This window comes from Coregonus clupeaformis, chromosome 10, assembly GCF_020615455.1.
Source record: "Coregonus clupeaformis isolate EN_2021a chromosome 10, ASM2061545v1, whole genome shotgun sequence".
Classification (NCBI taxonomy): domain Eukaryota; kingdom Metazoa; phylum Chordata; class Actinopteri; order Salmoniformes; family Salmonidae; genus Coregonus; species Coregonus clupeaformis.
The window spans coordinates 23,083,941-23,628,499 of record NC_059201.1 but is presented as its reverse complement, the minus strand read 5'-3'; the positions used below and the strand labels follow the sequence as shown (position 1 = coordinate 23,628,499).

The 544,559-nt window shown below is 42.6% G+C and overlaps 4 protein-coding genes and 1 pseudogene across 5 annotated transcripts; 2 read left to right on the top strand and 3 right to left on the bottom strand.

Moving 5' to 3' along the window:
- Nucleotides 1-34,526: 34,526 nt before the first annotated feature.
- Nucleotides 34,527-42,334, bottom strand: LOC121575964 (short-chain dehydrogenase/reductase 3). Its single transcript, XM_041889257.2, has 6 exons — nucleotides 41,656-42,334; nucleotides 36,406-36,549; nucleotides 35,935-36,054; nucleotides 35,319-35,557; nucleotides 35,100-35,225; nucleotides 34,527-35,006 (listed from the first exon to the last, which is right to left on the bottom strand). Exons 1-6 carry the CDS (start codon nucleotides 41,848-41,850, stop codon nucleotides 34,922-34,924), a joined length of 909 nt encoding a protein of 302 aa, XP_041745191.1. The 5' UTR covers nucleotides 41,851-42,334; the 3' UTR covers nucleotides 34,527-34,921.
- Nucleotides 42,335-76,762: 34,428 nt separating this feature from the next.
- On the top strand, nucleotides 76,763-78,669 carry LOC121575963 (annotated as a pseudogene).
- Nucleotides 78,670-78,990: 321 nt separating this feature from the next.
- Nucleotides 78,991-81,458, top strand: cfap107 (cilia and flagella associated protein 107). Its single transcript, XM_041889255.1, has 4 exons — nucleotides 78,991-79,220; nucleotides 79,849-79,959; nucleotides 80,166-80,340; nucleotides 80,733-81,458. The coding sequence occupies exons 1-4, from the start codon at nucleotides 79,089-79,091 to the stop codon at nucleotides 81,011-81,013; spliced, it is 699 nt and encodes a 232-aa protein (XP_041745189.1). The 5' UTR covers nucleotides 78,991-79,088; the 3' UTR covers nucleotides 81,014-81,458.
- Nucleotides 81,459-81,858: 400 nt separating this feature from the next.
- On the bottom strand, nucleotides 81,859-85,446 carry LOC121575961 (kelch domain-containing protein 7A-like). Its single transcript, XM_041889254.1, has one exon. The coding sequence runs from the start codon at nucleotides 85,422-85,424 to the stop codon at nucleotides 83,052-83,054; it is 2,373 nt and encodes a 790-aa protein (XP_041745188.1). The 5' UTR covers nucleotides 85,425-85,446; the 3' UTR covers nucleotides 81,859-83,051.
- A 7,192-nt stretch (nucleotides 85,447-92,638) lies between these two features.
- On the bottom strand, nucleotides 92,639-362,891 carry igsf21a (immunoglobin superfamily, member 21a). 2 transcript variants are annotated; one of them, XM_041888425.2, is made up of 10 exons: nucleotides 362,254-362,891; nucleotides 241,898-242,010; nucleotides 185,249-185,370; nucleotides 173,142-173,260; nucleotides 127,355-127,470; nucleotides 110,662-111,157; nucleotides 104,851-104,957; nucleotides 102,455-102,647; nucleotides 99,933-99,971; nucleotides 92,639-92,806 (listed from the first exon to the last, which is right to left on the bottom strand). In XM_041888425.2, exons 1-10 carry the CDS (start codon nucleotides 362,390-362,392, stop codon nucleotides 92,724-92,726), a joined length of 1,527 nt encoding a protein of 508 aa, XP_041744359.1. In that variant the 5' UTR covers nucleotides 362,393-362,891; the 3' UTR covers nucleotides 92,639-92,723. The 2 variants fall into 2 exon arrangements, with proteins under 2 accessions (XP_041744359.1, XP_041744360.1); XM_041888426.2 differs by having other exon boundaries at nucleotides 104,872-104,957.
- Between the last annotated feature and the right edge of the window lie 181,668 nt (nucleotides 362,892-544,559).

Below are 544,559 nucleotides of genomic sequence, written 5' to 3'. Positions count from 1 at the left end.
ATTTTCTCTCAGCTCCATGGCAGAATATGTAGAATGACATGAATTTAGCTTTAAAACTTCAACATTTTCTCTCATCTCCATTTCAAAATGTGTAGAATTGCAGGAAATTCTCTTTAAATCTGCAAAGATTTCTCTCAGCTCAAGGGATTCTTTTTTTGAATTGCAGGAAATTAGCTTAAAAATGCTCAAATGTCTGTACACCACCAAGATGGGGGCCGCTAAAATGTTCTCTAAAATTCAGCCGCACCGACGGGCCGACCGCACCCATTGCCACGCCTCGAGCTACGCCCAGTAAAATGGAGTGTGCTGCCTTCTCAAGGAGTTCAATATGTTTTATTTTGGGACTGCCTCACAGGTTATCTAGCGTTCTGCAAAAATTGTTTTGCTGTTGCAGAATGCAAGATTGATTATGGGCAGCAGGAGGGGTTAAAGGGGTGTTCTTTGATGGAAAATAGAATGAATCTGACATATGCAGGTAGACTCCGAGGTCTACGGATGGTTTTATATACAGTATATATCCACAGATGTCTGTATCAATGGAAATATAATAAACAAAATGTTAGAAAAAGATATACATCTTCCAGATGATACATGTTCCCTAGATTGAGAATTGTGAATTGTGTAAAATTCCACACATATAATCTCATAAACAATGATAATTATAGGTGTAGAACCTAAATAGAATCGATGTGTCAAATATTGCACTTTAAATTGTGACCATTGTACTTGAGTGGCCTAGTGTTGCCTATATCTGCCAAAGATTAGGTTTAGAGGAAATGGGCATTAGGGACATCCATGTGGATTATGTTGTGTACAGTGTAGTAGAGTTGGTCCTTAATAAAAAGGAATCCACAGTATAGCCAATTAACATTGAATTGATGTAACTGTAAAATCACTTATGGTCTTCATGCAGATTGCAATTTGCTGTAAACCTTGATTAGCTTGCTTAGTCAAATTTATAATTTAAGCTATTTGGTTTCCCCTCACATGGCAAGAACAAAATACATTAAAAGCTATGGATTAAAAAAAATATATTCACGAGAGGATGTCAAGATGCAAAATGCAAAAGGCAGAGTAAAGAATAACATCCACAGTGGAAAAAAGTACACTTGGATTATTTATTTTTAAAAAGAACATTTATGATTATCAAATATTTTTTGGGAGGTATTACATTATGAACAGGGCAACTGATGTTGTGAAATATCATGTGCAGCGTTTCAAGTGATACAGTGCCTTGCAAAAGTATTCATCCCCCTTGGCGTTTTTCATATTTTGTTGCATTACAATCTGTAATTTAAATTGATTTTTATATGGCTTTCATGTAATTGACATACACAAAATAGTCCAAATTGGTGAAGTGAAATTAAAAACATAACTTGTTAAAGAAAATTCTACAAAATAAATAACGGAAAAGTGGTGCGTACATATGTATTCACCCCCTTTGCGATGAAGCCCCTAAATAAGATCTGGCGCAACCAATTAACTTCAGATGTCACATAATTAGTTAAATAAAGTCCACCTGTGTACAATCTAAGTGTCACATGATCTGTAACGTACACCTGTTCTGAAAGGCCCCAGAGTCTGCAACACCACTAAGCAAGGGGCACCACCAAGCAAGCGGCACCATGAAGACCAAGGAGCTCTCCAAACAGGTCAGGGACAAAGTTGTGAAGTACAGATCAGGGTTGGGTTATAAAAAAATATCAAAACCTTTGAACATCCCACGGAGCACCATTAAATCCATTATTAAAAATGGAAAGAATATGGCACCACAACAAACCTGCCAAGAGAGGGCCACCCACCAAAACTCACGGACCAGGCAAGGAGGCCATTAATCAGAGAGGCAACAAAGAGACCAAAGATAACCCTGATGGAGCTGCAAAGCTCCACAGCGGAGATTGGAGTATCTGTCCATAGGACCACTTTAAGCCGTACACTCCACAGAGCTGGGCTTTATGGAAGAGTGGCCAGAAAAAAGCTGTTGCTTAAAGAATAAAATAAACAAACACATTTGGTGTTCGCCCAAAGGCATGTGGGAGACTCCCCAAACATATGGAAGAAGGTACTCTGGTCAGATGAGACTAAAATTTAGCTTTTTGGCCATCAAGGAAAACACCATGTCTGGCGCAAACCCAACACCTCTCATCACCCCGAGTGCACCATCCCCACAGTGAAGCATGGTGGTGGCAGCATCATGCTGTGGGGATGTTTTTAATCGGCAGGGACTGGGAAACTGGTCAGAATTAAAGGAATGATGGGTGGCGCTAAATACAGGGACATTTTTGAGGGAAACCTGTTTCAGTCTTCCAGAGATTTGAGACTGGGACGGAGGTTCACCTTCCAGCAGGACAATGACCCTAAGCATACTGCTAAAGCAACACTCGAGTGGTTTAAGGGGAAACATTTAAATGTTTTGGAATGGCCTAGTCAAAGCCCAGACCTCAATCCAATTGAGAATCTGTGGTATGACTTAAAGATTGCTGTACACCAGTGGAACCGATCCAACTTGAAGGAGCTGGAGCAGTTTTGCCTTGAAGAATGGGCAAAAATCCCAGTGGCTAGATGTGCCAAGCTTATAGAGACATACCCCAAGAGACTTGCAGCTGTAATTGCTGCAAAAGGTGGCTCTACAAAGTATTGACTTTGGTGGGGTGAATAGTTATGCACACTCAAGGTTTCTGTTTTTTTGTCTTATTTCTTGTTTGTTTCACAATAAAAAATATTTTGTGTAAATCAAATGATACAACCCCCCCCAAAAATCCATTTTAATTCCAGGTTGTAACAAAATAGGAAAAATGCCAAGGGGGGTGAATACTTTCGCAAGCCACTGTATGTTTCATAGTGGGGAAAATAATAAGACAAATGTGGCCTTACATGTCTTGGAATCAATGTGCACCATACAGTTTAAGCACAGAGATGTCATATAAAAGGGATACTTCAGAGCTCTCAGATACTATCCATGGTTGCTGATTATACACTGTATATTGTTTAGTGTTGGATTTCATCCAACATTTTCAATGGGATAGTTTGAGCAATAGATGAACAATGAAGATGTCCTTTTCATGGAATATTCTAGTTTATATTACAGCCCACAGATAATAGTTTATCATACCCTGAATATGATGTTATCTATCAACAGTGTTGGATGCATATCAAACATTGGTTGTCAATGACTACAGGGGAGACCAAGTTTATAGATCTTCTTGGCAACACTGCATAGGATGGACAGCTACATGAATTGCTTATTATTGTTCGAGAAATTACTCAATGCTTCAGTTAACCTTTCATATGACCATCATACAGTATGTGTAGTATAACATCGATACATATAACCATACTGAAGACACTGAGATAAATACATGTCTGTTTAGGCTGTTTCCTGTGAACATAGCATTGAGTATGAAGTAACAATAATAGCAATCTATTAATTGTCAAGCATGTGTCATTCAAAATATTCAGTATAAAGGAAATGAATTATCCCGACTAATCATCCAACAAAGTGGGTAATGTGAAAGGTATTGGTTTTACCATGAATAAGCAACGATGTGCAATAACAAATATGTCTTACATGAATCCTTAGCATAATGGAAGTTAAGGTCCTAAAAGACACAGAAATACACCTTGTAAGTACAGCAGATTACTTCTAACTACTATGTAGTTACAGTGAAATTATATGACAAATATTTTAGTTAGCTTGGAGCAATTTTCAGCATGTCGTTTATTTAATTAATTAATTTGATCATTTGTAAGTTATTAATTCATTTATCGTTAGATACAAACAAAGCATGTAACCCTAGTTTTTAATTCTGATTTCCAGATTCATATGTATATTTTTCTATTAAAGTCTATGGGATGCAAGTCTTCTGTGTCTTCACATATCACGTGGGAGGTCTCCTGGCTGTCTGTGCCAGTTCACCTTAACAATGGTTCTATAACCTTGAAGAACACATGTCATTGGTGGATACTGTCCTATGTGTTTTTCTTGACTTAAAATAAGATGATGTCACTCCACTTCATTTTTAGAAAGTTAAAAGTGGAATCAAGGCTGTTGAAACAATTAGCATGTTTGTAAACATATTTGGAAGGTGTGACCTGTGTGAGCTGTGTGAATCCATGTCATAAAGATAGTACCATCGGGTTGTCAGCGTGAAAACTGTTTAAAATCATACGAAAGAAAGTCAATTAGGCTTCTTCTGTATTTCTGTTACCAGACCTGTAAGCCTTCACACGTAGGGACATACTATTTTGACCAGGGCATTGTATTATTCTCGCAGACTGTGTAAAGTTAATCTTGTGTCAACCACATAAATCATTAGCATATACATGGCCTGGACATCCTCTTAATCTTTGACATGCGTTGATACATTATTACCTGGTAATTAGTCACACTTCAAATGGCATATCCAATCAAATTTGGTATACATCTGATGGTAGGCTATATGCAATCAGTTGGCAGCATTTAGGAAAATGATGTTCTTAGCAAAATATTTTGTGCAAAATGTGCAATTCCAACAGAAAAGGCTATGAGCAACATTGTCAGAGCAGGATGTATAATGTATGCGTGTAAAAAAAAAAAACATTGACAAAAGAAATAATTATCTGTCTTGTTTTTTCCCCCACACACACTCACAGGCATACATGGACACAGAATCTCACTACACTCTTCTATAACACACTGAGGTACACTCTCTTCCCCTATTGTGATCACTGGATACAGCAATACACAAAAATAGAATGAATGTGGCATCCCACACTCCACAGAGGAGAGGTGAAGTAAGAGGCAGTAACTGACTTTGGTCAACTCTCAATTCAATCTCAACTCACTGCTCCACCTTAACTTTCACGGACTAAACTTGTGATGATAATGAGCTAGTACAGGGTACATTTCCTGATACCAGTCTAGAAGACCAATAATGGTTTGTTTGATGGGCTCAGTCAGCCCCTGAGCCCTGCTGTGTTCTGCGGTAAACATATCTGTAGTAACTGCACGCTTTGTTATCTAGCACACACTGTTATCACACAGTGGGTATGCAAATGCTGCTCTATTTTTGGCAAGGGTGATATATACAGAAGTAAGAGACTTTAAGAAGTATTTGTATCTCTCTCTCCTCTCTGTATTTGAGCTGGTTGGTCTTGATATAATCTTTTAAAAGGAGTTAAATAATTTGTGATGAAAAAAGGTTGATGTACTGTAATTATACAAACGTATTATGAGGCAAAGTTCAACACACAAAAGGAAATGCACTATTCCAAATGAATGGCACAGATGTAAATTGTTCACTTTCACATCTGACAGCGGGGCTGCTTTTGCAGATTGCTCAGGTGAACATAAGTCATAAGGGCATGTCAGTTGGCTGAAATCAGGCAGTTGGCTACATCTGCGTCTTTTAGGGGAAACCACTTTATTCATTGGGTATGCAAAGGCTTGTATTTTTTCCTTTTAAGATTTTTACACATGTTCTGGCACGTACACAAGTACCTCACTGTTATGTCCTATAGTGTTTATCAGGGGATGTCTTCGAGCAGAGAACAGGACTGGAGAGTTATCTGACTGAAACAAGATTTATATATAGGCAAAGAGGACATAAACCCAACCAGAGACATACTCTGTTAGAGGGAAAATCATCTCTGGACAATCCATGTTCAAACAGCGAGGAAGGGGCATTAATAGTATGGAGTGGGTATATCACCTGAGTGTGAGCCAATGAACAGAGCCCAGGGAGGGTGGTGGTGATGATGAGTATTCTCCTGCAACCATTTACCTCATTTGGTTGTCATGGCTACACAGCCAGAGGCCGGTGCTCTTGGAAGGCGAGGAGGGAACGGAGAGGGGAGAGGGAGAGATGTGGAGAAGCATGGCCCTCAGCATGTCTGCCTTTCCCTCTCCCACTGAACTAACTGGACTTGGCTAATCACTACGCCCCTGTGAACTGATCTCTGACTCCTGCCTCCGACTACTATACCTCAGAGGATGCTGGTGGGAGGAGCTAAAGGAGGATAAGCTCATTGTAATGTATGGAATGGAATAAATAGAACGGAGTCAAACACATTGTTGTGTTTGATGTGTTTGGTACCATTCCATTTATTCCATTCCAGCTATTACAATAAGAACATCCTCCTATTGCTCCTCCCACCAGCCTCCTCTGCTATTCCTCCTGCAACTCTGACTCCTCTACAAGATAATTGGATCTAAGGTCATTTTTTCATTGTCTCTTTTTTGGCATCAGCCTTTTTTGGCCCCATATTGGCATTAGAGAAACAGTAGTATGTCCTGAAGATGAAGGATTACGTCTTTCTGCCACTAGTGACCTCTATTCCACACATGCCAATAGATACTCCTACACTAATCATTTCAGATTACAGATTATTTTACATCAATCATCTCTGTGTTTTCAGTCATTTATGCAATCTTGCAATGTCATACATATTATATTGTCCCTGCAAGTATATGCACAGCACACATTCTCTGTGTGACCTTGAAAACTGAGTCTCTCAGATGGAAAAAGATTGTAGTTGATTAAATTGTGTATAATTGATACTACCTGTTTTCACCCCCTTATGTGTACTGGAAGTGACTAAGCTGCCAACAGTCCGTGTCACTGTCATCCATCCTATGACCTGGAAACCAAGAGAGGAAACTCTGCAGCTTAAGGAGGAAGTCAAATAACACTGTGAAAGGAAGGTTTGAATGAATAATGGCCTGCTGGCCCACAGTGGGATTGGAGGTGAAGGAGGAGGGTCAGATTGCTGCGGTAAAAGGAGCCTCTCCTCATACTTAGCTTCACCTAAGACTGGCCACAAGGACACGGGTGGTTTCAACTCTGGAGCTTAAGGTAAGGGATTGAAAATAAAATGTTGGTCGATCCTGAGGTCTATATATGACCATATAATGATTGTCAGCCCCTGAGAAGCTAAAGTGTCATATCACAGCCTCATAATCTATCCTGATTTGTGTTTGTGTCATGTTAACAACTAGTATAAGGGACAGTGACAGAGATGCATCCCTCGCTGTCTGACCATAACAAATCTAAGAATAGCAACACTGATGCCTCAGTCAAAGCTTTGGGAGGAAGACCTAGTGATGAGCATCCAAGCATTCAGTTGGCTAACTGCACATCCATTGCATCAAAACAGACAATATCTTGTCTGCCTCTAGACATAGGGTATGGTAATTACACAGAATATCAGCTCAACCCTTTCCCCCCATCAAAAAGAAATGAGGCAGCAGCTGTAAATTCCACCTGTGGGGAAGTCATATGTAGCACAGTAAAACAGATGCACTGTGGACTATAGAACATGAGGGCATGGAACCTTGCCTTTAAATTTCAATCACGCTGTAAAGCTGAACTTCCACGATAGGGATTGAATAGAGCCCTTAATGAGATCAATTTATTACCCATTACTCAAATTCCTGTCACAATCCTTTTATACACAATACCACCAAGACACTGATAACCAAGTGATATTAAGCCCTGTTTATACCTGGTGCTAACATGTGTCCTTTGTCCTGATCTAGTCCACATTCTGATTGTGCCCACATTTTCTAGACAGGTGTAGACAATTAAAAGACGCATTGTGATCTGATTGTGATCAGATCTTATAAGTGCAAACAGACAAGATCAGGATGAGATCAGGACAATATCAGGACGAAGGACGCATGTTAGAAGCAGGTATAAATGGGCCTTCTGTCAGTAGTTAAGTCCATCTAAAGTATGTAAAGTAAACAAGGTGAGTGAAGGGAGCAAGGTGACTCCTCAGTGTTTTGTCTTGAGGCAGTTGTTATATAACATAAAACCTTTATTTGATGGATTTATCCCCATTAAACCGTTGATTAATTACATAGTCCTGAATAGTCATCTGTTGTGAAAACCTATGGTATCATATAAAGTACCCAACAAGATACATCAAACTGAACAGTGAACACACTGTTTTAGTGACGTTCTATTAATATATATAGGTTTCCATATGGCCTACTTAAACTTTGAAGAGACATTGTGTTGAGCCAGCAATAAAGTGCAAAGTCAATATGAACTATATGAGCGATATGAGGTTGGAGGCGACTTGGAGCCAGAGTATATTTGTCCGTGTCTACGCTTCAATCACTGGACCGCCCCTTCTGTTTACCCAGCAGCTCTCTCTCTCTCTCTCCCTCTCTCGCTCTCTCTCTCTCTCTCTCTCTCTCCGTATGAATTGTTATTGATCGACATGTGGATCCCTCTAGCCCATCTGAAGCACACCCTCACTGTTTGTCTGCACTCCAGCCCTGGGATACACTCACAATGGGGCAAAGAGAGAACAGTTACCTGGAAAAGGTCACCCGTGTTTGTGCCACTTCACTGAATCCACATGAGTTAAGTGCAATTAATGCTTTGTACTTGGGCCTGGAAAGGGAAGCACTGTGGGGGGTGGACACAAGGGTCTAGAATAAGGGACTGAAGCAAGCCACCAAAGGACAACAGGACTTTGTTTGAGAGGACCACTGTCTTAGTAGCTATAAAATATAGGTTACGATGCCACAATCAATAAGTGATTTACATAAAGAATCAATTAAAGTGAAATTATGAATTTGTTTTGTTTTTATCAATCAATTCGGCTTATGCTTTCCATGCAGGTTAAACATGACTTCAATAAACATTACAGTATTAATATGGTCAATCTTTATTTTCATCTGTATCTCTCCTTAAATCTGTCCTGTGCTGATGGAGCCTATAGAGGGGGTGTAGAGGAGGGGCTCCTGCCTATAGAGGGGGTGTAGGGGAGGGGCTCCAGCCTATAGAGAGGGTGTAGGGGAGGGTGTAGAGGGGGTGTAGGGGAGGGGCTCCAGAGGTCCAGATGTGGAGGGTTGGAGCAAATGGTGGTCTCCATCACCACAGCCACAGGCATGGCTGGGATTGGCAGGTGGGAGCGCCAGCACAGGACTGGTCGGGGGGCATGGTGGTGTTCCACATCTGTCTGGATTCATCAACATCTATCTGGGAGATGTCCTTTCAGAAGGAGAAAGGTTGTCACTAAGCACAATGGTTCTCTTTTCTGACTGGCTGTGGAATCAGGATTGACAAAACGTCGTGCTGCTATTGGTTGTTTTGTTCTGTTTTGTTCTGATCTCCACTTCCACACCACTCGCCACCATCAAACCTGAATAATCTGAATCTATCAGATTATATTTACATCATTTTAATCTTCACATTTTGCACAGATGGAGAGTTTGCATGCTCCAACTGTAAAGTTGTGAGACACTGAATGTTTTAGAGTGCATTAAAAGTCCATTAAGAGTTCATGTTTCAAGAAGGTCTAAAGAGGCAGAAGGTAGAAATAACCGGATCTACATAGTGCTTCTCTCTCTGCCTCCCTCTCACACACTCTGTCTATCTCCCTCTTTCTCTCTTCCTACCTCCTCACTGTCTTTTAGCATGTCATTGCCCTCCTTTCAGATGGTATTTGTGCAGACGTATTCAATTATTCATTAATGTATTTACAGATGCTGTATCTTCATTTGATCATCCTGTTGTTGCAGGAATTTTCCTGCTCAACAGGAAATGCAAACTTGTAGTGTATTCAAGGTTTAAAAATGCTTCTAAAGTTTGTAATTTCCACTTAACATTTTTCGACTTGATTTGCCCTAACAAAAAATGTATCAACCCCCCCAAAAAATGTTCATTAATTATAATCCACATAACAATTCACATTTCCTGTTGCTGCAGGATTATTTTCCTGCTGTGTGAAACTGGCTCAAATTAAGATACGGCATAATATAATATGCCATTTAGCAGACGCTTTTATCCAAAGCGACGTGCATAAATGTTTACGTATGGGTGGTCCCAGGGATCAAACCCACTACCCTGGCGTTACAAGCGCCATGCTCTACCAATTGAGCTACAGAGGACCACACCATCTTTAGGAAGGGCTTCACACTGTGGCACACAGTCTCTGGCACTGGTCCTACTCCGTTCTCTGTCAGCAGTAACAGAGCAATTTGGCTCCCGGACTGTTCACTCTAATCAGAGAATAATGTGGAATGGCACATCCCCTGTGAGTGCGTGGGCTTACTGGAAGAAAAACAATGGGCCGAATTCTATCTTGAGATGCATAACTTCAAGATGTCTTGACTTGTGCAGAGAACGGGAAAGGAAGTGTAATATGATCTAAGTGACCGCGTTGAAGCTCATGGATAGATCTGTGTGCAAATACTGATGAAGCAATGTAGTTCAAACCATCACAATGTTGCAACGTCATTGAGTGGTGGGCATTAGGTTATGTTAAGTTATGTAAATGTTGAACTGTCATGTTAATTGAAAACAACATAGGAATGAAACAAGGTAAGGGCAAAGATTGTTACTCACAACCATAGACATACCTGTAAATTATATGGCTGTCTACTGTTCAGAGAAAGACTATTTTAGGTAGCATTTCTATACGGGTATACTATATCATTTGTCAGAGGTTGTTCAATCTAAAGCCTGTGTGCAGCAGAGCCATAGAAGCAAGGCACTGACTGATTCAACTGAATTGGTTGTCACATCACATCATAATAATGATTTGACAAGCTATGAGACTAAATTTCTGTTCAGCCATCTGGCACATTTCGCAAGACAGGACTTTGTTGTGATATATGGCAAAGTGGATAATGCATAAAATGACAATTTACTACAGAAATGTATGTAATCCCCAAACTATTTTACTCTCCTTACTTTACTACAGTGTGTGGGCTGGGAGGTTGGGGGAAAAGAGAGAGGGTATGGCATGGTGAGTCTGGATCCCGATTGAAACATCAATAACAGACAAGTTTAATATTGGTATGAAAAGTCGAGGGAACTGTTTTTTATTTGTTCACTGATGGATACCTCCTAGTGAAGGTCAAGTCTCAGTCATAAGTACCAATCTCAGACATGCAAAGTCTGTGTGTAAAAGACATAAAATAGATACACACCAGAGTAATATATTATGTTCAGACATTCAGACATCTACCAGAAGTGAATCATGCTTATGTGGGCATTTAGATATTATCATTATGTAAATATTACATAAACATCATCTGCAGCATGTGTTGTTCATACTCTGCCGAGCTTTTTTATTGTAGGCTATGACATGACATTTATTATGATCACATTGAGAAATGAAATGTGATTAGTAATCATACCACATTTAGAGTGCCATCTCTTTGCAGTTTAGCACAACAGAGGTGATTTACAGTAGCAGGTAGTAGATTGCCATCTAGTGATGTAGTACTGTGACTGCACTACACTACTCTGAAGCTACTAAGCTAAAGCAATGATACAGGTATCCTTGAGGTAGGTATACTGAATTAGGAACATGATTTTGAAATTAGGTCAACTGTACCATCAAGTTACTTGAAAAAAGATAGTAAACTAGTAGTTATATGGATGATGTATACTCCTCAACACTGATGCACTGCAATATGGAGAATTAAATGCCCAACCAAATTATACTCAATTATGAAAGCACGTTTGCTTGCTTGATTCATGTAGATAATAATTGCCATGTTATATAAGAGGTTTTCATTAGACATAAGGGGTTGGCTTTAGCCTGGAGTTTGGTTGGAAAAGGGGAGTGTTCATTCCCACCACTGTGGCATTGAAGGAATGGCATATGGTAAATTATTATGATATATTACTTGTGTTGACAGAATGATCATAGAACAATTACAGCTCCAGATTTAGATTCAGTCCTAAAGGAATACACACAATTTCAATTAGAATGTGTATGTAAAAGCAGAATAGGCTAGCTCACCTGAAAATCCATGTTTTATCTATCAGTTAGCTTGTGGAGACTTAAACTAACTTGGCAGGTGTAAAAGGAACGCCTGAGCAGTATACCCACATCCGGTTTCAGGGTAAAAGGAAGCTAGGTTGAAGATACTGTATACCTGGTTTCAGGGAAAAGGAAGCTAGGTTGAAGATACTGTATCCCTGAAAAACTGATTTTTCTCCGCCCCACTGAGGGTGGTAGAGACTTGGCTTGCCTTTGCCCTCGTGAGTCCTCATTTGTCCCCCATCTACCCTCTAATGACACAATGAAGGAAATTGTTACAGGCTTCCAATGATGTGTATAACGGGACTCTTTGACCTGGCTGAGAGATTCATCGGAGATTAAATTATTATCCCCTCCACAAACACACACTAGATCTTTTAGTAGTCTCTGAGTATAGTACCAACAGGGTACTATACTATTATAACTATCTGGGAAAAATAGAAATCCTACCACAATTTACTATTATGATGCAGCCATTTTGTGCAGTCCTGTTAATGACATGTCTTGTAATGTCGCTGACACTTGTAATGCAAGTCAGGTTGACTATTAACTCAAACAGTTGTGCCTCTACCGTTGTACCACAAGAGGGAGTAAAAAACTAATTTTCCCACTCATGTGTGAGTCCTGTAGCAGACTTTTGATCCATTGTAAATTGTTTAGTCAAAAAATAATATCTCATGGACAGACTATGTAAACATAAATGTTATTGAGCATCTAACAAAATTACGCAAGATTTTAGTTCTAGTTGAAGCTAGATTAGTAAAAAAAATTATGTTGACAACTGTTGTTTTTTTAAATGTAAATTTCTATAATTCCTTGATGACGTAGATTTTAAGAATAGGCTATCAAGTAGAGATAGTTGTCAAAGATGAGATATGGACACAAAAAATATAATGGCTTATTTTTTCGTGTCTGCTCTTACAGAAAAAACCTTGATTTCATATGTGTTTCCAATACAATACAGCCATCTATTTAATATTGTGAGAAATTAACTTATTTCCTTCTAACACACCAAGTGCTCCCTGCTTTTTGAAGGGAAAAAAGAAAACTTCCAGCCAAGAAATCGGTCTCCCTTGTTAAAATGCCTTACTATAGTATTTAGAAATCCAATTTTCAGGAAGGAATTTTAAGATTTATAAATCAATCTAGCTTCCCCACAAATGTTATAAATGAGGATGACTAAGGTGAGGGTGCCTAGCGTCATGGACTGTATTATATCTAATTAATGTGAAAAGGCCAGCCCATACCTGTCTCACTGCTCCACTCTGCCCACTGCTGCTGCTGCTGGCTCGCATCCCGCCAGCCTCTCAGTCTCTGGGCTTATGGCTTCTTGGCCTAAATTGAAAAGTCTGCTACTTTATGTGCATGTCTACTATGGGTGTTGGAATGCTCAGTGCTGCACTGCAGTTTAGATCCTCCAGCCATTCCCAGCTTTCTCCCAGTGTACTTGTGTTTACACCCATAAGCCCTGAGTGAGGAAAAGGGAAACTGCGGCAATCCTTAGATACTTCTAATGAAACAAAGACAGAATTTATAAACTTTTACAATACCTCCTAATATTTTCAAAATATGCAGATAGAGTGAGAAAGGGGGTGAGTGGAGTCCACTTGTGGCATGTGTCTAAATTGTGTGTATTACCATTCCAGTTCCTTTATAATAACCCTATAACAACACTATGTTTTACTGATTTGATGAATCCATATATCTTGCATCACATTTGTTAGCAAGACTAAAACTACTAAAACTACTATATCTATGGTAGACAGTTGGAACGGACTAATACCTCATTCGTCAACCCTCACTGTTTAACATCCAGCTCTCTCTCGCACTCTTCTCTCCCCTTTCTCCCATGTACACATGCAGGCATGCAAGCATGCACAGACACACACTCCACATCACAGGAGGTTGGTGGCACCTTAATTGGGGAGGACGGGCTTGTGGTAATGACCGTAGCGGAATAGGTGGAATGGTATCAAACACATCAAACACATGGTTTCCATGTGTTTGATGTGATGCCATTCCATTTGCTCCGTTCCAGCCATTATCATGAGCCGTCCTCCCCTCAGCAGCCTCCACTTCTCCACATGCACTCACAATCCCCTCACCATCAGGATGTAGGGGGTAAGGAAGTGGAGTGGAGGGGCTATAAACTTGAAAGGGCTCTGGTCTTCCTGAGAGAGGAGTAAAGAGAGCTAACTAGGGGAAATGGAGTGGGGGTGTGGGGGTGTGGGGCTGTGGGGGGTGATTCTGCTCTAGAAAATGTAAGCCAAAGAAAGAAAAGAGCAGGAAAACATAGGGGTGAGGGGAACTGGAGCTGTGGCCTGTGAATGAACCCAACGGGGACTTTGCTTTGCAGGGTCATCCCAAGTTCACGTCTTTCCCTCGCTGACTCTGTGAGATTGGAGGAGCTGTCCGAGGCTGAGGGGGCCTGTTCTTGACAGCCTCCAGCCCCAGCAGGGAGTCCCCCAGGGGCCCTGTAACACAAGCCCATATCCAGCAGGAGTCATCTGGGCTGTGTGGGGGATGGGGGCTCACCCTGGGTAAGGGAAGGTCACGCTGGGGGTCAAGAGGGTGGGGAGTCACCACGACCAATAAATATCTGCTTGACGCATAAGGGTCCGTTTCCAAAGGTCCCATTCCAGTTTCCCCCTCAGTAAAGGTTGCAGTTACTTGCAATAGAAAAGCTGAAACTATCTATATCTCCTTATACAGGAGCCATATTGTATTGGGGGGGTTACCTTAAAGTACTACTCCAGCCTCCTTTGTCAAATCAAATCAAATCAAATTTTATTGGTCACATGCGCCGAATACAACAGGTGCAGACATTACAGTGAAATGCTTACTTACAGCCCTTAACCAACAGTGCATTTATTTTTAACAAAAAAGTAAAAATAAAACAACAACAAAAAAAGTGTTGAGAAAAAAAAGAGCAGAAGTAAAATAAAATAACAGTAGGGAGGCTATATATACAGGGGGGTACCGTTGCAGAGTCAATGTGCGGGGGCACCGGCTAGTTGAGGTAGTTGGGGTAATATGTACATGTGGGTAGAGTTAAAGTGACTATGCATAAATAATTAACAGAGTAGCAGCAGCGTAAAAAGGATGGGGTGGGGGGGCAGTGCAAATAGTCCGGGTAGCCATGATTAGCTGTTCAGGAGTCTTATGGCTTGGGGGTAGAAGCTGTTGAGAAGTCTTTTGGACCTAGACTTGGCACTCCGGTACCGCTTGCCGTGCGGTAGCAGAGAGAACAGTCTATGACTAGGGTGGCTGGAGTCTTTGACAATTTTGAGGGCCTTCCTCTGACACCGCCTGGTATAGAGGTCCTGGATGGCAGGAAGCTTGGCCCCAGTGATTTACTGGGCCGAATGCACTACCCTCTGTAGTGCCTTGCGGTCGGAGGCCAAGCAAGGCACTACAGTACCTCATTTATCACCTGATTTACTTAACAAATAGGTGGTCCAGGTATGACATGATATAGCACAAGTGTGGGGGGGAGGGGGGCTTTCCTCTCTTGTTCCTGAAAGCAAAGGGCACAGGATGCTGCTGAGGGGAGCTGTCCTCATAGGATAACCTTTTGAAGAACCCTTTCTGGTTCCATGTAGAGCCCTTCCCACAGAGGGTTCTACATGAAGCCCAAAAGGGTTCTACCTGGAACCAAAAAGGGCTCTACCTGGAAATTAAAAGGGTTATCCTATGGTGACAGCCGAAGAACCCTTTTGGAACCCTTTTTTCTAAGATTGTACTATTGAAAGGGAATGACAAGTGGTCCAGGTGGAGACAGGACTGTTACAGATTGTCACGGAGACTCCAGAGGTCTTTGATTTAGACAAATGAGAGACAATCTATTATTCGTCCCTCACAGAACCAACAATGAGTCAGGGCCCAGAGGTGGCCAACTAATCAAGCTGTTTGCACAGACAGCCCAGCATGGGTCCTTTGAGTGGATAAATGGTCCCTCCCATTATGTCAAGAGTAAAGGCTCTACCAGGGGGTGGGGAAAGGTTGGGGCTGATCAGGGATTGGAGGGTTAAGCTATATGACAGGACACAGGACACATATTGATAGAGATTGAAGACTTGTAGATTTATGTAGTGTTTGTTAATCACCAATCACCTCAAATGGCTATCAGGACACAGAAGATGGATTCTGGGCCTACTGTAGGTGGAGAGTTGACAGGTTTCCAACTTGCTCTTTTTCCGGCCAATTATAGTCTATTTCAACCATTATTGCGTATTTTAAAAATGCCCTATGAATGCATAAGATGTGTGGATACGACAATATAATACTGCATAATAAAATGCTTCAAGTTGTCAGAACTTTTTCTCAGCAGTAACTCTTTTACAACTGCTGCCATTTGGTATCCTTACCATAGTCTATCTTATGAAGCAAAACGATGTAAAACAACATAAACAACTTTAAATAGACTACAATGACTGTATCATCATATTTCCCAGCATATAGGACCAAAATCACCAAGGGCTGTGATGTTGAGATGACCTATGACTCATTGACCAAGAGAAAAACAACGTAATCTTATCCAGAGCAATCAACATGCATGGGGACTCTGACCTGTGTGTTCAGATCTGCTCTTTCTCTACAGAATGAACATATTTTTTGCCGTCTCAGTCACGGCTAATGTAAGCATTAAAGCTTCAACCTGGGAAACAGAGTATATCTCTACCCTATCAATTGGGTCAGTTGTGTCAGGTTAAAATATGTGATTACATTGCATTGTAGAATACATTTGATAATATTGAAATGTCATCAAATGTTCTGTCTCTTTCAAACATCTATAGGTTGTTGTCACGATCGTCGTTAAGAGAGGAGGACCAAGGCACAGCGTGATGAACGAACATGTTTATTTATCATTAGCGATAAACACGGACAGTAAACAAAAACAACAAACGACTCGTAACGTCCTAGGTAACATAGACCAACACGGAACAAGAACCCACAAACACAAAGGGAAAAACAGACAGTTTAAATATGGCTCCCAATCAGAGACAACCAGCCAAAAGCTGACACTCGTTGCCTCTGATTGGGAGTCACTCAGGCCAACATAGAAATAAACAAACTAGAACTCCCAACATAGAAATACACCACATAGAAAGAACACACCCTGGCTCAACATATAGAGTCCCAGAGCCAGGGTGTTACAGTACTCCCTAAAGGCGCGGACTGCGACCGCGCCTCAACTAGAGCAAAACAGGGGAGGGCTGGGTGGGCATTCCTCCTCGGCGGCGGTTCTGGCTCCGGCCTTGACCACCACCCTCCAATAAACCCCCCATAGCGCCCCTGGTCCGGTCTGGCCCCGCTGGCTGGAGCTGAACTGGACGTAGCAGGAGCGGTTAGCTTCAGCTCCGTAGTGGAGCAGTTGACCGGTACCTTACCAGGCACCGGGGACCCAGGCACGGGTTGTGCTGGACTGACGACGCGCACCCCTGGCTTGGTGCGTGGAGCCGGAACGGGCCGGACCGGGCTGACGACTCGCACCCCTGGCTTGGTGCGTGGAGTAGGAACGGGCCGGACCGGGCTGACGATGCGCACCCCTGGCTTGGTGCGAGGAGCAGGGACAGGCCGGACCAGGCTGACGACTCGCACCCCTGGCTTGGTGCGAGTGGCAGGAACAGGCCGGGCCGGGCTGGCGACGCGCACCGTAGACTTGGTGCGAGTGGCAGGAACAGGCCGGGCCGGGCTGGCGACGCGCACCGTAGGCTTGGTGCGAGTGGCAGGAACAGGCCGGACCGGGCTGGCGACGCACACCGTAGGCTTGGTGCGAGGAGCAGGGACAGGCCGGACCGGGCTGGCGACGCACACCGTAGGCTTGGTGCGTGGAGAAGGGAGAGGCCGGACCGGGCTGGCGACGCACACCGTAGGCTTGGTGCGAGGAGCAGGGACAGGCCGGGCCGGGCTGGCGACGCGCACCGTAGGCTTGGTGCGAGTGGCATGAACAGGCCGGGCCGGGCTGGCGACGCACACCTTAGGCTTGGTGCGAGGGGCAGGAACAGGCCGGGCCGGCCTGGCGACGCGCACCGTAGGCTTGGTGCGAGTTGCAGGAACAGGCCGGGCCGGGCTGGCGACGCGCACCGTACACTTGGTGCGAGGGGCCGTAACAGGCCGGACCGTACTGGGGACACACACCACTGGCTCTACCCCGGGATCTGGAACGGGCCGGACCGGACTGGTAACACACCCCAGTACCTCTCGCCGTGCCTCTAAACCTTCTTTCCCTACTTTGACCAGTGGCCCCCGTAACCTGGTGGCCTTCTGAATACGCCCCTTTTCTGCCTCCGTCAGCCCCGTCGTCCATGCCGTGTGCCCCCCCCTAAAAATGTTTTGGGGTTGCCTCTCGTCCGTCCGACGATGACACTGCTGAAGCCGCTGCTCCTCTCTCGCCAGGGCCTTAATCCTAGCCCATGGCCCTTTGCCCCCGAGCATGTCCTCCCAGGACCACGATTTGCCCACCTAGGCCATTGCCAACCTCTCCATCTCCTTTCCCGGCGCTTCCTCCCATGTCCAGTCTGCCTGCTCCTGGACACGCTGCTTGGTCCTTGTATGGTGGGTTCTTCTGTCACGATCGTCGTTAAGAGAGGAGGACCAAGGCGCAGCGTGATGAACGAACATGTTTATTTATCATTAGCGATAAACACGGACAGTAAACAAAAACAACAAACGACTCGTAACGTCCTAGGTAACATAGACCAACACGGAACAAGAACCCACAAACACAAAGGGAAAAACAGACAGTTTAAATATGGCTCCCAATCAGAGACAACCAGCCAAAAGCTGACACTCGTTGCCTCTGATTGGGAGTCACTCAGGCCAACATAGAAATAAACAAACTAGAACTCCCAACATAGAAATACACCACATAGAAAGAACACACCCTGGCTCAACATATAGAGTCCCAGAGCCAGGGTGTTACAGTTGTAAAGTAGATTTTGAAAACTTTGGTTGATGCATAGAGAACAAAATATACAATACTGCATTCAGCAGTGTGACATGGCCTACACATGCTGAAGGTGTAGGGCTTACTGTAACGATGGTGAACATTGACTTTTTGCAGATAGGAGTCCAGTTTCTCTTATGAAATGCCTCTTGATACAATCACTTCGTACCAATGGGTGAGCCTATATAGGCAGTGCCAGTGAGATGTGTCTACTTAGCCTTCATATAGACATCTTCCAGGCAGCAGGAAGTTCCACATTCATCTGGTCCTAGTGAAACATCACAGTACAGTTGAAAAATATATGGCAAATAGAAATCCAATATGGATGGTGTTAAGAGATAGATGGGAGGTGTTGAATGGAGCTGAAGGATGGGACTAATAACAACTAACAACAAATAATAACAACAAGACAACTAATGTAAAGCATACTGTGTCCATAATAAGTATACAGGTTATAGGTTGAGAGCTTTTGTGAAAAAGCACAGTAAGAAAGATATGGCATATAGAAGCAAACTGGATGGACATCATGAAAATGATCGGAGAGGTTGAGGGTAGAGGAAGTTCAGGAGTAAAAACAAACAAAATATAATTATTGTAAAATTGACTGTATCCATAAAATGTATATTGTATGTATAAGCTGGAAGTAGAGGCCTAAGCATTGTTGTTCACTAGTTTACTCCAATTAGGGAAGGGGTGGTGGGGTTGGAAAGTAATAAAGGGAAATATATTTTTTTAAAGGATATGTATATATACAGTGGGGAAAACAAGTATTTGATACACTGCCGATTTTGCAGGTTTTCCTACTTACAAAGCATGTAGAGGTCTGTAATTTTTTTCATAGGTACACTTCAACTGTGAGAGACGGAATCTAAAACAAAAATCCAGAAAATCACATTGTATGATTTTTAAGTCATTAATTTGCATTTTATTGCATGACATAAGTATTTGATCACCTACCAACCAGTAAGAATTCCGGCTCTCACAGACCTGTTAGTTTTTCTTTAAGAAGCCCTCCTGTTCTCCACTCATTACCTGTATTAACTGCACCTGTTTGAACTCGTTACCTGTATAAAAGACACCTGTCCACACACTCAATCAAACAGACTCCAACCTCTCTACAATGGCCAAGACCAGAGAGCTGTGTAAGGACATCAGGGATAAAATTGTAGACCTGCACAAGGCTGGGATGGGCTACAGGACAATAGGCAAGCAGCTTGGTGAGAAGGCAACAACTGTTGGCGCAATTATTAGAAAATGGAAGAAGTTCAAGATGACGGTCAATCACCCTCGGTCTGGGGCTCCCTGCAAGATCTCACCTTGTGGGGCATCAATGATCATGAGGAAGGTGAGGGATCAGCCCAGAACTACACGGCAGGACCTGGTCAATGACCTGAAGAGAGCTGGGACCACAGTCTCAAAGAAAACCATTAGTTACACACTACGCCGTCATGGATTAAAATCCTGCAGTGCACGCAAGGTCCCCCTGCTCAAGCCAGCGCATGTCCAGGCCCGTCTGAAGTTTGCCAATGACCATCTGGATGATCCAGAGGAGGAATGGGAGAAGGTAATGTGGTCTGATGAGACAAAAATAGAGCTTTTTGGTCTAAACTCCACTCGCCGTGTTTGGAGGAAGAAGAAGGATGAGTACAACCCCAAGAACACCATCCCAACCGTGAAGCATGGAGGTGGAAACATCATTCTTTGGGGATGTTTTTCTGCAAAGGGGACAGGACGACTGCACCGTATTGAGGGGAGGATGGATGGGGCCATGTATCGCGAGATCTTGGCCAACAACCTCCTTCCCTCAGTAAGAGCATTGAAGATGGGTCGTGGCTGGGTCTTCCAGCATGACAACGACCCGAAACACACAGCCAGGGCAACTAAGGAGTGGCTCCGTAAGAAGCATCTCAAGGCCCTGAAGTGGCCTAGCCAGTCTCCAGACCTGAACCCAATAGAAAATCTTTGGAGGGAGCTGAAAGTCCGTATTGCCCAGCGACAGCCCCGAAACCTGAAGGATCTGGAGAAAGTCTGAGTGGGCCAAAATCCCTGCTGCAGTGTGTGCAAACCTGGTCAAGACCTACAGGAAACGTATGATCTCTGTAATTGCAAACAAAGGTTTCTGTACCAAATATTAAGTTCTGCTTTTCTGATGTATCAAATACTTATGTCATGCAATAAAATGCAAATTAATTACTTAAAAATCATACAATGTGATTTTCTGGATTTTTGTTTTAGATTCCGTATCTCACAGTTGAAGTGTACCTATGATAAAAATGACAGACCTCTACATGCTTTGTAAGTAGGAAAACCTGCAAAATCGGCAGTGTATCAAATACTTGTTCTCCCCACTGTATATATATATATATGTATTTATATGTATGTATGTGTATAGGTATATATATATATATATATATATATATACACAGTTGGAGTCGGAAGTTTACATACACCTTAGCCAAATACATTTAAACTCAGTGTTTCACAATTCCTGACATTTAATCCTAGCAAAAATTCCCTGTCTTAGGTCAGTTAGGATCACCACCTTATTTTAAGAATATGAAATGTCAGAATAATAGTAGAGAGAATGATTTATTTCAGCTTTTATTTCTTTCATCACATTCCCAGTGGGTCAGAAGTTTACATACGCTCAATTGGTATTTGGTAGCATTGCCTTTAAATTGTTTAACTTGGGTCAAACGTTTTGAGTAGCCTTCCATAAGCTTCCCACAACAAGTTGGGTGAATCTTGGCCCATTCCTCCTGACAGAGCTGGTGTAATTGAGTCAGGTTTGTAGGCCTCCTTGCTCGCACATGCTTTTTCAGTTCTGCCCACAAATGTTATATTGGATTGAGGTCAGGGCTTTGTGATGGCCACTCCAATACCTTGACTTTGTTGTCCTTAAGCCATTTTGCCACAACTTTGGAAGTATGCTTTGGGTCATTGTTCATTTGGAAGACCCATTTGCGACCAAGCTTTAACTTCCTGACTGATGTCTTGAGATGTTGCTTCAATATATCCACATAATTTTCCTTCCTCATGATGCCATCTATTTTGTGAAGTGCACCAGTCCCTCCTGCAGCAAAGCACCCCCACAGCATGGTGCTGCCACCCCCGTGCTTCACGATTGGGATGGTGTTCTTCGGCTTGCAAGTCCCCCTTTTTCCTCCAAACATAACGATGGTCATTATGGCCAAACAGTTCTATTTTTGTTTCATCAGACCAGAGGACATTTCTCCAAAAAGTACGATCTTTGTCCTCCTGTGCAGTTGCAAACCGTAGTCTGGCTTTTTTATGGCAGTTTTGGAGCAGTTGCTTCTTCCTTGCTGAGCGGCCTTTCAGGTTATGTCGATATAGGACTCGTTTTAATGTGGATATAGAAACTTTTGTACCTGTTTCCTCCAGCATCTTCACAAGGTCCTTTGCTGTTGTTCTGGGATTGATTTGCACTTTTCGCACCAAAGTACATTCATCTCTAGGAGACAGAACAAGTCTCCTTCCTGAGCGGTATGACGGCTGCGTGGTCCCATGGTGTTTATACTTGCATACTATTGTTTGTACAGATGAACATGGTACCTTCAGGCGTTTGGAAATTGCTCCCAAGGATGAACCAGACTTGTGGAGGTCTTGGCTGATTTATTTTTATTTTCCCATGATGTCAAGCAAAGAGGCATTGAGTTTGAAGGTAGGCCTTGGAATACATCCACAGGCACACCTCCAATTGACTCAAATGATGTCAATTAGCCTATCAGAAGCTTCTAAAGCCATTACATCATTTTCTGGAATTTTCCAAGCTGTTTAAAGGTACAGTCAACTTAGTGTATGTAAACTTCTGACCCACTGGAATTGTGATACAGTGAATTATAAGTGAAATAATCTGTTTGTAAACAGTTGTTGGAAAAATTACGTGTTTCATGCACATAGTAGATGTCCTAACTGACTTGCCAAAACTATAGCTTATTAACAAGAAATGTGTGGAGTGGTTGAAAAATGAGTTTTAATGACTCCAACCTAAAGTGATGCAGACAATTACATTGATGGAAGTTACAATCTATCTCCAATAGTAAAGCTGATCTACCCCCTAAAAATATATATATATATATAAAAAATAAATAAACACTTGGTACCAATGGGTGAGCCTATATAGGCAGTGCCAGTGAGATGTGTCTACTTAGCCTTCATATAGACAACTTCCAGGCAGCAGGAAGTTCCGCATTCATCTGTTCCTAGTTTAGGCATATCGACTGTATATTACAGTCATTCGAACCTTAGTATGAATCATAACAGCAATGAACATTTCTCAATATCAAAATACAGAATACAAACTTCAAGTCATTTAGTCTGTGTCAGTAACATGAAGTTGCTGAAACTTGTTTTATGAGTCTGAACTGTGTGGTTGAGTTATAACACAAGGTGGCTGGTATGTAAAGCAATTTGTTCCGCATTTGCATGTCTGTAGGAACCGTCTTCCTGAGGTGCCAACAGAGTGACTGTTCCTGTCTTGTTGACTACGGCATGGTGGAGAGAGAAAGAGGGAAAAGAAAGGGAGTGAACAGAACAGAGCATGGAGGAAAGATAGAGAGGTTTAGGGGAGAGGGAGGGTAGAGAGGTGAAGGAGGGTGTTGAGGGAGCTGAAAGGTGGTGGGGAGTGGGAGGGAGAGGGAGAGGGGGGAGAAAAGGGGCTGTGCGTGAGGAGAGGACCTCCCTGTGAACTGTGTAGTCGCGAGCCGGGTCATCGGGGCGAGGTTGTCAGAGCGTGCCTGTAACAGTACAGCCAGGGGTTCAGCCAGAGTTCACACACTCAATGTGCAGGATCCATGTCCCTCAGTCAGCGCTCTCCAGCCAGCCAGCCCAGCCTGGATTACACACCAGCACATTCACAGGAACACAGCAATAATGTACACGCACTGCACCCAGCACACACTCACTCAAACATGAGCTCGACACAAACAGAAAAACACAGATACAAACATAGAAACCTTATAATCAACATACTTATACACATAAAAAATTGCCCCACATTGTCCCACAAATTATACAGATAACATGTTGGTAACATCTCAATGAATCACACAGATTGACACTGAGGGATGATACATGATCAATACGAAAAGGACAGCATGATCTCATGAACTCTGCAAAAGAAGTAGACGGAACTGTTTGCTCCAGGAAAAAGGAACTTCTTTGACACTATAATACTGTAACTGATATTTGTGTCCGTAGCCTGTAAAAACAGCCAAATGGTTTGAACTGTGAGAGAGATGGCATTCATTCCAGCCAGTATGGTTTAAATAGGAAAGGCCACTTAGCCAGAATCCCCTCTGTGTGAGCGAGCTCTTTGTGGAAAACTGTCTGCTTTACTCCCATTGAAGACTGGTTGGCCCATTGTCAAACCCAGAGCTTGACCTGGTGTTGAACCCAATTGTCAAACTGGCAGTGTAGCGTGGGACTGTGCTGAGGGAGGAGGGGCTAGAGTGTGGCAAGTTGAGTACAGGAAGTTTTTATCATGATGAGTCCCTTTAATAGCTGTGCTGCAGAGTGATTTCATTTGGCTGTGCTCAATATACACAATCAGCAAAATATGTTTCCATCGTTGGAAAAAGCATGATTTCAGGCCCAAACCATTGGCAAACCATTCTTCTACAATAACTGTACTGTTGGTGTGAAATATCTAGGATATTCCATGTCTCAGAGGTCTATCCATCATATGATGACCTGCATATACTCTCCTCATTCTCAGGCGAGGGATAAGTCGTTCCTCTCCTCTGTCACAAAAGTATTTGACAGGCAGGCCCAGCTGTGGCTGTCAGGCGCCAGAGCACCGCGCCCTCTGAGCCTGAGGCAGACAGGGCCCAAAACCCAGAACAATTCAGCCTTTGTGGATCTACTGGAAACCATCAACTGCATCCAAATGACCGTAAGCTACAGATACAAGCCAGATGTTGGAATTCCACGACTAAGTTAAATCCCAGTCCAGTCTGGCTCATCCCAGCCCGGCTCAGGCTCAGTAAAGAAGTGGCAGTCAGGGTATGTCAGGATGTCAGTGTGATGCGGTAGGACGAAGTCAGGCGCAGGACACAGAGCTAATCAAAAAACGTACTTTACTCGTAGGTAACGTCAAATAACATAACCTCCACGCAGGGAGGAAACAAACCCGCTCACCAGACGACAATCAAACATGAACAAACACGCACAACATACAGTGGGAGCCAGAGGGTTAAATAGGGCAGTGATCAATGATAATGGGAAACAGGTGTGAACAATCAAGACAAGACAAGTAGAACACAGAAACATAGATCGGTAGCAGCTAGTACTCCGGTGACGACGAACGCAGAAGCCTGCCCAAGCAAGGAGGAGGAGCAGCCTCGGCTGGGTAGTTATGAAGCTATGGAAGACACAAACTCATCCCACCGGCAACTTAGATTGTGACACGTCCACATGGGCGGAAATTCTTAATTTGCCATACAGTACAACTGGTTGATTACTGTGTCATAAAGAGTTGAGGATAATTTGTTTGGTTTGAGTGAATATTAAATCCAGATCAGATCTCCACTAAAAAGTTTTCCTCAAATTGTTTGAACCTACACTCTTAGAAAAAGGGTTCCAAAAGGGTTCTTCGGCTGTTCCCATAGGAGAACCCTTCTTGATTCCACGTAGAACCGTTTTTGGTTCCATGTAGAACCCTCTGTGGAAAGGGTTTTTACATGCAACCCAAAAGGGTTCTACCTGGAACCAAAAGGGTTCTTCAAAGGGATCCCCTATGGGTACAGCCGAAGAAACCTTTTAGAGTCTAGATAGCACCTTTTTTTCTAAGAGTGTATATTACCGTGATGTGTATCATTCATTTGGGCCTTATTCCTGTAAAAACTCTGTAGATCTGGGTGTATTATCTGACCTATCTGACTACATTAAGACCACTGAAATTATAGTGTAGAATGTTGTCACTAAATTAAATGGCTTGAACAAAAATCCTCTCTAATGTGAAATAATAGTGCTCTAAAAACCAAATCCCATTGGCCAAGCTGTGGGAGGCTTCCTCCAATTAGAATGGCTTCTCATTAGTGGTGCAGACTAACCTGTATTCAGAATGTTCAGGATAACATGATAAGGTCTTCCAGGGCCCAACTCAGACATACCCAAAGCTGGTTGGAAGAAGACTCATTCATTTGGGCCTTATTCCTGTAAAAACTCTGTAGATCTGGGTGTATTATCTGACATATCTGACTACATTAAGACCACTGAAATTATAGTGTAGAATGTTGTCACTAAATTAAATGGCTTGAACAAAAATCCTCTCTAATGTGAAATAATAGTGCTCTAAAAACCAAATCCCATTTGCCAAGTTGTGGGAGGCTTCCTCCAATTAGAATGGCTTCTCATTAGTGGTGCAGACTAACCTGTATTCAGAATGTTCAGGATAACATGATAAGGTCTTCCAGGGCCCAACTCAGACATACCCAAAGCTGGTTGGAAGAAGACTCATTTGTCCCTTTGAAGGCTAATTACGGCCTCCACAGCCGACCTTTCAACTCCGAGGTGTTGAACAGATAATTTATCTTTTCAGCTTCTCTGTGAGGCGCAGAGTGTGTGTGTTTGTGTGTACGTGTTCATACACACTTTAACAAGTGATTGTCCCACTCCATTGTCAGTGGACCATCATGTGTAGGAGGATGCACATGGCTGCTCTGTTTTTACCACCCACAGATTGTAAGCTCTCAGCCTTTGTGTGGGTGTTCTTTAATGCAGGAGCTTATAAGTTTGCGTACATTTGTTAGTGCAAGGTTTTTGGAGAACAATTCATATATTGGATTCCATTTTCCTGTTTGTTGCCTGATACATGCTCAGCTATCTGGGACACTTCTCATTCTCCTACCCAATCCTCTCTGTCTTTAAAGGGGATATGGGAATGCTAGCCTAACCACTTTGCAGCAGTAGCTGCTGCAATGTGCACCAACATGGACTGTCCAAATGATGGAAGGAAGGAAGCTCAGCTTCTGTACCAAAGTGATCAAAGAGGATTGATTATCACCACTATAATCATTGTGTTTTTCCACAGTGATTTTGCTGCACAGAAAGCTATCTTAGCTGCATGCTGACTCACTCCTCTGGGAAAGAGCTATTCTTCTCTCATGCACTGCTTGATAACCCACATCCTCTCCTCTCTCTGGGGAAATGCTTTCATCATGACGCACTCTGTGTATTTGGGCTGTTTCCATTTAGCTGGGTTCAGGTGTAGTTCACAAAGGCCGCCTCCAAACCCTGGTCACATGACTAGCACTCAGGCCATGGACTAGAGAGGCCATTGTTTATGGAATATTGCTTTGCCATGGATTGAAAGGTTTTCCATACCAAGCCAGCAATAAAAGTGCAGTTTGACTATACCATCCTCTTTATTCCAGCAGACGTTCCTGTTAATAGTAACAAATGGCTAAAAAGGCCACACAAAATTTCACATCTGGTGTCTCACTCAGTTGTGACTTGGATGGTGTGTTTTGGAGAGAGTGCGTAAGCTTTCTAAGCTGGTCTCTCCTTTTATGCCCGGGGCACTGAGATGAGGACTCTTCCCCTTGACCCACTTGTGATTCACCTTGATCAAGGCAGGCTGCTAGCAGGGCAGCAGGGAGAGGATAGGCTGATCTGACAGCAGAGTTCACTGGTGCTGTGGCACCATTGCGTAACCTATGAGGAAGCAGTTCTGTAATAAATTATCTGCCTGAGACAGTCCATCTGAGAACAACATTTTTCAGCCTAACCTCCTGACGTGATGCCTGGTGGGCTTTATAAATATCCCCAGCCCATCCACACATTGTGAACTGTGTTTCACCCACACACACCCACACACAACCTCCAACTGTTTGCCTTCTCCTCTTTCTGAAAAGACAGCTTTGCTTTGTTTCCCCCCTGAGCGCTTACATCCCACTTTCTCTAGTTAACTGTCAATGTTCAAAAGCATAACATTCAAAGTCACATGCACACTAGTCCCCACCCAGGTTGAATCCAATCATATTGGACCTTTAGAAGATCATGCCTTTAGCTAAGATCATAAAAGATTAACACATTTAATCCAAAATTAGGGTAGAAAAACAGAAACAAATGGCAACCATTTGCAATTCCTTGTCAGCTGTGCATGGCGCTCTCTGTGATCTCCGTGGCACTGTTGTTGTTCCTGATCAGATGTGTCGACGTGATACGCTGTTCCAGAAATGAACCTTAATGAAAAACAAGAGATAGGAGGAGAGGAAGTATGCAGTGCGGCTCCGAAACCTTCCCCCCCAAAGATCATATGAAGATATGGTGTTCTGCACAGATTGTTAGGAGACCTGTAGGGCTTTGTGTGGCCAGCATCCAATAATAAATTACACTACTCAGTAGGTCTCATTTCAAAGCTTTTAATAGTATAAAGAAAATAATTAGATATCTTGCATTTTTGAATTAACATTTATCATTTTCAAATAACTGTCAATGTTTAGTAGTAGCAGTAAATCAATGAAAAGCAATCTCATTTGACAATCATGAAGCTGTAGAGTTGCTTGATTACTCTCAGAGTGGCTGGCCAGGGCACCTTCAGTGTACACAAACACTGCAGCTACAGTGTGTTTTACCACAGCTATAAACAAATGCATTTACTTGCCTTTGACACACTCTGAGCATACTGGTCCTTTGACCTCTAACCCCTGCTGCTCAATATTTCTTGTTGTTTGACAGGCCAACCGAGCCGTGGAGGCTGTTCCCTTGCTGGGGGTTAGTACTGACCCTTTTATCACACAACCAACCTGCCTCTTGATGGATGAACATAGCATTAGACTGGCAAGAATGCTAACAAAAACAAACAGAAAAATAGGATAAGGCAGTGCAGCAAATAATAAAATGAATGCACTCTTGGTCCTCCTATTTTGAGACATATTTGAGACATTTGTTTCCCTCATTGGAATACAATGACTGCATTGTCAGAATGTTTATTGCAGGATAATTCCATTCCTCACTGTCCTCCTAGCACCTATCAAGAGTTTGTTTACCTTTGCTAATGCTGTAATGCCCCAATCTCAGGCTGTGAGGAACCAACAGCTAAGAAAGTCAGAGTCAGGGGATCCATGGGATTATGGGAAGTGAGAGACGACAGAATGCTGCACTACCCAGAATTGTACATGCGTTCGGCATCACTGCACTACTAGCTAAATGGACTCCAGATCCAAAGGCCTATAACATATTTAATGGATCATTGGAGGGGGACTCCGAGCCCTTCTGTTGGGATTCCAAATGCTTGGGAAGCATTTAGGAAAGTACATTCAGGCTTGCAGCTTTAAAGTGAAGCACAAAGGTGGCAGATTATTACAGTTAACTTAAGAGCAATGCAACAATAGTTCCTGATTGCTGATGGGGGAGAAGGCTGTGAGAGAATTTAGAGGAGAGTGGACCATGCCTGTCTTCGATTAAAACATATGCTTTAATGATATGAATCTAAGACAATAGATGTGCTGAATTCTTCCTCAGCTCAAATCCCTTAATATTACTGAACATTTTGTGACTGTACATATCTCTGCATCCTATTTCTTTGGTTACTTCATGCCAGAATGTTCTGAGTGTACCGCTGTTCTGGGTGAGGTCAATAAGACAGTGTGACATGTACTGTAGTTCTCTCTCTATGCATCTGTCACGCCCTGGCTCTGGGGACTCTGAAATGTTGAGCCAGGGTGTGGAGTTTCTATGTCATATTTTCTATGTTGTGTTTTCTAGATCGTTTAGATCTATGTTGGCCAGGGTGGTTCCCAATCAGTGGCAGCTGTATCTCGTTGTCTCTGATTGGGGACAATACTTAGGCAGCCTGTTTGGCACTAGTCGGGGTGGGATCTTGTTCCGTTAAGGTTTATTGTGTGTAACCTAGGACTTCACGTTTTGTTTGTTTGTTGTTTTGTCGTGAGTTAAGTACTTTAATAAAATGTACGCTTATCACGCTGCGCCTTGGTTCCACTAATCTTTAAACGATCGTGACAGAAGATCCCACCAAAAGAGGACCAAGCAGCATGTCCAGGAACAGACAGCCTGGACCTGGGAGGAGATCCTGGACGGGAAGGGATCCTGGACTTGGGAGGAGATTCAGGCCGGAATGGATCGCCGTCCTTGGGAGGAGACTGTGGAGGCGCGCTATAGAGAGGAGCAGCGGCAACGCAGAGGGTACCGGGCGAGGAGGAAGCCCGAGAGACAGACCCAATATTTTTTTTTGGGGGGGGGGCTAAAAGGGTGGTTGGCTGAGCCTAGGGTTAGAGCAGAGCCAACTCCCCGTACTCAGGCTAGGAAGCGTGTGACTGGGCAGGCTCCGTGTTATGCGGAGCCACGTACTGTGCCGCGAGTGTTCCGGCACAGTCCTGTACGTCCTGTGCTAGCACCACGCACGTGTCGTGCAAAGATGGGCATTCAGCCAGGACGGGGTGTGCCGGCTCAACGCTCGTGGTCTCCAGTACGCCTCCTCGGTCCAGTATATCCCGCGCCAGTGCCACGTGCTGTAGCGCCAGTACGAGTGCACAGCCCCGTACGTCCTGTGCTGATGCCTCACACGTATTGTGTGGAAGTAGGCATTCAGCCAGGACGGGTTGTGTCAGCTCTCCGCTCCAGACCTCCAGTCCGCCTCCACAGTCCGGCCCGGCCCGTTCCGGCTCCCCGCACCAAGCCAGTGGTGCGTGTTCCCAGTCCGGCCCGGCCTGTTCCTGCTCCCCGCACCAAGCCAGTGGTGCGTGTTCCCAGTCCGGTCCGGCCTGTTCCTGTCCCTCGCACCAAGCCAGTGGTGCGCGTCGCCAGCCCGGTCCGGCCTGTTCCTGCCCCTCGCACCAAGCCAGTGGTGCGCGTCGCCAGCCCGGTCCGGCCTGTTCCTGCTCCCCGCACCAAGCCAGTGGTGCGCGTGTCGCCAGCCCGGTCCGTTCCTGCTCCCCGCACCAAGCCAGTGGTGCGCGTCGTCAGCCCGGTCCGACCCGTTCCTGCTCCCCGTACCAAGCCAGTGGTGCGCGTCGTCAGCCCGGTCCGGCCCGTTCCTGCTCCCCGCACCAAGCCAGTGGTGCGTGTGTCCAGTCCGGCACGGCCCGTGCCTGTTCCACCGGTGCCTGGTCCGGCACCGGTCAGCTGCTCCACTCCGGAGCCAGAGCAATCCGCTCCACAGGGGTCCGGTCCAACTCCAGTCAGCGGATCCACTCCGGAGCCAGAGCAATCCGCTCCACCGATGTCCAGTCCAGCTCCGGCCAGCGGCTCCAGTCCGGAGCCTGTACGGTTTGATCCACCGTCGTCGGGTCCAGCTCCAGTCAGCGGTGCCAGACCAGACCAGGAGCGCAACGGGGAGGTGGAGAGAAAGTGGTGGTCACACCCGGAGCCGGATCCACCTCCGAGGCGGAATGCCCACCCGGCCCCTACCCTGTTGTGTTTGTGTGGCACGGTCGCAGTCCGCGCCTTTGGGGGGGGGGGGGGTACTGTCACGCCCTGGCTCTGGGGACTCTGAAATGTTGAGCCAGGGTGTGGAGTTTCTATGTCATATTTTCTATGTTGTGTTTTCTAGATCGTTTAGATCTATGTTGGCCAGGGTGGTTCCCAATCAGAGGCAGCTGTATCTCGTTGTCTCTGATTGGGGACCATACTTAGGCAGCCTGTTTGGCACTAGTCGGGGTGGGATCTTGTTCCGTTAAGGTTTGTTTTGTGTAACCTAGGACTTCACGTTTCGTTTGTTTGTTGTTTTGTCGTGAGTTAAGTACTTTAATAAAATGTACGCTTATCACGCTGCGCCTTGGTTTCACGAATCTTTAAACGATCGTGACAGCATCAACAGTCCCACCCTATTCACCCCTGCTTCCACCTGTGCCTGGTACCTCAGGCTCAAAGACTGTTTGTTTGTGTGTGTTTGTGTGTATCTTTCCAAGCCCCCCTCTGATTTATCCACTATTTGGCTAAACTTGCTCTCAGCCCTCCTCTTCCACCATACTTGCACTACATGGCTCCCTCATCGACCTAGTTCAGTCTCAACATGCCTCGGTCTTCTCCCTCTTCTTTCGCTACAGATATAGCCCACTCAGGGAATTAAAAACACACCCTTAACAGAGGCTCAGTTTTTCTCCCAGCAGAGCACATACTCTCTCCCTCTGCCCAGTGCGGTGCGGGTCACCTACTTATCATAATGAGCGGCCCTATAGTGAGCGCACGGGAGGGCATTTATGGTTAGCTGGGATTCAAATGAATGTTTATGAGTCTTGTTTGGCAGCCAAAGGGTAGACACTTTCCCCGTTTTTACAGTTACAGTGCCTTCATCCCTCTTGGCATTTTTCCTATTTTGTTGCATTACAACCTGTAATTTAAATGGATTTTTATTTGGATTTCATGTAATGGACATACACAAAATAGTCCAAATTGGTGAAGTGAAATGAAAAAAATATATTGTTTAAAAAAAATCTAAAAAATAAATAACTGAAAAGTGGTGCGTGCATATGTACTCACCCCCTTTGCTATGAAGCCCCTAAATAAGATCTGGTGCAACCAATTACCTTCAGAAGTCACATAATTAGTTAAATAAAGTCCACCTGTGTGCAATCTAAGTGTCACATGATTTCAGTATATATACACCTGTTCTAAAAGGCCCCAGAGTCTGCAACACCACTAAGCAAGGGGCACCACCAAGCAAGCGGCACCATGAAGACCAAGGAGCTCTCCAAACAGGTCAGGGACAAAGTTGTGGAGAAGTACAGATCAGGGTTGGGTTATAAAAAAATATCAGAAACTTTGAACATCCCACGGAGCACCATTAAATACATTGTTAAAAAATGGAAAGAATATGGGAAACCTGTTTCAGTCTTCCAGAGATTTGAGACTGGGATGGAGGTTCACCTTCCAGCAGGACAGTGACCCTAAGCATACTGCTAAAGCAACACTCAAGTGGTTTAATGGTAAACATTTAAATGTCTTTGAATGGCCTAGTCAAAGCCCAGACCTCAATCTAATTGAGAATCTGTGGTATGACTTAAGGATTGCTGTACACCAGCGGAACCCATCCAATTTGAAGGAGCTGGAGCAGTTTTGCCTTGAAGAATGGGCAAAAATCCCAGTGGCTAGATGTGCCAAGCTTATAGAGACATACCCCAAGAGTGTCACGGATTCAGCCGAGGCTGCTCCTCCTCCTTGCTCGGGCAGGCTTCGGCGTTCGTCGTCCCCGGAGTACTAGCTGCTACCGATCTATGTTTCGGTGTTTGTCTTGTTTGGTCTTTATTGTTTACACCTGTCTCCAATTATGTTGCATTGTATTCCCTTTATAACCCCCTGTCTCTTATGGTGTATTGTGTGTGATTGTTTTTCGTTAGGTCGGCAGTTGCATTTGTGTGCGAGTTATTGTTCCTCCCTGTTAGGAGGTTTGTTTTGTACTTTGATTACTGTGTTCAGTAAAGTACGTCTGCCAGTAGCTCGGTGTCCTGCGCTTGACTTCGTTTACCGCATACACATCACCCTGACAAAGAGACTTGCAGCTGTAATTGCTGCAAAAGGTGGCTCTACAAAGTATTGACTCTGGTGGGGTGAATAGTTATGCACGCTCAAGTTCTGTTTTTTTGTCTTATTTCTTGTTTGTTTCACAATAAAAAATATTTTGCATCTTCAAAGTGGTAGGCATGTTGTGTAAATCAAATGATACAAATCCACCCAAAATCCATTTTAATTACTGGTTGTAAGGCAATAAATTAGGAAAAATGCCAAGGGGTGTGAATACTTTCGCAAGCCACTGTATCTCTTATTGGTTGGCCTGGGGCTTTGTGTGTGTGCTTGCCTTGCCTTCTGCTCAGACATAGGGTACACAACAACACAACTCTGGGTGTCTATCTGTGCACTATACTATAGATCACTTTATTAAAGGTGCAGTTCAGGATCTTAAGCACAACAAATTTGTAACATATTGTATGAATTGGATTTGTAACATAATAATAAATAAAAAATAATTATTTGCAGGATGTAACATATCATACGAAATGGATGACGTAGTAAGTACACAATTGGATGATGTTGTACACAAAAAAACGGGGACCCATTTTGTCTCGTGAGCTTCACTTTCAAAACTACTGGCTGAAGTTCGAGAGCATCATTTTAAATAGAGAAAGGATGGAGTTTGTCTCTCTCTCTCACAGCTAGGAGGGCAAAGCTAACTGTACATTCTTCCCCTGATTATATAGTACCGTATGTAAATGTCATAAAGATAACCAAGGCCACTTATTAATCATTAAATACCTCCACTCTGGAAGATGAAAGCTTGTTCTTCTAAATCAGGTATTCCCCGACACCACACATACTGTAATTTACAAAGGTTATCTTTGATGATATCAGGGATACATCTCGCAAGGCCTTTTAAACCATGTTTTTGATTTTTCAATAAAACATTCATGGTTTTACGGTTAACCTTTTTCCAGCATGTAACAACTTGTGGCCGGGATTCAATCCGAGCACTCTAGTCGACAATGCTTCTTTTAAAGGCAATGTTAGCGCATTTAAGGTCAACGCTACAGATGTTGGCTCAATTAGAAATTACCTTTAAATGTAAAATGCAATATAGCATGGTTTTGGATTTAATCCCAGCCCTAACCTACTTCATAGTGTATAAGTGAGCAGTGTATGGATCTGTTTTGCCTTCCAATGAATGTTACTCATTTGCTGTTTTGACAACACATCCTGGCATGGTCAGAGATCTCATGGTTTGCATAACTGTGTTATAATTCTCTACCATGCGAGAATCATCTGGTTAACTCTGCTGTGTTGACCACTCACTAGACATTTTCTAGTCTACATGCACAAAGAGACACCTTGGTTCTCTGAAACATTATTTTATTAATGTGATTCCATTCAAAGACACATGATTGGTAGGATAAAAAATATATAATAAAAAAACTGACTTGTGGAAAAAAGGCTGTTGATCCAGGCTAGTTTTGCATGGCTTATGTTCAATGTGTGAATGGTATTAAGTCCGTCCAACTACACACAGGAGATCAAGAATGTGACCAGGATAAGTTCCAGCAGCTTGTAAGTGAAATCTACCTGCCGGAGCAACAATACATGCTGAAGTCCCCATGTCACTTTGCTGCATACTTTCAAAAGGCTTCCATTGTTTCCCAATGTCCTGTAGCCCATGTATACTTCCCTTCAACATCCTCTGGAGTTAATGAGGTTCCGCTGATATGTATTGACATTCAGGATAATGTGTGTTTATGTCCTCCCCTTGAATGTATTCATGCAGGAATAGGTTCCAGAAAACTTGTGGATCTCTTCAAGTGCAGCCTGTGGCATAAAGCTAGAGTGTGGAGAAAATACAGAGACAGGGGGTTACATATGAGTGAAAAACATGTATGTACTTTAAATTGGCCAAAATTACATGAGGCATTACCTTTTGAGGACGACGAGAGCATGCATGGTCCAAGGCATGTAAACGTAGGTTGTGTTAGTCCTGACTGCATCCACAGTCCTTTCGGCAACTGTCTCTGGTTTGAGGGGAGGGAAGAGTGCTGGAAACCTATAAGAACAGTAAACCCAGCGAGAATAGGTATACAGTAACTACAATACATGGTTTAATCTAAACTAGAGTGTGAAGAATCATGTTGCTCACCTGACTCTCATACCCTGGAACATCTCAGTGTTGGTGTGGAAGGGGAGCACGGTGGTGCAGCCCACCCCGGGACAGTCCAGCAGGCCCAGAGTCAGGCTCTCCATGAAGGCCAGGGAGGAGGCCTTGGAGGTGCAGTAATCTATGGCCCCAGGGATGGGCGATTGGGACAGGATGGAGTTTATACAGACCACGTGGCCGTGCTGGAGCTCCAGCATCCGTGGCAGGAAGGCCTTTGTAGTCTGGATGGGAGAGAAGAAGGTAGGGAGGGCGGACATGGGAGAAAATGTGCCGTTAAACACATTAAATAGAGACACGCAGAGGAAGCAGGCCCGAGTGGAGCCACAGATTGAGTTTACATTTCTTTTTAGCTGATGATTGCATTTCTGTCTGCACACAACCTGACAATTTGATCTATATTCAAACAGAGTGCCATAGGTTTCAGAGGCCTATCTAGGGGCTGAAGCAGTAAGCCTATCATTTGGAAATACCCCTACACTCATGTAAATGAAGCTGAGACTGACATGCCCGCTGGGCGCCGACCTCTGTCAAAATGATAAGATTGATCTAACTGTAAGGAAGCCCACACCTCTCTTTCTTAAACCTCAACAACACTTACCCAGAACTGCCCCATTGTGTTGATATGCTGAGATTTCAAGAGAGCGTCATCGTCGCAGTCCATCAGACTTTTCCCATGGACCACTGCAGCATTATTCACCAGGATCGTAACATCTCCCACCTAGGAAAATAATAACATAACAAACGTCAAAAACAAGACCGCGTTTTTTTTCTACTGTTAAGAGGTTATCCACTTTCTACCTACTTTCTTTTCATGTGAAGTTATGTGGTAGAGCTGACAGACAGTCATATTCAACACTTTAATCTTATCCAGACATTGCAATTGAGGTGTAATCTATATGTCAGATGGGGGAGAGGAATTAAGGAGCTATGAACCCCTGCCAGTTCTGTGGAGGGGAGTAACCGCAGTGATAGAAACTTTGACCCGTGAGCATTTCACTGGCTACAAACAACATTTTATTTGTGTGGATAAAAATTTCTCATTGGATTTACGATGATCTAAATAGCATACCTTCTCCCTGACCACCTTGGCCTGCTTGTAAACCTCCTCCCGATTGGCCACGTCGCACAGGAAGTAGTGGCACTCTGTTCCTGATTGGGCGATCTCTTCGCATGTCTCTTTCAGACACTTCTCTGTGCGGCCCCACAGGATCACCTAAGAAAGAAAACATGTTGAAGGTAAACTAGCCATGGGTTACAAAATAGGGTTATAAAATGACTGACAATTAAGTTGCGTAATACTATATGTAATATGCTCTGAATAGAAGATGAGCAAGTAGCTCAGCTGCATGAATAGTGATATTTAGCTTTTCAACAATCAGCTATCTGTGCATTTATTGTTGTCCAAATCCTGAGGAGAAACATGACTAAAATATGTTTAATGGTGTTGAATTCTGGCTTGAAATATGCTTATTCATGTTACCATACTATAACTTATTGATTACTTTACATGTATATGTTGGGGGTCAATGAAGGGTGAATAGGAACTTTGTGTATAGAATGAGACAAGGGGAAGTGCATGTTATTAAACATGGATATTCATATTTTTAAGGAAGGAGGCAAAGAGCAACAGTCTAGTCTCAGTTCCTGATAAGGCAGGCCAGTTGCCTTGGAACTAGGACAAGGAGGGATGTGGAACTCAACTCGAGATAAGGTCAACATTTGAAGAGAGAAGAAACCTCTGGGTGGGGCCAAAGGGGCCCACCCTGAAGACCATCTAACTACCGTCCTATCTCTCTCACACACACACACACACACACACACACACACACACACACACACACACACACACACACACACACACACACACACACACACACACACACACACACACACACACACACACACACACACACACACACACACACACACACACACACACACCTATGAAGGTTCTAAATTTAGGCAGGGCCATGACAATACCAGTAAGAGGAACAGACTGAGTTTCTGCCTAACAACATAGAAGGATGTTTATCTTAGACATACAAAAGAGGTGACTCCTAGTCGGAAGGTATAACTATGTGCTTGTGTGACTTGTATGTTGTGTCTGCAGCTAAACCACCCAGTAGGTTGAATAAACGTGGTTTGAGCTTTTACTAGTCGTCCATTTGAGTTTTTACTCTCTTTGTTCAGAACCTTACAATGGGTAGCCAAAACCAAACAACTATACCAACAGCCCATGCTCTAAACAAGTGCACAGCCATTTCATGTTTGCAGCATTTGGTCCAAAAGTATGAGAAGAGATCATTTGGTTGAAATGTTCATTTCATTCAGAGAACAGAGAGGCCATTTTTAGGTGCAGCAAATAGTTTTAGAGCGAGATGCAATGTGAATGAACCGTCTCTTCATCAGCCTGGTGAGGCTAAATTAAGCTCAGTCATTTGAGCAAAGAACGGAGGTGGGAGGCAGCGATTGGGCAATTAGATCTGTCAGTCTTTGGGGTCAGGGAAAGGTAATGAAATCAGGGGGCGAGCCCTCCTCATCTCTCAAACACACATTCTCAAAGAGATTACACGGCCTGTTGGGCAGATGAGCCCTGTCATTTCTGGTCAGGGAGTCTGAAAACAGTGCGTGTGTGAAGTGCTGAGGGGGCCAATGTAGGGCTTGGCTGGTCGCCTGTGACAGAGGTTAATATTTGAGCAGAAAATCCTCTGGAAAGTGATTCTGTGTGTGTGTGTCTGGGTGCGTGTGCACGTGTGTGCAAGAACTTGAATGTCTTTCATCCACCCTTACACTTTGATATCAATCTTGTGTGACTATAACAATCCTAATTCTAACAAGTAAGTTAACTTAAACACAAGTACAGGTCACAGTGACATCCTTATCCTGATGGAGAAGAGTACAGAGACAGCCAGGGGCTATAAGCACTAATTTATTTAGGAATGAATAGGAGGATAGTATATCTCAACCTCTCAAACATGCATAGCTTGCCTAAGGTTGCCTAAGGTTTTGCTGCTATCGGTCTTGTTTTACTGACAGATCAGCTGTCTGTGAATTACATAATGGGAGCACTAAGCGAAGGAGACTTTAAAGTGAAATGTTTGCTTTGGGGCCTTAATTAATTTCAAGGAGAGGATCACAATCTGCATGACATTAAGTTATTATCAGTTCCAAGACTTCAAAATGTTTGTCTTTCCACTGGATGGGTCTTTGTTTGAGTTTCATAGGATTCATTTTTTGTTTGCTTCATTTGCCAGCCCATTTTAGTAATCAGAAGAGATGGACAGGTGGGTCTAGGTAAATGACTGAAAGCCTTTCATAGGATTTCATCCTAACAGCACTCACACTGTGTTTTCCTGTTATTTAATTCATTATGCTTATCTGCCAGTGCCAACACACTGGGGCTTCAGGATAAACAATGGCCGGTTAAATCTAGAGCTATCAGTTTAGAATGCCTACGTGTTGAGGTAAAACTAATTCTAAATTCCCTCACATCAGGTGACTAAGTATCACTGATAAACCAGTGATTACTCTGAAGTTCCATATCTGACAATATTAAACAACATTCACCAATTGTGTAAAACTGTTGGTCTGTTCAAGGACAGTAAGTCTTCGCCATTACAGAGGGCTGATGTGTCAGTGTGCAATGATGAACTGGCAGTGTGGTGGGCCTCATCCACATCCCTACACCACAACGCAATTATATTTCACAAGGAAAAACCTGGGTTCAAGGATGGGCATGAACCCTTCTCTTCACACCAGCTGTAGGGGATAGGGGCTAACAGGGAGAGTATAATTAGTGCATAGACAGCAGGGTCAGTTGCAGGGCAATACCCAGCTGGGAGCAGTGTGCTTCCCACACACACACGCACACACACGCACACAAGCACACACTATATAGTGCTTCAACGAATCAACCTGGGTAGAGGCATATGTTCCCAGTTCTCCAAATGAGTAGCCAGGGCTGAGAAAGATTGTGGTTATTGTGGTTCTCCTAGAGGCACCCTCCCTCTCTGTTCTCTGAACGTGGATTCTGCTGCTTTTGTAAATGGTTGCTGTGGTTTATTGTTTTAGTGCTTCACTCTGTAACGGCTCTTTTGACGACACACAGATTCTCACTCCCCCGTCACCTCCCTCTATCTCCCTCTCACAAGTCTGTCCTCTTCACCTCACAGCATCAATGCTGTGGCTAGTGCACTCATGAGTCCTTACAGTGAAAGCACAAAAGCTAGGCAGAGAGAATAGAGAAATTCCGTCTGCCAATCACAATGGACCTCAAACTGGGGTAAAGTCTGCTTTACAGGTTATTCATGATGAATGTCTTACTTCTTTTTAACATCTCTTAGGCAGGGAGTAATTATCAGGCACATTAGCGCAGGTGTTGTTTTCAAAGCCTTCACACCTTGGTAATACCCAACAATGGGGTGCTGACAAGAATGGTGACTTCCTTTGTTGTGCAGCAGCAAATTATATTTTAAAAGCCACAGTTTTCCTCTGGGTTTTTCCCCTGAGAAGATGTTGATGGAAGGATGATGAGCGAGGCCAAAGCACTTTAACTCAAAATGGAGGTTTTAGCTCAGACAGTAATAAGCTGCAATCTTACATGTGGAAAAGGCCACATAAAAGAACAGCAATTATAAACCTGGGTCATTCGATCCATGAATGCTGATTGGCTGAAAGCCGTGGTATATCAGACCATATACCACGGTATGACAAAACATTTATTTTTACTGCTCTAATTACATTGGTAACCAGTTTATAATAGCAATAAGGCACCTCAGGGGTTTGTGGTATGTGGCCAATATACCACGGCTAAGGGCTGTATCCAGGCACTCTGCGTTGCGAATTTGATTTTGATTTGTAAAAGGGGGGGTATTCATTATGAAATTATTATGTCTCAATCTGTGTGTCCGAGAGGTGTAAAATGGATAGGACTCTGTCCATTACATACCAGAGCTAACATAACACCATGGTGGCTCACTATGCACTCAGCTGTGTAATGTTTGGAGGAAGTTAAAATAGGAATAGTGGGTAGTCTGACCAGTAGTGGAGGCCTGGCGGGGACTGTCAATGTAGTCACTGAGGTATTTCAAGCCTAAGTGACTGCTCCTTGTTAGGGAGGGGGGATGGGGGTGGAGACAGGCTATTTATAAGAGCCCTGGCTGGATGGTGAATGTTTTGTATGGGTGAGGCAGCTAAAACATGTCACCTTCCTCTGTGGGTTCATTTCACCTAAATGACTCAGTGTAAGGTCATTTCTGCCTTGCTGGTTTGCTTGAAAAACACATCTGAATCTGTTTTATTATGGCAATGTGATGTCTTGTGGTCCTCTGTAGCTCAATTGGTAGAGCATGGCGCTTGTAACGCCAGCGTAGTGGGTTCGATCCCCGGGACCACCCATACGTAAAAATGTATGCACACATGACTGTAAGTCGCTTTGGATAAAAGCGTCTGCTAAATGGCATATTATATTATATTGTGTTGGCACATGGCATAGTTAAGTGTTCCTTTGCTGGTCCCAGATGGACAACAACATTTATTCTGTGAGGATTATGTGATTAGCTTTCTTCAGAGTTTCAAAAGTAGAAAAAATAAGCACACATTCATCCCAAATCCATAGCAGGGATATGTTATCACTTGATCAAGGTCAGTCCTGCTGGCAGTCATTAATCAATAAAACTTTGTTCTGGACATTAATGATGCCTGATCTCATCCACTATCAGTTTTCAGCCATAACTCCTCTTTCGGAGCTTTGGCTGAACAAAAATAATTATGTGCTTCACTATATTACTGCAGCGGTCAAACGGACATGCCCTCTGGTTGACCTACTCTGCTGTGCAACTTGCACCAAAACTGAGGACCCTGTCCTGCAACCTCAATGGCCCATCTACTCCTAACGTCATGACCCCCTGCATTCATATTGAAAGAAACAATAGGTTGGAGGAACACGTAGACAAACTGATGTCTTTGCCCTCCCAATGTACCTACTGCAAACATATGGAGATTTTGGTAAAGGAGGATGGGGGTGAGGGTGTACTACATCAATAAAAATAATAGTTATGTCAAGAAATGTGTGTAAAAAAGACTAGGTATGGCACAGGTGGTGTTCAGAGGTACAGGTTGGTACAGGGTATCAACTCAGTCATCATTAGAACCATATAATTAATGAGTGTACTAATTCAAAAGATATGAAAACCTACACGGGTGTAGGCTAATATAGGATATTTTGAGTGCTCCTATTGCCTAGGCTAAGTGGACCACCTGACTTTTAATGCCCAACAAGTTGCATAATAAAAAAAAGTGGAGAAACTGTTTAATTTACCTTTTTAGCCCTCTGCTTGGCAAACTCTTGAGCCAGGTGACGACCAATACCTCGCCCCCCGCCTGTGATCAGCACCACCTCCTCAGTCAGGGTTCTCCGTCTACTTGGTTGCAGTAAGCACACGCTTGCTTTCAATATGTAGTATAGAATGCGGATGAGGAACAGCACCATATAGCCCAAACACTTCAAATCCATGTTACCTAAATTCTCAAAGCAACTTTCGAACACAGAAACACAAGTTCAATAACGATATCCTCCAATCGTGATGTCCTTGGCAGAGCAGAGTTCAAGATGAGGTTCTTTGGTAATTATCTGGTTAAAACTAATAGCAGACTGAAGTAGGCTACTGCAGCACATGAAGTCAATATTTCCTCAAATTTATAAACTCGTCAATATACGGAGCTCAAGCATGTTTCTCGATTATTCAGAATACTGGCAAAACTATGTTCTTTGATTAAAGACCTCTTTACACCGGTAGAACTTTGTTACTTTTAACAAATGAACTCGAGTAACCTAAAGAAGGCGCGAGTGTCTCCGAAGGCATGCCCTACTGAATCGTCTACAAGTGTGTTGTGTTCCTGTCTTTGGACGTTACCGCCTCTGACTTTGTAGCTTAATTTACAGAGCTCTGACTACCGGTTCCCGTAGTGCTGAAAAGACCTGCGATCTGAAGGCAGTTTTTTTAAAGACCATTAATCCTGATTGACAGGTTGACTGGTGAGGAATATATTTATTGACTGTGTCGGCTGTGACTGGTTGTCTCGCTCCCCACCCCCGAGAAATGTTGGCCACCACTGCTGTGAAGGCATATTTCAGTTGATCTCACTCTCTGATAAGTAATAGTTGGGTATGTTTCTCATGCACTTGAGAAGTGCCATAACCTGCTTTGATAGCCTACTCAGATTACTTTGATGACACTTTGATGAGGCAACATTCACCCAAACTGGTTTAAGGGGTTGGTTACATCACATGAAGCCTATAGTCGAATTATCCAGGTTGTTCTCCCTCTCTCTCTCTCTCTCTCTCTCTCTCTCTCTCTCTCTCTCTCTCTCTCTCTCTCTCTCTCATAATTGTTACAGTGGCTTGCGAAAGTATTCACCCCCCTTCCTATTTTGTTACCTTACAATCTGGAATTAAAATTGATTTTTTGGGGTGTTTGTATCATTTGATTTACACAACATGCCTACCACTTTGAAGATGCAAAATATTTTTTATTGTGAAACAAACAAGAAATAAGACAAAAAAACAGAAAACTTGAGCGTGCATAAATATTCACCCCCCCAAAATCAATACTTTGTAGAGCCATCTTTTGCAGCAATTACAGCTGCAAGTCTCTTGGAGTATGTCTCTATAAGCTTGGCACATCTAGCCACTGCTCCAGCTCCTTCAAGTTGGATGGGTTCCGCTGGTGTACAGCAATCTTTAAGTCATACCACAGATTCTCAAATGGATTGAGGTCTGGGCTTTGACTAGGCCATTCCAAGACATTTAAATGTTTCCCCTTAAACCACTCAAGTGTTGCTTTAGCAGTATGCTTAGGGTCATTGTCCTGCTGGAAGGTGAACCTCCGCCCCAGTCTCAAATCTCTGGAAGACTGAAACAGGTTTCCCTCAAGAATTTCCCTGTATTTAGCGCCATCCATCATTCCTTCAATTCTGACCAGTTTCCCAGTCCCTGCCTTTGAAAAACATCCCCACAGCATGATGCTGCCACCACCATGCTTCACTGTGGGGATGGTGTTCTCGGGGTGATGAGAGGTGTTGTGTTTGCGCCAGACATAGCGTTTTCCTTGATGGCCAAAAAGCTCAATTTTAGTCTCATCTGACCAGAGTACCTTCTTCCATATGTTTGGGGAGTCTCCCACATGGCTTTTGGCGAACACCAAACGTGTTTGCTTATTTTTTTATTTAAGCAATGGCTTTTTTCTGGCCACTCTTCCATAAAGCCCAGCTCTGTGGAGTTTACGGCTTAAGGTGGTCCTATGGACAGATACTCCAATCTCTGCTGTGGAGCTTTGCAGCTCCTTCAGGGTTATCTTTGGTCTCTTTGTTGCCTCTTTGATTAATGCCATCCTTGCCTGGTCCGTGAGTTTTGGTGGGCGTCCGTCTCTTGGCAGGTGTGCTGTGGTGCCATATTCTTTCCATTTTTTAATAATGGATTTAATGGTGCTCCGTGGGATGTTCAAAGTTTCTGATATTTTTTTTAACCCAACCCTGATCTGTACTTCTCCACAACTTTGTCCTTGACCTGTTTGGAGAGTTCCTTGGTCTTCATGGTGCCGCTTGCTTGGTGGTACCCCTTGCTTAGTGGTGTTGCAGAATCTGGGGCCTTTCAGAACAGGTGTATATATACTAAGATCATGTGACAGATCATGTGACACTTAGATTGCACACAGGTGGACTTTATTTAACTAATTATGTGACTTCTGAAGGTAATTGATTGCACCAGATCTTATTTAGGGGCTTCATAGCAAAGGGGGTGAATACATATGCACACAACACTTTTCCATTATTTATTTTTTTGAATTGTTTGAAACAAGTTATTTTTTTCATTTCATTCACCAATTTGGACTATTTTGTGTATGTCCATTACATGAAATCCAAATACAAATCTATATAAAATACAGGTTGTAATGCAACAAAATAGGAAAAATGCCAAGGGGGATGAATACTTTTGCAAGGCACTGTATACACACAAACACACACATATACATATAAATACATATACAGTGGGGAAAAAAAGTATTTAGTCAGCCACCAATTGTGCAAGTTCTCCCACTTAAAAAGATGAGAGAGGCCTGTAATTTTCATCATAGGTACACGTCAACTATGACAGACAAATTGAGAATTTTTTTTCCAGAAAATCACATTGGAGGATTTTTAATGAATTTATTTGCAAATTATGGTGGAAAATAAGTATTTGGTCACCTACAAACAAGCAAGATTTCTGGCTCTCACAGACCTGTAACTTTTTCTTTAAGAGGCTCCTCTGTCCTCCACTCGTTACCTGTATTAATGGCACCTGTTTGAACTTGTTATCAGTATAAAAGACACCTGTCCACAACCTCAAACAATCAAACTCCACTATGGCCAAGACCAAAGAGCTGTCAAAGGACACCAGAAACAAAATTGTAGACCTGCACCAGGCTGGGAAGACTGAATCTGCAATAGGTAAGCAGATTGGTTTGAAGAAATCAACTGTGGGAGCAATTATTAGGAAATGGAAGACATACAAGACCACTGATAATCTCCCTCGATCTGGGGCTCCACTCAAGATCTCACCCCGTGGGGTCAAAATGATCACAAGAACGGTGAGCAAAAATCCCAGAACCACACGGGGGGACCTAGTGAATGACCTGCAGAGAGCTGGGATCAAAGTAACAAAGCCTACCATCAGTAACACACTACGCCGCCAGGGACTCAAATCCTGCAGTGCCAGACGTGTCCCCCTGCTTAAGCCAGTACATGTCCAGGCCCGTCTGAAGTTTGCTAGAGTGCATTTGGATGATCCAGAAGAGGATTGGGAGAATCACATATGGTCAGATGAAACCAAAATATAACTTTTTGGTAAAAACTCAACTCGTCGTGTTTGGAGGACAAAGAATGCTGAGTTGCATCCAAAGAACATATTTTACATTTACATTTTAGTCATTTAGCAGACGCTCTTAACCAGAGCGACTTACAGGAGCAATTAGGGTTAAGTGCCTTGCTCAAGGGCACATTAACGTCATTTAGCAGACGCTCTTAGCCAGAGCGACTCACAAATTGGTGCGTTCACCCTATAGCCAGTGGGATAACCACTTTACAATTTGGGGGGGGGGTTAGAAGGAATACTTTATCCTATCCCAGGTATTCCTTAAAGAGGTGGGGTTTCAAATGTCTCCGGAAGGTGGTGAGTGACTCCGCTGTCCTGGCGTCGTGAGGGAGCTTGTTCCACCATTGGGGTGCCAGAGCAGCGAACAGTTTTGACTGGGCTGAGCGGGAGCTATGCTTCCGCAGAGGAAGGGAGCCAGCAGGCCAGAGGTGGATGAACGCAATGTCCCTCGTTTGGGTGTAGGGACTGATCAGAGCCTGAAGGTACAGAGGTGCCGTTCCCCTCACTGCTCCATAGGCAAGCACCATGGTCTTGTAGCGGATGCGAGCTTCAACTGGAAGCCAGTGGAGTGTGCGGAGGAGGGGGTGACGTGAGAGAACTTGGGAAGGTTGAACACCAGACGGGCTGCGGCATTCTGGATGAGTTGTAGGGGTTTAATGGCACAGGCAGGGAGCCCAGCCAACAGCGAGTTGCAGTAGTCCAGACGGGAGATGACAAGTGCCTGGACCAGGACCTGCGCCGCTTCCTGTGTAAGGCAGGGTCGCACTCTCCGAATGTTGTAGAGCATGAACCTGCAGGAGCGGGTCACCGCCTTGATGTTGGCGGAGAACGACAGGGTGTTGTCCAGGGTCACGCCTAGGCTCTTCGCACTCTGGGAGGAGGACACAGCGGAGTTGTCAACCGTGATGGCGAGATCATGGAACGGGCAGTCCTTCCCCGGGAGGAAGAGCAGCTCCGTCTTGCCAGGGTTCAGCTTGAGGTGGTGATCCGTCATCCATACTGATATGTCTGCCAGACATGCAGAGATGCGATTCGCCACCTGGTTATCAGAAGGGGGAAAGGAGAAGATTAGTTGTGTATCGTCAGCGTAGCAATGATAGGAAAGGCCATGTGAGGATATGACAGAGCCAAGTGACTTGGTGTATAGGGAGAAAAGGAGAGGGCCCAGAACCGATCCCTGGGGGACACCAGTGGTGAGAGCACGTGGTGCGGAGACAGCTTCCCGCCACGCCACTTGGTAGGGAGCGACCGGTCAGGTAGGACGCAATCCAGGAGTGAGCCGCGCCGGAGATGCCCATCTCGGAGAGGGTGGAGAGGAGGATCTGATGGTTCACAGTATCAAAGGCAGCAGACAGGTCTAGAAGGACAAGAGCAGAGGAGAGAGAGTTAGCTTTAGCAGTGCGGAGAGTCTCCGTGACACAGAGAAGAGCAGTCTCAGTTGAATGACCAGTCCTGAAACCTGATTGGTTTGGATCAAGAAGGTCATTCTGAGAGAGATAGCAAGAGAGTTGGCTAAAGACGGCACGCTCAATAGTTTTGGAAAGAAAAGAAAGAAGGGATACTGGTCTGTAGTTGTTGACATCAGTGGGGTCGAGTGTTGGTTTTTTGAGAAGGGAGTAACTCTCGCTCTCTTGAAGACGGAAGGGACATGGCCAGCGGTCAAGGATGAGTTGATCAGCGAGGTGAGGTAGGGGAGAAGGTCACCGGAGATGGTCTGGAGAAGGGAGGAGGGGATGGGGTCAAGCGGGCAGGTTGTTGGGCGGCCTGCAGTCACAAGTCGCAGGATTTTATCTGGAGAGAGAGGGAGAAAGAAGTCAAAGCATAGGGTAGGGCAGTGTGAGCAGGACCAGCAGTGTCATTAGACTTAACAAACGAGGATCGGATGTCGTCAACCTTCTTTTCGAAGTGGTTGACGAAGTCATCCACAGAGAGAGAGGAGGGGGGGAGGATTCAGGAGGGAGGAAAATGTGGCAAAGAGCTTCCTAGGGTTAGAGGCAGATGCTTGGAATTTAGAGTGGTAGAAGGTGGCCTTAGCAGCAGAAACAGATGAAGAAAATGTAGAGAGGAGGGAGTGAAAAGATGCCAGGTCGGCAGGGAGTTTAGTTTTCTTCCATTTCCGCTCCGCTGCCCGGAGCTCTGTTCTGTGAGCTCGCAATGAGTCATCAAGCCACGGAGCTGGAGGGGAGGACCGAGCCGGCCGGGAGGATAGGGGACACAGAGAGTCAAAGGATGCAGAAAGGGAGGAGAGGAGGGTTGAGGAGGCAGAATCAGGAGATTGGAGGGAGAAGGATTGAGCAGAGGGAAGAGATGATAGGATGGAAGAGGAGAGAGTAGTGGGAGAGAGAGAGCGAAGGTTGCGGCGGCGCATTACCATCTGTGTAGGGGCAGAGTGAGTAGTGTGGGAGGAGAGTGAGAGAGAAAAGGAAACAAAGTAGTGGTCGGAGACATGGAGGGGAGTTGCAGTGAGATTAGTAGAGGAGCAGCATCTAGTGAAGATGAGGTCAAGCATATTGCCTGCCTTGTGAGTAGGGGGGGACGGTGAGAGTGTTAGGTCAAAAGAGGAGAGGAGTGGAAAGAAGGAGGCAGAGAGAAATGAGTCAAATGTGGACATAGGGAGGTTGAAATCCCCCAAAACTGTGAGGGGTGAGCCATCCTCAGGGAAGGAACTTATCAAGGCGTCAAGCTCATTGATGAACTCTCCAAGGGAACCTGGAGGGCGATAGATGACAAGGATATTAAGCTTAAATGGGCTAGTGACTGTGACAGCATGGAATTCAAATGAGGAGATAGACAGATGGGTTAGGGGAAAAATTGAGAATGTCCACTTGGGAGAGATGAGGATTCCTGTACCACCACCCCTCTGACCAGATGCTCTCGGGGTATGCGAGAACACATGGTCAGACGAGGAGAGAGCAGTAGGAGTAGCGGTGTTTTCAGTGGTGATCCATGTTTCCGTCACGCCAGGAAGTCGAGGGACTGGAGGTTGGCATAGGCTGGGATGAAGTCAGCTTTGTTGGCAGCAGAACGGCAGTTCCAGAGGCTGCCTGCGACCTGGAACTCCACGTGGGTGGTGCGTGCAGGGACCACCAGGTTGGAGAGGCAGCAGCCACGCGGTGTGGTGCGTTTGTGTAGCCTGTGCAGAGAGGAGAGAACAGGGATAGGCAGAGGCATAGTTGACAGGCTGTAGCAAATGGCTACAAAAATGCAGAGGAGATCGGAATGAAATGGACTAAGCATCTGGGAGCGGAGAGAGCAGGGCCTCCCTGACCAAAAACTTCTACCTCAGAAACTAAAATTGTTTCACTGAACCACCCGAACAAAAAACTCTCCCAACTTCCGCCTTTGGAAATCAGAATTGTTGTGAACCACAGCGGTTCAATGTTTAAAGGAATAGACTCAACCCACTTTGTTCAGCTAGCCACTTATGACACCATAGCCAACTAGCAGACTAGCATCCAATAACAATAACACACCGTTTAGCACCAACACTTGGTCACAACAAACCACCAATAATGTGATAACACACTAAACAGATCATTCGTGTCTGTGTCAAGTTCCTTTCATGACGCAGCAATGATTAGACGTTGGCTAGCTAGGACAAGTATATTGTGGTTAGCTACTACAGTACAGCCAGCTGGTCATGTTGGGTAGCTAGCAATGGCCACTGTGTTGACTCTGTTTGAAGAACGGCTAGCTAGCTAGCTTCGTGCTACAGCCGGCACGGCCGAGGACACTGCCAAGACACAGTAGCTACCCACAACAACCCACGAAGCCTAGCTATGACGCCGTAGCCAACCTGCAAGCTAGCATCCATTAACACACAACTTAGCATCAACACCTGGCCACAACAAACTGCCAAGAGTGTGTCAGCACACCAAACAGACAATTCAAGTCCGTGTCGAGTTCCCTTCACAACGCAGCAAAAAATAAATAAAAAAATTAAACGTTGGAACCAGCTCTCCAGCGTTGCTAATCGTTACCAGTAGCTACCCGCTAGCTAGCTAGCCTCGTGCCTCGATGCTAACCTACAACTACCCACGGAAACCTACAATAACAACAACACCAACCTACAATAAATACAATACCTAACTACAGCTAACTACCTACCTACGATCTAATACATGGTTAAGCAAAAGTTAAACGTTGGCTAGGACTACATTACCATTGGAACCAGCTCTCCAGCGTTGCTAATCGTTACCAGTAGCTACCCGCTAGCTAGCTAGCCTCGTGCCTCGATACCAACCCACAATTACCCACGGAAACCTACAATAACAACAATACTAACCTACAGTAAATACAATACCTAACTACAGCTAACTACCTACCTACGATCTAATACATGGTTAAGCAAAAGTTAAACGTTGGCTAGGACTACATTACCATTGGAACCAGCTCTCCAGCGTTGCTAATCGTTACCAGTAGCTACCCGCTAGCTAGCTAGCCTCGTGCCTCGATACTAACCCACAATTACCCACGGAAACCTACAATAACAACAATACTAACCTACAATAAATACAATACTTAACTACAGCTAACTACCTACCTACGATCTAACACATGGTTAAGCTTTACTCAACACTACATGTAGCTTACCTCCTGCTTACCTCCAGCCAGAGAAAAACACGACCTCTCCCGACAACCTCATCCACACAACACCATACCTACTGTGAAGCATGGGGGTGGAAACATCATGCTTTTGGGCTGTTTTTCTGCAAAGGGACCAGGACGACTGATCCGTGTAAAGGAAAGAATGAATGGGGCCATGTATCGTGAGATTTTGAGTGAAAACCTCCTTCCATCAGCAAGGGCATTGAAGATGAAACGTGGCTGGGTCTTTCAGCATGACAATGATCCCAAACACACCGCCCGGGCAACGAAGGAGTGGCTTCGTAAGAAGCATTTCAAGGTCCTGGAGTGGCCTAGCCAGTCTCCAGATCTCAACCCCATAGAAAATATTTGGAGGGAGTTGAAAGTCTGTGTTGCCCAGCGACAGCCCCAAAACATCACTGCTCTAGAGGAGATCTGCATGGAGGAATGGGCCAAAATACCAGCAACAGTGTGTGAAAACTTTGTGAAGACTTACAGAAAACGTTTGACCTGTGTCATTGCCAACAAAGGGTATATAACAAAGTATTGAGAAACTTTTGTTATTGACCAAATACTTATTTTCCACCATAATTTGCAAATAAATTCATAAAAAATCCTACAATGTGATTTTCTGGATTTTTTTTCTCATTTTGTCTGTCATAGTTGACGTGTACCTATGATGAAAATTACAGGCCTCTCTTATCTTTTTAAGTGGGAGAACTTGCACAATTGGTGGCTGACTAAATACTTTTTTTCCCCACTGTACATACATATATATATATACATCCTTTAAAAAAATATATTTCCCTTTATTACTTTCCAACCCCACCACCCCTTCCCGAATTGGAGTAAACTAGTGAACATCTGTCACACTCTGGCTCTGGGACTTTGTATGTTGAGTCAGGGTGTGTTCGTTTTGTTGTGTTTTTGGGTATGTTGGCTGTGTAGTCATATGACTCCCAATCGGAGGTAACGAGTGTCAGCTGTCGGCTCGTTATCTCTGATTGGGAGCCATATATATACTGGGTGTTTTCACTTTGTCTTTGTGGGTTACTGTTCCATGTTTCTGTCAGTGTTACAAGAGGACTTCACTATCGTCATTTGTTGTTTTTTCGTGGTTGCTTTATTAATAAAGTCATCATGTTCACTCCACGCGCTGCGTATTGGTCCGCTTCCTCCGACGATCGTGACAACATCAATGTTTAGGCCTCTACTTCCAGCTTATACATACTATATACATTTTATGGACACAGTCAATTCTACAATGATTCTATTTTGTTTGTTTTTACTCCTGAACTTCCTCTACCCTCAACCTTCTCCGATCATATTCATGATGTCCATCTGGTTTGCTTCTATATGCCATATATTTCTAACTGTGCTCTTTCACAAAAGCTCTCAACCTATAACCTATATACTTATTATGGACACAGTATGCTTTACATTAGTTATCTTGTTGTTATTAGTTGTTATTAGTCCCATCCTTCAACTCCATTCAACACCTCCCATCTATCTCTTAACACCATCCATATTGGATTTCTATTTCCCATATATTTTTCAACTGTACTGTGATGTTTTACAAAAGTTCTGAACCTTTCTATTCTCATTGTTTCTACAGATTGTAAATTGAAAATAAACATTTTTTGCTAAAATCATTATTACATTATTAATTGATTAACTATGACTTTTCAGATCGCCCAGTAGTGCTATCTGCAGGGTTAGCTCCAGGTAAATATTGCAATCCTTTAGCCATTCCTGGACCTGTGTCCAAAAACAAGCTACAAATGGACAGTACCAAAACAAATGATCTAATGATTCTGTCTCTTCGCAGCAAACTCTGCAGAGCTGGGAAGATTGTATCCCCTATATAAATAACATTCATTCAGTTCATAAACGCTATGCCATGGAATCGGTATATCAAAAATCTCTTCCCAACTATTTTGCAATCTATATGGGACGGCTGTCAATCCTTTTGTCCTTAAATGAAACTGGTATACTTCTTTATTTATCACAATTTTCTTTAACCAATTATGTTATTTAATGCAGGGCCGACAGACAAGTTCCTTACTTTTTCCCCTTCCACTTTCTTCTTCCATTTTTGCGGTAATGCTGCAATTATTTGGTTGTAATTTTGGGTAGAGCAGACATTTCCATATGTGTTTGTTAGCTGCATGTCCTACCTATGATATTATTTACGAAGACTATACATTTAAATTTATTTTTTATTTTTTATAATGGTTTTTTATCAATTAGTATATTTGAGTTTAACCACAATTTTTTTTGCATTATTTGTTCTGTCTTTCTGGAGGATTAAATTGAAATTACAATCAACTTTCTATGGCTTGTTTTAGAAATAGTGATATTTGGGAGATTATTTCCTTTTCAAATAACTGAAAGTGAGAGGTTGTTGTCACGCCCTGGCCTTGAGAGGCCGGTTGTCTTTAGTTGGTTTGGTCAGGGCGTGAGGATCTATGTTATTATTTCTATGTTTAGATTCTAGATGTGTATTTCTAGGTTTGGCCGGGTGTGATTCCCAATCAAAGGCAGCTGTCGCTCGTTGTCTCTGATTGGGGATCATACTTAAGTAGCCTGTTTGCCTACCTTAGTTGTGGGATCTTGTTCCGTGTTTAGGCTTGTATGTGTATAGCCTGAGGACTTCACGTTACGTTGGTTATTGTTTTGTTTATTGAGTTTAATAAACATGTTCGCATACCACGCTGCACCTTGGTCTGACCCGTCTCTCAACGACCGTGACAGTTCTTGAACATTGGGTGAGACAATCTTACTAATTTGCTAGAGAACCAGTTCGGATTTAAGTATAACTTTTGTATGACTGATGCTTTTAGTGATAGGTCTAATGCTTTAATATTTAATAATTTCTGTCTTCCGAATTCATATTCATTATATAAATAGGCCCGTTTAATTTTGTCTGGCTTGCCGTTCCAAATAAAATGGAATATTTTTCTCATATAATTTAAGAAACTGTTCGCTAGGCGTAGGCAAGACCATAAGCAAATACAGTGAGGGAAAAAAGTATTTGATCCCCTGCTGATTTTGTACGTTTGCCCACTGACAAAGAAATGATCAGTCTACATGGCTCAAAGAGAAGGAATATAATATCTATTGTATACAGGAAACTCATTCAACAATTTGAGATGAAGTTGCATGGAAAAAGGAATCGGGGGGGAATATACTTCTCCCATGGGCAAAGAAATTTAAAAAGGGGTGATGATATTAATTGATAGTAAATTCGATCCGAATGTGCAAATTGTCCAAATAGATATGCAAGGTAGATGGATTATTTTAAATATGTTATTGGACCATAAACAGATATGGCTCATTAACCTTTACGGACCAAATAATGATGATCCACAATTCTTTGACAATATATAATAAATTATCAACCCTGCAAGCAATTCAAGACAATATTATTATGGTGGGGGATTATAATACTGTTTTAAATAGCTCAATGGACCGTAAAGGAAATCACACCACAAACAATCACCCACATGCTCTTAAGGAAATTGTGAATGTCATGGATACATTAGAACTAGTAGATATATGGAGGCTTAAATATAATGATCTAGTGAGATATACATGGCGGAGACTGAATCAAGCTAGTCGTCTTGACTTCTTTCTTATCTCATTCTCATTGGCACCAAAAGTAAAAAAAAAAGTGTTGATAGGGGACAGAATGCGGTCGGACCATCATATAATTGCCATATACATTACTCTTACTGAATTTCCACGTGGGCGAGGATATTGGAAATTTAATCAATGCCTATTGGATGATAATTTATTTATAATTAGAACAAAGGCATTTATAACTGACTTTTTCCGACATAACATAGGTACAGCAAATCCCCTTATTGTATGGGACACCTTTAAATGTGCCTTTAGATGCCATGCAATTCAGTACTCATCTCGAAAACAAAAGCAATTTAGGTCAAAAGAGTTTATACTAACAAAGGAAAAAGAAAGTCTAACAGAACAGATAGATGGCAATAAAAACTGTTACATAGAGGCTCAGAATAAATTAGAGGAAAAACAAAAATAAATGGAGAAACTTATTCAAGAAAGATCAAGTGTAATATATTATAAAAAATAAAGCAAACTGGATGGATTCTTTTTTAATCTTCAACATAGGAATGCTACCAAAAATAACTTAATGAAACGGGTTACAATTGATGGAGTCACCCATGATTCACCAAATGATATTTTGAAGGAGGAAACAAAGTACTTTAAGCATATGTTTTATTTTCAGTCGCCTCCATCTCCTCTAACTGAAGCTAATTGTAGAGTTTTTTTTTCTATAGATAATGTCGAATTAACAGCATGTGAAGGTGAAATTACAGAGGAGGAACTTCTGGATGCAATTAAATACTTTAAGTCTGGGAAAACTCGAGGTATATCGAGGTATGCCAAACCTTTTTTGATATACTAAGAGGACCGTTATTAGCATGTTTTAACCACTCCTATGTAAATGGTAGATTATCTGACACTCAAGAAGGTCTGATCTCATTATTACTGAAACAGGATACAAGTGGAAAATATAAAGATCCAGTCCATTTTTAAAATTGGAGGCCCCTTACACTTCAGTGTTGTGATGCAAAAATTCTAGCAAAATGTATAGCGCATAGAATTAAAAAGGTATTGTCGGATATTATTCATTCTAATCAGAAAGGTTTTTTACATGGAAGATACATTGGAGATAATATAAGGCAAGTATTGGAAACAATAGAACACTATGGAAAATATGGGAAACCAGGCCTGCTATTCATAGCAGACTTCGAAAAGGCATTTGATAAAGTACGACTGGGGTTTATATATAAATGCCTGGAGCATTTCAATTTTGGAGAATCTTTTATAAAATGGGTCAAAATCATGTATAGTAACCCTAGGTGTAAAATAGTAAATAATGGCTATTTCTCAGAAAGTTTTAAACTGTCAAGAGGAGTGAAACAAGGTTGTCCACTATCGGCATGTCTATTTATTGTGGCCATCGAGATGTTAGCTATTAAAATCAGATCCAATAATAATATCAGAGGATTAGAAATCTGGGGCTTAAAAACAAAGGTGTCATTGTACGCTGATGATTCATGTTTTCTTTTAAATCCACAACTAGAATCCCTCCACAGCCTCATAGAGGATCTAGATACATTTTCTAACCTCTCTGGATTACAACCAAATTATGACAAATGTACTATATTACGTATTGGATCACTAAAAAATACAATTTTTACATTACCATGTAGTTTACCAATAAAATGGTCTGATGGTGATGTAGATATACTCGGAAAACATATCCCAAAGGAAATAAATGATCTCACTTCAATACATTTTAATATAAAGTTAGCAAAAATGGATAAGATCTTACTACCATGGAAAGGAAAATACCTGTCAATTTGTGGAAAAATCACCCTGATTAACTCTTTAGTATTATCCCAGTTTACCTATTTGCTTATGGTCTTGCCTACGCCTAGCGAACAGTTTTTAAAATTATATGAGAAAAAAATATTCCATTTTATTTGGAACGGCAAGCCAGACAAAATTAAAAGGGCATATTTATATAATGAATATGAATTCGGAGGACAGAAATTATTAAATATTAAAGCATTAGACCTATCACTAAAAGCTTCAGTCATACAAAAGTTATACTTAAATCCAAACAGGTTCTCAAGCAAATTAGTAAGATTGTCTCACCCAATGTTCAAGAAAGGCCTTTTTCCCTTTATTCAGATTACAACAACTCATTTTCAGTTAAGGAGAAGTTCAGAAAAGGAAATCATCTCCCAAATATCACTATTTCTAAAACAACCCATATAAAGTTGGTTGCAATTTCAATTTAATCCTCCAGAAACGACAGAACAAATAATGCAACAAATATTGTGGTTAAATTCAAATATACTAATTGACAAAAAACCTTTATTTTTTGTAAATAATCTTCGTAAATGATATCATCGGTAGGACTGGTGGAGTTATGTTGCACATGCAGCTAACAAAAACATATGGAAATGTCTGCTCTACCCAAAATTACAACCAAATAATTGCAGCCTTACCGCAAAAGTGGAAAAGGAAAGTGGAAGGGGGAGAAAGTAAGGATCTTGTCTGTCGGCCTTGCATTAAAGAACATAATTGGTTAAGGAAAACTGTGATAAATAAAAAAGTATATCAGTTTCACTTAAGGACCAAAGGATTGACAGCCGTCCCATATACAGTGGGGGAAAAAAAGTATTTAGTCAGCCACCAATTGTGCAAGTTCTCCCACTTAAAAAGATGAGAGAGACCTGTAATTTTCATCATAGGTACACGTCAACTATGACAGACAAAATGATGAAAAAAAATCCAGAAAATCACATTGTAGGATTTTTAATGAATTTATTTGCAAATTATGGTGGAAAATAAGTATTTGATCAATAACAAAAGTTTCTCAATACTTTGTTATATACCCTTTGTTGGCAATGACACAGGTCAAACGTTTTCTGTCTTCACAAGGTTTTCACACACTGTTGCTGGTATTTTGGCCCATTCCTCCATGCAGATCTCCTCTAGAGCAGTGATGTTTTGGGGCTGTCGCTGGGCAACACGGACTTTCAACTCCCTCCAAAGATTTTCTATGGGGTTGAGATCTGGAGACTGGCTAGGCCACTCCAGGACCTTGAAATGCTTCTTACGAAGCCACTCCTTCGTTGCCCGGGCGGTGTGTTTGGGATCATTGTCATGCTGAAAGACCCAGCCACGTTTCATCTTCAATGCCCTTGCTGATGGAAGGAGGTTTTCACTCAAAATCTCACGATATATGGCCCCATTCATTCTTTCCTTTACACGGATCAGTCGTCCTGGTCCCTTTGCAGAAAAACAGCCCCAAAGCATGATGTTTCCACCCCCATGCTTCACAGTAGGTATGGTGTTCTTTGGATACAACTCAGCATTCTTTGTACTCCAAACACGACGAGTTGAGTTTTTACCAAAAAGTTCTATTTTGGTTTCATCTGACCATATGACATTCTCCCAATCCTCTTCTGGATCATCCAAATGCACTCTAGCAAACTTCAGACGGGCCTGGACATGTGCTAGCTTAAGCAGGGGGACACGTTTGGCACTGCAGGATTTGAGTCCCTGGCGGCGTAGTGTGTTACTGATGGTAGGCTTTGTTACTTTGGTCCCAGCTCTCAGCAGGTCATTCACTAGGTCCCCCCGTGTGGTTCTGGGATTTTTGCTCACCATTCTTGTGATCATTTTGACCCCACAGGGTGAGATCTTGCGTGGAGCCCCAGATCGAGGGAGATTATCAGTGGTCTTGTATGTCTTCCATTTCCTAATAATTGCTCCCACAGTTGATTTCTTCAAACCAAGCTGCTTACCTATTGCAGATTCAGTCTTCCCAGCCTGGTGCAGGTCTACAATTTTGTTTCTGGTGTCCTTTGACAGCTCTTTGGTCTTGGCCATAGTGGAGTTTGGAGTGTGACTGTTTGAGGTTGTGGACAGGTGTCTTTTATACTGATAACAAGTTCAAACAGGTGCCATTAATACAGGTAACGAGTGGAGGACAGAGGAGCCTATTAAAGAAGAAGTTACAGGTCTGTGAGAGCCAGAAATCTTGCTTGTTTGTAGGTGACCAAATACTTATTTTCCACCATAATTTGCTAATAAATTCATAAAAAATCCTACAATGTGATTTTCTGAATTCTCAATTTGTCTGTCATAGTTGACGTGTACCTATGATGAAAATTACAGGCCTCTCTCATCTTTTTAAGTGGGAGAACTTGCACAATTGGTGGCTGACTAAATACTTTTTTTCCCCACTGTAGATTGCAAAATAGTTGGGAAGAGATTTTTGACATACCGATCCCATGGCATAGTGTTTATGAATTGACACGCAAAATGACACCGGATTCAAAAATTATTATATAAAATTCTTGCTACCAATATAATGTTATTTATATGGGGGATACAATCTTCCCAGCTCTGCAGATTTTGCTGTGAAGAGACAGAATCATTAGATCATTTGTTTTGGTTCTGTCCATTTGTAGCTTGTTTTTGGACACAGGTCCAGGAATGGCTAAAGGATTGCAATACTTACCTGGAGCTAACCTTGCAGAAAGCATTACTGGGTGATCTGAAAAGTCATAGTCAATCGATCAATAATATAATAATACTTTTAGCAAAAATATTTATTTTTAATTCACAATCTGTAGAAGCAATGAGAATAGAAAGGTTTAGAACTTTTATAAAACATCACAGTACGGTTGAAATATATATGGCAAATAGAAATCCTATATGGATGGTGTTAAGAGATAGATGGGAGGTATTGAATGGAGTTGAAGGATGGGACTAATAACAAATAACAACAAATAATAACAAGACAACTAATAATGTAAGCATACTGTGTCCATAATAAGTATATAGGTTGTATGTTGGGAGCTTTTGTGAAAGAGCACAGTTAGAAAGATATGGCATATAGAAGCAAACCGGATGGACATCATGAAAATGATCAGAGAGGTTGAGAGTAGAAGAAGTTCAGGAGCCAAAAAAAAATTAAAAATAGATTCTTGTAAAATTGACTGTGTCCATAAGGTGTAGATAGTAAGTATAGGCTGGAAGTAGAGGCCTGGGCATTGTTGTTCACTAATTTACCCCTAGTAGGGAAAGGATGGCTGGGTTGAAAAGTAATAAAGGGGAGTATATATATATATATAAAATAAACATGGGGCATTGGAAGTGATGCAGACAATTACATTGATAGAAGTTACAATCTATCTGCAATATTAAGCTGATCTACCCAAAAAAAAAAGGAAATGATCAGTTTATAATTTTAATGGTAGATTTATTTGACAGAATAACAACAACAAAATCCAGAAAAGCACATTTCAAAAATGTTATAAATTGATTTGCATTTTAATGAGGGAAATAAGTATTTTACCCCCTCTCAATCAGAAAGATTTCTGGCTCCCAGGTGTCTTTTATACAGGTAACGAGCTGAGATTAGGAGCACACGCCCGCAAGGTCCCCCTGCTCAAGAAAGCACATATACATGCCCGTCTGAAGTTTGCCAATGAACATCTGAATGATTCAGAGGAGAACTGCGTGAAAGTGTTGTGGTCAGATGAGACCAAAATTGAGCTCTTTGGCATCAACTTGGAGGAGGAGGAATGCTGCCTATGACCCCAAGAACACCGACCCACCATAAAACATGGAGGTGGAAACATTATGCTTTGGGGGTGTTTTTCTGCTAAGGGGACAGGACATCTTCACCGCATCAAAGGGACGATGGACGGGGCCATGTACCGTCAAATCTTGGGTGAGAACCACCTTCCCTCAGCCAGGGCATTGAAAATGGGTTGTGGATGGGTATTCCAGCATGACAATGACCCAAAACACACGGCCAAGGCAACAAAGGAGTGGCTCAAGAAGAAGCACATTAAGGTCCTGGAGTGGCCTAGCCAGTCTCCAGACCTTAATCCCGTAGAAAATCTGTGGAGGGAGCTGAAGGTTTGAGTTGCCAAACGTCAGCCTCGAAACCTTAATGACTTGGAGAAGATCTGCAAAGAGGAGTGGGACAACATCCCTCCTGAGATGTGTGCAAACCTGGTGGCCAACTACAAGAAACGTCTGACCTCTGTGATTGCCAACAAGGGTTTTGCCACCAAGTACTAAGTAATGTTTTGCAGAGGGGTCAAATACTTATTTCCCTCATTAAAATGCAAATCAATTTATAACATTTTTGACATGCGTTTTTGTTGGATTTTTTTGTTGTTATTCTGTCTCTCACTGTTCAAATAAACCTACCATTAAAATTATAGACTGATCATTACTTTGTCAGTGGGCAAACATACAATATCAGCAGGGGATCAAATACTTTTTCCCTCACTGTAGGTAAACTGGGATAATACTAAAGAGTTAATCTGTTTGTTACATGCAATATGTTTTGTGGACTTCATTGGACAGATGTTGCTCTCCGGTTTTGTGATGAAACAAAGGTGTGGTTGAATTTATTCTGCCACTGTGTCTTCTTATTGTCTCGGCCTTAGGCCTATACAGTGGGGAGAACAAGTATTTGATACACTGCCGATTTTACAGGTTTTCTTACTCACAAAGCATGTAGAGGTCTGTAATTTTTATCATAGGTACACTTCAACTGTGAGAGACGGAATCTAAAATTCCAGAAAATCACATTGTATGATTTTTAAGTAATGAATTTGCATTTTATTGCATGACATAAGTATTTGATACATCAGAAAAGCAGAACTTAATATTTGGTACAGAAACCTTTGTTTGCAATTACAGAGATCATACTTTTCTTGTAGGTCTTGACCAGGTTTGCACACACTGCAGCAGGGATTTTGGCCCACTCCTCCATACAGACCTTCTCCAGATCCTTCAGGTTTCGGGGCTGTCGCTGGGCAATACGGACTTTCAGCTCCCTCCAAAGATTTTCTATTGGGTTCAGGTCTGGAGACTGGCTAGGTCACTCCAGGACCTTGAGATGCTTCTTACGGAGCCACTCTTTAGTTGCCCTGGCTGTGTGTTTCGGGTCGTTGTCATGCTGGAAGACCCAGCCACGACCCATCTTCAATGCTCTTACTGAGGGAAGGAGGTTGTTGGCCAAGATCTCGCGATACATGGCCCCATCCATCCTCCCCTCAATACGGTGCAGTCGTCCTGTCCCCTTTGCAGAAAAAACATCCCCAAAGAATGATGTTTCCACCTCCATGCTTCACGGTTGGGATGGTGTTCTTGGGGTTGTACTCATCCTTCTTCTTCCTCCAAACATGGCGAGTGGAGTTTAGACCAAAAAGCTCTATTTTTGTCTCATCAGACCACATGACCTTCTCCCATTCCTCCTCTGGATCATCCAGATGGTCATTGGCAAACTTCAGACGGGCCTGGACATGCGCTGGCTTGAGCAGGGGGACCTTGCGTGCGCTGCAGGATTTTAATCCATGACGGCGTAGTGTGTTACTAATGGTTTTCTTTGAGACTGTGGTCCCAGCTCTCTTCAGGTCATTGACCAGGTCCTGCCGTGTAGTTCTGGACTGATCCCTCACCTTCCTCATGATCATTGATGCCCCACGAGGTGAGTTCTTGCAGGGAGCCCCAGACCGAGGGTGATTGACCGTCATCTTGAACTTCTTCCATTTTCTAATAATTGCGCCAACAGTTGTTGCCTTCTCACCAAGCTGCTTGCCTATTGTCCTGTAGCCCATCCCAGCCTTGTGCAGGTCTACAATTTTATCCCTGATGTCCTTACACAGCTCTCTGGTCTTGGCAATTGTGGAGAGGTTGGAGTCTGTTTGATTGAGTGTGTGGACAGGTGTCTTTTATACAAGTAACGAATTCAAACAAGTGCAGTTAATACAGGTAATGAGTGGAGAACAGGAGGGCTTCTTAAAGAAAAACTAACAGGTCTGTGAGAGCCGGAATTCTTACTGGTTGGTAGGTGATCAAATACTTTTGTCATGCAATAAAATGCAAATTAATTACTTAAAAATCATACAATGTGATTATCTGGATTTTTGTTTTAGATTCCGTCTCTCACAGTTGAAGTGTACATATGATAAAAATTACAGACCTCTACATGCTTTGTAAGTAGGAACACCTGCAAAATCGGCAGTGTATCAAATACTTTTTCTCCCCACTGTATATCACGGTGTCAAGGCATAAGAACTAACAGGTTATAGAGCAAACAATGCAATTATCACAACACATAGGTTGCAATATGGCTATTCTTTCCTGGTTTGGCTTCCCTGGTGATTTTACCCACAAACCGCTACTGCAGCCACTACCTGGGCTACAACACTATGCAGGACTTCTTCCCCACTATGGCCATGAAGGCCAACCCCACATGTGATGACCGCCACTGCAGAAAACAGCAGAACAACTATACTGAACCAAAATATATAGGCAACATGTAAAGTGTTGGTCCCATGTTTAATGAGCTGAAATAAAAGATCCCAGTGAGCATTTCTCCTTTGCCAAGAAAATCCATCCACCTGACAATAAGCTGATTAAACAGCATGACCTTGTGCTGGGAAAATAAAAGGCCATTCTAAAATGTGCAGTTTTGTCACACAACACAATGCCACAGAAGTCTCATGTTTTGTGGGAGCGTGCAGTTGGCATGCTGACTGCAGGGATGTCCACCAGAGTTGTTGCCAGAGCTTTGAATGTTCATTTCTCTACCATAAGCCGCCTCCAACGTCATTTTAGAGAATTTGGCAGTACATCCAACCTCCTCACAACCGCAGACCACGTGTAACCCCACCAGCCCAGGACCTCCACATCCGGCTTCTTTACCTGCAGGATCGTCTGAGACCAGCCACCCGGACCGTCTCAGGGAAGCTCATCTGCATGCTCGTCGTCCAGGGTCTCGACCTGACTGCAGTTCGGCGTCGTGACCGACTGCAGTGGGCAAATGCTCACCTTCGATGGCCACTGGTACGCTGGAGAAGTGTGCTCTTCACGGATGCATCCCGGTTTCAACTGTACCGGGCAGATGGCAGACAGTGTAGCATGTATGGCATCGTGTGGGCGAGCGGTTTGCTGATGTCAATGTTGTGAACAGAGTGCCCCAAGGTGGCGGTAGGGTTATGGTATGGGCAGGCATAAGCTACGGACAACGAACACAATTGCATTTTATCGATGGGAATTTGAATGAACAGAGATACTGTGACGAGATCCTTAGGCCCATTGTCGTGCCATTCAACCGCCGCCATCACCTCATGTTTCCGCATGATAATGCATGGCCTCATGTCTTATGGATCTGTACACAATTCTTGGAAGCTGAAAATGTCCCAGTTTTTCCATGGCCTGCATACTCACCAGACATGTCACCCATTGAGCATGTTTTGGATGCTCTGGATCGACTTGTACAACAGCGTGTTCTAGTTCCCGACAATATCCAGCAACTTCGCACAGCCATTGAACAGCCTGATCAACTCTATGTGAAGGAGATGTGTTGCGCTGCATGAGGCAAATGGTGGTCACAACAGACACTGATTGGTTTTCTGATCCACGCCCCTACTTAAAAAAAAAAAGGTATCTGTGACTAACAGATGCATATCTGTATACCCAGTCATCCATAGATTAGGGCGTAATGAATGTATTTCAGTATATGCGCATGCATCTAATAGTGTCGAAATTCAATTTGAAATGTAAATTACATTGACATTTGTCATTTAGCAGACACTCCTATCCAGAGCAACTTACTAGTCGGTGGTGATATTGAGTTATCATTATCCAATTCAAATTGAATTTCGACAGCTACTATATGCTTCCATAGATAGTAACAGAGAGCTGTTAATTTAATTTGAAACGTTTGTGAATATGGAATAAAAAAGGACTCGTTATATTTTGAATCCTTAGCAGGACAGGAAAATTGTCCAATTCACACACTTATCAAGAGAACATCCATGGTCATCCCTACTGCCGCTGATCTGGCGGACTCACTAAACACACATGCCCCTGGCTATCCATAATAAAAAATGAAAAAAGTGGTGCCGTCTGGTTTGCTTAATATAAGGAATTTAATATTTACTTTTGATACTTAAGTATTTTTAAATTGAAATACTAAAAAAATGACTCAAGTAGTCTTTTACTGGGTCTTTACTTTTTACTTGAGTATTCTCTATTAAGGTATTTCGACCTTTACTCAAGTATGACAATTGGATACTTTTTCCACCACTGCAATTGACAGGCGACACCACTACACTGTTCCATCTCAAAGCAGCATAATAAACTATTAAGAGTGCAATTGACGTTGTTCTTACATTTTACATTTTAGTCATTTAGCAGACGCTCTTATCCAGAGCGACTTACAGTTAGTGAGTGCATACATTTTCTTTTTTTAAATTCTTCTAAGGAATGCAGATTGCAAACCCTGGGTGAACCTCAATTGTAATTCCTTGATTCTGCATGTCTTTTCTCCTTTTCCCCCCTTCTCAAAATGCATTACAGGGGAAGATGCAAGGTCCCTACCCTCGGACCTTCTCCTCCAATGCATTTCTAGAAAGAGACGAGAAAATGGAAACACAGGATCAAGGAAAGACAAAATGAGATCCTCCACCTGTGTTCTTGAGAGGGGCGGTAGAGGGAGGGATCACCTGGGGGCGTGTGGGAGAGGGGCGGGTCCTCGCAGGCTAAACGTGTCCCCACTGGACGAGTGTCGAGACGGGGCCTTCCCACACACCAGAGACGGCTCTGCCTCTGATCTCCCTGTCTTGCTTGTAGAGCTCGGCTGCTTTCTTAAAGTTCCCATCATAGCTGGGGGAAAGAGAGGGAGGAGATGAAGATGGACAGAGAAGAGAGGAAACAAGGTTCATAAAATATGGGGTTGATGACAATGATGATAAAACTAGTCATTCAGCTCATAGTACTGTATGTACATTATATTAACAATAAGATGGTGTGTGTGTGCAGTGGTGGATAAAGTACTCAATTGTCATAATAGAAAATGACTCAAGTAAAAATGAAAGTCACCCAGTAAAATACTACTTGAGTAAAAGTCTAAAAGTATTTGGTTTTAAATATACTTAAGTATCAAAAGTAAATGTAATGGCAAAAATATACGGAAGTATCAAAAGTAAAAGAATAAATTATTTCACATTCCTGATATTAAGCAAACCAGATGGAACACTTCTTTTTTATTTTTTGTATGGGGCACACACACACACATAATTTACAAACAAACCATTTGTGTTTTGTGAGTCCGCCAGATCAGAAGCCAGGGATGTTATCTTGATAAGTGTGTGAATTTGTCAATTTTCCTGTCCTGCTAAGCCTTCTAAATATAACGAGTACATTTGGGTGTCAGGGAAAATGTATGGAGTAAAAAGTACATTATTTTGTTTAGGAATGTAGTGGAGTAAAAGTAGTCAAAAATATAAATAGTAAAGTACAGATATCCCAAAAAACGACTTAAGTAGTACTTTAAAGTATTTTTTACTTATGTACTTTACACCACTGTGTGTGCGTGCGTGTGTGTGTGTATGTGTGTGCGCGCACGCGTGTGTGTGTGCGTGCATCTGCCACTGTGTGGGCTCAAAGCTATACTGATTTTACATGATGCAAAGTACACCCATTAAAGGGGCAATTCCGCAGTTGAAACAATAAAAAAGAGCCTATTCCACAAGCCCATGGAGATGAGGAACAAGGTAGAGTACTACAGGAAAGTAAGGAGGGAGTTTTATGAGGATGGAGTTTTACGAGTCTTTTCTGATAAAGAGATCGAGAAACTGGAAGCCATTCCGGGGTTGTTGGAGTTGGCTGCAGAGATGGGCTTCCTGTGAATTAGAAGTAGAAGTAAGATAGGATTTAATAATGTAGGATTGGTAGGTCTAGTAAGTTTGATAAGTGTAGGTTTCCTATTTTATATCAATAAAATTACAATTGTGATGCATCTTTTTTCAGTGTGTGTATGTGTGTGTTTGCATCCATGTCTGTGTGTGTGAGCACTCACCTGAGTATAGCTAGATTCTTCAGCGTCTCTCTGACCCGTGGGTGTTAGCGTCCCAGACTGTCCTCATCCACTCTCAGAGCCTGTTAATACAGGGTCAGCACCTCACTGTGCTTCTTCTGTCAGACACACAATAACACAGTCAGACCAATGTCCTGACAGAATCTGTACAGAGAAACAGTCTGAATTACCATTTGAAATCTAATTAAGTTGGGGAATCAATTCAAATCAAATCATACACAGCTGTATGCGTTCCATCAGTTCCCATCTTTCCCTAGTATGTATACAGAAGACCTGGGTTTCAAATATGTGAGAAATAATTACAAACTGTACCTGTTTGAGCTTGCCTGGCTTAATAAACCAATACAAACGTCTCAAAACTGCACACACCTGGCACTCCAGGCAAACTCAAGGAAACGCTCAAGTATTTGAAAGGATTTTTCAAGTATTTGAACCCGTGACTGGTATGCAGTGAACTGTTAGCAGTGTTGGTCCTCTCACCAGTTGGCAGGAGAGTACAGGTTAACCAATGCTGTGGCCACACTGGGGTGTTTGGGTCCAAAACTCTTCTCCCTGATGTCCAGAGCCAGCTCATACAGGAACAGCCTTCTCCAGCTTCCCCTAGACAACATACACATCTCCTCTGTCAGCTTCAAAAATGAGGATTACACACAAGCTACAAGCTAATAGAATTTGAGCTGAGTGAGGAACAAGAATTCAAGGTCTCTATGCTAACTGTCAAACAGCAATGCACATAAAGTTACCAGACATGGGATAGTTGCACAGACTCAGATTAAGCCTTCATCTGGAGTGGACTAAAAACGTACACTCTTTAGACGAGGACTTAACCAAAGTATTTATTGCATTGTCTGTTTCTTTTTTGTGTTTGGTTTACTGTATCATGGGCTGGAGTATTAGGTGGTGTTCACTGTGTTTGTTGGCTCTGTTCGGTTTGTGTGTGTAAAATCAATTGCAAGTTTAAAATGTTTTTTCATAAAGAGAAATTCTAGGACTTGGCTTAATCCTTAAGAGTCGATTGATGCACACCCCATCAATCCCCATCAAAATCAATCTGTTTAAGCTAGAGATATCCGTTTTTTTGTATGGGCTGCATCTCAATCCAGTGGCAGAGCTACAGCACTGTTAGTCAGACCAGGAAATTGGTCTTCTCACGAAAACGTCTGTAGCATCCAAACGGTTTGGCCTAGAACAAGAGGGGGCAAAGTACGGCCGCGATACATTTTTTAAATGTATTAAATATGATTAAATTTGAGTTACAATTTTTGGCCTAAAATTACTCATTCCATAATATATAAACAACCTCCAATAGATGGCGCTGTAGCCTGGCAGAGCGCTCTGTATTTGGGCCTACAGTCAGATTCAGAATGTGCTCAGTCATCATAGCCACTTCATTGCTTGACAACTTTTGACGTGAATGAGTGCTGCGAAAAAGTGGACTCTGAATATCTTGAGGAATAAATGAGAACTTTTAAATAAGAGGAACTTCTTGCGATGGAATCAATGATGGGAACAACCAGGGGCTCAGACTTATATGACAGGGTGTCTGCCTGCTTGGAAAAAATTAATCTACTGTGGAGCAAACTGGACAAACGTCACAACAGATGCATCACCAAATCTAACCGGTAAAAACATTTGCCTACTAAAAACATTACAAGACAAAGTAAAAGAAGAAAGCCCTAACTCTTAGGAATTTATATTTCTTCACTGTATTATTCATCAGGAAGCCCTATGTAAAAGTGTGTTAAAGCTGGGAAATGTTGTCAAAGTGGTTGTAAAACTTGTCAACTTTATACGGGCAAGGGGGCTTAACCATCGTCAGTTCATTCAGCTGCTCAATGACACAGAGGTAGAGCACTAGGACTTGTTGTACCATTCAAATGTGTGCTGGCTAAGCCTGGGAAAAGTATTTCGCTGTGTGTGGGAACTGAGAGGGGAGATTGGTATGTTCCTTGATACGGTTGGTAAAGCTGACGACTTCTCCGAGTTGATAGACACAAACTGGCTGGGTGACTTTGCTTTCGGTGTGGACATATTGTTCTCCAGACAAATGAGCAGCCGGTCTCTCACTCATTTTCCGACACTGGCCGCACTGAACGCGCCCACAATTGCAGTGCCTCACTGAGACATACAGTACCACTTTGATCGACCTGCATGCTGAGTTTTCCCGCCGCTTCTCAGACTTCACCAAGATTGAGACTGAACTGGAGCTTGTAGCATGCCCCCTGTCGGAAAGCACCACCAGACACACAATTGGAGCTCATTGACATCCAATGTGACAGTGCTTTGAAGGAGAAGTACAGAACAGCAACAATAGACCAGTTCTATGGCACACTGAATGAAAAAGTTTCCGAACATTAAAAAGCACACCCAAAGGGTGCTTGTTTTATTTGGGTCCACATGTGTGTGAACAAACATTCTCAGTCATGAATTAGGTCTCCCGAGTGGCGCAGTGGTCTAAGGCACTGCATTGCAGTGCTAGCTGTGCCACTAGAGATCCTGGTTCAAATCCAGGCTCTGTCATAGCCGGCCGTGACCAGGAGACCCATTGGGCGGCGCACAATTGGTCCAGGGTAGGGGAGGGAATGGCCGGCAGGGATGTAGCTCAGTTGGTAGAGCATGGCGTTTGCAATGCCAGGATTGTGGGTTCGATTCCCACGGGGGGCCAGTATGAAAAAAAAATATATATATACAATACTAACTGTAAGTCGCTCTGGATTAGAGCGTCTGCTAAATGACTAAAATGTAATGAATTACAACAAATTCCATCACAGGTCAAATTTAACAAATGACCACTTGTCAGCTGTTCTGAGAATCTCTACATCAAAGATGACGCCAGACTTTGATGCCCTTGCCAAGAGAGGTGACCAGACCCATTGTTCACATTAAGACTCGAATAACCGTGACTGGGGTAGGCAAGGATTATGTTTTTTCATGGTGATGGTTATGCAGTGAGAATTATCCAGCAATGCACTTGGATACAGGTAATAACTAATTAGTCAGATTTGGGCTGAGGTGATTGGATAAATGTAAATATGGCTCACAATGGAGATGAGAATTATTCCTTAATATGCTTTCAAAAACAGACCATTCCAAATTAAACGGATGCTCTTACCATATGTTTCACTCAAATTGTAGAATAGTTATTTGTTACATTTTGCATGTCTCCAGTCATTTAATAAATTATATATCTATTTTTAAGTTTGCATATTGTGACTGAAAGTTTGATTGTACTTTACAAGGGTAGAGATGCAGGATCTGTGTGTGTGTTTGACTATGACTTTAATGTTATAAATTATATCAATTTTGTGAAAAATGTGTTCACAAAAAACAAGGGTAGACATGGTACAAAGGTAGAATTGTTCTGCAAGCATATGTACACCTACTGTACACTATTAGTTGCGTGTCAATGTGAAAATGAATAAAGGCTTCACATGTTTTGTCACGCATATACTGTAGTATGTGGCCCATCACTTGTTTTCAAAAACTCAATGTGGCCCTTGAGCCAAAAGGTTTGCCCACACCTGGCCTAGAAACTAATATGACCACTCTATGGAAAGATGAGACACACAGGCCCCCCCGGGACTCGTCTGAAGTCGGTACCTCCGGTGTGCCAACTTCTGTCTTTAGCATCCAAAGTGTTTGGTCTACAAGGGTAAAGTAGAGGGAAAAGGAGACAAGAAACATAGGACAGGTTGCCAGAGAAGGGCAGTGGGTCGGATTCGAACTGATGTCAACTCCAGTAGACTAGGCCATACTGTTACGTCTGCTCCCGCTCCCCCTCCGTGGTGCTCGAGGGCGCCAGGCTGCCCATCATTACGCACACCTGTCACCATCATTACGTGCATCTGCGTTTCATTGGACTCACCTGGACTTCATCACTGTTTACTTACCTCCCCTATATCTGTCTGTTCCTCAGTTGTGATCCCTGTGTCAGCATTAATGTCATTATGTTTCCCCTGTCCAGACACTGTCTGTGTTTTGGTTCATGTCTGTTTATATTAAATATGCACTCCCTGTACCTGCTTCTCGTCTCCCAGCGTCTCTCCTCACACATACATGTGTGGCAGGGTCTGTGACACTAACCAAACAGGCCACCAAATCTTGTGTTTTGAGTAAGTTTACAGACATTTATTTAGATGAAATAGAAAACAATTGCTTAAAGAGTAAACGTGTGTTGTGACATTTTGCGAAGCAGGCAGTCTGTCTCCCTTGGTATGATGAGCTGGATGTGTCCAGACAGGGCGTTCTCACTCACACCTGACTATATCCAAATCTGACAAAGCTTGTTACACACCTAGGAGCAAGATGTACATGACATCATCTGATCTTCACCAACTCAATAATGTATGTTTTATATTCAGGAAATAAGTTATGTTAGTACTCAAGTCAGAGTTTATTTTAATTGTATTTCACATGGGTCACGAGTACACACATTACATAATTAAAATATAATAAAATAATGTAGGAAAATGGGGAAATGGAGTACTGACTGTGTTGATGGCCAGTACTGACAGTTCTGATCTCAGAGCAGCAGAAGACCCAGTTGATTCAAACTGCTCTTAAATCAGCAAAATCTAGTTGACAGAGTTCTGTTCTAAGAGCAGCAGCGCTGATAGTTTACCTGAGCTGCTCCTAGAGCAGCAACATCAAGATAACACAGTCAGTTCTGATCTCAGAGCAGCAGAAGACCCAGTTGATTCAAACTACTCTTACAGTGCCTTGCAAAAGTATTCATCCCCCTTGGCATTTTTCCTATTTTGTTGCATTACAACCTGTATTTTATATAGACTTTTATTTGGATTTCATGTAATGGACATACACAACATAGTCCAAATTGGTGAAGTGAAATGAAAAAAAGAACTTGTTTCAAACAATTCTAAAAAATAAATAACGGAAATGTGGTGCATGCATATGTATTCACCCCCTTTGCTATGAAGCCCCTAAATAAGATATGGTGCAACCAATTACCTTCAGAAGTCACATAATTAGTTAAATAAAGTCCACCTGTGTGCAATCTAAATGTCACATGATCTGTCACATGATCTCAGTATATATACACCTGTTCTGAAAGGCCCCAGATTTTGCACCACCACTAAGCAAGGGGCACCACCAAGCAATCGGCACCATGAAGACCAAGGAGCTCTCCGAACAGCTCAAGGATAAAGTTGTGGAGAAGTACAGATCAGGGTTGGGGTGAATAGTGGGGATGAATAGTTATGCACACTCAAGTTTTCTGTTTTTTTGTCTTATTTCTTGTTTGTTTCACATAAAAATTTATTTTGCATCTTCAAAGTGGTAGGCAAAGACAAGGCGGTTGGAACCAAGAATCTCAAATTTGGACTCATCAGACCAAAGAACAGATTTCTACTGGTCTAATGTCCATTGCTCATATTTCTTGGCCCAAGCAAGTCTCTTCTTATTATTTGTGTCCTTTAGTAGTGGTTTCTTTGCAGCAATTCGACCATGAAGGCCTGATTCACACAGTCTCCTCTGAACAGTTGATGTTGAGATGTGTCTGTTACTTGAACTCTGTGAAGCACTTATTTGGGCTGCAATCCGAGGTGCAGTTAACTCTAATAAATGTATCCTCTGCAGCAGAGGTAACTCTGGGTCTTCCTTTCCTGTGGTGGTCCTCATGAGCGCCAGTTTCATCATAGCGCTTGATGGTTTTTGAGACTGCACTTGAAGAAACTTTCAAAGTTCTGGAAATGTTCCAGATTGACTGACCATGTCTTAAAGTAAGGATGGACTGTTGTTTCTCTTTGCTTATTTGAGCTGTTCTTGCCATAATATGGACTTGGTATTTTACCAAATAGGGCTACAGTGGGGGAAAAAAGTATTTAGTCAGCCACCAATTGTGCAAGTTCTCCCACTTAAAAAGATGAGAGAGGCCTGTAATTTTCATCATAGGTACACGTCAACCATGACAGACAAATTGAGAAGAAAAAAAATCCAGAAAATCACATTGTAGGATTTTTAATGAATTTATTTGCAAATTATGGTGGAAAATAAGTATTTGGTCAATAACAAAAGTTTCTCAATACTTTGTTATATACCCTTTGTTGGCAATGACACAGGTCAAATGTTTTCTGTAAGTCATCACAAGGTTTTCACACACTGTTGCTGGTATTTTGGCCCATTCCTCCATGCAGATCTCCTCTAGAGCAGTGATGTTTTGGGGCTGTCGCTGGGCAACACGGACTTTCAACTCCCTCCAAAGATTTTCTATGTTGTTGAGATCTGGAGACTGGCTAGGCCACTCCAGGACCTTGAAATGCTTCTTACGAAGCCACTCCTTCGTTGCCCGGGCGGTGTGTTTGGGATCATTGTCATTCTGAAAGACCCAGCCACGTTTTTCTCATTTTGTCTGTCATAGTTGACGTGTACCTATGATGAAAATTACAGGCCTCTCTCATCTTTTTAAGTGGGAGAACTTGCACAATTGGTGGCTGACTAAATACTTTTTCCCCCACTGTATCTTCTGTATAACCCCCCTACCTTGTCACAAGACAACTGATTGGCTCAAACGCATTAAGAAGGAAATAAATTCCACAAATTAACTTTTACGAAGGCACACCTGTTAATTGAAATGCATTCCAGGTGACTACCTCATGAAGCTGGTTGAGAGAATGCCAAGAGTGTGCAAAGCTGTCATCAAGGCAAAGGGTGGCTATTTGAAGAATCTGAAATATAAAATATATTTTGGTTACTACATGATTCCATATGTGTAATTTCATAGTTTCGATGTCTTTACTATTATTCTACAATGTAGAAAATAGTAAAAATAAAGTAAAACCCTTGAATGAGTAGGTGTGTCCAAACCTTTGACTGGTACTCTACATGTGATGTCTGTGAGTGGCCAAGAGTGGAAACAAGAAGTCCTTCAAATGTGTTTTGTGTGGCACTTAATATGCAAACTGGACACTCTTCTCTTACATATGATGTCAGTGGGACATACGCTTGGACAAGGCCTGAGCATCATTCATCTTAGGTTATAGACTATGTAATTAGCTGTTGGCCCAAAAAAATCTGACAAGGTGACATACAATAAAAATCATTGAGACAAGTCTGATAAACAAGGATTTAACATTTATTTCCATTTATTCAACCCCTTTGTTATGGCAAGACTAAATAAGTTCAGGAGTAAAAATGTGCTTAACAAGTCACATAATAAGTTGCATGGACTAACTCTGTGTGCAATAACAGTTTTTAACATGATTTTTGAATGACTCATCTCTGTACCCCACACATACAATTATCAGTAAGGTCCATCAGTCGAGCAGTGAATTTCAAACACATATTTAACCACAAAGAGCAGGGAGGATTTACAATGCCTTGCAAAGAAGGGCACCTATTGGTAGCATACTTTGAATATCCTTTTTAGCATGGTGAATTTATGAATTACACTTTGGAAGGTGTATCAATACACCCAGTCACTACAAAGATACAGGCATCCTTCCTAACTCAGTTGCCAGAGAGGAAGGAAACCGCTCAGGGATTTCACCATGAGGTGACTTTAAAACAGTTACAGAGTTTAATGGCTGTGATAGGAGAAAGCTGAGGATTCATCAACAACATTGTACAGTGAGGGAAAAAAATATTTGATCCCCTGCTGATTTTGTACGTTTGTACGCATCAACAATTGTATCAATTGATTTGCATTTTAATGAGGGAAATAAGTATTTGACCCCTCTGCAAAACATGACTTAGTACTTGGTGGCAAAACCCTTGTTGGCAATCACAGAGGTCAGACGTTTCTTGTAATTGGCCACCAGGTTTGCACACATCTCAGGAGGGATTTTGTCCCACTCTTCTTTGCAGATCTTCTCCAAGTCATTAAGGTTTCGAGGCTGACGTTTGGCAACTCGAACCTTCAGCTCCCTCCACAGATTTTCTATGGGATTAAGGTCTGGAGACTGGCTAGGCCACTCCAGGACCTTAATGTGCTTCTTCTTGAGCCACTCCTTTGTTGCCTTGGCCGTGTGTTTTGGGTCATTGTCATGCTGGAATAACCATCCACGACCCATTTTTCAATGCCCTGGCTGAGGGAAGGAGGTTCTCACCCAAGATTTGACGGTAAATGGCCCCGTCCATCGTCCCTTTGATGCAGTGAAGTTGTCCTGTACCCTTAGCAGAACCCCCCCCCCCAAAGCATAATGTTTCCACCTCCATGTTTGACGGTGGGGATGGTGTTCTTGGGGTTAAAGGCAGCATTCCTCCTCCTCCAAACACAGCGAGTTGAGTTGATGCCAAAGAACTCCATTTTGGTCTCATCTGACCACAACACTTTCACCCAGTTCTCCTCTGAATCATTCAGATGTTCATTGGCAAACTTCAGACGGCCCTGTATATGTGCTTTCTTGAGCAGGGGGACCTTGCGGGCGCTGCAGGATTTCAGTCCTTCACGGCGTAGTGTGTTACCAATTGTTTTCTTGGTGACTATGGTCCCAGCTGCCTTGAGATCATTGACAAGATCCTCCTTTGTAGTTCTGGGCTGATTCCTCATCGTTCTCATGATCATTGCAACTCCACAAGGTGAGATCTTGCATGGAGCCCCAGGCCGAGATTGACAGTTCTTTTGTGTTTCTTCCATTTGCGAATAATCGCACCAAGTGTTGTCACCTTCTCACCAAGATGCTTGGCGATGGTCTTGTAGCCCAATCCAGCCTTGAGTAGGTCTACAATCTTGTCCCTGACATCCTTGGAGAGCTCTTTGGTCTTGGCCATGGTGGAGAGTTTGGAATCTGATTGATTGATTGCTTCTGTGGACAGGTGTCTTTTATACAGGTAACAAACTGAGATTAGGAGCACTCCCTTTAAGAGTGTGCTCCTAATCTCAGCTCGTTACCTGTATAAAAGACACCTGGGAGCCAGACATCTTTCTGATTGAGAGGGGGTCAAATACTTATTTCCCTCATTAAAATGCAAATCAATTGATACAATTGTTGACATGCGTTTTTCTGGATGTTGTTGTTGTTATTCTGTCTCTCACTGTTCAAATAAACCTACCATTAAAATTATAGACTGATCATTTCTTTGTCAGTGGGCAAACGTACAAAATCAGCAGGGCATCAAATACTTTTTTCCCTCACTGTAGTTACTCCACAATACTAACCTAATTGACAGAGTGAAAAGAAGGAAGCCTGTACAGAATACAAATATTCCAAAACTTGCATCCTGTTTGCAACAAGGCACTAAGGTAATACTGCAAAAAATGTGTCATAGCAATTCACTTTTTGTCCTGAATACAAAGCGTTATATTTGGGGCAAATCCAATAAACCACATTACTGAGTATCACTCTCCATATTTCCATGCATAGTGGTGGCTGGATCATGTTATAGGTATGCTTGTAATTGTTAAGAACTTGGGAGTTTTTCAGGATAAAAAAGAAACGGAATGGAGCTAAGCACAGGCAAAATCCTAGATGAAAACCTGGTTCACGCAGCGGTTTAAGGCACTGCATCGCAGTGCTTGAGGCGTCACTACAGACCCGGGCTGTATCGCAGCAGGCCGTGACCGGGAGACCCATGAGGCGGTGCACAATTGGCCCAGCGTCGTCCGAGTTAGGGGAGGGTTTGGCCGGCCGGGATGTCCTTGTCCCATCACGCTCTAGCGACTCCTTGTGGCGGGCCAGGCGCATGCATGCTGACTTCGGTCGCCAGTTGTATGGTGTTTCCTCCGACACATTAGTGCGGCTGACTTCCGGGTTAAGAGAGCAGTGTGTCAAGAAGCAGTGCGGCGCAGGGTCGTGTTTCGGAGGACACACATGGCTCTCGACCTTTGCCCCTCCCGAGTCCGTACGGGAGTTGCAGCGATGGGAGAGGACTGTAACTACCAATTGGATATCACAAAATAAAGAACGTGTTCAGTCTGCATTCCAGCAGACACTGGGAGATGAATACATCGTGGGCTCTGCCGCCTCAGCCATACTGTCAATCTATCATCAATGTGTCCACTCCTATTTATAGAGTTTATCTTGTGATCTCGACAAAACAACTTTTGTTATGTCGTGATCATGAGATAAATAAGTTGTGATCTCGACATAACCAGGGATAATGTTTTTATACATATGTCCTCTCTGGACTTCCGTACCCATGAGCATGCTAAATGCTTCCCTTTTTCCCATCAGCCAGATTGGCCACATTTTACATCACATAGTAAAACCAAAGAGAGTACAGTATGAAGATAGGCTAAAACTGCTTCTCCAATAGATATCCCCTATCACACTTGTAGGCGATGTCATGGCGATGTTGGCTAGCTATGCTCATGCGCAGAAACACATCATCGGGTCTAATGGTCGTCTCGCGTCAAACTACGCAGGTGCAGGCAATCAAATTAAAGGCACTCCTTCGATATAAAGTCGTTTTTGACTTTTAAAAAACGTGTTAGTTTGTCACTTTCAAGAAAGTTGGAGTAGTAACATGTTCAATGTTCGCAATGTTGCTTCTCTGGGTTTAGAAACTCTGTGGCTTATTTGATCGAATAGAAGTTTCATAATGCTTAGGTTGTTACAAGTGTACTGATATAATAGCACACATGACATCCATGCAACTTTGAGAAAAAACACTTTATATCGGAGTTGTGCCTAACGTTAGGTTAGAGTAAGTAAAACTCCTATGAGCTTTTATGTCATATAATTGTGCCATACAAAATTACATACTACTTCATGTGATAAAAGTTAATTTTACTGCACAAAAGAAGATGGGGGACTGTGAAGACGCCCTGATGTAGTGATCTTTCACTTGAAACACATCTCTCTCTGTGACAATACAGAAATGGGTCAGTCCCAGAAACTTGTCAAGGTGACAAATAGGGACCTGCATAAATACCTCCTAAACAAATCCAGTGAATTCATAGGCTGCAGACAAGATTCCAGTCTGTGATTTTTGGCCTAGGCCTTGTGACTTTTACTGGGTATAGCTGCTGAACGGAGGGCTTTTTCCAGAAACTGTGATGGGTTTAAAAAGCAGCTTCACAATGGCAGCTTTGTGTTGGGTTTAGCTTCTCAGAAAAAGGCTGTGACTCTGTGACGGCTAAAAGGTTGGCTAGTCCTAGAAAACAGCTCCTGTTGCTCAAGCCATCACTGCCATCTACAGATGAACAGTGAAAGTTCAGATAACAGTGTCCTCTGTGAAAAATAACATTTAAAATGAATGAATTACTATTCTGTGTTTATAAAACTAAAAAAGATACTGTATATTCATAAAAATAGCTAACTGTGAAATATGTGTTAAATGTATCTAATTGCTTGAGTCCATAAAATTCATAGAATAAAATAATAAATGTCCCGTTGTTACTGGCACTGAAAGTCATTTAGATAGAACAAGGTCAGAGCAGGGTGTACACAACGATGTAGGAGGGGCAAAGAAAACCCAAGCAGCTGGATAAAACATTCATACCTAATGACTAAGCTATTTCTACTGTAGCCTACCTGGGATCACACTAGAAGCACCATGTACATCAACACTGCATTTTTAATAATTGGCTTTGCTGCCTTGATTGCAGCCTTCCTCCTTCTGGTAATTGGTCTACTGTATTCTGAGCTGATGAATTCAGACATTCCTCAAGGGGTTGCAAATCGAGGGAAACTGCATGTAGTTCATGGCTTGTTTGTTGGCATAGCAATTGTGGTGAGTATCTATCTATGGAATTGTTAGTGCTTATTATTTGATGTTTTCTGCTGTCAAATCACGTTCAAGTCTCTGAAGAAATAATTTATTTAACGTATTCCTTGGTGAAAAGAGAAACCTGCTCGTACTTGAATACTATTAAAAAGAGAACTCAGCTCTTTTAAAATATGCTTGTCCTTTCTATGTACTCTAACACTGATAAAACTTCAATGGTGTAGACAAGAGAACAGGTCTGAATAAATGACAAAAAGTCAAAGTCATTCAGGGGTTTCATTGTTTGGGTAAGGACACTCAAGCAGAGTTTTCACAGTCCTGTCCTGTCAGGGCCGTATCCTGGATCGGCTGGGTCTATGTCATCAGGTGGTTCAGAAGACGGTTTCTGGTCATTATATGACCAGTTCCCCCTGGACTACGTGTGACGGACCTCACCTTCTCTGAGGTGCCAGTCAGAGTGTATGAGCCCACAGCTGTCTCACTGGGCCTGAGGAGGGGCCTGGTATACTTCCATGGAGGAGGATGGGTGATGGGCAATTTGGGTAATAAGATAAGACAAACATAATGTCTATCTTACAATAGCGGCCTGCTCATATAAAAAAAGAAACGTTTCATTCTCTGTTTACTCTAGTCTAACACTAATGTTCTGTTTCTTGTGATCAGATACTGCAGATGAGGTCTGCAGGCACATTGCCAAGGAGTCTGAAACCACGGTGGTTTCTGTTGGGTAACTTTTATTTTATGACTCACTGACTCAAAATGTGCTTCCAAAGCAGATCAATACAGTGAAAAGGGCTGTAAAGTTGTCACATGTTTCTTCTTTCTCTACCCTCTTTAGATACCGGCTTGCCGCTGAATATCGGTACCCCACTCAGCTGGATGACTGTGAGGCTACAACGTGTCACTTCCTGTCTGTGGCAGAGGCAGAGTTCGGGGTGGACCCAGGCAGAGGGGTGATAGTGCTGGGGCAAACCTGGCAGCCGCACTGTGCCAAAGTCTGGCCAATAGAAAGGATGGACATCTGCTGTCTCCCTGTGCCCAGGTCCTCATCTATCCAGCTTTGCAGATGGCAGATTTCAACCTGCCTTCATACCAGTAGAATCATGCTGTGCCCATATTGTTCCGTGGCCGGATGGCATTCTACTTCCTGCAGTATCTCAACGGGGACACGTCAGTGTGCCAGGATGTGCTGGAGGGGAACCACATCCCTGCTGAGATGAGGCTGGCCTTCAAGGAGAGGCTCTCCCAGAACACCTCCCTCCTGAGTGCAGGGTGCGGGGCCACTGCCAGCATGTACACTCAGACTTAGACTACAACGGAGAGGTGTACCACATAATCAAAGACTGTCTGGATCCGGAGGTGTCCCCGCTCCTGGAAGATGACGCTGTTATCCGTCTGACCCCACCGGCCTTTATCCTGACCTGTGAGTACGACGTGCTGAGGGATGATGGAATCCTGGACCTGGGACTGGAGGTCACCTGGCATCACGTTCCAGACGGCTTCCATAGACTCATGGAATTTTTCAAAGAATGCTGGCTAACCTTCCTATCTGCAACACAGGCTGTAGATAGTATTGTAAGCTATGTAAAAACACTTTGAGAAACAATAAACTGATCAAATGGATGTTAATGTTTGATGTGCATCTGTTTGGATTGAAATTATATAGGGAATATTTCGAGATTAGATTTTTCATGTTCCTGGCCAGTGACTTTGTTCTGTTTACAGGCAAAGCTAATAAACACAGCTTAGTACATGTTTTACTCTTCTTTAAATCAATTAAGGCATTCATTTTCATTTCTACAGAAAGATGCAATCCAATGATATTCATTATGATTTAAATGAAGACGTGTATAGCATGTATGAGCTATAGGCTAACTGCTGCAGAATTCTCTGACATTCAGAAATACAGCACCATTCTAAAGTATTGCATGCAAGTGTTATTATAATGCAGGTCCTTTGCCTCCCATTTCCCTCCACTACTGCTCCACTATTCTGTCTGTCAGTCACAGAATGTTTGCTGTATCCATAGCAACCGAGCTTCCTCTTACTATGTCACAATGAGAGCAGGTGGAATGCACCATCATCTGTTCTGTTTGATCTAACTATGCTCTGATATTAGGACCAAACCATTTCTTAATCAGCTGTATGTGACACCATGTACAGTACCACGTACAGTATGAGCAATCAGGAAAATAGTTATGATAAATGGACCCAACCTGGCTGGAGAATAGAGCAGAAGTATGCAAACAAAGTTCTAATTGGCAACTGGGTGGAAGAGAAGCTTCAGGTAGGGTTTTTAATAAAAGTTTATTCTGGGATTTTCATGTAATTTCAATTAATTGCCATTGCTATTATGCATTGCCTGTGATGAATGTTGCTAATTCATCAAATAATGCAACATTTGGCAAGAGTCATCAAGAGTCATTATCAAGAGTTTTAATTACAGCAAAGTGTGGGTACAGCAGTCTTTCCTTTCGATTCAAATGAGATTCTCACAAGAAAAACCTGCACTGAGTGTGAGAATGTGCTATACCTCCTGCTTTCTGTAGCCAAAGATCTTCAACAAACTAGTTCAATGGCTGGTTTCCAATGGTTCTGCTGCTTCTCAGTCGGTTTGCAAATCTATACAAAAATAATTAGAGGGCTTCAGTTAAGCTACATCAGCACAGACTCCCAGTGTGAGAGACTCAAGAGGCAGTCTAATTGCATTGACGCCAGGCAGGGCCGCAGGCTGCTGCTTCAGGATCTGACTAGAGGGATGTCTTTAGAAATACTATACAACAGCATGGATCGATGGTGAAGTGTGAGCTTTGCTGAGCTCATGCTTAAGTGGCTGAGCAATCCCTCCTCTCCTCCTCTTTCCCCCTCCTCCTCCTCCTCCTCTTCCTGTCTATTTACCCTCTCTGTCGAGACAGTTCACTCGAGAGTGTAAGACAGCCAACAGCACCAACCGTGCAGACTACCAGACACAGAGGGACCACCGGCCAGACGTCATCCTCAGACGACAGGTGCTGCGGAAAGCTGAGGTCAGTCTTACACAGCAGGATCATGATAGCATTAGCGAAATGCTAGTCAAGTTAGGCCTAAAAGTCTGTTAGAACAAAATCCAAACAAAGATTATCCGTATACGCAGAGGTAATGAGCTAATCAATCAAAGAAGCAGTGTGCCCTCTGCCATTGTTTTTTAAAGCAATGGATGGCCAGTAGAATAGTGGGTTGTGGTGTGTTCCAGGGCCTTCCCGCCAAGCTGCTTCTCTCCCACCACGGCACGCTGCCCTCCCATTACCTGGTCACCCTCTATGATGAGATGTATGGGCGCCAGGGCACCTCCACCCTGCCTGCCTTGCGCTCCTGGCATCCAGACAGGCTGGCGTGGACACCAGAGAAGTCTGACCACCCAAGCTTGGGTAAGAGAGGAAGTCAACATTAGAATAAACCTTTTCTAAAGCATTGGTTCCACCAAGAGTTTTGAGTGCAAAACCAATAGGGAACACAGCACCTTGGTTTGACAAAACCACTTTTATATGGGTACAAAATCATCACACAGTATGTTTGAATTATGAAAAGCTTGTATTTACTTGACTGTGGCACAGAAAAATGTTAGCTGTAATTACAAACTAGTCTCAAGTAAAGAAAAACCGGGAAGAACAAAGATGCAGTGTTCCACAACTAAAGTTCAGGCAGAATAAATGGCCTTTGATTGTTCCAAATCTGTCACAGATATAATTAATTACTGCAGCACTGTAACAGCTGAGCCCTCTCTCTCTCGCTCTCTCCCTCCCTTCCTTCTCCCTTCCAGCACCTCCAACTAACTTTGGCCTGGTGGAGTCTAGACAGGTCCGTCTGGACCAGCAGCAGTCCCCCCTCCCTGCGCTGAGTGTGTACAGGTCAGCGTACCAGAGGTACCCACCCAGTGCTTTCCGCCAGCCCTGCTTCGCCAGTGTGCCACGAGGCCTCTCCAGCAAGCTCCATCCTGCCAATCAGATCAACAAGGACATGGATCTGAAACAACGGCCCTGCAGACAGGTCCCAGACAACTCAGTCTCCGCCAGCCTCCTCCCTCCCCTGTCTGTTGTGTAGACAGAGCACGGCCCTGAGCTGGCGTGCCTCACACGCTGTTTCGATACTCAGGGGCCGTGCTCAAGTGGTGCTGTTTGAGGATTGTATTTTGTATTAGTCTAATGCATGAAAAATGAAATGGAGCAGAACATATGGGGATATCAAAAGATGTAGAAAATTAAACAGTAGTCTCATTATAATCTCTTGAATCTAGGCTCTGTGTGTGTATGTGTGTGTGTGTGTGTGTGTGTGTGTGTGTGTGTGTGTGTGTGTGTGTGTGCGCGGAGGAGAGGGAGGGGGTGTCCGCAAAAGACATCTGAACATTTAGGATAATCACATGCTAATTATTTTCCTTGCACTTAATATTTGCCACTCAAAATTGGCTTTTGTAGTTGATGTAGTTCTGTCCTTGAGCTGTTCTTGTCTATTAATGTTCTGTATTATGTCATGTTTCATGTTCTGTGTAGACCCCAGGAAGAGTAGCTGCTGCTTTCGCAACAGCTAATGGGGATCCTAATAAAATACCAAAATACCAAATACCCTAGACTAGATGCTTTGGAAATCTAAAAGAGTGTTGATGTCAGAGCTGACCTGGGTATTCATCCATAGCAGGAGCTATGAGTAATGTAAGGCAAACTCTGAGGGGACTTGTCTTACTCCCATTCCATTGGGTGTTTAATTACAGGGAATCAAAGTGTTTAATTAGGAGGAATCAAATATGCTTATATGTTGATGGTCAACCATCTCTCTTCTCCTGCTGCCCCAGCTAGTGCAGCCCTCTGTCCGCCTCTCCGTTATTCATTTCAATACTCAAGCTGATTTTTGTGCGAGTCAGAAAACGTGGGTAGATTATGTGTTATCAATTACACACAGTGCAAATTACTCCTTTCTATGTTTGGTTAGTCAGACCACATGATGGCGCTACAGCGACATGTCACACAATGGAATCCCAGACAAGGGTGCTGTCACTCACTGTTGTTCTTAGTCTATGATTGCTCTTTGTGAGAACAACCGACAGCTTGATTTGAATGAAAAAACAATTATACGTTTAAACATTCATTCAAACATGTATATTGTTGATGTAATTACGCAACACATCAATTAACCACCACATCCATCATCCTACAAATTCATTGATTTACTCTGCAGTCAGACATGACACATCACACAGCAGAGCTCTTGTTTGTTAAATTGTTGATGACTTATCATTGAAAATCAGTCACTGTCTGGAAGGAAAATGTATTTAATTTAAATCATGATTCAACCACATTACTTAATAGCCAACACAATGCTGAACAAAATGCTTTGTCTTTAATAATTTTTGCATATTTCTTTCTTCTGCTGATTAATATTGCACAAATGTAACGATAAATATTTGTTTACAAAATCAAGAGTACTTTCATCACAGTCATTAGTTATGTTGGTGCATTAATAACTTCTGATATCAACAATGTTGAAAACCACAGCAGAAGAAAACAGGCGTATACTATGTTCCAATCTTAGAAGAGATTAAAAAGTAGCAGTGACTTTTGTTTATTGAAGCTCACATACAGTACATCATGCTGTGTCACAACCATTTACATCATGTCATATTTATAGACCAAATGTGGATAATTGTATTGAGTCCAGTCCTGTGTGAGTAATGTTTGTACCCTACAAAGCTACCCACTGTGATGGATTATTACTATATCAACCCAGTACTCCAAAGCATTATGGTTGAGTGAATTAACTTAAGACTTGTTTATGAATTATTTTTACAGGAGAGAAAGTGCATGATTTAGGAGTAGCTCGGTAGTGCAAGGGAGGAGGGAAATGAAAAGAACAAGCAGCTTTCACAAATACATGGAGTTTATATGGCAGTACACCCTGAATAAATCTAAACAAGCAGTAGTCTAATTACCATTAATGGCATTCATATTTTACTTTCATTGCCTCTGATTAAGACAGCTGTGCTTCCCAGTAGGATACTCTCATCTATGAAAATGGCCTTGGTGCATAAATACATGAGATACTCCCTCACTGCTCTGTCCTTGTCTGTGCTGAGGAGAATCATTCCTGGTCACACGCTGGTCTGGAGAGCTTTCTTATCAGGAAGGGAGAGTACGAAGGGGAAAAGGATGCCCTTAGCTGCAGAGAGGACACTCAAATCGTCCGCTACGAAGCTCGGAGAGATCTCATCAGCCAGGAACCTCATGGTGAACTGGCGGCTTATGCAGTAGATGGTGTCGTCCACAACAACACACTGGAAGGCAGGGCAGTGGGCGAGGCGTTTGGTGCAGCACTCATACCATAGTCGTGCCACAGTGTGGTAGCGATACACACTGATGCCTAGCTGTGGGTTGACATCGAAGCGATACAGAAAGTTTCTTACGCCCACTATCTCGGTGGTCCTCACTTTGCTTCCCGTTATTGCGCTCTTCCTCCACACATTGTTTTTTGGGTTGTAGCTCAACAGTGTGTATCTCAGTGTTCCCCCTAGAACAAAGAGTTCCCCATTGCACACCGTGACATGATGGGCCACAGCAAATGTATCGTTGGGCAGTGGGGCCACAAAAGTCCATCTGTCGGAGCGGGGGTCATAGCGCTCTACGGTAGACAGACACTCCCCTCCGATGGCATAGATGCAGCCCTGAAGGCCTGCCAGTTTGCAGTGGGGCCTGGACTCATTCATAGGACTGATCTCTTTCCAAATGGACGTTATAGGGTTGTAGCAGAACACTCTCTTGGAAGGTTTCATCTCTCTGTCTGCGCCCTGCTGGCAGCCCCCCACTGCTACAAATAAGTAGTTGTCCATAGTGCACACGGCACAGCCTTTGGAGATGACTTCCTGTGGGATGGGACACAGTGGGTGCCAGCTGTCTATATAATCATCATAATAGTAGAGACCACTGGATGGCTTGTTGGTGGCTCGCTGCTCTGTTTTTGTCCCTTGAGGACTACTCCCCACCCAGTCCTGAGGGTCCATGTTGGCTGCCACTAAGAACTGCCTTCCTCTCATACGCTGTTTCTGGATCTCATCCCGCTCGCCTGCTCTCAGCATCCCATACAGGCCTGGGTCCCTGAGGACCTGGAGGTAGTTGTCAGACATCACTCTGAGGGCTGCCTGCTGCAGTGGGGCCTGCCCATTCTTCTTAGACAGCTCCAGCACCTCCATGCAGTTACCCAAATCAAGCTTGGCCTTTAAGCTCTGTAACTCTGAGCTCTGAGCTATGTTTTCTGGAAGCAGATTTACAAATCTGGCCCCAGCTATGGTTTCTAGGCTGGGCTCCTCCCATGCACTGGGGCCCCTGGTGTCTGTGCAGGGACTAAGGGGACTGACAGGGCTGGGATCCCCTGATGAATAGGCCTGAGAGTGGGGCCTCAATGGGGTCGAGGCTCTGGGTATCAGAGAGGGGATCAGGAGCTCTGAATGTTCAGCCGCTGTGAGGTAGCTCTCCTTGCGTATGAGACCCGGCTTGATGGGAGGTGTGGGCGCCGGACTAATTGGGGAGAATGGCCTCTCAACAGGACTCTGTGGTAAAACCAAATCACGCATGATGATGGGGCTTAAGGACGAGGGAGACTCAGTGAGGCTGCTGCCACGGCTTCCAAACTTCACTGACTGTGAGTCCAGTGAATTCCCCTCAAACTGACCCAATATGGAGTCTGTGATGGAGTGCGAGGAAGATTCCACATAGTATTCATAGATCTTTCCCCGCACAACGCTCTGGTCCCCAGGTCCTTCCATCACAAGGTTGGCATCCTCCACTGTGATCTCTGCCTTGGAGAGGAAGCTGGAGTAGGCCCCCTGGAGCCCCAGGTCCTGCCTCAGCTCTCTGCTGACCCCCAGCCCCACACTGCCCTCAAGCCTCTGCAGAAAGCAAGGGGATCGACGGCCTGATGGGCTGGCCAGACCACTGTCATTAGGATCAGGGAGTTTCAAGATGGATCCAAACATACAATTACTGGTCTTAATCTCAGCCTCCTCAACAAACACGGGGATATCTGTCTCCAACTCCAAGCTGTTGTCTTCCTCTACATTTGATTCCTCCTGCAATGCAGCCATTTCCTTAATGTTTGTGAACTTGCCGGCTTCTTCAATCTGGGTCACTTCTCCTTCCCCTGTCCCTGTATTGGTGTTGTCAGGTGTCAGGTCATCACTCACAGGGCTAATCTGTGAGTGGCCAGGCTGTTTGTCCCCATCACTGCTGGTGTCATGTTTGGCTATGCTTTGAGGTCGCAGTTCCATCTTGCAGTTCAGACAGGTTCCAATGGGTGCTTCAGTGGGCCTGTCTGGAGGAAGCCTCACATAGAGCTGGGGTTTAGCTGCTTTACCCCTGGAGCTGTAGAACCTGTAAACCCAAGAGATGAGCAGCACAGCGGCCACGGAACACGTCAGCTTCCCCAGCAGTTGCATGTCGAACTGGACACCCAGCAGATCTGCTATGGGCATGACTAAACAGAGGAGTTGCCAAGGTGAAAAACCTTTTTGTCTGGGTATTTATTTTCAGTGCATCTTAGCCAATGGTAGCTGGTAGCCTGCGGGCTGCAGAGATCTGATGACTGTCTGTTCTCTCTCCTCTCTCTGGACAACTTGTAAACTGATACCAACACTATTTGCATCCCTCACGGCTGGGGCGGGGCAGCGGTCACATTCCACCTGCAACAGGTGATCATGTTTGCTCTGGCCTTCACCATGTCGTAGACAACAGCCATACCTGGATAGTTCCAGTGTACATATTGACATTTGTTGACTCATCATAAGATGGGTTTATCATGTTGTTTACTGAGTGATTTAATTAAGTGTTTTAACAATTTGGAAACTATATCACCACAAGGTTAAACACAGATTCAGACTATTGTGCTGTTGAGCCTAATGTTTACATGACTGTATTTGTAGGAGTGGCCTAGATAATATGACTCTATTTCAGACCTATGTCAACAAGAAAAGAATGATCCAGTTCAAACACATGACAGGCTGCTGTCTGCTGAGAACATGGTTTGACTAAGGCGTGGGAAAGGCTGATTGGTCACATTTAAGGACATCATGACCAGGATACAGTTGTTTGCACAAGCAAAACTAAAGATCAAATGTTTTTCACTATACAACACATTGGTTTTGGCTCGGCTACAACGGGAAAAGAGGCCAGGGATCATGTTCTTATAGAAATTAACTATACATTTAAGCACAGACTTCTAAAAACAATGACTGGGTAAGTGCACAAATGATGTGGTAATTTCTATCACACACCGATATGAACACGTACTGTAAGACAGCCATCTGAGCCTCAATGCCAAAAAGGAGTGTTGACTGTATGAATCTGATAATATCATCCATATTTATAGACTGCATTGGCATACATACATACATCTCTGTCAAGCTTGAGTCCTGTCACTGTCACTGCAGTTAAGCTGTCAAATTGTAATTTGTGTTGCCGATAGCGACACGCTTGACCGAGGCCAGGGTCATAACAAAGAGCTGGGCCGGCAGCGATGCGATGATCTCAGGGAGGTGTGTCTTGCAGGGAACCATTTGACCGGTGTCCTCTGTGACATAGACACTATTTGGCCATCTGATAGCATATGCTCCAGATGCCCATAAAGGAATCCGGATTCAGCAGGCACAGTTAGTCGTGAATAATTCACTGGTGTCACACAAAGGCAGCTCATTCTCCTTACTGCCTCCGCCGTCTCAGGTGTACCATTCAGGAGCACTGCAGAACAAAATGATTGCCAGCATGTGCAGTGTTGTATGGAGACACTTTCACCTCTTCCACTCCTGTGATATGATATGGACAGGAAATGGGAAACGTAAACAGTTTAAACATATTACCGTAAGGGTTATTCTTGGAGGATGGGTGGAGTGTGTAATAGATTAAGATAATGCAAGGTAGGATGAGGGGAAAGTGAACTTGGTGGCCATACATGACAATCAGAGGGCGAAATTACATAAGGTAATTCTGATTACAAGTTTAGCACAGACGTGTGAAACATTAAAGCAATTGATGTGTACATGTGTATTTTTTGCTGTACTTATGAAAGAAATATATTGCATACATCACAAGCATGATTATATAGATTTCCTCTGTTGGCCATCAGATATGCATGCCCTACAAATAATCTGAACACGACACAAACACAATAGAGCCAAGATGTCACACAATATCAATTATTCAATGTGGTGTGCTTTTATTTGGTCCTTTGTCTCTTTTATCATGGATGGGCCTTCAATGAATATCCACATACAGTGCATTTTGAAAGTATTCAGACCCTTTCCCTTTTTCCACATTTTGTTATGTTACAGCCTTATTCTAAAATGGATGGAGAAAAAAAAATCCTCATCAATCTACACACAATACCCCATAATGACAAAGCAAAAACTGTTTTTTAGAAATGTTTGCTAATTTATTAAAAATAAAAAACAGAAATACCTTATTTACATTCAGACCCTTTCCTATGAGACTCCAAATTGAGCTCAGGTGCATCCTGTTTCCAATGATCATCATTGAGATGTTTCTACAACTTGATTGGAGTCCACCTGTGGTAATTCTATATAAGGTCTATATTAGGTCCCACAGTTGACAGTGCATGTCAAAGCAAAAGCCAAGCCATGAGGTCGAAGGAATTGTCCGTAGAGCTCCGAGACAGGATTGTGTCGAGGCACAGATCTGGGGAAGGGTCCCAAAACATTTCTGCAGCATTGAAGGTCCCCAAGAAAACAGTGACCTCCATCATTCTTAAATGATCTGGCCACCCGGCCAAACTGAGCAATCGGGGGAGAAGGGCCTTGGTCAGGGAGGAGACCAAGAACCCGATGGTCACTCTGACAAAGCTCCAGAGTTCCTCTGTGGAGATGGGAGAATCTTCCAGAAGGACAACCATCTCTGCAGCACTCCACCAATCAGACCTTTATGGTAGAGTGGCCAGACGGATGCCACTCCTCAGTAAAAGGCACGACAGCCCGCTTGGAGTTTGGCAAAAGGCACCTAAAGGACTCTCAGATCATCAGAAACAAGATTCTCTGGTTTGATGAAACCAAGATTGAATTCTTTGGCCTGAATGCCAAGCGTCACGTCTGGAGGAAACCTTACACCATCCCTACGGTGAAGCATGGTGGTGGCAGCACCATGCTGTGGGGATGTTTTTCAGTGTCAGGGACTCAGAGACTAGTCTGGATCGAGGGAAAGATGAACGAAGCAAAGTACAGAGAGATCCTTCATGAAAACCTGCTCTAGAGCACTCAGGACCTCCGACTGGGGCGAAGGTTCACCTTCCAACAGGACAACGACCCTAAGCACACAGCCAAGACAACACAGGAGTGCGCTGGGACAAGTCTCTGAATGTCCTTGAGTGGCCCAGCCAGAGGCCGGACTGAAAATAGCTGTGCAGTAACGCTCCCCATCCAACCTGACAGAGCTTGAGAGGATCTGCAGAGAAGAATGGGTGAAACTCCCCAAATACAGGTGTGCCAAGCTTGTAGCATCATACCCAAGAAGACTCGAGGCTGTAATCGCTGACAAAGGTGCTTCAACAAAGTACTGAGTAAAGGGTCTGAATACTTATGTAAATGTAATATTTCAGTTCTTTGTTTATAATACATTTGCAAACATTTCTAAAAACCTGTTTTTGCTTTTTCATTATGGGGTATTGTGTGTAGATTGATGAGGGGGGGGGGGGAACAATTTAATCCATTGTAGAATAAAGCTGTAATGTAACAAAATGTGGAAAAGGTCAAGGGGCTGTAGATCTGTACTTTTTGTAAGTTAAAGACTGGATACATCCTTTCCTCAGGTGGACTCTGAGAAACATGATTAGGAAAACAAATGAGTATATTCTGAACTCACAGAATTGATCATTTTGTAAACAAAGTAATGATGTGCATTTTATTCAGGCAGAATAATTAAAGTAATTAAAACACAATTTGCTCATTTCCTAATGCATCCATCATAGCTGATGGAGCTGTTTTCTAAAAAAGAACTAAACAAGTATGGAGGTGCCTCTTGAATCCAAATACACGATACTGAAATAATGATAGTTACAATTTATCATTCATATCCTCCCCTCATACTGTTCCCTAGCTACACAGCACTCATCTCTAAAACAATTGAATGTGTATTGTACTCAGGGGTGGACTGGGACAACAATTAGTCCCTGGCATTTTATCCACACAAGCCCACAACTCTGTGCTCCCCACCAATTGTTTCGAGCAAAAAAAAAAAAAAAAAGATCTGGAAGTGTTTTCCTGTTGTAGAATTGTGTTTATTTTTTAAGGTTCCAAACATACGTTATTTTCTTAACCAATCTAGTGACTAAATGACAGCATAGGTTTGAAAAATAATTATTGGTAGTCTTGGATGCTAGCCAGGGAGAAGTTACAGGAGAGAGGGGTGGTGCGGAAGTAACATTGGTAAGGCTAAGCTTGAATAGTAATTGAAAATTGTGAAAAAACTTATCCTACTACATTCCCATGAAAGTGAGATGAGAACATTATGGTTAATATAGCTATTATGTGATCCATTTTAGTCTGATTAATATTGTAAGGGAAAATATTGTGGTTGGAACATTGCAATGTTGACGCATGGTTCATTTTCTTAAATATCAAACCTTATTTATTAAATCGACACAAACTTGACATGATGGCTGATAGTACATTGTTGAAAGTAACGAGCATTACAAACCATAAACGTGGAAATACGACAGAAATTGTGCACTTCTCACCTGCCGTTACTTCCTTCCCAAGCCTGTGTTACTTTGGCCCCACCGGCAGGTACAAAAGTAAATTTGCGATACTTCCGTTCTCAACTTATTTAATTTCAACTCAATTAACCTAGAAATGAAATGACACTTGCTAATGGTAGAGGACATATATACGTTGTTTGTCATAAAATATGGTAGCTCTATCAATCTCTGAGTAAATAGGAAAGAAAAATAAGTGTTACTTCCATCCCGGTTCTCCGTGCTGAAACATAACATTGGGCATTACAGTATAGCGTTTCTCAACCATTTCTGTACCAGTGACATTTCACACGCTCGCCACAACATATCTCAAGGCCATATCAAATATCTTGGTTGTGAAATAGTTGCTATTGAGCTGAATATTGACAGTTGAGAAGAAAGAAATATATACCTTCAGAAAGCTGATACCATCCTCGCTTCGACAGGGAAAAGGGGACAAAGCTTCCAAAGCTGTGTTTTTACTATACGATCAGAGCGCATTTTTATCTCCAGTGCATGCGGGGAGAGGAGAGTGGCTTACTCGTCCAAGGCACTGCATCGCAGTGCTAACTGTGCCACTAGAGATCCTGGTTCGAATCCAGGCTCTGTCGCAGCCGGCCGCGACCGGGAGACTCATGGGCGGCGCACAATTGGCCCAGCGTCGTCCAGGGTAGGGGAGGGAATGGCCGGCAGGGATGTAGCTCAGTTGATAGAGCATGGTGTTTGCAATGCCAGGGTTGTGGGTTCGATTCCCACGGGGGGCCAGTATAAAAAATAAAATAAAAAATATATATATATATAATGTATTCACTAACTGTAAGTCGCTCTGGATAAGAGCGTCTGCTAAATGACTAAAATGTAAATGTAAGCCCATGGGCTGCCGGCCATGTCACTTTTTAAATTGTTTTATTTGTATATATATAAAATATTTGTGTGTGTAAATTTCAACCAGCCCACCTATTTGCCAGAATTGCCAGATGGCCAATCCGCCCGTGATTGTAATTTAGCAAGGTGAGACGACCCCATCCTCAGAAGGATGGCTCTATCCGTTCTATTCTATTAAGCCCTAAAAATCTCCCCTCTTACCTCCCTGCTGGTTTTAGCCTTAATCCTTTAATACACGGTGTATCTAGAATAGCTTAAATTGCAATTCTCCTGATTTTCTGATGCAGGATTATTTTGCAGTAAGCAAACCCCTCACAGTGTGACAGTGGAGAGTATAAACATACAGAGCAGCAGAAAGGGGTTAATGACAATGTCAGAATGCTGTTTATTCCAACCTAATTATTTCCAGAAACTGGAGTGATTCAGAGGCCAAGACAGAGTTGAAAAGTTGTTGTGAAGGGCAGCTAAATCTTGAGTTATTTGCCAGCTTTAGTGTAGATATTCTGTAAAGCAAAGAAGGCCCAAGGGATATTCTGGGGGTAAAAACCTCTGGAAGGATCATCAAATATTCCTGCCAAATGGATGTATTCCTGCCAAATACATCCATATACACTTAACCATGACCTCAAAGTAGAGTAACTAACGGTTGATGTATACAGTAGATTCTTCATTGTTCATCATATACTGGGATGGGATTATGCTAAAGGATTGTATGTATATTGACATCCTGTTATCCAAGATGTGATTAAGCAGGCCTTTAGAATTAAGAATGAATTAAGTAGGCCTATCTTCCATGGTAAAGACAATAAAGTAGTTTACTGCATGTCATTTTAAACACAGTTAGGTTGTAGAAGTAAAGTCAAGCCAAATGATTTGATAATCTCTCAATTTTAATACAGGTGATATGAAACAAATGCAACAACCCTGTTTACACTCTGCGTCGGGTGAGCATCTTCCTGGAATGGTGGATAACATGATCCTACTAGTAGATGTCAGGGGGAAGAGTTACATATTGTACACAACGCAGGTCACTTAAAATAGTATGCAACAAGTAAATAACTGGAGTACAGGCCAGTGACAAATGAATGCATTGTTGAGCACTGCAACACACGAAAAGGAGAAATAATTGTCAAACGTCACATGCACCACAACCCCGAACGGCAGACACAATGTAAGATACTGTATTTGCATTGTTTTTTCTATCCTCATTTAAAAACTTGCCACACAGATGAAGATACTGAATGAATGGAATAAGAAATCTGTAACCGATTCTGTCCTGACAGCCTATAGGATTATCTCTTGAAACAGCGATAAAGGATGAGAAAATACAAACAAAGGCTGTGAGCTGCTGCAAACCCTCCCAACTCTTCACCAACCAATCTTAACCTGAACCCATAAAACCTCAGATTATCTTCAATATTTACGCAGATGTACACAAACTACACTCAAAAAGAAGATTATCCATTTTCTCTTTGCGTTTAGTGCTATTGCACATCCCAAGCCATCCGAAAAAAAGAAAAAAAAGTTTAGCAATACAAAATTATGTTTTCATTTAGTATTTTGTTTCCAGTTGTTCATCTGTAGTTTAAAGATGGGGTACAGCACAGCCCAGTGAATGGGACAATTGGATGGGGTCAATGTGGTGGGCCCGCCAACACCAGTCGGTTTGTGTCTCTCTCCACAGTCAACACCTGCAACGTTTGAACATACCAAAACAAACCCAAATGCTTTTTCTTTTCCTTTTTTAGCAACTGATTTTTATTGATCAACAGGCAGAGGTGGGACAAGAAACCAAAAATAAGGTGTGGTCAGGGGAAGGGGTATACTGGAGGTGGTTATTCTCATGTTCAGTACGTTATGCTGTTTTCTTTATATTATAATCTTGGTTATTATTTCATTACAAAAACAGAGTGGAGGGCCATCAGGTGGTGGCACTGGTTCCTGAAAGACTGACGCATGGAGGGCCTGTTGGATGACTGGAAAAGGCTTGCAGGACAGTGTGTGTGGTGTGGGTGTGTGTGTTGGAGGGGCTTGGGATATGTTTGTGTGTGTGTGTGTGTGTGTGTGTGTGTGTGTGTGTGTGTGTGTGTGTGTGTGTGTTTGTTTTGTGTGTATTGTGTATGGGTGCATTGTGTGTGTTGGCTGTAAGGTTTCACGTCAGTTCCACAGTCACTGTGAGGACCAGGGCCAGCACCATCCATATAGGTCCGAGCACATCCACGCGAGGGGTTCCATCTGCAAGGGCCAGAGGAAGAGATAGTCAGATCACTATTTATAATATCCAATCACTAGACACACACAAACTAAACTAAATATAAATAATTAAGACAAAACAGACTTGAATTTCAATAAAAACACTGATCAGGTCGTTTTTTCCTCTGCATAATTTAAGCTAAATGCAACCAAATCATGTACTGACAGAGCAGATTTGGTCAGATGTTATGCCCTGGTAAAGGCTTTCAAAACAAGGACAATTGGCAATTCTGGCTCTTTGCTTTTATGGCAACTTAACCACATTCTCCACAAAAATTATTTTGCTTCTAGAACTACACTTGAAATAGCCTCATGTTCTCCAGTTGTAGGATTGCAATAAAAACAACTACTACGGCCACTGCCTTCACTCCTTCCCTTGTGTCTCTATACCTCAGTTAATTTCCATTATCAACAATATTCTAAAACATTTGTTAGGACAGCGAGAGCATTTAAGCTCTGACAGAGATGGAAGAGGAGCGGGGTTTGTTGCTCTGCTCTGCTGTGGCCCCTGTTCTGACTGACTGATAGGGTGATCTTCCCACACACACACAGGGGGAGGAGTGGGCCGATCAGCCACTGAGCGTTCAGAAACGTGTGCGGCGACCTCTCGGGCCGTGTTCTACACCAATTTGACTTGCATGCGAGGCATGTCTGTGCCTCGCACTGCCTCGCACTGCCTCGCACCGCGATCAGTGGCTTCCATGCTGACCTGATTCTGTCCTTGCTGTGGCACACCTGCTCCTGTGCTTGCCGGATCATTTGCATATTCAAATATACATCCGTAAGATATGGCAAGCAGAGCAGCAGAAAGAGAAAGAGACAGAGAGCCCTCACATCCCTCTGTGCTTCCTCTGACAATCCCTCATCTTTACATATGATAATCTGAGGTGCTGCAAATGAGGCCCCACAGTGGGTATGAAACAACCCTAATCTCACAGTTCTCACAAAGTGATAAAAGTGGATAGTGACTGAAACATGATTTTATCTGAACATAGAGTGGAGAGATTTTTGGTTAATCTGTTCTTTTGTGTTGATGATAGAATGATAGACATGTATTCACCTGTCGTCAGTTTGCTTATCCATCAAACCCTAACCAAGAAGTAGCTAGAAGTCCTTTGTTACTGTGCCATTGTGGATACAGATTGCATGCTTGTCATCTCAAATGTCTTCAACTACAGTGGCTTGCGAAAGTATTCACCCCCCTTGGCATTTTTCCTATTTTGTTGCCTTACAACCTGGAATTAAAATATATTTTTTGGGGGTTTGTATCATTTGATTTACAAAACATGCCTACCACTTTGAAGATGCAAAATATTTGTTATTGTGAAACAAACAAGAAATAATACCAAAAAACGGAAAACTTGAGCATGCATAACTATTCACCTCCCCAAAGTCAATACTTTGTAGAGCCACCTTTTGCCTTTGGCACATCTAGCCACTGGGATTTTTGCCCATTCTTCAAGGCAAAACTGCTCCAGCTCCTTCAAGTTGGATGGGTTCCGCTGGTGTACAGCAATCTTTAAGTCATACCACAGATTCTCAAATGGATTGAGGTCTGGGCTTTGACTAGGCCATTCCAATACATTTAAATGTTTCCCCTTAAACCACTTGAGTGTTGCTTTAGCAGTATGCTTAGGGTCATTGTCCTGCTGGAAGGTGAACCTCCGTCCCAGTCTCAAATCTCTGGAAGACTGAAAGAGGTTTCCCTCAAGAATGTACCTGTATTTAGCGCCATCCATCATTCCTTCAATTTAGGGCGGCAGGTAGCTTAGTGGTTAAGAGCGTTGTGCCAGTAACCGAAAGGTCACTGGTTCTAATCCCCGAGCTGACTAGGTGAAAAATCTGTCGATGTGCCCTTGAGCAAGGCACTTAACCCTAATTTCTCCTGTAATTCGCTCTGGATAAGAGCGTCTGCTAAAAGAAAAACATCCCAACAGCATGATGCTGCCACCACCATGCTTCACTGTGAGGATGGTGTTCACGGGGTTATGAGAGGTGTTGGGTTTGCGCCAGACATAACGTTTTCCTTGATGGCCAAAAAGCTCAATTTTAGTCTCATCTGACCAGAATACCTTCTTCCATATGTTTGGGGAGTCTCATTTTACATTTTAACATTTTAGTCATTTAGCAGACGCTCTTATCCAGAGCAACTTACAGTTAGTGCATACTATTTATTTTATATATATATATATATATATATATATATATATATATATATATATATATATATATATATATATATATATATATATCATACAGTGGGGAAAAAAATTATTTAGTCAGCCACCAATTGTGCAAGTTCTCCCACTTAAAAAGATGAGAGAGGCCTGTAATTTTCATCATAGTCATCACATCAACTAGAAGAAAAAAATCCAGAAAATCACATTGTAGGATTTTTAATGAATTTATTTGCAAATTATGGTGGAAAATAAGTATTTGGTCAATAACAAAAGTTTCTCAATACTTTGTTATATACCCTTTGTTGGCAATGACACAGGTCAAACGTTTTCTGTAAGTCTTCACAAGGTTTTCACACACTGTTGCTGGTATTTTGGCCCATTCCTCCATGCAGATCTCCTCTAGAGCAGTGATGTTTGGGGCTGTCGCTGGGAAACACGGACTTTCAACTCCCCTCCAAAGATTTTCTATGGGGGTTGAGATCTGGAGACTGGCTAGGCCACTCCAGGACCTTGAAATGCTTCTTACGAAGCCACTCCTTCGTTGCCCGGACGGTGTGTTTGGGATCATTGTCATGCTGAAAGACCCAGCCACGTTTCATCTTCAATGCCCTTGCTGATGGAAGGAGGTTTTCACTCAAAATCTCACGATACATGGCCCCATTCATTCTTTCCTTTACACAGATCAGTCGTCCTGGTCCCTTTGCAGAAAAACAGCCCCAAAGCATGATGTTTCCACCCCCCATGCTTCACAGTAGGTATGGTGTTCTTTGGATGCAACTCAGCATTCTTTGTCCTCCAAACACGACGAGTTGAGTTTTTACCAAAAAGTTATATTTTGGTTTCATCTGACCATATGACATTCTCCCAATCCTCTTCAGGATCATCCAAATGCATTCTAGCAAACTTCAGACGGGCCTGGACATGTACTGGCTTAAGCAGGGGGACATGTCTGGCACTGCAGGATTTGAGTCCCTGGCGGCGTAGTGTGTTACTGATGGTAGGCTTTGTTACTTTGGTCCCAGCTCTCTTCAGGTCATTCACTAGGTCCCCCCGTGTGGTTCTGGGATTTTTGCTCACCATTCTTGTGATCATTTTGAGCCCACGGGGTGAGATCTTGCGTGGAGCCCCAGATCGAGGGAGATTATCAGTGGTCTTGTTTGTCTTCCATTTCCTAATAATTGCTCCCACAGTTGATTTCTTCAAACCAAGCTGCTTACCTATTGCAGATTCAGTCTTCCCAGCCTGGTGCAGGTCTACAATTTTGTTTCTGGTGTCCTTTGACAGCTCTTTGGTCTTGGCCATAGTGGAGTTTGGAGTGTGACTGTTTGAGGTTGTGGACAGGTGTCTTTTATACTGATAACAAGTTCAAACAGGTGCCATTAATACAGGTAACGAGTGGAGGACAGAGGAGCCTCTTAAAGAAGTTGTTACAGGTCTGTGAGAGCCAGAAATTTTGCTTGTTTGTAGTTGACCAAATACTTATTTTCCACCATAATTTGCAAATAAATTCATAAAAAATCCTACAATGTGATTTTCTGGAAAAAAATTCTCAATTTGTCTGTCATAGTTGACGTGTACTTATGATTAAAATTACAGGCCTCTCTCATCTTTTTAAGTGGGAGAACTTGCACAATTGGTGGCTGACTAAATACTTTTTTCCCCCACTGTATATACAGTGTTTTGTGATGAAACAAAGGTGTGGTTGAATTTATTCTGCCACTGTGTCTTCTTATTGTCTCGGCCTTAGGCCTATACAGTGGGGAGAACAAGTATTTGATACACTGACAATTTTGCAGGTTTTCCTACTTACAAACCATGTAGAGGTCTGTAATTTTTATCATAGGTACACTTCAACTGTGAGAGACGGAATCTAAAACAAAAAATCCAGAAAATCACATTGTATGATTTTTAAGTAATTAATTTGCATTTTATTGCATGACATAAGTATTTGATACATCAGAAAAGCAGAACTTAATATTTGGTACATCAACCTTTGTTTGCAATTACAGAGATCATACGTTTCCTGTAGGTCTTGACCAGGTTTGCACACACTGCAGCAGCGATTTTGGCCCACTTCTCCATACAGACCTTCTCCAGATCCTTCAGGTTTCGGGGCTGTCGCTGGGCAATACGGACTTTCAGCTTCCTCCAAAGATTTTCTATTTGGTTCAGGTCTGGAGACTGGCTAGGCCACTCCAGGACCTTGAGATGCTTCTTACGGAGCCACTCCTTAGTTGCCCTGGCTGTGTGTTTCGGGTCGTTGTCATGCTGGAAGACCCAGCCACGACCCACATCTTCAATGCTCTTACTGAGGGAAGGAGGTTGTTGGCCAAGATCTCTCGATACATGGCCCCATCCATCCTGCCCTCAATACGGTGCAGTCGTCCTGTCCTCTTTGCAGAAAAGCATCCCCAGAGAATGTGCAAGTTTTTGCAGGTTTTCCTACTTAAAAAGCATGTAGAGGTCTGTAATTTTTATCATAGGTACACTTCAACTGTGAGAGACAGAATCTAAAACAAAAATCCAGAAAATCACATTGTATGATTTTTAAGTAATTAATTTGCATTTTATTGCATGACATAAGTATTTGATCACCTACCAACCAGTAAGAATTCCGGCTCTCACAGACCTCTTCGTTTTTCTTTAAGAAGCCCTCCTGTTCTCCACTCATTACCTGTATTAACTGCACCTGTTTGAACGCATTACCTGTATAAAAGACACCTGTCCACACACTCAATCAAACAGACTCCAACCTCTCCACAATGGCCAAGACCAGAGAGCTGTGTAAGGACATCAGGGATAAAATTGTAGACCTGCACAAGGCTGGGATGGGCTACAGGACAATAGGCAAGCAGCTTGGTGAGAAGGCAACAACTGTTGGCGCAATTTTTAGAAAATGGAAGAAGTTCAAGATGACGGTCAATCACCCTCGGTCTGGGGCTCCATGCAAGATCTCACCTCGTGGGGCATCAATGATCATGAGGAAGGTGAGAGATCAGCCCAGAACTACACGGCAGGACCTGGTCAATGACCTGAAGAGAGCTGGGACCACAGTCTCAAAGAAAACCATTAGTAACACACTACGCCGTCATGGATTAAAATCCTGCAGCGCATGCAAGGTCCCCCTGCTCAAGCCAGTGCATGTCCAGGCCCGTCTGAAGTTTGCCAATGACCATCTGGATGATCCAGAGGAGGAATGGGAGAAGGTCATGTGGTCTGATGAGACAAAAATAGAGCTTTTTGGTCTAAACTCCACTCGCCGTGTTTGGAGGAAGAATAAGGATGAGTACAACCCCAAGAACACCATCCCAACATGGAGGTGGAAACATCATTCTTTGGGGATGCTTTTCTGCTAAGGGGACAGGACAACTGCACCGTATTGAGGGGAGGATGGATGGGGCCATGTATCGCGAGATCTTGGCCAACAACCTCCTTCCCTCAGTAAGAGCATTGAAGATGGGTCGTGGCTGGGTCTTCCAGCATGACAACGACCCGAAACACACAGCCAGGGCACCTAAGGGGTGGCTCCGTAAGAAGCATCTCAAGGTCCTGGAGTGGCCTAGCCAGTCTCCAGACCTGAACCCAATAGAACATCTTTGGAGGGAGCTGAAAGTCTGTATTGCCCAGCGACAGCCCCGAAACCTGCAATATCTGGTGAAGGTCTGTATGGAGGAGTGGGCCAAAATCCCTGCTGCAGTGTGTGCAAACCTGGTCAAGACCTACAGGAAACGTATGATCTCTGTAATTGCAAACAAAGGTTTCTGTACCAAATATTAAGTTCTGCTTTTCTGATGTATCAAATACTTATGTCATGCAATAAAATGCAAATTAATTACTTAAAAATCATACAGTGTGATTTTCTGGATTTTTGTTTTAGATTCCGTCTCTCACAGTTGAAGTGTACCTATGATAAAAATTACAGACCTCTACATGCTTTGTAAGTAGGAAAACCTGCAAAATTGGCAGTGTATCAAATACTTGTTCTCCCCACTGTATATTTTATACTGGCCCCCCGTGGGAATCAAACCCACAACCCTGGCGTTGCAAATGCCATGCTCTACCAACTGAGCTACATCCCTGCCGGCCATTCCCTCCCCTACCCTGGACGACTTGTGCGCCGCCCCATGGGTCTCCCACATGCCTTTTGGCGAACACCAAACGTGTTTGCTTCTTTTTTTCTTTAAGCAATGGCTTTTTTCTGGCCACTCTTCCGTAAAGCCCAGCTCTGTGGAGTGTACGGCTTAAAGTGGTCCTATGGACAGACACTCCAATCTCTGCTGTGGAGCTTTGCAGCTCCTTCAGGGTTATCTTTGGTCTCTTTGTTGCCTCTGATGAATGCCCTCCTTGCCTGGTCCATGAGTTTTGGTGGGCGGCCCTCTCTTGGCAGGTTTGTTGTGGTGCCATATTCTTTCCATTTTTTAATAATGGATTTAATGGTGCTCCGTGGGATGTTCAAAGTTTCTGATATTTTTTTATAACCCAACCCTGATCTGTACTTCTCCACAACTTTGTCCCTGACCTGTTTGGAGAGCTCTTTGGTCTTCATGGTGCCGCTTGCTTGGTGGTGCCCCTTGCTTAGTGGTGTTGCAGGTGTATATATACTGAGATCATGTGACAGATCATGTGACACTTAGATTGCACACAGGTGGAATTTATTTAACTAATTATGTGACTTCTGAAGGTAATTGGATCCGTTATTCATTTTTTTGAATTTTTTGAAACAAGTTATTTTTTTCATTTCACTTCACCAATTTGGACTATTTTGTGTATGTCCATTACATGAAATCCAAATAAAAATCAATTTAAATTACAGGTAGTAATGCAACAAAATAGGAAAAACGCCTAGGGGGATGAATACTTTTGCAAGGCACTGTACATCTTGAAAAATGTGTGAGAAGCACAATGGTCTTCATGGCTGCCATACTTACTGTTCGGATTCTGAGTGTTTTTCATCATGGCCGGATTTTCTGTGGAGAGACATGAAGGGGAATCGGAGAGAGAGGGAGAGAGAGACCGAGACCGAGAGAGAGAGAGAGAGAGAGAGAGAGAGAGAGAGAGAGAGAGAGAGAGAGAGAGAGAGAGAGAGAGAGAGAGAGAGAGAGAGAAAGAGAGAGAGAGAGGGAAAATAAGTGAGGAGATGATGAGAAAATAGAGAGCTGACATGGGTAGACGGTCTAATGATTCTGAACTCTCTGTTCCTAAAGCTCATGGAAAATAACATCCCACTGGTGAGTCTGTATTAATAGAGCTGTGAACATTGGGTACTCTGGCATAACAAGTTAGAGCAGCAGTTAGAACTGTGGTCTGAGGGTGGGACAAGAGGGCAATAGCAGAGCTCCTATTCTAACAAACTCCCCAAACTGCTGGTGTTTTAGCATCCACATGTGATTTCCCAACTCAGTCCACAAAGACAGAGAGAAATCAGTGGGTTTGTGACAGCCCGCCTCTTCACTGCTGAGTCACTTCAGTGTAATCACCGAGGGTATTATATCTAAGGTGCTTGGAGATGTGCATCATTAAGATATGAGCACTGCTTTCTGCCAGTGGAGAGTCTCAATAACATCCCATCCTTATACTATATTATACCTGATGATGTATAATGAACAGTTAGCCAAGTGAGCAGAGCTCCAAATATCCACCCTGCCCATGGAGAGAGAAGTGTCTCATTTCAAGGCCACGGGGGACGGTGCCAAGGTCTCTCAATCACCATTTAGCTCCCCTAAGCATGAGTGGAAGCCATCTAGGATATAGACGTAGACAGATAGCCTACACCACACATAGCCAATGACACCTGAGGGTGCATCCGGATGTTAAATAAGCATTAGTGCTCTTTCTACCAAAACACTCCCCAAGGTAACACCTCCCCAAAGTGGCAGTTTCCCTAGAAGGAGGCTCTTTGAGCTCGTCCAACAATTTGTAAATTTCGGACATTTTCTAAACCTTGCTCACGGAAGGATGTCAAGGTGGGAATTTATCAAATGATGGACAGATCGTTTCTTAGTTGCATTATGACAGTGCAGGCAGATTACTGTGGGGACACATGTCCTGTGAATATGTTAACCCTGGAAACTAGCCCTTGAACATATGAACACAGTTAGGGTCCAATATACACTGAGTGTACAAAACATTAGGAACACCTGACTTGCACCCCCTTTTTTACCCCAGAACAGTCTCAATTCATCGGGGCGTGGACTCTACAAGGTGTCAAAAGCGTTCAACAGGGATGCTGGCCCATGTTGACTCCAATGCTTCTCACAGTTGTGTCAAATTGGCTGGATGTCCTTTGGGTGGTGGACCATTCTTGATATTCACGGGAAACTGATGAGCGTGAAAAACCCAGCAGCGTTGCACTTCTTTACACACTCAAACTGCTGCGCCTGTCTATCATACCCCATTCAAAGGCACTTAAATATTTTGTCTTGCCCCATTCACCCTCTGAATGGAACACATACACAATCCATGTCTCAATATTCTCAAGGCTTAAAAGTCCTTCTTTAACCTGTCTCCTCCCCTTCATCTACACTGATTGAAGTGGATTTAACAAGTGACATCAATAAGGGATCATTGCTTTAAACTGGATTCACCTGGTCAGTCTATGTCATGGAAAGAGCAGGTGTTCCTAATGTTTTGTACATTCAGTGTATATCAGTTCCATCTCTTGCACAGCAGTTATCTCTAACATGAGAGTAGAGAATATATAATACATAGGAGAAGTCCTTCATCCTCGGTGCAGCGGATTTGATTAAAACAGAGAAGCTATGATTGACAGGCCTCTGATGAGTTTTAATTCCAAAGGGCTCAAGGGTAAACACATCCAGGGCAGCAGGACATACAGCACAGGAGTAATAGAGTCAGCAAACAGTCCAACTACCCCACATCAACTAAAGCAAACTGGGACTGCGATAAATAGCACATCATGAAAAGCCTGATCTAGCTTGCACGTGGTGGGTCGTTGAACAAAGAGGTGGGATGACACTGTGAAATAAAAAATATCATTTATTCTATTATGGGCCTCTCATGTGATTATTAGCAGTCAGTGTTGGAGAGAATGGGTACAATACACACTGCTTGTGGCATTATAATGGCTGTTGGATTTCTACTCACCCAGATGAGAAGCATTACTCACTTATGTAAATCAACCTTTGTTGGAGAGGCATTGTTGAGTCATTTAGTGATACAATCACTTATTAATAATGCACTTAGTTTGCATAGATAATTCATATCTAAAAATGGCCACATAAATCTATCTTTTTTTAACATAAATGCGATGCTTAACACTGTATGTGGATGAATAATATTAACAATTTTAATGGTGTTTGAAATAATAATAAGGAGATTCCTTTGAATAGTGGGAATAAAATATCCCATGAATAAGAATTAGTGTTACGTTTTTGATTCTCTGCAATGCTCTCTAGGATTAGAGAATATGGTGATGAGTTTGGACACGTACCAAAGACGATGAGGCGAGTGTGCGTGTCCGTGGAGCCCAGGGGATTCTGGGCCGTGCAGCGGTACATGGAGCCGTTGAGTTCAGCTGGCACTCTCTCCAGAATCAGCTCCTTTCCATCCCACTCGGCACTCCCGTCCAGTAGACGGCCCCCGACCCGGGTCCAGGTGAAGAGGGGCTCAGGGAAAACCTCATTCTATCAACAGACCACCCCAGTGTGTGTGAGGGAGGGAGGGAGGGAGGGAGGGACAAGCGGTGAAAAAGAGATAAGTCCCAGCCAAAAGATTAAGAACAAAGGCTACATGAATAATACAAGCTCTATTTCCCCCTAATGCAATGGTGAGTTAACAGCATGCATTAATAATCAACACTACATTTACAACATTTTTCTCATTTTCGTGCCTCTTCAGAGAGTTTCCCACACAGTTTAAAAATATTCCCCTTTTCAAAAGGGTTGTCATGGTTATAGCTAGATATTAAGAGGGCTATTCTTCCTCAGAGAAGAAGCCTCCTGCTGTCCTCCTCTGGATATCTTTTCTGCCATCTGCTGGATACAGACATGTTATTAGAATCACGTCAGCTGGAGAACACGTCAGCAGGAGAGGGGAGGGTGTTAAGTAGAGAGAGTGGTATGAGGGGTTGTGGTGCTCAAAGGTTATTCAGAGGGAACAACACATCATCGGGAATTATGATCACTCCACACATGGTCAAAGAAGAACTGGATAGGGGACTCTACTGTTTCATCTAGTCTGCACTGCAGGACTGAGGGCCAAATCTGTTGCTGTCATGCATCTTGGGTGAAAGGGCACAAAGAGATTGACAAACAATTGACGTCTATTCCTGAAGAAAAGTGTGATGCAACAGAATGAAATTCCATTAAGATAAACTTACTGTTAGTGATAATCTGACTAGATTTTTTTTTAGCAATTAGAAATGTGACATCCCAGCCCTTTTAAAGAATCTATGGCGACTTGACTCTTGCCACTTTGTGTGACCCATAGAAATGCTTTAATGAACTGAATGTCTGCCTTGACGAGCTGGTGTGTCATCGTTCTGACTAAGCTGGTGTGATTTGTGTAACCTTCCAAAAACGACTGCGCTGATAAGAGTTCTTGAACCTCCGAATTCACATGATGACAGAAGTGAAAGGGGTTTGTTGATCCGGGGCAGTCTCATGGCATAAGGTCACATCAAGATAAAAAACATTGAAAGGTCCGAGTGAGATCTTCCTGTCACATATCCCCAACGGCCTTAGAGAAACCAAATTAAGAAGCCCAGCCCCAATGAAAGAGTCAGTGCCTTTCTCATCTTCATATGTATTAACACAGATTGGGGACCAAGCATATCAATGGAAAGAAAGGCATAACCCTGCACTGTGTGATTATGTATAATTATGATACTATAAACCGTAGGGGATACTGATATATTTTTTATCACACTATGAGAAGGCAAGAGAGGTAAAATATGTTTTAGCACTAAATCTTATTTACTAGAGAAACCCCAGAGTCTTGGTCCAGTGAAGGATAGGGGAGATTTACTTTGGGATGAATCTCCATGCACTGATGCCTGCTTCCGAAGGGCCCAATTGGCTGTATGTCCCAGTCAAGCCTGTTTATAGTGACCATTCTTAACACTATTCGAAGGACAACTTCAAATACTATGAAATCAGTGGGTGGAGATACTCGTATACATCTGCCCAGGTTTCAGCCTGCTGCACTAAACTAAACTTAAAGGTCCATTAGCATGGCCTATCAGAATTAGCCTTGTCCTCTCCACCTGGCTGGCTCTAGCAGGCAGCGCCACCACTGTGTCATCCCTACTCCTGTCACTGAGATGGGGATCAGCTAAATACCATTCACACTGCTGGAAAGATTGTCTTTTTTTGACAGAGGATGATAGTTAAAAAAAGAACAAATCCTAACTGGAATGCCCTAGCAGGAACAAACCCTCACTCTGCTCTGCTGAGGAATCCTCTAACAGCTTGACATGGATGCCTGTTGGCTTAAGGAGATAGACTTAAGAAAACAACAGAACACCAGAGAATTGGAGGTATCCATAAACAAACAGATTTGGAAAGGGTTATTCATTTTTCATTGAAATAGTTTAATGCCTTGAGGCATAGGCAGTACGCAACAGTGAATCAGAAATGTGAAAAGATAGGAATATTCCCCCCCAAAATTAAAACCAGTCACTTTTTCCAATAGTGCACTTATACTTTTTCCACAGAACAACAAACAGTATGCTAGGCTTAGACCGAGAAGACGTATGGTATATCCCTCACCCTGTAAGAATGGTCACTATATCAGAAAACTCGACAGGCTTAACTGCACATCTCCCCTGTCCCCTCCTATCCCAAACTGAACATGGCTCTCCGGTTTCATAAACCCCCATGCACTTACCCCAGGAACCCCAGCGCCTACCTGGAATCCTTGCACAGTGATGCGCACCGTGTCCCCTACCTTTGCCCTGGTGGGGGTCATCAAAAGCTTGGGGCCCTTAGGAGCCGCTGGGAGAGAGAGAGAAAGAAAGAGAAAAGGAGAGAAAAAAAGAAGTGTCATCCCAGTGGCATGTCAAGTAAATCCAGGAGGCACCTTTTTAGTTTGGAGAGGGGTAGAGAGGGAGAGAGAGGCAAATACAATTTCCTGTCAATTAAGGTCATGGTGCAAGACCCTAGGGACCTCCATGTCCTTTCATCAACAGCTAAGACCACGGTGGATTTATTTCCCCTTGGAGAGAGGGGACTAAATTGGATAGATAGTCATTACTGGAGGAGAATCGGAGCTCCCCAGGAGGAATGTGGAGGCAGCGAGATAAGTAATACTCAGAGTACCTTGTCTTGGTACAGACAGGAGTCCCCAGATGATATCCATTAGGTTTCTACTGAAACAATGGACTTTTCAGAAGAGGGGAAAGGGAAGCTTTCATATTCTTCACTTTCAGAGGGGCCTTTGGATTGTGTATGGAGCAGATTGAATGAAGACATTGAGTGATTTGCATATGATTTAAGATTTAGTGTCATCTGTTAATCTACTGTATGTAACCTTGTTGATGTACTGTACAGCACTGTAGTAGGAGGACAGAGAGTAATTTTGTGGTGATGTGGCCATCATCGTGGGTTAAATTGGATCTGCATAAACTGGTTCTGCATTGTTTGAGTTGATTAACAATTTCCCTCTAGATAACCATATAGAACGCTGTGTGATCCCGAATGTTATACAATGAACCAAATACAAGTGATGAGATTTGGTTGGGTAAGGGGAATCCTAAATAGGTCAGAGATGCACGCACAAGTCTAGTTATTCAGGAACCTTACAATGAATCAAATGCACACTTCTCAATATAAATCAAGTGCTTGTTTCAATTGATGAGTGAAACTAAAATAAATAAATAAATAAATAGATAAATGACCTCAATTTCACACATAAATCAAGTCACAAAGTGTTGGCCGAACCAAATGAAGCATCCCTATTCTTGGGAAGTCACTGAATCTTACCCTGCATCTGGCTAATGGAATAGGAGTTCCTCTGTCACATTTGAAATGGGGATTGGAAATATGCATTGCACATATATATCAAGTCAGTGGACTCTTTTAGATAACAGGATCTCCTTCCTTCTCCTTCTGTTGCTCTCTTCCAGAGACATGAATCAGATGGAGGCATCACAATGTAGAGCACGGAGTGGTGAAACAGACGCAAGACTAGCGATACACATGAGAGATTAAAAGCTTGTCAACACAATGACAACAATGACATCACTACAGTTACTACGTTGAAATGAAATGGAGGAATGAATCATGTGTAAGAATAATATATCTGAAAAAACTGGGCAGAACTATTGTCGAGCACCTGTATTGTGTTAGGCCTAAAGTAGCCATATCAATCATCGCCCCATAAATGAAAGATATGACATTGAACCAAGCTCATCATACACATCAAAATAACAGTATTATGCTTTAAGTGGTCTCAAGTACATGATGAAGATGTCACCTTGCCAGTTATCTGAGGAGTGTGATTGCTAGGCTGCCTGCTTCCCACCTCCCACTTTCTGTCTGAAGGGTATTTTCAGTATTGGTTTCATGGCGTCACAGTCCTTGCTGGCACCGCCAAGAGGATGATTGTTGATTTCTGGGACCCACTCCAACAACGACAGTTGGCGTCACACGTCATCACCTTAGATTAGGACAGCATGCAATGTGACTGACATACTGCGCCACCCAGGAAGGCCCTGGCCTCACAGGGAAATAAGTCCTGGTCTCCCAAGACGTCAGCCAGCAACCCAACCTCCTCTCTTTACAGCATGGAACTGTTTTTTTATTTTTTTTATTTTATTATTACAGCATGGAACTGTTAGCACTGTGATGGGTCAGTGCACACACAGTGCCCTCAGTAAACAACAGCGCTCGCTGCATCAGGTGTGCTTTGTGATCCAGCCAAACATCAGCAGGCCTCTGACTCTACAGATTTGGATGACTGCAGATAACTCGAAAATAGACCGAGAACCTGCAGTATTGGCTGGTTGAGTGGTTTGACTGTGTGGTAGAGAGAGCGAAGACAGAACCAACAATTGAAAAGGAGTGACTGTAGGATCATTGCGTCATCATCAATCCAACACTGTATAATTCAGCGCACACATCCAACCCGCAGCCTGGACTGGACTTCATAAAACAGCAAGATGAAAGTGTGATAAATATGCAGATGAGACGCAGGTGAACATAGAGACACACACATGCACAGATGCACGTATGCACACACACACACACACACCGCACAGACCAACACACAGAGCATCTGCTCTCTGATTATCAAGTCTGGCGAGGAAATGACTGGTGAACGCAGCCGTGGATAATTTCTCAGCACTGTATATGAAATTATAATTCCTCCAGTCTTTTCATGCTGCTGAATAATAGACCATGCAAATAAAAGGAGTAGAGTACTTTTAATTGTTCAGATGCACTGAGTTCATATATTCTGGAATGGAGAGTCCCAGGTGAGAAACTCAGAGGTGTTGCTCATTCTGAGAGGCTCCCAAGACCCCAGCCCAAATCCATTTGTAAGGCGAGCACGGAGCAGCTTGTGAATATTCATGAAATGTAATACAACATTGGTCGGTTGTCAGACTGTCGCTCCGTCTCATGTGGCAATATTAAATCAGTGAAATATTTATTACTTATGGGCAGTGCAAAGACTTCCTTTTCCTTTCCTGACCAAATACACATTGGAAAGCCATGGCCAAGGAAAAGGAGTGGATGACACGTCCCAGGAGCAATTAGCTGGCTTTAACTGTATAATCAGAAGACCGAGTTCTGCCCAATCTGAGGGCTGGATTTAAAATGTGTCCCATTTTAGATTATCACATTCTAACAGGATATAAGAAATCATGTTTTGAAGTGGTGACATACATTTGCTACATCAACACCTGTACTGTCTATTGTTGCATAGCCTACCCCAAGAGCTCTCACTCATACCACCCCAGTTCGAATCTGCTCCAAGCAGGTTTATGAATGCTATGAATTTCAAGTGTGCTCCAATTAAAATCAACAAATGCACATTTTCTGTTCTCTATTCTCAGGGTGGTGAGGAGGAATATCTGGAGAAGCTCTTTCCATCTCTTTAAAGAACAAAGCTACTGATAAATGAATGGCTTGAATTGCAGCATAAAAAAGCTTTGAGAAAATATGAAAGGCATTGACAGTTAGCAAGGCTTTCTCTGGGCCTACATCCCTCTGGGCCGAGTATTTTTTACCATCAACATGTAACAACAATAAAGAGGAGGCTGTTTAAATCATCACTCCCGCAATTTGTATTGAGAAGACAGATAGATCAGGTGTAGGATCTTAATTTGAGCCAGTTTGCTACAACAGGAAATGTGAATTATTATGTGGATTATAATTAATGGACAGTTTTGTAGGGTTGATACATTTTTCTTAAGGGGAAATCAAGTCTGGAAATTACCAACTTCAGAATCCTTTTTAAACCTCAAATACACTGCAGGTTTAAAAATTCAGGCATTGCAGGAAAGTTATCCTGCAACAGGGTGATCAAATTAAGATCCTATATCAGTAGATCCTTATTAATCTTTTCATGATAGTGTTCTTATTCATATGTGTTATATTCCTGCTTGGCATGGGAGCGTTAATATATGAGAGTAAAAATATAAAAATATTAACAGGTTAAACATTTATTATTTGCACTATGCAGGCTCTTAAGCACTAAGCTGTCTATTTCCCTGGCACATAGCCACTTGTCAGCCATGGTTGGTAAATCATGTATAGGCCCTAAACACTGGTCCTTCCATGTTGGTTGAGTGTTTTCTAGCTCCGCTGTTGTTGTTGCTCTAACAACAGAAACATTATGAAAAGCTAAAGGGCGAGCGGCTTGTGCCGCCCCCATGTCTATCAACACAACACGTGAGAAAGGGACACTTGCAGGAGGAGAAGGCCCCTCTAAAGGAGTGAAGGAGATTAAAGCTGGAGCGCTGAGAAAATGGAGTGTGCACAAGATCATAATAGTAAATGAAAACGAAAACTAATCATGAAAAAAACGATTTAGTGAACTGAAATAAAATAATTAACAATCCCGTTTGAAAAACGAAAACTATACAGAAACTATCATCTTTGACTCCAAAACAAAATAAATAAATAAATGGCTCCTAGCCTCCCACGCATGCTTTATGTCCCTAACACTGAAACTGAAGCTAAATAACATAAAAACGAAATATACTTTTTTTTTATACAACTCAAACTAGATAAATACTTGAAAATCAGGTATGAAATCTCACTGAAACTAAACTGAATTTCAAATAAAAATCTAAAAACTAATAGAAATAACGAATATAAAAACATACAACTATAATAACCTTGCGTGTAATCTGTACCAGCATCAGCAACCTCTCCTTTCCATACCACACTCTGCCCTCTACACCCTTTTCAGTAAAGCTAATGGCTTTGTTTATCATCTCAACAATGCATTGCTTGTCTTTGGGAGGACAACGCAAACACGTCTTTGAAGTGTTAATGAGATCTGCTGGAAGCCATCTTGGCTTCAGACTTTAAAACGAAATAGTCTCACTCTCGGATCATTCTCTTATCAAATGTTTTATGTTTTATGCATTCAAAAGTTGTAACGTACACTGAGTATACAAAACATTAAGAACACCTGCTCTTTCCATGACATAGACTGACCAGGTGGATCCAGGTGAAAGCTATGATCCCTCATTGATGTCACTTGTTAAATCCACTTCAATCAGTGTAGATGAAGGGGAGGAGGCAGATTAAATAAGGAATTTTAAGCCTTGAGACATGGATTGTGTATGTGTGCCATTCAGAGGGTGAATGGGCCAGATAAAAATGTAAGTGCCTTTGAACGGGGTATGGTAGTAGGTGCCAGGCGCACCGGTTTGTGTCAAGAACTGCAACGCTGCTGGGTTTTTCACACTCAACAGTTTCCTGTGTGTATCAAGAATGGGCCACCACCCAAAGGACATCCAGACAACTTGACAACTGTGGGAAGCATTGGAGTCAACATTTGCCAGCATCCCTGTGGAATGCTTTTGACACCTTGTAGAGTCCATGCCCCGACAAATTGAGGCTGTTCTGAGGGCAAAAGGGGAGTGTGCAACTAAATATTAGGAAGGTGTTCCTAATGTTTGGTATACTCAGTGTATATTTTCTTAACTTTGATTATTTGCGGAATCAACTACAAACAAATAATCCCACAGTTACTTTCCCTCGTTTATCCTTGAAACAATTTAAATGAAAGTAAAGAAACCTCTTCCAATACAGGACATTTGTTGAGATTGTGTCATCATATTTAGAGCATATGGGAGGCAGTGATTTGTATCAGACGTGTGGGTACACAGATTCGCCTCTACATTGACTTCACGTGGCTGGTTATGTTTAAATTCTCATTTGGCTTCCCTTATTCAGGTTGACTTTTTCAATAACGGTTGTGAGTTAACTCAATCTAGCAACAGACAGCTCAATGAATTGCCCTGTCAGTCACTACAGAGTTTTGCATTCCACTCTAAACTCGCAATCTACTCAGCTGTAACACAATTAAGCATAAAATGGAAATCAGTGTTGTTCGGAGTAGATTTGCGAGGGAGACATAAGGAGGCTTGAGTAAGGCAGAGATTGAGTAAGGCATCGGGGAAACAAGGAGAGAAGGGGAGAGGAGTGAGTTAGGGGAGGGGTATGTCTGTGTTGTACTCACCCAGTGTGACCTCTGTCTGCATGGGCATGGACAGTGCTGGGTGCTTGACCTCACAGCTGAACATGGCATCATTGTCAAGCTGGGGGTTAAGAGTCCAGGTGAGTCTGGCCTGCACCAGCACAGAGCCATCACTCTGGGGGATGTGGGTGTGGCTGAAGTAGTAGAGTGGGTCAGTGCTCTGCACCCAGCGGGGGAACTCCCGGCTCACCACAGTCTCTGGAATGACCTCTGTGGCAGGGCTGGGCTGCTGCTGCTGGCCCTGGGTGTGCTGGCCCGGGTTACGACCCCGCTCAGGGCTCTCGGTGAACAGGCGGGCTGGCCGGCCATCTGGATCCAACAGGGAGAGGGACCTCTGCAGCTTGGTGTCATCCAGGTCCCTGCTGATGAGCGGCCTGGCACCCCGCACCCCCGCTGAGCCACCACCATCCTCTGCAACAGCTGAGGGGTGGATGTAGGAAATCACCTCTATCAACTCTCCATCTCGCTTAAAGTACACCTGAGAGAGAGAGAGAGAGTGAGAGAGAGAGAGAGAGAGAGAGAGAGAGAGAGAGAGAGAGAGAGAGAGAGAGAGAGAGAGAGAGAGAGCGCAAAAGAGAGAGTGAAAGAGAGAGATAGACAAAAAAGGGGAAAGAGAAGGAGAGATTTGGGTTGAATTATATCCCTTCCAGTATTCTTATTACAGCTTCAAGTGGTGATAATGGGCTGTGGTTAGTCAGTCACCAGTGAGCTGGTGAAGAGGAGATGTGTCAGAGCTTTGCTCGTGCTGGTGTTCAGCAGGGCTTTTCTGTGATATTACAGGAGTTTCCTCACTATTTCATGGGGGTATTAAGATCCCCGGCTGGTAAATCTCTTGACAGGGAATTCAAGCTCCCATTTCAACACATAACCTCCAGATATTAGCTTTAACATCAGGATGCAGAGCTACTGCCCGTGGCATTGCTAGTTGTGAAGCTCCCTACTCATACTGTGATTTTAGATGTTCTCTTTTCTTTCTTTATTTGAAGAGAAAAATGTGATTCACAGTCCGTTAGAGGACCTTTGGACATTTGGAATCAATTTGCAAAATATCAAAGTACTGTTAGTCTAATATAGTACATTTCACTCAGTTTTTTGGCTTTTCTGTAAAAGGAGATTGTTGAAGCGTGCTTTGATTTGATGCCACCTCAGGGGCTGTTCACTCTGCTGGGTAAATAGCAGTAATGAGTGTAAACAAGTGTGACGTAAAGCCATGCTCCTGGGGGCTGACTCTCTATGGCTCCATATGAACAGATACCAAGAGGGAGAGAACAGACGACCAGCACTCCTCCTAACATGAACACAACACTTTCAGGTTTATAGGTTTTCAGCTACAGCACATCATAGACAGTACATAGCTATTGATTAAACAATGAACAAGGGATTTAAATGACTCCTCCATAAGGTGTACTGTATCTCCTTGTTTAACACAACAGTGCATGTATCCCTGCAAATAACATGATAATACAGTAGTACTACAGTGTATATTGTATACAGTAGTCACACAAATATCTGTCACGATCGTCGATAGATGATGAAGCGGACCAAGGCGCAGCGTGATAAGCGTACATACTTTATTGTGTACACACACGAACCAAAACAATAAACAAACGATACGTGAAGTCCTAGGTTAAATAACACAAACCTTAACGGAACATGCCAACAGGCTGCCTAAGTATGGTCCCCAATCAGAGACAACGAGCTACAGCTGTCTCTGATTGGGAACCACCCTGGCCAACATAGAAATACACAATCTAGAACGACAAACCTAGAAAACTAAACAAGGAAAAATCCACACCCTGGCTCAACATTTAAGAACAAGAGTCCCCAGAGCCAGGGCGGACAATATCGTTTCTGTGTTGAGAGCCTTAACTATAAACCAACTGATCAGTGCTATGTTGACTTCCTATGCACTGTGCAGACCTACAGTAGGATCTTAATTTGACCAGTTTCTCACAGCAGGAAAATAATCCTGCAGCAAATGTACATTTCAATTATAATTAGAGATTTTTTGTAGGGGTTGATACATTTTATGTTGGGGCAAATCAAGTCTGATGTTTTAAAGTGGAAAGTACAGTCTTTAGAAGCCATTTAAAACCTTGAATACACTACACGTTTGCATTTCCTGCTGTGTAGGAAATGTCTTGCAACAACAGGCTGATCAAATTAAGATCCCTCACTTGTATACCTGAAATTTACAGTGATCAAGGGAGATTAAGAGTGCTGTATGTTCTGACATGTACTGACCTCAACGCCTCCTAAACTGACTCCCTCTATTAACTCTCATCTAATCATTGTATCAACTAATCATTGTACTTACTCCCACCACTACCTACTACCTACCTGCACAATGAAGAATCATTTTGTTTGGGTACTACAGAATTGTGTATAAAACCAATTTGTTAAGAAATGTGGAGAAACAGGATAGTTTCATCAACCTAAACTATTAATGTGCGTGAGTTGGTCTTATGTAGCTGGTGATGGAATGGCTCAACCTGGCCTCAAGGCAATTCGTAAGATTTGGTAAGTAAATATTTTCTCCTCCATTTAGTATTATTACGTTACGTTAGGTTACATTATGATTGGAATAGCGATCGTACAATATCATACGAATTAAAGGACGTATTATTATAGTATCATACATCTTACCCGGTTGTACAATAGCATAAGAATTGGATGACGTAACTTATCGTACCTCTTGGAGGACGTATAGTATTATATGTCTTTCTCTGAGACATGGTTGTTTGTTGTGTCTTAACAACAAATGAGAATTATGGGGAGAATTTATATTGGTGGTTAGCAGAACTAACGACAAAGATTAGGATAATTTACGTAAAAGGTTAGGAGAACTGAAATGACAAAGGTTACGAGAATTTAAGTAAATGGTTAAGTGAATTGAGTTAAGGTTAGAATAAGAGTTAGGGGAAGGGTTAGCTACAATGCTACAGTTTTTCCTGACGCGACTCGAACACGCAACCTTTGGATTGCTAGATGGTCACGGTATACGCCCATCCATCCTCCCAGACCAACCTCCCTCCTATCGTTTCTGTCTTCACCCCTTACATTCGTGGAAATTGGCCTATATGGGTAAAGCCAGCTTGGAATGTTTATAACAGAAGACCTATGAAAAGCATATGCATGACCATGGTAGCAATTGAAAGAGAACACTTTGGGAAATTATCAGACCAAAGGTGAGGACACAACAGTTCACCTGACACAAGACTGAATCCAAACATTACAGGATTGTATGTGCATTTTACATTTACAGTACATTCCTCAGCATTTGTCAATCATGAAATCTGAAAATACTCTGGATACATTCAGTAACATATTAAAAATACTCATTGAAGTTTGGAATATAACGTGCAAAATAAGACTAACTGGTGTCTCCAAGTGGCCACACACCTCTCCAAACTGTGCACAGTTCCTAAGTAATTTCAATGCACTTTTATGACTCAAGAAAAGAGCCTTCAACTATTAGGTGCTTTTTTGAGCACTCTTAGCTTTGCCATTGAGGAACTGAAGCAAACACACTTGTAGTTATTTGTTTGGAACACAGCCCTGCATCCCCACCATCACACAATTACTGTAAACGTACCATTATAAATCACAATCTGGGTCAGCTGGGCATCATTCGAAAGCGTATTTTATTGCTAACATGGCTAGATAAGTTATAAAATATGATCTTACAGTGTTATGCTTTCAAAAGGCACTTCAGACAAACAGATTGTAATTTTGGTGTGCATAGAATGTAGTCATGAGTGCATTCAAGTGCTTGTTCCGCAGCAAAAAACATAATTCTGTTCAGGACAACCCAGGGTATAACTCATGTCATCCTTGTAACTGTGGATCAAACATAGCAATCATAAACGTTAATACTGTAAACGACACAAGTTTTCAAATATGGAAATGTGAAGTGCCCAGTTTGCTTGTATGACAAAATCTGCCATTTTCAACCTGTATATGGGATGACAAGGGCTGTGAGTGGAAAGGGCTACTTAACCTTCTGTCTTTAGTAACCATACCAAATGTAACATATCAAGCTTATTCGAGGTGCAAAGATAGACGTAAAATACCAAACGTCTGTCCAGTGAGCAGTCTGAATGGCTGCCTTGACATTTGAAAAAGCTCTGAATCCACAAAGCACCGTGCTTTAATCTAGAACATATAACAAAAACAAGCTCTAGGATGTGTCCTTCCTATTCAGAAAAAAATCTGTTGTATGCACTGCTGACCAGTGCGGGGCACTATCTCTCCTACTTTTCCAAACAATGAAGTGAGTGCTGTACCAATTGTAAGTCAGAAGGACTCACGATTCATACAACTCTACAGTAGAAAGACATTTTGACAGAGAAAACTGTTGCTTCGAGGTTGTTTTATACCAAAGGAATCATTGCATGTTATTCAAGACAGTAATAGGAAGGATACCTTGTGTAAGGTCTGGAAGAGTTGCATTTAATGGACCTCAGGTGCCAGTGAGAGAGCATCATTGTGGATGTCTATATAATCCCATTATCATTTTATATAGTACTTTATGTTACTTTGAAGTGGCTCAATAATTAAGGATCATTCATACACATACAATGGGGGCTGGAATTATTGGATACCTTGATAAAGATGAGCCAAAAATATATACACATACTGAGCTATATTGTATGCTATTTTTTATACATTATATTCTGAGAAATAGATCTTGTAAAAAATAAATTGGAAAAAGATAGGGGTCAAAATTATTGGCACCCCTGTTTTCAATACTCTAGCACTCTCCACTTGCGAGGATAACAACATTCTAAAATATTTTATGAGATTGGAGAACACATTTGGAAGGATCTTAGACCATTCCTCCATACACAATCTTTCCAGATCCTTGATATCCTTCATCTGCATTTATGGACTGCCCTCTTCGATTCAAACCACAGGTTTTCAATAGGGTTCAAGTCCGGAGACTGAGATGGCCATTGCAAAATGTTGATTTTGTGGTCAATTAACCATTTCTTTGTGGATTTTGATTAGTGCTTGGGATTATTCTCTTGCTGGAAGATCCAAGTCTTTTTTTCTTATCTTTATTAAGGGTGCCAATGAATATGGAGCACACCGTATATACGTGATAGTCAGTACTCTCTGGGAGATAGAAGGCTTTAAAAGTAGGTTAAATAATTATTCAATATTTTATTGGTTTACTATGCATAGCTTACAATGGGAAAAATACCTTTTGTTACATTTCATGGATTCCATTTTATGAAATCCTCTCTCACATTATGACAAAAATACACTGATCACTTGAATTTTCCTTTGAATTTGTGAATACACTTTCGGTAAAATAAATTGAAATTGATATCCTGATATTCACCATTCAAACTGACCCACTTACCTAAAATACCTAATCCTCAAGTTTTCACTAGGCTTAAAGGGGCAACCAGAAGCTGCTATGTCCATTTTGACTTAAAATAATGATACCTACCCATTGATTCTTGAAGAATATAACCTATAAATACCTCATGAGCCCATCAGAACCCAAAATATAAGCTTGTTTTTCTCCAATGTTTGTAAACAAAGTAAATGTAAACAAACACTATATAGCCTCAAAACATTGTTCAAACTATCATTATGATACTGTATAATGGATGGTTAGTCCTGGCATCTATAGCTCTGTTTATGAATTTGAGAGTGGTTACATTTCTCCAGCCCCATCCCTTAGCTTTTTACAGAAACAGGGGCATGGAGACGCTTTGTTATTGCCCCTTTAATCAGCATACTAGAGGCAATGAAAGCCCCATTGTTATAGAGATGTCTTTAGGCTGGCTACTTCTTTTGGGGTCTGCATATGAGTCTTGCTGCTGGCTGTAATTTAGACAGTGGGCAGTGGTAGCTGTGTTGTAATGAGAAGCTATTTGCGGTTTTCAGTGGTCTTTAGACATGGTCCTTTACAGTGGAATAAAGTGATTATCAATCACGCCTCTGTTCTACATCCCCAAATGCATCAGGGTCCAATGTGTTCAGACAATGGAGCCAGAGCACACACCACCAGCTTCATTCGGATTTGAGAGAGCTTCGACAAACAAACAAAGATGTAATTCTGAACGCCTGCCCAAGCACAATGCTTTGGTGTTAGCGAAATTAAGCTGGTGCGGCACGAGGTAGGCTCTGCATTCTGCCTGTGAATAGACAGTGATGAAAAGCACCTGCACTTCAGATACTGCCAGCCTTAACTCCCTCTCCCTAACACCTCGATTCCAAAGCTCATTTGGAAGCGTAACAATAACCCTTTCTCTTCACCCAATGGCCCAAATACACCTTAATGTTGCCACAATCAGAGGGACAAGGCAGTAATTTACATGGTGACAGTGTGACTCAGAGAGAGAGAGAGAGAGAGAGAGAGAGAGAGAGAGAGAGAGAGAGAGGGAGAGAGAGAGAGAAAGACAGACAGAGAAAGAGAGAGAGAGGAAACAATGGTAACCATGACTTAATCATCTCTCATTATTAGCTGTTATTATCCTTCCTCTTTTCAATCAGTAGCTACTTGTGATGATGATGTAATGCCTGTCACAAGATAACTATTACTGCTATGTGATTGGCTCATTAAAAGTATCTCAAATGGAAGATTATGCACTTTTTACAGTACCTAGCGACAACAACAACACGCTTGTTGCTTGTATAATACGCTCAAAAGCAGACAAATTCATCTTTCCGGTGAATAACTGGTGAAAGAAAGGAATGGATGTTCACAACCCAGTGCACAGCTCTTGTATGACATAGCAGCAATTGATTACGCTTACATGCTAACCTAAAAAACTCCCACCCAGAAACAAATGATGACTGATCACATAGCTGCAAGGTGAAAGTCTGTAGGGTAACCAAAACACTGTTGACCTCTGTTAAATGGTGTACGTATAAACACAGAACATGCTTTGATAAAGGTTTAGAAAAGCATCTAAGACTGGGAAAATAGAAAATAGAGCTGACAACAGCTCGTTTTGTAACAAGCTCCCAGGCAACAGCACTGACAAAGAGCAAATGAGTTTAATCAAAAACCAGAACGACATTTGAAGTTGCAGTCACAAAACCCAGGCCAATACAGTAGTGCTGCTGGAGCAGATCCTTATACAGCTAATAATGGGGTTTCATAATACCATAACTTCAAACAACAACAATTAATGACATAAGGAGAATACAATGCCATTATGCTCTATGCTTTGGTTAATGACATGTTACAAATAAAAACTACTGGTTGATGAAGCACTATGTAGTGTGGTGTATACGAATTTTAGGTTAGGTCCCATATTTTTTCCTATTATATTGTCATGGTTAGTTTCTAATGTACACATAATAAGCAACTAAAAAGTCTGAAAACATGGGATATACTATGCTGTTGAGTGTCTCTCGAAATAAATCCGAAACGACTTCTTCTGAATTAACTTTTTTATTTATTAATGATTTCCTCCACTGGTTAAAGACCACAGCACTATATCTCCAAGGAGATTAAAACGAGAAATGTGCAGGATTGGGGAGTCGAGAGACACTCCTGTTATAAAATATATCTGTGAACACTGTCAGAATTTGTTTACTGGGTTTTGATTTAGTCCTACTCTGGCAGGGTGATTAGCTCTCCACAGAGGCATTACAACTTCTTCTGGAGTCAACAAAAGTATCCTCTACTATTTAGAATCATAGCATGGCCATGTTACAAACACAGACACACTTTGATAGAGTACTTCATGTATATATACAGTTACTTGTTCCATTTCCTTGGAGACAACTCTCCTTGTCAACCAGTATCCTAATCATAACTCTAAATCGCCCACTCCTACCGCTCAATCTTCATCCAGAAAGGCTGCTTCTTTTGTTACCTCACTTAACCTAACATGAATTTATATGTTTCCTCTTAATGCTTGAACCTCTAAGTGATTTTGTATTGAGTTCATGATCTAGGGTTGTGCTGGATTAGTGATTATTTATTTTTTAAGAGATGAGACTACATAATACTCTTGTCAAATTTCACACTGCCTAACAGTTAAACGAATCAAAGTTCAAAGGTTAAAAGATGCTGTTGAATGATATTGAAGGGTCAAAATGACCTCGAGGTTTTAGGGGTTCTGTTAGGCCATATCAAAATGCATTAAGAGTATCTAGTGCGAGATTTTGTCTATTAAGCCAATTTTATACTTACCAAGAGTCAGATTAACTCATAGACACCATTTGTATGTCTCTTCGTGCAGTTTGAAGGAAATGTAAGGTAGTTTCGCAAGCCATTGCTAAATAGCATTAGCGTAATGACTGGAAGTCTACCGGAACAGCTAGCAAGCCTTAACGGACCACTCTCTGTGAATCATCCAATAGTCTTCTACAGTGATTGGCATATTTGCTACAGAGCTTTTAACACATCATCTACAAAGGATGGTGGAAAAATGGTGGAATTAAAAGTTAAAGGAGAAGGATAGGCTACAACGACCAAGAGCCAATTATACAAGCAACACACGTGTTGTTGCTGCTACTTTATATTCTGAATGGAGTTGTTGTTGTTTGTAACTGTGTAAGACGAGAAAGCGCATGCATCCTCAATTAGCCTAGCTAGATAGCTAGCTAGCTAGCTTAACTAGCTTCTCCCGGTTTGTTGCAGTCAAGACAGGTACTACTTAATCATATTGGATGACAAATAACCTAGTTATGGCAGCTATTAGTCTACTATAGCACGAGTCGGCTTGGTTGGTTGCTATCTTTCGTCTCTCTCTCCCACCTCCCTGTTCCCATGTCACTCGCTCACACTCACAGTAGCCTACACACAGCACGGCCCCTGCTAGAGCGACACCTTTCTTTACCTCCTTTCCCTTGCGCTTTATCAGCTCCGGTTAATAAAGTAGCTTATAAAATGTACTTTTCAAATCAAATCAAATAAAATAAAATTTATTGGCCACATGCGCCGAATACAACAGGTGCAGACATTACAGTGAAATGCTTACTTACAGCCCTTAACCAACTGTGCATTTATTTTTAACAAAAAAGTAAAAATTAAACAACAACAAAAAAAGTGTTGAGAAAAAAGAGCAGAAGTAAAATAAAATAACAGTAGGGAGGCTATATATACAGGGGGGTGACGGTGCAGAGTCAATGTGCGTGTCACACCCTGGCTCTGGGACTCATTTTGTTGAGCCAGGGTGTGTTCATTCTATGTTTTCTGTTTCTATGTTGGGTGTTCTAGGTTGTTTATTTCTATGTTTGACTGAGTGACTCCCAATCAGAGGCAACGAGTGTCAGCTGTGTGCTGGTTGTCTCTGATTGGGAGCCATATTTAACTGTCTGTGTTTCACTTTGTGTTTGTGGGTTTTTGTTCCGTGTTCGGTCATTGTCACTGAGGACTTCACGAGTCGTTTATTGTTTTGTTATTTCGTGTGTATGCTTTAATTAAATAAAGCAAGTATGTTCGCAACTAACGCTGCGCTTTGGTCTACTTCTCTTCAAGACGATCGTGACAGAAAAACCCACCATAAAAGGACCAAGCAGCGTGTCCAGGAGCAGGCAGACTGGACATGGGAGGAAGCGCCAGGAAAGGAGATGGAGAGGCTGGCGATGGCCCAGGTGGGCAAATCGTGGTCCTGGGAGGACATGCTCGGGGGCAAGGGACCGTGGGGTAGGATTAAGGCCCTGGCGAGAGAGGAGCAGCGGCGTCAGCAGTGCCATCGTCGGACGGACGAGAGGCACCCCCAATAATTTTTTAGGGGGGGGCACACGGCATGGGCGACTGGGCAGCAGGAGGCTGCCACAGGGCGAAATGGGAGACGAGGAGAGAAGGCCACCGGGTTACGGGAGCCATTGGCGAGAGGAGGGAAGGAAGTTGTAGAGGCACGGCGAGAGGTACTGAGGTGTATTGCCAGTCCGGTCCGGCCCATTCCTGATCCCCGTTTAAGGCCAGTGGTGTGTGTTCCCAGTACGGTCCGGCCTGTTCCTGCTCCACGGACCAAGCCTACGGTGTGCGTCGCCAGCCCAGTCCGGCCTGTCCCTGCTTCACGCACCAAGCCTACGGTGTGCGTCGACAGCCCAGCCCGGCCTGTTCCTGCTCCACGCACCAGGCCTACGGTGTGCGTCGCCAGCCCTGTCCGGCCTGTCCCTGCTCCACGCACCAAGCCTACGGTGTGCGTCGACAGCCCAGCCCGGCCTGTTCCTGCTCCACGCACCAAGCCTACGGTGTGCGTCGCCAGCCCTGTCCGGCCTGTCCCTGCTCCACGCACCAAGCCTACGGTGTGCGTCGACAGCCCAGCCCGGCCTGTTCCTGCTCCACGCACCAGGCCTACGGTGTGCGTCGCCAGCCCTGTCCGGCCTGTCCCTGCTCCACGCACCAAGCCTACGGTGTGCGTCGACAGCCCAGCCCGGCCTGTTCCTGCTCCACGCACCAAGCCTACGGTGTGCATCGCCAGCCCAGCCCGGCCTGTCCCTGCTCCACGCACCAAGCCTACGGTGTGCGTCGCCAGCCCAGCCCGGCCTGTTCCTGCTCCACGCACCAAGCCTACGGTGTGCGTCGACAGCCCAGCCCGGCCTGTCCCTGCTCCACGCACCAAACCTACGGTGTGCGTCGCCAGCCCAGCCCGGCCTGTTCCGGCTCCACGCACCAAGCCTACGGTGTGCGTCGCCAGCCCTGCCCGGCCTGTTCCTGCTCCACGCACCAAGCCTACGGTGTGCGTCGCCAGCCCTGTCCGGCCTGTCCCTGCTCCACGCACCAAGCCTACGGTGTGCGTCGTCAGCCCAGCCCGGCCTGTCCCTGCTCCACGCACCAAGCCTACGGGGTGCGTCGCCAGCCCTGTCCGGCCTGTCCCTGCTCCACGCACCAAGCCTACGGGGTGCGTCGTCAGCCCAGCCCGGTCTGTCCCTGCTCCACGCACCAAGCCTACGGGGTGCGTCGCCAGCCCGGCCCGGCCTGTCCCTGCTCCACGCACCAAGTCTACGGTGCGCGTCGCCAGCCCGGTCCGGCCTGTTCCTGCCACTCGCACCAAGTCTACGGTGCGCGTCGCCAGCCCGGCCCGGCCCGTTCCTGCCACTCGCACCAAGCCAGGGGTGCGAGTCGTCAGTCCGGCACAACTCGTGCCTGGGTCATCGGTGCCAATTCAGGTACCGCTCTACTGCTCCACTAAGGAGCTGAAGCCTACCGCTCCTGCTACGTCCAGTCCAGCTCCAGCCAGCGGGGCCAGACCGGACCAGGGGCGCTATGGGGGGTTTGTTGGAGGGTGGTGGGCAAGCCCGGAGCCGGAGCCGCCGCCGAGGAGGAATGCCCACCCAGCCATCCCCTGTTTTTCTCGTATTTAGGCGCGGTCGCAGTCCGCGCCTTTAGGGGGGGGTACTGTCACACCCTGGCTCTGGGACTCATTTTGTTGAGCCAGGGTGTGTTCATTCTATGTTTTCTGTTTCTATGTTGGGTGTTCTAGGTTGTTTATTTCTATGTTTGACTGAGTGACTCCCAATCAGAGGCAACGAGTGTCAGCTGTGTGCTGGTTGTCTCTGATTGGGAGCCATATTTAACTGTCTGTGTTTCACTTTGTGTTTGTGGGTTTTTGGTCCGTGTTCGGTCATTGTCACTGAGGACTTCACGAGTCGTTTATTGTTTTGTTATTTCGTGTGTATGCTTTAATTAAATAAAGCAAGTATGTTCGCAACTAACGCTGCGCTTTGGTCTACTTCTCTTCAAGACGATCGTGACAGTGCGGGGGCACCGGCTAGTTGAGGTAGTTGAAGTAATATGTACATGTGGGCAGAGTTAAAGTGACTATGCATAAATAATTAACAGAGTAGCAGCAGCGTAAAAGGATGGGGTGGGGGGGCAGTGCAAATAGTCTGGGTAGCCATGATTAGCTGTTCAGGAGTCTTATGGCTTGGGGGTAGAAGCTGTTGAGAAGTCTTTTGGACCTAGACTTGGCACTCCGGTACCGCTTGCCATGCGGTAGCAGAGAGAACAGTCTATGACTAGGGTGGCTGGAGTCTTTGACAATTTTGAGGGCTTTCCTCTGACACCGCCTGGTATAGAGGTCCTGGATGGCAGGAAGCTTGGCCCCAGTGATGTACTGGGCCGTATGCACTACCCTCTGTAGTGCCTTGCGGTCGGAGGCCAAGCAGTTGCCATACCAGGCGGTGATGCAACCAGTCAGGATGCTCTCGATGGTGCAGCTGTAGAATTTTTTGAGGATCTGAGGACCCATGCCAAATCTTTTCAGTCTCCTGAGGGGGAATAGGCTTTGTCGTGCCCTCTTCACGACTGTCTTGGTGTGTTTGGACCATGATAGTTCGTTGGTGATGTGGACACCAAGGAACTTGAAGCTCTCAACCTGTTCCACTACAGCCCCGTCGATGAGAATGGGGGCGTGCTCAGTCCTCTTTTTTTTCCCTGTAGTCCACAATCATCTCCTTTGTCTTGGTCACGTTGAGGGAGAGGTTGTTGTCCTGGCACCACACGGCCAGGTCTCTGACCTCCTCCCCTATAGGCTGTCTCATCGTTGTCGGTGATCAGGCCTACCACTGTTGTGTCGTCGGCAAACTTAATGATGGTGTTGGAGTCGTGCCTGGCCATGCAGTCATGGGTGAACAGGGAGTACAGGAGGGGACTGAGAACGCACCCCTGAGGGGCCCCCGTGTTGAGGATCAGTGTGGCAGATGTGTTGTTACCTACCCTTACCACTTGGGGGCGGCCTGTCAGGAAGTCCAGGATCCAGTTGCAGAGGGAGGTGTTTAGTCCCAGGATCCTTAGCTTAGTGATGAGCTTTGAGGGCACTATGGTGTTGAATGCTGAGCTGTAGTCAATGAATAGCATTCTCACGTAGGTGTTCCTCTTGTCCAGGTGGGAAAGGGCAGTGTGGAGTGCAATAAAAGATTGCATCATCTGTGGATCTGTTGGGGCGGTATGCAAATTGGAGTGTGTCTAGGGTTTCTGGGATAATGCTGTTGATGTGAGCCATGACCAGCCTTTCGAAGCACTTCATGGCTACAGACGTCAGTGCTACGGGTCGGTAGTCATTTAGGCAGGTTATCTTAGAGTCCTTGGGCACGGGGACTATGATGGTCTGCTTGAAACATGTTGGTATTACAGACTCAGTCAGGGACATGTTGAAAATGTCAGTGAAGACACTTGCCAGTTGGTCAGCACATGCTCGGAGTACACGTCCTGGTAATCTGTCTGGCCCTGCGGCCTTGTGAATGTTGACCTGCTTAAAAGTCTTACTCACATCGGCTACGGAGAGCGTGATCACATAGTCATCCGGAACAGCTGGTGCTCTCATGCATGCTTCAGTGTTGCTTGCCTCGAAGCGAGCATAGAAGTGGTTTAGCTCGTCTGGAAGTCTTGTGTCACTGGGCAGCTCGCGGCTGTGCTTCCCTTTGTAGTCTGTAATAGTTTTCAAGTCCTGCCACATCCGACGAGCGTCAGAGCCAGTGTAGTACGATTCAATCTTAGTCCTGTATTGTCTTTTTGCCTGTTTGATGGTTCGTCGGAGGGCATAGCGGGATTTCTTATAAGCGTTCGGGTTAGAGTCCCGCTCCTTGAAAGCGGCAGCTCTACCCTTTAGCTCAGTGCGGATGTTTCCTGTAATCCATGGCTTCTGGTTGGGGTATGTACGTACGGTCACTGTGGGGACGACATCATCGATGCACTTATTGATGAAGCCAGTGACTGATGTGGTGTACTCCTCAATGCTATCTGAAGAATCCCGGAACATGTTCCAGTCTGTGCTAGCAAAACAGTCCTGTAGCTTAGCATCTGTGTCATCTGACCACTTTTTTATTAACCGAGTCACTGGTGCTTCCTGCTTTAGTTTTTGCTTATAAGCAGGAATCAGGAGGATAGAGTTATGGTCAGAATTGCCAAATGGAGGGCGAGGGAGAGCTTTGTATGCGTCTCTGTGTGTGGAGTAAAGGTGGTCTAGAGTTTTTTTTCCTCTGGTTGCACATTTAACATGCTGGTAGAAATTAGGTAGAATGGATTTAAGTTTCTGCTGCTTGCCTCGCTCGGCTCAGATTGGGTCTAGTTGTCCTCGGATCTGTTCGGAACGGGTTTCTATATTTTAAAAATGTATTTATGCATATCGGGTCCGGAAGGGAAAGCTCCAGGTCCATTTCCGAACGGGTCCAACTTTTTGGACCCGTGAAGGCCTCTAGTGTGAGGCAGCTTGATGTACAAGTACACACCCTGGACAGGACACTAGTCTATCGCTGGGCTGTCCCCACAATCTATCTCCTTATGTAGCATGTACCCTCTATATTACCTTCTATATGTATTTAGACAGAAGATTACAGTCTGACCAAATCCACTCGTAGAATCATCAGTGATTTGATGAGTCATAAAACTCCTGACCAGATCCACTGACACCCATCTCAGAAACCAAATGACTGCCCCACTGAGTTGATTCTCTGCATTACCAGAGCTACTCAGGGAGTCTAATGGAAAGACTACAGGCATACATGTATTTGGAGAGATGGTCTTTCAGATCTATCTCATTTCCTCCTTCAAGGTTGGGAGAGACGTCCAGCAGAGCAGGACTGTAATGACTTAAAACCAGCTGTGGGATCATTATAGCAGAGTGCCAGGCAGGCCATGGAACAAACTCATGGGGCTTTATATAGGTGGTCAGTCAGTACCTGAGAGACGGAAATCATGTTCACCTTCTATTCACCTCTCACTGGGTTCATAATTAAATGATTTATGGCCCAGTGGGGACGAACAGCGAGTGGCGCCACTCAAGCAGTGTCCGTAGGCTCATAGGCAAGAAGACAGAGAAGCATGTGGCTTCAGCTATCTCTACTACCTTGTCTGCTATTTCAAAAAAGTTTAGGGAATAGCAGTGTGTCTAATGGCAATTCCTGGTACAATCATTACTAATTAGTCACTTTGTGATAAGATTAATGATCCAAACTCGGTCTACCCGTATGTCCATGTTTGATTAAAAAAAAATAAAAAAAATAAAAGAGTCTCTATAATGATTACATTGCCTGGTGTATTTATATTAATTATGATTCACAAGTCAAACTCTTCCATAGAAAATAATCTCTTCAATCATCCCCATCTACAACTACACGGAACAAAAATATAAACGCATGTTTGTATGTAAGGTGTTGGTCCCATGTTTCATGAGCTGAAATAAAACATCCCAGAAATGTTCCATATGCACAAAAAGCCTATTTCTCTCTAATGTTGTGCAGAAATGTGTTTACATCCCTGTTAGTGAGCATTTCTCCTTTGCCAAGATCATCCATCCACCTGACAGGTGTGACTTATCAAGAAGATGATTAAACAGCATGATCATTACATAGGTGCACCTTGTGCTGGGGATAATAAAAAGCCACTCTAAAATGTGCAGTTTTGTCACACAACACAATGCCACAGACATCTCATGTTTTGAAGGAGCATGCAATTGGCATGCTGACTGCAGGAATGTCCACCAGAGCTGTTGCCAGAGAATGTAATGTTCATTTCTCTACCACAACGTCACTTTAGAGAATTTGGCAGTACGTCCAACCAGCCTCACAACCGCAGACCACTTGTAACCACGCCAGCCCAGGACCTCCACATCCGGCTTCTTCACCTTCGGGATCGTCTGAGACCAGCCACCCGGACAGCTGATGAAACTGTGGGTTTGCACAACCGAATAATTTCTGCACAAACTGTCAGAAACTGTCTCAGGGAAGCTCATCTGTGTGCTCGTCATCCTCACCAGGGTCTTGACCTGACTGCAGTTCGTTGTCGTAACTGACTTCAGTGGGCGAATGCTCACCTTCGATGGCCACAGATGAATCCCCATTTCAACTGTACCGGGCAGATGGCAGACAGCGTGTATGGCGTCGTTTGGGCGAGCAGTTTGCTGATGTCAATGTTGTGAACAGAGTGCCCCATGGTGGCGGTGGGGTTATGGTATGGGCAGGCATAAGCTACGGACAACGAACACAATTGCATTTTATCGATGGCAATATGCACAGAGATACCGTGACAAAATACTGAGGCCCATTGTCGTGCCATTCATCCGCCGCCATCACCTCATGTTTCCGCAATGATCTGTACACAATTCCTGGAAGCTGAAAAAGTCCCAGTTCTTCCATGGCCTGCATACTCACCAGACATGTCACCCATTGAGAATGTTTGGGATGCTCTGGATCGACATGTACGACAGCGTGTTCCATTTCCTGCCAATATCCAGCAACTTCGCACAGCCATTGAAGAGGAGTGTGACAACATTTCACAGGTCACAATCAACAGCCTGATCAACTCTATGCAAACGAGATGTGTCGCACTGCATGAGGCAAATGGTGGTCACACCAGATACTGACTGGTTTTCTGATCCACGCCCCTGCCTTTAAAAAAATAATATGTGACCAACAGATGCATATCTGTATTCCCAGTCGTGAAATCCATAGATTAGGGCCTAATAAATTCATTTCAGCTAACTGATTTCCTTATATGAACTTTAACTCAGTCAAATCTTTGAAATTGTTGCATGTTGCGTTAACATTTTTGTTCAGTGTACTTTACCTGCTATCTTTTCAACAATGACTGAGGTTATGCCTAAATGCACTGGGCTACACATAACTGGAACCTTTCAGTCATGTGTACCTTAACCTTATTGTTAACAGTGAATTGGCTCCAAGGTTCCTGTCATATGTGTGTTTGGCCCTATATACTGCACTGTATGTGCACTATACAGCATGTGTGACTCACCGAAGGGGCAGGTTTGCCTCCCTTTGCAGTGCACAGTAGAGTGAAGTTCTGGGCCTGGTACCGGCTGAATGGAGCTGGACAGTTCTCTGCCGAAACTGAGATGTTGTTTGGAGGAGCTGTGGAAAGAGAAAGGGACAGGTTAGGCAACAACACATGACAGCTAATACACAGGTGGACTAAAAATGACTAATTATACTACTATTATAAACTTTAAACGCATTATCCTTGACACTGTGTGCTCAGGATCGTTTGTGTCATAAAGCAGGGCTGTTGGCCAGGGCCCTATGCTGTGTTCAGGATCCCCTGGGTTTCATGCCAGTCTAATGGGGCTGGTTAAAGATATGGAGCAGAGCTCATGCATATCATACAGTATTAGCAGCTTATCGCCTGGCCCTCTCAAGGGAAACCTACAAGCATGTCACAGAAAAAGGAAAACATGTGAGCACCACCTTACAGCAGAGAAGAGCAATTGGAGTTAAGATGAGTGAAAAGGAAATAGAGCCCCTCCACATAAATTCAGATGCTTAACATGCAATACATGTTACAGTACACCAGTGCTGGTCTTTTGAAAGCAAATTCCTCAAATAGCGACGCCTCACTGAATGTGTAGATCAATAATAAACCAATCAAGGGAGATATAGGAGTGGATGACCAGGAATGTGAAAAGCGGGTGAGTTGAATTAATGGTTGAATGAACAATATGAAAATTCAGATGGCGGTCACAGTGACAACATCAGTTGAGATGGATGAAAGATAGAAAAAAGTGTAAGACATCTACATTTCCTTGCTACTCTGAATGTTTCATGCTTTCCCAGTTGCTGCATCCTCAAGGCTGGCATTAGATATTCTGCCTGCTATATTATCACATAAAACACTTCCTGTGCCTTCACACCCAGTGTAGAGGAAGCAGAATGCGTCTGGTCCGTTTGGCTTCTCTGAGCCTTTATAGGAAAGAAAAACAGTGTGTGAAACAAGGGGAGAGGGTTAAAAGAGAGCCCAGTGGGAGTTCCACCATGAATCTCTCAATTGATAAGACACGCGTAAAAAGATCCTACATCAGCGATGCTGGCCTGGGAATAGAGCCGTTTCATGTGTCACTTTTATATCTAAATCTATTTGGGGGGTTTCAAGCAGACATGCCAAAGCGATTAATTGATTAAAACGAAGGGGGAACATGTCTGATGGCCTGAGTGCCTTTTTGTTTCCACACCTCTTAATTGCTTATTGATGGGGGACGTATGGCTGTAAATTAACCTTAGAACACTCCATTATCTGTCTAACAGAGGTCTGTCTGAAACGGGCATGACTAGCTCTCAGAGGCATCACAGGCCCTGACGGCTAGAGCTCAGAGTACAGCCTTACGTTAAATGTACAGCAGCATAACTGTTTTGCCAGAGCACCATTGACTTCACCAAAGCAAAAGGCTGCATTGCATTACAGAAGGATATTTGAGAAAAACTGGTCATTAACATGCTTTGTTTAATGAGATGCAAAGCCACAAGCCTACTTGACAAGTATCCGCCTCAGACAACTTTTTAAATTGAGAGCAGGAAGTTTATCTTGACTCTATTCTAACCTCATGTTTGAGGTGTAGCTCAGTTGGTAGAGCATGGCGCTTGCAACGCCAGGGTTGTGGGTTCGTTTCCCACGGGGGGCCAGTATGAAAATTGTATGCACTCACTCTGGAGAAGAGCGTCTGCTAAATGACTAAAATGTAAAAAAAGAATGCATAAAACCCTGTGATAGGTACGATGAGCCCTAATGGAGAATTTAAAAGCCATAGATATTGAAGTAAGCCTTGATGAAATATTTTAAATGATTACAAGCAAGACCTGTCATGCATAAACCACGATTTGAAAACACAACAATAACTTGTTTAATCCTTTCAAGGATTAAGATAGTTGTTAGATTTGATATTGGTTAAGCCTTCCATACTCTATTTCATTTAATTCCTCTGTTTCTTACACCTTTTGTGGAACATTATGTATTCATATTTCGTATCATGAACTTTCTTCATTTCACCATCTCATCAGTTCTAACATATTTGTTAACCTCTATCTGCATTTCACAATTCCTCTTCATTACACTTTCCATTTTCAGATTGAAACTGGGATTCTCTACTGCATGGTAGAATATTTATGTGCAAAAGCCATAGCAGCTAAGTTTCCTAGACACACGTGAACAGTGATTAACTCATTTCATACTAAAAAACTATATCCCTGTGTTGTGTAAGAAATCCAGGGCAGAGAAATCCTTTACACTTTGAAGAGGATGTCAATGTCTTTGACAGCTTCTTCTCTGTAAAGCTTCATATTCTATTGCTATGCAGTGACACATGCTCTTTTACTTTGTGGCTGTGCATCCTGACTGCTACAGCCTCCGTAGCCATCTCTATCACTGCATTACATACAAAGGCAAAGCCGGGAAGGACATATTTGAGAGGACGTTTGAGAGGAGGCCTGGGAGGAGAATCAAAGGACGAAGGCTCTCAAGTCCAGGATATTCATCTTATCAAACACTACATTTGAAAGTGTTTGTATGGTAAAACTCTGCTCTGCATTCATTTGCTCCGCCAAGGCCAGCCTTCAAAGATGCAGCCCCTTCTCCTACATCTATACTCTAAAGAAATATAAAATTAAAGTGGAAACCATTTATTTTCCTTTCTCACTCAGCTCAACTACAGAACAGTTCATACCACTAACAGTCCAAGCTCCCCTCTCCCTCCTCCCTCTTGCTCTACACCCTCAAGCACCATTACCCGGCTCTCTTTAAAAAAATTACAGCAAATTGGATTGGAGAGTGTGTGGAGCAGGACCACATTTAAAAGAGCTCACTGGGGACTGCTCTCCCAGGCCTGATAATGAAGGGAATTAGTGCTCTGGAGACAGTTGTGTGAACAAGGCAGCATCCCAACATCTCCTTTTACTCAGCGCACAGGTCTCAAGTCCACATCTCCAGGGTTCGGGGAAGAAAGGACAAAAGGAGAAGGTCCCTAGGTCATTCTTGGCTCCTTTTCACTGAAAGTAATTTAGTAATAACTATTTAATGGAATTATACTTTTTTAATCATGTGGTCAGGGGTCCCAAAGTAATCAGTCCAAATGTCTGCATGACCTTTCATTTGTTTCGGTCTGCCAGAGATTGTTGGAGATGTTGTCCAATGTGGCTTGATCAAAATCACAGACAGATTACCTTCATGACAAATCAACCTCAACAGCTCTCTGTCATTGATGGTGATAATCTACTTATCAGAGTATAGGGCGTTCTGACTCCAAGTAGCAGCCTGAATATTGTATCATTATGTGATTAAACATGATCTATGGCTGACACTGATTTTTGAGTGGATCATCATTTTGTCTCCCCATCCCATAGCATGTCCCAAGTTTCCATATAATCTAATTTAAGTAACATACCCCTGTACGTGGCAATTGATGCTAAAATGCAAGCTATTATTGCAGACTTGGAAACATGAGTTCTTTTAAATTCCTCTGAATATTTCATATGGATACATGCATATTACTCATACTTGCTAATACATCATGCATGTATGTCACAGAGAGATTTGCAGGTGATTTGAGAGATCTAAAGGTGAACTCTAAATGGAGGGGAGGCGCTTCATTCCACCTGCACCCAAGACCATGCCTCTACTGCTGGTCTACAGAACAAACTGCAATAGGAACATTGAGCTGTGCTTGCAGATTTAAATATAACTCCACCATGAAGCCATGGAAAGGAACAGAGGGAGGAGTGAGACATGTGAAGACAATGTGTGATGTTAATGTAATGATGAACTTTCAGTGGGAACAACCCACCGGAATGAAAACACTTTCGACCCCAAAAGAAAGGCTGCATCCATTATTAATTTAGCAAAATGACACAACGTAACACTTGCATTTGGTGTCAGACCTTCCTCTGACACAAAAACGAGGTAAGGCATACAGAAAATAGAAATGTCTTTCATGCAGATTCAGAAATAACGTCGCTAACACATTGAGTCAAAGGGAAGGCATTTTTCTGTGACTCATATTCCAATGTCTGAATCTCTCTATAGAAATAAATGTACTCTCACAGCACTGTGTGTGGGGGAGATGCTTAGATGGTGAGAGCATCACTATAGCAGACAATGAAGCATAGACAGGAGTTCATGTTACAGGGAATTGACTATTGTAACCGATCAACAAACAACAAAATCAATTTTCTAATAACTGACACTAGCTCTTCACATGGCACCTACTATTCACTTGAGATCTAAGAAAACTCATATACTGCAGTCCGCCTCCACACTGACAGTCACTCTCTCAGTGCAAAAGCACAATGTAGCGTAGATAGAGTGGGGCTAAGTGAGTCAATGACAGGAGACGACTTTGCCAAACTGCTGGCTTACAGAAGTTTGAGAAGTCGCCCACTTGGAAGGGATACGATTGAAGGCAGAAGATGGAAGGCAGCCTAAAAAACTATCAAAGCTAAGTCCTCTCTAGGGGGTAAGAGACACGTTGAAATAAGTGCTGGCAAGAGGCTCCAAGACCTAAGACTGCTCCTTTGAAATTCCTTTCCCGGGACAAGCAGTACCAGGAGATAAAAGACACTGAAATGCTTTTTAATCACTTTTCCATTGTGCTTTCAGCATTTGCATTTACCCCCCGTCCCTTTCATTTGCATTCATCATTACTGTGCTGTCAGCTCTTATCGAGTTGTCCCACTGCTAACCAAACAGGAACAAGGAGCAGAAGGAAGGGGATGAGGGGCTCCTTCAACTCTGGTGACTGTCAGGAAGAGGAAGAGGATGACACACACAGACAAAAGCTTGTGTCACTTTGAACAAGTTCCTTAGTTAGGAAGCCCATTAATCAAACCAAACACTGTTGAAAATGCAGCATGCACACATACTATGTATGTGTGTGAGAGCTTGTGAGTGCAGGAGTGTATTTGTGTTTAGCATATGGTTTTATAGATATTCATTGCTGTCAGCCCAGTCCTACCTGCTGTCTGCAGTGTTAGGATGTATCGCGGTGGCTATGTCTCTGTCGGAGAAAGAAAGCTCTATTGACTTATTTATTTATTTTTTATCTGTTGTTTCTTAAATATGCCACCTTGGACTGATTATTCTTAGCCATTCAGAGCAAAACTTTCAAAAGTTTCCATAAAAAAATTTGCAGAAACTTTTACAAAGGAAGGCTTTCTTTCACTAGGGAACGATGTGCGCATTTAAGCTCAATTGAGAGATGCTCTGTTTTCTCCCTCTGGTCCCATACGATAGGCAATAAGATATGTCATGGCTGTGTATAGCTTTACTGTCACTCCACTCTCTCGTGCCTGCAGCTCTCGGAGGGTAAAACCAGCCGTGGACTTAGAGCCCTGTGCATATAATGAGGACATGGGGGACATAGAGAGGATTTCTCTAGCACGGCTATAAGGCTGGGTTCAGAAGGGACAAAAGGGAAGGATTTTTTGGTGTAAAGCGTAGAGAGTGGCAGATGGGCACCCAGTACCCGGCACAGTGTCAGTAATGCCTCGACTGGCACCCTCATCCCTAAAGTCTATTTTCCTTTTCGGGTGGGGAGGGTTGGGGGAAGCTATGCAATCTGCTCTGACTTGGCCCCCATTTACCTCTGACCCAGTCCCCTTCTCTTCTGGGTAATTTACAGGACCCAGGCCTGCCGGCTCCTTTAGAGCTCCCTGGTGCCTGGGGTGTCACAGACAAATTGGTTGATCAGTGTGATTGTAATGCCTGGTTCAGATGCTTTCTTTATGACACCTAATTTACAGACCAAGTGGGGAAAAATGGGGCCATAAAGTTATACGAGGCCAAAGAGAGTCAGACGAGGCAGTGGAGTATCCATCATTCAATTCTCCACCGTTGGCCCCTGACCATATGAGCAATACCTAAAGAAGTCTTTGAAAGAGTCTACATCAAATGCCCTCAGCTAGACAGCTACAAGCTCCCCAACTGTCGGCAAGTAGTATACACAGCCTTCTAGGACAGACAGGCCGAGGAATTCATATTTCAAACTGACAATGCCTGGGGGTTTGATGGGGAACAGTCATGAACTCATAAAAATGACAGATGGATGACCATGTAACCAACCACTGGGCACACCACGTCATTTCAACATGGAAATTTAGGTAATAAGTTGATCAATGAGATTTCAACCTTTATTCATTTTGAGTGGATGTCTGTGTAACTGCCTCAACAGTATTGTGGACCACACACTTTGTTTCCCCTCTGTAAGACAATAATTAATTTAATGATAATGGCAAAGTGGCTTAAGATTTCCCATTGTTGTTTGTGTGTGTGTGTGTGTGTGCGTGCATGTGCATGCGTGTGTGTGTGTGTGTGTGTGAAAAGCATATAAAGGGGTGAAGTCCCCGTAGGTGGTGTTGGCAACACTGATTGGAAACTCTGCCAATTCTACCTCTCACTGGTTGCCCACAATAACCAAAGAGCTGTGTGAAACAACCTCAGAGGCCAGTGAAATAAATGCCAAATAAAATATTTACACTTGAGAATTCACTAATATAGTTAGACCTACTAAGCTAGGTCTTTGATAGTTTTTTTTCCCCTGACTTAGCCTATTCCTTTTCTTTGAGAGTTGAGAGAGGTGAATAAAGAAATGTTTCCTATATACAGCCTCCATACAGTACCCTACTGTATACTGAACTTCTAGCAACTGCTTCCTCTTACAGTCCCTCTCTTTTAAAATTACACAATGTTTTTTCATGATTATTTATTTAAGAGTACATTGGAATACCTGCAATGGAGCGATATACATTTATCAAATCCATATATAGCCCAAGATACAGATGTAGGATCTTACAGTTTTTTTTGATTGCTTAAGCACGATTTTCAAAACAGGGCCCGTGTTTTCAAAACACTACACACAATTAGCACAACCACACACCCAATTAGCAAAACACTACAGATCCTTTGCAAAATTAAACACTCTTGTAAAAACTATACACTTCTTTTTAAAAACCACACTTTGTTACCATATGAAACACACACGTTTCACATTACTATACTCTGTTTGCACGAGTTACACTCTGCTGTGATAAACCTAAAACACTTTTAGCACTTCTACTTCCCCTATGATTAGAGTAGGCTACTCTCAACAAAGTACAAATATAATGTAAATTCACCAAACACTACACAAGACCAATGTTGCAGACTGAAGAAACTCATTTATTTCTCAACACGCCCAAAATGTTGACATGGAGATTCATAATACTGTAACCAAACGTCACTTTACGTATTGTAAGTTCAAAAAAAATTAAAAAAATAACTAGACATTGTCTCTTCGCCTAGCTGGATCTGGCCAGAGAATTTCATCAACATCGCAGGCAATGTTGTCATTAGCAAGACACCTTGGAAAGAAACGTCTTGAATGACGAATCCATCCTTGCATTGCTGCTACCTCCATCTGGTCACAGGCCTCCTCCATGGCTTGGATGAGGGGTACCTCAGCCTGGAGACGGAGATCATATACCTTCCACCGCCATGCCGAGAAAAACTCTTCTATAGGGTTGAGGAATGGAGAGTATGGTGGAAGATATAGGACGGTGAAATGTGGATGTTGCTGAAACCAGTTCTGAACCAGAGCAGAGCGGTGGAAAGACACATTGTCCCAGACAACAATGTATTGCATATGATCGATTTGATTTGCTGCTGTTATGTTGTGCAATTGGTCCAAGAATGTAAGTATGAGTGCTGTGTTGTAAGGGCCCATATGGGCATGGCGGTGGAGGACCCCATTCTGTGTAATGGCTGCACAGAGTGTTACAGTGGGGGAAAAAAGTATTTAGTCAGCCACCAATTGTGCAAGTTCTCCCACTTAAAAAGATGAGAGAGGCCTGTAATTTCATCATAGGTACACGTCAACTATGACAGACAAAATGAGGAAAAAAAATCCAGAAAATCACATTGTAGGATTTTTTATGAATTTATTTGCAAATTATGGTGGAAAATAAGTATTTGGTCAATAACAAAAGTTTCTCAATACTTTGTTATATACCCTTTGTTGGCAATGACACAGGTCAAACGTTTTCTGTAAGTCTTCACAAAGTTTTCACACACTGTTGCTGGTATTTTGGCCCATTCCTCCATGCAGATCTCCTCTAGAGCAGTGATGTTTTGGGGCTGTCGCTGGGCAACACAGACTTTCAACTCCCTCCAAAGATTTTCTATGGGGTTGAGATCTGGAGACTGGCTAGGCCACTCCAGGACCTTGAAATGCTTCTTACGAAGCCACTCCTTCGTTGCCCGGGCGGTGTGTTTGGGATCATTGTCATGCTGAAAGACCCAGCCACGTTTCATCTTCAATGCCCTTGCTGATTGAAGGAGGTTTTCACTCAAAATCTCACGATACATGGCCCCATTCATTCTTTCCTTTACACGGATCAGTCGTCCTGGTCCCTTTGCAGAAAAACAGCCCCAAAGCATGATGTTTCCACCCCCATGCTTCACAGTAGGTATGGTGTTCTTTGGATGCAACTCAGCATTCTTTGTCCTCCAAACACGACGAGTTTAGTTTTTACCAAAAAGTTATATTTTGGTTTCATCTGACCATATGACATTCTCCCAATCCTCTTCTGGATCATCCAAATGCACTCTAGCAAACTTCAGACGGGCCTGGACATGTACTGGCTTAAGCAGGGGGACACGTCTTGCACTGCAGGATTTGAGTCCCTGGCGGCGTAGTGTGTTACTGATGGTAGGCTTTGTTACTTTGGTCCCAGCTCTCTGCAGGTCATTCACTAGGTCCCCCCCGTGTGGTTCTGGGATTTTTGCTCACCGTTCTTGTGATCATTTTGACCCCACGGAGTGAGATGTTGCGTGGAGCCCCAGATCGAGGGAGATTATCAGTGGTCTTGTATGTCTTCCATTTCCTAATAATTGCTCCCACAGTTGATTTCTTCAAACCAAGCTGCTTACCTATTGCAGATTCTGTCTTCCCAGCCTGGTGCAGGTCTACAATTTTGTTTCTGGTGTCCTTTGACAGCTCTTTGGTCTTGGCCATAGTGGAGTTTGGAGTGTGACTGTTTGAGGTTGTGGACAGATGTCTTTTATACTGATAACAAGTTCAAACAGGTGCCATTAATACAGGTAACGAGTATAGGACAGAGGAGCCTCTTAAAGAAGAAGTTACAGGTCTGTGAGAGCCAGAAATATTGCTTGTTTGTAGGAGACCAAATACTTATTTTCCACCATAATTTGCAAATAAATTCATTAAAAATCCTACAATGTGATTTACTGGATTTTTTTTTCTCATTTTGTCTGTCATAGTTGACGTGTACCTATGATGAAAATGACAGGCCTCTCTCATCTTTTTAAGTGGGAGAACTTGCACAATTGGTGGCTGACTAAATACTTTTTTTCCCCACTGTATATTACCCCCACGTTGCCCTGGGACATTGACTATAGCCCTGTGGCCAATGATGTTTCTTCCCCTCCTTCGTGTTCTCGTCAGGTTGAACCCAGCCTCATCTACGTAAATGAACTCATGCTGGATCTCCTCTCCATCCATTCGTAAAACTCTCTGAAAAACAGTGTCAGGCAAAATTGTGTAGTTCAGTGTAGATCTAGTATACATATTACAGTACAGTAAAAGATTATGAGACAGTATGCAAGATCACACTGCTAAAGTGAATACATACCTCTGCATAATCATGCCGCAGTCGTTTCACCCTTTCGGAATTGCGCTCGAAAGGCACTCGATAAATTTGCTTCATTTGAATATGTTATTTTTTTAGGATGCGTGCCAGTGTTGATGTTGAGACCTGATGGATATCGTTGAAAATGGCGTGGTTATTGACAATGTTAGCTTGGAGCTGCTTGAGTGTTATAGCATTGTTGGCCAAAACCATGTTTACTATCTCCCTCTCTTGCTGTTCTGTGAACATAGGAGGCCTTCCCCCTTGTCGTCCCTGACCCTCAATCCTATGTAGAAAAAAAACAGTATACAATAGTACAGTAATTTCACAGGAAAAGGTAACAGAAGTGCTGATAGTGCATAGAATATAGTACTGTAAGCAGTTACTGAAACCGTGCAGATGTTTTTGATATGATGATATTTTTACAATACCTATTTTCCAGTCGAAATGTTCTCATCACACTTGCCACTGTATATCGGCTTAGATTTGGCTGTACTCGCAGTCCAGCCTCCCTCAGCGTCAGGCCGTGGTTGACAATGTGGTCAACCAGTGTTGCGCGGATCTCATTTGTCAGATTCGGTCCTCTTTGAGCACCTTCTTGTCTTCCTCTTCCTCTTCCTCTTCCTCTTCCTCCCCTTCCTCCTCCTCCTCCTCCTCCTCGTTCTCCTCCTCGTCCTCCTCGTTCTCCTCGTCCTCCTCGTCCTCCTCGTTCTCCTCGTTCTCCTCGTCCTCCTCCTCGTTCTCCTCGTCGTCCTCCTCCTCCTCCTCCTCCTCCTCGTCGTCTTACTCTTTCTCTGACTCTTTCCATTGTGCTTGAAGACCGATGAACTCACCTGCTGCTTTTTATAGTGCTTATACACCTGATTGGTGTGTCTACAATTAAGCAAACGAGTGTTTGCACACCTGATGACTGTGTTGAACCAATTGGTTGGACGGTGTGGTAATTTGACAGTCAGTGCTTTGGTATTGCAAGGACGTGACTTCATGATAGATTTTTGTGTGTAATGTATGTTAAGTGTGTTTAGTGTTTTGCAAATCACTGTGTGTAGAGTTTTGCAACAAGTGCAAGGTTGACAATGTGCTTATAGTTGTGCAAATATGGGCTGATGTTTTGCTTCTTGAGTGTAAGGTTTTGCTAATAGTGTACTACTTTTAATTTTAGTGTGTAAGCAATCCAAAAAAACTGTAATTTGAGCCAGTTTGCTACAGCAAAAAAAAATCCTGCAGCAACAGCAAATGTGAATTATGATGTGGATTATAATTAATGGACATTTCTGTAGGGGTTGATACATTTTTTGTTAGGGGAAATCAAGTCTGAAACTTCAAAGTGAAAAATACAAACTTTAGAAGCCCTTTTAAAACTAAAATACACTACAAGTTTGCATTTCCTGTTTGGCAGAATATTCTCAGAAACAAAAGAGTGATCAAATTAAGATCCTGCATCTGTATGCATCAGCAATCTGTCAAATAAACCACAGCAATGTGAAGCGAGTGTGTCTATCTGTCTGCAAATCAACTGTTCACTTTAGATCCAGCACTCCCCCTCTTGCATAACACCTCTGACTATTCAGCCTGGAAGCTACAGTGGGGAAAAAAAGTATTTAGTCAGCCACCAATTGTGCAAGTTCTCCCACTTAAAAAGATGAGAGAGGCCTGTAATTTTCATCATAGGTACATGGCAACTATGACAGACAAATTGAGATTTTTTTTCTCCAGAAAATCACATTGTAGGATTTTTAATGAATTTATTTGCAAATTATGGTGGAAAATAAGTATTTGGTCAATAACAAAAGTTTCTCAATACTTTGTTATATACCCTTTGTTGGCAATGACACAGGTCAAATGTTTTCTGTAAGTCTTCCAAGGTTTTCACACACTGTTGCTGGTATTTTGGCCCATTCCTCCATGCAGATCTCCTCTAGAACAGTGATGTTTTGGGGCTGTCGCTGGGCAACACGGACTTTCAACTCCCGCCAAAGATTTTCTATGGGGTTGAGATCTGGAGACTGGCTAGGCCACTCCAGGACCTTGAAATGCTTCTTACGAAGCCACTCCTTCGTTGCCCGGGCGGTGTGTTTGGGATCATTGTCATGCTGAAAGACCCAGCCACGTTTCATCTTCAATGCCCTTGCTGATGGAAGGAGGTTTTCACTCAAAATCTCACGATACATGGCCCCATTCATTCTTTCCTTTACACGGATCAGTCGTCCTGGTCCCTTTGCAGAAAAACAGCCCCAAAGCATGATGTTTCCACCCCCATGCTTCACAGTAGGTATGGTGTTCTTTGGATGCAACTCAGCATTCTTTGTCCTCCAAACACGACAAGTTTAGTTTTTACCAAAAAGTTATATTTTGGTTTCATCTGACCATATGACATTCTCCCAATCATCTTCTGGATCATCCAAATGCATTCTAGCAAATTTCAGACGGGCCTGGACATGTACTGGCTTAAGCAGGGGGACACGTCTGGCACTGCAGGATTTGAGTCCCTGGCGGCGTAGTGTGTTACTGATGGTAGGCTTTGTTACTTTGGTCCCAGCTCTCTGCAGGTCATTCACTAGGTCCCCCCGTGTGGTTCTGGGATTTTTGCTCACCGTTCTTGTGATCATTTTGACCCCACGGGGTGAGATCTTGCGTGGAGCCCCAGATCGAGGGAGATTATCAGTGGTCTTGTATGTCTTCCATTTCCTAATAATTGCTCCCACAGTTGATTTCTTCAAACCAAGCTGCTTACCTATTGCAGATTCAGTCTTCCCAGCCTGGTGCAGGTCTACAATTTTGTTTCTGGTGTCCTTTGACAGCTCTTTGGTCTTGGCCATAGTGGAGTTTGGAGTGTGACTGTTTGAGGTTGTGGACAGGTGTCTTTTATACTGATAACAAGTTCAAACAGGTGCCATTAATACAGGTAACGAGTGGAGGACAGAGGAGCCTCTTAAAGAAGAAGTTACAGGTCAGTGAGAGCCAGAAATCTTGCTTGTTTGTAGGTGACCAAATACTTATTTTCCACCATAATTTGCAAATAAATTAATTAAAAATCCTACAATGTGATTTTCTGGATTTTTTTCTTCTCAATTTGTCTGTCATAGTTGACGTGTACCTATGATGAAAATTACAGGCCTCTCTCATCTTTTTAAGTGGGAGAACTTGCACAATTGGTGGCTGACTAAATACTTTTTTTCCCCACTGTACCTACATTTTGTCATCAGGATATGAAATGGAAATTATTATAATAACAATAATAATAATAATTATTGTAGTTATTAAAAAAAAACGTCCAGTTTCACTCTGTCTCAATTCCTGAATGGCTACATTTCCTGCTTTGCCAAAAATACCTATTCCACCCTGAAAAGCTCTATTTCTGGCAAGATCTGCATGTTTCTGTGTTAAGTAGGGGGCAATGTTGCCTATATCTATTCTAGGGAGGGATGGTGGTTACAACATAAAATGGGCATGGGAATTAATTCATAAGCATGGAAATCCATTCATGAATTCTTCATGGGAATATTTTTGCTGGACCTCTTAGAAAAGCAGGAAACAAGCAAAGAACAAATAACTATTCCCGAGTATCTTTGTTGCTGATATGTTTTAGAAGAAGCCAACACAGGGGAATTAATGAAAGGAAACCAATTAAGGGATTTTGTCATCATCAACCCCTTCTCAATCCAAAACATTTCCATTTTCCACTTGAGATGTTTCACTCTCAGCAGATTGCCAAACATCCTAAATTGAATCTGTAACGTTTGCCTCTGGACATGAGACACTTTGTTTCAAGGGTGCCTTTCATTGCTCAACTACTTCAGAATTTAATCTCCCAAGTGAGCCTTTCATTGTGATAAACCCAGTGGCTATGGTAGTATTGGCAATGCTATAATAGTAAAAGAGCAATGGAGAAGAAAAGTAATGATATGTTGAGCAGGTAAAAATGTGCTGTGAATTAAATCACAGGAATCTAAAGTGCATTCCTCTGTGATCTGTGTGTTTGTATGTGTGTCTGTGTGTGTGTGTGTAAAGTACGAAACTCTTTGATGTATTCTGAGATGGAGCAAAAGCTTAATTACACGAGTCTGTGCTTATAATATGAGCCATAGCATGTTCTGTTCTTGTAGGCAATACTGACATCATTTGAATAATACAACATCTGTGTAATATCAGGAACAGGGGTCACCAGCACATGAATGTATTCTCTGTGAGATTACCACTTTATATCCACACCCCACCCTCAGTTGGTGCTAAATACCCCCATAGGAGTTTGGCACGTACAGTGGCTTGCAAAAGTATTCACCCCCCTTGGCATTTTTCCTATTTTGTTGCCTTACAACCTGGAATTAAAATATATTTTTTTGGGGTTTGTATCATTTGATTTACACAACATGCCTAACACTATGAAGATGCAAAACATTTTTTATTGTGAAACAAACAAGAAATAAGACAATAAAACAGAAAACTTAAGCATGCATAACTATTCACCCCCCCCTGAGACTCGAATTTAGCTCAGGTGCAACTTGTTTCCATTGATCATCATTGAAGGTCCCCAAGAACACAGTGGCCTCAATCATTCTTAAAAGGAAGAAGTTTGGAACCACCAAAACTCTTCCTAGAGCTGGCCAAACTGTGCAATAGGGGGAGTGACCAAGAACCCGATGGTCATTCTGATAGAGCTCCAGAGTTCCTCTGTGGAGATGGGAGAATCTTCTAGAAGGACAACCATCTCTGCAGCACTCCACTAATCAGGCCTTTATGGTAGAGTGGCCAGACGGAAGCCACTCCTCAGTAAAAGGCACATACAGTGGCTTGCGAAAGTATTCAACCCCCCCTACACAACATGCCTACCATTTTGAAGATGCCAAATATTTTAATTGTGAAACAAATGGCACATCTAGCCACTGGGATGTTAGCCCATTTTTCAAGGCAAAACTGCTCCAGCTCCTTCAAGTTGGATGGGTTCCGCTCGTGTACAGCAATCATACCACAGATTCTCAATTGGATTGAGGTCTGGGCTTTGACTAGGCCATTCCAAGACATTTCAATGTTTCCCCTTAAACCACTCGAGTGTTGCTTTAGCAGTATGCTTAGGGTCATTGTCCTGCTGTAAGGTGAACCTCCATCCCAGTCTCAAATCTCTGGAAGACTGAAAGAGGTTTCCCTCAAGAATTTCCCTGTATTTAGCGCTATCCATCATTCCTTAAATTCTGACCAGTTTCCCAGTCCCTGCCGATGAAAAACATCCCAACAGCATGATGCTGCCACCACCATGCTTCACTGTGGGGATGGTGTTCTCGGGGTGATGAGAGGTGTTGGGTTTGCTCCAGACATAACGTTTTCCTTGATGGCCAAAAAGCTCAATATTAGTCTCATCTGACCAGAGTACCTTCTTCCATATGTTTGGGGAGTCTCCCACATGCCTTTTGGCGAACACCAAACGTGTTTGCTTATTTTTTTCATTAAGCAATGGCTTTTTTCTGGCCACTCATCCGTAAAGCCCAGCTCTGTGGAGTGTACGGCTTAAAGTGGTCCTATGGACAGATACTCCAATCTCCGCTTTGGATCTTTGCAGCTCCTTCAGGGTTATCTTTGGTCTCTTTGTTGCCTCTCTGATTAATGCCCTCCTTGCCTGGTCCGTGAGTTTTGGTGGGCGGCCCTCTCTTGGCAGGTTTGTTGTGGTGCCATATTAGTTCAATTTTTTAATAATGGATTTAATGGTGCTCCGTGGGATGTTCAAAGTTAATATTTTTTTTTTATAACCCAACCCTGATCTGTACTTCTCCACAACTTTGTCCCTGACCTGTTTGGAGAGCTCCTTGGTCTTCATGGTGTCGCTTGCTTGGTGGTGCCCGTTGCTTAGTGGTGTTGCAGACTCTGGGGCCTTTCAGAACAGATGTATATATACTGAGATCATGTGACACTTAGATTGCACACAGGTGGACTTTATTTAACTAATTATGTGACTTCTGAAGGTAATTGGTTGCACCAGGTATTATTTAGCGCCACTTTTCCATTATTTATTTTTTAGAATTTTTTTAAACAAGTTTTTTGAATTTCACTTCACCAATTATTTTGACTATTTTGTGCATTTCCATTACATGAAATCCAAATAAAAATCCATTTAAATTACAGGTTGTAATGCAACAAATTAGGAAAAACGCCAAGGGGGATGAATACTTTTGCAAGGCACTGTAAGCTTGTCAGAGAGACAAATGGATGTTTCCACCCCTCACTCCTATAGAAGACAAACCTACAGCAGTAGGAGAGAACAGAACCAAAAAAAGGACATTGAAAACCATGTGACCTTAAGCTTTCACATAAAAAGTATTACAGTAGATTGAGGCTTCAAAGCCACCTTTACTTCCTGGTGACTATAGGTTGAGACTAGAAAGTACATGATGTACTGTAATGAGTATGCCTAATGCACACACTGTGTTTGATCAGAAGGTCATGAATTTGCATTGACATGCCTCCATATGAACCTCACATGCAGATCATCAGCAGCTGAGCGCTCCCTGCAGTCTCCTGTATGTCTGTCAGTGGTTGTGATTAAAGACTGGCTCCAGTCCCCCGTCTGTCTCTGATACAACATGCCATAATTAGGATGACCAGATTGCTCTGATGCACCCTGGGGGCTGTGGAGTTGATGGGGGGGTTGTGTGTCCTCTAAATGTAGTAATTTGTCACTCATTAGACGCTTCTCCTCTACCCACTACGGGGTCAACACAGGCCAGGCCTGACTTTCTCACGCAGTCTGCTTTGTTTGTTCGTTTCAAGGGGGGAAATATATCAAAGGAATAATTATCATCATCCTCTCATGCATTACGAATGGAACATGGAAATTATACCTCTCGAGTTGACATGAGTCATCAGAGGAGAGCTTCAGAGGACGACGTGTAATTTGGGTTTTACTTTCTTTAGATAATGGGCCACTACAATTATGTTTGGTCACTGATGTAGTCAGGTTCATTCTCTGAAAGTTCAGCCCAGCCTCTTAGGTCAGGTCACACCAACACTAACAGACTGTCACACAAGGCTAAAGGTGCCCTTCACACTGCTGGTCATTGAATCTAAGGACATCCCTAATTTCACCGACCACAGTGAACATCCCTGCGGACAACAGTGTGGATTAGGATTCTTCATATGTCCCTTTATGTCCATATAATACATCTTAATGAATGACACCAATGCCTGGCTGATACATTAACATTGTGTCATCTGTCACCTGGCAGTGGGACTGAAGTCATGCCATTAATAATGTATGGATGATTCTCATAAGTGGCTGTGAAATCAAGCTAGATATAAATCTGCTACGTAATTACCTGTCAAAAGATGATGACAATAAATCATTAAGCTATGAGGAGAATTGCAGTCTGGAAATGAAATTGACTTTTTGATTTGTCATCTAAAACTTCAAAATGCATAATATTAGCTACTCTGGTTTAAAGGTTAACATTAAATACATGATAGATGGTAATCTTCACCTCTCCTTGATTTCATTGAACAGGGTCTGTCAAATTCATGATATTCTTTGTGGAGAAAGAAGAAAAACAGGACCATTTAATGAATCTCTCCATGTATTTCTCTTCAGCTCAGTAGAGTAGAAAGCCAGGACAGAGACAACCTCTCACGTCCTAACAGAAATAGCCTGGCTATAATTGTAAGTTGGTTGTGAGTCTTTTTCTATTCAACAGTCATTCAGTCACAATATGTTAGAACAAGTGAGAATATGCTCTCGGGCAAAGTCACAGCAAGTGCCAAGTGTAAGAGTCTTCATTATATAGAACACGGTATCATTTATGGAGCCGGGTTACTGTTCAGGGGCAATCTGACAAACATATTGACTTTGACACACTTGAGGCTGCAGATATTCTGCACCTACTTTCCATTATGCCCTAATCTGATTTAGGAGGTACCTTGGCTCAGTAGAATGCTACCTTCATTTCTGCACCTCATAAACTTTTTGGTATCAACATTTGGGTGAAGGTATTCCAATTCTCAAACAGAAACAGAAATCATATGTATAATACAATGTCATAAATCGACTAGAATATGGTATAATAAAATATGTCTAGATTTTCAGACTCATGGTTATGCGAGAATATTAAAGAGCACATTAGTAGCCCAATAGTTCAATAGTTGGTCAAGTGAGGATTTGGGGCATGCAGACACAACTCTTTAAAACCACTATATCATGTTTTTTATGGTTGGAATATGCCATACAGTACATTAATAATGCAATAACAGTAATCTTCCTTCATAAGTACACGCAAATGGTTGCTCATTGACATTGCCTGAGGAGCTCACCATAAGTGACAGAGTTTGTGCAAGTTGCAGTGAGAGAGGCTACACGTGAACGACTTGTATGTATGTGATAGATAAAAGCCAGTAGTGTTGTTCTCCCATGAGGAGTCATTGTAAATCTCTCACTCCAGCACGTCTTGGCAGTTACAGTCCAGACATCTTGTACATGGCTTTTCCATTTAGGCAATTAAAAGACCCGCCGGCCCTCAGTCACTCCCCGTAGCCTAACTTGATGGATTCCACAGGGGAAAAGAAAGGTCCCAAATCCAGGCTGATTTTCCCTTTCTCATTTCTCGTCTTTCGCTTCCCTCACCTAATTTGTATTAAAATATGGGCATAGTGGGAAGAAATCCATTCGATACATGCCCATGGGCTGCTTTCAGGAGCCCCTAAACCTGTATTTCTTCCATCCCCATAAATGTATCGCCTGTCCTGCTGCCTTTTGTGCAGCCGACAGAGATGAGTGTGGAATCTCTAAGAGCTAAGACCACTGTGAAGGGGTGCGCAGCAATGCTCCAAAATGTCTGCCACTTTTCCCTCTCAGACTATGGCCTGTTAAAGGTCGGCCATACCAAGTGACACTTACAAACTCAGGATTTTTGACAGGGACTAGGAAGTGAATATCTGATTACAAACTCTTACCACAATAGTTGGCAATAGTTATGCCCTCAACTATGCCCCTACTATCGTATAGTTGTGCTGGCAGTGCCATAGAACATTGGCTTCACGTAAAGACCCCCTACATCACACCCCATGGTTATGCCAATAATATCACATGGTTGGTTTTTTATCTCTGGAGTCTGTCAATAACAAATTAAGACATTTCCTGACAATGTACAATTTTGTTAAACTTGTAGAACTGAGCGATTAACAGATTTTTCTTTTATTTATTATTATTAAACAACTAATTGACCAATGTGCCGTTTCTTTAGAGAGAAATCCTATAAAGCACGAGAGACATCAAGAATGAAATGTGGGACGCTGTAGGGAAGTGAACTTTTCAATAGGCAAATATTCGACCTAGGTCAGTGAAGAAAACGTGGTAATTAACTACAAGAAGGTCTGATTTAATTATTAATGAAACAGGACCCAAGTTGTAAATATAAAGATCCAGTACCTTAAAATAATTGGAGGCCCCCTTCCACTTCAGTGTTATGATGCAAAAATTCTAGCAAAATGCATAGTACACTACCAGTCACTACCAGTTTTAGAACACCTACTCATTCAAGGGTTTTTCTTTATTTTTACTATTTTCTACATTGTAGAATAATAGTGAAGACATCAAAACTATGAAATAACACATATGGAATCATGTAGTAACCAAAAAAGTGTTAAACAAATCAAAATATATTTTATATTTGAGTTTCTTGAAATAGCTACCCTTTGCCTTGATGCCAGCTTTGCGCACACTTGGCATTCTCTCAACCAGCTTCATGTGGTAGTCACCTGGAATGCATTTCAATTAACAGGTGTGCATTCTTAAAAATGTATTTATTTCCTTCTTAATGTGTTTGAGCCAATCAGTTGTGTTGTGACAAGGTAGGGGGGATATACAGAAGATGGTCTTTTACCAAATAGGGCTAAGTCCATATTATGGCAAGAACAGCTCAAATAAGCAAAGAGAAATGACAGTCCATCATTACTTTAAGACATGAAGGTCAGTCAATATGGAACAATTCAAGAACTTTGAAAGTTTCTTCAAGTGCAGTCGCAAAAACCATCAAGCGCTATGATGAAACTGGCTCTCATGAGGACCGCCACAGGAATGGAAGACCCAGAGTTACCTCTGCTGCAGAGGATAAGTTCATTAGAGTTACCAGCCTCAGAAATTGCAGCCCAAATAAATGCTTCACAGAGATCAAGAAACAGACACATCTCAACATCAACTGTTCAGAGGAGACTGTGTGAATCAGGCCTTCATGGTCGAATTGCTGCAAAGAAACCACTACTAAATGACACCAATAAGAGGAAGAGACTTGCTTGGGCCAAGAAACACGAGCAATGGACATTAGACTGGTGGAAATGTGTCCTTTGGTCTGGAGTCCAAATTGGAGGTTTTTGGTTCCAACCGCCGTGTCTTTGTGAGACGCGGTGTGGGTGAACGGATGATCTCCGCATGTGTACTTCCCACCATAAAGCATGGAGGAGGAGGTGTTATGGTGTGGGAGTGATTTGCTGGTGACATTGTCTGTGATTTATTTAGAATTCAAGGCAGACTTAACCAGCACAGCTACCACAGCATTCTGCAGCGATACACCATCCCATTTGGTTTGAGCTTAGTGGGACTATCATTTGTTTTTCAACAGGACAATGAACCAACACACCTCCCGTCTGTGTAAGGGCTGTTTTACCAAGAAGGAGAATGATGGAGTGCTGCATCAGATGACCTGACCTCCACAATCCCCTGACCTCAACCCAATTTATATGGTTTGGGATGAGTCGGACCGCAGAGTGAAGGAAAAGCAGCCAACAAGTGCTCAGCATAAGTGGGAACTCCTTCAAGAATGTTGGAAAAGCATTCCAGGTGATGCTGGTTGAGAGAATGCCAAGAGTGTGCAAAGCTGTCATCAATGCAAAGGGTGGCTATTTGAAGAATTTCAAATCTAAAATATATTTTGATTTGTTTAACACTTTTTTGGTTACTACATGATTCCATGTGTGTTATTTCATAGTTTTGATGTCTTACTGAGGGAAGGAGGTTGTTGGCCAAGATCTCGCGATACATGGCCCCATCCATCCTCCCCTGAATACGGTGCAGTCGTCCTGTCCCCTTTGCAGAAAAGCATCCCCAAAGAATGATGTTTACACCTCCATGCTTCACGGTTGGGATGGCGTTCTTGGGGTTGTACTCATCCTTCTTCTTCCTCCAAACACGGCGAGTGGAGTTTAGACCAAAAAGCTCTATTTCTGTCTCATTAGACCACATGACCTTCTCCCATTCCTCCTCTGGATCATCCAGATGGTCATTGGCAAACTTCAGACGGGCCTCGACATGCGCTGGCTTGAGCAGGGGGACCTTGCGTGCGCTGCAGGATTTTAATCCATGACGGCGTAGTGTGTGATATACCCCCCCACCAAAAAAAATCTAAATAATTATAATAATAAAATAACATATTTAAAAACATTCAAAATTGTAATATACAGAACCAAAATATTTTATTTAAGTAAAGTAATGTGAATAAATGATAGTTAATAAGTGATAACCAGTAATGAGCAGTCACTACTATCATGGGGCTCTTATTAATGAATTAATTTATTTATTTATTTATTCTGTTGTTAGAGACAATGAAATGTTTTCAATGTTTTGGCAATTGAATGTTCTCAATATTTGGCTTTAGAATTTCAACTAAAAAGCTCTAAAATAATTTCAAGTACATATTTCATAATGCATTTAATGTTTTTATTGAAATCGAAAACCGTGAAACATTGTTTTTTACCAAACCGAAACTCAGCATTAAGAACTTGTAAAGTCAGGGACTATTTTTAGAGGAGGTGGTTTGGGGGAAAGGGAAAGGTATTATGCAAGGTGATACTCAGGCTTCCAATGAAATGGAGAGAAAAGGTAATATGAAAAATTTTATATGTTTTCTTATCCTCAGGTACAATCAGTGTCTCTCTGGGGAGGAGGAGAGGCAGTGATAGAGACATCCTGGGATGGAAGTGAGGGAGTCACACTACTACACTAGGAATAAGGCCCAAACCTCACAGTGAAGAGACGTCAGCGGAGGACTGTGCACAATATCAGACACACATCAGACACACACACAGAGCAGGATGAAGGGAGGAGCGCTACTCAGGAAAACAGAAAAGAGAAGCATCATGAAAGACATCACAAGGTTGTTTTAAGCTATTTTTTAAAAGAGTATGGGAGTTATTTGAATATGAATACTTTGAGAATTTTTGAACTGTACTCCCCCTAAAACTTTGCTGAAAGTTACTTGCTGTCAACAGTGGCTCTATGTGTGCATGAATATGTGTGTCACCAGTATTCATCCAAGTGTGAATAATTAGTAAGCGTTAATAACGTCTTGATATTGTCATGGATTGTGAGAACAAGAATGTGCTTCAGATCCTTTAGTTTGAAAGCCTAAGGTTCACACTCATAATAACTACACTCTTAGAAAAAAGGGTTCCAAAAGGGTTCTTCGGCTGTCCCCATACTCCGAGTCGGTATTCATGTTAGAAGAAGGGATTCCCCTTGACTATGCACACAAATTGGGGAAAACAAGCATTCTTTCCCATTGACCCCCATTGTAAAAGAGCCAACTTTGTTGTCGATTTTTTGTGATACAGAGATAACAAAACATTCCAAAAAGCTGCTGTGTTGATCAATGTACATGTAACCAGCTAAAAAATCCCGACATAAGGATCGCAATGCTCCCACGTAGGGAAATAGAGCCTACAAGAAAAGCCCTGTGGCTTCAAGCAATTCAGTATGGAAGAGTGGGAAACTGTGGGGACCCGGTGTTCAAGGAGGTTACACGTGTGGAAGAGTGGGAAACTGTGGGGACCCGGTGTCCAAGTAGGTTACACGTAGCTAAGTGTTTCATCACAGGTAAGACATTTAACTAATTTAGTATAGTGCGTTTGTAACTCCATTCACTACTTATAGCTTTATAGTCCGTTTGTCTGTGTTGTTCGTCTTGGCTAGCTTAATGTTCTGGTTGGTAGCTAGCTAGCACTCACTCACGTAGCTAACGTTGCGCCGTCATGAAAAGGGGCATGAGGGAAGCCCTACAATATTACGTTTTCTAAGTAGTGAGAAAGCGTGGGAGCAGGCAATGTTGAAAAGTAATCTTTAGACATGTTGTACTTTTCTTAAATGCAGTTTTGTAATTGACTAAAACAACCAGACAACAAGAAAATTGTGCTTGAAAAAGGTCAAGTTTTTTCTGTGAGTCATTGGGATGACCAAGATAACCATAGTTTGTTTTCCCCACAGGCGGGCGGGGCCGCAATGTTCTATTTAATACCATCTGGGACTATAGGATAACCCTTTTAGGTTCCATGTAGAACCCTTTTAGGTTCCATGTAGAACCCTCTCTGCTAAGGGTTCTACATTGAACCCAAATGAGTTCTACCTGGAACGAAAAAGGGTTATTTAAAGGGTTATCCTATGGGGACAGCCGAAGAACCCTTTTAAGTTCTAGATAGTAGTGTTGTCACGATACAAACATTTTACAAACGACACAGTACCAGGCCAAGTATCACGATACTGAGTAGTATCTCGATTCCACAGTGGAAAAATTATTTTACTTCACACTGTTCAGTGTATAATAGAATATTCAATGTAATGGCTGATTTGCTCATATTTGCAAAGGCCTACCTGTGACTTGGCTGGAGGAATGGGAGGAAGGAATATACATGCATAATGATCTGCATGTCATTGTGTCAGTAAGGGGAAAACACTGCATGAAACCTTCTTTACCCTTCAGTTAACACACACACACACACACACACACACACACACCACTCTCTCTTTCCCACAAACACACACTCCTCCCAACTTTTAAAACGTTAGGCACAAAACTGAATTTAAGGAGCACCAGAAAGAAATTGATTTTTTATATAGTTTAGGATTACATTAGGCCTATATGAATCCTACCTTTGAAGCACATTTCATGAGTAGCAGACTCTTTTCCTTTCTAACTGTGCCAATCAAATTTGCCTAGACCTACTATCAAATTACCAGGTTTACTTACTTAGTTAGCTAGGTAACATGACTGAACAAAGTTGTTTGTTATCAAACCAATAATTAGCGACCCGGGATTAGTTTAAAACGGCACGCAACATGGTTTGTGGAATTATATAAAATGCACGCGAATCCCGATTGAAAGAAAGAAAGGCATATGTTTTATTTTCTGTAAAGCTGCAAGCATGCCTGTCACGAAGCAGAGGCTTGACAGTGAACTTGCAAACTCTACTCAGGCTGGTCTGTGCTCTTGGTTATAACAAGCGATGAAATTATACAATGTATCAACATTGCTTTCTTTGCACGCTGCTCCAATGTAATACATGTACAAATCTAACAACAGAAGACTCATCTGGGTCTGGGTCTGGGTCTGCATACCCGCTCGCCATCATGGCTAAATTATATATTTTTAAACTGACAGAGGAATAGACGCGCATGAAGAGTGGACGGAGAGAAGCAGGTGAGTGAGGGCTGGTAGGTGATGCGCTGGCTGATTACAGCTGCCACACATGATATGTGCATGAAAGCGAAGTGGATATTATTGGACCTGTGCATACAAGAGACTAGTGGCTGTTGCTTAAATTCAACGGAATTTATAAACAAAACTGACTTTATAAACATTTTATAACAGGCGCTAGCAGGTTCCTTAGATCGGTAGGGCTTAAAAAGTCGGTAGTATCATATCAAACGGTACTACGGTATTCTAAAATGTTGGTATCATAAGTATCATGATGTTTTGGTACAGTGATATTACTGTGGTACCGGTATACCATGCAACACTACTAGATAGCACAATGTTTTTCTAAAAGTGTACTTATACACATGTAAGTTAAACCTCTTTAGGATCGGACCCTTTTTTTCAATTTTCGCCTAAAATGACATAACCAAATCTAACTGCATGTAGCTCAGGACCTGAAGCAAGGATATGCATATTCTTGATATCATTTGAAAGGAAACACTTTGAAGTTTGTGGACATGTCAAATTAATGTAGGAGAATATAACACATTAGATCTGGTAAAAGATAATACACACAAAAAAAATGCGTCTTCTATTATTTGTTGTTGTTGCATTATCTTTGAAATGTAAGAGAAAGGCCAGACAGTTACAGTGGGGAAAAAAAGTATTTAGTCAGCCACCAATTGTGCAAGTTCTCCCACTTAAAAAGATGAGAGAGGCCTGTAATTTTCATCATAGGTACCTGTCAACTATGACAGACAAAATGAGAAAAAAAATCCAGAAAATCACATTGTAGGATTTTTTATGAATTTATTTGCAAATTATGGTGGAAAATAAGTATTTGGTCAATAACAAAAGTTTCTCAATACTTTCTTATATACCCTTGGTTGGCAATGACACAGGTCAAACATTTTCTGTAAGTCTTCACAAGGTTTTCACACACCGTTGCTGGTATTTTGGCCCATTCCTCCATGCAGATCTCCTCTAGAGCAGTGATGTTTTGGGGCTGTCGCTGGGCAACACGGACTTTCAACTCCCTCCAAAGATTTTCTATGGGGTTGAGATCTGGAGACTGGCTAGGCCACTCCAGGACCTTGAAATGCTTCTTACGAAGCCACTCCTTCGTTGCCCGGGCGGTGTGTTTGGGATCATTGTCATGCTGAAAGACCCAGCCACGTTTCATCTTCAATGCCCTTGCTGATGGAAGGAGGTTTTCACTCAAAATCTCACGATACATGGCCCCATTCATTCTTTCCTTTACATGGATCAGTCGTCCTGGTCCCTTTGCAGAAAAACAGCCCCAAAGCATGATGTTTCCACCCCCATGCTTCACAGTAGGTATGGTGTTCTTTGGATGCAACTCAGCATTCTTTGTCCTCCAAACACGACGAGTTGAGTTTTTACCAAAAAGTTCTATTTTGGTTTCATCTGACCATATGACATTCTCCCAATCCTCTTCTGGATCATCCAAATGCACTCTAGCAAACTTCAGACGAGCCTGGACATGTACTGGCTTAAGCAGGGGGACACGTCTGGCACTGCAGGATTTGAGTCCCTGGCGGCCTAGTGTGTTACTGATGGTAGGCTTTGTTACTTTGGTCCCAGCTCTCTGCAGGTCATTCACTTGGTCCCCCCGTGTGGTTCTGGGATTTGTGCTCACCGTTCTTGTGATCATTTTGACCCCACGGGGTGAGATCTTGCGTGGAGCCCCATATCGAGGGAGATTATCAGTGGTCTTGTATGTCTTCCATTTCCTAATAATTGCTCCCACAGTTGATTTCTTCAAACCAAGCTGCTTACCTATTGCAGATTCAGTCTTCCCAGCCTGGTGCAGGTCTACAATTTTGTTTCTGGTGTCCTTTGACAGCTCTTTGGTCTTGGCCATAGTGGAGTTTGGAGTGTGACTGTTTGAGGTTGTGGACAGGTGTATTTTATACTGATAACAAGTTCAAACAGGTGCCATTAATACAGGTAACGAGTGGAGGACAGGGGAGCCTCTTAAAGAAGAAGTTACAGGTCTGTGAGAGCCAGAAATCTTGCTTGTTTGTAGGTGACCAAATACTTATTTTCCACCATAATTTGCAAATAAAATCATAAAAAATCCTACAATGTGATTTTCTGGAAAGGAAATCTCAATTTGTCTGTCATAGTTGACGTGTACCTATGATGAAAATTACAGGCCTCTCTCATCTTTTTAAGTGGGAGAACTTGCACAATTGGTGGCTGACTAAATAATTTTTTTCCCCACTGTATGTAGGATTCTAGATGTTATTTAGTTTCAGACGGATCCAGTGAAGAATTACATCACTGCACAATATTTTGTATCAAGTCTGCAAAGAGTTTTACCAAATGTGCCGAATTGGTTTTCAAGTACATAACTATAGAGAACATACAAAAATGCTATGGTAATACAAAATGTAAGTTTGCACACTCCCAGGAATGTCATACATATGATGGATCATTAGCTTCCCTACAGAAAAGACACTAACCGTCATGCATCTAGATGGCCGGGCGGGGTGGGTGTGGAGCCAGAGGTCAAACTGCAGAACCCAGTTCCTACATTTGAATATACAAATTGATTTTTCAAACAAAACTACACTACATTTTTATCTCTGGGACCAGGATGACAAATCAGAACAAGATTACTGAATGTAAGTACAGTACATTATTTACCTTCAGAGGTGAATGTATCAAACCAGTTGCTGTGATAAAAGTGTTTTGTTGTTGTGCACTATCCTCAAACAATAGCATGGTATTTTTTTAGCTGTAATAGCTATTGCAAATTGGACACTGCAGTTAGATTAACAATAATTTAAGCTTTCTGCCCATATAAGACATGTCTATGTCCCAGAAAGTTGGCTGTTGTTTACAACAACATTCTAGTCACATATCGCATATTGAGCAGCAACCGTCCCGTATAAGGCACACCGATCCTGTAGAGGTTAAATATAGTGCCTTGCAAAAGTATTCATCCAACCTTGGCATTTTTCCTATTTTGTTGCATTACAATCTGTATTTTATATGGATTTATATTTGGATTGCATGTAATGGACATACACAAAATAGTCCAAATTAACTTGTTAAAAAAAAAATCTAACAAATAAATAACGGAAAAGTGGTGCTTGCATATGTATTCACCCCCTTTGCTATGAAGCCGCTAAATAAGATCTGGTGCAACCAATTACCTTCAGAAGTCACATAATTAGATAAATAAAGTCCACCTGTGTGCAATCTAAGTGTCACATGATCTGTCACATGATCTCAGTATATATACACACCTGTTCTGAAAGGCCCCAGAGTCTACAACACAACTAAGCAAGGGGCACCACCAAGCAAGCGGCACCATGAAGACCATGGAGCTCTACAAACAGGTCAGGGACAAAGTTGTGGAGAAGTACAGATCAGGGTTGGGTTATAAAAAAATATCAGAAACTTTGAACATCCCACGGAGCACCATTAAATCCATTATTAAAAAATGGAAAGAATATGGCACCCCAACAAACCTGCCAAGAGAGGGCCGCCCACCAAAACTCACGGACCAGGCAAGGAGGGCATTAATCAGAGAGGCAACAAAGAGACCAAAGATAACCCTGAAGGAGCTGCAAAGCTCCACAGCGGAGATTGGAGTATCTGTCCATAGGACCACTTTAAGCCGTACACTCCACAGAGCTGGGCTTTACAGAAGAGTGGCCAGAAAAAAGCCATTGCTTAAAGAAAAAAATAAGCAAACACGTTTGGTGTTCGCCAAAAGGCATGTGGGAGACTCCCCAAACATATGGATGAATTTTTGGCCATCAAGGAAAACGCTATGTCTGGCGCAAACCCAACACCTCTCATCACCCCGAGAACACCATCCCCACAGTGAAGCATGGTGGTGGCAGCATCATGCTGTGTAGATGTTTTTCCATCGGCAGGGACTGGGAAACTGGTCAGAACTGAAGGAATGATGGATGGCGCTAAATACAGGTAAATTCTTGAGGGAAACCTGTTTCAGTCTTTCAGAGATATGAGAATGGGACGGAGGTTCACCTTCCAGCAGGACAATGACCCTAAGCATACTGCTGAAAGTAAAACTTGAGTGGTTTAAGGGGAAATGTCTTGGAATGGCTTAGTCAAAGCCCAGACCTTAATCCAATTGAGAATATGTGGTATGACTTAAAGATTGCTGTACACCAGTGGAACCCATCCAACTTCAAGGAGCTGGAGCAGTTTTGCCTTGAAGAATGGGCAAAAATCCCAGTGGCTACATGTGCCAAGCTTATAGAGACATACCCCAAGAGACTTGTGTAATGAATACTCAGGGAGAAAAAGGTGTAGATTTATGCGCAGAGTGCAGCAGGTGTTTATTATGCCTTCGCAGTAGGCAGGAATCGTGGTCACAGGCAGGCAATGGTCATACACAAGTAGGCAAACAGGCAGGAGAATCAAAAACTAGGACTTGAAGGCTATAACTGGTTCTCACAAACGAGCTTGGAAAGGCTTAGTAGAGTCAAAACGAACAATACCTCACAAGGCACAAACAGAATGAACTGAACTAAATAAGGAGCTGATGAGACCAGGTGAGTAACTAACACAGGTGAAATCAATGAACAAAAATGAAAGACAGGGCTACCAAGAACACAAAGAAACAGGGCTATGTTCAAGAACACAAGGATGACTGAGAAAACAAATACAGAACCTTACAACTTGCAGCTGTAATTGCTGCAAAAGGTGGCTCTACAAAGTATTGACTTTGGGGGGTGAATAGTTATGCACGCTCAAGTTTTCTGTTTTTTCGTCTTATTTCTTGTTTGTTTCACAATAAAAAATACTTTGCATCTTCAAAGTGGTAGGCATGTTGTCACGCCCTGGCTCTGGGGACTCTTATATGTTGAGCCAGGGTGTGTAGGGTCTATGTTTTGTGTTCTATGTTCAGTTTCTAGATCATGTGTTTTCTATGTTGGCCGGGGTGGTTCTCAATCAGAGGCAACGAGAATCAGCTGTTGCTTGTTGTCTCTGATTGGGAACCATACTTAGGCAGCCTGTTGTGCACTTGTGTTTTGTGGGATCTTGTTCCGTGTTGGTTTGTGTTCATGACCGAGGACTTCACGTTTCGTTTTGTTGTTTTGTATTTTGTATCGTGTTGCTAGTACACTATTAAAGAGATGTACGCATATCACGCTGCGCCTTGGTCCAATCATTATGACGATCGTGACACATGTTGTGTAAATCAAATGATACAAACCCGCAAAAAATCAATTTTAATTCCGGGTTGAAAGGCAACAAAATAGGAAAAATGCTAAGGGGGGTGCATACTTTCGCAAGCCACTGTAACAACTCTACAGTGACTGTTCTTTAAAGTGACATATACAACGGGTGTGTCTAATCCTGAATGCTGAACGCTGGTTAAAAGCGCATTCCAGACGGTTTCTATTCCACAAGTTACCACCGGCTAAATCTATGACGTTAAAATGCCTATTTACTCTGTTCCATCTGACTGCACAATCCACTGTCTCATAGCCCAGCCAGCAAAGTTACAAACTTGATCTCCACTATAACAAGCATCTAGACATTATCTCACATTTCTTTTAGACTAAAATGTAGTTTTCAACAGCAGAGATTTGTATAAACTTTGCTGTCTGTCTCTCCGACATTTGCAACATTGTTTCAATATTCAAATTCAATCTCCAGCTGTCCCATAGTAATGAACGAGTCGGGACGAGACAGACAGACAGGCAGTGTTTCTCAGCCAGTCAAAATCATGAATCAGCTGGCATCATTTTTATGGATATACAGTTGAAGTCGGAAGTTTACATACACTTAGGTTGGAGTCATTAAAACTTGTTTTTCAACCACTCCACAAATTTGTTGTTAACAAACTATAGTTTTGGCAAGTCAGTTAGGACATCTACTTTGTGCATGACACAAGTAATTTTTCCAACAATTGTTTACAGACAGATTATTTCACTTATAATTAACTGTATCACAATTCCAGTGGGTGAAAAGTTTACATACACTAAGTAGACTGTGCATTTAAACAGCTTGGAAAATTCCCAAAAATGATGTCATGGCTTTAGAAGCTTCTGATAGGCTAATTGACATAATTTGAGTCAATTGGATGTGTACCTGTGGATGTATTTCAAGGCCTACCTTCAAACTCAGTGCCTCTTTGCTTGACATCATGGGAAAATCAAAAGAAATCAGCCAAGACCTCAGAGAAAAATGTGTAGACCTCCACAAGTCTGGTTCATCCTTGGGAGCAATGTCCAAACACCTGAAGGTACCACGTTCATCTGTACAAACAATAGTATGCAAGTATAAATACCATGGGACCACGCAGCCGTCATACCGCTCAGGAAGGAGACACGTTCTGTCTCCTAGAGATGAACGTACTTTGGTGCGAAAAGTGCAAATCAATCCCAGAACAACAGCAGAGGACCTTGTGAAGATGCTGGAGGAAACAGGTACAAAAGTATTTATATCCACAGTAAAACGAGTCCTATATCGACATAACCCGAAAGGCCGCTCAGCAAGGAAGAAGCCACTGCTCCAAACCACCATAAAAAAAACAGACTACGGTTTGCAACTGCACATGGGGACAAAGATCGTACTTTTTGGAGAAATGTCCTCTGGTCTGAAGAAACAAAAATAGAAATGTTTGGCCATAATGACCATCGTTATGTTTGGAGGAAAAAGGGGGTTGCTTGCAAGCCGAAGAACACCATCCAAACCGTGAAGCACGGGGGTGGCAGCATCATGCTGTGGTGGTGCTTTGCTGCAGGAGGGACTGGTGCACTTCACAAAATAGATGGCATCATGAAGAAGGACAATTATGTGGATATATTGAAGCAACATCTCAAGACATCAGTCAGGAAGTTAAAGCTTGGTCGCAAATGGGTCTTCCAAATGGACAATGACCGCAAGCATACTTCCAAAGTTGTGGCAAAATGGCTTAAGGACAACAAAGTCAAGGTATTGGAGTGGCCATCACAAAGCCCTGACCTCAATCCTATAGAAAATTTGTGGGCAGAACTGAAAAAGCGTGTGCGAGCAAGGAGGCCTACAAACCTGACTCAGTTACACGAGCTCTGTCAGGAGGAAGGGGCCAGGATTCACCCAACTTATTGTGGGAAGCTTGTGGTAGGCTACCCAAAACATTTGACCCAAGTTAAACAATTTAAAGGCAATGCTACCAAATACTAATTTAATGTATGCACACATGACTGTAAGTCGCTTTGGATAAAAGCGTCTGCTAAATGGCATATCATGATTATTATAGTGTATGTAAACTTCTGACCCACTGGGAATGTGATGAAAGAAATAAAAGCTTAAATAAATCATTCTCTCTACTATTATTCTGACATTTCACATTCTTAAAATAAAGTGGTGATCCTAACTGACCTAACATAGGGAATCTTTACTAGGATTAAATGTCAGGAATTGTGAAAAACTGAGTTTAAATGTATTTGGCTAAGGTGTATGTAAACTTCCGACTTCAACTGTATACAGAGAAATGTAAATTGAAAAAAGGTACAACGAAACTAAGTGCAGTTACTGTAGTTTGCAGTCTTTCCAGCTTCAATTTGAAGTGATTGTGTTAGCTGTGGTGTTGGCTAGCTCCTCTGAACAGGTGTCCTGACGAGTGAGCACATTTTCTATGCCAGGCGAAATTGCGCCTCATTAGCTCATTGTTATGGATGTATCCAAATAAATGTCACTAGAAAACAGCTTAAACAAATGCAAATGAAGCTACAGTGAGGGAAAAAAGTATTTGATCCCCTGCTGATTTTGTACGTTTGCCCACTGACAAAGAAATGATCAGTCTATAATTTTAATGGTGGGTTTATTTGAACAGTGAGAGACAGAATAACAACAAAAAAATCCAGAAAAACACGTCAAAAATGTTATAAATTGATTTGCATTTTAATGAGGGAAATAAGTATTTGATCCCCTCTCAATTAGAAAGATATCTGGCTCCCAGGTGTCTTTTATACAGCTAAGGAGCTGAGATTAGGAGCACACTCTTAAAGGCAGTGCTCCTAATCTCAGTTTGTTACCTGTATAAAAGACACCTGTCCACAGAAGCAATCAATCAATCAGATTCCAAACTCTCCACCATGGCCAAGACCAAAAAGCTCTCCAAGGATGTCAGGGACAAGATTGTAGACCTACACAAGGCTGGAATGGGCTACAAGACCATCGCCAAGCAGCTTGGTGAGAAGGTGACAACAGTTGGTGCGATTATTCGCAAATGGAAGAAACACAAAATAACTGTAAATCCCCCTCGGCCTGGGGCTCCATGCAAGATCTCACCTCGTGGAGTTGCAATGATCATGGGAACGGTGAGAAATCAGCCCAGAACTACGCGGGAGGATCTTGTCAATGATCTCAAGGCAGCTGGGACCATAGTCACCAAGAAAACAATTGGTAACACACTATACCGTGAAGGACTGAAATCCTGCAGCGCCCGCAAGGTCCCCCTGCTCAAGAAAGCACATATATAGGACGTATGAAGTTTGCCAATGAACATCTGAATGATTCAGAGGAGAACTGGGTGAAAGTGTTGTGGTCAGATGAGACCAAAATCGAGCTCTTTGGCATCAACTCAACTCGCCGTGTTTGGAGGAGGAGGAATGCTGCCTATGACCCCAAGAACACCATCCCCACCGTCAAACATGGAGGTGGAAACATTATGCTTTGGGGGTGTTTTTCTGCTAAGGGGACAGGACAACTTCACCGCATCAAAGGGACGATGGACGGGGCCATGTACCGTCAAATCTTGGGTGAGAACCTCCTTCCCTCAGCCAGGGCATTGAAAATGGGTCGTGGATGGGTATTCCAGCATGACAATGACCCAAAACACACGGCCAAGGCAACAAAGGAGTGGCTCAAGAATAAGCACATTAAGGTCCTGGAATGGCCTAGCCAGTCTCCAGACCTTAATCCCATAGAAAATCTGTGGAGGGAGCTGAAGGTTCGAGTTGCCAAACGTCAGGCTCGAAACCTTAATGACTTGGAGAAGATCAGCAAAGAGGAGTGGGACAAAATCCCTCCTGAGATGTGTGCAAACCTGGTGGCCAACTACAAGAAACGTCTGACCTCTGTGATTGCCAACAAGGGTTTTGCCACCAAGTACTAAGTCATGTTTTGCAGAGGGGTCAAATACTTATTTCCCTCATTAAAATGCAAATCAATTTATAACATTTTTGACATGCGTTTTTCTGTTATTTTTTGTTGTTATTCTGTCTCTCACTGTTCAAATAAACCTACCATTAAAATTATAGACTGATCATGTCTTTGTCAGTGGGCAAACGTACAAAATCAGCAGGGGATCAAATACTTTTTTCCCCTCACTGTACTTTGCTGTTATTCTGGCTGCACTTTTTGAAGTGACTGTAAGTTAGCCATAGTTGGCTAGCTAGCAAGCAACGGATACGAACGTTGCCAGCCAGTATGGCAATGGAACATTTTGAACGAATGACTGGGTTGCGTCCATAGACACAGAACAAAAAGACTGAACGACTGGGTCGCGTCTGTGGCAACTGAACCAATAGAACGAACGACTGTCAAGAATGCTGAGTGTGGATGTGGTGCGAGAAATCAAGCGCAGGAACAAGGGCGTTCGTCAACAGACTTTAGTGATCCAAAAATATAACTCCAAACAGGTAACTGGCCAACCCAACCGGGTTGGCCAGTGCGGACTCTCAAAAAACAAACACCATGAGAGGAAAACCCACCAACAGCTAACAGCTGACATAACAATCACACATAACACCTGACCCAACACACGATAACTAAATAGGAAACAAAATCAAACACTAACAAGGGACAGGTGTACAAACAGACAAAACCAAACAAACATGAAACATCGAACGGTGGTAGCTAGTACTCCGGGGACGACGACCGCCGAAGCCTGCCCGAACAAGGAGGAGGAGCAGCCTCGGCCGAAACCGTGACAACGACCAGCCAGCTTGGGTAGCAACCCTAGATTTGTGTCAGGACTATATCTTGTGGAAGAATGAAATAGTATGAATAAATTAATCAAAATAAAGTTAATCAAAATATGTCAATCATTATTTGAATATGTTGGTAACCCGTTGTATAAAAGTGATAATGCCCTCGAAGCCGGTGTTTGGAGGATGTATATATTGGCATGGTTTGCCAATAACAACACCCGTGCCAATACAGTGGGGGAAAAAAGTATTTAGTCAGCCACCAATTGTGCAAGTTCTCCCACTTAAAAAGATGAGAGAGGCCTGTAATTTTCATCATAGGTACACGTTAACTATGACAGACAAATTGAGGAAAAAAAAATCCAGAAAATCACATTGTAGGATTTTTTATGAATTTATTTGCAAATTATGGTGGAAAATAAGTATTTGGTCACCTACAAACAAGCAAGATTTCTGGCTCTCACAGACCTGTAACTTCTTCTTTAAGAGGCTCCTCTGTCCTCCACTCGTTACCTGTATTAATGGCACCTGTTTGAACTTGTTATCAGTATAAAAGACACCTGTCCACAACCTCAAACAGTCACACTCCAAACTCCACTATGGCCAAGACCAAAGAGCTGTCAAAGGACACCAGAAACAAAATTGTAGACCTGCACCAGGCTGGGAAGACTGAATCTGCAATAGGTAAGCAGCTTGGTTTGAAGAAATCAACTGTGGGAGCAATTATTAGGAAATGGAAGACATACAAGACCACTGATAATCTCCCTCGATCGGGGGCTCCACACAAGATCTCACCCCGTGGGGTCAAACTGATCACAAGAACGGTGAGCAAAAATCCCAGAACCACACGGGGGGACCTAGTGAATGACCTGCGGAGAGCTGGGACCAAAGTAACAAAGCCTACCATCAGTAACACACTATGCCGCCAGGGACTCAAATCCTGCAGTGCCAGACGTGTCCCCCTGCTTAAGCCAGTACATGTCCAGGCCCGTCTGAAGTTTGCTAGAGTGCATTTGGATGATCCAGAAGAGGATTGGGAGAATGTCATATGGTCAGATGAAAACAAAATATAACTTTTTGGTAAAAACTCAACTCGTCGTGTTTGGAGTACAAAGAATGCTGAGTTGCATCCAAAGAACACCATACCTACTGTGAAGCATGGGGGTGAAAACATCATGCTTTGGGGCTGTTTTTCTGCAAAGGGACCAGGACGACTGATCCGTGTAAAGGAAAGAATGAATGGGGTCATGTATCGTGAGATTTTGAGTGAAAACCTCCTTCCATCAGCAAGGGCATTGAAGATGAAACGTGGCTGGGTCTCTCAGCATGACAATGATCCCAAACACACCGCCCGGGCAACGAAGGAGTGGCTTCTTAAGAAGCATTTCAAGGTCCTGGCGTGGCCTAGCCAGTCTCCAGATTTCAACCCCATAGAAAATCTTTGGAGGGAGTTGAAAGTCTGTGTTGCCCAGCGACAGCCCCAAAACATCACTGCTATAGCGGAGATCTGCATGGAGGAATGGGCCAAAATACCAGCAACAGTGTGTGAAAACCTTGTGAAGACTTACAGAAAACGTTTGACCTGTGTCATTGCCAACAAAGGGTATATAACAAAGTATTGAGAAACTTTTGTTATTGACCAAATACTTATTTTCCACCATAATTTGCAAATAAATTCATTAAAAATTCTACAATGTGATTTTCTGGATTTTTTTTCCTCATTTTGTCTGTCATAGTTGACGTGTACCTATGATGAAAATTACAGGCCTCTCTCATCTTTTTAAGTGGGAAAACTTGCACAATTGGTGGCTGACTAAATACTTTTTTCCCCCACTGTATATCCTCCAAACACCGGCTTCTCGGGCATTATCACTTAAATATAGAATAAACCTTATATTACTTCCCCCATTGACATGTCTCTGTCATAACAGGGTTTGTGTAGATGGGGTTAGGGAGGTTATCTGAGATTAACACTGGTTAGTTTGAGGATTGTGCATCCTACAGCCTTAAATAAACAGTCGCTGTGCTCATGCTGTGAATATAAAAGTGTTTTTTCCACAAGGCTGCCCAGTCTAAATGTCTGCTGTTAAACAATAGCCCTGCATGGGGGAGAACACACAGCAGGTCCTACTCAGGACACTTCCACACATTACATGAGAAGCCAAGTGAACCATTTATGTGCCTGCAGGTTCCCTCGTCTCTAGGTATATTTAGTACGGAGAAGCACACATACACTTTCAAAGACAGGTGCTGGATTGAGTGGTTGTGTTAATCAATTACTGTGTAGAAATAAAGTATGTATCCTATGTTCTTTGTGTTCCTATCATTGCCAACACTACTGTAGATTTGTCAAGAGATTGACTTAAAAAATAAAATAAATAAAATAAAATATATTGGCATTGGTTTCAATGCACATTATTCGCAATGTCAATGTGTCAAGACGACTTCCTATACAGTCCTGACATCAACACAAACCCACCAACAACAAATCATCAATTCCCTCACTGTCAATACTAAAGAACGGGGAAGCTGAAGGCGCTTACAACATACACTACCAGTCAAAAGTTTGGACACACCTACTCATTCAAGGGTTTTTCTTTATTTTTTACATTGTAGAATAATAGTGAAGACATCAATCAAAAAAGTGTTAAACAATCAAATAGCCACCCTTTGCCTTGATGACAGCTTCGCACACTCTTGGCAACTATCAACCAGCTTCATGATGTAGTCACCTGGAATGAATTTCAATTAACAGGTGTGCCTTGTTAAAAGTTAATTTGTGTAATTTATTTTATTCTTAATGTGTTTGAGCCAATCAGTTGTGTTGTGACAAGGTAGGGGGGTATACAGAATATAGCCCTATTTGGTAAAAGACCAAGTCCATATTATGGCAAGAACAGCTCAAATAAGCAAAGAGAAACAACAGTCCATCATTACTTTAAGACATGAAGGTCAGTCAATACAGAACATTTCAAGAACTTTAAAAGTTTCTTAAAGTGCAGTCACAAAACCCATCAAGTGCTATGATGAAACTTGCTCTCATGAGGACCACCACAGGAATGGGAGACCCAGAGTTACTTCTGCTGCAGAGGTTAAGTTCATTAGAGTTACCAGCCTCAGAAATTGCAGCCCAAATAAATGCTTCACAGAGTTCAAGTAACAGACACATCTCAACATCAACTGTTCATAGGAGACTGTGAATTAGGCCTTCATGGTCGAATTGCTGCAAAAAAACACAGCAGCCCACACTTTTTCAGATAAAGGTTCAAAACGCTGCTTCATAATTGTATGAATCATACAGCACATCACTGAACATTTTTAAGGCTTCAAATCAACATAAACCAGATATGTTTGTATGTCTTAAAACTTCAGGAAGCAAAAAGAAGAAAAAAAAATGAAGGCAAAACTTCTTTAATTTTTCCTAACTAATGTGCATACTGCCAGTTCAATGTTGGAGGAAAACCTTGAGGAAGTCAATGGTTTGTTTATTTTCCCCTAGATTATCACCCCAGGGTTTAGCTCAGAGAGAGAGACAGACGTTAAATAATTAAATGACTTTTTGAATACATTTCAGGGGGGGTCACATGATCAGAAGGAACTATTTGTATCAGAACAAAATTATCTTGGTGGAGAATGTGTACTATGTCTCTCTTAAGCTGAAGCAAAAACAAAGACGGGCATAAATAGCTAAACCATAACCACGCAGAGGGGCATTAGTGTGACTCTCATTAAAATATGATACAGATGAAACACAGACCTGAGGAATCTTGGTACAGGATTAGTTAAATAGGTTGAGAGGAGGTTGTATTATGGAGGGGAAGAGGACAGATCAGAGAGAGAGTAATGGATAATCACATCAAGGACACTTTGTGTGCTGGTGACCTTAGGCACAGTAATTCACGCACCTCCTAATGCATGTGATGAATCTGGCGTAAACGGCGTCCTTGTCAGGAGCTGATGATGATTAGCCCATTGTGTTCCAGTTATTCCATACGTCAGGCATAGGCTAGGGGTGCTCTACCCTCTCGCAACAAGCACAGGGCACAAGGGGAACAGCCGCCCCATAGCCATCCATCAAAACCCGTCACCCCCCCTATCCCTAAACTCCGACTGCTAACCCTCACTGCTGTGTCTGCAGGCGTTGCTGTGTTTGGGCATGGCTGGAACATCATTAATCCCAGCCATTTATAAACGAGCAGCTAAATATACACAGCGCTTAATTAAAGTTGGGCATCCATTATTGAAGCGAATCCCAGTTTTATGGGATGAGAGAGTAATTAGTCCCTATACACCTTAGAGCTCATCTACTGTTTCTGGGTATATAAATACCAGACCTGCTGCCTCATGAAGGGTATCCTCTAAATTACATCTTTGCGCCCTGCAAAGGTTATAACAAAGGATTTCTGGGATTACGTGACATGGTGTTTAAACGCGTCGCATGCCGCCCAAGATGCTCTTTATCAGGAAGGTGAATCTAAGCCTGACATTCAGTCAGCTGATGTGTTTTATAGCCAACACTTGAAACACTGGAGGGCAATAGAACAACAGACTGTTGTCTTAATATGGCTCTCAAGGTTCCTCTGCCAAGGTCAGTCTGATCTCTAAGATACGAATTACTACTCCTAATCTTTGAAATGTCACAGAGGAATCACTTTAGGTAATAACAAATGATGACCCTATTTCTACAATTGGGAAAAGAGCTATTGATTTTTTCATTTTGTCTGGAATTTCAATGTCTGGAATTATGACCTTTGCATGCGATGTACCGGAGATAGCTATGTCGCTGGAACTCTAGTAAAGTCAAATTCCTTTGTTTTTTGTAGTTAGCAGTTAGTAAACAACACCTTGGGTGCTGTGAACACATCAAAACCAACCCGGTCACTGTATTTCTGTACTTCTCACATCCGAAATTACCTTTCCGTATTATATGTCTACGAAAGGACTTCTCTACCTCATAATTAATTAGTTATTATAAGCTGGACAATAAATATGAATTCAATATGAATTGGCAGAGGTCTCACAGCTAAATATCTACAGTGCCAAAGGGTTCTAGTATTTCCATATCAAACCCCAGCTCTTGGACTTAATTGATCTCATGATTTGCTCAAGTGAGTTAAACTAGAACGGAGTTGTTTCAAGGTCACTTGCATTGGTGTTAAAATGTCCCTGATAGCAGGTAGACTACATTGGCACTGGAACTATAGACTCAGTAGAGAGATGTGTGAAACACATGCACTGAATCAAATATTTACGCCCAATATGTGACAGATCACCAGCCAACCAGTAAAGTGGACAAAGAGGCAGAAGCTGTAGCAATGAATATGATGCATTATGACCCTATAATGAGTTTGGCGAGAACAGCGCATATAGCCAGGAGTAACTGCATGACCATGTTAAACTACCGATGAACTAGTGAATAGGAAATGTTGTTAATTTCATGATTAAGCAATAAGGCACAAGAAGCAGTGCTATATAATGAATAGTCACACGTAAATGGTGTTGTTCGATGCAGAGGCCAATCAACACATTTACTTGTGACTGTATTCATTATATAGTAATGACTTGCGTGCTTTTATAAAACAGTTACTAACATATAAAAATAACAATGAATTACATATTTTCATTATTACTGTAATTTGTATAAGTAAATTCATAGAATTTAATTCTTATACCAGAAGATACAGTCCGGTCAAAAATATTTTTTGGTGTTATTTTGGCCATGTTGCCACAGACACGACAAGTCCTTAATTCTGTTGGTATGCAAAAGGTCAGTTTTAACAAAAGTGGTTGCTATGGAGGCTAACTAACATTCTTGTCACTTGCCAGCTAGCTAGCCATCTTCAGCTAACAGTTACTTCCAACATCGCATCTGGAATGACAGTAAACTAGCCGCATTGTCATTTGTTTGAGCTTTTTTTCTATTGGCATTTCCTTGGATATAGCCATAATAATGACATTGATGCGTGCTTTCACTTGGCTCAGAAAAAGTTAACTTCTCGTCTGGACACCGTTCACTCTGTACAGTACAGGGGAGATCATAGAAATGGAATGAATAGATAAATAGTCCCCATTTAAGTTAATAATGTCATAATGGGTGGACTGGCGGCCATTGCAAGTGTACCCATAGGAGCAAAGCATTAAGTAAAAGCAGGAAGTGTACCCATCAATTTGTGCAGTGATTTGTTGAATCAACTCAACTGACATTACAAAAAGTACATTCCATTGCATGAGCCACATCAGCTAACATTATTTGAATGAACATTCTACGTTACCATGGAAATTATTGTATCACAATACCAGGCAGCCATCGCGAGTGTACCCATGAGTTTACCAGACAAAATTGCCAAGGTTAGAGGTTCCAATACCATTCTATTTCTATGGGGGAGATTGCATTTCAAAAGTGAAACATTGTTTCCGAGGTCAAACAGGCAGACAGCAAGGATTATATTAACCCCCACTGTTACAAACCAAATGGTAGCCTAGAAGCAAGGGGAAATAATGTGCAAGTTGAGATAAATTCAAGAGTTGATTCAGACAGCAACATGAACCTGATGATCTCTTACGGAGGCACAGATGGAACTGTTCACAAGCATAGGTGTGTCTGTGTTGGCGAATACAGCATGGCTTGGAACGCTGCTCGTCCAATCAGCATCCAGGATTCAAATAACCGTTTTATAATATTTAGTTCGGAGTGGCTGCGGTTCCGGATTGATGCAGAGATTTCTTCTATTTTATTTTTTTACGTAGCTTCTGCTCAGTGGGGGCCGCTGCCACTTCCCCCTCCTTGACATGGAGAGGGAAACTTCATGTTGTACACTAAAGATATGGTCAACATGTTCGAACTATGCATTCTATTCCTCATTTTTCAGGAGTGTTAAGGCTACATGCAGCTATCATGTTGTACACAAAATACATGATAGCAATATTCTTCTCATTATCATTGCAAACATTGGCTAGTTCTTTTTTTAGCAACTCTCACTACGATATGGAAGCATAACTACAGTCGTGGCCAAAAATATTGGCACCCTTGCACTTTTTTCAAGTAACTTACAATTTTCCCTAAAAATAAGTTGAAATTGACCAAAGTATTGGGTCTCCACAATTCTTTATTTCACTGTTAATATTACAGAACCTTTGTTTTTGATTCAGAACTTAATATATCCATTTAAGTCAGAAAATAAACAGAAATGGCATTGACAAAATGATTGACACCCTAGACTTAATATTTGGTAGCACAGCCTTTGGTCAAAATAACTGCAATCAAGCACTTCCTATAGCCATTGATGAGCTTCCTACACCTCTGTACTGGCAGTTTAGCCCATTCTCTTGTGCAAACTGCTCCAGTTCTCCCATATTTGAAGGGTGCCTTCTCCCAACTGCTGTTTTCAGATCGCTCCACAAGTTTTCAATGGGATTTAGATCTGGACTCATTGCTGGCCACTTCAGAACAGTCCAGCGTTTTGTCTAGAAACATTCCTGGGTGCTTTTTGAAGTGTGTTTGGGGTCATTGTCCTGCTGAAAGACCCATGACCTTCGACGGACACCCAGCTTTCTGACACTGGGTCTGACATCGCGCTCCAAAATGCCTTGGTATTCTCCTGATTTCATGATGCCATGCACATGTTCAAGGCACCCAGTGCCAGAGGGAGCAAAGCAACCCCAAAACATCACTGAAGGGAAGGTGTTATTTTCTTTGAAGGCTTCATTTTGTTTTCTGTAAACATAGAGATGGTGTGCTTTACCAAAAAGCTCTAATTTGGTCTCATCTGTCCACAGGACATTCTCCCAGAAGGATTTTGGCATGTTCAGGTGTGTTTTGGCAAATTGCAGTCATGCTTTCTTATGACTCTCTCAGCAGTGGGGTCCTCCTGGGTCTCCTACCATATAACCCCCTTTCATTGAGTTGGTGACGGATGGTGAGAGTTGAAATTGTCATACCTTGTTTCTGAAGGTCAGCTTGAATCTGTGTGGCAGTTGATCGAGGTGCTTTCTCCACCATTCGAACAATCCTTCGCTGCAATCTTCCATCAAGTTTTCTCTTGTGGCCACATCCAGTGAGGTTGGCTACAGTGGCATGGGTCTTAAACTTATTGATAACATTGCGTACGGTGAAAACAGGAACATAAAGGTCTCTGGTGATGGATTTGAGATTGTCCATGCTTGGCTATAATCTTGTGTCTGACCTCCTCAGATAATTATCTAGCTTTCTTTATTTTCTCCATGCTCATTGTGGTACACACAGTGACACAAAACAGGAGAATGAGTCCTTTTCTTCATTCAAACTGGTTAAATTAGTGATTTTTATATTGCAGGCACCTTCAACTCACCACAGGTGAATTCAATTCCAAAGCAAAGGATGATCACCTGCTTGAAATCTAATTATTTCTAACTACTTCTAGAAGGTGCCAATAATATTGTCCGGGCCATTTTAGGATTTATTTGTGGAATAAGCTAACATTTAGTAAATTATTCAGATGTTTTAGTTTTGTTCAACTGCAAACCAAAGACATACATACGTGGACACCAAAATACTTTTTAATTCAACAGTTTTCTGAAAGAACTGGTGCATTATTTGAAAAAAGTGCAAGGGTGACAATATTTTTGCCCACGACTGTATGAAGATTATCATCACAAATAGTAGGCAGTCTAAAGCAGTAGTTGAAAATTGACATTAGGAATAATATCACACCGGCCACAGGCAATGCAAAACGAACTTGTCCATTGTCAGACTCTGGTTACTGCTCAGGTAACCTAATGTAGCAGGCGTAAAAGAAACACCTAAAACTAGATCCTCCACATTCTGGTCTTGATGAGAATTTAAAAGAAATTGGGGGGAGTTTCTCTTCTGTACTGTTCAACCAATTAAGTAAATGTGGAGGAGGAATTAAGATGATGTGTCGCCTTGTTAACATCCAAAAGCGGAAGTTGTGTCACAGGCTCTCTCTTCCATTTCACCTGAAAACCGGAACATCCGGTTGTTGACTACTCCGCTGAGGATGCTGGTCCAGATATACATGCTCAGGCTGCCTAGACCAGCTAGGTAGCCTACAGTGAGGTACTTGCATGTTCATTGAGAAGTTAAATAGCAGTTAGTAGGGCCTGTGTGTGGTTTTTGCCCTAATGCAAAACTAAAGTGGGGAGTTACATAATTTTTTCAGGAACTCTGGTTAGTGGCTACGATATGGCAGCAACTATAAAGATTAGCCTACATCATCACACAAAACGCTGATTGTTTTTGCTCCAGTGCAATTTCTAAGGACCGTGTCCTGCTTGTGCAACTCCAATATATATCCGTTACAAAAGACAGAGAAGGTTGTTTAGCCTTCAATAATTCTTTTTGGGAATGTTCATTCAAACTGCCGCAGGGTTTTATTTCAGCTGTTCAGAAATATGAGGTAGAGATGGGCTACATCCGGTACTGCAATATATTGTTCCAACTAGGCACCACACCTGACCAACTGAGCTAATTGATCAGTTCAGTGATTGACCAAATTCAACACACCTGGTCTTCCAGGTTGGTTAAATCAAAAACAAGAAGTGCCTGCAGCACTCCAGGACCAGGGTTGCCTACTCCTGGTCTACATCATCATGGTTCAGAAGAAGGTGAGTCAAGAGAGAAACGTAAAGGGAGGGGGAGTGTGAGCAGCAGCTACATAGTGTGCGTAAAGTAACACATTTCGCTGAACGTGATCCGGATCCTTAGCTTTGATGAAGAGGTTTCCAGAGTGATGGGCGGGGACCAAAACTCCGTATTTGTTGGACAATGTTTTTCCACATTGCTTTAGCGGAGTTGCAAATGCCAACAACTGGATGCATCCGTTTTTCAGGGATATAAGACTCAAATGTTGTTTTCTCCAGCGCTCTCTAGCCAGTGAAACTTTTGACTCCAATGGAGAAAAAAGACATCAGAAGACAATTTTTCTTATCTTTAGCATATCTTTGAGATGTAGTTTTAGTAGAAAACTGTCACCATTATTTATAATAGCATTGCCTTAATAATCCTCAAGGCAAAGGTCTCCCATGCCTTGAGGCATCACCAAACCACAGTGAATTTAAGCAGTTGAGGATAAAAGCAAGGAGATCTCAAACTTTCCCAGAGTGAAGGATAGTGGCAGAGGTACCAAGAGTTCGAGGTTTGGCCTTCTGCAACTGAGTGATTTCATTTCTTGGCAGGGAATTCATTAAAATGATAATTCTTATTTATGAAGCCCTTTAAAAAATTGAAATACTCTCCATGTACTGCTTCCTATTAATTAACTTTTTTCTCTCATTTTCTTTCTTTCTCCCTTCTCCTTTTTTTCTCACTTCCTAGTGAACTTGGCACACTAATAGGTTATGAATAATTCTGTTTCAGTTTAGACGGCAATTAGCCACAATGCCAGAGGCCATTCTTCTTCTCCTCCACCAGAGTGGAGATTTAACACTCAGCTGAGAGTGCTCACACTTTCCCCTGGCTGTATCATTCCTATATCTCCATCGCCCCCACCCCTAAACGATTAAGGGGTTAACTTGGGCTGAATCCTCTCCCATTGATAAAGCTCTGTTCATTTACGTCTGTGAAGAGTTAATCCGGTTCGGTATCTCTTGTTTATTGTATGGTTTTACATCATTCTGGGAAAGTGAAGGTCAGTGGAGGAGCTATGAGAACCAGAAGTAGCCTTTGGGTAAACCTGCAGCCTAATGTCAAGAGCCATTGGCAATATGGCAATGGAACAAAATGTGCTAATGGACTAATCATGTCCTTGTGTTTTCCTCTGTCTTCTGTTTTTCTGAGAAATGTTACTGTTGCTAATTAGCGATAGGCTGTACATAGAAAGCCTTGCTGCCGGACTTCAAACGCCAGTGAGCCAGCTGTCATTAGAGAAAGTTACACCAACAATTACTGCAAGGAGTGTGAGAGAAGCAGCTCCTCAGGTCACTGGCAGAAACATGGGAAGACAAAGAAACACGTCATTCTCCAAAATAGCAGTGAAATAGGTTTGTAATTATACAGATAGTGGATGGGAGGACGTGTTCAAATCCTGGTCTTCACAGTGTTCTCCGAGGCAGCATTAGATGGCATTAGAGATGGGAAAGGTTCAGGTTATTTGTCTTTTTTTTTTTTGCACAGCTCAAGCTCCAGTCATGTATGCTGTTAATATGGAACTTGGGGTTGAATAGGGGAGAGTGAAATTGTGTTACAGTTTGATATAGTACAATCTCCAAAAAACAGTGCCTATACCTACACACACACACTCGTTATCACACTGAGACAGAGTGTCATCCACCAAACTCGCTGAGCACACCCTATGAGAAATGTTCACTGCCAGTCAGAGAAGGGGAGCTAAGGGTAATAATGATGATTATGATTATTAGCTTATACCTGATGAGTCTTCTTCTTTGTCAAAACTTGACAGTTCTACATCTTTAGAACTGCATTCAGTTCTGTAGTACAACTGTACATAGTGTGTGTCAGTAGTGCATGTCAACTTGAACCTCTTTGACATTTCCTCCAGCTTGTCCCACTACTCTCATGGTTGTCTGTCTGCTATCTTCACTCACAAGGAGTCCTGAGGTAGATTTATTGTCATTTTTTGCTCCTTTAATGTATTTCCCTTTACATTTATCACAACAATATGTGTATTTCCCAATTTATAGCAATCTCAAGTCCGTCCCATTAGAAAGACAGCAGAACATGTTACAGCAGAACATGTTGATTAATCAGAGTAGAGCAGAGATAGACATTTTTGCATATTCACAGTCACAGGCTGACTACAGAGCATACATTACTCACACATAACGGTGAGAAAGACGTTTCCCGATGCCAAGACCACCTTTTCTCTTGTTGCTCGGTCGTAGATGCCCACATGGCACTCATACGGCCCATTGTCCAAGATCCGTACCTCCGGGAGCCTGCAGAGACATGACAGAAAAAAACTTAATAAAAAACACACAATAATATAAACATTTACATCAATATTTTTTCATAATACATTATTTTCTCAGACAGGAAATAGTTTGGACATTTTGAAGTGGAAATCAATGTTGAAGTGGAATTCAGTTAATTCGTTCCACTTGCAAATTGCATGACTGTCCTTCACCAGGTTCCTGCTTTTGTCCCTAGTGAATGATGTCGAAAGGAGGTGAACAACAGACAAGCACATGTCAGAATACACAATTTTTGTTCTCTTCTTCAAATTCAGGAAGCAATCATTTGACCAAAACTTTATTCTATTTCAGGAGCAACGCCTCCATGTTTGTGTGGAGAAACGAAGGACAGCAAATTATTCAGCCAGCCAGCAGATGACCAGGAAACGGCCTGGGAGCTCAATCTGTATTCTGTGTCCGCCTAATGTGTCAACAGTGATAATCAAAGTGAGACACCACAAGTCACATTTAGGCCCTGTGATTTATTTCCACAAAACGGGAACAATTGTCCTTGCCGCCCGGCTGTTTCAGAGGGATACCTCTGTTGGAACAGTGGCAGTGCACTCAGAGCACCGGCGCTCTAATGAGTTCAGCAGTGGGGTGTGTGTGTGTGTGTAAGGGGGGGGACCATTCTGTTGGAGAACAGTCAACCCTGTGTGGGGCCATCGTGCACCCTTCCCACCCCCAGCCTGTATAGAGAACACGTCCACAATCCCTTTGGAGAGGCCCCATGGGTCAACGGCTGCTGATGCTGACTGATAGAGCTTCAGTGGCAGTCACATTCCACCATAAACTATGCCTAATCCTATACCTAATCTCTTACATGACATGGCTGTTTTAATGCTGAATTCAACAATGGCCTCCAGCTTCAAAACACTTCACCAACATGATAGGCACGCGATGATTGACTGACAGCAGGCTCATTTATATTGAATGGGGGCAACAGGGGAGTCCACTGTGCATCTCATACACATTGCTCTCATTCAGCCATGCTCTGGGTCCTGACCAGATGTGCCTTCCACTGGAATTTGTTTCACAAATTAATCCGGATATAATAACAATGTTGACCACAAAAAAGTGCTTTTTCCTTTAGGAGTAGCATGCAATTTCATCCACTAATTCTAGTTTCGAGGGCACTTTGACAAACTGTGATTATGATGATTTGATGAGAGCCCTGGCGCCAGCGGTACCTATGTTGGCATTACCCTGGCATCCCTCTCAGTGTCTTGGCTCCACTAGCTGTGCCTACCAACTGCCATATGACTCCAGTCCAGCACATCTCTTCTTCTCTTTGTCTTTCTCTTTGTCTCTCTCTCTTTTTGTCTGTCTGTCTGTCTCTCTCTCTCTCTATTTTCCGTCTGTCTGTCTCTCTTTTCCGTTTGTCTGTCTGTCTCTCTTTTTTGTATGTTGGTCTGTCTCTCTTTTCCGTCTGTCTCTTTTCCGTCTGTCTCTCTTTTCCGTCTGTCTGTTTGTCTGTGTCAGGGCGTGTTGTAGGTGTAGTGTAGGAATCAAACGCAGGACGCAGACTGAATGTTCCAAAAGCTGTATTACTGGCCCAACACAGGCAACAGGACAACTAAGCCCGACAGCAAAAACACGCACGAAGGCGAAAGGTAAATGCGCACTAACAGGTGCGACAAAATGAAACGGTGCACACACAAGTGCAACTAAGCTCCAGCACAGTGGAGAAATACGCTCAACCGAGCAAGACACAACACTGACGGAAACAATCATACACAACACTAGACAAACACAACGAGAAACTTATAGGACACTAATTACGTAAAACAGAAACAGGTGTGGAAACAAACAGACAAAAGCAAACAAACATGAAACATCTATCGGTGGCAGCTAGAATTCCGGAGACGACGAACGCCGAAGCCTGCCCGAACAAGGGAGAGAGGCAGCCTCGGCCGAAACCGTGACAGTACCCCCCCCTTGACGCGCGGCTCCAGACGTGCGCCGACTCCGGCCTCGGGGACGACCAGGGGGACGCGGCGCAGGGCGCGTTGGATGCCTCCGATGGAACTCCGTCAGGAGCGACGGGTCCAACACGTCTCTCCTCGGCACCCAGCACCGCTCCTCCGGACCGTACCCCTCCCACTCCACTAGATACTGGAGACCCCCCATCCGACGTCTCGAATCCAAGATGGATCTCACGGAGTACGCCGGTGCCCCTCGATGTCCAACGGGGCGGAGGAGTCTCCAAGATCTCATCTTCTTGGAGTGGGCCCGCTTCACCACCGGCCTGAGAAGGGACACATGGAACGAGGGGTTAATACACTTATACTCCACAGGTAGCTGTAATCTATAACATACCTCGTTCAACCTTCTCAGGACTTTAAATGGCCCTACAAACCGCCGACCCAGTTTCCGACAGGGCAGGCGGAGGGGCAGGTTTCTGGTAGAGAGCCAGACTCGATCACCAGGTGCGTACACCGGTGCCTCACTGCGGTGGAGATCAGCGCTCGCCTTCTGACGTCGGAGGGCCCGCTGCAGGTGGACGTGTGCAGCGTTCCAAGTCTCCTCCGAGCGCCGCGCCCACTCATCCACCGCAGGAGCCTCGATCTGGCTCTGCTGCCAGGGTGCCAGAACCGGCTGGTAACCTAACACACATTGAAATGGAGTTAGGTTAGTGGAGGAATGGCGTAGGGAATTCTGGGCCATCTCGGCCCAGGGAACGTACCTTGACCACTCCTCCGGCCGGTCCTGGCAGTATGTTCTGAGAAACCTACCCACATCCTGGTTTACGCGTTCCACCTGCCCATTGCTCTCCGGGTGGTAACCCGAGGTGAGGCTCACCGAGACCCCCAACCGCTCCATAAACGCTCTCCAGACTCTGGAGGTGAATTGGGGACCCCGATCAGCCACAATGTCCTCGGGTACCCCGTAGTGCCGGAACACATGGGTAAACAGTGCCTCGGCAGTTTGCAGGGCCGTAGGAAGACCCGGCATGGGGAGCAAACGACAGGCCTTAGAGAACCGGTCCACAACGACCAGGATGGTAGTATTCCCTTGGGAGAGGGGAAGGTCTGTTATAAAGTCCACTGAGAGGTGGGACCATGGCCGTTGTGGAACGGGCAGGGGTAGCAACTTACCCCTAGGTAGATGTCTAGGCGCCTTACACTGGGCGCACACCGAGCAGGAGGAAACATAAACCCTCACATCCCTTGCCAACGTGGGCCACCAGTACTTGGCACTAAGACAGTGCACTGTCCGGCCGATACCCGGATGTCCAGAGGAGGGTGACGTGTGAGCCCAATAGATCAATCGATCCCGAACCTCGAGCGGAACGTACTTCCGACCCTCCGGGCACTGTGGTGGACTAGGGTCGGTGCGTAACGCCCGCTCGAGTTCAGCATCGACCTCCCACACTACCGGTGCCACCAGACACGACTCAGGCAGTATGGGAGTGGGCTCCACGGACCTCTCCTCCGCGTCATACCGCCGAGACAGCGCATCTGCCTTGCCATTCTGTGACCCAGGGATGTACGTGATCTTAAAAGTAAACCTGGTCAAGAACATACTCCATCTTGCCTGGCGAGGGTTCAGCCTCCTCGCCGCCCGGATGTACTCCAGGTTACGGTGGTCCGTCAAAATGAGGAAAGGGTGTTGAGCCCCCTCAAGCCAGTGCCTCCACACCTTTAGAGCCTGTACCACGGCTAACAGCTCCCTGTCCCCTACGTCATAGTTCCGCTCCGCCGGACTGAGCTTCTTAGAATAAAAAGCACAGGGGCGGAGTTCAGGTGGCGCGCCAGATCGTTGTGAAAGCACGGCTCCTAAACCGGCCTCCGACGCGTCCACCTCTACTTGGAACGGCAAAGAGGGATCCGGATGCGCCAGCACCGGGGCCGAGGTAAACAGGTCCTTCAGCCTCCCAAACGCCCTGTCCGCCTCGGCCGACCACTGCAGACGCACCGGACCCCCCTTCAACAGAGACGTGATGGGAGCTGCCACCTGTCCAAAACCCCGGATAAACCTCCTGTAGTAATTTGCAAACCCCAAAAACTGCTGCACCTCCTTCACAGTGGTTGGTGTTTGCCAATTACGCACGGCCGACACCCGGTCTACCTCCATCTTCACCCCTGACGCAGACAACTGATAACCCAAAAAGGAGACCGACTCCTGGAAAAACAGACACTTCTCTGCCTTCACATACAGGTCGTGCTCCACCAGCCTCCGCAACACCCTGCGCACCAGGGCCACATGCTCGACACGGGTAGGTGAGTACACGAGAATGTCATCAATGTACACCACCACCCCCTGCCCCTGCATGTCCCTGAAGATCTCATCCACAAATGATTGGAAAACTGATGGAGCGTTCATCAACCCGTATGGCATGACCAGATACTCGTAATGGCCCGAGGTGGTACTAAAGGCTGTTTTCCATTCATCACCCTCCCTGATGCGCACCAAGTTGTACGCGCTCCTGAGATCTAGTTTCGTGAAGAAACGCGCCCCATGCAACGACTCAGTCATGGTCGCAATCAGCGGGAGTGGATAACTATACTTCACCGTAATCTGATTGAGACCACGGTAATCGATGCATGGGCGCAAACCACCATCCTTTTTCTTCACGAAAAAGAAACTCGAGGACGCGGGGAAGTGGACGGCCGTATGTATCCTTGTCTCAGCGATTCGTCTATGTAAATCTCCATAGCTTTCTTCTCCTCCTGAGACAGAGGATACACATGGCTCCGTGGGGAGCGCAGCTCCTGCCTGGAGGTTTATCGCACAATCCCCCTGCCTATGGGGTGGCAACCGCGTCGCCCTCGCCTTACTAAACGCAATAGCCAAATCCCCATACTCAGGTGGAACGTGCAATGCGGGCACCTGGTTTGGACTCTCCACCGAGGTAGCCCCTACGGAAACGCCCAAACATCTACCCACACACTGAGCAGACCACTCCATCAGAGCCCTCTCCTGCCACGAAATCACTGGGTTATGGGTACTCAACCAGGGCATGCCCAGCACCACCGGATACGCAGGAGAGTCAATCAGGAACAGCTGAATCATCTCCTGATGATCCCCCCTGCGCACACATCCTAAGTGGCGCCGTGACCTCCCTGATTAAGCCCGTACCCAACGGACGACTATCTAGGGCGTGAACGGGAAAAGGAACATCAACAGGAATGAGGGGAATCCCTAACGCTAAACAAAACTTTTTATCAATAAAATTCCCAGCCGCGCCTGAATCTACCAGCGCCTTATGCTGGGAATGAGGTGCTACCTGTGGAAAACGTACAGGCATACAAAAATGGGCAACAGAGAGCTCTGGGTGAGTGGGGCGCCTACTCACCTGGAGGGAATCCCCAGTGCGGGACCTGTCGTCATCTCCCCTAGGAGGCCATCCCCAGCACCTAGCCGCGGTGTGTCCTCCCCCGACCACAGTTGGTGCAGTGGATGGACCCCCTAGCCTGCCGACTCCTCCTCTCTCTAGCGCCAGCGCCCCGAGCTCCATAGGACAAGGCTCGGAGGCGCTGGAGGGTGGAATGGACGGACCCTCCGCAGGACGTCCCGCGGGTAGCCAGCAGGGTATCCAGCCTGATGGACATATCAACCAGCTGGTCGAAAGTGAGGCTGGTGTCCCTACAAGCCAGCTCCCGACGGACGTCCTCTCGTAGGCTGCATCGGTATAGATCGATGAGGGCCCGATCATTCCACCCTGCATCTGCCGCTAGAGTACGGAATTCGAGCGCGAATTCCTGGGCACTTCTCCTCCCCTGCCGGAGGAAGACCAGACGCTCCCCCGCCGCTTTCCCCTCCGGGGATGGTCAAACACCGCCCTGAAGCGGCGGGAGAACTCGGTGTACGTAATCGTCGTGGCGTCGATCTTCCTCCACTCCGCGTTGGCCCACTCCAACGCTTTTCCGGCCAGGCAGGAGATCAGGGCGGACACGCTCTCATGCCCTGAAGGTGCCGGGTGCACTGTGGCCAGGTATAGCTCTACCTGGAGCAGGAATCCCTGACACCCAGCCGCGGTCCCGTCGTAGGCCCTCGGGAGAGATAGTCGGACTCCTCGAGGTTCCGGCGCTGGAATGGGCGGGCTGGCCGATGGTGCTGGCAGGGCGGGCGGCGGTGGAGGCGAACCCCAGCCTCGGAGTGTGGTAATCACCTCCTGCAGGGCGGTCCCCATCTGCAGGAGCTGCTCTTGCTGGTCCCGAACCTGGGCTTCCAGTCTCGTCTGGGCTGCTTCGGCTCCTGCTGATTCCATTGGTGGTGTATGATTCTGTCAGGGCGTGTTGTAGGTGTAGTGTAGGAATCAAACGCAGGACGCAGACTGAATGTTCCAAAAGCTGTATTACTGGCCCAACACAGGCAACAGGACAACTAAGCCCGACAGCAAAAACACGCACGAAGGCGAAAGGTAAATGCGCACTAACAGGTGCGACAAAATGAAACGGTGCACACACAAGTGCAACTAAGCTCCAGCACAGTGGAGAAATACGCTCAACCGAGCAAGACACAACACTGACGGAAACAATCATACACAACACTAGACAAACACAACGAGAAACTTATAGGACACTAATTACGTAAAACAGAAACAGGTGTGGAAACAAACAGACAAAAGCAAACGAACATGAAACATCTATCGGTGGCAGCTAGAATTCCGGAGACGACGAACGCCGAAGCCTGCCCGAACAAGGGAAAGAGGCAGCCTCGGCCGAAACCGTGACAGTCTGTCTCTCTTTTCCGTCTGTCTGTCTGTCTTTTCTGTCTCTTTTTGTCTGTCTCTTTGTCTGTCTGTCTCTTTGTATGTCTCTCTGTATGTCTGTCTCTCTGTATGTCTGTCTCTCTCTCTCTCTCTCTCTCTCTCAAACACCATTGATGATGCATTATGGGTACAGTGTATTTTTTAAGTATTTCCCGAATTCCTCCACCCTGCCTTAAAACCCATTGCTCATTAATCAGCAACTAATAAAAATCTGATTAACACTAAATCACACCAAGGTGAGGGGCTGCAATACAGCCTGTGTGCGTGTGTGTGTGTGTATGCGCAAATGTTTGTCATTTGTCCCTGAAACGCCAAGAAGTAGTTTACCTTGAAAGTTAGAAGTTCAGGGCATCAAAATAGTGTCATTACTCAAACATTTGTATCATTAGAAATATTATCATTAAGTGACTCAGCACAAAAAACGACTTCTCTCTCACAGTACAGGCAAAACAACATACTACATACTGTTTCACACTATAGAAACACCTATGTACACATACACACACACACACGGATAGGATCGATGGAAATGAGGCCACGCAGAAGAGCAGCAAAAACAGCAGAGAAAGGGAGAAGAAAAGAGAGAGAGAGAGAGAGAGAGATCAATCCTCCCTGCGGAGTAATGACTCTTCTGTTTAACTCTGTGTTTTATTCTAGCAGCCCTTCCTGTGCTGTCCATGCCTGGCAGCTGTGCTGTGTTACAGGGACAGGCAGGGAGCGAGAGAGTCGTCCTGACAGAACACTGCACAGAGCAGTCCCTGTTAGCTCAGCCAAACAATCAGCTAACCTGGTGTCAGGAACTGGACTTCTGCTACGCTGTGCTCTTCTTAGCCTTAAGTGCAGGAGCCTTGTATCCCTGCATTAAGGCTAGCTCGGGGGAGGATTGGCTGATTTAAGTATATGAGAAACAGAGACTGTTAGCCTAGAGGACAGAGATATGAAGAGACTAGAGAGGTGTGTAAGGCAGTAAGGCAGAGGAACACTGTGTCTCCGCCAGTGTTTCCTCTGGAGAGGATAGTCCTATTTTAAACTCAATGCCATTGATGTGAACACTGTGATTCTCTGTGCTGGGAGAGGGGGATGGCTTTGTAGGCTACTATGTGTATGCTGATCTGTCCCAAGTCTGTGTTTACACACAAAGCTGTATATTGTTGTTGTCCACAGGCCTGGATGGTTGACTGGAGCCTAACCCACACAAGAACAGAGAGGAAGATTCTGAGAAGACAGCTCTTAGACAAGATGGTGCAAGGCATGGAAAGATAGGTGAAACAGTGGCAAAGCGTCACAGAGAAGCCTCACAACACTGAATTATTTTCCTGAGTGAGAGTCTTTCTGTGAAGCCTGTTGAAGAATGACAGCGGGACTTGCCCTTCAAATTTAGGAATGGGGAAAAGGTTGTATGACTAACATTGTGACTCCTATTAAATATTCACACTGATGGAATTAATTTTTAAACACCTTCAACAACTTATTTTCCCTCAGTAGTATGGGAAAGTCACAAGAAGGGTGACAAAGCTACTGGTAATTTACCAAAGTTACCGGAATATTCTATGGCAATTGAGGTAACTTTGGTAATTTATACTTGAATAACTTTAAAAAAAAGATGTATTCATATATAGTATACATGTTTTATATCTGTGTCCATATCATCCATTAGTTTCTAGTAGATAGCCTAATTAATGAAAAAAGCGTCTAATCAACAATGGCATTATTTTCTATTAACTCTGCAACTCTTCCAACTATTGTCTTTTTTCATAACTGCCACCAGTTTGGCCCCAAAACACGTACAACAAAGACATATAGACATAGTAAAATAAATAAAAGTCTGTCAAAATATATACAGTATAAAGGACATTTCATGCTGAAACCATTATATTAAACACTAATGGTATTTACTAAGTTGATGGTTTATAATTAGGATAATGTTTTACAGCTATATTCCTTCAAAGTTAACAAAATTATGGTAGTTTACCGGTAAACTCAGAAGGTTTCCAGTAGTATAACCTTTCTATGCAACCCTAATCTGCCTTTGACATGGAAGTGGTGATATTTCTACTTGGGAAATTAAGCGATCTCACACAGGAGGACATTGGGGTCTACATTTTGTTACGTTACAGCCTTATTCTAAAATGGATAAAATTAAATAAAAATCCTCATCAATCCACACACAATACCCCATAATGACAAAGCAAAAACAGGTATTTAGACATTTGGTCAGGGAGGTGAACAAGAACCCGTTGGTCACTCTGACAGAGCTCCTCTGTGGAGATGGGAGAACCTTCCAGAAGGACAACCATCTCTGCAGCACTCCACCAATCAGGCCTTTGTGGTAGAGTGGCAAGGCAGAAGCCACTCCTCAGTAAAAGGCACATGACAGCACGCTTGGAGTTTGCCAAAAGGCACCTATAGACTCTCAGACCATGAGAAACAAGATTCTCTGGTCTGATGAAACCAAGATTGAACTCTTTGGCCTGAATGCCAAGCGTCTATTCTGGAGGAAACCTGGCACCATCCCTACGGTGAAGCATGGTGGTGGAAGCATCATGCTGTGGGGATGTTTTTCAGCGGCAGGGACTGGGTGACTAGTCAGGATTGAGGGAAAGATGAACGGAGCAAAGTACAGAGAGATCCGTGATGAAAACCTGCTCCAGAGCTCTCAGGACCTCAGACTGGGGCGAAGGTTGACATTCCAACAGGACAATGACCCTAAGCACACAGCCAAGACAATGCAGGAGTGGCTTCGAGACAAGTCTCAATGTCCTTGAGTGGCCCAGCCAGAGCCCGGACTTGAACCCAATTGAACATCTCTGGAAAGACCTGAAAATAGCTGTGCAGCGACGCTCCCCATCCAACCTGACAGATCTTGAGAGGATCTGCAGAAAATAATGGGAGAAACTCCCCAAATACAGTAGTACCAAGCTTGTAGCGTCATACCCAAAAAGAATCAAGGCTGTAATCACTGCCAAAGGTGCTTCAACAAAGTACTGAGTCAAGGGTCTGAATACTTATGTAAATGTGATATTTCAGTCTTTTATTTTTAATAAATAAGCATACATTTCTAAAAACCTGTTTTTGCTTTGTCATTATGGGGTATTGTGTGTAGATTGATGAGATTATTATTTTATTTTTTATCCATTTAAGAATAAGGCTGTAAAAAGTCAAGGGGTCTGAATACTTTCCGAATGCATTGTATGAACAGCACTGTGACTGGTATACCAGAGATGGGTTTTTTCATTGTTCAAAGCTTGTATCTATAACCATGACAGTGTTAGATAAACTGTCAAATGCTGTGCAGATGAAGAGACAATCCTTGAATTTGGTATTTTGAATGTAGCTTAATTTTTTTTAACGTATAGTAATTGCCATTCATCTTACATTTACATTTACATTTTAGTCATTTAGCAGACACTCTTATCCAGAGCGACTTCTAGGAGCAATTAGGGTTGATCTTCTTGCATATGTTTTGTTTTTCATCAAAACGACGTCAAGGTAAGGATGAGTATTGGCCTGTATCACTGTCATTTGTCAAACAGCTAGCTGTCTACTTCTAAGCCCAGGGGCAGTTGATGAAAATAGAAAAGACAGAAAAATTAACCTCCCTTTCTATTTGCAAATCTACCCCGGTAATATTGACACTACAAGCACAGCATATTCCTGAGATTTAACACCATATTCAGAAAAAATGACAAAGCATGCAATGAGAATCTACAGATTTCATTTGTGGATATGAGAGATTATGTGAAATATCAGAGCTCTGCATCCCTCTCTGCTGTTGAACTCTGTGTTCTGCCATGGAGGAAGGCATGGGATACATCAGGGAGGATTCAGATTCCTCCTGACTAGACTTGGGTGATTATGGCAGTAGCCCTTTTACCTCTCTGCTTGACTAACGCCAGCTAAGCACTCTGCCAGACAGACAGGGCAGAGCAGGTACCGTCCAACTGTTTCTCATGCTGGGACTGTCGATTCAAATCCTAATGAGTGTGTGTTTGTGTGTGTGTGTGTGTGTGTGTGTGTGTGTGTGTGTGTGTGTGTGTGTGTGTGTGTGTGTGTGTGTGTGTGGGAGGGGGGAGAGAAGAGGGAGGGGGGAGAGAAGAGGGGAGGGGAGAGGGAGGGGGAGAGAAGAGGGGAGGGAGAGAAGAGGGAGGGGGGAGAAGAGGGGGGAGAAGAGGGAGCGGGGAGAGAAGAGGGAGGGGGGAGAGAAGAGGGAGGGGGGAGAGAAGAGGGGAGAGAAGAGGGAGGGGGAGAGAAGAGGGAGGGGGGAGAAGGGGGGAGAAGGGGGGAGATAAGAAGTACTAGAGTGATGCAGTGTGTTGGCTTAATGGCTTCTATTACTCCTCTATACAAAGTATGAGTGCCAATATGAGAGAGCGATGGGGGAGGCAATGAAAGCAAGAGGAGAGAACGCATGGGAGAAGGAGGGGGAGAGGGGGGAGATGGTTGGTGGAGAGGGAGGGAGATGGTTGGGGGAGAGGGAGGGGGAGAGGGAGAGAGATGGTTGGGGTAGAGGGAGAGGGAGCGAGAGAGGGAGAGGGGAGCAGATGCCAGCCGTATTGTTAAGGCCCGGGGTAAAGGAAGACAGTACCCATGACTCCTCAGACATGTCATCTACCCAACCAGAGCCCGATGATTCCTTTCGCTCCATCCCTCTTGCACTCTGCAAAAGTTGCTCATATCATAAACAGAAGGGCTCTATATTCTGGGATCGGGTAGGGTGTGTATGTATGTATGTATGTATGTATGTATGTATGTATGTATGTGTGTGTGATGGGAAGGAGGGTGGCAAAGGAGGTGTGGAACACAGCCCTGCATGCAGCAGTGCTGCCCCAAGCTCTGCCTAAGGTGAACCACACTACCCGGAAAATAAAGGTGAACCACACTACCTGGAAAATATGCAGCTCTGTGGTGGGAATAATGAGCTCAACACTGAAATCTACATCCTGAGCAGCAGAGTGGCTGAGTAGAGTCTCACCACCTCTCGTCCCCTCTCTCCCTCTCCCTGCCAAGACGATGATGGTGTTGACCCTCCATCGGGGTCATCACATCCAGGCCCAGCATCACCCGCAGCAGATGGTAGGAAGGAACTAGCAAAACCTCTGCTCACTAATCCCCAGAGACATGGAGAGTTTCTTGGGATATACTGTAGGTTAAATAGACGTATAGTGTACAATGTAGCAGGGCAACAAACTGAATGGATGTTCCTGAACACAATGGGAGAAACATTCAATGTAGAAGTGATTGGTTGTGATGCTTACCGGACCGTAGATTGGTACACAAGGTCTTCCCGTTTGCGGTAGTCCTCCATATGAGAGTAATTGGTATTAAACATAGCATCGTAGGTGAAGATTTTCTGCTTAATGGTGCCCCCGTCTGTGACCTGTCAAACAAAAAGAGAAAGCATGAATAAAATGATATGGTCTATAATACATGGGACGGATATTTCTATACCTGTGGAAGGTACGTTGGTACCATAAGCTGTGTTCTGCACCAACCAAATATATTATAACACTTTGTCCAGAAGCAAACTCAGTACCCTTACAAAAATGTACCATGGTACTACTATGTTACTTTCATTCATACCATGGTACTACTATGGTACTTTCACTTATACCATGTTATAGTCTGAATCATGGAAATGTACCATTGTTTAAGCCTTGAAGTATGATGGTACTACCATGGTACTGCCATTGTACCTAAATATTACCATGGTATTGTATATTTTATACCATGGTATAGATCTGAATCATGGGAATGTACCATGATTTTAGCTTTGAAGTATAAATAACCCCCAGGCTACTATTGTTGGTCATAGTTTGTCTGTAACATCAAAGAAAAAGGGAAATAGTTACTGTGAAAAAGGCATAATAGTTTCTGTATTAATAGTACCGTTTCTTGCTCATGTTTGGGTTCACTATGTTGCCAACCTGTAATGTGGGAGAATGTGAGATATATGGTAGCCTAATCTTTGGCATTTTGTAATCATTTACAGTAGTTATAGTCAAGGGGTGTTGTGCTTGTTTCGGCCCGCAGAGAGAGCCTAGTGGTTGCTTCACGCTCTATCACTCTACAGTGGCTCTCGCGCTAGCCAGTGAGTCAGTTGAATGAGAGAGCCAAGCCAAATGAAAACTGAAGAGAGAAGCGCCAGATAAACAAAATATTTTAAACGTTATCATCACGGTGAGCGAGTTATAAAGCATAGGATATGAAACACCAAGTTAAGCGGAGTGTAATGATATAATTGTTGTTATTTTTGATAATGTTTATTTATAAAAGTTGTGAGAGTGAGCTCAGAGCGTTGTCTGTTCGTAAATTCAGAGCGTTTCGCTCTCGGAGCGTTCAGAACGCACAGGCGGAGGAGTAGGGTTGATCCGAGCGTTCTGACCTCACGACGGCACCCAAGCTAACTGGCTAACGTTGGCTAACTTGCTAGCTACTTCCAGACATAAACGAGAGAACACCTCACTCTGACCAGTTTACTCTCCCTTGCATTTTACATTTCAGTCATTTAGCAGACGCTCTTATCCAGAGCGACTTACAGTTAGTGAGTGCATACATAATTTTTTATACTGGCCCCCCATGGGAATCGAACCCACAACCCTGGCGTTGCAAACGCCATGCTCTACCAACTGAGCTACATCCCTTGCAGAGCTGGTTAGGCTGTTTTCATGTTATCCAGAGCATTGGTGACTGTAACTGTGCTGCTGGCAACAATTTAATTACGCTTTTTTGCCGACGTTTACCGACACTGGCCATATTCAACGGGTGTTGACCGTTCGTAAATTCATCAGTTATTCGGCGTTCTGGCACACTCAGCCGAGAGTGCTCTGAAATCGGAGTAAATGGCCAAAGTGAATTTACGAACGCACCCAGAGTGTAAACATTGTAACTTGCTGTTTTTAGGGATATGTTGAGAATTACATGATAAATGTATCTATGCGATAAGATTATAATTTTTTGTATGTTGGCTATTTAGAATTGTATAATAGTAGCCAAGTCAGTTGAATGAGTGAGATACAACTGAAAACTGTGTTGAAGAGAGAAACACCAGATAAACAAACTATTTTAAATCTTCAAGGTTTCAGACTTCCTTCATTCTTCTCACCATACCCTATCCAGGTCCCAAGGTTTAAGAGGGTACACTACACTACTAGACCGTGTGTGTTGGGTTTTTTCACTATGAGTGAAATGGGTTTAAGAAGGTACTAGGCCTATGCTTTGCCATTGCAGAGCAAGTAGTCAATGTTGCATTATGTGAGTACCATAAATTAATACGTTTTTGGTCACTTTACCCGAAAAACGGTGGGACACAGACCATCATAATACATTGTAAACAACTACCATGCTTTCTTGTTTCACTACATGCTGCTAGTACAAAACCATGGTATGTTTTTCATTGTACTACCATGGTTCATTTTTGTACCATGGTAGCTAGTACAATGAAAATAAAACATGTTTTTTTTGTCACTACCACGTCATTTTCCTGCCATGGTAGTGACGCAAAAAACATGATAGTCCCATGGTATTTATTTCATTATACTACCATGGTACATTTTTATAAGGGTACCCAGTACCCAGGCCTAGCTCCTGAGTGGCGCAGTGGTCTAAGGCACTGCATCACAGTGCTAACTGTGCCACTAGAGATCCTGGTTCGAATCCAGGCTCTGTCGCAGCCGGCCGCGACCGGGAGACTCATGGGCGGCGCACAATTGGCCCAGTGTCGTCCAGGGTAGGGGAGGGAATGGCCGGCAGGGATGTAGCTCAGTTGATAGAGCATGGCGTTTGCAACGCCAGGGTTGTGGGTTCGATTCCCACGGGGGGCCAGTATAAAAATAAAAATAAATGTATTCACTAACTGTAAGTCGCTCTGGATAAGAGCATCTGCTAAATGACTAAAATGTAAATGTAATTTACTGCCATGATAAGGTGTTTTTTCTGTCTAAAAAGGGTGATAAGGAGCCTTTCAAGCTAATTTTGAAAACTGCCAACGTGATGAAATCAATGTGACACTCACTTATGTAGCTTTATGGGCCCTGTGTAGCTCAGTTGGTAGAGCATGGCACTTGCAACGCCAGGGTTGTTTGTTCGATTCCCATGGGGGGCCAGTATGAAAAAGAAAAAGAAAATGTATGCACTCACTAACTGCAAGTCGCTCTGGATAAGAGCGTCTGCTAAATGACTAAAATATTTAGGTATGTGCCCATGTATTTACAGTGCCTTGACTTATCCCACATTTTGTTAGGTTACAGCCTTATTCTAAAATTGATTAAATTGTTTTTTTCCCTCATCAATCTACACACAATACCCCATAATGACAAAGCAAAAACAGGTTTTTAGAAATTTTAGCAAATTTATAAAGAAATTAACTGAAATATCATATTTACATAAGAATTCAAACCCTTTACTCAGTACTTTGTTGAAGCACCTTTGACAGTGATTACAGCCTTGAGCCTTCTTGGGTATGACACTACAAGCTTGGCACACCTGTATTTGGGGAGTTTCTCCCATTCTTCTCTACAGATCTGCTCAAGCTCTGTCAGGTTGGATGGGAAGGGTTGCTGCACAGCTATTTTCAGATCTCTTCAGAGATGTTCAATCGAGTTCATGTCCGGGCTCTGGCTGGGTCACTCGAGGACATTCAGAGACCTGTCCCGAAGCCACTCCTGCGTTGTCTTGGCTGTGTGCTTAGGGTCATTGTCTGTCTGAGGTCCTGAGCGCTCTGGAGCAGTTTTTTTATCAAGGATCTCTCTGTACTTTGCAACGTTCATCTTTGCCACGATCCTGACTAGTCTCCCAGTCCCCGCCGCTGAAAAACATCCCAACAGCATGATGATGCCACCACCGTGCTTCACCGTAGGGATGGTGCCATCCTCCAGATGTGACGCTTGGCATTCAGGCAAAAGAGTTCAATCTTGGTTTCATCAGACCAGAGAATCTTGTTTCTCATGGTCTGAGAGTCTTTAGGTGCCTTTTGGCAAACTCCATGCGGAATGTCATGTGCCTTTTACTGAGGAGTTGCTTCCGTCTGTCTCTACCACAAAGGCCTGTTTGGTGGAGTGCTGCAGAAATGGTTGTCCTTCTGGAAGGTTCTCCCATCTCCACAGAGGAACTCTAGAGCGCTGTCAGAGTCACCTCCCTGACCAAGGCCCTTCTCCCCCGATTGCTCAGTTTGGCCGGGCAGCCAGCTCTAGGAAGAGTCTTGGTGGTTCCAAACCTCTTCCGTTTAAGAATGATAGAGGCCACTGTGTTCTTGGGGACCTTCAATGCTGCAGAAATGTTTTGGTACCCTTCCCCAGATCTGTGCCTTGGCACAATCATGTCTCGGAGCTCTACGGACAATTCCATCGACCTCATGGCTTAGTTGTTGCTCTAACTTGCACTGTCAACTGTGGGACCTTATAGAGAGGGGTGTGTGCCTTTCCAAATCATGTCCAATCAATTGAATTTACCACAGGTGGACTCCAATCAAGTTGTAGAAACATCGCAAGGATGATCAATGAAAACAGGGGATCACCTGACCTCAATTGTGTCTCATAGCAAAGGGTCTGAATACTTATGTAAATAAGGTTTAATTTATTTTGTATAAATTAATTTGCAAACATTTCTTTTAAAAACGTTTCGCTTTGTCATTATGGGGTATTGTGTGTAGATTGCTGAGGATTTGTATTTATTTAATCAATTTTAGAATAAAGCTGTAACGTAACAAAATGTGGAAAAAGTCAACGGGTCTGAATACTTTCCGAAGGCACTGTAGTCTTAAGGTCTTAATGAAGACTGACACTGCAGCGTTCTGTAGGTGTCAAGCAGTCGGAGGTAATGGCTTGTGATGAGATATTGCGGAGGTGGGGGATATATTCAAAGCACCGTAGTCTCATTTTGCATCCCCTTCTCTTTTTTTGTGGGCTGCACAGTAAATGATGGAGCACTGCTCTCCTCTCTAATATTCACAGGGGAGAGGAAGTCACTTAGCATTTGAATGACTGTGATTTCTCTTCTCTTCAGCGTCACAGACAGACGTAAAGAAAAAAGGTGACAGGATTTTAATGGAGCCGCTAATGCCGCTTTGAAGGAAGACATTGTTGGTGGGTTGGGGATCTTTCTTCCCTTCGCACTGAAGATGCTCTCGACCGCTTCCTACAGATGTAGAATCTTAATTTGAGTCAGTTTTCTACAGCAGGAAAATAATCCTGCAGCAACGGGAAATGTTAATTATTATGTGGATTATAATTAATATACATTTTTGTAGGGGTTGATAGATTGTTTGTAAGGGAAAATCAAGTCAGAAATATGTCAATTACAAACTTCAGAAGCCTTTTTAACCTCAAATAAGTTAAACATTTCCTGCATTGCAGTAAAGTTCTCCTGCAACAGGGTGATCAAATTAAGATCCTATCTGTAATCCAATCCTCTCGGAAGCAAATAAGGCCTATGCATATTGTGATTAGTTACTGCATAATGTACACAACACCTCACGAGGGGACAGTACTGCGTAATTACTTTTATTTGAGCAAACAATTCTGGTGCCTCATAAATGACTGTGGAGCAACTCATATCACCTCTCTGTCTCTGGGGAAGGGAGCTAAATACCTCAGGCTGTTGCTAAGAGGTGCACAGGGATTGCTTGGTTACCAATCCACACCGCTCCGGCCAACTGACGTTTCTTCTCCAAGATGAGTCTAGATTTGCCTCCCTCCTCGACAATTTCTAGAATGCGAACACATTCTGAACATTCTGATTGGTCACATAAACCGATGGGTTGGGCCAGAGACGGCCTACATGATGACGTTATCAAAAATGTGATACTCTGGTTAGATTTTTTACAGGCGATCCAATCGCTGATGAATCATTTTGAAGTCACACAAACAACTTCTAGGATGGCAGTTTCAGACTGAATGTACTGTATGTAGCGATCTATTAAATTCAGGGTGAGTCGTCAGGCAAACACAGAGGTAGAAGTACTGGAACAACAAATATTGTGTTTTTTAGGATATGCATAACAGTTGTAGGTGGCATTAGTGGAATACATTTTTGTCTCCTGTAACAAATGTGGGTGACATCACATTTTCATTGCTATGGAAGATTAATTGCATGGAGGTCTAATCAGTGAAAGGCATCAGGACCTACTGGTGAGGATAGGGACCATGACCATGATAGGTACAAAGTGTTTACTTGGCTTGGCCACAAACAGACTTTCCTTGAGTGACACCACTTTGCCCAAGGAATGCTTTGGCACCACACTCAAGGCCCCAGAATTATTATAGCCATCTGTTCCTCTTTTAAATGTCAATTCAGGGATGTAGACACACACCAGCGAGGTGGCATCGTTCCGAGGTTTACAGGGAGAAGCAACAGCAAAAGGTCAGCCGTTAAAAGCAAAGCTGTGTTGGAAAATTGTGCTTTCCCACCAACCTGCTCTGTGCCTGGATTGTAGTCATTGTAATGGACCTTTCAGAAAAACTGTGATACATTTTTGTCTGACATCACTTTACAAAAAAGCATGGAAAAATTGGAAGTGAATGACGATGATATGTTGAACTCAGGGGAATGTGTGTTTGAGATATAAAAGTTAAATGACAAGTTCAAGTCAATGACAAGTGTGACGGCTGCACCGCGGACCGCACAGTACAAAAACCCTGCCTAACAAATATCCTTATCATTTATGCACGTTAACAATCACTTTGCACGACACACATAATATATAAATAACAACGCGACACAGGGCTTTTGATTCTTATATCCCATAACTTTTTTGCAGAAATGCACAATTACAGTCTTGACATGTGTTATTATCGTTACTCTATGTTGAGTTCTAGGTAATGTATTCTGTTTACCTCCATGTCTCCGCAGTTACTGGCCCCATGTCTGCAGCATGCAAGCCAGCTGTGTTCTGGAGTTTCGTTGTTAAAGTATGGTTCCAGAGGAGCGTTGGAAAGTGCCACCGCTCTGTTCATTGCAGGGAAACACTTTTTCTGTCACGTGTTGAAATAGCAAAGTACCTTTCATACATTGATACTGTGTACTGTTAATGCTAAAATAACTTGATGTATCAGTAACCTAAAACTTTATATCATGATCATGTTTATTGAAAATGAATGGTTTGCAAAACCGGCCCCCGGCTCCACGAGGGGTCGAAAGGAGTATTTTGTGCCCCCTCAGTTTTTGTTTTATGTCCCTATATAAAAATATCAAAAAAAGTTCAAATGATTGAGTGATAGGTTGCCGCGAAATCTGTATCTTCGCTGCGCTGTGTCAGCACAATGGACAGAGCGCGCCGTGGTGTGTGTAGGGGGGCTATGGAAAGCCACTGGGGCGGTTAGGTACACTATACACTACCGGTCAAAAGTTTTAGAACATCTACTCATTCCAGGGTTTTTCTTTATTTTTACTATTTCCTACATTGTAGAATAACAGTGAAGACATCAAAACTATGAAATAACACATATGGAATCATGTAGTAACCAAAAAAGATTCTTCAAATAGCCACCCTTTGCCTTGATGACAGCTTTGCACACTCTTGGCATTCTCTCAACCAGCTTCATGATGTAGTCACCTGGAATGCATTTCAATTATCAGGTGTGCCTTCTTAAAAGTTAATTTGTGGAATGTCTTTCCTTAATGCGTTTGAGCCAATCAGTTGTGTTGTGACAAGGTAGGGAGGGTATACAGAAGATAGCCCTATTTGGTAAAAGACCAAGTCCATATTATGGCAAGAACAGCTCAAATAAGCAAAGATAAATGACAGTCCATCATTACTTTAAGACATGAAGGTCAGTCAATACGGAAAGTTTAAAATAACTTTGAAAGTTTCTTCAAGTGCAATCGCAAAAACCATCAAGCGCTATGATGAAACTGGCTCTCATGAGGACCACCACAGGAATGGAAGACCCAGAGTTACCTCTGCTGCAGAGGATAGGTTCATTAGAGTTACCAGCCTCAGAAATTGCAGCCCAAATAAATGCTTCACAGAGTTCAAGTAACAGACACATCTCAACATCAACTGTTCAGAGGAAACTGTGTGAATCAGGCCTTCATGGTCGAATTGCTGCAAAGAAACCACTATTAAAGGACACCAATAATAAGAAGATACTTGCTTGGGCCAAGAAACACAAGCAATGGAAATTTGTCCTTTGGTCTGGAGTCCAAATTGGAGATTTTTGGTTCCAACTGCCGTGTCTTTGTGAGACGCGGTGTGGGTGAACGGATGATCTCTGCATGTGTATTTCCCACCGTAAAGCATGGAGGAGGAGGTATTATGGTGTGGAGGTGCTTTGCTGGCTACCACTGAATTCTGCAGCGATATGCCATCCCATCTGGTTTGGGCTTAGTGGGACTATCATTTGTTTTTCAACAGGACAATGACCCAACACACCTCCAGGCTGTGTAAGGGCTATTTTACCAAGAAGGGGAGTGATGGAGTGCTGCATCAGATGACCTGGCCTCCACAATCCCCTGACCTCAACCAAATTGAGATGGTTTGGGATGAGTCACGGAAGAGTGAGGGAAAAGCAGCCAACAAGTGCTCAGCATATGTGGGAACTCCTTCAAAACTGTTGGAAAAACCCTTATTTTGTTACTACATGATTCCATATGTGTTATTTCATAGTTTTGATGTCTTTACTACTATTCTACAATGTAGGAAATAGTAAAAATAAAGAAAAACCCTTGAATGAGTAGGTGTTCTAAAACTTTTGACCGGTAGTGTATATACAAAAGTATGTGGACACCCCTTTAAATTAGTGGATTCAGCTATTTCAGCCACACCCGTTGCTGACAGGTGTATAAATCGAGCACACAGCCATGCAATCTCCATAGACAAACACTGGCAGTAGAATGCCCTTACTGAAGAGCTCAGTGACTTTCAACGTGGCACCGTCATAGGATACCACCTTTCCAACAAGTCAGTTTGTCAAATTTCTGCCCTGCTAGAGCTGCCCTGGTCAACTGTAAGTGCTGTTGTGAAGTGAAAACATCTAGGCGCAACAAGGGCTCAGCCGCGAAGTGGTAGGCCACACAAGCTCACAGAACGAGACCGTCGAGTGCTGAAGTGTGTAGCACGTAAAAATCATCTGTCCTCGGTTGCAACACTCACTACCGAGTTCCAAACTGCCCCTGGAAGCATCATCAGCACAGTGGAAACTCATTCTCTGGAGTGATGAATCACGCTTCACCATCTGGCAGTCCGACGGACTAATCTGGGTTTGGCGGATGCCAGGAGAACACTACCTGCCCCAATGCATTGTGCCAACTGAAAAGTTTGGTGAAGGAGGAATAATGTTCTGGGGCTGTTTTTCATGGCTTGGGCAAGGCCCCTTAATTCCAGTGAAGGGAAATCTTAACGCTACAGCATACAATGACATTCTAGACGAACTTTGGTGGCAACAGTTTGGGGAAGGCCCTTTCCTGTTTCAGCATGATAATGCCCCTTTCCACAAAGCGATGTCCATACAGAAATGGTTTGTCAAGATCGGTGTGGAAGAACTTGACTGGACTGCACAGAGCCCTGACCTCAACCCCGTCGAACACCTTTGGGATGAATTGGAACGCCGACTGCGATCCAGGCCTAATCGCCCAACATCAGTGCCCGACCTCACTAATGCTCTTGTGGCTGAATGGAAACAAGTCCCCGCAGCAATGTTCCAACATCTAGTGGAAAGCTTTCCCAGAAGAGTGGAGGCTATTATAGCAGCAAAGTGGGGACCAACTCCATATTAATGCCCATGATTTTGTAATGAGATGTTCGACGAGCAGGTGTCCACATACTTTTGGTCATGCAGTGTATGACTCCTTTGTCCTCCAGCGGGAAAAAACTATCTTCACTTAGTGGTCGTTCACGCAATGTCTGAGAATGCGCTGGAGGACTTTTTTAAACGTCTGGACTTTTTGACTTCAGTTAATTTTTAAGGTGAAGCATTAGGACAGTTCGTTTTTTTTTTCAATTCAGTTTATATTTGTTTATTTTAACACACTTTTTGGTTTATCTTCTCCAATTATTCAGTGTGTCTCATTTCCTACTTGGTCATCCATGGCAACAAGTACCTCATTCACCGCATAGAAGGGTATTGTGTACAAACCTGAATAATTACTATAAATGTGCTTAGGCAGAATGTGCAAAAAACCTAAAGCACTTACCAAATTACTTATCTATTGTAGATAGATCCTGTCCCTGGCACTGAGTTATAGGAGCCTCTCAAAAAACCTGAGGTCTGTTTACTGGACATTTTCAGTCCCTCTACCTTTTCACAGTCCATCTAATCCAAAATACATTACAATTGTTCATGTCTTCCCCATGAATGATGTGTCAGATTATGCAGGTGTCAGATCCAGGTTGTCTGGATCTATAAGTACTAGCGAGAAGTTTGCTGCCTCTTTTTCTATCCCTCCTTAATGAATTTTAATTAGGAATGACCTGGATGCACAGGCAAAATGATACCTCTCACAACGCACACACATCAGTGGACCGACCATGTTCCTAGAGAAGGGACAGCTTTGAGGAGAGAGAGGGAGAGAGAGAGAGACGGTGCCAAAATTGCTTTGCAAGAGTGAGGGTGAAGGTAAGAAGGAGATGATCACTCTTTGATGGTAGAAAAGCACTGTTTGGGGAGGCAATGCTTTGCTTCAGCTGCTTTGTTGAATCCAGGCCATGCTTTACAGAGGAGGCACAAACAAATGAACCAAGGCCTCTCCAAACACCTCTGCCATCTGGAGATATGAAAGACAGGCATGGGTGGACACGCCGCTTCTCCTCCTCCCTCTACACCAGGCCAGAATGGATGGTCAAGTGAGGAGTCAGGGGACCAGAGGGGAGAGAGGGACAGGTACAGTAGCTGACAGGGGTTGGGGTTTGGGAACACACTGTAGAGAGTACTACAGAGGGTCCTACAGTGTCTTGAGATATGAACCTAATCCTACCTGCTCTCTGTGCTGTGCTCCCTCTTTGTGGTCAGGTGAGAGAGGCCCAGGTCTCTGGGGTTAACCCTTGTGCCTGAGCTCATCAGAGGTGTGCTTATTTATAGGCTGCAGCTGCATCAGCAGCCGTGGGAGAGAATACAGCGAGCTAGCTACAGTAATAGCGCAGGCTCAGTGGCGACCCGTCATTCAGGGCAGGTGGGGCAGAGACCCACCTGTTTTGAGCCCCACATTTTTGCCTGTTTTGCATGTAATTTTGGCATTAATATGTGTCACATATCAGTTTGCAAACAATGTAAAAAAAAATATATATACATTCATTGAGTTAATAAAGCCGCTTACAAACATGGTCTCTTTTTTGCTTTCTTAAGTAAGACAGTTCCAAAATGCAGGTTTCAGCCTAGCTCAGTGCTTTCTGTGGTGGTGGGGCAGCCAGCGGAAAATACGGAGCGTAGGGGTTGGTAATGTTCTCTAGTTGCACCATGATTGGCTCAGTGTTCTGTCACTCATGGGGACACTACTTCACCGCCAAATCTAAGAGTAGAGCTCGGAAATTCAAGCCCCTTGGGTGCTACCATAGAATTACATTAGAAGTGTCCATCCAAGAAGGCTCAAGGTCATTGGCCACAGATAAAATGACATCAAATCACGTTATATCTACAGTAGCTTTGATTGGATTTATCATGTCAACATCCTACTTTCAAAATCTTAGCTAGCAGTCATAATCATGAATCAAGTTGACAATCTACTGGCAAATCCTTTTTAATCCTTGTCATATGAAGAAAAATAATGAATAGAAATAATAGATCAAACATATCGGTGCTCATCGGCCATTGGACATAAACATTACACAACAAGTTGGAAATCGCAAATTCAACAATGAGTGGTTTGGAAGGAATCAGTGGCTAACTGCAAGCATGGCAAACAATCACTATCCTGCTATTCAGTGGAGTTGGTGTGTGGTCCCAAGTCTGGGTTTAAGGGTCTCTTTTCCAAGCTTTTAAATGATAAACATTCAACATTGGCCATGCTGTCAATCCAGCATGATTTCTGCCGCGCTCAAAACAACTGTTAACTCGGAACTGGGAAATCTGACTTCAGTGAGTTCAAGACAACTGGGAACTCAGGAAAAAACGAGCTCCGCCTGGGAAAATAAGTTTTGCACGGTCATCCAACTCGAAATTGTAAGTCGGGAACTCTGGCCTCTTTCTAGAGCTACGACCTGAAGATCACTGACGTCATCATGATTCGACCTTGTTTTTTTCCGAGTTCCCAGTTGTCTTGAAAGCACCATAAATCCAGAGAATGACAGACTTTGATGACAAAGTTTGATGACAAAATTTGCCCACGAAGGACCGCCGAGCCACCTTCCTGTTCAAGTGAGCACAGCACAACAAGGTGAGTCCAAAAATGTATTGTATACTGCTCAATAAATTATGTAATATGCCAGGGAGATATGTATACTGTAGCTAAGAAAGTAATACTAAGTGTACGGTGCCTTGCAACCTGTAATTTAAATTGATTTTTATTTGGATTTCATGTAATGGACATACACAAAATAGTCAAAATTGGTGAAGTGAAATGAAAAAAATAACTTGTTTCAAAAAAATTCTACAAAATAAATAACGGAAAAGTGGTGCGTGCATATGTATTCACCCCCTATGCTATGAAGCCCATAAATAAGATCTGGTGCAACCAATTACCTTCAGAAGTCACATAATTAGTTAAATAAAGTCAACCTGTGTGCAATCTGAGTGTCACATGATCATGATCTCAGTTTATATACACCTGTTCTGAAAGGCCCCAGAGTCTGCAACACCACTAAGCAAGGGGCACCACCAAGCAAGCGGCACCATGAAGACCAAAGAGCTCTCCAAACAGGTCAGGGACAAAGTTGTGGAGAAGTACATATCAGGGTTGGGTTATAAAAAAATATCCGAAACTGTGAACATCCCACGGAGCACCATTAAATCAACACAAAATCCTGCAGTGGGCTGTCCACTGAACCAGTTAACATGTGGTGTGCTGCAATGCTTTACTCAGTACATGTGCTGCTGGGAAATGAATCCTGGAAGTAAACAGTGTGCAGTTGTAGAGTCATCCAGCCTAGTTAGTGCTAAACTGTACAGGACTGTCTACTGCCTGTGGCCCCCTGCTGGGCCCTAAGTGTCACACAGCTTGTTTAAGGGGATTTCACACTCCAGATAACACACTCCACTCCTACCTGCTTCCTTCCCTCCTCTCCAACCTCCCTCCTCTCCAACCTCCCTCCCTCTCTGTCTCTGTCACTGCTCCCAGCAGGGAGGAAAATATGCGAATTCAATCAGGGCTTTCATAGATGATGCACACATGTTCTTCCATCCACATAGATGTCAGAGGCCCTACTCTATCATTCTGATTGAGATGGTCTGTGCTTTGACAGATAAAGAGGCTTTAGTGGTGTGGTAGTTCAGTCATGTCACACGTGAACTAAGAAAGGGAAGTTTTGCTTTTAACAGGCAATATGATGCACAATGCCATTGCGGTCCTTTATTCCATACAGAGCCAACTACTTTAACTGACGTTTTTCAAGGCAATGTGAAGAAACATGATGATTGCTTGGGACCCCTTAGTGTGAGAAGATACCTCAGCCAGAGATGCCTATCAGTGTGGTGGATATTATCTGTGTCACATTCTCTCTGCATGCTATCACTCATTTTCATCCCAATATATGTGTAGCGCTGGCTTGGGATTGGCTGATTGGCATGCAGGGATTAAAGCTGCGGCTTCATGAATCTGTAGTCGCCATCAGGAAGGGCCAAGCCTTGTTTGCCACCCTGTGTGGGTGAGGCAGAGGTAGGCTGGGGGAAGCAGGGAGAGGGTCAACCTACCTACGTCAGGGAATTACTTCAGGCTGTTAAACAATGCACAAGGGCCTTCTAAAAGTGGCCATCTACAGCCATCCCAGACAAGGCCATTGAGAAGTGGTTATTAATGCTGTCAGTGAGGGAGACAGGATGACTGTGGCCTGACAGTTAGCGGATGATGAGATCAAAGCACACCAGAACAGACCAAGACTGCTGCTCTGGATCAGTTATTATGTCTGTGCCTAGACTCTCCATTGCCTGGAGTACATATTAACCCCTTGACAAAAAGAGAGTTGGACTAGAGGAAGAACAATGTGAACCATACCCTTCACTCTGGAAACAGCACTTGGTTTTAAAATGAAGTCCAAGCCAAAGTTGGCACTAACAGTTATCTAGCTACAGAAGGGAAAACACCAAAACACAAAACGAGTTCCAAATAGCTCCCACAGCTTGCAAAATGTTATTTCTGCCATCCCATGGACATTGTAAAGAGAGGGTTGGATAAATACAGTATACTGCTGCAAATATAGTGAGTAATACAGGTTTTAGTGCTATTTAGCAGACAGGAAATGTAGCCTTGGTTCATTACTAAGAGAACACTCTCTCACTATTATGAATTACTGTCTTTGGGGATCCAAGCCAGGGTTTCTTACAAATGCCTCAGCAACTCTTACAAAAAAGTAATATTATAGAAGCACCAGTGGGTCGGGAACAATAACATGAAGGTGGAAAAACAAGAAAGCTTTACATAACTGCAGAAGTGAATGATATGTTGCGCAATACAGCGCTTCTATCTGGAAACAAAGGGGATAATGAAGGACAGGTGGGTAACGAATGCAGATCCATGGCAAGGTGACAACATCATTATGTGCACTTGTCCTTAATCTGTTTGATCAATGAGCACTAAGTGAACACTGGACTACACACTCACACCTTCCGCTAACTTGGACTTAATCATCAGACAGTCAGCGGATGTCTTCTCTCTCATCCCCACGTATATACAACACCAATGAGGAAACCAGAGGACTACACCTTTGGAGTCAACACATTACACACTGGGGGTAAATGAAGTCACAGAGAAACCTTCAGGAGCCATTTAAGTTTAACTAAGTATCCTAGCTATGCCTTTTTATTCCACACATAGGTCTATAAGCAGTCTCTCCCATTTTCCTCCTCACACTGCAGATAGGTGTGGGCACACAAGGGCGAGTGAGCTGGAAGACAGATGGTTTAAAAGACATCAGGGCCATTGTGGACAAGCCTGCATATATTTTGGAGCTATGCAGTCCCTAACCACCCCCCTCTATTCCTTATACCCTCTACATAGCTGCAGTCACCATCTGTAACTGTTTGTAGCACAATATTAAGAGGATGTTATTCATTGCATTGGAAGAAGAGCAGGTTGTCAATTATTTAAACACAGATTTGGTGTTTAAATAATTGTGAAGATTTGCTTAGTTTGCACAGTTCTATACATAATTGGAATGCTTATGCATTTAACGTGTAACTTTTGTACCAATGACTAAATAACTATTTGAGCTCTTCAATATAAACCTGCAGAGGACAAAGACTAAATAAAATGCATACTGTCTATAATTCATTACTGCATGGTAAATGTAATATACAAAATCCATTTGAAGAAAAAAAAGTGCAATTTCCAAGTTAATTATGAATTTCATCTGTGGCAGCCATTTTGGGTTCCACCTATTAAAAGGCAGCATTGCCTCCCCTATGGGAAGCTTATCAGTAATCCAGTGGAGGGATTTTGCTTTTATTTTGTGGTGATGAGGTGTCAGGCAGGTTACCGGGGATTAACATACTTATTTGCACCAATCCTTCTTCACATTCCCCATGCAACCAATGCAAATGGATCCTTCCTGGGTTAGGGAAATATTCATCAATCTGCAATGCATTCTGCTCATTTCATGCTTAAATACATCAACTTTCTAATCCCTAATGTGGCATAGGCCCTTTTTCCATTTTTAATAAGACATGATTGAGTTAAATTGAGGAAGCAGACAGTGGCACACATTATTTACTAGTAATGCATATTTTCAGGGTGACTTTGTCTCCCCCGTTGAACTGAGTGAAGCACTGTTAATTATGAAACAAAAATCCTCATTCAATATTAAATTGTTATATTTTTCTCATTTTCACCACAAGTCTAATCGGATATTCCACTGTTTATCTTTTTTGTCATGTGGTTGTGACTGAACAGCTTTGGCGATATGGCAATATTCTCTGACTGCTAGGTGCATTCCTAAGAGACTTGTGCTTTAAGATGAGATGTAATGGCATGATCTTAACATAGCCTACTGTCTGGAAGTTTGTCTACCTAGTGTTTCATGCCAGAATGCAGCACTGATGAACACTAGTATCACTAATGTGTTCATTCTCTGTAAACTCTGTTCCATTTTTATAATCCCTCCAGGACATGATGCAAGTTGAGTTCTCACATTTCAAGATAGTTAATTAACTAGAACACTGGCTGTTTCCTGAGAACCTCCCCTTAATGCAATTAATAACTTTAATCCTTTTGTATCTGCTCTAGCAGAGAGAAAAATATGCCAAAATGTTGTTTGTGTCTTGCTTTGAAACATTACACTTTACCAAAGAGCTCAACCTGTCAGGGCGCCCAGCTTTCCATTCTACATTTAATCCAGGACAGCTACCCGGCATTTCTTAATTAAAAGGATGGTTCTCAAATAACAAGAGGCTAATTAATTATATTGGCACTGAGTAGTCAGAGTAGCCATTCAGAGGACACAAACCTGACAGCTAAAAAAAACATAAATTGCCTATGACATAACAAGCAAACCAAATCAAGGAGGGTAAATTATTATTATTAGCAGGAGCAACTTGGATATCTTGCAAATAGTTTATAATGACCCATAAAACAGTAACAGAATAGGCTTATTTACTACATGTCACTGGCTGATTTTTCAAGGCCTTGAAAGAAAGCTGCTTAACAGTAAGTGAAGGTTGTCATTAACACTGCATTTAGTGCATGGTAAAGACATGTAATGCAAAACAAACATATCCTTTGGAAAATGATTCTTCAATAATCTGATTATGTCCCCTATCTGGAATAAATATCACAGGCTAGGGATAGAGGAGATGGAGGAAGATACATAGTTATTCAATATGACTGCAAAGTGAATTAATTGACCATATTGCATGATTGTATGTGATTTGAAGTGAAGGATTCTCAGCAGGCTAGCTTGGTATGTGGAGTAAAACATCATACACTCACAGTGTGAGCCACTGATGGACAGTGGGAGTGAGCGCATCCATGCCATTGGTGCAACGCACACACACACACACACACACACACCCACAATGAAATGCACACACATGCCTAGCGGTTAGAGCACTGAGCCAGTAACTGAAAGGTTGCAAGTTTGAATCCCTGAGCTGACAAGGTGAAAAATCTGTTGATGTTCTTTTGAGCAAGGCACTTAACCCTAATTGCTCCAGGGTCGCAATTTATAATGGCAGATCCTGGCTGTGACCCCACTCTCAGAGGTTGTTTCAGGGGGTGTTGGGATATGCAATAAAGACATTTCCAATTCACACGTGTATAATACACACGGTGTGAAATAGGACAAATATAAGCTCCCACAAAATTATTATTATTACACACACACAGCTCTTCCATAAAGTAACCACTCCCAAGCCACTGAAGTAGAAGATATTGCTTATCTAAATGAAATAACCTTCCCCTATAGTCATGAGGACTGTGTTGACATTGAAGGCCTGCTAAAGTGGCAGCCGTGCTTTTGTCGCTGCGACACATTTTGCACGGCCCTGGTGTGGTAGTCCAAAGAGGTAAGATTCAGTGCACTGGGTGGAAGGAAAACAGCATCAGAACTGCGCCCCCGGGCACCAGATGTGTTTGTCCTTGCACCATTCTGTCTGCTGTGATGGACAGGGATTCCAATCCCATCTGCGCCCCACTGTGAGAGGAGACTGAACAAGACAGGACAGGACGGCTTATCCGACAGGACTGGGGAGACTGGGCAGCCATTTGATCTCTGCCCTCTCCCTGCAGGGCACATTCTTACTGCACAGAGACATCAGCTGGTCTAATGATGAGCACCAGGCAGTAACCTCTCCACTGATGGCAGATCACAGTTCACACTTTACAAGCCGGGTCGTCGAACACGCCACTAACCACATCACTACCTCCCCCCTCCCCCCTCCTGCTCACACTGAGATGTGCAGTCTATGGAGGCTCAATCAACAGGGCTCTTTAAAAGGGACTGGTGTTACGAGTCACTGTAGAGACATGTGGTCTAATGGCTTCTAATTTGAGAGAAAAAGCAGGGAGAAAACAATGAGCGTGTCCATGGCGTTAATGTTTACTTGCTTGTTGCCAGCAGCACAGTTACAGTCACCAACGCTCTGGATAACATGAAAACAGCTAAAGGGGGAAAAGCATGAGAGTGCGGTGGACGACTTGTTATCGTTTAGGGACCAGAGAAATATGAACCATGTTTGAGAGGTGTTTTGGTCGTCTGGTGAGGGCTGGGGGGATTTCAAGGCCCTGTGATCAAGCGGCACTGGCTAATGAAGCGAGAGACAACAGCATCACATAGCAGAGAGGGTGCAGGGTTCAAATGGGAAGGAGGAAAAGTCTCTCTCTCCGTCTCATTCTCTCTCTGTCTACTCTACACATCTCCTCTCATTAATCTGTTTCCAAGTCTGCTGCAAGCAAGAGCTGTCAAATGAAAGTGTGAAAAAAGCCATTGTTTCCTTACTGAGGGAGCCCTTGGGAAAAGATTCCAGAGCACAGTCGAATCACAGACTGCAACTGCAAAAACCCACATGAGGCAGCAGGCGGGAAACAGTGTGTCTCTCATCTGAAAAAATGCATTATATTTTTACTATTACATGAGGTTAGATATCCTCAATGTAGAGCACACATTTGGTGCAGTGATTTTTGTCTGTAAATAGATGGTTTCTTGCACAAACCAGCCCATATCGGCTCAGGGCACTGACAATTGCGCATTTTACAGCTTTCAGATCTTCAAAGCATAAAATGTAGCTATGTTTCAGATGTGGGGTTGGGAAAGCATGAAAGCTAAAAGCATCCTAACATTCCCCATGGGAGGTCTAACAGACTAAACATGGAACAAAACTGTCAGACTAGTCAAGATAATTAAATGTTACCATAAAGCTCCACAACCGTTAAACTCATACCTACAACTCATAAGGAGAGAGACATTATTTTGTAAACTGCCTGATGAGATATGTCCTTGATGAAACTGGAGATCATGTGATTCCTGCAGACATTGATGAGTCTAAAATCTTTGTCTAAATGGATGTTATTGTAAGAGGTCTTGGGACTTGTGTTTCGCTCCTCTTAGGGCAACTGGATTAATGTTGGTCTAGCTGTGGTAAGGCTGAGAAAAAAAAGACCCATTCATTCCAACAGTAAAATTGGATAAACAGCATTGCCTAAAACGGTAACCCTTCTCCACTACATCATCCTATGTTTGTATGGTTGAGTAGGTAAGGAAATAATGTATTTTGTAGACGGACCACAATGCCGAATGGGTTCAAAGAGAGGCAGTGGGAAAAAAGGATGTTCAAACGGCATGCCTGTTTCTCGGATCACAGATTCCTGACCTTTGTGAGCTAAAGGAGAAATGCTTTGTTTTGTTGGCGGGCAATTGAAGAGGTCTTATAAATCTGCCATGGCTAAAACCGTGTCTTGCCGTAACTGACCAGCTATCTGGCTTTTACAACCACAGAGGTGTTTAGGTTTGATGAGAAGACCTAAAACAAGGCTACAAATAGCCATGGGATATCTGTGAAAGTGTACCACAAAGCTTGATACTTATACAGTCACACTGAGCTGGAATGAGGAGGCTCCATTAAATGCACCTTATCCTTTTTCTCATCCCATAACTTTCCAGATATGCTTTCATCAGTTAGTTGCATCACATTCAATAGACTGAGTCAGAACAGAATGAAATAAGAGTAAGCTGCTTATCATGTCCTTGTCCTCATAGGAAACCCTTAGAAAAAGATGAAAAGATTAGAAAAAAGACAAACAAAGATGTCAGAGGTTGAGAAATACCTCCTTCATCTCCTGAAGGGTGCTGACATATTTTGTGAATATCAGACACAGAAACACCTTTATGGTGAAATGTGTCTTTAAAATTATATAAAAGAGACAATATCTAAAAATACATATTTTTATTAACCCAAAACAACGTTTTTGCTTATGTTGTACTCCCATAAGCTCAGAAGGGTCACAAGGGCTTTGTGTTTATAAAAATGATACAGCGGGCTGTTGAGTGGTTTTGGCAGAAGTTTTCATGTCTCCAAGGTCAAAGTTACTGAATCATTAAAAAGCAGAAATAGATTATATATAATAAAACATTTATTATGAAAAAAGCTGAAGCTCCATATTCGTCAGTTGATGTTTACGTGTGGATTTTTGACTACAATGGCGGAGCTTGCATGCAGATATATAAATTCTAGCGGAACACCAGAATCTGCCGAGCAATAACCATGTTGTCAAGAGGCCCCGGGGGAACGAGGCAGTGGTTAGACCGCATACAGTACACAACAACATCCACACATCCAATCAGATGTCTTGTTTTATTAAAAAGCGTCCCACTGGAGATGTCTGCTAAGGACTAGGGACGTCAGAGCACTCTATTAACGCATCACATCTGCTCTACATCTCAGTCTATCTTTCTGTGACTGTTCTCAACTCAATTCATCAGGGCTTTTACTCTGCAGCCATACATTTACTCACTGACTTTTACTGATAGGAAGGAAAATGGCTTGACTCAGAGCTATCTTAACAGCTTTTAAAAGATGCATGACAGGTGACATATTTATCTGATGCTTTGAATTTCAACTGATGTTTACAGTTGAAGTCGGAAGTTTACATACACTTAGGTTGGAGTCATTGAAACTCGTTTTTCAACCACTCCACAAATTACTTGTTAACAAACGATAGTTTTGGCAAGTCGGTTAGGACATCTACTTTGTGCATGACACAAGTAATTTTTCCAACATTTGTTTACAGACAGATTATTTCACTGTATAATTCACTGTATCACAATTCCAGTGGGTCAGAAGTTTACATACACTAAGTTGACTGTGCCTTTAAACAGCTTGGACGATTCCAGAAAATGATGTCATGGCTTTAGAAGCTTATGATAGGCTAATTTATACAATTTGAGTCAATTGGAGGTGTACCTGTGGATGTATTTCAAGGCCTACCTTCAAACTCAGTGCCTCTTCGCTTGACATCATGGGAAAATCAAAAGAAATCAGCCAAGACCTCAGAAAAACAATTGTAGACCTCCACAAGTCTGGTTCATCATTGAGAGCAATTTCCAAACATCTGAAGGTACCACGTTCATCTGTACAAACAATAGTACGCAAGTATAAATACCATGGGACCACGCAGCCGTCATACCGCTCAGGAAGGAGACGCGTTCTGTCTCCTAGAGATGAACGTATTTCGGTGCGAAAAGTGCAAATCAATCCCAGAACAACAGCAAAGGACCTTGTGAAGATGCTGGAGGAAACAGGTACAAAAATATCTATATCCACAGTAAAACGAGTCCTATATCGACATAACCCGAAAGGCCGCTCAGCAAGGAAGAAGCCACTGCTCCAAAACCGCCATAAAAAAAGCCAGACTACGGTTTGCAACTGCACATAGGGACAAAGAGCGTACTTTTTGGAGAAATGTCCTCTCGCCTGATGAAACAAAAATAGAACTGTTTGGCCATAATGACCATTGTTATGTTTGGAAGAAAAAGGGGGTTGCTTACAAACCGAAGAACACCATCCCAACCGTGAAGCATGGGGGTGGCAGCATCATGCTGTGGGGATGCTTTGCTGCAGGAGGGACTGGTGCACTTCACAAAATAGATGGCATCATGAGGAAGGAAAATTATGTGGATATATTGAAGCAACATCTCAGGACATCAGTCAGGAAGTTAAAGCTTGGTCGCTAATGGGTCTTCCAAATGGACAATGACCCCAAGCATACTTCCAAGTTGTGGCAAAATGGCTTAAGGACAACAAAGTCAAGGTATTGGAGTGGCCATCACAAAGCCCTGACCTCAATCCTATAGAACATTTGTGGGCAGAACTGAAAAAGCGTGTGCGAGCAAGGAGGCCTTCAAACCTGACTCAGTTACACCAGCTCTGTCAGGAGGAATGGGCCAACATTCACCCAACTTATTGTGGGAAGCTTGTGGAAGGCTACCCGAAACGTTTGACCCAAGTTAAACAATTTAAAGGCAATGCTACCAAATACTAATTGAGTGTATGTAAACTTCTGACCCACTGGGAATGTGATGAAATAAATAAAAGCTGAAATAAATCATTCTCTCTATTCTGACATTTCACATTCTTAAAATAAAGTGGCGATTCTAACTGACCTAAAACAGGGAATCTTTACTAGGAATAAATGTCAGGAATTGTGAAAAACTGAGTTTAAATATATTTGGCTAAGATGTATGTAAACTTCTGACTTCAAATGTATGTATCGCTGCCTTTTATGGGACTATTTGAATAGGGTCATTGAACCAGTAGGCCTAAACAACAGGCCTTTTTAAATACTTTAACTGCACTCCTGAGGATGCTCATTCTTCCGCATGGGAATCAGGATGTGGACTTGGCACTCTAAATCAAAATGATATGTTGACTACAATTACAGGAGCAATAAAATAAAGTGTATGCAAGCCAAATAAGATTTACTCTCTCCAAAATAATTTGTTTTAGAGCATCGTATACAGCATTTCTATGGTAAAGCACTTCCAAATGAGATCATATTCAGGGGATACAATTTTGTTAAATACTTTGATAACACAGCTGTTAAGATCACTTCAGCTGTGGCTGTGTCTTGTTCTTGATATCAATGCCATGTAACATTATAAGTAAGTTAGTGCTGCAGCCTAGGAGTCAACTCAACTCCCGCAGTCTATCTGTGAGTGATTAACCGCATGAGTGTACATGTCACTACCGCTATGTTAAAGATGCATCCAAATAGATTACAACATGCAATTTTTAATTGAGAAAACTGCTGAAATGACAATCACAGATGTCTTACACAACTCCTCCTTAAATCTCATTCATACTTCCCAGTGACTCCCTAAAGAGCATTTCATTCAAGAAAAATTATTCAAAGCAACAGTGGCAGCTAATCAGACCTGAGGAATCCTGATGCTATCTTTTGATTTTGTTCTCAATCATAATAGTATAGAGTACTGTATCAGGATGCCTGTAAGAGATAATCGCTGGAGTGAAAGAAGTAGCCATGGCCCTTTGATTCTAACTTGTGCTTATTTCTACTCCTCCTCTTTGTACTTCTCTCTGATGCTACTTCAAATAACATTGTTTGTATTTTCTCTGGACTTTGATACTGTATGCCTTAACTGTACAGTTATATGAGTATTAAGATCAATTGAATTAAAAACATCAAGCCTCTCTGTGTGTTACAACTCAATTCTGGGCATGTTGGGACCTACAGTGATTCAAGGACACAACACAAACTTATGTGAAACTTAGCTTGTGCAGGTCATGTGGTGACAAAATGCATTACATATTTGATGGGTTGGTTTCCCTGAATTGTTGCCAGCAGCACAGTTACAGTCACCAACGTTCTGGATAACATGAAAACAGCCTAACCAGTTCTGCTAGGGCGAGTAAAATGGTCAGAGTGAGGTGTTCTCTCATTTGTGCCTGGTAGTAGCTAGCAAGCTAGCCAATGTTAGCCAGTTAGCTTGGATGCTTCACTGCCGTCAGAATGCTCGGATCAACCCTACTCCTCGGACAGAGCATCCAGTGTGCGCTCTGAACGCTCCGAGAGCGAAGCGCTCTGAATTTACGAACGGACAATCTGACAACGCTCTGTACTTACGAACGCCCAGAGCGCACTCTGAGCGCCCTCTGGCACTCCAGATTGAATTTACGAATATACCCCTAGTTTTAATCTACATACAGTGGGGAGAACAAGTATTTATTATACTGCCAATTTTGCAGGTTTTCCTACTTACAAAGCATGTAGAGGTCTGTAATTTTTATCATAGGTACACTTCAACTGTGAGAGACGGAATCTAAAACAAAAATCCAAAAAATCACATTGTATGATTTTTAAGTAATTAATTTGCATTTTATTGCATGACATAAGTATTTGATCACCTACCAACCAGTATGAATTCCGGATCTCACAGACCTGTTAGTTTTTCTTTAAGAAGCCCTCTTGTTCTCCACTCATTACCTGTATTAACTGCACCTGTTTGAACTCGTTACCTGTATAAAAGACACCTGTCCACACACTCAATCAAACAGACTCCAACCTCTCCACAATGGCCAAGACCAGAGAGCTGTGTAAGGACATCAGGGATAAAATTGTAGACCTGCACAAGGCTGGGATGGGCTACAGGATAATATGCAAGCAGCTTGGTGAGAAGGCAACAACTGTTGGCACAATTATTTGAAAATGGAAGAAGTTCAAGATGATGGTCAAGGCACGGCAGGACCTGGTCAATGACCTGAAGAGAGCTGGGACCACAGTCTCAAAGAAAACCATTAGTAACACACTACACCGTCATGGATTAAAATCCTGCAGCGCACGCAAGGTCCCCCTGCTCAAGCCAGTGCATGTCCAGGCCTGTCTGAAGTTTGCCAATGACCATTTGGATGATCCAGAGGTGGAATGGGAGAAGGTCATGTGGTCTGATGAGACAAAAATATAGTTTTTTGGTCTAAACTCCACTCGCCGTGTTTGGAGGAAGAAGAAGGATGAGTACAACCCCAAGAACACCATCCCAACCGTGAAGCATGGAGGTGGAAACATCATTCTTTGGGGATGCTTTTCTGCAAAGGGGACATGACGACTGCACCGTATTCAGGGGAGGATGGATGGGGCCATGTATCGTGAGATCTTGGCCAACAACCTCCTTCCCTCAGTAAGAGCATTGAAGATGGGTCGTGGCTGGGTCTTCCAGCATGACAACGACCCGTAAGAAGCATCTCAAGGTCCTGGAGTGGCCTAGCCAGTCTCCAGACCTGAACCCAATAGAAAATCTTTGGAGGGAGCTGAAAGTCCGTATTGCCCAGCGACAGCCCCGAAACCTGAAGGATCTGGAGAAGGTCTATATGGAGGAGTGGGCCAAAATCCCTGCTGCAGTGTGTGCAAACCTGGTCAAGACCTACAGGAAACGTTTGATCTCTGTAATTGCAAACAAAGGTTTCTGTACCAAATATTAAGTTCTGCTTTTCTGATGTATCAAATACTTATGTCATGCAATAAAATGCAAATTAATTACTTAAAAATCATACAATGTGATTTTCTGGATTTTAGATTCCATCTCTCACAGTTGAAGTGTACCTATGATAAAAATTATAGACCTCTACATGCTTTGTAAGTAGGAAAACCTGCAAAATCGGCAGTGTATCAAATACTTGTTCTCCCCACTGTATTTCCTGAAGCATGGCTACACTAAATTCCTTACTATACTTTATGAAGTGCTTAAATATTTTTTTCCAGAGATTTGAAAATGTATTTATAGCAATCAAAGAGTGGGTGGAATCAGAGGATATCGTCTACAGTGGAGAGAATGGAAAACCAGCATGGATATGACAATCACAGACACTAGAACAGGCTAGGACAATGGGCAGCAAAACAAGGTATCTGTGAAAGCATTGGCAATGGTTGCGGGATTCCAACACATAGCATAGTGTAGGGGAGAGTGGAGTAAGTTGAGCCAAAGGGTTAAGTTGACCAAATATTTAGGAAGAGGTCATCATTTCATGGCGTCTCTGAAGAAAGAAACCACATGGAAAAAGTGGTAAGCAAGTTAGGTCCAAAAAACTGATTTTTACCAAGTCAAATTAATGTATTGTGTTAGAGGTTTCATGATGCTTGTATCTAAACCAAAGTAAATAATGTTAAGATTGTTCTATACATCAGTTGGGGTCTCTATAAGCTTCAATATGAGGTCCTAAACCTAGCATGAAAGTGCATCCTTGTAGCTGTGTGGGGTAATATAGTCAAAATGTTTGCCTTGGGGCAAGTTGAGCCAATGGCCATGGGGTAAGTTGAACCAATGGTTGAGCCAATGGCAAGTTGACCAAATTGAAGTGTTTTCTTCCCAGGTGTAATGCATGGCATTATCTCTGGGACATGAGGTAACAACAGGGCCTGGCCTATGTTAAAAGTTTTTTTTATTTTTTTATACAAAGTGTTTGTTAGGTGTTAAGCCTGTGTTAAAAGATGCTTAATGTGATTAAAAGACAAATAAAGCTATTGTGATTGTGTTTAATTGTGTTTGGGAAATAAAGAAAGACATGTTTTTAAGAACGTAGTGGTAATATTTCATTCAGTACAGAAATCTGTAGGCGGCTTAACTTACCCTGTCCCGTGGCTCAACTTACCCTACAGTGCCTTCGGAAAGTATTCAGACCCCTTGACCTTTTCCACATTTTGTTAGGTTGCAGCCTGATTCTAAAATTCATTAAATAGTTTTTTTTCCTCATCAATCTACACACTATTCCCCATAATGATAAAGCCAAAACAGGTTTTAGAAATTGTTGCTAATTTATTAAAAATAAAAAACGGAAATATACATTTACATAAGTATTCAGACCCTTTCCTTTGTACTTTGTTGAAGCACCGTTGGCAGCGATTACAGCCTTGAGTCTTCTTGGGTATGACGCTACAAGCTTGGCACACCTGTATTTGGGGAGTTTCTCCCAAGCTCTGTCAGGTTGGATGGGGAGCTCTGCTGCACAGCTATTTTCAGGTCTCTTCAGAGTTCGATCGGGTTCAAGTCCGGGCTCTGACTAGGCCACTCAAGGACATTCAGAGACTTGTTCCGAAGCCATTCCTGTGTTGTATTGGCTGTGTGCTTAGGGTCGTTGTCCTGTTGAACTTCACCCCAGTCTGAGGTCCTGAGCTCTCTGGAACAGGTTTTCATCAACACTCTATTGGATGTAGTATATCACAGTGCTATCCGTTTTGTCACCAAAGCCCCATATACTACCCACCATTGTGACCTGTACGCTCTCGTTGGCTGGCCCTCACTACATATTCGTCGCCAAACCCACTGGCTCCAGGTTATCTATAAAATCACTGCTAGGCAAATCCCCACCTTATCTTAGCTCATTGGTCATAGCATGCGCTCCAGCAGGTATATCTCACTGGTCATCCCCTCCAACACCTCCTTTGGCCGCCATTCATTCCAGTTCTCTGCTGCTAATGACTGGAACGAACTGCAAAAATCTCTGAAGCTGGAGACTCTTATCTCCCTCACTAACTTTAAGCATCAGCTGTCAGAGCAGCTTACCGACCACTGCACCTGTACACAGCCCATCTGTAATTAGCCCACCCAACTACCTCATCCCCATATTATTTATTTTGCTCATTTGCACCCCAGTATCTCTATTTGCACATATTTTTCTGCACATCTATCACTCCAGTGTTAATACTAAATTGTAATTATTTTGCACTATGGCCTATTTATTGCCTTACCTCCATAACTTACTACATTTGCACACACTGTATATAGATTTTCTATTGTGTTATTGACTGTATGTTTTGTTTTATCCCACGTGTAACTCTGTGTTGTTGTTGTTTTTAATCACACTGCTTTGCTTTATCTTGGCCAGGTCGCAGTTGTAAATGAGAACTTGTTCTCAACTGGCTTACCTGGTTAAATAAAGGTGAAATAAATAAATAAAAATAAATGTAAAAAAGGATCTCTCTGTACTTTGCTCTGTTCATCTTTGCCTCGATCCTGACTAGTCTCCCAGTCCCTGCCGCTGAAAAACATCCCCACATCATGATCCTGCCACCCCAATGCTTCACCGTAGGGATGGTGCCTGGTTTCCTCCAGATGTGACGCTTGGCATTCAGGCCAAAGAGTTCAATCTTGGTTTCATCAGACCAGTGAATCTTGTTTCTCATTGTCTGAGAGTCTTTAGGTACCTTTTGGCAAACTCCAAGCGGGCTGTCATGTGCCTTTTACTGAGGAATGGCTTCCGTCTGGACACTCTACCATAAAGGCCTGATTGGTGGAGTGCTGCAGAGATGGTTGTACTTCTGGAAGGTTCTCCCATCTCCATAGAGGAACTCTAGAGCTCTGTCAGAGTGACCATCAGGTTCTTTGTCATTTCCCTGACCAAGGCCCTTCTCCCCCAATTGCTCAGTTTGACCGGGCAGCCAGCTCTAGGAAGAGTCTTGGTGGTTCCAAACTTCTTCCATTTAAGAATGATGGAGGCCACTGTGTTCTTAGGGACCTTCAATGCTGCAGAAATGTTCTGTGACTCGACACAATCCTGTCTCTGAGCTCTACGGACAGTTCTTTCGACCTCATGGCTTTGTTTTTGCTCTGACATGCACTGTCAACTGTGGGACCTTATATAGACAGGTGTGTGCCTTTCCAAGTCATGTCCAATTTATTGAATTTACCACAGGTGGACTCCAATCAAGTTGCAGAAACATTTCAAGGATGATCAATGGAAACAGGATGCACCTGAGTTCAATTTCGAGTCTCATAGCAAAGGTATTTCTGTTTTTTTATAAAAACCTGTTTGCTTTGTTATTATGGGGTATATTGTGTGTAGATTGCTGAGGATTGTTTTTAATTTAATCCATTTTAGAATAAGGCTGTAACGTAACAAAATGTGGAAAAGGTCAAGGGGTCTGAATACTTTCCGAAGGCACTCGGGGTAAATTGTGCCAAGAGACTATGTTTTCAAAACTGTAATGTTTACATTTAATTCTGATTATTTCCAGGGATACACAACATCCTGAAATATATGTAGATATCTTTGTTAGAAAGAATACTATATTTCCCTTGACAGAGTGATGCTGAATGTAACAATGGCTTAATTTACCCCACTCTCCCCTACGTAGCTCTGTAAAATTTATTCTTGACAAATTAAGGCTGTGTTGAAACAAAAATACTAATAATCTGGATACGTTTGGCAGTGTATATTAGCTTTTTTTTAACGAGGAAGGATTACATTTTCTGTGATGCCACTTGGCTCAGCATGCCTCAGTAATTAGCTTGGTGAGGAAAAGGGTTTAACCAGACCATAGATAATCCCGGTTGAGATGCATGTCTGCAAAGACAGCCTGGAATCACAGTCTCTCTCCATAATTATGACGAAGACCATGGAATGAAAGGGATCTTTTGGAGTTCTAGCAGATTCCAAATGCTATACCTTTGAAATATAGAGAGAAAGGAGGTGAAAGCTTTGGGGTTTTCTACCATTACAGATGGGTAGTAGTGGCCCAATGCCTTAAAGTAGACAATAAAGCATTCACTTTGTGGTTGGAGTTATTTGACATTTCAGTCATTTAGCAGACGCTCTTATCCAGAGCGACTTACAATTAGTGAGTGCATACATTTTTCATACTGGCCCCACGTGGGAATTGAACCCACAACCCTTGCGTTGCAAGCACCATGCTCTACCAACTGAGCTACAGGAGGGCCACGGAGTTCTCCAACCCACAATCAGGTTATAAAAGCACTGATGCTAATAGTTCCTATTAATTATCCTTATCTGAGCCAATGACACCCAAACAACATATTAAAAGCATCAAACAATGTTTAAATGAGCTCTCTTCTTCACTACGACTCGTCACTAAGAGTGCGTTTGGAGTGTGTGCAGTTAAGGATACGACCTGATAGGACCTATTAAATGGCACTATGGAGAGCTACCTTAAGAGGGCTCATGTCTCTGTAGTCCAGGCCTTGACAGTTTCATTGCCTCTATAAAAATGCATCAATTGGCAATATTCTAATGCTCCACCCAAAAGCAAAGCTCAGAGGATGTACTGGCATTTAAAGCCACTGTATTTCACAGTTGATTGGCTCTGTGAATTAGCAAAGCTCTAAAAAACAAATGTTCACCACTTTTAATGCCAGGAAGACTCCAGAGATGTGTTATAACCATAGTGCACTCTTGCATAAAATGTGCATGTCAAATGTTACTCTAGAAACATGTTTCTAAACCCCAAATCAAATAGGGTCTTACTGTATTTTCACAATCCTAATAATAGTCTATCTACAAGCCTCTCCCCTGTAACTATTCCCCAGGTCATTGCTGTAAATGAGAATGTGTTCTCAGTCAACTTACCTGGTAAAATAAGGGTTAAATCAAAATAATGGCACCCAAATGAAGACCAGCCTTATAGACTTATACCTTTTTGATGGGTATATCATGCAAAGAATGTGATAGGCTACACTGAGTGCACAAAACATTAAGAACACCTGCTCTTTCCAAGACATTGACTGACCAGGGTAATCCAGGTGAATGCTATGAACCCTTATTGATGTCACATGTTACATCCACTTCAGTCAGTGTAGATGAAGGGGAGGAGAAAGGTTAAAGAAGGATTTTTAAGCCTTGAGACAATTGAGACATGGATTGTGTATGTGTGCCATTCAGAGGGTGAATGGGCAAGACAAAAGATTGAAGGAATTGCCTTTGAACGGGGTATGGTAGTAGGTGCCAGGTACATCAGTTTGAGTGTGTCAAGAACTGCAACGCTGCTGGGTTTTTCACGCTCAACAGTTCCACATGTGTATCAAAAACGGTCACCACCCAAAGAACATCCAGTCAACTTGACACAACTGTGGGAAGCACTGGAGTCAGCATGGGCCAGCATCCCTTTCGAACGCTTTCGACAAACACCCAACAAATTGAGGCTGTTCTGAGAGCAAAAGGTGATGCAATTGAATATTAGGAAGGTGTTCCTAATGTTTTGTACACTCAGGGTATATTATGCTGTGTAAGAGAATCGTGAATCAGAGAGTCTAATAAAGACATCATATGTTGGCTTACCAAGCCACAATTTGTCAGAAATGAGAGGCCAACATAATTGAACTCCAATTCTCTTTAAAACATACTGTTGTTATATATCTGGGTATCTTGCTTGCCATTGGTTGATAGAAATAGAAATTATGCATATAATTAATCAAAGGAGCAATTGCAGAGTCTGACGAATGGAAACCAGAAGCCTTCCCTATGGTCTCGAGAAACGGAGTCAAACAAAATCAAGACTAAAAGCAGGCTTTCATCTTAACTAGAACACTCTATTGTTTCATTTTATTTATATACAGTGGGGAAAAAAAAATTTTTGTCAGCCACCAATTGTGCAAGTTCTCCCACTTAAAAAGATGAGAGAGGCCTGTACTTTTCATCATAGATACACGTCAACTATGACAGACAAAATGAGGGAAAAAAAATCCAGAAAATCACATTGTAGGATTTTTAATGAATTTATTTGCAAATTATGGTGGAAAATAAGTATTTGGTCAATAACAAAAGTTTCTCAATACTTTGTTATATGCCCTTTGTTGGCAATGACACAGGTCAAACGTTTTCTGTAAGTCTTCACAAGGTTTTCACACACTGTTGCTGGTATTTTGGCCCATTCCTCCATGCAGATCTCCTCTAGAGCAGTGATGTTTTGGGGCTGTCGCTGGGCAACACGGACTTTCAACTCCCTCCAAAGATTTTCTATGGGGTTGAGATCTGGAGACTGGCTAGGCCACTCCAGGACCTTGAAATGCTTCTTACGAAGCCACTCCTTCGTTGCCCGGGCGGTGTGTTTGGGATCATTGTAATGCTGAAAGACCCAGCCACGTTTCATCTTCAATGCCCTTGCTGATGGAAGGAAGTTTTCACTCAAAATCTCACGATACATGGCCCCATTCATTCTTTCCTTTACGCGGATCAGTCGTCCTGGTCCCTTTGCAGAAAAACAGCCCCAAAGCATGATGTTTCCACCCCCATGCTTCACAGTAGGTATGGTGTTCTTTGGATGCAACTCAGCATTCTTTGTCCTCCAAACACGACGAGTTGAGTTTTTACCAAAGAGTTATATTTTGGTTTCATCTGACCATATGACATTCTCCCAATCCTCTTCTGGATCATCCAAATGCACTCTAGCAAACTTCAGACGGGCCTGGACATGTACTGGCTTAAGCAGGGGGACACGTCTAGCACTGCAGGATTTGAGTCCCTGGCGGCGTAGTGTGTTACTGATGGTAGGCTTTGTTACTTTGGTCCCAGCTCTCTGCAGGTCATTCACTAGGTCCCCCTGTGTGGTTCTGGGATTTTTGCCCACCGTTCTTGTGATCATTTTGACCTAACGGGGTGAGATCTTGCGTGGAGCCCCAGATCGAGGGAGATTATCAGTGGTCTTGTATGTCTTCCATTTCCTAATAATTGCTCCCACAGTTGATTTCTTCAAACCAAGCTGCTTACCTATTGCAGATTCAGTCTTCCCAGCCTGGTGCAGGTCTACAATTTTGTTTCTGGTGTCCTTTGACAGCTCTTTGGTCTTGGCCATAGTGGAGTTTGGAGTGTGACTGTTTGAGGTTGTGGACAGATGTCTTTTATACTGATAACAAGTTCAAACAGGTGCCATTAATACAGGTAACGAGTGGAGGACAGAGGAGCCTCTTAAAGAAGAAGTTACAGGTCTGTGAGAGCCAGAAATCTTGCTTGTTTGTAGGTGACCAAATACTTATTTTCCACCATAATTTGCAAATAAATTCATAAAAAATCCTACAATGTGATTTTCTGGATTTTCTTTTCTCAATTTGTCTGTCATAGTTGACGTGTACCTATGATGAAAATTACAGGCCTCTCTCATCTTTTTAAGTGGGAGAACTTGCACAATTGGTGGCTGACTAAATACTTTTTTCCCCCACTGTTGATTAATTTTTTTTCTGAAGAGGAGGGGGGTTCTTATTTACTAAATGATAGCTGCAAGAACACCTGCTCTTTCCATGACATGGACTGACCAGGTGAATCAAGGTGAAAGCTATGACCCCTTATTGATGTCACTTGTTAAATCCACTTCAATCAGTGTAGATGAAGGGGAGGAGACCAGTTAAATAAGGATTTTTAAGCCTTGAGACAATTGAGACATTGATTGTGTATGTGTGCCATTCAGAGGGTGAATGGGCAAGACTAAAGATTTAAGTGCCTTTGAACGGGGTATGGTAGTAGGTGACAGGCGCCAGTGATGTAAAGTACTTCAGTAAAAAAAATACTTTAAAGTATTACTTAAGTAGTTTTTTGTGGTATCTGTACTTTACTACTTATATTTTTGACAACTTTTACTTTGTCTTCACTACATTCCTAAAGAAAATAATGTACTTTTTACTTCACACATTTTCCCAAAAGCACTCATTACATTTTGAATGCTTAGCAGGACAGGACAATTGTCAAATTCATGCACTTATCAAGAGAACAACCCTGGTCATCCCTACTGCCTCTGAGCTGGCGGACTCACTAAACACAAATGCTTTGTTTGTAAAAGATCGCTGAGTGTTGGAGTGTCCCCCTGGCTATCAATACATTTTGTATTTTTTATTTTATTGTGCCGTCTGGTTGGCTTAACATAAGTAATTTTCAATTACTTTTACTTTTGATACTTACAGTGGGGAAAAAAAGTATTTAGTCAGCCACCAATTGTGCAAGTTCTCCCACTTAAAAATATGAGAGAGGCCTGTAATTTTCATCATAGGTACACGTCAACTATGACAGACAAATTGAGCATTTTTTATCCAGAAAATCACATTGTAGGAATTTTAATGAATTTATTTGCAAATTATGGTGGAAAATAAGTATTTGGTCACCTACAAACAAGCAAGATTTCTGGCTCTCACAGACCTGTAACTTCTTCTTTAAGAGGCTCCTCTGTCCTCCACTCGTTACCTGTATTAATGGCACCTGTTTGAACTTGTTATCTGTATAAAAGACACCTGTCCACAACCTCAAACAGTCACACTCCAAACTCCACTATGGCCAAGACCAAAGAGCTGTCAAAGGACACCAGAAACAAAATTGTAGACCTGCACCAGGCTGGGAAGACTGAATCTGCAATAGGTAAGCAGCTTGGTTTGAAGAAATCAACTGTAGGAGCAATTATTAGGAAATGGAAGACATACAAGACCACTGATAATCTCCCTCGATCTGGGGCTCCACGCAAGATCTCACCCCGTGGGGTCAAAATGATCACAAGAACGGTGAGCAAAAATCCCAGAACCACACGGGGGGACCTAGTGAATGACCTGCAGAGAGCTGGGACCAAAGTAACAAAGCCTACCATCAGTAACACACTACGCCGCCAGGGACTCAAATCCTGCAGTGCCAGAAGTGTCTCCCTGCTTAAGCCAGTACATGTCCAGGCCCGTCTGAAGTTTGCTAGAGTGCATTTGGATGATCCAGAAGATGATTGGGAGAATGTCATATGGTCAGATGAAACCAAAATATAACTTTTTGGTAAAAACTCAACTTGTCGTGTTTGGAGGACAAAGAATGCTGAGTTGCATCCAAAGAACACCATACCTACTGTGAAGCATGGGGGTGGAAACATCATGCTTTGGGGCTGTTTTTCTGCAAAGGGACCAGGACGACTGATCCGTGTAAAGGAAAGAATGAATGGGGCCATGTATCGTGAGATTTTGAGTGAAAACCTCCTTCCATCAGCAAGGGCATTGAAGATGAAACGTGGCTGGGTCTTTCAGCATGACAATGATCCCAAACACACCGCCCGGGCAACGAAGGAGTGGCATCGTAAGAAGCATTTCAAGGTCCTGGAGTGGCCTAGCCAGTCTCCAGATCTCAACCCCATAGAAAATCTTTGGAGGGAGTTGAAAGTCCGTGTTGCCCAGCGACAGCCCCAAAACATCACTGCTCTAGAGGAGATCTGCATAGAGGAATGGGCCAAAATACCAGCAACAGTGTGTGAAAACCTTGTGAAGACTTACAGAAAACGTTTGACCTGTGTCATTGCCAACAAAGGGTATATAACAAAGTATTGAGAAACTTTTGTTATTGACCAAATACTTATTTTCCACCATAATTTGCAAATAAATTCATTAAAAATCCTACAATGTGATTTTCTGGATAAAAAATGCTCATTCTCATTTTGTATATCATAGTTGACGTGTACCTATGATGAAAATTACAGGCCTCTCTCATATTTTTAAGTGGGAGAACTTGCACAATTGGTGGCTGACTAAATACTTTTTTTCCCCACTGTAAGTATATTTAAAACCAAATACTTTTACTTAAGTTGTATTTTACTGTGTGACTCATTTTCTATTACGGTATCTTTACTTTTACAAAAGTATGACTATTGGGTACTTTTTCCACCACTTCCAGGCGCACCGGTTTGTGTCAAGAACTGCAACGCTGCTGGGTTTTTCACGCTCAACAGTTTCCCGTGTGTATCAAGAATGGTCCACCACCCAAAGGACATCCAGCCAACTTGACACAACTGTGGGAAGCATTGGAGTCAACATGGGCCAGCATCCCTGTGGAATGCTTTCGACACCTTGTAGAGTCCATGCCCCGACGAATTGAGGCTGTTGTGTGTGTGTGTGTGTGTGTGTGTATAGGGGGGTTCAACTCAATATTAGGAAGGTGTTCTTAATGTTTTGTACACACAGTATATAACAATATGTTAACACCTTTATCAACTAATCATGTTGTCCTTTACTTACCCATACAGTAATACACTAAAAGGAAAATCCACACTTGAGATAAATACTCGCAAAGTGAAATGAAGTCAAAACTACCCGCCTCTCCCTATACAGTTGTGTATGTACATGCATATCGAGTTGCATATGTTTTCTATTTGTGGAACAGTGTTTTGATATATGGTATGGCAATTTAGTAACCCCAGCTCTAATTATCTTATATTTTTATAGACATTCAAAAGGTATTTGAATGAAAAGGTATTAGGTCACATTGAGCAATAATAATTTTTTGTAGTTCTAACTTTAGCTAAAAGGTTCATGACGGCCCTTGCACCAATCACCAATACCAGGGTGAGAAATACAGAGTGGGCAAGCAGCTTGTCAATACTTCAGTGACGTTGTAATGGGAACACTAACATAACACTTTGTCTCAGTGGCTGATCGATCGTAAACGAGTGAACATAAGCTACATCAGCAGGGGAGAGAGGCCACGGTAGCTTAAATTACATAAACATCTTTGTTTGAAAGTGAGGCTAATATTCTGGATCACGTCAGTACAGGGAAACAACATCACCTCTCTCAAATAATCCAGGAAATAATATTGGTTTTACTGAACAGATGCATGTTTCTAAACAAAATGGTACTTGAATATAGAATATTGTTTCTTTATAATACACAATATTGCCTGAATAGGGTGGTAGTCCAACAATGGATACATTTGACCTTTGGAATATTACTTTGGTTTGCTCTAACCCATAGGGGAAGCTGAGATATCTGTCTCTCTCCATTTGTCAGGCTGGAATTTGCTTGCACCAGCCAAACACAGGAACCAAATTGGAAGATTTCCGCAGGCCCAGTGGAGAAGTTTTTCTAATTGTCATGGCATTTGTCATGTTGTTTCCTCACGCCCTCAACTACCAAAGGGGCCTGTCAGGCAATGATTCATGGCTACCAGAGAGAAACCATTTACAAAACAGGACAGAGCATAGCCATCCGTATACAGTGGCTTGCGAAAGTATTCAGCCCCCTTGGCATTTTTCCTATTTTGTTGCCTTACAACCTGGAATTAAAATTGATTTTTGGGGGGTTTGTATCATTTTATTTACACAACATGCCTGCCACTTTGAAGATGCAAAATATGTTTTATTCTGAAACAAACAAGAAATAAGACTACAAACAGAGTCAATACTTTGTAGAGCCAACTTTTGCAGCAATTACAGCTGCAAGTCTCTTGGGGTATGTCTCTATAAGGTTGGCACATCTAGCCACTGGGATTGTTGACCCATTCTTCAAGGCAAAACTGCTCCCGCTCCTTCAAGTTGGATGGGTTCTGCTGGTGTACAGCAATCTTTAAGTCATACCACAGATTGAGGTCTGGGCTTTGACTAGGCCATTCCAAGACATTTAAATGTTTTCCCTTAAACCACTCGAGTGTTGCTTTAGCAGTATGCTTAGGGTCATTGTCCTGCTGGAAGGTAAGCCTCAATCCCAGTCTCAAATCTCTGGAATACTGAAACAGGTTTCCCTCAATAATTTCCCTGTATTTAGCGCCATCCATCATTCCTTAAATTCTGACCAGTTTCCCAGTCCCTGCCGATGAAAAACATCCCCACAGCATGATGCTGCCACCACCATGCTTCACTGTGGGGATGGTGTTCTCGGGGTGATGAGAGGTGTTGGGTTTGCGCCAGACATAGCGTTTTCCTTGATGGCCAAAAAGCTCAAATTTAGTCTCATCTGACCAGAGTACCTTCTTCCATATGTTTGGGGAGTCTCCCACATGCCTTTTGGCGAACACCAAACGTGTTTGCTTATTTTTTTATCTTTAAGCAATGGCTTTTGTTCTGGCCACTCTTCCGTAAAGCCAAGCTCTGTGGAGTGTACGGCTTAAAGTGGTCCTATGGACAGATACTCTAATCTCTGCTGTGGAGCTTTGCAGCTCCTTCAGGGTTATCTTTGGTCTCTTTGTTGCCTCTCTGATTAATGCCCTCCTTGCCTGGTCCGTGAGTTTTGGTAGCGGCCCTCTCTTGGCAGGTTTGGTGTGGTGCCATATTCTTTCGATTTTTTAATATTGGATTTAATGGTGCTCCGTGGGATGTTCAAAGTTTCTGATATTTTTTATAACCCAACCCTGATCTGTACTTCTCCACAACTTTGTCCCTGACCTGTTTGGAGAGCTCCTTGGTCTTTATGGTGCCGCTTGCTTGGTGGTGCCCCTTGCTTAATGGTGTTGCAGACTCTGGGGCCTTTCAGAACAGGTGTATATATACACTGAGATCATGTAACACAGATTGCACACAGGTGGACTTTATTTAACTAATTATGTGACTTCTGAAGGTAATTGGTTGCACCAGATCTTATTTAGGGGCTTCATAGCAAAGGGGGTGAATATACAGTGGGGAGAACAAGTATTTGATACACTGCCGATTTTGCAGGTTTTCCTACTTACAAAGCATGTAGAGGTCTGTAATTTTTATCATAGGTACACTTCAACTGTGAGAGACGGAATCTAAAACAAAAATCCAGAAAATCACATTGTATGATTTTTAAGTAATTAATTTGCATTTTATTGCATGACATAAGTATTTGATACATCAGAAAAGCAGAACTTAATATTTGGTACAGAAACCTTTGTTTGCAATTACAGAGATCATACATTTTATGTAGGTCTTGACCAGGTTTGCACACACTGCAGCAGGGATTTTGGCCCACTCCTTCATACAGACCTTCTCCAGATCCTTCAGGTTTCGGGGCTGTCGCTGGGCAATACGGACTTTCAGCTCCCTCCAAAGATTTTCTATTGGGTTCAGGTCTGGAGACTGGCTAGGCCACTCCAGGACCTTGAGATGTTTCTTACGGAGCCACTCCTTAGTTGCCCTGGCTGTGTGTTTCGGGTCGTTGTCATGCTGGAAGACCCAGCCACGACCCATCTTCAATGCTCTTACTGAGGGAAGGAGGTTGTTGGCCAAGATCTCACGATACATGGCCCCATCCATCCTCCCCTCAATACGGTGCAGTTGTCCTGTCCCCTTTGCAGGAAAGCATCCCCAAAGAATGATGTTTCCACCTCCATGCTTCACTGTTGGGATAGTGTTCTTGGGGTTGTACTCATCCTTCTTCTTCCTCCAAACACGGCGAGTGGAGTTTAGACCAAAAAGCTCTATTTTTTGTCTCATCAGACCACATGACCTTCTCCCATTCCTCCTCTGGATCATCCAGATGGTCATTGGCAAACTTCAGATGGGCCTGGACATGCGCTGGCTTGAGCAGGGGGACCTTGCGTGCGCTGCAGGATTTTAATCCATGACGGCGTAGTGTGTTACTAATGGTTTTCTTTGAGACTGTGGTCCCAGCTCTCTTCAGGTCATTGACCAGGTCCTGCCGTGTAGTTCTGGGCTGATCCCTCACCTTCCTCATGATCATTGATGCCCCACGAGGTGAGATCTTGCATGGAGCCCCAGACCGAGGGTGATTGACCGTCATCTTGAACTTCTTCAATTTTCTAATAATTGCGCCAACAGTTGTTGCCTTCTCACCAAGCTGCTTGCCTATTGTCCTGTAGCCCATCCCAGCCTTGTGCAGGTCTACAATTTTATCCCTGATATCCTTACACAGCTCTCTGGCCATTGTAGAGAGGTTGGAGTCTGTTTGATTGAGTGTGTGGACAGGTGTCTTTTATACAGGTAACGAGTTCAAACAGGTGCAGTTAATACAGGTAATGAGTGGAGAACATGAGGGCTTCTTAAAGAAAAACTAACAGGTCTGTGAGAGCCGGAATTCTTACTGGTTGGTAGGTGATCAAATACTTATGTCATGCAATAAAATGCAAATTAATTACTTAAAAATCATACAATGTGATTTTCAGGATTTTTGTTTTAGATTCCGTCTCTCACAGTTGAAGTGTACCTATGATAAAAATTACAGACCTCTACATGCTTTGTAAGTAGGAAAACCTGCAAAATCGGCAGTGTATCAAATACTTGTTCTCCCCACTGTATATGCACGCAACATTTTCCTGTTATAAAAAAAAATATATATATATATATGTATATATATATATATATATATATATATATATATATATATATATATATATATATATATATATATATACACACATTTAACTTCACCAATTTGGACTATTTTGTGTATGTCCATTAAATGAAATCCAAATAAAAATCCATTTAAATTACAGGTTGTAATGCAACAAAATAGGAAAAACGCCAAGGGGGATGAATACTTTTGCAAGGCACTGTAGATGGTTGAAAGCTAGTCAAGATCAGTCCTGTTATGTTAAACACATTGGCTGTCTGTGTGACAGGAGGGGGTCGCAGTTCCGGAGCGACCCACTAGGTGTCATCATCCGACAACCTTAGGCACCTCCTCACTCACAGTCTGGACTAATCATGATCCTATTGGTGTCACCTGTGTCTACCTGTTCACCTGTGTATTTATGCCCTCACTTCCCTGTGTTCCCTTGCTCAGTTTTCTCTGCTAGTTTCACTATGCCTAGCAGTACTAATAAGTGTCTGATCGCGGGACGTATGGACAGGTACGTGAGAAGTGTTCTCCCTGTTTATTTATTATTTCAGTCACAGTTTGTATTTCGTATTTTGGCTGTCAGCCTGTTTTTTGGAGTCTCATTTGCTCCGCCTTTCTTTTTTGTGTAAAGTCCGTTATTTTGTATCCTGACTTCGGGACCACCAGTAAAGTTCCTTGTTTCACCATCTCTGCCTACTGCCTACTGTCTATCCTGCACCGCACCTCGGTCACGCCTCACACCAACCCTTACAGTCTGTGCACAGATGTAGAACAATGTAATGATCCAAAAGGCCTGACAAATTATTCACATTACAGATGCACACACACACACACACACCGACACACACTGGCCTACCCCATCATATCAGAGTATGAAACCAGTGACACAATCTTGGAGAAAATCGTTATACTTTAATAGTGTCCATTGTGAAAAAAAGCTAAATACAACGATACATCTCTGAATACTCTATGCTGTCTTTTTGTCCATTTCACACATGCTTTGGTGCTTAATGTGACTCATTCACTTATTATCCCTAGTTATTGTAGATGGAGGCAGGCAATTCCTGTGTTAAATGGTTGTGGTTCTTGTGCATAGATTAGGAGGAATTAGATGTTGGTTTCAACACTAAGGTAAGAGTGTAAAGCAAAAATAATATGAAAACTGTAACAATATAGTTTAAAAAAATATATTTTGCCTTCATGTCACTTTACACAATAGCATATTGAGTAACTATTGATACATTTTGCACCTTGGTTGGTTCTAAAAGTCACATTGCTGAAGAGTTGATAAGGGGGAATTAAAAAGTGAATCAAATAAATAGTTAAGGAAACTGTAAAGGTCGGATAAGCCAGCAACAGGATTATTTCAAAGAAAGGCCACAAGAGATACACCCATTGGGGAAGGGCAGGGCCAGATTAAAAGAGACATGAAAAACCCCAGTGAGTAAAACTCTTATAAAGTAGGACAGTAGATACAGTCAGTGCATGAGTGGTGAGGGGCATGAGTGGTGGATAACCTTACATTCTTAAATTGCAAACCGTTATGATGGCTAGACTTAGTTCAGCTCTTAACGCCAACAAAGTCAAGGCCATTTGCGAGTGTCTAGCATCCTGCTCGCAAATGACCACATCTGCATGGATGCAATCTTCAACATTCTCTACGGCTGTCTAGTGATATCTAGCATGAATAGTAGCTGTCATATATCTGGTAACATGACTAATGCCATGGTAGAGAGTGGCTTCCTGAATCAATTTCCTTGAACCCCACAGGGAGTACACTGCCCCCACTTCGACGATGTCTTTGAGCGCCTTGGACCTAGAGGTCACAGTCTCATTTTACACAGACAAAAATCTATTATAAAACTCTCTCCACAAGCATTATACCCACTGGAGTAGAGAGGGGTTTATTTAATTGTTTCTCCTGGGCTACAAGGCTTACCTGGTTATCAGTGAACTGTCAGAGGTAGCAGGGACTATTTAGCAGAGGACTAACCAGGAAGAGATGATGGTTCACCTCACCAGTTATGGGTTGGACCTCAGCTACAATGATCAATTCCTGACTGTCACAAACACTTGACTTAAAGGTGTAATATGCAGAAAATCGCTCCTCTGTTTCCTGGTTGCTAAAATTCCAATAGTTCGCCTAATTTCAGTTTATGTGAAAAAACAAGCAATAATCAATGGACCATTTTCTACTGTTTGAAGCTGGTGTACAAAACCAAAAGTAAAAGACAAAAAAATGAAACTTAAGCATGGGAAGCATAGAAATAGAGCACATAGAACAGATCTACCGCTTCTTAGACTTGCTTTCAATGAGAAGGACAGATCTATAACTCACATTTTTATGTGAATCAGGTTGCCCAAAAAGTTACATATTGCAGCATTAACCACTAATTTTATACTGAGCAAAAATATAAACGCAACATGCAACAATTTCAACGATTTTACTGAGTTACAGTTCATAGAAGGAAATCAGTCAATTGATATGAATTCATTAGGCCCTAATCTACAGATTTCACATGACTGTTAGTCACAGATACATTTTTTTTTTTAAGTAGGGGCGTGGATCAGAAAACTAGTCTGTATCTGGTGTGACCACCATTTGCCTCATGCAGTGCGACATCTCCTTCGCATAGTTGATCAGGCTGTTGATTGTGGCCTGTGGAATGTTGTTCCACTCGTCTTCAATGGCTGAGCGAAGTTGCTGGATATTGGCGGGAACTGGAACACGCTGTTGTCCACATCGATCCACAGCATCCCAAACATGCTCGATAGGTGACATTGTCTGGTGAGTATGCAGGCCATGGAAGAACTGGGACATTTTCAGCTTCCAGGAATTGTGTACAGATCCTTGCGACATGGGGCTGTGCATTATCATGGTGAAACATGAGATGATGGCAGTGGATGAATGGCACGACAATGGGCCTCAGAATCTCGTCCTGCTATCTCTGTGCATTCAAATTGCCATCAATAAAATACAATTGTGTTCGTTGTTTGTAGCTTATGCCTGCTCATACCATAACCCCACTGCCACCATGGGGCACTCTGTTCACAACGTTGACATCAGCAAACCACTCGCCCACACGGCGGCATACACATGGTCTGTGGTTGTGAGGCTGGTTGGATGTACTGCCAAATTCTCTAAAATGACGTTGGAGGCAGCTTATGGTATAGAAATTAACATTAAATTATCTGGCAACAGCTCTAGTGGACATTCCTGCAGTCAGCATGCCAATTGCACGCTCCCTTAAAACTTGAGACATCTGTGGCATTATGTTGAGTGACAAAACTGTACAGTTTGTCTTTTATTGTCCCCAGCACAAGGTGCACCTGTGTAATGATCATGCTGTTTAATTAGCTTCTTGATATGCCAAACCTGTCATGTGGATGGATTATCTTGGCAAAGGAGAAATGCAGGGATGCAAACAAATTTGTGCACAAGATTTGAGAGAAATAAGATTTTTGTGTATATGAAAAATTTCTGGGATCTTTTATTTCAGCTCATGAAACATGGGACCAACACTTTAAATCTTGCGTTTATATTTATTTTCAGTGTAGTTACCAAACACTTGAGTTTCTATCTAAAGGAGTTTCAAACCCATCTCCCGCTGATATACACTCAACAAATCCCCCAAAATTGTGTATCTGAGGTGTGGGGTGGATTAAATGGTGGTAACAACCATTGTGTTGTTATTCTGTCCCTATAAACCAGCTGGACAACGTCATACACCATGCCTTACAATATGGGCTATTCAGCCTTCTCTCCCCTGCTGGCCCTTCCTGAAAGCAGAGATGGAGGTCTCAGCATGATACCCATGGTAAACGGCCTTTAAAAAACAACAAAGAGCCCAAACCGCTGACAACACCAATCTCCCTATCCCTCTAAAATGGCAAAGTGCAAATTGCTATTTTCAAAAGCCTTTGATTGCAGATTTTAAGTTAAGTTTAAGCAGCGGCATAATGTCTCCCTCTGCCTCACCCACTGTAAGTGGTCTTCTGAAAGCTCCATCTTCTAGCTTTATATGAATTACTGATCTACTGTAAATTAGGGGATACTTTTTATATACTGTGGACTCTGCTGCACACACACAAACACACAGACATACACACATTTCCTTCTTATTTATTTTTTACAGATCAACATTTTGGTGTTTGGGATTCATTCTTAGAACCAGTCCCTCTTTCCAATGTCCCCAAAGGATCTAACTTAGTATTGTTTATGAACAGGCTACTGCTAAGACTCTGCTGGCATGGAAATCTCTTCCCCCTCCAATGCAAATGTCACAATCAATCCCTGATCCACTCCTAATCGCTAAGTAATCACTTTCATCTTTGATCATTCTGTGAAAGCAAAATGGATTTAGAAAATCTGGTTTTACTTTGGAGATTGTCGATGTCCAAGCCCTCTAAAAGTTAGCAGAGCTTTATGTTTCTGTGGAGAGGAGGAGTGTCATGCCTTCCTTCAGCATCATTAGATAACAAAAGCTACTAAGGAATGGAATACAACAGTGGGCCTGTTGTCTGCACCACTATAATTCATGAAAATGCTGCATTGCATCATGGGAGAAATTATATCAATTGTAAATATTAAAATGGAGAATAGTGTAAGGATACAAGGGAACCTCGGAAACAGGTAAAGTATGTTTCAATGAGTCTTCTAATCGGGATAATGCTCATTGAGGTATTGCGTAATGAATTAGATACAGTAAGTATACTTGTAAAATGGTGGTTTCCCTAGATTATGTCAGATACTTGGGGGATCTAAAGGAAATCAATGTGAGTAGATGGTACTTATTCACTGATAAAAGTGTGACAATACCATGCTTTCACTCTAATTACATTTCAAACATTCAGAGGTAATGTCTTTCCAGCATCGTGATTGAAAAATTGCACATCTTGCAGTTTTCTGACAGCAGAGTGTGTAATTATAATGCAATGTAGAACAGATGGCTTATTTGCCATGGTGACATCCTCAAAAGGGAAGGTTGTGGTGCAGTGATCCATATCACCTTATCTCCACTCTCCCCTTGGGACTGGATTCACCACAGAGCCAGAGACTGATTGAGATGATGACAGAGGCCTTTGTCAGGAACAGGCTGTCGACTATTATTGTTTCAGTACGTTTGCTCTTTTCATGTAAAGTATACTGAAAGCTGGAACATATTAAAATAGTTATTTTTGTTGAAATACCATCAATTCCATGATCTCAGACCAAAAGCATGACTGGATGAATCTCACTGCAGAAATAAGATGACAAATGTATGCCTATTATGCAACACCCAGGGATAACACTCAACAGCAAAGGCACTGATTGGAAATTAGCACTGTTTCATACGTCCCATTATACCCAGGCCCTATTTCAATTGTGCATGCTCATATAATGACCAGGAAAATATTACAACAGACTGGGCAGCAGGTAGCCTAGCGGTTTGAGCATTGGGCCAGTAACCAAAAGGTTGCTGGTTTTAATACCAAAGGTGAAAGAAAAACGGTCAATGTGCCCTTGAGCAAGGCACTTAACCCTAATATGCTCCAGGGTTGCTGTAATACTATGGCTGACCCTGTAAAACAACACATTTCACTGCACCTATCCGGAGTTTACTGTAATACTAAAACTCCCAATGGATGTCTAAAATGTCCTTTTCTTTTGGAAACATAGATCATGTCTCCTTGCTGCACTGCCTTTCTAACTAGACCAAATTGTATTTTCCAGAAAATATTAACTCCTTTCACTTGTAGAAATTGGCCTATGTGACATCCTTGTGTTCAGTATTTCAATCTTTTTTATTTTTACAGATAGGGCCAAATTGAAATGTGTCTAACAGAAGAACTATAAAAAGCAAATGCATGACCATGGTAGCAATTGAAAGAGAACACGTTGGAGAGTATGGGGAAAGTATCAGACCAAAGGTGAGGACACAACAGTTCACCTGACACAAGACGGAATCCAAACATTACAGTGTTGATTTTACGTTTACTGTACTTTTCACAGCATTTGTCAATAATGAAATCTGAAAATACTCTGGATACATTGTCACATGATAACAATATTCATTGAATATTTGAAGTAGGTGCAAGATAAAAACAAAACAGATTACAAGGGTTTGAGTGAGAGGTCTAACTGGTGTCTCCAAGTGGCCACACTGTGCACAGTTCCTAAGTAATTTCAATGCACTTTTATGACTCAAGGAAAGAGCCTTCAACTATAAGGTGCATTTTTTAGCACTATTAGCTTTGCCATTGAGCAACTGAAGCAACAACATTTGTAGTTTTTTGTTTGGAACATAGCCCTGCATCCCCACCATCACACAATTACTGTAAACATACCATTATAAATCACAATCTGGGTCAGGTAGGCATCATTTGAAAGCGTATTCTATTGCCAACATGACTAGCTATGTTATAGAATGTGATCTTACAGTGTTGGGCTTTCAAAAGGCACTTCAGGCAAACAGATTGTAATTTTGGTGCGCATAGAATGAAGTCATGAGTGCATTCAAGTGCGTGTTCCGCAGCAAATTTTCTTCAAAATGCGACAAACATAGGCACATTTTGTTCGGAACAACCCAGGTTATAACACGTAATCTGTGGATCAAACATAGCGATCATAAAATATTTAGATTTAAGTCATTTAGCAGACGCTCTTATCCAGAGCGACTTACAGTTGGTGAATGCATACATAATTTTTTTCCCTACCCCCTGTGGGAATCGAACCCACAACCTTGGCGTTGCAAACGCCATGCTCTATCAACTGAGCTACATCCCTGCCGGCCATTCCCTCCCCTACCCTGGACGACGCTGGGCCAATTGCGCGCCGCCCCATGGGTCTCCCTGTCGCGGCCGGCTACGACAGAGCCTCATGTAGCGCGACATCTCCTTCACATAGAGTTGATCAGGCTGTTGATTGTGGGCTGTGGAATGTTGTCCCACTCCTCTTCAAGTGCTGTGAGAAGTTGGCTATTGGCGGGAACTGGAACATGCGATCGTACACGTCGATCCAGAGCATCCCAAACATGCTCATGTCTGGTGAGTATGCAGGCCATGGAAGAACTGGGAAATGTTCACCTCCTCCATGCTTTACGGTGGGAACTACACATGCGGAGATCATCCGTTCACCCACACCGCGTCTCACAAATTTCCACCGGTCTAATGTCCATTGCTCGTGTTTCTTGGCCCAAGCAGGTCTCTTCTTCTTATTGGTGTCCTTTAGTAGTGGTTTCTTTGCAGCAATTCAACCATGAAGGCCTAATTCACACAGTCCCCTCTGAACAGTTGATATTGAGATGTGTCTGTTACTTGATCTCTGTGAAGCATTTATTTGGGCTGCAATTCCTGAGGCTGGTAACTCTAAATGAACTTATCCTCTGCAACAGAGGTAACTCTGGGTCTTCCATTCCTGTGGCAGTCCTCATGAGAGCCAGTTTCATCATAGTGCTTGATGGTTTTTGCGACTGCACTTGAAGAAACGTTCAAAGTTCTTGAAATGTTCCGTATTGACTGACCTTCATGTCTTAAAGTAATGATGAACTGTCATTTCACTTTGCTTATTTGAGCTGTTCTTGCCATAATATGGACTTGGTCTTTTACCAAATAGGGCTACCCTGGAATTAGTAGCTGTGTCATTGATACTGTAAATGACATGAGTTTTCAAATATGGAAATGTGAAGTGCACATTTGGACTCACGGTTATGTGGTTTGTTTGTAAGACATCAAAGCAGTATGTATTATAATCCTCAACACCTCATCTTTCAAAACACACCAACTCCTCTTGATTCACAGCATTTCCCTCACTCAGACAACAACATATGTGCAAAAGGCAAAAGTAGCCCAATTAGCGGGAGGGATGGGGGCATCTTCATGTTTATAACGGCTGTCAGTCAAAACCCATAAAGAGCTGTGAAGCGGAGAACCTGAGCTCTGACGTCATGTATAGCATGTTACTATATAGCCACTGTGTTCCAATTTAGGTGCTTATCAATGACTAAATCTGCCATTTCCAACCCGTATACGGGATGACAGAAGCTGTGAGTGGAAATGGATACCAAGGCTAGTCCTCATTAGTAAGTAGTATTATGTCGAGGGGGGATCATCTATATATGTGGGATCTTCAGTGGATGAAATTAGAGGTGCTTGAGGACCCAAATATCTGAGTGGACAATGACCCCATTACCAACATAATATGCCAACAGTGCATCTCCGAAAATAAAAGTCTATTAAACAATTGCTAAATTGTCTGTAAATATCTGAGGATGTCAAACAATTACTTGGATCATTGATTGCAAGATTCATCATCAGTGCGCTGTATACAGCTCCAGTGGGCCAACTTCAAACAAAATTGGATCAGTGAACAACCAAAAGAGTCAACATGGATTTCAGCCCACATGTTGAGCGAAGCTACCAACTGGAACAAATGGCTATTTTCTAAAAGAGTTCTCTCACCATCAGTCTCATTTATCTGCATGGTTGTGGATGATATCAAAATAAATCGCTTTTACCACATTGCCGTACCTGAACATGAATAGGATATATTCAAATATTTGAATATGTCCTATTCTTGTTCAGGTACGGTAATGTGTCATTGCACTGTATAATCTATATTCCATCTGTGTGTGTGGGAATGTTGCTGCGTTAAGAATCAAGATACATTTTTAGCTGCTACACATTATTCCGAATAATCAAATACTGTTTTACGCAACTCTCCGCACTTTCAAAAAATATTTTCACGTAGTAGATCTGTCCAAGGGTAATGGCTACCAGCACAATAGCTTCAAAGAAGGGCCAAAGCACCACTTGGTAATACAATAATATACTATACACTGAGTATCCAAAATATTAACATAGACTGACAAGGTGAATCCAGGTGAAGCTATGATCCCTTATTGATGTCACTTGTTAAATCCACTTCAATCAGTGTAGATGAAGACAGGTTAAATAAGGATTTTTAAGCCTTGACACAATTGAGACATTGATTGTGTATGTGTGCCATTCAGAGGGTGAATGGGCAAGATAGAAAATGTAAGTGCCTTTGAACTGGGTATGGTAGTAGGTGCTAGGGGCACCGGTTTGTGCCAAGAACTCCAACGCTGCTGGGTTTTACACGCTCAACAGTTTCCCGTGTGTATCAAGAATGGTGCACCACCCAAAGGACATCCAGCCAACTTGACACAACTGTGGGAAGCATTGGAGTCAACATGGGCCAGCATCCCTTTGGAACGCTTTCGAAACCTTGTAAAGTCCATGCCCCGACGAACTGAGGATGTTCTGCAATGTTTGGTATTCTCAGTGTATATATACACACTGCATGACCAAAAGTATGTGGACACCTGCTCGTCGAACATCTCATTCCAAAATCATGGGCATTAATATGGAATTGGTCCCCTCTTTGCTGCTATAACAGCCTCCACTCTTCTGGGAAGGCTTTCTACTAGATGTTGGGAACATTGCTACGGGGACTTGCTTCCATTGAGCCACAAGAGCATTAGTGAAGTCTGGCACTGATGTTGGGCGATTAGGCCTGGCTCGCAGTCGGCGTTCCAATTCATCCCAAAGATGTTCGATGGGGTTGAGGTCAAGGCTCTGTGCAGGCCGGTCAAGTTCTTCCACACCGATTTCGACAAACCATTTCTGTGTGGAACTCGCTTTGTGCACGGGGGCATTGTCATGCTGAAACTGTTGCCACAAAGTTGGAAGCCACAAACTGTTGCCACAAAGTTGGAAGCACAGAATAGTCTACAATGTTATTGTATGCTGTAGCGTTAAGATGTCCCTTCACTGGAACTAAGGGGCCTATCCCAAACCATGAAAAAAAGCCACAGACCATTATTCCACCTCCACCAAACTTTACAGTTGGCACTATGCATTCGGGCAGGTAGCATTCTCCTGGCATCCGCCAAACCCAGATTCATCTTTCGGACTGCCAGATAGTGAAGCATGATTCATCACTCCAGAGAACGCGTTTCTACTGCAACCAAGGACAGACAATTTTCTTTTTTTTAGCACTCGGTGGTCCTGTTCTGTGAGCTTGTGTGGCCTACCACTATGCAGCATAGCCGTTGTTGCTACTAGACGTTTCCACTTCACAATAACAGCACTTACAGTTGACTAGGGAAGCTCTAGCAGGGCATAAATTTGACGAACTGACTTGTTGGAAAGGTGGCATCCTATGACGGTGACACGTTGAAAGTCACTGAGCTCTTCAGTAAGGCCATTCTACAGCCAATGTTTGTCTATGGTGATTGCATGGCTGTGTGCTCGATTTTATACACCTGTCAGCAACGGGTGGGGCTGAAATAGCTGATTCCACTAATTTGAAGGAGTGTCCACATACTTTTGTATATATATATATATTAACATACAATCGAGATACTCCAACAAGCCGAGCCATTTTCACAATGACATAATTACACTTGGGGGTTTAAAGCAGCAGGAAGTTGAGCACACAAACCCCTCACAGGAGTGTGCTGTGTGTACACAGTCAGAGAGCTCTTTACTGTGCTCACATATTCCTGTTTCCTGGGCAACCCAGTCACTGAGTTTTTCCAACTCTGATTTGGAATGTGACGCCTCCCTCGTCTCTCCACAGTCAGGAAACAGGATTACAGTAGAAAGAAACACACCACTTCTGTGTCAAGTATAATACCAGCCATCCTATCCCTGTTCAAAGGTACATATAGTTACATGTATCTGGACAAATCCATCTGACTCTGGACTGAATAGTCCATCCAGCTATACATTTTGCCCTGGCACAATGCACTCCAATGCACTCCTCCAACTTCTGGTGTTGTACTACTGCCAAGAGAAAAGTCATTTGCATACCCATGATCTTGTGCTTTTTCAGTGTCAATAGCTTTAATGCGATTTGTAGGGAAATGTAGGCCACAAGTTAAGCCTGATGCACAACCAAAGACATTGTAAGTGTATGATATCCCTTACCAAAATGAAGTTGTTGCTGCAAACTTCCCGTAAGTTTGTGGCAAATTTGCTGCAAACCAAATAGTGTGCCAGAGGTTTGCAAATGTTTGCCACTAGTGGTGATTTGCGGCAAACCTTGGGCAACAATAATATTTATTGCCTCTATTGCTAAACAGTTCGCCAGAGGTTTATTTCTGGCAAACAATTCTCTCAAGATTCTATTGTTTGCCAGCAGCCTGTTTTTTTCAGTAAGGGATATAGGATGAGGTGCAGGGGGAGTCTGTGTGGGCAGCAGCAGCAACTGTCTCATTCTCATCATCATTCCACAATTGCTTTTATGTTCCAGCTTAGACTGCAGGAATCACGTCACAGTGTGTTACAGATAAAAAATAAACTTTCCCAATTTCAAAAACAAGCTTTCCCTCTAAGGAAACCAAACAGCAGGACTGAAACAAAGTATGTTAATAATATATATTTTCAGGAAACTTCCCCGTAACATTTACCAACAAAAGGTTGGAAAGTCATAAGGGGGAATGTTATTGAGGGGGAGGTACTGTATTGTTCCTATATCACATTTGAAAATGAGTTCATAGATATTGATGGCTTTGTGTTCCTTTGTTTACTCCTTTGGTAGTTATAGGTTCATTGCTCATGCTCATAACGCAGTATTTAGCAGAGTTAAATATTATTCCTACCAATGTTCTTCTCATATATCCTACAAATTTATGCTAGGCTACCTCTCACAAATAAATGGGGTCTCATTGTCTAATAGTCCCAAGTGGGAGACTGTAATGCATTACACAGAACAAAAGCAAAATCAGTGAAAAGGAAAATGGATTCCACAGCAAATATGCCTAGTTGACAAATAAGTGCTACTCCCATTACAATGCACTGATAAAGTGATAGCAAACATCAAAGTCTTGAAGTAATGAAAATCTGAGATAGGCTTACTTTCAATAATAGCCTACCTCTATTTTGAAGTGCAGCACTTACTGGACATCTCCCCTTGAAATCCCCTCTCTCTCCATGCAATCTCCACTTGTCAATCAACAGTCATTTCTGCATGAGAGTCCATGTGATCTATTCAAGTGGAAGAATAGCATGTGTCTAACCAAATGCTCACGTCAATACTCTAGAATTCAACTTAATCAAGAGGCTCATAAGAATGATATCAATTCCAGCAAATTCTCACAATGGCTAATGACACGTTCAGATCATTAACTTGAACTTAAACATCAATATCAATACTCAGATGGTAGAAAGCAAAACAATATATATCTCTCCATGACAACACTATTAGTTCCCATCCTTTCTTAACAGTATCTTCTATCTCTTCTCTGTAAGAATTATTATAAATATAAGGTGATAATAGAGCAGGATGAAGACTACTGGTCCTGAGACGTTATAATGGAAGAGACTGAGGTTAACCTGCCTGAACCATGTGGACCCTATGTGTGAGATAGCATTCATTCAAACGGATGAGCTTAGCGACAGGTCCGTGGTAAATTGCCCATGTTTAGGGCACTTGGCTCTGCTGACTATGCTGGCCAGAGAGATGATCCCATAAGAGTGCTGTCAGAGTGGGAAGAGGGATGTAGTAATGAGAGAGGAGAATGAGGGAGAGAGAGAGGGAGGTTAAACTAGGGAGAATTAAGCGTAATGCAGAATGGCACTCAACAGGGAGCCAAGCGGAAACCCTGCGCCGTCACCATCAACACTGCTGAGGTCCCCATAGGGAGAGAGCCATGGGTATCTCTTCATTATAGTGACATAATCAGAACAAGCACAGCATGAGGTGAGCTGCCACACGTCTCAGTGAGGAGAAGTCTCCACGGGCCTCCCTAGCCAGCATCTTATCCCTCCGTGTTCCTACTGCACATGTTCAGAATGGTTTCAGAGCTGATAGAGATTATCTCCTCCACTCTATCTGTAGCCCCATCGGTATGAAATGCTATTACAATGTTGAGGACAGCTTGATGGTATTACATATCCACAGTGCCTAATCCATGGTCTGCCAGAACCCACTGCAAAATAAAAGCATTAATGTGGCCCTCAGTGGAATATCACATACACTTTAGATGCTTTTATGTGTTTGCTTTAGGAGCATAGTGGTCTGGTCTGACTAATACATTTAAACATCTAATAGATGGAAAAAACACTCATGGTGAGTGATCCCTCTCAAGTACTATAGTTCATCTGGGTTTTTTTCCCTCACTTTACTTTTGCTCTTCACTGGTCTACCTCACCATGACCACTAGAACTATGTAATTGGAGATTCTTCCGATTCTACTTTCAATCTTCTTCTTTTTTATATAAAGAGACATTTTGCATTATTGGTATTGGTGAAACACAATTGAAAAGGATCACAAAACCACATTTCAATCTTGGATGTTGGAGTATTCATCATCTTCCAATATTTACCCCCAAATTACTTTTAGCCCCAAATGGGGTTTCTTCCCAGTGAACTGATCTTTGTGTAATTCAGGGGATTATATGTCCTCTCACGGAGAAATCCCTAACATAAACACGGTGTTGGCGTACAGTAAGATGCAAATCTGCTCTAACTTCCTGGGAGATATTAGGCACTGCGGTGATCTGAATAGCTTATTTGTAAAGTGCAAAAAGAGGCATGTAGAAAACGGTACTTAAAAAAGAGGCATGTTGAACTTCCATCAGTATATCCAGGTTGTCTGACTATGTGATTTTCATGATTATCTTTGTAATCAGGGCTATGTCAAATGCCACACATAGACATTGTTCAAAATGTAAAATGAACAAGTTTTGAATAGTAGTTTGAGCTTTTGAAAATACTTTTTTTGAGGTGACTATATTTAAAAAAATTCTACATTCTGATATGCTGCCCACATATACTCTACTAGGCCAGCTTTAAAGCCTCTCAATAGCAATCTTAATTATCTTGAGTGGCTACGCTAGGCCTTAGCCATGCTAAGGATGTGCATGATTTCTAAGAGCAGTCTGGCGCTGGTGTGCATTACAGAATCCTCAAAAAGAATCCGTTAAGATAAGGGCAACCTGGTAATGAATGAGTGGCTAGCTGAGATCTTTAGTTCATTCAGCTTCTGCCTCGTTGGCCAGACTTCGGTTAGATATGATGATTCCCCAGGTGGGTATCAACCCCACTTCCATTTGAATGTGGGGGGGAAATGAGAAGTCGACAGTTTAGTCAAATAAAAGGCAGAGATTAAAGAGACTTCGGCAGCTGAGTGTGGATAATTGATTTATAATTTATTAGCGGTTGCATTGAGCAGTGGGCACAAGGGAGATGAGGCTGGTTTCTCTCTACAACCTCTGCATTTTCCTCACTATCCAATACTTGATGTGGACAGCCTTGCTCTCTGTGGAGTTTGTTTTACACTACAGCAGCATACCATAACAGTCTGGTTCCTGCCTGGCAAAAATGATAGTGAGGACTCCATTAGAAATGATCTATTATTGAGTTCTATTAAATGTCCTCTTCCAAACCCATTCCCCCAAAGGGCAGACATGTTCACTGTGTAAAAAGCATCGCTATGACCAAGAAACACTGAATTACTTCAAATACTTTGCATTCATATCTGCACCAATATTAAACATTATTGTAGGCTAGCCCTTGAGAGCACGAAGCTTACAAGCCCAACAAGGTAATGACTCCATATAAACTAAACTGGCTCAGGTTCTACTCACATATCAGTCAGGGTACTGTCTATGACTGGAGAATTCCACAGAATAAAGAAAGCATATTTCATCATGCGTACTTGTATAACCCTTAACAGCGATTAATTGGGGAGTTTAGGGTAAATGAAATAATCAGGCCGTGAGCTGACAGCTGTTGCTTCATTGATATCCATCCAAGTGCTTCTATGTGACCTCTTTTGAACGCCATTGTTTCAGTAGACAAAACCCGGCCTCTAATCTATAATCATCTGCCTATTAATGTCACATTAGCTTCCATTTTATGCAAAATATCTGGGCATTGTTTTGGTACACATTACCCACAAAGCAACAGCAACATTATAGACCCGAGCATTAGAGCTTGAGGGGCTGAGACAAAGACATTCTTTCTCTGACATATTGTCCTTAATTATCTTGAGCATTTATGCAGTTTAGTCCACCAACTGGGGTTATGATAACTGCCGAGTGACCAGATGTGAACCATTAAGACATGGCAATAACTAGCTAGCAGATTGTAATGGGCTAACGTGATGCTCCATTAGCCGTTACAGGTTAGGTACTGTTTGGCATACTTTAGGTACTGTCAACCAACCTTAACTTGGCGATACTGCCGCAATTTCCGACTTTGAAGACAACCAATGTCTTCTAAACGTCCATGTCTAGTTGCAGGGGGTTCGTTTGAATTTTGAAAATGCTTTGTTATTAAACATGAAGTAATCCAACAATGTGTACTTGTCTTGTCTATTTCAAATCTTCTTTCATTGATTGAGACAGGTGAGTGGAAATAACGGTAATATTCTAAATTGAAACGAACCCTCTGCAACTAGACATGGACGTTTAGAAGACATTGGTTGTCTTCCAAGTTGGGAATTAAGGAACTATCGACAAGTTAAGGTTGGTCAAACATTATCTGTGCTACGCCAAGCAGTACCTATCTAATAATGCCTATCAGCCAGCTGGAACAAAGTAATAGTCTGACTAGGCAATATTTGTAATATCTAGGCAATGACCAGCTGAGAGTAAGATCAGGTTACTAACCGAGAACCAGAGTGACACCCTCTACACCTGGCCTAAATTGACTGGCCCTCATTATTCCTTAAAATTTGACTTTGACACATTATACCACCAGAGGAAAAGAGGCTAGTGCGACTTCGACCTATATCTTATAAAATGTATAAATACAGTGCATTCGGAAAGTATTCAGACCCCTTCACTTTATCCACATTTTGTTACGTTACAGCCTTATTCTCAAATTGATTTTAAAAATGAATAATCATCAATCTCCACACAATACCCAGTAATGACAAAGCAAAAACAGGTTTTTAGAAGAAGAAAAAAAGAACTGAAATAATACATTAACATAAGTATTCAGACCAATTACTCAGTACTTTGTTGAAGCACCTTTGGCAGCGATTACAGCCTCGAGTCTTCTTGGGTATGACGCTACAAGCTTGGAACACCTGTATTTGGGGAGTTTCTTCCATTCTTCTCTGCAGATCCTTTCAAACTCTGTCAGGTTGGATGGGGAGAGTCGCTGCACAGCTATTTTCAGGTCTCTCCAGAGATATTGATCGGGTTCAAGTCCGGGCTCTGGCTGGGCCACTCAAAGACATTCAGAGACTTGTCCCGAAGCCACTCCTACGTTGTTTTGGCTGTGTGCTTAGGGTCGTTGTCCTGTTGGATGGTGAACCTTCGCCCCTGTCTGAAGTTCTGAGCGCTCTGGAGCAGGTTTTCATCAAGGATCTCTCTGTACTTTGCTCCGATCATCTTTCCCTCGATCCTGACTAGTCTCCCAGTACCTGCCCCTGAAAAACATCCCCACTGCATGATGCTGCCACCACCATGCTTCACCGTATGCTTGGCATTCAGGCCAAAGAGCTCAATCTTGGTTTCATCAGACAAGAGAATCTGGTTTCTGATGGTCTGAGAGTCATTTAGGTACCTTTTGGCAAACTCCAAGCGGGCTGTTATGTGCCTTTTACTGAGGAGTGGCTTCTGTCTGGCCACTCTACCATAAAGGCCTGATTGGTGGAGTGCTGCAGAGATGGTTGTCCTTCTGGAAGGTTCTCCCATCTCCACAGAGGAACTCTGGAGCTCTGTCAGACAGACCATCGGGTTCTTGGTCACCTACCTGACCAAGGCCCTTCTCCCCCGATTGCTCAGTTTGGCCGGGCGGCCAGCTCTAGGAAGAGTCTTGGTGGTTCCAAACTTCTTCCATTTAAGAATGATGGAGGCCACTGTGTTCTTGGGGACCTTCAATGCTGAAGACATTTTTTGGTACCCTTCCCCAGATCTATGCCTCTACACAATCCTGTCTCGGACCTCTACGGACAATTCCTTCGACCTCATGGCTTGGTTTTTTGCTCTGACATGCACTGTCAACTATGGGACCTTATATAGACAGGTGTGTGCCTTTCCAAATCATGTCCAATCAATTGAATTTACCACAGGTGGACTCCAATCAAGTTGATTGGAGTCCAATCTCAAGGATGATCAATGGAAACAGGATGCACCTGAGCTCAATTTCGAGTCTCATAGCAAAGGGTCTGAATACTTCTGTAAATAAGATATTTCTGTTTTTTATTTCGAATACATTTGCAAATATTTCTAAAAACCTGTTTTCGCTTTGTCAATATGGGGTATTGTGTGTATATTGATGAGGATTTTTATTTATTTAATCAATTTTAGAATAAGGCTGTAACGTAACAAAATGTGGAAAAAGTCAAGGGGTCTGAATAATTTCAGAATACTCTGTAATTGACACCAAAAAGTTATTAAGCCACACAGATCAGAGTTGATGGGCTGGTGTACATGGCATATACAGTATAGAGTATGACAGGGTTCTTCAATTCCAGTCCTGGAGGGCCGAAACACCTCTGTTTTTCATCCTCTCCTTCTAATCAGGGGCTAATTCAGACCTGGGACACCAGGTGAGTGCAATTAACTACCAGGTAGAAATAAAAAACAGAAGTGTTTCGGCCCTCCAGGACCGGAATTGAAGAACCCTGGAGTATGAGCTTATAGCTTTACTCACCCTGTACCACACAATCTCTCGAAGTCTTCCATCAGTCTTGAAGTTGCACTTCAGGGTCACAGTCTCTCCCACAACAACAGGAGGAAGGGGCTCAATGGTTACTGTCAAATATCCTATAGGGCAGAAGACAGATATAATGAGTATGGTTAGTAATGTCACATCATGAATAAACTGAGTGTATAAAACGTTAAGAACACCTGCTCTTTCCATGACATAGACTGACCAGGTGAATAAACTCATTGAGGGTTGAATGATTTGTTGACAAGTTGAACCAGGTGTGCTTTTCCCGGGCTACAACAAAACATTTTACTGTTCGGGGTACTTGAGGACACACTGCTTTAGCAGGTCCTGGAGTGCCGAAACACTTCTGGTTTTTGTTTCTACCTGGTCATTAATTGCACTCACCTGGTGTCCAGGTCTGAATTATTCCCAAATTAGAAGGACAGGATGAAAAACAGAAGCGTTTTGGCCCTCCAAGACTGATATTGAACAGCCCTGCTATAGACTTTCTAAGTATTGACATGTTTTGTTTTTCATTTGTATGGGGAATACGTTTTCAGGGGCTTTTAATTTAAATAAATTAGAAAAGGGCCCAAAAGCAGTGTAAGATATACACATGTACTATTCATGTATTTTAAATAGATCTGGATTACACCACAGCAAATCTTCTAAAACCAATATGATTGAATGATTTATTCAAAGTTTTCTCAAATTGTTGAGGTCCCAATAGATCAGCGCTCTACCTGTTTTCAATCCAACCTCAGTTGTAACTAACCTTATTCAACTTATCAACCAGCTAATTATTAAAATCAGGTGCGCTAGATTAGGGTTGGAGCTAAAACCTACAGGACGGTAGCGCTCCAGGAAGATGGAGAGCCCTGCAATAGAGAAACACAGTGACAACCAATTTGAACAGAATATTATCAACCTGTGCAAAGCCCCACGTGTTTTGTATGTTGTTTCAGTGGCTTCCCCCCCCTCCAATTTAGCTTATTTTATGATAACTAGAGAAGAAACAGCTAATCTGTCACTGAAAACAAATAATGTCACTGAAGAACATAAACCTTGCTCAGCTATACTTTGAACATTCTTAGATATACCAACTTTGTCAGTTAGTTTTGTCAGTATAAAATTATAATGAAACAGACTATTAACTTCCTCTGTCAAGTAGCACCAACTTCCAATTCAAGTATAAGAATTGGTAAAGAGTAACATATGGTTTCATTCCTTCATACCATGGCTTGTGATTAGTCCTAATGATCTGAAATGCTTAGCCCAAGAAATGCTGTGATTATCAATTCAAATTAAACTAAATGTTGTCTTTAACTTACTCATTTAACAACCACACATATGTTTTCCCATTGTAGTTGTTCATGAAAGTGTTTGCCAAACTCTTCAGAAAATATTGTAACTTTCTGATGAAAACGTGAATGTTCAGGGAATGTCTCATTATCCATGACAGAAAATCGAAGACAGAAATCATGATTTACAACCTGGAACATGAGACTGTGTAGGAATCCAATGGTGGGTGACGTCGATTACACTCAATGTAAAATTACTTGCTTTGGGTTTGACATTATTTTGGCGTAGGCGTAGAGGATGGTATCCAAAATCTGTGATGGATGTTGTTTTTAGTGTATATGTGACCCGTTTCAGGAAACTAGGCATATGTCGCAAGTCACGACTTCACAGGAGAGCCATTTGAATGTTTTTTTTTTTTATTATTATTATTTTTTTATCAAAATGCTTTTTTGGGCAGAAATGCCTTCTGGAACATTTGAAATTTCATGTGCGTTAATAACAAACGTGTATGCCATCTGTAAATACTAATAAAGTTGTTCAATTACGAGCCTAGTTTGTTTAGCCACAGAAATAGACAGGAACCTTCCCGCTAGCCATGATTGGTTGAGATAATGAGTGGGCTGGACATGCCGAGAGATGAGTTTCAGATTGGTCTGCGGTGTAGCATCTTGTGATGGACATCTTGTGTCTATAAAATGTGCTGCTCGTTATGCGTAGATACTCATTTCTACTGAAGTTTTTTAGAAAGATATAACATTAGCCATGGAGAACTGCAAATATGTTGCTACTGCACTCAATAACATTGCTGCCCTGAATTTATCAGGCGCTGTCGACAAAGGTCAGTGAGAAAAAGTTGTGATGGACTACTTTCTGGAGGATGATCGTGCCATGCTGACTCTCTCTGACTCTGAAAATGAATCAGACGATGAGGAAATCCCTGATTTAGGTAAAAACATTTTCATTGAAGACGACATTGTAGAGTCTGCTGATAACAGTGATGGGGAAGAAATGGCGATCAACAGTGTTGTTGTCACGGAAGAAGTTGACTGAGCTTGCTTGACACAATGGGCCAAGCAAGCTGTACTAACAAAACAGAAACGACATAGGACGTCTTATTTAGAGTCTGCCGTGAAGCGTTCATCCATGTATACGGGTAAGAGTCTAGCTACAGTCAAATGGTATGCCATTTCACATTGCTAGTTATAGCCTAATGTTAGCTAGCTAACATTGAACCTATTTGGTTCATTGTTTAGCTAGCTAGCTAGCTAGCTACATGTCTAAACAAAAGACCCCAAGTTAAAGCTTAATGTTAGCTAGATAGCTGACGTTAGACGGCTGGCTTGCTAGTTAACATTATGTGTATGATCTGTGTGTAGTGATGTTATCTCAGAATGCCATTTCACATTGCTAGTTATAGCCTAATGTTAACTAGTTAACATTGAACCTATTTGGTTTAATTTAGCTAGCTATGACAATTGGTTTGCTAGTAATCTATGGATTGGGATTATGGTTAATTGTTTAGCTAGCTAAGTGTCTAAACAAAAGACCCCACGTTAATAGCTAGCTAGTTGATGACCCATCAAGTTAGCCAGGTGTGTCTGACGGCGAATACGGCTATATATGGTATAATAATGCAAAAATATTTGTAGCTGGAATTTGTCTTTCAGCATCAGTAGAACACGCCTGTCTCTCCTCCACCAGTCATACAAGGAGAATGGTCTAATGCCTCCCATCAAAAAGAGAGCTGGCCCAAGCAAGCACAGGTGAACAATTTGTCTGAGATTGCTGGTGTTGTGAAGGACAGCTTTACTACACTACTCACTGTTTAGCACATGACCTCATGTGAATCCTTAAAGAGATGGGTGGGGCTGGCTTAAGAGGGTGTGAACAATGCTGAATGGGTGTAGACAAAGGAGAACTCTCCAGTCGGTACCAAAACATTCAAAGGTCATTTTCTAAAAAGTGAGTTTACAAGTTTATCAACTTTCAAAGCAGAATTACTTTCCCATTGTTCCTCAAAAATGCAGTGTATGATATACCATGTTGTAGCTCTGTGTCTCTACTTTTATCTAATGTAAAAAGCACAATTTCAAATTTTGCTACATAAAACCGATTTCAGCCGGTCGGTCACATATGCTCTGACAAAGTAGCCTGGCTGATGCGACTCACGTGGTACACAGCGAAGGAGTCAGGAGAACTTTGAATTAGGTGTCAGCTAGCCAGACTAGATTCCAACCCTATGCTTGATTGTAAGTACATCTCGCTTTAGGGTCGGACAGGGCTTCTGTTTTGATTAGGACAAGGTGGAGCCGGCGCGAGTTATGGCTCGGAAAACGTACCTCAGTCCAGAAATAGTCCATGGCACTGTCCTCCAAATGTTCCCATTTCCCAAAAAGTTACATCGAGAAGATTTAAATACTGCTAGTGTTTTTATTAAACTGACTTTTTCGTCCTCATGCTAGGTAGCAGAAGCAACAGCAGCCATTTTGGAATGCATGTCACGTTGAACAAAAAAGATAGTCAGCCAATCAGGCCCCTTGTTGTTCAACGCGACGTGCTTTCCAAAATAGCTGCTGTATTATTATGCTGTAGTATTGGCCAATCATTGTTATGTGAAATGTGCAATAGCATTGCTTTTAAAGCGTGATCACTGTTCATAGAAATGTTTGCCTACCTGTTTAAATATGTTAATGGTTTATGCCAGGTCAGGGCAGGTCCTTATGGAGTATGCCAGGTCAGGGCAGGTCCTTATGGAGAACTGCTTGGTAAGGTAACATGTTGCTACAGAGGTTTGTGAGTTTCCATTGATGCTCAGTCAATTATAAGGCGTTTTGCCTTTTGTGCTCCAGTCAAGTTTTTTATTTTAAATTTTTTGTAAAAACAATTTTATTGATTTTCTTTCAACATTCTGCATTTGCATGTTTTGTAAATAACCTCTGGATCCAGTCTTCATCACCTGCACTGCTAATTATATATTTTTGTTAACTATATTTTTTGCACCTGATCCTCTGACTGACTGAACTGTTGCTGCTCAAAGCCTAGCAAACTAGGCTACCGGGTCCTCTATCTTAACAAACACATTGTGGAGAGGCTCTCTTCTTCACTCCAGTCACTTACAGTAAGTCACACGTTACTGCAGTCTGGTCAGGTTTGTTGTAGATTTCTTCAGTTTATGTAAATCCCAACCTTGTCATGAAAGAATATGGCTAGCACAGGGACAGGCTTGTAATTAATCACAATATGCTACCCAAGTGAACTGCAGCAGCAAATGAGTTGACCAAAGCATGAGAGAATTCAGCACCATGGAGAGCTCCTGTACAGACTTCAGGGCCTTGACAAACTGCTGCTGTTCAGCTCTACTAGCCCTCCCACTAAGAATAGCTTTTACTGTACCTCACTCTCTCAGTAATTCAACAACCAGTAATCATGAAATGATAAAAGTGATGTCAATGCAATTGGTGTGGAGCAAACACTAATCTCAGTTTTCAAAAGTCTCTAGTAGTATTTTTGCTATGGAAAGACAACTGCTTAATATACAGTACCAGTCAAAAGTTTGGACACACCTACTCATTCAAGGGTTTTTCTTTATTTTAGCTATTTTCTACATTGTGGAACAATAGTGAAGACATCAAAACTATGAAATAAAACATATGGAATCATGTAGTAACCAAAAAATGTTAAACAAATCAAAATATCTGTTATATTTTAGATTCTTCAAAGTAGCCACCCTTTGCCTTGATGACAGCTTTCCACACTCTTCGCATTCTCTCAACCAGCTTCATGAGGAATGCTTTTCCAACAGTCTTGAAGGAGTTCCCACATATGCTGAGCACTTGTTGGCTGCTTTTCCTTCACTCTGCGGTCCGACTCATCCCAAACCATCTCAATTGGGTTGAGGTCGGGTGATTGTGGAGGCCAGGTCATCTGATACAGCACTCCATCACTCTCTTTCCTGGTCAAATAGCCCTTACACGGCCTGGAGGTGTGTTTTGGGTCATTGTCCTGTTGAAAAACAAATGATAGTCCCACTAAACGCAAACCAGATGGGATGGCGTATCGCTGCAGAATGTTGTGGAAGCCATGCTGGTTAAGTGTGCCTTGAATTCTAAATAAATCACTGACAGTGTCACCAGCAAAGCACATCCACACCATCACACCTCCTCCTCCATGCGTCACGGTGGGAACCACACATGCGTAGATCATCCGTTCACCTACTATGCATCTCACAAAGACACAGCGGTTGGAACCAGAAATCTCAAATTTAGACTCATCAGACCAAAGGACAGATTTCCACCAGTCTAATGTCCATTGCTCGTGTTTCTTGGCCCAAGCAAGTCTCATCATAGCGCTTGATGGTTTTTGCGACTGCACTTGAAGAAACTTTCAAAGTTCTTGAAATGTTCTGCATTGATAGACCTTCATGTCTTAAAGTAATGATGAACTGTCATTTCTCTTTGCTTATTTGAGCTGTTCTTGCCATAATATGGACTTTGTCTTTTACCAAATAGGGCTATATTCTGTATACCACCCCTACCTCGTCACAACACAACTGATTGGCTCAAACGCATTAAGAAGGAAAGAAATTCCACAAATTAACGTTTAACAAAGGCCCACCTGTTAATTGAAATGCATTCCAGGTGACTACCTCATGAAGCTGGTTGAGAGAATGCCAAGAGTGTGCAAAGCTGTCATCAAGGCAAAGGGTGGCTACTTTGAAGAATCTCAAATTATAACATATATTTTGATTTGTTTAACACTTTTTTGGTTACTACATGATTCCATAAGTGTCATTTCCTAGTTTTGATGTCTTCACTATTATTCTACAATGTAGAAAATAGTAAAATATAAAGAAAAACCCTTGAATGAGTAGGTGTGTCCAAACTTTCGACTGGTACTGTATGTAATGCAATTATTTCAAAGAATCCAAACGTATGTTATTAACAATGTGGTAACTCTGATATAGTGTAATGTAATTCTACACACATTAACTGTGATAGTGTGTTGCTTGTAATTGCCAACACGCCCTTAAGGTGAAACCACAGATACCTGTAATGGACCTATAGAGCTCTACAGCTTGAGGAAAGACTGTAAGCTCTCTCCTTTTTACCACACCTCCATATGCTTATTACAGAATCTTAATTTAATCATCAGACTTCAGAGCGCCTCTCTGTGGAGCTGATTTGAATGGATAAGCCCGGCTGAATTCAAGACTGCAGGTCATTAACATGAGCTGATGCTCTTAGAGCAAATTCCAACCACTTAGTACCGACACTCCGCATCGCTCTCTAGCACATGAGGAGCCCAGCCACGGCTCATACAGTACTGGCTCCCTCCCTGTGAGTTCTCTTTAATGGATGCAACCCTCATATGTTGTGGGAAATTAAGTTTCCATCCTTGGAAATGTCAACTGACTCAGTGGGATGCAATGTCACTCACCAGGGGAAGGAGTCTATCATGCCTTCTCTAAATGGCATACGTTGTTGTGGGGGTTGTGGAAACTCACCATTCTATGAATAATGCAGTGCCATATAAGTAAATATTAACTGCCCACACTGAAAGTGTTGGGGGAAAAGTGCGGAAATGCATGGGTGAAATGACTAAGAATCTTTTCCATCTAAAATGCAATTATTAACACATATTATGCAATTATACTGAAATACATAGCTCCCTGTGCTCCTATGTAGGTCTACATCGTAAATAAGTAAGTAACTATAGATAATAATATGCAATATAATTGAATTGCATATTATCTATTTCTGTAGCAAATAATAAACAAAAATTAGTAGGAGGATGGTTGTAGGGATTATTGTAATAAATTATGTGGCCATGTACCAAAGGAGGAAACAGAGATGTTGTTTAATATTGCTTGGCATAATCATGGATACAGTAGAAAAAGGCTTATGGCAGTGGGTGGGGAAGGATGATGGATTTTTAAAAGAGCAAATTACATGGGCTATGCTCTCGTGCCAGTGAAGTTCATATTTCAAACAGTCCCTGAGAGAAGCAAGAACCAATGCTGCAGCAGTAAACTGCTACTTCTACAAATACATGGATGGTGTCTGTTACGATTATATATTTTTTTAACCTTTATTTATTCCAGTCAGCAGTGTTGTGTAACGATCCCGGCAGTCTGAGTCGGGTCCTGTCTGTGGACTAGTTTTTCTGCTCGTGATCTCCAGTTTCCCGAGGGTTCTGGAACGCTCCGGGGAGCTCTCTTGATTTCCGCACCTGCATCCCATCAGCAATCTGCACACCTGGTCCTGATCATCACCCTTCTTAGGCTCTGGCCTAACATCCATTCCCTGCCGGATCGTTAGCCATGAACAGTAGGTTTACCAGAGTATCAGTCTTAGAGCCTAGCGTTAGTTTTGTTGTTTTTGCACCTTGTTGGTTTGTTGTTTACTTACCTCCGTTTTGTTCCATCTGCAGTCACCCGTCCGGAACCTTCATCCAACCTCTGCCTGGTGGTCGGCGGCTGCCGAGCCATGATGGGATCAACCACTGCACCCCCAACAACTAATCAACGCCGCCCGCTCTGTTCCCTGGATTATTCAGCATCACTCTTGAATTTGTAAATAAACACTCACCTTCGTTTCAACTTACCTTGTCCTGGTCTGCTTCTGGGTTCTGGCTTTGTAACTCGTGACAGAACGATCCGGCCAGTAATGAACCCAGCGGACCTGGACTCTGTTCGCCATGCCATTACCCAGCAGGAGAAGATGTTGGGCCATCATAGCACGGTACTACAGGAGATCGCGTTGTCAGTTCGGAACCTTTCTACCGGTCTGACGGAGGTCCAGAACCAACGCAAGTTTCCGGTGGAGGATCCACTACCGGTTTCACCCATCTCGCCTGCCGCTTCTGGAGCTGTGTCCTTCCGTGAGCCCAAGGTTCCGACGCCGGATAAATATGAGGGGGAGCTGGGAAGATGCCGTTCCTTCCTTATGCAGTGTGGATTAGTGTTCGATCTACAGCCCTACTCTTATGCCACAGACAAGGCTAGGATAGCCTTTGTGATTGAGTTGCTGCGTGGTCGAGCGCTGGAGTGGGCTTCAGCCGTTTGGGAACGACAGGATCCCTGCATGGCTTCATACCAGGGGTTCACGGCCGAGATGAGGAAGCTCTTCGACCATTCCGTCCGAGGAGGGGACGCAGCTAGGCGCCTGTTTTCGCTTCGCCAAGGAACTTCGCAGCGTGGCCGACTTCGTGATCGAGTTCAAGACGTTGGCTGTGGAGAGTGGGTGGAATGAGGAGTCTCTGCAAGCGGCCTTTTACCAGGGTCTGTCGGAGCAGCTCAAGGATGAGTTGATCTCCTATCCGGAGCCTAGTGACCTGGACAGCTTGGTAGCCTTGTCTATTCGGGTGGATAATCGAGTCCGAGAGCGAAGGAGGGAGAAGCAATGGGTTCCGTCCAACCGATCAGCTTCTCAGGTTCCAGTCGGGTCGGGATTGGATCAGAATACGTCGATCATCGGCCACCACACAGGATTAGTGGAGAGGTTCTGTCTCCCGATTCTGAACCCATGCAAGTGGGGCGGCACGGGTTAACCAAGGAGGAGCGCCAACACAGACGTAGGACTAACTGTTGCCTCTACTGTGGTGGTTCGGGACATTACCTCGCCACTGGTTCCCGGCGGTCGTCAAACTGCGCGGCTCGCTAAAGTTGGGAGGACTTTTAGCGAGCCAGTTTCGACCTCTCAATACCTCTGTCAGACCCCGTTTCCCGGCTACCCTTATGAACAGGAATCAGAGCTTAGCGATTAACGCTTTTATCGATTCAGGTGCCGATGGAAGCTTTCTAGATGCCGAGTTGGTGGAACAGCTGGGGCTTTCCAAGGAGCAATTGCCGGAAGCCATTGAAGCTACCACTCTGGACGGCAGTAGTCTGGCACGTATCACGATGAGGACTGAACCGGTTAAGATGCTGTTGTCGGGGAATCATTCTGAGATGATTTCATTCTTCATTCTGCCGTCTTCCCATGTTCCTCTGGTCCTTGGATACCCCTGGCTGAAGGAACACAATCCCACGTTCGATTGGGTGACGGGCAAGGTAACGAGTTGGAGCCTTGATTGTCATGCTAACTGTCTCAAGACTGCCTGTCCCCATTCGGTTCCCAGTCAGGTGATTGAGGCTAAACCCCCAGATTTGTCCCTGGTTCCCGAGACATATCACGATTTGGGGGAAGTTTTCAGTAAGCAGAAGGCTCTGTCACTCCCTCCCCACCGACCATATGATTGTGCCATCAACCTGTTCCCTGGAGCTGTCTACCCCAAGGGAAGGTTATACAGTATCTCCCGACCTGAACGTGAGGCTTTGGAGACCTACATCAAGGAGTCCCTAGCTGCTGGTCTCGTTCGGTCCCTCGTCATCACCCCTGGGGCAGGATTCTTCTTTGTGGGTAAGAAGGATGGCTCTCTTCGACCGTGTATTGATTATCGGGGGTTGAATGACATCACGGTCAAGAACAAGTATCCCCTGCCCTTGATGAGTTCTGCCTTCGACTCCTTACAGGGTGCTACGGTGTTCACCAAGCTAGACCTACGCAATGCGTATCACATGGTCCGGATCAGAGAGGGGGACGAGTGGTTGACGGGTTTCAATACACCGATGGGTCACTCGAGTATCAGGTGATGCCGTTTGGACTGACCAATGCTCCAGCGGTATTCCAGAGTATGGTGAACGACGTCCTGAGAGATATGATCGGTCTCTTTGTGTTTGTTTACCTGGATGACATTCTGATCTTCTCGAAGGAACCTTCCGACCACGTCCAGCATGTCCGGCAGGTTCTGCAGCGATTGTTGGAGAATCGCCTGTTCGTGAAGGCCGAGAAGTGCGAGTTTCACGCCCACACGACATCCTTTCTCGGGTACATCATCTCCAGGGGAGAGATTAGGATGGACCAGGAGAAGGTTAGAGCGGTTCTGGAATGGGCCCAGCCCGGTACGAGATTGCAGCTCCAGAGATTTTTGGGGTTTGCGAATTTCTACCGCAGATTCATCCGGGATTACAGCCGTGTGGCCGCTCCGTTAACTGCCTTGACTTCCAGTATCAGGACCTTCAAGTGGAATCCGGAGGCGGATCGAGCGTTTCTGGATTTGAAGAGGCGATTCACCAACGCACCGATTCTCTCTCAACCGGACACGGCCCGTCAGTTCGTCGTTGAAGTGGACGCGTCTGATGTGGGAGTTGGCGCCATCCTGTCGCAGCGATGCTCCACGGACAGTAAACTCCATCCCTGCGCCTACTACTCTCGTCGCCTTTCGCCTGCGGAGAGGAATTACGATGTGGGTAACCGGGAGCTTCTCGCGGTGAAACTTGCCTTGGAGGAGTGGCGCCACTGGTTGGAGGGGGCGGAGCAACCGTTTATTGTCTGGACTGACCACAAGAATCTTGCTTACGTGCAATCGGCTAGACGTCTCAACTCCCCGTCAGGCCAGGTGGGCGTTGTTTTTCGGACGATTCAAGTTTTCCCTGACGTTCCGACCTGGATCTAAGAACGGCAAGGCGGACGCCTTGTCCCGGATGTTCTCCAAGACGGAGGAGAGTGGGTCCAAGACCGAGACAATTCTCCCCCGGAACTGCGTCGTGGGAGCAGTTATGTGGAAGATTGAGGAGGAGGTGATGGCGGCCCTTCGGACTCAGCCCGGTCCCGGTAACGGTCCACCCGGTCGGTTGTTTGTGCCTGAGTCGGTTCGTCCTGCTGTCCTCAAATGGTCCCACGCCAGCAAGATGGCTTGTCACCCTGGCGTGGCTCGGACGATGGCGTTTCTTCGCAGACGTTTTGGTGGCCTGCCATGGCCGAGGATACTCGGGGTTTTGTTGCTGCCTGTCCAGTGTGTGCGCAGAATAAGAGTACCAATCGGCCCAGCCCTGGACTACTTCACCCCCTTCCTATTCCCCGGCGACCATGGTCGCATCTGGCCCTGGACTTCGTCACTGGGTTGCCCGCTTCTGAGGGGAACACGGTCGTTCTGACTATCGTGGACAGATTCAGCAAGTTCGCCCACTTTGTGCCAATTGCCAAGCTTCCCTCTGCCTCGGAGACGTCCGAGATCCTGGTTAGGGAGGTTTTCAGGGTCCACGGTTTGCCCAGTGATATCGTTTCCGACCGTGGCCCTCAGTTTACCTCTGCTGTCTGGAAGTCCTTCTGTTTGGCCATTGGAGCTACAGTCAGTCTCACATCTGGTTTTCACCCCCAATCCAATGGTCAGGCGGAGAGAGCCAACCAGAAGATGGAAACCACGCTACGCTGCCTGGTCTCTTCCAACCCCACCTCCTGGGTCTCTCAGTTGCCTTGGGTTGAGTATGCCCACAATACTCTCCCCTACATCTGCCACTGGGATGTCTCCCTTCCAGTGCCTGTATGGCTACCAACCTCCCTTGTTCCCTTCTCAGGAGAAGGAGCTCTCAGTGCCCTCTGTTCAGGCCCATATTCGTCGTTGCCACCGGACCTGGCATCGGGCCAGAAAGGCACTCCTTAGAGTTTCGGACCGGTATCAGCTCCAGGCGAATCGTCGCCGGATCCCCGCTCCCACCTATACCATCGGAGATAGGGTCTGGTTGGCCACACGGGATCTTCCGTTACGGACTGAGTCTAGGAAGTTGTTACCGAAGTTCATTGGTCCGTTTGTGGTGGAGAAGGTGATCAATCCAGTGGCAGTTCGACTCAAACTACCGAGGACGCTCAGAGTCCATCCCACCTTTCATGTCTCCTGCCTCAAGCCTGTTTTCCTCAGTCCTCTGTTGCCTCCTCCGCCTCCTCCTCCTCCTCCTCGGATGATCGGAGGTGGTCCTGCCTACACGGTGCGACGCATCATGGATTCCAGACGGCGGGGCCGGGGTTTCCAGTATCTCGTGGACTGGGAGGGGTATGGTCCTGAAGAGAGGAGTTGGATTCCGCGGCGACAGATCCTAGATGCTGACCTCATCCGTGACTTCTACCGCCTCCATCCTGGCGCTCCGGGAGTCCGCCCGGTGGCGTTCGTCGGAGGGGGGGTACTGTAACGATCCCGGCAGTCTGAGTCGGGTCCTGTCTGTGGACTAGTTTTTCTGCTCGTGATCTCCAGTTTCCCGAGGGTTCTGGAACGCTCCGGGGAGCTCTCTTGATTTCCGCACCTGCATCCCATCAGCAATCTGCACACCTGGTCCTGATCATCACCCTTCTTAGGCTCTGGCCTAACATCCATTCCCTGCCGGATCGTTAGCCATGAACAGTAGGTTTACCAGAGTATCAGTCTTAGAGCCTAGCGTTAGTTTTGTTGTTTTTGCACCTTGTTGGTTTGTTGTTTACTTACCTCCGTTTTGTTCCATCTGCAGTCACCCGTCCGGAACCTTCATCCAACCTCTGCCTGGTGGTCGGCGGCTGCCGAGCCATGATGGGATCAACCACTGCACCCCCAACAACTAATCAACGCCGCCCGCTCTGTTCCCTGGATTATTCAGCATCACTCTTGAATTTGTAAATAAACACTCACCTTCGTTTCAACTTACCTTGTCCTGGTCTGCTTCTGGGTTCTGGCTTTGTAACTCGTGACATGTTGGGGGTAATGCATTACAAAAGTAACGTGTTACGTAATCAGATTACTTTTATGAGTCACAGAGTAAAGTAACACGTAGCTTTTTTCAAATTGGGTAATATTATTACAGTTACTTTGTCAAACAACATGTGTGTGTTACTACCGGGCGCGTTTCCATGATACGATCTCAACTTATTCCTCATTTAGTTCCTAAGAGAAAGATTTTGAATGAAAAGACAGGAAATCTGTACAGATGTTTGGCTTACAGTATACAGTGTTTCAGAAAGTATTCACACCCCTTGACTTTTTCCACATTTTGGTGTCTTACAGCCTGAATTTAAAATGGATTAAATTGAGATGTTTTGTCACTGGCATACACAAAATACCCCATAATGTCAAAGTAGAATGATGTTTTTAGAAATGTTTACAAATTAATAAAAATAAATACAACATTTGCTTAACAAGTCGCATAATAAGTTGAATGGACTCACTAATGTGCAATAATAGTGTTTATGTCACGTCTCCTCCCGTTGCTCACCTCCGGCGCTCTGATTCGCTGGTCTACTGAGCCACCGGTCTGAGCGCACTAACTCGGCAACACCGGAATGGAAACCCAACGCACCCTAATCACCTCCAGCGCACCTGCACCTCATCATCTCATCACCACCCCTATTTAGCCCTGGACTGTTCCTTATTATGTTGTATGTGATTGTTTGGCTTCGTGTTGTGTACTCTATCTTTGTTATTTCTTTGTCATTGTTTAAGTAAACCTTGACCTTGTTAATTCCTGCGTCGGCGTCCTGCCTCTTCGTATACTCAGTACTCGTCACAGAATCACACACCAAACAAAAATTTATGCAGCAGGAGTTTCCCAGTGCCTCGACCAGCACCAGCAGCAGCTTGCCCAGTTGAACGTGCCATGCAGGAAGTGCTCCAAACTCTGCATAATCTGCCCAGCGCTCCGGTTCCACCTCAGGGAGCGGCGAGTGCCCCCAATCCACCTGTTCCCGGGCTTTCACCCACTTCTGCGGGAACCCTCACCCTACCGGAGCGCTTTGACAGTAAAACTACTAAATGTAGCTGCTTCCTGCTACAGGTTTCACTTTATCTGGCGCGTCAGCCTGGGGCATATCCATCTGACCAAGCAGGATAGCGTTGGTGATTTCGCTACTTAAAGGGAAGGCGCTGGATTGGGCCACGGCAGTCTGGGAAGGAGAGAATCCAATGGCACTACCCTATCCCACCTTCCTCGCTTGGTTCAGGGCTGTGTTTGATCATCCCACGGAGGGAAAGGACGGGGGTGAGCGTCTCCTCCATCTACAACAGAGAGAGGGGTCCGAGTCTGAGTACGCGCTGAGCTTTCGCACGGTGGCGGCGTCTTCCGGCTGGAATGAGCGCACAGCCTTCAAGAGAGGCTTACGGGAGGACATCAAGACGGAACTCGCATGTCAGGACGATGAGATGGACCTGGATACCCTCATCACCACGTCTATCCTTCTTGATGACATGTTGAGAGAGAGACGCCATTCCCAACACCTCCCGGAGTCTCGGCTCTCACCCCATCTGAGCTATGGAAGCCGCCCTGCTTCCGAGTCCTCACCCATGGAGGTGGGCAGCAGATCTCCTGGCGGCTCCCTATCTAGGCGGTATGACTCCCGTCGCCGCTCCGTGAGTGTTACGTCAGCTCCTATCACAAAACCATTGTTTTTAGTTCCCATAACGGTGTCTGGTTATTCCTTCTCTTCCATTTCTACTGCTATGATAGATTCCGGATCAGCGGGGAACCTTTAGATAGGGAGCTGGTCTCTGAATGGGGGTTGCCCACCGTGCCACTGTCATCTCCGCTACACGTCACCTCACTGGACAATAAACCCCTTGGATCAGGCACCATTACGCACGTCACTCTCTCCATCACCATTACCATTCCCACACTACCGGAGCACCACGAGGAGCTGTCATTCCACATTGTCACGTCACCCCTTCACCGGATCGTCTTGGGATTGCCTTGGCTCAGACTACACAACCCAACCATCAATTGGAGCACCAAGAGTATCACAGCCTGGTCTACCTCATGCCGGAATACCTGCCTGCCGGTGGTTTGTGGTTCCACGTCAGTGGAGAGTCCGGAGTCCGCCCTACTGCCCAACATTCCACGTGAGTATGCAGATCTCTCCGATGTCTTCTCTTCAGTAAAGGCTACATGTCTCCCTCCTCACAGGCCATGGGACTGCGCCATTGACCTGCTGGAGGGACAACACCCCCCGAAGTGTCGCATTTACCCCCTTTCCATGGCGGAGACTGAAGCCATGGAGAAGTATGTGGTGGAGACCCTGAAACAGGGGTTCATCAAACGCTCTACCTCTCCTGCCTCTGCCAGCTTCTTCTTCATGGCCAAAAAGGACGGAGGACTGAGACCATGCATTGACTACAGGGGGCTGAACGCAGTCACCACCAAGTACCGGTATTCCCTCCCTCTGGTTCCGTTGGCCATCTTGCAGCTACGAGGGGCCCGGTACTTTACCAAGTTGGACCTGAGGAGTGCCTACAACCTGATCCGAATCCGGGAAGAGACGAGTGGAAGACGGCATTCAGCACTACCTCAGGCCACTATGAATACTGTGTCATGCCTTACGGCCTCGCCAACGCACCTTCTTTGTTCCAGTCCTTTGTCAATGACGTGTTCCGGGACATGCTGAGTAGACAGGTTGTGGTGTACATTGACGATATCCTGATCTACTCAGCTACGTTCGAGGAGCACGTCAGGGACATCTGAGCTGTCCTACTCCGCCTCCGGGAACACAGCCTGTTGGTGAAGGGGGAGATATGCGAATTCCACCAACAGGCCATCTCCTTCCTGGGATACCGGATCAGTCCTCAGAGGGTGTTCATGGAAGGAGTGAAGACGGACGCGGTCAGGTCATGGCCAGTTCCCACCAACATCAAGGGCCTACAGAGCTTCCTGGGCTTCAGCTCCATAGCCGCCCCGCTCACCTCTCTCCTTAAGGGTGAGCCTCTGAAGCTGGCCTGGAACCCTGAGGCTGACGCTGCCTTCAAGAGGCTGAAGGAGAGGTTCACCACAGCGCCCATCCTAAAACACCCAGATCCATCTCGTCCTTTCATCCTGGAGGTGGACGCATCGGAGGAGGGCGTGGGTGCGGTCCTCTCCCAGCGGCATGGTAAGCCAGAGAAAATGTATCCCTGTGCCTTTTTCTCTAAAAAGCTTACCCCCGCAGAGAGGAACTATGGAGTTGGAGACAGGGAGCTGTTGGCGGTGGTCCTCGCTCTGGAGGAATGGAGACACTGGCTGGAGGGCGCAGTCCATCCATTCCGGATTCTTACTGACCACCGGAATTTGGAGCACATACGGGCAGCAAAACGGATGAACTCTCGTCAAGCCAGGTGGGCCCAATTTCTCACTCGCTTCAAATTGATTCTGTCCTACCGACCAGGATCCCAGAATGTGAAGGCCGACGCACTCTCCAGGATGCACCATACCGGAGAAAGGAAGGATCTGGGGGTTCCTATCCTGCCCTTGTCTCTCATCGTTGCACCTGTCGTTTGGGATGCCCCTCCGGGGCGCGTGTATGTACCCACCAGTGTCCGTGACCACCTGCTGATCTGGGCTCACACTACCCTTACGGCAGGTCACTCTGGTATTACGCGCACCCTGCATTCTCTAGACCAAAAATACTGGTGGCCCACCTTGGCTTCTGATGTCTCCCGCTATGTCAACTCCTGTTCAGTATGTGCCCAAACGAAGACACCTCGGAATGCCCCGGCAGGCAGACTAGTTCCTCTCCCAGTGCCTCAGTGACCTTGGTCACACCTGTCCATAGACTTTGTCACCGACCTTCCACGTTCTGACGGCTTCACCACAGACATGGTGGTCGTAGATCGGTTCTCCAAATCATGCCGTTTTTTGCCACTAACTGGTCTTCCTTCTGCTCTCCAGGTCGCTGAGGTCCTGTTCCAACAGGTCTTCCGGCATTATGGACTTCCGGAGGACATAGTCTCGGACCGTGGCCCCAAATTCACCTCCCGAGTGTGGAAGGCTTTCCTTGAGAAGATCGGGGCCATGGCCAGCCTCACTTCCGGGTATAGGCCTCAGTCGAATGGGCAGGTGGAGTGCATGAACCAGGAGCTGGGGAGGTTTCTTCGTTGCCACTGTCAGGACCGGCAGGGTGAGTGGGCGAGGTTTCTTCCCTGGTCAGAATATGCCCAGAACTCCCTTGTTCACTCCTCCACGGGGCTCACTCCCTTCCAGTGCGTCCTGGGGTACCAGCCGGCCCTGGCCCCTTGGACACCCAGCCAGACCGATGCGCCCGCTGTCGACGAGTCTGGCTGGGTGTCTGGCAGTGAATTTCAAACACAGATTCAACTACAAAGACCAGGGAGGTTTCCCAATGCCTCACAAAGAAGGGCACCTATTGGTAGATGGGTAAAAGAAAGCAGACATTGAATATCCCTTTGAGCATGGTTAAGTTATTAATTACACTTTGGATGTTGTATCAACACACACAGACACTACAAAGATACATGCGTCCTTCCTAACTCAGTTGCCGGAGAGGAAGGATACCGCTCAGGGATTTCACCATGAGGCCAATGGTGACTTTAAAACAGTTACAGAGTCTAATGGCTGTGATAGGAGGAAATTGAGGATGGATCAACAACATTGTAGCTACTCCACAATACTAACTTAATTGACAGAGTGAAAAGAAGGAAGCCTGTACAGAATACAAATATTCCAAAACATGCATACTATTTGCAACAGGGCACTAAAGTAATACTGCAAAAAATGTGGCAAATCAATTAACATTTTGTCCTGAATACAAAGTTTTATGTTTGGGGCAAATCCAATACAACACATTACTGAGTACCACTCTCCATATTTTCAAGCATAGTGGTGGCTGCATCATGTTATGGGTATGCTTGTAATCGTTAAGGGAGACACTGGGAGATTAATTAATCTTTCAGCAGGACAATAACCTAAAACACATGGCCAAATCTACACTGGAGTTGCTTACCAAGAAGAGAGTGAATGTTCCTGAGTGACCGAGTTACAGTTTTGATTTAAATCTACTTAAAAATCTATTGCAAGGCCTGAAAATGGTTGTCTAGCAATGATCAATTGAATCATTTAAAAAAGAATAATGGGCAAATGTTGCACAATCCAGGTGTGGAAAGCTCTTAGAGACAGAACACTCACATGTGTAATCGCTGCCAAAGCTGCTTCTACAAAGTATTGACTCAGGGGTGTGAATACTTATGTAAATGAGATATTTCTGTATTACATTCTCAATAAATGAGCAAAAGTTTCTAAAAACATGTTTTCACTTTGTCATTATGAGGTATTGTGTGTAGATGGTTGAGTAAAAAAATCTATTTGATCCATTTTCAATTCAGGCTGTAACATAACAGAATGTGCAATACGTCAAGGAGTATGAATACTTTCTGAAGGCCCTGTATATGGCTATTTAAGCATCCCGTATATAGTACAGCACTTGTAGACCAGCACAGGAAAGCAGCGCCACAGATGAAAGGAGAAACTAATGATGAAACCTGAGTTAGTAAGTAGCCAGCAGGTTCCGACCCTACCGTTACGCTTGTTTGCACTGAACTGCACTGGGGTCGGAAAGTAAATCATGGTTACATTAAGACACCGTGGAGCCAGCGGGACATATCGGTCGGAAAATGCACCTCAATGCAGGGATGGGATATGTCACTGTACTCCAAACTTTGCCTTTATCCACACTTATACAGCGAGAAGATTGAAATACTGGGGAACTGCATTCTGTTTGCAACAGGGCACTAAAGTACTACTGCAAAACTGGTGGTAGAGAGTGTCACCAAACAGAGGGAGGAAGCAGAACTTGACCAGGGAGATTTTGGAGGGACGGGTGAAGCAGGATTTGTTGCGTTACAGAAAGCCCAGTCTGGATTAGATTTAGCATTGTAGGTTGTTGATATGGGTGCTGAAGTTGAGTAATTCATCAATTCCCTGCCGTCGACTCTTATCAACACCTCACAACCCTTTCAAGCTGCACACTCCACTCCCCACCCCCCAGGAGCTGTGACTGAGAGTCTAGAGGTACCATAAACCTGCCTCTCAAACTATCTCTGACCTGTGTGACCTGGGCCCTGAATGGTTGCTAAGGGGCAAGTTGTCAGGGGGCAGGACACCTGACAGCTCTTGTCACTGTGCAGGCCACTGTCTCCACACTTCTCCTCTGAGTGCACTTGTGGGATGGAGTGCAGAAATTAGTTAATCTTTTTATTGTAATTTTGTGTTTTTACTGTTACTGTTGGTTGCAGTTGCTGATAGTTGTTTGCATATTTTGTTCAATTATACAGTCCTTTCCTATGAGTGTTATTATTAATCCAGTTGTGCTACTGTTCGTACCAGTCCATTCAATTCTGTTGTATTCTGCATCCATTTGATTATCCTGTTATATCTATTGCATAATATGTATATTCATTGCTCCTATTTTCCTGTATGGCAGATAACCACATCCATTCCGTGTCTGTTGTTAGTGTGTATGGTAATACAGTGTCTATGTGTCTAACTCTGCAAGGTCAGCCCAAACGGAAAGTCGCTCTCTTTCAATGTACACACTACTCAATAGTCCCTAACTACTGTTAAAGATATTACAGTATACACAAACACAATGATTTTAATTGGAGAGGATTCCACATCAAAATGTTTGCCCCATTTCAGTCTGAAAGTATTCAGTGATTCATTGATTCACCAGTTCCCCACACCCACAGGCCATGCATGGATATGACTAAGTCAATCAAGCGTCAGATCATTCAGACCCACTCAGCTGAAGAAATACAATGGGCTAAGCAATGAAATGGTGCAGTGATTGAATGATCAGACTCAGTATTTAGAAAGAGATATAGAGGTGTGAGTGTGAGAGAGGGAGTGAGTGAGTGATTGAATGAGTGAGTAAGTGAGAGAGACAGAAAGAGAGTGAGAGAGAGAGATCACAATGGAGGATTTCTCAAGGGATCCTTTCATTAGTCTCCAGGGCAACTGTGCCTTTGCTGACGCATAATATGATCATATTATTGGTATCTGAATTATTATTCCCTATATGGTGAGGACAGCGTTGAATCTATGCAGTAAGTGAACCCTGCACAATGCAACAGGGTTGTCTTTTTTGTGTCACTAGTTGTCAACAGTGACAGACAGGATAGGACTTGGTGAGTCCCTTAACAACTGTATCTGCCAAATGGCAAGGACAACCATGGGCCCTCAAGTCTCTGCATTCCTGATAAGCATCATATTTAGTCTGCTGTACTTGTTGAAGAGCGGCAGCTGCTGGATTTGGACATTCACCAGGCAGAAGCTTGGCAAATCTATTCCCTTTGGCGACAACTTGTCAAACGGCTGATGTGGATGTGGTGTAGGAGTCAAGCGCAGGACACAGAAGCTTCGTCCAACAGACTTTACTAGACGACAAAAATAAAACGAAATGGGCCTCAACAAACCCGGAGGCGAACGATTACGCAGCAGTGCGTAAAACACCTCAATACTAACAGAGCACGAAAACAGTGCGACCGTCCTAAAAATACATAAGGCAAAATGAGCAGCACCAAAAGACAGGCGGAACAATTACACACAACTCACGACTAACAAACAAGAAACTTATAGGAGACATAATTAACACTAAAAGGAAACAGGTGTACAAGGAAGACAAAACCAAACAAACATCGATAACATACAACGGTGGCAGCTAGTACTCCGGGGACGACGAACGCCGAAGCCTGCCCGAGCAAGGAGGAGGAGCAGCCTCGGCCGAAACCGTGACACAACTACATTTGTTTTGGAAGGTACTATTCAATATGAGCTCTACTTTCAAAAATACTTTATAATATCAGGTTTCAGTGAAGACATCTGTCTTTAGTGTCATGTGGTGGATATCTCCAGTAAGCTCTGACAAGGTCTGTCTGTCTGTGTAGGAACACCACAGTGAGGCTTACATTCTGTTTTAATGCTTGCACTGCACAATATTGATCCTTCCTGTGCCATAAGCCCTACATTCTGAGGAAGCTGAGCAGATACATCTAGATCCTTACTCACCACCAACTGCCCCTACCTTTCTACCATACGAATCAGTAGTTCAGTTGGACTGATAATACCATGAGATGATGTCACACCGCCGAGCAGAGCAAATACATCATAATGGCTCCTCAGGCAGGGGCTAAAGCGCAGTGGCTCAAGATCGACATGAACAACTGGGGTAGTTATAACATGGAACCGCTGTGGTGCTGGGTTGATACGAACGGCTGCCATCGGCACAGTTCCCTTACTAAAATGCTAAAAATAAACTACTGTAAGTGTAAAGTAGTGTTAGTGAGTGTACACCTCCTTAACATCAAAAGCTTTGTGCAATGAAGCGGCAGACTGAGTTATCATTGTTGGCCACATAAAACACTGTGGAGAGGCTGCAGAGTGCATGGCTTTAATTGGCTCATATTAACTGGTTGTAGAGGCAGACGAGGCCTCCGGCTTGTCTTAATCCATCAGGCGCTGTTAGAACAACATCTAATGAGGGCTGCAAACTATGCATTCTTCCATTTTAATAACAGCAATTTGCCAAACTGCAATCAGAAAACAAAACCGTTCTCAATGATGGGCCAGCCCAAAATGTCCTGCTATTGTGCTGTGTGATTTATGGCTATGGCCAACCTTTGCTTAGATGTCAGTGCAACTGACTGTATGAGAAAAATGAATGGGCGAGTTTGTGTTCCACCGGCTCTCCTCCTCTCTGTGTCTAAAGCTGCGTAAACAAACACAGCTGATTTGTAGTGTCTGGGACACGTTTAAGCATTATCATCCCAACACTATGTCAAAAGAGAATGGGTGTTCATAGTGTTTTATGTAGATGACGCTTGTTGAGAACAAAGACTGGTGATACCATAGTAGCAGGATACCAGCGAAATGTATTTGGTCAATTTTTCATTTATTGTTTGTTGAGGTTAAGCCGACACCTAAATTGTATTCTATTAAACTGCAGTATAACATTGGCCTACCCACAAAAACAGGGAGTAGGGATGGGTAAGGAGCACTGTATAATATGGCATTAATACTCTATTAATACTGCATAGAAACTGGCAAAGGTTGTTGTTAAGAGCGCACAGAGGTCCCTGCATGTTTTCACCACTTTAATGAAAAATTGACTAAGCAGCAAGTATTTTTCTTTTTTGTTCACTCCTACCTTTTCACTTATAGTGAGAGGCATACATATAATTGGCAGGAATACTAGTTCTGGTCTATATGTTCAATTAAAAGGTACAGTATTTCATTATGTAGCCAAGGCCTTGAGTCTGAATATAAAAACGTAATATGTAAATCTATAAATATAGCATTCAGATGCAGACTATCTACGCTCAGATAATGTGTAATATGAGACACTCGTTGGCGGCAATTAAAGCTCTTGAGTAGAGAGGCGGCTGAGGCGATGCTGGGAACGTCTTGATTGCCTCTTGTCTCTCAGCCCTATCTGCACATGGGTCAATGAAAGTCAACTCCAATTCAGGAAGGATCTTCTTCTTTTTTTTAAATCAGAAGATGGAAATTTCAACCATCAAAACACACAATCCACCAGACATGTAATAGTTACTGAATCCTGTATACATTTGTGGTAAAACAAAATCTATAGCATTATAGAACGTGTTTTATTGTCACAGGCGCTGAGTGGTTGTCCTTTGTAACATTATTGTAATGGTTATGTGGATATAACTGTTTTAAGGAACACAAAGCAGTTATTGTAACATTATAAGCTTCTATAGCTAGGTTTCCATCCAATAATAATAACTTTATTTGTATAACGCTTTTCAATACAAGTAACAAAGTGCTTCACATCATAAAATAAAAGTACTAACAAAGAAACAAAGACAGAAGGAAGGAGAACGAAAAAAGACAGCTAATTAAAATCATACATTAAAAGCATCTTCATAGAAGTGTCTTCAGCAGTGATTTTAAAAGGAGCCACTGAACCAAGCGCGATGAATACAATTGTACAATCTATTCTAAAAAATTACTCGTAGCCAGTGTAGAGAAGCTAAAATAGGTGTGATATGGTTACATTTTTCTGGGCTGCATTTATTGGAAAGGCGCATCAAGCTCATCACCGTGCACTTTCACCACCTTGTGAAGTTTATCATAACTTATGTATTCTGTAGCCTAAATAAACTGCATGCTTTCCAAAGTTGTAGTGGGAGGACCACACAACATATCATCGCGTGACACCAAGTTTACTTCGATATGATGGTTATTATATCAATATTTGCGCATATAGGCGTTTCCACTGCCATTCATGGCATAATTAATATTACAGACACTAAAAGATCACACCATGTCGAATGAACAAACTGTCTGTCGACATTTACAACATTTTTCCTGCATTTCCAGTTTCCATCAGCCCGTTTGAGACTTTTTTCATGCATTAGGGAATTCATCTGTATCTGGTTAGTGTCTACAAAGCCTAAATGTAGATTCCATATTTTTGCTATCTAGAACTTGCTATCTAGAACCTAAAAGGGTTGTAGAACCCTTTCCACAGAGGGTTCTACATGGAACCCAAAATGGTTCTACCTGGAACCAAAAAGGATTTTACCTTAGCTTTTTTCTAAGTGTACACATATCTTGCATGACTGAGCGTCATGATGAGTCTATGAATTGTATCTTGAGTGATTAGAGTGAATGTTTATCCCCAAAATAATAAGGTTCAGTATGTGATGATTTGTCACTGAATCAATGGCCAAAGGGCTTGGTTGAGGAGTGCTTTGAGTGAGAGAACCTATAGTATGACTGGCCCTTGATTTATGCTGCTGAAGAACACGGTCTGGGCCTGTGGAGCAGGTCTTGCTTTGTAAACAGGATGCTGGGAGCTGATGCGTTTTTCAATCAGAGTGATTTACTGTTTAATGACACGCTTCAGCTTGGAGAGTGTCAGCGTCGTCGGCTGTAATCCAGCCCACTTCCACAAGCCCACGCTGCCTCACTGGATAGCAATCAGGAAGAACTCCTATCACCAGGCCCTCATTCTGAAGGCCACTGGGTGAATGGAATTATCTCTCCATCGCCAGCACAAGGAGTCTGGGGCAGTACGGAAACAGCCAGCCCGCCCAGCCATGAGTGCCTGGATGCACTGGCATATCCTCCAATGGCACAGCAGGCCAGGCACAGTGCAATGAACCAACACCTCTCTCTCTCTTCCGTTTTTCCTCCCTCTGCAATGAACCAACACCCCTCTCTTCCAATAACTCTACCTACATGTACATATTACCTCAATTACCTCGACTAACCGGTGCCCCCGCACATTGACTCTGTACCGGTACCCCATGTATATAGCCTCGCTATTGTTATTTTACTGCTGCTCTTTAATTATTTGTTACTTTTATTTCTTTTTTTAGGGTATTCTTTCTTAAAACTGCATTGTTGGTTAAGGGCTTTTAAGTAAGCATTTCACTGTAAGGTCTACACCTGTTGTATTTGGCGCATGTGACAAATACAATTTGATTTGATTTGATTTTCACAAAGGCCTGCTTCCCCAGAGTATGGTCGTGGATGATCACTAGTATGTCGTGTAGTGATGGGGGAAAAAAACGATACAGTTATATATCGGGATATTATTTTTGACGATATATCGTAACGTATTGTTTTGACAATATCGCAATATTATTTTTGAGCTAGTATGTTTCCTTCATAGCCTGTTCTACATCTTCTTTATAAATAGGGAGCCAATTTGTTTTCAGCACTTTTATTTCCATTACTGATCAAAACTCGTCTTCTCGTGGCTCTCTCTTGTCCCTCTGCAGCAGACATATGGTGAGCAATATGTTTGGAACAACAAATCGCAATAAAATCACAGTATCGAATCGCAATACATATACACATAGAATCGTGAGAATCGCAATACATATCATATTGGCACATAAGTATGGTGATAATATTGTATCATAAGGTCCCTGGCAATTCTCAACCCTAATGGCGTGCTGAAAAGGCAAGTTGAAAGTTGAGGTCCTCTGTAGGGTGGCATGGAAGGCTTTTTTGCAATGCAAATGTGTTTATTTCTATTTATGGACCTTTATTACAAGAAAGAAGAAAACAGATTGCGTTAAAAAAGTCCAGGGAGTCCAGGGAAATCAAAGATAGACAGTATGAGACAAACTGAGATTGATTTGGAGAAGTTTTTTCCAAGCAATTTTGGCTCACTGTATGAAACATTCAAAACTCAAAGGTAGGGGAGCAAAAAGGATGCTTCCTTGACTTGAACTAAATTACTATTGTGATCACTGTATCTGCTGCAGAAACAGAACATACATAATGTATGGATAACAATGGCAATGACTTCGTTTAAGAAATAAAGAAACCTATCACAATGTCCCATTATTACATTTTTATTAAGCATGTTAGAGAGGAAGATGGGTATACTACACTACACTCAATTTAAACCTTTTTCTCAGGCATAGAGGACACAAGGATTTCCTTACCACAATGACAGCATACCACAGCACCATGTGGACCTCTCACCTAACACTTGTGTTCAGCATTTTTACTATTTAATTAGTTTAAGAACCCTAGGAAAATAAATCCACATCAAACTAAAACCAAGATGGAGCCTGGGAAAATGAAATGCCGCAGAGTCTTGCAAATAGACATTCCAATCTGTTTTTAATAAGGTAAACAGGACTTCACTTCCAGATAAATCAAGTCTTCCTACCTAACTACAAGCCAGGTCATGTTTATCCAAGGAGCATGTTGTCCCAGTAACCCAGAGACTCACTGCGAGATCAATCACTGTTTATGCATTCAATCTGGAGACCCCTGCATCACTACAGGTCATGAGCAATGGCAGGAAATGAGGGAGGAGACGGGAGCATTGTAAACAAATGGCCATTCTGAATGTCAAACGGGCAGATTTGAGGAACGCATGCCGCATACAGGAACATAAACTGCAGAGTCCATCAATCAAAGTGGTATTGCTGCTGTTACAAGGAGGCCATTTCATGGAGGGGAGTGAACCCTGTTTCACTGTTCATTTGCAATCTCTCCGATCTGTGCTCTTCTCACTTCCTTCCCTTTTATGCCTCACTCTAAATAAAGGACCACACTCGTCACAACCAATGACTGCAGGCAGTAGTCTTTAACACGAGAAGAGCCGGATGAGTCATTTTGACTTGAATTTAAAATAAAGATATATCTGCCATTTTTTAAGTCATGCGTCCCTCCGTCCTTGACTTTTGCTAAATAAGTCTATTTAACACACGTATGTCGTAAGAATTTCAATACCACAAACAGAATTTGTGTTAGAAGCCATTTTAAGAATACATTTTTTTCCCCAGAGTGCCAACAATTTACATTTCAAATCCTCCTACAGAGTCACATGCAGGTGAGACATTTTGATTTCTATATAGTATTAGAAAGAGCAGATTCTGAGGTTTCAAAATATAACTTTTTCCAAGAATAACCACTTCCATGCGCTCCATACGTGCTCACACGGCAACAACTAGCTTACAATAACACAAATTAATGAAAAAGCTATTGTGTTCTTTTAAATAAAAATGTTCCGTATTCTGATGTTACCCAAGACCATAAACACAACCAAAGGATTATGTTTCCGATAGCATATATTAAATGTATTTATTAGACTGTTAGAATGTTTGAGTCAAAACGACTGCTCATTGGCTCAATAGAGGGTCCCTCAAGGCCCAACTTATCTAGTGTTAACAGTTAAAAACCACATCATTACTGAGGGTGAAAACAATGTATTTCCAGTTTGTCTTGATTTGTCTAAATAATAGAAACACCAATGTTGGGGGACTGGCCTCAATTAAGAGATCAAACTGCCTGTGCCTGAGTAAGCCCTGCCGGGTTTGCAGTGTTGTTAGTGCTCATCTCCCTTGTGCTGTATAATGCATTTCTATTAACTCGCTTGGCCTCCAAAACAAGCTTCCCTGGAGCTGTATCCTTGTCTATTTGCTTATGGCCCTGTATGTGTACTTCCTCTCTTTATTAAAGCAATGCTACAAGACACTGCTGGGAAAAAATCTTAATCCACTCTCTCAGCGTCTTCATTTGGGGACAGAAAAGATACATTGTGCCTGACGTAATGAAGAACTGGAGCGCATAATCTCCAATCTACGCCTACACAATCATGATACGGCTTAGGGGGCGCTGGGATCAATTTACAAAATGAGAGAGCGAGGATGCAGACTATTTCACAGGCAAAACCAACAAAACAAATCATAGTGAAATGCAGAAATACTCTATGAGGGTCTGGTTGGTACTGCATAGAGGGACATCAAACAGTTGGCACGATCACTAATTAAACTGTGCAGCTATGATCACTACAAAAAACAACATGGCGGAATGATAAGGAAGGACTGCAAAGACTGAAAAGGTCTGGCTTTAGGTCTGGTGAAAGAGCAACGCTTTCTGTTTCAGTCTGAGTTTCAATCTCATACAGAGGTGGACAATTCGTGTTCTAATAGAGCTGCGGGGTGAAAAAGCTTTTATTCCAGCCCAGGCCTTACATACCTGACTAAAATCATCAGACCACAATGGGAGTTATTATTATTAGACCTCTGGGAATACAGTCTTTACGGCCATTCAGTACAACAATAGTCTTGACTAACCTCTCCTTTTGTGCCCACTGTGAACAGGTCAAGCAGAGTTCAGATGCAACACTTGAGACAATCTGACTCTGATTGTTTGAAAGAGAGGAAGAAAAGGGAGGGAGAGATCCCAGGTAGCTCTTATTGGCTGTGCTTGGTTAGCTAGGGGAGGAGGGTCCTCAGTGTGTCCGGTAGTGATGTAACGTTCTGGCTGTGTTTTGAGCCTGCCCCCCTCCTCAGTGATCCAGTGGTTGCCTGGGTCTGTACAGGAGAGTGGACCACAGGACTATGCACCTGCTGGCCCACCGTTTCCATCCACCAATCTGTCGCAAGTCAGAGGAGGTAATCCGGGGTTGGATATTACATCAAAGGGCCTGAGAGGCGAGCGGGGGTTTGTTCATCACTCAAGGGCCAGGCGAACTGGTGAGGGGGATAAAAATGAAACACGTGTGCTGATTTATCAGCACTGCGGCGAGGATTAAAAGACTGCCAGCCTCCTGCCTGTGTTGCCAACCTGCTGCTTGCTTGCTTTGTTTCAGCAGCTTTTAAACCCCCTCTGTCTTTCAAGATGTGCTTCATCACTTCAATATAATTATGCCTTCTTCTCATCCACATCGCAGAAAAAGAATTGCATGGCGGAGCAGAGATAGAATGCTCTGCTCATTGATACAAATCACCTCTATCAAGGAACATAAGCATTCTGGTGAGGAGAGCAAAGAGTTTTTTGCATAACTCAACCTCTGCCATAATATGAAGGAGAAAGGGGCACACCCAAACCCAATTACAGGGTTTGTTTTGATACGAACAGAGACCCACATGCATACTGATAGATCACAACCACCCTCCACCACCCCACCCTCATCCCCTTCTGTACTTCTCCTACACTGCAGACTACAACCAATCCTGCCGTGCTTGTTTAGTGTTGGGAATAGCATTCATTTCGGTTGCGAAATACACGCAAAGTAGCTACTCAGCCCAGGCTTGAATCATTCATTAGGAGGGGAAGGCAGCGGCAAGCGGACCTGTATTATAAACCGCCAGAAGAGGAGACAGCTGTCCCTGCCCACGTTCTTATGTGATCTCTGCTTAGGGAGCAGGCTGGTATTTCCAAAGCCCCATCTGAAAACAAATTAAAGAGGATTAGAGCTTGCCACTGAAGCTCCTCTGCTCTCTGTTCTAGGAAATGGAAGGTACTGCCTGGTGGCCAAAACAGTGACCTTCACAACAAGTTCCAGGCCTCAGTAAAAAGTGCAGAGTAGGAGGGCTTCACATGTGAAGACAGAAACTAGTGTGGTCACAGCAACAATTGCAAGACAAGAAATGACAAAAAAATATTAACTCATCAATCCAGACTTCTCATCGTTGTTTTGGAGTACAGTGTATAAGGTACTGTAACTATAACTAGCTGAGAATGGCTGAAAATGCATTTTTACAACAGTCATTTGCATGACTGCACGTTGGTTGGTAATATTCACTGATATTTTTCTTTTTTAATGGTTTGGTTTTGGATTTTGAGTTCCTCCTGTGTCGGCATTTTGTTTTAAACTTTCTTTTAGAGGACAGATTTTTTCAGGTCCCTCCAGTGATGTTCGATCGGGTTCAAGTCCGGTCTCTGGCTTGGCCACTCAAGGACATTCAGAGACTTGTCCTGAAGCCACTCCTGCGTTGTCTTGGTTGTGTGCTTAGAGTCATTGTCCTATTGGAAGGTGAACCTTCGCCCCAGTCTGAGGTCCTGAGCACTCTGGAGCAGGTTTTCATCAAGGATCTCTCTGTACTTTGCTCAGTTCACCGTAAGGGATGGCGCAAGGTTTCCTCCAGACGTGTTGCTTGGCATTCAGGCCAAAGAGTTCAATCTTGGTTTCATCAGACCAGATAATCTTGTTTCTCATGGTCTGAGAGTCTTTAGGTGCCTTTTGGCAAACTCCAAGTGGGCTGTCATTTGCCTTTTACTGAAGAGTGGCTTCTGTCTGGCCACTATACGATAAAGGCCTGATTGGTGGAGTGCTGCAGAGATGGTTGTCCTTCTGGAAGGTTCTCCTATCTCCACAGAGGAACTCTAGAGCTCTGTCAGAGTCACCATCGGGTTCTTGGTCACCTCCCTGACCAAGGCCCTTCTCCCGCGATTGCTCAGTTTGACCGGGCGGGCAGCTCTAGGAAGAGTCTTGGTGGTTCCAAACTTCTTCCATTAAAGAATGATGGAGGCTACTGTGTTCTTGGGGACCTTCAATGCTGCAGAAATTTTTTTGTACCCTTCCCCAGATCTGTGCCTTGACACAATCCTGTCTCGGAGCTCTACGGACAATTCCTTTGACCTCTTGGCTTGGGTTTCGCTCTGACATGCACTGTCAACTGTGGGACCTTATATAGACAGGTGTGTGCCTTTCCAAATCATGTCCAATCAATTGAATTTACCACAGGTGAACTCCAATCAAGTTGTGGAAACATCTCAAGGATGATCAATGGAAGCAGGATGCACCTAAGCTCAACTTCGAGTCTCATAGCAAACGGTCTGAATACTTACAGTGGGGAGAACAAGTATTTGATACACTGCCGATTTTGCAGGTTTTCCTACTTACAAAGCATGTAGAGGTCTGTAATTTTTATCATAGGTACACTTAAACTGTGAGAGACGGAATCTCAAACAAAATTCCAGAAAATCACATTGTATGATTTTTAAGTAATTAATTTGCATTTTATTGCATGACATAAGTATTTGATACATCAGAAAAGCAGATAACTTAATATTTGGTACAGAAACCTTTGTTTGCAATTACAGAGATCATACGTTTCCTGTAGGTCTTGACCAGGTTTGCACACACTGCAGCAGGGATTTTGGCCCACTCCTCCATACAGACCTTCTCCAGATCCTTCAGGTTTTGGGGCTGTCGCTGGGCAATACGGACTTTCAGCTCCCTCCAAAGATGTTCTATTGGGTTCAGGTCTGGAGACTGGCTAGGCCACTCCAGGACCTTTAGATGCTTCTTACGGAGCCACTCCTTAGTTGCCCTGGCTGTGTGTTTCGGGTCGTTGTCATGCTGGAAGACCCAGCCACGACCCATCATCAATGCTCTTACTGAGGGAAGGAGGTTGTTGGCCAAGATCTCGCAATACATGGCCCCATCCATCCTCCCCTCAATACGGTGCAGTCGTCCTGTCCCCTTTGCAGAAAAGCATCCCCAAAGAATGATGTTTCCACCTCCATGCTTCACGGTTGGGATGGTGTTCTTGGGGTTGTACTCATCCTTCTTCTTCCTCCAAACACGGCGAGTGGAGTTTAGACCAAAAAGCTCTATTTCTGTCTCATCAGACCACATGACATTTTCCCATTCCACCTCTAGATCATCCAGATGGTCATTGGCAAACTTCAGATGGGCCTGGACATGCGCTGGCTTGAGCAGGGGGACCTTGCGTGCGCTGCAGGATTTTAATCCATGACGGCGTAGTGTGTTACTAATGGTTTTCTTTGAGACTGTGGTCCCAGCTCTCTTCAGGTCATTGACCAGGTCATGCCGTGTAGTTCTGGGCTGATCCCTCAATTTTATCCCTGATGTCCTTACACAGCTCTCTGGTCTTGGCCATTGTGGAGAGGTTGGAGTCTGTTTGATTGAGTGTGTGGACAGGTGTCTTTTATACCGGTAACGAGTTCAAACAGGTGCAGTTAATACAGGTAATGAGTGGAGAAAAACTAACAGGTCTGTGAGAGCCGGAATTCTTACTGGTTGGTAGGTGATCAAATACTTATGTCATGCAATAAAATGCAAATTAATTACTTAAAAATCATACAATGTGATTTTCTGGATTTTTGTTTTAGATTCCGTCTCTCACAGTTGAAATGTACCTATGATAAAAATTACAGACCTCTACATGCTTTGTAAGTAGGAAAAACTGCAAAATCGGCAGTGTATCAAATACTTGTTCTCCCCACTGTATGTAAATGCAGTATTTCTGCTTTTTATTTTTAATATATTATCAGAGATTTATAGGAACCTGTATTCACTTTGTCATTATGGGGTATTGTGTGTAGATTGCTGAGGATTTATTTGTTTTTAATCCATTTTAGAATAAGGCTGTAACGTAACAAAATGTGGAAAAAGGCAAGGGGTCTGAATACTTTCCGAAGGCACTTTACATGTTCATATTGGTCACCCGTGGGAATCAAACCCATAACCCTGGCGTTGCAAACACAATGCTCTACCAGCTGAGCCACACAGGACCACGTGAGGGAGGTGTTGCCTACAGAGGATCTACCATGTCAATATAACTGAGATGAAACCAAACCAGAATTCTCCTAACGGCCCTGCTACTCTACATCCAGAGCCATATACTGTATATAGATACCATCAGCCATCAGCCATTGAGGGAATGATTCCTTTGAAATCAATGATAGCTGCTATACTGCACGTGTTGTGTCGCATCCAATGGCAGCGTCCAAGCTCAAGAATCGCTGAGGTTCAATTCTCGATGGCTGACGCACACGTTCATTCTATCTTGTGAATTTAAATAATGACAAATAAAGTTGATTTTGGTTGGTTTCCGGTTTAGCAGGTAGAACGTCACATTGATGGCACATTGATGGTAACGCAGTGGAGAAGGTGGAACGCTTCAAGTTCCTTGGCGTACACATCACCGACAAACTGAAATGAAAGAAATTCAGCTTGGCACCTAAAACCCTCACAAACTTTTACAGATGCACAATTGAGAGCATCCTGTCAGGCTGTATCACCACCTGGTACTGCAACTGCACCGCCCGCAACCGCAGGGCTCTCCAGAGGGTGGTGCGGTCTACCGAATGCATTATCGGGGGCAAACTACCCGCCCTCCAGGACACCTACAGCACCCGATGTCACAGGAAAGCCAAAAAGATCATCAAGGACATCAACCACCCGAGCCACTGCCTGTTCACCCCGCTATCATCCAGAAGGCGAGGTCAGTACAGATGCATCAAAGCTGGGACTGAGAGAATGAAAAACAGCTTCTATCTCAAGGCCATCAGACTGTTAAATAGCCATCACTAGCACATTAGAGGCTGCTGCTGCTATCTGAAATCACTGGCCACTTTAAGAAATGGAACACTAGTCACTTTAATAATGTTTACAGTCACTTTAATAATGTTTACATATCTTGCACTACTCATCGCATATGTATATACTGCATTCTATTCTATTGTCACGCCCTGACTCAGGGGACTCGTATATGTTGAGTCAGGGTGTGTATGTTCTATGTTGTGTATTTCTATGTTGGTTTTCTAGTATGTCTAGATCTATGTTGGCCGGTGTGGTTCCCAATCAGAGGCAGCTGTCGCTCGTTGTCTCTGATTGGGGACCATACTTAGGCAGCCTATTGGCACTAGTGGGTTGTGGGATCTTGTTCCGTGAAAGGTATGTTGTTTGTGTCTACCTTGGACTTCACGTTTTGTTTCGTTTATTGTTTTGTCGTTGTTTATTAAGTTTAAAAAAACATGTATGCATATCACGCTGCGCCTTGGTCCGTCCCGTCGATGAACGAACGTGACATCTATAATATTCTACTGTATCTTAGTCCATGCCACTCTGTCATTGCGTGTCCATATATGTATTTCTTAAATTCCATTCCTTACTAGTTTTGTGTGTATTTGGTATGTTGTGAAATTGTTAGATATTGCTTGTTAGATATTACTGCACTGTCGGAGCAAGAATGTCACACCCTGGCTCTGGGGACTCTATATGTTGAGCCAGGGTGTGTAGATTCTATGTGTTTTTGTTCTATGTTCACAGTCTAGATTTGTATTTCTATGTTGGCCAGAGTGGTTCCCAATCAGAGGCAACGAGTGTCAGCTGTTGCTGGTTGTCTCTGATTGGGAGCCATATTTAGACAGGCTGTGTTCCCACAGGTGTTGTGGGATCTTGTTCCTTTTGGTGTGTTCCGTGTTTGTCGTGTTTAACATAGGACGTCACGTTATCGTTTGTTGTTTTGTTGTTCGTGCATTCATTAAATAAAAGAAGTATGTTCGTTCATCACGCTGCGCCTTGGTCTACTCAGTTCAACGATCGTGACATAGAAGCACAAGCATTTCGCTACACCCGCTATAACATCTGCTAAACACGTGTATGTGACAAATAAAATTGGATTTGGATTTGATTTGATGTAGTGTAGCTGCAGTGTTAGCATGTCACATACAAATATGCTTGTCACACACAACAAAACATATTTGTCACAAATATGTGTGATACCAGGTATCATAACCCTGCAACCCAGCAATATTAACATTTCACAGTAACAACAATATTACCGCTACTTGGTTACACAAATCGCCTGCACGACTTTCCCCACCCACTGACTGTTAGAGTCCCAGTGTTCTGACGGATGTCAATGCCTCCCTTCCCTACAACTGTCCCCTCTACTTTGACTTGAAACAAGGGCATCGGTACTGATTAGACAGACACCGGTGTGATCATCTTTCAACACATATCACCCTGTGGCTACATTTATACCTAACATTAATCAGCCTTCATTACCTTTGGTGTCACACGTATAATTCTGCTGTCATTTAACCTACATATCTATCCCCCCTACTCCCGATCCACAGGTAAGACTGTGAGATGAGCTACTCTGTCTCTATCCTGTGGGGATAGAAATACGGAGAACAGACAGTGATAACAGTAATAGTGGACTGTATTCTAGTCTGGGCATCAAAGTGCAGAGGATTCCAATTGAGGAGTGGACCATCTGACAACAGCTAGAAGAGATCACTATTGCTCCATTATACACTGCTCAAAAAAATAAAAGGAACACTTAAACAACACAATGTAACTCCAAGTCAATCACACTTCTGTGAAATCAAACTGTCCACTTAGGAAGCAACACTGATTGACAATACATTTCACATGCTGTTGTGCAAATGGAATAGGTGGAAATTATAGGCAATTAGCAAGACACCCCCAATAAAGGACTGGTTTTGCAGGTGGTGACCACAGACCACTTCTCAGTTCCTATGCTTCCTGGCTGATGTTTTGGTCACTTTTGAATGCTGGCGGTGCTTTCACTCTAGTGGTAGCATGAGACGGAGTCTACAACCCACACAAGTGGCTCAGGTAGTGCAGCTCATCCAGGATGGCACATCAATGCGAGCTGTGGCAAGAAGGTTTGCTGTGTCTGTCAGCGTAGTGTCCAGAGCATGGAGGCGCTACCAGGAGACAGGCCAGTACATCAGGAGACGTGGAGGAGGCCGTAGGAGGGCAACAACCCAGCAACAGGACTGCTACCTCCGCCTTTGTGCAAGGAGGAGCAGGAGGAGCACTGCCAGAGCCCTGCAAAATGACCTCCAGCATGCCACAAATGTGCATGTGTCTGCTCAAACGGTCAGAAACAGACTCCATGAGGGTGGTATGAGGGCCCGACGTCCACAGGTGGGGGTTGTGCTTACAGCCCAACATCGTGCAGGACGTTTGGCATTTGCCAGAGAACACCAAGATTGGCAAATTTGCCACTGGCGCCCTGTGCTCTTCACAGATGAAAGCAGGTTCACACTGAGCACATGTGACAGACGTGACAGAGTCTGGAGACGCCGTGGAGAACGTTCTGCTACCTGCAACATCCTCCAGCATGACCGGTTTGGCGGTGGGTCAGTCATGGTGTGGGGTGGCATTTCTTTGGGGGGCCGCACAGCCCTCCATGTGCTCGCCAGAGGTAGCCTGACTGCCATTAGGTACCGAGATGAGATCCTCAGACCCCTTGTGAGACCATATGCTGGTGCGGTTGGCCCTGGGTTCCTCCTAATGCAAGACAATGCTAGACCTCATGTGGCTGGAATGTGTCAGCAGTTCCTGCAAGAGGAAGGCATTGATGCTATGGACTGGCCCGCCCGTTCTCCAGACCTGAATCCAATTGAGCACATCTGGGACATCATGTCTCGCTCCATCCACCAATGCCACGTTGCACCACAGACTGTCCAGGAGTTGGCGGATGCTTTAGTCCAGGTCTGGGAGGAGATCCCTCAGGAGACCATCCGCCACCTCATCAGGAGCATGCCCAGGCGTTGTAGGGAGGTCATACAGGCACGTGGAGGCCACACACACTACTGAGCCTCATTTTGACTTGTTTTAAGGACATTACATCAAAGTTGGATCAGCCTGTAGTCTGGTTTTCCACTTTAATTTTGAGGGTGACTCCAAATCCAGACATCCATGGGTTGATAAATTTGATTTCCATTGATCATTTTTGTGTGATTTTGTTGTCAGCACATTCCACTATGTAAAGAAAAATGTATTACCAACCAGTGTATTACCAACCAGTGTGTTTCAATAAGAGATAGAGGGGGAATCTCACTGGCTGACAGTTCTAGTTTTCACTTTTCTGCAGGGCTGAATAGGCAGAACTTGTTTTACTATGTCAGACCCACGTTCCTATTCATACCAAACTCAATTACCTACCTCTATCCTAGATCTAGTCTAGTGCTTCTGCAGCTCTTTTTGTTTGTCTTTAGTGCTGCTGGTTCGCAAACTTAAGAGAGAGAGAGAGAGAGAGCTCTCCCATCACCACTTGCCTAGCAATGGGTAGCATTGGTATTCACAGAGGTGTCTCAATTTTGGATCTCCCTCAGCACTTGGCCGCAGCCAACTGCAGCCCTAACACACCCACATCTTCCCTTGCATAGTTAGTAAAAGAGCCACTGTGTTAATTGGGCTAAACTGTGTTAGGAGGGGAGGGGAAATTAATGCAGGGCTCTAAGCAGGAATGGATGAATCACATCTGTCAGGTTTATGAGATCAAAGAAGATGTACCGTGTGTGTGTCTCTAGCGTTTTATTTCCTGTGTACATCTGGTGCACTGGACAGCTTGATCTACTTAGTGGAAAAGAGCAAAATGAAAATCACTATGTGTGCTATATCTACATAGCTGATCTTACATTTAGCATTATTACACAAAAAGTGGTTATCTGGTTCACTGTGTTGTAGCTTGTTAATACAGTGAGTGTCGTTAAGTTCTTTACAATAGTTGTAATGGGTGTTTCAGAAAGAGAAGCCACTGTGTATTTCCAAGTGTCTGGCTTATGAATTACACCCCTATAGCAATCATGAAACAACTGTGTGATGTTATACTGTAGCAATATGATGGACGTGACTTGTGTAGTCATGTACAGTATATCTACATAGACACCCACATAGTAAACATCCATGTCCTTCTTTACAACTCACTAATGAATGAGTCTGATAAAACCTGTCGCGACATCTTTATTTCCAATGTAGCCGTAAAATCAAACCACGCTAATCCTAAAGCTGAAGCAACCAGTGTTACGATCCTACTGATGAAGTGTGTGTGTGCGTGCGTGTGCATGTGTGTGTGTGTGTGTGCGTGTGTTTTAGAGAGAGAGAGACAGAGGGATAGACAGAGAGAGAGAAAGAGATGGAGAGAAAGAGAGAGAGTGAAAGAGAGAGATTCCTGTAACAATGTGCAAATCAATCAAATGTATTTATCAATCAAATGTATTTATAAAGCCCTTTTTACATCAGCAGATGTCACAAAGTGCAATACAGAAACAAGCCTAAAAGCCCAAACAAATCAAACAAATCAAATGAACAATTTGTGAAGTGCCTCTTACAACAAAGGTGGAAATCAATCCCAATTAGAGAACAAATTACTGTTATAGCTAATAATGATTCCCGGATACCATAATTTCTGTTTGACCATATGTTAATTCCAATAATTAATGGGATATTGTATGAATTTCTGTAAAGCTCCATGTTTAATGGCAGTTTGTCTTCTCTAGGAGCCCTGTCACTAGTCTTAGCTGTGTCCCTGTGGAGGCCTCACTGCCAGCCTTCAAATAGCACTCATACTACAAAGATGTGCAGGCAAAGATACTGGGAAAGTTAGGCTAAAACATATATACATTATTGATATATCCTTATATTTCCTCTCCTTTAGAGAAATATAATATAAAGCACAGAATACGTAGGAAACACATTGCAAATTGCCTTAACATGTTGATATGGAACAGAACATCTTGAAGCATCCTGCATCCTGCAATAAAACAAACAATGGCTGAAAACTATAACATTAATCATCCATTGTCTGATTTATTTCAAGATTCTTCCACATTTTGTGGTACATATCAGCCTGTTGCGTCATATCGCGTGTACTAACAACTAACACGAATGTTTAATCAAATCCAACCTTGAGCCAAAAAACGAAATCTAATTATTATTAATTTTCTATTTGTGGATGCTTGGACCAAAATAAAAACAGTTCCTACTCCCTGTGTACAGAGGGAGGCAGAGCATGTAGATGGTTACTGCCAGTGTTGGTTGCAATCAAACACAAAACACATACTGAACAAACATATAAACGCAACATTTTCAAAGCTTTTACTGAGTTACAGTTCATATAAGGAAATCAACCAATTGAAATCAAATCATTAGGCCCTAATCTATGGATTTCACATGACTGGGAAAACAGATATGCATCTGTTGGTCACAGATACCTTAAAAAAAGGTAGGGTCGTGGATCAGAAAACCAGTCAGTATCTGGTGTGACTTCCATTTGCCACATGCAGCGCAACACATTTCCTTCGCATAGAGTTGATCAGGCTGTTGATTCTGGCCTGTGGAATGCTGCCCCACTCCTCTTCAATGGCTGTGTGAAGTTGCTGGATATTGGTGGGAACTGGAACACACTGTCGTACACATCGATCGAGAGCATCCCAAACATACTCATTGGGTGACATGTCTGGTGAGTATGCAGGCCATTGAAGAACTGGACATTTTCAACTTCCAGGAATTGTGTACAAATCCTTTATTTTTTATTTATTTTTTATTTCACCTTTATTTAACCAGGTAATCCTTGCGACATGGGGCCATGCATTATCATGATGAAACATGAGATGATGGCGGCAGTTGAATGGCACGACAATGGGCCTCAGGATCTCGTTACGGTATCTCTGTGCATTCAAATTGCTATCGATAAAATGCAATTGTGTTGGTTCTCCATAGCTTATGCCTGCCCATACCATAACCCCACTGTTCACAACGTTGACATCAGTAAACCGCTCGCCCACACGACGCCATACACGTGGTCTGCCGTTGTGAGGCCGGTTGGACATACTGCCAAATTCTCTAAAATGACGTTGGAGGCGGATTATGGTAGAGAAATTAACATTCAATTCTTTGGCAACAGCTCTGGTGGACATTCCTGCAACCAGCACGCTTCCTTAAAACTTGAGACATCTGTGGCATTGTGTTGTGTTACAAAACAGCACATTTTAGAGTGGCCTTTTATTGTCCCCAGCACAAGGTGCACCTAATCAGCTTCTTGATATGCCACACCTGTCAGGTGGATGGGTTATCTTGGCAAAGGAGAAATACCCACTAACAGGGATGTAAACAAATTTTGTGCACAACATTTGAGAAAAAACTTTTTGTGCGTATGGAGAATTTCTGGGACCTTTTATTTCAGCTCATGGAACCAACACTTTACATGATGCATTTATATTTTTGTTCAATGTATAAAAGGCTGGTGATTTTTAGACCAAGCAAGGCACTTAAAATTGAATAATTGTTTGATGGTTTTGATATAAATGAGTAGAGTTCTGTCTGGATGTCTTAAAGCTGGAATCGTTAATGGTGAAACAGCCTTGTCTGTTCATGATATTACAACAACAAAGAATTACTGCAAATAATGAACACAGTTTTTTCCCCTCGGGCATCATTGGACGCGCGATAGTATATTTTATTTTTTGCATGCTGTGTGACGCTCCTCAGCTCCACAACAGAAACAATAACAAAGGTGGTGGGGCGTCCAGTGGCGCTGTTTCCCCCTACTGCTGATTCCTTCTTTAAACTGACATGGTTGTTATTCTGTCCTTTTAAGCCGCACTCGCTGAAGTAAAGTTTTCTTTACAGCAACATTAAAATAAAATATTATTTTTGACAGCTCCTTTCACACAGTTGATGCAATAATTGTGTGTAGCGAGTGCGATGAGGGCATTTCAGCAGCGAAGGACAGGTACATGTGTCACACAGATAGAGGCTGCTAAATGCTTGACTACGCTTGGTTACTCTGCCATTATTTTCTTTGGCTTGTGTTTGTGCTTATTTATTTATTTATTTCCGGCGTGTCAGAAATAATTGAATTTGTTTCAAAGAATACATATCTGGCAGAAAAATATGTATCTTCTAAATAACCAAAGTCTGAGCACAGAAACAATTTCAGTTCCTGAGAACATTTTAATTGTGCGCAAGGTCAGAATGTCAGCTGCCTCTCCCTCTCAGATCAGCAGCACTGTGTTCCAGCTACCCTGTCAGCCAGTCACTCACTGCAGTGACAGACAGGCCCCATGCCCCTGCACACAACAGGGGGCTCACGCTAAATGATGAAAATCCCTGCTGTCATGGCGTGTCCCTGCAGCAGGTTCACTGGGGATGCTCGTTTAATCTCTGCTTCCTGCTGACAAAAGCAGCCTAAATAAGGAACACGGGAGGCATCCTCACCACTGCTCTGAACCTCTCCACAAGGTCAGCAATCCCACAGCGGCCTTGGGCTACTGTCAGGAAGTCTGGAGCAATCATATGTAAATGTCTGCTCTCAGAGAGCCTTCCCAGGACCCCATAGTTCTGCAGCTCCAGTGGCCCACTGGGCAGTCGTGAGGGTAGACAGGCTGGGCTAGGCCAGGGAAGGTCTGTGTGGAAAAAGGGATGGCGGTATGGAGGTATCAGGGACCTAAACCACTACTCCGAAACTCTAACACAAACACACTGCTTTGATGGAGACTATACTAATTAGGTATTTTGTAGAAGAGGCTGATATCCAAGGATCACATTTAATTGATTTTCTAATTGGTCCTTTAATTGTCTTTATGAGTGAATCCGTACTTAAGTCACCAGAAAATGTTGAAGATCACTACATAATTTAGTTCTCTCCACGGCAAGATGTCCCAAGTCCCAACTCCATGAGGGCCTGTCCAGTGAGGATACATACCTTTATAGCTGAATGGGACAATGGGTGGAAACCATAATGATTATCTGTGGTAACTTGTGATAGTGCCATCCAAAACTATCCATTACCACTGAATGTCGATGGGATACTAGGAGAGATGACAGAGACCTGACAGATACAGTACATAGGCTTTGTTTTATCTCTAGTTCTTTCCACTATCCATTCCACCTGCCTGCAAAGTCACTATACACAAATTCATCTGGGTTAAACAAAAGAAGCTGCCAGTTTCAAATCTGCCCTCATTTCATTTATTCAACTTATTTTGTATCTAATAATCATTCCATGATGTCCCCAACCTTAAAATGACAAATCAGTTTACCTGTCCCAAATATCAATTGTAATCTTGTTCACTGCAAACACAACAGAATGACTCATGGCTCTTGATAGATTATTTTGCGACCTGCCAGGTCTGGGGCCTGTAATAACGTGGCAATGCCTCATTTACTTTTAATAGGATGCAATTTGAGCTGAATTTTAATGTTTAGAGCAGTGTGGTGGTAAAGGGGGAGAAAAGTGATGCCCCTGTTCCTCCTCACCACTGACACGCACACTCCTTTGAGGCTTTTAAACTTAACAATCTTTTAAACGTGTAGCAGTAGGAGGTACGAGACTACGAGACTATAGGGGAGACTGATGAAATCAACAAAAGAGGACATCTTGACTTTGTGGCACAGGAGAGGAGCATCAATGTCAACCAATGACAGGAAGACACATGCAATAAACATTAGCTCAGTAAGGCATATGCTGTATAAGATGATGATACTGAGCTGCCCGATATGCCCGTCAGTCACTCATTGAGATTGTAAGGTAAATGCTGTATTTAGATGTGTGACCCTCGCATGAACTGGGTGATTTTTCGTGCATGGGTGAAGGAGAAAATGACAAAAGGATTGCTTGAGATGGATGCAGCAATGGAGGAGTGGAAGGTAGGGGATGAAAAACAGGACTGTTTTGACATGAAGATGGCGCTGCAGTGGATATCTGCCGTTTTACGAGCTCCTGACCAATTCTGCTATTTTGTGTGTTTTTTTACACATCATTTCCTATGCCCGAAAACAGCTTCTGGACATCAGAACAGCGATCACTAACCTCGATTTGGATGAATATTTATATTTCAATGAGTCAGTTCTGGAAGTTCTGCTTACCCCGGACCAGGCCCTGATCCCCGGGACTCGAAAGAGCAAGTGGCGGCGAAAGAGAGGCAAGCAAGTCGGCTTCATGATGAGACTATGTTGGCGAGGAATGTAGACTGCCATAGCCCTCTGTTTTGTTGGCAAACATGCAGTCACTGGAGAACAAACTGGATGAGCTCCGTTCGAGACTATCTTATCAACGGGACCTGAAAAACTGTAATATCCTATGTTTCTCAGAGTCATGGCTATGCATCGTCAAGTCTCTGATAAGGTGAGAGGGGGAGGGGTGTGTCTCTTTGTTAACAGCTGGTGCGCAATTTCTAATGTTAAGGAAGCCTCAAGGTTTTGCTCGCCTGAGTTAGAATACCTCATGATAAGCAGCATACTATTTACCAAGAGAGTTTTCCTATATATTTTTCATAGCTGTCTATTTGCCACCACAAACCGATGCTGGCACTAAGACCACACTCAACTAGCTGTATAGGCCATAAAGAAACAAGAAAATGCACATTCAGAGGCAGCGTTTCTCGTGGCCGGTGATTTTAATGCAGGAAAACTGAAATCTGTTTTACCTCATTTTTAACAGCATGTCATCTGCGCAACTAAGGTGACAAAACTCTAGATCACCTTTACTCCCCACACAGAAACGCATACAAGGCCCTCCCTCACCCTCCCTTTGGCAAATCAGACCATAACTCTATCCTCCTGATTCGTGCTTACAAGTACAAACTCAAACAGGAAGTACCAGTGACACGCTCAATACGGAAGTGGTCCGACGAAGCGGACTGGTATATGTTCCGGGATTCATCCGATAACATTGAGGAGTTTACCACACCAGTCACCGGCTTCATAAATGTGACTCGTTTCAGGAAACTAGGTATATGTCGCAATTCAGGACTTCACAGGAAAGGCATTTGAACATATATTTTTTTTTTTATCAAAATGTGTTTTTTTGGCAGAAATGCCTTCTGGAACATTTTAACTTTCATGTGCCTTAATAACAAACTTGTATGCCATCTGTAAATACGAATAAAGTTGTTAGATTATGAGTATAGTTGGTTTAGTGTCACGCCCTGATCGAGATAACTCTTGTCGGTTGGGTCAGGGTGTGAGTTTTCTGTTGAGATCTATGTTAGTGTATTTCTATGTTGTAGATCTAGGTTGATCTATCCATGTTTGGCCGGGTGTCGAGAGAGAAGAGCCCCGACCACTGCACCCGGTGGGGTTCCAGTTGGAGTTCCTACGACCATGGGAACAGTTTTACACGGAGGAGTCGGAGGATGACGACGACGATGAGGTTCTGTTCCCTAACTCGTGGGGGCTCCTGGAGGAGTCCTCACTGGAGGAGGTTTGGCGAGAGAGAGAGAAGGACTGGAGCAGTCTGAGAGAGGAGGCCACCACGTTACGTGGGCTGTTAGCTCAGAGGGAGCAGGAGTTATCCGTTCAGAGGGAGGCGCTACAGGAGGCTCAAAGGAAGAAGGAAGTAGTGGAGGCACGGAGAGAGGAGCTGGTCAGGCAACAAAAGGAGTGTGTGTTCATTGAGGAACCTAGGTATGTGCAGGTACGCACTGTGTCACCAGTGCGCATTCACAGCCCAGTGCGTCTTGTGCCAGCGCCCCGCACGTGTCGTGCGAAAGTGGGCATCCAGCCAGGACGGGCTGTGCCGGCTCAATGCTCCTGGTCTCCAGTGTGCCTCCACAGTCCAGTATATCCTGCGCCAGTCCTACGCACTGTGTCGCCAGTGCGCGTTCACAGCCCGGTGCGTCCTGTGCCAGCGCCCCGCACGTGTCGTGCGAAAGTGGGCATCCAGCCAGGACGGGTTGTGCCAGCTCTAAGCTCCAGACATCCAGTGCGCCTCCACAGCCCGGTACGGCCTGTGCCAGCTCCTCACACCAAACCAGTGTTGCGTGTCTCCAACCTGGTACGGCCCGTACCTGCTCCCCGACACCAAGCCAGTGGTGCGTGTTCCCAGTCCGGTAAGGCCCGTACCAGCTCCTCGCACCAAACCAGTGGTGCATGTATCCAGTCCGGCAAGGCCCGTGCCTGCTCCTCGCACCAAACCAGTGGTGCATGTCTCCAGCCTGGTACGACCCGTGCCTGCGCTTTGCAACAAGCTAGTGGTGCGTGCTCCCAGTCCGGTACGGCCCGTACCTGCTCCCCGCACCAAGCCAGGGGTGCGTGTTCCCAGTGCGGTACGGCCCGTACCTGCTCCTCGCACCAAACCAGTGGTGCGTGTCGCCAGCCCGGTACACCCCATACCTGCTCCTCGCACCAGACTAGTGGTGCGTGACTCCAGTCCGGCCCGGCCCATTTCTGCTCCTCGCACCAGACCAGTGGTGCGTGTCCCCAGTCCGGCCCGGCCCGTGCCTGCTCCTCGAACCAAGCCAGTGGTGCGTGTTCCCAGTCCGGCACAGCCCGTGCCCGTTCCACCGGTGCCTGGTCCAGCACCGGTCAGCTGCTCCACTCCGGAGTCAGAGCAGTCCGCTCCACCGGTGCCTAGTCCAGCTCCGGTCAGCGACTCTATTCCGGAGAGAGCAGTCCGCTCCACCGATGCCCAGTCCACCTCTTGTCAGCGGATCCACTCCGGAGCCAGAGCAGTCCGTTCCACCGATGCCCAGTCCACCTCTTGTCAGCGGATCCACTCCGGAGCCAGAGCAGTCCGCTCCACCGGTGCCTAGTCCAGCTCCGGTCAGCAGCTCAACTCCGGAGCCAGAGCAGTCCGCTCCACCGGTGCCTAGTCCAGCTCCGGTCAGCGGCTCCATGCAGGAGCCAGAGCAGTCTGCTCCACCGGTGCAAAGTCCAGCTCCGGTCAGCGGCTCCACGCCGGAGCCAGAGCAGTCCGCTCCACCGGTGCCTAGTCCAGCTCCGGTCAGCGGATCCACTCCGGAGCCAGAGTAGTCCGCTCCACCGGTGCCCAGTCCTGCTCCGGTCAGCGGCTCCACTCCGGAGCCAGAGCAGTCCGCTCCACCGGTGCCCAGGCCAGCTCCGGTCAGCAGATCCACTCCGGAGCCAGAGCAGTCCGCTCCACCGGTGCCCAGGCCAGCTCCGGTCAGCAGATCCACTCCGGAGCCAGAGCAGTCCGCTCCACCGGTGCCCAGTCCAGCTCCGGACAGCGGCTCCACTCCAGACCCAGAAGTCAGCCCCTCTCCAGGGTCGGGGCCTCCCACACCAGGGTCCAGACAGGGCTTAGTGCATCGTGGGAGGATTGCTGATCCAGGCCCAGACGTCAGCCCCTCTCCAGGTTCGGGGTCTCCCACATCAGGGTCCAGACAGGGCTTGGTGCATTGTGTGAGGAAGGAGAAGGGAAGCATCGCGCCGAGGTCCAGACCAGACCAGGGGCGCAACGGGGAGGCAGAGAGGGAGAGGTCGTCATGCCCGGAGTTGGATCCGCCTCCGAGGCTGAATGCCCACCAGGACCCTCCCCTAATGAGTCAGGTTGGTGCGGCCGGAGTACGGAGTAATCTTCTGTCTATAAAATGAGCTGCTCGTTATGTGTAGATAATCCTTTCTACTGCAGTTTTTTCGAAATATATAAAGTTAGCCATGGAGAACTGCAAATGTGCTGCTACTGCTCTCAATAACATTGCTGCCCTGAATTTATAAGGCGCTATTGACAAAGGTCAGTGGGAGAAAGTTGTGATGGACTACTTTCAGGAGGACGATCGTATCATGCTGACTCTCTCTGACTCTGAAAATGAATCAGGCGATGAGGAAATCCCTGATTTAGGTAAAAACATTTTAACTGAAGAAGACATCGTAGAGTCTTCTGATGACAGTGATGAGGAAGAAACGGTGATCAACAGTGTTGTTGTCACGGAAGAAGTTGACCGAGTTTTTTAATCAGTGGAATGTCTGGTAGAATCAGAGTATGATAAGGAGAGGAATACAATTCTGGCGTTTGATTGCAAATGCAGAAGGAGTCGAAAAGAGAACACAGAAGGCTGTTGTATAAAGCATCTGTCTCCGGATTACATCTTCAAACTAAGGGCAATCATGACATCCATGACAGAAGGGAGAAAGATCTGATGATTCTTATGGCATTGCACACGGTCAGTGTGAACCAAAGTGACTTGACACAACGGGCGAAGAAAACTGTACAAACACAATGGAAACGACACAGGACGTCTTATTTAATGAAAGGGGTTGCAGTCTGCTGTGAAGCATTCATCCATGTACAGTTGAAGTCGGAAATTTACAAACAGGTTGGAGTCATTAAAACTTGTTTTTCAACCACTTCACAAATTTCTTGTTAACAAACTATAGTTTTGGCAAGTTGGTTAGGACATCTACTTTGTGCATGACACGAGTAATTTTTCCAACAATTGTTTACAGACAGATTATTTCACTTATAATTCACTATCACAATTCCAGTATTTCAGAAGTTTACATACACTAAGTTGACTGTGCCTTTAAACAGCTTGGAAAAATGATTCCAGAAAATGATGTCATGGCTTTAGAAGCTTCTGATAGGCTAATTGACATCATTTGAGTCAATTGGAGGTGTACCTGTGGATGTATTTCAAGGCCTACCTTCAAACTCAGTGCCTCTTTGCTTGACATCATGGGAAAATCTAAAGAAATCAGCCAAAATTGTAGACCTCCACAAGTCTGGTTCATCCTTGGGAGAAATTTCCAAATGCCTGAAGGTACCATGTTCATCTGTACAAACAATAGTACGCAAGTATAAACACCATGGGACCACGCAGCCGTCATACCGCTCAGGAAGGAGACGCGTTCTGTCTCCTAGAGATGAATGTACTTTGGTGAAAAAAGTGCAAATCAATCCCAGAACAACAGCAAAGGACCTTGTGAAGATGCTGGAGGAAACAGGTACAAAAGTATCTATATCCACAGTAAAACGAGTCCTATATCGACATAACCTGAAAGGCTGCTCAGCAAGGAAGAAGCCACTGCTCCAAAACCACCATAAAAAAGCCAGACTACGGTTTGCAACTGCACATGGGGACAAAGATCGTACTTTTTGGAGAAATGTCCTCTGTTCTGATTAAACAAAAATATAACTGTTTGGCCATAATGACCATCGTTATGTTTGGAGGAAAAAGGGGGTTGCTTGCAAGCCGAAGAACACCATCCCAACCGTGAAGCACGGGGGTGGCAGCATCATGCTGTGGGGGTGCTTTACTGCAGGAGGGATTGGTGCTCGTCACAAAATAGATGGCATCATGAGGAAGGAAAATTATGTGGATATATTGAAGCATCAGGACATCAGTCAGGAAGTTAAAGCTTGGTCGCAATTGGGTCTTCCAAATGGACAATGACACCAAGCATACTTCCAAAGTCGTGGCAAAATGGCTTAAGGACAACAAAGTCAAGGTATTGGAGTTGCGATCACAAAGCCCTGACCTCAATCCTATAGAAAATGTGTGGGCAGAACTGAAAAGGCGTGTGCAAGCAAGGAGGCCTACAAACCTGACTCAGTTACACAAGCTCTGTCAGGAGGAATGGGCCAAAACTCACCCAACATATTGTGGGAAGCTTGGGGAAGGCTACCCTAAATGTTTGACCCAAGTTTAACAATTTAAAGGCAATGCTACCAAATACTAATTGAGTGTATGTGAACTTCTGACCCACTGGGTATGTGATGAAATAAATAAAAGCTGAAATAAATCATTCTCTCTACTATTATTTTGACATTTCACATTCTTAAAATAAAGTGGTGATCCTAACTGACCTAAGACAGGGAATTTTAACTAGGATTAAATGTCAGGAATTGTGAAAAACTGAGTTTAAATGTATTTGGCTAAGGTGTATGTAAACTTCCGACTTCAACTGTATATGGATAAGAGTCTAGCTACAGTTTAGATATTATACGTTTCTAATTTTGTCAGAAAGTTGTTTTCATTGCAATTTAAAGCTTAATGCTAGCTAGCTAGCTAACATTACATGTATGATCTTTGTAGTAATATTATCTCAGAAAGCCATTTGCATTGCTAGTTATAGCCTAATGTTAGCTAGCTAACTAGCTAACGTTGAACCTATTTGGTTCACTTTAGCTAGCTATGACAATCGTGTGGCATGTGACAAAAGCAGCAGTGTGGCATCTCTACAAGGAATCGGTGACAACACTTGGTATGTAAAGCATAAACAACACGTTTTGACTTTTGAATTTGCCTCCAACATGATTGGCACTACTTTTATTGATCTCACAATATTTCTGTATTTTCCAGAGGTACGTGTAGTCGGGCTGTCTTCCTTCAGGAATCTGTGTAGAACATTGCTGCCCCACATCTCAAGCACTAAGCCCAGGACAGACCTGTGCTGGCAGTGCTAGAGGAACAACTATCAAGTCTTCAGATCTGCCAATCTGCCAGAAGCTGTTAAGTCAGCCAAGCTGAAGAAGCAAGAGCAGCATCTCCTGCTTGTTCAGCGTGAACGGTCTGTCTACCAGAAGGTGGTTGCTGACTGCAAAACCACCTGTCAAGACCTGTAGTTGTCTCTGGGGGGCCCTACTGAACAAGCAAGCAAAGACCTCAGCTTTGATTTTGCTCAACAAGTAAGCAACATTTCCTTTACACTGATTAAGGATGTACAGTACCAGTGAAACGTTTGGACACACCTACTCATTCAAGGGTTTTTCTTTATTTTGTTTTACAATTTTCTACATTGTAAAACTACTTCTTAGATAGAGTTCAATGTGTCAAATCGGAGGGCCTGTTGTCTGGACCTATGGCAGTCTCTATGGGGGTGCCACAGGGTTCAATTCTTGGGCCGACTCTTTTCTCTGTGTATATCAATGACGTCGCTCTTGCTGCTGGTGACTCTCAGATCCACCTCTACGCAGACGACACCATTTTGTATACATCTGGCCCTTCATTGGACACTGTGTTAACAAACCTCCAAACGAGCTTCAATGCCATACAACACTCCTTCAGTAGCCTCCAACTGCTCTTAAACACTAGTAAAACTAAATGCATGCTCTTCAACCGAACGCTGCTTGCACCCGCCCACCCGACTAGAATCACTACTCTCGACGGGTCTGACCTAGAGTATGTGGACAACTACAAATATCTAGGTGTCTGGTTAGACTGTAAACTCTCCTTCCAGACTCACATTAAGAATCTCCAACCCAAAGTTAAATCTAGAATCGGTTTCCTATTTCGCAACAAAGCCTCCTTCACTCATGCTGCCAAACATGCCCTCGTAAAACTGACTATCCTACTGATCCTTGACTTCGGCGATGTCATTTACTAAATAGCCTCCAACACTCTACTCAGCAAATTGGATGTAGTCTATCACAGTGCCATCCGTTTTGTCTCCAAAGCCCCATATACTACCCACCACTGTGACCTGTACGCTCTTGTTGGCTGGTCCTCACTACATATTCGTCGCCAAACCCACTGGCTCCAGGCCATCTATAAATCACTGCTAGGCAAATCTCCGCCTTATCTTAGCTCATTGGTCACCATAGCAACACCCACCCGTAGTCTGCGCTCCAGCAGGTATATCTCACTGGTCATCCCCAAAGCCAACACCTCCTTTGGCCGCCATTCCTTCCAGTTCTCTGCTGTCAATGACTGGAACAAATTGCAAAAATCTCTGAAGCTGGAGACTCTTATCTCCCTCACTAACTTTAAGCATCAGTTGTCAGAGCACCTTACCGATCACTGCACCTGTACACAGCCCATCTGAAATTAGCCCGCCCAACTACCTCATCCCTATATTGTTATTTATTTTGCTCATTTGTACCCCAGTATCTCTATTTGCACATCATCTCTTGCACATCTATCATTCCAGTGTTAATATTAATTGTAATTATTTTGCACTATAGCCTATTTATTGCCTTACCTCCATAACTTGCTACATTTGCACACACTGTATATATATATTTATTTCTGTTGTATTTTTGACTTTGTTTTGTTTTACCCCATATGTAACTCTGTGTTGTTGTTTTTAATCGCACTGCTTTGCTTTATCTTGGCCAGGTCGCAGTTGTAAATGAGAACTTGTTCTCAACTGGTTTACCTGGTTAAATAAAGGTGAAATAAATAAAATAAAAAAGACATCAAAATTATGAAATAACACATATGGAATCATATAGTAACCAAAAAAAGTGTTAAACAAATCAAAAAATATTTTAGATTTTAGATTCTTCAAAGTAGCCACCCTTTGCCTTGATGACAGCTTTGCATACTCATGGCATTCTTTCAACCAGCTTCATGAGGCATGCTTTTCCAACGGTCTTGAAGGAGTTCCCACATATGCTGAGCACTAGTTGGCTGCTTTTCCTTCACTCTGCGGTCCAACTCATCCCAAACCATCTCAATTGGGTTGAGATCGGGTGATTGTGGAGGCCAGGTCATCTGATGCAGCACTCCATCACTCTCTTTGGTCAAATAGCCCTTACACAGTCTGGAGGTGTGTTTTGGGTCATTGTCCAGTTGAAAAACAAATGATAGTCCCACTAAGCCCAAACCAGATGGAATGGCGTATCACTGCAGAATGCTGTGGTAGCCATGCTGGTTAAGTGTGCCTTGACTTCTAAATAAATCACTGACAGTGTCACCAGCAAAGCACCCCCACACCGTCACACCTCCTCCCCCACGCTTCACGGTGGGAATGGCATATGCGGAGATCATCCGTTCACCTACTCTGCGTCTCACAAAGACACAGCAGTTGGAACCAAATATCTCAAATTTGGACTCATCAGACCAAAGGACAGATTTCCAACGGTCCATTGCTCGTGTTTCTTGGCACAAGCAATCTCTTCTTCTTATTGATGTCATTTAGTAGTTGTTTCTTTGCAGCAATTCGACCATTAAGTCTCCTCTGAACAGTTGATGTTGAGATGTGTCTGTTACTTGAACTCTGTGAAGCGTTTATTTGGGCTGCAATCTGAGGTGCAGTTAACTCTAATGAACTTGTCTTCTTCAGCAGAGGTAACTCTTGGTCTTCCTTTCCTGTGGCGGTCCTCATGAGAGCCAGTTTCATCATAGCGCTTGATGGTTTTTGCGACTGCACTTGAAGAAACTTTCAAAGTTCAAGACATTTTCCGTATTGACTCACCTTCATGTCTTAAAGTAATGATGGACTGTCATTTCTCTTTGCTTATTTGAGCTGTTCTTGCCATTATATGGAGTACCATACTTTTGACTGGTACTGTATACAGTGACTTGCAAAAGTATTCATCACCCTTGGCGTTTTTCCTATTTTGTTGCATTACAACCTGTAATTTAAATGGATTTCATGTAATGGACATACACAAAATAGTCCAAATTGGTGAAGTGAAATGAAAAAAATTCCTTGTTTCAAAAAAAAATTTAAATTTAAAAAACGGAAAAGTAGTGCGTGCATATGTATTCACCCCCTTTGCTATGAAGCCCCTAAATAAGATCTGGTGCAACCAATTACCTTCAGAAGTCACATAATTTGTTAAATAAAGTCCACCTGTGTGCAATCTAAGTGTCACATGATCTGTCACATGATCTCAGTATATATACGCCTGTTCTGAAAGGCCCCAGAGTCTGCAACACCATTAAGCAAGGGGCACCACCAAGCAAGCGGCACCATGAAGACCAAGGAGCTCTCCAAACAGGTCAGGGACAAAACTTTGAACATCCCACGGAGCACCATTAAATCCATTATTAAAAAATGGAAAGAATATGGCACCACAACAAACCTGCCAAGAGACGGCCGCCCACCAAAACTCACGGACCAGGCAAGGAGGGCATTAATCAGAGAGGCAACAAAGACACAAAAGATAACCCTGATGGAGCTGCAAAGCTCCACAGCGTAGTTTGGAATATCTGGGGGGTGAATAGTTATGCACACTCAAGTTCTGTTTTTTTGTCTTATTTCTTGTTTGTTTCACACCAAAAAAATATTTTGCATCTTCAAAGTGGTAGGCATGTTGTGTAAATCAAATGATACAAACCCCCAAAAAATCAATTTTAATTCCAGGTTGTAAGGCAATAAAATAGGAAATATGCCAAGGGGGGTGAATACTTTCGCAAGCCACTGTATATATACACTACAGGTCAAACATTTTAGAACACCTACTCATTCAAGGGTTTTTCTTTATTTTTACTGTTTTCTACATTGTAGAATAATAGTGAAGACATCAAAACTATGAAATAACACATATGGAATCATGTAGTAACCAAAAAGTGTTAAACAAATCAAAATATATGTTATATTTGAGATTCTTCAAATAGCCACCCTTTGCCTTGATGACAGCTTTGCACACTCTTGGCATTCTCTCAACCAGCTTCATGAGGGAGTCACCTGGAATGCATTTCAATTAACAGGTGTGCCTTCTTAAAAGTTAATTTGTGGAATGTATTTCCATAATGCGTTTGAGACAATGAGTTGTGTTGTGACAAGGTAGGGGTGGTATACAGAAGATAGCCCTATTTGGTAAAAGACCAAGTCCATATCATGGCAAGAACAGCTCAAATAAGCAAAGGGAAATGACAGTCCATCATTACTTTAAGACATTGTTATGACGAGTTTCTCTGGTATCTCGTACTTCAGGATGTAAGAGAATAGTTAAATACTTAGATGGAGAGTTGATTCATAGTTATTTAATAGTTACAGTACTGGATTCGTATGACAAGCAGTACGGGCGCAGCCTATTGTCATCCAAATGACTTACATAGAAAACCTCTCAGTTTATATAATGCTTTCGGAGCTAATTCCATCCAACAGTTGCCAACCATTATTGAGTGTCACTCATCACCTACAATAGTATCCCGCTACATGGTATCGTGTGGCACCCTAGCCAGGCTATTCCATCACGTACTCCTTCTAAGATTAGCACAAGTGGCCCTCAATCTATCTTGGCACGCAGACCTTCTGTCATCCAGCAGTGACATAGATAACACATGGTGTATCCTTATCCTCTCTCCCACATACAGCTCATGAGTTTAAAGACATTAACAAATACTATATAAAAATATGTTTTATCAGACATGAATGTCAGTCAATACGGACATTTCAAGAACTTGTAAAGTTTCTTCAAGAGCAGTCGCAAAAACAATCAAGCGCTATGATGACACTGGCTCTCATGAGGACCGCCACAGGAATGGAAGACCCAGAGTTACCTCTGCTACAAAGGATACGTTCATCAGAATTACCAGCCTCAGAAATTGCAGCCCAAATAAATGCTTCACAAAGTTCAAGTAACAGACACATTTCAACATCAACTGTTCAGAGGAGACAGTGAATCAGGCATTCATGGTCGAATTGCTGCAAAGAAACCACTACTAAAGGACACCAATAAGAAGAAGAGACACCAGCAATGGACATTAGACCAGTGGAAATTTGTCCTTTGGTCTGGAGTCCAAATTTGAGATTTTTGGTTCCAACCGCCGTGTCTTTGTGAGACGCGGTGTGGGTGAACGGATGATCTCTGCATGTGTATTTCCCACCGTAAAGCATGGAGGAGGAGGTGTTATGGTTTGGGGGTGCTTTGCTGGTGACACTGTCTGTCTGTGATTTATTTAACCAGCATGGCTACCACAGCATTCTGCAGCGATACGCCATTCCGTCTGGTTTGGCCTTAGTGGGACTGTCATTTCTTTTTCAACAGGACAATGACCCAACACACCTCCAGGCTGTGTAAGGGCTATTTTACCAAGAAGTAGAGTGATGGAGTGCTGCATCAGATGACCTGGCCTCCATAATCCCCCAACCTCAACCCAATTGAGATGGTTTGGGATGAGTCGGACCGCAGAGTGAAGGAAAAGCAGCCAACAAGTGCTCAGCATATGTGGGAACTCCTTCAAGACTGTTGGAAAAGCATTCCAGGTGAAGCTGGTTGAGAGAATGCCAAGAGTGTGCAAAGCTGTCATCAAGGCAAAGGGTGGCTATTTGAAGAATCTCAAATCTCAAATATTTGTTTAACACTTTTTTGGTTCCTACATGATTCCATATGTGATATTTAATAGTTTTGATGTCTTCAATATTATTCTACAATGTAAAAAATAGTAAAAATAAACAAAAACCCTTGAATGAGTAGGTGTGTCCAAAAGTTTGACTGGTACTGTATATATCTATGGGAAGGAGGCAAATGCCTTTCACTGAGCTGTGTAAAGACAGACTGACAGGGGTGAGACAATAGATTTTTATTTATCTTGATGTTCTTTTGTTGTTGTTTGCAGGTGCACTATCCTTCTGACCCTATGCAGCCAGGTCCCATCTACTTTTTAACTCCTCGCAAGTGTGGCCTGTTTGGTGTCTGCTGTGATGGAATAACACAACAAGTCAGCTACTTGATTGATGAAGGCATGTCATCCACCAAAGGCAGCAGCGCAGTCATCAACTACATGCACCATTTCTTCACCAACTACGGAGTTGGGGAAACATGTGTGGACATGAATTGTGATAACTGCAGTGGCCAAAACACTGGTATTGTGCCAGGCGGACCATGCACCAGCTCCACCACAGTCTGGACCTTCACTTTCTGATCACAGGCCACACCAAGTTCGCCCGCGACTGGTGCTTCGGCCTCATCAAGCACTGCTTCAGAAAGACCAGAGTGAACACTTTGTCCGAGATTGCTGGTGTTGTGAAGGACAGCACTGTGACAGGGGTCAACATCCCACAACTGGTTGGGCTGGAGGATGGTATGGTGCTGGTGGAACGCTATGGCTGGCAACAACACCTGACTCCATACTTCAGGCCGCTGCCACAGATCAAGCAGTACCAGCACTTCAGGTGAACATAATTTTCATTGCATTGTATGAGGTTATTCTCATTATTTAAACTTGGGAGGTGAATTTATGTTATGCAAGGTTGTAATGTCTTCTCAATATCTGTTTTGTTATTTCCTGTTTTACAGCTTCGATGCTCTGGAGCCTGGTGTTGTTGTCGCCAAGGAGCGTTCGGACTCAGTCGGTACCAGGTTTTAGCTGCTGCGCAATGCTGACATCCTTCCTCCCATAGATGGTCTGCCTGTACAAGCACCACCTGGACTGGACACAGCTAGACAAACATATGTTTTTGAGTAGATCAGGGAGTTTTGCGACGAAGAGGCTATGTGCATCACATGCCCTGCACCAAAGTCAAGGGCAGGACAGAAACAGGCTCTCTTTTTATCCTGCTGCTCAGCCACTTTATCCCTTATTGCATGCATATGCCTGATCGATCACCAGTATCACTGATATGGTTATTGATATTGTTCTTGTACATACTGTATATTATGTCGTTCTTTCTCTACTGGCATTGACGCTTGTTCTTTTTAAAAAATATATATTTTTTATATTGCTACTATGCAAGTAACCATTTTGCTGTACTGTTTACACCTTCTGTAGAGACCCATCCACTTAGCAAAATGTGGCTGGGGGTTATAGCATTTCTTTCACATAACCCATCAATTTAGACAAGTGTGTCTGGGTAAGCATCATCTAATATTTATAACATATTTTTATCTGGACACTTTCTGTTTACCTGGAATTGTTCCTTATTGTAGGCTTAAAGAGATGGGTGGGGCTGCCTTAAGAGGGTGTGAACAATGCTGAATGGGTGTAGACAAAGAATAGCTCTCCAGTAGGTGTACCAAAACATTCAAGGGCCATTTACTCAAAAGTGGGGTTACAAGTTTATCAACTTTCAAAGCAGAATTACTTTCCCATTGTTCCTCAAATGCAGTGTATGATATACCATTTTGTAGCTCTGCGTCTCTGCTTTTATCCAATGTAAAAAACACAATTTCGAATTTTGCTACGTAAGACCGAATCAAGGCGGTCGGTCACAAATAAGTGCATTGAAGACATCGTCCCCACAGTGACCATACGTACCCCAACCAGAAGCCATGGAATACAGGCAACAGCGGCACTGAGCAAAAGGCTAGCGCTGCCACTTTCAAGGAGCGGGACATTAATCCGGACGCTTATACTCCAACACCATCATTAAGTTTGCTGACGACACAACGGTGGTAGGCCTGATCACCGACAACGATGAGACAGCCTATAGGGAGGAGGTCAGAGACCTGGCGGTGTGGTGCCAGCACAACAACTTCTCCCTCAACAAGACAAAGGAGATGATCGTGGACTACAGTAAAAGGAGGCCCGAACACGCCCCCTTTCACATCGACAGGGCTGTAGTGGAGCGGGTCGAGAGTTTCAAGTTCCTTGGTGTCCACATCACCAACAAATTATCATGGTCCAAACACACCAAGAAAGTCATGAAGAGGGCACGATAACGCCTTTTCCCCCCTCAGGAGACTGAAAAGATTTGGCATGGGTCCCCAGATCCTCAGAAAGTACTACAGCTGCACCATCGAGAGCATCCTGACCGGTTGCATCACCGCTTGGTATGGCAACTGCTTGGCATCTGACCGCAATGCGCTACAGAGGGTAATGCGTACGGCCCAGTACAATACTGGGGCGAAGCTTCCTGTCATCCAGGACCTATATACTAGGCGGTGTCAGAGGATTTGCCAAAGAATTGTCAAAGACTCCAGTCACCCAAGTCATAGACTGACATTACCAAGTCTAGGTCCAAAAGGCTCCTTAACAGCTTCTACCCCCAAGCCATAAGACTGCTGAACAATTAATCAAATGGGCACCCAGACTATTTGCATAGACACCCCCCTTTTGTTTTTACACTGCTGCTTCTCGCTGTTTATTATCTTTGCATAGTCACTGTAATCAGGGCTCTATTGTCCCTCTAACCACTCTGATATCAATGCAAATGCAATCGAAAATCACAACAGAAACTTATCACCTCAATGTGATTGATCAATTTGAAGAAAGAAGTTCAACAACAGGTTGAAACTGAGTGGAAAACATGGTTGTTGTGGATGTTGTTTCAAAGCCTAACACAACAAAATGGAAAGTACTTTCTAAGGTGATGATTAATTCAAAACCCCCATATGCATATTAGAGGTTATGCATATGCATAGGCCTATATATGAGCCCAAGCCTGAAAAAAAACATAAATTAATAATAATAATAATAATATGCCATTTAGCAGACGCTTTTATCCAAAGCGACTTACAGTCAATAAAATAATGATTGTGCTACCGCATATTACATATGACAGAAAAACATTTATAAAATACTGATTTAAGATATCTTTGGTAGGCTACATAATTGGTCTAGCCTAAATTAAACAAATTCAGAGTTTGTCTACAAGTATAGTGAATTTGTATTTGATTTTGAATAGCCTAGTACTAGGGCATTTATTATTTTCAAAATTAATAGGCTGACACATTACCTTTAACTACAGAATATTTCACTACCGTGAGTTTCCATCTCCTCCCCTCTCTCCTTCATTCCTTTCTCCAGAGCGCAGAGAGAGGGGCTGTGAATAGTTTAACGAAATATATTTAGTTATGAAAACATGTTACTATCGATGTTCCCGAACCGATTTAACATGGTTTACAAAATTAAGCACTGGGTAGCTGCAGGAACAGGGCTGGAGAACCCATGGCATTGAGAGTTTGGGATGAATATCACCTGTAGTGCAGCGAAATACACTACATGACCAGAAGTATGTGGACACCTGCTCATCAAACATCTAATTCCAAAATCATGGGCATTAATATGGAGTTTGTCCCCCCTTTGCTGCTATAACAGCTTCCACTCTTCTGGGAAGGCTTTCCACTATATGTTGGAACATTGCTGTGGGGATTTGCTTCCATTCAGCCACAAGAGCATTAGTGAGGTCGAGCACTGATGTTTGGCGATTAGGCCTGGCTCGCAGTCGGCATTCCAATTCATCCCAAAGGTGTTCGAAGGGCTTGAGGTCAGGGCTCTGTGCAGGCCAGTCAAGTTCTTCCACACCAATCTCGACAAACCCTTTCTGTATGGACATCGCTTTGTGCACGGGGGCATAGTCATGCTAAAACAGGAAAGTGCCTTCCCCAAACTGTTGCCACAAAGTTGGAAGCACAGAATTGTATAGAATGTCATTGCTGTAGCATTAAGATTTCCCTTCACTGTAACTAAGGAGCCTGAATCATGAAAAACAGCCCCAGACCAATATTCCTCTTCCACCAAACTTTACAATTGGAACTATGCATTCGGGCAGGTAGCGTTCTCCTGGCATCTACCAAACCCAGATTTGTCCGTCGGACTGCCAGATGGTGAAGCGTCATTCAGCACTCCAGAGAACGTGTTTCCACTGCTCAAGATTCCAATTGTGGCGAGCCTAATACCACACCAGCCAACGCTTTTGCATTGAGCATGGTGATCTTAGGCTTGTTTGCAGCTGCTCGGCCATGGAAACCCATTTCATGAAGCTCCCGACGAACAGTTATTGTGCTGATGTTGCTTCCAGAGGCAGTTTGGAACTGAGCACAGACCATTTTTACGCGATATGCACTTCAGCACTCAGTGGTCTCGTTCTGTGAGCTTGTGTGGCCTACCACTTTGCGACTGAGCCATTTCCACTTCACAATAACAGCACTTACAGTTGACTGGGGCAGCTCTAGCAGGGCAGAAATTTGACAAACTGACTTGTTGGAAAGGTGGCATCCTATGACGGTAATACGTTGAAAGTCACTGAGCTTTTCAGTAAGGCCATTCTACTGCCAATGTTTGTCTATGGAGATTGCATGGCTGTGTGCTTGATTTTATACAACTGTCAGCAACGGGTGTAGCTGAAATAGCCGAATCCAGTAATTTGAAGATGTGTCCACATACTTTTGTATATATAGTGTAACTGGAGTAGCCTACCTGACATGAGTGAATAACATACCAGTGGGAAAGTGGCCTCCATTCGCTATTCCAGTGCATACAGATTACATTTCTGTCACGATCGTCGTATCGAGTAGACCAAGGCGCAGCGTGTTGAGCGAACATACTTTATTTAATTAAAGTGCACACACGAATAACAAAACAACAAACGATACCGTGACGTCCTAAGTCTAAACACAACCAACTGGAACAAGATCCCACAAACACTCAGGGAAAACCGACAGTTTAAATATGGCTCCCAATCAGAGACAACCAGCCACAGCTGACACTCGTTGCCTCTGATTGGGAGTCACTCAGGCCAACAAAGAAATAAACAAACTAGAACTCCCAACAAAGAAATACAACACATAGAATGAACACACCCTGGCTCAACCTATAGAGTCCCAGAGCCAGGGTGTGACAGTACCCCCCTCTAAAGGCGCGGACTGCGACCGCGCCTCCACTAGAACAAAACAGGGGAGGGCTGGGTGGGCATTCCTCCTCGGCGGCGGTTCTGGCTCCGGGCTTGCCCACCACCCTCCAATAAACCCCCCATAGCGCCCCTGGTCCGGTCTGGCCCCGCTGGCTGGAGCTGAACTGGACGTAGCAGGAGCGGTAAGCTTCAGCTCCGTTGTGGAGCAGTTGACCGGTACCTGATTAGGCACCGGTGACCCAGGCACGGGTTGTGCCGGACTGACGACGCGCACCCCTGGCTTGGTGCGTGAGGCAGGAATGGACCGGACCGGGCTGACGATGCGCACCCCTGGCTTGGTGCGTGGAGCAGCAACGGCCGGACCGGGCTGACGATGCGCACTCCTGGCTTAGTGCGTGGAGCCGAACGGCCTCACCGGACTGACGATGCGCACCCTGGCTGGTGCGTGGAGCAGCAACAGGCCGGACCGGGCTGACGATGCGCACCCCTGGCTTGGTGCGTGGAGCCGGAACGGGCCTCACCGGACTGACGACTCGCACCCCTGGCTTGGTGCGTGGAGCAGCAACGGGCTTTACCAGGCTGACGACTCGCACCCCTGGCTTGGTGCGAGTAGCAGGAACGGGCTGGACCAGGCTGACGACTCGCACCCCTGGCTTGGTGCGAGTAGCAGGATCGGGCTGGACCAGGCTGACGACTCGCACCCCTGGCTTGGTGCGTGGAGCAGCAACGGGCTTTACCAGGCTGATGACTCGCACCCCTGGCTTGGTGCGAGTAGCAGGAACGGGCTGGACCAGGCTGACGACTCGCACCGTAGGCTTGGTGCGAGGGGCAGGAACAGGCCGGGCCGGGCTGGCGACGCGCACCGTAGGCTTGGTGCGAGTGGCAGGAACAGGCCGGGCCGGGCTGGCGACGCGCACCGTAGGCTTGGTGCGAGTGGCAGGAACAGGCCGGGCCGGGCTGGCGACGCGCACCGTAGGCTTGGTGCGAGTGGCAGGAACAGGCCGGGCCGGGCTGGCGACGCGCACCGTAGGCTTGGTGCGAGTGGCAGGAACAGGCCGGGCCGGGCTGGCGACTCGCACCGTAGGCTTGGTGCGAGGGGCAGGAACAGGCCGGGCCGGGCTGGCGACGCGCACCGTAGGCTTGGTGCGAGTGGCAGGAACAGGACGGGCCGGGCTGGCGACGCGCACCGTAGGCTTGGTGCGAGTGGCAGGAACAGGCCGGGCCGGGCTGGCGACGCGCACCGTAGGCTTGGTGCGAGTGGCAGGAACAGGCCGGGCCGGGCTGGCGACGCGCACCGTAGGCTTGGTGCGAGTGGCAGGAACAGGCCGGGCCGGGCTGGCTACGCGCACCGTAGGCTTGGTGCGAGGGGCAGGAACAGGCCGGACCGTACTGGGGGCACACACCACTGGCTCTACACCGGGATCTGGAACGGGCCGGACCGGACTGGTAACACACCCCAGTACCTCTCGCCGTGCCTCTAAACCTTCCTTCCCTTCCTTTACCAGTGACCCCCGTAACCTGGTGGCCTTCTGAATACGCCACTTGTCTGCCTCCGTCAGCCCCGTCGTCCATGCCCTGTGCCCCCCCCAAAAATGTTTTTGGGGTTGCCTCTCGACCGTCCGATGACGACACTGATCACGCCGTTGCTCCTCTCTCCGTCGCGCCTCTACTGTCTCACTCCATGGCCGGCGATCCATCCCGGCCAGGATTTCCTCCCAGGTCCAGGACCCTTGCCCGTCCAAAATCTGCTCCCACGTCCAGGCTGCCTGCTCCTGGACACGCTGCTTGGTCCTTGTATGGTGGGATCTTCTGTCACGCTCGTCGTATCGAGTAGACCAAGGCGCAGCGTGTTGAGCGAACATACTTTATTTAATTAAAGTGCACACACGAATAACAAAACAACAAACGATAGCGTGACATCCTAAGTCTAAACACAACCAACTGGAACAAGATCCCACAAACACTAAGGGAAAACCGACAGTTTAAATATGGCTCCCAATCAGAGACAACCAGCCACAGCTGACACTCGTTGCCTCTGATTGGGAGTCACTCAGGCCAACAAAGAAATAAACAAACTAGAACTCCCAACAAAGAAATACAACACATAGAATGAACACACCCTGGCTCAACCTATAGAGTCCCAGAGCCAGGGTGTGACAATTTCTTTTTTGTCTTGCCCCTGTTCCTGCCCATTTGATAATGGGCCATTCTAAATAAAAACAAATGTTACTTATTAGTAAAGACAATATTAAATTGAGAATAGTCTGATGGGTGAATATATGATCACTTGATGAGAGAACAGCGTGTGCAGCCTGAGGCAAGGAACAGAGTGCAATAATTTGTTTTTACATTTTAGCAGACGCTCTTATCCAGAACGACTTACAGTTAGTGAGTGCATACATTTTCATAATGGCCCCCCGTGGGAAACGAACCCACAACCCTGGCGTTGCAAGCGCCATGCTCTACCAACTGAGCTACAGGGGACTGCTTTCTAAAATCATCAATAGCCTATAGTCGCATCATGCAGCCCATATATCTTTTGATTTCTAAGGCATTCTAAGGTTTGTATCATTCACAACTAAAGTTGCCAAAAAACTAAATCTAGCATATAGGACCTGTTTCAAATTATCACTTTTACGCACAACGGAGCCACTTTCTTTCTATTTTATTCAGCTAAGTTCAATTATATTTTTCTTACTATATAATCATATAATATAAAATAATGGCATGGGACTTAAAAGCATACTGTATCTTGTCTGCTAAATGGATAAGCCTACAGCCTATGGCATGGCGCATAGCCAGATAACATACAGTAGGCCAAATTATATTAAGTTCTTCTGAAATAAAACAGTTCTTTAGAACTGCCTAAAATAAATAATGGAATTATTGTGATGGTGTATATTCAATAGATTTATTATAGATGTTCAACGGCGCGCATCAGCGACTTGTATGCGTGGAGGCCTGGCGATGCTAAACGTGTTCATGTTAATTAACAGTCAATTACCGTAAAACCGGCAGTCTTTTACATAACAATAACCGGCTGAAAAAATGTCATGACCGCCACAGCCCTTACTCTGACTACCTGCATTGACCCTTTTTTGCACTAACTCTCTTGCACTGACTCTACACTGAGTATACAAAACATTAGGAACACCTTCCTAATATGTGACCGACCGGATCGATTCGGTCTTATGTAGCAACATTTGAAATGGTGTTTTTACATTGGATAAAAGTAGAGACTCAGAGCTAGAAAACTGTATATCATACATTACAGTTGAGGAACAATGGGAAAGCAATTCTGCTTTGAAAGTTGATAAACTTGTAACCCCACTTTTTATAAAATGTCCCTTGAATGTTTTGGTACCCCTACTGGAGAGCTCTTCTTTGTCTACACCCATTCAGCATCGTTCACACCCTCTGAAGCCTTAGCCCCACCCATCTCTTTAAGGTTTCATGTGAGGCCATGTGCTGAACTGTACGGTGAGTACGGTAGTGTACTAAACCACCAAAGATTTCAATACTAAATGCTTGTTTATACTACGTCTATCGACATGTCTGTATACAGTTGTCGCAGTGACATTATGAACATTCTATTGTCGTCCGACATCAAACTTGTCATTGTAGTTATGAAAAAGTATAAACACAAAAACGACAGGCTGCTTGACTTCAGCAGCCTGGTGGTCCAAAATAGCATAACTGGTGTATTTTAACACCAATAAACCCATCTGTCTAAAAATGAATTTAGTATACAACAATCAATATAGCAAACCAAGCAACTAAAATCAACTTTCTAAACAACATTTTGGTTAGTTTCTAGCTTGTTAGCTGGCTAGCCAGTTCAAATAATGAGTATCACATAGATTAAAACAACATCTTAACTTTAGCTAATTTTTATTAATTATTCCAGGAAAATAAACTCACAACAAGATAATTATTTACAAGTTAATGGCGTGCTAATTACAGAAAATAGCTTACGGTTGTGAGTGTGACGAAATAAAAGCAGGCCATTCTACCGGAATATTTTAGAACTTGGACACCGTCTCGTTAGCCTAACGTTATATCCTAATTTGACTTTCTTGCCGGTCATAAAAAACAGAAATACCTTATTTACAAAACTATTCAGACCCTTTGCTATGAGACTCGAAATTGAGCTCAGGTGCATCCTGTTTCCATTGATCATCCTTGAGATGTTTCTACTTGACTGGAGTCCGCCTGTGGTAAATTCAATTGATTGGACATGATTTGGAAAGGCACACACCTGTCTATATAAGGTCCCACAGTTGACAGTACGTCATAGCAAAAACCAAGCCAGGAGGTCGAAGGAATTGTCCGTAGAGCTCCGAGACAGGATTGTGTCGAGACAGAGATCTGGGGAAGGGTAGCAAAAAATGTCTGCAGCATTGAAGGTCCCCAAGAACCTCCATCAATCTTAAATGGAAGAAGTTTGGAACCACCAAGACTCTTCCTAGAGCTGGACGCCCGGCCAAACTGAACAAGTTCCTCTGTGGAGATGGGAGAAACTTCCAGAAGGACAACCATCTCTGCAGCACTCCACCAATCAGGCCTTCATGGTAGAGTGGCCAGACGGAAGCCACTCCTCAGTAAAAGGCACATAACAGCCCGCTTGGAGTTTGCCAAAAGGCACCTAAAGGACTCTCAAACCATGAGAAACAAGATTCACTGGTCTGATGAAACCAAGATTGAACTCTTTGGCCTGGTACTATCCCTACGGTGAAGCATTGTGGTGGCAGCATCATGCTGTGGGGATGTTTTTCAGCGGCAGGGACTGGGAGACTACTCAGGATAGAGGGAAAGATGAATGGAGGAAAGTACAGAAAGATCCTTGATGAAAACCTGCTCCAGGGCGCTTAGGACCTCAGACTGGGGCGAAGGTTCACCTTCCAACAGGACAACGACCGTAAGCACACAGCCAAGACTATGCAGGAGACCTGAAAATAGCTGTGTAGCGATGCTCCCCATCCAACCTGACAAAGCTTGAGATTATATGCAGAGAAGAATGGGAGAAACTCCCCAAATACAGGTGTGCCAAGCTTGTAGCGTCATACCCAGGAAGACTCTAGGCTTTTATCGCTGCCAAAGGTGCTTCAACAAACTCAGAACAGCCTTAATTCGTCGGGGCATGGACTCTGCAAGGTGTCAAAAGCGTTCCACAGGGATGCTGGCCCATGTTGACTCCAATGCTTTCCATAGTTGTGCAAGTTGGCTGGATGTCCTTTGGGTGGTGGACCATTCTTGATACACACAGGAAACTGTTGAGCATGAAAAACCCAGCAGCGTTGCAGTTCTTGACACACTCAAACCGGTGCACCTGGCACCTACTACCATACCCTGTTCAAAGGCACTTAAATCTTCTGTCTTTCCCATTCACCTTCTGAATGGCACACATACTGTCACGCCCTGGCTCTGGAGACTCTTAAAAGTTGAGCCAGGGTGTGTAGTGTCTATGTTTAGTGTTCTATGTTTATGTTCTAGTTCATGTGTTTCTATGTTGGCCGGGGTGGTTCCCAATCAGAGGCAGCTGTGGCTTGTTGTCTCTGATTGGGAACCATACTTAGGCAGCCTGTTTTGCACTTGTCATTTGTGGGATCTTGTTCCGGAGAGGTTTGTGTTTTGTTAACCTTAGGACTTCACGTATCGTTTTGTTGTTTTGTGATTGTTGAAAAGTACTCATTAAAAGATGTACGCATATCACGCTGCGCCTTGGTCCGGTTCTTACGACGATCGTGACACATACACAATCCATGTCTCAGTTGTCTTAAGGCTTAAAAATCCTTCTTTAACCTGTCTCTTCCCCTTCATCTACACTGATTGAAGTGGATTTAACAAGTGACATCAATAAGGGATAATAGCTTTCACCTGGATTCACCTGGCCAGTCTGTCATGGAAAGAGCTGTTCCCAATATGTTGTACACTCAGTGTATGCACACACACTGGACTCTACCCACACACTCACACATTCTTACACTGACATCCCAACACACACACACACACAGTAGATACGCCCACACACACATAGCATGCGCACACATGCATGCTGATGCCATTCACACACACACACACACACACACACACACACACACACACACACAAGATTTGGCATGGGCCCTCAAATCCTCAAAAAGTTCTATAGCTTTCCCATTAATAGCATCTTGACTGGCTGTATCACTACTTGGTATGGCAATATCACTGCCCTCGATAGCATGGCGCTACAGAGGGGGGTGCGGACAGCCCAGTACATCACTGGGCCCGAGCTCCCTGCCATTTAGGACCTCAATATCAGGCGGTGTGAAAGGAAGGCCCTGAAAACCGGTGTGAAAGGAAGGCCCTGAAAATCCCCCCCCCGCATAAATAAAAAATACAAATAAAAAATTGGGTGGTTGTCCCACTGGCTATCATAAGTTGAATGTACCAGTTTGTAAGTCGCTCTGGATAAGAGCGTCTGCTAAATGACGTAAATGTAAATGCTACACGGACTATCTGAGTTGACCTCTGTATTCTATTCTTATTTTGCACTCTATGCACACTCACAGGGCCCTACACACTACACACACTGATACTCCAACACACATACAAACACTCACTCCATCATTTGCTCAAACGCACATGATATGCACATATATTTATACTGACTATACACACCCACTCATATGCAATCATCATATATGCTGCTGCTACTCTGTTTATCATATATCCTGATGCCTAGTCACCTTACCCCTATACATATCTACCTCTATCGATCCAGTATCCCTGCACATTGCAAATATGGTACTAGAACTGACCCTGTATATAGCATACTTACTTACTTTATTGTGTTCTTCTTATTGTTTTTCTTATTATTATTTTTATATCTTGTGTGTTTTTGTTCTACGTTGTTATTTTTAGTATTATATTGTTATTGATTAATGCATTGTTGCGGTTAACGCTAGCAAGAAAGGCATTTCACTGTACTTGTGCAGGTGACATTAAAAACTTTAAACTTTAAACATTCACACTCACCACATACGCTGCTGCTACTGTCTATTATCTATCCTGTTGCCTAGTTACTTTACCCCTACCTACTGTATGTACATAGCTACCTCAATTACCTCGTACCCCTGCACATTGACTCTGTACTGGTACTCCCTGTATATAGCCATGCTACTTTTACTCGTTACTGTCATTCGTTATTCACTGTGTATTTATTTATTGTGTCTATTTCAATTTTTTTAATCTTCAATTTTTTAAATCTTATTTAATACATTTGATTTGATTTGATTGTCCTCTCTTGATATTCATAATGGCTAAAGGACACAGTGAGCCTCCAAAGCCCTCCTCCCATGTCGCTTTATGACAGGCTCAGACACTTGGCAATCTGGTGGCACCCAGGTACCATCACTCCAGTCATTATCTCTAGAAACACATTCCATTCGACCTTTGCTGTTGATGCGCATTATTCACGATAGGGAGAGTCTCCCACGCATGGAAACACACCTCAGCACAGGTGAAGGAGAAGCAGAAAGAGACGAAGAGGGAGGTAGAGGGGGAGAGGAAGGGTCGAGAGACTGCAACAAAGAGACAGAGTAATGGGTTAAACAGCTAAGGGGAGTCTGATCACAAACTGAGAGAACTGAACTCATGTTAAAAACCTTCAAATAAAAACAAAGTGACCGCTGAGCGTCTCCACCCCATTTATAGCATCCCTCCTGCCTCCTCATTAACATGTAAGTACACCTTTAATGTGCAGGAAAAAGCATCTGCGTTCCAGACAAGATTAATGATTGTGAGGAGTGTCTTTACGTTCCTCTGTCTGATGCTATATCCGTGACTGTTCATTAGAGAGGCATCCTTGACGCAGATCCCTCAGGGCCAAAGGGCCCCAAGAGCCAGTAATTATATAATTAAAACGAATTACTCACACAAGCATTACCATGGAAACCTATTGAGATGAAACCTCTTCATGGATCAAGAGCAGGTAATGATGCTATGGAATACATACAGTATTGGGTAACGCGTCTACAGCTGAGGATGAATATGATCACGATGCACTAATGTTCTGTTCCTGCATCTCTCTACACTTCTGGACAGGGCCTCATTGGTCTATTACAGTGCTGTGAGATACTTTGGAGGTCCAGAGCTGTCCTGCTAGTTCAATCTGATAGTAGCTGTGTTTTGAAATGAGTTTTTTTCCGCCACGTTTTAATGTAACTTAGCGGAATGGTCGGACGGCAAGACTAGTTTTATTGTGTCTGACCTTTCACCCACTGGATCTCAACCTCAGGAAAGTAGTGCATCCCAGTAGTGCCGTGCATTATTTATGAAACCTGAAAATACTATCCCTGGTACTACACTGTAACCATGCTGAATCCAATCATACTAACTGCTGTATTTCCCAAATATAAAATATATTTTGATTTGTTTAACACTTTTTGGGTTACTACATGATTCAATATGTGTTATTTCATAGTTTTGATGTCTTCACTATTATTATACAATGTAAAAAATAGTAAAAATAAAGAAAAACCCTTGAATGAGTAGGTGTGTCCAAACTTTTGACTGGTAGTATATATATACAGTGGGGAGAACAATAATTTTTACACTGCCGATTTTGCAGGTTTTCCTACTTACAAAGCATGTAGAGGTCTGTAATTTTTATCAAAGGTACACTTCAACTGTGAGAGACGGAATCTAAAACAAAAATCCAGAAAATCACATTGTATGATTTTTAAGTAATTAATTTGCATTTTATTGCATGACATAAGTATTTGATCACCTACCAACCAGTAAGAATTCCGGCTCTCACAGACCTGTTAGTTTTTCTTTAAGAAGCCCTTCTGTTCTCCACTCATTACCTGTATTAACTGCACCTGTTTGAACTCGTTACCTGTATAAAAGACACCTGTCCACACACTCAATCAAACAGACTCCAACCTCTCCACAATGGCCAAGACCAGAGAGCTGTGTAAGGACATCAGGGATAAAATTGTAGACCTGCACAAGGCTGGGATGGGCTACAGGACAATAGGCAAGCAACTTGGTAAAAAGGCAACAACTGTTGGCGTAATTATTAGAAAATGGAAGAAGTTCAAGATGACGGTCAATCACCCTCGGTCTGGGGCTCCATGCTAGATCTCACCTCGTGGGGCATCAATGATCATGAGGAAGGTGAGGGATCAGCCCAGAACTACACGGCAGGACCTGGTCTAAACTCCACTCGCCGTGTTTGGAGGAAGAAGAAGGATGAGTACAACCCCAAGAACACCATCCCAACCGTGAAGCATGGAGGTAGAAACATCATTCTTTGGGGATGCTTTTCTGCAAAAGGGACAGGACGACTGCACCGTATTGAGGGGAGGATGGATGGGGCCATGTATCGCGAGATCTTGGCCAACAATCTCCTTCCCTCAGTAAGAGCATTGAAGATGGGTCGTGGCTGGGTCTTCCAGCATGACAACGACCAGAAACACACAGCCAGGGCAACTAAGGAGTGGCTCCGTAAGAAGCATCTCAAGGTCCTGGAGTGGCCTAGCCAGTCTCCAGACCTGAACCCAATAGAAAATCTTTGGAGGGAGCTGAAAGTCCGTATTGCCCAGCGACAGCCCCGAAACCTGAAGGATCTGGAGAAGGTATGTATGGAGGAGTGGGCCAAAATCCCTGCTGCAGTGTGTGCAAACCTGGTCAAGACCTACAGGAAACGTATGATCTCTGTAATTGCAAACAAAGGTTTCTGTACCAAATATTAAGTTCTGCTTTTCTGATGTATCAAATACTTATGTCATGCAATAAAATGCAAATGAATTACTTAAAAATAATACAATGTGATTTTCTGGATTTTTGTTTTAGATTCCACCTCTCACAGTTGAAGTGCACCTATGATAAACAATTACAGACCTCTATATGCTTTGTAAGTAGGAAAACCTGCAAAATCGGCAGTGTATCAAATACTTGTTCTCCCCACTGTATATATACACTGCTCAAAATAATAAAGGGAACACTTAAACAACACAATGTAACTCCAAGTCAATCACACTTCTGTGAAATCAAACTGTCCACTTAGGAAGCAACACTGATTGACAATAAATGTCACATGCTGTTGTGCAAATGGAATAGACAACAGGTGGAAATTATAGGCAATTAGCAAGACACCCCCAATAAAGGACTGGTTTTGCAGGTGGTGACCACAGACCACTTCTCAGTTCCTATGCTTCCTGGCTGATGTTTTGGTCACTTTTGAATGCTGGCGGTGCTTTCACTCTAGTGGTAGCATGAGACGGAGTCTACAGCCCACACAAGTGGCTCAGGTAGTGCAGCTCATCCAGGATGGCACATCAATGCGAGCTGTGGCAAGAAGGTTTGCTGTGTCTGTCAGCGTAGTGTCCAGAGCATGGAGGCGCTACCAGGAGACAGGCGACGTGGAGGAGGCCGTAGGAGGGCAACAACCCAGCAGCAGGAATGCTACCTCCGCCTTTGTGCAAGGAGGAGCAGGAGGAGCACTGCCAGAGCCCTGCAAAATGACCTCCAGCAGGCCACAAATGTGCATGTGTCTGCTCAAACGGTCAGAAACAGACTCCATGAGGGTGGTATGAGGGCCCGACGTCCACAGGTGGGGGTTATGCTTACAGCCCAACACCGTGCAGGATGTTTGGCATTTGCCAGAGAACACCAAGATTGGCAAATTCGCCACTGGTGCCCTGTGCTCTTCACAGATGAAAGCAGGTTCACACTGAGCACATGTGACAGACGTGACAGAGTCTGGAGACGCCGTGGAGAACGTTTTGCTGCCTGCAACATCCTCCAGCATGACCGGTTTGGCGGTGGGTCAGTCATGGTGTGGGGTGGCATTTCTTTGGGGGGCTGCACAGCCCTCCATGTGCTCGCCAGAGGTAGCCTGACTGCCATTAGGTACCGAGATGAGATCCTCAGACCCCTTGTGAGACCATATGCTGGTGCGGTTGGCCCTGGGTTCCTCCTAATGCAAGACAATGCTAGACCTCATGTGGCTGGAGTGTGTCAGCAGTTCCTGCAAGAGGAAGGCATTGATGCTATGGACTGGCCCGCCCGTTCCCCAGACCTGAATCCAATTGAGCACATCTGGGACATCATGTCTCGCTCCATCTACCAACGCCACGTTGCACCACAGACTGTCCAGGAGTTGGCGGATGCTTTAGTCCAGGTCTGGGAGGAGATCCCTCAGGAGACCATCCGCCACCTCATCAGGAGCATGCCCAGGCGTTGTAGGGAGGTCATACAGGCACGTGGAGGCCACACACACTACTGAGCCTCATTTTGACTTGTTTTAAGGACATTACATCAAAGTTGGATCAGCCTGTAGTGTGGTTTTCTACTTTAATTTTGAGGGTGACTCCAAATCCAGATCTCCATGGGTTGATAAATTTGATTTCCATTGATAATTTATGTGTGATTTTGTTGTCAGCACATTCAACTATGTAAAGAAAAAAGTATTTAATAAGAGTATTTCATTCATTCAGATCTAGGATGTGTTATTTTAGTGTTCCCTTTATTTTTTTGAGAGGTGTATATATATATATATATATTGAGATCTGGCCGCAGAACCCTTGCAGACCCCACTTTGAGAACCCATGGCTTATATAACTGTACTTTTTACTGTTAAAACGAGGAGAAAATAGTGGTATTGCATTGTGACTTACCAAACACTACATTCACCATTACGACTGATTTCCTTCAAAATCTTTGTTATTACTTGCTTCCTAGCTATGAAATACTAGGGGAATGGGCCAGAAGTGAACACATAACCCAGTATGTCATAATGCTTTCAGAAAAAATGGAGACCTAGATTCATCAGACCTAACCGAGGGGTAGTGCAAGACTGTGGCATACTGAAGTCAATGATGGATAGAGCTGTCCTGTGCTTCTCATGGAATAATCATTGTTCAGAGCTAGAGAAAATAGTGTAATGCAATTGCTTGCAGATAAATTATTTATAGGCTACTTCAACAGATGCTTATGAAATTAATTTAGAATCATTACAACTTTCTTTGTTTCCTATAGATGGGTTAGCTGACAATGTCACGAAAACAATGTGCACGTGTAAGGTTCTGTATTTATTTTCTTAGTTAACCTTGTGTTCTTGAACGTAGCCCTGTTTCTTTGTGTTCTTGAACGTAGCCCTGTCTTTCATTTTTGTTCATTGATTTCACCTGTGTTAGTTACTCACCTGGTCTCATCAGCTCCTTATTTAGTTCAGTTCATTCTGTTTGTGCCTTGTGAGGTATTGTTCGTTTTGACTCTACTAAGCCTTTTCCTAGCTCGTTTGTGAGAACCAGTTATGGACTTCAGTCCTAGTTTTTGATTCTCCTGCCTGTTTGCCTACCCGTGTATGACCATTGCCTGCCTGTGACCATGATTCCTGCCTTCTTCTAAGGCGATATAAACACCTGCTGCGCTCTGCGCGTGAATCTACACCTTTTTCTCCCTGAGTTCATTACAGAATACCTCACCCAAAAAATAGAATGGATTCAGCGGAGCTACAGCGGTGCCTAACCCAGCAAGAGGAGTGTATGGAGGAAATCTACCATCTTCTCCGCCAGCCAATCCCTACTCCTCCGATGCCAGGTATCGTAACCCATAGCCCTCCTTCATTCATATCCATGCCTGGAAAATATGACTGTTAACCTGGGAAATGTCAGGGATTTCTGATGCAATGCAGCAAATATTTTGAGCACAACCCCACTAACTTCGCCACCGTCAAGAGCAGGGTGGATTTTGTTGTCTCTACTCACAGGCAAAGCCCTGGATTGGGCCACCGCCATATGGACTGCCAACAGCACAGAACTCGGATCCGAGACCCATTTCCACACCCTCTTCAAAGAGGTATTCGATCACTCTCCTTCCGGTCGTCCTATAGGAGACCTCCTCATAGAACTTCAACAAGGACGCAATTCAGCTGCCAAGTATGCCCTCGAGTTCCGCACCATGGCTGCAGGGAGTGGATGGAGTGAGGCTGCTTTACTTACCATCTACCGAGGAGGGCTGAACAGGGAACTTCAGGTGGAGCTGGCCTGTAGAGCTAACCTTCAGTATTTAAATCAATACATTCTCTGCCACCCAGGAACCTGAAACCTTCTCTTTCCATGATGCCGTCATCCCGTCCTAGTCTTCCAGAGCCCATGCAGTTGGGCCATACTCCTCTCCTGTGTATCGAACGTCAAAGGCGGATCCAAGAAGGGCTCTGCCTATACTGTGGAGGGAAAGATAATCTACTCAGCCATTGCCCTGTTCGCCCCCCACGGAGAGATGAGAAGGGTCCCTCCGCTGCCATGCAGGTAGGCGTGTCCTTATTTATACATTTCTCCCAGAACCAATTCTCCATCCCAGTATTGATAACCGCGAAGGGGGTTACTAAGTACGTAGAGGGCTTGATAGATTCTGGAGCAGCAGGTAATTCTATCGATCACCAGCTAGTCAAAGAGCTTGACATTGATCTAACACCTGTCACCCCTCCCTTAAAGATTAACGCCCTGGACGGGCAGCCATTGGGCACAGGCTTCATTACACACCTGACACAGAGCGTCACCCTCCAGATTGGACTCTTCCACACCAAAACCATTCAACTCATGGAACTCTCATCCCCCAAACAGCCACTCCTCCTCGGACACCCCTTGGCTTTATCATCATGACCCTGCCATCTCGTGGCGACAAGGTGAACTACTGTCCTGGTCTTCTACCTGCTTCACCAGTTGTCTCAGCCTACCCTGCAGAGCCACCCCCATTGACAGTACAGCAATGTCTTCAGCAAAATCAAGGCCTCCACTCTGCCACCACATCGCCCAGGTGATTGTGCTATTGACTTACTCCCTGGAGTGTCCCCACCTAAGGGCCGTGTATACCCCCTATCTATCCTGGAAAATGAGGCAATGGAGAACTACATTGATGAAGCACTCAAACGGTTTCATTCGTCCTTTTCCCCCGGCTGCATCCAGCTTCTTCTTCGTTGGAAAAAATGATGGTGGTCTCCGTCCATGTATTGATTACCATTCCCTGAATGACGTCATGGTCAAGAACCGTTTCCCTCTTCCTCTGATCCCAGCGACCCTTGAAGAAGTGGGCCACGCCAACATCTATACAAAATTCTACCTGCAAAGTGCATATCATCTGGTCCGTATACGTGAGGGCGACGAATGGAAGACGGCTTTTATCACTGCAAGAGGGCACTACGAATACCTGGTCATGGCCTTACTAACACCCCCGCCGTCTTCCAATCCTTTATGAACAAGGTTTTCCAGGATATGATCAACCGCTTTCTCATCGTCTACATTGATGACATCCTGATTTACTCCCACTCCCTGAAGGAACACATACAGCATGTACAAAAGGTTCTTCAACGGCTCCTTGACCATAACCTTTATGTGAAGACTGAAAAGAGCACCTTCCATGTAACCTCTGTAAACTTCCTCGGTTTCGTACTGACACCTGGAGGGGTCAGCATGAATGAGAAAAAAGTAACCACCGTCAGTAACTGGCCCAAACCCACCACCGTTAAGGAACTCCAACATTTCATTGGGTTCTCCAACTTCTATCGCCGGTTCATTCAGAACTTCAGTTCTACTGCCGCTTCCCTCACTGCCCTTACCAGCCAAAAGACCCTGACCTTTCAATGGACTGATACCGCCCTGACTGCTTTTAAACAACTTGAAACACCTCTTCACCTCAGCTCCTGTCCTTCGCCAACCTGATCCAACCCTTCCTTTCACCCTGGAGGTGGATGCCTCCGAAGAAGGAGTAGGAGCCATACTCTCTCAGCAGGTGGGAACACCTCCAAAATCACATCCCTGTGCCTTCTTCTCCAGGAAGTTATCCGATGCTGAGAGGAATTACGATGTGGGGAACAGAACTCTTCGCCGTCAAGCTGGCCCTCGAGGAGTGGCGCCACTGGTTGGAGGGCGCACAACATCCCTTTCTCGTCCTAACAGATCATCTGGAATCTGGAATATATCAGAGGGGCCAAGAGGTTAAACTCCAGACAAGCCCGCTGGGCACTCTTCTTCACACGCTTCCATTTTCATGTTACGTACATCCCTGGAAAAAAACAACATAAAAGCTGATGCTCTCTCACACCAGTTTGACCTTCCGACCCAGTAACTCAGACCCTACACCCATTCTTCCTTCCTCTCGCACACGCTTTTTCAGTTCTGCCCACATTTTCTATAGGATTGAGGTCAGGGCTTTGTGATGGCCACTCCAATACCTTGACTTTGTTGTCCTTAAGCCATTTTGCCACAACTTTGGAAGTATGCTTGGGGTCATTGTCCTGTATCCAAAATGGCGTAGCAGTGCAGTCCTGTTTTTGTCGTGTGTCTGTAAATACCCAGTTTTTTTTTGTATTTTTCGTACATATTTCCCTATCAGACTTTTCATCCTTCTACAAAATATACTTTCCTGCAACCCGCCTCACTCAATGTGGAACGGATTCTATTATTGACTTACCTTTTATCTAGAATCTCCAGTTGAAACTAGCTAGCCAGCTAACTAGTTACTTGCTATTAGCCACAGTTAGCGGTATTATATTTCACCCAGAACATTGGATTTTTCTGCCGGAATAATTTAATCACTGGACATTAATCACCGGATCGCAACTAGCTAGCCGCAACCGAATGGATGTTGCTGTTTGGCTAATCACCACTGCCCCGATGCAAGCACCAGTTAGCCTAGAGCCAGGCCCATATCCCGGCTGTCTACGTCTCGGTCTACCGGACGGGAGTAGCCAGCTAACTAGCTACTTGCTATTAGCTACCGTTAGCAGTTTTTCACCATTGTCCGTGGCCTGCACCACCTATCAGCCAGCTCTAGCCTGGACTATTATTCGGCCAGTCTGCACTGTCTGCACAGCGCATTATCGACCCAGAACATATCGTTTTTTCTGCCGGAATCCCTGGACCTTTAACACCGGATTCATCGCTACTAGCTAGCTGCAACAAAATTGCCGTTGTGGTTTGGCTAATCAGCCTGAGCTAGCTTTGAGCCAGGCCCATGAGATGAGCCAGGCCCATCTCCCGGCTATCAACCTCTCTGTCAACCGGACGGGACCACCTAGTGTTGACACGGAGCCCCGCCGATCCAACACGACTGGTGTGCCGACAAAATCGTCTGATGTGGTTACAACCGGCTTCCCGTTATGACGTCGACCACGAAGATTCCATCTGCTAGCCCCGGCCCGCTAGCACACGCTAGCCGTGGCCTCTTGCTCGCTAGTGCTTTAGCAGCCCCCGAACTACCTCCGAACTATCCTATTGCTGTTCACCTGACCTTATGATAACTCAGCTATACAGCTGATGCCTGCTGGACTGTTCCTTTTTACGGTACCGCATCCTGTTTATGTTTAGCCTCAGCCCAAACTGTGTCGCCATTACCAGCTGTTGTCTTAGCTCTCTCAAATTACACCTGTGATTGCTTTATGCCTCTCTCCCATGTCAATATGGTTTGCTTATTGCTGTTTCGGTTATTTCTTATTGTACTATTTCACTGTAGATCCCCCAGCCCAGCTAAACCTGCCTTAGATAGCTCCTTTGTCCCACCCCCCATATACGCGGAGACCGACTCAATCGGTGCCTCCAGTGATGCTATCTCTTTCATTGTTACCCAACGCTTAGGTTTACCTCCACTGTACTCCTATCCTTCCATATCATTGTCTGTACATAATGCCCTGAATCTATTCTACAACGCCCGGAAATCTGCCCCCTTTATTCTCTGTACCCAACGCCCTAGAAGACTAGCCGTATCCTTATTCTAGTCCTCCTCTGTTCCTCTGGTGATGTAGTGGCTAACCCAGGCCCTGCAGCCCCCAGTATCACTCCTACTCCCTAGGCGCTATCATTTGTTGACTTCTGTAACCGTAAAAGCCTTGGTTTCTTGCATGTTAACATCAGAAGCCTCCTTCCTAAGTTTGAGTTATTCACTGCGTTAGCACACTCCGCCAACCCTGATGTTCTAGCAGTGTCTGAATCCTGGCTTAGGAAGGCCACCAAAAATTCTGAAATTTCCATCCCCAACTATAACATTTTCCGTCTAGATAGAACTGCCAAAGGGGGTGGAGTTGCAATATACTGTAGAGATGGTCTGTGCCCAAACAGTTTGAGCTTCTACATCTAAAAATCCACCTTTCCAGAAATAAGTCTCTCACTGTTGCCGCTTGCTACAGACCCCCCTCAGCCCCCAGCTGTGCCCTGGACACCATATGTGAATTAGAGGGTTGATTGCCCCCCATCTATCCTCAGAGTTCGTACTGCTTGGTGACCTAAACTGGGATATGCTTAACACCCCGGCCATCCTACAATCCAAACTAGATGCCCTCAATCTCACACTAATTATCAACGAACCTACCAGGTACAACCCTAAATCTGTAAACATGGGTACCCTCATAGATATCATCCTGACTAACTTACCCTCTAAATACACCTCCGCTGTCTTCAACCAGGATCTCAGCGATCACTGCCTTATTGCCTGCGTCCGTAATGGGTCCGCGGTCAAACGACCACCTCTCATCACTGTCAAACGCTCCCTAAAACACTTTAGCGAGCAGGCCTTCCTAATTGACCTGGCCCAGGTATCCTGGATGGATATAGATCTCATTCTGTCAGTAGAGGATGCCTGGTTGTTCTTTTTAAAAGTAATTTCCTCTCAATCTTAAATAAACATGCCCCATTCAAAAAATACAGAACTAAGAACAGATATAGCCCCTGGTTCTCCTCAGACTTGACTGCCTTTGACCAGCACAAAAACATCCTGTGGCGTACTGCATTAGCATCAAATAGCCCCCGCGATATGCAACTTTTCAGGGAAGTTAGGAACCAATATACACAAGCAGTTAGGAAAGCAAAGGCTAACTTTTTCAAACAGAAATTTGCATCCTGTAGCACTAACTCCAAAAAGTTTTGGGACACTGTAAAGTCCATGGAGAATAAGAGCACTTCCTCCCAGCTGCCCACTGAGGCTAGGAAACACTATCACCACCGATAAATCTACAATAATCGAGAATTTCAACAAGCATTTTGCTACGACTGGCCACCTGGCTACCACTACCCCGGCCAACAGCTCTGCACCCTCCGCTGCAACTTGCCCATGCCCCCTCCGCTTCTCCTTCACACAAATTCAGACAGCTGATGTCCTGAAAGAGCTGCACAATCTGGACGCCTACAAATTAGCTGGGCTAGACAATCTGGACCCTTTCTTTCTAAAACTAGCCGCCGAAATTGTCGCAACCCCTATTACTAGCCTGTTCAACCTCTCTTTCGTAACGTCTGAGATCCCCAGAGATTGGAAAGCTGCCGCGGTCATCCCCCTCTTCAAAGGGGGTGACACTCTAGATCCAAACTGTTACAGACCTATATCCATCCTGCCCTGCCTATCGAAAGTATTTGAAAGACAAGTTAACAAACAGATCACCGACCATTTCGAATCCCACCGTACCTTCTCCGCTATGCAATCCGGTTTCCGAGCTGGTCATGGGTGCACTTCAGCCACGCTCAAGGTCCTAAACGATATTATAACCGCGATCGATAATAGACAGTACTGTGCAGCCGTCTTCATCGACCTGGCCAAGGCTTTCGACTCTGTCAACCACTGCATTCTTATTGGCAGACTAAATAGCCTTGGTTTCTCAAATGACTGCCTCGCCTGGTTCACCAACTACTTCTCAGAGTTCAATGTGTCAAATCGGATGGCCTGTTGTCTGGACCTATGGCAGTCTCTATGTGGGTGCCACAGGGTTCAATTCTTGGGCCAACTCTTTTCTCTGTGTATATCAATGATGTCGCTCTTGCTGCTGGTGACTCTCAGATCCACCTCTACGCAGACGACACCATTTTGTATACATCTGGCCCTTCATTGGACACTGTGTTAACAAACCTCCAAACGAGCTTCAATGCCATACAACACTCCTTCGGTAGCCTCCAACTGCTCTTAAACTCTAGTAAAACTAAATGCATGCTCTTCAATCGAACGCTGCTGGCACCCGCCCACCCGACTAGAATCACTACTCTCTATTTATTTTGCTCATTTGCACCCCAGTATCTCTATTTGCACAATCTCTTGCACATCTATCATTCCAGTGTTAATACTAATTGTAATTATTTTGCACTATAGCCTATTTATTGCCTTACCTCCATAACTTGCTACATTTGCACACACTGTATATATATTTTCTGTTGTATTTTTGACTTTGTTTTGTTTTACCCCATATGTAACTCTGTGTTGTTTTTATCGCACTGCTTTGCTTTATCTTGGCCAGGTCGCAGTTGTAAATGAGAACTTGTTCTCAACTGGCTTACCTGGTTAAATAAAGGTGAAATGAAATAATACAATTGTCCATTTGGAAGACCCATTTGCGACCAAGCTTTAACTTCCTGACTGATGTCTTGAGATGTTGCTTCAATATATCCACATCATTTTCCTTCCTCATGATGCCATCTATTTTGTGAAGTTCACCAGTCCCTCCTGCAGCAAAGCATCCCCACAGCATGATGCTGCCACCCCCGTGCTTCACGGTTGGGATGGTGTTCTTCGGCTTGCAATCAACCCCCTTTTTCCTCCAAACATAACGATGGTCATTATGGCCAAACAGTTCTATTTTTGTTTCATCAGACCAGAGGACATTTCTCCAAAAAGTACGATCTTTGTCCTCATGTGCAGTTGCAAACCGTAGTCTGGCTTTTTTATGGTGGTTTTGGAGCAGTGGCTTCTTCCTTGCTGAGCGGCCTTTCAGGTTATGTCGATATAGGACTCGTTTTACTGTGGATATAGATACTTTTGTACATGTTTCCTCCAGTATCTTCAAAAGGTCCTTTGCTGTGGTTCTGGGATTGATTTGCACTTTTCGCATCAAAGTACGTTCATCTCTAGGAGACAGAACGCGTCTCCTTCCTGAGCGGTATGATGGCTGCGTGGTCCCATGGTGTTTATACTTGCGTACTATTGTTTGTACAGATGAACGTGGTATCTTCAGGCGTTTGGAAATTGCTCCCAAGGATGAACCAGACTTGTGGAGGTCTACAATTGTATTTCTGAGGTCTTGGCTGATTTTCTTTTAATTTTCCCCTGATGTCAAGCAAAGAGGCACTGAGTTTGAAGGTAGGTCTTGAAATGCATCCACAGGTACACCTCCATTTGACTCAAATTATGTCAATTAGCCTATCAGAAGGTTCTAAAGCGATGACATCATTTTCTGGAATTTTCCAAGCTGTTTAAAGGCACAGTCAAATTAGCGTATGTAAACTTCTGACCCACTGGAATTGTGATACACTGAATTATAAGTGAATTAATCTGTCTGTAAACAATTGTTGGAAGAATTACTTGTGTCATGAACAAAGTAGATGTCCTAACTGACTTGCCAAAACTATAGTTTGTTAACAAGAAATTTGTGGAGTGGTTGAAAAACGAGTTTTAATGACTCCAACCTAAGTGTATGTAAACTTCCGACTTCAACTCTGTTCGCCATTGTCCTTGTCGATTATTGTCCGTTGGTCTCGTAAGTACCGTGTATTGTGCTCTTGTTGTTTACGGGTCTCGTCCCGTGTATTGTGTAGAGGTTACACTTCGCTCTTTGTTTGGGTTACATCCCTTTTGTATATATTTACGTGTTTGTGTTGGATGGAGTAATAAAAACCCTAATACGTATTCCTGCGCCTGTCTTCAAATCATTATACAACGTGACAGGAGGATGAGTCATGGGTTGAAATCCCTATAATTTCATTTTTCAATACATTTCAAATGGCTGGCAGGGCTGGTCTGGCGAGCAGAACGTTTACACTGAAATGGACGTAATGAGGGGATAATAGATAGTTGAAACTCAGCTCAGAGAGGCACCAGGCAAAGTTGTATCTGTAGCCACAGTGTTTACAGAACAGTCAGTCGGAAACATTGTTGCAGTACATTACTGGCCACTCAGAATTCATTGAAAAACCAAACTGCTTATTCGAATTGGATACAACACTCCATTTGACTATCCCATTTAAGAATAGTCCAAAAATAAGCAGCAATAACTGCAGACTACTGGGTGCTGCAATGAGACAAGACATGACTGCATTATACAGAATGATGGTTATGAATGGGAAGTGCACCATCTAATAATTGAGATTCAGGGAGCAAAATACATGTAATGAGCAACAGCATGAGGTGCTATGTTGAAACAACTTATTCGAAACGCCTTCAATTTAGCACGGGAATTGATTAATTGAGTCATTTGACGTGTCTACTCACTTGCCAAAATTTACTTTTTTCCTCATGTCTCCAAGGAATTCACACTTAACTTGAGCTATTAGGTTTCTGCTCTTTGGGAGCCAGTGGTGTGAGACCACACATAAATATCTGCAAATCAATCTCCTCATATCCTCTCACCTCTTTCTATCCCACACAGAGGAACACAGTTTAGGGCAGCAATACAGACGTCGGCAAATCCTGGCCTGACTGACAAGCCATGGTGGAGGTGTGATCATTCTTAAGGGTCAGCTTGGCACTCACATCTCTTTTCCCCGACACTCCAAAATTGGTGACAGTCAGGGTACAGACAGGGTGCCAACACAAGCACAATTTAGCGCTGGACTAAGGCACACCTGTGTCAACCATGACAGCCACTCCACTTATATGGTTTAATGAGGTGGTTTAGCACAATGTGACACATTGCTGGAGAGAAAGAGACCACGGTGCAATGCTTGGCCTTTTTGAGGCAATTTCTTGAGTCGTAAATTATGTGTCAAGGACTGTAGGAGAGGGATTCTTGGAAAGTTTCAAAAACTGTTTTAAAAAGTATTTCTAAGTCAAAGAAATCAGCAAAGTTTACCAGACAATCACAGTTTGAATTTATAAGTAGTCTGTGACCTTAGGTAATATTCTGCCCACCTTTTTAACTTTATCCCACCCCCACCCCACTAACCTTAACCACACTGTGTCACGCCCTGGCTCTGGGGACTCTTTAATGTTGAGCCAGGGTGTTAGTTTCTATGTTTAGTTTTCTAGGTTTCTGTTCTAGTATGTTGTATGTTCTATGTTCATGGTCTAGTTTGTGTATTTCTATGTTGGCAAGGGTGGTTCCCAATCAGAGGCAGCTGATTCTCGTTGTCTCTGATTGGACACAATACTTAGGCAGCCTGTTGGCACTTGTTAATTTGTGGGATCTTGTTCCGGAGAGGTTTGTGTTTGTTAACCTTAGGACTTCACGTATCGTTTTGTTATGGTTATAAAGTACTCATTAAAAGATGTACGCATATCACGCTGCGCCTTGGTCCGTTGCTTACGACGATCGTGACACACTGCTAACCTTATGCCTTACCCTAACCTTAAATGAAGACCAAAAACCTTTTTGTGGCTGTGTTATCTAGTGGAAACCCAACTTAAGGGACACCTTGTGCTCTCCTGCTGTACCCTATTCTCTATGTTCCCTCCAAAGGAAGGTGTCTGTTTTTTTTATGCACCCCCTGCCTTTGGCACTAAGTTACCATTGTGTGAAATACATTGATCGAACAAGATTCAATTGAAAATGTGTTATTATGAAAACGGGAACATTTGTAAAGCACAGCTAAATTAATATATTAGATTAAATAAAATATAATCAATTTCCATATTTTTCTGGGTGGAAAAGGAAAGGGGCTTGGAGCCATACGTTTTTATCTTGAAAAATACAGTTTGAGAATAGTCTTCTGACGATGTTAGTGTTTTAATCTTCCTGTCTCTAGTCTGCAGTTTGAATGCATTCCCTTAGGACACAGTGGGGTGACACTTTTGTAAAATATATTCGAGGAGGAAGGAAGAAAAAAGGTTATGCCGTGTTAATAACTGACTTTTGCAACTGTTTGCTCTACACTTTAGAATTGGAAACTACATTCTAAAATACCAATAGAAACCGATTCATTTCAGCAGATTATTCAAAAGTTTGTATTAAGAGAGCAACGTGTACAGGATTTCGACAATCCATCTTCCATCTCTCCAAGATCCTTGTTTAGTGATGAAAACAAGATGCTGTACTACTTGACAGAAGCAATTGACCTGATAGAAATATGAGGCATACTGTTCTATAGAGTCATGGGTGATAATTGGAGTACCGCTGACTAGAATTCCTCCTCCATCAAGTAAACCAGATGTGACAAGTGTCACAAATTGGTTGTGATTTTCTATAAATTACTCACTGTCAATTCAGGAGAGCAGGGAGGATCACATTGAATGATGGTTAAGTGCAGGCATGTCACATTATTTAATGAGTTTATACCAATTAGAGCTTTGAAAATGACTTGTGTCACTGTAAAATATAATTACATAGGAATAGGACCATAAACACCACATGGTTATCTCTATCAAAAACCTTTAAAAAGTCCACAAATGTTAAAAAGGCATTGGTAAGCAGAACAAAGCATAAAAAAAAGAGGGTACATTTAATCCAGATCAGGCATTTTCCCTGCTGAAAATGGTGCCACTGTAGTTTAGCTCTAGGCTATTAGAACTACCATGGAGGCCTCTTCATTATAGCATATTAAAACCTCATTGTGGTGAAAGTGCTTCATGTTACATGTATTTACTCACAGCATTATGAAATGGCTTTACTACTTCAAATTTAAGCAGAAGTAGAATTGAAGGGTAGGTAAGTAAGAGTTATAATTCAAATACTGATTTTGTCTTAGCAGGACAAACACATATTTTACTTTGCCTACTGATAGAAGACGGTATCTATCTCAATGCAGGGCATAAAGCTTACAATGGCCATTAATAAAACAAAGCTATGTCCTCCTCCTTCCCTGACGTTTCCTAAATGTTTGTATTTTACACTGCTCATTTGTCACAAACAGAAAAATATTTATAGCCTTTTTATCTGTTTTTTTTCCCACACCTATTCCTAATTTTACCCGCCAAGACAATGTGCTGTAGGACGTTGGTACCCAGCCAGGCGCTAATGCGTCTCTCTCTCCTCACTGAATGAATGACAAATGGATGAATGGGCGATAATTGTACACCTTACTTCACAATTGAATTTAAATTAGGCCTAACTGAATGATAAGGAGGGTGAAGGGGTTGATTTAATTTAGAAAGACAATAGTGTAATGATAAGTTTGTGTTATGCCTATTTATCAGCAGCAAATAATTTGACCGCGCGCCTTAGGTGTTGATACCATTCTCATTTACGTTTTACTTTGTAAAAAGAAGCTGTTATGGGACTGTTTTATTTACTGTAACTCTATTACTAATCACATGTTTTGTAAGGGAAACAAGAACATGGTACATGTTGCAGTAGGCATTCAGAATAATGCAAAACATATCCTTGACTCTATCCAGCGAAGCAAATGACGCCGGCCCACTGAATGAATGACAAATGGATGGAATGGGTGATAATTGTGCAAGTTACTTCACAATCAAATTTAAATTAGGCCTAACTGAATGATGAGGATAAAGAGGTTGATTTAATTTAGAACAACAATAGTGTAATGATGAGTTTGTGTTATGCCTATTTAACAGCGTTGGCTCTCATGTTAATAATGTGACCGCCTTGCGGGTTGATACCATTCTCTTTTACATTTTACTTTGTAAAAATAAGCTGTTACAGGACTCTTTTATTTACTGTAACTCTATTACTAATCAAATGTATTGTAAGGGAAACTAAAACATGCTTTGTGTTGCAATAGGCCCTTAGAATCATGCAAAACATATCCTTGACTCTATCCAACTTGATGAGCGGGAAACAAACTATGCCAATCAGCCTGAACAGCCGGCCCATCTAAACTACACCTAAACTATACCCAAACTAATTTCACACATAATAAGAGTTAGCCTATAGACAAGATTAAATTGACAATCTGATGAGTCACAATATTAGTTGTGAAATTGTACATGAAGAGATGGGCGCAAATTCAAATTTACATGCAGGTAAAACATTTCGATTTCTATATAGTATCGGAAAGAGCATATTCTGCAGTTTCTATTACACGTACCTTTGTCAAATAACTCTCATAATCCAAATTTCACTTTTTCCAAGAATATCTGTGCTATCCATGCATTCAGCACATGACCACTTGCGCGGCAGCATTGCTCTGGCTACTAAGCAAAAACTAGTAACATAATAAAATTAAAATATGCTATTCTGTCATCAATGGATGAATGGGTGATAGAAACCAGATAGAAAGTGATAATGGTGCATGTGACTTCAATGAACTGAATGATGAGGACTGTGAAGAGGATGATTGATCTGAATGATGAGGGTGAATAGGATGATTGAATTTAGAACAATAGTGTAATTTTGATGAAGAATTGTGGGCAGTCTAATTATTTTATTATGAAAGGCTGGAAATGATATATAATTTCCCCTCAGAGAGTCAAATCAGACACTGAGTACAACATACAATGTGTGTAGTTCACAATGGCAAGCCGAACCAAACGATTAGATTTGATTTGATTTGTTTTTATTTTATTTTATTTGGAATGGACGCACAGACAGCATTGCAAATGCTGCAGAATTTAGACGAGTTGGAATCGGATGGAGGATCAGATATTGAGCTTGAAATCGGCGTTGCTGATGAAGAGTCTTCATCTGATTCTGATGTTGACTTCGAGCCTCCGCCTCTGATGCCTGAGCCTCGCCGCAGAAAAACCAGAACAGAGCCAACTGAGATGGTGATCCCAACTGCCACGGTGAGACAGGAGTCTGGGAGAGATTGCACGGTTTGGGTAGAAAAGAGTGACGAGTTTATGTGACATGCAGATGTTGCAGCACATCAGAGATGGTACTGTTGCTCATGCGCACATAAAAGGAAACAGTAGGTGGGACATGTCTATGGATGAACTCTAAGCATTTATTGCACTCTTGTATGTCCGCGGGGAATACGGCAGAAAGAGCATGGATGTGGGTTCATTTTGAACTGATAGGACTTTTTCTGAGAGACCATGCCACGCAATCACTTCAGAGAGATTATGCGACACCTGCGGCAGGTGCACACGAAACAAGGTTAATGAAAACTATGTGCAGTGCAACTGATTTGTTTGTGGGACTTGCTCACACAAAGCCCAGAATCTGTGTGCTGACTGTGGACCCAAAGCATAAAGAGAAGACGAGATTGATTATTGCGTAAAGTAACGCCTATAAGGGCACAATACTGTGTCCGATACAATCAACAAATGACTGTTTTTATAACTTGTCATGAATATATTTCCACTAATATTTATTTATGCAATTCATCCTTTACAATTGTTCATACACTGGTGCTTTATTTTAGGAATAATGCAAATAATTTCACCTGTACACCTGGCTGGTTATATTATTATATTTTTATTTCTACTTTGTCAAAAGAAGCTGTAACTGGACTTTATTAATGACTATAACTCTATTACTAATCTACAAATAAAGTTGATAAATAGATTACACTGTAATGTTTTTATTGTAAGGGAAATGAAAATAGGCTATAGGCTTTAGGACTTTGTAGAATTATACAAAACATATCCTTGACTCTATCTAAACAAGTAACTATTGTTGTTATTTTCTATTTATTTATATATTTCCACTAATATTTCTTCATGCAATTAATCCTTTATAATAGTTTATGCACTATTTATCAAGCGTTGGTGCACCTTGCGGGTTGATATGCATCTGATGCATATGCTAACGGGGATGCCCGGCAACGTTCTCTAGGGGGTACTTATAGACTGAAAGGCCAGGTGGTTCCAGTGTTAAAAGCAAAATGGATAGCTCTCATAACGAGCACCAATAGAAATATTACATTAGATTAAATAAATATTAACCTTACCTCTTTCTAGGTCCTCTTTGTATCGTTTTGTAGCCCACATAGGAGTGGTCCTTTTAAGGTATAGTGGGCCTTTTAAGGTATAGTGGGCCTTTTTAACTAAATGTTGTAAGTGTAAGTGTGTATGAGGCCTAAGAGGCATACAGATTACACTATACAAATGACCCCAAGGCTTGACAATGAAGAGAGTAGCATGGAACGTGTAGTTAACCACTCAGAAGGAGCTACAAGGACTAAATTCAAACGATCCACTGAAAAATGGCAAGAAAGAATGTCATTGCAATACCCCATTGGAGCTCAGCACTTGGGCAGATATTGTCAAGTGCTATCTGAATTACACAAAAAAGGCTTTCAAGTTTCTCAGAGAGCATTGGTTGTCTATAGGAATGCAGACCTATCACAATGAGAGGTATGGGGCTCTCTAGAAAAAAGATGCATCTACAAAGTCTCCTAGAATCCAACAATAAATTGCCCACAATAAATCACCATGAGTGCAATTAGAACAACTATACTTTATCAAAGCCATGTGTATCTTATGACCATAATTTTGAAAAGTTATAATTGTTATTCAAGTATCTATGCACATTTCCAACACCCTCCACTGACTGCAACAAACTATACGTTTGTTATGATAAGAAAATCTGCCAAATGAAAACAGTAACATAACATTATGACAGAAAACAGCATGGTTTATGAGGACTTTAAGTACTTTCTCAAATAATCTGACACACTGTCCCACATTTTTGTCACAAATGACACAGATGTTACATAAATACTTTTTATACAACTGGTGATTCTAATCCTGAATGCTGATTGGTTAAAACCGCATTCCAGACAGTGTCTATTCCACAAGTTACCACCGGCTAAATCTATGACGTTAAACTGCCTATTTACTCTGTTCCATCTGACTGCGCATTCCATTGTCTCATCAGCCCAGCCAGGCAATTTATAAACTTGATCTCTACTATAAAAAGCATCTAGACATTATCTCACATTTCTTTTAGACTAAAATGTAGTTTTCAACAGCGGAGATTTGTATAAACCTTGCTGTCTGTCTCTCTGACATTTGCAACATTGTTTCAATATTCAAATTCGATCTCCAGCTGTGCCACAGTAATGAACGTGTCGGGATTCGGGACGAGACAGACAGGCAGTGTTTCTCAGCCAGTCGAAATCATGAATCAGCTGGCATCGTTTTTATGGATATATACAAATAAATGTAAATTGAAAAAATAAAAAAATAAAAAAATGAAGTGCAACTAGTTTGCAGTCTTTCCAGCTTCAGTCTGAAGTGATTGTGTTAGCTGTATTGTTGGCTAGCTCCTCTGAACAACAGTGTCCTGACGAGAGAGCACAATTTCTATGCCAGGTGAAATCGCGCCTCATTAGCTCATTGTTATGGATGTATTCAAATAAATGTCACTCGAAAACAGCTTAAACAAATGCACATGCAGCTACTGTTGTTATTCTGGCTGCACTGTTTGACGTGACTGTAAGTTAGCCATAGTTGGCTAGCTAGCAAGCAAGAGATAGGAATGTTGCCAGCCAGTATGGCAATGGAAAATTTAGAACAAACGACTGGGTCGAATCCATAGATAACGAACAAAAAGCTTGAACGACTGGGTCGCGTCTCTGACAACCGGACATATAGAACAAATTACCAGCCGTCTTGGGTAGCAACCCTAGATTTGTGTCGGGACAATATCTTGTGGAAGGATGAAATAGTATGAATAAATTCATCAAAATAATGTTTTTAATGAAAATCATTATTTGAATATGTTGGTAACTCGTTGTTTAAAAGTGATAATGCCCTCGAAGTCGGTGTTTGGAGGATATATTGGCACGGTTTGCCAGCCCTCAACTTCATCTCGGGCCTAACAACACCCGTGCCAATATATCCTCCAAACACCGGCTTCTCTGGCATTATCACTTCAATTAAGGCTGACACAACATTTATTAAGGTGTTATGAAGTATTTATGCCAGATGTTATGGATGTGTTATGTATACCCCCTTCATATAAGTTGTGGCTCTACGATCAAGGTTAATCGTTACTCCTTGGCAATTTCTGACTGTGACAACCAATCATAATCACCATCTGCAACCAAAAAGTAACCAAGAATTGCATTAGCCAACCAATCTGAGATGCCAGCGCAACCAAGAAGTAACCAAGAATTGCACGAGCCAACCGATCCGAGACGCAAGCGCAAGCAAGAAGTAACCAATAATTGACCGATTAGAACAGAGCTACAGTGATTTCGTAACGTATTCAGAGCCCTTTACTTTTTCCACTTTGTTAAATTACAGCCTTATTCTAAAATTGACTAAATCGTTTTTTTCCTCATCAATCTACACACAATACACCACCAAGATTGGCCTGAATGCCAAGCGTCACATCTGGGGAAACCTGGCACCATCCCTACAGTGAAGCATGGTGGTGGCAGCATCATGCTGTGGGGATGGTTTTCAGCGGAATGGACTGGGAGACTAGTCAGGATCGAGGGAAAGATTAATGGAGCAATGTACAGAGAGATCCTTGATGAAAACCTGCTCCAGACCGTTTAGGACCTCAGACTGGGGCGAAGGTTCACCTTCCAACAGGATATCGACCTTAAGCACACAGCCAAGACAACGCAGGTGTGTCTCTGAATGTCCTTGAGTGGCCCAGCCAGAGCCCGGACATGAAACCGATTGAACATCTATGCAGAGACCTGAAAATAGCTGTGCAGCGACGCTCCCCTTCCAACCTGACAGAGCATGAGAGGATCTGCAGAGAAGAATGGGAGAAACTCCCCAAATACAGGTGTGCCGAGCTAGTAGCGTCATACCCAAGAAGACTCAAGGCTGTAATCGCTGCCAAAGGTGCTTCAACAAAGTACTGAGTAAAGGGTCTGAATACTTATGTAAATATGATATTTCCGGTTTTTATTTGTAAAAAAATTGCAGAAAATTATAAAAACCAGTTTTTGCTTTGTCATTATGGGGTATTGTGTATAGATTGATGAGGGAAAAAAACTTTTAGAATAAGGCTGTAACGTAACAAAATGTGGAAAACGTCAAGGGGTCTGAATACTTTCCGAATGCACTGTATTAGTCAACAGTATTCTTCTCACAAAATCCCTTATCTGAATGCTCTAATTACATTTTGATCAATTCATGTCAGACTTTGAATGCTCCATTGTATATATATATATTTTTTTTTCCTGCATTTGATTATGTATGTGCACAGATTTCAAACAATTATATAAAATTTGTCATTGTCACATCTTCCTCCAATTCTGTATTTAATTAATTCCTTGATTTACAATCAAAACTATTTAGCTTACATTACGTTTTCGTTGTAAATCTGATCTTACATTTATAGACTAAGTCCTTTCTCTTAATTGGGATAAACAAGATTTAACTCCTGTGGTGTTTAGGCTTAACACATTTACCCTTCTACAAGTTCTAATCCTGACGAGGGTGAGCGGTTTGACAAAAATAAACAGGTTTTCATATAAAAAATTTATGGATGATGATGACAGATTTACGGGGTAAGAAGAGCAAGGATTGTAGGAAGAAGCCCAATGGTCAGATTTTCACGGTAAGGAAAAGAAAGCATAAAAAACAACGATTCTAGGTTTAATGTCGGGATTCGATACAGGGTCGGTCTCGGCGAGTATGTTCATATTTGGTAGAAAATGCCCCACGTATTTGCTACAATTATTAATTATTGGTTGTGCAACCTCGACTGATGAGCGATATCCTTACAGCAACCATGTCCTCCTTAATCTCTCTGCCAAGTGTAGGACAAGTAATCCGATTAAAAGGTTTTTAGGTGTCACACACAGCACTTGGAATGGTAATTAGTGTTAATATGCCTCTACTGATTCTACTATGGAGCTTATCCTTACTGAGGCATAGGCACAGGTAGACTACAGTATACTGAGCCAAAATATATTGCACTCTCACTGGCCTGAGAAAAGTCCATCGGTTTCTGACTGAAAGTTCTTCCACTTTATTGGCTTCTCCTGCCAGCGCTGCTTGCCTGTCTCAGACAATTTCACTCTGCTGGAAACAGCTACCAGGAGGGTTCATATCAAATATCTGCTTCCCTTATTATTCTAATGATCACTGTCAATCTTGATGGATTAGTATATGCATTATCGACCAAAAAATACAAGAAGACAGACTCAGCACGCATCATTGAAGGAACAGGTTGGTTTTATGGGCAAACCCATTAGGGGCGTTAATCAGGATAAAATGTCTATCGCATCCATTTTCAGTGGCTGACCAGAATAATGAGTCATTAACTATTGTGTTTCAGAGAAATCCATCTCTATATTCTCCCAGAAATACCCTGACATTATTCATATTAGTCCCCTCTCTCAACCAAAGTACAACAGAATAACACATTTTAAAGACGTTTACAGTGGAAGATAGACTTAGTAGAAATACTGTAGATCAAACAAATGTATTATGAGGCTAATCAGAGAAAGGCGATTAGGCCTGTGCTTGTCAAATCAATTTCAAAGAAGAACTATTGCCATTACACCAGCGGAATATAACTATCCCTGCAAAATGGAACATGCCCTTGATTCCATGTTAGAGAGAATTTCAGGCTATTTTGTTACTGTTTTATTAAGCAATGATGTTTATGATTACACTGAAATGGAAAAAACTTGTTAAAATGAACAATAATTAGTTACATATTCAGATGTTTTTAATATTTTCAAGGAGGTTAAAGAGAGTGCATTGAATGATTTACAATAATGAGAATGAATTTGTTATTTGCTTAGTAAGCAAGTCTCAAGGTTGGCTTGGCAGAAAACATTGGCTTTAATATTAAAAGATGACCAATTGAATTCCCCTCTCTGTTCTCCAGCAAGAGGATGACACACCTTTGTTACATTTAAAGGCTCTTTAGCTAATTAAATATGATAATTTTGTCTAAATCGTATGTTACCCATGTGTTAATGCTACTTAATCTAATTAAATTAGCTATGTGATAGTAATGCAATGTGGAGTGATAATTTGCAGGGAATCTCTCTCATTTTGGTTTAGCGATACACATTCAGAGAAAGTGTACAGACGGATGACAAAGTAAAAGGTGATCTTGAGCAGAAGCGTGTATACAGATGTAGGATCTTATTTTTGACCTGTATTGTCACAGCAAAATAATCCTGCAGCAAAAGGATTTGAAGGTTTAGTCCATAATGTTGCTTGATCCGTGGTTAGGCTATTAGCTGTTCAAAATGAGGCTACATGAAAAGTGGAATACTGTTAATATAACCGTGTGTTAGTGCGGGTTTTCAGTGAATTTGTGTAAATCACGAAGCTCATCTGCATTTCCTGCGGCACAGGAAAATTCTCAGCAACAGAAGAGTGATCAAATTAAGATCCTACATCTGTAGAATGCTGCAACAACACAGAATAACGGAAGATGAAGAACAGAAAATTGCTGCCATTGATCTTGCATGACCTCGACACAAACTTAACCTCAACACAAACCCCTTTCATAAGTCTGGTACAGCTGTTCACATGCTGTACAGTAAACATAGTATGAGCAAGAGAAAAAGGACACTTAAAGTACAAGAAAAAGGGTTAATCCCTGAACACCAAAGTAGGGCCCCGTTTCCTCACTATAAATAAGTCTGGACAATGAGATGTATGACCTCCCAGAAACTGGGGAGCGTATTGATTTTGTTAATGATAGGATTTCCTATTAGTTTAGCAGCTCTGAAAAAAAGTATGAAAAAAAATAATGTATGCACTCTGGATAAGAGCGTCTGCTAAATGACTAAAATATAAATGTAAGGTGTTTTCCGGATGCCCCAAACAATCGGAAAGGGGATTCATCAGAGAAAATGACTTTACCACAGTCCTCAGCAGTCCAATCCCTGTACCCTTTGCAGAATATCAGTCTGTCCCTGATGTTTATCCTGGAGAGAAGTGGCTTCTTTGCTGCCCTTTGGAGGATGACACCAGGCCATTCTCCAAAAGTCTTCGCCTCACTGTGCGTGCAGATGCACTCACATCTGCCTGCTGCCATTCCTGAGCAAGCTCTGCACTGGTGGTGCCCCGATCCCGCAGCTGAATCAACTTTAGGAGAAGGTCCTGACGCTTGCTGGACTTTCTTGGGCGCCCTGACGCCTTCTTCACAACAATTGAACCTCTCTCCTTGAAGTTCTTGATGATCCGATAAATGGTTGATTTAGGTGCAATCTTACTAGCAGCAATATCCTTGCCTGTGAAGCCCTTTTGTGCAAAGCAATGATGATGGAACGTGTTTCCTTGCAGGTAACCATGGTTAACAGAGGAAGAACAATGATTTCAAGCACCACTCTCCTTTTAAAGCTTCCAGTCTGTTATTCTAACTCAATCAGCATTAATTGGTTTTTAGGGATTCGTCAACACTCTCACCTGTGTTAACGAGAGAATCACTGACATGATGGCAGCTGGTCCTTTTGTGGCAGGGCTGAAATGCAGTGGAAATGTTTTTTGGGGATTCAGTTCATTTTCATGGCAAAGAGGGAATTCATCTGATCACTCTTCATGACATTCTGGAGTATATGCAAATTGCCATCATCAAAACTGAGGCAGCAGACTTTGTGAAAATTAGTATTTGTGTCATTCTCAAAACTTTTGACCACGACTGTACACCGTTTAAGCATATGTGCAATGCATGCAATTGGTGCATTCTAATAGCGAGTTTTACAGCATTTTTCCACAGTTCAGTGCTGTTGCAATTTGAGGCCTTAGGCACAAAATGCGGTTGATAGAAATGTATCCCTGGGGACACTCACTTGCCACGTTGTAATCCTCCACAACATACTGTCCTTAGCCTCTTGTAAATTACCATGAGGTGTGTGTGTGTGTGTGTGTGTGTGTGTTTGTGTGTGAAATAATCTACAAAACGAGACTACTTGCATATGACTTTGAATTATGACGCCAGATTGCTCTGCCTTGCGTTTCATCAAGCATTTAATCAATTCACCATGTACAGCTGTGGAGCTTCCCTGTTTTGGTCTTCCCCTTCTAGGCCTCTCTCTTCTCTCACTCACCCCAGCCAAGCACAGCAACCTGACACAGCCTGGCTCACTCAATCAGAGATCAAATGTCTACCATCGATGAATACCAACGGTAGTGCTGAGCAATTAACTGACATTTCTGTTGTTTTTCGGTTTTTAAACAACTAATTGACCGACGTCAGTTCAATTATTTGAATTCCATTTCGTTCAGTTTTTTTCTGTGAGCTCGATGTGAAGTTTCTGTAGAGATAAATCAGATCAAGCCTGAACTGTGCGATGTAGTAGGGAGTTGTAGTTTCCAACAGGCCAATATTCTACATAATTTAGCGCAAAAAACATGGTAATTAATTACAATGACCATAATCCAGTGCGCGCCCACTTAAATTTGTCTGGTCTGTGTCGGAGCAAGACATGGAGACTGAGAGAAGAAAGAACACGCGATCGAGAGGGATAGAAAGCAGTTGCTTCGCAAGCCTAAAAATACATGATGTATGTGATTGATAGTTGGTATTCAGCAGTCATAAATATATGCCTTATTTACTTTGAAGAACTACTAAAATAATGATTTTGTCAGACAGCATAGGCTGCAGCTCTATAGAGATGACTTGGAATGAAATAATAAAGTCATCAAATAAAACAAATAGTAATGTTAATATATTATGGTTAATAAGTGATAAGCATTAAGCAGTCACTAGCATCATGGGACTTTTATTAATTGTTTTATCCTGTGCTGTTATAGCATTCAACCCACATAATGCACAGTGCATTTAATGTCTAAACGAAAACCATGATTATTTTTTAAATAATCGAACTGAAAACAAACCGACCTCAAAAAGCACTAATTTCTCAACACTAACCAATGGTAGATATTCGCGTTCAATATGCAGTTTATTATTAGGGATACTATTTGGTTGGATCATTTTCCCTGACCCAGCCTGCATAATTTTTTTTATAAAAAAATATACTGTATATATGAAAGAGAGAGCAAAGCTGCATTTGATAAAACACACCTAAGGTGAACTTCCAATGCTTACCATACCAAGATGTATGGTAACTCACTCTGAGGTGGGCATTCAAAATGAAGCCTCATAAACAACAACAAAACATTGTCACAGTAAGTGTGAGCATGTCCTGGGATATGATGAGTGTTTAAAGGAAGGATTCACTGTTTTCATTACTGTTTCATTTCTTACATTTAATATAGTTGGAGTTCACACTAGAAATCACTTTTTATTTTTCAGTCAAGATTGCACAACCCTCTCTGACTATGCTGTATACAGGGTCGGATTAAGAAATCATAGGCTTTGGGGCTTTGGTTTTTTAAGTAAACGAAAGATGTGGGGTGCATTTTCCTGGCATGGTTTAGGTCCACTTGTAGAATATACAGTTGAAGTCGGAAGTTTACATACACTTAGGTTGGAGTCATTAAAACTTGTTTTTCAAGAACTCCACACATTTCTTGTTAACAAACTATAGTTTTGGCAAGTCGGTAAGGACATCTACTTTGTGCATGACACAAGTAATTTTTCCAACAATTGTTTACAGACAGAGTATTTCACTTACAATTCACTGTATCACAATTCCAGTGGGTCAGTAGTTTACATACACTAAGTTGACTGTTCTTTAAAAAGCTTGGAAAATTCCAGAAAATTATGTCATGGCTTTAGAAGCTTATGATAGGCTATTTGACATCATTTGAGTCAATTGGAGGTGTACCTGTGGATGTATTTCAAACTCAGTGCCTCTTTGCTTGACATCATGGGAAAATCAAAAGAAATCAGCCAAGACCTCAGAAAAATAAATTGTAGACCTCCACAAGTCTGGTTCATCCTTGGGAGCAATTTTCAAACGCCTGAAGGTACCACGTTCATCTGTATGCAAGTATAAACACCATGGGACCACACAGCCGTCATACCGCTCAGGAAGGAGACGCGTTCTGTCTCCTAGAGATTAACGTACTTTGCTGCGAAAAGTGCAAATCAATCCCAGAACAACAGCAAAGGACCTTGTGAAGATGCTGGAGGAAACAGGTACAAAAGTATCTATATCCACAGTAAAACAAGTCCTATATCGACATAACCTGAAAGGCTGCTCAGCAAGGAAGAAGCCACTGCTCCAAAACCGCCATAAAAAAGCCAGACTACGGTTTGCAACTGCACATGGGGACAAAGATCGTACTTTTTGGAGAAAACAAAAATAGGACTGTTTGGCCATAATGACCATCGTTATGTTTGGAGGAAAAAGGGGGTTGATTGCAAGCCGAAGAACACCATCCCAACCGTGAAGAACAGGGGTGGCAGCATCATGCAGTGGGGGTGCTTTGCTGCAAAAAATAGATGGCATCATGAGGAAGGAAAATTATGTGGATATATTGAAGCAACATCTCAAGACATCAGTCAGGAAGTTAAAGCTTGGTCGCAAATGGGTCTTCCAAATAGACAATGACCCCAAGCATACTTCCAAAGTTGTGGCAAAATGGCTTAAGGACAACGAAGTCAAGGTATTGGAGTGGCCATCATAAAGCCCTGACTTCAATCCTATAGAACATTTGTGGGGCAGAACTGAAAAAGCGTGTGCGAGCAAGGAGGCCTACGAACCTGACTCAGTTACACCAGCTCTGTCAGGAGGAATGGGCCAAATTTCACCCAACTTATTGTGGGAAGCTTGTGGAAGGCTACCCGAAACGTTTGACCCAAGTGAAACAATTTAAAGGCAATGCTACCAAATACTAATTGAGTGTATGTAAACTTCTGACTCACTGGGAATGTGATGAAATAAATAAAAAGCTGAAATAAATCATTATCTCTACTATTATTCTGACATTTCACATTCTTAAAATAAAGTGGTGATCCTAACTGACCTAAGACAGGGAATTTTTACTAGGATTAAATGTCAGGAATTGTAAAAAACTGAGTTTAAATGTATTTGGCTAAGGTGTTTGTAAACTTCCGACTTCAACTGTATGCCAAGGCACATTGAATCTGTTCTGGCGGCTCGTGGTGGCCCAACACCCTATTAAGACACTTTATGTTGGTGTTTCCTTTATTTTGGCAGTTACCTGTATGTGCTTGTGATAAAACTTAATACACAGTTATTTGTTTAAACTATTGATTCTCTTTGGCAAAATTATGCTCTCTGGTGTATTTTGAACATTGCGAGCAGGCTCCTTTAAAATAATGTTTTAGAAAAAATAAAATAATAATCTCTCTGCCTCTCGGGCCCCCTGGCTGTCTAATGCAATTCCCATAGTATTCCCCTCTAATGTTATTCCTTTCTTTCACATTGCCTCTCCTGACAAAATAAGTAGTGTCCGCACGCCACACAAACACTGAAAGATTCATATTTCAAGTAGCTGCCCCTCGATTGGAAAAGCCTTCTCTGGTTAGAATTATGAGGGTGGAACACGGGGGAGCGATCAAACTGTACCTTGTAATGTGGGGAGATTGAGCAAAAGTAACTCAACCTGTTCTTCGCTTTCACGGCTGGCAAGGTCTTTGGACAAGACCGATACCCTGAACTGTTCCCTGAGTGGCGCAGTGGTCTAAGGCACTGCATCGCAGTGCTAACTGTGCCACTAGAGATCCTGGTTCAAATCCAGGCTCTGTTGCAGCCGGCCGCGACCGGGAGACTCATGGGCGGCGCACAATTCGTCCAGGGTAGGGGAGGGAATGGCCGGCAGGGATGTAGCTCAGTTGATAGAGCATGGCGTTTGCAACGCCAGGGTTGTGGGTTCGTTTCCCATGGGGGGCCAGTATAAAAAAAAATAAAAAATTATTCACTAACTGTAAGTCGCTCTGGATAAGAGCGTCTGCTAAATGACTAAAATGTAAAATGTAAATGTAATACAACAGTCTCCAGAGCTGAAAAAAAAGTGCTTTCACATTTTGGGTAGGTGAATCTTCTATTTAATGTCTTTCAGGAGACATGAGAAATGTAATTGCCCTTAAAATCCAATTGATCAGTGTTTACTTGAACACAGAGGATTTGATTAGGCTACTAGTTTCATGCCAGTTGCTGGGATGGCTTTAGTGGTATAGTGGAGGAGGGAGTTTAATGAGTATGTCAGGTGTGTTTAGGGAACGCACAGCCTAGGAATTCCCTGCTTAACACATTTGAGTGCTTTTGACTCCCTTTAAAAAGGAATGACCTTGTTAACCAACAGCGAGTCCCACCTGTGGTACTGCTGTTTCTAACTAAGACACAGTGAAAGTTAGCTCTGCAGCTGTACTCTCTATGTGAGTGACATATAAAGGGTTTGATTCCAAAACGAGATAAACCCCAATATTTCACATTTGCATTTTTTTATCTGTATATATAATTAGGAATTAGAATACTAGTAATGTAATAGGATTTCTATGGCCTGGCTATATCCACTGTCCAGATGCATGGAACGTTCCATGGTTTTAGTAGCGGGCGCAAAAGTGAGTCATTTAGCAAATTATTTCCATTATATTTGTCTGTTCAGTCATCAGTTAGGTTTTCTAAATATTTTTTTCACACTTAGGAATGTAATCAGAACCTTATCTTATTCATTTAGGCTAACTGGTGGCTTAGTCAGCCAGATGCAGTGATAGACAGCTATCTCTATCAACTGTTTGTGCACTGGCTACCTAGCGTTATGTTAGCTTTGAGCTCTGGAGTGTCGCGGACATTTTGATTATTATGGATCACTTCGACAGTTGGGAGCCTGTGATACACTATATATACAAAAGTATGTGGACACACCTTCAAATTAGTGGATTCGGCTATTTCAGCCACACCTGTTGCTGACAGGTGTATAAAATCGAGTACACCGCCATGCAATCTCCATAGACAAACATTGGCAGTAGAATGGCCTTACTGAAGAACTCAGTGACCACCTTTCCAACAAGTCAGTTTGTAAAATCTCTGCTCTGCTAGAGCTGCCCCGGTCAACTGTAAGTGCAGTTTTTGTGAAGTGGAGACTGCAAACAGCGGATTGTGTCACTCCGACAATAAGAATCAATCCCTTGACCGGCAAATTAATTGCGACATACTTTCCTTATTATTTCTTATATCATTCCCTAAAGTGTATATAATAAACTCAAAAAGCTTCCCTTGATTGATCCTAACGAAAAAAAAATGATAAAAGGCCCCATAAACATTTTCAATAGTTTGCCTAATTTCAGTTTGTGATAAAACAAGCAATGTGCAGAGAATCATTGTACCATCTAAACCGCTGTGAAATATAATTTCAATAACCACATTTTTTTATTTTAAGCTGTTTAAAGCTGGTGTACAAAACCAAAAGTAAAAGACAAAAAAAAAGAAACTTAAGAACAGGAAACATAGAAATAGTGCACATAGAACAGATCTACTGCTTCTTAGACTTGCTTTCAATGAGAATGACAGATCTATAACTCACATTTCTATCTGAATTTGTTCGGTTCGCCCCAAAAGTTACACATGGCAGCTTTTAATGAAAAAATAAAACACACATTGTATATACACTGTTCACTCTCTGGATACAATACATCAGATATGTGATAGGCTATTTGCACAATATAGTTGAAACAAATGAATTATTTTAATATTTATTTATGTATGTATCGATACTTTCTACATGTAGCTGTTTAAAACCCAATCGGGATACTTTTTCTATTGGAGTTATGTTGTTTGGGGTGGATATACAGCATTGTTCTACAAAACATGATTATTTGAATCTCTAAAATAAAATTACCTTGCAACATATTTCAAACAAAATCATGTTGGTCTTTTCACTAGCCCATGTCATTGTAAGATGAAAAATATAATAGCTCTATCTATTTCACACAGTGTGTTTTTAATTCATGTAAATGTACCAACATTTCTGAAAATTGATATATCTCAGTTTGGAATGAAACTCATCTTACCTTCGGAAAGTATTCAAACCCCTAGCCTTTTTCCACATTTTGTAAGACAGAACTGTGTCGAGGCACAGATCTGGGGAAGGGTACAAAAAAATGTCTGCAGCATTGAAAGTCCCCAAGAACAAAGTGGCCTCCATCATTCTTAAATGGAAGAAGTTTGGAACCACCAAGACTCTTCCTAGAGCTGGCCGCCCGGCCAAACTGAGCAATCGGGGGAGAAGGGCCTTGGTCAGGGAGGTGACCAAGAACCCGATGGTCACTCTGACAGAGCTCTAGAGTTCATCTGTGGAGATGGGAGAACCTTCCAGAAGGACAACCATCTCTGCAGCACTCCTCCAATCAGGCCTTTATGGTAAAGTGTCCAGACGGAAGCCACTCCTCAGTAGCATCATGCTGTGGGGATGTTATTCAGCGGCAGGGACTGGGAGACTAGTCAGGATCGAGGCAAAGATGAACGAAGCAAAGTACAGAGAGATCCTTGATGAAAACCTGCTCCAGAGCGCTCAGGACCTCAGACTGGGGCGAATGTTCACCTTCCAAAAGGACAACGACCCTAAGCACACAGCCAATACAACGCAGGAGTGGCTTCGGGACAAGTCTCTGAATGTCCTTGAGTGGCCCGGCCAGAGCCCGGACTTGAACCCGATCGAACATCTCTGGAGAGACCTAAAAATAGCTGTGTAGCAACGCTCCCCATCCAACCTGACAGAGCTTGAGAGGATCTGCAGAGAAGAATGGGAGAAACTCCCCAAATACAGGTGTGCCAAGCTTGTAGCGTAACCCTTTTGGAACCATTTATTCTCTAGGAGTGCAGTTAAATACCTCAATGGTTTTAGGTATGAACCTTCCTAAAAAGTCAGAAAATACATTCCAAAGAATCTACATAGCCTCTCTAACTGCTGTTTAGCCTCATGTGCAGTGGGTGTAAACAATTAAGTTGGTACAGACACAACAAAACATGTTGAGTCCTAGCCAAGAGGACTAGCCAAGGTCAGCTTCAAACAATACACTCATACTTGCCCCTGGCCGTTTGACTTTAGCATTCACATGAATCACGGTCATATATTACAGTGTCCAGAACACTCAAACTAAGGAATCTCCATAGTCATTCAGAGATTATCATATCTAAATATACATATCTAAACATAATATCATAATATCATGCTACCAGATCTGACCTCACCCCACATACCTATCACCCCAATAACAAAAACTCCCTGACAATAAATGCCTGAAATTGCTAAAACGTCTGACATTTAGACTTTAAAGTCTCAATACGATGTTATTGTCCCTTCCCTTGTTACTGCAAGGGTATTTTATTACGAACTCAGGTCATCTGGAGGAAAATTAGCCGTCTGAATATGAAACAGTCTGAGCTTCGTCACCTGCCCTTTTCCATGCCACTGACTTTATACTGTATATTACAGCCTTGTCTGGCCACAGCCCTTGGAACATGGAATTTATATGAGATTACAGTTTAACTGTCTCTGATTATTCCTAAGGCACCAGGCCAAGGATTTGACAAAATAACCACCAATGCAGTGGTTGTGGGGGACAAGGCGATAGTATTTACTTGCAATATTTATGTGAGCCAAATAAAGGTTGAGGGAGCTTCAGGCTTAATGTCAGACATACTGTATTACTGTAAAATATGTTTCTGCTGAGGGGACTATGTGGCTAGAGCTCTATTAAAGATAGGCCTGATGAAAGAGCTGTGGGTTTTTAATTCATAGACTCTCCACTTATTTTATCAGGATGACTGGCTCTGCTAACTCAGTCTCAATATTAGCAGGGATGTTATTCTGCAGACTGCATGTCCTCGGCTGTACGGGCAGATGAAATCTTAGCTGCTTCATTACATATTGTAAATGGAATTTGGTTGCAAATATCTGACATTTTGACTGAGTCTATATACACTCAGTCATAGCCACAGGAAGATGTTTGGAGGTGGGGGTGCTGCGATTTTTTCACTGACGGGGAGGGGGGAGGGCGGGAATGGGTGAGCATCTTTAGTTACCTGCGCTACAGATCGCTATATCGGTCTGCTAATACAGGACTAGTAAAGGCCCAGTGCACTACCTTTGAGAGAAGAAAAATAAATAAATAATAATAAATGTTATTCTGATTTTTTAGGGGGTGCTGCTGCACCCTCAGCACCCGTACTTCCCCCGGCAGTTTATTAGGTACACTCATCTGGTACCGGGCCGGACCGCACGTAGCCATAAAGGAATGCACCTGGTCAGCAACAATGTTCAGATACTCTGTGGCATTCAAACGTTGCTCAATTGGTATCAAGGGACCTAACCTGTGCCAGGAAAACATTCCCCACACCATTACACCACCGCCACCAGCCTGTACCGTTGACACCAGGCAGGATGGGGCCATGGACTCATGCTGCTTATGCTGAATCCTGACTCTGCCATCAGCATGACGCAACAGGAACCGTGATTCGTCGGACCAGGCAATGTTTTTCCAGTAACTGAATGCCTAGATGCCTGTCTGCCTGCTTTATATGGCAAGCCACGGCCACTTGACTCACTGTCTGTAAGAGCGAACCATTTTCGTGAACGGGGTGGTGTACCTAATAAACTCATGTTCATGCATATCTTATTTAGAAATAGAAATACAGCTACAGTAGCAGGGTTACATACTATAGGAGCTATTGTAAGTAATGTAAGGTAATGTACTGTATGCATAGAGAAAATAAAATGTCATCCAATGTATGACCAAAACACCCTCTTTCCTCACCCTCTTTCCTTAACACCATTAGGCATCATCATTAGTCCTTTTTCTTTATTTCTTAGTAAAGCTCAAATTTCAGGGAACAGTGTCGTGTCACTGACTAATTATTGACAGCATGCTGAAAGTTATCAATCAGAGTAGACTCAATATTCAGTACTGATTTGCACAGCCAACTATCACATTGCTTTCCATATTATCTGTCTTGCTAGTCTAGAAAATGGAAATGAAAACCTAATAACAATGTAATCCTGGACTGCTGGATGTGAGATTGATTTTAGTCCTTCATCCTATAACGACTTCTACAATCTAATTTCCTATTTTAAATATGCTATATGAATGTCACAATAAATTATATAACTTATTAGATAAACGCAGTGGGAATTCATTCACACAAATGTCCCAAAATGTGTATCTCTGTAATATAAAAAACGACAAAAGCGGAAGAAAAAGGTTATTGTCAAAGGATAGAACCGCCACCATTGTGCAAATCACAAAAGCTGTCAGTCCTTTATTAGAACATGGAGGAGCAGAAAATGAGCCATAGCCTCTCTGGGTTGCCCTCGCCGCTCTCTCCTTAATTAGCCCCACATATTGTCACATATCAGCCCTCCACTTCCTTGACAACCTCTTGGTTTTTGATCTAATCAGTCTCCTTTATGTGTTCCATTTGCAATTTCGCACATATCCCACCTCCCCGATCTCTACTCCTAAAGATAATCTATGACGCCGTTCTGTTTAGACAAAATGACATTGTCTTTCTCTCTGTGATACAGCTTGGACTGAGCTGACAGTATGGGATGAGCCATGTTCATTTACATCAGAGATGCAATATTCTTAAGCTACATAAAAGATGTGAGGTAGAGCTAAAAAGATATATCAGCAATCAGCCACCAGCAGTGTGAAAGTGTTTAATGTGCAGCTCTTAACATCAGTAGAATAATGATTCCATCAGACTCAGCGAGGACACTGGAAAGCATTCGTCTCTCATTCAGCTGTAGGATTTATTACATGATTTCCAACTGCCATCTTCAAAGACGGAGAATAAAAATGCAAAATGCCTCTCAGTCAAAGTGTGCTTTCTATTCTAATGGCAATGCAGTTTAAAAAGAGTAAAGAAGTCTGACTGAAGTGTAGTTATGAAACAGCAAGCTTTCAGATCAGTGTCCCTAAATTTAATTAAATTATTAAATTGTGAAGGCAAAGACAACTTTAAAAAGTACTAGAAACGTTGTACTCTCAGTTAAAAAGAAAGTTCAGCTAGGGACTATTCAATGTTGGGAGTCTATATAATAATTTGTATCACATTGTAGGATTTCACATTGTAGGATTCACATTGTAGGATTTTTTATGAATTTATTTGCAAATTATGGTGGAAAATAAGTATTTGGTCAATAACAAAAGTTTCTCAATACTTTGTTATATACCCTTTGTTGTCAATGACACAGGTCAAACGTTTTCTGTAAGTCTTCACAAGGTTTTCACACACTGTTGCTGGTATTTTGGCCCATTCCTCCATGCAGATCTCCTCTAGAGCAGTGATGTTTTGGGGCTTTCGCTGGGCAACACGGACTTTCAACTCCCTCCAAAGATTTTCTATGGGGTTGAGATCTGGAGACTGGCTAGGCCACTCCAGGACCTTGAAATGCTTCTTACGAAGCCACTCCTTTGTTGCCCGAGCGGTGTGTTTGGGATCATTGTCATGCTGAAAGACCCAGCCACGTTTCATCTTCAATGCCCTTGCTGATGGAAGGAGGTTTTCACTCAAAATCTCACAATACATGGCCCCATTCATTCTTTCCTTTACACGGATCAGTCGTCCTGGTCCCTTTGCAGAAAAACAGCCCCAAAGCATGATGTTTCCACCCCCATGCTTCACAGTAGGTATGGTGTTCTTTGGATGCAACTCAGCATTCTTTGTCCTCCAAACACAACAAGTTGAGTTTTTACCCAAAAGTTATATTTTGGTTTCATCTGACCATATGACATTCTCCCAATCCTCTTCTGGATCATCCAAATGCACTCTAGCAAACTTCAGACGGGCCTGGACATGTACTGGCTTAAGCAGGGGGACACGTCTGGCACTGCAGGATTTGAGTCCCTGGCGGCGTAGTGTGTTACTGATGGTAGGCTTTGTTACTTTGGTCCCAGCTCTCTGCAGGTCATTCACTAGGTCCCCCCGTGTGGTTCTGGGATTTGTGCTCACCGTTCTTGTGATCATTTTGACCCCACGGGGTGAGATCTTGCGTGGAGCCCCAGATCGAGGGAGATTATCAGTGGTCTTGTATGTCTTCCATTTCCTAATAATTGCTCCCACAGTTGATTTCTTCAAACCAAGCTGCTTACCTATTGCATATTCAGTCTTCCCAGCCTGGTGCAGGTCTACAATTTTGTTTCTGGTGTCCTTTCACAGCTCTTTGGTCTTGGCCATAGTGGAGTTTGGAGTGTGACTGTTTGAGGTTGTGGACAGGTGTCTTTTATACTGATAACAAGTTCAAACAGGTGCCATTAATACAGGTAATGAGTGGAAGACAGAGGAGCCTCTTAAAGAAGAAGTTACAGGTCTGTGAGAGCCAGAAATCTTGCTTGTTTGTAGGGGACCAAATACTTATTTTCCACCATAATTTGCAAATAAATTCATAAAAAATCCTACAATGTGATTTTCTGGAAAAAAAATTCTCAATTTGTCTGTCGTAGTTGACGTGTACCTATGATGAAAATTACAGGCCTCTCTCATCTTTTTAAGTGGGAGAACTTGCACAATTGGTGGCTGACTAAATACTTTTTCCCCCCACTGTATATAAGGGCCTATCTGTCATTAATCCTGGGCGTAGCTGGGACAATGTGATTAACATCAAATATACAACATGAAATGGTTAAAAAGCCTGGATTATACCTTATGCCTGGGACATTCTGCATTTCATTTTATTGCGAGATTATCATGCCTCGAACACTGACACTTGCCCCTACATGGCCATCCGAGGCCCTCACACAGCATAGAGACAGATTGGGGCAGGGGACAATGACGAGGGAGGTGTCGTCATAACCTGGCTCTCAGTGATGACAGATGTCTATGTAGTGTGGTCATATATCATATATATGATATTATACATACCTCACATGCGACCCATAATAAGACTAAGCAAATAATGGACAAAGTCTATTAAAAAGTATATCTGACTCCATTTAACATTATAGTAAAACCCTGCGCAATCAAGTATTATGCGTTTAGCTGACTTAGATCAAGGAATGGTTATGAGAAGTTAATATAAAAGCAAGTATTATTTAATAACTTTGTAAAATACTTAAATTACAAGGCATTACTGACATTGACAAAGCATCATTCTAGGCATATACATTCTAAACTAATTTACAAGACAAAGAATTAACAGAGATGCATACTAGGCCAGAGGCCTAGAAGCCTAGGAAATGAGAAAATATCATACAACCGTTCTCCAATGGACAGGATACAGGATAAGAGAGAGAACAACATACCTTTATTCGATTTGTACCAGGTCTGACTTGTTTGTATTCCAAATCAATCCACAGACCAAACCAAAAGTAGTAAAACTAAGATATCCAATCAGATCTAACCAGCCAACATCCTCTAGAAAGGGGGTCACATCTATTTATTTATTTTACCTTTATTTAATTAGGCAAGTCAGTTAAGAACAAATTCTTATTTACAATGACGGCCTACACCGGCCAAACCCGGACGATGCTGGGCCAATTGTGCGCCGCCCTATTGGACTCCCATTCACGGCCGGTTGTGATACAGCCTGGAATCGAACCAGGGGGTCTGTAGTGACGCCTCAAGCACTGAGATGAAGTGCCTTAGACCACTGCGCCACTCGGCATCTATGTGTGATGACCTGAGGAGGGAGTGGGCTGGGTACAATAGCGATAAGACCCCATTCCTGAGAGGAAAATTGCATACTTTGCACACTCTGAACAACTACAAGTAACCACAGAGATTATGCATCCATATAGATGGCATAAAAGTTATCTTCAGAGGACAAGTTTTAGATAGAATAATCCTACAGCAGCCATGTTTGGCATCTATCACACATTCCAGTAATCAGTCCTCTGGATACTGTAGAGAGAGATACATTTTGGCCCCTCAGAGGGGGAAGGGTGTACTGACCCTTAGGCATTGTCTTGGGCCATTGGTGACAGAAAGCACATAAATTAGTGCCAAGCCTACAGTGCCTTCAGAAAGTATTCATATCCCTTGATTTTTTTCCCCAAATTTAAGATGGATTAAATTGAGATTTTGTGTCACTGGCATAAACACAATATTCCATAATGTAAAAATAGAATGATGATTTTAGACATTTTTACAAATTAATAAAAAATCAAAAGCTGAAATGTCTTGAGTTAATAAGTATTCACCCCCTTTGTTATGGCAAGCCTAAAGTTCAGGAGTAGAAATGTGCTTAACAAGTCACATAATAAGTTGCATGAACTCTGTGTGCAATAATAGTGTTTAACATGATTTTTTTATGACTACCTCATCTCTGTACCCCACACATACAATTATCTGTAAGGTCCTTCAGTCGAGCAGTGAATTTCAAACACAGATTCAACCACAAAGACGAGGGAGGTTTTCCAATGCCTCGCAAAGAAGGGCACCTATTGGTAGATGGGTAAAAATGTAAAAAGCAGACATTGAATATCCCTTTGAGCATGGTGAAGTTATTGATTACACTTTGGATGGTGTATCAATACACCCAGTCACTACAAAGTTACAGGCGTCCTTCCTAACTCAGTTGCCAGAGAGGAAGAAAACCGCTCAGGGATTTCACCATGAGGCCAATGGTGACTTTAAAACAGTTACAGAGTTTAATGGCTGTGATAGGAGAAAACTGAGGATGGATCAACAACGTTGTAGTTACTCCACAATACTAACATAAATGACAAAGTGTAAAGAAGGAAGACTGTACAGAATACAAATATTCCAAAACATGCATCCTGTTTGCAATAAGGCACTAAAGTAAAACTGGAAAAATGTGGCAAAGAAATTAACTTCATGTCCTGAATAAAAAGTGTTATGTTTGGGGGCAAATCCAACACAACACATCACTGAGTACCACTCTTCATATTTTCAAGCTGCATCATGTAATTGGTATGTTTGTCATCAAGTATTTTAGGATAAATATACACTGGAGTTGCTTACCAAGACAACATTGAATGTTCCTGAGTGGCCGAGTTACAGTTTTGACTTAAATTGGCTTCAAAATCTATGGCAAGACTTGAAAATGTCTGTCTAGCAATGATCAACAACCAACTTGACAGAGCTTGAAGAATTGTTAAAAGAATAATGTGCAAATATTGTACAATCCACGTTGTGCAAAGCTCTTCGAGACTTACCCAGAAAGACTCACAGCTGTAATTGCTGCCAAAGGTGATTCTAACATGTCTTGACTCAGCATTGTGAATACTTATGTAAATTAGATATTTCATGTTATAACATGTTTTCACTTTGTCATTATGGGGTATTGTGTGTAGATGGGTGATCAATTTTGAATTCAGGCTGTAACACAACAAAATGTGGAATAAGTCAAAGGGGTATGAATACTTTCTGAAGGCACTGTACATCTATTTCTGCCCTCAACCAGCTATTCAATATCTTTACATATAAAAAGTTCATCTTAACAGAAACCATTTACTGCTAGGAGTCATTTGGACTTCGTCCAACTTGAAAAGATCTCTGTATGGGGGCTTATAATTTAAATAGATTCCTTGATCCTAACTATGTGTTTGCGTGTGAATATGTGATTACAGAAACATGTAAAGCTTGCTAGCTATTTTGCTAGCTATTTTGACATTTAGCCTTTTACAAACATTCAGGCAAATGTTTGAAACTGGGTGTTAATTCTCTAATATTGTGTAGAGCATATCTGCTGTGCCACACTAGGAATCTGGGGCACTGACCTTTGGTCCTTTATTCCATCCAGAAAAAGGACTCAGGGTGAGCCTAACAGGAAATGAATCATGCTTGGATGCTCCTGTGTGTAGGGCTGCCTATCCTTTTTAATAGAATGGAATCAAAATACTAAACTAGGTTATTTCTAATTACAGTATACTGTATCACAGTGGTCTTGTTGTTATTGTAGCATCAGATGTCTAACAACTGACGTCACCCACATCACCCTAAATTTGATCAAAGCTACAAACATATACAATATGATACATTATTTATTCATATTACTGTGAAACGTGTGCATGCATATCCATGAACGTGGTCTGGGGGAATGGATAATATAGTAAACAAGACGGCTGATAGGGTTATCTACAATCCCAACGTATTCTTTAACTGGCATTTCACATTCCAGTGTGCTGCTGCTACATGATCGAGGTCTCAGAACCCTGCAGAATGTGATGTTCAGTCAGCTGTGACCAGGACTAATGTGAGCCTTCCCTCATGTGCCAGTCTCCTAGAATAGAGCCAGGCAGTCACATGGGTAATCTGCACATCTGAAAACATAGGTCAGTCTAACTGGGGAAATTACTGTAAACCAACTGAGAGGAGGAGCGGATTACTACCACTATTTCCCCCTCAAAAAACACACAGTGCCATTTAAGACGTCAGCCACACAACTTACATGACATTTCAGCTAAACTTTTATTTCGCTACCCAATACCTTTTTCTTTACTCTTATGTTAATCTCCAGCAGTGAATTTATGCAACTCCATTTTTTTTTTGTATAAACATTCTCTAAATTCCTCTGATGCTCTAACCCAGGGACAGTTTTTTGAGTTGCTGGGTTTGGAATTTCAAGATTATCTTTTAATTCAGATTTTTTTTGGGGTCCGTGTTTGCAATGTCGTCAAATACTCACATAAACCTGTATCGATTTGCTTCAAAAACGTAATGATGTTTACAACAAATGCCATGCAGACTAGTAGATAACTTATTGGTGCTGAATGTTAACTGCAAAGTATGTTAAAACACTGCTAATGATCCACAAAATAAGGATTGCATTCAACTTCTTATATAAATGAGTATCATGCTCGTGAATGAACAATACATTCTGTACTTTGCTGTGGCCCTGCATATTGTGACACAACGATAACCCCTCTCACCATCATTATTCACAGTAGGTGGCAAAGTGTTCCACGCTAGATCTACTTCCACAACTAATGCGAGACCTATAAAAGTAATGACACATCAGTACAAGTTGAAGACAGCTATGAGAGTGCCCACATTAGCATTATCCAACACATGGCAGCCATTTGTTGACGTGCATTAATATTTCCACCGAGTGTCACTATGAGCTATTTATTTTTTTGCACATGGGAAATTAACTCAGTGAACTTGTGTGACAGGTCCTGCGATGGATCAACGGCTTTAGCGAGCTGGGTGAACGTTGTACTAAATTACAGATGTTATGTGTTGATTATGTACTGTGGTGCTTATGTAGACCCACTCAATGAAACACTTCCCAAATACTCTTGCTAAGACCTCCAGTGGCTGAGGATTTGGCTAAATTATGTCTTTATGATTTTTGGTGGTGTGCCGCTCGACAGAAACGCCTCAGGAATGCAATCCCCAGGAAATAAAGCCTCTCTATGGTTCAGAGGGAAGAAGTCGCCATGCATAATGGGAAATAATCTGTTGTCATAAGATGCACAGCCCACACAATCCCCCCTCACCCCCACCCGCCTGCACAGCTCCAGCCCATCCAGATTGACGTCGAAGTGCAGATTAGGATGCTTCTCTTTTTTTCCTCACCTAATCTGACAGCTGGACTTCCATGAAACCCAGAGATGGTGTATTCACTGTAGGGAATATGAGTTCAGATACTGTAACTGAAGATGTAAGTAACTTGAGTCTCTCACTATGCAAACATCATGTCAAATCAAAAGCACTGATGTGCAATATTTGCAGCTAGAATCTAAGGCTACTGCAGACAACAATGCTATGTTGATGGAAATGCAGACAAAGGATTCATGCCTAAATGTATGTGGCCTTAAGGAAACAGACCCTCAAGGATGGAGGAGGGGTCCTAGCAGATGATATAAGGTGGAAATGGCAGGTATCACTCTGTCAGTGCCGGAGATAAAGGTGGAAAGATAAAGCACCTGCATACACTGGCACACACATTTATAGGGTTCTGCTGGGTTCATTGCACGGGAGGGCTTGGACCTGCGATGGCTGATAGCACCAGCAGTACATTTCAGACATTTAAATGTGCACGCTCATTACTCCAAGCAAGACGCTCCCTGCCACGGAAACCAAATCATTGAGGCTGATCCTTGAATAATATTTTTGCCAGGAAATGTGCCTGTCCTTCCTTTTCTCCATGTAATTCCCACTTACTGAATTCATTTTTTAGAACAGGCACCACATCATCTCAGATTTGACATACTTTATAAATGCTAATAGAATCCGTGTTGATACTTTATTATGTGCATTTCTAACCTTGATATAGCATGCATCAAGGACAAGCAGAAGCCTATGGATTAAAGCTGAGGTCATCGTGACGCTGAATAAATCTAGCACTGCCTGGCAGGCAGATGTTCTGCCTCTCTTTAGGAATGTCATTGTATGAATGGCAGACAGAATTGAAAAGGATAAGAATGAGTTAAGGTGTTGACAGAGATGAGAAATCCTCAGTGCTTAGGAGTGCTATTCCTAGAGGCTTAAGCCCACTGTAATGAACCATGAACACAGATATAAGTGGAACACTATTGTACGCTGAAACACTTTACCAAGCCACTAATAAGGGGCCTAATATGGGCACACAGTGGCACAGCAATTGTTTTTACTCAGCAGCCATGTTTGAACACGATAAGCAAGACCACATAATCCATTTTTGGATGTAGGAAACAGTGAGGAGAGATTACAGTGACATTGCTGATGAAGCCTGTCAAGAGATGTCAGGTTGTAACAGTCACTAATCTCACTAAAAAGTAACGGCAGAGATGTAAGGTTCAGTGGCGACCCGTCATTCAGGGTAGGTGGGGCAGAGCCTGTTTTTTTGCCTGTTTTGCATGTTATTTTAGTATTAATACGTGTCACATATCAGTTTCAAACAATGTAAAAAAAAGTGTTGCTCCAAAATACAGGTGTTTCAGCCTAGCTCAGTGCTTTCTGTGGTGGAGGGGCAGCCAGTGGAAAAAAACAGAGCGTAGGGGTTGGTAATCTTCTCTAGTTGCGCCGTGATTGGCTGAGTGTTCTGTCACTCATGGGGACACTACCGTAGCTTTGATTGGACTGATCATGTCAACATCATCCTTTCAAAATCTTAGCTAGCAAGCTAGACAACCAGTCATCATCATGAATCAAGTCGACAATCTACTGGCAAATCCTTTTCAATCCTTGTCATACGAAGAGAAATTATGGATAAAACGTATCGGTGCTTATCGGCCATTGGACATATACATTACACAACAAGTTCGTAATTACAAATTCAATAATGAGTGGCTTGGAAGGAATCAGTGGCTAACTGCAAGTGTTGCAAATCAATCCCTATTTTGCTTCCCCTGCCTGCTATTCGGTGGAGAGGGTGTGTGGTCCAAGTCAAGGTTTAAGAGTATTTTTTCCAAGCTTAAAAGGATAATATTCACATGCAACACAATGGGCCAGAAAAGGTTGAATACATTGGCACAGCTGTCAAGCCAGCATGACTTCTGCCGCGCTCAAAACAACTGGAAACTCAGAACTGGGAAATCTCAGACTTCAGTGAGTTCAAGATAACTGGGAACTCGGAAAATAAACTAGCTCTGACTGGGAAAATACGTTTTGAACGGTCACCCAACTCGGAAGTCCAAGTCGGGAAGTCGGGCCTCTTTCTAGAGCTCCAACCTGAAGATCACTGACATCATGATTCGCCCTTGTTTTTTCCAAGTTCCCAGTTCTCTTGAAAGCACCATAAATTCAGAGAATGCCAGACTTTAATGACAAGGTTTCATTTCAAAATTTCCCAACAAGAAGGACCGCCCAGCCACCTTCCTGTTCAAGTGAGCACAGCACAACTGTGAGTCCAAAAATGTATTGTATGCTGCTGCGTAAATGATGTAATATGCCAGGGAGATATGTATACTGTAGCTAAGAAAGTCATTCTAAGTGTATGTTGTACTGTAAGCTGTTACTAGCCCATGTGCCTCACCCTAATAATTTGGTCAATTTCCCCCTCATAATTTAGCCTACTGTTCTGACTTGCTGGTGCACATGTAGCCTATAGCCTGTTTTAGAGAAATGTAGTCATTGAATATTGTAAGAGCTTTCAATGTCTGCTTATATGACTCCTTTATTTATCTTACGGTTCTGACTTGGTGTACAGGGAGAAAACTGTAAGAACGGTCCATGTTCTGAATTCTGTCGCTGTACATTTCAAAAGCGCTGAACAAATAGTTATATTGACTACGTCCGTCTGACTCTCGCTCATTAATGTCTTAATCGAAATTACGGATTGCCTCTTATCCACTCATCGTTCCCTTATGCCATAGTTTGTACATCTCAATTGTCAGTAGAAACCACATTTGTTTAAGCAAGTCAGCCATATCAGCTATGTTTTTTTAAAAGGCAGTAAATGAGGCTGAATGAACTGTTTCGCTGCCAGACTAGGCTCCGCTAATAGCCAGGTGTAGCGGTGGTAAGAATTCACTCCATGGTGCTGAAAAGAAAGCTCTGCTGTTGGGACAGCTTCACGTAGGCCCTAACAGTTTGTGGGCACCGTTTGTCACCGTTATAGTGCAATTAATGTATTGTTTAGTGTTGTGTTGTGTAGTGGCTTTGCTGGCATGCATCCAAAAACATTTTTTGTTTGTTTGCCCCACCAAGATTTAAATGCTAAAATCACCACTGGTATCATGCTATTTTGAGCTAGGCACAAAGCTTTCATGTACATGATGTAAACGACTCACACATACAAGTTATAACGGGTGACACTTATTGTATATTGCCAAAGATTTCAGGATTTTTGCAATTTTTCTATCAAGGAAGGGAACCTACCTCTAAATTCCACCATGTGCTGTATAGAGATCATGGAAAGCCAAATCTTATGCTTAACTGTTGGAACCCCTGAGAGCACAGCCTATCCCTTGTTTGCCTATCTCTGCACCACCAGCTGCTAGAGGAATCAGAGTTCCTTCAAAATCTCACACAAGCCAAACACAGCAGCAAGCTAGCTCTTTTCAACACAATCCACAGTGCAGGACTTCGGGTTAGAGGGGGGAGTTACTGTGCTTTTTGAACTCTCTTACCCTGGCATTTACTTATCTCCACTAATCATAGTTTTTATCATATCCAAGGCCATTGACTGAGATGGCAGACTGCACTGCAGCCATACAGGCCAAGCAAAGTTCATCTGCCAGGACTTTTCTCTTTGATTTCTCCCAACTACCCTACACAAGCGGTGGGTATGATGGCAGCGAGGGAGGACAGATTTGGCATAATGGCTACAGATTCTGTTGCATTATTCACACTGTGGGAGACGTAAGCCCTCTGGTGTTCCCTAGGACCTAAGACAACTCGGCAACAAGTCATCTTGGATGCGGAACCCATTTCAGTGGATTCCCTGTTAATAAAATATGTTAAAGGATCATTGTGATTTTTCTACAACCAAATCTGTATTTTTGATATAAATGGCATGTTATAGAAGCGTCCAGACACTTTGTTTGCGATTTCACGTCTTTTTGAGAATCTTACCCCCAACCAGTGATTAATTTCCTCATCCTCGTTGTGCAGTATGGGTGCTCTGAAAAAACATGAACAAAGGCTCCAAAAACACCCAAATATTTCCTTTTAGAAATGGAAAAGTTCTCAATATGGTGATGCAGGTCTTTACATGTTGTACACATGAAATTGTGTCATTCCAAACTTTATCCGCAACGTTATATTCCATTTTGTTGTGACTCAAGCGATACCTCTCCGGCTGGTCTACATGTAACTGCCCAAATAAAGGAAACACTTGAGTAATGAGCGTTACAAAGTATATTGAAAGCAGGTGCTTCCACACTGGAAGTTCCAGACACTTGTAGAATCTATGCCAAGGAGCATTAAAGCTGTTCTGCCGGCTATGTTGGCGTTTCTTTTATTTTGGCTGTTACCTGTAGCAGCAGGCTACCCAGAAAATGGAACAGCTGGATAGGGGAAGCGGCTCGAGTCGCACAAAATGGAATATTACATTGCAGATAAAATTTGAAATTACACAATTTGATGTGTACAACATCCAAAGACCTGCATCACTATACTGAGACCGTTTCCATTTCTAAAATGATGTATTTGGGTGTTTTTGGAGCATTTGTTCATGTTTTTCAGTGCCCCTGTACAGCACAACGAGGATGAGGAAATTAATCTCTGGTTGCGGCGTAAGTGAAAAAAATTGTGTCTGGACCCTTCTATTACATGTCATTTACATCAAGAATATAGATTTGGTTGTAAAAAAGCAAACTCCTCCTTTAATGGAATTGCAACTACTGGTTTTTAACAAACAGAGCATTTAAAGCTGGTCCCAAAATGTTAGAGGCATGGTTTGGGTTTACCCATTACCTGAGGCAAATAGATCTGACACATGCAAATACCCTCTGAGCTTTGGTGTTTTCCTCAGTTTATTTTTTACATGTGGCTCAATATAGTGCCATAAAAGATCAAACAGATTAATATGTTGCCATATCATGGCATGAATCTTAAAACATCAGTGATTGGGAACTAAAAAGTAAAGTAAGGCCATTCCTCCCAAACTATACCACTGTCTGAAGAAGAGAGTAAACAAAAATACTGAGTGTGGCCATGTGAGACAAACTCTGTAGGGTCTATTTGATGATAGGAAAATGAGTAAACCAGATGAGTCCACACCGGTTTATACAAGTGCTTTTATATGACAGCTGAGCAGCATTATTGAGCAGCAGTTTGGAGCGTTGTGTATTGGTTGAATCTAAACAACTCATTACAGTTAATTAGGAAGAAGGCTCTAGCTCCGCCTCCTACTCCTCTTCGTTCTTTCCTCTTCATTTGACAGAACACAAAACTCTGTTTCACTGGGGCACAGCATATTGAGCTACACAATACTACAAATACAATGCAAGGTCAATTTGATGTTCTATAACAGCCAAATGAATTGCACTCTATAGGTCTACATGGAGGGAAACATTGAAAATCTTCAAGAAAAGTTGTAATGTGTGAGTCACAGTGTTCTTTGTGGATTTGTATAGCCCTCTATTGACATTAAGGGGTCACAAGGCTTATAAATTAACTTTCTGTGGACAATAGTCACTGACAATTCAACAGGCAATTATCGTTCTACTGTACACTCTAGATGGAACAAAAGCATCTCTACTAAAACATTGTTCAGGATATTGTTCGTAACAGATGCCGGCTCTAATACCAAACATGTTTCCGGAAAACACAATGCATGGTTGATATTACATGACCCTGCATGTAAAAAATACAGATATCAGATGAATAAGGTAGCTGCGCTGACCGCACAATAGCGAAATAAAATATAAATAAAAAAACACAGAGGGTAGGCTTCAGATTTGTTCATAATCATTTTATATAACTGCTGAAATAAAGCCTGGTGATTGGTTGATGGAGGCGCCACCACAGCCCACTTTCCTGCCAATATCTATTCTTACTTCCTGTGAGTCAAGCCCAGCTGTCACTAGCATACGAGGACAGTGCACAGGAAAGCCTCAGATCAACTCCAACACACAACTTTTTAACTCCCCACTAAATCTCCCCCTACTGTTATGATCCACTGCCTGTTGGTCAGCCTTCCATGAAGCGAAGCAAGCCATCAAAGTAAACGTCCAAGATAACGACTTATACTGTAGACTGAGGGATCTAGAAAGGGAGTAAACAGACTAAAAGCCAAAACCAAAAAATAATGTTGTATGTAAAACTACAATTTCAAATATTTCAATATCTGACCACGAGATGTGGGTTGATAAAACTGAATCAGTACATTGGCCTATAACAGAGCAGAAATTCAACTACAGTGCTTAACCACCACACTGTATTTGTGTCTGTGGACTTGGAATAACACATGAGGTTCAGTATCCCTGTGCCCTCTGACCCTGGTGTGCCTGAACAGCGATTATTACTATCCTTATCCCTGTAATGGAGAGATGTTCCTATCAGATCACACCAGCAGCACATCACGTGACCACATCTTTTTTCCTGATTCAAATCAAAACACAGGACTTTGTTCTCCCCACGTTGCCCTTTGAACCCATTTCCAGCTGTTCAGAGAGTTGAGATTTCAATTTAATTTCCTTTTCATATTGGTTTACCAAGACCATGTATCCATGTAATAAGGATGTTATAATACAATACAATTCTAGTGAATCTATCAAATTAATTAATCTATCTAGTGGTATTTACAAACAATTTAGAGGAAATTGTAAAAAGCATGAAAAAACTCATCACTCGTAAAATGTATGCTGACAAAATGTGTCCTCTGCGTTGGAATTTTGTTTCTAATAGATTTTTGATTCTGTTTGCATTTAGACCCTGACCCTGTGGAGGAGAGGGCAGTGTGGGGAAATAGGATTATGGCTAGCTACTGTAGTTCATTGTAGAAAGTTAAACTCTGCTCTATGACCTAAATAATTGACATGAAATACATTACAGCAAGTTAGAAATCAATACTAACTATCCTTAGGCTTGAGTGTTCTCCACAGACTCAAAACATGACAGGGACAGTAATTAAATACAAGTATTTGAGAATCAGTAATAAGAGACAACAGTGTGCTGCCACAATGTGCACAGACAAATAGATGAATAAAAAATCTCCACATGGGGGGTACTTACAAAGATTGCCCAGCTACACATATAAACAACCACTAGGCATTCAGCTGCACTGGCAGAGTTGACTCACAGAGAACAAAAGAGAGCAAGACGTTTAGATGAAAATACACATAGTTGGACAATGCTGCCAAGAAACATTGAAGACAGAGCTGCATTGGAAAGCAATAGGAGTACAGTGGGCTTGCGAAAGTATTCACCCCCTTGGCATTTTTCCTATTTTGTTGCCTTACAACCTGATTTTTTGGAGATGCAAAATATTCTTTATTGTGAAACAAACAAGAAATAAGACAAAAAAAAACAGAAAACTTTAGCATGCATTACTATTCAACCCCCCACCCCACCCCCCAAAAGTCAATACTTTATAGAGCCACCTTTTGCAGCAATTACAGCTGCAAGTCTCTTGGGGTATGTCTCTATAAGCTTGGCACATCTTCAAGGCAAAACTGCTCCAGCTCCTTCAAGTTGGATGGGTTCCGCTGGTGTACATCAATCTTTAAGACATACCACAGATTCTCAATTGGATTGAGGTCTGGGCTTTGACTAGGCCATTCCAAGACATTTAAATGTTTCCCCTTAAACAACTTGAGTGTTTCTTTAGCAGTATGCTTAGGGTCATTGTCCTGCTGGAAAATGAACCTCCGTCCCAGTCTCAAATCTCTGGAAGACTGAAACAGGTTTTCCTCAAGAATTTCCCTGTATTTAGCGCCATCCATCATTCCTTCAATCTGACCAGTTTCCCAGTCCCTGCCGATGAAAAACATCCCCACAGCATGATGCTGCCACCACCATGCTTCACTGTGGGGATGGTGTTCTCGGGGTGATGAGAGGTGTTGGGTTTGCGCCAGACATAGCGTTTTCCTTGATGGCCAAAAAGCTCAATTTTAGTCTCATCTGACCAGAGTACCTTCTTCCATATATTTGGGGAGTCTCCCACATGCCTTTTGGCGAACACCAAATGTGTTTGCTTATTTTTTTCTTTAGGCAATGGCTTTTTTCTGCCCACTCTTCCGTAAACCTCAGCTCTGTGGAATGTACGGCTTAAAGTGGTCCTATGGACAGATACTCCAATCTCCGCTGTGGAGCTTTGCAGCTCCTTCAGGGTTATCTTTGGTCTCTTTGTTGCCTCTCTGATTAATACCCTCCTTGCCTGGTCCGTGAGTTTTGGTGGACGGCCCTCTCTTGGCAGGTTTGTTGTGGTGCCATTTCTTTCCAATTTTTAATAATGGATTTAATGGTGCTCCGTGGGATGTTCAAAGTTTCAGATATTTTTTTATAACCCAACCTTATCTGTACTTCTCCACAACTATGTCCCTGACCTGTTTGGAGAGCTCCTTTGTCTTCATGGTGCTGCTTGCTTGGTGGTGCCCCTTGCTTAGTGGTGTTGCAGACTCTGGGGCCTTTCAGAACAAGTGTATATATCCTGAGATCATGTGACAGATCATGTGACACTTAAATTGCACACAGGTGGACTTTATTTAACTAATTATGTGACTTCTGAAGGTAATTGGTTGCACCAGATCTTATTTAGGGGCTTCATAGCAAAGGGGTGAATACATATGCACGCACCACCTTTCCGTTATTAATTTTTTAGAATGTTTTGAAACAAGTTATTTTTTAAATTCCACTTCAGCAATTTTGACTATTTTGTGTATGTCCATTACATGAAATCCAATAAAAATCCATTTAAATTACAGGTTGAAATGCAATAAAATAGGAAAAACGCCAAGAGGGATGAATAATTTTGCAAGGCACTGTGGATGTAACTTTTTTAAAAACATTTTTTCAGAGCAACTTACAGGATCAATTAGGGTTAGGTGCCTTGCTCAAGGGCACATTGACAGATTTCACGTAGTCAGCTCAGGGATTCAAACCAGTAACCTTTTGGTTACTGGCCCAACCTCTTAACCGCTAGGCTACCTGCATGTCTATACCATGGCCATTTTTATGTGGGTAAAACAGAATATGTATTTTTAGTATATGTGTGGGAGAAACTTCCAACCTGGACCTTCATACAATCATGGCCATCTAATAATGGAAAATGTCTCCCTCACCTCTCCACTGTAATAGCTGATGTGAGGTGAGTAGTAGCTTAAAATGGCTGTCATGCATTACCCAGGTTGGTGTTATACATTGGTGCTGGATGTGGTGTTTCTCAGTGTACAGTGTTTTGAGATCCATTGAAAAGTACTATATAAATGCAATCCATGATCATCTGTATTATTATCATTTATTTATATAGTTACACAATTGTGGCCAGACTCTGTCCTTGTCAACAATATGACTCTTTCAATGTCAAGTTATGACACACACACACACACACACACACACACACACACACACACACACACACACACACACACACACACACACACGATAATACAAGGGAGACCAAAGGGCTGTTCTAATCTAAACTACTATGACACCTTCCCCTCGTTCTCTCACCCTCAAACAAGAAGGGCTCCCTTGGGAAAACGTCAGTGAAACGTCAATGGAGGGCTCACTCACTTGAGTGGAGGGAGAAGTGAAGGGTTGATGCTGCTTAGAATGCAGTGGGCAAATGTAGGCATATGGAGTTCCTGCACTGCATTTCCAGAGCAGCATGGATCTAGTGGCAAGTAGCCCGACATTCCTAACTACGCTTTCACTAGACATTTTGTAGCAGACATGAGTCTGGCTCATGGTCTCATGATGAGGTAGCCCTGCCTGCAACTTCAAAATTAGTGTCACCCTCAGCCCTTGAGGAAGTTGCCTCTTGGTCTAATGGTCAAGATGTTGCTTTCTCCTGTGGCAGACTAGGGTTCAGATCATGCCCGTGACAATGGCGCCCAACTGTGGGATGGTCTTTCATGGGGGAGGAGGGTATATGTAGAGGACATGAGCCAGGCTCATGGTGTCGTGATGATGTAGCCCTGCCTGCGACTTCAAAATCAGTGTCATCCTTGGTTGAATAGGAAAGTGTCAAAGCCTTCACTCCCTCAATTGGTTATGGTGCAGCGGCATCATTGATGATTTGCATTCCCTTTCCTTAATGTTTTCGCCTCACTCCACCCACCAAAATCAATTCACTCTGCCCACATTTCTCACTTCACCTCAATTCCCTCTCCTTCAAATGAAAATTAATGGCTTACAGTATTTTGCCACCATCCATTGCTTTCAGTGACCAATTGATTAGACTGCTCAACCACTGTATTTCAAACTTCTTATGTGACAGAAAAGTGTCTCAAACCTTGTATGAATGGAATAGGATTAGTCAAGATGCAGCCTATAGATTAAACCTAGGTATTAAAGATGCACTATGCAGAAATCGCTCCGCCATTTCCTGGTTGCTAAAAGTCTAATAGTTTGCCTAATTTCAGTTTATATGATAAAACACGCAAGTATAGTGTAGAGAATCATTGTACCATCTAAATTGCTGTGAAATATATTTTCCATAACCAAAAATATTATTTTCAGCTGTTTGAAGCTGCTGTTAAAAACCGAAAGTAAAAGAGCAAAAACGAAACTTAAGAATGAAACTTAAGAACAGGAAGCATATAAATAATACACATAGAACAGATATATCGCTTCTTAGACTTGCTTTCAATGAGAATGACAGATATATATAACTCAAATTTCTATGTGAATTTTGTCAGGTGGCTCAAAAAGTTACATATTGCAGCTTTAGGGGAAAAATGTGTGCTTCAATGCTGTAGAATCTGGTCAGATCTTTGAGTGTCAGACAAATAAACAAAATCTACTCCAACCGTGACTCTGCTGTAGCCTAGTTTGGATAGATAAAAATTATTGATCTACATCTTAAATGTAAGCCTAATGCAAGCCCCCAGGAGCCCATGGAATAGCCTTCAATTGTTTATAACATATGCAGCAGTACACAATGCCTTGATCTTATGAGAAAGTTGCAGTATCCAGGCAGTATTTCATCAGTTTCCTACTCCCCATTATAACTATTATATGTGGGAGATAAGTAAATGTACCAATTGTCTTCAATCACAGATAAAAGACTACTGTTATTTTGTTGTTATTGGAAGTCTGGTCCTGGCTCTATTAATGGGCTATGGAGAACACTTGAGCTAAGGCTGCAGCCAATGTGAATCGCCCAGGAGACACGAAACATACTGGTAGCCTATAGCATTCAAAGGCAGTAAATATGTTAGCGATCTGAAGTAGTAATGATAACAATCATAATACATTAACAAGAAGAAGATAATTACTTGATTTCACACTGTAAAGTTTATGGACCATTTGCAAGAAATACCATGATGTGTGATGCACACTTCCTCCATCTATGCTCTCCTTTACCCAACCCAAGTACCCAACGATGCCATATCTGAGGATGCCAGCATTCAAAACTGAAGGAGGAATATCATTCTATGGTCTTCAAGGAAACCATTCACTTTATCGGAATGGGGAAAGTTGAGGCAATTCTATGTGGATACATATTGAATGTTATGGTTCATTCTACGAGCGGCCAACATTAAAACTGTTTCAAATGTAGACGGACTGAGCCATCTACCTTCCACACGCGTCTCCGAAATTATGACCTCACGAATTCTGAAAATGTGAGAGGCTTTTTTGTATCCAACTCTCACCGACTGCGTTTTATGCAGAAATAATGACTTACCAACGGCTAAATCCAGTAGATCTGCGCACAAGAGGAGACACAAAGAGAAGACAGTCATCTTTCCCTTATTTTGCAATAAATCCCAAACTCCATCTGCGTTTACATGCTCCCCGTTTTTCGGCTGCGTAATCCCCACCATTCCAAAGGTGTGAGATCGAGAGGTGCCCACAAACTATTCATGATGCAGTTCAAGTATAAGTGGGAAATATGATCAATTCGCTCCAAATACACTTAAATTACAGCAAAGAGGACCAATAATCGTCAAAAGAAACGGTTCCTGAACTGCGTAGAATAATATTTTCCTGCTAGACCATCAACGTTAAGCAGTGCAGTCGAGGATTACAAAAAAATGGATTTAGGTTGGATGAAAATCTATGCTTCTCAGTCAATGCTCTTCTCTCTTGCTCTCTCTCGCCCGCGCGCTCTATCCTCCCACCCTCTAGCACAGACGCAAGCATTCAGTCACTCCTGATCACTCGCTCTTTATTTCACACAATTTTCCTTAATCCTACCCTGGCTCCAAACCCTTCCCCTCTAATTCTGTCAACTAAACCGATTTATTTCTGCAGGATTTTGTTTTTCCTAATGAAAATGTTTTTAAAGATCATTATAACCTCCAGTATACTGCAACGCCTCATTCTACGTTAACGCAATGAACCTGGATAGTTTCAGCATCTTTAGCTGGCATCATACTATAGCACCAGAACCCTGAGCGTCATCATCATGAACAACTATGAATTAACCCCGAAGTGCACCTTGCCCCACTACAAAAAAACACAGAAAACATTTTGCCCCACTATTAGCATTTTAGTAATCTGTGCCAAACTCCTAATGCAAATATAGGATTATGTCAGTTTCACTCCCCTCCTTTACTCTCTATCATGAGTAAGTCCAATGATCAAATACAAATGAGGTATGGATGTTTATTTGTAAGCTCTGCATTTGGCCATTTGGCCAATTCCTGAAAATCATCCACAATAGAGTGAATCACACATATGCATATGTGATCCTCTAAGGTTATGCACTCACTGCAGGTGCTCACAAAATTTCATCAAATCAGCAGTTAGATTTTGAACTCAGAGACAGCTTTGCTACTGGAACAAGTTAAGATGAAATTATATTTTCTCACTGTACACAAACAGACACCTGAAGCTGCTTCAAGGTCCACAACATATTTAGAGGCTTTATCCATAACGAAGTGTTCACTTCCACCCACGTACCAGGTTGTAATCCTTCAATATTACAGAGTAAAGTATGCACTCTGATTTCTTGATAAATAGCAGTAGAATACAACAATGAATTTGGAGTAAATGGTGGCATATTTGATTATCTTTGGTCAGTGGATTTTATAAAGATATTTGCATTTTGTATGACCTTGCCTATAAAACATGTCTCCTAAAAATTAATGAGCAAGGAGAGAGGTTACATAAAAAGAGAAAAATAGAAGGAAAAAGTTGTCATAAATGGCTAAAGACAGTCATATTCCCTGGAGCATTTAATTGCGCTGCTGTAGAGGAACTGGCCCCAGAGCAGAAGAGGCTGCTATCTGGGATAAGGTCTGCAGTACTAATGCACTATCACACATCTCTAGAGGGCAGTGTCAACAACAATTTATTAAGGCAACAGAGCTGAACGTGTTCCTGTCCATATGGCACCTGCCCCATGAACAAAGAGGGGTCTGCAGTCTCGAGGGGATACACATCTTCTATTGTTGTCATGTATGGTGTGGCCAGCACAGGTTTCATACCAACAGACATTAAGTTAGGGGACACAAAGGGAAGCCTTTGGTTCGATAAACCGTAAATGGTGTTTATTCCTTTATTTGTGGACTGAAGGACAGCAGGGGAGAGTCAGACTGACACAGAGTTAGATAGGTAAATAGGGTCTAAATCCTGTTTTCTCTTGTCCCAGATATCTCCACAGTGTTTATTTGTATCTGTAACTGAATTACACTGGCCGGAAGACATTCCCTGTTTTCATTGACACCTGTACTAAAAATGCACTTGTACTGTATACCACAGACATAGCTATAGCCTGTCATACCATCCTTTGACACTCATCACATTTTCTTGCTTCAGGACAGAAAAAAAAGAAAATACAATGCGCTAAGGAACATTTGTTTCCAGGGTCTGTTTAAGGTGATGCTACAGAGCTTTTGTATAATTTACATCAGACGCTCTTATCCAGAGTGACTTACAGGAGCAATTAGGTTTAGGTGCCTTGCTTAAAGGCACATCGACAGATTTTTCACCTAGTCGGCTCGGGGATTAGAACCAGCGACCTTTCGGTTACTGACACAACGCTCTTACCCACTAAGCTACCTGTAGTAATGAAAGTAGCGCTCGTGAGCAAAAATGGGTCAGCGAAAATGTTGCACAATTGTTTACAACGTCATCCATTTTGTATGATATGTTACGTCCTGCAAAACATTTTTGGAGTGCAATTGATATGTTACGAATTCCAATTCGTACAATATGTTACGCATTTGTAAGTGCTTAAGATCCCATTCAATCTATTTAAGCAGTTATATCAAGGTTTCTGAACATTATGGCTCAGTTGATAGAGCATGGCACTTGCAACGCCAGGGTTGTGGGTTTGATTACCACGGGGGACCAGTATGGGAAAAAAAAAGTACTGTATGTATTCACGCACTACTCTAAGTCGCTCTGGATAAGAGTGTCTGGTAAATGTTGTTATGATATTTTGCTGCTGGTTGAAACTGGCAAATTTAAATGAAGATATGAAATTCACAAACACAATAATAGTTTAGATTTTTGTACTAAAGAACACATTCCATGCTTAAAAGCAAGGGCATATGTACAGTACAGTATGGCTCTGTCCTTTCCTCCCTCTTCCTCCTGAAACTCAGCGATTTGAGGCTCTTACATGGTGCAAGTGCTCCTTTTCAAAGAGATTACAGCACATATCTGTCTGAGGCAGAATTGCATGGATATTATGCATGGGAGACGACTCAGAAGTCTTCCAGCGGGAAACACATTGCAATGTGCCCGTACCATCACCACCGATTAGGGCTGATTTCTGAAAATGGGACGAGTCCAGGCTTGAGGGGTTGACCAGGTTAAAACCAGCTGTAGACATGCTAGAGTTGCAACATTTTACGTCATGCAGACTGTATAGGTACAGACAATAAAACCTTGATGTCAGCTTAAGGTATTTCCTAGAGCTGCTACCTCACATGCTACCTCACACAACCTGTAGAAAGGTATTATGCTTTATACTGGTTGTGCTACAGTGAGGGGAAAAAGTATTTGATCCCCTGTTGATTTTGTATGTTTGCCCACTGACAAAGACATGATCAGTCTATAATTTTAATGGTAGGTTTATTTGAACAGTGAGAGACAGAATAACAACAGAAAAATCCAGAAAAACACGTCAAAAATGTTATAAATTGATTTGCATTTTAATGAGGGAAATAAGTATTTAACCCCTCTGCAAAACATGACTTAGTACTTGGTGGCAAAACCCTTGATGGCAATCACAGAGGTCAGACGTTTCTTGTAGTTGGCCACCAGGTTTGCACACATCTCAGGAGGTATTTTGTCCAACTCCTCTTTGCAGATCTTCTCAAAGTCATTAAGGTTTCGAGGCTGACGTTTGGCAACTCAAACCTTCAGCTCCCTCCACATATTTTCTATGGGATTAAGGTCTGGAGACTGGCCAGGCCACTTCAGGACCTTAATGTGCTTCTTCTTAAGCCACTCCTTTGTTGCCTTGGCCGTGTGTTTTGGATCATTGTCATGATGGAATACACATCCACAACCCATTTTCAACATCCTGGCTGAGGGAAGGAGGTTCTCACCCAAGATTTGATGTTACATGGCCCCGTCCATCGTCCCTTTGATGCAGTGAAGTTGTCCTGTCCCCTTAGCAGAAAAACACCCCCAAAGCATAATGTTTCCACCTCCATGTTTGACGGTGGGGATGGTGTTCTTGGGGTCATAGGCAGCATTCCTCCTCCTCCAAACACGGCGAGTTGAGTTGATGGCAAAGAGCTCGATTTTGGTCTCATCTGACCACAACACTTTCACCCAGTTCTCCTCTGAATCATTCAGATGTTCATTGGCAAACTTCAGACGGGCCTGTATATGTGCTTTCTTGAGCAGGGGGGACCTTGCGGGCGCTGCAGGATTTCAGTCCTTCACAGCGTAGTGTGTTACCAATTGTTTTCTTGGTGACTATGGTCCCAGATGCCTTGAGATCATTGACAAGATCCTCCCGTGTAGTTCTGGGCTGATTCCTCACCGTTCTCATGATCAATGCAACTCCACGAGGTGAGATCTTGCATGGAGCCCCAGGCCGAGGGAGATTGACAGTGCTTTTGTGTTTCTTCCATTTGCGAATAATCGCACCAACTGTTGTCACCTTCTCACCAAGCTGCTTGGCGATGGTCTTGTAGCCCATTCCAGCCTTGTGTAGGTCTACAATCTTGTCCCTGACATCCTTGGAGAGCTCTTTGGTCTTGGCCATGGTGGAGAGTTTGGAATCTGATTGAGTGATTGCTTCTGTGGACAGGTGTCTTTTATACAGGTAACAAACTGAGATTAGGAGCACTCCCTTTAAGAGTGTGCTCCTAATCTCAGCTCGTTACCTGTATAAAAGACACCTGGGAGCCAGAAATCTTTCTGATTCAGAGGGGGTCAAATACTTATTTCCCTCATTAAAATGCTAATCAATTTATAACATTTTTGACATGCGTTTTTCTGGATTTTTTTGTTGTTATTCTGTCTCTCACTGTTCAAATAAACCTACCATTAAAATTATAGACTGATCATGTCTTTGTCAGTGGGCAAATGTACAAAATCAGCAGGGGATCAAATACTTTTTTCCCTCATGTATATATGATTGAGCTGTGGCTATTTAGCCAACTGAATTAGTTTGTAAGACCTCTAGGAATTTGAAATATTACAGGATGATCTAGATCTATATAAAGCATTCACAGGTACTGTAAGCATTACAGATGCACTTGAGCACATGCTGTACTAATGTAACCTAATGTTATTTTGTCCTCCCCTATACGTTCTTTCCTTTTTTTCTCATGTCTCCAGCTGGTCTTAATAACAATGTTAAAGTCCTGAATCACAGGATGTGTCACTGGATCAGCCTCCAACTCCTCCTGGTTGGGTTGGCCTACATGAGGACTCTCAAGAACACATGTATCTCTTTGTGATGTCAGGTGGGGGTGGAGAGGAAGGCAGGGGGGCTTTCATAGGGCCAGATTCAATCAATCCTGCTATAGCAATGTTTACACAGTCCCTTTGTTTACACAACAGCTGCTTGCACACATACACATCTCACTCTGACAACTGAAGGTCTCAACTGTATGTGAGAGGACTCAATGTAGTGTTTTTATAGTGTCTAAAACAAAATAACAAAACCAATGTATTTGTCTACGGGGAAAGGTATGTTTATGCTCCAGCAAAAAAATGACAATGTTGGTTTGATTGAACTGAGCCCTTAGTTAAGCTCACAGTGCCAGCTGAGCTCAGAGTGGATGTGATACAATATATACACTCAGTGTAAAAAACATTAGGAACACCTGCTCTTTCCAAGACATACAGTAGACTGACCAGGTGAATCTGGGTGAAAGCTATGATCTCTTATTGATGTCAACTTAAATCAACTTCAATCAGTGTAGATGAAGGGGAGGAGACAGGTTAAATTGAGACATGGATTGTGTATGTGCCATTCAGAGGGTGAATGGGCAAGACAAAAGATTTAAGTGCCTTTGAACGGGGTATGGTAGTAGGTGACAGGCGCACCGGTTTAAGTGTCTCAAGAACTGCAACGCTGCTGGGCACAGATGGGTTTGATATTATTTTTAATTGTCATTTGTTAATCTTTAACTGAATGTGTTTCATCATGCCTCACAGGGTGTTTGGTCAGATTTAAGATCTTCCCAATGCATTTTGCAAGGTGCTAACTGCTATTTCATCAGGAAATTCATGTGGTGGTTAACATTATTTAATAGTTGTCATAAATGATTAGAGGCGATCCACTGGAAACATAGTGTTTACATAACGTGTGTTGCTAAAGAGATAACAGGCGTATAACTAACTGTATAACACATCTTCTATATGTGGACAACGCACTGCAAGATAATGCTAGCAAGGCTCCAGACAGAAATCAACCTGGATCGCAAGACAGATTTTGACCAATGGACCAGCTTTCCTGAGGGTCACCTTTACATTAGTCTCACTGAGTGCCCCTTAACAGTGGCCCACTGTGCATTCAAACGGATTGAATTATCCTGAAATGTCCAAGAAAATAAAATGCACTGGGCACAGAAAACCCTTAAAGTTGAGAAATACCTAAGAAAGGTAACTGAGCGCTATGGGGGATTTACGTTTATTGCCTATTATTTCTCCCAAGGTCATGGTTCCTATGTCTTCTCAGATGTCTGTCTTGTCGTAAGCAAAATCCTGAGTCAAATTCTATGTATTTGTTGGATATTTCCTCTACTTCTGAGAACTCTATTTGATATTTGAGAAATACAACAAGAATTGTGTGTCCCTAGACAACCTTCGTGATGCACTCACATACTTGGAGTGTCACATGCTGAACAAGGACAAGAGGACAGAAGACAGGACCGGAAACCAGACAGAACAACTGTACAGATCTTTTCTCAGACATTGATAGGTTTATTCTACCGAATGATAGAAAACCTGCAACTTACAAAATGTAGCTTCTAAAATGCAATGCTTTTGAAAATACTCGATGTTATGACTAAGGAAAGGAGTGGGCTTCTAGAAATTCTCGACAGAAGTGCTGTTCCTGGTCAGAGTGGTGCTGCATTGAGCTGTGATGTCCATGAACTTGGATCTGTTCAGTAGCAATGCATTACACAACACTGTCCATGGTGCTGAACTTGGATCTGTTCAGTGCCACTGTATTTCAGAGAACTGTCCATGGTGCCCCTAACAGTGCCACAGACACCTTGAAAAAATATTTCACTTAACTTCCTCAGTGTTGCTATTACAAGATGTTGAAGACTGTGAACCTTGCCAAGTACATACTATCCTTGGGTTTTAGTCAGTGATCATGGGTTGAGGTCGTGGCTGACAATTCATCCAACCATCTTTTATGTGGCTACACATACACTGAGTGTACAAAACAATAGGAACACCTGCTCTTTCCATGACATAGACTGACCAGGTGCGTCCAGGTGAAAGCTATGATCCCTTATTGATGTCACTTGTTAAATCCACTTCAATCAGTGTAGATGAAGCGGAGGAGACAGGTTAAAGAAAGATAATTAAGCCTTGAGACAATTGAGACATGGATTGTACGCCATTCAGAGGGTGAATGGGAAAGACAAAATATTTAAGTGCCTTTGAATGGGGTATGGTAGTAGGTGCCAGGTGCACCGGTTTGAGTGTGTCAAGAATTGCAACGCTGCTGAGTTTTTCACGCTCAACAATTTCCTGTGTGTATCATGAATGGTCCACCACCCAAAGGCTATGCAGCTGTGGGAAGTATTGGAGTCACCATTGGCCAGCATTCCTGTAGAACGCTTTCAATACCTTATATTCCATGCCAGACTAACTGAGGCTGTTCTGAGTGCAAAGGGGGGTGCAACTCAATATTAGGAAGTTGTTCCTAATGTTTTTTACACTCAGTGTATACCCATACATTAAGTTGTTCTATCGCTATGCTGAAAACAACAATTGAGATACAATGCAGTCGGTAGCTCTTACAGGAGAAGATCCCCCACCCACTATACACATTAAAAGGTAATGCCTTTTGTCAGCATTGGCTGCTTGCCTGCCTCACAGACCTCTGCTTTCCATCATGGAATCTCTATCCATAACCCTGTCGCTGTCTCTACCTGACTTTATCAGACTAAATGCACTAAAGGGACCAGACCCACTCATCCCGCTACCCTCAGCTTCTTATTGATAGTAATAATCACATGAATGTGTGTGCACTGGACTGGAGCACCATTAATCCAAACAAAGCATTCTGCAAATTCTGCATGCTTCTTTAATTTTCCAGTACTGACAAATTGAGATAATGGTAAGCCATACTTAATAGGCCCAAAGCTTATTTTCACGTTAAATGGGCACCCATACTGTGCAATGTTATTACAACCAAATAAAGGAAATATTTATGGAAATGGTAAATGGGACAAGAAGTCACATTATACCGTGGTCATGTTAAGATCTTATTTACTTTGCAGAGGATATTCTTGTATTGTAAAGGGGATGAATGAGAGGTACTGTATGTAAGTAATGCGTTGAGGGATCACTTTTTCAAAAACATTATGCAGTCTCAGAACAATATACGAATACAAATTCTAGTCCACTGCAGGAGAGAAAGAGGGAAAAATACATATAGAGCTGTTCCAGATTTAGAATTTTAGTACAATTGTGTTGTGTAAAATGGTCTTCCTGAACAGATATGATGATGGCCATGTTGACAACCAAAGCATCATATTGATTGAATGAATGATACAGATTTCTATAGAGTGTGTCACATTTTTCATTTACACTAAATACATTTACTCATGGAAACACGGGAGGATCAGTGGGAACATTTAAGGTCTCAGATTACAGACAACACACATGGCCATGGTCGTTTTGCACACATAAATACACATTTCTCCCTGTATCTGCCATGTGAATGACACACTAACAGTAATATCATGTTTTTCTAAATCACTGTAGGCGTTTGTCAATGGGAAGTATACATTGTACGAATTGAGAATCCCATGTGTGCAGTATTGTTGGAGAGAAACATCTCTGAATTAAGTATTGGAGGTACAAAAGTAGAAGTGTTCCCCCAATAGGCAGTCATGATGCTTGCATTTTTAATAAAGCATTCAGTCAGAATAACAATATATCTGTAAAACAATATAGAAGTATTACTATTATTTCTCAGTTTTTCATATTTTTACATTCTTTATTTTGGTATCTTACCTGAGCAGAGGCTTTTTCAGTGTCCAGTGGTGAAAATGTTTTTTCTCTCTGCGAGGCCCCTGGCTGGAGTTTGAGACATTCTAATTTCAGTCTGAGAGAGCATGAATGGGGAGGTGGACACAGCACTGGCTAAGGAAGATGGATTGTGGCTTCCTTGGGAACTAATTAGCCAATGTTTTTCAAGGGTCATGTTGCAATGCCAGGGCCTAGAACAGCATGTGAAGAATAGCTGGGGGAGAGATGGACAGGGGAAGGAATCACAAAATGGAGGCGAAGTACAGTATAACCTAATAGGAGTAACCAATTGCCCACTTTAAAAGGCCTCTGTACCAGTTAAGAGAGTTTGGAGATTGATTGATTCCACTAACTCTGAGGTCCTGGACTGACTTTAACAACTACGCTTTCTGTACTATGTCAAGGAACTTGCAGGTAATCGATCTTGTATGGAGCAAAAGAAAAGGTCATCGCTCCATCTACAGCAATTAAACCCTAATTTTCCAGAACATGATTTATCCTCATAAAGCCACCCATAATAACACACCAACAACAACAAACTATAATCATATAAAACAAGAATTGGTCAAAGTATACCAAAGTAACTTCCAGTGAAAATGTACACAATTTCCCTGTAGCAAGCAAGTACATGCAGTACATTATAAAGTACATATTTTTTTCTGTTTGTGGAAAACAGAATGAACAATGTGTCACGGTTTTCTAAGCCAGAACCCAGAAGCAGACCAGGACGAGGTGAGTTGAACGAAGGTGAGTATTTATTAACAGATTCAGAAAACGATGCAGAATAATCCAGGGGACAGAGCGGGCGGCGGAGATGAGTTGGTGGAGGTGAAGTGGCAGATCCAATGATGGCTCGGTCGCCGCCGACAACCAGGCAGGGGTTGGGTGAAGGTTCCGGGAGAATGACTGTAGATAGAAGCAAACGGAGGTAAGTACACGGCAAGCCAACAAGGTGCAAAACAACAAAACTAACGCTAGTAACTCAGAGGCTGATACGCTGACAAACATACTGTTCATGGCTAACGATCCGGCAGGGAATGGATGTCAGGTCAGAGCTTATGAAGGGTGATGATCAGGACCAGGTGTGCCGATAGCTGATGAGATGCAGGTGCGGGTAATCGGGAGATCTCCCGCCTAGCAACGTCGCCCGGCAACCAGGCAGGGAGCGTTCAAGAACCTTCAGGAAACAGGAGATTCAGAGCAGAAAAACGGCAACACAGGCAGGAACCGACTCAGGACGCAGGGTTCATGACAGTACCCCCCCTCCGACGAACGCCACCGGGCAGACTACCCGGAGCGCCAGGATGGAGGCGGTAGAAGTCACGAAGGAGGTCAGCATCAAGGATCTGACGCCGAGGAATCCAACTCCTCTCTTCAGGACCATACCCCTCCCAGTCCACGAGATACTGGAAACCCCGGCCCCGCCGTCTGGAATCCATAATGCGGCGCACCGTGTAGGCAGGACCACCTCCGATCATCCGAGGGGGAGGAGGAGGAGGCGACAGAGGACTGAGGAGAACAGGCTTGAGGCAGGAGACATGAACGGTGGGATGGACTCTGAGCGTTCTAGGTAACTTGAGTCGAACCGCAACAGGATTGATCACTTTATCCACCACAAACGGACCAATGAACTTCGGTGACAGTTTCTTAGACTCAGTCCGCAGGGGAAGATCCTGTGTAGCCAACCAGACCCTATCTCCGATGGTATAGGTGGGGGCGGGAATCCGGCGACGATTCACCTGGAGCTGATACCGGTCAGAAACTCTAAGGAGGGCCTTTCTGGCCCGATGCCAGGTCCGGTGGCAACGACGAATGTGGGCCTGAACAGAGGGCACTGAGAGATCCTTCTCCTGAGAAGGAAACAAGGGAGGTTGGTAGCCATACAGGCACTGGAAGGGAGACATCCCAGTGGCAGATGTAGGGAGAGTATTGTGGGCATACTCAACCCAAGGCAACTGAGAGACCCAGGAGGTGGGGTTGGAGGAGACAAGGCAGCGTAGCGTGGATTCCATCTTCTGGTTGGCTCTCTCCGCCTGACCATTAGATTGGGGGGTGAAAACCAGATGTTAGACTGACTGTAGCTCCAATGTCCAAACAGAAGGACTTCCAGACAGCAGAGGTAAACTGAGGACCACGGTCGGAAACTGTCACTGGGCAACCCGTGGACCCTGAAAACCTCCCTAACCAGGATCTCGGACGTCTCAGAGGCAGAGGGAAGCTTGCAAATGGGCACAAAGTGGGCGAACTTGCTGAATCTGTCCACGATAGTCAGAATGACCGTGTTCCCCTCAGAAGAGGGCAACCCAGTGACAAAGTCCAGGGCCAGATGCGACCATGGTCGCTGGGGAATAGGGAGGGGGTGAAGAAGTCCAGAGCTGGGCCGATTGGCACTCTTATTCTGCGCACACACTGGACAGGCAGCAACAAACCTCCGAGTATCTTCTCCCATGGCAGGCCACCAAAATCGTCTGCGAAGTAACGCCATCGTCCGAGCCACGCCAGGGTGACAAGCCATCTTGCTGGCGTGGGACCATTGGAGGACAGCAGAATGAACCGACTCAGTCACAAACAACCGGGTGGACCGTTACCGGGACCGGGCTGCGTCCGAAGGGCCGCCATAACCTCCTCCTCAATCCTCCACATAACTGCTCCCACGACACAGTTCCGGGGAAGAATCGTCTCGGTCTTGGCCCCACTCTCCTCCGTCTTGGAGAACATCCGGGACAAGGCGTCCGCCTTGCCGTTCTTAGACCCAGGTCGGAATGTCAGGGGAAAATGAAAACGTCCGAAAAACAAAGCCCACCTGGCCTGACGGGAGTTGAGACGTCTAGCCGATTGCACGTAAGCAAGATTCTTGTGGTCAGTCCAGACAATAAAAGGTTGCTCCGCCCCCTCCAACCAGTGGCGCCACTCCTCCAAGGCAAGCTTCACCGCGAGAAGCTCCCGGTTACCCACATCGTAGTTCCTCTCCGCAGACGAAAGACGACGAGAGTAGTAGGTGCAGGGATGGAGTTTACCGTCAGTGGAGCATCGCTGGGACAGGATGGCGCCAACCCCCACATCAGACGCATCCACTTCAATGACGAACTGACGGGCCGTGTCAGGTTGAGAGAGAATCGGTGCGTTGGTGAATCGCCTCTTCAAATCCAGGAAAGCTCGGTCCGCCTCAGGATTCCAACTGAAGGTCCTGGTACTGGAAGTCAGGGCAGTTAAAGGAGCGGCCACACGGCTGTAATCCCGGATGAATCTGCGATAGAAATTCGCAAACCCCAGAAACCTCTGGAGCTGCAATCTCGTACCGGGCTGGGCCCAATCCAGAACCGCCCTAACCTTCTCCTGGTCCATCCTAATCTCTCCCCTGGAGATGATGTACCCGAGGAAGGATGTAGTGTGGGCGTGAAATTCACACTTCTCGGCCTTCACGAACAGGCAATTCTCCAACAATCGCTGCAGAACCTGCTTGACGTGGCTGGAAAGTTCCTTAGAGAAGATCAGGATGTCATCCAGGTAAACGAACACGAAAAGACCGATCATATCTCTCAGGACGTCATTCACCATACTCTGGAACACTGCTGGAGCATTGGTCAGTCCGAACGGCATCACCTGATACTCGAAATGGCCCATCGGTGTATTGAACCCAGTCAACCACTCGTCCCCCTCTCTGATCCGGACCAGATGATACGCATTGCGTAGGTCCAGCTTGGTGAACACAGTAGCACCCTGTAAGGAGTCGAAAGCAGAGCTCATCAAGGGCAGGGGATACTTGTTCTTGACCGTGATATCATTCAACCCCCGATAATCAATACAAGGTCGAAGAGAGCCATCCTTTTTACTCACAAAAAATAATCCTGCCCCCAGGGGTGATGACGAGGGATGAATGAGACCAGCAGCTAGGGACTCCTTTATGTAGGTCTCCAAAGCCTCACGTTCAGGTCGTGAGATGCTGTATAACCATCCCTTGGGATAGGCAGCTCCAGGGAACAGGTTTATGGCACAATCATATGGTCGGTGGGGAGGGAGTGACAGAGCCCTCTGCTTACTGAACACCTCCCCCAAATTGTGATATGTTTCGGGAAACAGGGACAAATCTGGGGGGTTAGCCTCCATAACCTGACTGGGAACAGAATGGGAACAGGCAGTCTTGAGGCAGTTAGCATGACAATCAATGCTCCAACTAGTTACCTTGCCAGTCACCCAATCGAACGTGGGATTGTGTTCTTTCAGCCAGGGGTACCCAAGGACCAGAGGAACATGGGAAGAAGGCAGAATGAAGAATGAGATAACCTCAAAAGGATTCCCTGACAACAGCATCTTAACCGGTTCAGTCCTCATCATGATACGTGCCAGACTACTGCCGTTCAGAGTGGTAGCTTCAATGGCTTCCGGTAATCGCTCCTTGGAAAGCCCCAGCTGTTCCACCACGTCGGCATCAATAAAGCTTCCATCGGCACCTGAATCGACGAAAGCGTTAATCGCTAAACTCTGATTCCTGTTCATGAGGGTAGCCGGGAAACGGGGTCTGACAGGGGTATTGAGAGGTTGAAACTGGCTCGCTAAAAGTCCTCCCAAACTTAGCGAGCCGAGCAGTTTGACGGCCGCTGGGAACAAGTGGAGATGTAATGTCCCGAACTACCACAGTAGAGGCAGCGGTTGGTCTTACGTCTATGTTGGCGCTCCTCCTTGGTTAACCCGTGCCGCCCCACTTGCATGGGTTCAGAATCTGGAGGCAGGACCTCTCCACTAATCCCGTGTGGTGGACAATGATCGACGCATTCTGGTCCACCTCCTGACCCGACTGGGACCTGAGAAGCTGATTGATTGGACGGGCCCCATTGCTTCTCCCTCCTTCTCTCTCGAACTCTGTTATCCACCCGAATAGACAAAGCTACCAAACTGTCCAGGTCACTAGGCTCCGGATAGGAGATCAACTCATCCTTGAGTTGCTCCGACAGCCCCCGGTAAAAGGTCGCTTGCAGTGACTCTTCATTCCACCCACTCTCCACAGCCAATGTCCTGAATTCGATTACGAAGTCGGCAACGCTGCGAGTTCCTTGGCGAAGAGAAAACAGGCGCTTAGCTGTGTCCTTACCTCGGACTGGATGGTCAAACAGCTTCCTCATCTCTGCCGTGAACTGCTGGTATGACGCCATGCAGGTGTCCTGTCGTTCCCATACGGCTGAAGCCCACTCCAGGGCTCTACCACGCAGCAATTCAATAACAAAGGCTATCCTAGCCTTGTCTGTGGTGTAAGAGTGGGGCTGTAGATCGAACACTAATCCACACTGCATAAGAAAGGAACGGCATCTTCCCAAAACCCCTTCATACTTATCAGGCGTCGGAACCTTGGGCTCACGGAAGGGCACAGCTCCAGAAGCGGCAGGCGAGAGAGGTGAAACCGGTGGTGGATTCTCCACCAGCAAACTGAGCTGAGCCTGGATCTTCGTCAGACTGGTAGAAAAGTTCCGAACCGACAACGCTATCTCCTGTAGCGCAGTGCTGTGTTGTCCCAACATCATTTCCTGATGGGTAATGGCATGGCGAACAGAGTCCAGGTCCGCTGGGTTCATTTCTGGCCGGATCGTTCTGTCACGGTTTTCTAAGCCAGAACCCAGAAGCAGACCAGGACGAGGTGAGTTGAACGAAGGTGAGTATTTATTAACAGATTCAGAAAACGATGCAGAATAATCCAGGGGACAGAGCGGGCGGCGGAGATGAGTTGGTGGAGGTGAAGTGGCAGATCCAATGATGGCTCGGCCGCCGCCGACAACCAGGCAGGGGTTGGGTGAAGGTTCCGGGAGAATGACTGTAGATAGAAGCAAACGGAGGTAAGTACACGGCAAGCCAACAAGGTGCAAAACAACAAAACTAACGCTAGTAACTCAGAGGCTGATACGCTGACAAACATACTGTTCATGGCTAACGATCCGGCAGGGAATGGATGTCAGGTCAGAGCTTATGAAGGGTGATGATCAGGACCAGGTGTGCCGATAGCTGATGAGATGCAGGTGCGGGTAATCGGGAGATCTCCCGCCTAGCAACGTCACCCGGCAACCAGGCAGGGAGCGTTCAAGAACCTTCAGGAAACAGGAGATTCAGAGCAGAAAAACGGCAACACAGGCAGGAACCGACTCAGGACGCAGGGTTCATGACACAATGCTAAGTACCTGAATGTATACATACCCATTACAAGGTCATAACATAAGTTATTCCTTTTCTAGTTAGCCTTGAATAATTGTAATCCCCAACTATGTTTTTATTGGGGATTTTCAAATGAATCATTTTACATATTTTACACATTTTTGTATTGAACTTTTATTTTTTGAGGCAAAAATATGTCAGTTTTGAGTATCTGTTGTCAACTCCGTCAGTGGCTTGTCAACTCCGTCACTGATGTCTAACCCCCTTTAAAAAATATTGTAACCACTGTTCTGCAACACATGCTTAAACAATTGAAGTATTTGCTGTGCTTGACCTATGGGATAGTGTTTGCTTTATAAATGTTGTTTTATGTTCTAAATCTATGAAGCATGCCAAAATGCTAACGCAATTAGCCCTGGAGCATTTAATAGAGCTATAAAACTAAACCAAAAGTGTTTTTGAATTACATATTTGAATAATCTAACGTTAGAACAAAACAATTAAGGCCTTTAAACACTTGGTGATTAATAATTGTAAAAATGAAATGCCTTTTATGGTGTCTGATGGATTTGACATGAATCAACTTAGTTGCATCTTATGAAGAAAAACAAATATTAGGAGGTTGTTCCTTTACATGGTGTGATAGCTTGTACTTTGGTCTATTAAAATATGTGTTTCTAATTTTGTTAATATTAAGGTATATACGTGTGGAGAAAAAGTTGAGATTGTGCCATCTTTCAAGAATCCCTGAGCTCTAAAACAGCAACATTTTAGCTCGGCCTTATGGTAAAAATACATAAATAGAGTATATACTGTATACACTATATATAGAAACGTGTGTGGACACCCCTTCAAATGAGTGGATTCGGCTATTTCAGCCACATGTATAAAATCGAGCACACAGCCATGCAATCTCCATAGACAAACATTGGCAGTAGAATGCCTTACTGAAGAGCTCAGTGACTTTCAACGTGGCACTGTCATAGGATGCCATCTTCGTACTCCTGAGTGGCGCAGTGGTCTAACGCACTGCATCGCAGTGCTAACTGTGCCACTAGAGATCCTGGTTTGAATCCAGGCCCGGCCGCGACCGGGAGACTCATGGGCGGCGCACAATTGGCCCAGCGTCGTCCAGGGTAGGGGAGGGAATGGCCGGCAGGGATGTAGCTCAGTTGATAGAGCATGGCGTTTGCAACGCCAGGGTTGTGGGTTCGATTCCCACGGGGGGCCAGTATAAAAAAAAAAAGATGTATTCACCAACTGTAAGTCGCTCTGGATAAGAGCGTCTGCTAAATGACTTAAATGTAAATGTTTCCAATAAGTCAGTTCATCAAATTTCTGCCCTGCTAGAGCTGCCCCGGTTAACTGTAACTGCTGTTATTGTGAAGTGGAAACGTCAAAGAGCCACAAAGGCTCAGTTAATTATATTGGCGCCGGAGGAGATGGCTGCCGTTTTATGGGCTCCTAACCAATTGTGCTATTTTGTGTGTTTTTTCGCATTATTTGTAACTTATTTTGTACGTAATGTTTCTGACACCGTCTCTTATGACCGAAAAGAGCTTCTGGATATCAGGACAGCGATTACTCACCTCGTACTGGGCAAAGATTTTTTCTTTAACGAGTCGGATGTGAAGGATTTACTTCAAACACTCGACAAGGCCCAAATCCCTGTCATTCACAGGAGAAAGAGACAGAGATATAGGTCGGTGTGCCTTGTAAGGATCCGACGGCAAGTGGGTATTCTGCCTCTACCATCAGTCCTATTAGCCAACGTACAATCATTGGATAACAAAATAGACAAGCTACGATCATGAATATCCTACCAACGGGACATTAAAAACTGTAATATCTTATGTTTCACCGAGTCGTGGCTGAACATACAGCTGGCGGGGTTTACGCTGCATCGGCAAGATAGAACAGCTGCCTTAGGTAAGACAATAAGGTGGTGGTCTGTGTATATTTGTAAACAACAGCTGGTGCACAAAATATTATATTAAGGAAGTCTCAAGGTTTTGCTCGGCTGAGGTAGAGTATCTCATGAAAATATGTAGACCAAACTATTACCAAGAGAGTTTTCATCTATATTTTTCGTAGCTGTCTATTTACCACCCCAAACCGATGCTGGCACTAAGACCGCACTCAATGAGCTGTATAAGGCCATAAGCAAACAGGAAAATGCTCATCCAGAGGCGGCACTCCTAGTGGCCGGGGACTTTAATGCAGAGAAACTTAAATCCATTTTACCTCATTTTTACCAGCATGTTAAATGTGCAACCAGAGGAAAATAAACTCTAGACCACCTTTACTCCACACACAGAGACGCGTACAAAGCTCTACCTCGCCCTCCATTTGGCAAATCTGACCATAATTATATCCTCCTGATTCCTGCTTACAAGCAAAAACTAAAGCAGGAAGCACCAGTGACTCGGTCAATAAAGAAGTGGTCAGATGACGCAGATGCTAAGCTACAGGACTGTTTTGCACAGACTGGAATATGTTCCGGGATTCTTCCGATGGCATTGAGGAGTACACCACATCAGTCACTGGCTTCATCAATAAGTGCATCGATGACGTTGTCCCCATAGTGACCGTACGTACATACCCCAACCAGAAGCCATGGATTATAGGCAACATCCGCACAGAGCTAAAGGGTAGAGCTGCCACTTTGAAGGAGCGGGACTATAACCTGGACACTTATAATAAATCCCGCTATGCCCTCCGATGAACCATCAAATAGGCAAAGAGTCAATACAGGACTAAGATTGAATCGTACTACAGCGGCTCCGATGCTCATCGGATGTGCCAGGGCTTGCAAACTATTACAGACTACAAAGGGAAGCACAGCCGCAAGCTGCCCAGTGACACGAGCCTACCAGACAAGCTAAATTACTTCTATGCTCGCTTCGAGTCAAGCAACAATGAAGCATGCATGACAGCATCAGCTGTTCCGGACATCTGTGTGATCACGCTCTCCGTAGCCGATATGAGTAAGACCTTTAAAAAGGTCAACATACACAAGGCCGCAGGACCAGACGGATTACCAGGACGTGTACTCCGAGCATGCACTGACCAACTTGCAAGTGTCTTCACTGACATTTTCAACCTGTCCCGACTGAGTCTGTAATACCAACATGTTTCAAACAGACCAACAAAGTCCCTGTGCCAAAGACCATTAAGGTAACCTGCCTAAATGACTAGAGACCCGTAGCACTCACGTCTGTAGCCATGAAGTGCTTTGAAAGGCTGGTCATGGCTCACATCAACACCATTATCCCAGAAACCATAGACCCACTCCAATTTGCATAACGCCCCAACAGATCCACAGATGATGCAATCTCTATTGCACTCCACACTGCCCTTTCCCACCTGAACCTAAATAACACCTACTTGAGAATGCTCAGCTCAGCGTTCAACACCATAGCCCCCAGGTGGTAAGGGTAGGTAACAACACATCTGCCACGCTGATCCTCAACACGGGGGCCCCTCAGGGGTGCGTGCTCAGTCCCCTCCTGTACTCCCTGTTCACCCATGACTGCATGGCCAGGCACGACTCCAACACCATCATTATGTTTGCCGACAACTCAACAGTGGTAGGCCTGATCATGACAACGATGAGACAGCCTATAGGGAGGAGGTCAGAGACCTGGCCATGTGGTGCCAGGATAACAACATCTCCCTCAACGTGATCAAGACAAAGGAGATGATTCTGGACTACAGGAAAAGGAGGACTGTGCACACCCCATTCTCATCGACGGGCTGTAGTGGAGCAGGTTGATGTCCACATCACCAACAAACTATCATGGTCCAAACACACCAAGACAGTCGTGAAGATGGCACTACAAAGCCTTTTCCCCCTCAGGAGTGCTGGGTCCTCAGATCCTCAAAAGGTTCTACAGCTGCACCATCGAGAGCATCCTGGCTGGTTGCATCACTGCCTACAGAGGGTAGTGCGTACGGCCCAGTACATCACTGGGGCCAAGCTTCCTGCCATCCAGGACCTCTATACCAGGCAATGTCAGAGGAAGACCCTAGAAATTGTCAAAGACTCCAGCCACCCTAGTCATAGACTGTTCTCTCTGCTACCGCACGCTAAGCGGTACCGGAGTGCCAAGTCTAGGTCCAAAAGGCTTCTTAACAGTTTCTACCCCAAAGCCATGAGACGCAATCTAATCAAATGGCTACCCAGACTATTTGCATTGTTTATTATCTATGCATAGTCACTTTAACTCTAACTGCATGTACATTACCAGTCAAAAGTTTGGACACACCTACTCATTCCAGGGTTTTTCTTTATTTTTACTATTTTCTACATTCTAAAATAATAGTGAAGACATCAAAACTATGAAATAACACATGTGGAATCCTGTAGTAACCAAAGAAGTGTTAAAAATCACAATATATTTGATATTTGAGATTCTTCCAAGTAGCCACCCTTTGCCTTGATGACAGCTTTGAACACCCTGGCATTCTCTCAACCAGCTTCACCTGGAATGATTTTACAACAGTCTTGAAGGAGTTCCCACATATGCTGAGCACTTGTTGGCTGCTTTTCCTTCACTCTGAGGTCCAACTCATCCCAAACCATCTCAATTGGTTAGAGGTCGGGTGATTGGGAAGGCTAGGCCATCTGATGCAGCACTCCATCACTATCCTTCTTGGTAAAATAGCCCTAACACAGCCTGGAGGTGTGTTGGGTCATTGTCCTGTTGAAAAACAAATGATAGTCCCACTAAGCCCAAACCAGATGGGATGGCGTATTGCTGCAGAATGCTGTGGTAGCCATGGTGGTTAAGTGTGCCTTGAATTCTAAATAAATCAAAGACAGTGTCACCAGCAAAGCACCCCCACACCATTACACCTCCTCCTCCATGCTTCACGGTGGGAACCACACATGCGGAGATCATCCGTCCACCTACTCTGCGTCTAACAAAGACACGGTGGTTGGAACCAAATATCTAAAATGTTGACTTATCAGACCAAAGGACAGATTTCCACCGGTCTAATGTCCATTGCTCGTGTTTCTTGGCCCAAGCAAGTCTCTTCTTATTATTGGTGTCCTTTAGTAGTGGTTTCCTTGCAGCAATTCGACCATTAAGGCCTGATTCACACAGTCTCCTCTGAACAGTTGATGTTGAGATATGTCTGTTACTTGAACTCTGTGAAGCACTTATTTGGGCTGCAATTTCTGAGGCTGGTAACTCTAATGAACTTATCCTCAGCAGAGGTAACTCTGGGTCTTCGTTTCCAGTGGTGGTCCTCATGAGAGCCAGTTTCATCATAGCGCTTGAAGGTTTTTGCGACTGCACTTGAAGAAACTTTCAAAGTTCTTCACATTTCCCGGACTGACTGACCTTCATATCTTAAAGTAATGATGGACTGTCATTTCTCTTTGATTATTTGAGCTATTCGTGCCATAATATAGACTTGGTCTTTTACCAAATAGGGCTATCTTCTGCATACCCCCCTACCTTGTCACAACACAACTGTTTGGCTTAAATGCATTAAGGAAATAAATTCCACAAATTAACTTTTAACAAGGCACACCTGTTAATTGAAATGCATTCCAGGTGACTACCTCATGAATCTGTTGAGAGAATGCCAATAGTGTGCAAAACTGTCATCAAGGCAAAGGGTGGCTACTTTGAAGAATCTCAAATATAAAATATATTTTGATTTGTTGAATACTGTTTTGGTTACTACATGATTCCATATGTGTTATTTCATAGTTTTGATGTCTTCACTATTATTCTACAATGTAAAAAATAGGAAAAAATTAAGAAAAACTCTGGAATGAGTAGGTGTGTCCAAACTTTTGACTGGTACTGTAAATAATGAAATTCAATGTCATACACTAGAATTTTTTTTTTAATATACTGATTTGTAGTACAGTTTAATGTAAAGATAATTTACATCTTGAAACATCTCGCTATTGGAATGTTGACACATGCTAAAAACGTATTCAAGCCTAACACGCGGTATTCACAGAAGGCCTCATCGACTTGCAAACAAACAGCGAGTCCTCCCGAATCCCCCCACCAAGACATGGATAAACACGTAAGCCAGGAGAAATCGATAAATCTGAAGGATCTATTTGAGCAAGTGGGAAAGATGAATACAACTTTGTTGGGTGTTGCATCTGATGTCTCCACAATAAATAAATAAAACTGCCAAGCTAAAGGAAAAAGTTGCTGCGATACAAGAGAGGATGGATGGGGCAGAGAGACAAATTTAGACAGTGGAGGATGCCGTCTCCCGTCTGGAGAAGGGTAATGAGAATCACGAGTAAAAACTGGACATATTGTGGAATTGTGTTGAAGAACTTGAGAACAGAAGAAGGAGAAATACGGTGAGATTGGTTAATCTGAAAGAGGGTAGTGAGGCAGGCAGTAGACTAATCTCGTGCAGAACATCATTGCAGAAGGATTTGGATTTGACGACAGGCACGAATTCGAAATTAAACAAACCCATCGCAGCTTAACCATGCCTGACAAGAATGGACCCCCGAGAATGGTTCTCATCCGCTTCCTACGATCTACAGCCCAGGAAAAGGTACTTAAAACAGTGAAAGAAAAGGGTGGCGTTCTGCAAGGAACTGGCAATGAAGAGGAAGAAGTTTGCAAAGGCAAATAAACAATTACACAAGAAGAACGTCAGGGTAAGAAAATGATTTTCAAGGACAACGTGGAGGCAGATAGTTTCTTGCCAGAGCAAGGTGTTTAGCCTAGATAAAGATAACGGGACAAGGTAAAATACAAGTTGAATTGCATGCCGTTTACAATACAAATGAAGGTAGCCTATGTGTTTGTGGGACTCTGGGGAGTGTTGCTAATTTAGCCTTTCAAGCGCCTTACAGACCACAAGGAAAGTTGAGTTGAGACTGCAGGTTATCTTCAGCAGAATCAAAGACAGTTCTGTGATTGATTCATCAAGAAGCAATGTTACGTTCCTATTTGCTTTGTTTTATTTTGGGGTTGGATTTCTATGTTTATTTACACTGTTTTATTGTACAGCACCAGCAGATATTGTGAAATGTTATATAAAGATGTTCATTAGAGTTGTCACATGCTAAATTGCTAAATTGGACACTTCACGCTCACAGGATATAACTACTCAGAGCAAATATGGCTAATGGTTATATAAACTTCATCTCGTGGAAGTAGAATGGTTGCGGTAACCAAGTGAAGAGGAAAAAGATTTGGACATATTTAAAATCAAATCAGGGGGATATTGTGTTCATACAGGAATCACATGTAACAGATACAGAGGCACTGAAATTTAGAAGAGGCTGGGTTGCAGAAGTTTATCATAGCTCATTTAATTCCAAACAAAATGGTGTTATTATTCTGATGAGCAAAATATTTAATTTTGTAATGTTGAAGCAACACTCTGATGAGTTTGGCAGGCGTATCTGCATTGCGGCTCTTATAAATGGGATTAAGGTAGTGTTATGCAACATATATGCTCCCAACAAGGAGGACCCTGATTCTTTTCATCAGGTCAACGTTATACTGGGAAATATGGAGGGGCAGATAGTCCTTGCTGGAGACTTTAACCAAGTGATGGACAATATGATTGATAGAAGTAAATTTACAGGTAATTCCACGCCAAAGGATAGACTTGCAATACACATGCCAGCATAAGATATGGGCCTTACAGGCATATGGAGATTAGTCCATCCTAATGATAGAGAATACACTTTTTTCTCCCACTGTCATAAGACACACTCCAGAATAGATTTCTTCTTGATATCTAATTTCATGGTTAATAATGTGATTGATTGCAAGATTGGGCCCATCGCCCTTACAGATCATGCTATAGTAGAGTTACATGTTGATACAAACTCCGAAAATGTGAGGAAGGGTAGACTCAACACCATGCTATTACAAGATGAGATATTTAGCCAATCACTAGCAGATGATCTTAGATCCTTTTTTGAGATCAACATAGGCTTAACTGAAAGGATTTCCACAGTATGGGAAACCTTTAAAGCATATACAGTGAGGGAAAAACGCATTTGATCCCCTGCTGATTTTGTACATTTGCCCACTGACAAAGACATGATCAGTCTATAATTTTAATGGTAGGTTTATTTGAACAGTGAGAGACAGAATAACAACAAAAAAATCCAGAAAAACGCATGTCAATAATGTTATAAATTGATTAGCATTTTAATGAGGGAAATAAGTATTTGACCCCCTCTGAATCAGAAAGATTTCTGGCTCCCAGGTGTCTATTATACAGGTAACGAGCTGAGATTAGGAGCACACTCTTAAAGGGAGTGCTCCTAATCTCAGTTTGTTACCTGTATAAAAGACACCTGTCCACAGAAGCAATCAATCAATCAGATTCCGAACTCTCCACCATGGCCAAGACCAAAGAGCTCTCCAAGGATGTCAGGGACAAGATTGTAGACCTACACAAGGCTGGAATGGGCTACAAGACCATCGCCAAGCAGCTTGGTGAGAAGGTGACAACAGTTGGTGCGATTATTCGCAAATGGAAGAAACACAAAAGCACTGTCAATCTCCCTCGGCCTGGGGCTCCATGCAAGATCTCACCTCGTGGAGTTGCATTGATCATGAGAACGGTGAGCAATCAGCCCAGAACTACACGGGAGGATCTTGTCAATGATCTCAAGGCATCTGGGACCATAGTCACCAAGAAAACAATTGGTAACACACTACGCTGTGAAGGACTGAAATCCTGCAGCGCCCGCAAGGTCCCCCTGCTCAAGAAAGCACATATACAGGCCCGTCTGAAGTTTGCCAATGAACATCTGAATGATTCAGAGGAGAACTGGGTGAAAGTGTTGTGGTCAGATGAGACCAAAATCGAGCTCTTTGGCATCAACTCAACTCGCCGTGTTTGGAGGAGGAGGAATGCTGCCTATGACCTCAAGAACACCATCCCCACCGTCAAACTTTGAGTTGAAAACATTATGCTTTGGGGGTGTTTTTCTGCTAAGGGGACAGGACAACTTCACTGCATCAAAGGGACGATGGACGGGGCCATGTAACGTCAAATCTTGGGTGAGAACCTCCTTCGCTCAGCCAGGGTGTTGAAAATGGGTTGTGGATGTGTATTCCAGCATGACAATGATCCAAAACACACGGCCAAGGCAGCAAAGGAGTGGCTTAAGAAGAAGCACATTAAGGTCCTGAAGTGGCCTGGCCAGTCTCCAGACCTTAATCCCATAGAAAATATGTGGAGGGAGCTGAAGGTTCGAGTTGCCAAACGTCAGCCTCGAAACCTTAATGACTTGGAGAAGATCTGCAAAGAGGAGTTGGACTAAATCCCTCCTGAGATGTGTGAAAACCTGGTGGCCAACTACAAGAAACGTCTGACCTCTGTGATTGCCAACAAGGGTTTTGCCATCAAGTACTAAGTCATGTTTTGCAGAGGGGTCAAATACTTATTTCCCTCATTAAAATGCAAATCAATTTATAACATTTTTGACATGCGTTTTTCTGGATTTTTTTGTTGTTATTCTGTCTCTCACTGTTCAAATAAACCTACCATTAAAATTATAGACTGATCATGTCTTTGTCAGTGGGCAAACGTACAAAATCAGCAGGGGATCAAATACTTTTTTCCCTCACTGTACTAGAGGGAAAATAGTAGCACATGCGTCCAAAAAGAAGAGAGAAGGAGCTGAAGCAGTAAAAAGAAATGCAGAACATTTCTAACGTAATCCCAGCAATTAAGAAGGGCGATAAAATGGTGACCTCATCCAAAGTGATAAACAGTGTGTTTCAGAGTTTTTATGAAGATTTATATACATCCTCCTGCTCAGATATGGATACTTTTTTGTGTGGTATAGAATTACCTAGATTATCAGATAGCCAGGTAGAGGACCTAGACAGAAGAGCCGCCATTTTATATATGAAAGTAGGGAAGTCACCTGGTCTGAATGGCCTTCCTGTAGAATATTATAGAAAGTATAGTGACATTCCTTTACCTGCTGGTCTCTGATCCTCTTCAGTCTGTACCACGATTACTTACTTGTATTGAATCATATTCTAGTTTGTCAGGCTACAAAATTAATTGGAATAAGTCGAAAGCAATGCCAATTAATGCCATGTGGTACTCTGGAACCATTACCCCATGAAATATTTGGGTATTAAGTTGAGTTCAAATTTGGAGCAAGTGATGGGACTACATTTTTAGCTACTACTAGTCAAGATTAAGACAAATTTAGAAAAATGTGAAAATATAAAACTTTCTTTATGGGGTAAGATCAACGTGATTAAAATGGTTGTGGTCCCACAATTTAATTACATCTCTGCAATGTTACATATGAATATTCCAGACTGGTATTTTAAACAATATGACACAATAACTAAATACTTTTTGTGGGACAGGATGAAACCCAGGATTAATAGGAAGAGGATGTGCTCACCAAGTGATGTGGGAGGCTTGGCTTTACCAGATGTTAAATGGTACAATTTATCACTTGAAATGGCTAAATTGGAGAAGCATTGGGGTAAAGGGGATGCTGGCTTGGGTTGACACTCCCAACCCAATTTTGTTACACTCAAAAGAGGTGTGGAGAACAGTACACAAGATATGTGGAATTTCACATCGAAAACAAGGATACTAATCATTGTGGCACAATCCTAGGCTATGGATAGAAAATAAGTCTGTGTACTGGAAACAATGGCTAATTTAAGGAATTTATACTATACAGTAGGTGATCTGTACAATTAAGATGTTTTAATGTCATACTCAGATTTGGTTAAAAAAAATATGATGTGAGAAACAAGGGACATTTCTGGAAATATTTACAATTGAGGGGATGTTTGTTAACCGGCTATCAACAAGATCCAGGAAAGAACCCAATAGCGGAGTATTTGGAATTACCCAAATATAAAGCAGCCATTTTTTACTCAATATTTAGTCATCTGCAGAGTAAAGACTGTAAAAACCTCAGAACAATATGGCAAACTGACCTTAAGTGTGAAATTGAGGATGACACCTGGTTGAACATCTTGTCCAACTCAGGGAGGAACATAAGGGAAGCCATGGGAAACTTACTCAATATAAGATACTACATAGGTTTTATTGGACCCCAACAAGGTTTCATAAGATGGGGCTGACCAACAATTCTCTGTGTTGGAAATGCCAAAAAGACACTGGGACATTTTTACACGCAATATGGGAATGTGCATTAGTGCTACCTTTCTGGAAGGATGTTTTGAAATATCTGGAGGAATGGTTGGGGTTAACAATTCCAGTTTCACAGAGAATATGTTTCCTGGGCGATAGAACAGAGTTACCTAATGTAACAAATGAGGATTTGCACTGATCACTGTTGGTATTGTTACAGCAGCTAGAGTAATCCTTAGAATTTGGAAGGGTCATGCCACTCCTACTCTGAAACAGTGGATATAATCAATGTTGGAGGTAGCATCTTATGAACAAATGCTTGCTAGGCTCATTGGTAGAAATTACAATTCTAGAATCTGGACGCATTTTATTTGTGATGTTGTTTCTAAGACTGGGAGGGGATGACTTATGCTTGTGAACCCATTTACTTCTGTATTGCAGCTTGTGAGATACTATTTGACTGTGTATGTGTGCTATGTTGGAGGATATGTCTGGATGTCATGCTAAATGTTTTTATAATGTACAATGTTTTTTATTTATTATTATTATCTTTTATTTGTTTCTTTATTTCTGTTTGTAAAAAAATTAATATATATTTTAATAATAATAATTTTGTAAAAAAATAGATCATCCCCGATATTTTACAGTAGGTATGGGGTTCTTTTCTGCTTATGCATCTGTATTTGTATGCCAAACCCACCACTGGTGTGCCTGGGGCCCTTGTTAAGGTCAACAGCATCATGAACTTTACTCAGCACCAGAACATTTTTTAAAAAAATCTGGTTGCCTCTGATAAGGCTGAAACTTGGCCGAAATCGATCTTCTCACGAAAACGTCTGAAGCGTCTGAGCAGTTTGGGCTATTAACTAATATGACCCCTCTATGGAAAGGGGAGACTCTTAAGAACATGATGGTGTTTTCCGTTTTCTCCGAAAAGTGTCACGGGACTCGTTGGAAGGCAACCCGGTACCGGTTAAGAAAATTAACGGAGGTTGTTTTGTGACAACAACAAAAAAGGGTTAAATATGTGTCCCAAAAAATATTTCCTTATATCTCCTACATATAGAACAGACACTTCAAAATCTTATTTCTTATGATTTTTTTTTTGACTTTCTGTTTTGCTTTTTATGAATGTGTTATTCAATGCCTTTCTATAGGCTATAGTAGTAAAGGCCAAATTCAATATTATATCAAATCATTTGTTAATATTTTTGGGGGATACCTACAGGGGTCCTAAAATTCTAAATGAAATAGCTAAATGATCTATGGTATGACCATCTTAAAACAATTCCACACAGTGCGTTCAGAAAGTATTCAGACCCCTTGACTTTTCCACATTATGTTAAATTACAGCCTTTTTCTAAAATGTATTAAATTGTTATTTTCCCCTCATCAATCTACACACACCAATACTCCATAATGACAAAGCAAAAACAGGATGTAAGACATTTTTGCTAATTTATGACAAATAAAAATCGGAAAAATTACATTTATATAAGTACTAAGACCCTTACTCAGTACTTTGTTGAAGCACCTTTGACAGCGATGACAGCATTGAGTCTTCTTGGGCACGATGCTACAAGCTTGGCACACCAGTATTTGGGGAATTTCTCCCATTCTTCTCTGCAGATCCTCTCAAGCTCTGTCAGGTTGGATGGGGAGCATTGCTCCACAGCTATTTTCAGGTCTCTCCAGAGATGTTCGATCAGGTTCAAGTCCGGGCTCTGGCTGGGCCACTCAAAGACATTCAGAGACTAGTCCCGAAGCCACTCCTGCGTTGTCTTGGCTTTGTGCTTAGGGTCGTTGTCCTGTTGGAAGGTGAACCTTCACCCCAGTCTGAGGTCCTGAGCGCTCTGGAACAGGTTTTCATCAAGTATCTCTCTGTACTTTGTTCCATTCATCTTTGCCTTGATCCTGACTAGTCTCCCAGTCCCTGCCACTGAAAAACATCCCCACAGCATGATGCTGCCACCACCATGCTTCACTGTAGGGATGGTACCAGGTTTCCTCCAGATGTGGTGCTTGGCATTCAGGCCAAAGAGTTCAATCTTGGTTTCATCAGAGCAGAGTATCTTGTGTCTCATGGTCTGAGAGTCTTTAGGTGCCTTTTGGCAAACTCCAAGCAGGCTGTCATGTGCCTTTTACTGAGGAGTGGCTTCCGTCTGGCCACTCTACCATAAAGGCCTGATTGGTGGAGTGCTGCAGAGATGGTTGTCCTTCTGGAAGGTTCTCCCATCTCCACAGAGGAACTCTAGAGCCTGTCAGAGTGACTATCAGGTTCTTGGTCACCTCCCTGACCATGGCCCTTCTCCCCCGACTGCTCCGTTTGGCCAGGTGGCCAGCTCTAGGAAGAGTATTGGTGGTTCCAAACTTCTTCCATTTAAGAATGATGGAGGCCATTGTGTTCTTGGGGACCTTCAATGCTGCAGACATTTTTGGTACCCTTCCCCAGATCTGTGCCTCGATACAATCCTGTCTCGGAGCTCTACGGACAATTCCTTCTACCTCATGGCTTGGTTTTTGCTCTGACATGCACTGCCAACTGTGGGACCTTATATAGACAGGTGTGTGCCTTTACAAATCATGTCCAATCAATTGAATTTACCACAGGTGGACTCCAATCAAGTTCTAGAAACATCTCAAGGATGATCAAGGGAAACAGGATGCACCTGAGCTCAATTTCAAGTCTCATAGCAAAGGGTCTGAATACTTATGTAAATAAGGTATTTCTGTTTTTATATTGAATACATTTGCAAAAATTTATAAAAACCTGTTTTCGCTTCGTCATTATGTTGTATTGTGTGTAGATTGCTGAGATGTTCTTAAAAAATATATATATTTTAGAATAAGGCTGTCACGTAACAAAATGTGGAAAATGTCAAGGGGTCTGAATACTTTCCAAAGGCACTGTATGTTAGCTTAGTAGAGCCCCTCCAAAGGCATATACTTTTAGCAGGGTAGACAATGTAGCATTGTTTTGTAAATGTCAACGTCATTATGAGCAATGGTAACCCACGAAGTATCAGCCACAGTCAGTCTATTATGTATCGTTCATTCCTGTAAAGAGGAAGTGGATTGGAGTTCAGTGTTTTCAGCATGATTCCAGGTGACACTGAGGGGAAGAATACCATTCATGGTTTAATCAAGGCAATTTCCCAGTGACCTTGAAGCCCAAATGTATTATTTTGTCCAATAAATTAAAATCACTCATGACTCAAACATGGCTCAAGGGTAAGCTAGTTACAATGCAAATCTGCAGCTGTTAAATCATTGTGAAGTGTCTTGCTGGATTGGTATCATATTCCTTGCATACTGGACATACAACATATCCCAAGGGACAGATGGAACAGTATCATGACAAAAGAGACACAATTCCAGAAATCTCAGTAATGTATACATCCATCTAACCCCTCAATCGTATGCCATTTAAGCATTCAGGTTGATATGATAGAATTCAGGCCAATAAATGCCAGGGAAACTAGCTTGAACACCTCACTCTCCCTCCATGTTGTATACAGTAGTAATGGATGTTTACCAGGTTGGATTACATGTAACCTTCCTCTGCACACTTCAGTGTGCCGTTCTCAGTTGTTTTGCCCTTAGGCAGAGTTGATGCTGAAGATGGGGGTATAGGGCCCTGGAGGCAGTCACGCTACACTTTCATTCATTTGTGTTCCATGTACAGATCCTTATCCCCCTGTGTTCCCCCTCAGAGAACACAGTCGCTGAGGATAGCCACGGAATATTCATTAGGACGGGGAATAGACACAAAAATAATCAGCTTGGATGATTTTATTTTTCTAATCCAGCAGATGGATCATGTATCTGACCTAAGAGTTTAACACAACCTTCTAGATTGTAGATGTCATTTGGGATTAAATGCAGTAAATCCAATGAACGTCATTGATACATTCTACAGATTGACTTTGTACAACAGGGAGAGCGGGTAACATTTGATTTATCAGACTGATAGTTATTGTTTCAATGCCCAGAGTGCTCTCTACATGTATAGAGAAAGTATGACCAGGACATGAGATCATCATCAGAGGGCATTAAACATTAATAACGTGAATGAGTGAGTGTGTCTGTGTGTCTGTGTGTGTGTGTGTGTGCGTCACAGTTTGAAACTTCAAGAGCTGTATACCCCTCTGAATACTCCATCAATGCAGGACTTTATCCCCCAGGTTCCCAACCCACACAGAAGATCAGGACAACAGGTAAGAACAATCAAAATAGTTTATTGCCTAAATTAATAGGTTTACAGAAAATGTGTATGGCCTCCTGCTTCCACAGCTGCCTAACATTTTTTACATTTACATTTTAGTCATTTAGCAGACGCTCTTATCCAGAGCGACTTAAAGTTAGTGAGTGCATACATTTTTCATACCACCCCCGCTGGCTAACCTTTACCCTTCCCAGGACAATGGAAAACCCTGGCTCAGGGAGAAATCACTGTGCCCACACAATATGAATATATATTAGATTGATAAGAGGAATAAATATGCTAATGCTAAAAAACTGAATCTACTGCAAACAGTAAAAAGATGGTGCTCTGTCACTGCAAACTGTTTTAGACTGGTGCTCTGTCACTGCAAACTGTTTCAATGGTGTTCTCAAACAAAAGCCCCGCCCCAGAATAAACACTGACTTAGTGGGACCAACTGTACTGCTTCTGGGGGGAGTATAATGGCCCTGGAGGCCCTGGAGGCACAAAGACACACGGGACAAGCAGTTTATGGATAAGGGGGTACATTCTCGTCCCTCTCGTTCAACCGGCCTCGCTCGTGGAAGAGAACTGCATCCCCAAAATAAAATAAAAAGAAAGAAAGAAGAAAGAAAGAAAACTCTTAAGCTCCTTCTGTCCGTCGCTCCGGCCCCTGGTGTGGATTGGCTCAGACTCTCTCTACTGCGCCCGGTCAGGTGTTCGAGCTTAAAGGAGCTGTATTTCTGGTCGTTCCTTTCGGCGAGGATCAGACTGCGTCTCGCGTATGCTATCACTCATTCCTTTTCATCCTTGACTTGTGATAGGACGGCCCCTAGCCCCTCTAAGCTGGCGGCAGTGTACAACACAAAGCTCTTGTTGAAGTCTGCAATTGCCAGCACGGGCGAGGACAGCAGGGCGGCTTTCAGTCTCTAGAAGGCTTCTTGAGAGTCTGGGGACCAAGACACTGGCTGGGTCTTCTTCCCCATGGCAGCGGTCTCAGTCAGCAGGCAAGCTATCCTAGAGAAAGATGGAATGAATCGTCTGTAATAGCCAGCATGCCCCAAAAACGATTGTAGCTGTTGGACTGTTTCTGGCCGGGGCCACTCCCGAACTGCTGCTATCTTGTCAGAGTCAGTAGCTACCCCCTCTCTGCTTACCACATGCCCTAAGTACAGTACCTCTTTCCTCAAGAACTGACACTTGTGGCTGCAGCTTCAACCCATGGAGTGCCAGCCTCTGGAAGACCTTCTCCAGATGCTGCAGGTGGGTACTGAAATCAGGTGAGTATACAATGATATCATCCAGATAAATCAACAGGGAATTATTTACCTGGTCACAAAGATATTTCTGCATCAACCTTTGGAAGGTGGCTGGCACATTGCACAGCCCAAAGGACATCCGGGTGAACTTGTAGAGCCCTAGGGGGGTCATGAAGGCAGTCTTCTCCCTGTCGCGAGGGCCCACTTCAACCTGTCAGTATCCACTGGCCAGGTCCAGGGTCGAGATTGGTCAAAGACTCCTCTATCCCAAGCAGTGGATAGGCATCCTTATGGCTAAGGGCATTGACCTTACGATAGTCAAGACAGAATCTCCAGCTCCTATCCTTCTTCCTTACCAAGACCACCGGGGCAGCCCAGGGGCTAGAGCTCTCCTGAATCACACCAGAATGCAACATCCCCCGCAGAAGCTCCCGGAGTTCTGGGTACAGGCTGGGAAGGATGGGGCGATAGCATTCACTGCTAAGGGGAGCATCTCCGGTGGGTATATTTTTCAGCACTGCATCTGTCCTCCCAAAATCTTCCAGGAGAGCATCTAGCTGCTGTTGCTTGGTTAAGGTAAGTCCTTCTCCAGGCTGAATGCCTTCAGGGGACTTGGGAGCTTTGGGATCCTGGTATGGTCTAGTCAGCCACTTCCACTTGGCCTGGGTAAGGGGTCTGCAGTACCAGGGCCTAGGTGCCAAAAACCTGGGAGCAAGTGATGTGGATTACAGAAGCCAGAGGGCGTCGGCACGGCACTTCCAGGGTATATGGGTTACTGTTCAAAAGGCAGAGTGGCAGCCACCCCCCTTAGACCCTTACTACTGCACAGGCCACTTTCCATTCTGCCCCATCTCCTGACCCTTCTACTAGGGCATAGTAGTCATCAGTGGGTGCCGTCCCTTCAACGCAGGCGCATAGAAGCTTCTCGGACTCGGCAGGGACGCTGTTGGGGTCTCGTAGGAAATAGCCGTGCCTTGCTGGAAAACCCATCTGGTTCTTAATAGCTGCAACCTGCTGTCAAACTGCAAAAGCTTCCTCCATTCCTTCTGGGTGTGGTCAGTTTGGGTGGAATGGAATGCAGTGGCCCCCGGATGGTCCCTTTGGAAAATGGTTTCACAGCAGTCAGCAATGACATTCATTCCCAGGATACCTTGGTCTGGGCCCAGGCACTCATGCTTCACAATGATGTCTGGCACCTTCACCCCTCCAACGACTAAGTCCAATATCACATAACCCACATAAGGGATTGTCAGCCCGTTGGTAGCTTTCAGTGTCAGCCAGTGTAATCCCTCAGCATCCTCCACTGGTGGCTCCCCCAGCCATTTCCGAAAGAAACTCAGACTAAACATGATCCTGTATCCAACAAATATTCCCTCCACCTCCACACACGGACACCTACCCATCACAGAAGATTGAACAGTGGCTGTTGCTGTCTGCCGTCTCGGCAGAAGCGCTGGACATGGCTGGCCTGTCCACAGATCAGGCAAATGGGTCGGCCCTGGGCATGCCACCGCAACGGTGTTCGGGCCCTGGGAGGGAAAGGGCAGTACTGGCTGCCCTTTCGGTCCCCTCGGCTAGGTGGGGCATCACTGAGATGTGCCATTACCGCAGCTCCTCCACTAAAGTATCTTTAAGTGCTGTCATTTGTTCCGCCATGTCTTACCACAGCTCAGCACGGATGGTCTCCTTCCACTGTTCTAGATCCACCCCACCTGGTTCTTGCCGGGTACATCCTGAAGGGGGGGCAACAGAGGCATGGCAAGCATGGCAGTCATTAGCTTTTTGCTCTTGCTCCAATGCTTGTGCTTCTGTACTGACCTGTGTAAAAGTCAATTCAGGGTCTTGGTGCACCATCATCTGGAGTTCCTCACATATGGACCAGGAGGAACTGGTCCCATAGGACGTGTTTGTCATCATCCGAGCCCGCCACTTGCCGAAGTTCGGCCAACTATTCTTACCCCAATATTTAGGCACCCAGTGGGTACACATGAACCAGGGCATGCTAACTGATGCTATTTCTGACTCGTTTCAGGATACTAGACATATGTCACGCATCACTACTTCACAGGAGCGCCATTTGAACGTAAACATTTTTATCAAAATGCATTTTTTTTGGCAGAAATTTATTCTGGAACATGTGAACTTTCATGTGCCTTAATAACAAACGTGTATGCCATCTGTAAATACAAATAAAATTGTTAAATTATGAGCCTAGTCGGTTTAGCCACGGAAAAAGACAGCAAACTTCCCGCTAGCCATGATTGGCTGAGATAATGAGTGGGCTGGACATGCCGAGAGATGAGTTCAGATTGGTCTGCCATGTAGCGCGCTTCTGTCTATAATATGAGCTGGTCAGTATGTGTAGGTAATCCTTTCTAACGCTGCTTTTTTGAAAGATATCACATACACTACTGGTCAAAAGTTTTAGAACACCTACTCATTCACTATTATTCTACACTATTATTCTACTATTATTCTACATTGTAGAATAATAGTGAAGACATCAAAACTATGAAATAACACATATGGAATCATGTAGTAACAAAAAAGTGTTAAACAGAGATTCTTCAAATAGCCACCCTTTGCCTTGATGACAGCTTTGCGCACTCTTGGCATTCTCTCAACCACCTTCATGAGGTAGTCACCTGGAATGCATTTAAATTAACAGGTGTGCCTTGTTATAAGTTAATTTGTGGAATTTCTTTCCTTCGTAATGCGTTTGAGCCAATCAGTTGTGTTGTGACAAGGTAGGTGTGGTATATAGAAGATAGCCCTATTTGGTAAAAGACCAAGTTATGGCAAGAACAGCTTAAATAAGCAAAGAGAAACGACAGTCCATCAATACTTTAAGACATGAAGGTCAGTCAATGCAGACAATTTCAAGAACTTTGAAAGTTTCAAGTGCAGTCACAAAAAACATAAAGCACTATGATGAAACTGGCTCTCATGAGGACCACCACAGGAATGGAAGTTACCTCTGCTGCAGAGGATAAGTTCATTAGAGTTACCAGCCTCAGAAATTGCAGCCCAAATAAATGCTTCACAGAGTTCAAATAACAGACACATCTCAACATCAACTGTTCAGAGCAGACTGTGTGAATCAGGCCTTCATGGTCGAATTGCTGCAAAGAAACCACTACTAAAGGACACCAATAAGAAGAAGAGACTTGCTTGGGCCAAGAAACATGAGCAATGGACATTCGACCAGTGGAAATGTGTCCTTTGGTCTGGAGTCCAAATTTGAGATTTTTGGTTCCAACCACCATGTCTTCGTGAGACGCGGTGTGGGTGAACGGATGATCTCCGCATTTGTATTTCCCACCGTAAAGCATGGAGGAGGAGGTGTTGTGGTGTGGGGGTGCTTTGCTGGTGACACTGTCTGTGATTTATTTAAAATTCAAGGCAAACTTAACCAGCATGGCTACCACAGTATTCTGCAGCGATTCGCCATCCCATCTGGTTTGGGCTTAGTGGGACTATCATTTGTTTTTCAACAGGACAATGACCCAACACACCTCCAGGCTGTGTAAGGGCTATTTTACCAAGAAGGAGAGGTATGGAGTGCTGCATCAGATGATCTGGCCTCCACAATCCCCCAACCTCAACCAAATTGAGATGGTTTAGGATGAGTCGGACCGCAGAGTGAAGGAAAAGCAGCCAAAAAGTGCTCAGCACATGTGGGAACTCCTTCAAGACTGTTGGAAAATAATTCCAGGTGAAGCTGGTTGAGAGAATGCCAAGAGTGTGCAAAGCTGTCATCAAGGCAAAGGGTGGCTATTTGAAGAATCTCAAATATAAAATATATTTTGATTTGTTTAAAATTTTTTGGTTACTACATGATTCCATATGTGTTATTTCATAGTTTTGATGTCTTCACTATTATTCTATGATGTAGAAAATAGTGAAAATAAAGAAAAACCCATGAATGTGTAGGTGTTCTAAAACTTTTGACCGGTAGTGTAGTAGACCTGCATAAGTGTTGCTCTCCACTTTCTGGAGGACTGAGTTTTGAAATCAGTGGAATTAGAGTATGATAGCTAAGTAGGTGGAGAAAATTCTGGCGTTTAATTGCAAATATGCAGACGGAGTCGAAAAGAGAACACACAGAAGTCTGTTGTATAAAACACCTGTCTCCGGATTACATCTTCAAACAAAGGGAAACCATGGCATCCGTGACAGAGAGGGTAAGATAGTCTAGCTAGCTACATTTTCAATTTAGTCAGAAATTAGTTTTCATTTCAAGTTAGCTAGCTAGCTAACGTTAGCTGGCTGGCTAGCTAGCTAATGCTATGTGTATGATCTGTGTAATAATATTATTCGTTTCTCAGAGCCATTTGCATTGCTAGTTATAGCCGAATGTTAGATAGCTAACATTGAAACTGGTTGGTTAGCTACCTGCAGATTCATGCAGGGTAGTAACGTTATGAGTTGGGATTATGGTCCATTGTTTAGCTAGATAGCTACATGTCCACTATGCAAGTAACTATTTCAGTAGAATGTTTATGATGTCACTGCGACAACTGTTGATAGACGTAGCTGGTAAATTCGCTCTGGCTATCTACTCCGATTTCAGAGCACTCTCGTATGAGTGTGCCAGAGCGCAGAATAACTGAAGAATTTACGAACGTTCAACACCCGTTGAATTTGGTCGGTGTCAGTAAACGTTGGCAAAAAAGCGGAATTAAATTGTTGCCAGCAGCACAGTTGCAGTCACCAACGCTCAGGATAACACAAAAACAGCCTAACCAGCTCTGCTAGGGTGAGTAAAATGATCAGAGTGAGCTGTTCTCTCATTTGTGTCTGGAAGTAGCTAGCAAGTTGTTAGGTCAGAATGCTCGGATCAACCCTCCTCCTAGGCCAGAGCGTCCAGTTTGCGCTCTGAACGCTCCGAGAGCGAAACGCTCTGAATTTACAAATGGACAATCTGACAACGCTCTGAGTTTATGAATGCCCAGAGCACACTCTGGCACTCCAGATTACATTTACGAACACACCCGTAGTATAAGCTAGCCTTTAGTCTTGAAATCTTTGGTTGTTTAGTACATAGCCTCACATGTGAATCCTTAAAGAGGTGGGTGGGGCTAAAGCTTAAGAGGGTGTGAACAATGCTGAATGGGTGTAGACAAAGAAGAGCTCTCCAGTAAGTACCAAAACATTCAAGGGACATTTTCTCAAAAGTGAGGTTACAAGTTTATCATCTTTCAAAGCAGAATTACTTTCCCATTGTTCCTCAACTATAGTGTCTGATATACAATTTTCTAGCTCTGAGACTCTACTTTTATCCAATCTAAAAAACACAATTTCAAATTTTGCTACATAAGACCGAATCTAGCCAGTCGGTCACATTTGGGGGAAAGCCCCATTAAGACCGCTGCTACCTGCGTCTGAATCCATTACTTCCGGTATAGGGCGAGAACACCAAAATGTCAGTGTCACAGTTTGAAACTTCAAGAACCCTTCTGAATAGTCCACCCACGCAGGACTTTACCCCACAGGTTCCCAACCCACAAGAAGATCAGGACAACAGGTAAGAACAATCAAAATAGTTTTTTGCCTACATTAATAGGGTTACAGAAAATGTGTATGGCCTCCTGCTCTGTTTTCCACAACTGCACACTACCCCCGTTGGCTAACCTTTACCCTCCCCAGGACAATGGAATACTCTGGCTTAGGGAGAAATCACTACAAACTGTGCCCACACAATATGAATATATCATTAGATTGATCAAATGAATAAATATGCTACTTTTAGACAACTGCAAACGGTATAAAGATGGTGCTCTGTCACTGCAAACTGTTGTGGTATCTGAGGAATTTATGACTTTGCTAATGGTTTCAAATGGTTTTAGAGGATGTTGACTAAGCTTAAAGGGAGCATCTGGGGAGCAGTCTTATAGGGGCACCCCATAAAACAGAGGAAGTCTGTTGTGTGGAGTCATGGGATTGGTCGGTAGGAAAACACCCATATTATGTTACATAGGGCATAGGATATAAATACCACGGTTAAAACAAAGGAGGACAGAATAATCATATTTGAGATTGGGCGGTTATTCTCCAGATATTCTGCAGATATCTGTAAATTGAAGCTGGAACCCTTTGATATAAATAAACCTTTATAATCAAAGTACAGCGTCAGCGGATTTCCTTGTTTTCACAGCATAATTAGCAACGTTTTCTCGACACCACACTGTTTCAATGGTGTTCTCAAACAAAAGCCTCGCACCAGAATAACCACAAACTTAATGGGACCCACTGTACTGCTTTTGGTGGGAGTATAATGGCCCAGTAGACAGGGTACTGTAACCAATTACAAAAAAACGGTAAATGTAATCCGTTATGTTACCAGATAAAATATTGTAATTAGATTACAGATACTTTGGAGACATAGATGATTACTTTTATATTCAGAAATAATGTTTGCGAAAACAATTTATTTGACACCTTTCTGTTTTCTCAATGACATTCAAATCAACATTGAAAAAAGGCACAAGTATACGTTTGTTCCGCCTTAGCGAGTCTGACCACAAGTCAGAGACCACTATGATGACACACTAAATGCATTTGATGGATCGCGGGAAAAGAGCAGGAATAGGCTTTTTTATGCTACAGTCCAAGCTATGTCTTCCAATGGTGCGACTGCTGTCAGCATCCAAAATGATCGAACTTGAATAAACGCATGGAGGCAGGGACAACAGCAGTGGTGTAGCCTACTGGCGATACTGATATCACTTATCATTAATATCTATATAGTGCATTGATGTGAATCACACTGCTGGTCTCTCATTTAGCTATTTGCGCCTTAAATATCGTGGTTGTTGTGGATGGCTGTTCACAAATGTATATGTTTATTTTAACCCAATAACGGTTGAATTGAAAAAGTGTAAGTTGCCTATCAATCATTGTTTTGGCGACCAGTGCACAGTCAGTGAAAATGCGGTCTTGCAACAGCTGCATAGTGTGGATCCCAGCCTATGGAATAAACGTTTGAGGGAGTTTCCTCCCTTCTAAAGTTTTTCGAGGTAATGTGCTCCATACTGTCAAAAATGTGTTTAATTTAAGAACACCATGAGTGGGACTTTTGTTGCTCAATCCAATTCGTGCTGATTCAACCAAAACATGTCCATGCACATGCTCAATCTAGCGCACTTTTGATAGACTTACACATCTACAAATTATGGAGATATCAAAGTGTCACCAACAAAAACGTAAACAATAGGCCTATAGCAAATACAGCATATGGCATACATTTTTCACATGCAAATATCACTTTTCGGTAGTCCTCAAAGCATGCCATTCCATGAGAGCAGCATTTCTTTTTCAACTCGAAGCAATGAGACCAATCAGTGCAGGTTAGCGTTTTTCGCCATGAATCTTGTTCTGGAGGCAGTTCTGCAGTGGTCATTAGCTGCACAGCTACAAAGTCATACAATCTGATTTTAAACCTAACCCTAACCATAACCACACTGCTAACCATAATGCCTAACCTTAAATGAAGACCAAAAAGCTATTTTTCGTCTTCACAATATAGCCAATTTTGACATTGCAGCTGGCCCATGTAGTGGAAATCCCTCAGTTCTGCCTCAATGACAAGACTCAACCTGCCCAGTCAGTCCTCCATGACAACAAAATCATAAATAACAGAGTAGGCTAATAAATCCTTAGTTTTTGGGTTATGCTCAGGTAAAACAATATGACTAATCTATATTTCTAAATTATATTCTTGAAGATTAAGGGGTATTCAATTAATTGCAATGACTGGAAATGATGTAAAGATAATAGCTTAACGGTATTATTATCTGTAGTAGAGAGCAATGGGTTAGAAGAAGAGTACATAACCAACCCATAAAGTAAAATGCATCATCCATTTAAGGCCAGCTATGTCAATTCTAACATTGATTTATCCTGCAATATATGTCGTTCAATTGGTAATATTCTAAAAGTAACTGAAAGTAATCAGATTACGTTAGAGTTTGGGTAATCCAAAAGTTACTTTACTGATGACCATTTTCAACAAGTAACTAGTAACTGAACGGATTACATTTAGAAAGTAACCTACCCCACCCTGCCAGTAGAAATTACAAAGCCCTGGAGGCACACAGACACACAGGACAAACAGTTTAAGAACAAGGGGGATACATTCTCTTTCCTCTCGTTCAACCGGCCGCACTCGTGGGAGAGAACCATATCCCCAAAATAAAATATTCTGAACTAAAATATAAACGCAACATGCTAAAATTTCAATGATTTTACACCCACTTGGGAGCCAGGCCCAGCCAATCAGAATGAATTTTTCCCGACAAAAGGGCTTTATTACAGACAGAAATACTCTTCAGTTTCATCAGCTGTCCGGGTGGTTGGTCTCAGACAATCCCGCAGGTGAAGAAGCCGGAAGAGGAGGTCCTTGGTTGACGTGGTTACATGTGGTTTGCGGTTGTGAGGCCGGTTGGATGTATTGCCAAATTCTCTAAAACGATGTTGGAGGCAGCTTATGGTAGAGAAATGAACATTCAGCTCTGGTGGACATTCCTGCAGGTAGCATGCCAATTCCACGCTCCCTCAAAACTTGAGACATCTGTAGCATTGTGTTGTGTGACAAAACGGCACATTTTAGAGTGGCCTTTTATTGTCCCCAGCACAAGGTGCACCTGTGTAATGATCATGCTGTTTAATCAGCTTCTTGATATGCCACACCTGTCAGGTGAATGGATTGATTATCTTGGCAAAGGAGAAATGCTCACTTACAAAGAATTAAACAAATTTGTGCACAACATTTGAGATAAATAAGCTTTTTGTGCGTATGGGACATTTCTGGGAGCTTTTATTTCAGCTCATGAAACATGGAACCAACACTTTAACTTTTGTGATTATATTTTTGTTCAGTATAAAAATAAATAAGGAAGAGAGAGAAATCTTGAGCTCCTTCCGGCCGCAGCTCCGGCCCCTGGTGTGGATTGTCTCAGACTGCGCCTGGTCTTGTCTTGTCCGGCTCCGTCTCTGCTCTATAAACAACAGCGGCAACCGGCGTGGCTTTCAGTTATCAGGCACAGCAAAACAGATAATAGAATTAACCCAACGGATGATCTCCCATACCCACACAAATAAGGTAATTATCATGTCCCTTATCTGTGTCTTGGTGTGTAGCCTTATCAGTAAATCTTGCAGTTGTTGGACCATCTGCATCGGATGTTGCTTGGAAAACCGATGTAGAATTGCACTGAATTCTATTTCGGGCAGAAATGAGCATTGGAATCAGAAACGTTTCCTCTCATAACCTCTACAAGCCAGAATGTTGAATAAAATGACATTATTTAACGGTTGTCCGTGCAGTTGGTCCTTTTGGAGGTAGGAATGTGGGACAATATATGTACAGGAAAGTATAATTACATAAACTTTTCAAAACGCTGGTAGTATGTTCAGATTTCTATCACCTGAAGCTCACACCAGGCAGGCAGGAAGGCGGGCAACCTTCTCCCTCTCTCGTTCTCACTCCTATCCGGTCACGGCAACCCTTCAGTGGTCAGCTTCTTGGTCCCTACCTACTATACCGAACTGAGCATGAGGAATAACCTTTTTATTTATCTCTAGTTCCCTTCCGCTTTCAGCTGGCTCAATATGCTACAGGTGCACCTCATTCACTACACTTCCCCGTGTCTCCTGTCAACCTATGAAATGTGAACTGTTAAAAGAAAAATCATGTAATTTATACAGTAACTTACTGGCAGCCAGTTACCTGTAAGTTACTGTAAAGAAAGTTACAGTATGTTACCGTAAATTCCAAACAAACTTTGGTTTAACAGTACATTACTGTTAACTTTACAGTAATGTACTGTTAAACCAACATTTTTTTTGAATTTACGGTAACATAAAAAAAAAAAAAAATACAGTAACTTACAGGTAACTGGCTTCCAGTAAGTTACCGTAACAACAACAGGATCGTTTTACAGTGCGTGTGTGCGTGTGAGCATGTGTGCATGCGTGCATGTGTGGGTGGAGTGTGGATTAGTTTGAGTGAATACTGTGTAGCTAAACCCTTCAATTGGATTAATTCAAGGTGGGCCCAGGGAAGATGCCCATTTAACATAGGTTTATTTCCACCCACTTAAAATGCCCACAACCTATACTTCTGTGGTTTAGGAAATCGACTGTTATGCACAGTTTGTAATGACATAGAAAAGGCGAGAGGAATGTAGTAAGAGTAACTTTTATAAAGTAAATGACATTACATTTTGAATTGATAAATTGATTCAATATTTGGGACACTCCATTCTTTAATTCAGGCTCCAGGGGGTGCCTTTGGATGCGTCACGGTACTTTAGAGACTTTATTTAAACTGGATTTCAGTCACGCCTTAAAACTGACTTTTTCTGCCAAATGTTGAAATATTTATTGCAGGACACAAGGGTTCGCCGAGCTCAGGGGAGGCCTTGCCTCCAGAGAGTATACTATACCTACAGCACCACTTCCAGTACATTGCAAATCAACAGTGATATAATCGTATGTCATTGTTTCTTCTCATTCCGCCTGTATCCTCAATCAGTAATCTGAATGATACCATTTTTAACATTATCCTCAGGGAAACCATCTCAGTTCTAACAAAAGTATCCCTGCTATTGCATCTGAGTAGGTTTGGACCATCAGCTTACTTACAACTGTTGGAGAGGAGATGAGCTGCTCTCGTATACATTTCCCCCACCACCTGAATACATTATTGTGGTATTATTGGATCTTTAGGTAGAGCAGCAGGTAATGAAGCTCAAGGCTGGAAACATTGGACTTTGGCCTGGAAACTGAAGATTATTTCCATAGCAAGTGGAAGCTAGGTAGTACAGTCTTCCACATAATGGCTAATATGTGATTCTTTACCTACCTTTTGGACACAATTTGTCAATGTAATGAATGAATGCAAATGCCTAGATTTATTCAACTTGAATCCTGATTCCTAGGGCCTAATATTCTCTACTTCGCCACAGTGAAACCAATTACAAAGCAGCTATTTTAAATAAGTATGATAAAACTACTGGTGATATAAGTAATTTTTTTTTCATTTCCAATGTGATTTTGTCTGCTGCTTTTGCCAAGGATAAACAACTGATTAAATAAATGTAATCCCTGGTGGCCGGCTTGTGGCTTTGACAATGGAATGATATTAAGTGACACATGCCAGGACCCAGAGAGCTGTCCGGGTTGACACCCACAACCTGAGTTTAACGTGATAAGAGCAGTGATGAGCAGACGGTCTTCACTGTACTGTCTGGACCGGATGATTAAAGGAGAAGTGTTCTTTTTTTACAACCAAATCTCTATTTTGTTAATGTAAATGGAATGTTATAGATGGGTCCAGACACCATTTTTGTGATTTCACATGTTTTTGAGAAACTTTCCCAAAACAGCAAATCACTTCCTCATTCTCGTTGTGTAATATTGGGCCCCCCGAAAAAACATGAACAAAGGCCCCCAAGAAATCCAAATACGTACTTTTAGAAATGGCAAAGCTCTCAGTATAGGGATGCAGGTCTTTAGATGTTGTACACATGAAATTGTGTAATTCTGAACTTTATCTGCAATGTTATATTCCATTTTGTTGCGACTCAAGGGATAGCTCTCTGTCCATTCTACAGGCAACTGCCCCAATAAATATTTTTTTGTATTTAACCCCCTTTTTTCTCCCAATTTAAATTACGATCTTGTCTCATCTCTGCAACTCCCCAACAGGCTCAGGAGAGGCGAAGGTCGAGTCATGCGTCCTCCGAAACATGACCCGCCAAACCACTCTCCTTAACACCCGCCCGCTTAACCCGGAAGCCAGCTGCACCAATGTGTTGGAGGAAACACTGTTCAACTGATGACCGAAGTCAGCCTGCAGGTGCCCGGCCTGCTACAAGGAGTTCGCTAGAGCGCGATGAGCCAAGTAAATCCCCCCCGGCCAAACCCTCCCATAACCCGGACGATGCTGGGCCAATTGTCCGCCGCCCTATGGGACTCCTGGTCACGGCTGGTTGTGACGCAGCCTGGGATCACACCCTGGTCTGTAGCGACACCTCAAGCACTGCGATGCAGTGCCTTAGACCGCTGGGAGGCCCCATAAAGGAAACACTTGAATAAATTAGGTATACAAAGTATATTGAAAACATGGGGTGCTTCCACACAGGAAGTTCCAGACACTTGTAGAATTTATGCCAAGGCGCATTGATCAAACAAATGTCAGAAAGTGCTTATACAGAAACTCAGCCTAAAACCCTAAAGAGCAAGCAATGCAGATGTAGAAGTACAGTGGATAGGAAAAACACCCTAGAAAGGTAGGAACCTAGGAAGAAACCTATAGAGGAACCAGGCTCTGAGGGGTTGGCCAGTCATCTTCTGGCTGTCCCGGAGGCAATTATAAGAGTACATGACCATTAAGGCTAGATTGTTCTTCAAGATGTTCAAAAGTTCATTGATGACGAGCAGGAGCAAATAATAATCACAGTGGTTATAGCAGGTGCAACAGGTCAGCACCTCAGGAGTAAATGTCAGTTGGCTTTTCATAGCCGAGCATTCAGAGGTTGAGATAGCAGGTGCGGTAGAGAGAGAGAGAGAGGGAGAGAGAGGGTTGAAACAGCAGGTCCGGGATAAGTTAGCAGGTCTGGTGAACAGGTCAGGGTTCCATAGCCACAGGCAGAACAGCAGAAACTGGATCAGCAGCACAACCAGGTGGACTGGGGACGGGGACAGTCAGGAGTCGTCAGGCCAGGTAGTCCTAGGGCTCAGGTCCTCTGGGAGGGAAGACCCAGAGAGTGAGAGAGAGAGATGGGAGAATTAAAGGGAGCATACTTAAGATCACACAGGATACCAGATAAGATAGGAGAAATACACCAGATAGGACAGACTGACCCTATCCCCCTGGCACATGGGGACTGAGACAGCATAGATACTGGGGACTGAGAACTGAAGCTGTTCTGGCGTCTCGTGGGGTATTAAGACACTTTATGTTGGTGTTTCCTTTATTTTGGTAGTTACCTGTAGCAGCAGGCTACATGGAGAATGGAACAGCTGGATAGGGGAAACGGCTCGAGACATGAAAAACTAAATATAACATTGAGGATAAAGTTTGGAATGACACAATTTCATGTGTACAACATCTAAAGACCTGCATGACTATGCAGTTTCTAAAAGGGCGTATTTTGGTGATTTTGGAGCCTTTGTTCCTATTTTTTCGGGTCCCCTATACTCTTCTATAACATTCCATTTATATCAGAATTTGGTTGTAAAAAGGAAATATTCTCCTTTAAAAGTGCAAGCCTCAACTCCCTGGAAGCTTCGATATAAAGTTAGAAGTTAACCAGACATTGAGAGCATGGGAAAATGTTCTATGTGATCGTCTGGGAGACTATCATATGTCTCTATTTTGCTCCTGTAGGCATGTACTGTAACACCCAGCATATGTGGCCCAGCTCTAGCCAAGGAACTGAGGAGTGTAAGCGCTCCCTGATAGAGGCAGTTAGCTGCTGAAGCAGGGCTATTTGCGGACTACAGTGACTCCCACTGATGTGTCATGGCCCCTGCATGGATACTTTGACATCCACATAAAGGACAGGCTTAGTAAAGCCGGTTATCTCTCAGTCCAGTGACAGCACCATCCGCGTGGCCATGAAAAGTTTAAGGCACCCCTCAGCAGTGTTTGTGAGTCTCTGTTATAGGGGTTCATAAAGTTGCAGGCTCATCCAGGGGTGGGAGTGGGCTGAGGTGTCTTTATTACTAGACGCAGCAGCAAGCAAAGCATGCTCTAAAATCCACTTTATTTACAGATTGTACTAATGCTTTGCCCAAAGTCTCAGTGAACAGAGATACAGTAGATCATGTAGTGTGGAAAATGTGCGCCACTAACAGCAGCATGACCAACAAAAATCTGTGCAATATAATACTTAGAGTAAATTTTAATCTAGTCTCCTTTTGTCACATCCCAGTATGATGATAATGCAAATGTGGTGAAAGTGTGAAAGTGATTCCAGTCAAGGCAGATTTCCAAAAGACCTGTATCCATAGTCAAAATGGACTCTTTGACCTTCTAAGATCCTGTTAGTGTCAATAAACCCCAGGTGGTGTATCTGTGCTGAGACAGGAAAAGGTCAAAAGAGGCATGAGGTCTCAAAAGGCTCAGTATTACTGTACATTCTCAGCCTATTTTCTTTACATTCTGCTCACAGCCTACTGTATTTCTGGCAAAACACTCTGTGGTTGACAGATTGAGGGGAAATAAATTCTGGAACAGAAGCTAATAGTTTATTATTTAAAAGTTCCTGAAGCCTGCTTTGAAGTTGATGTTTCCATGGTAAAGGAGAAGAGCCTGCATTGTTTTAATAAAACAGGCTTTCCAGTGCAGCTCCGTCCACTGTGCTCCATCTTTATTATAACAATCTGTCATGGTGCATCAAACAGCTCCTGGCTTATAAATTATAAAGATTATTTATAATGTATCTTTCGTCAGAGTGCGGCAGCAGCGGTACCTCCAGGCTCCTTGTTTTCAACCACAGCACTACCACAGGAAGTCACACATGGAGGTAAACATTTATCACCCAATACTTTTAATCAGCCCACTTGACAAGCTTTCATGTAGGGACGATTCAGCCCACGGGTCAAAGTACTTAAAAAGGAGGAGGGGGGTCCTCCATTACGGAATAGTAAATTCCCCTTGATTACAAACATCTGACATGTATGTGCTTTTTAGAAGGTAATTTCCATGTTATTATTAGAAAAACAAGTAAAACCCTGATAAGCAAAAGCCTTGAACCATCTCCACTAGGTCATACACACTAATCCTTTCCTGCGTATGTATTTGTCACCATCTTGGATTGTTTGAAACGTATATGCTCGCTACCAGATTGTTTTGGACAAAATTGAAATAAATCAATAGATTTACCATAACACGTTATGAACATCAATTGGAATAGTCTTTGATAACCCGAAGGCCCTGACGATGGACTGGGCTCTGGCCTAGCTTGAGAGTTCTCCATGGGGTTCTAGACACAATTGGATCAGTGAAGATCTTTGCTTTGAAAAAGTGAGGATGCTGGGGTTTCCTCCAGTGTCCAGTGCCACTGTGTAGAACAGGAGATAATGTCAGCACTGTCGGGATTCATCTGTCTCAGCTAAGGGCAGAGATTAAGGCCACCCATGAATCTGGGCCAAATGTGGCACCGATGCTTAGTGCGATGGGTTAGAGTAGAATCCCACGATCTGGAACAGTGCAGCCTGGTGTAGGGAGTAGGAGCGACTCATTAATCCTACTATATGCAAGAATGCCTTTAGGACTGAGGCGCATGATTTGTTCAATTTGTTCCTTTCCTCAAAGTTTAGGGTGTATAACGATAATAACGATGTTATTTAAAGAGCCGGTACACCAACATTTTAAATATACTTAGTGGCTTAGTTTTCTTTGTTTACTTACTCCACAGCCAGCATTAGCATCGCTTCCAGTGAAACAATGGGAGTGGTAGGGCCTATGGCAAGATGCTTCAAAAAGCATGCCCAAATCCTCAAAGTCACAAATGTTACAGCAACCCAAATACCATAAGAAGTTGCACATATAGAATATTGGAGGATATTATAGGAATTCTTTATATAACATTTCCCATAGAATACATTTTTTTCAGAGAATACACACCAGTACAGCACTATGTGCACATTTAGATGGTAGCTGGCTTCTGTATTACAGTTCTAGTAAGTATTCATACCACTGACAGACTTTTATGAGCTGTTTTGACTGCAACTAAGCATATATGTAAGGTCATTTTGATTTTGTACACAACCATACCTAGTTATAACCAATTATAACCATAGGTGAGTACATAAGGTGCTCCATGTACATATATTTTTCCTACAAAAAAGGTGCTATCTAAAACCTAAATAGGTTCTTCGGCTATCCCCATAGGAGAACCATTTGAAGAAACGTTTTGAATCCAGGTAGAACCTTTTTGCGTTCCATGTAGAACTTTTTCCACAGAGGGTTCTACATGGAAACAAATAGGTTTCTACCTGAAACCAAAAAGGATTCTACTTGAAACCAAAAAGGGTTCTCCTATGGGTACAGCCAAAGAACCCTTTTGGAACATTTTTTCTAAGAGTGTAAAATAACTACTTTTCGGAGAATACACACTGATACAGCTCTCTTTGTAGATTCAGAGCATATATTAGTTCTCCATTGCAGTTCTGTAACTGGGCTCCTGAGTGGCGCAGCGGTCTAAGGCACTGCATCTCAGTGCTAGAGGTGTCACTGCAGACCCTGGTTTGATTCCAGGCTGTATCACAATCTGGCTGTGATTGGGTCCCATAGGGCGGCGCACGATTGGACCAGCGTTGGCTGGGGTAGGCCGTCATTGTAAACAAGAATTTGTTCTTAACTGACTTGACTGGTTAAATAAAAATTATTTATACCATTAGCATATTTTGTATACAATTGGCTAATGGTTTTGTACACAGTCATACGACACGTGGTATTGAAAAGTACAATCTTGGGCGAGTACATGGGGAACTTTATCTGTGCAGATTATCTGTCTATCTGGTCAAAATCACTGATACAGTTCCCCCTCCACCCTCTGGTGGTATGGATGACTTATTATTATGTCTCCAGAGTAACCTAGATTCAAATAAAGGTCCTATCTATCAAATTACTATAGGCGGAATTATATGTTTTGAGGTCAAAACACCTAAACAATGATTTGAAGTTATGAATAACAAGTTGATTGACAAAGTCATGAAGAATTTGAATAATTTAATATGCTTCTGGGGTCAAAATAACCCCAGTTGGTAGTATGTGGGTTAAAGTAAATGTTCAGCAATTCTATACATTTGTTTTGCAGTTGTACAACTAATTTCCTGCAATTCTACCCATTTTTGCCATGGGGTGGAGAGAAATCTTTGCAGTTTTAAAGCACATTTCCTCAGCTGAGGTGGTCACAATCAGGATTACAAGGCATCTTATTTGTGGAGCTGAGACTTTACAAAATTAGAGTAAAGCAGCTTCAGTTACCTTAGACTCTTCGAGGGAGTAAAAAGGTCAACAAGGTCTCTCATTAACCAGTGACACACTAACCACTTCATAATGATGATAATTGTTTTAAATGATTCACAGGTAGAAGCCTCTCCCATCAACAAGATCTCATAGTTTCCCTTAGAAATTCGACGTTTTATGGATTTTATGGATGAATATCTATTTTTACACATTAATTATGCGTGGTTACAGGGTAAATTCTGTGTGGTTACAGGGTTTAAACAGAAACAACTCAAAAGGTTAACAGTTTAGACATTAATTCCGAGTGGTTAATCAAAGTCTATTTCTAGTGATCAGGCTGCTCCCATATCAGTACACAATGTAATTTATCTCAATCTGCCCTTACGTCATATTCAGCACCATAGTGTAAATTACAGTCTGTCTATGTGATATGTAAGGCACTTGTATTTTAAGAGTATATAATGAGTGCAGAACTAGTGGTTAACATGTGCATAATAAGCACTGTTACTGTAGGGGCTGACTCTGTGGAGGGATGCCTCCATCCCCTTCTCTTACGCACACAGAAAGCCCCACTACCACTCTCATAGCTGTGGGGAGCACCTGAAAATCATCTGCCTGCTTAATTAGGAAGCTTGCAGAAGCTAAATCAGTAGTGACTGCCATTAATGGGACCAAGTTACTATACGTCTCAGAAACACTGCATGTGACACTTTTATTAGGTCCTGCTGACAAATAGGAATCAGAGCTGCCTTCTGGCATTTACTAAATGGCTCGTCAAGTGCCTTCTAACAATATAATAAGCTCTGTATATGAAATTGGACAGCAATATGTCACCCATTATGTTGTTATTTCTTAATAACGCTTGTGTAAAACAGTGTATGAACAGATTTAGGATGGATTTACATCGATAAGACAGATGGATTGTGTACCCATTTTTCAAATAGCATATACAGTGCCTTGCAGAAGTATTCAACCCCCTTGGCATTTTTCCTATTTTGTTGCCTTACAACCTGGAATTAAAATTGATTTTTTAGGGGGTTTGTATCATTTGATTTACACAACATGCCTACCACATTGAAGATGCAAAATATTTTTTCTTGTGAAACAAACAAGAAATTAGACAAAAAAAACTGAAAACTTGAGCGTGCATAACTATTCACCCCCTCAAAGTCAATACTTTGTAGAACCACCTTTTGCAGCAATTAGAGCTGCAAGTCTCTTGGGGTATGTATCTATAAGCTTGGCACATCTAGCCACTGGGATTTTTGCCCATTCTTCAAGGTAAAACTGCTCCAGCTCCTTCAAGTTGGATGGGTTTCGCTGGTGTACAGCAATCTTTAAGTCATACCACAGATTCTCAATTGGATTGAGGTCTGGGCTTTGACTAGGCCATTCCAAGACATTTAAATGTTTCCCTTTAAACCACTCGAGTGTTGCTTTAGCAGTATGCTTAGGGTCATTGTCCTGCTGGAAGGTGAACCTCCGTCCCAGTTTCAAATCTCTGGAAGACTGAAACAGGTTTCCCTCAAGAATTTCCCTGTATTTAGCGCCATCCATCATTCCTTCAATTCTGACCAGTTTCCCAGTCCCTGCCGATGAAAAACATCCCCACAGCATGATGCGTTCACCACCATGCTTCATTGTGGGGATGGTGTTCTCAGGGTGATGAGAGGTGTTGGGTTTGCGCCAGACATAGCGTTTTCCTTGATGGCCAAAAAGCTAAATTTTTGTCTCATCTGACCAGAGTACCTTCTTCCATATATTTGGGGAGTCTCCCACATGTCTTTTGGTGAACACCAAATGTGTTTGCTTATTTTTTTCTTTAAGCAATGGTTTTTTTTCTGGCCACTCTTCCATAAAGCCCAGCTCTTTGGAGTGTACGGCTTAAAGTGGTCCTATGGACAGATACTCCAATCTCCGCTGTGGAGCTTTGCAGCTCCTTCATGGTTACCTTTGGTCTCTTTGTTGCCTCTCTGATTAATGCCCTCCTTGTCTGGTCCATGAGTTTTGGTGGGCGGCCCTCTCTTGGCAGGTTTGTTGTAGTGCCATATTCTTTCAATTTTTTAATACGGTTGCACCAGATCTTATTTAAGCGCTTCATAGGAAAGGGGGTGAATACATATGCATGCACCACTTTTCCATCATAAATGTTTAGAATTTTGAAACAAGTTATTTTTTTCATTTCACTTCACCAATTTGGACTATTCTGTGCCTGAAATCCAAATTACATGAAATCCAAATAAAATTCAATTTATATTACAGGTTGTAATGCAACAAAATAGGAAAAACGCCAAGGGGGATGAATACTTTGAGGTGCATGCATGGCTAAAGCAGCACTATTTGAATTGTTTATATTTAAAATAATTTAATTGATTAAAATAATTGCCTATAATGATACACTATACTACAAGTACGTATCATCTGTCACTCTCCACTTTTAACCACCTCTTCATCTAATAACGTGTTTGTTGCATTAATAGGCCAAAGGTTACTACTAATGTACATGTCAGCTCATAGTGATATGAGAATAACAACATTCCTGTCATTGTTTGTGAAAATGTTGCTTTTAATGAGCGTATTAATGTCTTGTTGTATCAGAGGGAACAACATCATTATCATCAACAGTATACTGTGAGAAACATGCAGAAGGCAGATGTGTTTAATGTTTTTTTGTTTTTTTTAAGGGCAAGGTGTGATTGTTACATCAATTTTTTGACTTACAGTATAAGCAAACCCAAACGGAATCTGCAGGGATTTGTTCTATTTTCTGCTGCGATTTCTGCAGAAAATCGGCAGAATTCTGCGTAAAGTATTTTTTTTAGCATCTAGTGTAGTAACATTATTTAATAACATTGAGAACAAGGTTTTATGTAAATAAATGCTTAATTCTGTGTATTAGATTACATTGAACCTACGGTTATCCTTATACTAAAGCTCAGTCAAAAATAACCTCTACACAGACTCAACCTTTATATGATCCTTTTATCGTAATCGTTTCCTTATGGAAAAATATGATAGATAAATAAATAGAGCGTCATCAACAAAGTGCAAAGGCATATAAATGCAAATAATACATTGATGAATCCATCTATAAATACATGAATTCCAAATAGATTAGATTGACAATTTTATCTCTGCATTCAATTCACCATATTACTATTCATTAACTGTTATCAAATTGCTTCAAACCAAAACACAGAAAGAGTGGTAGAGTTGTTGGGTGTGGGGGTGTGTGGAACTGACATGCTTGTTAATGTTCAATGCTATTGTAATTTGCAGTCAACAACATTTTTAAATTATCCTCTGTGAGGCTCCTTCTACGCTGACTGAGTAGCATCTGATAATGTGAGACAAGTCTATCTACATCCACTGAGGTAATGGGGAGGCACAGATGTATCGCCGCAATGTGAGCTAAGGCTGGAATCCTGTCCTGCCTAGCTGCCCACCAGTCCACTGTGCTCACTTCCATAGCGTCTGCCTTGTCGATGCCCATGTATCTGTGCCACTCCTCTGCAGACACCTGGCTCAGAGCAGGGATGGCATGGACATAGTCCTTAATGTCTTGTCTTGCACCTACCACTTGGGCTGGATCTAGAACAATTAGTGACTTGAACAGGTGAAGGCAGGGTTGATTCTCAAGAACAGTCTGCAGCTTGATTGCGCATGCTGCCATGGCAGACAGGAACAACTCAGTGCAGGAGAGCCTGTCTTCCTCTGGAAGTTGCCCCAGCAGCTCAGTTGTATGAGGGCGCCAGTCGTCAGCCCCAGCTGTTCTGCCACACTCAAACTGCATTTGCAGGTCCTCCAGCTTGCTGCCGATGTTGTGGGCTGTTGGCACAGAGGTCTGCTCCAGCTTTGTCAGGTTAGCCATTATCTCCACACTATGCTCCACAATGAATACTGCCTGGGCCTTCAGCTGGGCCTTGTGTTCCCTCAGCAGCTCACAAATGTCCTGGACACACGTCGCCGTTTCTGGTAAGGTCGCAGTGATGTCGGTGAGCACATCGATGTACTCTGCCAGGTACTCCACAGCACGTATCCAGGAGCCCCACCTGGTCTGCACATCATACACAGGCATCATAGGAGAATGGCCATTTTCCAGCATGAATGATCTCAGCTCCAGACGACGCTGGGATGCCTGACAGAACACCTTCTTCACCAGAGCACACAGCCTGTTCACATTCTCCAGCACCAGGGTCAGGAGATGGGTAATGCAGGTGACATGTCCGGAGTTGGGGAAGAGGCCCTTCAAGATGCTGGTGAAAGCCTTCTTCATGTAGCTAGCTGAGTCGTGATGTGTATTTTTAATGGATTATCAGATGAAATTGAGTTAATCATGAACATATAGTTAAAATTCTATGTGGCTAACTGAATTGGGCCATTTGTTTTTGTCTCTCTCTTCAAACACAGTGAAGGGAGCGGCACCAGGGTTGAATAGAGTTTGGGCTAGACCTTTGTCTCCTTGGTATCTTCTTGATTGATTACAGCTTGAGGGGTTGAGGTACAGGGGAGCGGGTGATTGGTTGGAATAATAGTTCAGCTGTCCTCAGGGACAAAGGAAGTGGGTGGAGCAATAAAAGAGCGGGAAAACTGAAGAGGACTATATAAGATGGAGGGAGACCTTAAGAATGGGTGCCCCTCTGCAGACGGGTATCGGCTTTGTTGAAAACTTTAATAAAGTCATTTCTTGATGCAACAAAAACTCTGTAAGACCTTATTTGTAATAAAGTATGGTGGTTATTTTCCACAACAGTCGCTTACAAAAGCCCACACAATGTTAAAGTCAACTCCATTGTTGTTGAGACAGGAAATGACAGCTTGGGACACCGTGGTAAAGTTGACTTTATCCAAGAAAGCCAGGTCTGCTACAACAGGTCGCTCACCCAATGGCTGGAGTAGGATGGCGAGTGCACATCTTCCAAAGGCAACGGTTGTCTCATCAAGGATGACATACATTTCCTTTCCCTCTACAGCATCTTTGATGTTCTGCTCATATTATGGATAGAGCTCTGGCAGGTACTCTGTATGCAGCTGGGATGGCGCTGGGATAGACCCTCCCCGCTTGCAGTGTTTCTTCAGAAATGTGGAGAACTTGGGCCCCTTCTCAAGAGGTATATCTGCTTCGATTAATGTTCTTGTGAAGTCCAAGATAAACTCCTTTCTCTCAGCTGTGGAGGGGGTCTTTGTTAGACAGGAGGACGGGGTCTGTGTTCTTGTTTGGACTGAAGTTTTTAAAGAAAATAAATAACAATGGTTAAATTTGGTAAACTAAGAATTCTCAGGTTGAGTTCAATAGCAGGCCTACAGTGGATCTCAAGCTTTGAAGCTAAGCACACTCTCTCCTGAGGCGACACACACACACACACACACACACACACACACACACACACACAAGCCCATAAACCGGACAGAGAGGCCTGGAACACACAGACACAGACACACAGCCAATAAACCTTACAGTATGTCTCACAGACACACAAAAAAGTCACAAAAAAATCACAGAAAATATGTCTGCTTTTGTCATTCCTAACTTGTCACTTTGGCTAACTTGTTAGCTAGCTAACATTACCACAGCTAAATTAGCTAGCTAGCCTAAATGACATGATGGAGCTGGAGTGACAACATGGGAAGCTTGCCAGGCTAACGTTAGCTAGCTAGATACCAACAAAAATGTAATTGTCAAGAACAGATATTAGCTAACTAGAATAAACCTACTAGCAAGTTAATATATATGTAGCTTGCTAAATCATCAGAATGTTTACCTGGTCCACTAGCCCTCCTATTTTTGTGTCGGAGTGACCTCAGGTGCTCCACCGCAGTTTGACGCCGTACAGTATGTAGTCGATTGAATGCTGACAGACTTTGCAGAAAAGTACTCCTCCATCCTCGTACAGTTCAGCTGGAAACTCCCTGTCCCTGTCCCTGGCTGTTATTCTGGTCGCCAAGTGTTTACTCCTCAGCTCCTCTGCTGTAAATCTGGTCATTTTTTGTTAGATACTTCTCTCCTCAGACATTTTAACCACAATCTCTGGTATGAATAATCAAGAATTTGTTTGTGGAAACAATTTCAAATTGTTTGATGAAAATTGCCAAAGTTGAGATAGAACAGCTCCGCCGACAATTACTTCATTATTGATAAGATTTGGTGTGTTGGATGGATATTAGTTAGTTTCAACAGTGTTATGTGAGAAGTGACAATGTTTTCACAGACTAAGAGATGAGATGTGAAGGAAATGAAAAGTTCAAATGAGGCAAGTAGGCGTAGCTCTTCCTCCTTAGTTTATGATTACACCCTTTATCCAAAAGTTTTAAAACATGTTTTCAGTGCTCGTATGTCGGTAATTAAGAAGAGCAAATTAAGAGTTTATTTCCAAAACGCTATATCCAACAGTTTTTCACATCTGTGTTTTTTTCCATCAGAAAATATTGCTTATGGGTACACTCGTGTACCGGACACCCCCGCAGCTCCCGCAAGTCGCCTGTCATCGGTGTCTTTAAAAAAAATATGTAACATCATGTGAGTCATGTGACTGATCAAAGTGTCTCAGGCCTTGAAAAATAAATAATTGAACTGATTGAAAGTAATAATATCGGTGAATAAGTGCCGTGGTCAAGGCTACGACGGCACCAGTGCAATGAGTGGAGCTTACTCAGGTGTTCAAAAGTGCATATCAGACAAAGAGCCTAATGCTTCTTATGTAGTTCTTTATTAGTTTTAGTTTAGAAAACAATCTCTCCGCAGAAGCCACAGTTAGCCTACCGACTTTGGTTACAAGGATGGTTAAAACAGCTTGATTGCTGTAGCAACATCAGGGAAACTGGGCAGAACGGAGTGGTACTTCAAATACAGCATTATCCTTAATAGCGGGCCTCAACACATTACGGAAAGAGATTAACTGTATAGGAAGCTCTGGGACAGGTCTTCTGGATAACCAACAGCCAATGAATTGGCAGATACAAACAGATTATCATGTTTAGCGGACAACAGTTCTTGAGCGATCAAACAAAAAAAGTGGTTTGCGATTTTGTCCATACTGGTGTACCGGCGTTTGAGTTGTGTGGTTGCAATATATACAGTCCCTTATCTCTGGTATATCAGGCATCACTCAAGACTAAGGGCTTTATTCAATCTGTAATGCTGATGCGTTATAGATTCTGCGATAGAAATGTAAAGGTAATTTCAGATTGAGCCAAAATATGCAGCATTTACTGTGAATATAGTCTCTGCTAAAGCGGAAACATTGCCTTTAAATTTCAATCACTCTGTATAGCTGAACTTCCGCGATGTGGATTGAATAGAGCCCTTAGTTTAAATTGTGTGCAGCGCAATGGACATTTCATTCACAATGTCTTAGGAAAGACAGTCTGGGTTGTCAATACTCAGTATAAAAAACAGTCGGGCCCGCAATCTGAACGTACTGTACAGTCGTGGTCAAACGTTTTGAGAATGACACAAATATTAATTTTCACAAAGTCTGCTGCCTCAGTTTATATGATGGCAATTTGCATATACTCCAGAATGTTATCAAGAGTGATCAGATGAATTGCAATTAATTGCAAAGTCCCTCTTTGCCATGAAAATGAACTTAATGCCCCAAAAACATTTCCACTGCATTTCAGCCCTGCCACAAAAGGACCAGCTGATATTATGTCAGTGATTCTCTCGTTAACACAGGTGAGAGTGTTGACGAGGACAAGGCTGGAGATCACTCTGTCATGCTGATTGAGTTAGAATAACAGACTGGAAGCTTTAAAAGGAGGGTGGTGCTTGAAATCATTGTTCTTCCTCTGTTAACATTTACATTTTACATTTAAGTCATTTAGCAGACGCTCTTATCCAGAGCGACTTACAGTTAGTGAATACATTTTTTTTTTTATACTGGCCCCCCGTGGGAATTGAACCCACAACCCTGGCGTTGCAAACGCCATTGCTCTATCAACTGAGCTACATCCCTGCCGGCCATTCCCTCCCCTACCCTGGACGACGCTGGGCCAATTGTGCGCCGCCCATGAGTCTCCCGGTCGCGGCCGGCTGCGACAGAGCCTGGATTCAAACCAGGATCTCTAGTGGCACAGTTAGACCACTGCGCCACTCAGGAGTAGTGGTAGTAATTGCTAGAACAGAGTTAATGGAATGTTATAAACACGTCAAACACAGTTTCCAAGTGCTTGATACCATTCCGTTCACTCCATTCCAGCCATTATAATGAGGTTGTTCTTCAAGTAGAATTCAACACAACACCCAGGGCTAATTCTGATTCTCCAATCCTTGTGTTAACCATGGATACCTGCAAGGAAACACGTGCCGTCATCATTGCTTTGCACAAAAAGGGCTTCACAGGCAAGGATATTGCTGCTAGTAAGATTGCACCTAAATCAACCATTTATCGGATCATCAAGAACTTCAAGGAGAGAGGTTCAATTGTTGTGAAGAAGGCTTCAGGGCGCCCAAGAAAGTCCAGCAAGCGCCAGGACCATCTCCTAAAGTTGATTCAGCTGCAGGATTGGGGCACCACCAGTGCAGAGCTTGCTCAGGAATGGCAGCAGGCAGGTGTGAGCGCATCTGGGACAGGGACAGACTGATATTCTGCAAAAAGTACAGGGATTGGACTGCTGAGGACTGGGGTAAAGTCATTTTCTCTGATGAATCCCGTTTCCGATTGTTTGGGGCATCCGGAAAAAAGCTTGTCCGGAGAAGACAAAGTGAACTCTACCATCAGTCCTGTGTCATGCCAACATTAAAGCATCCTGAGACCATTCATGTGTGGGGTTGCTTCTCAGCCAAGGGAGTGGGCTCACTCACAATTTTGCCTAAGAACACAGCCATGAATGAAAGAATGGTACCAACACATCCTCCGAGAGCAACTTCTCCCAACCATCCAAGAACAGTTTGGTGACGACCAATGCCTTTTCCAGCATTGTGGAGCACCTTGCCATAAGGCAAAAGTGATAACTAAGTGGTTCGGGGAACAAAACATCAAAATGTTGTGTCCATGGCCAGCAAACTCCCCAGACCTTAATCCCATTGAGAACTTGTGGTCAATCCTGAAGAGGCGGGTGGACAAACAAAACCCCACAAATTCTGACAAACTCCAAGCATTGATTATGCAAGAATTGGTTGCCATCAGTCAGGATGTGGTCCAGAAGTTAATTGACAGCCTGGCAGGGCAGATTGCAGAGGTCTTGAAAAGGAAGGGTCAACACTGTCAATATTGACTCTGCATAAACTTAATGTAATTGTCAATAAAAGCCTTTGACACTTATGGAATGCTTGTAATTATACTTCAGTATACCATAGTAACATCTGACAAAAATATCTAAAAACACTGAAGCAGCAAACTTTTTGAAGACCAATACTTGTGACATTCTTAAAACCTTTGATCACGACTGTACAGGCCGTGGTGAAAACGTTTGCACACACAAATGCAAGGCGATGCAGTCACATACCGTAGCCTCTATAGGCCTCTACATAGAAAATGGATTATATTTATTTTACCTTGATTGCAGCCCATTTGTGTAGGCTATTAGCCGGACAAAACCAGCTGAGTTCAACAATAAATAGTGGCAAAATGTATCCTCAAACCGACTACTTTTTCCTCATTGTTCAAATCAAATCAATTTGTATTTGTCACATGCGCCGAATACAACCGGTGTAGACTTTACTGTGAAATGCTTACTTACGAGCCCTTTCCCAACAATGCAGAGTTAAAAAGTAAGACAAATTAGCAAAAAATGTAAAAGGAAATTTAAAAAAAATATTATAATAACGAGACTACACTGCGCCTTAAAGTTTTCATACCCCTTGACTTATTCCACATTTTGTTGTGTTACAGCCTGAATTCAAAATGGATTAAACAATTTTTTTCTTCTCACCCATCTACCCCATAATGACAAAGTGAAAACATGACTGTAGAAATGTTTGTACATTTATTTAAAATGAAATACAGAAATATCTCATTTACATAAGTATTCATACCCCCGAGTCAATACTTTGTAGAAGCACCTTTGGCAGTGATTACAACTGTGAGTATTTCTGGGTAAGTCTCTAAGAGCTGTCCACACATGGATTGTGCAACATTTGCACATTATTCTTTTCAAAATTCTTCAAGATCTTTCAAATTGGTTGGTGATCATTGCTAGACAACCATTTTAATGTCTTGCCATATAATTTCAACACAGGAGGTTGGTGGCACCTTCATTGGGGAGAACAAGCTTGTGGTAACGGCTGGAGCGGAATTGGTGAAATGGTATCAAATATATCAAACACATGGTTTCCATGTATTTGTATTTGTATTTATTTTGGATCACTTGGCAGCAGCTACACTTCCTGGGGTCCAGCAAAATTAAGGCAGTTACAGTGCCTTGCAAAAGTATTCATCCCCCTTGGCGTTTTCCCTATTTCGTTGCATTACAACCTGTAATTTAAATAGATTTTAATTTGGATTTCATGTAATGGACATACACAAAATAGTCCAAATTGGTGAAGTGAAATGAAAAAAATAACTTGTAAAAAAAAAAATATATATATATGTATTCACCCCCTTTGCTATGAAGCCCCTAAATAAGATCTGGTGCAACCAATTACCGTCAGAAGTCACATAATTAGTTAAATAAAGTCCACCTGTATGCAATCTGAATGGCACATTATCTGTCTCATGATCTCAGTTCATATACACCTGTTCTGAAAGGCCCCAGAGTCTGCAACACCACTAAGCAAGGGGCACCACCAAGCAAGCGGCACCATGAAGATCAAGGAGCTCTCCAAACAGGTCAGGGACAAAGTTGTGGAGAAGTACAGATCAGGGTTGGGTTCTAAAAAAATATCTGAAACTTTGAACATCCCACGTAGCACCATTAAATCCATTATTTAAAAAATTTAAAGAATATGGCACCACAACAAACCTGCCAAGAGAGGGCCGCCCACCAAAACTCACGGACCAGCCAAGGAGGGCATTAATCAGAGAGGCAACAAAGAGACCAAAGATAACCATGAAGGAGCTGCAAAGCTCCACAGCGGAGATTGGAGTATCTGTCCATAGGACCACCTTAAGCTGTACACTCCACGGAGCTGGGCTTTATGGAAGAGTGGCCAGAAAAAGCCATTGCTTAAAGAAAAAAATAAGCAAACACGTTTGGTGTTCGCCAAAAGGAGACTCCCCAAACGTATGGAAGAAGGTACTCTGGTCAGAAGAGACAAAAAAATTGAGCTTTTTGGCCATCAAGGAAAACGCTATGTCTGGCGCAAACCCAACATCTCTCATCACCCCGAGAACACCATCCCCACAGTGAAGCATGGTGGTGGCAGCATCATGTTGTGGGGATGTTTTTCATCGGCAGGGACTGGGAAATTGGTCAGAATTGAAGGGATGATGGATGGCGCTAAATACAGGGAAATTCTTTAGGGAAACCTGTTTCAGTCTTCCAGAGATTTGAGACTGGGACGGAGGTTCACCTTCCAGCAGGACAATGACCCTAAGCATACTGCTAAAGCAACACTTGAGTTGTTTAAGGGGAAACATTTAAATGTCTTGGAATGGCCTAGTCAAAGCCCAGACCTCAATCCAATTGAGAATCTGTGGTATAACTTAAAGATTGCTGTACACCAGCGTAACCCATCCAACTTGAAGGAGCTGTAGCAGTTTTGCCTTGAAGAATGGGCAAAATTCCCAGTGGCTAGATGTGCCAAGCTTATAGAGACATACCCCAAGAGACTTGCAGCTGTAATTGCTGCAAAAGGTGGCTCTTCAAATAATTTTGGGGGGGTGAATAGTTATGCACACTCAAGTTTTCTGTTTTTATGTCGTATTTCTTGTTTGTTTCACATTAAAACATATTTTGCATCTTCAACGTGGTAGGCATGTTGTGTAAATCCAATGATACAAACCCCCAAAAAATCCATTTAAAATTCCAGGTTGTAAGGCAACAAAATAGAAAAAATGCCAAGGGGGGTGAATACTTTCGCAAGCCACTGTATACAGTTTAAAAACATTACAATACATTCATGACAGATTTCACAACATATTAAGTGTGTGCCCTCAGGCCTCTACTCTACTACCACATATATAAAACACAAAATCCATGTGTACATGTGTGTATAGTGCATATGTTATTGTGTGTTTGTATCCATGTTGAAGCACCTTTGGCAGCGATTACAGCATCAAGTCTTCTTGGGTATGAAGCTACAAGCTTGGCACACCTGTATTTGGGGAGTTTCTCCCATTCTTCTATGCAGATCATCACAAGCTCTGTCAGGTTGGATGGGGAGCGTTGCTGAACAGCTATTTTCAGGTCTCTCCAGAGATGTTCGACTGGGTTCTCAAGGTCTGCGAAGCCACTCCTGCTTTGTCTTGGCTGTGTACTTAGGGTCGTTGTCCTGTTGGAAGGTGAACCTTCGCCCCAGTCTGGGGACCTGAGCGATCTGGAGCAGGTTGTCATCAAGGATCTCTCTGTGCTTTGCTCCATTCATCTTTGCATCGATCCTGACTAGTCTCCAAGTTCCTGCCGCTGAAAGACAACCCCACAGCATGATGGTAGTACCACCATGCTTCACCGTAGGAATGGTGCCAGGTTTCCTCCAGACGTGACGCTTGGCATTCAGGCCAAAGAATTCACTTTTTATTATTTTTATTATTTTATCATTATTATTAAAAATACAATAATAATTGGGGTTCAAAGAGTTCAATCTTGGTTTCATCAGACCAGAGAATCTTGTTTCTCATGGTCTGAGAGTCTTTAGGTGCCTTTTGGTAATCTCCAAGCGGGCTGTCATGTGCCTTTTACTGAGGAGTGGCTTCCGTCTGGCCACTGTACCATAAAGGACTGATTGGTGGAGTACTCCAGAGATGGTTGTCCTTCTGGAAGGTTCTCCCATCTCCACAGAGGAACTCTAGAGCTCTGTCAGAGTGACCATCGGGTTCTTGGTCACCTCCCTGACCAAGGCCCTTCTCCCCCGATTGCTCAGTTTGTCCGGGCGTCCAGCTCTAGGATGAGTCTTGGTGGTTCCTAACTTCTTCCATTTAAGAATGATGGAGGCCACTGTGTTCTTGGGGACCTTCAATGCTGCAGAAATGTTTTGGTACCCTTCCCCAGATCTGTGCCTCGACACAATAATGTCTCGTAGCTCTACCGACAATTCCTTCGACCTCGTGGCTTGGTTTTGCTCTGACATGCAATGTCAACTGTGGGACCTTATATAGACAGGTATGTGCCTTTCTAAATCATGTCCAATCAATTACATTTACCACAGGTGAACTCCAATCAAGTTGTAGAACCATCTCAAGGATGATCAATGGAAGCAGGATGCACCTGACCTCAATTTCAAGTCTCATAGCAAAGGGTCTGAATACTTATGTAAATAAGGTATTTCTGTTTTTTATTTGTTATACATTTGCAAAAAGTTCTAAAAAACCTGTTTTCGCTTTGTCATTATGGGGTATTGTGTGTAGATTGCTGAGGGTTTTTATTTATGTAATCTATTTTAGAATAAGGCTGTAACGTAAGAAAATGTGGAAAAAGTCAAGGGGTCTGAATACTTTCCAAAGGCACTGTTTATTGGATTTGGACCAAACATAACACTTTGTATTCAGGACAAAAAGTTAATTGCGTTGCCACATTTTATGCAGTATTACTTTAGTGCCTTTTTGCAAAAAGGATCCATGTTTTGGAATATTTTTTATTCTGTACAGGCTTCCTTCTTTTCACTCTGTCAATTAGGTTAGTATTGTGGAGTAAGTAACTACAATGTTGTTTATCAATCCTAGTTAGGATTATGAAGGATGCCTATATATTTGTAGTAACTGGGTGTGTTGATACACCATCCAAAGTGTAATTAATAACTTCACCATGCTCAAAGGGATATTCAATGTCTGCTTTTTTATTTTTCCCATCTAACAATAGGTACCATTTCTTTGCGAGGCATTGGAAAACCTCCCTGGTCTTTGTGGTTGAATCTGTGTTTGAAATTCCCTGCTCGACCGATGCACCTTACAGATAATTGTATGTGTTGGGTACAGAGATGAGGTAGTCATTCAAAAATCATGTTAAACACAATTATTGCACACAGAGTGAGTCCAGGCAACTTATTGTGACTTGTTAAGCACGTTTACTCCTGAACTTATTTAGTCTTGCCATAACAAAGCTATTGAATACTTTTTGAGTCAAGACATTTCAGCTTTTCATTTTTAATTAATTTGTTTTAAAAAATCGAACATAATTGCACCTTGACATTATAGGGTATTGTGTGTAGGCCAGTGACCAAAAAATCTAAATGTAATCTATTTTAAATTCAGGCTGTAACACAACAAAATTAGGAAAAAGTCAAGGGGTATGAATACTTTCTTAAGTGTATTTTTTTTAAATAAAAAGTGTATAAATAGCAGCTAAAGAGCAGCAAAATACGGTAAAAAGCTATAGGTAGTACACTGTATAATGAAACAAAGAAGCTGCATAGGCATGTCGCAATTTCAGCATCATGGACAGCGTGTCACGCCCTGACCTTGAAAGCCTGTTATTCTTTAGTTAGGTTGGTCAGGTTGTGAATGCTAGGGGTTTTCATGTGAATATCTAGGTATCTATGTGTAGATCTAGATTGTATATTTCTATGTTGGCCAGGTGTGGTTCCCAATCAGAGGCAGCTGTCGATCGTTGTCTCTGATTGGGGTTCATACTTAGGTAGCCATTTTGCCTACCTATGTTGTGGGATCTTGACTCTTGTTTGGCTTGTTTGTGTGTAGCCATTGTGAGCTTCACGTTATGTTGCTTTTGTTGTTTTGTTGTGTGTTAACTTAGTGAATAAACATGTATGCATTCCACACTGCACCTTGGTCCAATCCTGTATTCAACGAACGTGACAGAAGATCCCACCACCTACGGACCAAGCAGCGTGCCCAGGAGGAGCAAACACCCTGGACACAGCGAGAAGCAACAGTGGTAGATGACCTCCTCGGTTGGGGGAAAATTACCAAGGAGGAGGCCGTCCGTTACGGTGAGGTAATGGAGGAGGGCTGGAGTCCAGATCAACGGCGACGCCAACGGTGCCGACAATGAAGGAAGCCCGAGAGACAGCTGACTGTGGAGGAGGAGGCCGCTATTGTAGAGCTCCTCCAAGACCTGCGGATCAGCAGTTTGAGAGAGGAGGCCACCATATTACGGGGGCTGTTAGAGAAGAGGGAGCAGGGGCTCTCACTTCAGAAGGAGGCGCTGCAGGAGGCCCAAAGGGAGAGGGAATTAGTGGATGCACGGAGAGAGGAGCTGGCCAGGCAACAGAAGGAGCGTGTGTTCATTGAGGAACCAAGTTATGCGGAGATACGCACTGTGTCGCCAGTGCGCCTTCACAGCCCAGTGCGTCCTGTGCCAGCTCCCCGCATGTGCCGTGCGAAAGTGGGCATCCAGCCAGGACGGGTTGTGCCGGCTAAACGCTCCTGGTCTCCAGTGCGCCTCCACGGTCCAGTATATCCTGCGCCAGTCCTACGCACTGTGTCGCCAGTGCGCGTTCACAGCCCAGTGCGTCCTGTGCCAGCGCCCCGCACGTGCCGTGCGAAAGTGGGCATCCAGCTAGGACGGGTTGTGCCAGTTTTACACTCCAGACCTCCAGTACGCCTCCAAGGTCCAGTATATCCTGCTCCGGTTCTACGCACTGTGTCACCAGTGCGCCTCCCCAGCCTGGTACCTGCTCCCCGCACCAAACCAGTGGTGCGTGTATCCAGTCCGGTATGGCCCGTACCTGTTCCCTGCACCAAACCAGTGGTGCGTGTCGCCAGCCCGGTACGCCCTGTACCTGCTCCTCGCACCAAACCAGTGGTGCGTGTGTCCAGTCCGGTACGGCCCGTACCTGCTCCTCGCACCAAACCTGTGGTGCGTGTCGCCAGCTCGGTACGCCCCGTTCCTGCTCCCCGCACCAAACCAGTGGTGCGTGTATCCAGTCCGGTACGGCCCGTACCTGCTCCCCGCACCAAACCAGTGGTGCGTGTCGCCAGCCTGGTACCCCCCGTGCCTACTCCTCGCACCAAACCAGTGGTGCGTGTCTCCGGCACGGCCCGTGCCTGCTCCTCGCACCAAACTAGTGGTGCGTGTCTCCAGTCCGGCACGGGCCGTGCCTGCTCCTCACACCAGACCAGTGGTGCGTGTCCCCAGCCCGGTACGGCTGGTGCCAGAGAAGTCCGCTCCACCGGTGTTCAGTCCAGCTCCGGTCAGCTGCTCCACTCCAGTGCCAGAGCAGTCCGCTCCACCGGTGCCCAGTCCAGCTCCGGTCAGCTGCTCCAGTCCAGAGCCAGAGCAGTCCGCTCCACCGGGATCCAGTTCAGCTCCGGTCAGCGGCTCCACTCCAGAACCAGACGTCAACCCCTCTCCAGGGTCGGGGCCTCCCACACCAGGGTCCAGACAGGGCTTGGTGCATCGCGGGGGGATTGCCGGTCCAGGCCCAGACGTCAGCCCCTCTCCAGGGTCAGGGCCTCCCACACCAGGGTCCAGACAGGGCTTGGTGCATCGTGGGAGGACTGAGAGGGGAAGTATCGTGCCGAGGTCCAGACCGGACCAGGGGTGCAACGAGGAGGCAGAAAGGGAGAGGACGTTACGCCCGGAGCCGGAGCCGCCACTGAGACTGAATGCCCACCCGGACCCTCCCCTAATGAGTCAGGTTGGTGCGGCCGGAGTCCGCACCTTTGGGGGGTGGGTACTGTCACGCCCTGACCTTGAAAGCCTGTTATTCTTTAGTTAGGTTGGTCAGGGTTTGAATGCTAGAGGTTTTCATGTGAATATGTAGGTATCTATGTGTAGATCTAGATTGTATATTTCTATGTTGGCCGTGTGTGGTTCCCATTCAGAGGCAGCTGTCGATCGTTGTCTCTGATTGGGGATCATACTTAGGTAGCCATTTTGCCTACCTATGTTGTGGGATCTTGACTCTTGTTTGGCTTGTTTGTGTGTAACCATTGTGAGCTTCACGTTACGTTGCTTTTGTTGTTTTGTCGTGTGTTAACTTAGTGAATAAACATGTATGCATTCCACGCTGCACCTTGGTCCAATCCTGTATTCAACGAACGTGACACAGCGATTGGTCTATAGGCCTACTTTGTGAGTGGCTGTCTGGCTGACGCATTCTATTTTATTAATTTTTTAGGGAGGGGAGGGCGGGGGGCCGAACTTCAACCTTGCGGGGGTTCAGAGAAACTGCGTAACGCCAGTGTATGGGTACCTTCATGTGTGTGTAAAATATTACTGTTCTAAGATTTTTGATTCATTGATTTTTGATGTGTATGAAAATTGTAATAATTTTTTGCAGAACTGTACAATATATATCCATTGTTTAGCTGGAATGGAATGTTTGTATCCTATATATTTGACGGCGATATGTTGTCTCACCTAGCTATCTTAATATGAATACACTTACTGTATAAGAGCATCTGCTAAATGACTAAAATGTCAAATGTAAATGTTTTACATACAGATCTCATATTACTGTAGGCCAAAGGGGCTTTTCATTTTTTATTAAATAAATATGGTATTAAGCTATAGATAGTACACCCCATAATGAAACAATCCCTAGTAAGGTAGTGTTTTGAGGGTGGACTGACTGTATTATTTGACATTAATAGACTGGATTTACGCACAACAACTTTCTATCCAAGCTTGGAGAGAGCTCGAGGATGGCTCATGTCATGCAAGTTCAGTTAGGCTATTCAGGACAGTTGTATATAAAACATTTATTTGTTTTACATTCATTTATTTTACAATCTGCAATGTTTGAATTTCCTACTTTAATTACTGAACAAGTAATTACGTAATTGCCAGCAGCCAGCAGTCTAAATGGCACACTTGCGACACCGTGTTTAGCTTCGTGAAATGTTAGGCTTAATGTGAGAAAATGACGACCAAATAAGCTTACCAATAAACATTTATCCACACCCCTTATCCTTATCCTGGGCCAACGTCAAACCTGTTGTACACTGTTACTTTGTTCAGAACATCAACCATTTTAAGTCGTAGTGCTAATATACTCCTACACTATAGGCTACAGCATGAGGGAGCTGCATATTAAGTGCATCAATAATTGGGGAAAATAATTGAATTCTGAAGTGGAACCGTGTTTGTCATGTATCACATTTTGTAAGTGTTACTGTATTTATTCAAGTGGTGTCCATTAGGCTCTTTCTGATAACTGTTTATAATTTGTATTCATGCCTTCTATCTGTGTGCAACAAATGAACGCATCAAGCAGTATACGGTTTATTGATGCACATGTTTTCCCACTACAAAAGACCCAAGTCATGGCTCATGTCATTTTTACCAAAGCTAATTTTAACCAAATGTTTCTATGGTGCAGATCTGCAGATCTTCCATACTGTATAACTAATTTATGTGCCAAACACTCCACAATGAGCAAGATCCTTCAATTATTATGTGTTTGTTGAAGCAAAGACCTTACTAATAGATACTGATAGTATTTACTGATAGATACTTTTATGTTGCTTATAATTCTTGCGCCCATGTCCCCTGTTTTTACTTTTGATAAATCTGCCCCATTGTGTTGTTTTAAATCTATTTCAATATACCCTGAAAAGCAAAGGTAGTGCTGACAGGCTGACATCTGAGGTTCTCTCATCCCAAGCATTCCCTTACTTTGTTCCTGTCCAAGAAGCAGAATCTAAGAAAGACACCATAGGTTGGACCCCTGAAAATATACTCAAGATGTTGAGAGAGTATTTACACTATTTATTTCAGAATCTGTCAAACAAAATAATCTAAATACAGTGCCCAAGGGACTTTGTATACACATATTTATATCAAGTGTTTAAAGGTGAAGGATGTCAAGTATATTTTGCTGATAAAAGACTGTCAGGTTGATTGCCAGAAAAAGTAAGGAGATGAGTGTAATTTTCCTTTGTGTGTCTTTCTAAGAGTGCCAAAGAGTGTATTCCTTTGTACTAATACTGCAACTGCACACACACACTTTTTTGCTTTCCTCTGAAAGTCACAGTGCCAGCGTTATATTCAACATCTTCATTAAGCATAATTAGTGCACCTTTAGCTAGCTCTCATACAAATACTTTCTGATTTTCGTTTTTCACCAACGTTTCTAGTTTTATGCCACTATAAAGCTATTAACTGCATTCAGCAGGTCTTCGGCTTTTATTTTTTTTCTTGATAGGATTCCATTGAAAGAACGGGGTCAGCTGCAAAAGCTCCCATTAATGGAGATAGTGAGATGAATATATTCATAACAAGACAGATTTCAGCAAAAAGTCTGCTGCATCTCCTAAGTCTCCTAATAGTCTTCAAATCAGTTTCCTCCACAACATTTAGAACGCAAAAGAAACGTTAACATTAGTTCAACTGTTCAATTATGGTAGTAATCTGATAAACATGGATGATGGAAACCTTGGTTGTGGTCCAGATTCTGTATAATATTTGACATGGTGGCTTTCTGCAGCGATATTCCATTGATATAACTGAGGTTTATCAGTTAAATGTGAAGGTGCATCTATTGGACACACTTAAACATAATTTGAATGCAAGTCTACATAAGTCTATAGAAAACAGAGTTACACCAGATGAAAAGTGTTCCTTTAATACTCTCTCTATTGCAAATAATTGAAAGCAGGAACATTTTGTATTTGGTGAGATTTGTAAAGCTATTTATACAGTAATAACCTCTACTCACCATTGTTTAAAAGTGGGCCTTCTGCAAAAAGCCTAATTAAATCACACCATTCATACACAAAGGATACTTTCATGGTGTGAATGATATTAGATTTGATTTGCATTATTCTGTAGTGCATGTTCAGAATAATTTGTTTATTTTTCCCTACACTGTCAACATAATTACACAATATATTATTGTCCTGTATGGCTATATGCAATTATATGTCTTAATGGTAAAAACATGGGTCTTTTCATGTCTTGGTTGAGCAAAAGTGACACTGAGAGTTGAAACTGAGAGCTTTTTTTAAGCAAACCTATTGGAAGAAAATAAAAAGAAGATGAGTTGTTCTGTAAATACACTGAGTGTATTGAGTTGGATTTAACAAGTGACATAAATAAGGGATCATAGCTTCACCTGGATTCACCTGGTTAGTCTATGTCATGGAAAGAGCAGGTGTTCATTTTGAATAGAAGACGATAATCCAAGAACATCTCAGGGACAAAATAAATACATTAATTAAAAATAAATACTATTAATTTTCAGTTTTTAAGAAAGTGCACAGTCACAAAGAAACACTGAAATAATGATAAATAAACAAAAAGGAAAAAGACAAAAAGACAATTCCATTGATGCTTAATCTCTCTAATTACACTTTGGAATCAGATATTTATTTGGCTTACTATGACTAATGCCTTTCTATTCAATCACAGATACACAGACTGTCAAAACTCCCTCTAGGCAAAAATACCTTGATGGGTGTAATTTTTCCCACTGACACATTCAACGTTCATGCCACTTTTCTTTGGCTCAGACATGGGGTATCAGTCTCCTTTGCCAGGATTTAATGGAATTCCTGCTGCCATCCAGAGTAATTTATCTGGTTGCAGATGGCTTTCCTTATTTCATTAGTATTTGATTTGTTCACAGGCCACCTTGAGCACCCCCAAAATTACCAACATGAATAATAGGGTGGCTAAAATATCTATATTTAAAATTGAAGGATATTTGACGAGCGGTATACATAGGCTACAGTACATCCGTACATGCATACTGCTTGCAGTACGAATGCATAATATTGTTTGCTTGGCATGTTAGTATATCATCTTTGAATATAATTCACAACCATTGCATTGGTAACTTGTTTATGCTATGTACAGTGGGGAAAAAAAGTATTTAGTCAGCCAATAATTGTGCAAGTTCTCCCACATAAAAAGATGAGAGAGGCCTGTAATTTTCATCATAGGTACACGTCAACTATGACAGACAAAATGAGAAAAAAAAATCCAGAAAATCACATTGTAGGATTTTTAATGAATTTATTTGCAAATTATGGTGGAAAATAAGTATTTGGTCAATAACAAAAGTTTCTTAAATACTTTGTTATATACCCTTTGTTGGCAATGACACTGGTCAAACGTTTTCTTAACGTCTTCACAAGGTTTTCACACACTGTTGCTGGTATTTTGGCCCATTCCTCCATGCAGATCTCCTCTAGAGCAGTGATGTTTTGGGGCTGTCGCTGGGCAACACGGACTTTCAACTCCCTCCAAAGATGTTCTATGGGGTTGAGATCTGGAGACTGGCTAGGCCACTCCAGGACCTTGAAATGCTTCTTACGAAGCCACTCCTTCGTTGCCCGGGCGGTGTGTTTGGGATCATTGTCATGCTGAAAGACCCAGCCACGTTTCATCTTCAATGCCCTTGCTGATGGAAGGAGGTTTTCACTCAAAATCTCACAATACATGGCCCCATTCATTCTTTCCTTTACACGGATCAGTCGTCCTGGTCCCTTTGCAGAAAAACAGCCCCAAAGCATGATGTTTCCACCCCCATGCTTCACAGTAGGTATGGTGTTCTTTGGATGCAACTCAGCATTCTTTGTCCTCCAAACACGACGAGTTGAGTTTTTACCAAAAAGTTCTATTTTGGTTTAATCTGACCATATGACATTCTCCCAATCCTCCGCGTAGTGTGTTACTGATGGTAGGCTTTGTTACTTTGGTTCCAGTTCTCTGCAGGTCATTCACTAGGTCCCCCCATGTGGTTCTGGGATTTTTGCTCACCGTTCTTGTGATCATTTTGACCCCACAGGGTGAGATCTTGCGTGGAGCCCCAGATCGAGGGAGATTATCAATGGTCTTGTATGTCTTCCATTTCCTAATAATTGCTGATTGCTATTGCAGATTCAGTCTTCCCAGCCTGGTGCAGGTCTACAATTTTGTTTCTGGTGTCCTTTGACAGCTCTTTGGTCTTGGCCATTGTGGAGTTTGGAGTGTGACTGTTTGAGGTTGTGGACAGGTGTCTTTTATACTGATAACAAGTTCAAACAGGTGCCATTAATACAGGTAACGAGTGGAGGACAGAGGAGCCTCTTAAAGAAGAAGTTACAGGTCTGTGAGAGCCAGAAATCTTGCTTGTTTGTAGGTGACCAAATACTTATTTTCCACCATAATTTGCAAATAAATTAATTAAAAATCCTACAATGTGATTTTCTGGATTTTTTTTCTTTCAATTTGTCTGTCATAGTTGACGTGTACCTATGATGAAAATTACAGGCCTCTTTCATCTTTTTAAGTGGGAGAACTTGCACAATTGGTGGCTGACTAAATACTTTTTTCCCCCACTGTATATGGCATCCCATGACACACCACAATGCAAGATGTGGGGATCACTGGGGAAGCGTTGAGAATTTATAAAGAAGGGCTCCACATCCTTGCAGGTCAAAGAGATACAAATTGTACAGTGCGTATATTTCCATTGATAATGTCAAAATAATTCAATAAGTTATCAAAGTACCATTGGGTACAGTTCCCTTTTCAGGCTGCATTCTTTGGGCATATTTCATTCTTTGTCACAGATTATTTATCTTGGAAACACAGACATAAATCTGCTTTATTACGTTTTTCAATTCTGACATTCTTTTTTTGCTGAGCTGTCACTTGTCCATTGTATAGTCTCTGCTTGTATGGAGATCTCTTTTTAAAGATACCTTTCCTTGTCTCCATTCTAATAAAACAAGGTCTTGAAATTGTCTGAAACATCTGTCTTGGTCCCTGCAACCAAAAGTAACTCAAACTACTCAAACTATAGAAAAGGGATCCTAACATTTGAAGGCAAGTGAAAGACACATGAGGAGAGTTGGGTTGGAATGATCCATGAGTTTGCCAACATCTAGTAGAAGCAATCCATGTTCCTTTATTGAAGAAAGAGATTTGGCTCTATTACAAGTATCAACCTCTATGAGTAATGGCCCACTAGACTGGTGATCCCCCTGCAGTCATCAGTCAGGTGATAGAACACAGGGAGTATGGTGGGAATGGGATAGATCTGGCCCTGGACAGTAATTACATAGGCTTGGTGTCCATACAGAGCTGCTGTGTGGACCGTATTGACTCAGAGAAAAGATTGTGCGGCCAAGGGAGCTAATGCATGGGCCTGCGAATTAAAATGAAACGGTTAAAAGGAAAAGGAAATCAATGAGTCAGTCAAGCCAGAGACATAGCTCTCTCCCTCTGGGCCTCGTCCCCCGTGTTTGTTTCAGTGACACATCTGTCAGAAGGAGTAAAACTCACAGAAATATTGTTCTACTCATTGGATCGACTGAAATAAAAAAAACACTTCACTGCCATCTGTCATATGTCACAGTCATCTGTCACACGTTTTGTAGACAGAATCATTTTTCTTTTGACATTAATCATTTGGATGAGACAAATTAAAATGTAACATTCATACTAGGTCATTAGAGGTTGATGGTTATAAGTTATGATGGTGGCTGGAAGAGAGTTCCATACAAAAGGAATGATTCATGATTCCTTTAAGGATTTAAATGCAGGAGCATCCCTTTGTACTAAGTTGTTTATTCCTGACTGAAGAAATTATCCCCATCAGGCAAGTTTCTTAACTTCTCTGTGTCCAGATTGTCTGCTGGTGCTACAGCTGCTGCTAACATGGTGACACTGATTAAAGTGTCAGCTGGAAATGGTGGGGAACAGTGAGAGGTGCTGGAGGTTAACCTGGGCCAGCCCGCTCGATCCACACCATAATGAGACGCAGCCATATAGGTCCCTCTGTTTCTACAGGCTACTCTGTGACAGTTCAATTGTTTAATCTTAAGGAAGGTCGTAGTGGATTTCCATAGCCACTCTTGCCAGGGGCAAGGCCTCATATTTGTGTGAACTGTTACCACTGTTTTGGTCAGATCCTTACAGGTATTCAATATTACCTTGGCTTGCGAAAGTATTCACCCCCCTTGTCATTTTTCCTAATTTGTTGCCTTACAACCTGGAATTTAAATTGATTTTTGGGGGGGTTTGTATCATTTGATTTACACAACATGCCTACCACTTTGAAGATGCAAAATATTTTTTAAGTGCCCTCTCTTGGCAGGTTTGTTGTGGTGCCATATTCTTAAAAAATTTTTAATTAACATTTTAGTCATTTAGCAGACGCTCTTATCCAGAGCAACTTACAGTTAGTGAGTGCATACATTATTATTATTATGTTTATTATTTTTTCATACTGGCCCCCCGTGGGAATCAAACCCACAACCCTGGCGTTGCAAACGCCATGCTCTACCAACTGAGCTACATCCCTGCCGGCCATTCCCTCCCCTACCCTGGATGACACTGGGCCAATTGTGCGCCGCCCCATGGGTCTCCCGGTCGCGGCCAGCTATGACAGAGCCTGGATACGAACCAGGATCTCTAGTGGCACAGCTAGCACTGCGATGCAGTGCCTTAGACCACTGTGCCACTCGGATTTAATAGTGCTCCGTGGGATGTTCAAAGTTTCGGATATTTTTTTCATTTCATTTCACCAATTAGGACTATTTTGTGTATGTCCATTACATGAAATCCAAATAAAAATCAATTTAAATTACAGGTTGTAATGCAACAAAATAGGAAAAACGCCAAGTGGGATGAATACTTTTGCAAGGTATTGTATCTGCTAAAAGAGGGGGGACATTAACAACATGCTCAGTGGTAAGTACAGTTTAGTATAGCTGAAAACAGATAGTAAAACACTGAGTCGCTCTCTAATCACATAAAATGTGTATTCCAATTTTAAAGCTGCAATATGTAACTTTTTGGGCAACCCCCCAAATTCACATAGAAATGTGAGTTATAGATCTGTCATTCTCATTGAAAGCAAGTCTAAGTAGCTATTCCTATGCTTCCTGTTCTTAAGTTTAGTTTTTGCTTCTTTTACTTTCGGTTTTGTACACCATCTTTAAACAGCTGAAGATACAATATTTTTGGTTATTGAAAAGATATTCCACAGCGGTACAAAGATTCTCTACACTATATATTGCTTGTTTTGTCACATAAACTGAAATTAGGCGAACTATTAGAATTTAAGCATTCAGGAAATGGCGGCACGATTTCTGCGTATTGCACCTTTAAAGTAACTGCCTAGTGTTTCCAGATTTCTATGAAATATGACTTATAATTCCTTACAATGTGAATGAAATAGTTTTCCTTCCAAATGGTAATTAAGTAGGTTAAAAAGCAGCTTTTCTGTGTTTTAATGGTGTGGGCATACCCCAACAACAAGATGGTGTGGGCGTATACCGGTGATTCATTTCCTTTGCATCAGCTGAGTAAGTATTGTACATAATAGGTTAGTCTGAGATGGTCATGTAAAGAGTAAAAGTGAAGATTGCACTGATTGTACTGGAAATATATGACAGAATAGAAGATGACAATGAGTGTCTTTCACTTCAGAGAACTGACTCCTGAGTGATTCTGAGTCATCTCACAGCTAATTTAGATTTGAACTGCTGACAAGATCAATCTGTTAAAAGCAGATCATAAGAGGGATGAAAGGGTCATTATTGTTATTACTATTATCTGGGGGCACCATTACATTCTTCATCCTCTATTTTTCTATGTACAGTGCCAAGGGGAGGCTGAGTGCTGATAACACAACCCATGGCCTGAGGGAAGAACTATTAACGTTTGTTGTGGCATGTTGTGTAAATGTGGCCTGGGACCTGTGTGGCAAAGGGATGGGGACATTGGCAATGACAGAAATAATGATTGAAAATTAAGTGCTGTTGGACCTGTAATTAAACCACTGACGGGCTTGGAATAAAGTGTGTTAGTGCTCATTAGGTGTACTGGCCAGTGGCTTCCTATACAAATGAACAAGCAACCTTCTTCAGGGGCCCTTCTGCAGAAATATTCCCAGTCTCTTCAAATAAAGCTGGCCCCTCCAAAAGAACAATCGCTTTTGGCACCTGCTCTATAGTCAAGCAATCCTTAGGTGTTGGCAATCAATGTGGCAATTAGGCAGATGTTACTGATATGGGAGGAAACTACACAGAATTTACAACCTGTTGAGCTCTCATGTGCTCCTTAATAAATCATTGGGACTTGCTGCTGTTATTTGACTAGGCCGCTCACACACACTACCTCAGGGCCCCTGTGCAGAGCAGAGCTGAAGTGGGGAGACTGCTTGGGCAGAGGGAGATTACATCACCTAGCTAATTTCATCAAGTTTAACCTCAAGCCTCTGGTCATCCATGCTGAACATATGGCTGTGCTGGGTCCTCATTGGACAACTTTGCTTGTTACTCAGGGACCAAGCAATGCCTTATCTGTTTAGATAATCACATTTAAGTTGAATCCACACAAAATCTGGGTAAGTATAGTCTTTTCACTTTTCCATGTATAGACAGTTCAAGGGACAATATCTGTTATTTGGTGACTGTCAGTCAAAATGTAATTTCTCATTAAGCTCTGTTCTGGCACAGAGGCTAGCACATCCATGGAGACAAACTTCAACCATCTCATTTTCTCATCTGACAGAAATTCCTAATAACACAATATTTAGTTATTACTACTCAGATGGATCCTTTGTCTGTGTAGTTTTTGAATTAATAATAATAATAATATGCCATTTAGCAGACGCTTTTATCCAAAGCGACTTACAGTCATGTATGCATCCATTTTTACATATGGGTGGTCCCAGGGATCGAACCCACTACCCTGAATTAGTGAGTACATGATTGAATAGAGGAGTTTTGAGAGTGAGTGAGTGATTTAATTAAACAGTTGTATACAGTGGGGGAAAAAAGTATTTAGTCAGCCACCAATTGTGCAAGTTCTCCCACTTAAAAAGATGAGAGAAGCCTGTAATTTTCATCATAGGTACACGGCAACTATGACAGACAAAATGAGAAAAAAAATCCAGAAAATCACATTGTAGGATTCTTAATGAATTTATTTGCAAATTATGGTGGAAAATAAGAATTTGGTCAATAACAAAAGTTTCTCAATAATTTGTTATATACCCTTTGTTGGCAATGACACAGGTCAAACGATTTCTGTAAGTCTTCACAAGGTTTTCACACACTGTTGCTGGTATTTTGGCCCATTCCTCCATGCAGATCTCCTCTAGAGCAGTGATGTTTTGGGGATGTCGCTGGGCAACACGGACTTTCAACTCCCTCCAAAGATTTTCTATGGGGTTGAGATCTGGAGACTGGCTAGGCCACTCCAGGACCTTGAAATGCTTCTTACGAAGCCACTCCTATGTTGCCCGGGCGGTGTGTTTGGGATCATTGTCATGCTGAAAGACCCAGCCACGTTTCATCTTCAATGCCCTTGCTGATGGAAGGAGGTTTTCAGTCAAAATCTCACGATACATGGCCCCATTCATTCTTTCCTTTACACAGATCAGTCGTCCTGGTCCCTTTGCAGAAAAACAGCCCCAAAGCATGATGTTTCCACCCCCATGCTTCACAGTAGGTATGGTGTTCTTTGGATGCCACTCAGCATTCTTTGTCCTCCAAACACGACGAGTTGAGTTTTTACCTAAATGTTATATTTTGGTTTCATCTGACTATATGACATTCTCCCAATCCTCTTCTGGATCATCCAAATGCACTCTAGCAAACTTCAGACGGGCCTGGACATGTACTAGCTTAAGCAGGGGGACACGTCTGGCACTGCAGGATTTGGGTCCCTGGCGGCGTAGTGTGTTACTGATGGTAGGCTTTGTTACTTTGGTCCCAGCTCTCTGCAGGTCATTCACTAGGTCCCCCTGTGTGGTTCTGGGATTTTTGCTCACCGTTCTTGTGATCATTTTGACCCCACGGGGTGAGATCTTGCGTGGAGCCCCAGATCGAGGGAGATTATCAGTGGTCTTGTATGTCTTCCATTTCCTAATAATTGCTCCCACAGTTGATTTCCTCAAACCAAGCTGCTTACCTATTGCAGATTCAGTCTTCCCAGCCTGGTGCAGGTCTACAATTTTGTTTCTGGTGTCCTTTGACAGCTCTTTGGTCTTGGCCATAGTGGAGTTTGGAGTGTGACTGTTTGAGGTTGTGGACAGGTGTCTTTTATACTGATAACAAGTTCAAACAGGTGCCATTAATACAGGTAATGAGTGGAGGACAGAGGAGCCTCTTAAAGAAGAAGTTACAGGTCTGTGAGAGCCAGAAATCTTGCTTGTTTGTAGGTGACCAAATACTTATTTTCCACCATAATTTGCAAATACATTCATTAAAAATCCTACAATGTGATTTTCTGGAGAAAAAAAATCTCAATTTGTCTGTCATAATTTACGTGTACCTATGATGAAAATTACAGGCCTCTCTCATCTTTTTAAGTCGGAGAACTTGCACAATTGGTGGCTGACTAAATACTTTTTTTCCCCACTGTACCTCTGTAACTAGCCTCATTTCTGATATGCCAGCCAAGACCTCCATTGTAATTAAAAGTCATCAAGAACATGGGATTTAAACAGATGGAAAGGTGAAACACTGCTTACTTCCATGAAAACTGAAAGCCTTGCTACATGAATCACATTTCAGTTTGTTTTCCTGGAGCTCAGGGCGGATTTACATGGGTAGGCTACCTTCTCAATTAAATATATTCCATCTGCACATTTTCAATAACTTCAGTTTTTGACTGACATTAAACCCACTGTGTAGGCTTTTGAGGGTATACTACTATAGTAACAGTGATAATAATACTTTAGGAATAACAGTAATAATATAGTTTGTCAATAAATTTCCTGATTTATCAAAAACCCTCCAACAGTAAGGAACAAAGACTAGACACAGACATCATGTAATGGTGTAAAGTGGCCTGTCTTCCAGTATCTATTTTCAAGATCAAACAAATTCCCTCCTGGACATATGAGCCCACTCAGATGTGGAGATATGAAACCAGATCCATTTTTCTTTCAATCAAGTTTTTTAAGAATCTTATTTATATAATAAATCTTCTGTCACCACTGATTACATACAATGAATTGCATGTATAGCAAATCTACACTGTGCACCTCATGGTATTTTTTATGAATCTTCTCAAACAACTTACAGGTCTATAGGCCCTATATTCAACATAAGTGTTTTTATTCATTATGACTTTTATTAATGTATGCTTATGAATGAGTCAATGTGCGTAGGTAGGCTGAATAGAAGCGTAATGACTGGTGAGTGTGAAGGATCTTGAAGCAGTCCAATTACCTTAACCTTTTACTGCAGTGGGCTAAATCAGGGTCACACAGTGTTTCTTGGTTGTCTTAAACAAATCTACTTTGAAACAAAAGTATAATTTTTTTTATTCCATTTTGAGTTTGCATCCCAACATCACAGAAAACTGAAATATAACGAAATCGTTTGACATAAAATGTTTATTAATTATGAAATTATGAACAATATTAATTAATAACATTCCACCCATGAGGCCATTAGAGGGCGATTTGTTCATTTGACTGCAGGATAGGGGCTACTCATTCTGTGTCTTGGCCATGTCAGCTGTGTCATAAATCATATCGTTTGTCATTGGCAATCTCTATATCTAGTTGCATTACAGTAACTGGCCTTTACCAGAAGTTATCCACTTAATGTACCACTGAAGTTCCAATGGTAGTTCATTGCAAAGTCCTGTATTAGGTCGGTTTACCGTCTGCAGCTGACCAGCAAAAAAATTATTTTGGCGTTCAACTCTATAGCTACCTTAATGCGCTGGCCGGGTTGCAGTCCTAAACAAACATGTCGGTTGAAGTTTTAACAATGATAATAAGATTATAGATAGCCTCACCATATTTGTGCTTTGCTTTGTCTAATTTCACTCTGTAGTAGGCCTAGCTATTAGTATTGTGTTTCAAATTTCAAGTTTTATTGTCACATGCAGAGGATACAGCAGGTGTAAAACAGTACAGTGAAATGGGAGAGAAGAAAAAGAAAACAAACAGGAGAATGCAGTTCTATACAGGTCTTATATACAGGTCTTATACACAGGTTCTATACAGGTCTTATATACAGGTTATATACAGGTCTTATATACAGGTTCTATACAGGTATTATATACAGGTTCTATACAGGTCTGATATACAGGTTCTATACAGGTCTTATATACAGGTTGTATACATGTCTTATATACAGGTTCTATATAGGTCTTATATACAGGTTCTATACAGGTCTTATATACAGGTTCTATACAGGTCTTATATACAGGTTCTATACAGGTCTTATATACAGGTTATATACAGGTCTTATATACAGGTTCTATACAGGTCTCATATACAGGTTCTATACAGGTCTCATATACAGGTTCTATACAGGTCTTATATACAGGTTCTATACAGGTCTTATATACAGGTTCTATACAGGTCTCATATACAGGTTCTATACAGGTCTTATATACAGGTTCTATACAGGTCTTATATACAGGCTCTATACATGTCTTATATACAGGTTCTATACAGGTCTTATATACAGGTTCTATACAGGTCTTATATACAGGTTCTATACAGGTCTTATATACATGTTCTATACAGGTCTTATATACAGGTTCTATACAGGTCTGATATACAGGTTCTATACAGGTCTTATATACAGGTTCTATACAGGTCTTATATACAGGTTCTATACAGGTCTCATATACAGGTTCTATACAGGTCTTATATACAGGTTCTATACAGGTCTTATATACAGGTTCTAGACAGGTCTTATATACAGGTTCTATACAGGTCTTATATACAGGTTCTATACAGGTCTCATATACAGGTTCTATACAGGTATTTTATTCAAGTTATATACAGGTCTTATATACAGGTTCTATACAGGTCTTATATACAGGTTCTATACAGGTATTATATACAGGTTCTATACAGTTCTTATATACAGGTTCTATACAGGTCTTATATACAGGTTCTATACAGGTCTTATATACAGGTTCTATACAGGTCTTATATACAGGTTCTATACAGGTCTTATATACAGGTTCTATACAGGTCTTATACACAGGTTCTATATAGGTCTTATATACAGGTTCTATACAGGTCTTATATACAGGTTCTATACAGGTCTTATATACAGGTTCTATACAGGTCTCATATACAGGTTCTATACAGGTCTCATATACAGGTTATATACAGGTCTCATATACAGGTTCTATACAGGTCTTATATACAGGTTGTATACAGGTCTTATATACAGGTTCTATACAGGTCTTATATACAGGTTCTATACAGGTCTTATATACAGGTTCTATACAGGTCTCATATACAGGTTCTATACAGGTCTTATATACAGGTTCTATACAGGTCTTATATACAGGTTCTATACAGGATTTATATACAGGTTCTATACAGGTCTCATATACAGGTTCTATACAGGTCTTATATACAGGTTCTATACAAGTCTTATATACAGTTTCTATACAGGTCTTATATACAGGTTCTATACAGGTCTCATATACAGGTTATATACAGGTCTTATATACAGGTTATATACAGGTCTTATATACAGGTTCTATACAGGTCTTATATACAGGTTATATACAGGTCTCATATACAGGTTCTATACAGGTCTTATATACAGGTTATATACAGGTCATATATACAGGTCTTATATACAGGTCTTATATACAGGTTATATACAGGTCATATATACAGGTTCTAAACAGGTCTTATATACAGGTCTTATATACAGGTTCTATACAGGTCTTATATACAGGTTCTATACAGGACTTATATACAGGTTCTATACAGGTCTCATATACAGGTTCTATACAGGTCTTATATACAGATCTCATATACAGGTTCTATACAGGTCTTATATACAGGTTATATACAGGTCTTATACAGGTTATATACAGGTCTTATATACAGGTTCTATACAGGTCTTATATACAGGTTCTATACAGGTCTTATATACAGGTCTTATACAGGTCTTATATACAGGTTCTATACAAGTCTTATATACAGTTTCTATACAGGTCTTATATACAGGTTCTATACAGGTCTCATATACAGGTTCTATACAGGTCTTATATACAGGTTATATACAGGTCTCATATACAGGTTCTATACACAGGTTATATACAGGTCATATACAGGTTCTAAACAGGTCTTATATACAGGTCTTATATACAGGTTATATACAGGTCTTATATACAGGTTCTAAACAGGTCTTATATACAGGTCTCATATACAGGTTCTATACAGGTCTTATATACAGGTTATATGCAGGTCTTATATACAGGTCAGTGCCATGCCAGTACCGTTATTACAATGTGCAGGGGAACTGGAGTGATTGAGAAAGGAATGTAATAAAAAATATAGAAGCATCGAATGGTAATATTAATCACTATAATCAATCAATCAATTATGGCAGCAGCATATGTGTTGCGTGCATGGTAATGAGTGAGTGTGAGTGAATGTGTGAGAAGTCAGTAGTGAGCGTTTGTGTGTATGTAGGTAAGTGTGTAGGCATGAATGTGAAGAGTGTCAGTGTAGGTGTGTGTGGCTGAGTGGTACACTTAGAAAAAAAAGTGCTATTTAGAAGCTAAAGGGGTACTTCGGCTGTCACTATGGGAGAACCCTTTTTTGGTTCCAGGTAGAACCCTTTTGGTTCCATGTAAGAGCTCTTTTTTGCATACACCCATTCAGGTCTTATATACAGGTTCTATACAGGTCTTATATACAGGTTCTATACAGGACTTATATACAGGTTCTATACAGGTCTTATATACAGGTTCTATACAGGTCTCATATACAGGTTCTATACAGGTCTTATATATAAGTTCTAAACAGGTCTTATATACAGGTCTCATATACAGGTTCTATACATGTCTTATACAGGTTATATACAGGTCTTATATACAGGTTATATACAGGTCTTATATACAGGTTCTAAACAGGTCTTATATACAGGTCTCATATACAGGTTCTATACAGGTCTTATATACAGGTTATATACAGGTCTTATATACAGGTTCTATACAGGTCTTATATACAGGTTATATACAGGTCTCATATACAGGTTATATACAGGTATTATATACAGGTGTCATATACAGGTTATATACAGGTTTTTATACAGGTTATATACAGGTCTTATATACAGGTTATATACAGGTCTTATATACAGGTTCTAAACAGGTCTTACATACAGGTCTCATATACAGGTTCTAAATATGTCTTATATACAGGTCTCATATACAGGTTCTATACAGGTCTTATATACAGGTTATATGCAGGTCTTATATACAAGTCAGTGCCATGCCAGTACCATTATTACAATATGCAGGGGAACTGGAGTGATTGAGAAAGGAATGTAATAAAAAATATAGAAGCATCGAATGGTAATATTAATCACTATAATCAATCAATCAATAATGGCAGCAGCATATGTGTTGCGTGCATGGTAATGAGTGAGTGTGAGTGAATGTGTGAGAAGTCAGTAGTGAGCGTTTGTGTGTATGTAGGTAAGTGTGTAGGCATGAATGTGAAGAGTGTCAGTGTAGGTGTGTGTGGCTGAGTGGTACACTTAGAAAAAAAAGTGCTATTTAGAAGCTAAAGGGGTACTTCGGCTGTCACTATGGGAGAACCCTTTTTGGTTCCATGTAAGAGCTCATTTTTGCATACACCCATTCAGCATCGTTCACACCCTCTTAAGCTTTAGACCCATCCATCTAATTTCGCTCTCGGAGCGTTCAGAGCGCACACTTGACGCTCTGGCCGATGAGTAGGGTTGATCAGAGCGTTCTGACCTCACAACGGCAGTCAAGCACCCAAGCTAACTGGCTAACATTGGCTATCTTGCTAGCTACTTCCAGACACAAAATTGGTATTATGGTTCATTGTTTAACTCTGGATAACATGAGAACAGCCTAACCAGCTCTGCTAGGGCGAGTAAAATGGTAAGTGGGGCGTTGTCTCATTTACTGACCATTTTACTCACCCTAGCAGAGCTGGTTAGGCTTTTTTCATGTTATCCAGAGTGTTGGTGACTAACTGTGCTGCTGGCAACAATTTAATTACGCTTTTTTGCCGAAGTTTACTGACACCGGCCATATTCAACAGGTGTTGTGCATTCGTAAATTCATCAGTTATTCTGCGCTCTGGTGTACTCAGACTGAATTTACGAATGCACCCGATATTACATTTACATTTTAGTCATTTAGCAGACGCTCTTATCCAGAGCGACTTACAGTTAGTGAATACATATTTTTTTATACTGCCCCCCCGTGGGAATCGAACCCACAACCCTGGCGTTGCAAACGCCATGCTCTATCAACTGAGCTACATCCCTGCCGGCCATTCCCTCCCCTACCCTGGACGCCGCCCATGAGTCTCCCGGTCGCGGCCGGCTGCGACAGAGCCTGGATTCTAACCAGGATCTCTAGTGGCACAGTTAGCACTGCGATGCAGTGCCTTAGACCACTGCGCCACTCAGGAGCCCATATGGTTACTTGCATTGTGGAGTCTTTTGTTAAGACATGTATCTGGCTAGCTAGCTAAACAATGAACCATAATCCCATCTCATGTTGTTACTACCCTGCATGAATCTGCAGGTAGCTAACCAATCAGGTTCAATGTTAGCTAGCTAACATTAGGCTCTAACTAGCCAAGCAAATGGCTCTGAGATACGAATAATAAGATCATACATGTAACATTAGCTAGCAAGCTAGCTAGCTAACGTTAGTTAGCTAGTTAAACAATTAACCATAATTACAACTCATGACTTTACTACCCTGCATGAATCTGCAGGTAGCTAACCAACCAGGTTCAATGTTAGCAAGCAAATGGCTCCGAGATACGAATAATAAGATCATAACAGTAATATCTGAAAATGTAGCTAGCTAGACTATCTTACTCATATACATAATGCATGATGGACGCGTCTCCCTGTCATTGATGCCATGGTTGCCCTTAGTTTGAAGATGTAATCCGGAGACAGGTGTTTTCTCCATCTCTTTAGCTATCATACTCTAATTCCACTGATTTCAAAACTCGATCCTCCAGAAAGTGGAGAGCAACACTTCTGCAGCTCCGCTACACGATACATTTAAAAAAAAAGCCGCGTTAGACAGGATTACCTACACATACTGACCAGCTCAAATAGGCAGAAGCGTGCTATATATTGCAGACCAAACCGAACTCCTCTCTCGGCATGTCCAGCCCACTCATTATCTCAGCCAATCATGGCTAGTGGGAAGGTTACTGTCTTTTTCTGTGGCTTAACCAACTAGGCTCATAATTTAACAAATGTATTCGTATTTACAGATGGCATACAAGTTTGTTATTAAGGCACATGAAAGTTCACATATTCCAGAAGGCAATTCTGCCAAAAAACACATTTTGATTTTAGAAAAAAGTTTACGTTCAAATGGCTCTCCTGTGAAGTAGTGACCCGCGACATACGCCTAGTTTCCTGAAACGAGACACATTTATTCACTATCCAATATCCAGATGACGTATCCCAAAGATTCCTATACAGTTGATCTCTTTCCGTAAATTGTTGAGGCCGGCAATTAAGGAGAATGTGAGAGGCTCAATTAAAGATGTTTCAGAACTGTTGTATTTGAAGCACCACTCCCTTCTGCCCAGTTTCCCTGATGTTGCTACGGCAATCAGTCGTCCTCTGTAGCTCAGCTGGTAGAGCACGGCGCTTGTAACGCCAAGGTAGTGGGTTCGATCCCCGGGACCACCCATACACAAAAAAAAAAAAAAAAAATGTATGCACGCATGACTGTAAGTCGCTTTGGATAAAAGCGCCTGCTAAATGGCATATTATTTATTATTTATTTTATTATTTAATCAAGCTGTTTTTAAGTATTCCAGTAACTGTCGCTTCTGCAGAGAGATCATTTTCTAAACTAAAACTTATAAAGAACTACCTAATAAGCATTAGGCTCTTGGTCTGATAAGTGCTTTTGAACACCTGAGTAAGCTCCACTCATTGCACTGGCACCGTCATAGCCTTGACCACGGCATTTGTTCACCGATGTTCCCTTACTATCAATCAGTTACATTTACATTTTAGTCATTTAGCAGACGCTCTTATCCAGAGTGACTTACAGGAGCAATTAGGGTTAAGTGCCTTGCTCAAGGGCACATCGACAGATTTTTCACCTAGTCGGCTCGGGTATTAGAACCAGCTACCTGTATTTTTCAAGGCTTGAGGCACTTTGATCATGCACATTCTTCAAGCCCAAGAAACAAATACTTAGCTTCCTAGTACATATTCATTACTTTTGGGAGGGTTACTGTCGAAATTCTTTATTAAATAAAAAAATATATATACACCGATGTCAGACAGGCGCATGGGCCCCCAGAGCTCGCCTTGTGGGGGCTGCAGGTGTGACTGAGTCGCCAGTGGGTGCTATCTAAAATGTATTGAATATGCTTCTTTGTCTGAGGAAATGGTCACAGCAAGGTCAATAGTGTCATCATCTTGCAACATAATACAGTGAAACCAGTGAATGTGTAGTAAAACATTTCAAATGCCATATAATTACAAAAATAATGTACAGTATATAACCACAGACAACTGAACACTGGCACATACACATCAAACATGTCCAGAAGTAGGCCTATCCTGCAAAAAATAAAATAGAACATAAATCATACTTTTTGTCTCTATTTAGACAAGCTCCTACCTGCTCCATGTTTTTTTGCATAACATTCATCTTCATGATCTTCATTTCAATTATAGAACAGTTCATCCCATCTTGTAGCTATTGCGGTATATAAAATTGCCCCTCTCAGATTAGATATTGTTGATTTATGGTAACAGTCCACTTAAATCATCTCTGCAAAATGCAGACATCTTGTAAGAGCCTCTGCATCCAATGGTAGATATGGCATTATCGTCAAATATATGCTAATCGCAAATGGAATGCATTATCTCTGCATGATTTGTGTCAGTAATTACATGCTTGAGGAGGAAGGGCCCTACAATTCTGATATGGTGGACCACAGTCATAATCATTCTCTGTTTGTCTCAGAGCTAGTAGAGGTCATTTTGTTGGGTTTACCTTAATCAACTGGTCACGATGTTGAGTTAGAGCATGTGTTCTCCATTGGTCCGATCACCCCTTTTTACTGTATGTTGGCTTGTATTATGTCTGGATCAAGCTTACTGGTCATGGAAATGGGTCATTGATGCTCTCATTACAACAACTGTTTGAAATATGTGTTAAAAGGCCCAAGCATGTCTTTATCAATTTAGTTGAAAAGCTTGGTCAATTGAATTAATAAATAACATGTGTGGATCCAATTTGCATTTCAGCACACAGTAACACTTTATTTGGATAGTCCATCTATAGATGCTTTACAGACTATCAGAAAAATGTCAACTATCTACTAACCCTAACCCTAGCTCCAACCCTAACCTTAACCATTATCCTAACCCTAAACTTAACCCTTACACTAACCCTAAACCTAACCCTGACCCATAGTTTTTTAATGGTATGACCATCTGTAGAGCATCTACAGATGGAAAATCTGGACTATCCAAATAAAGTGATCTAATAGACTTTCAGAGGTAAACAAACTGTTATCCCCTAATTTCTGGTATATCTATCACTGATGTTTGCAAACTGTTCTGTGATCCTTTCATGTGTAGACTACAACCCCTCAATAGTGATTAATTTCCCATTCTGAATGAACAACAATGACTTTGACAATCAAAGACTGCACAGATGTATTGAATCACACAATGGCCTGGTTCGGAGTTGTATACCTGAGCTAATATGACAAAATCACATGATGGCAAGCATAGAGCCTTACAGTGATGGTAGATACCAATGTATCCTGCTGGTAGTGTCCCAGAGAGCGTGAGAAGTAGATGTCAAGTGTCTCTTGTGCTCTCAGTGTGGTTCCTTGCTAGGGACCAGGAGCAGTACATACCCTGTGGTTATGTGGCATTTAGAGGGATCTGAGAGAAACCAGGATGTTATTTTATCAGAAAGTACCAGGACTTTCTTTTCTTTAGCCTATCCCACTCTGTAATGACAATTAAAGTAGCACTAGAAATGGCTGACTAATGTCAGGTCTGAACTTTTCCCAGTCTGTTCACCTTGGAAACTTGGAGCTTGGGGTGAAAGATAGATCCACTGATTTCAAAAGTGCATTTCATTTGCACAGCAGTGTGTACCAGGCAGGTAGATGGACTTAACACTTGATAAAGAAATCAAATCAGCAATCTTATGATCACTGGATGACCCCACCAGTACTGATATGCAAACATTGCACCATTTTAAAAGGCTTAATAAATCCAGCCCAGACTCTACATTTCCATAATGAGCAGTTAGGTCACCAAATGGTTCAGATTGTGTGCAAATGAAATACCCAAGGCATGGTTAGTCACTTTTTCTGTATCAATATAGTCAACATTTCTTGATACACTGCCTCAAGCACAATATATAATGAGAGATTCAGAGATTGTACCTGCTTCTCATCTGTTATTTGCTTGTTTAGCAGTTATCACATATTTCTGTTGGTTATAGTTCATTAGTCTTTGTTACAGTAAATCTGCTAAAGATCATTACCGTGATTGTGAACGTGGCTGTTACTGTAATGATGGTATTTGTCTGTTGCAGACTTTACCTTAGAAATTATCATAAAGCCTGCTTCCCTTACAGCGAATGAGGGGGAGTGATTGACTGAATTTATCTAATTAGCTCTAAGACTCCCCATCTGTTCCCCACAGAATCAATTGGAGGCTGTGTTCTGTTTACTATACAAAGCCATGCTCCGGGATATTGAAGACCTTCTTGGGAGTGGAGCCATAGTCAGTTGGATTTAGGCTAATGCACACATTGTTTGTAAACTGGTTTTAGTTGATGAGTCCCAGTACTATATTTCCAATACCCTTTATGGTCAAGTTATTGTACTTTAAGTAATACAGCATCTCCAAAGCCAAAAGCATGTACCTTGTATTATCCCCATTTAAATACAAATAAATAATTGAATAATGCCTCATAAAATAGTGTTGTTGATGAGCTCTTTTTTTCACTTCAAAATTCAAGTTGCAATGTAACATCTGCTGTGAACAGCATGCATTCTGATTGAGTCCTATGAAAGTCTGTATCATGCGGAAAGATATTAGAAATCCAATTCATGCATATTTGACAATGGCAGGTGAATATGTCTCTGACTGTGAGGTCAATAATTTCCCACTGAATATTTATTTGGATTACACTCTCCGAGGTTGTCTCAGGGAGAGTTGGGATATGCAAAAAACACATTTCCAATTCACACATGCGTATAATACACACGTGTGAAAAAGTATAATATAAGAAATCACCAAATTATTATTATTATTACTATTATATACAGTATATGTCTCTGACTGTGAGGTCAAACATTTTCCACTGAATATTTATTTGGACTAATATTTAATGGAGATGTAAGGATATGGTGTGTGTGTGTGCACACATGCATTTGTGCACACACGCACATGTGTGCTATTTTTAGGCACCAGCAAATGCTCACTACAGCACATCTCTATTGGCACCTGTCTTGGTTGTTCATCTTCCATATGATGCACAGACTAATCTAACTCACCCTTCCCTACCTGCAAATGTGTTTCCTGATGGACAGATAAGAGCTGTCACATATGATATCTGTATATGTTTCTTCTAATCACCTTACTGCTAATGAACCTAATTGGTGTAATGGGCACAGGTGATTTGGAGACATGACCAGACGGAGAAGTAAATGGAACATTCCAATCTCCCCACAGGCAATGAACTTGCTAATTGTGAATCAGAAAGCCAGTGCACATGATCTATGCAGGGATCCAGAGAACAAGCCAATCACAATCTCACCTGTAACCATTTTAGACATGGCAATTTAATCATGTTATATATAAACTATAGGTAGTAATGCACCAACATTATATATAGTATGTCAGTGTGCACAAGCAATAGGTCTAATCATTTGCATCACTCAGAAATAGTAGAAAGTCAACCCTTTCAGATGGATTGGCAGGTCAAATCACTGACGCTGTACTATTTTAAGGATTTTAACAAGCACTTTTGTTCAGCCTGTGGAGAGAGCTCTGTAAATGTGTCCCTAGACAAAGAATACTAAATCTGTCTGTTAGACAGCATGCCCATATCTGCTCCCAGTGGTCTCACTGAGCCATATCAACCATTTTATTCATTTGGATATTGCTTGTAGGTAGTAGTCAATGTCATATTTTAAGATGTTAAAACTTATTTTACAGCAGTGGGTAAGTCTGGGGTAATTTACAACGCTGTCAACCATGGCCCGGGAGTGCCATACATAACGTGTTTTTGTGATTGACCAATACATATAAGTAAACTTGAACACTGGGAGAGGCAGTGTAGCTCCTCTTTTTAGGGTCAAATCAGTGCTTTGTGTTCTTATTTGTAAAGATAGCAACAAAGATAAACACTTGTTGTGATGGGTGTTTTGCTGACTGAAAATTGAGCTCTATGTTTAAATTCGCAACTAACTTGAGAAGTCTGCAAGGACTGTGATGGTGATGCAGGTCAACACAAATAGCCTTGTTCTGTGCACACTACAAACTGTGAGAACTTTTTTCATTATAATATTTTACTCAGGGTCTTGTTGTGGGTCCATATGTCTATGCAGTGCATTAACTACTGTCACTGACATCCAACCTCTTGTAACAAAGGTTCATTATTATTTCAATAAGATAAACAAACCCCTAATGGAGGTGAAAGTCACATCCATTGGGAGCGTGGTGACGGTGAGACTGGAGAGACTGCCAGGTCTCCTGGTCCATGATGGATGGTGACAATGGCTTCCAGTATTTCAGAAGACAGAAGCAGAATGCCTTTTGTGATGTTGAGGAGGACATAATTACACAATGCCCTGTCAAAACACATCAGACTAATGGAGGTCTTTGAGTTCATTCCAAAAAAATCATTAAGTATGTGTTGATAACAGGCTTACTAAATGATGGGAGGTATATGGCTCAATGACATGGTAATGTTATAAAATTAGCAACACTTTGTCTAACCACTAGTTATGGTTGCTTGACTTACTCGTTTCATTTCACAACTAAATAGAATGTAACAATAATTTAGCTCCATAACGCCCTACTGTGTGGGGACTGTAGGTGTCGTCAGCCAGGTCAACACTGCATCAGGCCTGGATACAACATTTGCTTAATGCAGAAATCCAACAGCTTGTTTATTGTCTCCACCATATTCTTCATTGAGAGTCACTTGGGCTGATACTGAACAAAGTTTAGCAGAAGCAGTGCATGAGATCATCACTGTAATTTACTGTGAGTTGCTCTTATCACTTTCCTAAAACTAATGATCCCTCTGCTTATCAGGTCTAATGCAGAGAGGAACTGAAAACTAGTTTCCAGCCATTCTTTTGATGTGATGTGTAACATTTACCCAGGAAACTCATTCACCTTCAACCAAAGACATATACCAAATAAAAAGGGAACATACAGTGTGGTCAAAGCTTGTCCAAAAAGCATCAGATCAAACACATTGTCTTTGTGTCAATATAATATTTATATTTTCTGATAAATGTTTTCACACTTTAAAAGCCAATGTTGTTTATGTTAGGGATAACTTCCTTGCAAAATACTTATACAAAGTTCTGCTGATTGCAGCATTTAGTGGAGATTCCAATAGCATAAAACCATTTTTCCTCTCAGCACGATGGATGGCTTATTTGCTCATGGTCCTCTGGGGCCTGGTGGTTCTGTCCTTTCACACTGCATGTCTGCCTACAGCCCTGCTACACAGTTAGCAAACAATGTCTTAAAATTGTATTAATCTAAAAGAAAAGCCATTAAGCCAGGTATCAATTATTACACACAACATTGCTTGCTCCATTGACTTCAACCTTCACTATCATTGCACGTTTTAGAGACCACAATATAGAGAAAATCATCTTCAAAGTAATGTTATCTGTAAGTACTGATATACAAAAAGCAATGCAAATGCAAACCCGGTTACCAGGATTGATTAAATATGGACCAGAGTTCTGGAATATACAGATCATATGGTATTAAGGATGATAAACAGTTATGCATCAATAAAGTAACCAATAATGCGTTTTCTGTCATAAAAGCTGTACCAGTGTGTTCATAGCCATCCATGCCAAATCAAAGTTAGACAAAGAAGGTAAGCAAGATCAAGCAAATAAAGTGTGGAAAAAAAAGGGAATGAAAACATGGTTTCCTGATTGATATTCAAATAAACCCTCTAGAGGAATCAACATGAAAAACGTAGGATAGATGGTCTCTATGGCAATCACTTTGGAATTTCCACACAAAGTGGTGGCAATCAACACAAGGAACACACACTGAAATGAATTTATACGTGACATTTTCCTCTTGTTTTTAATTTAATGCCTAACATTTATCGTTATTTTTAAATTGTTCATATTGGAATAGCTGGTTCAGCATGTGATATGGCACTGTGTGCCTGTACTATTTCCTATTAGACAGCTTTCTTGGGCATGTGCTTAAGAACATACCCTTACAGACTGTAGGCATGGAAGTGGTATCATAGAGGGTTTAGTTGATGAAAAACAGTCTCGACAGGAGCTGTTCAAACATTGTTTCCGAAAGACAAAAAGCTAAGAGAGAGGATCTGCTCAACTGCTGGAGGAAATCAATAGTATGGAGGGATCAATGGCAGATATTCAGCAAGAACAAGAGCAACAATGTGCAAGGGAAAGCAAATGTTGAAAAGCCATGCAGCTACAGAAATAACAGTCTCTGAAATCATGCTCTAGTGAAACTGTACAATATGGTTTATTTACACTGGGTACAATTTATAGTCAAATTGTTCCACAATAACTTCATTCATAACAATATGGTTGTAGATTTAGAAACTAGACCGAAATGATGAGGCCAGAGACCGTCCTCAGGTAATCTACTGTTTGGGAGGGAACAGATTTTCTTTGCACTGACACCACATGGCAGAAAAATTACGTTATGCTAGAACATCTGATGAAGAGCTGGGGGCTGCTAGGGCTCATCCCAGAAGAATACAATATCTGTTTATTGAATCACTCAACAACACATAATGCCTTTTAACTGAAACGCACTTCATGCTGAAATGATAAGAAAAAACCTTGCTTCAAACAAACACACATATTTGAATGATCAGACTGAGAGAGAGTTGTGATGACTAAGATAATTAAATTGTTCTATAAATCTATTTTTGTACAGATGTCATTAAAACTCTGAACTCCATCCATCAAATCTGAAGAACTTGGAGTCCTTTGATTGTTCAGGTTGTGCTTGGTGAGTGAAGAGACGGTCTACGGTTTAGGAACACCTCTGTCCTCCTAGCTTATACCTCTGATTTTGATAGGTAAATAAGTAAGCATGCAGGCATCGATTTACTCGGATCTAATATTGAACGTTTTATAAACAACCATCACATGAACTATGTGTTATTTCAGACACCGTGGCAGGGGTCTGCTAATGCCTCACCACTGTGAATGAAATAGTAATCAGTTCATAAAATGGGACACTACCAGTCATGGAAGATACATTAATTTTGGTGTTGAATTAAGAATATAATTGCTTCCGGTGGTATTTACTTTGGTTTAGCCATGTATTAAGTTCCTTTCTTTTCTGGTCACCTACAGTGTCCATGGAGAGGGAAGAAAGGATCCAATTAGAGTCAAATGTTACCTGTCAGGCAACCACATGTTGGAGGAATGGAAATGGCTAAACCATTTAGTAGAAATGTTAATTTGGTACCGTTTATATGGACAGGGGCTATGTATTTATTTATTTCATCTGGTTTTTTTTTTATCTTCCCTTTTTCCATCCAGAAATTGCACTATCCAAAACACATTTTATAAATCATCTGACATTTTTCCAAAAATCAAAGGTGCTACATAAATGAGGTGCACCCTTTCATTTTCATATCAATAATTACTTTTTTTGTTTCTGATATCCCGGACCTTCGAGCAACGTCAGCTAAGCAACGGCACAAGGTCTGGGGAGGATGTTTGCTTCTCTCTGACATTTTGAAAGGAAAATAAAAATATTCCAGGGAGGGTCCTCTTCAGACAGTCAACTCTCCCATCAAATCGAGAGTTTGGGTAGGCAGGCTTAAAATGCGGGAAGAAATTGTGCTCATGTTTAGCTAGAGCAACAAACAGATACGTCAGTGACGTTACCGGTGACAAGCTTCCCATTTCCGACTCGTCCTGTCTGTACAGACTTGTTAAGCTGGAGCATTGGTACACTGACGGAAGTAACCTGTCTGTCTAAAGAGACTACATCCAACTAATCCAACTAAAAACGTTTTTCTGCCTTTTTTTGTGGCTGTTGCTGCCATGGGTTGTGAAAGAAACAAGTAGAATAGCACTAAGGGTTGTAGAGGATATTCAAACCACTTACAATTTGTATCCATAGTGATATTCATAATGTCCCATGGCATCTTTTGCATTATGGCCTTGATATTTATTGAACAGTCAAACAAGATTAAGATCATCTTTTTGACTGGCATTGGAGAGACACAAATGTGTCTTTTGAATGATGTCCTCTGATTGGTTTACAGTCTAAATACCAGTTTTCTATCCTCAATAATTTCCCCTGCTCCTGGCAGAGGCTGACAAGTGTAGGCTTAAAGTCCCATGGCATTCCAGAGTGTCCAATGGTGAGATATTACTGGCAAGTAAAAAAAAGATAAATCACAGTCAGCTGGAGCAGAAAGTTCCCTCATTAGCCTTAAACATTTAGCAATTAGTTAATGTAGCAGCCAGAGCTCAAGAGAAGTTCCGTTGAGCCAGTAAAATGCTGAGGAAGAAGATGGACCTATTTGGCAGATAATGAACTCATGCATTTGGAGAGATCAGAATGGAGACGTCGGCGAAAGGGTGTGTGAGAAGGTGGAGTAAGAGGTGGCCTTTTGTAGTGGTGACTTGATGTTTTGTACTTCGAGCTAAATGATGAAGACAGATGAAAGCACAAATACTTGACAAGCTCCCGTAATGGCAGGAGGGGCCATTTTTGCCAGGCAATGAAACGTTTGCATCAAGGCAATGAAAAGACACTCTGTAGGGGGAATTTCCACAGGTGGTCTCACTCGACACACAATTGGAGCCATTATTTTATCTCACAGAGGCATGTGAGATAGAAATTACCTTTGTGAAAAGATAGTACAGTATGTCAGCATCGTTAAAATATCTTAGAACTTAGACAGAGACAGCTAGCTGATTCCTGCCAAGGCTCCTTAGGAAGAAGTCTACCTCCCCTAATGTAAATCAATTTTTAATTGGATGATTTATTACTTGTTTTAACCTTTTCTTAGGAGGTTTTTCTGTCCGTAAACACAGAAAGACAAAGTTTGAGATAAGCAATAAAACAGATTGGTTATAGACTTCCTCAGTGTGTCTCTACCCATCCACAGCAAACATCTTGATGAGGTCCTAGGATCGATAAAGTAGCCTACTGGTAGTCCGATAAGCAGGCGAGGCTGAGCGGCCTCATCTCACTGTTCTATTTCGTATGCCTTTAACAACAACCTTGGTTTATTTTTTGGCAAACTAATAGTGAGGGAAATAAAATAGCCTTTCCAGTCAGAGCCCTCTGGTTTTTAAAAGATTTAGAAGCTTTAGATTTATGCATATAGCCTACACAGTCAACATTACAACTATGGTTTGACTTGTACATGTTAGTGGATGCTAATGCATTACTTATGCTAAGCTAATTGCATACAGTAAGTTGAAATGTCACTCACTACTTGAAAAATCTTTGGCGGTTGACTCACAAAGAATCTTTGGAGCTTGACTCACACAGAAGTATTGACTCACACAGATGTCAATGCAGTAGCATCAGTTCATCTAAACCTAGGGTATGGTAAAGTGGGGTATGGGGGTCATAATAAAGTGGGGTATGGGGGTCATACTTTAGGCTAATAATATAACTCAATCACTGTTAGCAAAACAGACAGTTCTGAACACTGCATGCCTGAGCGTATAGTGACATAGAGTAGGCCTAATCAGAGACGTTTCTTCTCCATTCTTTGCACGGGAATAAAATGGCTTTAAACACATTTCATGCAATTCTACAACACTTTATATGACTGGAGACATAAGCAACACATTTTTTAATACAACACAAATGAGTAGCCTACTCTGCTGACACTGACAAACAGATCAGTAAAAATGACTTTGTATGGAATGCAACCATCTAATCTACGAAAAGAAAGGGGAGAAATAAATTGTACAATGTGACGTCCATCTAACCTGGAGTAGGCAATTATTGTCCTCAAAAGAATGTTCCAGTGGTACTGATCCAATGATACACATTGATATGTGAGCCCTCACTGGGAATATGGCCGATGCTCTCATCTGGTGGCAATAAGTTACACTAGGCTACTGTTCTCTCAATTGGGAGTTGAGAATTGTGATAACTAGAGAGATTAGAGTCTTTTCGAGACACAGCTACAGTTAAAGTCGGAAATTTACATACACCTTAGCCAAATACATTTAAACTCAGTTTTTCACAATTCCTGACATTTAATTCTAGTAAAAATTCCCTGTCTTAGGTCAGTTACGATCACCACTTTATTTTAAGAATGTGAAATGTCAGAATAATGGTAGAGAGAACGATTTATTTCAGCTTTTATTTATTTCATCACATTCCCAGTGGGTCAGAAGTTTATATACACTCAATTAGTATTTGGTAGCATTGGCTTTAAATGGTTTAACTTGGGTCAAACGTTTCGGGTAGCTTTCCACAAGCTTCCCACAATAACTTTTCAGTTCTGCCCACACATTTTCTATAGGATTGAGGTCAGGGCTTAGTGATGGCCACTCCAATACCTTGACATTGTTGTCCTTAAGCCATTTTCCCACAACTTTGGAAGTATGCTTGGGGTCATTGTCCATTTGGAAGACCCATTTGCGAACAAGCTTTAACTTCTTGACTGATGTCTTGAGATGTTGCTTCAATATATCTATATAATTTTCCTTCCTCATGATGCCATCTATTTTGTGAAGTGCACCAGTCCCTCCTGCAGCAAAGCACCCCCACAGCATGATGCTGCTACACCCGTGCTTCACGGTTGGGATGGTGTTCTTCGGCTTGCAAGCCGCCCTTTTTTTCCTCCAAACATAACGATGGTCATTATGGCCAAACAGTTCTATTTTTGTTTAATCAGACCAGAGGACATTTCTCCAAAAAGTACGATCTTTGTCCCCATGTGCAGTTGCAAACCTTAGTCTGGCTTTTTTATGGCGGTTTTGGAGCAGTGGCTTCTTCCTTGCTGAGCGGCCTTTCAGGTTATGTCGATATAGGACTTGTTATACTGTGGATATAGATACTTTTGTACCTGTTTCCTCCAGCATCTTCACAAGGTCCTTTGCTGTTGTTTTTTCTTTGGCTGATTTCTTTTGATTTTCCCATGATGTCAAGCAAAGAGGCACTGAGTTTTAAGGTAGGCCTTGAAATACATCCACAGGTACACCTCCAATTGACTGAAATTATGTCAATTAGCCTATCAGAAGCTTCTAAAGCCATGACATCATTTTCTGGAATTTTCCAAGCTGTTTAAAGGCATATTCAACTTAGTGTATGTAAACTTCTGACCCAGTGGAATACAGTGAATTATAAGTGAAATAATCTGTCTGTAAACAATTGTTGGAAAAATTACTTGTGTCATGCACAAAGTAGATGTCCTAACCGACTTGCCAAAACTATAGTTTGTTAACAAGAAATTTGTAGAGTGGTTGAAAAACGAGTTTTAATGACGCCAACCTAAGTGTATGTAAACTTCCGACTTCAACTGTATAACTCTGAGGTGGATGGGGACGTCTCGCTCGTTCAACTTCCGCATCCAGTTCAACATCCACTCGAGGGCTCCACCTGGCGGGGCTGTCCAGGTGCGCTATACAGTCTGCCTTGGAGCCCGGGACATCTCGCACGTTCAACTTCCACATCCAGTTCAACATCCACTTGAGGACTCCACCTGGCGGGGCCGTCCAGGTGCGCTATACAGTCCATCTTGGAGCCCTTGAAGTAAAACGAGCTGGACTTTGAACGGGATGCAAGGACATCTCCGTCAGGAATAGCCACTGCTCAACTGGATGTGGAAGTATAACCATATCTGGATGGATTCCATAGTGTCGTCAGCCAGTTTTAATTCTGAATTCAAAATAATTTTTTGTGTAATTCAGTTGTTTGGTGACGATGGTATGAACACATATTCAGCATTATATTCATGTGGGCATTATAATATGATTATAACCCAAAATAAATGTGGAATGGCATGTATATTTAGACTTTGGCTGGGCTTGCTAATTGCTAATATTAGCCAGTGGAGCATTGCATCCTGGGAGTTGCAATGCCATCTGGGAGTTGCAATGTAGTCTGGGAGTCGTAGTATTACTGGTTATATTATAAAGTGATGGAATTTTATTTGTAATATTTTTAACACTTGACCTCAGAACGCAATTAGCTGTGCTTGTTTGATATAAACTCTTTGGTGGTATTGTATTTGGTAGGCTTGTGTTCCACACTAGTTTAGTTTAATTTACAAAGACTATGAGTGGGGCTTTTTTATTGCTAATTCGTAGGCTACTGATTCAATATTTATTTCAAAACTCACACACTAATTATACATTTCTTCAATGTGATGCTTAGAGTATTCGTTATGATGTATAACCTATTGAAGGCAATTAGCTATGTTAGTATGATTTGTTGATCAGATGTAACAAAGTGTAATTTGACTGGTCTGGCTAGGTTCACCAAGTGTCCAGTAGAGAGTGCAGCTACTCCAGGAATCCACTGAGTCGACGACTTCTGACTTCACAACTCATGAAGCCGATGCAGATAGACATAGGGTTGCTTGAGAGGGTAAGAGCTAGTGAAGAAAGAGTAGATCCAGTAAATATTGTAAGCGAACATTTAAGAACACAGTACTATGCTTTCTTGAATATATTCCCAGATGGATCTAAGGATCCTAAAACAGGGAGGACAGGTGCAGCTTTTAGTGTTACTGAGTTTAAGGTGGCAGTGACAAAAAGAGCAACGGATAATTTATCTGGTTACACAATGGAGTTGCTGGCTATACTCTTGGCTGCAGAGTGTGGAGAAGGTGAGGCCAAACAGGGTAGCCATCTATTCTGACTCCTGTGCAGCACTGATGTGCTTAAATTAATTTGTGTCTCAGAGCAGAGAAGATGTATTTGTATGAGATTTTGCAGTGCTTGTATAGGGTGAAACAGATGGGGGTATTTGTGATGTTCCTCTGGGTACCAGCTCATGTGGGAGTAGAGGAGAATGAGGAGGTAGATGTTCTCGCCAAGCAGGCTCTCAAACATCATAATGTTGAAATGGAATTGTTAATCAGAAAAGCAGAATCCAATGGGTTGATAAGAACAGTGGCTAAAAACAAATGGCAAGAGTTGTGGAACAGGGAGGGAAAGGGAAGACACCTGTATAAGATCCAGGAAAAGAAGGGGGCAGGGAGGTCCTCCGGTCGAGAGAGAAGGGAGGAAAGTGTAATCACAAGGCTGAGACTGGGAAACACAAGGCTCAACAGTACATTGACATTGGTAGGAAAACATCTGACTGGGAGGTGTGACTGCTGTCAGGAGGAGATGGAGAGAATGGAACACGTTATATTTCAGCACCAGCAATATGAGAAGGAAAGGTAGAGATTGTAAAACTGAAGCTTTACAAACATGCTATGTTTCAAAAGCCATAAAAAGCTGTTGAGTCAGGCCAACTTGGCATTAAGTTGCACAGCAAAAGTGAGTTACACCTTTTGCATAGATATTCTGCTGAACCTAGCTTGTAGATTACTTATTCTTGTCCTAACATAAATAATCCCAATCTGCACGTTTGTTATCTGAACTGGAATACCAGGTTGATCTTCACAGCAGGCCTAAGTTGTAGATTTTCTGCACTGAAGCTCATTTAAAAATGTACATCCAATCTTAGCAGGCTGTCTGCTACATGAATATTGGTGGATTTTAAGGCTGTTAGCAGTGAACGTAGATGATCCCTTTACTGCTACTATTTTCAGAATGTACTTCTATACACAACTTCACAAAAATATATGTGATGGTGCGATATTCAAGAATGTTTAAGAAATTGTGCTTAGGAAGTTATCCTTTATGTGAATGTTGTGGAATAAATATATGCTAAACATTAGACAAATATCCTCGCATGTTAAAATCATAATTTAATAAATATTTAATCAGTTTTCAGTCATTTGCGCCTGTATCCAAAGTTTGGCAATGACCATCAGGGTCCAATATTCCATTAACATTTTCCTGATATTATTTATTCCATCCGAAAAAGCAATTATAGCACACCTTTGCCACAAAATCTCTTTGTCCTGATGGGTTTTCAATTTGACTGAGAGCAATGTGAGCAGATAAACATTGCCAGCACTTTCAAAGGAGAGGAGGGAGGATTGGCAGATGCTCTCTGTACTTTACTCAAATAAAACACTTTATACATTTAAATAGAGCTCAAAGTAATTTAATTAGTCTGGCCTCCCATTGAAGGCAGAAATTGTTGTCCAACATCAGGTATACTATTTTACCATTTCCATGCACTGCATTAATGCTCCTGCTGATCAGACAGTATTATTGTCACGACTTCCTCCGAAGCTGCCTCCTCTCCTTGTTCGGGCAGGCTTCAGCGTTCGTCGTCACCGGCCTTCTAGCCACTGCCGCTCCTCATATCTTCATTCCATTTGTTTTGTCTTGTTATATTATTTTATTATTGAGTCTCCTGATTTCCCTGTTGTGTTGGGTCTTCCCTGGTTAGCACTACACAACCCCACCTTTTCATGGCCGCAGAGGGTTCTCAAGGTGTGGTCAATAGAGTGTCAGGGTAGGTGTCTGGCTGTTTCCGTTGGTGCAACCACGGTGGAAATTCCAGACACTACCTCCATCGTGCACATTCCCCCTGAATACCTCGATTTGGCGCACGCGTTTTCCAAAACACAGGCGACCAAACTACCACCTCATCGGGCGGAGGATTGCGCAATAAACCTCCGGGTAGACGCTGTGCCTCCCAGGAGTCATGTATATCCCCTGTCACAGGCTGAAACGGAGGCGATGGAGACGTACGTCTCCGAGTCCCTGGGCCAGGGGTTTATACGTCCCTCCACTTCACCCATGCTCCATCAGTCTTCCAGTCCTTTGTGAACGAGGTGTTTCGGGACATGCTTGGTCGCGGTGTGGTGGTCTACATCGATGACATTCTGGTGTATTCCGCTACACACGCCGAGCATGTGTTCCTGGTTCACAAAGTGCTGGCCCGACTGTTGGAAAATGACCTTAATGCCATGGCATTAAAGTGTCTGCTTTTCCAGCAGTCCGTCTCCTTCCTTGGATACCGCATTACCACCTCAAGTGTGGAGATGGAGGGAGACCGCATTTCAGCCGTGCGTGATTGGCCGACTCCAACCACGGTAAAGGAGGTGCAGCGCTTTATTGGCTTTGCCAATTACTATCTGAGGTTTATCCGGGGCTTTGGCAAGGTCGCAGCTCCCATCACCTCTCTGTTGAAGGGAGGGCCGTCCAGGCTCCGCTGGTCTGATGAGGCTGACAGGGCTTTCAGTAACCTGAGGGCTCTGTTCACCTCAGCCCGGTACTGGCCATACCGATCCATCACCAATTTTCATAGTGGAGGTGGATGTGTCCGAGGTAGGGATAGGCACTGTCCTATCTCAACTCTCGGGCACGCCACCCAAGCTCCGCCCCTGTGCCTTCTTCTCCAAGAAGCACAGCCCGGTGGAGCAGAACTACAACGTTGGTGATCGGGAGCTGTTGGCTATTGTCAGATCCCTGACATGATCGGGTCTGGCTCTCGACCCAGAATCTGCCCCTCCACCTGCCCTGCCGGAAGCTGAGCCCACGGTTTGTGGGGCCGTTCAAAGTCCTGAGGAGAATAAACGAGGTTACATATAGGTTACTATTCCATCCAGATTACCGTATTAACCCCTCTTTCCATGTGTCTCTCCTCAGGCCGGTGGTGGTTGGTCCGCTCCAGGAGTCTGAGGTGCGGGAGGTTCCTCCGCCCCCTCTGGACATCGAGGGGGCCCTGGCGTACTCAGTCCATTCCATCTTGGATTCAAGGCGTCGGGTGGGGGGCCTTCAGTACCTCGTGGAGTGGGAGGGGTACGGTCTGGAGGAGCGGTGCTGTGTCCCGGTGAGGGATATCCTCGATCCCTCCCTGTTGCGGGATTTCCACCGTCGCCATCCGGCTCGCCCTGCTCCGCATCCTCCTGGCCGTTCCCGAAGCCGGTGTCAGCACGCTGCTGGAGCTGCGCATCAAGGGGGGTACTGTCACGACTTCCTCTGAATCTGCCTCCTCTCCTTGTTCGGGCAGGCTTCGGTGTTCGTCATCACCGGCCTTCTAGCCACTGCCGCTCCTCATATCTTCATTCCATTTGTTTTGTCTTGTTATTACACACACCTGGTTCATATCCCCTCATCAGTACCTGTATAAGTATTCCCTCTGCCCCCTTGTCTTTGTGTGTGATTGTTTATTGTAGAGGAGATTATAGCTCGGTGGAGCTCATTTCTATTGTGTATAGCTGGGTTATTTTCCCCAGTGCGCCGTTTGTCCGCACTGGTGTGTATTACGCATTGCTGCATACCTCTGTTTATTGATTAAACCATTTATTCTGTGATTTCCTCTCCTGCGTCTGACTCCGTCCATCATCACTCGCTACAATTATCAAGACTAAGTGATATACTTAAAGACATATGACCTCTGTCTAAAACTGCTGTCCACAGTCCAGATAGCCATATAGTCTTCATGAAATGTATTATCTTTGACCAATATGTAAGCACTCAGCTGTTAGCCCAAATAAATCAAACTCTTGATGTCAGCAGCTTAATGGTATCTGCACCTGACAAAGAGTATCACAGGATGTGGCATTACGATATATAGACAGACCTCAACAAGCCAATGGTCTTATGCTGTCCAGTATGCAGTGCTATATATACAGTGGGGAGAACAAGTATTTGATACACTGCCGACTTTGAAGGTTTTCCAACTTACAAAGCATGTAGAGGTCTGTCATTTTTATCATAGGTACACTTCAACTGTGAGAGACGGAATCTAAAACAAAAATCCAGAAAATTTTAAGTAATTCATTTGCATTTTATTGCATGACATAAGTATTTGATACATCAGAAAAGCAGAACTTAATATTTGGTACAGAAACCTTTGTTTGCAATTACAGAGATCATACGTTTCCTGTAGGTCTTGACCAGGTTTGCACACACTGCAGCAGGGTTTTTGGCCCACTCCTCCATACAGACCTTCTCCAGATCCTTCAGGTTTCGGGGCTGTCACTGGGCAATACGGTCTCTTTGTTCCCTCTCTGAATAATGCCTTCCTTGCCTGGTCCTTGAGTTTTGGTAGACGGCCACTCTTGGGAGATTTGTTGTGGTGCCATATTCTTTCCTTTTTTTAATAATGGATTTAATGGTGCTCCGTGGGATGTTCAAAGTTTTGTATATTTTTTTATAACCCAACCCTGATCTGTACTTCTCCACAACTTTGTCCCTGACCTGTTTGGAAAGCTCCTTGGTCTTCATGGTGCCGCTTGCTTGGTGGTGCCCCTTGCTTAGTGGTGTTGCAGACTCTGGGGCCTTTCAGAACAGGTGTATATACACAGAGACCATGTGACAGATCATGTGACACTTAGATTGCACACAGGTGGACTTTATTTAACTAATTATGTGACTTCTGAAGGTAATTGGTTGCACCAGATCTTATTTAGGGGCTTCATAGCAAAGGGGGTGAATACATATGCACTCACCACTATTCCATTATTTATTTTTTTAGAATTTTTTGAAATAAGTTATTTTTTTCATTTCACTTCACCAATTTGGACTATTTTGTGTATGTCCATTACATGAAATCCAAATAAAAATCCAACTCAATGACAGGTTGTAATGCAACAAAATAGGAAACACGTGAAGGGGGATGAATACTTTTGCAAGGCAATGTATACACTCCAAAAAGGGTTATTTGGCTGTCCCCATAGGAAAACCCTTTTTGGTTCCAGTTAGAACCCTTTTTTGGTTTCAGGTAGAACCCTTTTCGGTTCCATGTAGAACCTTCTGTGGAAAGGGTTCTACCTGGAACCCAAAAGTGTTCTCCCTGGAACAAAAAGGGTTCTACCTGGAACCAAGAAGGGTTCTTCAAAGGGATATCCTATGGGGACAGCCAATACAACTCTGAGATTGAATTTATACATGAGCAAGAATAACTTTCTTTCTGAATTACTGCAAACTTCAATTCCAAACATAAAAATAATGCTACAACACACTTGTCTTTTTATTATGTCAGAAAACCATCTCTCTCTATTCAGATCATATCATAAAAGTTAACTGAAATGAGCCATGAGATTTTAAATTGGACCAGCTCTCTGACTGTCAGAATCTAGAGGCCAAAACATGCCATGATGTATGGGAGACTCCAGCAGAAAATCAATATGCTCACCACGTTCCACTATTGACTTAACAGCACATGCCAACCACCTCGGAGGGGAGTTGAAAGGGATTGTCGGCATAGTTTGTTACAGATGTGCCATGCAGGGTTCAGAGATCATATCTGCGTCTCGCTTCAGCAAATCTCCTTGCCTGCAGGACGCTCCTACAGCATCTCTCTGATTGGCTTGGAATATTTAGGTTTCTCAGTGATGTCAGCCTCCATCCACCTTGTGTCAGACAGGTGTCTCCTGCCAGAGTGTGTTTTTTTATCCGACACCTTGTGTGTCCTTTAAATGCATAGTGAATGAACAGCTTGGGGTTTTGATGCAGTAAGAACAATGAAAGTGAAATTAAAGGCAAGCAGTCTTTGTAGAGAGCTTTTGATTTCCTGCAGTATTGTATCTATATCCTTTTTTATTAGCAACATAAATGTATTAGCTACACAGCAACTTAGGTGGAAAAGCCTCTGCTTTCCTGTTTCATGTATATTTGTGAATCTTTTGAATTTTCTACTTGTGTATCAAGTTATAAAGCTTATATCAGTTTCCCAAAATTATCTGTGGTATCTGTACCTCTGCTAATGAGTTTTTAATTAATGGCACAGCACTAGTGATGAAGGTCCACACAGTTTGAAAATAACTAGCCAACTATATCCCTGTAATTTCCCATTTAGTTCCAGCACAGCTTCTAATTTAATGTGTTACAACAAATAATTTCCTCATGGCTTTAAAGTTCTCACATTAAAACCTGATTACTGTTATGTTTAGCAACATTTAATTATATTCCTTATTATGTATTGGTATTTGTTCAAAGGGATCAAAAGAATAACAACATTAAAGCAAATTGGGAAGCAAATGAAATACAAACACATTGTAAACAGAGGTGAAGGGTAGGTCACAGTATATTTCCTTTGATGTCATCGGTTCATCTACAGGTCTTGTTCTTATCCCTATTTATTAAGCTAAAATTATCAGAAAACAATTGCCGAAGTCTCCACAGTGTGTTGATTCCTTTACTTTATGTCAGCCATTAGCTTTTATTGGGTCCAGTTGACTAATTTTGTTTTCTTTGCGAAGCTTGGTATTTAGATATTTGTTTCCTAGCCTTGAAAGCAGTTTATGAACAAGGAAAGACTGCAATTCACACTTTGGTTTTGTTAAACTAGCCGTCTCCAGCAAATGGTATTACCATTTTCGAACCAAAAGTCTATATCCCCCATCTAGCATGTTTTACATTGTATGCCCTCAGGCTAGTGACCTGATGCTGGTGTAGCATAGGGCATTGTTGCTGAGGTCAAAAGGTTGTTCATGATCATTTATTGTTGGCAGTATATGGGTGTTACTCATGTAAAACCTTTGAGTTACCAATGGAGCTTCAGGAAAAGGAAAAAGTTGGTTAAATATTGTATTATTGGCCCTCCCGAGTGGCGCAGTGTTCTAAGGCACTGCATCGCAGTGCTAGCTGTGCCACTAGAGATCCTGGTTTGAGTCCAGGCTCTGTCGCAGCCGGCCGCGACCGGGAGACCCATGGGGCGGTGCACAATTGGCCCAGCATCAGGTTAGGGGAGTGTTTGGCTGACAGGGATGTTCTTGTCTCATTGGCGGGCCGGGTGCAGTGCACGCCAGGTGTACGCTGTTTCCTCCGACACATTGATGCGGCTGGCTTCCGGGTTAAGCGGGCATTGTGTCAAGAAGCAGAGCGGCTCAGTTGGGTTGTGTTTCAGAGGACGCACGGCTCTCGACCTTCGCCTCTCCGTGTCCGTATGGGAGTTGCAGCGATGGGACATGACTGTAACTACCAATTGGATACCACAAAAAACGGGTAAAAGAAAAAAGAAAAAAAGGAGACACTAAAAATATAGTATTATTGTATGCTAATTGGGGTCAACTATTTCAGTATGAGGAAACAGTTTGATAGTCACTTTGTTCTTACTGATTTCTCTACACAAGATACATAAATGGTTGGATCCCAGACAAGCCCCCATGGCTGGTTGGTGGACACTTGTCGCTGACAAAATATTGATATCATGCAACATTTGGATCCAATGACAACATCTAACTTATTTTGAATGTTAGATTGAGGGATTTGTGAATATGTGAATTCCAGGATCACCTGAGCAGGTTCTATCCTTGGGATGTTGACATTTTTCACCTCTGGTATGTACACAACCTAGGGGGGTGACCCTTAGGAATGACCCTGCCCTGGCAGGGCCAGTAACCCAGTAACCCAACCCAGTAACCCAACGAGGAAAATCCTGAGACAGCAGATTGTCAAAGAAAAAGACAGTTGGTGCCAGTTGGTGCCGTTTGTACATGTCAGGGGGTGTTGTTGACAGTCTGACAGACCCAACAAAGTATCTATCATCTTATGGGACAATGGTTACCAACAGAGGTTACAAGACTTAAGTGTACAATCAAAAGTAAACATTCGGGGTGAGAACAAAATGTTGAATCCTTCGCTCAGAGCTTGGGATGTCAGGAACGGTAAAAAAACCTCAATCTTTTTAATTTTTAATTTAACTCCAATCTGTAAAGAATTGCAACATCAGTCATAGAAAACATTTGAGTCTTTTGAATTGTTTGTATGAACATTTAAATGTGAGCTATATTTTTTAATAACTTAATATGTAGCTTTCTATGTAAATAAATATGGGCTCAATCTCACAATATGTTTATAATTCATGTAGAAAACAGCAGAAATAGGTTCTGTTAACTGGATGTAATAATGGTAAGAGTATGTTCTGTCTTTTGGTCTTAACCTGTGATTTGATGTTGAAATCCCATCTGGATAAACCCTGATTTTGCTGAGCTGGAAAAGTCCTGCCTTCCCTCCACCTTTGATTAAAGAGACATGCATGAATAATCAGCCACAGCTGGCATCAGGCTGCATTTGTGAAGCTCTGTTATCCCAAGCGCAGATTTATTTTTTGTCTACATAACTCTGTTTCCCTCCCTGGGCTATAGCATTATTCTGATGTCCATGGATGGCAAATGACATGGAAAACGCCTGCAGCAGGAGCCAGAATTTCATGCCTCCATGCACTCTTGGGTGAGAATAACCCTGTGGTGCAAGGGGAGCCCAGTGGACGTTATGGTACATAGAAGAGACTATTTGATACATGCAATTTACAATGCAGTGTCTTTAAAGTAGAGTGGGGAGAGAAATTAGTGAATTGTGAAGGATGAAGAGAGCCATGTCTTTATGAAATTGGGAACAGTAATCTGTACAGTGATGTATCAGTAATAAATACCAACATACAAATAACTGTGGTAATCAACTTTCAACTGCTGAGCTAGGCTGGCACGGCTTGCATGTTTGCTTTGGCAGTTGACCTATTCTAACACAGGATAGGAGCTGAAGGGAATAGATGGAAATACATTCACCTTACGGCTAATGGTAGTGGGGTTGAAAGTGAACTAAAAAGATAAGGGTTCTCAAGACAATGACCACTCAGGGTTGCAGAGGTACACAGTGGGATCTTGTAGTGTCCTCTCCTATACTGTGTCTCTTTCCTTTGAAACAGTCCTCTTGCACAACTTTGTAGCTTGCATATGATCACCTATTATACAGGTAATGTATTACATTTAATTATATTTCCTGATTAAATGAATTGAATATTTGATTGTGTAATGTCAACAAAATAGATATTTTGTGTCTAAAATCAAGGGTAGAAAATAGTGCATACTCTAAATTACCTTTGAAGAGGACACAGTCAGAAAGCTCTGTGAACCCATCTTGAGGAAAGCCTATGTGGTACACACATTAGAGGGGATAGTGTATCCATCCTAAGCCATATAAACACGGTACAGTAGATTCATACAACATTTTGCAGAAGCGACACTGCCCTGTACTTGCTTAACTTGACAGAATACCCAGCAAACCAACATTTGTTCTGTGGAGGTTCCCAGAACATTCGTTAGGTCGCGGCAAATGTTGTCATAACACAAAACCTGTCCAGTTGTGGTGATGATTATAGAATATTTGTATAAAACAGTCGCCTGATGTTGCAAGAACATTGCTAGAACACATTTAATCTGTTTTTTTAAAGGTTCACAGAATGTTTCATTAGATTGTGGGAAGAGTCTGGTGAGAACAATGTGGGGACATCACAAAATATATATTCCCAAAACACAAAAACTGTCTAGTTGTACAGATGCTTACACAATGTTTCTTTTAGGGTGTAAAAAACATTCACCTGGTTTTAAAAGAACATTCCCAGAACACATTTAGTCTGTTCTTTACAGGTTCCCATAATGTTTCATTAGGTTGTGGGATCATTGTGTGGACATGGCAGGAGATATTGTCCCAAACACAAAAACGGTTCATTTGTGCTGATTATTGCAATGTTTCTATTAGGTTGCAAAAAACATTTGCCTGATGTTGCAAGAACATTCCCAGAACACATGTTTTATGTTCTTTAAAAGTTCCTAAAACATTTCTTTAGGGTTTTTGGAACATTGGGGTATATGACGAGAGATAGGTTCCAAAAATACTAAAACTGTCCAGTTGTGCTGACATTCAGATAATGTTTGTATCAGGGTGCTCAAAACATTCCTTTGATGTTGCAAGAATTTTGACAGAACAGCCTTTCTTAGGTCTTTAAATGTTCCCAGAAAATGTCATTATGTTTTAGGAACAAGAGATAGGTTCCCAAAACACAAAATATGCTCAGTTGTGATGACGTTGATACAATGTTTAAGTGAGGTTGCACAGGATATAGCCTTAATGTTGTAAGAAGGAAGTCAGTTTCTATGACATTCATAGCATATTTGTTTTAGGTTTAACATAACATTCCATTTGTGTTCACACAACATACATTTTACCTTGTCTTTGAGGTCCTCAGAACATTTCAAAATGTTATATTGAAGTTTCACCTAATATTACCACAACTTTCTCAGCATACAAATGTGTAGCTCCTTAAAGCGTAAGAAGGCAGATTGGAATACATCCCCATTATGTTTCTCTCCAAATGTAATGGCAGTTCACATTTGAGAACTGTATTATAGAAGAATATAGAGACACATAGCATTTTCATTTACAGGACATTTGCACAACTATATTTTTTCCACTTCTTATGTTGACAACCTGCAATGTTTGGTTCCCTAGCCAGATCATTAACCCTCTGCGCCACCAGGGGATAGCTGTGACCTTTTTTCTTCAGTCAAATATGGTCAATCAGGACACAGAACACAGAACAGTTATTAAAATGTTCCCATCCTCTTCATATGCTGTGTACTTGTAACACTGTATTTTATGCTTTTCTTTCATCATCACGTGTTGAAAGTCTAATGAAATGTGATTTTGAAATTGAGAAAAGGTTAAAAAATATATTATTTAGTTTGAAGGTTCTGAGTCTGTATTTTAGAAGCATATCAATTTATTTTTAATTTTTTTATTTCACCTTTATTTAACTAGGCAAGTCAGTTAAAAACAAATTCTTATTTACAATGACAGCCTAAACTGGCCAAACCTGGGCCAATTATGCGCCACCTTATGGGACTCCCAATCACAGCCCGTTGTGATACAGCCTGGAATTGAACCAGGGAGTCTGTAGTGACGCCTCAAGCACTGAAATGCAGTGCCTTAGACCGCTGCACCACTCGGGATCCCGAGAATACACAAGTACACAAGAATACTTTAAAGGAAGCTCAATCCAACTACACTGAACAAAAATATAAACGCAAACACGCAACAATTAGAATGTTTTTACTAAGTTACAGTTCATAAAAATAAATCAGTCAATATAAATAAATTCATTAATCCCTAATCTATGGATTTCACATGACTGGGCAGGGGCACTGCCATGGGTGGGCCTGGGAGGGCATAGGTGGTGGTTATTACAGATGTTGTGCACAACATTTTACTGAATGTTAGGAGAACATTCCAAGGATATTTCATCATTTGATAAATAAAGAGATTTTATGAAAAACATTCTCTGAATGTTTTTGGGATGTTATAATTCTAATGTTAGATAAAACCCTAACTAGAACGTAATGGTAATATTGCCTTATGTTCCGGGAATGTTCCTGGTTTGTTGGGTATCCACTTAAATGTTGAGTTCTGAGGTCGGCTGCAAATCTCTCAACTCCCCTGCTGACTAGTGTGCATTATTGAGCTGTGCTCAGTAGGGGCTTGTGTTTCTAAGGCAGGAACAAAGTGTGTGAAGCGGGCCGACTCTGACTGAGGCATCCTGTCTATCTCTGAGATCTCCCTCTGCCTGCGATGATGCTTTGATGCACTGGCTTGACAGAGTGAATCAGCCAACAAAAATATCCCCATGCAAAGTAACACATCCTGTCCCTAAATAGAGCAGAGGGGCCCACAAAGCAATCCATCAGATGTCCTTGAATTGAACGTAATGAGCCAGATAATGTACACTGTACCCTATAGGATAACATATTTACTTGTGGTTTGAATATTATAAAAAACTTTTCAGAGTATGGAATTTCATATTTGTAACACATGCTTTGAGTCTATGCAACGGTGTGTATGGAAAGGACTGCCAGCCAGACCCACAATCACAAGTTTGTTGTAAGAACTAAGGCAACTTCACTCATACTAGTCTTTTAGTCTGGCTCCTCACCGGTTACTAGAGCACAGAGATCTGAAGAGAAAAATGGCAGCTGAAGAGTTGTAAGATTCATTCTCTCCAACGTCTGTCTCAGTGTAGCCTGGTCCCAGATCTGTTTGTGCTCTTGCCAACTCCATTCCTGTCATTGTCATCTGTTTGGCATGACAATTCCATAAGGAGTTCGCAAGAGAGGAGAGACAGACTGGTACCCAGGCTAGTCTCAGTGCAGTGTTTTAGCTGAAATCATAGTGATCTTGACTTTCCTTCACCAGTTATTCCCCACCCCCACCAAGTGAAAACCCTTTTTTTTGTCACTGGCATGAAAAATCTCATAAACTACAGGTTTGCATTTTTCTTTTTCTTCCAACCCTTCCAACCATCTTCAGTCAGTCCCATGGGAAAATGTCTCAATTAAAACAGCCTACTTTTCTTGTGTATGTGTGGGCTGGTGATAAAGGCGGGGGTATGTATGTGTGTGGAGGGGAAATGTAATATAATAAACAATAAGTTAAGTTATTTAATAGGATGTTTTTAACCTGCAGTTTTCATATTTTCCATCCAGAAAAGGTGGATTTTGACTGTCTGGCCTAGCCATCAGCGCCCCTGGGCTCAGTATGACGTTCACGTCTTCATCTAAAGTCAGCCATCGCTCAAAACCCTTAGCTACATTTACAGGCCCCAGACCATGACCAATGGTGGTATTGTTAGATGACAAAGGCTTTCATGAAATGGTTTTAATTTCACAATTTTCCACAGCAAATTATTTCTGCCTCTTATGAGCATTAATTTGGCTCTTGTTGTGTGGCAAATGTAGTCAGCACTAAGACATTAACTTGATACATACAGTGGATACATTTTCCCTGTTAAACAAAGTCACAGGATTAACCTAGTCTAAAAAGAGGTGAGTATTGATTCTCTCTATAATGCACTGCATTTCAAACAGCAGATGTAAGAGACGCTACAATTTGGTTTGTTTCTAGGACCCAACCATTAACTGTGCTTTAAAATCAGTTGCTCCAGCAGGCCCTCTCCAGACCCCAGCACAGTTGGTGGGAGTGGTCTTAATTGCTGGCTAGCCTCACTGACAGGGCTGTCCTGCAATTACTCATCAGTCAGATTGAACCCTCATCTCTCCGCACACGCCCTGGCCCCTTTACTCCTCTGTGATTGATTGTTTGTATGGCCCTCCCCATGCAGTGCCCTGTACAAATACCTTGGGAATTTTCCACTCAGAGGGGTAAAGACTGTCCACTGACCACCATAAGAACCCCAGACCGACCTCATGTCACCTCTAAAGGCTGGACAGCATGCTGGATCATGTCCTCACTCCTGAAGTTTGGAGAGTTTGGAGGTTTGGAGAGTTGGCTAGTACAATTTGAAACAGTCAGCTTATTATTATTTTTGACAAAGTTTGATTTGCATCTAAGTAGACACAATACAAGTTATCCAAAGTTGAAAGAATATATCTGATAAAGTTAATATACTACTTAAAAAAGCATTTTACTGATGAGGGTCAGTTAATGAGTTTTTATTGAATTTAAATGCTGTAATAAACATGAGTTGGCTGTTTGTTACTGTAACTGTCAGAGGAAAATGTGATACATTAGTCATTGGAAGAGGAAGTGTGAGTGCAGCCATGATGACTGTGACCCTTCCAGCAGAGACACACACACAGACACAAAGCACTTGGCAGCAGCCTTCCCTCTGATTGACTTCTCTCAGCTGTAGGCGAAATAGGTCTCTGTCAATGTTTTGTGCAGTGCCAACAGTCAACCATTATTTAAACAAAAACAATTCACACAGCATTAAAATGCAATCACTGTGACTTATTATGGTCTGTAACACATTAAGGCAAGATCACCAACAAAGGTTTCAGCCCCATTTACTTGATGGTGAACCTGTTTTGCAATTAGGTCATTGAAATATCCATTGATTTATCTAGATGTCTATACCCGTTTAAGAGAAATGGGGCAATGCAGTGAGAACCAGTGGGAGGTATCTCTTGTTTACATTCCAGACACCTACGCTCGGTCATCATCATAACACAAAGAGGCATTGTTGCTCACCTTGCTTGTCAGTCAGTTTAAATGTACATTTAGTTGTTTGTGAATACCAGTTAAAGGGGCAATCTGTTGTTACTACTAGGGCTGTTACGGTGACCGTATTGCCGCCACACCTGCGGTCACGAGTCATGATGGCAGTCAAATTCAACGTGACCATTTACTCACGGTAATTAGGCTTCTCCAAGCTCTGATGCTGCTGATGGTCATTAGTAGCCTACCAAACTTGCTAACTGCCTGGTACTCAGCACTCTATTGTCCCTCTAATCACTCTGACATCAATGCAAATGTTTTCAAAAATCTAATCAAACACTTCATGAGAGCCCATGAGCTCAACATTTCTATAGGCTATGCAATTGCGTGAGAACAGAGTGATGGCCTCTATTATAAAGAGGAGGATCCCATCCAGCTTCTATTAGGCTAGGCCTACTATATTTATTTCTCAACTTTCCTAATATTAAGCACATTGAAAGTGAAAAAAAAAAGACAAAATCTCTCTTTCTCTCTTGCTTCCCCTTCATTTTGGCAGAAATTAATTTGTTCAAAACTGTTCAACTATTCTCTTTCTTTCTTTAAGTTAACTACTCACCACATTTTATGCACTCCGGTGCTAGCTAGCTGTAGCTTTTGCTTTCAGTACTAGATTAATTCTCTGATCCTTTGATTGGGTGGACAACATGTCAGTTCATGCTGCAAGAGCTAGGTTGGAGGACGTCCTCTGGAAGTTGTCATAATTACTGTGTAAGTCTATGGAAGAGGGTGAGAACCATGAGCCTCCTAGGTTTTCTATTCAAAGTCAATGTACCCAGAGGAGGACGGAAGTGAGCTGTCCTCCGGCTACACCATAGTGCTACCCTACAGAGTGCTGTTGAGGCTACTGTAGACATTCATTGCAAAACAGTGTGTTTTAATAAATTATTTTGTGACGTGAATATATTAAATATCGTTTTTTTTTTTTTTTCATTTTTATGAAATTCACTGAGGAAGATGGTCCTCCCCTTCCTCCTCTGAGCAGCCTCCACTGATACCTACGCAGCGCATGAGTTTCAAGTTTGGGGAAGATAATTTTCCCCATAAAAATGCACCTTTATAATAAAAGCCTTACATTCATAATCGCATTTGTGGTCACTTTTGAGAATGGTGTTTTCCTGCTAATGGAACATTCACGCTTATAGCCTACTGCAATGTGCGCATTGCTGCGGTTATAATGTAAAGAAATAGCCTAATAGTTTATCAACATTTTAAGCTAAACGTTCTCATCTGTTGCATCATGCTCATTGCTTAAAACAGGTTTTTTGATGCTAGTGGTTGTAATAATTTGGGAACTATCGCATCCCATAACTGTTTTGACTATGTTTGGAATATTTATTTCTGGCACAGAATAGAATAGGTCAACTTTTGTTCTATGGGGGATAGTAGTAGTCCCCTGTAGCTCAGTTGGTAGAGCATGGCGCTTGCAACGCCAGGGTTGTGGATTTGTTTCCCACGGGAATGTAAAATGATAGTAGATTGACATAGGCTAGTGCTTTTCTTGTTTGTTAGGCCTACTCATCTTGTTGGCTGACGAGAAGTAAATGTGGACATTTCTTCCAATTTTTTCAATATGCACCTTGAAATTGGATAAGGACGCGCGCAGTTGCGTCCCGATGTGTATGTCTTCACTTGTAGCCTGTGAGAAAGACCCCATCATGTGATGGAGAGCCATGTGAGTGAGAGGTGCTTTGGCATGCAGCCGGGAGAAGGGAATTAAAATTATTATATTCAGCCCAAGGGCACAACGCTCACTGGCAGCAAAAGGCATTTATCTTTTTAGGGGGCAGTACGTCCACACAAAGGGGATGCAGCTGAGAAATTAGAGGCATTATCAAGTGCTTGTCAAATTGTGAATGAGAGACTGACGAAGTGTGTACAGCCTGTGCAAAAACAAAGCAGAGCTCTCTCGAACATGTGAACTTTAATGTGCCTTAATAACAAACTTGTATGCTGTCTGTAAATACGAATACAATTGTTAAATAATGAGCTTAGTTGGTTAAACCACATAAAAAGACTGCAACCTTCCCAGTAGCCATGATTGGCTGAGATAATGAGTGGGCTGGACATGCCGAGAGAGGAGTTTGGATTGGTCTGCCATATAGCATGCTTCTGTCTATTTGAGATGGTCAGTATGTGTAGGTAATCCTGTCTAATGCGGCTTTTTAAAAAATTTATCGTGTAGTAACTAAAGAGATGGAGAAGCACCTGTCTCCGGATTACATCTTCAAACTAAGGGCAACCATGGCATCCGTGACAGGGAGACGCGTCCATCATGCATGATGTACACGGGTAAGATAGTCTAGCTAAGTACATTTTCAGATTTGACACCTTTCAAATTTTGACAGAAAGTGGTTTCATTTCAAGTTGAAGTGTACTGTTAGCTAGCTAGCTAACGTTAGCTGGCTGGGTCGCTAGCTAACGTTACGTGTATGATCTTATTATTCGTATCTCAGAGCCATTTGCTTGCTAACATTGAAACTGTTTGGTTAGCTACCTGCAGATTCATGCAGGGTAGTAACGTCATGAGTTGGGAATATGGTTCATTGTTTAGCTAGCTAGCTAACGTTAGCTGGCTGGCTCACTAGCTAATGTTATGTGTATGATCTTATTATTCGTATCTCAGAGCCATTTGCTTGCTAACATTGAAACTGTTTGGTTAGCTACCTGCAGATTCATGCAGGGTAGTAACGTCATGAGTTGGGAATATGGTTCATTGTTTAGCTAGCTAGCTAACGTTAGCTGGCTGGCTCACTAGCTAATGTTATGTGTATGATCTTATTATTGGTATCTCAGAGCCATTTGCTTGGCTAGTTAGAGCCTAATGTTAGCTAGCTAACATTGAACCTTGTTGGTTAGCTACCTGCAGATTCATGCAGGGTAGTAACGTCATGAGTTGAGATGATGGTTAATTGTTTACCTAGCTAGCTACATGTCTTAACAAAAGACTCCACCATGCAAGTAACCATTTCGGGTGCATTCGTAAATTCAGTCTGAGTATGCCAGAGCGCAGAATAACTGATTTAATTTATGAACGCACAACACCCATTGAATATGGCCGGTGTCAGTAAACGTCGGCAAAAAATAGTAATGAAATTGTTGCCAGCAGCACAGTTAGTCACCAACGCTCTGGATAACATGAAAACAGCCTAACCAGCTCTGCTAGGGTGAGTAAAACACCCCACTGACCATTTTGCTCGCCCTAGCAGAGCTGGTTAGGCTGTTATCATGTTATCCAGAGGTAAACAATGAACCATAATTCCAATTTTGTGTCTGGAAGTAGCTAGCAAGCTAGCCAATGTTAGCCAGTTAGCTTGGGTGTTTGACTGCCGTTGTGAGGTCAGAATGCTCGGATCAACCCTACTCATTGGCCAGAGTGTCGATTGTGCGCTATGGGTGGGGCTAAAGCTTAAGAGGGTGTGGACGATGCTGAATGGGTGTAGACAAAGAAGAGCTCTTCAGTAGGTACCAAAACATTCAGCCATTCTCTCAAAAGTGAGATTACAAGTTTATCAACTTTCAAAGCAGAATTACTTTCCCATTGTTCCCTTAAATGCAGTGTATGATATACAATTTTGTAGCTCTGTGTCTCTGCTTTTATCCAATGTAAAAAACACAATTTCAAATTTTGCTACAGACAATGCGGTCAGTCACATATGGCATAGCCAGATCAGGGCCTACCATACGTGTAGCCTGGTGGTAAAAGCACGTAGCTGTATTAATTTATATCCACTAGATGGTACTGTCCCTTTAAGAGATCCTTTAAGAGATCCATAAATAATGTGTGCAAGCAGTTATGGGATTGCCCATGCACAGTATGTAAGAGTGAGAGCAAGCAATGACACTGGGGAGCTGTTGAAATCCATCCTGGGTCCAACATTACTTTAGATGAGTCAATAATGCTTTTTTTTTTATCTTACTCTTGTACCGGAATATCATATTTTACATCATCTGCAGTGTACAAGAGTTTTGTAATATTTATGCCAGATGGTTATGTTAGCCTGTTGAGACTTTCAGATTGACATGAGGATGTTAGCTTCTTGCTAGCTGAATACCAGTGCTCTCAGAACCAGTTGTGGAGTTGATAATAACATTATTTGAAGCGCAAGTAATTATCAGAATGACATTCTATTTCATGTAAAGCTTCAGGGTGTTGTATTTTGTTTCATTTTTTAATTGTAACTTATATGTTGATATGACATTTCCCCCAGTGCTGAATGGATGAGATGAGGATCTACTGTTCCATGTGGGGTTAGGGTATCACGTGGACAGTGTGTTTGTAAGTATTCATATTGTTTTATGACGAAATGTATTTTGGTTTTTCATGCACAATATCATTTTGTTTATGGAGATATTGTACTCAGATATTTGAAATGTTATAAAGTCCTCTATCTGTGAACATTGTGGTCTTCGTATTTTTTTAATAGAAAGCAGAGCCACTACTGTTTATGCATTTCACTTTGTACTTATTGTATTTTTTAGGCACTTTACTAACTTACTTTATTTGACTTGATTGTGATTTAGACTGAACTTTACTTTATGGTGACTTCACCTTGAGGTGATTTCCCTTCTACATGATCCTATTTTAAATTTAAGCTTAGACAGAATAAACAACCCCAAATTAGTTTGTGTCCTGTGCTGGGATTACTTTCACCAGGCTACATAAGGACAACTCAAGAGTACGCTTTTCTGTTCTTCTGAAATAGACTACATTTTCTTCATATCATGTTTCTTTAGACCTGTCTAAAATAAATAATGGATTTATAATGATGGTCTAGGCTACATTACATGGATTTATTAGACTTTTTAAAATGTAGATGTTACAAAGGTCTGCATCAGTGGCTTGTAGGCTATGCGTGGAAGCCAGGAGATGCTAAATGTGTTTATGTTAATTAACGGTCAATTACCGTGGGACCAGCAGTTATTTGCTTGACAATCACCGGCTGACAAAATGTTATGACTGCCACAGCCCTAGTTACTACATTTGGACTTATAAATTAATTATAAGTACCAGAGGAGGCTGCTCATAATAATGTAGTGAATGGAATGGTATCAAACATTTGAAAATCATGCATTTTGTCATTTAGCAGACGCTCTTATCCAGAGCGACTTACAGTAGTGAGTGCATACATTTCTTTACTGGTCCCCCATGGGAATCAAACTCATGTCGTAGAAATATTTGACTCAAAAGTAGTCTACTCAAAAATATCTCTCAAGAAACTGGAGCCTGTGAATCCAAAAATTAGACTTTTATTATCTAATAAAAAAAGCTGAGCAGTTCCATGGAACGGCTGTCTCTCTTTGGCTTAGCGCTCCCGTTTATACACACACAAATGCACAAACATGCTTACATGGCATATACAGTTACCCCCTTCCTACCCAAATTCCTAACTTATTTTAGTTCTGCACCACCCTTCTTTTCCAACGTCCAGCTGTCACACAATGTCCACTCCAAAAGGTCATGAATGCTTTTTTCTATATGAAGCCTCTCATCTTATCATTCTATTGGCTGCGTGGCTCAGGCCCCTTCTTAAAAAATAACTAATGTAAAGCATACTGTGTCCATAATAAGTATATGGGTTATAGGTTGAGAGCTTTTGTGAAAGAGCACATACATTCATTTAAAACATAGTATATACTACATGGCTATATTCCTTATTTAAGCATGCATCTGGATTATAAAATATCAAACATGTTTATTATATTTTACCTTTGGCATCTCCCTACATTTACCTTAATGATACATAAAATCATTCTATATATTCCCCCCTTTGGGACTTTCCAACAAAGTCCCATTAATACAAAGATTAATTTTTTTAATGAATGTAAGCATGCGCATTTACTTATTCTTAGCCTTGCCATATGTGGTTACATTTTACGTGCATATATTTAAACCAATATATCTTCCTCATTACTTGACCCATCCTGATGAGGACCCAGAGTTCAGTCAGGTATTGGTTACAAGTCTGGAAGGTTTTCCTCTAAATTAACCTCCACATTTTTCTATTGGGCTTTGTAACCATGGCAAACCCATCCACCCCCAGGAACAACTCCATACAAACATTCAGAATTCCCAAATGGACAGTCCATTGGTCCTCCTTTAACATTTACAAAATTTCCCATATTCATTTACATATTGTCCTGGAGCTCCCTGAACTGGGTGTATTTCTTTGGCTGAACTAGTAACAATTATCTATACAGTAATTTGTTTAACTGTGGTTTGGATCAACAAATGATTTTAACAGAGGTAGTATACAGCAAAATACCATTCCCATTATTACAAGTGCTATGCCTATCATGATTGCCATCTTTGTAAACATTGCTCCCCACTTCTGTTTAGTTGTAGCATTTCCCATATATGTATTAGTATCCTAACACATCAAAATATGCAACTTTATCTTAACAATAATATCTAGGACATGTTAAGAATGGTGTCAACATCTTTAGCTTACATAACCTTTTTTTTTACCCATATCACAAGTAGTATAACGATCAAAATAATCAATATCAATATCTAATCCATGAATTGCAATGTCAACATCATTAGACATTAATATGTATAACTTATTCAGATCAATCAATCCACTTATAATTCATAATCATAATCAAATTAATTACCCAAAACAACTTTAGAATGACAATTCTTAGTTAGTCACCTTGGTTCCATCATTCAAAGTTAAAACTCTCACCTTGGCACATATTGACACTGGCGGAATGTATATTTATATTATCATAATTCTAACATTAACTTCCTCAAAACGAGAATTACAACAGATCAGTATCTTAATGCATTCCTAGTCTAAATTACTATACATTTAGCAGTGTATAATACCTCCTTAATCAACATACTACCTCAACTAACACTCCCTTCCTCTACCGGCACTCAATCTGCGTCATCATTATGTTCTTCAGATAGCTTCATAGTTCATCTTGGATTGCCCATAGCAATGTCCCAATTCCAATGTCACACCTGAACCACCTCACCTCTACCCCCATTCTGTTTTGTCCATTTGCCAACCAGTATACCCAAACTACGAAGAACGTTGCATTGGCATAGACCTCTCTCTTCCTGCTCACTCCACATGGACTCCTGTCACATTCTTGAGAGAAAAGGCACAAAAGAGAAGGCAATTGATTGCTTTGATTTGATGCTGAATTCAGGTCTCCTGGCAGAGGTGGTGTCGGACAGGAACGTCTTCAACGCCTTTGTTGTTCCTCTTCAGCCGGGTAGACGGTTTTTGGTTTTTATTGAGGTTTACACCATTCTGGACCGAATTATCTCTGCTATGCATTACGACACCATCCGTAGTAACCTCAGGAAATGACTGATCATAACAGTTTAGTTGAGTTAATTTCCAAGCCAAAACATCCCTATTAACATTGTCTATATGACAAATCATTATGTTTCATCACTCATTCTTAATACCCATTTCTAATACTTGATCCTGCTGCCTGATAGATTTTTCTTTGAGGGGTCCCTGTATTCCAAAGGCTATCTGTTTAAACGCCCCCTAGTTTCACATTCTCCCTTGAATTCTCCCAAATTATATAACCCAATTGTTTTATTGTAACATTCCTATATTTCCTCATAATCTATTTGACATTACTCTGGTGTTTCCCTTTTCCTTGTTCCTATTCTAACAATTGCTTACACTTATCTCCTCATCCTGGTTGATCATAAAATAGTTTATAGTTAGAATTTCCTAAATATTACAAAAGTTGTGATTGAATCCTAGCACACAGTCCTGGTAACTGTTATAATTTTGAACTACTGTTAATTCTTTAAACAGAGATGTGGTGCATATTATACTATTTTCTTTATTTAATTGTAATGTAATATATTGTACTCATCTACATTGGGGAAAAAAGTATTTAGTCAGTCACCAATTGTGCAAGTTCTCCCACTTAAAAAGATGAGAGAGGCTTGTAATTTTCATCATAGGTACACGTCAACTATGACAGACAAAATTAGATTTTTTTTCTCCAGAAAATCACATTGTAGGATTTTTAATGAATTTCTTTGCAAATTATGGTGGAAAATAAGCATTTGGTCAATAACAAAAGTTTCTCAATACTTTGTTATATACCCTTTGTTGGCAATGACACAGGTCAAACATTTTCTGTAAGTCTTCACAAGGTTTTCACACACTGTTGCTGGTATTTTGGCCCATTCCTCCATGCAGATCTCCTCTAGAGCAGTGATGTTTTGGGGCTGTCGCTGGGCAACACGGACTTTCAACTCCCTCCAAAGATTTTCTATGGGGTTGAGATCTGGAGACTGGCTAGGCCACTCCAGGACCTTGAAATGCTTCTTACGAAGGCACTCCTTCGTTACCCGGGCGGTGTGTTTGGGATCATTGTCATGTGAAAGACCCAGCCACGTTTCATCTTCAATGCCCTTGCTGATGGAAGGAGGTTTTCACTCAAAATCTCACGATACATGGCCCCATTCATTATTTTCTTTACAAGTTCTATTTCGGTTTCATCTGACCATATGACATTCTCTCAATCCTCTTCTGGATCATCCAAATGCACTCTAGCAAACTTCAGACGGGCCTGGACATGTACTGGCTTAAGCAGGGGGACACGTCTGGCACTGCAGGATTTGAGTCCCTGGCGGCATAGTGTGTTACTGATGGTAGGCTTTGTTACTTTGGTCCCAGCTCTCTGCAGGTCATTCACTAGGTCCCCCCGTGTGGTTCTGGGATTTTTGCTCACCGTTCTTGTGATCATTTTGACCCCACGGGGTGAGATCTTGCGTGGAGCCCCAGATCGAGGGAGATTATCAGTGGTCTTGTATGTCTTCCATTTCCTAATAATTGCTCCCACAGTTGATTTCTTCAAACCAAGCTGCTTACCTATTGCAGATTCAGTCTTCCCAGCCTGGTGCAGGTCTACAATTTTGTTTCTGGTGTCCATTGACAGCTCTTTGGTCTTGGCCATAGTGGAGTTTGGAGTGTGACTGTTTGAGGTTGTGGACAGGTGTCTTTTATACTGATAACAAGTTCAAACAGGTGCCATTAATACAGGTAACGAGTGGAGGACAGAGGAGCCTCTTAAAGAAGAAGTTACAGGTCTGTGAGAGCCAGAAATCTTGCTTGTTTGTAGGTGACCAAATACTTATTTTCCCTCCATAATTTGCAAATAAATTCATAAAAAATCTTACAATGTGATTTTCTGGATTTTATTTTATTTCAATTTGTCTGTCATAGTTGACGTGTACCTATGATGAAGATTACAGGCCTCTCTCATCTTTTTAAGTGGGAGAACTTGCACAATTGGTGGCTGACTAAATACTTTTTTCCCCCACTGTATACAGTTACCCCCTTATTGCAAATTCCTAACTTATTTTAGTTCTGCACCACCCTTCTTTTCCAACGTCCAGCTGTATCACAATGTCCACTCCAAAAGGTCATGAATGCTTTTTTCTATATGAAGCCTCTCATCTTATCATTCTATTGGCTGCGTGGCTCAGGCCCCTTCTTAAAAAATAACTAATGTAAAGCATACTGTGTCCATAATAAGTATATGGGTTATAGGTTGAGAGCTTTTGTGAAAAGCACATACATTCATTTAAAACATAGTATACACTACATGGCTATATTCCTTATTTAAGCATGCATCTGGATTATAAAATATCAAACATGTTTATTATATTTTACCTTTGGCATCTCCCTACATTTGCCTTAATGATACATCAAATCATTCTATACTCACAACCCTGGCATTGCAAGCGCCATGCTCTACCAACTGAGCCACACGGGACCTTGCACTTGATACCATTCCATTCACTCCATTTTGCCCATTATTATGAGCCGTCCTCCCCTCAGCAACCTCCACTGATATGTGCCCATTGATTCTTGAATAATCGAACTTATGAATGAGTTTAGTTCAACTCTCGTACCCCATCAGAACCCAAAATATAAGCTTGTTTTACTCCAATGTAAAACAAAAACTATATAGCCTCAAACATTATTCTGGTATCATGGATGGTCAGTCCTTGCATCCATAGTTTTGTCTATGAATTTGAGAGTGGTTACATTTCCCCAGCCTCAGCTTTTTATTGCTTTGCTATTGTTTCAACTGCTGATTGCTGCTTTAAGTGCATTTTGGCAGGACCTTGTTGTCATTTCCGTCACTTTATTGTAACCGCATCCCTAGTGCATATATTTCTCAGAAATATGGGTAAGGCTGGAGCAGTTGGTTTAGATCGAGCACATAACTTTAATACTGTACCCTGTTCCTGTTGGCAGTCCAGCGAGGAACTGGGAAAAGCTCTGTGAAGCGTTATTGGGAGGATGGTTACTGGGATTCTTCAGGGATTTCCAGTCTGTTTGACAGGCTGATTTCCCATGGTGAGAGCCACATAGGAAGTCTAGTCACTAATTAAGATTAGGCAAAGCAGTGTGGATGTGATACGCATGATATGGTTGGTCAAACATTGCCCTGTCAATCTATCTGTCACACTATTGGACTATAGGTGGAGGATCTTAATTTGACCTGTATTGTCGCAGCAAAATATTCCTACAGCAACAGGATTTGAACGTTTAGCCCATAATGTTGCTTGATCGGTGGTTAGGCTATTACCTGGTCAAAATTAGGCTACATGAAGAGTGGAATACTGTTAATATATCTGTGTGTTAGTGCAGGTTTTCAGTGAATTTATGTAAATCACGAAGCTCATCTGCATTTCCTGCAGATTAGGAAAAGTCTCACCAACAAAAGAGTTATCATATTAATATCCTATATCTGTACCATTGGAGAAAAAGCCTAGGCGAGTACCCCCTGTACAAGACAAGGAGAGCAATAGGAATATGGTAAATACTAATAAAATAACTAAATGATACTAAATAACTAAATGATAATAACTAACAATAATGATAATAATTAAATGATACATAATTTGACGATGTAGATCATGTTGAACCAACACATTTTGCATTCATGCATTCACCACTTAGAGTTGACAAACACAACAACATTGATTGTGTCTACTCTCGTGTCAATAATTACCTTACCCAAGGAAAATTGAATAAGTTGGAAATATATTTCTGCATACAATGTGTGGTAATAGAAAATTCAGAGTTTCAACAAACAACATTCCTTTCTTGAAACTTGAACAACCAGAAACAGTTCTCATTTTATTTATTGGCTACCAGATCCAATTAAATCATATAATGGAGAGTGACCATTTGCAATGTATCAAGAACAACCACTCATTGCTTTGAATGACGCAGCACACAGTCAAGAATGCTGAAGAATGTCATGGTACATTTTGTTTAGTTGCATAAAATATTGCTAACTATTCAAATAGACAGGGCAGCAGCTCATCTAAAATAAGTTTGAAATACTGCAGCTCGAGATTGCATTAATCATTTATGAAGATATAAAGTAAACAATATGAAAATGAGTTGCATGCAATCCAGTATGAAAAATGTATGCACTCACTAACTGTAAGTCGCTCTGGATAAGAGTGTCTGCTAAAATCACTAAAAAAATGTAGGCTACAGGATGAAAAAACAACAGACATGATTAGGGCTCAGATGGGTCAGTCTGTAGGTTGGTATTAACTACTTAGCCAATTTTGCTCCACTGGCTTAAATATTTGTATAGTTTTCTCTGAGGCACTTCTTCTGCAAACATCTCCCACGCTTTGTAAATGCATTAATTGGTATTTTGATGTGTAGGTAGCGTGTTTGTGCTTATTTGCCACCAATTCAGCCCTGGGTGAACTATTACTGAAATGTATGTTCAAATTCTTTAAAAAGCGCTTATTGTGAACGCAGCACATATCAAAAGCATTTAAAATTGAACAGTCTCAGGGTCTACATGGCCGTTGTTAGTTTTACTTGCTGTGGAGTTTCAAGATGGTGTCATAGTAATTACAGTCTGCAATAGAGTGGATTGGTATTAGGAATATTTGATGCAGCAGACAGGGAGGCTGAACATGCAGTTTCTTACAGTCTACAAGCTATATAGAACATGACTAGAATGTTTGAGACAAGGATAACAAAAACAAAGTGGAGTTGTATTGAGCAGTTTCTAGGAATGTTTACTATTCTAATATTGTGCTTCCATTTCACCTGGTGTTCTATGTTCTCATAACAAGGTCTATGTGCACTTGGAGACTGTATTGGGGAAGTGTTTAAGATTCGATGGAGCTAAACTTCTCTTGCCTGTTCAGTTCAAACTCATTGATTTACCAGCCAAACACCTTGATGTACACTCTTCTCTTTTCTCTTCTTCCCAAGAACACTTTACAGAGTCAGGTTTTAATCCAATGAGAGAGGGCATAAACACAGACATCCCACTTTCAACAGACATCCCTTCACCCTCTCCATCATCTAGCACTTTAGAAGTACCACTGTGCAATACAAGCATGTTTCTGTTTTGTATTGCAGGTCTAAAGTATGTGACACTTTTCCACCCTTGTAATATCATTCCTGTACTCACAAACATATTCACATGATTCATCCTGTCGTCAGCGTTTTTTCAATATGACTGACAAGACAATCAGCGTTATCAGGTGGACTTGTATAATGAGCTTTTAAATTAGAAATTAAAAATGCAAAACGTGTAAGCCTCTCTTTGAACACTGTTTGAAAGATTAGCCAAGAAAAGCGTTCATGAAACTGATATTAAGATTTCCGGGACTAATTTTCCCCCTTTGCATTCCAGGGGTGCTTTAGTGTTTCTAAACCATCCGACCTGTTCTTTGTCAGTAATTAACAACCCTCCCAGAGGCCGCACACAGAATTAATACATATCTGATGCTTAACACTAATTCAATCAATCACCTCATGGGAGATTTGTTTAGCCATGTGAAGATATTCATTTAGACCCATATGAAGATACTGTATTCAGTCATACAACTATGCAACAAAATGTGTTATACCTTCTTGTGCTTCAAACATTCACATGTGTTACAGTACATTTTTCACTTATAACAAATATTAGATCAGGGATAGACGACTGGAAGCCTTTTTGTAAGCCCACGGATAAATGTTTATATAAAAACAAATAGTAGAATACACAAGGTGCAATTCAGAACATTGGTTGTGCATCAGCAGTTTTTCTCTTGTTATGTCAGTCACTGACAGTCACTTAATTAGCCCATGTCAGCTATAATTGTTTAGATTGGTAAATTAGTCTAGCCAGCTACTGTATCTAAACTTGTAGTAATCATAGTCGAATTATTGATTTTGTTAGTCACTCTCACTCAGATATCATATTAAATCAATCAATCACGAGTGGCACAGTGGTTTAAGGCACTGCATCGCAGTGCTAGCTGTGCCACTAGAGATCCTGGTTTGAATCCAGGCTCTGTCGTAACCGGCCGTGACCGGGAGACCCATGGGGCGGTGCCCAATTGGCCCAGGGTAGGGGAGGGAATGGCCAGCAGGGATGTACCTCAGTTGGTAGAGCATGGCATTTGCAACGCCAGGGTTGTGGGTTCGATTCCCACGGGGGGCCAGTATAATTTTTTTTTTTTTTTATAATGTATGCACTCACTAACTGTAAGTCGCTCTGGATAAGAGCGTCTGCTAAATGACTAAAATGTAAATGTAAAACATGCTAACACTTCTCTCCACCCTATGGCAAAATGTGTGGAATTGAAGGAAATTAGCTGTAAAACTGCTTATTTTTCTCTATGGCCCATTTGCAAAATGAGGAGAATTTCATTAAATGAGTTACAGAATTGCAAAATCTTCTCTCCACCCCATGGCAAAATGTGTAGAATTGCAGCAAACGTGCTTTAAAACTGCAGAATTTTATCTATGCCCCATGGCAAAACGTGTAGAATTGTAGGAAATTAACTCAATAACATACTTGTTTTAATTTCCGCTGTTAAGAGTAGAGTATGGTAGAGCATGGCGTTTGCAATGCCAGCGTTGTGGGTTCGATTCCCACGGGGGGCCAGTATGAAAAATAAATGTATGCACTCACTAACTGTAAGTCGCTCTGGATAAGAGCGTCTGCTAAATGACTAAAATGTAAGAAAAGGGGCTCGCAAGGTGCAACAACATTTCACAAAATGCTGACTGCATGTGTGGGTATGGATGTGGGTACGCAGACCCGTAAGCCACTGCGGCCCCTCATGATGAGTTCAGATTTTGTGTGGCTCCTACACCGATCAAAGTTTCCCATCCCTGTGTTAGATGATTGCCAAAGCATTTGAATACAGTGGGGAAAAAAGTATTTAGTCAGCCACCAATTGTGCACGTTCTCCCACATAAAAAGATGAGAGAGGCCTGTAATTTTCATCATAGGTACACGTCAACTATGACAGACAAATTGAGGAAAAAAAATCCAGAAAATCACATTGTAGGAATTTTAATGAATTTATTTGCAAATTATGGTGGAAAATAAGTATTTGGTCACCTACAAACAAGCAAGATTTCTGGCTCTCACAGACCTGTAACTTCTTCTTTAAGAGGCTCCACTGTCCTCCACTCGTTACCTGTATTAATGGCACCTGTTTGAACTTGTTATCAGTATAAAAGACACCTGTCCACAACCTCAAACAGTCACACTCCAAACTCCACTATGGCCAAGACCAAAGAGCTGTCAAAGGACACCAGAAACAAAATTGTAGACCTGCACCAGGCTGGGAAGACTGAATCTGCAATAGGTAAGCAGCTTGGTTTGAAGAAATCAACTGTGGGAGCAATTATTAGGAAATAGAAGACATACAAGACCACTGATAATCTCCCTCGATCTGGGGCTCCACGCAAGATCTCACCCCGTGGGGTCAAAATGATCACAAGAACGGTGAGCAAAAATCCCAGAACCACACGGGGGGACCTAGTGAATGACCTGCAGAGAGCTGGGACCAAAGTAACAAAGCCTACCATCAGTAACACACTACGCCGCCAGGGACTCAAATCCTGCAGTGCCAGACGTGTCCCCCTGCTTAAGCCAGTACATGTCCAGGCCCGTCTGAAGTTTGCTAGAGTGCATTTGGATGATCCAGAAGAGGATTGGGAGAATGTCATATGGTCAGATGAAACCAAAATAGAACTTTTTGGTAAAAACTCAACTCGTCGTGTTTGGAGGACAAAGAATGCTGAGATGCTGAGTTGCATCCAAAGAACACCATACCTACTGTGAAGCATGGGGGTGGAAACATCATGCTTTGGGGCTGTTTTTCTGCAAAGGGACCAGGACGACTGATCCGTGTAAAGGAAAGAATGAATGGGGCCATGTATTCGTGAGATTTTGAGTGAAAACCTCCTTCCATCAGCAAGGGCATTGAATATGAAACATGGCTGGGTCTTTCAGCATGACAATGATCCCAAACACACCGCCCGGGCAAAAAAGGAGTGGCTTCGTAAGAAACATTTCAAGGTCCTGGAGTGGCCTAGCCAGTCTCCAGATCTCAACCCCATAGAAAATCTTTGGAGGGAGTTGAAAGTCTGTGTTGCCCAGCGACAGCCCCAAAACATCACTGCTCTAGAGGAGATCTGCATGGAGGAATGGGCCAAAATACCAGCAACAGTGTGTGAAAACCTTGTGAAGACTTACAGAAAACGTTTGACCTGTGTCATTGCCAACAAAGGGTATATAACAAAGTATTGAGAAACTTTTGTTATTGACCAAATACTTATTTTCCACCATAATTTGCAAATAAATTTATTAAAAATCCTACAATGTGATTTTCTGGATTTTTTTTTCTCATTTTGTCTGTCATAGTTGATGTGTACCTATGATTAAAATTACAGGTCTCTCTCATCTTTTTAAGTGGGAGAACTTGCACAATTGGTGGCTGACTAAATAATTTTTTCCCCCATTGTATATCATTCACTCAGTGGTAAGATCACTAAGTAATTACAATTACAAGGTCCAGTTCGCTGGTGTTATTTTTTATAGTTTGTATATGATCCATTGTTTGGCACCATTGTGAAGTATATTCTGAGACTGATTGTGAATAGATGTTTTGTTCCATTGTGTGCTATTCCCAGCAGGTGAATCCAGTGTGTGGTTTGGCTTTGTCATTATGTGCTGTAGTATTCCCAGTTGTAGACCTCATTCCTCCATGGAATGATTCACATGCCTTGCCTGATATGGCATGGCACATAGGTATCTTCCAGCTCTCTCTGCAGTTCTGATTCAGGGGCTGGGGGATTGAGGGGCTTCAGTTACAATTTGGGAAAATAATGTAATCTCAGGAAGGACAGAATTGTTGGACCACTCTCTGAGATTACTCTCCTCTACGCTTCCATGATTACTGATCATTGGTGGGGAAAAAATAATTCCCTCAATATGTTTTCTGTCTTCATTCTCACTTATATGTCTGTGGAGACTCACTTTCGATGGGGTTTCAGAATTGGTATCTCTCTTCTTTAGCTTTTTGATCAGTAACCTGAGTTCTCTTCTCTTCTTTATTGTTTATAGGAGAGGCCACATGGAGCATTATACAGTATGTGTGGATGAAAAAAGAGGAGGAAATAAATGGTTCAGAGTTTAGTAATGAAAAATCAAAATGACTGATGTTCAGGGAGACTAAGGTGGTATTAACGGCTCATATATTTTTTAAGAATTTCCGATATTAGCGGGTGAATCAATTTTTAGTCTATTTGCTCAGTAGGTGGTAGATCAGCCAGTGGCTATGATTGAAAACAGTTAGAAGAAGACGACCACATTTTTCATTGAGTAAAGTATTTCATAATTAGTCACTCAAATGTAAGACATGTACAAGAATGGGGAAAAAAGTATTTAGTCAGCCATCAATTGTGCAAGTTCTTCCACTTAAAAAGATGAGAGAGGCCTGTAATTTTCATCATAGGTACACGTCAACTATGACAGACAAATTGAGAAAAAAAATGCAGAAAATCACATTGTAGGATTTTTTATGAATTGATTTGCAAATTATGGTGGAAAATAAGTATTTGGTCAATAACAAAAGCTATGAAATTAAAGGATGAAATATAAATAAGTGGTCAACATAGATTATATCAATAATATCCCAGTTGTCATTAAAATTCTCCTGAGGTACTCAAGACATGGATAAAATTCACCTCATTGATCTCGGCCCAGCATTGCTTTCTTCCAAAGTTTCAGCAGGCAATACTCTTTTTTATATAATTATTTGCTATCTGAATGAAGTGCAAATGCTTCAAAGACACTCACCTAGAGAATTATTAGTCATTAGTTGTTTCTCTCATTTCACAGCTTTAATGAATACAATTTAATAGGCTGCTATTTTGTTTTTCTGAGTACATCAACTATTGCTCTGGATTGGATAATTTGTTACAAAGTACAAACAAAAGTATTCATATCTGGAGAGGATCAGAGTGTACGATATTAGATACAGTATAAAGCATTGTCAACCTAGTCTGGGTTTGACTAAAAGCTTTCTCAGTATTTTATTGAACATTTATTTCCATCTGTGGATTGTATGGATGATTTTCTAGTACATATGTTGTAGAATGAAACACCTACAGTGGGGAGAACAAGTATTTGATACACTGCCGATTTTGCAGGTTTTCCTACTTACAAAGCATGTAGAGGTCTGTAATTTTTATCATAGGTACACTTCAACTGTTAGAGATGGAATCTAAAACAAAAATCCAGAAAATCACATTGTATGATGTTTAAGTAATTAATTTGCATTTTATTGCATGACATAAGTATTTGATACATCAGAAAAGCAGAACTTAATATTTGGTACAGAAACCTTTGTTTGCAATTACAGAGATCATACGTTTCCTGTAGGTCTTGACCAGGTTTGCACACACTGCAGCAGGGATTTTGGCCCACTCCTCCATACAGACCTTCTCAAGATCCTTCAGATTTCGGGGCTGTCGCTGGGCAATACGGACTTTCAGCTCCCTCCAAAGATTTTCAATTGGGTTCAGGTCTGGAGACTGGCTAGGCCACTCCAGGACCTTGAGATGCTTCTTACGGAGCCACTCCTTAGTTGACCTGGCTGTGTGTTTTGGGTCGTTGTCATGCTGGAAGACCCAGCCACGACACATCTTCAATGCTCTTACTGAGGGAAGGAGGTTGTTGGCCAAGATCTCGCGATACATGGCCCCATCCATCCTCCCCTCAATACGGTGCAGTCGTCCTGTCCCCTTTGCAGAAAAGCATCCCCAAAGAATGATGTTTCCACCTCCATGCTTCACAGTTGGGATGGTGTTCTTGGGGTTGTACTCATCCTTCTTCTTCCTCCAAACACGGCGAGTGGAGTTTAGACCAAAAAGCTATATTTTTGTCTCATCAGACCACATGACCTTCTCCCATTCCTCCTCTGGATCATCCAGATGGTCATTGGCAAACTTCAGACGGGCCTGGACATGCGCTGGCTTGAGCAGGGGGACCTTGCGTGCGCTGCAGGATTTTAATCCATGACGGCGTAGTGTGTTACTAATGGTTTTCTTTGAGACTGTGGTCCCAGCTCTCTTCAGGTCATTGACCAGGTCCTGCCGTGTAGTTCTGGGCTGATCCCTCACCTTCCTCATGATCATTGATGCCCCACGAGGTGAGATCTTGCATGGAGCCCCAGACCGAGGGTGATTGACCGTCATCTTGAACATCTTCCATTTTCTAATAATTGCGAGAGGAGAGGTTGGAGTCTGTTTGATTGGTTGGAGTCTGTTTGATTGAGTGTGTGGACAGGTGTCTTTTATACAGTTAACGAGTTCAAACAGGTGCAGTTAATACAGGTAATGAGTGGAGAACCGGAGGGCTTCTTAAAGAAAAACTAACAGGTCTGTGAGAGCCGGAATTCTTACTGGTTGGTAGGTGATCAAATACTTATGTCATGCAATAAAATGCAAATGAATTACTTAAAAATCATACAATGTGATTTTCTGGATTTTTGTTTTAGATTCTGTCTCTCACAGTTGAAGTGTACCTATGATAAAAATTACAGACCTCTACATGCTTTGTAAGTAGGAAAACCTGCAAAATCGGCAGTGTATCAAATACTTGTTCTCCCCACTGTATATGCCTTAAATGTTTATGGATTAAGAACCAATTAAAGGGTTAAAACAGAGCAGGGACATTTCTTTAGTGCAAATGCTGTGCTTCTGATAAGAATGGTTCCTTCTTAACTCCCTGCAGCTGGTCTGGGTATGTAAATGACATGTGATGGAGATACAACTTCTCGTTGTAGCTGTGTGGAGATTGGAGTAACAATGGAACTAGTGTTATCACTTGTTTGTGCTTATGACCTGACACACATAGCCACATGTACATAGTCACAAGAAAAAACCATAGTGGCTCAGGGTCCTTGGAGCATGGCTGTTTGGAAAGGCTTAAATGTATGTTATGGACATGACATGTGTAAACCATGTTTAAGTATTAATTGATATGTTTTATAATGTGTTATGAAATGATAAGGGTAAAACAGAATGAACATGATTGATACTTTTTTACTCCAGATGCATGCCTGGATAGTGAATATAGTCAATACAGAGTGTGATTGTTCTTTAACGTAGGTATGCATATTATTTTTTGAGAGCGTGTCCGAGTCACGCCACCAATATAATGCGATAAGAGACAGAGGCCCCATTTAGAGAAACACACGTAGCCTTCGCGAGTAAACAACATGTGACACCGAAGGATGTTAATCATGTACATATAATGGAGTAACTGTGTAGGTTGTATAAGCATGACTATGCATTTGTGTCTGTATAAAAGGAGAGCTCCGAATCTGGGAAAACAGATGTTCTGCAGATCATGTCAGCTTTCGTTGCTTCGTGTAATAAAAGTATATTTTCATTCTACAAAAACTCTGGAAGAACTTTAGATTTTTAACAAGTATAGTGATAATTATCCACGACAATTGGAACCACATTGGTGTTGCATTATGCTCTGCAACTTCAAAATACTATTTTATTATAAAACATGTTTGTGTGAGCCACTTTATATCAATATGATAAACATATGAGTATTGCGAGTGATATGGTATATAATACATTAGGCAATAGCAAAATTTGATTTATTTTCAGTCATAATATGTTTACTAACCAACTATTCAAAGCCTCCAGGTGAGCACACATTTTACTGAGCTTAATATACGGTACTGTGCATGAAATACATGTCTTTAGGCAAAGTTTGGTGAGATATATAATGTGAGATATATTCAACCATGATGTTAAATATACACTGTGTACAGAACATTAGCAACACCTGCTCTTTCCATGACCAGGTGAATCCAGGTGAAAGCTATGATCCATTATTGGTGTCACTTGTTAAATCCACTTCAATCTGTGTAGATGAAGGGGAGGAGACAGGTTAAAGAAGGGTTTTTAAGCATTCAGACAATTGATACATTGATTGTGTATGTGTGCCATTTAGAGGGTGAATGGGCAAGACAAAATATTTAAGTGCCTTTGAACGGGGTATGGTAGTATGTGCTAGGCGCACCGTTTTGAGGGTTTCAAGAACTGCAATGCTGCTGGGTTTTTCATGCTCAACAGTTTCCCGTGTGTATCAAGAATGGTCCACCACCCAAAGGACATCCAGCCAACTTAACACAACCGTGGGAAGCATTTGAGTCAACATGGGCCAGCATCCCTGTGGAACGCTTTCGACACCTTGAAGAGTCCATGCCACAACGAATTGAGGCTGTCCTGAGGGCAAAAGGGGGTGCAACTCAATATTAGTAAGGTGTTCCTAAAGTTTTGTACACTCAGTGTATATGAGCATATCAAGGTCAACATACTGCACATATTTCCAGCTTTTATTTTCAGAAAATTTGTGCGGATCGTTCATGTGGATTGTGTTTTACTACAGGTGAAAATTAACAGCATTTTCAGTGAAGATGAGTGATTAGCAAATAGTGATTAGCATAGCAAAATATAGTTCTACATATCAACTGCCATGGCTTGTGGGTTCGATTCCCACGGGGGGCCAGTATAAAAAAAAAAGATGTATTCACTAACTGTAAGTCGCTCTGGATAAGAGTGTCTGCTAAATGACTAAAATGTAAATGTAAATGCTTGTAGAGAGGATGATAAGAGCTCTGAAGTGTATAAAGTGTCCAATGATGGTTTTCACAAAGCCACAAAAACATCCTCTCAATGTGTTCAGTTAGGAAAGGCAAACCGAGAAGTGATTTTGTCATTCCCATCAGAGAAAATCTATAAACACTGACGGCCCATATAAAATGGTCAGTCCAATGGAAAATTATTTTGAATACAGGCTCTGAGCTTCAAATCACAGAGGATCTATTTTTACACAGGAAGACAGTGAAGATCAGTGGGCACGCCCACTCCTTAAATGTTTCATCAGTGGGACTTCCTGTGATGAATGGTTCCAATGAGCAGAGGACAGCGAGGGAGGAGGAGCAGCAGGTCTGCCCCACCACTTTTGGAGGGGTGAAGAGAAAGTGTGAGCATTACTCTTTGTGGCATGGAGAGATGGATACCTACCCTGTTTGCCATGAGATTATGGAGGCTGGGCGAGGTGTTAAATCTCTGAGCCAGTCCATCACTGGCTCTAATTAGATGAGTGAGAACATTTCTTCAGCTCCATTGCACCAGAGACCTGTGTGGATATGGCTTGGAAGACCTGCAACCCGCAGTGAAAAACAATCTGACCCCACCTGCAGAAAAAAGACTGCCAACAGCATGTGAATGAAGTTTTTCTTTGTATACCAGTCAAAAGTTTGAACACACCTACTCATTCCAGGGTTTTTCTTTATTTTTACTATTTTCTACATTGTAGAATAATAGTGAAGATATCAAAACTAAGAAATAACACATATGGAATCATGTAGTAACCAAAATCATGTAGTAACAAATCAAAATATATTATATATTAGAGATTCTTCAAATAGCCACCCTTTGCCTTGATGACAGCTTTGCACACTCTTGGCATTTTCTCAACCAGCTTCATGAGGTAGTAACCTGGAATGCATTTCAATTAACTGGTGTGCCTTCTTAAAAGTTAATTTGTGGAATTTCTTTCCTTCTTAATGCGTTTGAGCCAGAAGATAGCCCTATTTGGTAAAATACCAAGTCCATATTATGGCAAGAACAGCTCAAATAAGCAAAGAGAAACGACAGTCCATCATTACCTTAAGACATGAAGGTCAGTAAATACGGAAAATGTCAAGAAATGTGAACGTTTCTTCAAGTGCAGTCGCAAAAAAACATAAAGCACTATGATGAAACTGGCTCTCATGAGGACCGCCACAGGAATGGAAGACCCAGAGTTACCTCTGCTGCAGAGGATAAGTTCATTTAGAGTTACCAGCCTCAGAATTTGTAGCCCAAATAAATGCTTCACAGAGTTCAAGTAACAGACACATCTCAACATCAACTGTTCAGAGGGGACTGTGTGAATCAGGCCTTCATGGATGAATTGCTGCAAAGAAACCACTACTAAAGGACACCAATAAGAAGAAGAGACTTGCTTGGGCCAAGAAACTCTAGCAATGGACATTCGACCGGTGGAAACTTGTCCTTGATCTGGAGTCCAAATTTGAGATTTTTGGTTCCAACCGCCGTGTGGGTGAATGGATGATCTCCGCATGTGTATTTCCCACCGTAAAGCATGGAGGAGGAGGTGTCATGGTGTGGGTTGTGCTTTGCTGGTGACACTGTCTGTGATTTATTTAGAATTCAAGGCACACTTAACCAGCATGGCTACCACACCATTCTGCAGCGATACGCCATCCCATCTGGTTTGGGCTTAGTGGGACTATCATTTGTTTTTCAACAGGACAATGACCCAACACACCTCCAGGCTGTGTAAGGGCTATTTTACCAAGAAGGAGAGTGATGGAGTGCTGCATCAGATGACCTGGCTTCCACAATCCCCCAACCTCAACCAAACTGAGATGGTTTGGGATGAGTCGGACCGCAGAGGGAAGGAAAAGCAGCCAACAAGCACTCACATATGTGGGAGCTCCTTCAAGACTGTTAGAAAAGCATTACAGGTGAAGCTGGTTGAGAGAATGCCAAGAGTGTGCAAAGCTGTCATCAAGGCAAAGGGTGGCTATTTGAAGAATCACAAATATAAAATATATTTAGATTTGTTTAACACTTTTTTGGTTATTACATGATTCCATATGTGTTATTTCATAGTTTTGATGTCTTTACTATTATTCTACAATGTAGAAAATAGTTTAAAAAAAGAAAAACCCTTGAATGAGTAGGTGTTCTAAAACTTTTGACCGGTAGTGTATATACAGTGCATTTGGAAAATATTCAGACCCCTTCCCTTTTTCCAAATGTTTTACGTTACAGCCTTATTCTAAAATTGATTAAATTAATGCTTTTCCTCATCAATCTACACACAATACCCCATAATGACAAAGTGAAAACCGGTTTATAGAAATGTTTTCAAACGTAAACCCCCCCCCAAAAAACACATTATTAAATACATGATCTCACTCCAATACATTTTAAAGAAAGTTAGCAAAAATAGATAATATTTTGTTACCATGGAAAGGTAAATACCTGTCAATTTGTGGAAAAATCACCCTGAGCCAGATTATTTACATAAGTATTCAGACCCTTTGCTTTGAGATTCAAAATTGAGCACATGTGCATCCTGTTTCCATTGAACATCCTTGAGATGTTTCTACAACTTTATTGGAGTCCACCTGTGGCAATGTGGTTAATTCAATTGATAGGACATGATTTGGAAAGGCCCACACCTGTCTATATAAGGTGCCACAGTTGACAGTGCATGTCAGAGCAAAAACCAAGCCATCAGGTCGAACAAATTGTCCGTAGAGCTCCGAGACAGGATTGAGTCAAGGCACAGATCTGGGGAAGGGTACCAAAACATTTCTGCAGCATTGAAGATCCCCAATAACACAATGGCCTCCATCTTTCTTAAATGGAAGAAGTTTGGAACCACCAAGACTCTACCTAGAGCTGGCCGCCCGGCCAAACTGAACAATCGGGGGAGAAGGGCCTTGGTCAGGGAGGTGACCAAGAACCCGATGGTTACTCTGACAGAGCTCCAGAGTTCCTCTGTGGAGATGGGAGAACCTTCCAGAAGGACAACCATCTCTGCAGCACTCCACCATTCAGGCCTTTATGGTAGAGTGGCCAGACGGAAGTCACTCCTCAGTAAAAGGCACATGATAGCCGGCTTGGAGTTTGCCAAAGGGTACCAAAACGACTCTCAGACCATGAGAAACAAGATTACTCTGGTCTGATGAAACCAAGATTGAAATCTATGGCCTGAATGCCAAGCGTCACGTCTGGAGGAAACCTGGCACCATCCCTACGGTGAATCATGGTGGTGGCAGTATCATGCTGTAGGAATGTTTTTCAGTGGCAGGGACTGGGAGTCTAGTCAGGATTGAGGGAAAGATTAATGGAAAGTACAGAGAGATCCTTGATGAAAACCTGCTCTAGAGCGCTCAGGACCTCAGATATTTGTGAAGGTTCACCTTCCAACAGGACAACGACCAGCACACAGCCAAGACAACGCAGGAGTGGCTTTGGGACAAGTCTCTGAATGTCCTTGAGTGACCCAGCCAGAGCCCGGTCTTGAACACGATCGAACATCTCTGGAGAGACCTTAAAATAGCTGTGCAGCGATGCTCCCATCCAACCTGACAGATCTTGAGAGGATCTGCATAAAAGAATGTTAGAAACTCCGCAAATACAGGTGTGCCAAGCTTGTAGGGCCTCCATCTCCTCTAACTGAAGCTAACTGTATGGATTTTTATTCTATTGATATTGTAAAATTAACTGCCATACAGAAAGACTCATGTGAAGGCGAAATTACAGAGGAGGAACTTCTGGATGCAATTAAAGACTTTAAGTTATGGATGGCATACCAGTTTTGGGATACCAAACCATTTTTTGATATACTCAGAGGACCGTTATTAGCATGTTTTAACCACTCCTATGTAAATGGTAGATTATCAGACACTCAAGAAGAAGGTCTGATTTCATTATTACTGAAACAGGATACAAGTGGGAAATATAAAGATCCAGTCCATAAGAAAAATTGGAGGCCCCTTACACTTCAGTGATGTGATGCAAAAATTCTAGCAAATGTATAACGCATAGAATTAAAAAGGTATTGTTGGACATTATTCATTCTAATCAGGCAGGTTTTTTCACATGGACGACACATTGGAGATAATATAAGGCAAGTACTAGAAACAATAGAACACTATGAAAAATCTGGTAAACCAGGCCTGCTATTCATAGCTGACTTTGAAAAGGCTTTTGATAAAGTACGACTGGAGTTTATATATACAGTGGTGAAAAAAAGTATTTAGTCAGCCACCAATTGTGCAAGTTCTCCCACTTAAAAAGATGAGAGAGGCCTATAATTTTCATCATAGGTACACGTCAACTATGACAGACAAAATGAGAAACATTTTTCCAGAAAATCACATTGTAGGATTTTTTATGAATTTATTTCAAATTATGGTGGAAAATAAGTATTTGGTCAATAACAAAAGTTTCTCAATACTTTGTTATATACCCTTTGTTGGCAATGACACAGGTCAAACGTTTTCTGTAAGTCTTCACAAGGTTTTCACACACTGTTGCTGGTATTTTGGCCCATTCCTCCATGCAGATCTCCTCTAGAGGAGTGATGTTTTGGGGCTGTCGTGGGAAACACGGACTTTCAACTCCCTCCAAAGATTTTCTATGGGGTTGAGATCTGGAGACTGGCTAGGCCACTCCAGGACCTTGAAATGCTTCTTACGAAGCCACTCCTTCGTTGCCCGGGCGGTGTGTTTGGGATCATTGTCATGCTGAAAGACCCAGCCACGTTTCATCTTCAATGCCCTTGCTGATGGAAGGAGGTTTTCACTCAAAATCTCACGATACATGGCCCCATTCATTCTTTCCTTTACACGGATCAGTCGTCCTGGTCCCTTTGCAGAAAAACAGCCCCAAAGCATGATGTTTCCACCCCCATGCTTCACAGTAGGTATTGTGTTCTTTGGATGCAACTCAGCATTCTTTGTCCTCCAAACACGACCGAGTTGAGTTTTTACCAAAAAGTTCTATTTTGGTTTCATCTGACCATATGACATTCTCCCAATCCTCTTCTGGATCATCCAAATGCACTCTAGCAAACTTCAGACGGGCCTGGACATGTACTGGCTTAAGCAGGGGGACACGTCTTGCACTGCAGGATTTGAGTCCCTGGCGGCCTAGTGTGTTACTGATGGTAGGCTTTGTTACTTTGGTCCCAGCTCTCTGCAGGTCATTCACTAGGTCCCCCCGTGTGGTTCTGGGATATTTGCTCACTGTTCTTGTGATCATTTTGACCCCACGGGGTGAGATCTTGCGTGGAGCCCCAGATTGAGGGAGATTATCAGTGGTCTTGTATGTCTTCCATTTCCTAATAATTGCTCCCACAGTTGATTTCTTCAAACCAAGCTGCTTACCTATTGCATATTCAGTCTTCCCAGCCTGGTGCAGGTCTACAATTTTGTTTCTGGTGTCCTTTGACAGCTCTTTGGTCTTGGCCATAGTGGAGTTTGGAGTGTGACTGTTTGAGGTTGTGGACAGGTGTCTTTTATACTGATAACAAGTTCAAACAGGTGCCATTAATACAGGTAATGAGTGGAGGACAGAGGAGCCTCTTAAAGAAGAAGTTACAGGTCTGTGAGAGCCAGAAATCTTGCTTGTTTGTAGGTGACCAAATACTTATTTTCCACTATAATTTGCAAATAAATTCATAAAAAATCCTACAATGTGATTTTCTGGATTTTTTTTCTTTCAATTTGTCTGTCATAGTTGACGTGTACCTATGATGAAAATTACAGGCCTCTCTCATCTTTTTAAGTGGGAGAAATTGCACAATTGGTGGCTGACTAAATACTTTTTTCCCCCACTGTAAATGCCTGGAGCATTTCAATTTTGGAGAATCTCTTATAAAATGGGTTAAAATCATGTATGGTAACCCTAGGTGTAAATAGTAAATAATGGCTATTTCTCAGAAAGTTTTAAACTGCCAAGAGGAGTAAAACAAGGTTGTACATTATCGGCATATCTATGTATTATGGCCATCGAAACGTTAGCTATTAAAATCAGATCCAACAATAATATCAGGGGATTAGTAATCCAGGGCTTAAAAACAAAGGTGTCATTGTACGCTGATGATTTATGTTTTATTTTAAATCCAGGACTTGAATCCCTCCACAGCCTCGTAGAGGATCTAGATACATTTTCTAACCTATCTGGATTACAACCCCAAATTATGATAAATGTACTATAGTACGTATTGGATCACTAACAAATACAACTTTTACATTACCGTGTAGTTTACCAATAAAATGGTCTGATGTTGATGTGGATATACTCGGTATACATATCCCAAAATAAATAAATGATCTCATTCCAATACATTTTAAAGAAAGTTAGCAAAAATAGATAAGATTTTGCTACCATGGAAAGGTAAATACCTGTCAATTTGTGAAAAAATCACCCTGATTAACTCTTTAGTATTATCCCAGTTTGCCTATTTGCTTATGGTCTTGCCTACGCCTAGCGAACAGTTTTTAAAATTATATGAGAAAAAAAGATTCCATTTAATATGGAACGGCGAGCCAGACAAAATTAAACAGGCCTATTTCTATAATGAATATGAATTCGGACAGAAATTATTAAATATTAAAGCATTAGACCTATCACTAAAAGCTTCAGTCATACAAAAGTTATACTTAAATTCGAACAGGTTCTCTAGCAAATTAGTAAGTATTTCTCACACAATGTTCAAGAATGGCCTTTTTCCATTTATTCAGATTGCAACCTCTCACTTTCTGTTATTTGAAAAGGAAATCATCTCCCAAATATCACTATTTCTAAAACAAGCCATTGAAAGTTGGTTGCAATTTCAATTTAATCCTCCAGAAACAACTGAACAAATAATGCAACAAATATTGTGGTTAAACTCAAATATACTAATTGACAAAAAAAAATGTTTTTTGAAATAATGTTTAAAAAATGTATAATCTTCTTTTGCAGCTAACAAAAAAACAAATAATAATATGGAAATGTCTGCTCTAGCCAAAATTACAACCAAATAATTGAGGGAAGTGGAAGGGGGGAAAAGTAAGGAACTTGTCTGTCGGCCCTGCATTAAAGACCATAATTGGTTAAAGAAAATTGTGATAAATAAAAAAGTATATCAGTTTCATTTAATGACCAAAGGATTGACAGCCGTCCCATATAGATTGCAAAATAGTTGGGAAGAGATTTTTGACGTACCAATTCCATGGCACATGGATACGCAAAATGACGCTGGATTCAAAACTTTGAATTCTTCAATTTAAATGATTATACAAAATTCTTGCTACCAATATAATGTTATTTATATGGGGGATACAATCTTCCCAGCTCTGCAGATCTTGCTGCAAAGAGACAGAATCATTAGATAATTTGTTTTGGTACTGTCCATTTGTAGCTTGTTTTTGGACACAGGTCCAGGAATGGCTGAATGATTGCAATATTTACCTGTATGTATGTATGTATGTATGTATGTATGTATGTATGTATGTATGTATGTATATATATATATATATATATATATATATATATATATATATATACACTACCGTTCAAAAGTTTGGGGTCACTTAGAAATGTCCTTGTTTTCCATGAAAACATACATGAAATTAATTTGAATAGGAAATATAGCAAAATGAATAGGAAATGTAGTCATTGACAAGGTTAGAAATAATGATTTTTCATTGAAATAATAATTGTGTCCTTCAAACTTTGCTTTCGTCAAAGAATTCTCCATTTGCAGCAATTACAGCCTTGCAGACCTTTGGCATTCTAGTTGTTCATTTGTTGAGGTAATCTGAATAGATTTCACCCCATGCTTCCTGAAGCACCTCCCACAATTTGGATTGGCTTGATGGGCACTTCTTACGTACCATACGGTCAAGCTGCTCCCACATAAGCTCAATAGGGTTTAGATCCGGTGACTGTGCTGGCCACTCCATTATAGACAGAATACCAGCTGACTGCTTCTTCCCTAAATAGTTATTGCATAGTTTGGAGCTGTGCTTTGGGTCATTGTCCTGTTGTAGGAGGAAATTGGCTCCAATCAAGCGCCTGTCCACAGGGTATGGCATGGCGTTGCAAAATGGAGTGATAGCCTTCCTTTTTCAAGATCACTTTTTCCCTGTACAAATCTCCCACATTTTACATTTTAGTCATTTAGCAGACACTCTTATCCAGAGCGACTTACAGTTAGTGAGTGCATACATTATATTTTTTTCATACTGGTCCCCCGTGAGAAACCAACCTACAACCCTGGCGTTGCAAACTCCATGCTCTACCAACTGAGCTACACAGGACTATAATTTCCCAGCACCAAAGCACCCCCAGACCATCACATTGCCTCCACCATGCTTGACAGATGGCATCAAGCACTCCTTCAGCATCTTTTAATTTGGTCTGTGTCTCACAAATGTTCTTCTTTGTGATCCGAACACCTCAAACTTCGATTAGTCTGTCCATAACACTTTTTTCCAATCTTCCTCTGTCCAGTGTCTGTGTTCGGATAGATGCTGACCTTCTAGGCAGAGTTGCAAAGAAAAAGCCATATCTCAGACTGCCCATCTTAATCTTTTCTTTTTATTGGCCAGTCTGAGATATGGCTTTTTCTTTGCAACTCTGCCTAGAAGGTCAGCCTCTTCACTGTTGACGTTGAGACTGGTGTTTTGCGGTTACTATTTAATGAAGCTGCCAGTTGAGGGCCTCCCACTCCTCTTTCTATTCTGGTTAGAGCCAGTTTGCGCTGTTCTGTGAAGGGAGTAGTACACAGCGTTGTACGAGATCTTCAGTTTCTTGGCAATTTTTCGCATGGAATAGCCTTCATTTCTCAGAACAAGAATAGACTGACGAGTTTCAGAAGAAAGTTATTTGTTTCTGGCCATTTTGAGCCTGTAATCGAACCCACAATTGCTGATGCTCCAGATACTCAACTAGTCTCAAGAAGGGCAGTTTTATTGCTTCTTTAATCAGCACAACAGTCTTCAGCTGTGCTGACATAGATGCTGACCTTATAGACAGAGTTGCAAAGAAAAAACCATATCTCAGACTCCCCATCTTAATCTTTTCTTTTTATTGGCCAGTCTGAGATATGGCTTTTTCTTTGCAACTCTGCCTAGAAGGTCAGCATCCCGGAGTCGCCTCTTCACTGTTGACGTTGAGACTGGTGTTTTGCGGGTACTATTTAATGAAGCTGCCAGTTGAGGACCTGTGAGGCGCCTGTTTCTCAAAATAGACACACTAATGTATTTGTCCTCTTGCTCAGTTGTGCACCGGGGCCTCCCACTCCTCTTTCTATTCTGGTTAGAGCCAGTTTGCGCTGTTCTGTGAAGGGAGTAGTACACAGCGTTGTACGAGATCTTCAGTTTCTAGGGCAATTTCTCGCATGGAATAGCCTTAATTTCTCAGAACAAGAATAGACTGACGAGTTTCAGAAGAAAGTTATTTGTTTCTGGCCATTTTGATTCTGTAATTGAACCCACAATTGCTGATGCTCCAGATACTCAACTAGTCTCAAGAAGGCCAGTTTTATTGCTTCTTTAATCAGCACAACAGTTTTCAGTTGTGCTAACATAATTGCAAAAGGGTTTTCTAATGATCAATTAGCCTTTTAAAATGACAAACTTGGATTAGCAAACACAACGTGCCATTGGAACACAGGACTGATGGTTGCTGAAATTAACTTTCTGTCCAGAATACAAAGCATTATGTTTTGGGCAAATCCAACACAGCACATCACTGAGCACCACTCTTCATATTTTCAAGCATGATGGTGGCTGCATAATGTTATGGGTATGCTTGTCATCGGCAAGTACTTGAGAGGTTTTTTGGGGATAAAAAGAAATTGAATACAGCTAAGCACTAGCAAAATACTATAGGAAAACCTGGTTTAGTCTTCTTTCCAACAGACACTGGGAGATTAATTCACCTTTCAGCAGGACTATAACCTAAAACACAAGGCCAAATCTACACTAGAATTGCTTACCAAGACGACATTGAATATTCCTGAGTGGCCTAGTTACTGTTTTGACTTAAATCAGCTTGAAAATCTATGGCAAGACTTGAAAATGGCTTTCTAGCAATGATCAACAACCAGCTTGACAGAGCTTGAATAATTGTTTTAATTATAATGGGCAAATATTATACAATCCAGGTGTACTAAGCTCTTAGAGACATACCCCAAAAGACTCACAGCTGTAATAGCTGCCAAAGCTGTTTCTAACCTATTGTCTCAGGGGGGTGGATACTTATCTAATCAAGATATATTGGTGTTTTATTTTTCATAAATTGTTCATAAAATGTTCAAATGTTTATTCCACTTTGACATTACAGAGTATTTTGTGTAAATCGTTGACCCAAAATGACAATTAAGTCCAGTTTAATTCCACTTTGTAACACAACAAAAATAGGAAAAAGTCAAGGGGTGTGAATACTTTCTGAAGGCACTGTATCTACCTCAATTACCTCATACCCCTGCACATCGACTCAGTACAAGTATATAGCCAAGTTATCATTACTCATTGTGTATTTATTATTATTTTATTATTATGTGTTATTACTTTTCTATTATTTGTCTTTTCTTTCTCCCTGCATTGTTGGGAAGGGCCCGTAAGTAAGCATTTCACTGTTGTTTATGAAGCATGTGACGAATAAAATTTGATTTGATTTGAATTACAACTCTGTATCCTGCCTGCCCTTTCCTAGCTGGATATTGGTAAGAAGTAGATGCATGTTATTTCATGTAGTTGTCAAAATGGACTCAGGAATGTTCTCTTTTTAAGTCAGCTAAACTAAATAAACATGACCCTTTGCTTTGACATGTTCTTACAAACACACTTACAATTATGCTTTGCACACTGCCAGCAAATGTTTAGCAATTCAAGACCATTAATATTCAAGTATCTTAATCTCTGTGTTTATTCTGTGGATTAGTGCTTGGTGATCAATCAAGGGTGTATGAATTGCATCTGAATATCATCACCCCACTCACACTTGCTGTATGTGCATCGTACATAGTGGAACAACGAATATATCTCTGAAAAATACAGTATTGATTTTGTATTGCACATATTAATATAAAATTGCAACATTACTATTTCAGAGGTATAATATTGCATATTCCATGTATAGGCTGCTGCTGAAAATAAATGAAACATCCTCCTATCTTTGAAAGCTTACTGTATGTTTGCTGGATTGTTGGGCCTGGAAGGGGTTTATGATTACAGAAAAAGAAACCAAAGAGCTGACCAGAGACCTTAACCAGAGAGGTAATTATAAATGAATAATAGATTGATGTCTTATGTGGGCAAAAATTACCAACTAAGCTTTAATTAAACACCCCCAGATTCAATCTGAACTCTGCAACCCTACCACCTCCTTTTATGCAGGTTGACATTTTTATGTCACGAGTCTTTTCCTGGAGGCAGAACTGAGCAATATCCTCTAGTCAAAATTGGCTAGATTGTAAAAAATCATGAAAAAAAAGTGCTTTTTGGACTTAATTTAAGGTTAGGGTTAAGCATTAGGGTTAGCAGTTTGGTTAAGGATAGGGTTAAGGTTAGGTTTAAAATCAGATGTTATTACTTTGTGGCTTTGCCAACTAGTGACCACTCTGCTGAGCTGCCTCCAGAACAAGATTCATGACAAAAAACGCTAACCTGCTTAAAAGGAGGCAGTTGACTTTGTGTTAAAGGGAAATGTAAAAAAAAGTTAACTTCATATTCATCATCTCCAGCACTACACCAACATCAACATCATGTCATTTTAACGAATTAGTAGGCAATGCCTACTCATAATTGGTTGAAATCACATGATGCACACCAGCTGATGACATTGGAAAAATGTACCTTCCTCTATCTTTTTGACTGCAAAACATAGAAACGTGCATTTTCACATGTTTATGTTGGGTTAGTGCTGGAGATGATCAATGAAAGAGTTCCAGACCTATATTATAGTGCAGGTTAATAGCATTATGAATGACTAATTAAACCAATACATTTCACCTGACTTTTTGCACAAAGTAGCACTCTGTACATCACTTTAGCTTTAACCAGCTACAATGTGAACGTGACAGTCCTGGCGTTGCCATCACTGCGAACACAGAACTGCAAAGGGCAAAGGCCATCAATAGGTTCACCCACCATTTGGGAAAACGTATTTAACCAGGAAACACATTTTTCATGAGGAATGGCAGTTCCAGGGCACCTTATGTTATCCCCAGTGTCTCACCATTAGAAACCCCCACTAGTAAAAAGTTATTTCCATGGGAGCCATTGACCATGCAATCTGAAGTCACAGCAAAGGCGTTCAATTACTAAGCAGGTATTTTTGTGATGATGAGCAGCGGATGCCTAATTGCTGGTATGACATTCACATTTCAACCTCCTACTCTGACAGGGCAAAGGTAACTGAACAGTGTCTTATCTGGACAAATGAAAAAAATTAATGGGGGGGGTCTAGCCTGTATATTCTAAAAGCTGTGGGGTGCAACCTATCATAGCAAACATCAAAATAATATTTAGCTCCATGTGGTGGTCAGTTATTTTTAAGATTGGAGTTATATCACACCATATGACCATAAATCATGACCTGATTGTCCATCATTCATGGAAATAACGCACATTTAAAAATAGAAGACCAGTAGGCCTCTGGGAAACACTTAAGTTGAGTAATATCTTGTGATTCTGAACAAGATCCATGGCCAGGATTGTTTCATTGTTTTAGTACTCTAAAGGTTATTCTTTAAGGGAGGGTGATGAGGGTAAACAATTATTCAAATTAATAACCAAGCAAGAGCTTGGCTCTAATTTCACCAAGGGTTGCATGTTCTAAGGCCATTTAAAATGTCATTTCCTGAGGCTTCTCAGGCAATGGGAGCTAATTAGTGTCTTAACTTCTCAACGAATTGAAAATAGCAAACGCTAAGTAAAATACAACAAACACCACAGGCAAGCATTTCAGATATTAATAGACTTGATACTAATTGATGTTTGTTTTTTACAATCTCATTACTGTTGGCTCAGGAAGGAGGTTGCTCTGAAATCTGTTGTGCTGTTTTGTGAAATCTGTTGGGCTGTTTTGTGATACTCTTCTAAAGAACAAGGATGCAAACCCAACATACAGTGGGGAAAAAAAGTATTTAGTCAGCCACCAATTGTGCAAGTTCTCCCACTTAAAAAGATGAGAGAGGCCTGTAATATTCATCATAGGTACACGTCAACTATGACAGACAAATTGAGAAAAAATAATCCAGAAAATTACATTGTAGGATTTTTTATGAATTTCTTTGCAAATTATGGTGGAAAATAAGTATTTGGTCACCTACAAACAAGCAAGATTTCTGGCCCTCACAGACCTGTAACTTCTTCTTTAAGAGGCTCCTCTGTCCTCAACTCGTTACCTGTATTAATGGCAACTGTTTGAACTTGTTATCAGTATAAAAGACACCTGTTCACAACCTCAAACAGTCACACTCCAAACTCCACTATGGCCAAGACCAAAGAGCTGTCAAAGGACACCAGAAACAAAATTGTAGACCTGCACCAGGCTGGGAAGACTGAATCTGCAATAGGTAAGCAGCTTGGTTTGAAGAAATCAACTGTGGGAGCAATTATTAGGAAATGGAAGACATACAAGACCACTGATAATCTCCCTCGATCTGGGGCTCCACGCAAGATCTCACCCCGTGGGGTCAAAATGATCACAAGAACGGTGAGCAAAATCCCAGAACCACACGGGGGACCTAGTGAATGACCTGCAGAGAGCTGGGACCAAAGTAACAAAGCCTACCATCAGTAACACACTACGCCACCAGGGACTCAAATCCTGCAGTGCCAGACGTGTCCCCCTGCTTAAGCCAGTACATGTCCAGGCCCGTCTGAAGTTTGCTAGAGTGCATTTGGATGATCCAGAAGAGGATTGGGAGAATGTCATATGGTCAGATGAAACCAAAATAGAACTTTTTGGTAAAAACTCAACTCGTCGTGTTTGGAGGACAAAGAATGCTGAGTTGCATCCAAAGAACACAATACCTACTGTGAAGCATGGGAGTGGAAACATCATGCTTTGGGGCTGTTTTTCTGCAAAGGGACCAGGACGACTGATCCGTGTAAAGAAAATAATGAATGGGGCCATGTATCGTGAGATTTTGAGTGAAAACCTCCTTCCATCAGCAAGGGCATTGAAGATGAAACGTGGCTGGGTCTTTCAGCATGACAATGATCCCAAACACACCGCCAGGGCAACGAAGGAGTGGCTTCGTAAGAAGCATTTCAAGGTCCTGGGTGGCCTAGCCAGTCTCCAGATCTCAACCCCATAGAAAATCTTTGGAGGGAGTTGAAAGTCAGTGTTGCCCAGCCACAGCCCCAAAACATCACTGCTCTAGAGGAGATCTGCACGGAGGAATGGGCCAAAATACCAGCAACAGTGTGTGAAAACCTTGTGAAGACTTACAGAAAACGTTTGACCTGTGTCATTGCCAACAAAGGGTATATAACAAAGTATTGAGAAACTTTTGTTATTGACCAAATACTTATTTTCCACCATAATTTGCAAATAAATTCATAAAAAATCCTACAATGTGATTTTCTGGATTTTTTTTCCTGATTTTGTCTGTCATAGTTGACGTGTACCTATGATGAAAATTACAGGCCTCTCTCATCTTTTTAAGTGGGAGAACTTGCACAATTGGTGGCTGACTAAATACTTTTTTCCCCCACTGTATACAGAAAATACCTAATCAACCACTGTCTGTTTTCTAATCACCTACAGGAAAATTGGTTTTCCGATTGCAATTCATATTAATGTTGGTGTCAGAGTACACCTTTAATTTACCTACATTGTATGATGGGAAGTTTAATGTGCACAGACTAGAAGATGCCACTTTAGAGCACTAGAGCGGTGAATGGTATTCAGCTGACCAGTACAGTCGTGGCCAAAAGTTTTGAGAATGACACAAATATTGGTCTTCACAAAGTTTGCTGCTTCAGTGTTATGAGATATTTTTGTCAGAGGTAACTGTTGTATACTGAAGTATAATCACAAGCATTCCATAAGTGTCAAAGGCTTTTATTGAAAATTACATTAAGTTTATGCAAAGAGTCAATATTTGCAGTGTTGACCCTTCTTTTTCAAGACCTCTGCAATCTGCCCTGGCATGCTGTCAAATAACTTCTGGGCCACATCCTGACTGATAGCAGCCCATTCTTGCATAATCAATGCTTGGAGTTTGTCCGAATTTGTGGGTTTTTGTTTGTCCACCCGCCTCTTGAGGATCGACCACAAGTTCTCAATGGGATTAAGGTCTGGGGAGTTTCCTGGCCATGGACCCAAAATGTCAATGTTTTGTTCCCCGAGCCACTTAATTATCACTTTTGCCTTATGGCAAGGTGCTCCATCATGCTGGAAAAGGCATTGGTCTTTACCAAACTGTTCTTGGATGGTTGGGAGAAGTTGCTCTCGGAGGATGTGTTGGTACCATTCTTTATTCATGGCTGTGTTCTTAGGCAAAATTGTGAGTGAGCCCACTCCCTTGGCTGAGAAGCAACCCCACAAATGAATGGTCTCAGGATGCTTTACTGTTGGCATGACATAGGAATGATGGTAGCGCTCACCTTATCTTCTCCGGACAAGGTGTTTTCCGGATGCCCCAAACAATCGGAAAGGGGATTCATCAGAGAAGATGACTTTACCCCAGTCCTCAGCAGTCCAATCCCTGTACCTTTTGCAGAATATCAGTCTGTCCCTGATGTTTATCCTGGAGAGAAGTGGCTTCTTTGCTGCCCTTTGGAGGATGACACCAGGCCATCCTCCAAAAGTCTTCGCCTCACACCTGCCTGCTGCCATTCCTGAGCAAGCTCTGCACTGGTGGTGCCCCGATCCCGCAGCTGAATCAACTTTAGGAGACGGTCCAGGCGCTTGCTGAACTTTCTTGGGCGCCCTGACGCCTTCTTCACAACATTTGAACCTCTCTCCTTGAAGTTCTTGATGATCCGATAAATGGTTGATTTAGGTGCAATCTTACTAGCATCAATATCCTTGCCTGTGAAGCCCTTTTTGTGCAAAGTAATGCTGACGGCACGTGTTTCCTTGCAGGTAACCATGGTTAACAGAGGAAGAACAATGATTCCAAGCACCACCCTCCTTTTAAAGCTTCCAGTCTGTTATTCTAACTCAATCAGCATGACAGAGTGATCTCCAGCCTTGTCAACACTCTCACCTGTGTTAACGAGAGAATCACTGACATGATGGCAGCTCGTCCTTTTGTGGCAGGGCTGAAATGCAGTGGAAATGTTTTTTGGGTATTAAGTTCATTTTCATGGCAAAGAGGGACTTTGCAATTCATCTGATCACTCTTCATGACATTCTGGAGTATATGCAAATTGCCATCATTAAAACTGAGGCAGCAGACTTTGTGAAAATTAGTAGTTGTGTCATTCTCAAAACTTTTGACTATGACTGTAGATGAGTCTGGTGATGAATTGGCATATTTGCTATTAGCTGGACAACTACAGGATATCTCCACCCAAATTGATCCATATAGATTCTGCTGGACACCTCTCTCGAAAGCACTGAGAGATATTCAAGGCAAGGTAATTATGATAAGTCAAGTCGTTTGACCAATTAACATTATTTCCAAGGTAAATGGGGAATGGAATGTTTCCTTCTCGGCTTCTCTTTGTGGGCCGAGTCACTTGGCACATCTAGCTACATCTGAAAAATGTATGCCTATTATCTTATAACAAATAACCTTGTGGGCCTGTTGCCACGGTAAGAGGAGAGGGATAATGATGCCAGCTGTGAGGGTAAGTGCTGTTGCTGAAAGAATCCAGACTAGGGTAGAGTTCTGGGAACTTTCAATACATTTGCTGGTTTTCCTGAAATCCCGGTTGGAGGTTCTCGGAGTCAGGAGGGAATAAACAGGAAATCCGGAATCCTCCAGCTAGGATTTCTGGAAAACCAGGAAATGTATTGAATGTTACAGGAATTTTGTAACCCTAATCCAGACATTTTCTGTGAGTCACTCGTTTGCCTGATTCTTGTATGCCTATTAGTTTAGGTGTTGAACGGTAACGAGTTGGGTCCGAAAAAAGGGATAAAAGCTTTATTCCACCACAGTACAGTACTCACATCTGAAAGTTAGTTTGTACGTCTTTGCCCCTTGACATTTGATGTAGTTTGAGGAATTTCAGCCAAAGTCTCAGTCATTGACAAGGTAATTGTGGCTGAATCCTACCCTGAGATAGGGCCTTCTCACACATAAGTGTGAATTTCATGTAAAATGTGTATTAAATGTGCCTTGCCTGTTCCACAGGCAAACATGAATTATACATACCTCACGTGCAGAAAAATATAACAATAGTCTCAAAAGGGGTGCGACCAACTCACTATTAATGTCTGTAAAATGCCACAGGATGCACAGCTATTGTTACAAACAAGTTCTGTAATGTCATGGTGAGTCGATATATGATAAGGTCAGGAGGACATATGCAAGAGTGGGCTGGTGAGCAGTGTACCTTGGGAGTAAAATATGTTGGTGATCCAGGATGTGTGATGAGTGCACTTCTTTATGACACCGCCTGACACTAAAGCAGTTGCTCGTTATTTGTTTTCGTCAGCCGCCTCTGTAGGAGAAGGTCAAGGACGGTAAGGGCAACCCGGTCCAGCACAAACAATGAGCTCACACCATTAAATCCTGCTGTGGATCAGACTAATCACCAGCAGAGAAAACCAGTTGTGTCCGGAGAGTGAAGTGTCTCTCTTCTTATAGTCCCTGGACACGAAAACACCCCTCAGATCTGTCAAGCTGGTAATGTGACAGTGAATGGGGGAGCCTTTATCCTGGCTAGGGATTTTAATGAGTTTCTTGATTCCCCCCAGGGAGAAATGGACTTATCAAGTGGGTTTAATGAGATCTTTAATTGAAGAACACTTGTATCACTTGCTAATAGAACATGGGGAAAGGTGTCTTTGAGTGCCTCAATGTCATGGATCCAAGGGTAAGGGAGTAAGAAACATGCTAACTAATGATACACTTAGCAAGAAAACAACAGGTAGTTATTACCCTTCACACACTTTCAACCCAATGTTTTAGCATTTTTATCAATCATCAATAAACTGTATTTTATTTGATCAATAACCCTAATCGTTAATAGCAGTTTAAATGCTAATTAACGTAATCTGTTATTCCTGCTTCAAAAGAGAGCTTTGGAAAAGCCTGGTTAGAACATCACAAAAATTCTGATCGATACATAAAAGCATATTTGATGCCATTCCTCCAAATAATTTTTTAAGCATATCAGGCTCTGCCACACAGTATACACAACACTAGTAGGGCATTCTGGAGAAAAAAATTATAATATCACCAGGCTTTACCATGCAGCACTATTATTAGACAATGCTCTTTATCTTTGATACCCACATTGATCTGTCAATATGGATGCTAGCACGGCAATCCAATTACACAAGGATCCATGTGTGGATATACTAAACTACCATTGTATGGGAAAATATTCAGTTTTTGACTAATCAGAGCAATAGCAAACTTATTTAATTTACCAACTGTAATATCTGCAAGCCTCCAGTATGTCAACAGACCTCATTGAAATAACACTTTCATTAAAATACGTAGTGTTTGAACTATGAGATTGAATTTCTATGTTTGCCCCAAAATATTTGTATTTCTAGAATGTATTTCTTAGGTAAATATGAGACCATGCGAGCATGACACCACCTTTTTCCTAATTGTACACATAAAACACAAAACCTGACATGCAAAACAGGAAGAAAATATAAATTTTTCTGTCGCTGGATTTGTCTGTGACAGTAATATAACCAATCCCTGTCCAGGTTTTTTCCACATTGTTGCCCTTTTGCTCAACGTGCAGATAATCATGCTTCACATGGATTTTCTGGGAAACAAGGTATCAAAAAGAAGAGCAGGAGTGGAAAGAAAGAAAGAAAGAAAGAAAGAAAGAAAGAAAGAAAGAAAGAAAGAAAGAAAGAAAGAAAGAAAGAAAGAAAGAAAGAAAGAAAGAAAGAAAGAAAGAAAGAAAGAAAGAAAGAAAGAAAGAAAGAAAGAAAGAAAGAAAGAAAGAAAGAAAGAAAGAAAGAAAGAAAGAAAGAAAGAAAGAAAGAGTTATAATAGAAATGAGGAGAGTAGCAATTAATAGCGGGGATATCAGGGTTAAAGTATATGGGAGGGGGATTTTCTTGACTACCTATGTATGAGGGGATGTGATTTACAAAGGCATCACCATACAGAGGCTACTCCTATATGACAGATGCACGCATATGAAACAGAGAAAGACTGCCTGAGCAAGAAAGACATCAACAAGAGGCAAAGTGGAACTGAAATGTGAAGTCGAATCTCCACTTTTGATGGAGGTATTTTGCAGTTGGCTGCCATCAAAAGCATGCATCAATCAGACTGGCACAGATGTGGACTCGGAAGAAAATATTTCTGACAGGCGGTGGTGATGAAAATACAAAATTTGACAAAAGACTTGAATGATCGTGACAGTCCAAAGTCAGAAGTAAAAAGTTATTGAACTTATGCCTGAGTCCTTTGTGTCCTTAAGGCAGAATTCGACTTAAACAAGTTATGTTTGGTAGTTGTGCAGTGGTAGTAGTTTTTGGAGTTTTATGAGCACAGCTGCATTTTTTTGCCATATATTTATCATAATTTACATCATCTCAATTTTAATATCAATAACTTCAAGCAGCATAACTCGCTCCAATGACTCAGTCTTGTCACTTGGTCATGTAGTCATAATGGCCATCTAACTATGTAATTGAACATGTTAAGCTCTTTAAGAGTTGAATGAGTCGGTAATGCATACTGCATTGGACTTAGACAACATTTGAATACTGCAAGAACGTGGCAGTCTCCATTCACCACTCAACTCAGCAATGCATTCAAAATCCTAGAAAAATAGAAATCATGTCAGATTTCCTTCAACAATTTGTGAATGCATGAGGAATGTTTCTGACAAGAGCTTTAGCTATTTGTCCATAAAATACTATATACACTGACTGTCAAATGACCTAAAACTTGAAGTCATTCCTCGATTCCTTTTTGTATCTATGTCCTTTGGAATAACTGTTTAGGAGATTAGTTGATGAGAATCTGTTAGAGACAAGCGAATGACAGTTCATTTAGATGGTGAAAATTGCTGGTGGGATTTATGCTGGACTGCCAGAGAGCTCCATTAATACTGTTTGTGATAGGAGTTGACAGGATGCCTTTTGGGATATAGCGTTTGGGATTGTGTCCTTTCATTTTAGAGGGGGGTTACTGTGTTACTTTATCTCCTGTCTATACATGCTACTCAAACTATCCTCGCAGAGCAACATGTTAAAATCCATTTTATCGACACTTTGAATCTAGTGAACAGACAGTAAGGAAACATTTTCAGGCCGCTAAAGTGGGCATTGGGCAACATTGTGGAGATATTATAAAAAATTACCATAACATCTCAAAGTTTCTAGCCAGAGGGAGGGTATTGTCTTGCTCTCCACATCACTACGAATCTGTGTTTGAAAATCACTGTTTTTCATATTTTAACTTTTGATGACGTCATCGGGTAGAACTCTTTAACAAAAAAAATCTACATAACGTAGAAATACATCGTTTTCACATACAGTGCATTCGGAAAGTGTTCAGACCCCTTGATTTTTTCCACATTTTGTTGCGTTACAGTCTTATTCTAAAATGTGTTAAATTGTTTTTTCCCCTCATCAATCTACACACAATACCCCATAATGACAAAGCAAAAACAGGTTTTTAGAAATATTACATTTACATAAGTATTTGTGGACAACGTTTTAGAGAAATAAGCTTTTTGTGAGTATGGAACATTTCTGGGATCTTTTTATTTCAGCTCATGAAACATGGGACCAACACTTTACATGTTGTGTTTACAGTATACTTACCCAATAATAATGCACTAAATCACAGATTGGACACATCCCATTGCACACATGTTGTCACACATAAGGCAAAAACTACAGACAACAGTCTAGTTGCAAAATGGAACTCAATTGATTGAACATGAAATTGATTTCAATATGATTGAAATAGCCTATATAGGTCCATTTAGCCTATGTACCTTTTAATGCAGTCATCACATTTTTCATTTGAAGCAGAATTTTATCCTTCACTTGTTTGCAACAATTGCAAATACTTTGGCAACTTTGTATTTGTAGTCAACTTCGTTCTGAAGTTATCGGCAGTCACAGTCAGACAGATAAACATCTTGATTCAAATCAAATGTAATTTGTCACATGCTTCGTAAACAACAGGTGTGGACTAGCAGTGAAATGCTTACTTCCCAACAATGCAAAGAGAGAGACAGAAAAAAAAGAGAAATAATAGAAAGATATATAAATAATAACGAGGAACGATAACTTGGCTATATACAGTGCCTTGCAAAAGTATTCATCCCCCTTGGTATTTTTCCTATTTTGTTGCATTATAACCTGTATTTTATATGGATTTTTATTTGGATTTCATGTAATGGACATACACAAATTAGTCAAAATTGGTGAAGTGAAATGAAAAGAATATCTTGTTTCAAAATATTCTAAATGAATAAATATTGGAAAAGTGGTGTGTGCATATGTATTCACCCCCTTTGCTATGAAGCCCCTAAATAAGATCTGGTGCAACCAATTACCTCCAGAAGTCACATAATAAGTTAAATAAAGTCCACCTGTGTGCAATGTAAGTGTCACATTATCTGTCACATGATCTCAGTATATTTACACCTGTTCTGAAAGGCCCCAGATTCTGCAACACCATTAAGCAAGGGGCACCACCAAGCAAGCGGCACCATGAAGACCAAGGAGCTCTCCAAACAGGTCAAGGACAAAGTTGTGGAGAAGTACAGATCAGGGTTGGGTTATAAAAAAATATCAGAAACTTTGAACATCCCACGGAGCACCATTAAATCCATTATTAAAAAAATGAAAGAATATGGCACCACAACAAACCTGCCAAGAGACGGGCACCCACCAAAACTCACGGACCAGGCAAGGAGGGCATTAATCAAAGAGGAAACAAAGAGACCAAAGATAATCCTGAAGGAGCTGCAAAGCTCCACAGCGGAGATTGGAGTATCTGTCCATAGGACCACTTTAAGCTGTACACTCCACAGAGCTGGGCTTTACGGAAGAGTGGCCAGAAAAAAAGCCATTGCTTAAAGAAAAAAATAAGCAAACACATTTGGTGTTCACCAAAAGACATGTGGGAGACTCCCCAAATATATGGAAGAAGGTACTCTGGTCAGATGAGACAAAAATTTAGCTTTTTGGCCATCAAGGAAAACGCTATGTCTGGCGCAAACCCAACACCTCTCATCACCCTGAGAACACCATCCCCACAATGAAGCATGGTGGTGAACGCATCATGCTGTGGGGATGTTTTTCATCGGCAGGGACTGGGAAACTGGTCAGAATTGAAGGAATGATGGATGGCGCTAAATACAGGGAAATTCTTGAGGGAAACCTGTTTCAGTCTTCCAGAGATTTGAAACTGGGACGGAGGTTCACCTTCCAGCAGGACAATGACCCTAAGCATACTGCTAAAGCAACACTCGAGTGGTTTAAAGGGAAACATTTAAATGTCTTGGAATGGCCTAGTCAAAGCCCAGACCTCAATCCAATTGAGAATCTGTGGTATGACTTAAAGATTGCTGTACACCAGCGAAACCCATCCAACTTGAAGGAGCTGGAGCAGTTTTACCTTGAAGAATGGGCAAAAATCCCAGTGGCTAGATGTGCCAAGCTTATAGATACATACCCCAAGAGACTTGCAGCTCTAATTGCTGCAAAAGGTGGTTCTACAAAGTATTGACTTTGAGGGGGTGAATAGTTATGCACGCTCAAGTTTTCAGTTTTTTTTGTCTAATTTCTTGTTTGTTTCACAAGAAAAAATATTTTGCATCTTCAATGTGGTAGGCATGTTGTGTAAATCAAATGATACAAACCCCCCAAAAAATCAATTTTAATTCCAGGTTGTAAGGCAACAAAATAGGAAAAATGCCAAGGGGGGTGAATATTTTTGCAAGCCACTGTACACGGAGTACCAGTACCGAGTCGATGTACAGGCGTACGAGGTAACTGAGGTAAATATGTACATATAGGTAGGGATAAAATGACTAGGCAACAGGATAGATAATAAACAGTAACAGCAGCGTATGTGATGAGTCAAAAGAGTTAGTGCAAAAAGGGTCAATGCAGATAGTTAAATTGTTAACCATTAGCTACACAGAAAAACAATTTAGCAGACTTATGGCTTGGGGGTCCTGTTGGTTCCAGACTTGGTGCATCGGTACCGTTTGCCGTGATGTAGCAGAGAGAAAATTCCATGACTTGGGTGGCTGGAGTCTTTGACTATTTTTAGGGCCTTCCTCTGACACCGCCTGGTGGTTGGATGCCAAGCAGTTGCCATACCAAGCGGTGATGCAGCCAGCCAAGATGCTCTCAATGGGGTCGATTCTTTTCAGAATCCTGAGGGGGAAGAGGCGTTGTCGTGCCCTCTTCACGACTGTGTTGGTGTGTGTGGACCATGATAATTCCTAAGTTATGTGGACACCGAACAACTTGAAGATCTCGAACTGCTCCACTACAGCACTGTCGATGTGGATGGGGGTGTGCTCGGCCCTCCGTTTCCTGTAGTCCCGACCAGCTCCTTTGTATTGCTGGCGTGAGGGAGAGGTTGTTGTCCTGAATTCCTCCCTGTAGGCTGTCTCATTGTCGTCGGTGATCAGGCCTACCACCATCGTGTCGTCGGCTAACATAATGATGGTGTTGGAGTCATGCGCGACCACACAGTTGTGGGTAAAGAGGGAATACAGGATGGTACTAAGCACGCACCTCTGAGGGGCCGACGTGTTGAGGGTCAGCGTGGCTGTTGTCTACCCTTACCACCTGGGGGTGGCCCGTCAGGAAGTCCAGGATCCAGTTACAGAGGGAGGTGTTTAGTCCCAGAGTCCTTAGCTTAGTGATGAGCTTGGAGGGCACTATGGTGTTGACCGCTGGGCTGTAGTCAATGAACAGCTTTCTCATGTAGGTGTTCCTTTGTCCAGATGGGAAAGGGCAGTGTGGAGTGCAATAGAGATTCTGTGGATCTGTTGGGCGGTATGCGAATTGAAGTGGGTACAGGGTGTCTGGGAGGATGGTGTTCATGTGAGCCATGACCAGCCTTTCAAATCATTTCATAGCTACAGATGTGAGTGTTACTGGGCGATAGTCATTTTTATACCTTGCCATTCTTGGGCACAGGGACTATGGTGGTCTGCTTGAAACATATATGTATTACAGACCGGGTCAGGGAGAGGTTGAAAATGTCAGTGAAAACACTAGCCAGCGGGTCTGCGCATTCTCTGAGTACGCATCCATCTGGCCCTGCGGCCTTGTGAATGTTAAGGAGTATTAATTATTTTTTTCTACCTTTTACCCCTTTTTCTCCCCAATTTCGTGATATCCAATTGGTAATTACAGTCTTGTCCCATCGCTGCAACTCCCGTACGGACTCGGGAGAGGCGAAGGTCGAGAGCCATGCGTCCTCCAAAACACAACCCTGACAAGCCGCACTGCTTCTTGACACACTGCTCGCCTAACCTGGAAGCCAGCTGCACCAATGTGTCAGAGGAAACACCGTACAACTGGCGACCGAATTCAGCGTGCATGCGCCCGGCCCGCTACAAGGAGTCACTAGAGCGCGATGGGACAAGGAGATCCCGGCCAGCCAAACCCTCCCCTAACCCGGACGACGCTGGGCCAATTGTGCGCCACCTCATGGGTCTCCTGGTCGCGGTCGGCTGCGACACAGCCTGGGATCGAACCCGGGTCTGTAGTGACGTGTCTAGCACTGCGATGCAGTGCCTTAGAGCGTTGCGCCACTCGGGAGGCCCGCACTTAACTTGTTTAAAGGTCTTACTCACATCGGCAATGGAAAGTGGGATCACACTGTAGTCCGGAACAGCTGGTGCTCTCATGCATGGTTCAGTGCTGCTAGCCTCGAAGCGAGCATAGAAGTTATTTTGCTTGTCTGGTAGGCTCGCATTACTGGGCAGCTCGTGGCTGGGTTTTCTCTGGCAACAGCTCTGGTGGACATTCCTGCAGTCAGCATGCCAATTGCACGCTCCCTCAAAACTTGAGACACCTGTGGCATTGTGTTGTGTGACAAAACTGCTCATTTTAACGTGGCCTTTTATTGTCCCCAGCACAAGGTGCACCTGTGTAATGATCATGCTGTTTAATCAGCTTCTTGATATGCCACACCTGTCAGGTGGATGGATTATCTTGGCAAAGGAGAAATGCTCACTAGCAGGGATGTAAAAAAATCTGGGATTTTTTATTTCAGCTCATGAAACATGGACCAACACATTTTTTAAATTATATATAATTTAAAATCGCTTTCAAAAACAAAACAACATACAAACAGCATACAGCTTGGTGTGATTGTCTGTGTGTGATGAGCTGTTCGTGGTTAGGCTGGTAGTGTAACATTTCCAAATGTTGTGTGGATAGTGGAGATTATTTATTTATTTGTAGAACAACGTGATAGCAGTCCATGGTGAACCTTTGTTTTCATACAGGGTTACAGTAATGAGGCCAGTAGGCCTACTGTGGCATATTGTACTTTATTGAAGAAACAATGTCTGAATTGGAAAGAAATGTGGTAGAGGGGAATGTATTATTATTTGGAAGTCATTATCTTAACCAAAGAAACAGATCCAAAGTGCTTTATTATAATGATTTCTTAATTGTCTGTCACATGTTTCTGCAATCCATATCACTTTCATTTACAATGTGGTAATTATTTATTAAAAGTTGGTCTTCAATAAGTAACTTTTCGCAGAAGAGTAGACTCGATGTAGGCAGTAATTGTCTGCAATTAAATGTGTTAACTAAATCATCGTAATTGACATAGGCTACATTTCCAGTCTAATTATTTTATTTCAGTTGTAATATGTCATTCTTCCATATATTTTTCCTATTTCGATTTCGTTGTTCCTGATGCTGCATGTAGAATGTTAAGAAATCCAGCAGTAACCTGTAGGTGCGTGTTAAGTTCTGCCTCTTCGGCTAGTTATTGGTTTCGTAGCAGTGTGTGTGTGTGTGTGTGTGTGTGTGTGTGTGTGTGTGTGTGCGTGGAGAGTCAGTCCAAATAGTCTCTAAGGTGCAGGCGGGTAGACAGCTAGGGTCTAGCTGTTCAAAAGTCTAATGGCCTGGTGGTAGAAGCTGTCTAGGAGCCTGTTGGTCCGAGACAGATGCTCCGATACCGTTTGCCAGATGGTAACGGAGTGAACAGTCAGTGGCTCTGGTAACTGGAGTCCTTGACGATTTTCTGGGCCTCCATCAGACACAGCCTGGTGTAAATGTCCTGGATGGCAGGGAGCTCACCCCCAGTGATTTATTGGACCGTCTTATGAAATTTTAGGACTTTGTCAAGCAACTAGTTACTGACATAAAAACACAATTTTCAATGATTTCTGTGTTAATATGGAGGGTTGAAAAATAATCTATCTTTTATATACTTGTGGTGTGTGGCTAAGCTGAAAATGTGGACTCAATAGTAAAACAAAACAAAAGTTTGTGATAAAAGCACCAAAAGTTGTACGTACCCTTAAAGATATTAATATGGAGCCACCCCAGATTTGGCCCCTGGGGGATGTGGCAGCCACTATAACAAAAAAATAACCCAAAAATATAAATACATATTTAGATTCCAGTCAATGTCTCTATACCAAGTTGAGAGTCTCATGGCACCGGTGCCCATATCGCAAGTCGTACCGGTACGTCAGATTAGTGTAATCGTCAAATTTCTCAGCCTCTGAGGATCACAGAAACACAACAAAAATGTCCCGTTTGTGCTTTTAGTGATCGAAATACATTGCTTTTAGGGTTAATGACAAATGAAAAATGGCACTTTACAGTGTAGAAGGGATTTCTTAAAAGGTTTTATGCCACTGTGAACTCTACTTTGAAGAACTACAAAATAGTGATTTTGTCAGACAGCATAGGCAGCAGCTCTATAGAGATGAGATGATGACTTGGAATGAAATAATAAAGTAATCAAATAAAACAAATGTAAAACTCAGCAAAAAAAGAAATGTCCCTTTTTCAGGACCCTGTCTTTCAAAGATAATTCGTAAAAATCCAAATAACTTCACAGATCTTCATTGTTGTCACGATCGTCTAGGAGTGAAGGAGACCAAAGCGCAGCGCGTTGAACGAACATGACTTTAATTGAAAAAGCACCGAAATACAAAACAAAAGACGACTCGTGAAGTCCACAGTACAACGACTGAAACACGGAACAATAACCCACAATGCCCACAAGAACACATACAGAATAAATATGGCTCCCAATCAGAGATAACGAGCCGACAGCTGACACTCGTTACCTCCGATTGGGAGTCATATGACTAATCAACATAAAACCCAAACATAGAAATGAACCAACTAGATCCCACATAGAAATACACCCAAAAGAAAATGACAACCCTGGCTCACAACTAAGAGTCCCGGAGCCAGAACGTCACAGTACCCCCCCCTAAAGGCGCGGACTGCGACCGCGCCTCACAACCCCACAATAGGGGAGGGCTGGGTGGGTGTTGCTCCCCGGAGGCGGTTCCGGCTCCGGGCTTGACCACCACCCCACTATAGTTACTACCCGCTTTCTTAACCTCCTCCCAATGACCACCCTCCACTTAAACCCACCTGGATTAATGGGCAGCACCGGACTAAGAGGCAGCACCAGGCTAAGGGACAGCACCGGACTAAGGGGCAGCACTGGACTAAGGGGCAGCACTGGACTAAGGGGCAGCACCTGACTAAATGGCGGATCCTGGCTGGCTGGCTCAAGCGGATCCTGGCTGGACGGCTCATGGCTGGCTGACGGATCTGGCTGCTCATGGCTGGCTGACGGATCTGGCTGCTCATGGCTGGCTGACGGATCTGGCCACTCATGGCTGGCGGAAGGCTCTGGCTGATCCCGTCTGGCGGAAGGCTCTGGCTGCTCCTGTCTGGCGGAAGGCTCTGGCTGATCCGGTCTGACGGAAGGCTCTGGCTGCTCCTGTCTGGCGGAAGGCTCTGGCTGATCCTGTCTGGCGGAAGGCTCTGGCTGATCCTGTCTGGCGGAAGGCTCTGGCTGATCCTGTCTGGCGGAAGGCTCTGGCTGATCCTGTCTGGCGGAAGGCTCTGGCTGATCCTGTCTGGCGGAGAGCTCTAGCGGCTCCGGTCTGGCGGACGGCTCTGAAGGCTCATGGCAGACGGGCGGCTTTGCAGGCTCAGTACAGACGGGCAGTTCAGACGGCGTTGGGCAGACGGGCAGTTCAGACGGCGTTGGGCAGACGGGCAGTTCAGGCGCCGTTGGGCAGACGGGCAGTTCAGACGGCGTTGGGCAGACGGGCAGTTCAGACGGCGTTGGGCAGACGGGCAGTTCAGGCGCCGGTGGGCAGACGGGCAGTTCAGACGGCGTTGGGCAGACGGACAGTTCAGGCCCCGTTGGGCAGACGGCAGACTCTGGCCGTCTGAGGCGCACCGTAGGCCTGGTGCGTGGTGCCGGAACTGGAGGTACCGGGCTGAGGACACGCATCTCAGGGCTAGTGCGGGGAGAAGCAACAGGGCATGCTTGGCCCTGGGGACGCACCGTAGGCCTGATGCGTGGTGCCGGAACTGGAGGTACCGGGCTGAGGACACGCATCTCAGGGCTAGTGCGGGAAGCAGCAACAGGGCATGCTTGGCCCTGGGGACGCACATAAGGCCTAGTGCGGAGAGCAGCAACAGGGCATGCTGGACCCTGGGGACGCACATAAGGCCTAGTGCGGAGAGCAGGAACAGGCCGGGCTGGGCTGGCGACGCGCACCGTATCCCTGGTGCGAGAGGCCGGAACAGGCCGGGCCGGGCTGGCGAAGCGCACCGTATCCCTGGTGCGTGGAGTAGGAACAGGCCGGGCTGGGCTGGCGACGCGCACCGTATCCCTGGTGCGAGTGGCCGGAACAGGCCGGGCCGGGCTGGCGAAGCGCACCCTATCCCTGGTGCGTGGAGCAGGAACAGGCCGGGCTGGGCTGGCGACGCGCACCGCATCCCTGGTGCGAGTGGCCGGAACAGGCCGGGTCGGGCTGGCGTAGCACACCGTGGACCTGGTGCTTGGAGTAGGAACAGGCCGGTCCGTACCGGGAACACACACCACTGGCCTCAACCGAGGATCAGGAACGGGCCGGACCGGACTGGCAACACACATCAGTCCTTCACGCCGTGCCACAAACACTTCCCTCCCTCTACTCGCCAATGGCTCCCGTACTCCGTTAGCCTTCTCTCCTTTTCTCCCTGTGGCAGCCTCCTGCTGCCCAGCCGCCCAAGCCATGTGCCCCCCCCCAAAAACTTTTTGGGGTTGCCTCCCGTCCTTCCGACGATGGCCCTGCCGATGCCGTTGCTCCTCTCCTGCCAGGTTCTCCCCCTTCATCGCCCTCCGGTACCGGACGGCCTCCTCCTGGGTAATATGTCCCCAGCCGAGGAGGACATCCACCAACGTTCTCTCCTGACCCGGCGCCTCCTCCCATGTCCAGACCCTTTGCTCCTGGACGCGCTGCTTGGTCCTTTTGTGGTGGGTTATTCTGTCACGATCGTCTAGGAGTGAAGGAGACCAAAGCGCAGCGTGTTGAACGAACATGACTTTAATTGAAAAAGCACCGAAATACAAAACAAAAAGACGACTCGTGAAGTCCACAGTACAACGACTGAAACACGGAACAATAACCCACAATGCCCACAAGAACACATACAGAATAAATATGGCTCCCAATCAGAGATAACGAGCCGACAGCTGACACTCGTTACCTCCGATTGGGAGTCATATGACTAATCAACATAAAACCCAAACATAGAAATGAACCAACTAGATCCCACATAGAAATACACCCAAAAGAAAATGACAACCCTGGCTCACAACTAAGAGTCCCGGAGCCAGAACGTCACAATTGTAAAGGGTTTAAACACTGTTTCTCATGCTTGTTCAATTAAGCATAAACAATTAATGAACATGCACCTGTGGAACTGTTGGTAAGCAATTAAGGTCACAGTTATGAAAACTTAGGACACTAAAGAGGCCTTTCAACTGACTCTGAAAAACAACAAAAGAAAGATGCCCAGGGTCCCTGCTCATCTGCGTGAACGTGCCTTAGGCATGCTGCAAGGAGGCATGAGGACTGCAGATGTGGCCAGGGCAATAAATTGCAATGTCCGTACTTTGAGACGCCTAAGACAGCGCTACAGGGAGACAGGACGGACAGCTGATCGTCCTCGCAGTGGCAGACCACGTGTAACAACACCTGCACAGGATCGGTACATCCGAACATCACACCTGCGGGACAGGTACAGGATGGCAACAACAACTGCCCGAGTTACACCAGGAGCGCACAATCCCTCCATCAGTGCTCAGACTGTCCGCAATAGGCTGAGAGAGGCTGGACTGAGGGCTTGTAGGCCTGTTATAAGGCAGGTCCTCACCAGACATCACCGGAAACAACGTCGCCTATGGGCACAAACCCACCGTCGCTGGACCAGACAGGACTGGCAAAAAGTGCTCTTTACTGACGAGTCGCGGTTTTGTCTCACCAGGGGTGATGGTCGGATTCCCGTTTATCATTGAAGGAATGAGCGTTACACCGAGGCCTGTACTCTGGAGCGAGATCGATTTGGAGGTGGAGGGTCCGTCATGGTCTGGGGCGGTGTGTCACAGCATCATCGGACTGAGCTTGTTGTCATTGCAGGCAATCTCAACGCTGTGCATTACAGGGAAGACATCCTCCTCCCTCATGTGGTACCCTTCCTGCAGGCTCATCCTGACATGACCCTCCAGCATGACAATGCCACCAGCCATACTGCTCGTTCTGTGCGTGATTTCCTGCAAGACAGGAATGTCAGTGTTCTGCCATGGCCAGCGAAGAGCACAGATCTCAATCCCATTGAGCACGTCTGGGACCTGTTGGATCGGAGGGTGAGGGCTAGGGCCATTCCCCCAGAAATGTCCGGGAACTTGCAGGTGCCTTGGTGGAAGAGTGGGGTAACATCTCACAGCAAGAACTGGTAAATCTGGTGCAGTCCATGAGGAGGAGATGCACTGCAGTACTTAATGCAGCTGGTGGCCACCAGATACTGACTGTTACTTTTGATTTTGACCCCCCCCCCCTTTGTTCAGGGACACATTATTCAATTTCTGTTAATCACATGTCTGTGGAACTTGTTCAGTTTATGTCTCAGTTGTTGAATCTTATTATGTTCATACAAATATTTACACATGTTAAGTTTGCTGAAAATATACGCAGTTGACAGTGCGAGGACGTTTCTTTTTTTGCTGAGTTTATATACAACAACTTAAATATTTTATTAAAGTAATGTGAATAAATGATGGTTAATAAGTGATAAGCAGTAATGTGCGGTCACAACCATCATGGGACTTTTATTATTATGTGTTGTTACTGCATTCAACCCACATAATGCAAAGTGCATTTTATATTTAATCCGAAATCGAAAACCGTGATCATTTTTTAATAATCGAACCGAAAACGAACCGACCTCAAAAAGCACTAATCACTCATAACTAATATTAATACAATAACTTTATTGAAAGAGTAAGAGTACATTGACTCATTCAAACCTAAAAACAAAGTGCAAGTTACATCGCTATCATAACCATAATGTCATACACAACCGCTTGCCGTCGCATTCAGGTGCCACACAAGAAAACCACATCATATTTTCCTTTCTATCTTTCCTGTAACAAAGCCTAAAATTCTAGAGTAGTCCTCAAGTACATTGAAGTTTCACTCTTTCTGTTCTGACAATCAGTCAAATGTTAGATTGATCTTCAATCTTTTTGTGCTACATGTATATAGCCAACTCCTATGGTAACATGGATTGACAACTATCATACAGTAGGAGTTAGCAAGACAGCAAAACCAGACCTGGTAATAATCCTAAGGTTTTCATTTACATTTTAGTCATTTAGCAGACGCTCTTATCCAGAGCGACTTACAGTTAGTGAGTGCATACATTTTCATACTGGCCCCCCATGGGAAACGAACCCACAACCCTGGCGTTGCAAGCGCCATGCTCTACCAACTGAGCTACAGGGCACTACATTTGAGAAAACATTTAATATAATTTAATATCTGATAGTCCATAACTGAAATAATATGATCATGTATGCCTGTAAGTAGCAAAATCACAAACCAGCTCGACCAGGATGATTTAGTTACCAATATGACCACAAAGCCTGAGCTTTCATAGTCAGATAATCTATTATCATAAGAGTTAAACAGTACAAAGACAAAATACTTTAAGTGCTGCTTGTTCACCTTCATTCATTTACTTGTACTGGTGGAGGAGAGGCAGGTTATTTTTATGCTGAAAGACATAGGTTAGAGTTAAAACGTTTATTCATTCATCTCCTATAGCTTGTTATTGCCTGTTGACTGCTACAGCTGTACTAAAACACAAGTCACAAGAGGTTGCCTGATCTGTACTCAACCTGCTTCCAACCAAACCAAGCTATGGCAATGCAAATGCAACAAGATAACTAGATTTGGCAAAATATTTAACTTAATAATTACCAGCTAGGTAGATGTGTGTGGTATTAAACTAGCTATCCACCTAGTTGAACATGCAAATAACGACCTAAACAAACTGTCTAACATTAATCCATGCTAGCTAATTCAGCAAGCTAATTGATTAACATTCAAACCACAGTCAATGTTTTCAGCAGTTAAACATGACAAACTGACAATATTGACAAAGATGATCATCTTAGCTAGCTAAAGCATGAGCAATCAACATTAACATACAGTGGGGAAAAAAAGTATTCAGTCAGCCACCAATTGTGCAAGTTCTCCCACTTAAAAAGATGAGAGAGGCCTGTAATGTTCATCATAGGTACACGTCAACTATGACAGACAAATTGAGAAAAAAAATCCAGAAAATCACATTGTAGGATTTTTTATGAATTGATTTGCAAATTATGGTGGAAATAAGTATTTGGTCACCAACAAACAAGCAAGATTTCTGGCTCTCACAAACCTGTAACTTCTTCTTTAAGAGGCTCCTCTGTCCTCCACTCGTTACCTGTACTAATGGCACCTGTTTGAACTTGTTATGAGTATAAAAGACAACTGTCCACAACCTCAAACAGTCACACTCCAAACTCCACTATGGCCAAGACCAAAGAGCTGTCAAAGGACACCAGAAACAAAATTGTAGACCTGCACCAGGCTGGGAAGACTGAATCTGCAATAGGTAAGCAGCTTGGTTTGAAGAAATCAAATGTGGGAGCAATTATTAGGAAATGGAAGACATACAAGACCACTGATAATCTCCCTCGATCTGGGGTTCCACGCAAGATCTCACCCCGTGGGGTCAAAATGATCACAAGAACGGTGAGCAAAAATCCCAGAACCACACGGGGGGACCTAGTGAATGACCTGCAGAGAGCTGGGACCAAAGTAACAAAGCCTACCATCAGTAACACACTACGCCGCCAGGGACTCAAATCCTGCAGTGCCAGACGTGTCCCCCTGCTTAAGCCAGTACATGTCCAGGCCCGTCTGAAGTTTGCTAGAGTGCATTTGGATGATCCAGAAGAGGATTGGGAGAATGTCATATGGTCAGATGAAACCAAAATAGAACTTTTTGGTAAAAACTCAACTCGTCGTGTTTGGAGGACAAAGAATGCTGAGTTGCATCCAAAGAACACCATACCTACTGTGAAGCATGGGGGTGGAAACATCATGCTTTGGGGCTGTTTTTCTGCAAAGGGACCAGGACGACTGATCCATGTAAAGGAAAGAATGAATGGGGCCATGTATCATGAGATTTTGAGTGAAAACCTCCTTCCATCAGCAAGGGCATTGAAGATGAAACGTGGCTGGGTCTTTCAGCATGACAATGATCCCAAACACACCGCCCGGGCAACGAAGGAGTGGCTTCGTAAGAAGCATTTCAAGGTCCTGGAGTGGCCTAGCCAGTCTCCAGATGTCAACCCCATAGAAAATCTTTGGAGGGAGTTGAAAGTCCGTGTTGCCCAGCGACAGCCCCAAAACATCACTGCTCTAGAGGAGCAGAGTGGCGCAGTGGTCTAAGGCACTGCATCACAGTGCTAACTGTGCCACTAGAGATCCTGGTTCGAATCCAGGCTCTGTCACAGCCGGCCGCGACCGGGAGACTCATGGGCGGTGCACAATTGGCCCAGCGTCGTCCAGGGTAGGGGAGGGAATGGCCGGCAGGGATGTGAGTCCCTGGCGGCGTAGTGTGTTACTGATGGTAGGCTTTGTTACTTTGGTCCCAGCTCTCTGCAGGTCATTCATTAGGTCCCCCCGTGTGGTTCTGGGATTTTTGCTCACCGTTCTTGTGATAATTTTGACCCCACGGGGTGAGATCTTGCGTGGAGCCCCAGATCGAGGGAGATTATCAGTGGTCTTGTATGTCTTCCATTTCCTAATAATTGCTCCCACATTTGATTTCTTCAAACCAAGCTGCTTACCTATTGCTGATTCAGTCTTCCCAGTCTGGTGCAGGTCTACAATTTTGTTTCTGGTGTCCTTTGACAGCTCTTTGGTCTTGGCCATAGTGGAGTTTGGAGTGTGACTGTTTGAGGTTGTGGACAGGTGTCTTTTATACTCATAACAAGTTCAAACAGGTGCCATTAGTACAGGTAACGAGTGGAGGACAGAGGAGCCTCTTAAAGAAGAAGTTACAGGTTTGTGAGAGCCAGAAATCTTGCTTGTTTGTTGGTGACCAAATACTTATTTTCCACCATAATTTGCAAATAAATTCATAAAAAATCCTACAATGTGATTTTCTGGATTTTTTTTTCTCAATGTGTCTGTCATAGTTGACGTGTACCTATGATGAACATTACAGGCCTCTCTCATCTTTTTAAGTGGGAGAACTTGCACAATTGGTGGCTGACTGAATACTTTTTTTCCCCACTGTATATAAAAACATGGGGGATTGGAAGTGATGCAGACAATTACATTGATGGAAATTACTATCTATCTGCAATATTAAGCTGATCTACCCCCTTACATTTTTTTTTTTAAAGACACGGCGGTTGGAACCAAAAATCTAAAATTTGGACTCATCACACCAAAGGACAGATTTCCACTGGTCTAATGTCCATTGCTTGTGTTTCTTGGCCGAAGCAAATCTCTTCTTATTATTGGTGTCCTTTAGTAGTGGTTTCTTTGCAGTAATTCGACCATGTAGGCCTGATTCACGCAGTCTCCTCTGAACAGTTGATGTTGAGATATGTCTGTTACTTGAACTCTGTGAAGCATTTATTTGGGCTGCAATCTAATGTGCAGTTAACTCTAATGAATGTATCCTCTGCAGCAGAGTTAACTCTGGGTCTTCCATTCCTGTGGCGGTCCTCATGAGATCCAGTTTCATCATAGCGCTTGATGGTTTTTGCGACTGCACTTGAAGAAAGTTCTTGAAATTCCGGATTGACTGACCTTCATGTCTTAAAGTAATGCTGGACTGTCATTTCTCTTTGCTTATTTGAGCTGTTCTTGCCATAATATGGACTTGGTCTTTTACCAAATAGGGCTATCTTCTGTATACCACCCCTACCTTATCACAACACAACTGATTGACTCAAACGCATTAAGAAGGAAATAAATTCCACACATTAACTTTTAACAAGGCACACCTGTTAAATGAAATGCATTCCAGGTGACTACCTCATGAAGCTGGTAGAGAGAATGCCAAGAGTGTGAAAAGCTGTCAAAAAGGCAAAGGGTGGCTATTTGAAGAATCTCAAATAAAAACACTTTTTTGGTTACTACACGATTCCGTATGGGTTATTTCGTAGTTTTGATGTCTTCACTATTATTCTACAATGTAGAAAATAGTACAAATAAAGAAAAACCCTGGAATGAGTAGGTTCGTCCAAACTTTTGACTGGTACTGTATGTGTAAATGTATTTTGCAATTTATTCAGCATGTAAGACCTTTAAACAGGTCAACAAGATGCAAGGTCGCAGGCCCAGATGGATTACCAGGACGCATATTCAGAGCATGCGCTGACAAACTGGCAAGTGTCTTCACTGACATTTTCAACCTCTCCCTGACCGAGTCTGTAATACCAACATGTTTCAAGTAGACCATCATAGTCTCTGTGCCCAAGAAAGCCAAGGTAACCTGCCTAAATTACTACTGCCCCACAACACTCACGTCTGTAGCCATGAAGTGCTTTGAAAGGCTGGTCAAGGCTCACATCATCACCATCATCCAAAAAACCCTAAACCCACTACAATTTGCATACCGCCCCAACAGATCCACAGATTACGCAATCTCCATTGACTCCACACTGCCCTTTCCCACCTGGACAAAAGGAACATCTACATTTGAAGTCGGAAGTTTACATACACTTAGGTTGGAGTCATCAAAACTTGTTTTTCAACCACAAATGTCTTGTTAACAAACTATAGTTTTGGCAAGTCGGTTAGGACATCTACTTTGTGCATGACACAAGTAATTTTTCCAACAATTGTTTACAGACAGATTATTTCACTTATAATTCCCTGTATCACAATTCCAGTGGGTCAGAAGTTTACATACGCTAAGTTGACTGTGCCTTTAATCAGCTTGGAAAATTCCAGAAAATGTCATGGCTTTAGAAGCTTCTGATAGGCTAATTGACATCATTTGAGTCAATTGGATGTGTACCTGTGGATGTATTTCAAGGCCTACCTTCAAACTCAGTGCCTCTTTGCTTGACATCATGGGAAAATCAAAAGAATAATTGTAGACCTCCACAAGTCTGGTTCATCCTTGGGAGCAATTTCCAAACGCCTGAAGGTACCACGTTCATCTGTACAAAAAGTAGTACGCAAGAATAAACACCATGGGACCATGCAGCTGTCATACCGCTCAGGAAGGAGACGCGTTCTGTCTCCTAGAGATGGACATACTTTGGTGCAAAAAGTGCAAATCAATCCCAGAATAACAGCAAAGGACCTTGTGAAGATGCTGGAGGAAACAGGTACAAAAGTATCTATGTCCACAGTAAAACGAGTCCTATATCGACATAACCTGAAAGATGAGGAAGGAAAATGATGTGGATATATTAAAGCAACATCTCAAGACATCAGTCAGGAAGTTAAAGCTTGGTCGCAAATGGGTCTTCCAAATGGACAATGCCCCCAAGCATACTTCCAAAGTTGTGGCAAAATGGCTTAAGGACAACAAAGTACAGGTATTGGAGTGGCCATCACAATGCCCTGACCTCAATCCTATAGAACATTTGTGGGCAGAACTGAAAAAGCGTGTGCGAGCAAGGAGGTCTACAAACCTGACTCAGTTACACTAGCTCTGTCAGGAGGAATGGGCCAAAATTCACCCAACTTATTATGGGAAGCTTGTGGAAGGCAACCCGAAACGTTTGACACAAGTTAAACAATTTAAAGGCAATGCTACCAAATACTAATTGAGTGTATGTAAACTTCTGACCCACTGGGAATGTGATGAAAGAAATAAAAGCTGAAATAAATCATTCTCTCTACTATTATTCTGACATTTCACATTCTTAAAATAAAGTGGTGATCCTAACTGACCTAAGACAGGGAATTTTTACTAGGATTAAATGTCAGGAATTGTGAAAAACTGAGTTTGAATGTATTTGGCTAAGGTGTATGTAAACTTCCGACTTCAACTGTACGTGAGAATGCTGTCTGTTGACTATAGCTCAGCATTCAACACCATAGTGCCCTCAAAGCATGTCACTAAGCTAAGGACCCTGGGACTAAAAACCTCCCTGTGCAACTGGATCCTGGACTTCCTGCCGGGCCGCCTCCAGGTGGTAAGGGTAGGCAACAACACATCTGCCACGCTGATCGTCAACACAGGGGCCCCTCATTGGTGTGTGCTTAGTTCCCTCCTGTACTCCCTGTTCACCATGACTGCGTGGCCACACAAGACTCCAACACCATCATTAAGTTTGCCGACAACATAACAGTGGTAGGCCTGATCACCTACAAAGATGAGGCAGCCTACAGGGAGGAGGTCAGAGACCTGGCAGTGTGGTGCCAGGACAACTACCTCTCCCTCAACGTGAGCAAGACAAAAGACCTGATCGAGGACTACAGGAAAAAGGGGGGCCGAGCACGCCCCCATTCACATCGACGGGGCTGTAATGGAGCGGGTCGAGAGCTTGAAGTTCCTTGGTGTCCACATCACTAACAAACTATCATGGTTCAAACACACCACGACAGTCGTGAAGAGGGGACAACACCGCTTATTCCCCTCAGGATACTGAAACGATTTGGCATGAGTCCTCAGAGCCTCAAAAAGTTATACAGCTGCACCATCGAGAGCATCCTGACTTGTTGCATTACCGCTTGGCATGGCAACTGCTCGGCATCCGACTGCAAGGCACTACAGAGGGTAATGTGTACGGCCCAGTACATCACTGGGGCCAAGCGTCCTGCCATCCAGGACCTCTGTTCCAGGCAGTGTCAGAGGAAGGCCCTAAAAATTGTCAAAGACTCCATCCTCCCTAGTCATAGACTGTTCTCTCTGCTACCACACAGCAAGCGGTACCGGAGCACCAAGTCAAGGTCCAAAAAGCTCATTAAAAGCTTCTATCCCCAAGCCATTAAACTGCTAAACAGTTAATCAAATGGCTACCTGGACTATTTGCATTGACCCCCTTTTTTACGCTGCTGCTACTCGCTGTTTATTATCTATGCATAGTCACTTTACCCCTACCTACATGTACATATTACCTCAATTATCTCGACTGTACCCCCTGTACCTTGACTCGGTACCGGTTCCCCCTGTACATAGCCTTGTTATTGTTATTTTATTGTGTTACTTATTTTTGTATTTTTTGTGCAAATATTTTCCTACTTACTTTTTTAAAAAATGCTGCATTGTTGGTTAAGGGCTTTTAAGTAAGAATTTCACCGTAAGGTCTACACCTGTGTTATTCGGTGTGTGTGATTTGGTTAGATTTGATTTGATCCTGTCGCCCATAATAAAGTGTAGTACGTTATAAACTGCGTCGAATGGCTTCAATAGAGTGGCAGCTGCATTCATATAAACTATATCACCATAATCTATAACCGGTGTGAATGTCGACTGAATGATTGGTTTTCTGCTATTTAATGAAAGGCATGCCCTATTCCTATAAAGGAAGCACATTTTAATTCTTAACTTCTCAATAAGGGTATTATCTTATTTTCACAATTTCAAAGTGCTATTTTGACCTCATAGTGTAGAAATATCATGAAAAAAACTGGGAAATCACGTTTTTGATTGCACTCACCATTTATACGTCTGCAATTACACTTTTTTCTTGACCGTAGAATTTAGATTAGCTCCAGTACGCTCATTTGATCACAGTAACAGTGAAATGCATAATTGACCTTTCCTTCCCATTCCCTGTCCTGGCTGAGTGGCTGGTCTGGCAGATATTAGCTCCTTTAGTCCGCTGACCGCTTTGCCAAGGCTGATAAAATTAGTCTGAAAATTGGATGTGGTCACTGAGGGACAAGCGGACTGAGAAGTCAGAATTATTCCTCATTTGTATGTGATTTAAATTCCTTCCAGTGGTCCTTAAAAGGCTAGTGTTGGACTCAATAAGAAGATTAAAAGCAAATATAGTTTTGTCAAACTAGGGGCTTGGGTGAGTGCTATTCACTTGCATGTCAGCTTTAAGTCTAGGGCTTGGTGTCAGGCCTGGTTGCTAGCTTTGCGGGGGATTGAAGTACTTTTCTGAAACATCTTATACAATGTGAGATGTGGAATGAGGAAAGTACCCTAACCAAGAGTTGTTCTCCAGTTATTACAGTATATAGCATTCCTCTCCCAAACAGCAAACACATTCAGACACAAAACATTTTATACTGTCCTATGTTGCCTTTGACCAACTGCACAAGCATGTCACCATTTTAGAAAGGCAACATGCATAGAGAGGTTCATATTTCTCCATGACATTGTGTGACAAAGTTATCTGACTTTCACCTTGAACGTAGTATTTATCTTATGAATAACTTGATAAGATCATTATCAAGGCATAGAATTACACAAATAGATGTGAAATTAATGGATATCCTCCTCTTCTGCTCTGTGATGAATCGTATGGCAAAGGCATGACTGTAGCACTATGCTTGCGTGAGAAAAGGAGACCAGGCCAGGGGTTAGAGAGAGAGAGAGAGGTAGTGACAAGTGACTGGATGGATCCAAAGCAGCAGAAATGCAGGGGGTCCACACTGTGTCGTCCCTGGCAGAGGAGTGTGTGATACAGAGCCATACACCCCAGGAAACATTCAGTGTTTGGAATTCCCTGTCATTTTGCTCTGCTTTTTGACAACTGACCCACGTCCCTTAAGTCCCCTGCAGTCACTGCAATGACAATATCACGCCATGGGTACCCCTCTCCCTACCTGAATGCCAGCATGGCAAAGGGTTGACAAATACCAAGCCTTCTGTCCTCTGTAAATGGACACATACACTGCACATCATTTACATATAAACTGCTCAAAATGTGTCAACATTTTCTCAAATAGACAATACTTATCATGTGAGATGCATACTTTATCATGTACCATGTTGCTATAGATATTGCAAATGTACACTTCTAAAACCCAAACTGGTTGGAAAACGTTTGGTTATTTACTGTCTTTCTAACAGCATAACGGTGCCTCCTCTGTCTAAGTAGGCATTGCTATAAGAAGGTACTGTAGACATTGTCGTGGCCAGATTGAGAGCTTGAGGGTGTGTAGAGAATGAATGGCTTACTTTGCTTGCCACCCTGTCTTTTATCACACTTTAGCACATTCTTTACTGTTGGCAAACAGAATAGGAAGAAAATGACAAGTTCCTGTTTTCTTTAAAGTGGGGTGCTGGTGAAAATAACACAGAGGTTGTTTCCATGACAGAAGGGATAAGCACGTGGAGGACTGTGAAAAGATAAGGCCAAAGGACTGCTGCTGCATAGGTCCATTAGAAAGCAAGTGCCAAAGTACGTAAATCAAAAACAAGTTTAAATAAATCTGACATTTTGGCAGAACTGAATGTATGATTCTGAGAGTTGTTTGAGATTTGTCTCTGTTTAGAAGATTTCAACAAGTATATACCTTATTAAATGGGTAAATCTGCAGTTGCTACATCCATTTTTGGATGTATAAATTAGTGATATGTAGACATTGATTCCTGAAGAATATAACTTAAAAATGCCTCATGAGCTTAGTTCAACTGTCATACCCCATCAGAACCCAAAACATAAGCTTGTTTTACTCCAATATTTGTAAACAAAGTAAATGTAAACAAACACTTTATAGTCTCAAAACATGGTTAAAACCATAATTTTGATATCGTGGATGCGTCCATAGCTCTGTTTATGAATTTGAGAGTGGTTACATTTCTCCAGCCCCATCCCTCAGCTTTTTACTGAAACAGAGGCGGGGAGTATGCTTTATTGTTTCAACTGCAGATTGCCCCTTTCACTAAAATAACTCTGAATGCAATTTAATCTACTATAGGTTTGTCAGTGTCTTTCTCAATATAAAGTGGCTGCAGATCTTTGTACCCCAAAAAGTATGGACACAATTGGTCTCAGTGGGGGAAATTCCAACCTGAGTTAAGCGCGTGTAAATGCAACGTAATAACATTTTTATGCACGTTTTTCTCTACACGTATTCTGAGCTTGAATTTAAGCATAACAATAGCATGCTATTCGCACACTATTCGTTTGGGGTAGAGATCAAATAAATGAAGGTGTGGCGGAGGTGTATCTACAGATATGCTGTATTCTGACCTTGACTTAATTCCCTAATAATGCCACCACCTTTACTTGCGAGGAAACCAGGAAAAGGTTGAGCGAAACTGCCGGTTCCAAGTAGAAAAAGCATCTACTTTCTTTTCTCCGTCAGAAATTAATGTAATTAAAAAATTGATAAGAGCAATTGATAAGAGCTAGGTAAATGAGTAATCCATTTTGAGAAGGGGAATGTAAATACACATAGCAATTGTTTTAGATTATTTTTCATTATGATCCCTGGAGATGAATGTGAAACCAAACATATGGAAGCAAACTGAAAATCATATCAACATGACATGTATTGCGGCCCCTTTTCCACAGTGAAGAAGGCTATAAATAGCTGTGTGGTTATTCAGAATTTTTATTGTATACCCTCATAATTCGCTTGGATGAAATTTGGCGACCCGGGCTTTTCTCTGTTTTATTTTACAATTTGTATCATGTTAAATATTAGCGCTATCGGGAGCCACCGTCAGTAATACCCACATACATTTATAACTGTCACTTTAGTCTTAGTTTCTTTCAATTTATAGCCTACATTTTAAATCATTCCATTCCTTTCTTTCCTGTGTCATGTCCGTTTAGTTGTTCCTGAGGTTCGCTCGCAATAGTAGATCATATTAGGTTAATGTTGTGCAATAATTTGGGACATTTAGCCTATTGGAATCATTATGGAACTCAGACCACACGTAGCAGTTTAAACCTGGAGCCTTGTTCACGATGACTGGACCATTGTCGTACAGTTCCATGATTAGTGGGGATTAGGGTAGATTTATAGGACTATTGTTCAACTCCTATTGTACCCTTTTCTCCACCTTCCAATATTTAATGCATTCAACTTGAATATGACACCTTTCAGGATGAAGCCAACCACTGTATTTTTGATTCATCAATATATTTTGTGCGTAAAGGCTCTCCAACCCTGTTCTTTATGATTAATACTTTCCTAACCCAAAAATGTTGCCTAAATAATATACAAGATCAGAGTATTTCTTTATCTACCAGTTGGTGCTGAAACAGAGTCGAATATGCATATATTTGGAAGGCTTTCTTTCATTGATCCCTATATTCTGAATCCGTTCTCTCAATATATTCTAGTGAGTCTGTCGTCAAAATTCTAATTAAAGTTACACCGTATTTAAAGGGATGGCTTAAGATAAATGTACTGAAAACCCTATTGAATGCAAACTCCACGACAAAATCTGTTGGCCAGCAAGTAAGAGGGTTTTCAGTGGTTGAATAACATGTATTCAGCGCGCGCAAGGGAACCACACCTGCAAATCCTGTTAAGCACCTGCATAAGGTAAGTCTGAATACCAATTACTGAAAAGTGCGTAGGAAAGGTGTGAGTAGGAAAGGCATACATTTTCTGTCTGAATCGGGCCCTTAGTCTTCACTGTCAGCCTTAACACAGCTTAATTGGCCATACTTCAGAAACACAATGATTTTCAGCCTAAGTTCCCTTTAGAAGATTATAAATTGTGTGCTTTCGATCCAACGACGTAATTGGGTGCTTAAAAAGTTAATAACTTTTGAATGAAAGTGCTCGTCAGCTTTTTAGCACTTCACATGTAATCTGTGACCAGGGCTCCGTAAGCTTGCAAGCTAATGACAACTATGGGGATTTAATTAAACAATTTTGCTCTCTTTTGAGTATCTTTGACTTCATGTTTCAAATACATTCCTACATAACTTCCCAGACAAACATGGTCTAATTTGAATAACGCCCTCACATAAACCACTTTGGATTTAATTAAGATGCCTGTTGGTCGTCGTGTCAACAGATGCCCCAGGCCTACTTTTAGCTGATGTCTGCCCACCACAAGTCAAAACTTTACTCATAATACTTTATATAATGCAATTTAAAAAATGTGCTTCTGTATATCAAATTAATTCATACTATTTAACACTATATCACTTTATACCAGAGGCCAGCATTTAGATCCAAAGGCTACATGAAATAGAAATCAGTACCCTTTCACTTAACACAATAAATAGTGGTGTTTGTTATTGCTCCATTGAATTTTGGGAACACCTGTGAGGGTCTGACATAGTGTCAAGTGTAAATAACATTGGCATTTGAGTGACAGTGTTATATATCCTGAACAAAAATATAAACGCAACATCCAACAATTTCAAAGGTTTTACTGAGTTACAGTTTGTATAAGGAAATCAGTCAATTGAAATCAATTCATTAGGCCCTAGTCTACGGATTTCACATGACTGGGAATACAGATATGCATCTCTTGGTCACAGATACCTTTAAAAAAAAGGTAGGGGTGTGGATCAGAAAAAACAGTTAGTATCTGGTGTGACCACCATTTGCCTCACGAATAACGTTGATCAGGCTGTTGATTGTGGCCTGTGCAATGTTGTCCTACTCCTCTTCAATGGCAATGGGCATCAGGATCTCATCACGGTATCTCTGTGCATTCAAATTGCCATAGAGTTTGTTGTCCGTAACTTACCGTAACTTATGCCTGCCCATGCCATAACCCCACCACCACCACCACCATGGGTTAGTCTGTTCACAACGTTGGCATCAGCAAACCGCTCACCCACACAATGCCATACACGCTGTCTGCCATTTGCCCGGTACAGTTGAAACTGGGATTCATCCGTGAAGAGCACACTTCTCCAGCATGCCAGTGATCATCGAAGGGGAGCATTTGCCCACTGAAGTCAGTGACGACGCTGAACTGCAGTCAGATCAAGACCCTGGTGAGAATGACGAACACGCAGATACGCTTCCCTGAGATGTTTTCTGACAGTTTGTGCAGAATTTTTTTGGTTGTGCAAACCCACAGTTTCATCAGATCCCGCAGGTGAAGAAGCCGGATGTGGAGGTCCTGGGCTGGCGTGGTTACCTGTGGTCTGCGGTTGTGAAGTTGGTTGGACATACTGCCAAATTCTCTAAAACAACATTGGAGGCAGATAATGGTAGAGAAATAAACATTCAATTCTCTGGCAACAGCTCTGGTGGACATTCCTGCAGTCAGCATGCCAATTGCACACTCCCTCAAAACTTGAGACATCTGTGGCATTGTGTTGTGTGACAAAACTGCACATTTTAGACTGGCCTTTTATTGTCCCCAGCACAAGGTGCACCTACTTAATGATCAAGTTGTTTAATCATCTTATTTATATGCCACCCCTGTCAGGTGTATGTATTATCTTGGCAAAGGAGAAACGCTCACTAACAGGGATGTAATCAAATTTGTGCACAAAATCTGAGATAAATAATATTTTTGTGATTATTTAAAATTTCTGGGCTCTTTAATTTCAGCTCATGAAACATGGGACCAGCACTTTACATGTTTGCATTTATATTTTTGTTCAGTATACGTCTGATGTCAGGAAGAGTGTCACTTTAGGAAGAATGTCACTGTAATTCAACAAAGCAATGACAAAACATTGGATTGTTTTGCTCTTGATGTACTGGGAAACACTGGACCAATCAGATAATGTTTTCCTAACTGAGAATATGGTAGGGTGTTGTTGATGTGTTCAACGTGGTGTGGAGGGCATTTTATCAGACTCCCAGCTGACTGTCCAATGGAATCTTCCTCCCCAGTGGGCCTGTGTGCACATTTATCCAACACTCCTGACACAGCCATGAACCCACATAGAACCAGAACAAAGCCACTCAAAACAAAAGGGCCATGCTTTGTCCCCCATTCATCAGGCTGATAAACAGTAATAATCAGGGTAATGATGTTTGTACAGGGGAGCAGGGGAGGTGGATAACAGGGGGATTGGGGAGGCTTGTATGGAGTTCATAGGGGTAGGTAGGGAGCCATGGCTGCTCACACTGCGATAAGGCTTCACCTGCCTTTGGTTCTGCAGCTCCAGCCCCCAACCCAATGAGACTGGCCCGCTGTCTCCGATCCACCGGCCAGGCTTTTTGCCAGCTTGCGATAAGATGCTCCTGAGCTTTGCAAAACAGGCCAGGTATTAACCTGCCTTCCTCTTCACAAAGGAATGCTGTGGAGTCCCAGGAGGGGCCATGGGGATGAACCAAAACACAAGGCAGACAATCTTTCTGGGGGAGCAGATAAGTGGTGCTCTGAGGGGCACAGAGAATGTAGAGGACAGCCCAGCGTAACCCCTGCTGAGCCACATGAAGACAGGCTCACCATGTGTCCTTGTTATCCTGGCGCACCACAGCCCACACAGCCCTACAGTACACTGCATTACCACTGTATACATTTGTCTGCCAGCTTTATAATGAGCATTTGAGAATGTCTGCATATTATCCTACTGCTCATTTCTGAATGCCTTATGTGCATGCATAACAGATACAGCACTAGTTTTTTTTTTGTGTAACACAGTACTAGAGATTACTGTGATACATGCTGGCAAAAATTGGAATGTAAAACCACCCGAATAGTTTGAAGAAAATAACACATTAATGGATAAAATAATGGAAAAAGAACCACCAGTGAACACTTGGATGGAATACTAATTATTATGCAGTTGAATGTATGCTGATAATGTTCATCTTATGACAGCTATATAATTAGGATTGTTCATTTGTGTGTGTGTGTGTGTGTGTGTGTGTGTGTGTGTGTGTGTGTGTGTGTGTGTGTGTGTGTGTGTGTGCATGTAAATGTGTATGAAAATGTGTTCTGCAAATAATAATTTCAGTACCCTGTTATTTCTGTTAGCTGTTACTGATGCTATCAGTGTCAAGATAAAAGGGTAAAAGATGTGTGAGGGGGAAAGAATAGATCAAATTGAAGATAGAGTTACAAAGAGATATGAAAGGAGTGATAATAAGCCAGATAGATTAGAAACAGAGATATGCAGAAAGTATGGCAAGATGATTGGCTTCACCCAGATCCATGCATATCCAAAGGCATACCTCACCAAGAGAAAAGAGTAACATACACCATATAACAGCTGTCCTCGTGAAATATTGCACAGGAATAATTTACCATGAAAATGAGAAAGATAACTGTGCTTTCTATTTTTTGCTAAATTACAGCGGCTCAAGGAAAGATTGTTGGCTTAAAATCATACATTTGTTCTGAAAATATCAGTTTTAGACACCATCTGTCAGATTAGAAGATGTGGCTAAAGATGGGTTTGGACTTGTACACTTGTAACTGTCACATACACACTATGAACATCAATCAATTAGTCATATACAGTACGGTACCTATAGCTCTGTGATTGTCTCAGTAGACCTTGGTGGTCACGCATAATGTGTTTTTTATCCTCTCAAAAATATTATGAATGGTTATACTAATGGTTCATAATTATATACAGTGTGTATAATATGCTAAACATTCTGAATACACTGGTTTAATTTACAATATCAATGTATGGAAATGTATGGAAATCTGTATATGACAATCTCACAGGAAGGTTAAGGTTGTTCACCAGTGCTTAGATTTTTTTATGATATGATGTCCTAATCTTGTCATGATGTAAATTATAATGGTCAAAGAATGCGCTACCCAATAAAATATCCACTTACACTTCGTTTCATTCACAAGGACAAACAAAGTTGTCTTTTTAAACCAATGTATCAGGCTTAGTAATCTAATATAACATAGCTAAGCCAATTACTACTGCTGTCACTACACCATAGCTGTTCCTAAGACAACAGACAGATAGAAGTAACAGCACATAACTCAGGCATGAATGCAATAGGCAATGAGTGCCAAAAAACCCCAGATGTTTTGATAGTGTACCACGAGTCTTGACAGATTTTAATTACACTGTGCGTAACACAAGTCAACACACCTGATTGAGGTAAACAGTGTGATTGTCAGTACATTTCTTTCATCTCTCCCAGAAGTAACTTTTTATTTAATTAAAGAGTGTGGCACTTCTGTTTGGTACAGTAGCTCCATCTGCTCCAGACAGCCTCTCTGTGTGCCAGGCCAGCCCAGCCTATAGCGCGGCTCATGGACAGGCTTCAGACGCAGACTGTTTCATTTAACGGTGTTGCTTTCAGGGTGACCACACAGAGAAACCCTGTCAACCGCCAACCTGACAGCCAGGAGGAACATCTCATTGAGCGCACAGTGACAGAAGAGAGAAATATCTGCTCCAGAGGGAGCCAACTGACTAACCATTACTGTCATGTGCCTGTAATTATTCCCCTCCATTTAAAAACTGAAGACAGTTGAATTCAATACCTTTGCTGCTCCTACTCTTACTGCCGAGGCTAAATGTTTTACCCAGGATATCGCCAAGTACCACCTGCCACATAAATGTGTTTTAAGCTTGAGGGTGAAACTGCAGATGCTCTTATGTCAAACTGTAGCAAATGCAGACCGTAGTATTGTATCAAGCACAGAACCTCTCTGGTCTTTAATACAAAGGGAGAGGAATACTCTTCCTCTGCTTGCCCGCTCACCCCCACCAAGCCACAGGCAGACAGACTCTATTAATCTTGTTGTCCTGACGTTGTATATAATTGCACCATGACTGCATTTTTTAAGAGGATGGAAAATAGAGAGATAGTAGCCTCACCAGATTTCTCCACCTTTCTGTAGGAATGGCTCTGTTGGCTTTGCGGTTCACCACAAAGCCATTTATTTACAGCCCTCCACTTGAGCCCGTGTAAATATTATTCACGAGAGAAGAGGCTGTCACCAAAGCACTGCACTTCATCAAAAACAACCCTTTCCTGTCAAGGCCTAATGTGGAGGTGTATATCACGCCAGGCACTCGCTCTACAAGCAGCGAGAGGTAAAGATTGTGGGTTTGTTAGGGAGAAGTGGTGCTCCCAGAGAGACTATCCACCTCCACTGAGTGCAGGTCCCTTTCTACTGGGTGGTAATTAGATTAATTGGTCTAGAAAGGAGACTTTCTAGACCAGTGGGACGTCTTTAAACCGACATTTCAGCCAATTAAACAGTCATTTGGAGTAGGCTACTGTACAACAGGTATACCTGTAGGCCTGCTCAGATCGTTATGTTGGTGAGGTTAGTTGAGGTGAGTTGATTAATACACAATTGCTTGTGATTCTTCATGTCAGTGTCCCCACAGACAGGTCATGCTGTATGACAATTAAAGATATGACTTAGTACTGAGAGTGCTGTTCTAAAATGGCACACCCTCCTAGGCATGACAATCATCATAATTGCACTGGGTGATCATGAGAATAACCTTACATAATTTGCCTGTAATGCCCCTGTGTTCTGTGAGAGAAGCCTAAAGTTTTCAGCATGACCCTCTTGGATGAGTCCTTATTGGATTAGCCTGCCATACCACCATACTGATGTGTGATCAAACCTTTTATTCTCTTCTGCAGTCTTTATTACACACAATCTTCTGGGAAATGATTCATAAAGAGCTGTTTTGAATCACTTGCAGATGGATGGCTAGCCTGCAGTTAGTAATGGATAGTACAATATGAGATGGAGGGATCTAATTTGATTTCATTATGTGACTATTGTGCCATTATCAGGTTGCTTTAATCAGGTTTAGAACCATTAGTACAGATTCAAAAGCTGTTTTATGTGTCTATAGGTTGTAAAAGGAGTGCTGGATTGGTATCTAGACTAGAGTTCTTCATGGATCCACCTGTATTCAAATACCCCAGACCCAATCCGGGACCAGAGCAGGTCCAGATCCAGAATTCTAAATAATATCACGGTTCTGGGTCGGATCTGATATGGGTGGATCTCTCTCGGGTATGTGTAATTTTAACTGACTTGTCTTGAAGGACCCTATAGATCAGAGAGAGAGAGAGAGAGAGAGAGAGAGAGAGAGAGAGAGAGAGAGAGAGAGAGAGAGAGAGAGAGAGAGAGAATTGTACTGTTGTTGTTGTTGTTGTTGGCCAATCATAAGTAATCAAAACGGCAATAGGCTACAGTCATAGAGCCTCCGGGCAAAAGTTAGGAGATAT

What these genes read in the sequence shown, in the direction of transcription:
- LOC121575964 (XM_041889257.2), bottom strand. Translation starts at nt 41,850, where the DNA reads ATGGATTTGAAGTGTTTGGGCTATATGGTGCTGTTCCTCATCCGCATT. An exon ending in TTCCAGGGTATGAGAGTCAG is followed by an intron (nt 35,226 to 35,318) that starts GTGAGCAACATG and finishes CTGTTCTTATAG; the next exon opens with GTTTCCAGCACTCTTCCCTC. An exon ending in GCTCTCGTCGTCCTCAAAAG is followed by an intron (nt 35,007 to 35,099) that starts GTAATGCCTCAT and finishes TCCACACTCTAG; the next exon opens with CTTTATGCCACAGGCTGCAC.
- cfap107 (XM_041889255.1), top strand. Translation starts at nt 79,089, where the DNA reads ATGTACAGTACCACGTACAGTATGAGCAATCAGGAAAATAGTTATGAT. An exon ending in GGGTGGAAGAGAAGCTTCAG is followed by an intron (nt 79,221 to 79,848) that starts GTAGGGTTTTTA and finishes CTGTCGAGACAG; the next exon opens with TTCACTCGAGAGTGTAAGAC. An exon ending in GTCTGACCACCCAAGCTTGG is followed by an intron (nt 80,341 to 80,732) that starts GTAAGAGAGGAA and finishes TCTCCCTTCCAG; the next exon opens with CACCTCCAACTAACTTTGGC.
- LOC121575961 (XM_041889254.1), bottom strand. Translation starts at nt 85,424, where the DNA reads ATGCCCATAGCAGATCTGCTGGGTGTCCAGTTCGACATGCAACTGCTG.
- igsf21a (XM_041888425.2), bottom strand. Translation starts at nt 362,392, where the DNA reads ATGGTGGGGATTACGCAGCCGAAAAACGGGGAGCATGTAAACGCAGAT. An exon ending in GTGTACCAATCTACGGTCCG is followed by an intron (nt 173,261 to 185,248) that starts GTAAGCATCACA and finishes ATGTCTCTGCAG; the next exon opens with GCTCCCGGAGGTACGGATCT. An exon ending in TAGGCGCTGGGGTTCCTGGG is followed by an intron (nt 102,648 to 104,850) that starts GTAAGTGCATGG and finishes GTCTGTTGATAG; the next exon opens with AATGAGGTTTTCCCTGAGCC.